This window comes from Salvia splendens, chromosome 22, assembly GCF_004379255.2.
Source record: "Salvia splendens isolate huo1 chromosome 22, SspV2, whole genome shotgun sequence".
Taxonomy (NCBI): domain Eukaryota; kingdom Viridiplantae; phylum Streptophyta; class Magnoliopsida; order Lamiales; family Lamiaceae; genus Salvia; species Salvia splendens.
The window spans coordinates 25148508-25615879 of record NC_056053.1 but is presented as its reverse complement, the minus strand read 5'-3'; the positions used below and the strand labels follow the sequence as shown (position 1 = coordinate 25615879).

General features: G+C 40.0%; 56 protein-coding genes, 4 long non-coding RNA genes, 1 other non-coding gene and 10 pseudogenes across 91 annotated transcripts in view; 31 read left to right on the top strand and 40 right to left on the bottom strand.

Moving 5' to 3' along the window:
- Positions 1–18651: 18651 nt before the first annotated feature.
- On the top strand, positions 18652–21013 carry LOC121787353 (root phototropism protein 2-like). Its single transcript, XM_042186063.1, has 5 exons — positions 18652–18810; positions 18889–18958; positions 19053–19430; positions 19520–20245; positions 20410–21013. The coding sequence occupies exons 1-5, from the start codon at positions 18767–18769 to the stop codon at positions 20881–20883; spliced, it is 1692 nt and encodes a 563-aa protein (XP_042041997.1). The 5' UTR covers positions 18652–18766; the 3' UTR covers positions 20884–21013.
- Positions 21014–34482: 13469 nt separating this feature from the next.
- On the bottom strand, positions 34483–38151 carry LOC121785991 (mediator of RNA polymerase II transcription subunit 19a-like). Of its 4 annotated transcripts, none has more exons than XR_006047093.1 (7): positions 37896–38151; positions 37333–37421; positions 36099–36388; positions 35752–35979; positions 35389–35448; positions 35114–35247; positions 34483–34653 (listed from the first exon to the last, which is right to left on the bottom strand). XR_006047093.1 is itself a non-coding variant. In XM_042184494.1 (6 exons), the coding sequence occupies exons 2-6, from the start codon at positions 37361–37363 to the stop codon at positions 35197–35199; spliced, it is 660 nt and encodes a 219-aa protein (XP_042040428.1). In that variant the 5' UTR covers positions 37364–37421; positions 37896–38151; the 3' UTR covers positions 34718–35196. The 4 variants fall into 4 exon arrangements, 1 of the variants encoding a protein (XP_042040428.1); XR_006047094.1 differs by having other exon boundaries at positions 37333–37415; XR_006047095.1 differs by lacking the exon at positions 34483–34653 and adding an exon at positions 34718–35028.
- Positions 38152–66826: 28675 nt separating this feature from the next.
- LOC121785717 (protein ASPARTIC PROTEASE IN GUARD CELL 2-like) lies at positions 66827–68496 on the top strand. The gene has a single exon (XM_042184131.1). The coding sequence runs from the start codon at positions 66887–66889 to the stop codon at positions 68303–68305; it is 1419 nt and encodes a 472-aa protein (XP_042040065.1). The 5' UTR covers positions 66827–66886; the 3' UTR covers positions 68306–68496.
- A 1149-nt stretch (positions 68497–69645) lies between these two features.
- Positions 69646–72129, bottom strand: LOC121787953 (60S ribosomal protein L5-like). Its single transcript, XM_042186795.1, has 9 exons — positions 72036–72129; positions 71463–71532; positions 71297–71388; positions 71020–71146; positions 70862–70941; positions 70549–70665; positions 70320–70454; positions 70069–70238; positions 69646–69988 (listed from the first exon to the last, which is right to left on the bottom strand). Exons 1-9 carry the CDS (start codon positions 72036–72038, stop codon positions 69868–69870), a joined length of 915 nt encoding a protein of 304 aa, XP_042042729.1. The 5' UTR covers positions 72039–72129; the 3' UTR covers positions 69646–69867.
- Positions 72130–75401: 3272 nt separating this feature from the next.
- Positions 75402–78428, bottom strand: LOC121787935 (cytochrome b561 and DOMON domain-containing protein At3g07570-like). Its single transcript, XM_042186779.1, has 4 exons — positions 78104–78428; positions 77513–77921; positions 76270–76556; positions 75402–75850 (listed from the first exon to the last, which is right to left on the bottom strand). Exons 1-4 carry the CDS (start codon positions 78281–78283, stop codon positions 75620–75622), a joined length of 1107 nt encoding a protein of 368 aa, XP_042042713.1. The 5' UTR covers positions 78284–78428; the 3' UTR covers positions 75402–75619.
- A 1203-nt stretch (positions 78429–79631) lies between these two features.
- LOC121786986 lies at positions 79632–82079 on the bottom strand (annotated as a pseudogene).
- Positions 82080–82213: 134 nt separating this feature from the next.
- On the top strand, positions 82214–84885 carry LOC121786985 (annotated as a pseudogene).
- Positions 84886–85073: 188 nt separating this feature from the next.
- LOC121787899 (protein CURVATURE THYLAKOID 1A, chloroplastic-like) lies at positions 85074–87193 on the bottom strand. Its single transcript, XM_042186745.1, has 5 exons — positions 86917–87193; positions 86211–86305; positions 85970–86077; positions 85793–85864; positions 85074–85391 (listed from the first exon to the last, which is right to left on the bottom strand). The coding sequence occupies exons 1-5, from the start codon at positions 87053–87055 to the stop codon at positions 85326–85328; spliced, it is 480 nt and encodes a 159-aa protein (XP_042042679.1). The 5' UTR covers positions 87056–87193; the 3' UTR covers positions 85074–85325.
- Positions 87194–94796: 7603 nt separating this feature from the next.
- On the top strand, positions 94797–97726 carry LOC121787239 (FRIGIDA-like protein 3). Its single transcript, XM_042185921.1, has 4 exons — positions 94797–95013; positions 95588–96635; positions 96868–97046; positions 97168–97726. The coding sequence occupies exons 2-4, from the start codon at positions 95600–95602 to the stop codon at positions 97582–97584; spliced, it is 1632 nt and encodes a 543-aa protein (XP_042041855.1). The 5' UTR covers positions 94797–95013; positions 95588–95599; the 3' UTR covers positions 97585–97726.
- A 704-nt stretch (positions 97727–98430) lies between these two features.
- LOC121787241 (photosystem I reaction center subunit XI, chloroplastic-like) lies at positions 98431–99466 on the top strand. Its single transcript, XM_042185923.1, has 2 exons — positions 98431–98624; positions 98882–99466. The coding sequence occupies exons 1-2, from the start codon at positions 98469–98471 to the stop codon at positions 99371–99373; spliced, it is 648 nt and encodes a 215-aa protein (XP_042041857.1). The 5' UTR covers positions 98431–98468; the 3' UTR covers positions 99374–99466.
- Positions 99467–106582: 7116 nt separating this feature from the next.
- Positions 106583–109560, top strand: LOC121787237 (FRIGIDA-like protein 3). The gene is made up of 4 exons (XM_042185920.1): positions 106583–106781; positions 107353–108400; positions 108633–108811; positions 108933–109560. Exons 2-4 carry the CDS (start codon positions 107365–107367, stop codon positions 109347–109349), a joined length of 1632 nt encoding a protein of 543 aa, XP_042041854.1. The 5' UTR covers positions 106583–106781; positions 107353–107364; the 3' UTR covers positions 109350–109560.
- Positions 109561–109841: 281 nt separating this feature from the next.
- Positions 109842–110904, top strand: LOC121787240 (photosystem I reaction center subunit XI, chloroplastic-like). Its single transcript, XM_042185922.1, has 2 exons — positions 109842–110091; positions 110320–110904. Exons 1-2 carry the CDS (start codon positions 109936–109938, stop codon positions 110809–110811), a joined length of 648 nt encoding a protein of 215 aa, XP_042041856.1. The 5' UTR covers positions 109842–109935; the 3' UTR covers positions 110812–110904.
- An 11750-nt stretch (positions 110905–122654) lies between these two features.
- Positions 122655–126690, top strand: LOC121786984 (annotated as a pseudogene).
- A 5480-nt stretch (positions 126691–132170) lies between these two features.
- Positions 132171–134594, bottom strand: LOC121786004 (uncharacterized protein At5g48480-like). Of its 2 annotated transcripts, none has more exons than XM_042184507.1 (3): positions 134313–134594; positions 133959–134242; positions 132171–132355 (listed from the first exon to the last, which is right to left on the bottom strand). In XM_042184507.1, the coding sequence occupies exons 1-3, from the start codon at positions 134367–134369 to the stop codon at positions 132241–132243; spliced, it is 456 nt and encodes a 151-aa protein (XP_042040441.1). In that variant the 5' UTR covers positions 134370–134594; the 3' UTR covers positions 132171–132240. The 2 variants fall into 2 exon arrangements, with proteins under 2 accessions (XP_042040441.1, XP_042040440.1); XM_042184506.1 differs by lacking the exon at positions 132171–132355 and adding an exon at positions 133188–133516 and having other exon boundaries at positions 134313–134527.
- Positions 134595–135395: 801 nt separating this feature from the next.
- LOC121787500 (probable sodium/metabolite cotransporter BASS3, chloroplastic) lies at positions 135396–138384 on the bottom strand. The gene is made up of 5 exons (XM_042186236.1): positions 137849–138384; positions 137231–137326; positions 136833–137139; positions 136496–136743; positions 135396–135863 (listed from the first exon to the last, which is right to left on the bottom strand). Exons 1-5 carry the CDS (start codon positions 138220–138222, stop codon positions 135626–135628), a joined length of 1263 nt encoding a protein of 420 aa, XP_042042170.1. The 5' UTR covers positions 138223–138384; the 3' UTR covers positions 135396–135625.
- Positions 138385–142787: 4403 nt separating this feature from the next.
- Positions 142788–144022, top strand: LOC121786983 (annotated as a pseudogene).
- A 6893-nt stretch (positions 144023–150915) lies between these two features.
- LOC121785928 (dicamba O-demethylase, ferredoxin component-like) lies at positions 150916–151659 on the top strand. Its single transcript, XM_042184412.1, has one exon. It carries the CDS (start codon positions 150976–150978, stop codon positions 151471–151473), a length of 498 nt encoding a protein of 165 aa, XP_042040346.1. The 5' UTR covers positions 150916–150975; the 3' UTR covers positions 151474–151659.
- Positions 151660–155039: 3380 nt separating this feature from the next.
- LOC121787521 (protein ACTIVITY OF BC1 COMPLEX KINASE 3, chloroplastic-like) lies at positions 155040–158998 on the top strand. Its single transcript, XM_042186271.1, has 6 exons — positions 155040–155811; positions 156167–156502; positions 156932–157487; positions 157660–157846; positions 157936–158305; positions 158636–158998. The coding sequence occupies exons 1-6, from the start codon at positions 155317–155319 to the stop codon at positions 158762–158764; spliced, it is 2073 nt and encodes a 690-aa protein (XP_042042205.1). The 5' UTR covers positions 155040–155316; the 3' UTR covers positions 158765–158998.
- Positions 158999–159114: 116 nt separating this feature from the next.
- Positions 159115–161001, bottom strand: LOC121787522 (L-ascorbate oxidase homolog). The gene has a single exon (XM_042186272.1). It carries the CDS (start codon positions 160916–160918, stop codon positions 159245–159247), a length of 1674 nt encoding a protein of 557 aa, XP_042042206.1. The 5' UTR covers positions 160919–161001; the 3' UTR covers positions 159115–159244.
- Positions 161002–161469: 468 nt separating this feature from the next.
- LOC121786430 (L-ascorbate oxidase homolog) lies at positions 161470–163553 on the top strand. Its single transcript, XM_042185067.1, has one exon. The coding sequence runs from the start codon at positions 161525–161527 to the stop codon at positions 163184–163186; it is 1662 nt and encodes a 553-aa protein (XP_042041001.1). The 5' UTR covers positions 161470–161524; the 3' UTR covers positions 163187–163553.
- Positions 163554–167125: 3572 nt separating this feature from the next.
- LOC121785676 (nuclear pore complex protein NUP214-like) lies at positions 167126–176745 on the top strand. Of its 2 annotated transcripts, none has more exons than XM_042184079.1 (18): positions 167126–167471; positions 167540–167748; positions 167947–168115; positions 168468–168614; positions 169375–169499; positions 169590–169702; positions 170225–170361; positions 170639–170801; positions 170907–171447; positions 171541–172305; positions 172574–172726; positions 173138–173195; positions 173355–173488; positions 173608–173732; positions 173816–174161; positions 174364–174556; positions 174648–176309; positions 176484–176745. In XM_042184079.1, the coding sequence occupies exons 1-18, from the start codon at positions 167243–167245 to the stop codon at positions 176624–176626; spliced, it is 5412 nt and encodes a 1803-aa protein (XP_042040013.1). In that variant the 5' UTR covers positions 167126–167242; the 3' UTR covers positions 176627–176745. The 2 variants fall into 2 exon arrangements, with proteins under 2 accessions (XP_042040013.1, XP_042040012.1); XM_042184078.1 differs by having other exon boundaries at positions 170907–172305; positions 174648–176138; positions 176178–176309.
- Positions 176746–178091: 1346 nt separating this feature from the next.
- LOC121785677 (RGS1-HXK1-interacting protein 1-like) lies at positions 178092–180621 on the bottom strand. Its single transcript, XM_042184081.1, has 8 exons — positions 180406–180621; positions 180267–180333; positions 180089–180166; positions 179418–179470; positions 179125–179261; positions 178976–179040; positions 178462–178520; positions 178092–178366 (listed from the first exon to the last, which is right to left on the bottom strand). The coding sequence occupies exons 1-8, from the start codon at positions 180577–180579 to the stop codon at positions 178277–178279; spliced, it is 723 nt and encodes a 240-aa protein (XP_042040015.1). The 5' UTR covers positions 180580–180621; the 3' UTR covers positions 178092–178276.
- An 11827-nt stretch (positions 180622–192448) lies between these two features.
- Positions 192449–194844, top strand: LOC121785690 (probable serine/threonine-protein kinase PBL16). Its single transcript, XM_042184093.1, has 6 exons — positions 192449–192916; positions 193251–193552; positions 193625–193760; positions 193863–193999; positions 194072–194195; positions 194269–194844. Exons 1-6 carry the CDS (start codon positions 192859–192861, stop codon positions 194637–194639), a joined length of 1128 nt encoding a protein of 375 aa, XP_042040027.1. The 5' UTR covers positions 192449–192858; the 3' UTR covers positions 194640–194844.
- A 239-nt stretch (positions 194845–195083) lies between these two features.
- On the top strand, positions 195084–198992 carry LOC121788044 (ruBisCO large subunit-binding protein subunit beta, chloroplastic). Its single transcript, XM_042186897.1, has 14 exons — positions 195084–195233; positions 195761–196008; positions 196093–196218; positions 196345–196482; positions 196562–196657; positions 196768–197010; positions 197095–197329; positions 197447–197616; positions 197696–197773; positions 197856–197927; positions 198001–198105; positions 198235–198327; positions 198412–198504; positions 198661–198992. The coding sequence occupies exons 2-14, from the start codon at positions 195772–195774 to the stop codon at positions 198796–198798; spliced, it is 1824 nt and encodes a 607-aa protein (XP_042042831.1). The 5' UTR covers positions 195084–195233; positions 195761–195771; the 3' UTR covers positions 198799–198992.
- Positions 198993–199302: 310 nt separating this feature from the next.
- On the top strand, positions 199303–201191 carry LOC121786245 (protein MET1, chloroplastic-like). Of its 2 annotated transcripts, none has more exons than XM_042184839.1 (7): positions 199303–199874; positions 199927–200051; positions 200131–200225; positions 200305–200381; positions 200452–200572; positions 200671–200730; positions 200809–201191. In XM_042184839.1, the coding sequence occupies exons 1-7, from the start codon at positions 199507–199509 to the stop codon at positions 200947–200949; spliced, it is 987 nt and encodes a 328-aa protein (XP_042040773.1). In that variant the 5' UTR covers positions 199303–199506; the 3' UTR covers positions 200950–201191. The 2 variants fall into 2 exon arrangements, with proteins under 2 accessions (XP_042040773.1, XP_042040774.1); XM_042184840.1 differs by having other exon boundaries at positions 199319–199874; positions 199945–200051.
- Positions 200807–201645, bottom strand: LOC121786246. Its single transcript, XR_006047130.1, has 2 exons — positions 201305–201645; positions 200807–200925 (listed from the first exon to the last, which is right to left on the bottom strand). It is a non-coding gene; the product is annotated as an uncharacterized LOC121786246 (long non-coding RNA).
- A 10193-nt stretch (positions 201646–211838) lies between these two features.
- On the bottom strand, positions 211839–212978 carry LOC121786391. Its single transcript, XR_006047149.1, has 3 exons — positions 212779–212978; positions 212531–212620; positions 211839–212451 (listed from the first exon to the last, which is right to left on the bottom strand). It is a non-coding gene; the product is annotated as an uncharacterized LOC121786391 (long non-coding RNA).
- Positions 212979–215622: 2644 nt separating this feature from the next.
- LOC121788209 lies at positions 215623–215713 on the bottom strand (annotated as a pseudogene).
- A 15-nt stretch (positions 215714–215728) lies between these two features.
- On the bottom strand, positions 215729–215779 carry LOC121788117 (annotated as a pseudogene).
- A 2546-nt stretch (positions 215780–218325) lies between these two features.
- LOC121785776 lies at positions 218326–221237 on the top strand. 2 transcript variants are annotated; one of them, XM_042184208.1, is made up of 7 exons: positions 218326–218762; positions 219136–219222; positions 219299–219556; positions 219671–219835; positions 219920–219973; positions 220057–220203; positions 220398–220615. In XM_042184208.1, the coding sequence occupies exons 1-7, from the start codon at positions 218601–218603 to the stop codon at positions 220497–220499; spliced, it is 975 nt and encodes a 324-aa protein (XP_042040142.1). In that variant the 5' UTR covers positions 218326–218600; the 3' UTR covers positions 220500–220615. The 2 variants fall into 2 exon arrangements, with proteins under 2 accessions (XP_042040142.1, XP_042040141.1); XM_042184207.1 differs by lacking the exon at positions 220398–220615 and adding an exon at positions 220672–221237 and having other exon boundaries at positions 218330–218762.
- A 1338-nt stretch (positions 221238–222575) lies between these two features.
- LOC121786982 lies at positions 222576–226161 on the bottom strand. Its single transcript, XM_042185571.1, has 6 exons — positions 226043–226161; positions 224083–224277; positions 223784–223999; positions 223329–223582; positions 223195–223244; positions 222576–223111 (listed from the first exon to the last, which is right to left on the bottom strand). The coding sequence occupies exons 1-5, from the start codon at positions 226159–226161 to the stop codon at positions 223213–223215; spliced, it is 816 nt and encodes a 271-aa protein (XP_042041505.1). The 3' UTR covers positions 222576–223111; positions 223195–223212.
- A 1049-nt stretch (positions 226162–227210) lies between these two features.
- Positions 227211–228805, bottom strand: LOC121786002 (NHP2-like protein 1). The gene is made up of 5 exons (XM_042184505.1): positions 228678–228805; positions 228435–228555; positions 228225–228328; positions 227571–227702; positions 227211–227474 (listed from the first exon to the last, which is right to left on the bottom strand). The coding sequence occupies exons 1-5, from the start codon at positions 228678–228680 to the stop codon at positions 227448–227450; spliced, it is 387 nt and encodes a 128-aa protein (XP_042040439.1). The 5' UTR covers positions 228681–228805; the 3' UTR covers positions 227211–227447.
- A 587-nt stretch (positions 228806–229392) lies between these two features.
- Positions 229393–232061, bottom strand: LOC121787749 (5'-adenylylsulfate reductase-like 5). The gene is made up of 4 exons (XM_042186588.1): positions 231752–232061; positions 230698–230879; positions 230218–230342; positions 229393–230105 (listed from the first exon to the last, which is right to left on the bottom strand). The coding sequence occupies exons 1-4, from the start codon at positions 231941–231943 to the stop codon at positions 229675–229677; spliced, it is 930 nt and encodes a 309-aa protein (XP_042042522.1). The 5' UTR covers positions 231944–232061; the 3' UTR covers positions 229393–229674.
- An 870-nt stretch (positions 232062–232931) lies between these two features.
- LOC121787645 (mitochondrial dicarboxylate/tricarboxylate transporter DTC-like) lies at positions 232932–236175 on the bottom strand. Of its 2 annotated transcripts, XM_042186447.1 has the most exons (7): positions 235960–236081; positions 235565–235643; positions 235153–235236; positions 234329–234390; positions 233751–234112; positions 233456–233670; positions 232932–233183 (listed from the first exon to the last, which is right to left on the bottom strand). In XM_042186447.1, exons 3-7 carry the CDS (start codon positions 235186–235188, stop codon positions 233127–233129), a joined length of 732 nt encoding a protein of 243 aa, XP_042042381.1. In that variant the 5' UTR covers positions 235189–235236; positions 235565–235643; positions 235960–236081; the 3' UTR covers positions 232932–233126. The 2 variants fall into 2 exon arrangements, with proteins under 2 accessions (XP_042042381.1, XP_042042380.1); XM_042186446.1 differs by lacking the exon at positions 235565–235643 and having other exon boundaries at positions 235960–236175.
- Positions 236176–238648: 2473 nt separating this feature from the next.
- Positions 238649–241587, bottom strand: LOC121787925. 3 transcript variants are annotated; one of them, XM_042186768.1, is made up of 7 exons: positions 241285–241587; positions 240449–240560; positions 240192–240297; positions 239687–239869; positions 239178–239603; positions 239021–239089; positions 238649–238939 (listed from the first exon to the last, which is right to left on the bottom strand). In XM_042186768.1, the coding sequence occupies exons 2-7, from the start codon at positions 240494–240496 to the stop codon at positions 238875–238877; spliced, it is 897 nt and encodes a 298-aa protein (XP_042042702.1). In that variant the 5' UTR covers positions 240497–240560; positions 241285–241587; the 3' UTR covers positions 238649–238874. The 3 variants fall into 3 exon arrangements, with proteins under 3 accessions (XP_042042702.1, XP_042042701.1, XP_042042704.1); XM_042186767.1 differs by having other exon boundaries at positions 240449–240574; positions 241285–241586; XM_042186770.1 differs by lacking the exon at positions 241285–241587 and having other exon boundaries at positions 240381–241274.
- A 512-nt stretch (positions 241588–242099) lies between these two features.
- LOC121786981 (ethylene-responsive transcription factor ERN1-like) lies at positions 242100–242729 on the bottom strand. Its single transcript, XM_042185570.1, has one exon. It carries the CDS (start codon positions 242727–242729, stop codon positions 242100–242102), a length of 630 nt encoding a protein of 209 aa, XP_042041504.1.
- A 340-nt stretch (positions 242730–243069) lies between these two features.
- Positions 243070–250233, bottom strand: LOC121787165 (importin-5-like). The gene is made up of 19 exons (XM_042185821.1): positions 248818–250233; positions 247923–248231; positions 247753–247818; positions 247501–247665; positions 247234–247308; positions 246987–247141; positions 246587–246722; positions 246433–246502; positions 246222–246349; positions 246075–246131; positions 245174–245359; positions 244993–245085; positions 244727–244812; positions 244583–244649; positions 244427–244493; positions 244206–244342; positions 243930–244021; positions 243786–243852; positions 243070–243715 (listed from the first exon to the last, which is right to left on the bottom strand). Exons 1-19 carry the CDS (start codon positions 250045–250047, stop codon positions 243551–243553), a joined length of 3351 nt encoding a protein of 1116 aa, XP_042041755.1. The 5' UTR covers positions 250048–250233; the 3' UTR covers positions 243070–243550.
- Positions 250234–250939: 706 nt separating this feature from the next.
- On the bottom strand, positions 250940–252951 carry LOC121785833. The gene has a single exon (XM_042184290.1). It carries the CDS (start codon positions 252777–252779, stop codon positions 251112–251114), a length of 1668 nt encoding a protein of 555 aa, XP_042040224.1. The 5' UTR covers positions 252780–252951; the 3' UTR covers positions 250940–251111.
- Positions 252952–260991: 8040 nt separating this feature from the next.
- Positions 260992–275455, bottom strand: LOC121786980 (annotated as a pseudogene).
- Positions 275456–276517: 1062 nt separating this feature from the next.
- LOC121786489 (IQ domain-containing protein IQM2-like) lies at positions 276518–279554 on the bottom strand. 2 transcript variants are annotated; one of them, XM_042185131.1, is made up of 8 exons: positions 279452–279554; positions 278459–279007; positions 278310–278375; positions 278132–278220; positions 277968–278058; positions 277644–277883; positions 277456–277557; positions 276518–277353 (listed from the first exon to the last, which is right to left on the bottom strand). In XM_042185131.1, exons 2-8 carry the CDS (start codon positions 278963–278965, stop codon positions 276799–276801), a joined length of 1650 nt encoding a protein of 549 aa, XP_042041065.1. In that variant the 5' UTR covers positions 278966–279007; positions 279452–279554; the 3' UTR covers positions 276518–276798. The 2 variants fall into 2 exon arrangements, with proteins under 2 accessions (XP_042041065.1, XP_042041064.1); XM_042185130.1 differs by having other exon boundaries at positions 276518–277557.
- Positions 279555–284308: 4754 nt separating this feature from the next.
- LOC121786239 (vesicle transport protein GOT1-like) lies at positions 284309–287066 on the top strand. Of its 5 annotated transcripts, XM_042184835.1 has the most exons (8): positions 284313–284406; positions 284499–284514; positions 284699–284800; positions 285109–285200; positions 285293–285373; positions 285476–285573; positions 285677–285758; positions 286575–287066. In XM_042184835.1, exons 3-8 carry the CDS (start codon positions 284770–284772, stop codon positions 286611–286613), a joined length of 423 nt encoding a protein of 140 aa, XP_042040769.1. In that variant the 5' UTR covers positions 284313–284406; positions 284499–284514; positions 284699–284769; the 3' UTR covers positions 286614–287066. The 5 variants fall into 5 exon arrangements, with proteins under 5 accessions (XP_042040767.1, XP_042040769.1, XP_042040766.1 ...); XM_042184833.1 differs by lacking the exon at positions 284499–284514 and having other exon boundaries at positions 284309–284406; positions 284664–284800; XM_042184832.1 differs by lacking the exon at positions 284499–284514.
- Positions 287067–287401: 335 nt separating this feature from the next.
- On the bottom strand, positions 287402–288555 carry LOC121786480. The gene is made up of 2 exons (XR_006047200.1): positions 287979–288555; positions 287402–287846 (listed from the first exon to the last, which is right to left on the bottom strand). It is a non-coding gene; the product is annotated as an uncharacterized LOC121786480 (long non-coding RNA).
- Positions 288556–291494: 2939 nt separating this feature from the next.
- LOC121786979 (early nodulin-75-like) lies at positions 291495–292388 on the top strand. The gene has a single exon (XM_042185569.1). It carries the CDS (start codon positions 291495–291497, stop codon positions 292386–292388), a length of 894 nt encoding a protein of 297 aa, XP_042041503.1.
- Positions 292389–294454: 2066 nt separating this feature from the next.
- Positions 294455–296983, bottom strand: LOC121786163 (annotated as a pseudogene).
- A 742-nt stretch (positions 296984–297725) lies between these two features.
- On the top strand, positions 297726–302053 carry LOC121787414 (DEAD-box ATP-dependent RNA helicase 37-like). Its single transcript, XM_042186125.1, has 8 exons — positions 297726–297901; positions 298459–299317; positions 299393–299476; positions 299564–299806; positions 300019–300186; positions 300624–300737; positions 301052–301573; positions 301656–302053. The coding sequence occupies exons 2-7, from the start codon at positions 298553–298555 to the stop codon at positions 301547–301549; spliced, it is 1872 nt and encodes a 623-aa protein (XP_042042059.1). The 5' UTR covers positions 297726–297901; positions 298459–298552; the 3' UTR covers positions 301550–301573; positions 301656–302053.
- A 239-nt stretch (positions 302054–302292) lies between these two features.
- On the bottom strand, positions 302293–303558 carry LOC121786001 (non-specific lipid transfer protein GPI-anchored 6-like). Its single transcript, XM_042184504.1, has 3 exons — positions 303171–303558; positions 302785–302877; positions 302293–302613 (listed from the first exon to the last, which is right to left on the bottom strand). The coding sequence occupies exons 1-3, from the start codon at positions 303532–303534 to the stop codon at positions 302486–302488; spliced, it is 585 nt and encodes a 194-aa protein (XP_042040438.1). The 5' UTR covers positions 303535–303558; the 3' UTR covers positions 302293–302485.
- A 3480-nt stretch (positions 303559–307038) lies between these two features.
- Positions 307039–310163, bottom strand: LOC121785955 (annotated as a pseudogene).
- A 2971-nt stretch (positions 310164–313134) lies between these two features.
- On the top strand, positions 313135–316583 carry LOC121787677 (BTB/POZ domain-containing protein At5g48800). 2 transcript variants are annotated; one of them, XM_042186483.1, is made up of 5 exons: positions 313135–313533; positions 314198–314264; positions 314591–315613; positions 315687–315763; positions 315855–316048. In XM_042186483.1, the coding sequence occupies exons 1-5, from the start codon at positions 313469–313471 to the stop codon at positions 315901–315903; spliced, it is 1281 nt and encodes a 426-aa protein (XP_042042417.1). In that variant the 5' UTR covers positions 313135–313468; the 3' UTR covers positions 315904–316048. The 2 variants fall into 2 exon arrangements, with proteins under 2 accessions (XP_042042417.1, XP_042042416.1); XM_042186482.1 differs by having other exon boundaries at positions 313141–313533; positions 314591–315763; positions 315855–316583.
- Positions 316584–317749: 1166 nt separating this feature from the next.
- LOC121787939 (cytochrome b5-like) lies at positions 317750–319531 on the bottom strand. The gene is made up of 3 exons (XM_042186783.1): positions 319238–319531; positions 318308–318374; positions 317750–318225 (listed from the first exon to the last, which is right to left on the bottom strand). The coding sequence occupies exons 1-3, from the start codon at positions 319313–319315 to the stop codon at positions 317966–317968; spliced, it is 405 nt and encodes a 134-aa protein (XP_042042717.1). The 5' UTR covers positions 319316–319531; the 3' UTR covers positions 317750–317965.
- A 17931-nt stretch (positions 319532–337462) lies between these two features.
- On the top strand, positions 337463–343039 carry LOC121786317 (phosphatidylinositol/phosphatidylcholine transfer protein SFH9-like). Of its 4 annotated transcripts, XM_042184932.1 has the most exons (16): positions 337464–337871; positions 338198–338244; positions 338523–338799; positions 339053–339152; positions 339736–340002; positions 340093–340170; positions 340257–340358; positions 340448–340497; positions 340575–340674; positions 340795–340854; positions 341044–341124; positions 341524–341587; positions 341986–342380; positions 342470–342544; positions 342645–342773; positions 342870–343039. In XM_042184932.1, the coding sequence occupies exons 2-15, from the start codon at positions 338238–338240 to the stop codon at positions 342696–342698; spliced, it is 1710 nt and encodes a 569-aa protein (XP_042040866.1). In that variant the 5' UTR covers positions 337464–337871; positions 338198–338237; the 3' UTR covers positions 342699–342773; positions 342870–343039. The 4 variants fall into 4 exon arrangements, with proteins under 4 accessions (XP_042040862.1, XP_042040864.1, XP_042040866.1 ...); XM_042184928.1 differs by having other exon boundaries at positions 337463–337871; positions 342470–342773; XM_042184930.1 differs by having other exon boundaries at positions 337463–337885; positions 342470–342773.
- Positions 343040–344132: 1093 nt separating this feature from the next.
- Positions 344133–356848, bottom strand: LOC121786157 (chromatin modification-related protein EAF1 B-like). 3 transcript variants are annotated; one of them, XM_042184711.1, is made up of 23 exons: positions 356564–356848; positions 355175–355389; positions 355019–355073; positions 354839–354939; positions 353298–354747; positions 353070–353189; positions 352756–352911; positions 351906–352094; positions 351716–351796; positions 351111–351171; positions 350501–351024; positions 350359–350412; positions 349843–349903; positions 349557–349747; positions 349413–349466; positions 349105–349185; positions 348860–348997; positions 348657–348773; positions 348124–348227; positions 347756–347959; positions 347345–347678; positions 344928–346477; positions 344133–344621 (listed from the first exon to the last, which is right to left on the bottom strand). In XM_042184711.1, the coding sequence occupies exons 2-22, from the start codon at positions 355315–355317 to the stop codon at positions 345005–345007; spliced, it is 5691 nt and encodes a 1896-aa protein (XP_042040645.1). In that variant the 5' UTR covers positions 355318–355389; positions 356564–356848; the 3' UTR covers positions 344133–344621; positions 344928–345004. The 3 variants fall into 3 exon arrangements, with proteins under 3 accessions (XP_042040645.1, XP_042040644.1, XP_042040646.1); XM_042184710.1 differs by having other exon boundaries at positions 355175–355376; XM_042184712.1 differs by having other exon boundaries at positions 348124–348215; positions 355175–355376.
- A 794-nt stretch (positions 356849–357642) lies between these two features.
- LOC121786978 (E3 ubiquitin-protein ligase COP1-like) lies at positions 357643–358380 on the top strand. The gene has a single exon (XM_042185567.1). It carries the CDS (start codon positions 357643–357645, stop codon positions 358378–358380), a length of 738 nt encoding a protein of 245 aa, XP_042041501.1.
- Positions 358381–364755: 6375 nt separating this feature from the next.
- LOC121786101 (chloroplast envelope quinone oxidoreductase homolog) lies at positions 364756–367281 on the top strand. 2 transcript variants are annotated; one of them, XM_042184635.1, is made up of 4 exons: positions 364756–364999; positions 365411–365552; positions 366179–366246; positions 366334–367281. In XM_042184635.1, exons 1-4 carry the CDS (start codon positions 364934–364936, stop codon positions 367114–367116), a joined length of 1059 nt encoding a protein of 352 aa, XP_042040569.1. In that variant the 5' UTR covers positions 364756–364933; the 3' UTR covers positions 367117–367281. The 2 variants fall into 2 exon arrangements, with proteins under 2 accessions (XP_042040569.1, XP_042040570.1); XM_042184636.1 differs by having other exon boundaries at positions 364759–364999; positions 366179–366270; positions 366424–367281.
- A 10791-nt stretch (positions 367282–378072) lies between these two features.
- LOC121786977 (nuclear transport factor 2-like) lies at positions 378073–379539 on the bottom strand. Its single transcript, XM_042185566.1, has 4 exons — positions 379401–379539; positions 379124–379198; positions 378420–379020; positions 378073–378338 (listed from the first exon to the last, which is right to left on the bottom strand). Exons 3-4 carry the CDS (start codon positions 378739–378741, stop codon positions 378073–378075), a joined length of 588 nt encoding a protein of 195 aa, XP_042041500.1. The 5' UTR covers positions 378742–379020; positions 379124–379198; positions 379401–379539.
- Positions 379540–381026: 1487 nt separating this feature from the next.
- On the bottom strand, positions 381027–383446 carry LOC121787979 (galacturonosyltransferase 8-like). The gene is made up of 3 exons (XM_042186835.1): positions 383206–383446; positions 381624–382877; positions 381027–381528 (listed from the first exon to the last, which is right to left on the bottom strand). Exons 1-3 carry the CDS (start codon positions 383386–383388, stop codon positions 381253–381255), a joined length of 1713 nt encoding a protein of 570 aa, XP_042042769.1. The 5' UTR covers positions 383389–383446; the 3' UTR covers positions 381027–381252.
- A 1538-nt stretch (positions 383447–384984) lies between these two features.
- On the top strand, positions 384985–386831 carry LOC121785798. Its single transcript, XM_042184240.1, has 4 exons — positions 384985–385247; positions 385341–385454; positions 386252–386356; positions 386461–386831. Exons 1-4 carry the CDS (start codon positions 385121–385123, stop codon positions 386697–386699), a joined length of 585 nt encoding a protein of 194 aa, XP_042040174.1. The 5' UTR covers positions 384985–385120; the 3' UTR covers positions 386700–386831.
- On the bottom strand, positions 386802–388845 carry LOC121785797 (FHA domain-containing protein FHA2-like). The gene is made up of 3 exons (XM_042184239.1): positions 388096–388845; positions 387645–387802; positions 386802–387214 (listed from the first exon to the last, which is right to left on the bottom strand). Exons 1-3 carry the CDS (start codon positions 388733–388735, stop codon positions 387005–387007), a joined length of 1008 nt encoding a protein of 335 aa, XP_042040173.1. The 5' UTR covers positions 388736–388845; the 3' UTR covers positions 386802–387004.
- A 4574-nt stretch (positions 388846–393419) lies between these two features.
- LOC121785890 (GPI transamidase component PIG-S-like) lies at positions 393420–397928 on the top strand. The gene is made up of 13 exons (XM_042184357.1): positions 393420–393695; positions 393786–394482; positions 394750–394834; positions 394999–395088; positions 395535–395608; positions 395904–395988; positions 396081–396170; positions 396412–396542; positions 396827–396908; positions 396986–397033; positions 397109–397181; positions 397261–397364; positions 397531–397928. The coding sequence occupies exons 1-13, from the start codon at positions 393527–393529 to the stop codon at positions 397639–397641; spliced, it is 1839 nt and encodes a 612-aa protein (XP_042040291.1). The 5' UTR covers positions 393420–393526; the 3' UTR covers positions 397642–397928.
- A 652-nt stretch (positions 397929–398580) lies between these two features.
- Positions 398581–405542, bottom strand: LOC121785891 (E3 ubiquitin-protein ligase CHIP-like). 6 transcript variants are annotated; one of them, XR_006047082.1, is made up of 10 exons: positions 405361–405542; positions 405221–405288; positions 405046–405109; positions 403897–403968; positions 403542–403675; positions 403286–403424; positions 403105–403215; positions 402857–403006; positions 399632–399706; positions 398581–399525 (listed from the first exon to the last, which is right to left on the bottom strand). XR_006047082.1 is itself a non-coding variant. In XM_042184359.1 (9 exons), the coding sequence occupies exons 1-8, from the start codon at positions 405463–405465 to the stop codon at positions 402881–402883; spliced, it is 819 nt and encodes a 272-aa protein (XP_042040293.1). In that variant the 5' UTR covers positions 405466–405542; the 3' UTR covers positions 398581–399525; positions 402857–402880. The 6 variants fall into 6 exon arrangements, 5 of the variants coding, with proteins under 5 accessions (XP_042040293.1, XP_042040295.1, XP_042040296.1 ...); XM_042184359.1 differs by lacking the exon at positions 399632–399706; XM_042184361.1 differs by lacking the exons at positions 398581–399525; positions 399632–399706 and adding an exon at positions 400685–402089.
- LOC121786976 (MYB-like transcription factor EOBI) lies at positions 398969–399508 on the bottom strand. Its single transcript, XM_042185565.1, has one exon. It carries the CDS (start codon positions 399506–399508, stop codon positions 398969–398971), a length of 540 nt encoding a protein of 179 aa, XP_042041499.1.
- A 1049-nt stretch (positions 405543–406591) lies between the features above and the next one.
- LOC121786024 (60S ribosomal protein L32-1-like) lies at positions 406592–408145 on the bottom strand. Its single transcript, XM_042184533.1, has 4 exons — positions 408008–408145; positions 407482–407576; positions 406982–407163; positions 406592–406868 (listed from the first exon to the last, which is right to left on the bottom strand). Exons 2-4 carry the CDS (start codon positions 407569–407571, stop codon positions 406739–406741), a joined length of 402 nt encoding a protein of 133 aa, XP_042040467.1. The 5' UTR covers positions 407572–407576; positions 408008–408145; the 3' UTR covers positions 406592–406738.
- Positions 408146–410775: 2630 nt separating this feature from the next.
- On the top strand, positions 410776–411696 carry LOC121786023 (auxin-induced in root cultures protein 12-like). Its single transcript, XM_042184532.1, has one exon. The coding sequence runs from the start codon at positions 410838–410840 to the stop codon at positions 411567–411569; it is 732 nt and encodes a 243-aa protein (XP_042040466.1). The 5' UTR covers positions 410776–410837; the 3' UTR covers positions 411570–411696.
- Positions 411697–412754: 1058 nt separating this feature from the next.
- On the bottom strand, positions 412755–414966 carry LOC121786022 (annotated as a pseudogene).
- Positions 414967–417961: 2995 nt separating this feature from the next.
- LOC121788106 (4-hydroxy-tetrahydrodipicolinate synthase, chloroplastic-like) lies at positions 417962–420326 on the top strand. Its single transcript, XM_042186981.1, has 3 exons — positions 417962–418287; positions 419021–419105; positions 419214–420326. Exons 1-3 carry the CDS (start codon positions 418242–418244, stop codon positions 420139–420141), a joined length of 1059 nt encoding a protein of 352 aa, XP_042042915.1. The 5' UTR covers positions 417962–418241; the 3' UTR covers positions 420142–420326.
- A 1084-nt stretch (positions 420327–421410) lies between these two features.
- On the top strand, positions 421411–423690 carry LOC121788015 (ubiquitin-conjugating enzyme E2-17 kDa). The gene is made up of 5 exons (XM_042186867.1): positions 421411–421527; positions 421697–421803; positions 422417–422544; positions 422896–423000; positions 423359–423690. The coding sequence occupies exons 2-5, from the start codon at positions 421734–421736 to the stop codon at positions 423500–423502; spliced, it is 447 nt and encodes a 148-aa protein (XP_042042801.1). The 5' UTR covers positions 421411–421527; positions 421697–421733; the 3' UTR covers positions 423503–423690.
- Positions 423691–427848: 4158 nt separating this feature from the next.
- Positions 427849–431995, top strand: LOC121787627 (protein NETWORKED 4A-like). Of its 4 annotated transcripts, none has more exons than XM_042186417.1 (4): positions 427849–428015; positions 429472–429540; positions 429782–429890; positions 429986–431995. In XM_042186417.1, the coding sequence occupies exons 2-4, from the start codon at positions 429526–429528 to the stop codon at positions 431722–431724; spliced, it is 1863 nt and encodes a 620-aa protein (XP_042042351.1). In that variant the 5' UTR covers positions 427849–428015; positions 429472–429525; the 3' UTR covers positions 431725–431995. The 4 variants fall into 4 exon arrangements, with proteins under 4 accessions (XP_042042351.1, XP_042042348.1, XP_042042350.1 ...); XM_042186414.1 differs by having other exon boundaries at positions 427849–428081; XM_042186416.1 differs by lacking the exon at positions 427849–428015 and adding an exon at positions 428098–428268.
- A 181-nt stretch (positions 431996–432176) lies between these two features.
- Positions 432177–435948, bottom strand: LOC121785735 (nucleolar complex protein 2 homolog). The gene is made up of 10 exons (XM_042184153.1): positions 435830–435948; positions 435580–435680; positions 435379–435450; positions 434352–435293; positions 433946–434275; positions 433662–433868; positions 433361–433447; positions 433032–433126; positions 432826–432945; positions 432177–432758 (listed from the first exon to the last, which is right to left on the bottom strand). The coding sequence occupies exons 1-10, from the start codon at positions 435846–435848 to the stop codon at positions 432485–432487; spliced, it is 2247 nt and encodes a 748-aa protein (XP_042040087.1). The 5' UTR covers positions 435849–435948; the 3' UTR covers positions 432177–432484.
- A 5640-nt stretch (positions 435949–441588) lies between these two features.
- Positions 441589–444050, top strand: LOC121787542 (trans-cinnamate 4-monooxygenase). Its single transcript, XM_042186309.1, has 3 exons — positions 441589–442437; positions 442692–442822; positions 443310–444050. Exons 1-3 carry the CDS (start codon positions 441653–441655, stop codon positions 443906–443908), a joined length of 1515 nt encoding a protein of 504 aa, XP_042042243.1. The 5' UTR covers positions 441589–441652; the 3' UTR covers positions 443909–444050.
- Positions 444051–461639: 17589 nt separating this feature from the next.
- LOC121788148 lies at positions 461640–461749 on the bottom strand. Its single transcript, XR_006047600.1, has one exon. It is a non-coding gene; the product is annotated as a small nucleolar RNA snoR100 (small nucleolar RNA).
- Positions 461750–465321: 3572 nt separating this feature from the next.
- Positions 465322–467372, bottom strand: part of LOC121786974 — a 20577-nt gene continuing 18526 nt past the window's right edge. The window contains exon 6 of the mRNA XM_042185564.1: positions 465322–465535. Coding sequence (XP_042041498.1) covers positions 465322–465535 — 214 coding nt within the window. The remainder of the gene's footprint in view (positions 465536–467372) is intronic.
- LOC121787169 lies at positions 466466–467192 on the bottom strand. Its single transcript, XR_006047288.1, has 3 exons — positions 467164–467192; positions 466997–467074; positions 466466–466706 (listed from the first exon to the last, which is right to left on the bottom strand). It is a non-coding gene; the product is annotated as an uncharacterized LOC121787169 (long non-coding RNA).

Below are 467372 nucleotides of genomic sequence, written 5' to 3'. Positions count from 1 at the left end.
AACCCTAAACCCTAAACCCTAAACCCTAAACCCTAAACCCTAAACCCTAAACCCTAACCCTAAACCCTAAACCCTAAACCCTAAACCCTAAACCCTAAACCCTAAACCCTAAACCCTAACCCTAAACCCTAAACCCTAAACCCTAAACCCTAAACCCTAAACCCTGAACCCTAAACCCTAAACCCTAAACCCTACCCTAAACCCTAAACCCTAAACCCTAAACCCTAAACCCTAACCCTAAACCCTAAACCCTAAACCCTAAACCCTGAACCCTAAACCCTAAACCCTGAACCCTAAACCCTAAACCCTGAACCCTGAACCCTAAACCCTGAAACCCTGAACCCTAAACCCTGAACCCTGAACCCTAAACCCTGAACCCTGAACCCTAAACCCTAAACCCTGAACCCTAAACCCTAAACCCTAAACCCTAAACCCTAAACCCTAAACCCTGAACCCTGAACCCTAAACCCTGAACCCCTGAACCCTAAACCCTAAACCCTGAACCCTAACCTAAAACCCTAAACCCTGAACCCTAAACCCTAAACCCTAAACCCTAAACCCTAAACCTAACCATAAAACATAAAAAATAAAAAACCCCTAAACCCTAAACCCTAAACCCTAAACCCTAAACCCTAAACCCTAAACCCCGAAACCTAAAACCCTAAACCCTAAACCCTAAACCCTAAACCCTAAACCCTAAACCCTGAACCCTAAACCCTGAACCCTAAACCCTAAACCCTAAACCCTAACCCCTAACCCTGAAACCCTGAACCCTAAACCCTAAACCCTAAACCCTAAACCCTAAACCCTGAACCCTGAACCCCTAAACCCTGAACCCTAAACCCTAAACCCTAAACCCTAAACCCTAAACCTAAACCCTAACCCTACCCTAAACCCTAAACCCTGAACCCTAAACCCTAAACCCTAAACCCTAAACCAAACCCTAAACCCTAAACGCTACCCTGAAACCCTACATCACCTAAAACCCCTAAACCAAACCCTAAACCCCCCTAAACCCTAAACCCTGAACCCTAAACCCTAAACCCTAAACCCTAAACCCTAAACCCTAAACCCTAAACCCTAAACCCTAACCCTAAACCCTAAACCCTAAACCCTAAACCCTAACCTAAACCCTAAACCTGACCCCAACCCTAAACCTAAACCCTAAACCCTAAACCCTAACCCTAAACCCTAACCCCTAACCCTGAACCCCTAAACCCTGAACCCTGAACCCTAAACCCTAAACCCTAAACCCTAAACCCTAAACCCTAAAACCCTGAACCCTAAACCCTAAACCCTAAACCCTAAACCCTAAACCCTAAACCCTAAACCCTAAACCCTAAACCCTAACTGAACCCTAAACCCTAAACCCTAAACCCTAAACCCTAAACCCTAAACCCTAAACCCCTGAACCCTAAACCCTAAACCCTAAACCCTAAACCCTAAACCCTAAACCCTAAACCCTAAACCCTAACCCTAAACCCTGAACCCTAAACCCTAACCCTAAACCCTAAACCCCGAAACCCTAAACCCTAAACCCTAAACCCTAAACCCTAAACCCTAAACAAAAATGGGGAGCAACATCCCACGACAAGAAACTTTTTCTATAAGGCCAAATGGTCGGCCGAGGTCGATTCAGTGCTATTGTCTGTCATTGTTTGGGCAAAGAACATGGGCCGATGGAGCGGCAGCGTCATCCCCATCGCCATTCTCCAGGAGGTCATCGAGTCCATTCAATCTGAAACCGGTGTGTCGTTCTCATGGCTCGAGTTGTACGAGCGGTACCAATTTCTTGAGCAGTGCTTCCATGCGTTCAAGCTTGTTTGGCAAACCCGCGGCGTCTATTGGAATATGCAATCAAACATGGTTATTTCTCCCAATAGCGCATGGTAAGAACTGATACAGAAAAATCAGTTGACCACCGTCTACTACTATGCGGGTGACATTGAGTATCCCAGGCTAGCAATGCTATTTGGTATGGAAGATGTGAAGAAGGAGGAGAATACCAAAGTGGTTGTCATTTATGATACCACAGTCCTCATATATAGGCCACGACCTCGACGTGGAATTGGTCCGTCCTCGCCTTGCGGTGAGGCTAGCGACTCGGTCTCCTCACTTTTAGCTGAAAATTTCGCGACCACTTGAAGAAAGTTGTTCTCCGATGCTTATGAACGATTGGATAATGAGGAGGGTTACGTCGGATGCGAAGCTAGATACGTCGTCTCGAATTAAGTCGCGCCCACTTCCTTTCAACCCCGCAGCTTCGCCGCACGGGAGCTCTTGCGGCTCCACAAGCCCTAGCAATTGGTGAAGGAACAATATGAAGTAGAAGACTATGTTTCGTTGCTTGGCCTAGGATTATCTATTTGAATATGTTCGTATATACGTGACTTTCTGTTTAGGGCGTTCTGAGTAGTCTCGTTTAATCATTTCGTTTATTTAGGTTAACATTTATTCAAGTAGTTGCATGGCCTACTAAATGTTTTAAATCGTGTTGTAATATGGTGGAAAATTGAGCTGAGCTTAATATAAAAAAAAAAAAAAAAAAAAAAAACCCTAAACCCTAAACCCTGAACCCTAAACCCTAAACCCTAAACCCTAAACCCTGAACCTGAACCCTAAACCCTAAACCCTAAACCCTAAACCCTAAACCCTAAACCCTAAACCCTAAACCCTGAACCCTAAACCCTAAACCCTAAACCCTAAACCCTAAACCCTGAACCCTAAACCCTAAACCCTAAACTGAACCCTAAACCCTAAACCCTAAACCCTGAACCCTGAACCCTAAACCCTAAACCCTAAACCCTAAACCCTAAACCCTAGTCCCCCTTCATTGGCGTGGTTGCACCCCGGCTGCCGATTTCATGCCCATGGCTCCTCCTCGCCGGCGAGTTCTGAGGTCCTTGAGTGTTCTTTGGCATCCACCTGATGCTACTTGGGTAAAGCTGAACACAGACGGGGCCTTTTCTACCTCGACTGGACAGGCTGGTGGTGGGGGAGTGGTTCGTGGTTCAGACGGTTCTCTCCTGAGGGCCTTTTGCACGCCCCTTGTAGCCGCGTCGGGCTTTGAGGCGGAGCTTCTTGCTCTTCTTCATGGTCTGAGGATGGCTTTGGAGTTCTCATCACAGGTCTGGGTCGAGTTGGATGCAGCAGCAGTGGTCGCGGTGTTCACTTCAGACCGTAGGGGAGCAGCGGACGTGCGACACCACATGGTTAGCATTCCTCTTTTGCTCTCACAGTTGCAAACGCGCTTCTCTCACATCCATCGGGAGGGCAATCGAGCAGCGGATTTTTTAGCAGGTAGGGGGGTCCAGACCCCTGCCCTCACATTCTTCGATGCGGATACATCACCTCGGTACTTGAAGGCACTTGTGAGGATGGACCAGTTGGGCTATCCGAACTTCAGATTCAGATACCGAGATAGATGATCGACAAGGTTTTTAGTTTTTTTTATTTGTATAACTATTTTCTTCCTTATGGGTTGGTCACTTTTGGGCCAGCCATGGGTACGTAGGTTTTGGTTCCTTGTTACATAGCTTTTTTGCTTGATTGATTGATAGATAGCGCCCGACTTGTGGGGCTGTCTTAGCTTGATTTTCTAGTTCAAGTCACTTTCGGGCTTGGTCTATGTATGTTTATGACTTTTACCATTTTGGATGATATGGACAGGTTGGGGGTCTGCCTAACCCCCCACCGCAAAGGTGTTTGAGGAAAAAAAAAAACCATCCAAGCCCCTTGGCCTAGCGGTAAAGGGTGCTGGATACCGCGTCCATCCTGGAGGTCTCGAGTTCGAACCCTGGGTGGCGTAATTTGTCTTTCCTCCTTGTTATAGGAGTTGATTTGTAATTTCCTCCTTCATATATATGATATAAATATATGAAGTTAATTTTTTTTTTTTTTTTTAAAAAACCCTAAACCCTGAACCTATCCAAGCCCCGTGGCCTAGCGGTAAAGGGTGCTGGATACCGCGTCCATCCTGGAGGTCTCGAGTTCGAACCCTGGGTGGCGTAATTTGTCTTTCCTCCTTGTTATAGGAGTTGATTTGTAATTTCCTCCTTCATATATATGATATAAATATATGAAGTTATTTTTTTTTTTTTTTTTAAAAAAAACCCTAAACCCTGAACCCTGAACCACCTTGAACCATTCATCCAAGCCTCCTAGCTCAACTGGTTGGGAAGGGAGGCAAGGATATGGCGCCATCCAGGAGGTCCTGAGTTCGAATCCTGGATGGCGCAACTTGGGATTAATTTCCCTGTGGGCCCAAGGCTTGTTGCCTTGGGACTTTGCAAGCATACGGGCCTGGACCAGCCTGAGGGTGGTCTACTTTCAGGCCTGGACCCGCCTGAGGGTGGTCCGCTTACTCTCACGAGACCCGTCTGAGGGTGGTGCAGCAGCTAGTTCGTGGGACCAGGAGGGAAAGGGAGAGGCGGGTGCTTGGCCTGGACCCGTCTGAGGGTGGTGCAGCAGCTAGTTCGTGGGACCACGAGGGACAGGACGAGGCTAGTTCGAGGGACCACGAGGGGAAGGGAGAGGCTAGTTCGTGGGACCACGAGGGGCTGGAAAAGGCTGGTTCGCTTGCCAATGTATCTCGAACTCCAATGTGTGTGTGTAAAAAAAAAACCACCCTGAACCATTCGTCACTTTGCACGCAAATCACACACACTAAAAACACACAATGCTCTCTAGCTTTTCGAAGTTCCCAAGTCAGATTTCGCCAATTTTTGTGTTTTTCGTTTAGTTCTTTTCCGTCAATCTTGTTCGTCTTAGTCGTTTACCCAATCTGTCCGATTGGTTTTTGTTTTCGGCGTGGTTTTGGTCGGTTTTTTGGTCGTTTTCTTTTTTTTCCGTCGAGTCACCATTTTTTCCGTCATCTTCCTTTCCTTTTTCCGTCGGATTTTGCCGCCTTTCCGTCGTGTTTAGTTTAGTTTCTGTGTCTGTCAAGGTTGACAGTCAGTTTTACCGTTTCTGTTTGAAGTTTGGAAGTGGTCGGAAACCTTGAGGTTTTCCGGCAATGGCAGAAAACCCGCTGCGGAGGTTGCCGGCTTCCCCTCAGCGGAAACGCACGGATAAAGAAGAAACTGATCCAGTTTGGTGTGATGCGAGACAATCAGATTTACAATCGGAGTCGGAGGCCGTATCGGAGGCGGAGTCGGGGGGTTCTGAATATTCGCCGTCGGAGGAGGAGGAATCTTCAAACGATTCGGACTTTGATGATGATGATTTGCTTAATTCGGAGGAGGAATTTCAGAGAGAAATGGAAGAGCAGCGCATAGCTGATGAGAAAAATGGTCATTTTCAGGAGATCCGACAGCCGGCGGTAAACCGACCGGAGTCAGCGTCGGAGGCGGCGGCGCCAGTTGCTGACCTTACTGCTAGGGTTTCGGATGTCTCCCCAATGAATCTGGACGAGAAGGGTGGCGATGGGAGGCGTCAGCAGATTGGTGAGAGTTCCTCCCGTAATAGCCGCGATAATCGCGGAAACCCAACCCTGCCTAACGTTCAAATTTCTTATGAAGATACGGGTGATAACTTAGGAAGATTGCATTCAACAGCTGTTAGGAGTGGAGTAACAGCAAATCGTGGAGGAGGGAATTTGAATTCAAATTTGGGAGAGGTGCATGCGTTTGAAAATTCGATTTTCTCCGAAAATAATTTGTCATCTTCTGCGTTGAGTGAGGGGAAGAATCAGCAGATTTCGTGTGATTCGCTTATGGAAGGGGAGATACGGTTAATCTCGGAAGGAATGTTTGACCCACATCAACTGGAATTGGCCGAGAATCTCGCGGCTATTAGGGAGGCAGATCGTATGCTGTATGGAGATGAAAATGCAACGCTTGATCTCATGGAGGCTCGATCCCTGGTGGAGGCTCATACTGGAGTCGGGCCACTCAGCGGGCCTAAGGAATTGGGCCCGAATTTTTCCGCCATGGACAACGACCATTCAAATCAGGGCCTGGTAAGTGGCTTTTTAAAATCCTCCCTCTCCAAATCTGCTATCCCCAGCCTAACTCCCTCTGCCAATGATTCCCAGCCCAAATCTACTGCCCAAATGCCTACACCCCACTCAAAGCCCAATTTACCAAAACAAAATAATAAACCACCTTTGCCCAACAAAACGACCCACCAAAACAAGACCCAAATTTCCCACAGCCCAAATAAAAATCGCCCATCACCTAAACCCAACTCAGCAGCCCAAATCAAAAAAAATAAGAACAGCCTTCCTCCGCCAAACTCTGTTACCGGAAAGGAGCTTGCTGCGTATCTGTTTACCGGACGGCACCATTCCAGGCAGCCTCCTGTCCCACCAGTTGTTATACCCCTCAACTCCAACGAGTTTGAAGCTTCAAATATGATGGAATTCCCTCCGATTCCAGGCATGAAGGCGACCCCAGAGGCTGCTGCAGCCGCTGTTCCCAGCAACACAGCCACGGGTCACAGCCTTTCTATGCACCAGAAACAGTCGGCGTTGTCTTCCGGCGACCCGGGCATGGTCCCCTCATCCTCTTGAGCGGATAGGATGGAAGAAGATACAATTTTGGAGGAGGAAACGACTATGGAAAATTCTGAACCCCCACATGAAGCAGCGGCTGTTCCGCCTGAAAGCAATCCAAATATTTTCTTTGGTCGATCAATGGCTGATGTTCTCAAGTCGGGGCAGCCGGCAGAAGGTCCAATTCTCCTAGACCGTCAACGAGCTGACAAGAGAGGCGAGGTCCGGATTGTTGAAGGTAAACCTTGCTTATATTTTTCGGCTAATGAAACTTCCATTCTTGCAGACCGTATAGGACCTGCCATCGTCGGAAAATTTTCTCACTCCATAACCCCTGCCCACCAAATTCAAAAAGCCTTAGGTAATCTTAAATTGGTTGGTGCCATGTCGTGGAATTTTCTGAATGTAAAACATATTTTCATCCAATTGTCTGATATGCGTGACTATGTGAAATTGTTAAATGGTCCTAACAACTCTCATGTGTGGTATATTGAACATCATCCCATGCGTGTTTTTAAATGGACACCTGATTTTGATCCGTTTTTTTGAGATCCCTATTGTGGCTATTTGGTGTAACATTCTTGCTTTACCTGTGCATTTATTTGAGGAGTCCTCTTTGATTGCAATTGGTGAGATGCTAGGTAAGCCCGTTCAAGTGGATCGTGCCACTATTTCTAGATCGCGCGTTTCCTTTGCACGTATTTGTGTTGAGGTGGATCTGTCGAGGCCTATTGCAGAGGAGATAGATGTTAACATTGCAGGGAAACATGTGACTTTGAAGGTGAAATGGGATAAGATCCCTTTATATTGTTCCGAGTGCAAGCACGTAGGCCACTCAGCGATGACTTGCTATGCTTCTGGGAAGCGCCCCATGCCTCCCAAGAGGGATTACACTCAAGGGCCGCCCTCCCAGAACAGACCGACTCCCAACAAAGAGGGTGAGTCGCGTCGTGCAGAGCAGCCCCTCGCCGCGAGCTCTGCGGGTGGTAAACAGCCACAGGTCCAGCGGCAGCAGTCTAGCACGGGAAAGGCTACAGAGAGGCCTCCCCCAGAGGTTAGCCAGCCTCCGCGTCAAGTGAGACGTAGGCAGGAGTTGGCGGTCAGAGAGATGGCCCCCACCTCTGTCTCACACCCTGGGTCTTCTTCCGCAGTCGCAGAGGGTGCACAGGTTGCTGAGGACGACGGTTTCGTCGCTCCTAAGAAGAAGATGAACGCGAAGAAAGTTGCTAGTCGACAGAGGTGGCGAGAGAAGCGCCGGGCAGAGAGACGGGCAACCTCTATCGCAGAAAGGACAGTGTCAGACGGCGAGGGAGAGCATGGCATTGAGGCGGATGAGTCCTCGTCAGAGAGTGAGCGGGGTTCTAGATCGCTCTCTCCTACACTTCGACTTGGGCTCGGGTTCGGCCCCCTAGCGATGGTGTTGCATGACAACAACATGTTCGGAGCCTTGGAGGATTTTCCCTCGGATGATGCTGAGGTTGAGGTAGACAGCGATGACCACCAGGATCATATGATTTGTGAGGTACCGAAGACGAGGCTTGAACCCTTAGATCCGGTGATTCAGTACATAGGACCTCCTTCCCCTCCAGCAGAGGGTACACCGAAGAGGGCGAGGCTATCGGCCTCGGGAGCTCGCTGAGTTTCCAATGTCTAGCCATTTCATGATCTGGAATGCCCAGGGGATAGCGAACGCTACTACCCAAGGCAGTCTCAAGAATATGATCGATATGTATAGTGTGTTGTTTGCCGCAGTGCTTGAGCCTCAGACAGAACCCCAGCCTTCTTTCTTTAGTAGGCGCTTTGGGTTGCAATTTAGGTGCTCGAACACAAACGGCAAGATTTGGATCTTCTCTCACAGGGATTGGCAGGTCGATGTGATCGACGACTCCGAGCAGGTTCTTCATGTCCGAGTTACTGCTGCTATATTCCCTACTCCAATCTTTCTCTCCGTAGTGTACGCTAAGTCTTCGAGGGAGGGGAGATACGATTTGTGGAATAAGCTCAGGAACATCTCCTTAGCGACTGACGGGGCACCCTGGCTTGTTGGAGGCGACTTCAACATCTTCTTGTTGGAGGAAGAGAGACGGGCCAGTACGACAGATAGGCACGGAGAGATGATGGACTTTGCTGACGCCGTTGCAGACTGCCAGCTCCTGGACCCAGGCTTTGATGGCCCACCTTTCACTTGGACAAGGAGTGGGCTCTGGGAGAGGTTGGACAGAGTCCTTCTAGGGGAGCATTGGACGACAGTCTTTGCAGCTACTAGGGTGACTCACTTGCCTAGGATCTCTTCAGATCATGCCCCTTTGCTCGTGCGATGCCAGCTCACTACCCAGATTCCGAGGCCATCCTTTAGGTTTCAGAACATGTGGGTACGGCATCATACTTTCAGGGATGAGATCACCAGAGTGTGGGCGGCGGAGACGGGCTTCTTCGGCATGCTCAATCTTCAGTTCAAACTCAGCAGAGTGAAGAATTTTCTCAAAGGATGGAACAGAGAGGTCTTTGGGAACATCTTCGAGAGGCTGAGGGAGGCAGAGGAGGCAGTTACCGTTGCGCAGGCGGCTTACGACGGGGATCCCACGGGAGCCCATAGGAGTGAGCTCAGCCGATGCACCGCTCTCTATGTACTCTGCACTAGGATGGAGGAGGATTTCTGGAAGCAGAAGGCTGCCATTCGGTGGGCGGCAGAAGGCGAAAGGAATTCCAAATTCTTCCATGGGTGGGTGCGACAGAAGCAGGTGAAGTCACGGATTCACGCCATTCAGGCAGGAGGACAGACTCTCACGTCAGAGGACGATATCAGACAGTCGGCGGTAGGTTTCTTTCAGCAGCTGCTCACGACAGACGTTGAGCAGTTGGAGCAGCCGGACCTTGATCTCTTGAGCAGCCTTCCAGACTCAGTGGACCGCGAGGGCCTCTGTACAGTCCCGGACTCAGATGAGGTGAGAGCGGCGGTCTTTGGCATCAGTGGAGACAGCACCTCTGGACCGGATGGTTTCTCGTCCCTGTTCTTCCAGCATTGTTGGGACATCGTTGGAGCAGAGGTGGTGGCAGCAGTGGAGGACTTCTTCTTGGGGGCCCCTATGCCCCGCAGCTTCACAACCACGACCATCATACTCTTGCCGAAGAAGGCAAGCCCGGCGACCTGGGCGGAGTACAGGCCGATTAGCCTTTGCAATGTGACCAACAAGATCATCACCAAGATCTTGACATCGCGTTTGGCGCCACTGCTTCCTCTAGTATTGGCGCCGAACCAGAGCGGTTTTGTCAAGGGTCGCTTGCTTAGTGATAATGTGCTCCTGGCTCAGGAATTGATTCATGATATCAGCAGGTCGCTCATTCAGAAGGCTAACTCCCCTAATCTGGCCCTCAAGCTAGATATGGCGAAGGCCTATGATCGAGTGCAGTGGCATTTCCTCCTCATGGTGCTTGAGATGATGGGATTCCCGCCGGGGTGGGTGAGTATGGTCAGGAGATGTATCTCTTCGTGCTGGTTCTCTGTGCTTGTGAACGGGGCTTCGGCAGGTTTATTCCACTCTACGAGGGGACTTCGCCAGGGAGATCCGTTATCGCCGTCTTTGTTCGTGCTTGCTGCAGATTATCTGTCGAGGAGCTTGGACAGGCTTGTGGCCACACATCCTGATATGGAGTATAGATGTGCTCGACGCGCGCCGGCCATATCCCATCTGTCTTATGCCGACGACATTGTCATTTTTGTCAGGGCGCACAGACAGTCCGTGGAGAGGCTGGTACATTGTCTTGACCACTATTCTGCCGTGTCGGGCCAGATGGTGAACAAGGGAAAGAGTCACTTCTATCTCTTTCAGAAGTTCGACTCTTGGGCGGCCGAGGTGGCAAAGGTGAGTGGATTCCAGCAGGGATTCCTCCCTTTCACTTACCTGGGAGTGCCTATCTATAAGGGGGGGCTGAAGGCCGACTACCTTTTAGATATCCGACAGAAGATGGTGGACCGGATTCACAGTTGGTCCCATAGACCTCTCTCTCTTGGAGGTCGCCTTGCTCTGATCAAGAGCACCCTTGTCACTATCCCTCTTCACATCTTCCAGGTTCTGAAGCCGTTTGAGTACTGGATGAGGGACTTGGAGCAGATCTTGGCCAGGTTCTTTTGGGGCACGGTTGGGGAGCAGAGGAAGATTCACTGGGTTAGCTGGAAGAAGAAGATTTGCTTGCCGTTGGATGAGGGAGGCCTTGGCATCCGTCGTTTTCGTGAGCTCGTCAAAGCTTTCAGCATCAAGCTCTGGTGGAGATTTCTCGCGCAGGATTCACTATGGGCGCAGTTCACCATGCGCAAGTATTGTTTCCATGCTGGTCGTGCCTTCATTTCTCCTTACTCTGTGCATGATAGTCCTATATGGCATCGTCTCACGGACATTAGGGGTCAGGTTCATGGTCTCATTAGGTGGTCCCTCGGCGAATGGAGGATTAGTTTCTGGGATGACGTGTGGGTCGGGGATCTCCCCCTTAGGACCTATTGTCTGCCTGGGACTGATCTTCCTGCCGCTGAGGTCTCTAGGTTTTGGCGTGATCATACTTGGCATGTTGATAAACTGCATGATTATTTGGCTTTGTATGGTGTGCCTTTGCATGTGTTGGATCTTATCAGGGCTGTTTCGATTGAGGTGGGCAGGCAGGATGTGATGCGATGGAGCCTTACTGGCGATGGCGAGTTCTCGACGGCCTCAGCTTGGGAGCTCATCCGGACACGGTCCCCTAGACATTTCGGACTTCGCATGGTTTGGAATGCTGCCTGACCCCGACCATTTCTATCTTCATCTGGCGCCTCCTCCTCCGGAGGGTCCCTGTTGAGTGCTATGTTCAGACCCGCGGTATCTCTCTCGCATCCAAGTGTCTGTGTTGTGTCTCTTCTTTTTCAGTCGAGTCTTTTCAGCATTTATTTGTGTCGAGTCCGTTGGCGAGATCTGTTTGGGACTACTTCGATGGCTGGTTCCCTTATATTAGCACACACATTCACACGTGCACTGATATTGCACTTAGATTAGGTTTTTGGAGGAGGTCCTCTCACAGGGCTCTCACCTTGCACATCAGTTTTATCATTCCTTCCTTGGTATATTGGTTCATTTGGACGGAGAGGAATAGCTGCAAGCACCGCGGCGTTTCTTTTCGTTCTACCCATGTTATTTGGCAGGTGATTTGGCATTTGCGGATTCTTGTGGCGGCGGGTGTGCTAGTCCCCCTTCATTGGCGCGGTTGCACCCCGACTGTCGACTTCATGCCTTCAGTTCCTCCTCGCCGGCGAGTTCTGAGGTCCTAGAGTGTGCTTTGGCATCCACCCGACGATCCTTGGGTGAAGCTGAACACAGATGGGGCCTTCTCTACCTCGACGGGACAGGCTGGTGGTGGGGGAGTGGTTCGTGGCTCAGACGGTTCTCTTTTGAGGGCCTTTTGCACGCCCCTTGTAGCTGCGTCGGCCTTCGAGGCGGAGCTTCTAGCTCTTCTTCATGGGTTGACGATGGCTATGGAGTTCTCATCACAGGTTTGGGTCGAGATGGACGCAGCAGCAGTGGTCGCAGTGTTCACTTCAGGACGCATGGGAGCGGCGGACGTGGGACATCACATGGCTCGCATTCGCATTTTGCTCTCACAGATACAGGTTCGGTTCTCTTACATCCACCGAGAGGGTAACCGGGCAGCAGATTTTCTTGCAGGTAGGGGGTCCAGACCCCTGCCATCACTTACTATGATTCAGATACAGCGCCTCGGTACTTGAAGTCGCTTGTGAGGATAGACCAGCTGGGCTATCCGAACTTCAGATTCAGATATCGAGATGGATGAGTTCTTATTTTTGTTATGGATTTTGATATGTATTTCTTGTATTTCCTTTGGGCTTGACCACTCCTTGGTCATCGCCCAAGTTATTATGTGCTTTATTAGTTCGTTTGCTAGATGGATAATACCCGGCTTGTGGGGATATCCTAGTAGCTTAGATAAGTTTTTTGATATGTATCTATTTTTGTGGACCAAGTCACTTTTGGGCTTGGTCAATGTACGACACTCTATCGTTTGATTTGATATGGACAGGTTGGGGGTCCGCCTAACCCCCCGCCGTAATGGTGTTTGAGGAAAAAAAAAACCCTAAACCCTAAACCCTGAACCCGCCTCCTGGCTCCTACCCGACCTGAATACCAAAGCGGAGGACGAATCCGGGTCGCCCGAGTACATGTCCGCCGAGTACCTCTTCACCGATATCGATCCCTATCCCTATCATATTTGATGGGCAACAGTAGGGTATGGTCAATATATTATTATCTCTTTGTCGAATTGGCACGAAAACGCCCTAGGCAGCCCCCTCTACCGTATATTTTAAAATCTTCAGAGGCCCATAACTTGTTCGTTACTCGTCCTTGTTGACTACTTGAAGTAGCGTTAGAAATCATATTTGATGGGCAACAGTAGGGTATGGTCATGATCTGATTATCTCTTCGTCGAATTTGCACGAAAACGCCCTAGGCAAACCCTTTCGTATATTTTGAAATCTTCAGAGGCTCATAACTTCTTCGTTACTCGTCCTTATTGACTACTTGAAGTAGCGTTAGAAAACATATTTGATGGGCAACCGTAGGGTATGGTCATTATCTGATTATCTCTTCGTCGAGTTTGCACGAAAATGCCCTAGGCAGCCCCCACTACCGTATATTTAGAAATCTTCAGAGGCCCATAACTTGTTTGTTACTCGTCCTTGTTGACTACTTAAAGTAGCGTTAGAAATCATATTTGATGGGCAACAGTAGGGTATGATCATTATCTGATTATCTCTTCGTCGAATTTACACGAAAATGCCCTAAGCAGCCCCTTCCGTATATTTTGAAATCTTCAAAGGCCCATAACTTCTTCGTTACTCGTCCTTGTTGACTACTTAAAGTAGCGATAGAAATCATATTTGATGGGAAACAGTAGGGTATGGTCATTATCTGATTATCTCTTCGTCGAGTTTGCACGAAAACGCCCTAGGCAGCCCCCCCTCTACCGTATATTTTAAAATATTCAGATGCTCATAACTTCTTAGTTACTCGTCCTTGTTGACAACATGAATACAATTGATATATAAAGGGCTTAGGGCTGGTTAGCTTGTCGAATGTATCACGAACTCTCCGATGTATGTGTGTGAAGGAAAAAAAAAAACCTAACCCCTAAACCCTAAACCCTGAACCCTGAACCCTAAACCCTGAACCATCCAAGCCCCTTAATCCAAGCCCCTTGGCCTAGCGGTAAAGGGTGCTGGATACCGCGTCCATCCTGGAACTCTCGAGTTCGAACCCTGGGTGGCGTAATTTGTCTTTCCTCCTTGTTATAGGAGTTGATTTGTAATTTCCTCCTTCATATATATGATATAAATATATGAAGTTAATTTAAAAAAAAACCCCTAAACCCTGAACCCGATCAATTCACTTCTAATTATGTGCAACTACTCCGCGTGATGAGATAGTGTTACGGACTCAATTCCCACATCGGTTGTAAGAACAACTGATGTGGGGTATATAGACTAAATGAGCTCTCTCCTAACAGGCTAGTCTTTTGGGATGAGTTCTCATGTTTGGTCGCTATCAGATAGCTTTTGGGCAGGGCATTTAAGAGAGGTTGAATAAAATGAGGAAGCGGAGATGGGTATTTGCTTTCCTTGTTTGGTTTTTCACTTTTTTGGAGGATTGAAGCTTTCAAGTTTCACAGAGCCCAGAAAACTGAGAGAATCTCCGGTAATAATCTACCTGCAAAATTTTAGTTATAGATTGCTTCATCTTATTTGCAATTTTATGATGCTGCGTTAATTCTGGATTTGGATTTGGATTTGAAATGCAAGGTTTGTTTCTGTTTTGAAAAAAAAAAAAAAACCCTGAACCCGCCTCCTGGCTCCTACCCGACCCGAATACCAAAGCGGAGGACGAATCCGGGTAGCCCGAGTACATGTCCGCTGAGTACCTCTTCACCGATATCGATCCATATCCCTATCATATTTGACGGGAAACAGTAGGGTATGGTCAATATATTATTATCTCTTTGTCGAATTTGCACGAAAACGCCCTAGGCAGCCCCCCCCCTCTACCGTATATTTTAAAATCTTCAGAGGCCCATAACTTGTTCGTTACTCGTCCTTGTTGACTACTTGAAGTAGCGTTAGAAATCATATTTGATGGGCAACAGTAGGGTATGGTTATGATCTGATTATCTCTTCGTCGAATTTGCACGAAAACGCCCTAGGCAAACCCTTTCGTATATTTTGAAATCTTCAGAGGCTCATAACTTCTTCGTTACTCGTCCTTATTGACTACTTAAAGTAGCGTTAGAAAACATATTTGATGGGCAACCGTAGGGTATGGTCATTATCTGATTATCTCTTCGTCGAGTTTGCACGAAAATGCCCTAGGCAGCCCCCACTATCGTATATTTAGAAATCTTCAGAGGCCCATAACTTGTTCGTTACTCGTCCTTGTTGACTACTTAAAGTAGCGTTAGAAATCATATTTGATGGGCAACAGTAGGGTATGGTCATTATCTGATTATCTCTTCGTCGAATTTACACGAAAACGCCCTAAGCAGCCCCTTCCGTATATTTTGAAATCTTCAAAGGCCCATAACTTCTTCGTTACTCGTCCTTGTTGACTACTTAAAGTAGCGATAGAAATCATCTTTGATGGGAAACAGTAGTGTATGGTCATTATCTGATTATCTCTTCGTCGAGTTTGCAGAAAACGCCCTAGGCAGCCCCCCCCTCTACCGTATATTTTAAAATATTCAGATGCCCATAACTTCTTAGTTACTCGTCCTTGTTGACAACATGAATACAATTGATATATAAATACAGTTAATTACATAATCGCATTAAACAATCAATTCATGCATTAACACGTAAAGCATATCGTAAGAATTCAGGAACTGAATTCAATCACCACTTTACTTCAATAGCTGAGTTTGATCTCGACCACATATCTTCTAATTTGTTCCCTCTAACTCATAATTGACTTTTATGTGGGCAAAGCTCGTCAATACCTCAGGAACTGAACAAGAATCGAAGACAGAAGAATATCAAAGGAAGAAAACCCCAATTTTCATAAATCTCAAGATTAGAGAGAGATAGATTTCGAAATTCACAGCTCTAAAATAGGCGTGAAGAGTGGTGCCATAAGGTATGATTTTTATATACTACTATACTATTCAAATATGTACTTATATTTATTCGATTAGAAGAATGTAGGTTCAACTTAGGGCATCAGCAGTGGGGCGCCCTAAGGCGCGCCCTATGGCGCGCCACGTCATCAGTTTTATCCTCCTTCCCCCCACCTGCAGTGGGGCGCCCTAAGGCGCGCCACATCATCATTTTATTGTTTTGTTTAATTAATTTAAATGTTTTTAAATAACAAGTAACGAGTAAATAAAAAACGTCTAAATAAAAATGGTGACGCATTAATAAAAAAAGTTACACCATTCAACTTACAAAAAAAACAACTAAGTCGGTGCAATTCCCAACTTCCGACGCAGCTCATCGATTAACGCCAGGAGATATTCGGCTTCGTCGGGGTCGGTACACTTCTTGAGGGCCTTGTGCGTCTGCAATAACGTCCTCGCCATCGATGTTGTTGCCAACGACTCAAACGCGGTGGCCGTCTGAGTCGGGAGCGTTTCCGGGAATAGAGATGGGTTTGCAGCGGTCGAGGATGAGGTCGCGGCCGCCTTCCCCTTGGCCTTCGCAGTCTTGACGCCGGGAGGACACCGGTGTGCCGGAACTCCCTTCATCCACGTACGTCCGGTTGAGGTCAACCGGGTGATTGCCGCTGCCGCTGCTCGTGTAATCACCAGCTTCGGTGGTCTTCGTCCTCTTCGGCGCACCAGTGTGCAGAATTCCACCTTGGAACTTCTGCTTGTCCCTCAAGAGCGCCCAGATGGCCTCGTGCTTGAAGTCGTCGTACATCGACCGGTACGACAACAGCGCTTTAGCGCGCACGTCGCTCAAGCTCTCACCACTCCCCTGTGCCCGCGTGGACTTCTCGAACTCCGCCGCGTACAAGTTCGCTTGCTTCTTCACTTGATCCCAGTGCTTGCGGAGTTGCTCACGTTTGCGCTTGTACGCGGTCGACGGCTTGGCCACATTGTAGAGGCCGGCGATGCGCTCCCAGTACGCGCCCTGCCTCTGGTTGTTCGCGAAAATCGGGTCTTCCGATATATCTACCCAACACCGGGCCAAAATGAGGGTTTCGTCGTCGGTGTAGTTCGTACGGCCGGGGGCGTACTCATCGCAATTTCCGGGAGGCGGCAACTTCTGCGCCTGCTGCCGGTTCCGCTTCTTTTTGGCTGGGGCGGAAGCGGTCGCGGCGGGTTCGGGATCGGGATCGGAAGACGGCTCTATGTCAGACAACCCGTACGATTCCGTACTGAAATCGGGATCGTACTGGGTGTCGGCGTCGAACGAACGATATTCACCGGGTTCTGTACCCGGCCAACGCGCCTCTCCGCTAAACATAGGACTATTGGGACTTGAATCCATTTCGTAGTAATTATGTAAATGTAATAATAAGTTTCGAAAGTGAAATCGTGAAATGAAATTACAAATGAACTCTATTTATAAAAAAACGAAACTGCGTGCCATCGTCCGCGTCGATCGTCCGCGTAGCCCACAGCGGGCCGGATGATGGCGCGGACGATGGCCTATCGTCTGCGGCCATCGTCCGCGTAGGCCGCAATGGGGCGGACAATGGGCATCGTCCGCCCTATATTCCGCCCCCTTAGTATAGGGCGCGACGATCGTCCGCGGCCTATGTCACGCACCCGCAATGGGGCGGACAATGGCGGGCGCGGACGATGCGCACCATCGGGCGTGCCATCGTCCGCCCCATTGCGGATGGCCTTAGCCACTGTCAATATTTCTTTTTACATCCACCCATCGATGGCAGTATGGGTGACAATGATATGTCGATATTAGAAAGGAGAGAGTGGCCATGGCTGCATTGGTCTGTTATGTGTGTAAAAGGAGAAAATTAGAAAATGAGGATTATAGTTGATACTAAAAGTGATGAATTACACTAGAAGATTTTCTTTTAGAGAAATTTAAAGTGAATAAGCTGACCATATGATATCCATATTAATATAAACAGGGCAATTGGATGACCTATATCGGGCTATATGGATTGAACATGAGTAAGCATCCTATCCTATGTGTCCGCTCCGGATTAGTGAAATCCAGATACGGTGGTGGCCCATAACGTGACTCAATTATGCTGTCCGAACTATGTAAAGAAGAAAGTTGGCCAGAGAGACAAGTAGGGCTGGCAATTTTTGACACGACACGAACCGGCATGAAATTAATGGGTTTGTGTCAGAGCTTATTGTGTTCGTGTCGGGTTCGTGTTATCCGTTAACAATACGTGTCCGTGTCGTGTTCGTGTCGGATTCGTGTTATCCGTTAACAAATAATATTTTAATATTATTAATTCTTATTATTTTCATTTTTCAATATTTATTAAATTGACTTTCATAGTCTCATAGTCATATCTCATTTAAATCATTTAAATATTTAATCACTTTTCAATACGTGTTGTTATCGTGTCGTGTTGACCCGAAGTGGTTCGTGTCATTAATGGGTTCGTGTCGTGTTCGTGTCTGAGGGTAGCGGGTCGTGTTCGTGTTCGTGTTTAGGGTTTTCTTAACAGGTCGTGTTCGTGTTTGTTGTTATCGTGTTCGTGTCGACACGATAACGACCGGACACGCACGATTTGACACCCTAGAGACAAGCAGAGAGTGACGTGGCACTAAGACAACCAAGTTCAAGTGTGGGAAGCGTGGCCACTTGATTGAGTGGTTAGAAATCACCAAGGCAATAGTATACAGCACACATGATTTGACCAGATTTGTGTTTTTCTGTCCAGCGGCAAACACGCCATTAACATTTGTTGAATTTAATCATAATCTACATTCAAAATTTTAGACACTGTCATAATATATGCAAATACGTAGCGGTAAACACAGATGACATTTTGATTAAATAATTAAACAAAATTCTTTATTTCCTTTATTTGAATATAACAGATTTGTAATCAAATTAAATACATCCCACAAAAAAATGAAAATATACTAATGAAAAGAGATAGTAGTATATAAAGGCAGAATAGACTACATTAAAAAGTTGAGACAAGTAGTATAAAGTTTAATTTATTAGTAGTACATGATGAATTATTTAAGCTCTTTATATACAGCACATTATAATTTATATTAAGCTCTCCTACACATCTGAAACTCTCCCAGATGGCTAACAGATTCTCTCTTGCTATGGAAAGAACAGGCCAATGGTAAATAGTGGTAATCCATAATTTTGGAAATATAGGTAGGAGTATGTAGTGATTTAATGGTGGTTTTGATTTGGTCAGGGTTTTCTCCCAAGAAATCTCAACTGACATCATCGTGGAAGTTGGAGAAGCCAACTTCTGCCTTCACAAGGTAATTAAATTAAGGTTTTGTTTTTTGTCAAGGATTTCATATAGTTAGTAGTATTTATTTTTATGGTGGTATGGTGCGGTGTACCTGTACGCAGTTCATGCTAGTGGCGAAGAGCAACCACATACGGAAGGTAATTCTGGATTCGAAAGAAACGGATTTGACGAGAATAAATCTGTCTGACATTCCCGGCGGGCCGGAGATGTTTGAAAAGGCGGCCAAGTTCTGCTACGGAGTCAACTTCGAGATCACGGTGCACAACGTTGCCGCCCTCCGTTGCGCCGCTGAGTATCTGCAGATGACCGACAAGTACTGCGACGGGAATCTCGCCGGAAGGACCGAGGATTTTATGTCCCAAGTGGCGCTAACCACCCTCTCCGGCGCTCTCGTCGTCCTCAAGTCATGCGAGGATCTCCTCCCCATGGCCTACGATCTCGGCATCGTACAACGCTGCGTCGAGATTGCCACCGCCAAGGTCACTCACAATTACTACAATTACCTACTACTACTACTACTACTCTAATTGAGTTATTTATATAAGTAGTACTTACTTACTCCGTATAGGCTTGTGTGGAGGCGAATTTCCCAAGCCGTTCTCCACCGAATTGGTGGACGGAGGAGCTGACAATCTTGGACATAACCTTCTTCGAAGGGATCATCGCATCAATGAAAGCAAGAGGTGCAAAGGGACTAACTCTAGCTAGCGCCATCATAACCTACACCGAGAGATCCCTTCGCGATCTCGTGCGCGATCACTCCGGCAACGGTGTCCGCTCGATAGACTCTGCCGAATCCGACCTCCGCCTCCGCCAGCGTGACATCCTAGAGACAATCGTGGCCCTCCTGCCGCCGGAGAAATCGGCTTTTCCGATTAACTTCTTGTGCTGTCTGCTTCGGACAGCAATTTTCTTGAGGGCAGACGGCCGGTGCAAGAGCGAGCTGGAAAAGAGGGTTTCTCTCATCTTGGAGCATGTCACGGTTGATGATTTGTTGGTTTTGTCTTTCACCTATGACGGTGAGAGGCTGTTTGATCTTGAGAGTGTCAGGAAGATCATATCTGGATTCGTTGAGAGGGAGAAGAGCGTAGCGGTTTTCAATGCTGGGGATTTTAAAGAGCTTTGTTCCACCGCGATGCTCAGAGTTGGGAAGACCATCGATGCTTATCTTGGGGAGATAGCCACTTATGCTGATTTGAGCATCTCCAAGTTCAATGGGATTGCCAATTTGGTTCCCAAGCCTGCCAGGAAGGTCGACGACGATCTTTATCGCGCCATTGATATTTATCTCAAGGTATAACTATAACATTTTTTATTGAATTACTCGATCGGTCTATGCTTTTGTTCATGTTGCTAGCTTGTGTTAATCATGCTTCATGTTATGCATTTTTTGTTCATGTTGCTAGCTTGTGTTAATCAAGAATCAAGATTCATGACTTGTATTGATGGTACGTACAGGCGCATCCGAATCTTGATGAGATTGAGCGAGAGAAGGTCTGCAGTGTGATGGACCCGCTCAAGCTATCGTACGAGGCTAGGGTTCACTCCTCTCAGAACAAGCGCCTCCCCGTGCAAATAGTCCTCCACGCGCTCTACTACGATCAGCTCAAGCTCAGAAGTGGAGAGGATGATCACAATACTGTAGACGCCATTACGACAAGGAACCAAGTGCAAGCCGACACCTCCCTCGTTAAGGAGAACGAAGAGCTGAGGACAGAGTTGTTGAAGATGAAGATGTACATTCAGGATATCAAAAAAGGCGAACCCACATCATCAAAATCTAGTGCTAAGAAGACTACATTCTTCTCTTCCATGTCCAAGACTTTAGGGAAATTGAATCCCTTCAAGCATGGATCCAAAGATACTTTGAATATTGAAGATGGAATGCCTGATTTGACTAAACCTAGAAGAAGACGATTCTCCATTTCCTAAGTTTTGGATTTTCATAATTTTTTTTGTTGTTATATTGGTGTGTTAATATATATATATATAGATGATTAATCTTGTAAAGAGTTTTATGTTTATGTTTGCTCTAGTTATATGAGAAGATATTGTTTGACTATCTTCATGTTTTTTTTATGCAAAATCGATAATTTATGTGCATAGATCATAGTGTAGTTGTATTTTGATCTATTGTTTAATTATATGTCTACGGAATGGAATGAACCATAAGTTACGTGTTTGTGCCTTGAAAATTAGTTGAGGCTCTTTATTTCGTTCCTCGATATTTTATACTATCAGTTATAGTACTTCTGTAAAACTTAACTTATTCAATCGTAATCGACGACAAACAAGTGGGCTTTGCCGCATTCAATTATTCATTCTTACCAATCAGTCGATATGGTCCCAACCTCCAGAATTCCCACTTGCTATGGGATACGAAATTGATGTTGAGATTTAACCACAACCTTATAAAAGAATTCAATGTGGGCCATTTTAGTAAAGTAATACTCTCTCCCTTTATCCCACTATAGACATTTTTTTTGGCACTTAATATAAATAAAAATGGATAAAGAATAAATTAATGGAATTGAGAGAGAAGTATGATGAAAAGATCAAAGTAGGAGAAAGTAATTACTCATATTATATTTTGCTAATAAGTGAAATAATTCACTTTAGATGGAACGTTCTAAATAGGAATACTAGTAGCTTATTTTGATAGGACTGAAGAAGTAGTAGTATTTATTATCTCGATTTTATTTCGTAGTACTTTGCGTATGGAATTATATAATTAATATATACAGTAATCAATTACTAATAAAGATGTAGCCATGATAGACAACTGCTTGATGTGATGCACAATTTTTCTCCCTGGCCAATGACCCGACCTCTAGTAAGAAGAAGCCAGATTGTTGTTGGAATTTAACAAAAATCACGAAGACATGGAGTATTAGGCCATCCACAACGCTGTTCCCCCACCGTTCCTAAACCGTTCCTTAAACTACTATTTGCCGGCCCCACTGTACCTTTTTACTTCATTCCTTAACTAAGGAACGAAACCTGCAACCCTCCGTTTCTTATCTGTTCCTTAACCGTTCCTTAAATTACTATTCATTCAATTTCATAGAGACAACCAAGAATGAGTTTGTCCCACATCGAAAGTGGAACATAAAACATTCAAGGATGTCTCTATAAAATAGAGATAACCAAGAATGAGTTTGTCCCACATCGAAAGTGGAACATAAAACATTCAAGGATGTCTCAATAAAATAGAGATAACCAAGAATGAGTTTGTCCCACATCGAAAGTGGAATATAAAACATTCAAGGAAGTCTCTATAAAATAGAGATAACCAAGAATGAGTTTGTCCCACATCGAAAGTGGAACATAAAACATTCAAGGATGTCTCTATAAAATAGAGTTAACCAAGAATGAGTTTGTCCCACATCGAAAGTGGAACATAAAACATTCAAGGATGTCTCTATAAAATAGAGACAACTAAGAATGAGTTTGTCCCACATCGAAAGTGGAACATAAAACATTCAAGGATGTCTCTATAAAATAGAGACAACCAAGAATGAGTTTGTCCCACATCGAAAGTGGAACATGAAACATTCAAGGATGTCTCTATAAAAGAGAGACAACCAAGAATGAGTTTCATAAATTCGCAAGCCCATCAAATATATATGGACTAATACGAATTTCTAGTATTCATTTATTTGTAAAAATTGTTTTTAAATATAAAAAACAATTTTTATAAATAAAAAATATTTTTTTAAAAATTCATTTTTTTTAAAAAAAATTGAATTTATTGCGTCAGCGTGACGACGCCCACTCGCGGGCCGGCGAGTGGGCGTCACGCACGACGCAGGGCGAGCCACGTCGCCGAAGCGCGTGGCGGCACGGACCGTGCCGCGTCTCGTGCCGACGGCACCCGGGACGGCATGGGAACGGAACCGCGACGAAACGCAGTGCCGCAACGCGTTCCGCTACGGTTTCGTTCCGAAGGAACGAAACGCGGAATGCCCGCGGCCCGCGTTGCGGGTGCTCTTAGATTAGTTGAATTGACCGTAATAATTTTATTCAATAAATACGAGATTGCAGTTATCTTATCCTATACGATTAGGTGTAATGAATACAGCCACATGATTGCAAATCCTTATTTTATGGTTTTATTCGGACTACATGATAAACATATTGTCAAATTATTTTTGGGATAAATGATTAGCACATAGGTACTCCTATTCAGTGGCTTTCATGACATGAGGCATATAGGCCCAGTATTTAAGGCCCAAATTAACCATATGTGCGCATTTCGGAAGCTACTACAAATATTAAAGAATTAGAAAGCCGTAATGTTTTGAAAACTTAATTTAAGTGGCCGTAATGTTTTGAAAATTTAATTTAAGTAGATGTAAAATTTGAACTTACGAGTTGGAATGAAATTGCAAAAAAAAATGCAATCTTGTAGAAAAAGGAAACGAGAAAATATGTTGTATAATTGAAATATGATGCATGTAATCAACATAAGAGAAACAGAGGACGACAAAGACGCGAGGGGCATAAAGATGAGCTGGAAAGTAGTTAGTTGGCTCAACCGTTTTTCAAGTTAGTTACTTGAGCTAGCTGCTATATAAAGATGTAATTCCTTCAATTGTATTCTCATTCGGAATATTAATGCAAATTTCTAGTTTTTCTTCATTCTCTACTCCTCTTCGTGGTTCCATCCAAATAGGTGCAATTCCGGTTGTTGTTTCGCCTATCAACGACCCCGATTCCGCACCAAGTGGTATCAGCCTCAACGATCCTGCCTCCGTCATGGTGGACACCCGCTCCGGTGAGATGCGACGCCTAGAGGAATCAGTCAAGGCTACTATGGCTGAATTCTCTGCTAAGCTTTCTGAATCTGAGGACGCACGCGACATTACTATGAAGGAGTTCCGTGAGGAGCTTCTAGCTCTTCAATTGCAACAAAACGAACTGATTTCTCGTTTTGTTCCACCGGCGACTGGTGCTGGTGCTGCGAACGTTCAATTCAATGGTGCTGGTGCTGCGAACGTTCAAATTAATGGTGCTGGTGCTGGAGCTCAGCCGCGCCAACAATATTTTGCTACTCGTCAATCAAAGGTTGGTTTTCCTATTTTCAACGGAGAGGATTTAACTGGTTGGATTCTTCGTTGCGAACACTTCTTTGCGGTGGATCTGACACCGGAAGAGTCGAAAGTACGTCTGGCTGTGATCAATTTTGAGGGCCGTGCACTTCAATGGTTCCAAAATTGGGCTAAGTATCAAGATCGAGCTATGATTACTCCATGGCCGATGTTTCTGAGAGCGTTGGAAGGCAGATTTGGTGATCAATTGCTTGGAGATCCAATGACTGAGCTTCTAACACTCAAACAAACAGGTTCGTTTGCTGATTATCATGATCGATTCGAACTATTGCTTGGTCGTGTGTCCCTATCTGAAGCTTATGCTATCAGTCACTTTATTAATGGTTTGAAACCACATGTTCAAAAGGCAGTAAGAATGTTCATGCCGCAAACCTTAATACACGCATATGCCTTAGCCAGATTACAGGATCTATCTACTAATGCTAGAGATGTCTATCCTCCAAACTCTAAGCGTTTTAGTAACAATGACTTTAGATCTACTTCCAACTCCACACCATTACTACCTACTCCTACTATGCCTACTGTTAAAACTAAACGGCTATTAACTGAGGAGGAAATGGCAGAAAAGAGAGCTAAAGGACTCTGTTATGGCTGTGATGAAAAATTCGAGAGAGGACATAGATGTGCTAGGAAGCAACTATACCTACTGGAAATAGATGATGGAGTGAGGGAATTATCTGTTGATGATGAAATTCTGGATGAGGAAGTGAATGATGAAGAGAATCCTCTTATTTCAATTCATGCTATTAATGGTTCTCCATCTAGAGGCTTTCGAACAATGAGAGTTAATGGTCGTATTGGAAAAAGGGCTGTCCATATATTGATTGACTCGGGCAGTACTCACAATTTCTTGGATATTCAGTTGGCTAAAAAGATAGGACTCCACCTTACGCCTGTGAATCCAGTGATGGTTGATGTGGCTGATGGAAACCGTTTGGAATGTAAATCTATGTGTAAAAACATGCGTTGGTTGCTGAGGGGGACTCCATTTGTAACTGATGTCCTTCTACTTCCATTGGGAAGTTGTGATATGGTATTGGGAATTCAATGGTTAGAGACCTTGGGTGTTATTCAGTGGGATTTCAAGAACTTGACTATGGACTTCACCTTAAATGGTAGAAGACACCTGGTGAGAGGAGGCAACACTGAGTTACAAGTTCACACAATTTCAGAGAAAGAGATGAATAAAATCCTCACTCACTCTGAGGGTATTCAATTGTGCTGTATACAAGTCACCAATGAAGGTAATCCCACACTATTTTCTGGAGAAATCACTGATGCTTCTGAGGCTCCCATTCCTGTTAATATTCAATCATTTCTGGAGGAGCAGAAGGCTATTTTTGCTGAACCCACCTCATTACCTCCACTGAGATCTCATAACCACAAAGTTACATTAGCACCTGGCTCTTCTCCTGTAACTTCCAGACCTTACAGACACTCTGCTATACAAAAGACTATCATTGAGAAGCAGGTGGCTGATCTGCTTAAACAAGGTTTTATCCAACCTAGTTCCAGCCCATTTTCTTCTCCAGTGGTATTAGTAAAGAAGAAAGATGGCACATGGAGGATGTGTGTGGATTATAGACAGTTGAACAAGATTACCATCAAGGATAAATATCCTATTCCCCTCATAGATGAACTTCTTGATGAGTTGAAGGGAGCTACTATTTTCTCCAAGATAGATTTGAGAGCCGGGTACCACCAAATCAGAATGGAGAAGGAGGACATTCCTAAAACTGCTTTTAGAACGCATGATGGACATTATGAATTTGCGGTGATGCCTTTTGGTCTCACCAATGCACCAGCCACATTTCAAAGTTTGATGAATGATGTGTTTAGACCATTTCTGAGGAAGTTTGTGCTAGTATTCTTTGATGACATATTGATATATAGTCCTGATGTGGAAACTCACCTGATTCATTTGAGGTTGGTATTTCAGAAGCTCCATGACTATACCCTCTTTGCTAAAGAGAGCAAATGTGAGTTTGCTAAAGAGAAGGTTGAATATCTGGGACATATTATATCTGCTGCTGGAGTATCTACTGATCCAAAAAAATTGCAAGCAATGAAGAACTGGCCTACACCAACTGATGTATCCAAACTCAGAGGGTTTCTTGGACTCACAGGTTATTACAGGAAGTTTATAAAAAGCTATGGTATAATCTGTAGACCCTTAACTGATCTATTGAAAAAAGATGCTTTCTGCTGGAATGATGAAGCTGAAGCAGCTTTTGTTGCTTTGAAAAAGGCTATGTTATCTCCACCGGTTCTAGCACTCCCTGATTTTTCCTTACCTTTTGTGGTGGAGACTGATGCATCTAGTTATGGGATAGGAGCTGTCTTAATGCAGAATAACCATCCTATTGCTTTTATCAGCAAAACACTTTCTGCCAGAAACAGAGCTTTATCAGTATATGACAAGGAGTTATTAGCTATTGTGTTTGCAGTGACACATTGGAGTCATTATTTGAGTGCTCAGCCATTTGTAGTCAGGACTGATCATAAAACCTTGAGCCATCTTCTTAAACAGAAACTCTCCACACCTGCTCAACTCAGCTGGTTATCAAAGCTAATGGCATTCGATTTTGAAATTACATACAAGAAAGGTGCTGAGAATGTGGCTGCTGATGCACTCTCAAGAGTCCATTCCTCTGAAATCTTCTGTATGGCTATCACCACCATATCTACAGATGTGTATCCCCAGATTCAAGCAACATGGGACTCAGATCCACAACTAAAGAAACTGATTGCAGATTTGCAACAACAACCTGATGCTCAATCTAAATACTCATGGATTGGAAACCAACTCAGAAGGAAAGGCAGATTGGTGGTGGGTAATGATGTGGATTTAAGGCTCAAGATAATCCAATTATTCCATAACACTTGTACTGGAGGTCATTCGGGAATATTGGCTACTTACAAGAGGCTTTCTTCATTGTTTTACTGGGTGAACATGGAGAAGCAAATAAGGAACTACATCCGAGAATGTGACATTTGTCAACGCTATAAATATGATAATAGCGCATCCCCTGGTCTTCTTCAGCCACTACCTATACCTGAAGAAGCTTGGTCTCAGGTAAGCTTAGATTTTATTGAAGGATTGCCACTCTCTCAGGGGAAATCTACTATTTTGGTGGTGGTGGATCGTCTCACCAAATATGCGCATTTTATGTCTCTCTCGCACCCATATTCAGCTCTCACGGTGGCTCAAGCTTTCCTAGATCACGTTTTTAAACTCCATGGCTTGCCTAGTATTCTGATCAGTGACCGAGACAAGGTCTTTATGAGTAACTTTTGGTCTGATTTTTTCAAGTTACAAGGGGTCGAACTACATATGTCGACAGCTTACCATCCTCAATCAGACGGACAAACTGAGGTCGTGAATAGATGTTTGGAAACCTATTTACGCTGTATGTGCGGGGATCAACCATCTGATTGGAGCAAGTGGCTCAGCTTAGCCGAGTTCTGGTATAATACTTCATTCCATTCGGCCATTGAAACTACTCCTTTTGAGGCTTTATATGGGTATCCTCCGCCCATTCATATTCCTTATTTTAGAGGTGATTCGAGTGTACATGATGTGAATGAAAGCTTGCTTGCTCGAGAGGCAATGCTGGAAGTTCTTAAACATCATCTCAGCCGTGCTCAGAAACGTATGAAGCAGCAACATGATAGGCATCGTTCTGATCGCTCATTTGCGTTGGGGGATTGGGTTTATCTGAAACTTCAACCATATCGCCAAAATACCCTCCGTGATCGTCAATTTCATAAGCTAAGCCCACGATATTTTGGTCCTTTCAAGATTATCGACAAATATGGTGCAGTGGCGTACAAACTAGCATTACCGACTGACTCGAAGATCCACCCGGTTTTCCATGTGTCCCAATTGAAGAAAAAAATGGGACCTCTTGATCAGTTACACGGAACACTTCCAGAAGTGGGTAATTCCACCTTTCTCGAGCCAGTGCAAATTTTGGACCGACGATTGGTTAAACGAGGCAACAATCCAGCAACACAGGTCTTAATACATTGGGCAAATTCTTTTCCCGAAGATGCTACATGGGAATTTCTTCACGATATTCAAGAACGTTTCCCTCTTTTTAAACCTTGAGGACAAGGTTATTGGAAGGGGGGAGGTTTGATGCATGTAATCAACATAAGAGAAACAGAGGACGACAAAGACGCGAGGGGCATAAAGATGAGCTGGAAAGTAGTTAGTTGGCTCAACCGTTTTTCAAGTTAGTTACTTGAGCTAGCTGCTATATAAAGATGTAATTCCTTCAATTGTATTCTCATTCGGAATATTAATGCAAATTTCTAGTTTTTCTTCATTCTCTACTCCTCTTCGTGGTTCCATCCAAATAGGTGCAATTCCGGTTGTTGTTTCGCCTATCAACGACCCCGATTCCGCACCAAAATACTATGAAATACTTCCTCCGTTTCCCAACATATGTCTCACTTTGACTCAACATGAATTTTAAGAAATATACTCCGTTATAGAAAGTGAAAAATTAGTGCAATGTGAATCTTAAGTCCAATATAAAAAATAAAAAGTAAAGCAAAGTAATTATGAAGACGACGTACGAAACCCTAAAAATTCAAAGGAATATAACTATGGCGTCTTTTTTATTAGATGCCGACTTCCGCTACTCGGAAAGCCCTCCTCTTCAAGGGCGGACCTATGTAGAAGTAGGGTGGGGCTAAAGCCCTCAATAAAAATATTTTTTAAACATTTTATTTTTATAAATTTTTGAAATTTATCTAAGTTTAATGTAAATTATTGTATAAAAGCTCTTACAAATAATTTAAAACACCCAAAAGTATAACTTTGGAACAAAATTTAGAAATTACTGCCCCTATAGATAATTTTTTCTGTGTCCCTGCTTCTCTCTCTCTAACCAACAGGCACGCATCGTCACAAACTTGTTCCACCTTGATTCTGCCACCAACGGCTACCGGTATGATTCTCGACGTGAAGCCCTCACAATCCTATTGCCAACAATTCCTCCAAGCTCTACACCCGCCTAAAATCGGCAACTCGAGGTGTTGCGGGCGCAGGAGGAGGTGAAGATGGAGATGATCTATCTGAACAACAGCATCCTTGGCTCGAAGTACTACTTACGGATCCTCAGCACCATCAACCGCTAGCTCGGCATCCCCCCTGTTGGCAGCTCGACAGCCGGCCTCGTCTTCTTGGCGTGTCAACAAGCGAGGGCTCAGATGATCAAGGTTATATATCAATGGAAGAATGCAACTGACCCCGAGGAGAAGAGTTTTTTTCACGCCGTGCTCGTGAGTATGCGACAGGATTTGAATCCCGGCGCGGCACAGGTCGGGGGCTCTGACGCGAGCTCAGATGCCGCAGATTTGGGGGTCCCGGATAGTGGCGACGACGGCGAGGAGTGAGGCGGCGGCGGAGGGGTGGGCCCGTGCGTGGATTAGGATTTTTTTTAAGTAATGTAATTTTTTTTTTACTTTTTTTTAATTAATGTTTTTTTTAAAATTTAATATTATTAGAGAATTTTCCCGTATATGTGTTGTAAATTTAATTCCGTATTTTGTATGATTGTTTAATTATTTGTTTTTGGTGCTGATGATGTGGCAAGGCTATGCTTGTCCAGTTGCTTATCCTGCTGATGTGGCAGGAGGAATTTAGTGCTGCTGATGTGGCATGGCTGGGCTATTGCTTGTCCGCTAACCACTGGAGATGCTCTTACTTTACTCTCTCTTACTTTATTATATTTCCTCTATTTTATTTTACTTTATTTAACTCACTAAACACAACTTTCTTAATCTCGTGCCAAAAAGAAACGCATCCAGTAACATGAGACATATGAAGTACTCCCTCCATTTTTTAAAAATAGAAACATTTGAAACGGCATGGGTTTTAATGCACAATTTGGTAAAGTAAGAGATGGAGAGAAAAATTGGTAAAGTAAGAGAGAGTGAGAGAAAAAAGTGGTAAATTAAGAGAGAGGGAGAGAAAAATTAATGTTAGTGGATTATGGGGTCCACTTTATTAATGGTATAAGTGGTAAATAAATTGATGTATAAGGGTGTAAAGATTTATTAAACTATAAAGTTTAAAAGTTGTTATTTTTAAAGAATGGACTAAAATGGAAGTCTGTCTCTTTGTGTTTAATTTATGTTTCATTTAACAACTCATTGAGATTTGTCTGTCTCTTTGTTCAACCCTTCAACTTCAACAGGAAAACTACATTACAAATTAATTACAAATTATATCAACTCCCATTTTGTATTAGATTGTTACGCATGATTTTTTATGGGATATTGACACCTAATATCATGAAACTTTTAAAAAGTTAGATTTTTTCCACGAACTTTGAAATTGACAAATAATATCACTAACTTTACCATGAGTTTGTTATTTTCCACCAATGAAAAAATTATGGTTATATTAATAGATTGAAGAATAAATTTGGAGCGTGTACTTCAAAAAAAACTATTCTCAAATATTGAAAAATTTAAAACTCTCGAAATTGTTGTCGAGAAATTACGAAAAAAAAATTGTTTCATGATATTATTTTTTGGGATTTTTTCATTAGTGGGAAATAACTCGGGGTCAAGTTCATGATATTATTTGTCAATTTCAAAATTCGTGGGAAAAATCCAACTTTTTTAAAGTTCCATGATATTAGGTGTCAATATCTCTTTTCTTATTGTCACAAGTGGTGAGATTTTCCATGGTACACCTTATGAAATAGAATATCCATGGTACACCTTAGGAGATTTTCCATTACTCTTATATGCAATTGATTCGTAAATCATGGATTGAATGTCTTAATCTATTTCGTTTTCCTACTTATAGCTCTATCTATGGTTTTAAATTCTGAATGGGCTTCATAGTTGCATTTATGTGAGTTCATAATTTTTGAATTTGAATATCTCTTAACTTGAGAGTTTATCTTGTTCAGAGAGAGAGTCTCCAGTAGACATTAAGAGCTGATTCGAAGGAATTTAATGAATGTTTTCTGTGTTTCCATAGGAAAATAATCTAAATTCATTCATCTTTGAATTATGTGTTTAGCTACTTCAAAGATGATAATTCTTTTGAGTGTAAAAGAAACCTAGTCTCATAATGTAGTAGTAAGAATGAATAGAATAGGAAATTTGTTTTATCTTGATTCAAGAACCTCACTTTGTTAGAAGCAATATTTGAGTTATTGGAACTACCTACATTAGGGTTTAGGTCCGCAATGATGCGGCCGCACAATAGCGGACATCCCCAAAAAACACCTCTTGTCATGTCATAAGGACATCCTACTGCACAATGGCGGACATCCACAATAATAAAAATTCACAAATTCACCAAATTAAACAATTTACAGAATTAAAATTTCGACACGAATACAGAGAAAATACAACCACTTTATTTAAAACAAAAAACATACATAATTATTAAAAAAATATACATAGCTAAAAAAGAAACAACCTCAAGCTTCAACAAATGCGGCCCCCGTCTCACTCATCGCCGTCCCCGCCGCCAGTCCCGTCGTCACTCACGTGCAAGGGTGGCATCCCCAATCGCGCCGCAAACTATCGATGACATCCTTCAGCATCAACTTGTATAAGGGGTCAGTCGCGGCATGCCACTTGTCCATGTTGTCTATCAGGCTCTGATGCTGTTGCATGCGGGCGAGTGAGGGGAGCTCGGGATCGATATGGAAAGGAGCTAACGATTGGACCTCGGGGGACCCTGGCGCTTCCCCTAGCCATCCGCATCGCGGTCTTTTGCCCAACCGGGCGACGGCGAAGGGAAGACGATTGAGGGGTCGGGAACTCTGCCTCGGCGTCAGGGAGTTCATGGGAACCGGCACTGCTGCTGTACTCCCCGAAGGCGTTGATCTTCGTCCGCTTCGGCCAGCCAGCTTCAACATCCGCACTAAACTTGTCGAAAGTCTGCACCACAAGATAGACCTCCCAATATTTGAATTCCCTGAAACCCAATAAACTGTCGGGTACTGCTTGAGAGACAGAAGCTTCACATCATCGGCGGACATGCCGCTGGTTGCCATGCGGAGGTTGTTTTGGTAGATGCCGGCAAATCGGCTGAGCTGCCTCCTCAGCCGCTCCCACTGTTTTCGGCATTGCTCTCCATCGTGAGGCTTCCCACCTGGCGGTTTGAATTGGAGGTAGCTTTGGCTAATGCGCCACCACATTCTGTTGATCTGCTAGTTAGCCCCGATGTAGGGATCCTCGACTACACCGACCCAGGCATTCGCCAGTGCGACGCACTCCCCTATGCTCCAGACGGTCCTCTTTCTCCTGTCGGCTTCCTCCCCTACTCCATCGGCCCCCGCCCCACCCTCGTTCCCCGCACGTGAGGACGAGGTAGTGCCCTTGCCCTTGTCCCTGCCATTCCCTCTCCTCTGCTTCCGCGTCCTCCCTACCGTTGGTTGTATTTCAGTGGGAGACTCCCTGACCGGAGATAGTCTCAACTCCTCCAAAGAGAAAGTCTCGTTGTCGGTGAACTGAGTCTCCAGATGAGCACTCTGGGGGTAATTACTCGACAATAAATCCATGTAGGGGCGATAGACATTGTCCCTAGGTGATTGGGGGACCCCCTGCCTGCTCCCCCGACAGCGGAAGGCATGCCCTGCATCATCCCGGGCATTTGGGGCATCATCATCCCACCCATCCCGGGCATTTGGGGCAACACTTCCGTTATCGCGACACTCACCCTGGGCATTTGGGGCATCATCCCACTCATCCCTGCACACCAAGGGGGTACATATTGTAGTACCCCTGCATCATCCCCGCCATTTAGGGTTCATCCCGGACATCAGTGCACTTCCGTCGGTGTTTCCCCCACCTCTAATGGGAAACGTTGGCGTTTGTGACTCCCTCGTGGCGGGGGAATCACTATCGTGGTGTTCCATCTATCTTAAAAAGAAATGAAAGTATAGAGAGAGAAACTCGTTCAAATACGTGGTGCGAATGAAATGAAGTTTAACGAGCCGTATTTATAGAGTTTTTTAAAAAAAATCGGGACGTCCGCACTGGACGTCCATCGTGGCACCGCAATGGCGGACGTCCCGCGCGAACGTCGCCGGAAGGTCGCGGATATGCGGTGTCCGCAGTGGACCTCCGCATCCGCGTCTCTCATGTTTAATTGCAGACGTCCGGCGCGGACACCAGACACCCCGATCGGACGTCCGCGCGGAAAATCCGCCAGATGCTCTTAGCTTTTAGTTTAGTTTTGGTAGGCTGTTTCAAAAGCTCCTTCAAAACCTTCACTATTTTTTTCGAGTAAAATGAAAATTTACCTCCCTATAGAGTATAGACCAACACTCCTGCGAAGAAAAATGTAATCATACGGTAAAGTTAGTACTTCTTGGTCTTCCATTAACCATCTCATTTAGTCATTTTCATTTGTCCGTATATAAATATCTCTTTTATTTTTTTCCAATTTATAGAAATATAAATTCTACTAAATGATATGAACTTTGAATTCAGCGCAGATTTTAATGCATTATTGATAAAGTAAGAGTGAGATATAGAAAGTTTTTTAAGTATTGTTAGTGGAGAATGGATCTCACCTCATTAGAAAAAATTTCCAAAATTAGAAAGTTCATACTCTTTAAGGACAAATAAAAAATGAAATAGCGTATACTCATCAAGGACGAAAGTAGTATATAACTAATAGTATTACATAAAAGTATGACCAACTTTCCACTAACTATTTCCACCAACTTTCCATTAGAATTGTTAAAACTCAAACCGAGTAAATTAATAGTGGACGGAGGAAAGCTATTTTATTACTCCCCCGTCCCAGTTTAAGAGTCCTATTTTACAATTTCAGTTCGTCCAAATATAAGAGTCTTATTTAAAATTTTCGTCCAAATATAAGAGTCTTATTTAAAATTTACCATATTTGGATGTAAATTGCAACCTCATTATTGATAAAATTTACACTCAAATGTCATTACTTTCATAAAAATAAAACAAAACAAAATCCTAAACATACAAAAAGTAAAAAGAGTCTCACTTTCCACTACTTCAATTCAATTATTAAACACTCCAATAACCACTACTTCACTTCAAGTATTACACACTCCAACAATTTCTTAAAACTCGTGCTCTAACTATATTGCACTCCAAAACTGATACGAGGGAGTATTTTTTTAAAACTAAGCGTCATTTATTCATTGATTTAAACTTCTGAATTACACATCAAAAAGCTTGCATTTCTAATCTATCTTTAACTCATTGAATGATACACATCGCCACATCCTTACAAATAAGTTACCGCAGTTAGGATTAAAATACACTAAATCCTATCTCCACCTATTCTTATTATTATGTACTACCAAATCTGCAAGCTGATTAGACTACTTAAAAACCTTTTTCCGAGATTTCTAAAAGAAGGAAAATGGAGAAAAATAATAAGCCATATAGCTATTGAATAATTTCAAACCCAAGAAAAGATAAAACGAAAAAAATTAAATCCTTTTGAATATTGTTACAGAGATATAAGAGCCTTGTTATGGCACAGATGAATTCCATTTTCACCATTTTTTTTTACCTTGGATTCACTCCTTGGCAATCTTTAATAAGTCCAAATAAAGCTCTGCACGGAAAAGAGAAATTCAAATATATGTAAACGAAGCAGTGCACACCTTATAGGAGTAAAGTAACAATAAGTGCATACTGCATCTAACACTATCTTCAGTTTCAGAATGTTATATGTAAATCTCCATATAATGGTACTAATGCGTGAAGCATCCAATACAAGATGATCTAAAATCATTCTATGGCTTTCAGCATTCTCATTATCATTGTGGACAGTGTTATGACAGCTGATATATAGTATGTTATTTCTTCTAAAATGGTTGCTTTAATCTCTCCATTTGCACATTAGACGCTTCTAACTTCTAAGTTTGGTGATTTGGTTTGTATTGGACTATTGAGACCCCTCACCCCTATTCAGTTATACAAGATAGGCCTGTATAGTTTAAAAGATACTATGAAAACATAAGGTATAACAAGGCAAAGACATAAGCTGCCTCTAATAAGTGAGTAATATGTACCTTAGATAACTTGAAATAACTAAGAATTCCTCTATTATCAACTCCAACATCTGATGAGAAATTTAAAGATCAACAACCATTTTTCACCCTGCAACCTTTATTGCTCCCATATCATCTATCTTTGAGCTCTTGTGCTGCATAATTACAAATGGGTGATGTATGGTTTTGAAAGATGTTTAAGGAAAATGAATGGAAGGTACGTAAAGATGAAAATCAAAATCACATGCAAAAAGAGTCGATTTAAAATTGAGGATTAATTGTTGTCTTTTTTATACCTTACTTTTCTTGTGTTTATGAATATCACCGCCATCCTCATCTCCATCATGCTTCCTTTTCTGAAAGTAATTGGTGTGATGGTTAAGAGCATCATAAGTTAATAGCCACCAGAAAAGCAGAAACCAAATAGAACTCAATGCATAAACTGTAAAATTTCTAATAAATACACTCAACAATATTTACATGTCTTGCCACCAGAAAATAACATTCAGTGAAAAAAAAAGACATGATAACGAAATTTTCAATAAAGGTAACCAATTATAGATGACAAGATATATTTATTCAAAGAAACAGGATACGATACATGCAATAAACGAAAAGGCTAGTTAAAGATTCAAGCAAGTAGGACATATAATGCAAACCTTCTCATGATATCGTTTTGAGTGGTCATTTCCAGAATCATGATGACCACTTTTATCTTTTTTCTTCTCCTTGTCCTTGTCTTTGCTTCGATCTTTATGCCGATGTTTGTGCTTTTTGTGCTCTCTGTCCTTGTCCTTATCTCTGTCCTTATGCTTCTTATGTTTCTTCTCTTTATCTTTAGACTCGTTCTTTGATTTCCCAGCAATGGTGGGAGTGCCCTTCTCAGACTACAAATATAACAAGACTAACTCAAAAATTCCAAAAAATAACATTAATCGTTTGAAAGATGATATAAGTGCTATCCTAGATTGACAGTAGGTTGCAATATCAATAAACAGAAACTCACAGAAGGAAGATCAACTAGAGCCGTTTCCCTTAGCTGAAAGGCTTCCCTAAGAATATCTAGGTCAAAAGGTTGTATACGTGTATTAGTTTCTCTAGATAAAGAAGAATTCTGAATGAGCTGACCCAATTGCATCCCCTCCCCCTTTCTGATTTCTGTATCTCCAGCAACATTGTGAAGATAATGGGTGTCTGCTATTGGCACAGGAAGTGACCTCTTGCAGAAGAAATCATAATGAGGTAACAACTTGTAGTGACTTATAAGATCCACAGCACCTGTAAGTTCTCTCGGCCCTGAATTGAAAGATAGGCATGAAAAAAATAGTTGATGAGGTTAGAATCAAGCGGGATGAAAAGAACAACTAAAAAGTTGGCAGGCCTTTTTAAAATAACAAAGTAAAATTTCGGTACCAGGACCCATGAAAGGAATTTGATTTAAGTGAATGCATTCTGCTAAAAGAATTTAGCCACATTTCATGAAATAGATATTACCAAGTCATTTCTATGGAAATAATATTAGCCAAGTTTTTCTCTCTTCTATTATTCCTTTTCATATCATCATTAAACCGTCAGCCCTTCTTGGTACGATGGAATCGACTGTGATTCCTACTTCCATTCCATCGTACCAAGAAGAGTCTCACTAGATAAAGAAAAAACAGTACCCAATTTTATATAATGAACCACCAATGTCATGATATGTCAAGTCTGCAAAGCCAAAACCAGCTCAATAATCCCCTTTTTCTACCTCCCAAATTTTATTTCCATCTTCAGAATAAAAAGATTCCAACAAACAAAAGGTTTAACGGATAAGCTTTTAAGCCAGTATGGGAGAATGTGCTTCTTGCTCTAGTTTTTCTGACACACCCACTTATAATATTAAATCTGCTTTGCTAACCACATAACCCCTGATGACTGGCCCAAAGATTATAAGGAAAAAACAGATTTAGTTATCTGTAAGGGTGATGATTGAATCTCTTTGTTGAATCAACTATTCTAGTTGCCATCCAGAATCCAGAATTAGTATCTGGCATCTTATGAGGGACCATTGAGTCTAAGCTACTCAGTAACTGTAACAGCCAATCAGGGGCCAGGGCTCATAATTCTTAAAACCAGCATGATTCCATGCTAAAACTAAAAGTCGCTGCAACTCAGCTACAAACATTATTGTTATTTAAATATATTATGGATGTATTTGGTTTGAATTTTCAAATACAGCACCATAGAGATAACATACTTACCTCTTCCAAACTTCTGGTAATCTGAATCCATGAATCAGCAGCTGACATGGAGATAGCTCATTACTTTCCAGGGACTATTTTTACTGTAACTAATGGGTAGAATAATTAAGCATGTTGCTACGCTCACTTGCTATCAGCAACAAAACAATCATAAATACCAACAAGCAGCACAGCAGTCGTAAATAATTCAACAGCAGGAAAGTTGATATGACATTTGGAGAGTTCATAAGCTTATTTGAGCTGGTAAATAAATGAAACATCGAATATGAACAAATATAACTAAAAGAACGAAATATCATTATTCAATTAAATAACAGTCGCTGTTTAAAAGCTAACGGATATCGAGATACATAAGAAACCGAAACCATGAATATTTCACGAGTCGACAGCTTAATGAATAAAACAACTGTTGGACTGAATTCCCAGAACTCTAAAACCGAAACCCTAGTTCCCAAATCCCAAAAACAAAACAACAACAGCGACAATTAACCAAATCCACGCCCAATCATACGGAGAAATCAATCACAATTCTACACAAATGAAGCGCAAATCAAGTGCCGTACCTTGGCAAATTCGTGGGTTTTTTCACCGAGTTTGAGCGATCGCCAGCAAACAATTCGAGCTGCTTAAAACTAAAATACTGATTCCGGCTTAAATTAGGCTCCGCTTCGGCTTAGCGGTGCGGGAAGGGGGAAGAGGTTGAATAGTGGAATAATTTGAGCTGCTTAAAAAGCTCGTTAATGGAGGGAAATTTGGGGATGGAATGGTGTGTTGGCGAATCGGGAATCTGGAGTGTGCGAGAACACTTGCGAGAGGGTATGCAATTGGCTTCCTCTGTCTTAAGCAACACGTGGCGCTATTTTAGTGGATGTGTATATTTTTATTTTTAGTAGATGGTTGTGATCGCTAACTAAATTCAGAGTAATAACTACTGGTCAATTTTAGTCTTAAATACATGTCTAATGAATTTAGTTTCAAAATATTTACTTTTTGAAAAATAAGTAAATAAAATTATTGACGAAGTAGTCTTTTTTTCTACGGTTTCGTTAAAAAAACGGGTATAGTACCATTTTGGTCCTAAACATATGACCGATTTACGATTTTGGTCCAAAATATTCACTTTTTGAAAATCGAATCCAAAACATACGAAAATGCTATCGCATATGTCCTTTTTTACGGTTTTCGTCATTTTTTTACCGTCAACCGTCAATTAGCCCAATTTTGACCCGATTAGTTGATTTTAATTACGGTAGCTAATTTATTTTTATTTTTTTTTCAGATTTTACATTTTAAATGTTAAATGAAATTCTGAAAATGGATAATATTAATCGCTCTTTCTCCAACACTTCATTTCATTCAAATTTCTTCCCCTCTTTCTTCCCCCTAAGAACCCTAATTTTTTTTCTCCATCTGTGCAACAATCGAACACCTTCGAACATAGGGCGTTCGACGTGCAGCCGGGACACCGTCGACAGCGACAGCGTTCGTGACTTCGGAGACCTCCGATTTAGCTACGCTTTCTGCTATTGTAAGAAGACGGCGGCGCTTCGTATTGTCACCGGCCAAGGCAAACCGTCGAGGGGGAAGCTTTACTTTGTACTATGTGAGAGGAAGGAATGTAGTTTCTTCAAGTGGCGTGAGCCAAATCATGAAGTTGAAGCACGTGGCTGTTCTTCGTCAACCTCCTTCGATAGTGCCGATTTTGAAGATTTGGCATTGAATTTAACCGAAATTAAGGATAAAATTCAGAAATTAGTGAATGTTTTGAGCTTTGGTGTTTGTTTTGTTGTTGTTGCAACACTTTTTTGTATGTTCAAGTAATTTGATGGAGTGTTTGAAAACTCTAATTTTGTTTGTTCCTATTTGAATTTTGAAGTGAATCCTTCTTAGTCTTCTTAGAAAAAATTGGCAGAAATCAAATTTTGATTCAATAATTGGACAACCCTAAAATACAAGACAATAGTCCTTCATATGAATTATTTACTTCCATTTGGTCCTGAATATTTAACCACACCCATTGCAAATTTACAAGTAAAAAAATTTGTAAATGATGTTGGTTTCATATATTATGTGATTGTTTCTTCGTCGACGATGAGGCAATGATCTATGTAAATAAACTGACATCAAATTGAACCAATAAATGGACAACAAAATACAATACAAAGTGGTCCTTCATATTCACTAGTATTAACACCCGTGCTATTCACGGGGCATTAGAGTTCAAATAATGAATAGAACAAAATATAATAAATATATAGAATATAACAATCCAAAGCAATGTGAAGATTTAAAAAAATAAAAATGTATTTATCTTGTCTCACTCTAAATGAAGAATTTACTACTCCCTAATGAACAGAACATTTCAAATTCAGGAAAAAAAATATAAAAGTGTCAGTAACATGTGACGAAAGGAGTACAATTTTAATTTATGATTTAAGTGGAGTAAAAACAACAAAATTAATGACAAAGAGAAGATTTGTGAGTAACGATCAACGAGTATGAGTTAATTAGAATAAGTATGTGTGAATAAAGATCAAATAGTACAAACAGATAATTCAAATAATAAATGTACAATAACAGTGTACTCCTATATAAATAAAAACTATTTTAATTAATTAAATATAATTTTTTTAAAAAAATATATTAATTGGAACATTATAAAATATCTAATACTCTATCCGTCCCACAATAATTGTCACTCTTTTCCATTTCGGTCTGTCCCACAATAATTGTCACACTTCATTTTTACCATAAATGGTAAGTAGGTCTCACATTCCACTAACTCACTTCACTCACATTTTATTATAAAACCAATATAAAAAAGTGGGTCTCACATTCCACTAACTATTCCAACCAACTTTTCTTTACATTTCTTAAAACTCGTGCCCACAATAAGAGTGACAATTATTGTGGGACGAAGGGAGTACAAAATAGCTATCACACTTCAATGACATACTACAACACTATCAATACTAATTGATAAAAATAAGAAACATTATCATTACAAAGACTTTTAAGAAATTGAATTAAATGAATTAAATAAAAATAAAATAGTTATGATAGATGAATAAAATAGGAGAGATAAAAAGAGTGAAGTAAGTGATAGAATAAAGGAAGTATTTTGTCCAATTGTTTTTTTCTTCAAAAATTAATTCTGTAAATATTTTTAAAAATTCAAAATAAAGTAAAGAAATAAAAGATACTACATCTTTCCATTTTCCCTTCAAAAAGGACATCAAGGTCTTTTCACAACTGACCATTTTTATGAAGTAGTATAAACTAGGAGTGATAAAACTTAGCATGGATGTAATAATAGAGTTTTAATTTAAGTGTTGTACTATGTTATTACATATATGCTAAGTTTAATTTGAAATTTTAATAAAGTAAGTGTCAGTTGGCTAAATTATGGAGTAAGTATTAGATTAGGAGTGATTAGGAGTGATAGAATAAAGTAACTATTTTGTCCAATTGTTTTCACAACTGGCCATTCATAATGTATAATACATTAGTTTAATTAATTAACATTTTCCCAATCTTTCATCAATAATGATAATATTTTTATGCATCTTATTTTTTTGAATAATATTACAATATACGCTACTCTTTGTATTATAAGAAGCTATACAAATTTTATGAGTTTAGATTTAATTAATTGAATACTAACAAAAATATATTAAATACTTTAATTAAGTAAATATAGGATAAAAATTGAAAAAGATTACATATTCGTGTTATACTTTTAACTTGTCAATTAATTTAGAGAACGAAGCATTGCAACAATAAATAAAATTTCAATTTTGATCGAAATAGAAGCCACCATCTCATTAAATAGCAAAATTCCAATTTTGATTGAAGTAGAAGACAAAATAATACTCCAACACAAATAAAGCCCAAATACTAATATTCTCCATAAATTAAAATTCCCAAGAAACCCTAGATGAAAAAGCGGCGCCTCCTCCCCTCTTCCAATCTCTCGCCATCTCCCTCTTTCTCTCTCAACCGGCGGAACTTGCCTTGCATCAGCCTTCCTCACCCACGCCCACCGCCCTGCCTCGCATTCATCTCCTACCGCGTCGTCGTTGCCGCTTCCTCCTCATCCCCGGCATCTCTCTCGCTGCCTCACCGACTCACCCGCCACTTGTGGTGTGCTCGGCAGTTTATTATCAGGTATGACTCAACTTTCTCTCGTCGCCTCACCCGCCAGCTGTTGCCGGAGCCGTCGCCGGCTTCCAAGTAGAACCACACCTGCTATACTGCAATCACAAAATCAGTTCATAATATACAAATTCTAGTGCATCTATTTAAAAGTGTTATAAATCTTCTTCAAGAAGTTTGCATTTGATAGATCCATTTTTATTTGATATGGCTCACAGTCGGATACCACTCACTTGTAAAAGAAATAAAATAAAAATTGCACAATCAACTCACTTTTCCCTCCAAAAATGGTACAATAGTCATTTCATCAAACTGTCACTTTTTATTAGTATAGATTTTCTACTTCGAATTGGTCCTGAATATTTACACTATCAAAAAGACATTGTCATAAGGCATTGCATCAACCTTAACACCAATAAAACCCAAAGACAACAGCAGTTAGTGTCGAATTAAATTAACAAAAAAATATTGTCATAAGGCACTGCATCAACCTTAACACCATCAACACCCAAAAAACATAAAACCCCAAAAATCAGTGAGACCAAGTATTCATTGTATTTGTTACACAACATGACACACGATTTTTTCTCAAAATCAGGACTTCTTCCTCCTCTCAAAATCGAGGTCGCTTTCTGGGGAAGCTCGATGGTCACCGTCTGAAGACCTAGGGTTCATTGTCCGTCGTGCTTCCTCTTCGTCGTGACGGAGTTCATCGTCATCTTCAACTTCTGGAATCGAAGAAGAATGGACTTCTGCGTGAGAACTAGGGTTAGAACCCATAAATCCCGACACCGCCGACGGCCCTTGTTCGTTGCCTTGTACGTTTTGCTTCTAGGAATCAGCCGACGGACCATCTTCAGTGTCAGGCGGATGTCCATGTGTGGACTTCCTCTTCCTCGCATATGTTTTTTTCACGTCCATGGGACCTTCGCTGGAACGGTCGTTTGGGTACGGAGACTTCCAACTCATGGCAACCAACAATAATCGGTCGGAATCGGGTTGTTCTTAGTCGGAATCTGAACTAGGGTTCTTCTTCTTAAGAGAGTGACGGGAGAGAAGATAGAAAAGAGAGAGAGTGACAGTTCATTTGGAAACTTAGTGATATTTTAGGTGAGTTTTGGAAGATTGACTTTTCAAATTTAAAATATTAAAAATTAAATTATTTAGCAAAATAATTAACATAATACTAATCAACTAATAATCTCAAATTAAGTCTAATCGGGTCAAAATTGGCCTAATTGACCGTTGACCATAAAAAATGACGGAAACCGTCAAAAAAGGACCTATTCGATAGCATTTTCGTATGTTTTGGATTTAATTTTCAAAAAGTAAATGTTTTGGACCAAAATCGTAAATCGGTCATATGTTTAGGACCAAAATAGTACTATACTAAAAACAAGTAAAGGACAACGCTAATTGCACAGTACCATGACTATTAGTTTTTTGACGAAACAGTAAAATAAGGACCACTTCTACAAGAATTTCATTTGTTTTGGACCAAATTCGCAATTTGGTCATATTTTTAAGACCAAAAATTGACATTTACTCAATAGTAATTCCAAATTAAGATCAATTCTTAACCCATTAGGTTAGAAGATCTAGTGGTTGAAATAGTATCAAGTGGATCATATTTTAAATTTAAATAATTAATAAAGTATAGTACTATTTTGGTCAAAAACATATGGCCGATTTATGATTTTGGTCCAAAACATTCACTTTTTGAAAATCGAATCCAAAACATACGAAAATGCTATCGAATAGGTACTTTTTTTACGGTTTCCGTCATTTTTTACGGTCAGCCGTCAATTAGCCCAATTTTGACTCAAAAAGTGAATGTTTGGGATTCGATTTTTAAAAAGTGAATGTTTTGGACCAAAGTCATAAATCGACCATATGTTTAGGACCAAAACAGTACTATACCCATTAATAAATAAATTAAAGGGTATTAATGTTAATTTTTGTGTATGGTACTTAAAACTAACTACAATCTCTTTTCAAAATTATTCCAAAACCTTAAATTTACGCAACTCTCTTGATTTAAATTATTTTTTCGAAAAATATGTATCAAATTAAGTTTAATTTTATAAGGGTTCTAACGAAATCTCAATTGCATATGTTCCGGCGACATTCGGATAATGAAATTTGATAATTTTTATTTCAGTTTTCGTATATCAACAAATGCATCAAAAAATTTCAATATAATACATGAAAAATATCAATAAAACTGTGTTGATATTTTAGTGTACTTGTGTAGTAATACTCATGTTATTTTGTTGATATAATACACTGTATTGATATAAAAATCATGAAAAAATATCATATGATTCAGAATAACTTTACTTAAATGTGTTTAAAAAATGTCAAGATTTTAAATTTTATACTCCCTTCGTATTTAAAAAATATAAACTTTTGAAACGACACTGGTTTTAATGCACAATTGGTAAAGTAAATCTGAAAAATTGGTAAAGTAAGAGAGAAGAAGAAAAAATAAGTAAAGTAAGAGAGAGGAAGAGAAAAAATAGTGAAAGTAGAGTTAGTGCATTGTGGGATCCATGTCCTAAAATCAAAAGATTCTAAAGTTTCTATTTTTAAGGAATGACTCAAAATGGAAATAGTTGCTATTTAAAAAAACGGAGGTTGTATTTAATTTAAACATTAGATTTAAAAATAAAATAATTAATTTATTATAAATATGTGCTAAAAATATATATTATCGGTATTATTGTCATCATCATGAATACTTCAATATATTTGATTAATAAAAAATTTTAATTTCTATTAACAATAATCTCATAAATTAAGAAAGTATATAAAATACAACATCAAAAATTATTAAAAAAATCTTCTGATTTGTTTTATTTAAAATACATATAAAAATAAACATTAAATAATTACTAGAATAAAATATTTTTTAAAACTATTTCAACACTAAGAGGTCCGGCTCTGGGCTGTAGGTGTTGGAGGTGGGGGAGGAGCGGCCTGGACCGCGCTTGAGGACGCTGGAGAGGCTTGGGGCTGCGCCCAGCTGCTGCATGTTCCGGCATTGCTGGCGCACGGGCCGGACCCAACTCCATTTTCTTAAAATTGATTTTTTTTTTGCCTATTTAAACTCCACAACATTTTCATTCCTTTTACATAATTTTTATTATAGAAAAAGTAATTTTTTTTCTTTAATTTTTTATGAATTGTAATTTTTGAATTTTTAGGACTTGTAATTTTTAATTTTCAGAGTTTAAAGTGTTGAATAGTGCAATTTAATGTAGTTTGAAGTTGTGAATGGTGTAATTGAATGTTTGTAGCCTGAATCGGGCCTGGCACCTACTGCCGCAAAACTAGTAAATGTTGTGCTCAAAATGGCTGCTTCGAAGGGTAATTCAGTTGATTGTTATGTTTCTCCAAAGTTTGCGTGTTTCAGGTGTTTGCGTGTTATGTTTCATATGTAAGTGGCTTCTTATGTTGATAATCGAGACGTTTATTCGGAATTGTTTAGATTCTTTCATATGTAGGTGTTTGCGCGTTATGTTTCAGGTGTTTATCGGAGCTGTTATACGGTTACGTTAGTAATTGCTTTTTTGCTAAGTGCTATGAACCTCAATTCGTTTTGTTTCTTTGTGCTGGTCAAATGGACAGATAGGGTTTACAACTTGTAAGTGATCTGGTTCACATTGAAACTTAGACTATGCATATATTTGTTTTTCAACTAGAGTACTGCGTGTGTAATCAAATATACACACAATTTTATACAGAAAGAAAAGTTGGGATACAAATACTGTTGAATGAATTTGTTAATTGTTATTCACCTTAGTCATGTAGTTAAGATGGCCACATGTTGATTTTTTCTTTGCAAATCCTTCATGTTGCTCGGGTGAAAAGTTTGATGTTAAATAGGTACAGGTTTTGTTTATTTGAAGACATTGTATGATTTTTTATGTGCTCTTTGATTGGACCAACGAAAGAGAAGTGGGGTTTGAATACTTGTGCACTTAGTAGTTTCTCACCATTTGATAATTTCTTGTAAAGAAAAGAAGTTATAATGGTTGCTGCCAGGGATAACCTCGTGCCTTTGAACAGGTGACGTAGTGGTCAATGTCCGGACATGATCAATGTTTTCTAGTAATAACCAAGATATTAATTCCTTATATGGACTCCCCGGATGTATCTTTGTTTAATATCCAGAGCAAGAAAATTTCCAAGAAGCTTCACATAAATCAAATTGTGTTACTCTGAACTCCAAACCTTTTGTTTGGCTACATATATCATGAAGCAGGATGTTTAGCTTAGGGAGAGGCGAGAGTGAGTGTCTTTGTTCCAACTTAATTGTTCCCTACCATATTTCAGGCCTTTTTGCTTTCACATAATCATGTTATCTCACACTCCTTATTTCTGGAATTTGGGTTGACTCAATTTTCCTAGTAAAAAAATATTAGGCCACCTGGATGAGTTTACTTGTCCTCGAAAATTACCACCGCCCTTCTTAGTATTACTACTTGATACCTCATCTTCACTATCTTATTGATGTACTGAATAAGGACTGGCCAACTTTAAGCTGCAGCAAATCAAAGAACTGCCATGGTGGAAAAGGATTATTTTGGGAACATGAGCTTTGTTAATTATCTTTGTTGTAATTATGATTTTGGGATAGTATTAAATATAATTAACAAGTTTTTTTTCTGTCCTTTTTGCAATGCAACAGTGGGGTCTCTTTGAATTACAGATTCTGATTTTGATATATCACCGTTTTTTTTTTAATTTGAGAATGCTTATTACACACTCACCGACTTGCGACTTGACATAGAGTTGATGGATAAGCTTAACAATGGCAATTGCTCAATCCTTGCTATGGTACAACTTATCATCTCTTTGTTCTATTTCTCAGCAACCTGGCCTTATAATTCAAGAAACTGAGATAGACTAAATTATGACATAAATGATGAAGATGCTTGAAAATTGTTTGCAACTTTTTGCATGCTTTCACCCTTCTAGTAAGAAGGTGTGGTTATGTCTGTCTACTAGGTATAACCAGAGCAATGCAATAATGTATAATGAGCCCAGGGTGCTTTTTGGTTACCTGAGCTTAATGCTTGTCATAATACTTTGGAATTTCCTGAAAGGAGCTTCATATGTCAACTAACTTAAGGAATGTACACCTAGAACATGGAAATTTGGTATTTGAAGCTAATTAAGTGCTTGTGCTGCACAAATGAGATGCACTTCAGTTACCAGGATTGCTCCACCTCCTAGCCATGTGTGTCATTTTCAGTCTGCATCACTAGGGTACACAATCTGAAAAACTAGTACCAACTTCTTTTCTTAATTATATTCATGATTCAAAAAAATATGGCTGCTTCAGTCACGCTATTCCTATTTGACATTGCCCCTTGAAAATTCTGTATGTTTTCATTCAACCTTTTTATGTATGATCTTGGATATCTAGTCACTCGTATTATTAGCTATGTTTACCTGTTAATGAATAGTGATCACCTGTTCAACTTCACGAAATGCAACTGTTGGGAGCTCCAGTTTCATTTGATCAAATGGGTTTTATTAAAGATATGGTCTATGTGGGTCCAGCTGGTTCTGGTCCATGTTGTTTCCTAATAGAGATCCACATGGACGGCAGGCTAGTTAAAATGTGAAAGTGTAGCATGTGCCAGTTCGCTTTCTTTTTTCTTGCTTTCCAATCTTTAAACAAAATTCTGAAAGAAGATCCATCCTCTCTATCTTTTAGGAACTCCAACAAACCCAAAACTATGTTTCCAACAACAGAGTTCATATGTATGCTATATAGGTATACCATGAAGATAAGGGGTACTTGGTTGGTTAATAAAATTAAGGAATGGATATACATGACATGAAGGATCCCGATTGAAGGATTTATCAAAGGGTCCCTCTCTATCATTTTCTTTGCCTTTAATATGGGCCGGTTTCTCTAAGGGACTAAAAATGAGATTCGACTGTAACTTTGTAAGAATTATTTTGGTCGGATCACTATAGCTATGACCCGACTGGTTTGTGATGATCAGTATCAGTATGTATTGGAGAAGTGCAGTCAAAATAGTGCATCCGTATGGAATAGTGCCTAACTACTTGGAGAATAACATTTCAATCGCAGCTAACTTTTATTTTCTTATATGTAATTTTCCATCTATAAGTCACACTCTCACCCGCCTTTATTAATACTCCACAATTCTGGCAGAAGAAGGATATGTACTTAGCATCTAATTTTGAAAATTCCCCATTGGAGGGAATCTACTTATGCTTCGATAAGACTTTTAAGAACAGACCCTCTATCTATATCCCTATATTCATATGGATTAGTTGCTGAATACTCCATTATTTATTTTTCTCATCCTTCTCTTACTTCCTATATCCCTTTTAATATGATTGGCCAGCTGCTGACTACAATCACCAGTCTGAGAGCACCCGCAACGCAGGCTGCCCGCGTTCCGCGTTTCGTGCCGGCGGAACGGAACCGGCACGCGACGCGTTGCGGAGGTGCGTTCCGTCTCCGTGTCGTGCCCATGCCGTCGCGGGTGCCGTCGCCGCGAGACGCGGCACGGCTTGTGTCGCCACGCGCTTCGGCGACGTGGCTCGCCCTGCGTCGTGCGTGACGCCCACTCGCCGGCCCGCGAGTGGGCGTCGTCACGCTGACGCATAAATTCATATATTTTAAAAAATGAATTTTTAAAAAAATATTTTTTATTTATAAAAATTGTTTTTTATATTTAAAAACAATTTTTACAAATAAATGAATACTAGAAATTCGTATTAGCCCATATATATTTGATGGGCTTGCGAATTTATGAAACTCATTCTTGGTTGTCTCTCTTTTATAGAGACATCCTTGAATGTTTTATGTTCCACTTTCGATGTGGGATAAACTCATTCTTGGTTGTCTCTCTTTTATAGAGACATCCTTGAATGTTTTATGTTCCACTTTCGATGTGGGACAAACTCATTCTTGGTTGTCTCTCTTTTATAGAGACATCCTTGAATGTTTCATGTTCCACTTTCGATGTGGGACAAACTCATTCTTGATTATCTCTATTTTATAGAGACATCCTTGAATGTTTTATGTTCCACTTTCGATGTGGGACAAACTCATTCTTGGTTATCTCTATTTTATAGATCCTCTTTGAATGTTTTATGTTCCACTTTTGATGTGGGACAAACTTATTTTTGGTTGTCTCTATAAAATTGTATTTTAAATTATGTCATTTTTTATTTTTTTAGGATTTTAATTATGTCTTTTTCTATTTTTTTGAATTTTAAGTTGAAATGTTATTTTAATTTTAATTAAGTGTGTTTGTTTTAATTGAATTGGGTTGGAAATAAAAATAAAAAATGAAATTGAATGAATAGTAATTTAAGGAACGGATAAGAGACGGAGGGTTGCAGGTTTCGTTCCTTAGTTAAGGAATAAAGTAAAAAAGTACAGTGGGGCCCGCAAATAGTAGTTTAAGGAACGGTTTAGGAACGGTGGGGGAACAGCGTTGTGGATGGCCTGAAATTGTTATAACTTGCTTCACTTCTTAGAGAATCCACAACCGTGCTCTTGCCAGCGGCACGGTTGTGGGCCCCGGCCGGTACTATTCATGCCTGCTCTCTGGCAAGAGCACAACACCTACAATTGTGCTCTTCCGCAAGGACGAGCACAATTAATTTAATATTCAATTAAAAAATCACAATAAATATTACAAAATACAAATAAAATAAAAAAGACATAATTAAAATCCTAAAAATTAAAAATTACATAATTAAAATACTAAAAATTAAAAATTACATAATTATTGGCTAATATTACCCGAGGAAGACTACTCATCCGGCGGCAACAACCCCAATTGTTTTTGGAGACCCACTATCATGCCCTCGTGCGTTTGAAGATGTGTGGGGGTCATAGTTGACCTATCGGCCATATTAAGTTGGGCCAAAATGGCCCACAACGAGTTGTTCGGGGGTGGAGGTGGAACATAGGGTGCGGGTTCAGGGGCAGGGGCCGATGGAGTCGCGAAGCGCCGGCGCTCGGCCGCCGCCTTCTTCCTTAATTGCGGTCGGGGTTGGAAACCGCTTGGTCCGGCGTCGGGGCTACCCAAGTTAGCTCCGGCGAGTTGGCTAGCCACTTCTTCGGAGCCGGAGTCGGATAGGGATACCGACCTTGACCGTTTGGAGGAGCCGCTAGAGGAGGATGTTACGCCTCCCAGATATCTCGGGTGGAACCGCGTTTCCTGCCAAACGTTGAGGTACTTGAACGACTTTTCGTTCATGGATTGGTATGTGCTCAGCGCCGCAGTGATGATGTCGACCTCGCTCCGGCCGCTCCCGGCATTCCGCGACTCCTGGAGGAAATAGCCATTGAACTTGCCAATTTCGTCGTTGGCTCGGCCGATGCAGTTGCGCACCATACTCTCGTTGCGCTCGATCGTTCCCGGCGGCCGGTTTGCATTGTACCGGCGAGATACGCGCCACCAAAAGTGATCGTCCGATTGGTTCGTGCCAACCGCCGCATCTTCGGAGATTTCGAAGTACGCCTTGAACAATTTATCCATCTCCGCCGGCGTGTACGGTGTGCGGACACCGCTGCCGCGAGTAGGAGCTTGCGGAGGTTGGGAGGGGGCGGTCGGCCTAGGCTCCGGTGTCCACCCGTATCGTCCTTCGGAGGCACCTTGGTCGTCGATTGGGTATGGACGGTAGCCACCCGGAACGGCCGAATCTTGGGTTTGAGGAGGGGCCGAATATTCCGTTTCCGGACTAGGAAACGGTTGTGAACCGAACCATTCGGGGTTCCAACCGTTGGAGCCCGTAGGGTTATCGCCTTGGCCGGACATAGTGATGTTGTAGGGTATGAGAGAATGAAGATGAAAATGGATATGAGAGATTGAAGATGAGAATGGAGATGAGAGAATGATGATGAGAATTGTGTAGTTTGATGTGAATTTTTGGGAGTGAAATTGGGGATATTTATAGATGAAAGTGTGTATTTTTGGGGTAAAAAAAATTAAAAAGTGTGAAAAAACGGTTATAAACGGATATAATTTTTTTGGGAAGTGAATTTTTTTTTATTTTTTATCGGTTTTTTTAATTAAAAACCTATTTTTTTTAAAAAAAAATTATTTAAACCCAACGGCTATGCCGTTGACGAATGAGGGCGGGCCACGTCAACTGCTCGCAGGCACGGCGCTGCTCGATGCATCGAGCAGCGGCGGCGGGTGGCGTCAGTGCCAGCGGCGCGGACGGCGGTGGCGAGCAGCGCCACCGCTGCGGATGCTCTTAGAGTGAGAGTGATGTATGCCTGGTTTGACGAAATATACTGTATTTTTTAATTGATAGACGCACAGTTAAATTTGTCGAAATGCCCCACCTATGTCTACTTAATTGCCAGATCTTGCCTCATCCAGCTAGTGAGTTCAATTTCTCGCTCATAATTATATACATAACTTCCCTCTCACTTAAGAAATCAGCAGCATTTCCTACAACAAGTTTTGATGATGAAAACTAACATTTCACTTGTGCAGCCAGATTCTTAATTAGCTTCAAACACCACACAATTTGATGAACTAAGACCATCCACAACGGGACTCGCCGGCGTCTCGCGTCTCGTCTCAGCGAGACGAGACCCCGGCGAGACGCGTTGCAGCCTCCATCTCGTCCCGTCTCGTCGCGCGTCTCGTCGCGCGACTCGACTCGCCGAGCCAGGAGACGAGCTGGCTCGCCACGCGCCTCGGCGACGTGGCGCAGCCCGGCGTCGTGCGTGACGCCCACTCGCCGGCCCGCGAGTGGGCGTCGTCACGTGCTGACGCAATAAATATTTTTTTTAAAAAAAAATTCGAATTTAAATAAAAAAAAATTTTTGTAACGGTATTATTACCGTTTTTTTGTTTTTTTTTTATATTTTTTTTGTTTTTTATTAAATTTTTTACTCTATAAATACTCCTAAACCCATCCTCATTTACACACAACTACACATCTATTCTTCATATCATCTAAATTTTCTCTCAAATTTTGGCTGAAATTTTCATAACCCAACTCAAGATGTCCGGCGACGGCGAGGGCAACTATGGCGGCTCCGGCTCCGGCGGGTGGGATCTCAACTCATTCGGCGATTGGGAGAACATGATCAACACATTGGGCGGTGGAGGTTCGTCAACGCCGGGGACCCAGGGTTCGGCGACGCCGGGGGGGTACCAACCACCCAATTTTGACCTTGATGCATATGTTCGTCCCAACGTCCCGCGGTTTTCGCAGGGATTATCCCAGATCCGGGAGGATTTTCCAGTTGATCCCACGCCGGGAGTAGGCCAAGGCGGTGGAGGTGGGCGAGGCGGTGGAGGTGGCCGAGGCAGTGTACAACCCCAGACGGGCGAGGACGAGGAGGAAGAAGAGGAAGAGGAAGAGGATCTTGGCCGACATCCGTACAACAACCTCGAAACGATGGCGGTGTACAACGCCTGGATCACGGTCTCGTACGATCCCATCGTCGGGAATCAACAAACCCGGAAGTGTTTCTGAGAAAAGGTTGTCGAGGTCTACCACCAAATAAAGCCGAACCGCTCCCGCAAGCGCACAGTTAACATGATCCGCTGTCACTTTGACCGAGTCGACCGACAGGTCAAAAAATTCTGCGGCATCTACTCGGCGGAAGAGGCGCGCTACCAAAGCGGCGCCACGGCCACCGACATTTTGACGTCCGCTTTGCGCGCCTACTACCAGGACGAGGGACATCAATTCAGATTTGTTGATGTTTGGCGCGCCGTCAAGGACGAGGAACGATGGGCCGGCGGTTTCCGCTCCAGCTCGGGCTCAAACTCGAAGCGCACGAAGCATACGGCGAGTGGCCAATACTCGTCTAGTGCTGGTGCGTCTGGTGGTGACACTGCTGAAGGCATCAGCCAACATGATGCTGAATCCCAGGAGTTTGCGGGTACGGTCGGCGATGCAGGAGGATCCGCGAGTAGGCGCCGTCGGCCGCAAGGGACGAAGGCGGCGAAAGCGGCTAGAGCAAGGAAGGGCCGAGGCGAATCAAGCCAGCCGGCCTCAGGATCGGGCTCGCGAGGAGGCTCGGACACACTTATGGTGGCGTACATGACCGCCACAATGGCGGACACTTCCCGCTTCTCGCACTCCCAATACGCGGCCTGGTGGAACGGAATTGTGCATATGGCAGCACAACTTGGCCTTCCGACTCCCCCTCAACCTCGACCGCCTCCGGAGGATGATTAGCCCTTCCGATTAATTTTTTTTTATTTTGTGTGTTTTTTTATTTTGTGTGTTTTTTAATTTTGTTTTAATTTTAATAAAGTGTGTTTGTTTAAATTGAATTGGGTTTTAAAAAAAATTATAAATTAAATTGAATGAATAGTAATTAAGAGACGGTATAGAGACGGTTAAGAGACGGAGCGTTGCAGCCTCCGTCTCTTAGTTAAGAGATGGAGGAAAAAAGGACAGTGGGGCCCTCAAATAGTGCTCAAATAGTAGTTAAGAGACGGTTTAAGAGACGGTATAGAGACAGCGTTGTGGATGGCCTAAACAATTTTGAGCTTCTTTAGTCTTCTTGTCTGATCCTTAAAATACTCAATCATGTATTGCACCAAGTATAATTTGGATTACCTTGTTCGATTTCTTCCTCGTCTCACAAAATCGATCATCCTGCATTTTACGCATCATTTTTTAACTCTAGAACTCATTTTCTGGATGTAGAACTTGAACACGGCCGTGCACATTCCACTCTACAATCATCCATCTGACCGAGTCGAAGATGGGGAGACACGAGTCAACTTGCTATGTATTACGATTTAAATTCAGATGTTTTTATTTTCATGGTTAAGGATTGATTTGAGATATTAACTTGCTCTAGTATAGCTATCAAACACCCCCCTTACTATACACGATTAGTGATTCTAACTACTCCTTAATTCCAGATCCTACTTTAAACTTATAATGATCTACATCATGTTAAGAACCCAAATAAAATATACTACCAAATACTAGAGTATTTGATTTGACTAAACTAATATTAGTAGTAAATAATTTGTTGGACCACAATTCATCAAACTACTATTTCTTATCCTATATACTAGTATTAAATTTGATATTACTCTATCCTGTCTGCCAATTGTGTTTACTGTTTACTGTCCATTACGAACTTCGTTTTCAAATCTTCCATTAATCCTTGTGATAGCAATGGTATTTGAAGCTGACTCATTAATCCTCTTAATTATATTCAATTTAAGTAATTTATCCATCAATTAACGAACAACTATTGCACGTCTGAACTATTAATATTATTCAAATTAATTAATTAATTACTGTCACTCCGTTTAGTCATTACAAATTTAAAATCATAGAACTATCACGGAAGCTGTGAAACAAACATTGGTAAGAAATAAAAAACCTAGAAAGTCTGGTTGAAACTAAATATATTCACTAAAATATTTTTCATTATTAATGATCACCATTTTTCACTGAAATATTTCACTATTGATCAACATTTATCTAATCTTATCAGTATATTCGACACCATCGCAATAGTTTTACAATAACCTAAAAACTAACCTAAAATAAAACATTTTCCCAAAATCATCTATCTCAGCATTCAAAATCAGATGTATAATTGTATAAAAAACAACGAAACTCAGAGATTGAAAATCAAAATATGCTATTTGCAATCCCTCCATGAAATAACAATCAATCAATTAATTAATTAATTAATTGTAACCACAATGACAAAGGAAACTTGGGCATGCAGTCTTCAACGATGACTCTTTGGTTAAGAGAAGAAGCATTAATTAATTTATTATATTAATCATGTAATTATTTTAAAGGAAAGCAACTTTTAGGTGTAATAATGGCTCAATTATTGGGAAATGGTGCAACTCTTTTTGATCAAGGTGACATTCCCACTTTCAATTTTTTTTATTATTTTCTTAAGTCCTAACCCAATCCAATTTGGTTAATCTTGTCCTATATGCCTACACTCACATATATTCGTGAATATTCTCATAACTTTTTGTTAGTTAATCTTTTGTTATAGAATTGTTTATTTTGAATGCATATTATATTCCACCAATATACTATTGGAATATATAAGATATATGTTCGAGGAGTAATTTAGTTTGGATGAAGTATTTGAGAGGAAAATGAGTGGAATATATGGGAAATGATTTTGGAGTGGTGATGTGGAGAATGATTTTGGAGTGGTGATGTGGGGAAAGTAAGACACACTTTATATTTCTCAAACTTCTCAAGTTCTCATCTTGTACAAAATGTTACAACTCTCTCCTATTTATAGGCATTCACTTCATATTCTAGAATTCTCTACTAGATTCTTTAATATTTTATATCTAGATTTTTTCTCCATAAAAATCTAGATAGTTTCCTAACATTCTAGGAATATCTAAATATTTTAGGCCATGTTTGGTTGACGGGAAAGTAAAGTTGGCAGGGAAAATGATTCCTGGGACAATGAATCCCGGGAATTTGATTCCTAATAACTTTACTTTCTCGTGTTGGAAAATATCAAGATTTTAAAGTTTATATTTGATTTAAACACTAAACTAAAAATATAATTATCGTTTTTTATTTATAAAAAATAATAATACATATTATTTAATAAATTATTAATTACAAATGATAATAATTATATTATTTTATTTATTATTACAATGGATAGCTTAAATATGGATTATACATCATAATATATAATAATATAATAATAAATAAGATTATTATTATTATTATATTTACTAATTTTTTTATTGACTAAATTTTATAATTTAAAATTTTACTACAATTTTATTGTTAATTACTAATTTATAAAGTAATAATTATTATATAATTATATAATTATAATTATAATTATATTTAATTATTTAATAAATTATTATTATTATGATAATAAAAATTAAATATAAATATTAATAATATAGTTATAATTATGATAATTTGAATTATAGTTATATATTATCATGAAATTAAGTATGGTTTGTACTTTTAAATTATTTTTAAAACATTGTAATAAATAATAATAATAAGGATAATAATAATAATAATAATAATAAAAAAAAAAAAAAAAAACTATACTATATTGCATTAAATAAGTAAGAATCCTAAAACTGGGAAAAAGAACAACTAAGAAAAGTTAGGATTCAGAATCCTGGAAAGTTGTACTAACTTTCTTTGTTTTAGGATTTTGATTACTTTCTCAGTTTGATTAAAAACGGAAACAAACACAGAAATTTAAAATTTAAGGAATCAGATTACTTTCCCAGACAGAATCCTGACAACCAAACATGGCCTTAATACCTTCTAATTTTAGAGAATTCTACATGATATCTATAATCTAGAGAATTCTCCTAAAATACCTAGATATTTATCATATCTAGATAATTCTACTAAAAATCAAGTTTAATTTTATTCCAACACCCCCCTCCAAACTTGATTTGTCATTCCGAGCAACGTCCTGATCTTGATAAAGTCATCGTACTTGAGGGGCTTTGTGAAAATATCGGCAACTTGATCCTGCGATTTCACATACTCGACTTGAATCTCCTGATTTGCAGCGCATTCTCTGATGTAGTGGTAGCGGGTGTCGATGTGTTTGCTTCGGTTGTGGAACACTGGATTTTTGGATAGCGCAATGGCCGACTTGTTGTCCACACAAATAGTTGTTGGCTCCTTTTATGGCCACCCGAGCTCCGATAATAAACTCCTGAGCCAAATTGCATGACAAACACTGAAGGTAGCAGCCACATATTGGCTTCGAAGGTTGATAATGTGACAATTAGCTGTCTTTTAGACATCCAAGTGAATGCAGTGTCACCCATATAGAACACATATCCACTTGTATTCTTTCGGTCATCAGTGTCACCAGCCCAGTCACTATCACTGTAGCCAACAAGCATGTAATTGTTAGTAGCTGAATATAATAGGCCATAGTCAATCGTACCTTTGAGATATCAGAGTATTCTCTTAGCTGCCTTGAAGTGAGTAGTGGTTGGATTCTCCATGTAGCGACTTACGAGCCCTGTAGCGTACAATATATTCGGCCTTGGGCAAGTTAAGTACCGTAGGCTTCCAACCAAGCTCTTGTATAGTGTCGGATCCACCTTTTCCTCTTTATCGTTCTTTGATAGCTTGACCCCGCATTCCACCGGTGTATTGATTGGTTTGCAATCCTTCATTTTGAACTTCTTCAGGATCTCCTTTGCATCGTGTTCTTGTGTGATGAATATTCCATCTTCTCGTTGATTTACCTCCACTCCGAGGTAGTATGCCATCAGCCCGATGTCTGTCATCTCGAATTCTTCAGTCATTGCCTTCTTGAATTCCTTGAACATGCTTGTATTATTTCCTGTGAAAATGAGATCATCCACATACAAGCACACTATTAAGATATCATCTCCTTTACTTTTCAAATAGAGCGCATGCTCGTGTGGGCATTTGGTGAAGCTGTTATCTTCAAGATATTTGTCGATCCTGGTATTCCACGCTCTCGGTGCTTGCTTTAGCCCGTATAGGGCTTTCTTCAACCTCAAAAATTTGTCTTCTTGGCCATTCACCACGTAGCCATCAGGCTGTTTGATGTACACTTCTTTATCAAGAAATCTATTCAAGAAAGCCTACTTCACATCCATTTGATATATCTTCCATCTATTTTGGGATGCAAGAGAGACTATTAGTCTAATAGTTTCTAACCGAGCGACAGGAGCAAATACCTCGTCATAGTCGATTCCAGCTGTTTGGCAATATCCTTTGGCGACGAGTCTAGCTTTATATATTTCAACTTCACCGTTGGAATTCTTCTTGATTTTAAACACCCACTTGACTCCAATGGCCTTGTGTCCTTTTGTTAGTGTCATTATTCTCGATGGCTTTGATCTCTGCATCCATCGCGACTCGCCAATTTTCACTTGTCGTAGCTTCTTTAAAGCTAACTGGTTCACAATCAGCAAATAAGTAAAATAAGGTGAGATCTTCTAACCTTTCAGTGTCGTCATACACTTCATCCAAGCTTCGCGTGCGTTGTGTGGCTTTTTCATTCAAGAAAGATGGTGGCGAGCCTCTAACTGATGTAGGAGATGTAGGTGGAGTTGTTTGTTCTTGTTGCACCTCTGTCACCTGCTCGATTGTTCCTTGATCTCCAAATAGAGGTATGAAGGTGGAGTCATTGTCCGTGCCGAAATCCCATGTTCCTTCTTCATCGAACTTTACGTCTCGGCTAATCATGGTTTTCTGCCAAGTTGGATCATATAACTTATAGCCTTTAGTGTTAGAGTCATACCCGATGAAGATGAATGGCTTGCTTTTGTCGTCGAGTTTACTCCTCGTCTGATCTGGTACATGTGCATAGGCTTTGCTCCCGAATACTCTCAAGTGGGCGATTCCTGGTTTTCTCCCGCTCCAGGCTTCTTGAGGCGTCATTCCCCAGACACTTTTTGTTGGAGACCTATTAGACAAGTGCACGGCGCACGCCACTGCTTCTGCCCAAAGCTCTTTAGGTAAATTCTTCGTCTTCAACATGCTTCGAGTCATCTCAACGATGGCCATGTTCTTGCGTTCAGCCACTTCATTCTGCTGGGGGGATCTCGGGACTGTTAGTAGCCGCCGAATTCTGCTTTCTTTGCAAAATTCTAGAAACTCCCTTGATGTGAATTCTCCACCTCGGTTGGTCCTCATTGCTTTGATTTCTAGACCACTTTATTTCTCGATGGCAGCCTTGAACTTCTTGAAGCGTCAAATGCTTCTGATTTATGCTTCAAGAAGTATACCCACGTTTTTCTTGAAAAATCATCAATGAAAAGTAGGAAATAATTATTTTTACTGAGGGAGCTTGGCTTGATTGGTCTACACACGTCTGCATGGATTAACTCCAATGGCTTCTGAGCTCTCGAACTCGACTCCTTTGGGAACGGCTTTCTGAAGTGCTTCCCAACTAAGCATCCTTCACAGAGTTGATCGGGGTGCTCGATGGGCGGTAATCCTCGTACTATTTCTTTATTTGATAGCAATTTTAAGCTACCAAAATTCAAGTGCCCAAATCGAAGATGCCATAGCCAAGGCTTATCTTTATAACATGCTTGAAGACACTTCACCACATCATTTTGAACATTTAATAAGAACATTCTATTCTTGGACATTGACACCTTGGCCATTAAATCATTTTTGTCATCTCTTATTGAAAGGCTATAATCTTTCATATGAATGTTGTAACCTTTTTCTAAGAGTTGTCCAAGACTCAGTATATTATTTCTCATATTGGGCATGTAATATACGTTAGAAATGAAATCTTGAGCTCCATTCTTTAGCGAATTATGATCTTGCCTTTTCCTTTAACTAAAATTTTAGATTCATTACCAAAGGAGACATTGCCACTTACTGATTCATCAAGCTCCACAAACATGCTCTTGTTCCCGCACATATGGTTGCTCGCTCCTGTGTCGAGGTACCACATATCATCTTTTCTTCCAGCTTCTCCTTTATAAGCTAGAAGAACACATTCATTTTCTTCATTCGTATTCTCCACGTAATTGGCTTCTCTTCAACTTTTGATTTTGTGTCTCTGCACTCGGAAGCATAGTGCCCATATCTATGACAATTATAACACTTTATTGAAGATTTATCGTACCTCGACTGTGGGTTGCTCCTTCCTCGTCCTATACTTGGAGACTCATTTCTTTCTTCATTGTTTGCAAAATATCCCCGACCACGTCCACGAGCATATCCTCGACCACGACCACGATCTTGTCTTTGTCCGCGACCTCTTCCTTGTCGACCACCACCATTACCCTAACTTTCTTCTTTCTCCTTTAGGCTTACTTGCAACTTTAAAAGTTGCTCCACAATTTCTTGTTTCTTCTTTTGTTTCTCCTCATATGCTTGTAGTGAACACAATAAATGATCGATAGTCATTTCCTCCAAATCTTTTGTTTCTTCTATTGTAACTACTATGTGCTCAAAATTAGGGGTTAGAGAGCGCAATATTTTCTCCATGATTCTATCATCCTCCAATTTTCACCATTTCTTTTCATTTGATTTGATACTGCCAAGACTCTTGAAAAATAATCCGAAATCGATTCGGACTCTTTCATATGTAAAGACTCAAATTCTCCTCTTAAAGGTTGGAGACATACCTTCTTTACTCGCTCCACACCAACACACGAGATTTGGAGCTTCTTCCACGCTTCTTTGGCCGTGCTTACACTTGATATCTTCTCGAAATCGTCGTCCCCTAGATCTTGGTAGATGAGATAGAGAGCTTTCTTGTCTCTCTCTCTCACATCTCACAATCTATCCCTTTGTTGTTGGGATAGATCGGTCTCGTCTTGCGGCTCCTCGTAGCCACTCTCCACGATCTCCCAAACGTCGTGGGCTCCCAATAACGCTTTCATCTTGATACTCCAATTATCGAAACTGCTCTTATTGAGCATGGGGACTTGGAACGACGGCAAGTTAGCCATACTATAGGTAGGAACTTATGGCTTTGGTACCACTTTGTTGGAATATATAAGATATATGTTGGATGAGTAATTTAGTTTGGAGGAAGTATTTGAGAGGAGAATGAGTGGAATATATGGGAAATGATTTTGGAGTGGTGATGTGGGGAAAGTAAGACACACTCTTTATTTCTCAAACTTCTCAAGTTCTCAACTTGTACAAAATGTTACAACTTTATCCTATTTATAGGCATTCACTTCATATTCTAGAATTCTCTACTAGATTCTTTAATATTTTATATCTAGAATTTTTCTCCATAAAAATCTAGATATTTTCCTAACATTCTAAAAATATCTAAATATTTTAATACCTACTAATTCTAAAGAATTCTACGTAATATCTATAATCTAGAGAATTCTACTAAAATATCTAGATATTTATCATATTTAGATAATTCTACTAAAAATCAAAGTTTAATTTTATTCAAACATATACATCACCGTATATATGTTGTGTCAGCAGATAACATAGTAATGGAAACATGTTGGGGTGATTATAGTAAATAATTCCATATATTAATGCAATCTTTGAAAAATTTATATAGAATCAAATAACTTGATTTCATCTTTAGTACCTTTTTGAAAAACTCTTTCCCACTCCATACCATACGCGACACCTGCGCTTATAATATTAATATTTACTTTCAAAAGTTCTAAATATATAAATTTAAGTTCCCCCAGCACAAAATATGGTTTCATATATTTTAATCGCATAATTAACTTAAAAGTAAATGAGCAAGCTGCCATTCATTATGTGAAAAAGGAGATTTTGTGCGATCTTTTACGTCTACAATGAACCTTCCACAATTACTAGGAGATCAATATGAAATTGAAAGCGGCAGATCAACTAGCTTAGTGAGACCAACTTCAATTGATGTAGCATCTCGAACTCGAAGTAAATGTTAGTACATGAAAACTGTATATGCATACGCATCATATATATATAGGGTGCATTATAATGATAACCCCAATTTCCGTAATAACCCTATAACTAAATCTGGACCACACATTTTTAAAATCACGTGGTCTAGATTCAAACTTAGATTTACTTCATAAAAAAAAGCGCGGGGGTAAATATGTCATTTCGCTCATGATAAAATTTACGTATCCAAATTTCGCTCATTTAATTTCTGAATTTCGCTCATTTGATCATTTTATCAGTCAGTCAAAAGTATCATTTTATCAACTCAGAGTATCATTCTATCCGGCAAAACTATCATTCTATGCAATAAACCTAACATATATCATTTTATCATTTTATCAGTCAGTCAAAAGTATCATTTTATCAACTCAGAGTATCATTCTATCCGGCAAAACTATCATTCTATGCAATAAACCTATCATTTTATCATTTTATCAGTCAGTCAAAAGTATCATTTTATCAACTCAGAGTATCATTCTATCCGACAAAACTATCATTCTATGCAATAAACCTAACATATATCATTTTATCAGTCAGTCAAAAGTATCATTTTATCAACTCAGAGTATCATTCTATCCGGCAAAACTATCATTCTATGCAATAAACCTAATATAATCGGCACAATACATAATATACAAACCTACAAAGCAGTAAACGTATCATTTTATCAACTCAGAGTATCATTTTTATAAGGTTACTGTCATTTTATCCGCTTAGATTATCATTTTATCAGGTAAAAGTATCATTTTATTAAACAAAAATGTCATTTTATACACCAAAAATACCTATCATTCTATCGGCTTAAAGTATCATTCTACCCGGCAAAACTATCATTCTATCGGCTGAAAGTATCATTCTATCCGGAAAAACTATCATTTTATGCAGTAAACCTAACATTTATAAGTTAAAAGTATCATTTTATCAACTCAGAGTATCATTCTATCCGGAAAAACTATCATTCTATGCAATAAACCTAACATATATCATTTTATCAGTCAGTCAAAAGTATCATTTTATCAACTCAGAGTATCATTCTATCCGGCAAAACTATCATTCTATGCAATAAACCTATCATTTTATCGGTCAGTCAAAAGTATCATTTTATCAACTCAGAGTATCATTCTATCCGGCAAAACTATCATTCTATGCAATAAACCTATCATTTTATCAGTCAGTCAAAAGTATCATTTTATCAACTCAGAGTATAATTCTATCCGGCAAAACTATCATTCTATGCAATAAACCTATCATTTTATCATTTTATTATTTTACGTGATATTTGGCGAAATTTAGAAATTAAATGAGGGAAATGACAGTTTTACTCCCGCGCTTTTTTTTTATGAAGTAAATCTAAGTTTGAATCTCAAAACTATCATTCTATGTAATAAACCTATCATTTTATCATTTTACGTGATATTTGGCGAAATTCAGAAATTAAATGAGGGAAATGACAGTTTTACCCCCGCGCTTTTTTTATGAAGTAAATCTAAGTTTGAATCTCAACCGCATGATTAGAAAATATGTGTGGTCCAGATTTGGTTATAGGGTTATTACGATATTTAGGGGTTATCATATGATCACGATACTTTCAAGCTAAGATAAGAAAACATAATGAAAACATATAAAATCAAGCTAATATTTTCTCCACTTCCAACACAGAAGAGGAAGAAATATAAAACTGCAACAGAAAGCAATATTGGTTGACTCCGTCCCTCTTCAGTAGAGGCGTTTTTATTTTCATCACTCATTTTGGGAAAATAATACTAATAAATAGTTAAAGTATAGAGAAAGTAAAATAACAGAGAAAATAATATAGAGAATGATTTTATCTATATTATTTTCTCTCTTACTTTACTATCTCTTCACTTTAACTATTTATTATCATTTTTTTCAAAACGAATGCTCAAAATGAAACACTTATACTACAGAGGGACGGAGGGAGTACTAGTATAACGAAAATTCTCCACTCAATATTTATTTTCGTGTCTTGTTGTGTTTTAACTAACAATGCTTTATTATTAAACGAAAAAGTGAATGCCCCCTTTTCTTATAGCACTACACAACTTTAAGGAGAATAAAGTGTACTTATGTACACCTCAAATGAAATTTTATTAATAAATAAATAATAACTTCTTTATAAATTGAGTATTTTTTTTTCGTCTATAGGAGTACCTCATAATATATAGTACTACTCCTACTTGCTACATGTATTTGGAGTTTCTGCGACATAAGTTAGGTGAAACATAAATATCCTCATAATAACAACAAACTATGTAGTATGAATTTTGTAGTAGGTATTTCTAATAATAATAATAACAATAATGCGGTAAAAGATTGAAAATAAAAGGAGCCAATTGAAAGGGTAGATGGAAAGCTTGTCTCTTCTTCCCTAGTTTTGCATTTTTTTCACCGCACTATCTCTACTCTCTCTCACATACAGACTTGCATGTGTGTGTATATATATTAGCGTTAATTTACACCCTTTAATTATTCATAAGTTGTGATTACAAATCTAGGGTTACCAAATTTATAAACTATATAAATATCAAATTAAGTCTAATTACAAATTAGAAATTACATATAACTCTCTATGATAGCATATTACATAAGGATTTGGGCCTCTTCCATCTTGCTCATTTTTTTCTACATGGAGTCCTTGATTTGTTAATATTTTGTTAAAAACGAGTACTCTTTATTTTCTAATGTTGGTGTGCCTCCCACGAGGTTCTCACTAGAAGTTTTAACGACTCGACTATTGATCTGTGACTTATGCTTATTGAGTTTCTTATAGTAATAAGAAAACATTTAAGTACTAGTACATTATAAAGGAAAGTGGTAAAGTGGTAGAAACTATTGTGGAAAAGGGAAAATAAGATAGCGTCAAACCATGCATGCGCTTTTCTCTGGCATAATTGCACGATTTTGAGTGACCACGCTTTTCCCACAATTTCATCATTTACCAACCGCCCTTAATTAAACACAATCTCTCTCTCTCTCTCTCTTAATTATTAATTTCCAAATTTGTGATATATATAGATATCATAACTATAGTATTATTATAATTAAATATTCGTAAAATTTTAACTAACAAAACAACGTCGCGTTACGGATGCATATTGAATAAATTTTGATGGAAATAATTGGAATCGTAATAAAAGGTGGTGTAGTGAATTGATATTGAACTGCTACAAAATATTGTCGTGGTAATTTTTTTTGCTGAATTATTTCCCTATATTAGACTAGAACACACACAACTAACTTTATGATATAAAATGTAGGAAAACAAAAATATAAATTTTGTATGCATATGTATAATAATTATACACGCGTTATCTGATTATATACATCATTATATTAATTTAATCATCTATAATTAATTGCAGCAGTGATGAATTTAAACGCTTAATTCGTGATTGAACTAGAGTTTAAACTTGCCTCCTTTTTTTAATTTATATATAGTTCCTTATACTTAGATGTTCATCCATGAAAAAAACAATAATTATGAACATATATAAGTATAAAATTGTATGACAACTTTAATTACCATGCATATATAAGCAATAAAGCAATGGAAATTGCTAAAATTCAGGTATTATGCACTCAACAACTATGATAATTTATGTCGTGTGAAATATGTGTGACCACTGTCTCTGAATTATGCCTTTTCAATCAATATATTTCATGCTTGCCTGCAGGTGGTCTATGTGGGCACCAAAAATGGTGCTCTGTGTGTGTGGTAAGTATATAGTAGTCCCTCCGTCCTAATTAACTTGAGTTACAATTTTTGGGCATGGAGATTAAGAAATTGTATTAAAAAGTAGATGAGAAAAATTAAGTAGGAAAGATAAAGAGAGAGTAAAGTAGGTGATGGAATAAAGTAAGAGTGATGGGATGTTTTATTTTTTGTCAAAAAATGAAATGACTCAACTTAGTCAGCCCAAAAAAGAATACGACTCAACTTAGTTGGGACGGAGGGAGTACTATATAATATGGTATTAATATATAAAAACGCATCAACATAAATTATGTAATATATAAAGGAATTAACACAAAAGAAACATTAATGTATACATAAAAACAGGCAAACAGTTTATATTTTTAATCACTGGAAAAAAAGTTATAGGAGTATTAATAGCATCCCAAATTTTGATACTATTATTTTAAATAAATATGTGAACGTATAGATCAAGCTATTTTATACAAATAATATACTACTTATGTGTAATTTAAAAAGAAGGGAGTAATTATTTGTTATAATGATGAAATAAAGGGTTAATAGAAAAGAAGGCAGTTTGAAAGGATGCATGTTTGCCAACAGCTTGCGACAAACACTCGTTTTGTATGCAAACTAGAAATCATATGTTTCAATAGTTGGATTGCTTTGACCATACTTTTATAAACAATTCATGCTTTCACATGTGCATTTTCATATAGTAATTTTTTTTCATTATTCCTTTAAAGAAGCAATGGCAATTTTATTAAATTATTCGTTTTATATAGGAAATAAAAGATCACAAATTCACAACAATGTGCCCGCAGTAATGTTGGAATCCATTATTCTTCACTCACAAATGGGGTACTTCTCATATCTCGTTGAACTCTAGAAATTTTAATGATTTATTGAACTTCATTTCAAAAAAAGACATTTTTACATTTTTTTTTATCATTTTTAAGTGGAGGATTTGAATTTTTAAATCTGTGACTAATTTATTGAAAAATAGAAGCAACAAGACAAACGAAAATAAGAAGTGAGGGCTCTAATCAGCCCACAGACAGCTAGAAAGATAGTACTACTACAATTCTCTATCTAGTGACAGATCAATTCACTGTTAATTTAAAAGTTACGACCAATTTGATTATGCTTGTAGATTTGTATTAATCAAACGTATACTGTTTCATATATATTTATTGGAAGGGGATCTTTCAGCCGATCGATCTAATTTATACTACTCCTAGTAGTATGATATATTGAGCGTGACATATTCATACTAGAGTAGAAATGAAAATCAGACAAGAAAATCAAAAGGTTAGTGTACGCATGTAAGACAGAGATTATTAATTTACCTCAGTTCTACGGCCATAAAATCACATAATTATATTGCAAATTATGATACACTTAGGTGGCGTTCGGTTGTCATAACTAATATCATGAGACTATCCATCTAGGATTAAGATGTGAGATTATTTTAGTTGGAGGGGGGCTATGACTAATTATCATGAGACTATTCATCTAGAATTAAGTTAAAGGGTTCAATCTTATGAACCAAACATGATACATATTTAATCACGAGATTTAATCTTGTTAATTGAACACCTCCTTAATATATATTTATATTACAAGTGAAACAGTACTGCATAAAAAGGTCAGGACCAATTGAGTCGCCCTATGTGAAAGTCATCATCATAAAGTATCATCATCATCACAAACTTTTTTTAGACAGCAAATTATTATCGAGTTTAATAACTAAATATTGCATATTTGATCCTCCCGATGCTTAATACATTCAAAGTTATAAAAGTAATTGCATATTGTAAGAATTCATTATTTAATACTCATACTTTTTGTGTAGTCAACCATAAATATTTAGAGGACGTATGCTTTAATTGATAAAACACAAAATTATTGCAAATGATCTCAAAATTAATCGAGGCATAAAAATAAAAAGTAGCTTTCATTAGTGAATTAAGCATCTCACTCAAAGTAAATAGTCTGGATCTTTAATTATAAGCAGAGAAGAGAAAAAATCATTGTGCAGCAGAAAAATCAAATATTGGTGAACACTGAACATGGATATATAGATGATGAAAAGGAAATTTATTTAAATTTGGATTACTAACTGCTCAACTAAAAGTCCACAGATAAAAAATAAAGGGGTCAGAAAACCCCATCACTCAATTATTTATTTTCTTCTTCTTATTCACTTTCCCTCTCTTCATAAATCTCACCTCCAAACACTCCATCTCCATTCTCTCTCCACTCACCTCAACAATGCTCATTCTCCATCTCATAACCTTCCTCCTCCTCTCCCCGCCTCTACCCGCCCTTTCCGCCACCATCACCACCACTTCCTCCGGCCATGCAATCCCCTTTCCCCACTACGAACACCTCAACATCAAACAATCAATCGCCTCCACCACCCTCCGCCCCCTTTCCTCCGACTCCGACTCCAAAACCAACAATAATACCGCCGTCAAACTCCAGCTCCTCCACCGCGACAAGCTCCCCTTCCACCGCCACAAGGACCACCGCCGGCGCTTCCTCTCCCGCATGCAACGAGACTCCCTCCGCGTGGCCGCCGTCCTCCGGCGCACCGCCGGCGCCGCTTATGAGGCCGCCGACTTCGGCGCGGAGGTGGTGTCCGGCATGGAGCAGGGCAGCGGCGAGTACTTCGTGAGAATCGGCGTGGGAAGCCCGGCCCGGAGTCAGTACATGGTGATCGACTCCGGTAGCGACATCGTGTGGGTCCAATGCCAGCCATGCAGCCAATGCTACCACCAATCCGACCCGGTATTCGACCCGGCCGAGTCCGCCTCCTTTTCGGGCGTCTCATGCAGCTCCACCGTCTGCGACCGGGTCGAGAATTCGGGTTGCCACGCCGGCCGCTGCAAATACGAGGTCTCCTACGGAGACGGCTCCTACACCAAGGGCACTTTAGCCTTAGAGACTCTCACCGTCGGACACACCACCGTCCAAAACGTCGCAATCGGCTGCGGCCACATGAATCGGGGCATGTTTGTCGGGGCGGCCGGGTTACTGGGCTTGGGCGGGGGATCCATGTCTCTCGTGGGCCAGCTCGGCAGCCAGACGGGTCAAGCCTTTAGCTACTGCCTAGTAAGCCGGGGTACGGCCTCCTACGGCTCGCTTGAGTTCGGCCGCTCCGTGCTCCCTGTGGGGGCCGCCTGGGTTCCGCTTCTGCAGAACCTGCGGGCCCCCAGTTTTTACTACATTGGCCTCTCCGGCCTTGGGGTCGGCGGCACCCGGGTCCCCGTCTCCGAGGATGCCTTCAAGCTCTCCGAGTCCGGCGACGGCGGGGTCGTCATGGACACCGGCACTGCTGTCACGCGCCTGCCCGCTGCCGCCTACGCCGCTTTCCGGGACGCATTCTTAGCGGAGACCGCAAACCTACCCCGGGTCGGCGGGGTGTCCATATTCGACACGTGCTATGACCTAAACGGCTTTGTCACGGTTCGGGTCCCCACTGTTTCCTTCTTCTTGTCGGGCGGCCCGATCCTCACTTTGCCCGCCCGAAACTTTCTAATTCCGGTGGATGAACGGGGCACCTTCTGTTTCGCTTTCGCCCCGTCGCCGTCGGATCTTTCCATAATAGGAAATATTCAGCAAGAAGGCATCCAAATCTCTTTTAATGGGGCAAATGGATATGTCGGCTTCGGCCCGAACGTTTGCTGAGGAATTTTGGATGTTTAAAGTGTAAAATACTAGCAGTTTATTGTTTCTTTCTTTGAAATTTCTTGTTTAGCTACTATAGAGTGTGATTAATTATATGTAGTTCCTTAACTTTCATAAGATTGGGGAAAGGCTTCATTTCCTGCTCGTGGAGGAGTGAGATATGTTAAAAAAACATTATGTTTGGTGATCAACTTTCTTTAATCACTTTTTGCTGCTGTTATAAATTACTAATTGAACTAGGTTGAGATGGTGTGAAAAGAGGGACTAGTTACCGCTAATGAGAGTCAAAAACCAAAACACACTTTGTGATTTATAGCTAAATTGTAGTCAAAAAGTTGATGGACAGAAAAGGCATTTACTTGGGAATAAGAGCACCTTTTTACACCTAAAGAGGGTCCAATAGGTCCCAAACCATCTCTCAAATATACTACTACTACCATTCATACTTCAAATTCCTTTCTCATCCTCTATTTTAATGAAATAGGATGATACTAGTATGAGATAACATTTGTTGTATGAATTGTAATTGATACTTTATTTTGTTATTATCTAGACTGTAAGAAGAGTAAGGCTGCGGCTCAAATATGAAAAATAAAGAGTCTTGTGTTAGATTATCTCATCGTGAAAAAAAGTCAAGATTTGAATATTAACTCCACATTTTAGTGGAATATTTGTAGCTCTCTCTTTATGTATTCATTCCATGAGCTATAGTGAGATCTATGTATATACTCCTTTCGTGCTAGGTTAATAGAGTCATTTTTCTATGTATTCACTCTCTTTTACTTTATTCTCTCTTATCTCTCTTACTTTATTATCTCTTACTTTTTTTACCATTCATTTAACACAAAATTCTTAAATTCCGTGCCAAAAAGAAATGACTCTTTTAATAAGGAACGGAGGGAGTGAATTTCATTATACATGATGGTTGTTTAGGTTTTTCTTATACTCCATGAATTAAGGAAGCCTCCAAAAATGGGTAAAAAAGAAATTCAACCACAGTGCATTTCTACCAGTGAGTGAACATGATTTGATGACCCTAACCTGGATAGTCACTTTTTGGCCTACAATTTGTCACCTGGCAAGATTCTCTTCTCTCTCAAAAAGAGCAGCATTCAAATCATGAAAGGAGGGAGCCACCATCTTTGGTGGACATGTTCAGCAATCACAACGAGTTATTGTATGCCTTTTAACCTAGCTTTACATCTTCAAAATTGGGTTGATTTAATTTAATTCTTACAATCAGTTATTGTATTCATTTTCTTAAAATTAGGCCGAAATTATGATTTATTTTAGATACACGACCAAAACGGAAAATAAACCAAGCAAAACACTTAAAGATATTGACATTGCAAAAGTATACATTATAAAAATACTAGTAATAAGTTTTAAACAATTCAAGACTTATCACCTCAATGCTAGTTTCATTACCACAGACGACCATCATTTCCAAAAAAGTTAATATTGTAAATAGATTATGCCGACAACCTAAAAAGTCAACAAGTCCATTAAAACCAAAAAAACAACCAAAATTGACAAAAAGGAGGTGCTTCAGTTTAAGTTCTTCACTCGTCATCCTCTTCGTCTTCATCATCGTCATCATTTCCAGAAGCAGCATTCAGAGCATTCAACCTCTCAATCAACTTGGCCTTCCTCTCCTCATAAGTTAGCTTCTTAAGATTGTATCTGAAAAGGTAAATTTAAACATTATTAGATATCTAAAATCTCCAGGCATAATTTATAAAGATTAAATAATTATGACTTACCGCTTGTGCTCTTTAGGAGCAGGCTTCTCAGTCTTAGTTGGAATAGGATTGGCTCGAATGGCTGCATGGACCTTCTTGTACATATCCTCGATGTTATCAGCCTCAATCCCCCTCTTGATGTATTCACTAAAGTGAGTCTGATACTTCTCAGGCTCATCTTCCATCAAAGTCTGCAAAATTAAGTTTGCATTGTTGTGGGTCAACACAGAAGCACATAAACAATGAAAGGGTGGCAAATCAAGACTTATTACATTCATGTATGCAGCAACATGGCCACCATAGACGTACTTCCGATGCACCTCTGCGTCAAGCTGTTTGTTGTCCTTGCTGAATCCAGCAAACCTCTTCTCACTGTGGGGAATATCAACACCAGCATCAAGAGCACCCTGTATCGTAAGTGGGGTTAGTTGATCATACCAACATATAATGCACCCTAGCAATGTTCTAGGCAAACAAATCATAATTAAAACCAGAAACTACCTTGAGTGCACCAAAAACACGGTTGCCAGTTGTGGTCTTCAACAGACCAACATCAAGGAGAGCACGGAATGGCCTCCTGCTGTCAGCTGGTTCGACAGAGTAATCCTCTCCAGTTGCCTACAAAAATTTCTAATCAGTCGCACTAGGACCCCACAGCATCTAATAACCAGTGTATAAAAACAACTACATTGCATACTAGTGATCAAAAGCAGTGTTATCAACAATATATACACATTACACAAGTGGGCTTAGTGAAAGGATGCAGACAAACAAATTATATCAGGAAATATACGAAGCTTAAATGATAAATTACCTCAACATTTCCTTCATACTCCTCGTCCAATTCAAGCTTCTTCAGAACACGGCGGCCCAATAGAAGACCAGTGCAGTAAGCTAGATAACAACAACCAGTAGGTAGATAGTATCATTGGTACAGACAAAATACAAAAGCATATCAGTTAGAAGTAGTACCAGCAGCATAATTGGTTAGGCCAACTTCCAGTCCATAACGAGGCAGCTCATGCGCATAAGCGGAAGCAAGAACATGATCACCAGCAATGCTTGCAGAACAGATTTGGGCAATAATATCTTTGTTGGTCTAAAATACAGGTTAAGGTAAGAGCATACTGGATCTAAATTAGTCAATTAGCCCACAATGGTAACTAACAATCAGCACAAGATAAATGTGGTAAATTCAAAAATATCATTAAAATCAAATTCAAAAACACAGATGCGTACTGAAGGATACAAATCGCACAACAAACCGGAACTTGGGAGTATTGTACTTGTTTTTGTCCTGATTTATCATGCGAATCCTTGCACGATAGTCAGTTTTCCCCTCTGCATTAAAAATTAAACCAAATCATAAAATGTTACAACTAAAACATCAACAAAAACAATCTTCAACAACTCACGTCTTCTTCTCTTGAATTTAACCTGAAACCGCTTGAAATAAGCCTTAGACTTTTGGGCCTTGACAAACACCTGTACATAGAACCAATTTGCATAAGCTAATAGACCGGAAATTAACCATAACTACCTATTCCACAACCCAATCATTACCAAAATGTAATGTTACAATAAATAAATGCAAAAACAATTCAAGTATATAAACATCACTGTCATTACCAAAATGTAATGTTACAATAAATAAATGCAAAAACAATTCAAGTATATAAACATCACTGCAATTAGCGATTTCAGGCATCATTACAGTAATACACTGATGTTACAGCATCTCAAGTCAGCAGACATAGATATAAAATTTGAAATATATAAGAAAGAACGATATCAGGCATAATCAGTACTTCATTACACCAAAACTACAGCCGCTTAAATCACCAGAGCACACTATTTTCAAAACAATATCGAAATATGAGAAGAAAAAAAAAGGAAACAAATGATCGAAACACGGTGGTTCAAGATGGTTTACGTGTACAAAAATCAGCAGAAACGAAAGACACGAGAGACAAGATATGAAATCTCACCATTTTGGCACTTGAGAGAGAGAGAGAAACGAGAGACGAAGAAATGCTGCGAGTGGCACTCAAATAAGCTTAAACCCTAGCTCGGTAGAGGGGGCTATATCTGACGGCTATGATTGATTGCTTTAATGGGCTTGGCTTTATTTCTTGGTCAAAATAATGGGCTTATAAATTGGGCCTTCACTAATATATTAGAGTGTCCACAATGGGGGAGCCGCGGCCAGCGGCTCGGTGCGCGGCTCCCCATTGCAGAGGCCGAGAGCCGGGGCCCTAGGGCGAGAGACCTGGCTGAGCCGCGGCCGCGGCCCTCCATTGCATCGAGCCGCGTTTCGCGGCTGGGCCGCGGATTATAAATTTTTTTTTTTAATTTCGAAATTTTTTTATAAATATACACTCTCATTTCCATTTTTTCACTTCATTCTACACTTCCAATCCTTTCAGTTTACACTCTCAAACACTACAAAAAATGCAAGGTGGAGATGGTAATTCCCCGGGGTATGGAGACTCGGGATACGGCAACTTCCCCAATCAGACGTGGAGTCCGCACTCGCCCCAATTACGGGTCCAGCCATCCCAGCAGAGGAACTTGGTTCGCCAACCATCGGGGTTCGGGGACTACCGACCGAATATGGACGCGATCAACAACCCGTCCCAGCAATTCCAATCCTCCCAATTCCAATACTCCCCGTCTCCTCTGTCTGAATCTGATAGATACACATGGGAACAGTTGATGGGTACACCGGAGACCCCGACATCCGGTAGTGTGGAGATGGAGGCCCCCACCGGGGGTCGCCGAACCGGCGGTGGTGGGGGGCGAGGCGGCGGAGGTGGGAGTGGGAGGCGAGGCGGCGGCGGTGGGAGGCGAGGCCGCGGCGGCGGTGGAAGGCGAGGCGGTGGCGGTGGGGGGCGAGGCGGCAGAGAGCATGGGCCCACCGGCGGCGGGCAAGGAGGAGACAGAGAGCCGGCCACCGGCGGTGGCCGAGGCGGTGATGATCGGCGGGGCGAGAAGTACAACGACGACGAATCCCTCGCTGTTGCGCGGGCTTGGGAGGCGATCACGACGAATCCGGTCATCGGCACGGATCAGACCGACATTTGCTTCTGGATGCGCGTCCTGACGGTGTACAACAGCTTCAAACCAGAAGGCAGTGCCGGACGTGATGAAGGCCAGATCCGGAAGAAGTTCGGCCGGATCAGTAGAGCTGTGAAGAAGTTCAGGAACATTTACGAGAGACAGCTCCAGAATGCCGAAAGCGGCCGCAACGAAGCCGACGTACGGGCGTTATCGTATCAGTTGTTTAATACTGAAAGCTGGCCCAAGTTCACCTACTGGAATGAATACATGCTTCTCCGAGACTCCCCTCAATTCAAAGCGATCTGCGACAATGAGACAGGTCCTACTGGGAAGCGGACAAAAATCGGGGCCGACGGCACCTACAACAGTGGTACCGACTCACGTGCATTCGACCTGAATGACGATGTGAGGGATGAGCCCCCCTCGACAATGTCGAGGCGCCAGCACCCGCAAGGCCAACAATCCGCCATCCGGGAAGCTAGATCCGCTTCCCAAGTCTCTCGGGCGAGCGCGGCGACACCGCACCCTTCACTACCGACCGCGGCGTTGACTCAAACACTGGAGGTGCAGATGATGAAGCAACTCCAGGATAACTTGTCCTTGTACGAGAAGTCGACGGACCCTATCACCAAGATGATGTACTACGACCTCATTCTTAGGTTGAGGTCGAAGTTGGGCTTCTCCGATAAGTCGGCGACGGGCGAAGCAAGCGGCAGTGGGGCCGGTGTCGGCGGCGGTGGAGGAGGTGAAGAAGATGTGCCGGATTCCGATGACGCCACCGAGTAGTTAGCGGTGGCGTTTTTTTTATCTTTTTATGTTGTGTTTTTTAAAAAATTTCGTTGTGGAATTTTCCCCTATAAAAAATACGACGAAAATTTATCTATAATTCGTAACTTTATTAAATTATGTTAGATCCCAAATTATTAGTCTACAAAAATTTAATATAGTTAAATTAAAAAATAACATTAAAAAAGAAAATAAATTAAATTTTTTTTTAAATGGCCACATTTGGTGGCCCTTGTTATTTTTGTTATAATTTTGACTTTTACCATTGTGAAGGCCACAAGAGAGCCACGAATGGTGGCCGGGCCACATTTGGTAGCCTTTGAAGGCCACCATTATAGACACTCTTAAAGGACGTTGTGTTTTATTTATCACAAGCAATGGATCTACATTTAATTGGATACATTCCAACGCTTACATATAACCTCGTGTAAGAATAAGATCAAACACTGCATCGATCAAATAAAACTTAATTGTAAAATCCACAAAATAAATTCTCCGTATATCTGCCATTTATAATCTCATTTTAACTTAACAAAGCTATTAATTTATTTCGTCATTGTATTGACATATCCATGACTATTTCTAATTTTATTAAATAATAACCCATTTATTTCCTAAAAATATAAACACTTTCCTTTTTGATCTGTTTCCTAAAAATAGAAATTTTCCATTTTAGGAAACCCATTATCTCTGTGAACTGAGACTCGTTTTCCGCTAATACACTTTTTCTTTCTATCTCTCTCTTATTTTACCAATTTTGTACTCCCTCCGTCCCATAGAAATAGGTCATTTAGGATAGGCACGAGTTTAATGTGTAATTGGTAGAGTAAGGAAGAAGGAGAAAAGGTAGTTGAAAAAAGAAAAGGAGAGAAATGTTATCATAGGTAGATATGGACTATTTCCATGAGACGGACGAAAAAAGAAATATAACATATTTCTAGGAGAAGGAGGGAGTATTAAAATCCGTGTCGTTTAAACTTTCTATTTTTAGGAAACGAATTTAATTTGCAAAATTATATCTCATGATTAAATAGGTATTGTGTTTGTTTCATGACATTGAATCTCATGACGTAATCTTAAATGGATAATCATTAGATATTAGTCATAGCTACCCCATCCAATTAAAATAATTTCATAACTTAATCCTAAACTACTTCTCATGATTATTTTGTCTAATAAATGGAATAGCCACATAGCATATCGTATAATATTTGAATATTTTGTCATTTTTCCTCACATAATTCAGACCTTTTTATTGAATGCACTACAAGTATTTATCGTTTATGTAGTGTATATAGTGTTGTGTTATATGCAAAATTAGTTTTAATGCAGAACGCGTAGCAATAACATGGAGATCGTTGTTAAGTAACACAAAGTTCATTATTAGTTTGTAGTTCATTAACATTTTCAATATATGTTATTATCAAACTTAATCATCGTGAAAATTTGTTTTTTATGTACAGTAATTAGTTATAACTCACAAAGCTATAAATTGCTAGGAGGTAATATAAACCATCGGATTAAACATTTCTCAGAGTCCTATTTTATTCCATCCTTTCTGTCATGGAGTACAAATTTATCACAAGCAGCTTAAAAGAGAAGGTTTTCTAAGTAGCAAATATGTGAAACACATGCCTCGATCCATCAATCAAAGTAACTAAGAAAAAAATGCAATCATAAACTAATAACTTACTAGTGGTAATACATTTATAAAAGGAACATAGTATCATTCTCTACACCATATTCTAATCTCCATAATCAGAGTTATGACGAATAAAACGACGAGAAACGCTGCAAACCCGACATTCCATGACGAACCGGCCTTCCCCAAGTGGACTCCGTAAAACACATTTATCACAGCCAAAAACACCAAAGCCCTTCCCACCCCAAAATGATACCAATTCCAATATTTTCGAACTTTTGAGGTCTTGTCCGGTCGGATTAGGAGAGCCAGAACCTGCAAACATAACTTTCGTAGTAAGATAAAGATCTAAAATATAGAATGGATACTATATTTAGACCTTGTGGACCAAAACTACTTTTACTACTCCCTTCGTTTCATCATAGTTGAGGCATTTGTTTAGTCACAGAAATTTTAAAAAAATGATTATTGTTTTAAGTGGAGAAATAATAAAGTAAGAGAAAGAATAAAGTATAAGAGAAATAAAATAGGAAAGAAAAATTGTGTTAATTATTACTACTACTACCATATATGTAAATGATTGAACTATGTTGAAACATCCCAAAATGGAAGTATGGAACAATGACTTAGTACGGTGGAATGGAGAGAGTATATAGCATTGGCATATAAACGGGCTCAAACTAATAATAATAATAATAATAAATATGAGTATTAATAAGAAAAAGGAAGGTAACCTGAAGGCAGCCAAAAGTGATAATAACAATTCCAAGAGCTTTGTGTATGGGAACGTTGGCGCTGAGACGACCATCCAAAACAAAGCCACATATTACACCAATTAGACCCAATATAAAGCCTATTGATTGAGTAACGGAATGCATATAGAACCAAAGTGGGTCCCACTTCCTCATGTACCGAGCTACCATCACTCCAATCGGCATCAAGATGGCCCAACCTAGCATGTTCAAGAGCCCATGGATCCTCCGGAGATTCGACTCTGGCCGTTTCTCAGTTTGAAATTGACCTGTCATTCAGAAATGTGCATGTAAGAATTACAATCGGGCTTGTTTACTTTGCTAGTTATTCCAAGAAAAGAAGTTTTAGATAAATTTTAAGTGTGTTTAATTTGCAAGTTAATTAATGGGCTTTCAAAATAATTTCAGGCTTGAAAATTTGTCACCAAAAAGATAAGTTAATATACTCCAAGCATAGTCATAAAAGATATCCATATATATCTACTCATTTAAAGTAAACAGACCCTAAGATATACGTAATCTGGTTGAGCGGTTAGAACACTTACATCATGTACGAATAATAATATATTGTTATCCACATAAAGACATTCTTTTCTGCAAACGTGAAGGGCCATCTCCCAACTTGCAGTCCAATAATAATTTGAGAGTGCCAATTAAAATTGTACTACTACTATACTATATTAACGAAAATAAAAACGTTAGGTTCATATAATTAGTATATTTAACTATACAGTATTAGGAACATGCAGATCGGTCAAATTATGTAAAGCATAATTACGACGCTATAAAAAAATTAAAATTAATTAACTTAATAATAATACTACTAAAACTAGAAGGTTATGTTAGTTGGTCAATTCTTGTGTCACTTTATACTCTTGGTGGGTGGGTTAGCCGACGACAATATATACTAACTTAACCCACCAAATACTTTTGACTTAAGCTATTGTAGGCCCTACGTTTGAACCATTCTACTTTATTTTATGTAATTAAACGCGTAACTTCAAATATACTAGTAGTACTATGATTCATACAATGTGACCATCTGTTTTTTTAATGTTATTGTCCGAACAACGTCATACGCTTGATTCTTCTTTAATTTATTCAATATAATATCAAACCATTCTTTATTTTTTTTTATTAATTGTGAGTGAGGAATTCATTTTTTGGATTCAAAATTTCAACAATCCATTCACCTTTTTTCGCTAGAATGTTGTTTTTAACTGACCTGAAGCGTAATTCAAGGAGGTGGCGATTTTATCTTGATGTTCAGTCAATCGGAAATCGGGTGCCTGGGGTAGGCGCCCAACCGGCCCCACCGCGTAGATGAGGTGCAAGCCAGGCTGGGCGGTGAGGAGCTGGAAGGCGATGTAGATTCGGTCTGACTGAACAAGCATGGTGGAGACGTTGCCAAATGGCAACCCTTGACTGGGTGACTGAATCAACGTAACGAGGCTAGGTTGTTGGCCACCCAAGAAGTATTGCTTCATGTTAGAAGTGCCGCCAGATTCCACCCAACCAACCACGGCAGTTGAGCCTACCATGTTACCATTGGGTGAGAAGCCTATGGCAACATATGCTTTCGTGCTTGGTGCTGAGAGCACGAAATTCCATACATTTGGTGCAGCCTGCACAAACTGCACCCCAACAAAGAATCATGTTTCACCCAAGGGGGATGTCGTATATACATGATGAAATATATTAGGTTTGTTGTCTAGGTTCGCAAACATGTTATGGCAGACAGACATATAAGTACATAAGATTGGGTGCACCACTTTTGTGTGTGTGTGTGTGTGTTTTGAGAGAGAGAGAGACTTACTCTGAGGATGAAGCCTTGAGAGCTCCAGACTGTGACACATTGCATAGAAGTTGTGTCAAACGAGAGTGGGTTTTGCAAAGTGAGAGGAGAATTGCAAGAATCTTGTGATTGTGAACAAACGTATGAAAATAAGTAGCTAAGAATGAAGAGTTGAGTGTAGTTTGGAGGTGCCTTCTTCATCTCTATCTCTCTCCACGCTCTTTACTTCTCTCTCTGTAACTTTCTCTAGCTATATTGTGTGTGTGAGAGAGAGTGTATATTTATGTATATTAGGGGTAAATTGCAAACTGGACAAAAAATGATAGCATTTTGAACGAAAGTTGTTGACTAAGCTCCTCTTTGGTTTTGCTTTATGTTAATTGAAGGTGGGAATAAAGAATTGACAACTTCAACTGAAACATAATTACTTTCGACTACCGATATCATCTTTGATAAATAATTCTTCTTAGTTGACATGGCAAAGTTCAGAGAAACGATCATCACAGCAAAAAACTTTATTTTCACAATTTAATGCTATAATTCGTTAAAATACAGCAAAATAAAAACATAATAACTACCACTAGAACTGAAAACTATGAGGGGACCCCCTAGGTGTATCAAATTATTAAAGAAACGTGTTCTCTTAGTGTTAATCAACTATATAATGATGACAAGATGAGATGTAAAATAAGACATGGCACCAACTATCCTCAAGAGGCAACATGGAGCAAGGGTTAGCAAGTCAAAAACAAGAAAGCCCAGTTAAAGAAAAGCAAAACAGACTGGAACTCAATTTTCATAAGTTTGGTTAAATTTTAACCAACCCGAATAAATGAAGCCATTTCAACCGAAATGTGTTCCGTTCGATTTTTTGGAATTTTTCTGAGCCCGAACAGACTCCACAAGTTGATCCAATCAGGATCAGCCACCACTACCACCAACTAGATAGAAAGCAACAAATAGCTGAACACCATGTTAAGACTTTCTGATAATAATGATAAACAGTTAAAGAAGGAAAGCAACTAATAGCTGAAGACCTTGTTGAGACTAACTGCTGATAATGATAAATAGCTAAAGAAAGAAAGCGCAACTGATAGTTGAAGACCATGTTAAGACTATCTGCTAATACAGTTAAAGAAAGCACTAACACTTGACATCAGACGATACTTACTCCCTTACCATGATCTCCCACAGCATAGCTACAATTGAGACAGTCCCTCGGTAGTGGTTTTCAAGAGGATCAGGATTTTATCTGCACCCTCCTCATCGGACAGAAGTGTAACCTGACAGCTCGATTCAAGGCAAAATCCACTTAACAACAGGTTGTGCAGAAGTCAGAGGACAAAATTTACAACATTATAAACAAGATATGCTAGCAGCCTACTACAAGTATTGTTTGCAGTCCAAAAGGTCTGATAGGCACATTCACCATCTATGTCACAGCAATACTTCATTTCCCAAATCAAAATCTTATCAGATATAAGTTTTTTTGCCTTTGCTATCTGTAACCTCATAATTTTCCTATAGGCTCTATGAATTCTTTTAAGTGTTTAAACAGCAATGTTACAGTTAATTTACAGACAAAACGGTGCCAAATAAAACTAGCTGGCTGGTGGAGTTAAGTTTTGGCTGTTAATATTAGAGTAGACACCATTACTTGCAGAAGATCTATCATTGTTCACCCTTTTATAGAATAGGACATAAGCTGCAGCTGACTTCACGTCTTCTTCATTGATAGGCGATATGTGGCTGTCATCGAAGTTGTACCACCTGTTTTCGTCCAGAAGCTGCAAAACGAAATGAGTGCAACTTAGAAAAGTTACCACCTTGTGGATTCAATTAGATCTTACATCATAATCAAATCATGATTTTGAGCTTTCATGGGAATATGATTGAAGGCATCAATTAAGCAATCAGTGAAGCATCGAAAATACGAAAATGACATGTGAGAGTATAAAGGACAGGGCAAACCTTAATGTGCGCTGTGTAATGTCCACTACCCATGCCGCCATAATGATTTGTCAGGGCATAGAGTTCATATATCTGACGCCGTGTGTTGTTCTTGTTCGCAACATAATTTGTCAAATCGAAGTCATGAATGGGAAAATTTACAAATGTGTCAAGCTTGTGCTTCATCGACCTACTGTAGGAAATCTTTTCAAGTGAATAACAAGAACTTCTGGAAGCCTCCAAAGGTCCAGTTTCTTGCTTGTCTGGCGCCTCTCCTTGCACTGAGGACAGTACCTTCATCAGGCATGCATAACCATGTTAGATACAATACAACCAGAATACTATTCTCACAAACATATTAAAGACTTTAGTCTCATGAGTATATAAAATATTCATAGTTAGTGGTGGTACAAAGCAACAGATACGAGGAAAAAAGCTCACCACATGTCCTCAGGTACCAAAGGCTCCTCGCGTAGAAAAGCTTCCAAGCAAGTGTACAATGAGAGAGGTTCATAACGAGCTTTCTTGCTAACATGCACATGCTTACAAACTTCTGGAAGATTTTCTATGTGTTTGGTATCGTAGCTTGCCAGAAGCTTCTGAGACCAGTCAACAAATACAAGAATTGACATGGAGGATAATGATAATTTGACCACCTTATCATCACCAACAGTGAAGTCGATGCAAGTATTATTTTCGTCAACCAGCTGCAGTGGAAGCTTCTCTGACAGCATTGGTTTAGAACTTCCACCATCTCCTTTTGTTGGATCGGCTATACTAGAATCTGTATGGGATTCATTTGAAGCCACACCTGAAGCATTGCTCGGGGTCATAGCACCTGAACCTTTTGTTCTTAACATCGGTGAGAGCATAGTATGAACTATCTGTTGTATGTCACTTCTAGTTATAGTATCATCACAGGATATTGGTGAAACAAGAGGAGTTCCATAAGGTTTCCACCCAACAGGGCTCTGGGCATTTCCTGTACCCCTGTCAGCAAGAACAAAGACAAGGAAGGGCAGGGTATTAATCAAAAGAAATAGCAAATACAGAAGGCTACATTACATTGAATAATAAGAAATAGTTATTGAACAAAATAATTTAATAAAGGAAACATATCTATCCTAATTCTTAGTATGTTAATTAAGCGTACATACTGTTCTTCCCGCCGGTGTATCAGTTGTAGGAACTTTGTTTTCTTCAAAACTTTTGGAATCTTGTAAGCGGTAAGGTGGTCATCTTCTTTTATGGTAGATAATAATATCATCGGATTTTCCAAGAATCGGTAAATCAAGTGGCCTCTTATCTGTGACAGCAAATAAATACATCAGTTACCAATACATGTACATACATTCTGTGATGCCACCATGTAGTTTACTTTACCAACCTCTGCAAGCAGAAGTTTCTCATTAAATTGCAAAGAACAAGCATTACTGAGTGCTTGGATCAAATCTCTGCAACGCCCGTGCTAATTTATGTACGATTTGTCACCCCTATAATTTATGTACTACCACTAGATGTTGTTATTTAGTGCTAAATCTTTATACAAAAACGAGCATTGTTAAGATTTGATTATTTTCCTATGCATGGAATCCTCGTATTAGTACATTTTTATTATAATGTCATTTTGTGAAAAAAATAGGACGAAATCACAAGGAATTAACAAAATACTACGTGCAGTATAATTTATCTCTGCAGCTAATCTATAGAAATACTCTGACTATTTAAGAGCAGACAGAGGCGGCGGTTAATTTACTTATGATCTGATTTTTAGGGGATTAATTGAATTTATTTGCTATGGGCTATTAATTTTTTTAATGTTGAATTCGAGAACTAATAATAGACCCTATAAAATTAATATATAAAACTGTATTTTTTGTTATTTTTTTAAAATCTACGTAAAATTCAAATCGAGTTAATTAATGATGGAGCAAGTATAAAATATTCGGAAGTGGTAAGACTACTCCCTATTCAGTCCAAAATAATAATTGGGCTGAGGCGGCCCTTTAACGAAGACCGATTGGGGTCCGCCCACCTTTTTCTCCATTTTCGATGAAATTTCTTCGCTTTGCCAAAAAAAACATTTCTGATAAACAGTGAACTCTGTTTTATTTTGGCCGATCAATTTATCATCTCTTTATTCTTCTCTCTCTACTCTAGGTTTGAAGACTCTTCCCGTCAATGGAAAACAACGGCCAAGCAGCTGGTATGTAAGAGGAATTCCACTAAATCCGACTCTCCATAGCTACACTCTCGTTGAATTTTCTGTATTTCTAGGTGTAGTTGGTTATTTCATTCATTTTTTGTTGGTACTATTTACAATTAATTTGAATGACCAAAGATCATTAATCCGTTGAATTTGCTGCGTCTTATTAATAGTTCATATCCCGTATAGTTGATTGTGCTGCTGGCTGGAAACTTTCAATTAGTAGCTCGATCGCACACAGGCAAAACAAATTCCTTATGTTTATAGATTCAATTGGTGTAGGGCTTTTGTTGTATATTCATTCATCTCAATCCTCGAAGCCGTGATTTTTCTCAGTATACAATAATTTAGGGAATTCTGCCAATATGTTTAAAGTCAAGACTAAATTCTGTCATAGATAATCTGTGTGTAACGTGGCTAAATCCTGGTGCAGCTAGCGGTCCTCCTCCAAAACCATGGGAAAAGCAGGATCTTCTTCTGGTCCTGCACCGTTTAGGCCACCCTCTGCTGGAAATACGAGCGAAGTCGTAGAAGCTTCTGGGACAGCTCAACCTGGTGAAGTTGTTTCGACTACCAATATAAATGTTATAAGAAATACAGTTAATTCAGTTGGCCAGCCTGTCCCTTCCAGGGACAGCAACAGACGTACGGGAGCACTTATGGAGGTACTGATGGATTCTTCTTTTTAAACGAGCAGAAAAATGGCTATAGTGGGGTGTGTACATGCCTGCCCCTTTTTGAGTGCTATCCAAATGAAACTCCGGTCTATGTATCAAGATCATTTTCAGAACCTATAGTATTTGGCACATTAACATAGTCACATTGATAAAAAGGAAAAGCTGCCCATATAAAATATGGACGCTTGACTTCCATGAAGGATAGGCACTTTTATGTGGAAAAGCTACACATTAACTGGAGAAGGTATCTAATGTGGATGCACATGTAAACTAGACTTCCATGAAATATGGGAGCTGAAATGCAACATATGTTTCTTTATCATAAATATGTTTCTGTATTAATTTATGGTGTAATATACTATGTTTCTGTTTGATTACGTTACTATGCGATAACATTTGTTTTTTTTCTTATTCAGGTTATGGTACGGGTGTAAACTATAACTCTGGATATGGAGGTGGGATGTACGGTTCTTCGTATGGGGGACTTGGAGGGGGTGTGGGTGTTGGTGGTGGGATGTATGGTAATAGCATGTATAGAGGTGGTCACAGTGGACTTTATGGGGGTGGTAGCATGTATGGAGGAGGAATGTATGGTGGCGGTTTGGGGGGTGGTTTGGGAGGTCCTATGGGGGGCTATGGAATGGGCATGGGGGGGGGGGGGGGGGCTTAGGGTGAACAGGATCCAAACAATCCGTATGGACCACCTTCTCAACTACCAGGCTTCTGGATTTCGCTAATGCGGGTGGTGAGCTAAAAGCATCCTTTTCCTTCTTTCTTATCTTGTTTAGTTCAAAAGGGATTGTCATCATATCATAGTTGTCTTGAACTGGTTCTTAAAAATCTAATGATAATTAATGAATTAGTGTGAATTTATTTTATGTTGTGATTTGCAGTCGTGTCAAAAGAACCCCACCCCTAACCACATTCCGAAAATTTATAGAACTCATCAAGACATTCTATTAGTAGCATGAAAATTATCACATTATTGAACATTCCTTTTTTATGTACATCAACCTCTGAGCTAAGCCAAACAACAATTCCAGTGATTTATAGCTGTTCACTTAATCTAGCTTACGAAAACATTGAAATTTTGATTTTATTCTAGCAACTTTTACACTCATTTCTCACTAGCACCCTATTTGAACCTTTATGCTTAATTTGTTTGACAATGGCAGATGTCAGGAGTAGTTAATTTCTTTGGGAGGGTGGCAATCTTGATCGACCAGAATACTCAGGCTTTCCATATGTTCATGTCCGCCCTTCTTCGGGTATCTGCCTCCAGCCTACCACCCATGTCCATTTCAGTGTCAAAACTTGAGACAGAAAATTTGAATTAGAAAGAAATATTATTATTTTGAGCTCAAAATGTGTTCCCATGCATGAAATCCTCAATGGTTCTGCACTTCTGCAGCTCTTTGATAGGTCCGGAATGCTATATGGAGAGCTAGCAAGGTTTGCTCTTAGAATGTTAGGAGTCCGAACAAAACCCAAAAGAGCTCATCCACCAGGCGCTGAAGGTCTACATCGAGGGTTTGCTCTTAGAATGTTAGGAGTCCGAACAAAACCCAAAAGAGCCAGGAAACCAGAACTACATCGAGGGCCCCAAGGCTGCTCCAAGCGGTGGTTGGGATAGCGTGTGGGGTGATGATAGGTAATGCATCAATACATAAATGAGATTTTTGGTTCTAAATCTGCACCGAAGATGCAATGCGTAAGAAAGAGGATGCTGTTTCCTCGGAAAAATACCGGTTCTCAGCAGAATTACAATCCCCTTGTGATAGCTCCTCCTATCCTTTTTTCATAATCTGGCTCCACAGTTGTAAAACATTAAAAAAGCAAATACTGTTGTGTTTGAATTATGCTAGCATATAGTTGAATGTGTTATTGCACTTGTAAAAGTCGAAAATTTTGTTGTGACTATTGACCTTCAATGGGCTATTTTATGGAATTTGATGTAGTTTTTGAGATAAGTTCTTTCATGTTAAATGTCTTGAGAACAATAGCTTTTAGGTCTCTCTGAAAAAAGGCCATTTCATCTTATCATCTCAGGTTTAAAAGTATTCTCTTTAATTCAAAGATTCATTTCACAGTGTTAGTGAAGCAATCATTTTTCTTTCTGTTGATGGCTCATAAATATCATTAGCTATAACAATGTGAATAAACAAAATGCAGTGATTTCAACATTAACTGAATCTTTGTTGGGAATGGAATCAACAAGCAAAGCTGTTTAATAACTTAATGCGAAGTGCACTGCTGAAACATTATTTGCAAGTGCAATCAAACTATGAAAGAGGCAAAATACGCAAGGGTCTATTCTACATTACACACGACATATGCCCCTTCTGCAGAATACACAAAAGCAGCCTATCCGAGGTTGAAACAAGCAGATGACACCTTGCACAATGTGTTCTTACTCTGTTCCGGTGATCTTCTTCTTTACTTCTTCGATGTCTTCCACCAGCTCCTTTCTGCTTGACTGCGAAACACAATAAGCTTTCTCAAAAATCACAGACTTTGCGAAGAAAAGATTTTTGCTCCACATGGTGTTTCATTTATCATCTAACTGTTTAATATATACTCGTACAATTCTAGTTTCTATTTCAAGTTAGGAATGCTCGAATTAGGAAGGAAATTGCAGGATAAATGAGTCATTTATGTGAACCGAGGCATTATAATTGTTGAGAAGTAATTTGGAAATAGGTTAGTTGCTCAAAAATTTAAAAACCTTTACACCAAATTGCAAATTCAACACAACTTTTAAACTACACAAATATACAAATTTGATTAGCTTATAGGTTGTTTCAGATTTGCAATTTGGTGTGTAGGTCGTGACGTGACTTGTGATTTCTGGTGCAATCGATCCTTTTGAAATTGTACCTTGAAAAGAAGGTAGCGGTACACAAACCATCCGGTGTATCCAAGTCCAACAAGCTCCAAGATCTTTGGAAGCTGCAACAATTGATGAGAGAAACAGTCAGAAAAAAAATAATAGAGTAGCTTGCTATATATAAAGATAAGCAGACACACAGATTTAAGATTTCAAAAAGAACCTACTAAAGGGACTGAGTTGACAGCACCAACGACGACCGAAGCCAACCAAATGGCCACTATTGCGCCACCGCCATAGGTGAGTACAGTGGACTTGTTTTCAATGGCGTCCCACTGCAGTACGAGAGAAAGGGTATGTTAAGCAGTCAAGCAAGAAAGGAACTCCAGGCGAGTAGGCAATTGCAATCAAGAGGCGAAGTATTACAAATGCTAGAAGCTTGATCCACTAATTTGGGAGTAATATTACCTTTTCCTTTAGATCAGCAAACAGCTCATTAGAGTCGAGCGACGACTCGTCTGATGAAGAAGCCTTGACCAGGACACCCGGATACCTCGTGGTCCCTGTTTGTATGCAAAAACCAATCATGTAACGCAGAATATCAAGATCCATCGAGCTCAAAGTTTAATCGGGAAACTTCACCTAGTTAACTAACACAAACAAAATCGCGAGCACGAGTTTACTTGTAAGACTAAAAGCAAACAATATCTCCACCAGTCATCATACACTGCAATCGACGACTTACACAAGAAGTCTCCTAACGGCAAGGATCAAGTCCTTTAAAGCACATGAATGAATGAATGCATACACTAGTAATCATGAGTTTAAGAGTTCAAAAACTAGAACTGAAGCAAAAACAACATATCAAGGTCTAGAATTCAAGAATCCAAGTTTTCTTCATTTCCTCTCTCTCTCAACATATATCTATTTCATTAAAAACTAACAATGTAACTCCAACCCCAATATCCAAAATGACAAGTCAACTGAAGTACAACAAAACCGCAACTATTGCCCCCAAACTCACCATGTAACTCTCTCTCTCCAAACTTCATAACAAACTACTAACATCCAACTCGAACCCCAAAATCCAATTTGAAGTGTCAATTGATCAAGGGTCTATCTGAATATCTCTAAACATCATACACACAAGCATACTCAAAAGTAATAAGGGTACCTTTGAGCTGTCTGAGCTGAGGGGAGTAAAGAGATTGGCGGTTGGGCAAGGGGGAGAGGACCGCGCCGAGTTTGGAGACGGGTAGGCGGTGGATGAAGACGACGGCGGCCGCCGTAGAAGTGGATGCTGCCGCTGCCATTCCTTGGCCGAGAAGCCTTTAATTCAGCAAAAATTCAATTAATGGGTTGTGGAGTTAAAGCAATTTCTCGTTCTATCTCTTCGGATTGAGGAAAATTTCGGATTTTTGTTGCGAAATTTGGGACCGAATTGTTATGCTATCCACAATATCTCAGGTCAATGCTCCGATTATTTGAGCTGCTGACACGTGGAGGACTGCATCTTTTTTATTGGTCGATTCCCTATCTTGAAAATCTATTTTATTTTTTGTTTTGGGTTTCAAATCCTTGAACTGCACAAACAAATTATTTTATGTGTATAATCTCGTGCTTTTTTTTTCTTTCTCAATACTAAAAATGTGACATTTCAAGTTGGAAAAATAATATAAACACGTAAAAAATGTGAAATAGAAAACAATATTCGATGTTAAATATAGAAAAAAGTGTAAATATCTATACTGTGGAAAGAGTAAATATATAATGTTGATTTTTCACTATAAAATTTTTAAATGTTACTAATTCGTACATTTATAAATATAGCTCATTAATAAAATCTATGTTAATGGATCTAAACAATAACGTTACATAAATATATTGGCCCAAGTTTCTAAATGGGCCTAGGATTATGAAGAACTCGCAGTTATAGGTTGAATTGGCCCGGTTCAATGAAATTTTACATGCACTACTTTTTATTTCGGAAGTCCAATTAGTTATTGCATCCTTTCATTTATAAAAAAAGAAGTAAACAAATTGACTTCTTAAACCTAGCTAAATAGATAGTATTAATAATTTAAATTTCAGATTATATATTGATCGATGACATATTTCAAGCTCGATGACATATTTCAAGCCTAAGATATAAATCAATCTGTCCTACTACTACATCTATACATATATGAAGGGGGAGTTTTGCCATTATTTACAAAACTGCCATTTTAATTTAAAAAATAAAAATTTAATAGAATTAGTTTTTGTTAATAAATTTGTCCATCTTCATTGGCCAGTTTCAGAAAATTATCATAATCTTAATTAAGCTAACGTTGCATTATTTAAAAGGTCAATTTAATCAATCAACATTATTTGAAAGGTCTAAACAATTACTACTATTGATTTAAGTTTTAATACTGGACATACTAAAAGTCAGTGTGGGAAGAATACCAAAAGATATAAAGATCTTCTATAAATTCCAATGTAATTGTGAGAATTACCACATTCAGCAGGCCGAGAAGATCAACACATACACCAAGTTTTGTTTATTTGAGTGCTACAAAAGCAGTGTGAAGGAAGCATAGATGAAGGAGGAAGAGAGAAAAGCGGGGAGAATGTAGGGGCGCTGGTTTCTTATTATTCTAACCCTAGAGATTGTATTTATATCATTAGGTTGTTGATTGTTGGAGGAGAAATGAACAAATAAGATTCTTGGAGCTTAAATATTTTTGTTTTCAAGTCCAACATCATAATGAGTTTTATCTTGTACTATAGATGACAAAAAATTGTGTTGATGATAGTTTTTTTGTATTATGTATTTTAGGTACAAAATTGTAGGAGTATATTATTGATGGATTAGTGATTAACTTAAAAGTAAAGACATATTTAGTTATCGATTAATTACAAGCAAAATAATATATTTTTGATGTGTTTACAATTTGTTTTAGGTATCCAAAATGTTTTAATTAATATTCATGAGTTTATTTAATAAGTGATTTTTTTTCTGTGCATAATTATTTTTGATGTCGTATGGAGTACTACATTTTGGAATAAATACAATGTGTCATGTATAGCATTGTTTTTATTTTATTTAATTAATTTATAATTTTAATTATTGGTTTGAAAATATTTTAGTCCGTTCATAGCACGGGAGTGTATAAAAAATAAAATATTAACTGATAATTATATCTATATCTATAACTTCAATAGTGTAGTGTATAATTGTAAATTACACGACAAGTGGCTTCTGAAAAATTCGTTACCGGCTAAATGGTATTAAGTTACCAAGGAAAGTCAATTACTTATTATTGTATTTCATTCCACCTTTGTATATTTATGGAAATACCATTTTAGTTGAAAATTAATACGATTAAAGATAAAATGGCTGATTAAACATATGATTAAATGTAAAACGTGTGATTAGGAGAATTCTAATAGTAACTAATAACGTATTTCTTTAATAAATGGAAGACAATGATCGTGGAATTAAATTTAATTCAATAAAACCTAATAACATGAGTAGTGGTTGAACTTCTACATACATTTGGTTCAGATTCAAAAAAATTCATCGAGAAAATTTCTATGCCATTTTATTACTATAATAAATTAAATTGGAATCACTAAGAGTCAATAGAAAAGAATATAAAAGGAATTAGAATGCCAAAAGCTACTAAATTTTCTATAAATACCAGTTCTGTTAATTAAAATTTTAATGACCGTGGTGGAAAAAAAGTGTCGTGTTGCTGCCTCAGACGTGCTATCGTCGTCATGAACTGAAGGTTTCGCAGAGACGGTCTAGCAAATGCATATTTCAATATGCATAATAATATTTTTTTTGTTTTTATGATAATTAGGCCAAGCGGAAGTGAGAAAGTTTATGAAAATTAATACTAATACATATCTCCATATAATTGAGATGAAGGTAACGGTTTAGATCTAGGGTTCAATGTTTAGCGTTTAGGGTTTATGATTAATGGTTTAGTGTTCAAGTGTATCAAGCCATTCTAATTGATCTCAAATCTAGAAGCTAATAGGGTTCAGGGTTTAGTATTTATGGTTTAGAGTTCAAAGTTTAGTGTTTATGGTTTAGGATTCAAATGTGTCGATCGAGCCACTCTTATTGATCCAACACTCTCTTTTTATATATGTATAGATTTGCACAAAATTTTAAAAAAAAAACAGAATTAGGTCATGTTTTTTTAATTAAAATTGCACTTTCTTGATATGAGCATATAATCAGATTTATAGCCAAGATTCAGGTAAAAAAAATCTACTATCAGTGAGGATTATCAAGTAGGCCGACCCAATGTAATATATCAAATACAGATCTAAAACCCCCAAAATAGAATAAGTGATCAACAAAGTAAAATTGAAATGGGACGGGGGGAGAATTTTATTGATATTTGTTCATTTGTTGGTCATGATGAGTATATTTTAAAGTTAAGGGTTTAGGATTTAGGTTTCAAGGTTTGGGTTTTTAGTATATAGGGTCACTATATTGCAATGAAATGAAGCTCGATTAGGAAGTGTCTCACCAGTGCAATCTTAAATTATTGCAACGTAAACTTGCTCCTGCAGTTATAACTCAACGATTAATTCATATTTTCACAGAATTAAAAAGTGATTTAACTTTAAGTCTGATATTGAAATGTCAAGACAGTTTATTAAAACGTCAACACAAATATGTGTTGAAATTTTAATGTGATCGTATTGACATTTTAAAGAAAAGTTAGTATTTAAACGCACTCTTGTGGCCATGTGGGGTTAATGTGATTGAAAAAGTATAATCCAAAGTAAGAGAACGTCGAATATTCTTTTGTTTATTATTTCACAAATTTTATTTCGCATAATGAAATAAATATGAAGAAATTAAAATGACCCGTGCATCGCACGGGCGTGATACATTATTCTAAAAGGTTGGTTTAAATAAAAAGAAATATTTGGTAATTAACAATTTAAAATACAAAAATGAAAATGGGAGATGGGAAATTGGTAAGAGCATCTCTAGTGGTCGGCGGACAAGCAATAGCCCAGCCATGCCACATCAGCAGCACTAAATTCCTCCTGCCACATCAGCTGGACTAGCAACTGGACAAGCAATAGCTCAGCCATAGCCTTGCCACATCATCAGCACTAAAAACAAATTATTAAACAATCATACAAAATACAGAATTAAATTTACGACACATATACGGGAAAATTCTCTAATAATATTAAAATTTTAAAAATACATTAATTAAAAAAGTAAAAAAAAGTTACATTACTTAAAAAAAATCCTAATCCACGCACGGTCCCGCCCCTTCCGGCGCCGCCCCACTCCTCGCCGTCGTCGCCGCTATCCGGGACCCCCAAATCTGCGGCATCTGAGCCCGCGTCAGAGCCCCCCACCTGTGCCGCGCCGGGATTCAAATCCTGTCGCATAGTCACGAGCACGACATGAAAAAAATCTTCTCCTCGGGGTCAGTTGCATTCTTCCATTGATCTATGACCTTGATCATCTGAGCCCGCGCTTGTTGACGCGCCAAGAAGACGAGGTCGGCTGTCGAGCTGCCAACAGGGGGGATGCCGACTGGACCTCCTGGGACCTCTGGCGAGGGCATTGCGCCCGTCTTTGAACAACCGAACGAGTGCGACGAGTAAACGAGGGAGGGGACGGGGTCTCCTGAGCATTTTCGGGGAGGTCGTGGGAACCGCCGCTGCTACCTCCGGCGTAATCACCTGAATAGTTCAGGCGCTGCTTCTTCGGCCAGCCCGCGTCGACACTTGCCCGAAACTTCTCGGAGTCCATTAGCACCTCGTAGCAGTTCCAGTAGGTGAAGTCTTTGTAAAGCCCGGGCAGGGGGAACTCGTTCTACGCCAGCCTCCTACAGTCGTCGTCAGTTTGGCCGCTGGACTTCATTCGGAGGGCGTTGGTGTACAAGCCCGAAAATCGGGACACCCCAGACCGGATTCGGTCCCACCCCTTCCGGCACTCCTCCCCGCTGTGTGGCCTCCCCTCTAGGCAAAATGCCTTGTAGGTTGCTGCTATTTTAGCCCACAAGTTAACGATCCTCTGATTGTTCGAGGCGAGAGGGTCATCGCAAACACTCACCCACGCCTTGGACAGCGCGACGTTCTCCGCGTCTGTCCACTTTCTCCGTACCTCCGTCTGCGACGACTCACCGACCACCTTCTTTCCCTTCTTCTTCTTGGGCACGCCCCGACCCCGCTCCACGGGACTGTCCGGTGCCCCGAGATCTATACCCAACTCCTCTAAGGAGAAGGACTCAATCCCCTGGAATTGCGTATCCGCTGGGGTCGATGTGTGCGAAACAGCAGTACCAAAATCAAAGCTGAGGCGATAGACGTCAGAGCCCCCCGGCGTCCCCTGCCCCCACGGTGTACCCTGCGTCCCTTGCATCCCCGCCATCCCCTGCGTCCCATGCATCCCCGGGTACCCCGACGTCCTCTGCATCCCGGGTGCCCACCCCGGCATCATCGGCAACCCGTGATGCATCCCCGGTCCCCCCTGACCCCCCGGCATCCCCTGCCATCCCGGCATACCACCACCAGATGCCATCCCAGACATCATCTGCTGCCAAGGGTACATGTTGTTGTAGTACCCAGGCATCTGATTCCATCCACCTCCCACGGGGACCGTGTGAGTTTGAGACCCGCTCGACCCTAAAGTTGGCTCGTTGTTGAGATCCATTTCGCGTTGTTGATCTTGTACGGAAATTAAGATAGAAAGAGTACTCGTTAAAACAAGTGGTGCGAATGAAAATGTCGTGCAAATCGCGTATATATAGTGTTTCGAAAAAAGAAAAAATTGGCTCGCCGGTTCCTCGCCGATCGGGAGGCTGCAATAGCGGCGAGCGCCCAGGAATCGGCGTGCCCTTGCCGAAAACTCAGCGAGCCGCTCGCTAGCCGACCACTGAAGCGCCAAAAATCGGCGAGCCACTGGCGCTCGCTGAACGGCTCGCCGAACTATTGCAGCCGGCGAGCGCCAAATCGGCGAGAATTTCGGCGAGAGAACGCCGATTCCCTGGCGCTCGCCGATTCTCTCGCCGCTATTGCAGCCTCCCGATCGGTGAGGAACTGGCGCCCCAAATTTTTTAATTTTTTTTAATTTTTGAAACACTATATATACGCGATTTGCGCGACATTTTCATTCGCACCACTTGTTTTAACGAGTACTCTCTCTATCTTAATTTCTGTACAAGATCAACAACGTGAAATGGATCTCAACAACGAGCCAAATTCAGGGTCGAGCGGGTCGCAAACTCCCATGGTCCCCGTGGGAGGTGGATGGAATCAAATGCCCGGGTACTACAACAACATGTACCCTTGGCAGCAGATGATGCCCGGGATGGCATCTGGTGGTGGTATGCCAGGATGGCAGGGGGCGCCGGGGGGTCAGGGGGGACCGGGGATGCATCCCGGGATGACGATGATGCCGGGGGGTCAGGGGGGACCGGGGATGCATCCCGGGATGACGATGATGCCCGGGGGTCAGGGGGACCGGGGATGCATCCCGGGATGCCGATGATGTCGGGGTGGGCACCCGGGATGCAGGCGACGCCGGGGTACCCGGCGATGGCGGGGATGGCGGGGATGCAGGGGACGCAGGGTACACTGTGGGGGCAGGGGACGCCGGGGGGCTCTGACGTCTATCGCCCCAGCTTTGATTTTGGTACTGCTGCTTCGCACACATCGACCCCAGCGGAGACGCAGTTCGAGGGGATTGATACCTTCTCCTTAGATGAGTTGGGTATATATCTCAGGGCACCGGACACTCCCGTGGGGCGGGGTCGGGGCGCGCCCAAGAATAAGAAGGGGAAGAAGGTGGTCGGCGAGTCGTCGCAGTCGGAGGTACGGAGGAAGTGGACAGACGCGGAGAACGTCGCGCTGTCCAAGGCATGGGTGAGTGTTTGCGATGACCCCCTCGCCTCGAACAATCAAAGGATCGTTAACTTGTGGGCTAAAATAGCAGCAGCCTACCAGGCATTTTGCCCAAAGGGGAGGCCACGCAGCGGGGAGGAGTGCCGGAAGGGGTTGGACATAATCCGGTCTGGGGTCTCCCGATTTTCGGGCTTGTACACCAACGCCCTCCGAATGAAGTCCAGCGGTCAAACTGACGACGACTGCAGGAGGCTGGCGGAGAAAGAGTTCCCCCAGCCCGGGCTTTACAAGGACTTCAACTACTGGAACTGCTACGAGGTGCTAATGGACACCGAGAAGTTTCGGGCAGGTGTCGATGCGGGCTGGTCGAAGAAGCAGCGTCTGAACTATTCAGGTGATTATGCCAGAGGTAGCAGCGGCGGTTCCCACGACCTCCCCGAAGATGCTAAGGAGACCCCGTCCCCTCCCTCATTTACTCGCCGCACTCGCCTGGTTGGTCAAAGACGGGCGCAACCCCCTCGCCAGAGGTCCCAGGAGGTCCATTCGGCATCCCCCTGTTGGCAGCTTGACAGCCGACCTCGTCTTCTTGGCGCGTCAACAAGCACGGACTCAGATGATCAAGGTCATAGATCAATGGAAGAATGCAACTGACCCCGAGGAGAAGAGTTTTTTTCACGCCGTGCTCGTGAGTATGCGACAGGATTTGAATCCCGGCGCGGCACAGGTCGGGGGCTCTGACGCGGGCTCAGATGCCGCAGATTTGGGGGTCCCGGATAGCGGCGACGACGGCGAGGAGTGAGGCGGCGGCGGAGGGGTGGACCCGTGCGTGGATTAGGATTTTTTTTAAGTAATGTAATCTTTTTTAAGTTTTTTTAATTAAGGTTTTTTTTTAAAATTTAATATTATTAGAGAATTTTTCCGTATATGTGTCGTAAATTTAATTCTGTATTTTGTATGATTGTTTAATTATTTGTTTTTAGTGCTGATGATGTGGCAAGACTATGGCTGTGCTATTGCTTGTCCAGTTGCTTGTGCTGCTGATGTAACAAGAGTAATTTAGTGTTGCTGATGTGACATGACTGAGCTGATGTGACAAGAGGAATTTAGTGCTGCTGATGTGACAAGAGGAATTTAGTACTGAGCTATTGATTGTCCGCTAACCGCTACAGATGCTCTTACGAGAGTGGCGGAAGCAAAAAGCAGCGACAAGGGGAGTGCATGTGGTGTCGGCGTGGAGCTGTCGGAATCTTAAATACAACCTCTCTTCCCCACACATATCCTTTCTCCTTTCCCAAACATTCTCTCTCTCTCTAGGGATTCGCCTTCACCTCGCTCGCTACCAATGGTCTGAGCTTCCGCTCAATAATCTGCCGGCGCCGCAATTTGTGATCAGGTGAGCTTAGTTCTTCATTTCTACCCGTTTTGGTCCACTGATTCGGCCTATGCTTGCAGATCAAGCACAGTTTGTTTAGCATCTAAGTCGATTTTCGATTTTAGTGATGAATGCTCTGCGATTTCGATAGTTTTTAGTTATTGAGCTGCTGCATTCGTCGGTTTGACTTGATTCTGGTGAATTATTGTTTTGCGCTCTGATTTTGTTCAATTGCTTTGCTTTGATCTGAGTTTTCAGTTTAATTGCTTTGATCATAGTTTTCAAATCAATTCCTTTTTCTCGCTCCTATTGTTTTAGGGTTCTTTCATCGTTAAATCTTGTTGGTGGCGTAAGATTTTTTCTTCTATTTTGACAATAGATTATTTGTTTGATTGATCTAATCAATCTTGAATTACGTCAACATTCACGCCTCTCTCTCTGTTGTTCATTTCTACGAATCTTTATTCTGTTTAAACTCTCAAGTCAACTCATGTCATCTACTAGACTACTACTAAAGAAGAATATTTTGCCACCATTTTGTTTCTTAAACGAGCAAACAACCATGGTTTGTTTATTTATGAGCTGTAATTTGCAGTGTTTCTATGTCATGGAAGACAGCATAACAACTTCTACTCCAATGGACACGACAGCCTCAAAGATACAGCAGCTTCAGAAAGCATTTGCAGAGCTTGAAAGCCATCGGGCCGTTACTCTCAACTTGAAATGGAAACAGCTCGAGGAGCATTTTCACGGGCTTCAGAAATCATTGAAAAGACGCTTCACTGAGCTGGAAGAACAGGAAAAGGAATTCGATACCAAGATAGTTGAATCTAAAGAGATGTTGGAGAAGCGTAAAGCAGCTGTTGTGGCCAAAGAGCAAACATCCCTTGAGAAGCTTCAAGAGAAGAGAGATGCCGCACTTTCTGCAATTGTCACTGCTTTGGGGAAGCATGACAACCCACTCTCTTCGGGTCCAGGAGTCTTAACTAGGGAAAACAAAGTTGAAGCACCATGTCTGGAGGATAAAGCTACCAATGTGTTAGTTTCTATGGGACGCATTAATAATACTGTTCATAACATGAGTGCATTGGTTAAGTCTTACCCCGGGCTTGTGAAATTGTGCCAAGACATGAATTCGGAAGGACTCCTTAAGTTTATATCTGACAACCGGAAGGATCTTGTTACTTTGAAAGAGGAAATCCCCTTTGCTCTGCGCGCTGCACATGACCCAGCCTCTCTAGTTCTGGATTCACTTAAAGGGTTCTATGGTGCAGATATGGTGAATTCGGATGCTAAAAAGGATTCAAACCTCATTGGCCTTCGCCGTACCTGTATCATGCTAATGGAGTGCCTCAGCAGTTTAATCTTAGGTCTGGACTCGGTTTCTGGCATTATCTCTGAAAGTGCTAAGGAACGAGCAAAAGCTATTGCTGAAAGATGGAAACCAAAGTTAGATTACCTTGATATTGATGCCAGCAATGGCAATTCATTGGAGGCTCATGCCTTTCTACAGCTGTTGGCTACATTTGGCATTAATTCTGATTTTGATCAGGCTTGCTTGTCAAAACTAATACCCATGGTTTCGCGCCGTCGCCAAACAGCTGAATTATGCCGCTATCTTGGCTTGTCAGACAAAATGCCAGGTTGGTTACTCTAACCAGGCAGATTTAGGTTGTTGTTATAATTAGGCTCTTGATCTTCTTTCCTATGTTTATCTCCACAAAGTTAACGTGTTTTGGTACACACGTATACAAGCATATGCGTATTTATGTCATCAAATTTACTGTATGCGGGCATGCCCATCTTCTTGTTGCTACCTAAGACACCCATTCTTGTGAATATCTGCAATTCACGACCATTTTACTGTCTGATCAGGTGTGATCGATGTGTTAGTGAAGAATGGAAGACAGATTGATGCTGTCAATCTAGCTTTTGCATTCGAGCTCACTGATCAGTTTTCACCTAGTTCATTGTTGAAATTATACTTGTCCGAGGCCAAGAAAATGCCGTCGCCTGCTAAACCTGGAAATACATCACCCGGTGTGTCTGCACAGGTATGATTATGATTTGGGGTAGTTTCTGGTAGCTCTAAAATCAAACTACAGAGTTTTACATGATCTAAATTTGTAGTTTTTGAGGCTGATTCATGATTCCCTTTTGACTCCTCACTTCCAGAATGATGTGAATGAGAAGGAGCTGACTGCACTTAAAGCAGTAATCAAGTGCATCGAAGATCATAAGCTCGAGCAGCAATTCCCAGTGGAACCGCTCCAGAAACAGATGATTGAAATAGAGAAAGCAAAGGCAGACAAGAAACGGGCTACAGAAGTTGCGAAACCACAGTCCAAAAGACCCCGCGCCAACGGCGCTAGTCACGTGCCTCGAGCTGCAAATGCTGCGAGCGACAAGAATTTCTACGGCGGGATGACTGAGAGGTACCCGCAGTACGTCTACGACACACCAGCGTATGCCTATGCTGCGCCGAACAACCACCATGTTCCATCTTATGGCACACCGGCTTATAGTTTCTCCCCCAGCAATGGCAACTTCTTCGGGAAGGCCTATCAGTATCACACAGCCTACTTGCACTAATCCGTAGAGATGCTGAGACTCATAAACATTTATATTAACTATTAGAGTTGACCCCCCTCAGTTTGTGCAATGCTCAACTTATCAGCATTAGTTAATATATTAAGAAATTGAAAAAAAGAAGAAAAAGATTTAGCCTTGTTAATTTCTAGCCTGTTGTTGTAAAAGCTAATATTAGAGCATCCGTAATGGCGTCTGTCCCGGCGGATATCTGACCGGCGTGTCGGACGTCCGCCTTTGTGCAAAGGTGACGCGGATACGGACGTCCGCTGCGGACACCGGAGTTACGCGGCGTTCTCGGGACGTCCATCATTGCGTTGACCCGAGGACGTCTCGATTATTTTATTATTTTTTATTATTGTGGGATGTCCGCCACTGTGCAGTGAGATGTCTTTGTGACGTGACAGTGCAGTGGAAAGTTCTTATGACGTGGCAGGAGGTGTTTTTGGGAAGTCTGCGGGAATGTTTGCCGGCTCATCTGCACCCACTGCGGATTCCCTTAGTGTCTTCTAATAGATGCACTGTTTCTTCTTCTTCTTTATTGTAGTGTGTTCAAAGTTAAAACTTCGAACTGATGCATCTCTTTTGGTTTTTGACAATTCCTTTTTTTTTGGTGGTTTATTACCGATTTGTATCTTGATATTTTTTTTTGTAGATGTATGCTTTTCTCTGACTTTCCCATCAAATGAATATACTACATAAAGATTCAAGAAATGCCACTTAAGCCCACATCCCAAATCCTGGCCCCAATATGGATAAGTGATAAGATTTGTTTGAACATAATCAACTCTCAGCCACCAGCAAAAGATGCTGCAATTTGTACATTATATATTTTTATGTTCTGAGTTATTATAAGCTTCCAATCAAGAGAGAGATCTAAGTGAGAAATGGCAGCTGCTGCTTCAACCATGGCCAGCCAACTCCAAAGCAATTTTGCGTATTCACTAACAAGAAAACTTTCCACTCCAAAGGTCATCTCTGGTGCTCCCTTTAGAGTGAGGAGAGCCAGTTCCTTCACAGTCAAGGCCATCCAGTCTGAAAAGGTCCTTCTCCATTCTCTATTTCATACTATTACTAGTAGTATCATGTTTCTTTAATGTCCATATAATATAATACTACTCCATAATATAATTCACTTTTTTTTTTTAATTTTAGAAATACGAGACATCTAAGTCATTACAAGTAAAGAGAGATAACAACACGTGAATGAGAGTAATAAAATAGAATCATGGGTCACAAACAGTTGATGATGAAGAAAGAGAATTGTTGATTGAGTTTTAGTTTAACCCTTTTATTGCAGCCCACATACCAAGTGATTCAACCAATTAACGGCGACCCATTCATCGGAAGTCTGGAGACACCTGTGACATCAAGCCCATTGGTGGCGTGGTACTTGTCCAACCTCCCCGCCTACCGGACAGCTGTGAACCCGCTGCTCCGTGGGGTGGAGGTTGGGCTGGCCCATGGGTTCCTCCTAGTGGGGCCTTTCGTGAAGGCGGGCCCGCTTAGGAACACCCCCTATGCGGGTGGGGCTGGCTCGTTGGCGGCAGCTGGACTAGTAGTGATCCTCAGCATCTGCCTCACCATTTATGGGATTGCGTCCTTCAAGGAGGGTGAGCCCTCAACGGCCCCCTCGCTGACCCTCACGGGACGGAAGAAGTCGCCCGATCAGCTGCAGACAGCTGACGGGTGGGCAAAGTTCACCGGTGGATTCTTCTTCGGTGGGATCTCCGGTGTCACTTGGGCTTACTTTTTGCTCTATGTTCTTGACCTTCCTTACTATGTTAAGTAACTTGGGAATGAATCAATGCATGTGTTGTTTTTTATGGGAATCAAGTTGTATATTTGATTATGACTCCGATGGATGTTTTATGATGCTTTCTTAGTTGTGTTGTGATTTGCTGATTTAGCTGCTAAAATGAATCCAATCCAATTGACCATAACTGTTGTTTTAATTGAAGACCAAATTGACAACTTTTTTTTTAAAGTCCAAACATATGCGCATCAGATTATTCAAATCTCCAACCCACTAAGACCATCCACAACGCGTCTCGCGCCGGGCTAGCGTCTCGTCTCGGAGAGACGAGACCCCCGCGAGACGCATTGCAGCGCCCATCTCGTCTCTATCTCGCGCCCGTCTCGTCGCGTAGCTCGTCTCGGCGAGACACGAGACGAGATGGCTCGTCACACGCCAGGGACACGTGGCACGTCCCCATGCGTGCATGACGCCCACTCGCTGGCCAGCGAGTGGGCGTCGTCACTGATGACGCAATAATTCGTTTTTTTTTTTTAAATCGAATTTTAATTAAATTTTTTTTTTCAAACGGTAATATTACCGTTAAATTTTTATTTTCATTTTTTAAAATTTTTAATTTTTTTTACTCTATAAATAATTCTATTTCATACTCATTTCAAACACAAACACACATCTATTCCTCTCAAATCCTCTCTATCACTCCAATTTCCATCTTCAATCAACTCAAACAAATGGATCATTTTGAGCAAATGCGTCAATTAATGGAACAATCACTCGAAGAAGATCGACGACGAGAGGCGGAGGAAGCCGCACCACCCCCACGACGCTCCCGGAAGTACATCAATCGGAACCGGGAGGAAGCCGCAGCACGGTTAGTACGCGACTACTTCTGCGATAACCCGATTTGGGGAGATACCTATTTCCGTCGCCGTTTCCGCATGCGGAAACCGCTATTTCTCCACATAGCGAATACTTTGGCGGCCAGGGAGGAGTTCTTCCGAGAAGGGTTCGACGCGGTCGGTCGTCCCAGCCACACGACGCTGCAGAAATGTACTGCAGCCATCCGGCAGCTTGCGACTGGACAAACGACCGACATATTCGACGAATACCTGCACATCGGAGACAGCACTGGGCGCTTGTGCTTGCTCAACTTCTGCAGAGGCGTCCGGGCAGCCTTCAGTGACGAATTTCTCCGGAGGCCAACCACGGAGGATTGTCAGTTCCTCCTCAACCTGCACGAACAAGTGCACGGATTCCCCGGGATGCTTGGCAGTGTCGATTGCATGCACTGGCAATGGAAGAATTGCCCGGTGGCTTGGAGGGGTTCCTACACGAGCGGCCACAAAGGCACCCACCCAACCGTTGTACTCGAGGCCGTTGCCGACTACAGACTTTGGATCTGGCACGCGTACTTCGGGGTCCCTGGCTCGAACAACGACGTAAACGTGCTCCAACAGTCCGACCTCTTTACCGAAGTTTTGGATGGTAAAGCGCCGGCCATCAACTTCGTCGCCAACAACCGGCGGTATAAAATGGGGTACTATCTCGCCGACGGCATCTACCCGAAGTGGCCGACCTTCATGAAGACGTGCGGCAGGCCAGCGAACCCAAAGCAGGCTCTTTTTACGCAGAAGCAGGAGGCTGCGCGCAAGGATGTGGGGAGGGCGTTCGGGGTTCTCCAAGCGCGCTTCAACATCATCAAAGCCCCGGCTCGTTCGTGGTTCATGGAGAGCATGGTCGACATCATGTATACGTGCATAATCTTGCACAACATGATTGTCCGAGACGAAGGACCCGATGCCGGAAATTGGTTCGACCCCGAATCCCCCGGAAGCTCAACCCCAAGTAGTCCGCCGCGAAGTGGAGCGCATCCATCTATACAAGAACGGTTGGCTATTCGGGCAAGGACACGCGACTCTAGCGCCCACACCCAACTCCAAGAGGATCTAATTGAGCACATTTGGGAAAATTTTGGCGTAGAAGATTAAATTATGTCATTTTTATTTTTTTAGAATTTTAATTATGTCTTCGTTTTTTTAATGTTAAGTTGTAATGTTGTTTTAATTTTAATAAAGTGTGTTTGTTTAAATTGAATTGGGTTTTAAAAAAAATTTATAAATTAAATTGAATGAATAGTAATTAAGAGACGGTATAGAGACGGTTAAGAGACGGAGCGTTGCAGGTTCCATCTCTTAGTTAAGAGATGGAGGAAAAAAGGACAGTGGAGCCCTCAAATAGTGCTCAAATAGTAGTTAAGAGACGGTTTAAGAGACGGTATAGAGACAGCGTTGTGGATGACCTAACTACACCAAAAATCGAGTTACAAACTGAGTTGTGTCTCGTCATCAAAGCTAGCAACGAAAGTTTGGGGCAATCATACTCAAACATGAAACATTAATTGTAAATTTAGCATAAAAGTTTTATATATTTTATATTAAAATATACCCACAATATCTTACAAATTAAAATACCAAGATATTAGTATTTTTTTTAGAGAATGTTGTGTTTAATAGTTTAAATAAAAAGATAAAAGTAATATATAAAAAGTATTATATAAAATAGGAAAATAAGAGACTTAATAAAGTGAAATAGTTTAAATATTTTATTTTATTTTATCATAAAAGACTTAATAAAGCAAAATAGATTAAATATTTTTGTCTTTTATTGTGTAAGTAATAGTAGTATGTGCCCACCAAAATGAAATACTACTACGAATCAATTGGTGTACGGCATGTAGGGATGTCAATCGGGCTGGCCCACCGGGTTTCGGGCCAACCCTACTCGGGTTGCGGGTCAATCGGGTGTGGGCTAATCGGGTTGGGATTTTTTCGGATTATAAAAGTTCAACCCTAACCCTAAACGCTCGGGTTTCGGGCTGGCCCATCGGGTTAATCGGGTCGCTACCGATAAAATTAACATGCGATTAATCCAATAAATAATGACGAAAATTAGTTATATTTATAAAATATAAATATTTAGTTATGATAAATTTGAGATTTATACTTAAACTCAAACACAAACATGATCAAATACTAATATTTGAGATTTGTGTAAAATAAAACATAAATTTAAATATTTTAAAGCATGTTTTAAAACATGTTTATAAATTTAAATATTTATTAATGAATTTGAAGTTTCTAATTTATTTATTTATTATTATATTAATAAAAATTTAATATATAATTTATATGTTTAATATAAAATTGAATGTTATTTTTTTAGTTACCTATATTATAAAAATAATCAATGAAATTGTCCAATTCGGAGTCAAACAAATAGAACAATAGAAATTTTATCAGGTTTTCGGGCCAGCCCATCGGGTTTTCGGGCCTGACCCTAACGGGTTGCGGGTTAATCGGGTGCGGGCTAATCGGGTTGTAATTTTATCGGGCTAGAAATTTTCAACCCTAACCCTATAAATTTGGCGGGTTATTCGGGTCAGCCCACGGGTTGCGGGCTGCATTGACATCCCTAACGGCATGTGAAATACTTACTTTATAGACCGAACTACATCAAATATCCCTAACGTTTCCGAAAGTTTCATTGCAGGCCCTTAACAAAAAAAATATCTCCACATAATCCCTTTCAGGGAGTCTATCACCAATGGGTTCGTTAGGCCACCCGCAACGCGTTACGCGGGTGGCTCGAAGCCCGTTCCTCCGTGACGAGACGCGCGCGGGATGCGTTGCGTCCCCAGCCCGCCGAGACACCCGTCTCTCCGAGACCGCCCGCGAGACGTCTCGCCACGCGCGCGCAATGTGGCGCGCTCCGGCGCCATGCGTGACGCCCACTCGCCGCCCCGCGAGTGGGTTTCGTCACGCTGACGCAATAAATCATTTTTTTAAAAAAATTAGAATTTAATAAAAAAATTTAGAAAAACGGTAATATTACCGTTTTTCGACCGTTTTCCTTTTTTATTTTTTATTTTTTTACTCTATAAATACTCATATTTCATCCTCATTTCACACACAAACACACATATATTCTTCTCAAATCATCTCTCTTTCAACTCCAATTTTCATCTCAAATCAACTCTTTTATTCTTCCCCCAAAGTTAATCGATCTAATTGATCCATTTGAGCAAATGCGTCGAATAATGGAAGAATCACTTGAAGAAGATCGACGCCGGGAGGCAGAGGAAGCCGCGCCGCCCCAAAGACGCTCCCGGACTTACATCCATCGTAACCGGGAGGAAGTCGCCGCAAGGTTAGTCCGCGACTACTTCTGCGATAACCCGGTTTGGGAAGATACCTACTTCCGTCGACGTTTCCGCATGCGGAAACCGCTATTTCTCCACATCTCAAATACATTGGCAGCCCGGGAAGAGTTATTCCAAGAAAGGTTCGACGCCGTCTGCCGTCCCAGCCACACGACGCTGCGGAAATGTACTGCAGCAATCCGTCAACTTGCGACTGGACAAACGGCGGATGTGTTCGACGAATACCTCCACATTGGAGAAAGCACTGGGAAATTGTGCTTGATCCAATTCTGCAAAGGCGTCCGAGCAGCTTTCACCGACGAATTTCTCCGGAGGCCAAGCACGACAGATTGTCAGTTTCTGCTCCACCTTCACGAAGAAGTGCACGGATTCCCCGGGATGCTTGGCAGCGTCGATTGCATGCACTGAGAATGGAAGAATTGCCCTGTGGCGTGGAGGGGGTCGTACACTAGCGGCCACAAAGGCACCCACCCCACCGTTATACTCGAGGCCGTTGCCGACTACCGGCTATGGATCTGGCATGCGTACTTCGGGGTCCCCGGATCGAACAACGACATAAACGTGCTCCACCAATCCAACCTATTCGCCGAAGTTTTAGATGGTAAAGCGCCGACCATCAACTTCATCGCTAACAACCGGCGGTATAAAATGAGGTACTATCTTGTCGACAACATCTACCCGAAGTGGCCAACCTTCGTGAAGACGTGCAACAGGCATGTGAACGCAAAGCAGACTCTTTTTGCGCAGAAGCAGGAGGCTGCTCGCAAGGATGTGGAGAGGGCGTTCGGGGTTCTCCAAGCGCGCTTCAACATAATCAAAGCCCCGGCTCGTACGTGGTTCATGGAGAGTATGATCGACATCATGTATACGTGCATAATCTTGCACAACATGATTGTCCAAGACGAAGGACCTGAGGCGGGAAATTGGTTCGACCCTAAAGCCCCCGGAAGCTCTACCGCAAGTAGTCCGCCTCGTAGTGGAGTGCATCCGTTTATACAAGAACGGTTGTCTATTCGGGCAAGGACACGTGACTCTACCGCCCACGCCCAACTCCAAGATGATCTAATGGAGCACATTTGAGCAAAATTTGGCGGAGGAAATTATTAAATTATGTATTTTTAATTTTTTAGGATTTTACGAATTTTATGTTGTAATTTTATTTTATTTAATGAAGTGTGTTTTTATTAATTGAATTTATTGGAAATAAAAATAAAAAATGAAATTGAATGAATAGTAATTTAAGAGACGGTTAAGAGACGGATAAGAGATGGAGGGTTGCAGGTTCTGTCCTTTAGTTAAGAGATGAAGTAAAAAAGTACAGTGAGACCCATGAATAGTAATTTAAAAGACGGTTAATGGACGGATAAGAGACAGCGTTGCAGATGACCTTAGTACCTCAGCTTCATCTCTCGCCAAATTCAAACTTCCCCAATTCTATTTCAGTTCGTCGCAAGAGAACTCGATTTCCCTCCTACAAGTATGCTATCAAGGTCAATCATTTTGTTGCTTCGGCTTTGGTCACTATGTATTCGAGGTGTGGGAGCATCGAGGAGGCGGAGAGAGTGTTTGAGGAAGCGAAAGAGAAAGATGTAAGTCCTAACAAGTTACAATTCCATGATCGGAATAGGTTTCATCACTTCGAAAACGGGAGGTGTTCTTGTGGAGATTTTTGGTAGAGGAAGGTTGATTCTTGAAGTTGTGGATTTGTATTACAGCTTTGGTTGAATACCAATCTCTATCTCTCCTTCCACTTTATTAATATTATTGGTTATTGATGATTTCTTCTGTCTTTTCAATAATTGCACTTTCACATGCTATTTTTCTGCAACAATGTGATTAAGTGGCAAGATAAAGCAAAGCCCATATGATATAGTCTTACATTTCGTGCTCTTTTATCTAAGCTATGCTTTCATCTTTCCTACAACAAACTAGGTTAACATAAACACAAATATAGACAAAGGAATTATAGTAGTATTTTTCATAGTAGTATTTTTTAGCATGAAAAATACTACTGTATTAGAAAAATAGAAGCACCTATAACTCTATAAGATAGCTATAAATTAATAAGCTCAGTCCTCCCAAAAATTCATCCCGTCAAATCTCGTGCTTTTTTTCTTTCTCAATACTAAAATGGGACATATAGTTTTTAAATTTCAAATTGGAAAAGTAATACTCCATAAACACGTAAAAAACGTGAAATAAGTAGAAAACAATATGGAAAGAGTAAATATAATGTTGATTTCACTATAAAATTTTTAAATGTTACTAATTCGTACATTTATAAATATAGCTCATGAATAAAATCTATGTTAATGGATCTAAACAATAACGTTACATAAATATATTGGCCCATGTTTCATAATGGGCCTACGATTATGAAGGACTCGTAGCTCTTGATTGAATTGGCCCGGCTCAATAAAATTTTACATACACTACTTTTTACTACTTTTGTCCAACAAAAATAGGAACATTTTTCATTTTAAATGTCTCATAAAAATATTTCTGTCTATTTATCAGTAATTTTTTCCTCTTCAATAAGGCGGACTTCATTCTCCACTATTAATACTAAAATTATCTTTTCTTTTTATTTCTTTTTTACTTATCAATTATGTATTAATTCTCAGATCGTCTTAAATGTCCATCTTAAATGTCCATATCTTTATGGGACGAGTAGAGTATTTCTGAATTCCCATTAACTATTGCACCTTTCATTTATAATTTAATACTCCCTCCGTCCCGGATTACTCGCACATTTCCTTTTCGGCACGGAGATTAAGGAATGAGTGTATAGCAAAGTCAACAATTGCGGCTGTAGGTGATAATTTTTACTAAAAATGGAAAGAGTGCAAATAACTTGGGACGCTCCGAAAGGAAATAAGTGCAAGTAGTTCGGGACGGAGTGAGTATATTCTATTAGGAGAGGTTGGTTGAAAACTTGAAATAAGGATATATATTTGATAATTAAGAATTTAAAATAGAAAATGAAAATGGGAGATGGGAAATTGGTAATTAGGAGAGTGACGGAAGCAAAAAGCAGCGATAGGGGGAGTGCATGTGGTGTCGGCATGGAGCTGTCGGAATCATAAATACAACCTCTCTTCCCCACACATTTCCTTTCTCCTTTCCCTAACATTCTCTCTCTCTAGGGATTCACCTTCACCTCGCTCGCTACCAATGGTCTGAGCTTCCGCTCAATACTCTGCCGGCGCCGCAATTTGTGATCAGGTGAGCTTAGTTCTTCGTTTCTACCCGTTTTGGTCCACTGATTCGGCCCATGCTTGCAGATCAAGCACTGTTTGTTTAGCATCTAGGTCGATTTTCGATTTTAGTGATGAATGCTCTGCGATTTCGATAGTTTTTAGTTATTGAGCTGCTGCATTCGTCGGTTTGACTTGATTCTGGTGAATTATTGTTTTGCGCTCTGATTTTGTTCAATTGCTTTGCTTTGCTTTGATCTGAGTTTTCAGTTTAATTGCTTTGATCAGAGTTTTCAAATCAATTCCTTTTTCTCGCTCCTATTGTTTTAGGGTTCTTTCATCGTTAAATCTTGTTGGTGGCGTAAGATTTTTTCTTCTATTTTGACAATAGATTATTTGTTTGATTGATCTAATCAATCTTGAATTACGTCAACATTCACGCCTCTCTCTCTGTTGTTCATTTCTACGAATCTTTATTCTGTTTAAACTCTCAAGTCAACTCATGTCATCTACTACTAAAGAAGAATATTTTGCCACCATTTTGTTTCTTAAACGAGCAAACAACCATGGTTTGTTTATTTATGAGCTGTAATTTGCAGTGTTTCTATGTCATGGAAGACAGCATAACAACTTCTACTCCAATGGACACGACAGCCTCAAAGATACAGCAGCTTCAGAAAGCATTTGCAGAGCTTGAAAGCTATCGGGCCGTTACTCTCAACTTGAAATGGAAACAGCTCGAGGAGCATTTTCACGGGCTTCAGAAATCATTGAAAAGACGCTTCACTGAGCTGGAAGAACAGGAAAAGGAATTCGATACCAAGATAGTTGAATCTAAAGAGATGTTGGAGAAGCGTAAAGCAGCTGTTGTGGCCAAAGAGCAAACATCCCTTGAGAAGCTTCAAGAGAAGAGAGATGCCGCACTTTCTGCAATTGTCACTGCTTTGGGGAAGCATGACAACCCACTCTCTTCGGGTCCAGGAGTCTTAACTAGGGAAAACAAAGTTGAAGCACCATGTCTGGAGGATAAAGCTACCAATGTGTTAGTTTCTATGGGACGCATTAATAATACTGTTCATAACATGAGTGCATTGGTTAAGTCTTACCCCGGGCTTGTGAAATTGTGCCAAGACATGAATTCGGAAGGACTCCTTAAGTTTATATCTGACAACCGGAAGGATCTTGTTACTTTGAAAGAGGAAATCCCCTTTGCTCTGCGCGCTGCACATGACCCAGCCTCTCTAGTTCTGGATTCACTTAAAGGGTTCTATGGTGCAGATATGGTGAATTCGGATGCTAAAAAGGATTCAAACCTCATTGGCCTTCGCCGTACCTGTATCATGCTAATGGAGTGCCTCAGCAGTTTAATCTTAGGTCTGGACTCGGTTTCTGGCATTATCTCTGAAAGTGCTAAGGAACGAGCAAAAGCTATTGCTGAAAGATGGAAACCAAAGTTAGATTACCTTGATATTGATGCCAGCAATGGCAATTCATTGGAGGCTCATGCCTTTCTACAGCTGTTGGCTACATTTGGCATTAATTCTTATTTTGATCAGGCTTGCTTGTCAAAACTAATACCCATGGTGTCGCGCCGTCGCCAAACAGCTGAATTATGCCGCTATCTTGGCTTGTCAGACAAAATGCCAGGTTGGTTACTCTAACCAGGCAGATTTAGGTTGTTGTTATAATTAGGCTCTTGATCTTCTTTCCTATGTTTATCTCCACAAAGTTAACGTGTTTTGGTACACACGTATACAAGCATATGCGTATTTATGTCATCAAATTTACTGTATGCACGCAAGCCCATCTTCTTATTGCTACCTAAGACACCCATTCTTGTGAATATCTGCAATTCACGACCATTTTACTGTCTGATCAGGTGTGATCGATGTGTTGGTGAAGAACGGAAGACAGATTGATGCTGTCAATCTAGCTTTTGCATTCGAGCTCACTGATCAGTTTTCACCTAGTTCATTGTTGAAATTATACTTGTCCGAGGCCAAGAAAATGCCGTCGCCTGCTAAACCTGGAAATACATCACCCGGTGTGTCTGCACAGGTATGATTATGACTTGGGGTAGTTTCTGGTAGCTCTAAAATCAAACTACAGAGTTTTACATGATCTAAATTTGTAGTTTTTGAGGCTGATTCATGATTCCCTTTTGACTCCTCACTTCCAGAATGATGTGAATGAGAAGGAGCTGACTGCACTTAAAGCAGTAATCAAGTGCATCGAAGATCATAAGCTCGAGCAGCAATTCCCAGTGGAACCGCTCCAGAAACAGATGATTGAAATAGAGAAAGCAAAGGCAGACAAGAAACGGGCTACAGAAGTTGCGAAACCACAGTCCAAAAGACCCCGCGCCAACGGCGCTAGTCACGTGCCTCGAGCTGCAAATGCTGCGAGCGACAAGAATTTCTACGGCGGGATGACTGAGAGGTACCTGCAGTACGTCTACGACAGACCAGCGTATGCCTATGCTGCGCCGAACAACCACCATGTTCCATCTTACGGCACACCGGCTTATAGTTTCTCCCCCAGCCATGGCAACTTCTTCGGGAATGCCTATCAGTATCACACAGCCTACTTGCACTAATCCGTAGAGATGCTGAGACTCATAAACATTTATATTAACTATTAGAGTTGACCCCCCTCAGTTTGTGCAATGCTCAACTTATCAGCATTAGTTAATATATTAAGAAATTGAAAAAAAGAAGAAAAAGATTTAGCCTTGTTAATTTCTAGCCTGTTGTTGTAAAAGCTAATATTACTGTCTTCTAATAGGTGCACTGTTTCCCATTTCTTTATTGTATTGTGTTCATAGTTTAAACTTTTGGTTTTTGACAATTCCTTAATTTTTTTGGTTCTATTTTTGTGGTTTATTATCGATTTATATCTTGATATTTTTGTATAAATGTATGTTTTTCTCTCACTTTTCCATCAAATGAAAAAATAATATATTTTCAAGAAATGCCACATAAGCCCACATCCCAAATCCCTGGGCCCCAATATGGATAAGTGATAAGATATCAAACTCAATCCCACCCAATCAAAATCATTTCTTTGAACATAAACAACTCACAGCCACCAGCAAAAGATACTGCAATTCTTCATTACATATTTGTATATTTTCAGTTAATATAAGCTTTCAATTCCTATCAGGAGAGAGATTTGAGTCAGAAATGGCAGCTGCTGCTTCAACCATGGCCAGCCAACTCCAAAGCAATTTTGCCTCTTCACTGACAAGAAGGCTTTCCACTCCAAAAGGCATCTCTGGTGCTCCCTTTAGAGTGAGAAGAACCACTTCCTTCACAGTCAAGGCCATCCAGTCTGAAAAGGTCCATTCTCCATTCTCTAATTCATAGTACTATCAAGTTTCTTTAATGTGCATATAATATAATACTACTCCATAATTCACTTTCTTTAGAATTGCGAGACATCTAAGTCATACTACAAGTAATAAAATGTAAATGGTAGTTGGATTGATGATAAAATAGAATCAGTGAGTATTGATGATGAAGAAAGAGAATTGTTGATTGAGTTTTAGTTTAACCCTTTTATTGCAGCCCACATACCAAGTGATTCAACCAATTAACGGCGACCCATTCATCGGAAGTCTGGAGACACCTGTGACATCAAGCCCATTGGTGGCATGGTACTTGTCCAACCTCCCCGCCTACCGGACAGCTGTGAACCCGCTGCTCCGTGGGGTGGAGGTTGGGCTGGCCCATGGGTTCCTCCTAGTGGGGCCTTTCGTGAAGGCGGGCCCGCTTAGGAACACCCCCTATGCGGGTGGGGCTGGCTCGTTGGCGGCAGCTGGACTAGTAGTGATCCTCAGCATCTGCCTCACCATTTATGGGATTGCGTCCTTCAAGGAGGGTGAGCCCTCAACGGCCCCCTCGCTGACCCTCACGGGACGGAAGAAGTCGCCCGATCAGCTGCAGACAGCCGACGGGTGGGCAAAGTTCACCGGTGGATTCTTCTTCGGTGGGATCTCCGGTGTCACTTGGGCTTACTTTTTGCTCTATGTTCTTGACCTTCCTTACTATGTTAAGTAACTTGGGAATGAATCAATGCATGTGTTGTTTTTTATGGGAATCAAGTTGTATATTTGATTATGACTCCGATGGATGTTTTATGATGCTTTCTTAGTTGTGTGTTGTGATTTGCTGATTTAGCTGCTAAAATGAATCCAATCCAACTAAATATGATTCTTGTTTTAATTGTCGACAATGTAAAACAGCTTTTATACAAATCTCATCGTCAAAGCTGGCAAGGAAAGTTTGGGACAATCATACTCAAACATAAAACATTAGATCTAAATTTAACATAAAAGTTTTTTTTTAATATATTTTATATTAAAACACCCACAGTATAATGCCATCTACATCCATGTCTCAATGTCGTTTCTTAACCGTCCCATCCCTTAATTATTCATGGGCCACACTGTAATTTTTACCACATCTCTTAACTAAGAGAGAACACCTACATCCCTTCATCTCTTAACCATCTCATCCCTTAACTATTCATTCAATTTTATTTTTTATTTTTATTTCCAACAAATTTAATTAATAAAAACACACTTCATTAAATAAAAGAAAATTACAATTTAAAATCCTAAAAACATAAAAAAACATATAATTAAAATCTAAAAAATAAATAAAAAGACATAATTTAAAATACTAGAAATTAAAAATTGCACACTTAAATTTTAAAAACTACTCCGCCGGCGAATCATCCCCCGAAGTCGGTAGCGGTGCACCTAAGCTATATGGAAGCGGAATACCAAATTGACTTGCCAGATACTCATGCCGGCGTGATTGGCTCGAAAGGCGTTATGCGGGAAGTGTCAGTCATCATGGCGGTGAAGTACATGGACATTAGGGTGGACGGCGGCCCTTGGGAGCCCGCCTGGCTTGATTCGCCTCGGCCTCGGCCCGTCCCCCTCCCCCTCCCTCTAGCCGCCTTCGCCGCCTTGTTCCCTTGTGGCCGACGTCGTGTACCGGAGGAGCCCTCTGCATCGGATGTCGGGACCTCAACCTCTTGTGAGGCGTTGCCTTCCCCGCCCTCACTAGATGAGTATTGGCCACCCGCCGTATGCTTTGTGCGTTTCAAGCTCGAGCCCGTGTTGGAATCGACACCGCCAGCCCACCTATCAAGATGTTTGACCGCCTCCCAAACATCGGGAAATTTGAAATCTTTGCCAGTGTCGGATTTGAAGACTCGCAAAGCCGCTCTCAGAATGTCGGATCCACTGGCTCCGCTTTGGTATTGCTCTGCTTCCCTCTTGTAGATCCCACAAAATATTTTGACATCTCTGTCTGCTAGCTCAAAATGAGCGCGAAGCATCTTCAGGTTGCGGCTGAAGGCCCCGTCGTTTTTTTAGCGTTGTATATGTTGGTGACCTTATCCCAAAAACACTTGCAGGTTTGTTGATTCTCGAGGATGGGTTCGTTCGACGTGCTAATCCAAGCGTCGAACAGAGCCACGTCTCCGCTTGTGTGTATGGATGACGGCCGCCGTCCTCACAGTTCTCCACCACCTCTGTAGTGTGTTCCTCCTGAACATCCTCTCTAATTTGAGATAATCCCTGCGTTTGCATGTTTCTCGGAACAGGGGGACGATAGTATGCATCAACTGGAAAAGATGGTATTTGGTACGCCGGCGTCGACGAGCTTTGGGTGCCCGACAACGAACCGGAAGCACCCAAAACATTGTACATGCCCCTCCAGTCGACAAACGCGCTCAAGTTGTAGCCGCCGCCTTCGCCGCCGGAGTTTCCTTCACCAGACATTTTTGCAGAAATTAGAGAGGAAAGATAGATGATATAGTGTTTGTGAGAGTGTAGTGTTTGTGTGTGGAAAAAATGGTGGGGGAATTGTGTGTGTAGTGTTATTTATAGATGAATGTGGGAAAAAAAATAAATAAAACGGTGAGAAACTGCTGCTTGCCACGGGGCCGACGCGCGTGGCGAGACAGCCCGCCAACCGCCCCCCGGGCTACGAGACGCGATGGAGCCCGCCAACCGCCCCCCCAGCTACGAGACCGAGCCCGCATCGAGACACCGATGTCGATGCTCTAATGTACACAACAAATTTACAAAGTAGATGAGTAGATGACCATACAAAGTATAATGCCAAGATATTTTTTTTGAGTATATTTGTTTAATGATTTAAATAAAAAGAGAATAATATATAAAAAGTAGTATTAGTATAAAATAGAAAGAAAAAAAAGTAAGATAAAGAGATTTAATAAAGTAAAATAGTTTAAATATTTTATTTTTATGAAGACTTAATAAAGCAAAATAGATTAAATATTTTATTTTATCGAAAATGACTTAAGTGAATGTGCGGGTGCCAGCCAAAATGAAATACTACTTCGAATCAAGTGGTGTAGGATATGTAAAATACTTACTTTATATAATACGAGTGTATTTTTTATTACTAGTGTATAGTAATAGCAAAATATAAAACCTACACAAATTCCACCTGAAATTCGATAACCAATGAGTTCGTTATTACCTAAAAACAAAAAAAAAACAAATATATATATATATATATATATATATATCATTTCCTTTTTCCATATTTCCTTCTATTTCCATCTTGATCTCAGCCGTTTATTTCCTCCATCCTATGGCCGATAATATTGAATTTAATCAGTACATTTTATTCAATTAAAATTCGAGGAAGGTCATAATAGGGAAACACTAATTTGTTGGTTATGGAAATTTCCTTGATTTCCTCCCTTGAAGATCTTGCGGTTTTTGTGTTATTCTCACGCGTTCCAGACGCATTTTCTCCGTAAACTATCTCCGCAATTTTCGTTTTAGTATTTCACACGATGAAATTCTCGCCTCTCGGTTGCCGGATCCTCGATATTACAATCGTTTATCGCCGGCGTTGTACCAATCGTTTTTCTCTCACTAATGGAAGAAGGTAATGCAATCGTTTTTTCTCCGTATGCGTGTATTTGTTTATGTATCGGAGGTCTCTATACCAATTCAGATCAGTCCTTGTATTTGCTACTTATTGAGCACGTATTTCGTGTATTGTGATATCATGTTAAAACATGATGTCCAGTTTTGATTTGTTGTCGTTTAGGGTTCATGTTATGGTCTAGGGTCTAACAATTCTGGGAGCTAGTGGTGTAGTTTAAGGTGAGAGACAAAACCACTCTGAAGGCCCGAGATTATGTATCATTCTTTTAAGGTTTAGATAACGGCATGGCTAGTGTAGTAGTTTAAATCGATACAAACAATGCACCAAATGAGAATGGATAATGAATTTTATTGACTATATAATGCGTAATATGTGGACTGCAATGTATAGGATAGAGTAAATAATGAGGGAACGCAATTATGAATCATTCCTTCGGGGTTTAGCTCTCGGTGTGGCTAGGGTAGTAGTTTAAAACGATACAAATAATGCACCAAGTGATGATGGATGATGAATTGTATTGAGTATATAATGAATAATACGTGATCGGCAATGTATATGATGGAGGAAACAATGCCTACCCGCGAGTATGAATCATACCTTATTGGCGTTAACCAGATACATATAATGCACCAAATGATAATGCATAATGGATTCTATTGTTTATATAATGCATAATACGTGATCTGCAATGTATAGGTTGGAGGACTTAATGAATGACCGCGAGTATGCCTCATTCCTTTAGCGCATTAGCCGGATTGTAGTGGCCAATCGACGATGAGTAATTATGAACGAGTTTGTGGAGATCGTCAATCGCGTTGGAGTTTAATGCGTTGGAGTTTTTTTAAAACAGATATACATAATCTACATATTGTATAGTATAATGCGTAGTTTAGTTTCTGTAATGCATTATATGTGATATGTAACGAACATTTATCTTGACCCGTTTAATTTAACTTATGTCGTGTTTCGATGTTTGACGCACGTTTCTTGTTTTCCCTAAGGGTTTAACAAGCTTAGGGGCTAGCGTGTGGTATGTTCTAAGTCTAAATAACGTTGTCCAAATACACGAGCTGCAGTAATTCATCTGGGGTTGCACATTCATAGCGAGTAGGTTTTTTTTACTGATTTACATAATGTACATATTATATAGTATAATGCGCAGTTTAATTTCTGTAATGCAGTATTTGTGATATGTAATGAACATTTATCCTGACCCGTTTAATTTAAGTTGTGTTGTGTTTCGATGTTTGGTTCGCGTTTCTTGTTTTCCCTAAGGGTTTAACAAGCCTAGGGGCTAGGGTGTAGTATGTTCTAAGTCTAACAAACGTTATCCAAATACACGAGTTGCGGTAATTCGTCTGGGGTTGCACATGCATAGCGCGTAGGCATTTTTTAAAACAGATATACATAATGTACATATTGTGTAGTATAATGCGTAGTTTAGTTTCTGTAATGCATTATTTGTGATGTGTAATGAACATTTATCATGCCCCGTTTAATTTAAGTTGTGTCGTGTTTCGATGTTTGGCGCACGTTTCTTGTTTTCCCAAAGGGTTTAACAAGCCTAGAGGCTAGGGTGTAGTATGTTCTAAGTCTAAATAAAGTTGTCCAATACACGAGCTGCAGTAATTCATCTGGGGTTGTACATTCATAGCGCGTAGTTTTTTTTTTCTTATTTACATAATGTACATATTATATAGTATAATGCGCAGTTTAGTTTCTGTAATGCATTATTTGTGATATGTAATGAACATTTATCCTGACCCATTTAATTTAAGTTGTGCCGTGTTTCGCTGTTTGGTTCACGTTTCTTGTTTTCCCTAAGGGTTTAACAAGCCTAGGGGCTAGGGTGTAGTATGTTCTAAGTCTAACAAACGTTGTCCAAATACACGAGCTGCAGTAATTCGTCTGGGGGCTAGGCAACCATTCTTTGTCCCATGTACAACAGCAACCACGTGATGCATAAAACAGGATAAATAATGCATTTAAATAGCCAAATAATGTACAGAATCACTTAAGTAATGAACATACAAATATTGCATTCACTCTTAGACTCATGCACAACAGCAGTCTAATGATGCATAAAACATGATAAATAATTCATAGAAATAGCTAAATAATGTACAAATATTGCATTCACTCCTAGACTCATTTACAAGTTCCGTGACGGCTTCCTTCTGCCGTGGAGTTAAACTCTTTATACAATTCAGAAACTCTGTAGGGGTTCGTCGACAATACAGATGGTCGACGTTCCTACCACTTGGTTTCCTATCCTCCGTCTCTTCCGGAGCTGTACTAGTCCCGTTCTCTGATAATCGCTCCCGCAATTTCTGGGGAATTCCTATTGGCAGTATATCATCTACCGCCTCGTCGATGTCCAATCTTAGCTGCTTTGATGATGTACAACATACAAAATAATAACATACAATTAGTTAACATAATGTACATACTGAATAAAATAATGTGGACAGTTATACTGCTTTCACTTATATACCCTTGTACAGAAGCATCAAAATAATGCCTAAAAACAGATACATAATGCATTTTTTTTAAAAATAAAAAAACGCCCTTTGTGGGAGGGAGATTTAGGCAGACCTCCAACCCGTAAATAATATCAAAATAAAATGTTCTACCAACATGATCTTAGCCCAAAAGTGACTAGGATCTAAACAAGAACATGAAGAAGCCAAATAGAGGTCCCACAGGTCGAGATCCTTCATACTATCAAGTGGAAAAGAACTGACAATATATATACGAGGGAGAAACGAAAAATTATCAAAACCAGCCACCAAAGAAGCTGGATCAACCCACATCTCTACGTCGGAAACAGAAGTTAGGATATCCCAGTTGGTCCATCCTAACCAGCGCCTTTAGATACCGAGGCGCAGAGATTGAATCATAGTAAGTAAGGGCAGGAGTCTGAACCCCCTACCTGCAAGAAAATCAGCAGCTCGGTTCCCTTCTCTGTAGATGTGTGAGAACCGAACATGCCGCTGAGAAGTCATACTCCTGATCAAAGCCATGTGATGTCTGAACTCCGCAGCGACAAGCTGTCCAGATGACAACAAGGTAACCAGAGCCGCTGAGTCAAGCTCAATCTAGATGTGTGTCGAAAGCTCCATAGTCATCTCAAACCCCCGAATCAGAGCCAACAGCTCCGCCTCAAAGCTCGATGATGCGGCTATCGGAGCACAGAAGGCACGCAGAAGTCCTCCATCAGAGCCTCGAACCAATCCTCCCCCCGCCTCCATTGTCGATGTAGAGAAGGCACAGTCAATGTTTAGCTTCACCCAAGGGGCATCAGGGGGATGCCATAGGACCATGAGTGACCGCAGAACACGCTGTCTGGGGGAGGAAGGCATGAAATCAACCGACGGCGAACATCCCCTCCAGTGGATTGGGGTGATCTTGCCGGCCAAGACAAGCACGTGCAGGTGGTGAGTGACCTGCCAAATAACATGAGAGTGACGAAAAGGACGACCACCATGCTTGCAGCCGTTCCTCTCCGTCCAAAGAAACCAAACAATCAAACATGGTACAAGAAAACTAATATGTAAGGCGGGAGCCCTCTGGAAAGAGGACCTCCGCCAGTGACCTAGTCTAAGTGCAATATCAGTGCTCGTGTGAATCGGTGTGTGCGAGGAAGGAAACCAGGCATCGAAATATTCCCATGCAGAAAAAGCCGACTGACTCAAGAAAAAGACATGACTAAGAGACTCGATTGAAGGAGACCGACAACACTGACATCTAGGCGCTAACTCAATCCCCCTCCTCTGCAACTTCTCATCAACCGGCAACCTACCAAATAACAACCTCCAAATGAACACCGAGATGGTAGGGGTCAACCCTTGGTTCTAGATAAGCCCGAAAATCTCCCTCTTCGGTAATCTAGTCTGGATGCTTTCCCAGGCTGAGGTCACATAGAACTCGCCATGGCTAGTCAGACTCCACCGCCTCACATCCTTCCCCCCAACTCGATCGGCGTGGCTCTGATCTGGTCTATCACATCTGGAGGTACGCCAAACCTGAAAGATAAACTATGCAGCATATCCTCACCTCCAAGCAGAGGGTTCATGACCTGTAAGATGTGAAGCAGGATGGCGGAGAGGGTGCTCTTAATCAAAGCAAGCCGACCTCCAAAAGCAAGGTGTCGATGGGACCAACTGTGGATTCTATCCATGAGCTTCTGCCTGAGGGGCAAAACATGATCTGTCTTCCTTGCTCCTCTGAAGATCGGAACCCCAAGGTATGTGAAAGGTATCACCCCTCTCTGAAAGCCTCCAACTTCCTCAACAATTCTAGCAAACTCCATGTGCTCAGTCGCCAAAAAGAAATGTGTCTTCCCATTATTCACCTTCTGCCCAGACACAGCAATGTAGTGATCCAGGCATCCAACTAACCTTTCCACTGCCTCTCTATGTGCCCTCGAGAATATGATTACATCATCCGTGTAGGAGAGATGAGTGATAATGGGGGCCTTTTTCCGGCATCTGTATAGCATCTCTTTATCCCCCTTGATCAGCCTATCCAGACATCTTGAAAGGTAATCAGCCGCTAACATAAAGAGGGAGGGTGATAAGGGATCCCCTTGTCTTAGCCCCCTTAAGGACTGAAAGAAACCCGCCGGACCCCCATTCACCAGGATCGAGAACCAGCATGAAGAGATGCATCTACTAATCATACTCACCCAGGCTGTTGAGAATCCCATCGTTTCTAAGACCTTGAGCAAAAACGGCCACTGGACTCTATCATGCGCCTTTGCCATATCCAGCTTGAGTGCCAGATCGGGCGATCTCCCTCTACTCGAAAGCTCCTTCCCCAGGTCATGTATCAACTCTTAGGCCAGAAGAGCATTGTCACTAAGCAGGCGGCCCTTGATGAACCCACTCTGATTCGGTGCAATGGCAAGGGGAAGTAAAGGTGCCAGTATCGAAGCAATGATCTTTGTGATGATCTTGTTCGTAACATTGCAGAGGCTGATCGGTCTATAATCCCCCCACGTGACCGGGTTAGGCTTCTTCGGAATGAGGACGATCATGGTTGCCATGAAGCTTCGGGGCATAAACGCCCCACTGAAGAAGTCTGCCACCGCTGCAATCACATCCCTCCCCACAGTGTCCCAGCAGTGCTGAAAAAACAACGAAGTGAACCCGTTCGGCCCGGACACACTATCCCCACTGATCCCAAAAACTGCATCCCTAACCTTCTTCTCTTGCGGAGGTGAACACAGGACCTCCTGGTCAACTGAATCTGGAAGTGTATGGATGAGAGATAAGTCAGGCTCTGCAAGGTCCCCAACGTCCGATGTCAGAAGCTGCTGAAAGAAGGCTGCCGCTGACTCCCTGATCTCTGTCTCCTCTGTCAGTGTCTGCCCCCCAAACTCGACCGTGTGTATCCTCGACTTAACTCTCTTCTGTCTGACCCAACCATGAAAGAATTTGGAGTTCCTTTCTCCATCAGCAGCCTATCTAATCGCCGCCTTTTGCCTCCAAAATTCTTCCTCCATCTTCGCTGTGATGATGAGCTCTGCAGACACTCAACTGAATTCAGCTCTATGTACTGGTGTCGGGTCACTGTCATATAAAATCTGTGCCTCAAGCACTGCCTGCTCTGCATCCTTTAGGTTCTGGATGATGTCGCCAAACACTTCTCTGTTCCAAACCTTTAGGAGCTTCTTGGTCCTGATGAGCTTGAGCTGGAGGTTCATCATGCCATTATAACCTATCTATGCCTCCTAGACTCTGGCAATCTCGCCCCTAAAAGTCTCATGTCTCACCCACATATTCTAAAATCTGAACGCCAGTCTTGTGGTCTGGACAGAGAATTGACATCGCACCAAAAGTGGCGCATGATCAGAGCTAAATCTCGGCAAGTGTGTCAATCTCATCGTAGCAAACACCGATGTCCAATGCTCTCCAATCAAGATGCGGTCCAACCTCTCCCAAAGCCCCCCTGTGCCACGTGAAGATCGGTCCATCGAAACCTGGGTAGCATCAGCAAAATCCATCATGTCTCTGTGCCTGTCCGTGTCACTCCCCTGTCTCTCTTCATTGGTCAGGAACATGTTGAAATCTCCTCCCACAAGCCACGGCCTCCCATCCATAGCCAGCGAGATGTCTCCCAACTTCTCCCAAAGTGCATGTCTCGTCTCTCTCGTGTGTCGCCCATATACTATGGTGATGTAGATCGGGAAATGGAAGACTGCTGCAGAGATCTTAACGTGTAAGGCTGGTCTCGAATCATCAACCACTTCCATTGTCCAATCCTCATGGGCAAGAATCCAAATATGACCACTTTCATTGGATCCCGCAAATCGAAGGCCCTGAAAGTTCCTCCCTAAAGCTGGTGGTGTCCTCTGTGGTTCAATCACTGCCGCAAACAAAATCTTGAGTTCTCGAATCAGATATCTCAGATGTCTCTTAGTGCGGGCATTCGCCACACCCTGAGCGTTCCACACTAGGAACTGGCTCGTCATGGGGAACAAATCAGTTTTTGAGCGAGGTAAAACCCTCGCTTTCTTCATCGCTGCTTCAATCACAGGTCGGCGATCCCCATCACTAGCGATCCCCATCGGTGAGCTCTCATTTCTAGCAGCCCCAATCCGTAATCCTTTTGCCCTTCTAGCCTCGTGAATAATCTGAGCATCTGCAGTCCCGTCATGCAGAACCAAGGCCATGGACGCCTCTATCTCAAGCTCCTCATCCTCCAAAATATCAAACCTGTTACTATGGACCCCTAGTCCCATTAGATTCTCACTACCCGGCAAACGACTCCCTCTAAAGGTGGGTGAGAGTGATCTCGGTCTGTTCTGCAATTCCCCATCGTCGTTCATCTCAAACTCCGAGCCCTCGATATCTGACATGGCTCGACCCTCAACCTTCTCTAACCGCCTCAGCCTTCTTTTCTCTCTATATCTGGCTCTGCTTTTCGGACTTCTCTTCTTCCTCTGTTTCTTGCCCTATCCGAAAGGTTGTTGGACAATCGTGCTCGAGTTCGGGACAAAAGGAGGCTCTCGAGTCTGAAGACTGCTACTATGGTTGTCGTTTCGGTTCGCCACCACTCTGTATTCATACCTGGCTGCCTGACCTCCCTTATTCTGTCCCTGCGCCGCTGAATCCCTCATAACATTGCCATTCTTACCTATACGGTTCCAGCCTGATCCTGCCTCTGTCTGCACGACTGGTTGTTTTCCCTAGTTTTGTCCCCCTTGTTCTCCTCTCCTCTCATTCTGATACTGTTGTGCCAGTCTGGAGAAGTCTTTCTTGGGTGGGGCCGGATTCTTTCCAAAACCGTAGCAATGATCCTCTAAATGCCCCACATGCTTGCAGGCTGAACAGTAGTGTGGGATCTTATCCCACCTCACCTGCAATGTCACATCATTTCCCCCAAGTCTGAGTAGGTATTTTTCTGGCACAGGCTTGGAGATATCTATTTCAATGCAAATGCCTGCATATGACAGTCGTGCACGTGTGATAGTGTTATGATCAATAAACCAAGTATTATTGTTACTAGCTCCACATAAAATTTTCACATAATCATCAATCTCAGATAGGGTGATGAGGATATGCTTTGCATTAATAAAATTCTAATTTAGCGTACCTTTCAGTTTGACGTTTGAGAGGGCCTTGCGAATCAAGTGGGGGGTTGGGATGAAGTGTGAGAACTTTCCAATCAAGGCGAGTCCCATACGATCTGCAAGGTCATTATTATCAATATCAGGTAAATGCAGACAAGGAATATCGTCTTCCTGGGATGTCGTGCCCCTCTACTTCACTTTATTGGGATCCGAAATGTATGGTACATTCGATGGCTTTGGCTGCCCATCCTTAAGTATGTCCGCCATGGTCTTATTTGTCTTCACCCAAGGGTTTATCTTATCTTTCCCTGATCCCTGTACGGTACGGGAAGAGCCTTCTTGGCTAGGTTCCTGTATGATGGAGCGATCCATCATCGCCATCCATTCCGGGGAGGGTGTGGGAAGGGTGTCTTTCTGGTTGGGTGTTCGGTTATGAGGGGGGTTTAAGAGTGCGGGTACTTTTGGATGGTCGAGAGGAGCGGAAGGAACTAGGCTTGGTCGTGAGTTCTTTTGTAGGTAACGATTTGGAAGAGGGTAATAAAAGCTTAGCAGTATTGGGTTTGAGTATGTGTTTCAGGGGTTTGAGTGAAGCTTGGCTGGAAAGCTGATTAATATTTAGGCCTTCTTGGGTATGGATTTTACGAAAATCGCGTACCTTAAGTTTTGAGGCCGGCCTGGGTATGAGTGCGTGTTTAGCCCTTAGAATGGATGCTATGATTAGCTCAATCTTCTCCCACGTGCCCAAATGCCTGTCAGTTGTAACTAGTCCCACCACAGTAGATATGGTACGGTTGATCTCAATTTGGCTCGCAATCTGTCCCTCTTGTATTTGTAGCACACGTGACTCTTCCAAGTCATAAGACACGTGTGTTTCATGATCAAGATTATGTGTGGCCAACTTCGCGTTTCCGGCGATGTCCAAATCATACGGAGTAATACATGGATCCACCACAACGTCGTCTCCATCCTCCCCCCATATCTCCATTGGCCCATCCTTTGGGTCATCGGTCAAGTTCGCCGACGATAAGACCTCAAAACCACGGGCATCCGCCCCTCCCACGTTGCAGGAGACGCCAGCCACGACGGCATCGGCATCTCCACAATTCAGCACAAGAATTCTATCTTTCTTCTCCGGCAATCCCCCGCCTCATTCATCTCCACCAACTGGAGGACCCGCCATGGCGGAACCCTAGTTTCTTAGGGCTGACCGCTGGAACCCCTATCTGCCAACACATCAACGCCCCCAAAGTCCGACCAACTCCGAACCAGAACCACCACAAAGGTTCAACCCCGACACTAGGACTCCGAGCACTGGTCGGACAAACCAGTGCTGGCGACTGGCTGACTGAAAAAAATGCAAAACCAAAAAAAGAAAAAAACCCTAATGAGCGTCGCCGCCTTTAACTACCACCACAGGCGCCCTCCGGCCAGGAGCCACCCACCACCCAACCCAGCAAGGCCTCGCCTACACAACCACGGCGTCCCCTCACCGGAAGAAGAACGTCAGGTAGCCCGAACAATGCACGACGTGGTGACTACACCAGAAGCAAAAACACGATGAAAGAATGAGAAAAAACAGGCAAAACAAAAATAAAAAATGGTAGACACGAAGAACTCGACACGAGGAATCTAACGCAACAAACGGGAATGAATTCCGACGGGTAGAACTCAAGGAATCGGCCATTTTTGCATAATAGAAATCAAAAATCCTAGAGAGAGAAAAATCTTTTTCTGTGTCCCATGATTATTCAAACTTTAATCATAATGCATTTTAATAATCAAATAATGTTCAGAAAAAATCAGAAAATGCACCATGAATATTGCAATCACCCATTGTCCCATGTCCAACAGCAGTCACATAAAGCATAAACCATGATAAATAATGCACTAAAATAACTACATAATGTATAGATCCGTTCAAGTAATGAACATACAAATATTCCATTCACTCTTTGACCCATGTACAACAGCAGTCACATGATGCATAAATCAGGATAAATAATGCATTCAAATAGTCAAATAATGTACAGAATCACTCAAATAATGAACATATAAATATTGCGTTCACTCTTAGACTCATGTACAACAGCAGTCAAATGATGCATAAAACAGGATAAATAATGCATAGAAATAGCTACATAATGAACAGATTCGATCAAGTAATGAACATACAAATATTGCATTCACTATTTGACCCATGTACAACACAAGTCACATAATGCATCAAACAAGGGGAAAATGTTAAATCCACATTGCAACATGGAATAGAATAACAATGCATAATATCAACATGTGATGGTTGGGATTTGAAAGGACGGCCTCTTTTCGTCATTCCGTATCTGCAAGACAACCCAAAAATCGAAAACCGATTAGCTTATCGACCAAAATCAGTACATTTTCATCAACCAAAACGACCAAAAAAAACAGGTTTACCTCAAAAATCAACTGCAAAAGTCAATAATGTATAGATTCGAAAATAAAATGCACAGAAACGCATGATTTACAGGAACATCGACGACATTAGTAAGATTTCAACCACAATATTCGCACAGAAAACCAAATATACTCTAAAATCAACTAAATACTTCATTAATGTAAAAAACCCTAAATCAAACGCCAAAAAATTCAACTTTTTATAAACATCCACCAAATTTCATGAGCATTATTTCAAATAAACACTAAAAAATGTGAATCGTCTACTATATCGCCTCCTAGAAGTCGACAATCGGCGAATAGAAGTATTTATAACTAAAAATCCGGACTTTAGAGGCACACCGTTTTGGTTAAGAGCAACCGAATCGACGACCGACGGCGCGCACGAACTTAGAACACAACTTTATGAGTCTGTATCAGCGATTGATTGAGCTTTTCATGGTGAGAATCGATGGTGAAGGTGGTTTCTCTCGGTGTTGAGGGGCGGCTAGGGTTTCAAGGGTTTTGAATTAGGGGAGAAAGGTTTGATCGTGGGTTGATGGGATGGAGTGAGTAGATGGAAGGTCTCCCGCTTAATTATTGGAACATCCATTTTGAAACGCGTTCCAAACATTATTGGATTACTATTGTACCCTCATAATAGGACCAATAATGTAACACGAGATTAATTACCCAATTTTGATCTTTACCGTCCATTTCTCTAATCTAATAGCTGATATTAAGAAGGAAATAGACACTAAGGGGGCAATAGGAGAATAATGTTCTCCTATATATATATATATATATATGGTTGCGTTAGTGTTCTAACTAATTTACAGTAATAACTAATAACTTTCAATTCTGTGTATTAAAATTATCAACACATAGACATAATTATATCAATACAACATGTAAATTTAAATATCAATACAAAGACATAATTTATTAACAGCAGAAATATTGATAAATTTATGACTTTTGTTGATATTTTTAACCTAATAAATTGATATTTAGTTATTATTTATTGCTGTAAAAAGTTAGTATGTACATCTATATATATAAAAAAAGAGTTCGTTATTACCTCAGCTTCATCTCCCGCCAAATTCAAACTTACCCTATTCCAACCGCAAAAAATCGATTTCCCTTGTACAAAATTGCAGAAATCTCGATCAAATAGCTGCAATCCACACAAACATTATAAAGAATGGCCAAGAGCAAGACCATTTCGTCGTGTTCGAGCTTCTCCGTGCTTGTTCCAGATTCGACGCCATTGATTACGCAATGGAGGTTTTCCGTCGAACAAGGCAGCCAAATGTCTACGTTTACACTGCCATAATTGATGCTCTCGTCGCATGTGGGTCTTCCTACCACGCAATAAGCTCGTATGTCCACATGATTGAGAATTCCGTATGTCCAGACAATTTTGTCGTTAATTCTGTGCTGAAGGCTTGTGCTCTAGAACTCGATTTACGGGTGGGTAAGCAGATACTGCCATGGTTTAAAACTCGGACTGTGCTCCAATCGTCCCGTTAAACTGAAGCTGATGGAGTTATATGGAAAATGCGCAGAATTTGATGATATGCAGAAGGTGTTCGATGAAATGCCTCAAAGAGATATTGTTGCTACGACCGTTATGATTTCGTCTTACTCCGAACATGGATTGGTTGATAGGGCACTTGCTGTTTTCGATTTGCCGAAGGTCCGGGATACAGTTTGCTGGACAGCAATGATTGATGGACTTGTAAGAAACGGCGAAATGAGCAAGTCGTTGGAGTGTTTTAGGCAGATGCAGAGGGAAGGCGTTAGAGCTAATGAAGTCACAGCTGTTTGCATGCTATCCGCTTGTGCATATTTGGGAGCATTGGAGCTCGGAAAATGGGTTCATTCATACATTGAAAAGTATGCTATCAAGGTCAATCATTTTGTTGCTTCGGCTTTGGTCACTATGTATTTGAGGTGTGGGAGCATCAGGGAGGCGGAGAGAGCGTTTGAGGAAGCGAAAAAGAAAGATGTGAGCACTTAGAATTCCATGATTTCCGGCTTAGCGTTGAATGGGAAAACCCATGGAAGCAGTTGCATTGTTTGGAAGAATGGTGAACCAAGGAATTAGGCCAACAAGCATTAGTTTTGTTGGTGTGCTTAATGCTTGCAGTCATGGTGGTTTCGTGGATCTTGGGTTCAACATCTTCAGAAGCATGCGAAATGACTACGGATTTGAGCCAAGAGTCGAGCAGTATGGATGCATAGTTGACCTATTAGCCGGGCAGGAAAAGTGCACGAGGCTTATGGGTTCATTCAAGAAATGGGATGTGCACCGGATAGTATAATGTTGGGGTCGCTCTTGAGTGCGTGCAAAGCTCATAAGGCATTTGAGTTGGGGGGAAAGGTCGCAAAAGCTCTTCTAGAGCAAAGATCTTGTGACCCTGGGACATACATTCTCGTCTCTAACTTTTACTCGTCTGGGCTCTGCTGGTTTGTGCAGAGTTGAAGAAGAAGGGCGTTGAGAAGGAGCAGGGCAGCAGCTCCATTGCAGTGGATGGCGAGATCCACGAGTTCCTCCTAGGCGACATAACTCATCCGCGAAAGGAAGAGATTTATGCAAAACTAAAAGAGATTGATGAGAAAGTGCGCGGAGAGGGCTATGACCCGCAAGTGGAAGATGTGTTGCAAGACGTGGGAGATCGAGAGAAGGAACATGCTTTGGCCATACATAGCGAGAGGCTTGCTATATGCTACGGGCTTATATCGACTGAAGAGGGCCGCAGTTTGAGAGTGGTGAAGAATTCGAGAGTTTGCGATGATCAAGCTCGTCTCAAAGGTGAGTGGCCGGAAGATTGTGATGAGGGATCGGAATAGGTTTCATCACTTCGAAAACGGGAGGTGTTCTTGTGGAGGGTTTTGGTAGAGGAAGGTTGATTCGTAACCTCGTAAATGCAATCTTGAAGTTGTGGATTTGTGTTAGAGCTTTGGTTGAATATAGTGACCTTAGTTAGATGTGTGCCGTAACCAGCCCGGGCCCGGTTCATCATCTCTATCTATCCTTCCACTTTAGTAATATTACTGATTATTGATGATTTCTTATGTCTTTTCAACGTGCCATTTTGTCTGCAATAATAATGTGATTAAATTAGTCTTACATTTCATGCTCTTTTTATCTCAGCCTCTGCATTAATCTTTCCTACAACAAACTAGGATAACATAAACAAAAATATAGAAAAAGGATTCACAGTAGTAAATTTTGAGCATCAAGAATATTAGAAAACTCTATAAGATATATGAATGCTCCTATGCATACTTGAACATAACAAATTGTACGTTTATATTAGTGAATTTAATATATTCATACTAAAACCCCACAAACTTGATTATCATAGTATTAAGAAATCACAGACATAATTTTTGTATGAGAAGCCCATATCACGTAATTGTTACACTTTGGCCTTTGAGGATTGAAAACATGTTTTTCCATTTACTTTTTTCTTGACATAATATTTTCATTACCTCGAGTGTTAATAAAAATACACATTAATTATTTATATGATCACCATAATGACCTTAATGATTACCACCCTGCACTATTAGAGCATCCACAACCGTGCTCTTGCCAGCGGCACGGTTGTGGGCCCGGACGGTACTATTCATGCCTGCTCCCTGGCAAGAGCACAACACCCACAACTGTGCTCTTCCGCAAGGACGAGCACAATTAATTTAATATTCAATTAAACATAAACATTTCCATAATACTAAAATTCATTAAAAAATCACAATAAATATTACAAAATACAAATAAAATAAAAAGACATAATTAAAATCCTAAAAATTAAAAATTACATAATTAAAATACTAAAAATTAAAAATTACATTATTATTGGCTAATATTACCCGAGGAAGACTACTCATCCGGCGGCAACAACCCCAATTGTTTTTGGAGACCCACTATCATGCCCTCGTGCGTTTGAAGTTGCGTGGGGGTCATAGTTGACCTATCGGCCATATTGAGTTGGGCCAAAAGGGCCCACAACGAGTTGTTCGGGGGTGGAGGTGGAACATAGGGTATGGGTTCGGGGGCGGGGGCCGATGGAGTCGCGGAGCGCCGGCGCTCGGCCGCCGCCTTCTTCCTTCCTTGCGGTCGGCATTGGGAACCGCTTGGTCCGGCGTCGGGGCTACCCAAGTTAGCTCCGGCGAGTTGGCTAGCCACTTCTTCGGAGCCGGAGTCGGATAGGGATACCGACCTTGACCGTTTGGAGGAGCCGCTAGAGGAGGATGTTACGCCTCCCAGATACCTCGGGTGGAACCGCGTTTCCTGCCAAACGTTGAGGTACTTGAACGACTTACCGTTCATGGATTGGTATGTGCTCAGCGCCGCAGTGATGATGTCGACCTCGCTCCGGCCGCTCCCGGCATTCCGCGACTCCTAGAGGAAATAGCCATTGAACTTGCCAATTTCGTCGTTGGCTCGGCCGATGCAGTTGCGCACCATACTCTCGTTGCGCTCGATCGTTCCCGGCGGCCGGTTTGCATTGTACCGACGAGATACGCGCCACCAAAAGTGATCGCCCGATTGGTTCGTGCCAACCGCCGCATCTTCGGAGATTTCGAAGTACGCCTTGAACAATTTATCCATCTCCGCCGGCGTGTACGGTGTGCGGACACCGCTGCCGCGAGTAGGAGCTTGCGGAGGTTGGGAGGGGGCGGTCGGCCTAGGCTCCGGTGTCCACCCGTATCGTCCTTCGGAGGCACCTTGGTCGTCGATTGGGTATGGACGGTAGCCACCCGGAACGGCCGAATCTTGGGTTTGAGGAGGGGCCGAATATTCCGTTTCCGGACTAGGAAACGGTTGTGAACCGAACCATTCGGGGTTCCAACCGTGGGAGCCCGTAGGGTTATCGCCTTGGCCGGACATAGTGATGTTGTAGGGTATGAGAGAATGAAGATGAAAATGGATATGAGAGATTGAAGATGAGAATGGAGATGAGAGAATGATGATGAGAATTGTGTAGTTTGATGTGATTTTTGGGAGAAATTGAGGGTATTTATAGATGAAAGTGTGTATTTTTGGGGTAAAAAAATTAAAAATAAATAAAAAAGTGGGGAAAACGGTTATAAACGGATATAATTTTTTTGGGAAGTGAAATTTTTTTTTTTATTTTTTATCGGTTTTTTAATTAAAAACCAATTTTTTTTAAAAAAAATTATTTAAACTCAACGGCTATGTCGTTGACGAATGAGGGCGCGCCACGTCAGCTGCTCGCTGGCACGGCGTTGCTCGATGCATCGAGCAGCGCCGTGCCAGCGGCGGCGGGTGGCGTCCGTGCCAGCGGCGCGGACGGCGGTGGCGAGCAGCGCCACCGTTGCGGATGCTCTTATTATTATCATCGTGAATATATATTGACATGTTGTGATACCCAAAAACACTAAAATACCATCAAATTAGAGAAATACATGAGTAAATATATAATTTCGATATAATAAAATACATTGCTACCAAATAAAAATATAATAATGTACAAGAGATAACTTAATAAAAATTTAAACTCAAACCACCCTATATATAAAGTAGTAAAACCAGAAATCATGCTAAAGAAAGCAAAAAACACTTGAGCAACCGCACCATGCTAGGGAGAGGCTTTACCACCACCGCACCACCCGGAAGTTAGGTGGTACGGCTAGAGAACAGGCGGAGAGGGGTCCTCCTCGTCCTCGGCGGCGTCTGGCCGGTGGTGCAATGGGCGGTGATTGCGCGACCCTTCGGCTTGTTGGAGAAATTGGTGGCAGAGATGGCGGTGAATGGACTGTGTAGAATTTCAATCAACGATCATTGATCAGACGATTGGGTGAGGATATAATTCGGACTTGATTAGAATTATATCCACATCTTTTATTTTTAATTCTTAGCAATTTATATGGAGTATATATTTTGTGAAATTTACAAGAAAGTTTTATTTATCGATATAAGTGATGATTATGTAACTGTAACTTTGCATTTGGTTATTTGTTTGGTCGTAATAGCACATGGTAACCAACATGTATATATGAGTTAAATCTTCGAATGTAACCAATTAAATGTACTAGTTTAATTGATTGCCAGTAATGCTCTTTATTCTATCTCTAATGTATTGATAATCAATGTAGGTACTAGTCTAGAGATGTAATCTGGGATCGTTATTGCTGTGTAGGATAGATGGATACAAGATAAAAGAATTATATAGACTCAACAATAGCATGATAGCACAACTTCTTATCGGTAGTGGACTCATAAACCTAACTAAAACTCTTCATTTTAGCTATGGATAAGAGTTTAACCTAAAAATAATATTAATCAAATTGATTAAACACAGTTCCAAGATTCCCAAAGCGTGGAGGAACATTAAAAAAATTATTCAATAAGTATCGTGATTATTGCACTACTTTATTTATTTTCACAATTATTATTTCGTTTTTGTTAAATAAAAAAAATTAAACATAGTACTAAAAAATTTAAATATTAAGAATTAGTAGTAGGTTATTTTCACGTGTCATAATATTATTAACCTATAATTGCAATTTTTAAGATTGAACTAAAAAAAATTACGAGCCCCAAAACACTCAGACCATCCACAACGCGTCTCGCGCCGGGCTCGCGTCTCGTCTCGGAGAGACGAGACCCCCGCGAGACGCATTGCAGCGCCCATCTCGTCTCCAGCTCGCGACCGTCTCGTCGCGTAGCTCGTCTCGGAGAGACACGAGACGAGCTGTCTCGCCACACGCCAGGGACACGTGCCACGTCCCCATGCGTGCGTGACGCCCACTCGCTGGCCCGCGAGTGGGCGTCGTCACTGATGACGTAATAATTCATTTTTTAAAAAAAAATTGATTTTTAATAAAAAAAAAAAAAAAATTCAAACGGTAATATTACCGTTAAATATTTATTTTCATTTTTTAAATTTTTAATTTTTTTACTCTATAAATAATTCTATTCCATACTCATTTCAAACACAAACACACATCTATTCCTCTCAAATCCTCTCTATCACTCCAATTTCCATCTTCAATCAACTCAAACAAATGGATCCTTTTGAGCAAATGCGCCAATTAATGGAACAATCACTCGAAGAAGATCGGAACCGGGAGGAAGCCGCCGCAAGGTTAGTACGCGACTACTTCTGCGATAACCCGATTTGGGGAGATACCTATTTCCGTCGCCGTTTCCGCATGCGGAAACCGCTATTTCTCCACATAGCGAATACTTTGGCGGCCAGGGAGGAGTTCTTCCGAGAAGGGTTCGACGCGGTCGGTCGTCCCAGCCACACGACGCTGCAGAAATGTACTGCAGCCATCCGGCAGCTTGCGACTGGACAAACGGCCGACATATTCGACGAATACCTGCACATCGGAGACAGCACTGGGCGCTTGTGCTTGCTCAACTTCTGCAGAGGCGTCCGGGCAGCCTTCAGTGACGAATTTCTCCGGAGGCCAACCACGGAGGATTGTCAGTTCCTCCTCAACCTGCACGAACAAGTGCACGGATTCCCCGGGATGCTTGGCAGTGTCGATTGCATGCACTGGCAATGGAAGAATTGCCCGGTGGCTTGGAGGGGTTCCTACACGAGCGGCCACAAAGGCACCCACCCAACCGTTGTACTCGAGGCCGTTGCCGACTACCGACTTTGGATCTGGCACGCGTACTTCGGGGTCCCTGGCTCGAACAACGACGTAAACGTGCTCCAACAGTCCGACCTCTTTACCGAAGTTTTGGATGGTAAAGCGCCGGCCATCAACTTCGTCGCCAACAACCGGCGGTATAAAATGGGGTACTATCTCGCCGACGGCATCTACCCGAAGTGGCCGACCTTCGTGAAGACGTGCGGCAGGCCAGCGAACCCAAAGCAGGCTCTTTTTGCGCATAAGCAGGAGGCTGCGCGCAAGGATGTGGAGAGGGCGTTCGGGGTTCTCCAAGCGCGCTTCAACATCATCAAAGCCCCGGCTCGTTCGTGGTTCATGGAGAGCATGGTCGACATCATGTATACGTGCATAATCTTGCACAACATGATTGTCCGAGACGAAGGACCCGATGCCGAAAATTGGTTCGACCCCGAATCCCCCGGAAGCTCAACCGCAAGTAGTCCGCCGCGAAGTGGAGCGCATCCATCTATACAAGAACGGTTGGCTATTCTGGCAAGGACACGCGACTCTAGCGCTCACACCCAACTCCAAGAGGATCTAATTGAGCACATTTGGGAAAACTTTGGCGGAGAAGATTAAATTATGTCATTTTTATTTTTTTAAAATTTTAATTATGTCTTCGTTTTTTTTAATGTTAAGTTGTAATATTGTTTTAATTTTAATAAAGTGTGTTTGTTTAAATTGAATTGGGTTTTAAAAAAAATTATAAATTAAATTGAATGAATAGTAATTAAGAGACGGTATAGAGACGGTTAAGAGACGGAGCGTTGCAGGTTCCGTCTCTTAGTTAAGAGATGGAGGAAAAAAGGACAGTGGGGCCCTCAAATAGTGCTCAAATAGTAGTTAAGAGACGGTTTAAGAGACGGTATAGAGACAGCGTTGTGGATGGCCTTAAGTCACAAGATATCCACACGCACCACAAACCGCAAATTAAGAAGAGCCACCCAAATGGGGCCCGCAGATCCTTCCCCAACATCCCCATCTCCGTGTCCTTCACTTGGTAGACCATACCTACACGCCACATTTCAATAATGTAGAAATACTATAATTAGTGAAGAGAATAGAGAGAGTAAACCAAAATGACAAAATCCATAACACCCAAAGCATGTGCCCTGGGACACGTATTATAAGCTTTACATTTTTCTATTCATTACTTTTCCAAATTGAAAAAAAAAATTATTTATAAAAATTGTTTTTATATTTAAAAACAATTTTTACAAATAAATAAATACAAGAAATTCGTAATAGCCCACATATATTTGATGGGCTTGCGAATTTATGAAACTCATTCTTGGTTGCTTCTCTTTTATATAGACAACTTTGAATGTTTTATGTTTCACTTTCGATATGAGACAAAGTCATTCTTGGTTGATTCTCTTTTATAGAGACAACATTGAATGTTTTATGTTTCACTTTCGATGTAGGATAAAATCATTCTTGATTGTTCTTCTTTTATAGAAACATCTATGAATGTTTTATGTTTCACTTTCGATGTGGGACAAAATTATTCTTGATTGTTTCTCTTTTATAGACATCCAAGAATGATTTTGTCCCACATCAAAAGTGAAACATAAAACATTCAAAGATGTCCATATAAAATTGTATTTTAAATTATGTCATTTTTATTTTTTTAAGATTTTAATTATGTTTTTTTTTATTTTAAGTTGTATTTTTATTTTATGTTATAATGTTATTTTAATTTTAATAAAGTGTGTTTGTTTTAATTGAATTGGGTTGGGAAAAAATAAAAAATTAAATTGAATGAATAGTAATTTAAGAGACGGAATAAGGGACGGTTAAGGGACGGAGCGTTGCAGATTCCGTCCCTTAGTTAAGGGATGGAGGAATAAAGTATAATGGACCCTCAAATAGTAGTTTAAGGGACGGTGGGAGGACAGCGCGGATGCTCTTAGAGAGCGGTCCAACGGGCTTAGATGGAAGGGACGGCTCAGATCAGAACGCGTGGACGGCACCTAAGCAGCCACGCCGCCGCACTTCTTAGCAGGAGAGCAGATTAGCCAAACGTTGCCGTATGGATCCTTCACCTTGCCCGCGCCTTCACCTTCCGCCACTTCTTCGTCGGAAACAGCGCCGGCGACCACCGCCTTCGCGATGGCTGCTTCCACTGCTTCGGTCTCCAGGCAGAAAACGCCGCTCACAGCAGATTTCACGCTGCCGAAATTTAAATCATCTTCAGCTTAGTTGTTTTATCATATACTCCTAGTTTTTTATACGTATTTGTTCGTAAATCAAATCAGGATAGCTATAATAAAGGCTAAATAAAAATGAAAAATATGCAAAATTATCAAATAAATTTGTGAATCCGGTCAAAAGGCAGATAATATGAGACAGATAAAAAGTAAGCACGTAGGAGTATAAAACAAATAAGTAAGAAAATAGCTAGCAAATACTAGTATTCCAGTATCAGCAACTAGAAAACACAAACGGACAGAAAGCGAGAAATCACGAAAATTGATCACATAATCAACGAGTAAAGGGAGAAAACGAAGAGCGCAACAGAGTAACATTCATCACACCAACAGATCTACGCAAAAACAGCAGGAAACACGGCCATAAAACTGTAAACAAATTATCAAAACGATAAAATACGCACGGAGAGTCGTCGGAGAGGCCAGAAACAACGAAAATGGAGGATCCAATCTTCAGCTCAGCAGAGCGAATGAGAGGCAGCTCCTGCTCCGCCTTCCTCTTCGGATCATTCACTCGGCTCACCTCCTCAGCTCCAAACGCCGCCTTGTAGAACTGCACGGCTTCGTTCGCCTTCGGAGCCTCCACCACCAGCCACGATTTCACCGCCGTGAACACCGCCGGAGAAGACCCGTTCTCAGCTCCGGAAATTGCATGTGCCTCCTGCGCCATTCTGAAAGTTTTTAAACCCTAAGAGAGAGAAAATGTGAGTGTGGAGGGAGAATGTAGAGGGAGAAAGAGAGTCAGAAAATGAACGTACTGAAAATGGATAAGCGATTTTTAAGAAGAACAAATGTGTGGGGTAAAAAGGGATCATTACGGTATTAAATGGAGTAATTTTATAGTATTTCAGAATTGGCCCCCGAATTGTTTTTATTTGCAAAATTACCCACTATAATTCCCCTTGTTTTTTGTCTTTTTCACGAGCGTGCCACTGCTTTAGCTAATTTTACATTATCTGGTATTCCCTCCGTTTCAACATAGTTGAGACGAAACTTTTCGGCACAGAGTTTAAGAAAGAGATGTTGAGTACGTTGAATAAATAGATAAAATAAGTAAGAGAGAGAAAAAATGTGGAGAGAATAAAGTAGAAAGTGAATAAAGTAGAGAGAAAAAAGTAAGAGAAAGTGAAGTAAGAAAGAGAAAATAATTACTATATATGGAAATGACTCAACTATGAAGAAACTTTCCGAAATGAAAAAATGACTCAATTATGAAGAAATGGAGGGAGTATTTATTTTTTTGTATATTTTTATTTTAGAGAATGAAGTTTCTATTTTTCGACGGCACTCTTTATCTGTAGTGACAGTATAATTTTGATGGTTTTTTAGAGATTTAGAAATAAAAAAGGACTAAATTTTGTAATAAACAAATATTACAAACTGAATTATTTTTATTGGATGAAAAGAGTACGAAATGAAATGAAGAATATTCCGTGGCCGTAGCCCTTAATTAAATATAGTACAGAAGAGTATTTTTTTTGTTTACAGCGGAAGTGAATTTGAATTGTTGTATGAAGCCCAATAACACAAAATGAAATAACTCACAAAAATATATACAAATGAGGTTTTATTTATATTTGTAGAGTTAGAGTACTTAATGTAGATTCTTTTTTGCTTCACTCATGACTATTTTTGATATATTTCCATTGGTTTTTCAAATCTCATTGTCTACTAGTCAATTTCGTTGCCTAAATCGAACAAAGATCACTTTAAATTTGTGGTTTTAGCTTTTTGTATAAATCTTTCTTTCTATGTATGCACAAAAAATCGATCACTTGATGATTTTTCATATCCTCGCGACGATCATGTAACCCTACCATGCCCAAAACACATGGCATCACTTGAGAAAGTGGAAAGTTATACTCCATCAATTTCTATATAAAATTAGATCACTATAATCTATACATAAAGAATATCAAGTGCAGAAAAAAAGCAAGAAAAAAAACAAACCAAAACCTCTATTTAAATTAACTATACCTTCTGCAGCTATACTTGTTACCCCATAGTTGAACTATACTATCCCTGTGGCGTGGCGACCTGGGACTACGCAAAATTAAAACGAGCAGTTACCTCAGGCACTGGCGGGCGAACCAGTCCGTGGGACTAGGCACGTCAGTAAGTCTCTGATTCTGTACCCGTTACCCCAGAAAGAGGCGAGGCAGAGGCCCATGATGGCCATGGCAACAACAGAGCAAGCTGGGGGCACGGCTTGGGTGCTTCCGAGAAACTGAGTTGCAAGAAGGCCCGCTAGGGTTGAGCTCTGCATTCCTGTGCACAGTGATATTGTTCTGCAAACTTCTTCTTCTAACCTGATGAGGAACAATTTATGGAGTATATCAGCATCGAGCAAATATGACCGTTGCAGAGCTCGAAATCAAAATTTGGTGTTGAAGCATATAGATGATTATGTGCTACTCTTCTACATTTAGTCCTAGTGGTAAGCGAGTAGATCAATGTCGAGCATATGCACATTGCAGAGTTCGAAATCAAGATTTGGAGTAGAGTGTGATATAGTTTACACGCTACTCTTTCCACTTCACTTATTCCTAGTGCTAAGCTATACACTGAATTCTATCCAAGAAATGCCAGAATTTTGTTGAACATCTCTGCTTCAAAGACTTATTCGAGTTTTTTTTTTTTTTTTTTGCTGTGTAGGGTGAATTTTGTGAAAAAAGGATTGGTTTTTTGTGTGATATGAAGTTGGTGGAATCTAAACGAGCTGAAAGAGGAGAAGATAGTGCTGGATATTGTGGCGGTGTAGTCTAGCACAATGAGCTAAATCTTGATCTCAAAGCGCGAGGAAACAAAGAACAGCTAAAGAGGTTAGAACATTTTTTCCCAAATTTAGCATATATCTGATCAAAATCTAAATTATAGTGTCCCATCAGCCTCGTGTCATGTAAAGACATTGCAATATAGGTAAGTTTTCCGAGTTACTTGCCTGAGAGGTTGAATCTTGGCGGCCCAATATCCCAAGGTAAACGCAACTGCATGAAACGCCAGCACTGGACCAATCAATCTCAGCCCCTCAGCCGAAAGGATTTGGCTCCTATTTATGGCAAGAGGACTTCCAATGCACAATGAAGTGCAGACCATCGCGACAAATGGCATCACGGGTTGCAGAACGGATACAACGGGTTTGGCATAAGTGTTCAGCGCCAAGCCAAGAGCGATAGGAGCAAGAACCACCTGAAAGAAAAGGACAAAAAAATCAACTCAAGACAAAATTACAGTTTGGTAATCAAAATCACCGGCCAACCGTTCTAATTGCTTAGCACCTGCAAAATCGACTTTGACATTGCCACAGCGTCGACTGGGACAACAGAGCCAATAAGAAGGCCAGTTAAAAGAGGAGTAACGAGAACAGAGGCAATGGTCGAGGAGCTGGTCAAGAGGATGCTCAAGGCCACATCTCCCTTGCTCAAGAAGCTGGCGTAGCTAGACAGCTGTGCCCCTGCAACACAAGCCATCAAAACGAAACCAGCATAGAACATCGGGGACATCCCAAAGGCACGTGCAATGAACACACCAAGGGCGGGCTTCAAAACATATTGAGCTATAAATCCAACGGATAATGGTAAAGGTCTGCACACAAGACAAACACATGGAGTAGGTGTTTTCACATGCTAGTTTAATCCAAATGCAACCAAATTTGAGAAGGTGTAGTAAATTAAACCTCTTGAAAGCTAGGGTAAAATCATCAATGGAAAGTTGAATCCCAATAGACAACATGATTCCTCCGAGTGCAGGAGCGTACAGTTTTCGCGACACCCTGCACGTTCCTCTATCGTTTACAAGAAAACAGACAGATATACACAACTTTAAGAAAGCATTAAATTTATGTAATGTTCAATAACAAGAATCCCCACAAACAAGAAATAGGTTGGAGCTGAAACAGTTCACAGCGTATGAATTGAAGCTGTGTGATATACAAATATGTGTGATATAACAAGAACCCTACCAAACAAAAATAACTGTAAACTAATCGATAGAATCACTGTCAGTGTAGTCGTGAACTGGCATAAAGGAAACTTGTCAGTAAAATAAAGAATTACACTCAATCTAAGATATTTTAACTGATTTAACTATCAACGATGAACAACAATAACCAAAAAATAAAAGTTCTTCATGCTTCAAAACCGAAGACCAATCATTAATTAATATAACGAAATTAACTAAAAAGTTCGAACTGAGCCCAGAAAACTCCGGCTGAGCAAATTCACAAACACATGATCAACAACATTCAACACTATCCTAACAAAATTAAATCCCTAAAAAAATAAAAGATCCTCACCAAGTGAACGTCCATGGCTTCCAAAGGGCGGAGACGGCGGTGAGAGCCACGACGACCGGAAGCAGCGCCGACAAAGCCTGAGAGCCATCGGATTGATCCTCCGCCGTAATCGTGTTCTCGGCGCCGAATGAAAGCAGCGTGAAATTTCCCTCACGTTTGTGCAGCCCAACCCTCCCTATGAAGGGAGACAAAGTAGAGCAACCGACGGCGATCAAAGAGCCCCGTTTAACATCTCGGTAGTTTCGCGAAATCGCGTTTGGAATCGGAGAAAAGGAATTGGCTTTTACGAGAATTGAGCACTTGGAGGCGGAAATATGGCGGAGAAGCAGAGTTTTGGGGGCGGTTTGAAGCGAGAGGCTTGGAATTTGTGACATTGCTTGGCTCGCCGGAGATAACTTGGCGTTTTCCGGCGAGTTTTGGACGGCGGAGGAGGAGGTGATAAGGTGATAAAATAAAGTGTATTCGAAAATAATAATAACATAAACAATAAATTTAGTCACGTTTTGCTGTCTCGTTTTAGTTAGGAAGTTGATTGGTTGTAGTCTCAAAATACTAGATATAAATTCTGAATTTATAGGAGCACCAATTATAATCCATAGTAGTTGATTTATTGCTCAATTCTCGAAACTTCTTTAGTGTAAATACCAGTAGTAGTAATATATTTATGTTTTCATATTACTACATGTTTTGCTTCAATATTGTATCTTGTTATACAATAATTTTAAAAACTAATAGAACTAGGATTTAATTTAGTAGTTTTAATAATTTATTGGTTCAAATATCTTAGGTTGATACGTATTAACCTTGGGCCATGCATATCAATACATAACTTTTGTGTTGGTAGTATTAATTAAGTTGAGAAAGAAAAGATTAAATTTCATGATTAAATATGTATCATATTTGATTCATAAAATTGAACCCCACAACTTAATCATAGATGGATAGTTTTATAATAATTAGTCATAGTTTTCCCCTCCAACTAAAATAATCCCATAATTTAATCCTAGATGAATAGTCTCATGATATTAGTTATGTTAACCGAACACCACCTATATGAAATAGCTAGAGGTACATAATTTTATTTATCTATCATTAAATTGTTCACACTAACAAAATATAATAAAAATAGTAGTAGTATTAATTTTTCTCCTCTGTCCATAATAAAGGATCGAGTATTTTCAACGGAATATGTCATAAAAATGAGGAAAATATCTAAATCATAATATAAACGCTAACTAATGCGTATGGTTGTTTTATAAAGCATTGATATGTTGCGGGGTTATTTTCATATTTTGTTATTATTAAAGCTAGACAGAAACACATCTCTTTCATGCGGCACAAACTTGAAAACTAGACAACCACACGATTAATTATCGAAGGGAAAAAAATAGAAATAAATACTACTGCGTGTCAATTTTCTAAAATTAAAACGTATTCTATCCAAACAGTGACAAAAGTGAAGACTCAAATTTGAAGGCATTGAGAATAATCATAAATTAGGACATTAAAACAATGAAATTGTGAATAGATTCGAATTAAATTGTAGTAATTGTTATTTGATTTTTAAAATACTAGCTCGTAGCTTATACAGATATTCTATTCTATTGTGTTTTCATCTTGATAAATGAAATAATATGAAAAAGGGTTGGCCATATATATATTAACAAAAATGAATCAAATTTACATATTAAAGAAATTTATAAATTTCATGAATAATCGCAGCTGAATTTGTTATACTCTTTACCCATTAAACTTGAAGGATATAAAAAACAAAACGGTGGTTTTTATATAATCTCAAAAACAATTTATTAGGAATGAAAATAATAATAGAATAGAATACAATATAAAACAAAAAAAAAACATAACAAGCTATGTATGGTCCTGAAAAATATGAAAGCTAGGTTTGTGATAAAAGACATGGTCAAAAGCCAAAGCTGTTTAGCAAAGACATCTCGAAAAAGTCCACAAGATAATTGATTCCCTATGCTGATCAATGCTGATCGTGATTGAGCTGAATGTACATCATTGCATTCGCAGCATTCTTAGACATCATTTATTCAATCACATCCTCTAACCAGCAACACTTGGAAGCAAACTATATATCTTAACATCTTCAAATCAAATGCAAACTATATAGGAGTATGTTTCATGGAATGGAGCTAATTATATTAATTAAATGTACCAATTTCACTTTCCCTCCAAAAGATTCTACTATGTTCTCACCATCTTGGAAACATCACTACTCCCAACTGCAGTTTTGTGTGAAAACCGTCACTCCATAACTCCAACCCATAACTTCTTCATGAAGAAAAAACTGCATCATTTGGCTGTATTAAAAAAAAAAAGAGTTTGTAAGAATCAGCAGACTCCACAACATTCAATACTTCAAAATCAACAAGGCAAAAGGGCCCCTTTTTCATTCATTATTTTCCAGACAAGTACTGTACTACATAAATGCACAACAACAAAAAGAAAGGAAATGAACATAACAATCTCCTAAGTAAGGCAAGAATCAAGATCAGTCACCTGAATCCCTAACCACGAGCCACTCACCTGCAAGGCAACAACTTCTCTCAACTCTCTGTACATCTGTGAACATAGGAATTCGACATGATTGAGCTAAATGTACATCATTGTGCAAGATCTACCATGTCATCCTAGCAGCATTCCAGTACTTGCAGCTTCCCAAATAATTCCATCATAGCATAGGAGTATCTTAACTAATAAAACAGAACATACACAAAGGATATATAACTTGTTCAAATCAAATCCAAACTGGAGTATAAAAGAAATACTATAACTACAAAACCATCCTAAACTGCCCAAGAACTATTCAGAAAGCAAAAAAGATCCCATTTTTTCCACATAAATATGAGATGGCTGGTTTAAATATCAGGCCGGGTGGTGGAGCTTGAAATCGGGCTTGTTTCGAAACAGGAGGCTTTGGACCGGGTTGGAATATTAATTCAACGACATGGTTGACTTTTGCACAAATCAATTTTGATTTCCCCAAATATTCCAACTTCACTTACATGTCCCATTTCAATTATCAAAACTGTAACTACCAACATTACACTAAAATCTCTTTTTGGAATGGTTTAAAATTTATGTTTGCTAAATAAATAAAACCCTTTTAGTAATGGAAGACATTTTAGTAAACTAAATATTCTCATTTTGACAAATACACTATAAACTAGAAGGATCACCTCAAACGTTATATAAGTATTACGGAGTACTTTCTAATAGACCATAAAAAAGTTAAAAAATGAATCTCACTTTATGGAAACAAAATTTATTTCCAATATAACTTCTTAATTTCATGCACTTACAAAGCTTTTGGTTTCACTAATTCTCAACATATTGTAATCACTAATCTTCTTTCTTTCCAAAAGTTATCTCCTCGTAATTTGTTTTGCTTCTATATGACATTTAAAAGTTAGTAGTATAATACTCTATCCGTTCCATAGTAGTGAAGTCATTTTACCATTGTGATACGTTCAATAGTAGTGGAGTCCTTTTTAGTAAAAGTCAAACAAATTTATTCTCATCTACTTTACTCTCTCTTACTTTATTCTCTCTTCATCTCTCTACCTTTTTCATTTCTCACTTTATTCTTCCTTTAGTTAACTCACTTAACACAATTTTTCTTAATTTTTGTACTGAAAAGAAATGTCTCCACTACTATGAAACGGATGGAGTATTTTATATGTATTGTACGTGAAAAACATCACAAACACCCCTTTTTTGTTGCAGTAGTGTTAAAAAAGAAGTTAATAGTAGTACTACTTTATTTAATGATTTCATTCACCAAAATGCCTAAGGGTTACTACTTGAGGCATTAAAAAACCCAAACAAAAAAAAGTAAAAGAAAAATAAGAGTGCAAAGAAATGCCTTCATTGTAACTTCCCACTTTTTAACCACTTTTGATCCACAAACACTTTACTTGTAAGCCAAAAAACTAGCTTTGATTATATAAATTCAGGAGAGATAATCATTTTGATTCAAATTGCATTGAGCTGCAATCCAGATTTATCTGCGTCTGATGGCAGTTTTGTTGCAAAGCTCCTTGGATTCAATGGCAGTTTCCCTTCCAAACACTATTCTGGTTTTTTTTTCTTTTTTTGTTCTAGACCACAAATAACATTCCTCGAGTGTACTGGACTTTTTTTTCCGGCTTTGGGGAAACGCATGACGGAGATGCGTTTTACATGAAGACGCATGACGCTCATGCGTCTTTTAATTTTTCAAATTTTTTTGAACGACACATGACACACATGCGTCTCTCTTAAAAACATAAAGTGTCTCTGTAGTTCAGTGGTAAGAATTCTGTGTTGTGGCCGTTTAGTCCTTGCACACAAATGCACGATATCATTCAAGCATGAAACATGAAAGTCGAAGCTTTTAATTATTAGCTTCGATATTTGTTAAGGATATCGATCTTCAACGTTGAAGTTCCCCACACAATCAAGAAACGGTTGCCGTCGTCGTCGAGCGCCCAACGTAGCGATTACTCCGGCGAAGGGCGGCTGAGCGCGAGATCAGTCTCGTTAGGTTTCTTGTTTGCTAAGCAATTGAGCCGGCGAAGGGCGGCGGCTTGATTCGGTGTCTTGGCCTCAACGTTCTCGTCGTCGCTGCTACGCTTTGTTTCTTCTGCCCGCGCGAGGGTGTCTCCGGTGCAGCCTCGCGATCCACTTCCTCGGAGGCGTCCTTCTCGCTGTCGTGAGGGATACTCGTATCAATATTCTCTGTTAGGAAGCTGGAAAGATCAATCGACAGATTCACAAAAAATGTACAGGAAAATTCAGCTTCTTGAAACCATCTCATTGTTAATCAAATGTTCTCAACTAGGAGATATGAAAATTGATGTTTTGGTGTATTTCATTTAGGGGAAACACAGAACCAATACCTGCATTGCTCGGGAAAGCTTGCTCCTTTTTTATGTCGTTCCAAGCTATCAGCGATCTAAATATATACGACATACTTGAGTCGTGCTATCATGCCCCGACAAGTTTCATTCAGCTCAAGAACACGAATGTGCCCCTAAGCTTCAGGAGATTAGGAGAGACAGAAAGGTCTCTACTCGTTAGAAAAAAGGATTTTTGGGCGTGCATGGCCTTATTGAGCTCCAGTTAGAGACGGACATGTCCCTACATGGCCCCAACTTCTAAATGGTGAAAATGTCCCTTGTACGGTAAGATTTAAACAACAATTTGCCCCAAAGAATTTCTTGACAACTTTGATTTTCTTCGTCAATGTGTAGGATGAGGAGGTTACGGACGTATGGTTGAACAACGAAGCAGTTAGGAAGGCGCTTCATGCTGACAGCATAAGGTTTACATTTTTTCGTTGAGTTGGTACGTAACAAACTAAAGATCATGCCGGCTCCACCAGGCAGACCTAGCCGGAAGGTGGGATCTTTGCACGGACCGGATTGTATTTAGCCATGATGCTGGGAGCATGATCAAGTATCACCAGAACCTCACGTCACGCGGTTATCGTGCCCTCATATAAACGTTGCCTTATGTTTAGCTCTGAGGTGTTTTTCGAGGCTATACATGATCGTTTTGCTTGGTTGCAGTGGAGATCATGATATGTGTGTCCCGTTTACCGGAACTGAAGCTTGGACAAGATGGATCAGATACAAGACTATTGGTGAGTGTATGTGAAAGGCCAAGCTAGTGGGTATGTTCATGCTAACTTTGTTAAGGAGTTTTATCGATTTTATTGTATTTCATGGTGGTTCGATCTGACATTGAACGACGTGTCCTGAAAATCTGTAAGATGGTACCCATATTTGGATCCAAGATGGTATATTTATTATCTAATGATGTTTCGTTGTGCTTGAATTCGGATATGGGCACCCATAAACTGACAATTTTACACAAGACTCTCTCTTCCTTCCTTCTGAATGTGACTTGTGTTTTTTCGTTTGGTGAATACGTAGGTTCACTCAGGGCTATGACTACAATCTCAATTTCCTCACCATAAAGGTATGCAAACACATGATATTAGTTGATTGAGTACATATTGTTATCTTCATCTTTCCCCAATGGATCGACTATACTGACCCTCGGATCTCGACTGCACAGGGGGCCGGGCACACTGTGCCGGAATACAAGCCACTCGAGTCGTTGGAGTTCTATTCACGCTTCCTAGCTGGCACAAATATATGAAAATCAATGTTGCCCTGACGTCTTCGTATGAGACAAAGATACTAGTACTACTATATTAGTTAACCTATTTATATTCTACTCTCAAAATGTTAGTTCTCCATCTACTCAAAATAAGATGAATTTGTTATATAGTGTAGATTGCGTGACTTCGAATTTATAATAAATAAATGTTAGGTCTCCAACTCCATCTAATGAATTTGTTATATAGTGTAGATTGTGTGAAGGCTTACACATTATGATCTGTACACAATACTTTTTCTCTACTAACATTATTTTCACTCCTTTTTCTATCTTTGTCTCTTTCTTTACTAATTATGCATTAAAACACGTATCGTTTCAAAACTTGTTATTTTTATGTGATAGAAGGAAGTATCAATTATAAATTCAACCCCATTCACGAATTACTAATTTCATCACACTCTATACAAATTAATTCTTACATGATATACCAGTATCTAGTAAGAGTTTGATTATATCAAAGTAAGAAAGAAGTTGCTATCTTAAATAGAATCTCAAGTCAAGCAAAACTACAAAAGATATCCTTTCGCACAAGTTTCTTGACCTTATGAAAAAGAACACTATCTTTATCTTCTACTTGCAAAGATTCAATCAGCAACAAAAGAGTGGTGTTGCTAAGTGTGAATCCCCTTGAATCCATCTCTTCTAACACCATAATTATATCAAACATCTTGTTCCACTTGAGAAGACCTTGCACAAAAACATTATATGTCACAACATTAGGCAAAGAATCGTTGCTTACCATTTGCACCATCAAATCCTTGGCCTCGGCAATGTGCTCTTGTTTACAATGAGAATATTATAAGTTATAACATCAGGCTGCAAGCCTTTGGATGGTAGCTCAACGAACACATTTTTTGCTTGTGAAGCTTTATCTGTAATGCTATCAGATACGCGACTCAATCTTGTTATCACAACGAGATCGATTCCGGAACGAGAAGAACGAATACTTGATATGAAAATGAATAAGCAAGAAACAATTCTTGGAGAGTCAATGGAAATCTTGTGTTTTATTTGTGTGGAAGATTACAAACTCATGGATGAAAAATTCTCTATCTTTTTTTCACAGCTCGGCTCTATTTAACTAACACTTATCTAACAACTAGTTCAAACCTAACGGCTTTCATTTAAAGCTAACTAACTAGTCGCATCCGACGACGTGCATCAGTTAATAACAACTGTCAACTCCGAACTCGTTTAAGTTCGGCCAACACCGAACACGTTTAAGTTCGGCCAACACCGAACACCAACACCGAGCACTGAGCACCGAGCTCAACACCGAACATTGAGCTCGGTTAATCCCTGAGCACGACTACAAACTCGACCAGTCACCGAGCATGATTGCAGTTCGTCAGATCACCGAACAGCATATCGGTCCCTAATCGCCGAACAGCATATCGGTCCCTAATCGCCGAACAGTATATTGGTAACCGAACTGAACTGATTGTGCAGTTTTGCCCCAATCCTCATAACAAATCTCCACCTTGGGACATAACTGGACAATCCATAGATTTCATCCATCTTCCACAATCACTTCAGCTGAATCAGATTCACCAAATCCATGCAATACTTCAACTTAAGTCCGGGCAACACCTTTGTTAGCATATCAGCTGCATTGTGCTCAGTAGCTACCTTTTCAATCTTCACTGAGCCCATTTCAACTTCATCCCTCACAAAATGAAGCTTAACATCCACATGCTTGCTCCTCTCATGGAATGTCTGATGTTTTGACAAACATATGGCACTATTTGAATCACATAATACAGTCACAGCTCCTTGATCAACTCCAAAATCCGAGCAGATTCCTTTCAGCCACATGCTCTCCTTTACGGCCTCAGCCATGGAAATATATTCTGCCTCAGTTGTTGAGAGTGCCACCACAGATTGCAAACTCGACTTCCAACTTACAGCAGCTCCATACATGCAGAAAACATAGCCGGATTGGGACTTCCTTGTGTCAATGTTAGTAGCAAAATCAGAATCACAATATCCCAATAGAGGCTGTGCATCAAAATTCTTACTTCCATCAAACAGTATGCCATAATCCTGAGTACCATTCAGATACCTTAGTATCCATTTTAAAGCATGCCAATGCTCCATACCTGGATCTGCCATGTATCTGCTCACAACACTTATGGCTTGGCTGATGTCTGGCCTTGTACACACCATGGTGTACATGATGCTTCCCACTATGTTTGCATATGGGATTTTATCCATCTCTCTTCTCTGACTATCATCTTTAGGGCACTGATTTACACTGAGCTTAAACTGCTGGCTCAGGGGCACACTCACTGGTTTGCTTTTATCCATCTGAAATTTCTTGATCACATTCCTGATGTAATCTTTCTGAGTTAGCCATATCCTTTTCTTGTCTCTATCCCTTATGATCTCCATTCCAAGGATCTTCTTTGCATCTCCAAGATCCTTCATATCAAATTCAGATTTCAGATCACCTTTCACTAACTCCACCTCTTCCTTATGCTCTGCAGAGATCAGCATATCATCTACATACAATAGTAGATATGCCACAGCAACTCCACCTCTTCTCTTGATGAAGACACAATGATCATACAAAGACTTCTCAAAACCGATCTTATGCATGAACTCATTGAACCTGAGATACCACTGTCTTGAACTTTGTTTTAGACCATACAAGCTTCTTTTCAGCAAACACACCTTTCCTTCATTTCCTGGTTGGACAAAACCAGGAGGCTGCTCCATGTAAATTTTCTCTTCGAGCTCTCCATGAAGAAAGGCTGTTTTGACATCGAGTTGCTGCAATTCCCAATTTCTCTGAGCAACAATGGCAAGTAGAATCCTGATGGAGCTATGCTTTACCACAGGGGAGAATATTTCATTATAATCTACTCCCTCCTTTTGTGTAAAGCCTTTGGCCACCAACCTGGCTTTAAATCTGATTTGATTGTTGTTGAAGGCCTCAATTTTCTTCTTAAAAATCCATTTACAACCAACTGTTTTCTGATCAGTTGGCCTCAACACCAAAATCCATGTGTGATTTTTGTACAAGCTATCAATCTCCTCCTGCATGGCTAATAGCCACTGATCCTTCTCCGGACTCCTTATTGCTTCCTTGTAATTTGAAGGCTCATGATAGTCCATCTCCTCAGCTATGGCCAGTGCATAGTGCATCATATCAAAATCCTGAAATCTGGAAGGGAGCTTGATCCTTCTTCTGGTTCTGTCTCTTGCAACCAGTCTCTGTGGAGTCTTGATGTTACTTTCATGTTCAGAGGATCCACCAACACTGGTTTCTTGTGAATTTCTCACAGTATCTGGTGGACTTCTTACAGCATCAGATGAGGATTCCCTCTGACCCTCCACCTCAAACTCAACAGTCTGAACTTTCTTCATGAAGAAAGGCATTTCAGATTCCCTGAAAATAACATCCCTACTGATGACAACCTTCTTATTCCCTTCCTCACAGCACCATAATCTGTAACCTTTAACTCCAACCTGATAGCCTATCATCACACATCTGAGAGCCCTTGGTTCCAGCTTTCCTTGTTTGATGTGAGCATATGCTCTACACCCAAATGGTCTTAATTTTGAATAGTCTCCATAAGATCCATACCATCTACTATCCGGAGTCTGATTTTCAATGGCAGCAGAGGGGCATTTGTTGATTAAAACAACAGCTGTGGAGGCTGCTTCTGCCCAAAATGGTTTTGACATTCCAGATGCTATCAACATGCATCTTACCCTTTCAAGAATGGTTCTATTTATTCTCTCGGCGACCCCATTTTGTTGTGGGTTGTGAGGCACCGTTCTATGCCTTTTAATTCCTTTTCTCTTGCAAAACTCATCAAACTCATGGGACAAAAATTCCAGCCCATTGTCAGTTCTTAGGCATCTCAAAGGCTTCCCCTTTTCTAGCTCAACTGCAGTACACCACTCCTGAAATTTCTTGAAGGTCTCTGACTTTTCTTTCATGATCATTATCCAAACCTTTCTTGAAAAATCATCAACAAATGATAAGAAATACCTGCCTCCTCCAATGCTATTTACTGGTGCAGGGCCCCATATGTCACTGTGAACATATTGGAGAGGTTGTGTTGAGTTATGTTTGCCCACTCCATATGGCAGCTTCTTGTTTTTGCCAAGAATGCATTCTTCACACGATCCAATGGCTCTTTGTATCTCTGAATCAGCCATCTGAATAATGCCTTGCTTTACCAGCTGCATCAGCCCAGTGTCCCCCACATGGCCCAGCCTAGCATGCCAATTGATGGTCTTTTGTGTGTTGTTAGCTGTTCCAGCAACTGCCTCAGCTTTCAGATAATAGAGCACATTGTTTCTGACAGCCTTCATGATCATTTGGCCATCCTTTTTGACAAGCATCTCTCCACCAAAGAGAGTCAATTCGTAGCCATTCTTCTCAAGAAGACCCAAGGATATAAGATTCATTTTAATGGATGGGATGTATCTCACATCAGTGAGAGTTCTGAAAATTCCATTGTCCATCCTCAAACATATGCTCCCAACACCCCTTACATCACACACATGGTCATCTCCCAGCAACACCGAGCCTTCAGATTCCTTTAAATCTTGGAACCAGTCGAGATTGGAGGACATATGGAAACTGCAGCCTGAGTCCATGATCCATAGCCTTGATAATGGGCTATCCTCCACCACATTGAGAGCTCTTGCCTCTTCAATTTCCTCAGTGATAGCTGCTGTACCATCTCCTTTGTGATTTTCAGATTGCTTTTTCTTCCAAGCAAAACAATTTTGCTTGATGTGTCCTGGTTTCTTACACCAGAAGCAGCTTCTAGATTCCTTTTGATCTCCTTCCTTAGATGATCTTGGCTTCCACTTGTCAGATGGGGGTTTCTTGAATTTGAATTGTTTCTTTGAAGTTGCCTTCACATTGAGGCTTTCAGCAGCTTGATCGATTGGCTTGCTGACACATTTCTGCATTGCCTTCAGCTTTAATGCAGAAAATACCTCCTCCAAAGTCACTTTCGAATCCCTTCCAAGAAGTATTGAGTCTTTGAATTGCTCAAAACTCTGAGGCAGAGCATTCAATAACATCAAAGCTTTATCCTCATCTTTCATGGGATCATCCACACCCTCAAGATCATCTATATACTTTCGAAAATCTTCCAGCTGATCCGCCAGATTCTTGGAGTCAGAAAATCTAAAGTTGAACAATCTTTGCTTGAGATGCAACCTATTGGAGATTGACTTCTCCATATATATTTTCTCCAATTTCTCCCACACTCCCGCGGCATCATCCTCTTTCTGAACCTCCCTCAAGACTCTATCGCTGAGGCACAAGACAATCGAGCTATACGCCTTGTATTCCAGTTCTTGACATTTCGCCGCATCCATCCCTTGAATCTCTTTCTTGTCCGTCTTGGATTTCACATAATCCCAGACGCCTTGCTGCATCAGAACAGCTCTCATCTTCAATCTCCACAGGCCGAAATCATTTTCGCCGGTGAATTTCTCAACGTCGAACTTTGCGGTAGACATTGTTGAATTCGTCGTCCTTCTTCGATTCCCACAGACGGCGCCAATTTGTAATGCTATCAGATACGCGACTCAATCTTGTTATCACAACGAGATCGATTCCGGAACGAGAAGAACGAATACTTGATATGAAAATGAATAAGCAAGAAACAATTCTTGGAGAGTCAATGGAAATCTTGTGTTTTATTTGTGTGGAAGATTACAAACTCATGGATGAAAAATTCTCTATCTTTTTTTCACAGCTCGGCTCTATTTAACTAACACTTATCTAACAACTAGTTCAAACCTAACGGCTTTCATTTAAAGCTAACTAACTAGTCGCATCCGACGACGTGCATCAGTTAATAACAACTGTCAACTCCGAACTCGTTTAAGTTCGGCCAACACCGAACACGTTTAAGTTCGGCCAACACCGAACACCAACACCGAGCACTGAGCACCGAGCTCAACACCGAACATTGAGCTCGGTTAATCCCTGAGCACGACTACAAACTCGACCAGTCACCGAGCATGATTGCAGTTCGTCAGATCACCGAACAGCATATCGGTCCCTAATCGCCGAACAGCATATCGGTCCCTAATCGCCGAACAGTATATTGGTAACCGAACTGAACTGATTGTGCAGTTTTGCCCCAATCCTCATAACATTATCATCATCGCTGCACAATCCCTCAATGAGGATGTAATTATATGACACTATGTCGGGAATTATGCATTTTTCATCCATGATATGCAACATGGAAAACGCTTCAGCAATACTATGAGCTCGACACAGACCATCCAACAAGATATTGCAAGTCTTTATATTAGGAACCACTTGCAAAGCTTCCATTTCTTTGAACAACAGCTTCATATTTGCCTTCACAAAATATGGTTTTGAGCATTATGTTAGGAAACAATTGTGTTCTAATCCATTGGCAGGAATCATGGCAAATACACGCGAAACTTCATTTTGCAATATGTATTCATCAAGCTATGGTAGGTCATAACATTAGGCTTGATTCCAGATTTCAATGACAATTCCAAAATGTTTTTAGCTTTATCCATGTCTCCTAGCATACATTATCCATTGTATGAGACAGTGTCGGGTTGAACATCCGTTTTTGTCATACCAGATCTGATAGATAATGTGGAGAAGCGTTGGAAAAAGTGGAGAATTTAGATTTAGAATTCGGCAAAATTCTACCAAGAAATATAGCAGTGTAGCTCGAAATCATCTTGAGATAATTTTCAAAAGTCTCTCTTGTCTTAGCTCAATTTTGGATTTGGGTTTTCATTTTTATGTTAAATTAAAATACATACAGTATTTAAATTTGGCGGACAAAGATAAAAACCGGGCCGGCCCAAGCGTCTATATTGAAAGCCCAAGATGAAAATATCAGTGTACTGTAATTCACAAATTTCCCCCAATTTCTCCGCTCCAAACCCTCTTTAGCTCAACAATGGCGATCTCCACTCTCCAGAAACTCGCCTCCCAAATTTCCAAATCACCCTCTCTCTCCCTCTCCTCCCGCGCCGTAATTGCGCGCACCTCCGCCACCGCCGCCGCGCGCACCACCTCCGCGAAAGTATCCGATCGTATCATCAATCTCAGCGCCATCGACCCCGACGGCAACAAGCAAGACGTGATTGGGCTCACCGGCCAGACTCTGCTCAAGGCACTGGCCAACAAGGGGTTAATCGATCCCGCGTCGCACCGTCTGGAGGAGATCGACGCCTGCTCCGCCGAGTGCGAGGTGCACATCGCGCAGGAGTGGCTCGACAAGCTGCCGCCGCAGTCCGACGATGAGCAGTACGTGTTGAGGAAATACTCGAATCGCAATTCGAGGAATCGCGTTGTGAACAAGCACGCGAGGCTTGGATGCCAGGTGGTTTTGACTCCGGAATTGCAGGGTATGGTGGTCGCCGTCCCTGAGGCGAAGCCCTGGGACACTCCGTAAGGTTTTCAGCTCGCTGCTGAGGCCGGATGTAAGGTGTTTCTTCTGTATTTCAAATAATTTCCATGAATTAAATGGATATTTGATCGGATCAATTGAGGACAATGTTGTGTTGAAGTATGTTTCAGGTTTTGGATTTTTCATACCTTCATTATCATTTGCAGTGAATATTTCGATTTGAGCTGAGCATTTATGTTTCACAGTTGCTCTTATGTCTTAGTTGTTGTTTGATATCATCATTTTCATGTTTTTGCATAGTGTTTTAAGGCCATAAGCTAGAGTGTATAAATTGAAATTTGTTGTTCTGGATGAAATCTAAAAATGTCTCTAGCTAGTGTGTCATGCAATCAACTGTCAAGAATAGCAGAGTATCGAGATTTTGGTAATACATCGGCTATATTAGGAACTAGTTGATTTTGATGAAATCCAGAACTCGTTCGATTAGAGCTGTTATGCAATATGCAATCAAATATTAAGATCAGTCCCGTTTTTGGACACAGTTGAGTATCTAAATGTTTGTAAGACGTCGGCTATTTTAGGAACTAGTTGATTTTGATGAAATCCAAAACTTGGTTCCAGTTAGAGTTGTTATATGTAGTACTCCATTAAGAGTAGTTGTATGCTTTTATATCAGGATGCATGAGAATCTGTAAAGATTATGGTATTATATCTGCCAAGTATTGCTTTTTTCAGCTGAACATAGGACGATGCTTGTCATATCATATAATGCCATCTATTGATTTTAATGTTCTTAAAATGGAATGGGACAACTGGAACTCGTTCTACAGATGATCTTTTGGATATGCATTGGTGTAGTGAGTTGCAGTTTGTCATTTTGTTTGCTTCTCCCGATTCCAAAACTTAGCAGGCTTTGGAAACAGCTCAGGAGTAGCTTTTTTCTGTTAATTGTCAAAATGACCTATGATTTGTTTGAAGATCATTAGTTCACTCACTGCTTCTAAGAAAAATTGAGAGTACATTTGTTCATACTGAAATGATTTCAACTAAATTATAAGGTTATTTCACTGGAGTTGTAAAAGAATGCAGGTAGTCTCATCTAAGTTTCTTGCTCATTCATTCACAATCCATCTATTTTATTTTGAAACAGATTTTGATGACTTGATATAAAATTCTAGAAGATGGGTAAATGAAGCTTGAAATTCAAAAACTCTCCTGCTGAAACGTTTAGTCCTTTTTAACTGCCAAAAAAAATATTATTTGTGTCAAGTTCTTGTGTTGATCATTAAAGATTTACTCGACATTAGCACCAACAATCTCATTTGTATTAAGTTGTTATCGTGTTGACACAATAACAGCAAACACCAAATGTGATTTGAATTTTGTTTGATTTACTTGAGCATCGATGACAGCACTATAAACATAAAGATCGGTTTGCAGCTTTTCCTATAGACCGAGTAATTGAAGCACCTCAAGCGTATTGTTCAGATTTGCGTAATCCATTAATCAAAGCATGATACACGCATACATTGGCCTTGTGGGGGCTCGGCCGACAACTTCCACAACAGTTTTGTTGCCTCTTGGATATTCCCAACCAACATCAGCCCTTTTATGAGACTGGTGAAGGTTACAACCTCAAGATCATACCCAAGCTTGACAAATCTAAATATGAAAAACAATTAAGATTTAAAAAATCCATTTTTTGATTCAATAAATAGAGAGAAGGAAATTGTAATATTGTTATTGAATTGTAGTAACAACAAATACATTAACAGGAGTATGTTGGTTGGACTAGTTTATGGGCTGTTGGAAATTTTAATAGTTGTAGAAGGAAACATATTCTCCTCTTACTGCGTAAATAATGTTGTACATAAATACTAAAAAGGCTGAAAATAGATGTTTGGCCGAAACCAAATTTGATTAGGTAAGAATCCATATCTTACTAGGATCTAATATGGTAACTTGACTACTACGCTATACGATAAATCATTCTCACAGCCATCTCTCTCATTAAATTCCTTCACAAAAACCATGGTGGATTTGTGACCATCGATCGTCGGTTATGTGAAATCTTCAACTACAAATCCACGTCAGCTCAACAAGAAACCAAGCGACACGCCGTTCATGATTGGCCCGACAACTGTTGCCCTGCTGCGGACAGAGAGGTGTGCGCCGTGTGCATGGAGGGAATACTGGACGGTCGGAGTTCTTCGCTGCCAGCATCGTTTTCACAGCGGCTGCATCGGAGAATGGCTGCTGCGGAAGAATGCTTGCCCTCTTTGCAGGGCCATCGTTCTTGACAAATTAAACACAGAGCATCAATCCCTACACAATCGCCTCATGTTTTAAAAAATCACGATAAAAATAAAACATAATCAAATTCGTCGGCCGTCCCATATTTGACTATAATCATCTAATTTCAGCGTCATGAAGAAAAGATGGTGACAAAAACAAAAACACGAGACACCATTATCAACAAAAACATAACACCTATTATCTCCTTGGTCCATCTCAAGATTCACTAAACAGACTCACCACATTCAATCCCCATCTCATGTTTCACTAAACTGATACAAAATGCAACATCAATCCCGACCCATCCGCTCATATTTCAACAAAAATAAAACACGGGAGTGGGACACACAGCATTATCAATTAAGATGCGAAACATAACACCAATCCCCTTTGTCATCAATCCGCCTAATCAACAAAAATGGCTTAAAGCTTTCAAATGAAAAAACATAACACCAACCTCCTTACAAAATGAAATACAAGACGCAACATCAACATTGAAGTTATGAGTGAAAACTTACAAAAATGACAATATAAAACATAGTAGCACCAACCAATCCACTTGCTCCATCAACATCAATTGGCACATTTCGCCAAGATATGACATGATCAGTGCAGGAAAGCATAGACGGCGGTAGAGATGTAAACCAGAAGAGCACAAGTGACTAAAACAATCAACGCCGATTTGCTCCCACACGAAACCATCCCCAGCCTCATCTGAATCACATTCACCATCAGAAACAAGTAATTTCTTTAGGTTTTCAAAATACCATTTATTAAAAATATACAATTCGAATACAAAATAACTAAATTTTACAAACTAGTATATTTTATAAATGAATAAGTATATGCATACAGAGGCATTGCAATACTTTTAAGTTTAAGATAAATATGGTAAAAATTACTATGGTTTTATAAATATAATTAAAAATTGTATGTTATGAAAATATCATTGATAGAATCACTATTGGGTTGGGTGTATTAATGTTGCATCAAGTAATAACGTAAAGTCCTAAAAACTTTCTTTTGTCTAGTGTTTAACGATAATATTCCCATCTAACTATAAAACAGTTTCAATTTTGAGTTAAGATCGTCATAAATTTTCAAACGAGAGTAGTTGAACAAAATTCAAGGGCGGTTTTGTTTGCATAAATAATTGGGATATTTTTATATATATCTCTTTCATTTTTGTTATCTTTTCATTTTATCTTTTTTTTATATATATATTTTAAATTTGTATGAAATGATTTATAGCGGCGTGGGGTGAATGGAAACAATTTTTATTACTCCATCTCAATGATAGAACAATATCAAATACTTATACTCCGTATATAATTTCCATTTCCGTCCATATCCTGCTCAAATCTCAATCGCCCGCAATCCAGAAGCAAGAAATGCATCGGACAAGACAAATTCTACGCGATTAGAGGCTAGTTTTAATTCCATGGCGGGACCCATTAGAATAGATATGCAATGTGAAGTTGGGTTGTTGATGCGAACACGTCACACCCACAAGACAATCAGATTTCATGCTTGTTTGTTTATTTAGTAGTACTACTCCTTATTTTGGAGCAAATCGATCAGAGTCCAAATCCGATGAGTACCGCCGCAATCTCTGTCGTGGATCCGGCCAGTTGGGGCCAGAGGACAGGCCGACGACGTCCGCCGCGAGCGGCTCTGGTGGAGGCGGCTAAGCCCCGATCACTAAGAGGCGGCAGTGAAGAGGAGGTAAGATTGAGAGACTCTTTCAGAGACCGAGCCGATGATATGCAAGCCGAGGCGGCGGCAATGGCTCGAGCCGCGGATGCTTCTGTCTACAGCGCGGAGCTTCTGTCCACCACATACGGCTCCCGCCCAATCAAGGTGGCTCAGAGGGCTTTGGAGATATTTGCAGGGCTGGGCTCCTTCGCCTTTAGTTTGTGGCTGGACCAGCTCCAGGGCCGCCTCGATCAGAACCAGAGGCGCCGAGCCGCCAATCTCAGGAATACTTTCACTCGATTGGGCCCCACTTTTGTCAAAATCGGACAAGGTCTATCCACCCGCCCGGATTTGTGCCCACCCCTTTACATTGAGGAGCTTTCTCAGCTGCAGGTACACACCATTTCTGTTTCTTCTTTCTTTCACTTTTCCCTTTTCTTCTACTCCGTTCAAGGTTTTATGTTGGTGCACAAAGTTTTAAATTTGTACTAGTATTCCGTGTCTAGACGTAGTCGACTCTTTACCTACATGATGCACAAAACAGTTTTGTACCAAGATGGAACAATGATGTGATGATCTTTTACTTGAACAAATATGTACCCAAGTAGGCGGCGAATGGAACCTTTGTATCATTTATGCAAATTTCAATCTTTTTGTATCAACATGAAACAATGAGGAAGCATTTGGTATGAATAGTGTAATTACCCTGTTGTTTTCCAGTTTCAACTTTGTTATTTTGTTGGTGAAGGATGCTTTGCCAACATTTCCGGATGAACAAGCTTTTTCGTGCATTGAGAGAGAGTTGGGAGGTTCGCTTGATTCGGTTTACTCATCAATCTCTGCATCTCCGATTGCTGCTGCTAGTTTGGGCCAGGTTTACAAGGCCCGGTTGAACTACTCGGGCCAGGTTGTTGCTGTCAAGGTGCAAAGACCTGGCATTGAAGAGGCTATTGGCCTTGACTTTTACCTGATCAGAGGCGTTGGTTTCCTCATAAACAAGTATGTGGACATTGTTACAAGTGATGTTGTTGCTCTCGTTGATGAATTTGCTCGAAGAGTTTATCAGGAGCTGAATTATGTACAGGTTAGTAGTTCTAGATGATGTTTTTTCGTGCACATAGGTTTGTTGTTTTTGTATAAAATGCAATGTTGAACCCCAACTGTTCTAGCGTTTTAACGAAAATGCTGGATGTTGTATGAACATTTCACTGTGGTGTAATGTAAATATTCGATTTTGTCTCACTGTTCTAGGGTTTTAACAAAAATGTGTTATTCTAATTGCTAAGAAAGGTAGTAACTTAGTTTCAATTTTATGTTAGGGATCTCCACATTAAAGATTTCCGAACGAACTTATCTAGAGTACTTCAACATCTTCTACAATTTAGGGGCAGTTTTGTATGGAAAATTTTTGTTGGGGCATATTTAACCAAAAATTGAGACTCTGAGTACTTTTTTGCTATTATCCGACATGTTTAGATTGTATCAAGTATAACCCTGTCATGTTTTTCTGCAGGAGGGGCAAAACGCTAGGAGATTTAAAAAGCTCTATGCGGACAAAACAGATGTCCTTGTTCCAGATATTTTCTGGGACTACACAAGTGGAAAGGTGCTGACTATGGAGTGGGTTGAAGGAGTGAAACTAAATGAGCAAGAAGCCATCGAGAGACAAGGGCTCAAAGTTTTGGATCTAGTGAACACTGGCATACAGTGCAGTCTTAGGCAGCTGCTTGAGTACGGCTACTTTCATGCAGATCCCCATCCGGGGAATCTCTTAGCAACGCCTGACGGAAAGCTTGCTTTTCTTGACTTTGGAATGATGAGTGAGACTCCTGAGCAAGCTAGATCTGCCATAATTGGTCATGTCGTTCACATGGTCAATCGAGACTATGAAGCCATGGCTCGTGATTACTATGCTCTGGACTTTTTGTCTCCGGATGTAGATGTTACTCCTATTGTGCCAGCTTTGAGGAACTTCTTTGATGATGCGCTCAATTCAACTGTGAGCGAGCTTAACTTTAAAACGATTGTGGATGGCTTGGGCGCTGTTCTCTACCAATTCCCATTTAACGGTGACTACTTATTTCCTTGACGTCATTCATGCCAAATTTATCTCATAATTCTGACAGATTGTTGTCTCTGGAGAAACAAACTTGTCTTTGTGTCCTGTGTCTTCAGATAAGTTTTCATAGGTTATGATTTCTTTGGCGTTGGGTCCAACAGTTTTTTCTTTTTTTTTTACAGTGCCTGCATATTATGCTTTGATTTTAAGGTCTCTCACTGTTCTAGAAGGCTTAGCTCTGTACGCTGACCCTAATTTTAAGGTGCTCGCTGCGTCGTATCCATATTTTGCGAAAAGGCTTCTTACCGATCCCAATCCATATCTCAGAGATGCTCTTATTGAACTGCTTTTCAAGGATGGGAGATTCAGGCATGTAGTTTCCTAATTACTAAATCATCTTGTTTTCTTTGCACTCGCATTTTGTTCATTTAGAAGCTTGGGTAAATTGTTTGCCACAGGTGGAACAGACTTGAAAACTTGCTTGAACAGGGAAGAAAAGACAGAGATTTCAATGCCAAAGATGCTTTACAACCTGTTCTTAAATTACTACTGGGGCCGGATGGTGAAGTACTTCGGGTTTTAGTAATTAAAGAAGCAATCCAAGTAACTGAAGCCATTGTTGTGGGCTCAGCGATTGAATCATACAAATTAGTCCCTGATGTGATAAGGACTCTTGTTTTTAATATCAATGGAGCTACTAGTCCCTTTGTAATGAACAGTGCTGAACAGGAAAGTATAATGGAGCTTAGGGCTCAAGTATTCAGAATATGGGAACTCTTACGATCGTCAGATAACTTCGATCCGACTATTTTCCAGCCTATACTACAGGTAAGGATCTTGTAGATCTATTTGTGTTATCTATGCTGAGTTCAGAAGGTTTTCTCGTAGAAGATGGTTAAATTTATACTACTACTTTAGAAACTCTAATTTATGAGGACCAGTAATCTCCAAAAAATAGGGAGCTCCGTCTGTCATTTATTGTTAAATGTTATTTATGACCAAATGAAGTTGTAACATAATGATTTGGTATATCACGATTCATTTATGTGGTGTTCACGAGTTGCATTTCTCTTGCTGGGGAATAACAATAAATATAAGGGTCTTCTGTTACTTAAAGAAATTGCTGGAATTTACAAAAGCTAAAACTTGTATATGCAGGTACTGCAAGAACCGGAAGCAAGGCAACTTGGCGGACGTGTGGCTGGTGGAATCACTCAACGTTTGGCTGCTCGCTTACTGCAGCAAGTTCTCCGGGATCCACCGGCCGCCACTTCTCCAACATTGTAACTGTTCTTGTCATCTGTTGTCATAATAAAAGTGATTCTTAATCTTATACCAAGATCGGTCTGAATATAAATTTAATCTTTAGCTTGTATATCATTCTTCTTTTGTAAACCTGAAGTGATGATATGATTCCTTGCCTATCAGTATGTAAATTTTGGGGCTCAATAGGTATATCTTGTATATCTCTGTACCATGTAGTAATATATAATGGCAAAAATCGTGAAATGATTATACTTAGCATTCTTCCCATATTTCAATTCATTGACAGAACTGCTCATTTTATGATATTTATATGTTTGTTTATGCATGCATATGTTCTCTTATTGTACTATGTTGATTAATATATGTGAAAGTAAGAATAAGATATGTGATTTATATAGGTTAAATGTGTGTATTCATTTTGAGAATGGAAAGGGATACACATATATGTATATGCACATTTAGTTAGACTAGCTAGCATCTTCTTCTTTTTCTTCTTCTTCTTTAAGTGTACAGGGCAAGCCTGGGCAGATCCTTGACAACACCGCAGAGTTCCTGTCCGACAGGGAGGTTGTATTCATCCCTCAACGAGAATTCTGGCGAAACGACGCTAAAGTAGAACTGCTGTCCCAAATATGCCCTCTCCCTCATTTCAGACCTCAGGTTCCACATGCCAGCATTGTCAAGAGTGGTCATGACTACAGCCCATGAGTTGGGGTACACTTGGACGGTATGCCTGCTCACTGCATCCAACAGATTGTAGTTCTTCCTCTTCTCGGGGGTCCACGTACCGGGCTCAATGGCAACCGCGAAGAACGAGTATCCATCCAAGTGCCATGTCTGGACAGTCTTCTCCTTGTTCTCGAAGATGATCTCCACGAAGTTCCTGAAGGTCGCGTTCTTCACACTGGGTGCCACCACAACTTTGTGATCCCCTTGTTCTGCCTCGTCCTTCACGAGATCGTATTTGAAAACCTGGTCCGCCTTCCCGAAGTACTCTGCCAGTTTGAGTGGGGTTTCGCCATCCACGTGCGAGATGCTGTTGACAGCGAACCGAAGCTTTCCATCCACAACTTGGCGGGAGTTGGAGAGCTTGATAGTGCGGGTGATGTTGATCTGCCCGTAGTGGTAGGATCCCTGGGGGTTGGGGCGGGCGGCGCTGGCGGTCAGGTTCCACCTGAAGGAGCGGAACTGGTTCATGGACCATGCAATGCCGCCAGAGTTCTCAGGAGGGGGTGGTGGAAGTTCAGGGGAGGCTGGCCCGTTGCCATTGGTGTAGCGGATGGTGGCCACGGATGTGAGGACTTGCTTGGAGAAGCGGCTGGAAGCAACAAAGTAGTAGTCCTTGGGGGTTTGATTGGAGGTGACCAAGACGGACATGCATTGGCCGACGTGGATATCCATCGAGTCGTACACATTTTGAACCGTATGTGATCCCTCCATCTCCACTAGTTTCATCGTGTGGCCCTGGATACGGAAGTTGACAGTCAGCCTCATCCCGACGTTGCACACCCTCAACCTGTAAGTCTTTCCGGCCTCCACGGTGAGAAGTGGCTCAACAGCAGCATCTCCGACTTTAGCGGACTTCCCGTTGATCTGAATGCCATTGGGTTTGCCAATGGATCGTCCGGAGTCAAGAATTCGCTTGATTATCTTGTGACCCTTGTTGTACCAATCCCCGAGGAGGATAGAATGCTCCTCTGCCGGGTTATCGAAGGGTACCGGGATGAGTTCGCGGCTATGGACCTTGATCATGCCCATGCCCCCCGAGGCACGGTGAAGGGCGGTGGTAGGGAAGTAAATGTAGCTACCTATCTGGTCCTTGACTTGGAATTGGTAGGTGTAGTTCCGGCCTGGGAGGATCGGGCACATGGTGCCCGGAGTTCCATCTTGCCACGAGTTCTTCCTCTGTTGGATGCCGGCCCAGGTGAAGAGGAGAGGCTCATCAATCTCGTTGAAGACGTTGACAACAATGTTGTTGTTGGAGGTGCAATTGATCTCCGGGCCAGGGAACTGGCCGTTGACGAGGATGCCTTGCTGAGGGACGCCCAACGGGGAGATGGTACCATAGGTGACGTGCCACTCGAAGAATAGATATGGATCGCCGGCGTTGGCAGCTGCCAATAGGCATAGAAGAGGCAGAGTCACAAGGGATGGGTGTGTCCTAATGGAGCCCATTTTTTTTAGAAGAAGGAAAAAGAAGAAGGCTTGCTAGTGCCTTCTTCAAAGAGAAGAATGGTGTTGTTTGAATGAAAGTGAGATTGAATTTATAGAGAGGTTTGTTATCAAAATGAAGGGTGTCTCTTCAAATCTCCTCCTTTTACGCTCTTCTCTCTCTTTTTGGTCTTTCAATTTTATTATGCTTTTCTAGCCTAATCAAAGTTTAAGTTTGTAATTATAATTTCACCAATTATTACTGGATTCTATTTACTTAAAAACTCTTAAGGATTAATGATAAGTTTAAGAAAAGCATTATCCCAAAAAAAGAGTGATTATAGATAGAGAGTCCAATGATTAATTGTCCAAAGTAAAAGAACGGACGAGAGCTGAAGGAGGAGGATTTGGAAGGATGATATATTTTGGCAAACTAACCATCCAAAATTTTGACTTGCTTCTACAAAACCCACTCATTCAACTCATTTGAGAAGTAAATATATATATATGTATATATATAGTCAAAATAAAATAAACATACTACTTGCCAGAAGAAAACATTATCACAACTTTCTTCTTGGCATCAAAAAAATTTCAAAAATTAAAACACAAAAAAAAAAAAAACTCAGCATGGGCTCATGTAGTAGACTCATCTTTGCAGCATTTAGCCTATGTCTAGCGGTGATAGCCACGGCGGAGGACCCGTACCTCTTCTTCGAATGGAACGTTACCTACGGCCCAATCTCGCCTCTGGGCACCGAACAACAAGGCATTTTGATCAATGGCGAATTTCCGGGCCCCGAGATCAACTGCACCTCCAACAACAACATCGTGGTCAACGTCTTCAACAACCTCGACGAGCCTTTCCTCTTGACTTGGGCCGGTATTCAACACCGCAAGAACTCGTGGCAGGATGGCACTCCGGGCACCATGTGCCCGATACCCTCCGGGCAGAACTACACCTACAAGTTCCAAGCCAAGGACCAGATCGGCACCTACATTTACTTCCCCACCACTTCCCTCCAGCGTGCGTCGGGTGGCATGGGCATGCTTAAGGTCCATAGCCGCGAGCTCATCCCGGTCCCATTTGATAAACCGACAGCGGAAGTGGCTGTTCTCCTCGGCGACTGGTACAACAAGGAGCACAAGACCCTTCAGCGTATTCTTGACTCGGGGCGTTCCATTGGCAAACCCGATGGCATTCAGATCAACGGGATGTCAGGTAGAGTGGGAGATCCCGGGGAGCCGCTGATCAACATGGTGCCGGACAAGACGTATCGACTGAGAGTGTGCAATGTTGGGATGAGATTGTCCGTCAACTTCAGATTCCAAGGGCACACCATGAAACTGGTGGAGATGGAGGGATCTCACACCGTTCAGAACACGTACGAATCGATGGATATCCACGTCGGCCAATGCATGTCCGTCTTGGTAACTGCCAACCAAGCCCCCAAGGACTACTACTTTGTTGCATCCAGCCGCTTCTCCAAGCACACCCTCACCTCTGTGGCCGCAGTCCGCTACTCCACTGGAAATGGCTTTGCCTCGCCGGACCTCCCGCCTCCCCCGCCAGAGAACAACGCCGCCGTTCCCTGGTCCATCAGCCAGTTCCGTTCCTTCAAGTGGAACCTCACGGCCAGCGCTGCCCGCCCCAACCCACAAGGCTCGTACCACTACGGCAAGATCAACATCACCCGCACCATTAGGTTGGCTAACTCCCGCCACGTGGTGGACAGGAAGCTCCGGTACGCCATCAACGGGGTCTCCCACGTAGATCCAGAAACTCCGCTGAAGCTGGCCGAGTACTACGGGATGGCGGACAGGGTGTTCAAATACGACCTGGTGAAGGACGAGCCGCCGAAAGATGCCAATGTGGTTGTCGCCCCAAGCGTCAAGAACGGGACCTTCAGGAACTTTGTGGAGATCATATTCGAGAACGAGGAGAATAGCGTTCAGACATGGCACTTGGACGGATACTCGTTCTTCGCGGTGGGCATCGAGCAGGGGAAGTGGAGCCCCGAAAAGAGGAGCAACTACAATCTGGAAGATGCGGTGAGCAGGCACACGGTGCAGGTGTACCCCAACTCGTGGGCGGCGGTGATGCTCACGCTCGACAACGCCGGAATGTGGAACCTCAGATCGGATATGAGGGAGAGGGCGTACCTCGGCCAGCAGCTCTACTTTAGCATCGTCTCACCGGAGCACTCATTGAGGGATGAATACAATCTCCCGCCCACTCAGGTACTCTGCGGCATTGTCATGGGTAAGCCCAACCTTGCTCTCTACACTTGACCAATGCTGCTCATCATCACTTGTGATTTCCAATTTCTTTTTTTCTTTATATTTAAACTGTTGAAATATAAAAATAAAATGTAATTAGTTAGTTTAGCATTTTATTAGGCTTTTTATTAGTTAGTTTCAGCCTATATATAAGGCTTTTTAGTGTAAAGTGTAGTTAACTTTTTCAAAATGTAGTCCATTAATAAAAAACTCTCATTTTCTCTCCTTTCCATCTGTCGACGGTTTCCATCTTCATTTTGCCTTCATTTCTTTCATTCTCCTTCAATGGAGATTTATCAATTTCATTCTCCATTTTTCACATGGTATCAGAGCACAAATCCGCTGCGCGCCTCTGATTACCTCTATCTCTTCCATTTTTTTGAATCTCCACTTCGTTTTCCTTGGAGTTAAGGTTTTTTTTAGTTTTTCTATATTCTGAAAATGTAGAATCCAACAACGATCAAGCGCGAACTTTATACGCGAGTTGCGATGACGAATTTTGTGTACTGATCTAAGCATCGTCCGCCCTCGCCACCACCGATGCTTCGCCGGTGTGTTTCTCTCGGAGTAATCCGTTACTATTATATCAACTCCGAGGCCTCCATTTACTCCTCGTTGTTTCAGAATTACACAATCCGCAAGTCTATGGAGATTTCGCACAGCCGATGTACTCCATATCGGTGATTTCTATATCCTCTGATCTCAATTGATTTTTTTTAATTCCGATTGTTCATGTTTGGTGTTGTATGTTGAAGTATGGAGTTGTATGCTCCGATTTTCTCTACCATTTGTTTATTGGATTTGTATGATCCAAGTTTGTATCTCTCCGATTGTATTCGGTTGAGTGTTTTCGTTTTGAGAATATGTTTTCTCAAATTTGTTGTTGAATCTGAATATGTTTTCAGATTTGTCTCTAGTTTTCCGATTGTATGTTGGATGTTTGTTTTGTTGTTCACCGATTGTTCGGTTGGATTTGTATGTTGGATTGTTCGGTTCGGTTCGTGGATGTTTGGGTGAGGAGGAAAGGATATTTGGTGTTGGTGTGTGTGTTGTTGAATTGGAGATCCTTGTGGAGTGGATTTGGTGGATGAATAGTGATGCTTTATTCACAAATATGATTGGTAAGTTCAACGGGAGGTGTTGAGTTCGACCCCTATCAAGGCCAAAATTTTAGAATATAATTTTGAAAAGCATTTGAACCGGTTTCCGGTTCCCGGCCTGCCGGTTTCGGCGGTTCATGGCGGTTGAACATGTCACTGGTTTTATAGTGCTAACCGGACCGGATCACCTACCGGTTCGCGGTTGAACCGGCCGGTCCGGTCCGGTTTTTAAAACATTGGTTAGTGGACTATTGATTCAACTTATATATATTAGTTTTATAATAAAATGTGAATAAATAAGTTGATGGAATGTGGAGCGTATCTACTATTTATATTAAAGTGAAATGTGATTCTTATTGTGGGACGGGCGAAATGACAAAATGTAAATCTTATTATGGGACGGTGATTCAAAACACATGCCGAAAGCCAGTCATTCACTTAAGCCGGGGCGGGAGAGTGTATAATTTAGAGTAAAGGTCCTTTTTGGTCCTAAACATATGACGATATTTTGATTTTGGTCCAAAATATTATTTTTTGAATTATTCGGTCCTTCACATTTGAAATCGGATCACATTTAATCGAAATGGACGGAATTGTTAAAATTTAACGGTCAATGATTTTTAATTCAATTTTGACCGGATTAAGAGTTAATAATTATAGTATGTTTTATTAATGTCTAATGTCTAATTAACCCAAAACTAAAAAATTTAAAATATAAAATTATTTAACAAAAATCAAAACATAAATTGGGTCGGAGAAGTTGTTCTCCACTTGATTGAGCCGCACCAGCGAGGTGAGGGAGAAGAGGGTTTGGGGAAGCTCGCCGGTGAAGAAATTGTGCTGCAAGTAGAGATTGCGGAGGGAGGTGAAGAGGTCGGGCGAGAGGGAGCCGGAGAGGGCGTTGTAGCGGAGGCTGAGAGTCTGCAGATTGGTCATGTTGGAGAAGGATTTGGGGGGGAGCTCGCCGGAGAGGACCATTCCGGGGAAGTGGAGCTCGACGACGGAGGAGCTGTTGGGGGAGCAGTTGACGCTGGGCCAGGCGCATGGGGTGGGGCTAGAGAGGTTCCACAGGAGGACGCGGCCGCCCACGGCGGCGCGGAGGGCGAGGATGGCGACGCGGTCGGAGGCGATGTCCGGCGCGGCGGAGGGGAAGAGGAGCACCACGGCCAGGATGACGTGGCAGATGCTCATTGGGTGATTCATACCGGACGAATTTTTATAACTCTAAATCCTGTCAAAATCGAATTAAAAATCGTTGACCGTTAAATTTTAACAGTTCCGTCCATTTCGGACTAAATGTGATCCGATTTCAAATGTGAGGGACCGAATAATTCAAAAGATAATGTTTTGAACCAGAATAAAAAAGGTCATATATTTAGGACTAAAAATGGCATTTACTCAATAATTTATGAGTTGATACAAGTGCTGTATACAATAATAATAAGTTGCAAGTATTTCATATTACTAGTATTTTTTTTTCATAAAATAGTAGCACTCTTATAGTCTTAGGAGTCGTTTGGTTGTACTGATAGGCCTTGATAGGGCCGCCTATCGGAGGTATATCAGGTGTTTGGTTGCCATGATACTACTATCTCTAAGCCCGAAAATTTACTAAAAGCCCGCCTTGGACCGATGGACTATCCATAAATGTGTGAATACACTATACCACCCAAAAGCAGTGATAGTGTACTGTTCCTCTATGATAGTCAATATTGCCCTCTCTCTCCCACTTTTACTCTCTCTCTCCTGCAACTCTTCTCTCACCCCCAATTTTACTCACTTTTCTTTATCTTCAAAGCTCATTCTATTGAATGATTTTGGTGGTGTTTTTATTGTATTTTTGGAGTTGGGCTTCTCAGAGCTTGCAATTGAGATCGCCGTCAAGAAGTACGTTCGAAGGCTTAACGTCGGCGTGGACGATGTGAGGGGCGCAGGTATCGTGGAGGTGGGCGATGGCGGAGGCGAGCTGGAACGCGACGGCGGAGTGGCGGAATTGATCTTCCGCGTAGCCGAGGAGCTTCACGATGTTTGGGTGGCGGATGTGGAGCAGGATTTGGAGCTTCATCAATGGAGTTGTTGTTATAAAGGGAGATGCAGGGACTTAAATTGACTAGTTCACTTCATATTCCTCTTATTTTTAATTTTTTTTCATGGGAGTCCATAGTATAGTATACATTTTCCCTTTAATTTCAATTTTAATTTTTATATGTTTTAGTTGATTTTTTTACTATTAATCATTATGCAACTAATTAGAGGCATATAATTATTTTTAGAATTTTATTATCATTTTTAATAATTAAAAACTCGTAACTATTAGAGTTGATAAATTCAAAAGTCAGAATGTTATTTCTTCAAAATCAATCTTTTTTTCAAATTTTCAATGGAAAATTTAAGTTGTTCATCTTTTCTTTGGACATTTTAATTATGATTTGTATTAACCTCGCATTGTGTCTGGTACTTACAATATTGATTATCGTTAATAATTTTGTTGATACAATGATCATTAACACCCATTTACTTAACTTAATCATAAAATAGACACATTTACATACAAATATATTTAGTAACAAGCACATTTCTGTCATTTTACATCTTATCTATAAAACATTATCTTGTCAATCAAACAACATCATAAAAATATTATCAGACACTATCTCATTTTCGGCCCGAAAATGCTATCTTAAGATAACTATCTTGCTATTTTCTATCATGGCAATCAAACGAGTCCTTATTGATAAGCGTGAAAGAAAGACAGCAAAAAAACAGAAAATAAAAAGATCGAAATACTAAAATCCTTTCTAATGTAAATAAAATTTAAACAATAAAAAAGGAAGTGAAATAAATCAGCGCTGCTGTGTTTTATACTTTTACGGCCAATACCTTCCCCGAATCCCGCCCATTCCCATTTCTCATTTCCCACCGGCGCCGGTGCTCACTCTCTCTCTCTCTCTCTCTCTCTCTCTCTTCAATGCCCGCTGATATGGGCGGCGGCGGCGCTGTCGTCGAATTGGATGAAGAAATCGACGGAGAAGAAATCGGCTCCAGAAATTTCCGCTTCTCCAGAATCGGAGGATCTGTCCCTATTCTCCAGTCCAGCGGCGCAAACTCCCAATTCGACCCCCAATCCCTTCCCTCCCAGCCTTTGGCCGTCTCTGAACTGTTCGGCCTCCTCTTTCTAGCGCATCCACACGGCCAGGGTAATTTTCATCTCTTTCTTTCAAAAATTAAATCGATTCTTCTTTCTAAGTATTGTTTTGGGGTTTAGGGTTTTATGTTGCTTGGACCAAGGAAGTGATGGCTTCAGCTGAGGCCATCAATGACCAAAAGGAAGCTCCATCACTGCAGGAGTTGAGCCTCGTGCATGTTGCAATTGGAAATGTTTCGATACTGGCCCTAGCAGCTGATGATTCTTTGCTTGCTGCTGCTGTTTCTAGCCACCTCCATTTCTTTGCTATTAGTGCATTGCTTCACAAGGTATTTCTGCTATTTCTGTATAGCTGAAATTTGAGCTTGGTTTAAGAAATGTCATATATTGTTCAGTGTCCAACTGCAGTTTTGTTCTCTTTGTCTCTTGGTCAATTAACTATGTACTTTCATATAGTAGTATTGTTCAGTGTCCAACTGCAGTTTGTTTATGAATTTTGAGATGCTTATTATATGGTCTTTGAACAGGAGCAAATGCCCTCATATTCAGTCTCACTTGATGATTCCATTTGCATCAAGGATTTACGTTGGGCTACAAAAGATGCAAAAGCTTATGTTGTTCTTTCGGCCAGTGGAAAACTGTACCATGGATCCGGTCAAGGTCCCCCTACTTGTTTGATGGAAGGTGTTGATTCTGGTATGTCTCAACCCTTGCTGTATCCCATGTTTTCTTAATTAGTATTAACAGCAAATCCTCCAAAACATCTCATCATTGTCTGACTTCACTGATAGAATACCATTCACATAATTGTTTTCTTCCATGTGTCTTGGAAGTATTATTTTAGGTTCGCAACATTTATTTAAACAATGCTAAAGTCTACCTGGAAAATGGTTTTCAATTTCTTGATGTAACCATTTTCCTTCCGATGCTGCCATGTACTACTTGCCATCTCATCTTCTTTACATAACTCTGTGAGCTCCTTGCATAAAATTGGGTAAAAATTTATCCTCGTATAAATTTATGTCTCATATATATTTTTTCTATATAGTTGACTGGAGTACCGGAGGCAATCATATTGCTGTGGCACTAAACAATGTTGTCAGCATTTTATCGTCTCGCTTTAAGGAAAAAGTAAGATTCTTGCTATCGTTCCAGTCGGTCATTGGTGATGCTGATGTTAGCCAGGCTATTAGAGGTACTGCCCTCTCTCTCTATATATATATACACACATGTATGTGTGTGTATAAAATGTTTTTATGCATTTATTGACCTTCCTTCTGCCTATAGTATCCTTCTCTGATTCTTGGGTAGATTAGATTCCATTTGCACTATGTTCATAGATATTATTTAATCTATTTTCACTGCATGCTGCATATAGTTATTCTTAGTGCATTCAAGCCTCAAGTTAATTCTCAGCACTTTGACCATTACTATGCCTCTAAGCTAATCCCTTATGCATGCAATTGATCTAGTTGGACCATTTGTTTTGTCCACTAAAATGCCATAGAATTGGAGTTGAATGTCAAATGCCGCTATTAACCACTTCCATTAGGTTTTTTAAATGCGGAGCCTCTTGCTCTAAAAGGAAGAACTGGAGGAATTTTCTCTTAGAATGTAACTGGGTAATAGTTATGGATGTGCAGTATCGAGTTCTGATACAACATGATTGATATGAATTATGAATAGATCTTGAATATTACGAGTCAAAAGCTAAAAAGTTGGTGAGATAGAAGAAATTTAGTTAACTGATAGTATGCATGCTTGCCCTTTTTCCGTTGTACAAGGAATTAGTTTCATATGTAACTATGTAAGCAATAAATTGTAGGTCTCTAGTTGTCTCCCTCGTAAACCATAAGTAGCAAAGTCCTTCAAAGAATTTGGTTATAATTGATTATGTCTCTCCTTATTTAATAACTTGCCACCATTAATCTATCATTACTGTCAATCTTGTGTAGTGGATTCCATCCGATGGATCCGTCCAGATAGTATAGCTGTTGGATGTTTCCAATTAAATGACGACGGTGAGAAGGAGAATTACATAGTCCAAGTAATCACCAGCCGGGGCAGAAGACTTACTGATGTAGGTTTTTAAGTATCAAGTTTTCATTTGCTTTAGATCTCATATATTACTTTTATCCGGATTAAATATTTCTTTTGTTATTGCTTTCAGGCATCTCTGAAGCCAATCATTTTGTCATTTAATAATATCTTCATCGATTTCTGTTCTGATGCTGTGCCCAATCCAATTGGACCACATCTATTTCTCAGTTACCTTAAACTTCAGTAAGTCTAGTTTATTACCAATGGTGTTTACCATTTTATGTTCTCTCATAACTTCTTTTTCTTCTTTAGTCTGTGGCTTCTGTCTAGTACTTCACTCCGACAAACATTTGTAGCTGTATTTTCCATGAAAGTCTCTAATTTGTTTTCATTATGCTATATTGGTTGTGCTTTTTTTTTCTGCTGTGAGATTTGTTGTCTTGAGTATGAGAAAAACCGGGGCTGTTTGCTGGCTGAAAACATTTTGGAGGAAAAGCTTTGATGGTATATTTTGGAATTTATGCTAACTAAAGAATGCATGTTGGGAAAAATGGATGTGTTTGGTTATCTTATGCCACAAAAGAAATTTGCAAGGAGAAAAAAAATACATAATGCCTATGTTTTTAACTGTAGTTATTGTAACATAATCAAGTGTTTGACTTAATAATGCTAGTTATTGTATGGTGATCCAAAATGCTGTTTAAAATCTTGTACTTTGCAACTATTGGTTTAACTAACTATAGTTGTGGTTCTTACTGGTTGCAGTGGGCTGGCGTTTGTTGCTAATAGAAACATGTCCCAAAAAGTTGTGTTGTTCTGTTGGCCAGAGGATAATGGGAAAAATGAAGCTGCCACGGTTGAGATTCTTGATGATGCTTGGAATCTTTATATCGATTCTCAAGGTGCCCATGATTATTTGACTAGACGCCACTGCAATTTTTATGATATTATATTACTATCTTATGCTGCGCATAAGTGAGGGGTGGGGAAGCAGGGTTCATGAGCATGTGTGCCAAACCATTTAGAATAATAAAGCAATTTAAAGCTGCAAACTACTGTTTCTGCTCCTTTGTTGAGTAGATTTCAAAACCTCTATTCTACCAATTAGATATATCTTATGTCCAATCAGCATGCTTGGGGATAGCACTATATTCTGATGTTACTCCTGTTTGATCTCAGCTGATGGTGAAGAAAATGTGATCCTTGGACTCTCTCTTGACAAGGCTTCCCAGAACGAGAATCTCAGTTTCACTTTGGGGGATGTGGAAAGAGAAGTCTCACCCTGTTGCTTGATTATATGCATAACAATTGATGGGAAGATCTCAGTTTTTCATTTTGTTAGGTAATTATACCATGTTTTATGTTTGCTTTCTTATAGGATTAATCTGATAGTTTTTCTGGGCTGCATTCTATAGAAGCTACGTGTCAATAATTTTCCCCACTACAGTGCTGTAGATGCTCTATCGTCAACTGGAGGATGTGCATCCAGTGAGGAAGATGATGCTTCTCAGGAATCAGTTAAGCATAAGCTGCCCCTGGTTTCTTCTGCAGATGGTGAGGAAAGTAGAGAGATAACGTCTTCAACTTTCCAATCTCATGAACTCAGTGGAACCGAAGTTAAAAAGAGTATTGCGGCAAATAGTTTATCCCCTTCTACTGAGTTAGACATCAGAACACAAGAACAAAGAACTGTAGAAAATGTGGGATCCCAGACACTGAAAGTTGATGACCCGAAGAAAGTTCTCCCTGTAGCGCTAAATGAACATAGTGATACTGAGCATCAGTCAACATCAGAAGTTGTACCAAACAAAGGTTTCTTCTCAGGAAACATAGTGAATGATGTTTCAAGCCAATCAGCAAGCAACTATACATCATTTGGATCTAATGTGGAGCCATTACATAAATTACAGCCATCAACCGCTACTCCAAGCACATGGCAATTACCAGGATCAAATGCAAATGTTGATGCTTCTGAAATTCCTGATAAGGTTGATAATTCAGATAAAAGCACATTACAATCTGCCAAAAATTCGACAGACTTGAAAGAAAAATCTTCTGTGACTTTTACTTCGTTTGGACAGGCATTATTGAGTGCACAGGGGACTAGAAACATACTGCCAGCGTATCCTAGTTCACAATTGTCAACAGGGAGTCTTTTTCCTTCAGGGAAAGGGTTCCAGTCTGAATACAAAAAGGAAGCGAGTGCACCTGTGTCTTCACCATTGCTGATGCCAAGTGGTTTTGGTTCAGGAAATGCATTTCAGTCTGAACCCAAGAAGGAACTGAATGCAACTCTATCTCAGTCATTGCAATCGCAGAGTAGTTTTGCTTCAGGAAAAGTGATCCAGCCTGAATCCAAGGAGCCTACTTCACCTTCATCTTTACCTTTGCTAATGCAGGGTAGTTTTGCTTCAGGCAAAGTGTTTCAGTCTGAACCCAACAAGGAACTGACTGCAACTCTGTCTCCATCGTTGCTATCACAGACTAGTTTTGCTTCAGGAAAAATGGTCGCATCTGAATCCAAGGAGCCTACTGCACCTTCATCTACACCATTGCTGATGCAGAGTAGTTTTGCTTCAGGAAAAGTGATTCAGTCTGAACCGAACAAGGAACTTAATGCAACTCTATCTCCATCATTGCTATCACAGAGTAGTTTTGGTTCAGGAAAAGTGGTTCCATCTGAATCCAAGGAACCTACTGCACCTCCATCTCCATCATTGCCGATGCAAAGTAGTTTTTCTTCAGGAAGAATATTGCAGTCTGAATCCAAGAAACAACCGAATGCATCACCATCTCCAACGTCAGCGTCACGCTTTGTACAGAATGCATCTAAACATTTTGGAAACGTATGATGCTATACTCGTTAGACTAACATAACAAATTTCTTTGTTATATGCATATGTTTTCTTTAGTTGTCCATTTCTGGTACCATATGGCTTAACCCATGTGCTATTGTCTTATTATGTCTAGTCAGTGTTGTGACTGTTGTCAAATGTCTTGTCTATATTAAAATACTTCTAAAAATTTCTTAATTTTATGAACCTTGCGATTCATTGTATTGTCTGCAATTGGTAGGCTTTTCTGATCTACCTTTTCATGTTACTGTATCTTCAGGTTGAAGAAATGGCTAAAAAACTTGATAATCTGCTTGAAGGCATTGAAGGAAAGGGTGGCTTCAAGGATGCATCCATAAATTCTCAAGCAAAATACGTTACAGAACTGGAGGAAGGAATATGGGCTCTTTCCGATAAATGCAGAATGTGGAGGGTTTGTTCTCCTTTTCTGACTCTTTCCTGTAGTAAAATATGTATTGCTTGTGATGATATGTCTTCTTGCTCCTCTACGCGGCCTCACTGCTGCTAACAATTTGATATATGTAACCCTTCTGCTACTGTTTGACTTTTCAAAGTGTACATATACTTGAATGATTTCTTCAAGCCAGAGACTACCTTTTTCATTTCAAGATAGCTGCACGATTCTGTCCTTATTCGAGGATTCTGTCTTTCTGTGTTTTTTGAGCAATATATATTTAGTGGTGATATTTTTATTTTGATTCAAAGGAAGCTGCCTTACAGCCTTGTAACTCTCTAAAGATCAGCTTAAAATTGTTTAATTTCTAGTATGCTTGACTCTTTCATAATTTTACTGATATTTTTCTCTCTCCTGGCTATTATGCAGGGGTTATTGAATGAGAAACTTGGGGAAACTCAAATTTTGCTTGAGAAGACAGTAGAAGGTTTGATCCTACTTAGTTTGATCAAGTTTGTAAAGCAAAGTTAATGTTGTATATTTTGTTTGTAAAATAAAGAGTGGTTCTGAGGCTTACAATCAAGTCTGTCTCCTGTTACAATCCAGCCTACCAGCTTCTAAGTTAATAGGCTCACTGCTATTTCAGTGTTGGCAAGGAAATTATACATGGAAGGGTTGTTCAAACAAACAACTGATAGAAAATATTGGGAATTTTGGAATCGCAAAAAATTGAGTTCTGAGCTGGAACTGAAGCAGAGACGTATATCAGAACTGAACCAGGTACGTTATGGTCGATCGTGCGATCTCTTCAGATTAGTCATCAATTTTCTATATCCCACTTGCATTAGTTTTGATAATTCTATCCCACTCAGACTAGTTCTCTTCTTTCCTCAAACCAGGAGTTAACCAATAAGTTGATTGAATTAGAGAGACATTTCAACTCTCTTGAGTTTAATAAGTTTCGTGAAAATGAAGGAACCCAAAGGGATCTGAGAGCTTTGCAGAATAGGCAAGGGCGTTCAAGGTATTGCAGACTGACGTCGTTTATATAAGTGTACACGTATTTTGCGTCTACACAACATTGAAACAAAAGTGTCTCTCTTGCAGGCAAATTCAATCGTTGCACAGTGTACACAATACAATAACTGCACAACTATCTGCTGCTGAGTATCTCTCTGGGTGTCTCTCAAAACAAATGGCATCTTTGTGTATTGAATCTTCTGGAAAACATGATGTCAAAAAGCAGCTTTTTGAATTCATTGGCCTCACATATGTTGGTGATAGTGAAAGATCCCCAGCTAGGAATAGGACACCCACTGTTCCTGCCAACAGAGAATTATCTATTGCTTCATGCTCTATTGATGCGAAAGAACAGTCTAAAAGGAACCAATCTGTCTATCCTAAGGGCAGTGAACCACAAACTGCGAGGAGGCACCGTGGCTCTCTTGATCGTGTAATATTTCTTGCTAATTACTATCCCGGTGTGCCATTTTCACTTTACTTTTAAAATGTCTATTATTTGCTCAAATATTGGTTACTACGCACTGTGGCTATTTGTTTAGAAGTCTATATTAATTTTGTTTTGTCTTCTCACTTTGGGAATGTTATTATTTGATAACTAATTCATGTTGCATTTCTTTTACAACTAAATGCAGAGCTGGGTGAGTTTTGACCCTCCAAAGTCAACAGTAAAGAGGGTGCTAAAAGAAGATTATGAGAAGGGGAGTCCGAATCGGCCAATGCTAAACATAAATAAACAATATCTCAGTCCTCAGAAGAAATATGAGGTTTCTCATTCAGAACTTTCAAATACCTCTGGAGCTTTTCCAAAGCATCACAAAAGCAAAGGTATGATGAAGGTTTAACTGAAATATATTATTAGGTCTGTTGGTTTGGATAAAAGTAAACTCATAAATCACTCTATTTCAAAAACTTGCAGACTTTGCAAGTTCACCAGAACAGTTCACTGGCAGACCATCATCTTTGCTCCGTGCGACACCTGGATTTCAAGAACGAATTCAAGGATCATCAACCAAGGATCCTTCTGCATGGCTACCCCCATCCATTTCAGAGACAAGGATGAGTCAGAACGGTGAACTGGGTGCTTTTGGAGTAGAAGGTGACAAAACAAGGAGTAGCCCGCCTTATACTGGGACAAAATTCTCTTTTGTTACAAGCCAGTCTAAATTTCCCCAGCAGCCTGCCACAAGCTTCCGGCCGTTAACATCAATGCCTGAGCAGTCTCTGGTTTCACCCTTTGGCTCGACTGGGAATATAGATCACTTAAAGGAAACAACCAAGCATCAGAAGAACACTAATCTGGTGTCTGAGACATCAGATACTAAATTTCCAGCAACTTTCTCTTCTGCTTTTAGCTCTGCCCCTAATCAACCAGAGAAGAATTTGTTCAGTAAAAGTTCTGAAAGGCCAAGTAGTCCTAATGATGGTCCGTCAGCTTCTAGCCCACTGCAAACGGTTTTGGATCCATCATCACCTTTGAGTAACAGTTATCCAGCGCCCTTGTCCGTGGCAAAACCAAGTTCTTCAACATTATTTCGTGCAACTCTTTTCCGTTCTGAAGCCAAGGAGGATGTGTCACAGCGGCAGACATATGTTTCTTCAGCAGTAACTTTTCCGTCTACAGTACCTTCCTTGATTGACGGGAGCGGTTCTGCATCTGTATCATCTTCAAACATTTTCAAATCTGAACCATCTTTGCCAATGTTTGGATCAAAGATTGAGGTACAGACTAAGGTTAATACTATTCCATCAAATACTGAAACTGGTGCTACGCCACAGGCTTCAACTGTTTTACTGAGCAATTCCAAGTCTGGGAGTCAAAATGATATGGGTGGCAAATCAGATAATTCTTTTGCTACATCAGCTATCAAGGCGGAAGTTCCTTCCGCAACTCTAGCTGTTTCAGCAGTTGCACAATCAAGCGTAGGGATTAATGGAAGCATGCAAAGTGATATTTCAAATTTTTCTCATGAGGAAGAAATGGAGGAAGAGGCTCCTGAGACGGATCAGACAACTAATATCACATTTGCAAACCTTGGTGGGTTTGGCATTGGGGCAACTCAAAACTCAACCACTCCAAAAGCAAATCCATTCGGTGTAACGGCCATTAACACGGGTTCAGCTCCTGCTACCTCCCCATTTTCGATGACTCCTGCACCCAGTGGCGAGCTGTTTCGCCCTGCGTCTTTCAGCTTCCAACCAGCACAAACTCTGCAGCCAACAACTGTTAACTTCTCTGGAGGATTTGGTTCTGGAGTTTCTGGTCAAGGTTCACCTGCAGCTGGATTCGGGCAACTTGCAAATGTAGGAGCTGGCCAACAAGGTCTAGGCTCAGTACTTGGCTCGTTTGGACAGTCTAGGCAGCTTGGGACTGGGCTACCTGGAAGCAATGCTGGTGGTGCTTTTGGGGGTGGATTTGCAGCTGCTGCTTCAGGTGGTGGTTTTGGAGGTGGATTTGCAGCTGCTGCTTCAGGGGGTGGATTTGGAAGTCTGGCAACAGGTGGTGGTGGAGGTTTTGCTGCCGCAGCCACAGGTGGAGGATTCGCTGCTGCAGCCACTGGTGCTGGAGGATTTGCTGCGGGTAAATGCTATGTAGTTCAAACTTTTGTTATTGTTTTGCTATATTTAATGCTGTTTATAAAAAAAATGATGCTTTCTCCGAGGGAGTTATTATTAGAATAGGTTGCTATATTTATTTCAGAATATTCAGTGAATAGGCATGGTTATAACTGATTGTGTTGTTCAAAACGTAAAGGTGGCGGATTTGGAGCTTTCAGCAATCAGGCTGGTAGTGGTGGCTTAGGAGGCGGCAGATCGGGTAGTGGTAGCTTTGGCAGCAGCGGTTCGGGAACTACGGGAAGACCTCCCTCGGAACTTTTCACACAGATGAGGAAATAGTTTGTAACAGTAAATGTGGGGAGAATGATGTAACAACTCTCACTAAGAAAGAAGTTAAGCAAATTATCCCAAAACAGTTAGTGCCAAATGCAATCTAAGCGAAATATCTCGTCATGAAACAGAGTCTCAAAATCTCCATCATCTTGAAATTGACAAGGTGGAATTACTTTTCTACACAGGAACTCCTAATTCAGAAATCTTTTTATCAATTGCTGATCTCTGTTGCCGCAGATGTGATGCCATAGAATTCGTGACACAATACACGAACATATACAATTCTTCATTCCTCAACAAGACAATTGGTTTATTAATAACTTGTTTGAATTTCATGAACTTACGTCTGCCCGTAGCTTCAAAGCCTCCCTTCTGGGTATTTCTCGCAACAGCTCCATCAAATCTGAGCAGTAAATATAGGACAACAAAGAAATCGAAAAAGATGAGCATATGTAAAATGATTTACTATAAACTAAATAGAGAGATGTGATCAAACAAGGTTAAACAAGCAAGACATTTGTCTTACTTTGATCATAATCCTAACCGTTGGGAAATTCGGGTGTGTCCCAACTTCCGGAGGGCAACACCCTCGTCAACGATGCACCGGACTTCAACTTTCTGCACTCAGGCAGAGACGGAGAAATTGTTCGAGGCCTATGTTGTGGTGTTGGAAGATCTGGTCATCGGCACTAATCAAAATGGGGAGAAGTTTTGGGAGTGCATCGTCAACATCTACAAGGCTAAAGCGGCCGACTAGAACTATAGAGCACAACGAAGTGTGTTGCGCAATTTTTTTGTTGTAGAATTACATAGTCCAAGTAATCACAAGCCGGGGCAGAAGACTTACTGATTTAGGTTTATAATTATCAAGTTTTTTGCTTTAGAGTTTAGATCTCATATATTTCTTTTATCCGGATTAAATATTTCTTTTGTTATTGCTTTCAGGCATCTCTGAACCCAATCATTTTGTCATTTAATAATATCTTCATCGATTTCTGTTCTGATGCTGCACCCAATCCAATTGGACCACATCTATTTCTCAGTTATCTAAACCTTCTAAGTCCAGTTTATTACCATTTTATGTTTTCTCATAACTTCTTTGTCTTCTTTAATCTGTGTAATAACGTAACTCTTATCTGTTTCTAAAGTTGTTCAATCAAGCCAAGGGATTAATGGAAGCATGCAAAGTGCTATTTCAAATTTTTCCCATGAGGAAGAAACGGAGGAAGAGGCTCCCGAGACGGATCAGGTAACTAATAGCACATTTGCAAACCTTGGTGGTGGATTTGGATCTTTCAGCAATCAGGCTGGTAGTGGTGGCTTTGGCAGCTGAGGTTCGGGAACGGGAAGACCTCCCTCAGAACTTTTCACAAAGATGAGGAAATAGTTTGCATCAGTAAATGTGAGAGAATGATGTAAGCTCTTAAATCATCCATTCCAGGCATACTAATTGATATACTCATCAATGAGGTTTCCTGTAGAAATAGTGTTCTTCTTATTAGGACAACCCCCGATACAGAAAGAAAGAGTTACACAAATCATCCCAAAACAGTTATTTCCAAATGCAATCTAAAGGAAATATCTCATCATGAAACAGAGTCACAAAATCTCCATCATTTTGAAATTGACAAGGTGGACTTGGCACTCAATGCTGTTCTACACAGGAACTCCTAATTCAGAAATCTTTACTATCCTCTTATCAATTCCTGATCTTTGCTGCCGCAGATGTGATGCCATTGAAGCAACCTGGTTCAGACACAATACACCAACACATAAATACGAATGTTCATTCCTCAACAAGACAATTGTATTAATAACTTGTTAGGATTTCATGAACTTACATCTGCCCGTAGCTTCAAAGCCTCCCTTCCAGGTGTTTCTCGCAACAGGTCCATCAAATCTGAGCAGTAAAATATAGGACAACACAGAAATCGAAAAAGATGAGCATTCAAGGTCCATGTAAAATGATTTATAAATTAAATAGAGAGAAGTGATCAAACAAGTTTAAACTAGCAAAAGATTGGTTGTACTTTGATCACAATCCAATTTATGGGGATAAGTGGATTTGCTCAACTCAAACTTATAGATTTCAAGGATGCTCTTCTCGAGTTTCATCAATCTAGTGATACTCCAGGTCTATCAATCATCACCTTTGTTTTATTACTGTTTTTGTATCAGTCTCAAGTTCTATCCACCACAGTTTTGAAATGTATCACACTAAACAAATATGAAATTTAATGATGAGAAAGGAAAGTCGGCTCTTATTCTCCTCGATTTCCAGGCAGGCATACTATAGAGAGAATTATAGTGGGATTATGAAAAGCATTGAGAGCCAATAAGAAGAATAGGTTTTACCCGCAGCTTCGGTTTCTGCCTTATAAACTGATCTAGCAATTCGTTGAATCTGAATTCCAGCATCCCTACATATCAATTTGAACATCAGGCGGGCAGGATGAGACAAGTTCATTCGTGTATGCATAAAATCGTTCTAGTTAATGTACTACTTGAGATCAGAAAGGCCACGTTTCATGTCTCTTTCAGCAAGGACAGAGCGCTCAAGCAGCTTTTGACTCTCCTTCTTCATCAAGTCAACAGATAGACTCAACTCTTTCACATTATTTTCAGCTCTAACAAATTGTGCCTGCATACAATCACATCACAAGGTGTGTTCAGCTCACTTCCCAAGGTGCTGAAACATAAATGTTTTGCGCATGCAATCAGACCAAAGTCAAGGGTGTAATATCAGTTCCATTTTATCTGCATTCATATGATCAAAATAATTGAGATATTGGTGCACCTCCTCACTCTGAAGTCGACCCAGCGTTTTACGAATCAAAATTCTTCTAGGTCCTGCAGACCACAAGCAAAAAAATATCAGTTTTGAATAGAGAATCAATGTTAATCAACCAAGAGAAATATCCAGAGAAGATAGCAAGGCAGCATTTCTTCTTAAAAAATTTACCAACTGGAAAGGAAAACCTAAGCCATAACCGAACATTTTGCAACTGATTAGATGTGGCTTAGTCATGCACGAAACCCATCACCTCCCATCATACATCCAACATTCCCTTCCTCTCATCTTTTTTAGTCCATGGGCAAGTGAGATTATGATATCTTTTCCAACAGTGTAACAACTTAAAATGGTGTAATAATATGTGAGTTCTTTTGGACAATTTCAAAAATTAGAAAAAAGAAAATCAACTTGAACAAGCTAACAGCCAGAATAACTGGGTAAAAAGGCTCACAGCAGACGAATCCAGTATACATGACTACGTGAAAGGATTTAAAGCACATCTGTATCATGAGCCTATGGCATGAACACTAAGGATCATGTTTTCATGCTACTTTTCCCAGAAAGTATAAACATTGTGATAAAACTAATCGATCTGTTAAAGAGTACATTAATTGTGAAGAATAATTGATAAAATGTAATGCAGATTGTGACAATAGTGGAATAACAATGTGAACCTCGCATAAGGAGAAGGCAAGAAGTAACAGCAACACCAGCGGTGAGTGCAGGATGTTCTCTTAAACTCACTAAGTCATCTGTTGGATAAAATGTAGGAAAAGGGATAGTCAATTAACACGACAAACAATATTCCTCAGATCGTATCAGAATTAACAAATGAATTTCTAGGTATGAAACCTTTAACTTTGGTGAAGAAAGCTTCCTCGTAATATCGATACCGAGTTCCGATTTGAGGAACGAATTCCTGCAAAACGCATATCGGTCATTTGGTTGCAGAGAGAGAGGAGGAGGAGGAAGAGGATCCGTTGTTGGTTACCTGAAAAGAGCGGAGATGAGTGGAGGAGGATTGCTGGAGAGAGCGGGCGGAGCTAATGGCGGAGTCGGCTGACTCCTGGACGGTGCGAGGGAGGTCTTCCGATATGTAAGTCAGCCAATCCTGCTGATGCTCCGTCGGCGGTGGCGGTGGCGGTGGCGCATCTTCCTCTCCCATCTTCCGAATTCCTCACACTATGATTCGATATTTTTATGTGAAAATCAGGTTTCTAGGCGAGTTTGCCTTTAAAATAACGAAAATGTACCAATTTTGTTATCTATTCCATATATGAGAAAAACGCCAATGAAACTGGCGTGTCTATAAGTAAAAACGCCAATGGTGCCGGCGTGTCTATACGTAAAGACGCTAACACAATTGGCGTTTTACTTATAGACACGCCAGTTTCATTGGCGTTTTTCACATATATGGAATAGATAACAAAATGAGTACATTTACGTTATTTTAAACGTAAAGTACCCTATAACCGCGTTTTTCCCTATTTTTCTTCTCCTGCCTAATTAATCTAATGTGGATTTAGAAGATAGTATATAGTTTTAAAAATAAATAATGAATATTTAAATTTAGATCTATATTTTGAATAATTAACATAATGAATTAAGTTTGATCTTGATGAGGGACGATGATCCTATCCGGTGGAGTACAACCACACTTGCAGAGCCCCTTCGTGCTGGAGCGCAAACTCCTCTATCGACTACTCATCGGAAGCCCTTACACAGAACCGGAACCAGACCCCTGAATATCAGACTGTGCCTGGCCACCAATCAAAAGAGTCAGTCAGTTTTGATCTCTGGAACCACCACAGACAGTATCGCCATCCCTGGTCTGTACTTTGCCACCAGCTTCGCAGGCCGAGTTGGCTGCTCGAACAGCACAGGATGGGGTTTTTTCTATTTTTGTACTAGAATAGAGTTAGCATTCCTCGTTTGTTCTGGACTTTTTATTTGTTCCGGGTTTGGGAGAGACGCATGAGCCTCATGCGTCTCCTTTTAATGAGACGCATGACGATTATGCGTCTTTCATAGAGACGCATGAGGGTCATGCGTCTCTCTTTTTTTTCGTTTTTTTTTTAACGACGCATGAGGGTCATGCGTCTTAGGGAGAGACGCATCTCCCTCATGCGTCTTAGCCCATATATATTTCGTCTTAGCCCATATATATTTAATGGGCTTTCGAATTTATGAAACCATTCTTGGTTGTTTCTCTTTTATAGAAACATCCTTGAATGTTTGATGTTTCACTTTCGATGTGGGACAAAATCATTCTTGGTTGTCTATCTTTTATAGAGACATCCTTGAATGTTTATGTTCCACTTTCGATGTGGGACAAAATAATTCTTGGTTGTCTCTCTTTTGCATTATTTTGTCCCACATCGAAAGTGGAACATAAACATTCAAGGATGTCTCTATAAAAGATAGACAACCAAGAATGATTTTGTCCCACATCGAAAGTGAAACATCAAACATTCAAGGATGTTTCTATAAAAGAGAAACAACCAAGAATGGTTTCATAAATTCGAAAGCCCATTAAATATATATGGGCTAAGACGAAATATATATGGGCTAAGACGCATGAGGGAGATGCGTCTCTCCCTAAGACGCATGACCCTCATGCGTCGTTAAAAAAAAAACGAAAAAAAAGAGAGACGCATGACCCTCATGCGTCTCTATGAAAGACGCATAATCGTCATGCGTCTCATTAAAAGGAGACGCATGAGGCTCATGCGTCTCTCCCAAACCCGGAACAAAAAAAAAGTCTAGAACAAACGAGGAATGCTAACTCTATTTTAGTACAAAAATAGAAAAACCCCGCACAGGATGCAAGGCTCTCCAAGGGACTCATGGGCATTTGTCATAATCCGTTTAAATGCATCGATTTTGCTTTCTGCCTTTATGCACATCTTGGCCATGGTGCGGACTGCCAGCTCTGGGTAAGCTCCTGCTGTTGTTTCGCCACTGAGCATGACGCAGCAGTCTGTTCCGTCTACAACGGCATTGGCGACGTCTGCTCGGTTGGCCTTGGAGACTTGATCATGGACTCAACATCTGCGTTGTGTTGGAATTATGGTGAAGTGTTGTTGAACGAATTGAATCGATGATCAAGGAATGAATTCGAAGAAAAGAAATCTTTATTGCTTGAGAGAGAATTGCTGAGAAAGCTTACAAAACTGAATGAAGAATATGAGCTAACAAACTAACTAACAAAGCCTTTTAAATCTAACGGCTAGTTAGATCAACGGTTAATGAGCAAATCCGACGGCTCCTGAAGCTCAAGCTCAAGTAAGCTCGATCTCTTCATTCTTCGATCCAATTCCAATTCATGGCTGCAGTGCTTGAGTTATCATACTCACAAATCTCCACCTTGATTACTCAAGCTACTATCACTTCATTTTACACAAATTCACAAGCTGCATACACAACTCAAGCTTGTTTCTAGGCAAAGGCTTCGTTAGCATGTCAGCTGGATTCTCGGCCGTGTCTACCTTGAATATTTTCACTTCACCCTCTTCTATCTTTTCACGAATGAAGTGTAGGCGTACGTCAATATGCTTACTTCTCTCATGGTACACTTGATGCTTGGCTAAGCATAAAGCACTGTTATTATCACATCCAATGGCCACCACATCTTGATTTATGCCGAAATCTTGCAAGATAAACTTGAGCCAGAAACTCTCCTTCACGGCTGCTGTAAGGGCCATGAACTTTGCCTCAGTAGTGGACAAAGCAACGACTGCTTGAAGGCTGTTTTTCCAACTAATGGCAGATCCATAAAGTGTGAATATGTAGCCTGATTGTGATCTTCTTGTGTCAATACTCCCTGCAAAATCAGAATCTGACCACCCCATCAAGGCTTCACCTTCAAACTCCCTTGCTTCATCAAACAAGATTCCAACATTTGTGGCTCCTTTCAAATACTTCATAAGCCACTTTAAGGCTGACCAGTGATCCTTACCATGATTGGACATGAACCTACTGGTTGTTGACACAGCTTGAGCTATGTCCGGCCTTGTGCTAATCATAGCATACATAGTGCTACCAATCATACTCGCATAGGGAATTTTTTGCATCTCATTTATATCTGCCTCACTCTTTGGTCTCTGATCCACTGAGAGTCTATAATGTTGTCCCTTAGGTACTGCAACTTCTTTCACATTATTCAGATTGAACTTCTTCAGCATTCTGGAAATATAATCAGACTTAGATAGCCATATTTTCTTCCCCTTTTTATCCCTGATTATTGTCATCCCCAGAATCCTCTTTGCTTGCCCCAAATCTTTCATTTCAAACAATACTCTCAGATCATCTTTCACTTTCTGGATTTCTTGCTTGCAAGCTCCAGCCAAGAGCATATCATCCACATACAATAATAAGTATGCCACATCAGCTCCATCCTCATGCTTAATGTAAACACATTCATCATATTTTGAGCTCACAAAACCAGTACTTATCATGTGTTCATCAAATTTTCTATGCCATTGTCTGCTAGCTTGCTTCAATCCATATATGTTCTTCTTTAGCAAACAGACTTTGCCTTTGTCTTCTGGTCTAACAAAGCCCTCAGGCTGTGCCATATATATTGTTTCCTTGAGATCACCATGCAAGAATGTTGTCTTGACATCAAGCTGATCAAGTTCCCAGTCTCTTCTTGCAACAATAACCAGTAGCAGTCTGATGGATGTATGTTTCACCACAGGGCTAAAGACTTCATCAAAATCCACTCCTCGCTCCTGTGTGAAATCCCTTGCTACCAATCTTGCCTTAAATCTCACTTCATCCTCCTCGGCAGCCTCAATTTTCTTCTTAAACACCCATTTGCAACTGACAACTCTTCTTCCATCAGGCTTATCCACGAGGATCCAAGTCCCATTCTTCAATAAGGATTTTATCTCCTCAATCATAGCCTGCATCCATTTCTCCCACTCTTTACTATGCGTAGCTTCATGGTATGATCAAGGTTCTGAGTACTCCACCTCCTCAGCCACAATCAAAGCATAAAAGAGAAACTCAGCATCTGAGGACTTAGTTGGCAGTTTGATGGCTCTTTTTGATCTGTCCTTAGCAAGTTTCCAATTTCTTAGACTACCTGATTCAGGCTCCTGAGGACTGTGTTCATCTGTTGGTGGGCTGACTTTCAGGCTCCACCTCAATTGCAGCAGTGGACTTATTCTCACTAGAATAAACTGTTCTTCTTCTGAAAGGCAGCTCATTTTCCCAGAAAATCACATCTCTACTGATGATTATTCTAGCATTCCCAGGCTCTATACACCAGAGCCTATAACCTTTGACCCCTGGCTGATACCAAAGCATGATACATTTCAATGCCCAAGGCTCAAGCTTCCCTTGCTTCACATGAGCAAAGGCTTTATAGCCAAAAGTTCTCAACCCAGAATATCCACCATAACTCCCATACCACTTAAAATCTGGGGTATCACCATCAATCCTAGATGAGGGACACTTATTAATCAGATTTACAGCAGTAGAAGCTGCCTCAGCCCAAAACTTCTTTTCCAATCCTGCAGCAAGTAACATACATCTCACCCTCTCCAATATTGTTCTATTTGCACTCTCTGCCACCATAGCACACCATTCACTAAACTTCTTGAAGGCCTCTGACTTTTCCTTTAATATATATAGCCATATCTTTCTAGAATAGTCATCAATTATGCTCATATAATATCTACCTCCTCCAATAGATTTCTCTTGGGCAGGCCCCCACAAATCACTGTGTGCATAGTCTAAAAGATTTGAGGAAGTGTGATTACCTTTTGGATAAGGCAATTTCTTGGCCTTGCCCAGTATGCACTCCTCACAAGGAGTTGCTTCCTCATCATCATTGCAATCTAAGACTCCTTTTCTGATCAGCTCTTTCACACTGCCAGCTGATGGATGGCCAAGCCTGTTGTGCCATTGACTCAATGTGTTGGATGTAACATTGTATGTTTCTGCACCTCCTCTGCTGCAGATTATTGCAGTCAAGTAGTATAGGCTCCCTCTCCTTTCAGGTCTCATGAGCACCTTTCCAGCCTTGCATACTTCCATCTTTCCATCCATATAGGCAAAAGAGCACCCTCTTTCTTTTCAAGAAACCAAGTGATATCAAGTTGCGCTTCACATCTGGAATGTACCTCACTCCATTCAACACTATCATCACTCCCTTATCACTCCTCAGTTTAACCGAGCCTATGCCTTTTATAGAGCATACCTGGTTATTTCCAAGAATGACAGAACCAGTTGCTTCTCTAATATCTTCAAACCAGTCAAGATTTGGGCACATATGAAAGCTACAGCCTGAGTCCATGATCCAAGACCCAGTGACTTCATTATGTATCACATTCAGAACTTCATGGACTTCATCATCTTCCACAGCCTCAGCTGAATTAACAACCCTCCATTCATTCTCTTGCTTTCTCTTCCAAGCGAGACAATCCTTCTTCAAATGGCCAGGTTTCTTGCACCAATGACATGAGCGAGTCTCCTTTTGGCCTGAGGATCCACCTTTGAAGGACTCTTGAGGTTTCTTGAACATCTTTTTCCCTTTGAACTTCTTGATGTTGAGGCTTTGTGCATTCTGATCAGTGGACTTTGATTCACCTTTTTGGAGTTCATTCGCTCTCAATGCAGTCTGAACTTCCAAGAGAGTGATGGTCCTATCGCGACCATACAAGAATGCATCACGAAATTGATCAAAAGAGTGTGGCAGAGCATTCAGCAGTAGGATAGCCTTGTCTTCATCGCCTATTGAAACATCAATGTTTTCAAGGTCATCCACTACCTTGTTGAAGTCTTCAAGTTGCTCCAAGATCCCCTTTCCTTCCAAGAACTTGTAAGAGTATAAACGATGCTTCATAAACAGCCTGTTTGCAAGAGACTTCGTTAGGTAAAGGTCCTCCAGTTTTGTTAAGATGCTCGCTGCGGTCTTTTCTTTTGCAACTTCGTGAAGCACCTTATCACCAAGGCTCAACACGATCGCGCTATGTGCCTTTGCTTCAATCTCAACCCTTTTAGCGACCGCCTTCTCATCCACGTCCGCTTTCCCTTTCTCTCCCTCTTCTTCAACCGATAAAGCCGATGCCAAGCCTTGTTGAATTAACATCGCTCGCATCTTCATCCTCCATAGAGCAAAATCATTTTTGCCTGTAAATTTCTCCGCCTCAAATCTAGAGGCCATCGTCTTTGTGAATTCGCTTCCAACCGTAAGATCAATCGCAGTTTCAAGCAACGCCCAATCTTCCCACAGACGGCGCCAATTTGTTGGAATTATGGTGAAGTGTTGTTGAGCGAATTGAATCGCTGATCAAGGAATAAATTAGAAGAAAAGAAATCTTTATTGCTTGAGAGAGAATTGCTGAGAAAGCTTACAAAACTGAATGAAGAATATGAGCTAACAAACTAACTAACAAAGCCTTTTAAATCTAACGGCTAGTTAGATCAACGGTCAAGATTATTTCCTAAAACTAATGAGCAAATCCGACGGCTCCTGAAGCTCAAGCTCAAGTAAGCTCGATCTCTTCATTCTTCGATCCAATTCCAATACCAATTCCAATTCATGGCTGCAGTGCTTGAGTTATCATACTCACGTTGCAGTGACGACCGGCTAAGAATATCTTCTCAATTGGGATCTCCATTCCAAGATCACCACGAGCAACCATGAATGCATCTGAGTTGCCTAGAATTTCATCAAAATTCGCCCCTTCTTGATTTTCAACCTAATAGTATTTCAGGATACATTCTTGAATGGTAATTCATTTACTCCCATAAACAAAACATAAAGACAGTGGTAGTTGTTGCTTCCACAAGTAAACAAGTTCCATTCTTAAAAACCAGAAAGACAAAAAAAAAACACGCTAATTCCCATAAACAATAAATTCATCACATGATAATAATTTTGGTGAAGAAAACTAGAAATCATATTCTCCACCAGCAATACTATACAATCACATTTTCTACTTCACCAATTCTATGTTAAAATGGAAAAATATAAATACTGATTGTGGACCGATGACATAATTTTATTTCAATTTGTCTCTCATTACATAATTTTACTAACTTATTTTAATTATATTTTATTATAAAAAAAACGACAATGTCAAAATGGGAAGAAAATTGCATATTAAATAGGTGGTCACTTGCACAAGAGGCAAGGCTGATTGTTAGAAAGAGGAATATGGAATTAAATTTTGAAACCCATAAAAATGATGCAAATGCCCCCTTTTTTTGTTTTCTATTCCACAGAATTCATGGTTGAAGAAAGTGGAAACAACATCGGCAAAACCATTTGCATGCATTCCACAGAATTCATGGTTGAAGAAATGTGTGTGACAGACATATAAAGGTGGAGTAGTAATAAACAAAACATGTATTGGTCAAACTAAGGTCGAATAGGTATGTGTGTAAGATGTTAGACAGACAAGAATGTCACTTTTGCATGTGACATGGAGTCTTGTCTGAATAGTAGGTACTACAAGTATAATAAGATAAATAACTGTGTCTTCTTATTCAATAAGTTTGAATGGTCACCAAGTTTAGATCCATGATTTTCTTCTTCCACATAATCCTTATGCCCAAAACCACTGACGGATGTGTTTCTATTTGCTAAATATATTCATCCATTATTACAATTAAGTGTTAACCAACTCTTACTAGGAAAGGATGGTATTGGAAGGGATAGGATAGGATACTCAATAAATAATGGAATACCTCACAGAGTGTTATAGTACTACTACATTATCCACAGGCCAACAGGGGAAACTCAAATTAGTAAACCAAAATGAGTAAAACCTGATCCAAAGGCCCAACATTATCATGGATATCAATCATTATGTGTAGCTTGGGCTTCATTTATTTCTGAAGCCTTTCTTGCTCCTCGCGATATCTTGAGGGGAGGCATGGTCACACGGTACGTTATTTCCTGTTTAAAAGGCGAAAACAGCAACACCTTGGGCCAAACCACTACCTCGACGCCATGAGCCCCACGTTTTTCACCTGACTCAGGTGGGACAGGTAGTTTATGTTCCAATTGGGCATATGACCATGGCTTGTAGTTGATCCCATGAAATTAACGTAGGTGGATCCAAAGCCTTGAGAGGATCAATGTCAACAGGTGCACTAATGTCTGGGTATATTAACATCAAAAATTAACTACTGTAGTGTATACTAACAATTAGGGATGAGATGAAGTAGCGCTTAGCACCTTGACAAAATCGGGCTTCACCGCGACCACCTTTCTAAAGCCGTTTCACTCCGCCGGATGTGCAGCTTGGTACCACTTCACATTATATATAACAAACTCATCACTTTATTTAATTTCAATACTACTTACTAATTTTGTGCCCTGAATTTTAAGTCAATACGCACAACGGGGAGTATATTATATTATAGTAGTATATGCTTAGAGCAGCAAGAGGCCCAGTTATTGGCTGCACAAAGATGAGTGCCGTTGCATTTATTTGAGTTGCTGCCTACTCCACCTTCACGCTCAACGTCTCCGAGAAGCAAATGAGTATCAAACCCGACGCCCCTGCCCGTCAGGTTCCGATTATCCATATCACATTAATCCTGCATGAACAATTTGTTTATCCATCTCTTATTCATATCATACGTAAAACTTTCATGTTAAATATTTTCATATGTAGTACTATGATGGCCCACGGAAACACATTATCCACCGTGGATAAATGATGACACCGCATGGAACGAGCCCTATCGAGGCGGATATGACGTCCACCCCGTCGCGCACGGCCTCGTCGAACGCAGCCAGCACATCCGCCTCCGCGCAAGCCCCCTAAGCTCCAGCGCCACCCGCCTTCCCTCGAGCCGAGGATCATGTCGCGGCCGGATATGTATTCGCTTTTGTCCATCTTGCCGTAGGATCTCTCGAACCCGGATTTGCTCCAATCAGTTCCCGGTTGCACTGCTTCTTCGGCTCCACCTCGCTGGCACGCGCCTTTCCACCTCTTCGTGGAAGCTTGGCGACTCCGGCCACATCCCTATATATATGAATAATACCCAATCATTGCAACATTACATTTAATTTTATTTTAAGACTCGCCTCATAAACCTTAATCGATGCATTTCAAATCTATTTTCAATTCTATTTTTATGCATGTGAAAATAGTAGGGATTCCTATCTATATTAATAACGTTGCAAATCATATAACAATGTGATTTTTCATTAATCATGAATATACTAATGGTTCGATTGTATTGTTGCATGAATTTAATTTTTTATCACATCATGACACGATAGCCATACATATTCGAAGATTAATAAATCAACCATAACTAGTAAAATAAGAATTATATTAAATATTAATGATAACGACCCTATCATGTCACACAAACTATCGAAATTATCGTGTTCTCGACAGAGTAATTAAGGACTCAAACACGGCAAAGCTCGATACTAACTCATTAATTTAGTGCAGTGTCCAAAACTTCCTACTAACTAATATTTGATCATATCATGCATAATACTTTTAAGGAAAAGCAAGAGTGTTTATGATCACCTGAGTCAAAGACACCAACAATGACATCCTCTCCATGGCTAAGCTGCAATGGAGTTCCTCCACTGTAGTCAAGGGTAAGTCCCATGAAATCCCAGCTTCTTGTGGTGCTCAGCTTCATCATTCTACTCTTAAAAACGGATATCACGCCTCTCGAATCTGCAACACCATGCTGAAAATAAAACCACAGATCTAGCTAGGCACAATGCAAGATTCTAGTGGAGATTGTTTACTCTATTCAAGATGGCTGCTTGGCTTGCATTGAGTGTTGCAGCAAATCCAGACAAGGAAGCTTGTAGCTGTACACCATTGCCTCTTTTGCTTCCTCCTTGCTATAAAACCAAAAAAGTTTGAAATCAAACATGTTAAGTTAATCCCTACATAAAAATGATGATCTGTTTTTCTATGGACAGAGACCTATGGAACACGCTGGCAAGGTGGCGGACATGATGCTCGTATGTAACGATAGGATCGGTATGGTGGGCGTGCTCTAAGTAGACAATGTAAACCTGCTTAAGGCAAAAAACACGCGTAAAATGAGAGTGGCGATTAGTTGAAGTGAAACCAACAGAGTTGTACAAATGGAAGTTACATGAGAAGAAGATGTTGAATGAATGAAATAAAGTGAGTGTTAGAAAGAGGCTCCAAAAACACTGAAAACCAGTAGCCATTGCCTCAGTTTGACAAGAAAAACACTGGACCTTTGCTGTATATATATAGGGAGCCAAAGGAAGACATGGAGCGTGAAGTCGAAGGAAACTGTATTATATATGCATTTTCTCATTTTAGGTGTACGTATGTATACTAGCAACACCAAAGTTGAGTTCATGTGACCTTCACATTTACTATTTTCAACAATTATCAGTTATTGAATCCAAATTATATGAAAATAAGTATTGTTTAGTCAAACTGATATAGGCTTAGGCAATAATCCCACAGGTGAAAGCATGCAATGCAAAGACATCATCACCCTAGCTATATAGTAACATCAGAAAGCAGCCCTAATCAACATTACATTTGGAGGGATTTCTGAGATTTTGAATGAACAACTTTATTAGCGGATCAAATATTTTAATGGTTAAAAAATGATAAAAAAAAAAGACAATAGACTGCACTCATGAGGATTCTGCCTGAATAAATACATCTATCAAGTAGAATATCATGAGTGTTCATAAGGTCTCAAGCATTTTGTATGATCCACACGACAGCTCAGTTTTGATCCCTCATGAGATTCCAACAGGAGATGACAAATTGCAAGAATCTTATGCACCATTGATCTTCTAATTCTGGTCTACTGCTGTAAATCATTGCCTAATTAGCTACATCTTTCCCAACAAAAGATGTGTGAATCAAGCGCATATAGTTGCAAGATTATGATGTTCTTTTACGCTACGCTAATCTTCACCTTCCAAGATGCAAAATTCACATTAGTGAGGTTGCAAGTAAGCATTGAGAACCTGCTTTCTGAGGTGCCTACCCTCATAGCTCTCAATAGTATATGATTGAGCTTAATTGACACATCATTATTTAAGGAAATGTAAATGAGATTATTCATAAATCAGTCTGAAATCTCAAGGTTTCCAAAATAGACAGATTGTTTCCTTACAACCAGGAAACCGGGATAACTGTGATCCCCCGTTCCTCTGCTGAGCTTCCCAAATATGACCAATCTGAGGAAAGAGGGGAGGACTTGTTTTCAGTTGATCTACAACACTTGTTCATGACATAGAAAAAACAGCAAACAATCTCCTGCAGTTCACACTGATAAAAGTACTTCTTTGTTATAAATTTCCATGTGACTGAGCTCAGCTTCCGCTTCCACTTCCACTAAACATCCAAATTTGCAGCCATCTTTTTTGGGATTAGTCAATGGATCAGATCATATACAACCATACAGCCTACATCCACTTCATCAAGATTCAAGAGGCATTTATTATATTTGTTGACATTTTTCCCAACCTAGAACGCGCCGACAGTTAAAACACGCTTTCTATTCTTGGAAGGTTTCTTTGCTGTGAAGTTTTTGGCCCTTTTGTTACATATCCAATATGAGAATTTTCACAGTTCAGTTGCAACTATTAATTTCCAAGATTAATTAGAGTTAAACACATTCTTGAATCTTGATTGAGCAAAAGTTGTATCTTTAATTAGTTACCATTCTTAACCAATGATTTTAACACTACATACTGTCAGTTACCTATATAAACTAAAATGAAGCAGGATTTTGTAAACATTTCTTCAATCATACATATATGCAAGATTCTCAACAAATTTTAAAATTTTAAAATTTTAAAAGTAGTAGTACTATTTTTTTTATCATCTCCTTATCTCTGAAAGTTTGTTTCATGTTGAATGTGACATTGATATCTTGAACCTAAAGTCATCCCCACTACCATACAAAATCTTTCTAAAATAAGTAGGTAAGGTGGCTACATAAGGCAACTAACAGTAAGGGACAACACACAAATAGACAATAAATTAGCATCTTCAAAAATCATTTATCAAATAAGTATTGGAAAAGTTGTTGGAGGAGGGAGGGAGTCTGGATAGAGAATAGTATAATTACAGATACATGAAAATGGAATGGAAGATGTCATGCGCATACTAAAGAATAGAGAGAAAAGAGAGGAGTGAGAGAGAGAGAGAGAGATAAGGAAAGGAATGGTGGGAATTAAATTGTAAAAAACGCACTAACTTGCTACTGATCAATAACTCTTGAAAAAAAAGTGCAACAATAAGGAATCATCATTGCCATTTGCCATCAACTATCACCACTCTTATAACTCTTTTCATACCATCCCTCTTCTTTTTCCTTCCCTTTTGCAGCTTCTACCGTTTTCTTGAAAAAAATTAATCTTTCTTTTTATAGGTGGCTCTCTGATCAGATTTTGAAAAGTGGGATTTTGTTTTTTTGATTTTTTTGTGGGTTTGATCTAATGGGGAACTGTTGGAGTGGGTGGAAAATTTACAGGGTCTCTTCCAACTCAAAATCTGGTGAGTTTTCCTATTTTCTCTGTTTTCTTAGATAAAAATGTATTCTTGATTGCTTTCCAGCCATATTTTGATATTCAGAAGGTGATGCTGATATTAATATAACTTAATGAACATTCAAATAATTATTCTGTCTGAGATCATATTATGCAGAAAGATTCTAAAGTTATGTATCTTGTTCTTGATTCCTTTTTAGGTGGTGGTTGATATAATAGTGAAAAATAGAAGAATTATTTTGTCCTAGTAGTACTATATATCAGTTGAACTGGAAATTATCAAGAAAGCATAGTTATAACCAAGAAAAAAACATGTAACAATTGAAGTGTTGCACTGGCAGAATCCCCAGATCAAGGCCCCTCAGAAAAGGTAAGAAAGGATGAGAGAAAACTACCATCAAATCCAGAAGAAGTAGAAGATCTACGCCGTTGCACTTCATCGAAGCCACTGACCGTGTTCACGTTCAACGAGCTCAAGAGCATCACTTCGAATTTCAGACAAGATTACATGTTGGGAGGGGGAGGATTTGGGAGTGTGTACAAAGGCTACATTTCTGAAGACATACAAGGCCTTCAACCAATCACAGTTGCTGTCAAGGTTCATGATGGAGACAATAGTTCTCAAGGTCATAGGGAATGGCTGGTAAATTATTCATAATCTTGATGAACTCATTTTGCTCGATAAGTTAGTTCTGATTAGCTGGTGTGTGCTTAGGCTGAGGTGATCTTCTTGGGGCAGCTCTCTCATCCAAATCTTGTCAAGTTGATTGGCTATTGCTGTGAGAACGAACACCGGGTTCTGATATACGAGTACATGCCTCGTGGCAGTGTTGAAAACCTTCTCTTTTCGAGTAAACTCCACATCCATCTTCTTGATTTGGATGATTTCATATTCTTGATGCAAAAACACACATTGTAGTATTGCTTTGACACCAATGATAATGTTGTTGTAGGAGTTCTGCTGCCTCTGTCTTGGTCTACTAGAATGAAGATAGCTTTTGGTGCAGCAAAGGGGCTGGCATTTCTGCACGAAGCAGAGAAGCCGGTCATCTACCGCGATTTCAAGACTTCCAACATCTTGTTGGACGAGGTCAGTTTGCTCTAAATCTGTGTTGATCATAGCCATATAATGACACAATCAAGAAATCCAACTTATTCACAGGAATACAGCGCGAAGCTCTCTGATTTCGGCCTTGCCAAAGACGGGCCAGAGGGAGACAAGACTCACGTCTCCACGCGCATAATGGGAACCTATGGATACGCTGCACCCGAGTACATAATGACAGGTAGCCATGTCATAACCACTTCCAACACACACACAGAATGATGCCTGAGTTTCGTGACTCTTTTGTGCATTAGGCCACCTGACTCCCAGGAGCGACGTGTACAGCTTTGGGGTGGTGCTGCTTGAGCTTGTGACGGGGAGGAAGTCTCTGGACCGGTCAAGGCCAGCACGGGAGCAGAATCTCACGGAATGGGCTGCCCCGTTGCTCAAGGAGAAGAAGAAGGTGCTCGACATCGTGGATGGGAGGCTAGGAGGAGACTATCCGGTAAAGGGTGTGCAGAAAGCAGCCATGCTAGCCTACCACTGCCTTAACCGCAACCCAAAGGCACGGCCGCTCATGCGAGACATCGTGGACTCGTTGGAGCCTCTGCAGATTGAGGCCAATGCTGCAGCTCACAACCTCTCTTTCACTATATATACTAGTCCTAACTCAAATGCGGCCTAGTCAAAAACCAAAACAGAACACTTTAATTCTTCTCCTTTTTGTTCATGCTTGTTAGTATACTAGTTTGTAGAAAATCAAGAGTTTCATACATACAGATTGATAAATCTTCTTCCTTTTTGGTTGTTGTCATATGAGTTTCTGCTTTTTTTTTCCATTATAGATTGTACAGTTACAATGTTTGAATATCATTGTATTTTTTCAACTATTTTGCAAATTAAAAAGGAAGCAAAACTAAAACGTTGGAAAATTGGAAAATCAATGTAATAAATGGGTTTTGATAACTTTTATAATAGAGTAACAATTTCATGAATCAAATTATAATTTAATAAATAATTGCAAGTTGGCGTTTCCTACGTAATTATAATAGTAATATAAACTTTTTTATGTCAACTGCAAAGATTACAGTTTTTGCTGAAAGCATGGATATGTTCTAGATTGTTCCTCCACAATCCAACGGTTGATATTAAGGTGGAAACTTCATCCACCCCTTGATTTCCACACACTCACCACTCTAACCAAAAAACCTAATCAGATAAACCCTCTTCTTCTCATCCGCTGCCATTTCAACCTCGCTTCCAACAACTTCAATTTTCAGTGAGCCGCTTCTCTCTATCTCTCTTCATTTTCGTTTTTCTGGTTAATTTCATTTCTATGTCTAATTGTGGTCTTGCTATGTTTATGTTTTTTTGTTGCTGTTGTATTGCGCCTCTCCTTGTTGATTTTGACCTCGACACCTATCAGTTATTGCATAGATTTCCAGCCCCGATGATATAGTTTCGAATTCCGTAGCTCGGTCTTTTGATTAAAGATGCATTTTTTGTGAAACCCAGAATTTCATGGATGAGTGTTTCAAAGGTTTTTTTTGTGGGTCTTTTGATTAACGATAAAACCCATAAGTTATTGGATGAGCGTCTTTTAAAGGTTTTTTTTCGTTGTTATTGTGGTTGCATTTAATTCTTGAATTTAAAGAAAACTGGAAATCACATTATAGTTTAGCTGTTTGTTACTGAAACTTGTAAGCTATATGATATAGGATTTGAGCTCTCCTAGGATTTGTAAAAATTTGTTAGACTATGTGATGCTCCAATATACTGATTTTCAACTCTTTGTTGCTGATATAGGTGAGAAGTAAATGACGTCGACTTTCGCTGGCCTGTCCTCAGTTGGTTCATTGGCTGCCCCTGGCAGGGTGCTTGATGATAAAATTACCATCTCATCTAGCAGGTTGTCGTCTCTTGCTTCCATCTCTGCTAGTTCGCTTGGGAGGAGAAAGAATGTGGTCCTCCGCAAAACTCGGCCTTCTCAAATAACAGCTGCTGCTAAGGACTTGTACTTCAACAAGGATGGTTCAGCCATCAAGAGGCTTCAGGTGCCTATTTGGAACCTTTGATTTATGCTAATAAGTTTATTATCTCCTAGTGTGATTACTGAAGGTTGATTTGATTGGTTTTAGGTCGGTGTTAACAAACTTGCAGACCTAGTTGGTGTCACCCTTGGACCCAAGGGCAGGAATGTTGTTCTTGAAAGCAAGTATGGTGCCCCAAAAATTGTCAATGATGGAGTTACAGTGGCTCGAGAGGTATACCAATCAGTCAACATCTTGATATGTTTATAGTTTCGTGCTTTATTGAGTAATCAGTGTTTGTGTAGCTGCATTCGCTGATAAATTGTACTTTATCTGCAACTTTGTTTGATTACAATATAGGTTGAGTTGGAAGATCCAGTTGAGAACATAGGAGCTAAATTGGTAAGACAAGCAGCTGCCAAGACAAACGACCTGGCTGGGGATGGGACGACAACCTCTGTTGTTCTTGCACAAGGGCTTATTGCTGAAGGTGTTAAGGTATGTCGGCCCTTTATGATGCTGGAGATGATTTCATGCATGAAAGTGTTAAAATTATTTGGATTCATCTTGTTTTCAGGTAGTTGCAGCTGGAGCAAACCCTGTCCTAATCACTAGAGGAATCGAAAAGACTACCAAGGCATTGGTTGCTGAACTAAAAGCGATCTCAAAAGAGGTAACCTTTTCAATCTAGGTGTTTAACTATTCACATGTTCATGAACTTTCTGTAATGTATAGGTTGATTGTTAGGCGATCTTGAGGTGGAATAATGTGTGAAATTTTCAGGTTGAAGATAGTGAATTAGCAGATGTTGCTGCTGTAAGTGCTGGAAACAACTATGAAGTGGGGAATATGATTGCTGAGGCTTTGAGCAAAGTTGGCAGGAAAGGTGTGGTCACTCTTGAAGAGGGGCGGAGTGCAGAAAACAGCCTTTATGTTGTTGAAGGAATGCAGTTCGACCGAGGCTACATCTCTCCCTACTTTGTAACCGACAGTGAAAAAATGTCTGTTGAGTATGACAACTGCAAGGTAACTGTTTGTTTTTCCATTTTACATAATGTTCAATACAGGTAAAGGATTTTGTTCTTACTAACACATGTATTGCTTCTGCAGTTGTTGCTTGTTGACAAGAAAATAATGAATGCAAGAGATCTCATCAGTGTCTTGGAAGATGCCATTAGAGGTAGTTATCCTGTGTTGATAATTGCGGAAGATATCGAGCAAGAAGCTCTAGGAACTCTTGTTGTGAACAAGCTGAGGGGGGCACTCAAAGTTGCCGCTCTTAAAGCTCCTGGATTTGGAGAAAGAAAAAGTCAGTATCTTGATGACATTGCTACTTTGACCGGAGGTAAAAAAAATTAGTTAGCTTCCTTTGCTGATATTCTTGAAATGAGCTGCTTTGCACGACTTTCTCATTTGACCTCACGTATATCTGTTACTAAGAGGAATTTACTTCAATATACAGGAACTGTGATCCGGGAGGAAGTTGGTCTAACCTTAGACAAGGCCGACAAAGAAGTTTTGGGACATGCTGCCAAGGTGGTGTTGACGAAGGATTCAACTACAATAGTTGGGGATGGTAGTACTCAGGACGCTGTAAACAAGCGTGTCTCTCAAATTAAAAACCTCATTGAGGTGTGTAACCTTCTCCTCATTTTTGCATCACCATATCCGGATTTGTGAATTTTCTGAATGATGCATTACTTATGAACAGGCGGCCGATCAAGACTACGAAAAGGAAAAGCTAAATGAAAGAATTGCAAAGCTATCAGGAGGGGTTGCCGTGATTCAGGTAATTCATATTCAGTTTCTTATCCAGTTTCTTTTCCTAGTGTATATTAGTTTCTAAATCATAACATCTCTTCTATCCGAAGGTCGGAGCTCAAACTGAAACTGAACTGAAAGAGAAGAAGCTCAGAGTGGAAGATGCTCTCAACGCCACTAAGGTCAGCTACAATTTCTAGATATCTAAATGGTCGTAATCCGAAGAGGTTTTAACGAAATTATTACCTGCTGCAGGCTGCTGTCGAGGAAGGAATTGTCGTTGGAGGCGGATGCACGCTGTTGAGGCTTGCATCCAAAGTCGATGCCATTAAGGAAACTCTTGAAAATGACGAGGAGAAGGTACAGACTTACCTAAGATCTATCCTCAGTATTGAACTCAGAGCCATTCCTCGAAATTCTGATGCTTGAGAGTGTCTATTGTTTCAAATTTGAAATCTGATATCTAACCAACGGGTTATCCAATTGCAGGTTGGAGCAGACATTGTCAAAAGAGCTTTGAGCTATCCATTGAAATTGATAGCCAAGAACGCCGGTGTTAATGGAAGCGTTGTTAGTGAAAAGGTGTGTGGGTAATTGCCATTTACATTAACTTAATTTTGAAAAGAAACCATCCCTCGAAAATCAAGTGTGTATATATTTGTCTAGGTGTTGTCAAGTGAGAACCCTAAATATGGATACAATGCTGCAACTGGACAGTACGAAGATCTCATGGCTGCTGGAATTATTGACCCAACCAAGGTAGGTGTTTCGCCTGCATACCATGTGCTCTCGTTGTGGGATAGTGGATAAGGTTTCGTCTTGCTGTAGGAGTGCTGTCATCTGACTAAGTTAACCATTCTTTTCATCAAGAGTAGTCTTTTCTCTAATTTCTGGTTGGCTTTTTTCCGAGGCCAGGTGGTGAGGTGTTGCCTAGAGCATGCGTCTTCAGTGGCGAAGACGTTCTTGATGTCGGACTGTGTGGTGGTGGAGATCAAGGAGCCGGAGCCAGTCCCTGCAGGAAACCCGATGGACAACTCAGGGTATGGTTACTAAGCGAATCGTTGAGTCGAAGCTCCGGTGTGGTGGCGGATGAGATTTTAGTATGTGGAGTTTTGCAGAATTTTAGTGAAGCCATTTATATAGGAGTGATGAGACTATTTTTTTTCCACCATGTTTGGGGTGGATACGGCGTGGAATGTAACGATACCTAATAATTCAATGTTTCAATAATTTTATGTCCTTGTTAATTTGTGGTCAATGTTGAATAATTATTGATCATTCATCATAATTAGCTACAAGTTAATTGAGACTTTGGGCATAATAATTTGAATATGGAATTTAATGAGTTTAGTTTAACGAATAGATAGTACTAGTTGAATGAAATTAAGGAGTGAAAGATTAAAATTTTATTTTTGTTAAAAGAAGATTTTGAAATGTGAATCATTTAACTTGAGGGAAAGATTCTATACTAATTAAACGAATATTTGTTGGATAGTTGCATATAAATAGAAAGAAAAAGGTATGGAAAATCCACAAGATGCCACGTGGCTCCACAGAAGATAACTGAAATCAACAGATTTCTACAACCACTAGTCTGTTTTCTTCCTCCTCCCCTCTCTCTGCAAAATCTCTCTTTCAAAAATCACAAACACACGCAGAGAGCTGAAAGTCTGTTTTCTTCCTCCTCCCCTCTCTGCAAAATCTCTCTCTTTCAAAAATCACAAACACACGCAGAGAGCTGAATTGAGTAGCTCCGCGTCCATGGCGTCAAGCAGCTACACTTCTTTGTGTTCTTCTTCCCCATCTCTCCCCACCAGACTCTCGCCATCCCCAAAACAAAGCGCCACATCTCTGAAGCTCAATCACACCAAAACCGCCTCATTTCTCATCGCATCACCCAATTCCGATTCGCTAACCCTAAAACCATTCATCAGAGCATCCAATACCGACTCCGAGACTTCCAACGAAGAGGATCAGTACGAGGAGTATGAGGTGGAGGTGGTGCAGCCCTACGGCCTTAAATTCGCCAAGGGCAGAGACGGAGGTACCTACATCGACGTCATTGCACCCGGTGGATCCGCCGACAAGTCCGGAAAGTTCACCGTCGGCGATCGAGTTCTCGCCACCAGGTATTTTGCTTTGAAAAATTCATGCTTATTGATGAAATTGAAAGGAAAAAAGTACTACTCCATATTGCAGTGCGGTTTTTGGGGAGGAAATATGGCCCGCTGCTGAATATGGAAGAACAATGTACACTATCAGGCAAAGAATAGGTCCACTGCTTATGAAAATGCAGAAGAGATATGGTGAGATGAGATATGTGAAATTGGGGTTAAATCAGAAATGCAGTTTTTGTCACAGTAAAAAATCATAAATTATTTTCAGGAAAGACGGATTACACAGGTGAGCTGACAGAAAAGGAAATTCTGAGATTTGAGAGGAATTCTGGTGTTGTAAGCAGCCGAGTTAGGGAAATACAAGTGAGTAGGATTCATTATCCCATTTCTTTCCCGACATTCTTCATTGTGTTGTACTAATGTGCAACTTCTATGGGTGCAGATGCAAAACTACTTGAGAAAGAAAGAGCAGAAGGAGCGGCGAGAGAGAGAGCTACGCGAAGGACTCAAGCTTTACAAGTTAGGAACTTCAATCAGTTCATCTTCTCTGATTAATAACTACTCATGTTTTTCCTGTCCAAAACTGCAGGAGCAGAAAGTATGAAGAGGCTTTGGAGAAGTTTGAGTCCGTATTAGGGTCAAAACCCGAACCATATGAGGCTTCAGTAGCAAGCTACAACGTTGCTTGCTGCTATGCAAAGCTTGATCAGGTAGTGATGAATCTATGGTGTCTTCTTGTTGTATTATGCTTCCTTTTCCAGTCAACTCTAGATTGTATTCAACTCGAGTATGTGAATTCTTGTTGCAGATACAAGCTGGACTATCTGCTCTTAAGGATGCCTTGGACGCAGGATTTGAAGATTTTAAGGTTGATGTGTTGTCAGAATATAACATCCCACCATTATATCAATTTCAATCCTTTTCTGACTATGACAACTTCTAACAGAGAATTCGGGCAGATCCTGACCTTGAGAACGTCAGGAAAGCAGAGGAATTCGATCCTCTTCTGAAGAAATATGATGATTCTTTCATCAACGAGAATGCCATCAACGCCATCAAATCTCTGTTCGGATTCAACAAGAAATGACAGAGATTGTTAGGGAATGCGGCTAAAACCAGCAGACTTTCGTTGGATGCTATGTATAGGACTAGCTCAGTCGAGAGATTCATCAACGTTTTTTCATATATTTTACAGTTGTCTGTTTCTCTGAAGGTATAAGTCTATTTTACCCAGAGTTTATAATGATGCAAATTTCATACAAGCATTGAAACTGAATGTAACAATGATCAAATTGTTTGAGTTTGAATGGTTTCATCTTTGTAAAAGAATTGATGATGGGTGCTTACTTACAATGATGCAAATTGCATACAAGCATCAAACTAATAAAATTGGTCGAGTTTGAATCTTTGTTACAAAGGATTGATGATGGATGATTACTTACACGGTGTTCAGAGCAGGAAGGTAGAATTCTTGGTTGGATTTGAAGCAGAGATTAGCAGACGACTGAGGTTAAAATGTAGCCAAAAAAGCAGATTGAATGATCTCCTGGATCACCTCTGCTTCTGAACCACCCTCTAAGCAAGCAGTCTCATAGAATGGCACAGAGACAACGGCTGCTTTCTTCTTCATTATCAGTATCTCCAGAGTCACTGAGAAGAGAAGGTTGAAATCAAGAAGCAAATTGAAAATAACACATCATATAGTGACTTATAATTTTCCCAGAATGTGTGTGTAACAATTGAATCATCAAACACAAAATTGAAAACTTGATACAGAGCAATTAAAATGAGAACCACCTTGATTCAAATTCCCTGATCTCAGCAAGTTCCTTTCCCAACTGGTCCATCCACTGCACTTTTTTCTTCCTAATCTCCCTGGTGGAGCCGGGGCGAGGTACGGAGCTTTTCGTCACAGTGTCATCTCCATCAGCACGTTCTTCTTCTTTGACACCCTCATCCGATGGCTTAGCATTAACAATGTGTGGAGTGCTTTCCAGCTTCAACGCCTTCGAAGTGTAAAGATGAGCACCTGAAGGCTTGCAGAAGCCCTTCTTGCAGAACAAGAAAACGGTTTCCTTCATCTCATCTTGCTTCTTTCATCTACTAATGCAAAAACACACACTCAAATGCAGCAGCAAACACTTAACAGAAAATCAAACAGATGCATGAATTATGATTCATGTGACAATTCCAAAGAGAAGAAAAGGGAAGACTGAAGAGGAATGGAATGCTTATTAGGCAGCTATGAAAGAGATAATACACCAATATGTAATGTAAGACACTCCATTACTGTTACATGCTGTTTTTTTCAAAATCCAAAATTTAGTAGAAGCATATCCTTACCAACCATCACATGACATTCTTTTTCCACAAAAAAAGCATCTGATCATCTCAAATCAATGAGTTTTCTCCTGCAACTTAAGTTCCTTATTTTCACTCCTTTTGTTAGCTCCGCAAGAGCTCAACTAAGTTTTGGATTTGAAAAGTTGGCCTTAAAATAAGCTCTACCAACTTTAGTTTTCTTAATATTAAACATATGTATGGTATCTATTCTATTTTATAAAGAGATGATGTTTCATGCTGTTTGTCCAACTATTTGTTCAATCAGTTATAAATAAACAAAAAGGTTTGTCCTTTTGTCACTCAACCAAAGCCAATATATGCTTTTGGAGAGAACCAGAAACCCTTTTTCTTCCTCCTTAATGATTAGGAATCAAATGCTTCTAATTTGCCTCAAATTTGTGCTTAATCTGTTACTCACCAAACCAAGCTAGTCCCTTTTTTCCTTTCATATCAGATGTAAAAATCTTCTTTTTCCTTTATGAAAAGTGAATTTTTTTTTACTGTCCCACACTGTTTCCTCCCTAGAGAGAGAGAGTGAGAAGCAATGAACACTAGCATGGATCTAGGCAATCATGCCTTACGTGGGAACCTTTTCTTTTTCTTGTGAGTAAAGTAGACTAATTTTGTTGTTGTGAATATTGTGAAGGTTGGATATGATTTCAAGAATTGCAGTTTTGGTGAAATGATGAGGCATGAGGAAATGGAGCAAGTGGTGGGGATGAGAAGCATGAAATGTGGTTGAGAGAGAGCCACTTGATTGTTGAAGCTAATTTAACATGAATTAAAATGAAAAAAAAAATGATTTAATTTTGGAAGGGGGCAAGGCAAGGATCCTTTCTCCATGTGCCCCTCTGTCTTTCCGTAGGGCTACAACATTCATAACACTTTGATAAACTTGAAATTACCCCTTATATCATTTTGTATATTCAAACATTTATACTATTCCTCTGTCCATTATTAAAAGTCATATTTTATCATTTTTGTTCATCCTTCATTAAGAGTTTTATTTCACATTTACTATAAATGATAACTAGGCCCTACATTTCTCCAATTTATTTCACTCCCATAATAAATATATATACTTCATCCATCCCTAAAATTTATGAATTATTTCTTTATCAGTTTGTCCCTGAAAGGTATGATATACCTTGGCATTTGCCCCTCCTCAAAAAATATATATCAATATTCAAGTATCGTCTATTGACTGTGACATTAATTTTTACAAGTATTCATATCTTAAAAATATTTTGAAATTCTTTAATTATAAAAAGTTGAAGGAGGAACTTTTCTTGCATGTCACAAAATTAAGTGATAATATTGAAGGTCAAATTATATTTAGAAAATTCGTCAAAAATATATAGTAAAGATATTTATAAAAAAAATATGAGTATGTGATAAGTTAATTAAAAATATGTGCCCTTCAGGGTATTGAGGGTATTTTCGTCAATAAAAGCTTGGAAATAGTAAAAAAGTACTTCGAATGATATTAACTCATAGTTGACGGACCTCAAATGATATTTTCAAAGTTCACGGACCTAGAATGATACTTTTACAAAGTTCGTGGACTAAAAAATATGTTCCCTCTATAAAAAACCTACGAATAGATCTTCGTGCCGAAACTCTCAAGTCTAATCGCATAATCACACTGATTGTTTGACTTATAAATTCTCTTTCGAAGAGGCTTGCAGTGAGGATGCCAATTTCAAAAGATAAGCAAGCTATTGGTCATCCGCCCCTCAAAATTTCGACGAGGACATATAAAGTCTTCTTTCGAAGAGGCTTGCATTGACATCAATTCTATGTCCGAGGATGCCAATTTAGAGAGGTTAGTTCTACCTCTCGAAATTAGCATCCTCGCACATAGAATTGATGTCACTGCAAATGACCAATATCTTTGCCCATTGCTCCCAATTTTTCCGATGCAGTTGCGGATCCATGAAAGGCGGCGGGTTTAGCCTCCAAAGGGTTAGGGTTTCTAGTTTCCTTCTAGTATTTCCGTATCACCCAGATGATAGATTCACCCAATATACAACTCAGCGTTCACTTTTAAAAATGTTACCCTTACTACTACTAATTTTAATTAATTTACCGAATTAATCTAAAATAAAGCTTATAGATTTCAATGCCAAAATTTTGACAAAGCAATAATCTTAATGACAAAAAACTTATCAGAGGGGAAACTCGCTTACACTATTTTGAGAAAGAGTAATAAAAAGATGATTTAGCCAGCAAGAGTAGTGTAATTGTTGTTAATTGACTAAGGATATTTAATCCTTATTTCACTAATTAATCCCTATTTTATTTTATTTTTAATAAATAGAAAAATAATTAATGTGAATGAAACGATGTCGTACAAACTGGGCCAATATTGAGCCCCCTTATATTAGGCTCTTGGGCTTTGATATTCCGTATGGTTGGTCATCCAAATGAGTTTATTTAAGTGTTTATTTTTCAATGTTTACAAGTGTTCAATGACTTATAATTAAATTTTTGAGATTAAATTAAATCGAAACTAATTTTGTCGCGTGAGGAAAGTCAAGACTCATAAGTTTAGGCTAATTATATTTGATATTATTCTAGAATAAAATATTGAACTTTATCTATTCATTTAAATAATATTCATAAGACTCAATCTTATTAAGTCCATCAAACTCGACACCCCTCAACTTAATTTAATATCTAATCCAACTATTGTAGTATAACAAAACCAAGGCCGAGGAGCAAGAATAAAGCAGCACAAAAAGACCTTCGTCGGGTACAATATCTTAGTCAGTAATTCAATATATGTTGATACCAGGCATTCCCATCTCGTATCTCCATCACGGTAAGCATCTTCTTCGCGTACTCTTAGGGATCGTCCATCCTCTAATCCCCTCAAAATTGTGTAGTATTTCTCCCGTCGAGATAGGACATTCGGGGCATCATCCTTTAATCCAAGTGCCAAGGAGCAAAAACAACCTTTTTTCTCGAGTTTCCAATTGGGGTTGAAGCCTAGGATAGCAATCTTGTGTTCCAATGTCCCACACTGACCGCGATAAGACATAGAACATTGAGCACATCTTCTTATCAAATCTTTTAAAAGGAGCACCAAGCCAGGAGAGAAGACAGAAGACACATTAACAGTTGGTTGGGGATGCAAACTGATAAGTTCCACCAATGACAACATGCTACTAGAAAATTTGCAACAAAAGAAGAAATGTTCAATAGACACTGACTCTTTTCTAGATAACACGCACGGGTCATCAGCGATACCGACCATTCCAAATTTGAACAACCTCTCTTTGGTGTACGTCTCCCTTGATATTTTTAAATATATTAATTATAAAATTTAAAATTATAAATTTAATTATCAAAATAATTTGTAACATGAAGTAGTCAGATACTTCTTCTATTCTTTTCCCTGGCGCAGCTGGGCCATCTCTCGAGCACAGGTTTAGGTTCGGCCTAATTTTGATTGTGATTTGATTCATTTTTTAATATTCAAATTAAAAATTTTAATTAGTCCTAAATTTTTAATTTTTAAATAATCCAAATTTATTAATTTTTAATATTAAAAAATAATTGAATAACAATCAAAATTAAATTTAGCTACAAGCAATTTCAAAATTATATTATGATTTCAAAATTATATTTATTTTAATTTTTTACTTTTTAAAAGTTTTAGAGAAAGAAAGAAAATGAGGATCTGACGTAAAGTGATTGAAAAAATGAAATGAAAAATATCATTTCAGGTACTCAAACTATAAGAAAATGTTATATCCAATACTCAACATAAATAGATAAAGTTATCATATCCAGTACCTAAATATGAAAGTCCAAAAATATTCTACATGTCTTGGGAGCATTTTTTATGCATATTTGTGATAAATAGTAAAAAAGAAAAAAAAATACCACAGATATGATTACACCTTAATTTAGAGACTAGTCATGATATTTTTAAAGTTCAGGTTCTATTTGCGTGCCAAACGCCTTATAGAAACAATTTGCGTTTTCAATCTAAATTAATAAATTAGAATGGTTCAAATTGCAGTCAAAATAAGAATTAAAGTATTTAAAATGCAAAGTATAGTCCAACGCATACTTTTTAACAATATAATAGTAAAGAAAATTGTGTATTAGGAGGTTCGAATTTTTGTGGTTACATGCATCTTCTTCTTTAAATACCAATATTCATTAGTAATAATTATAATAATGAATGAGCAAGTAAACCGGAAGTTAAGAAACAATGCAGTGGAATTGTTGGCGAGTAATGTTTGGAGGCCCCATTATTAATTCAATAATTGTCCAATGATTGGCCATTTCATTTTCATTTTCCAAAGTCGAAACAAACAAGTCATAAACAATGATCTTCATCAACACACAACAAATCAAACCTGAATAATCTAGACACATGTAGAGAGAGATGCCGTTCAACATCGTGTTGTTAATTTCAACGGCGAAGAGATCGGCGGAGGTGTGGCAGCAGGTGGCGTGTTTGCCGGAGCGGATTAGCAGCGATGAGATGGTCGATTTGGTGGTGTGTTTCCCTCTTCAGCAGGTCGGGCGCTTGGCTCTCTACGTCTGGACTTACCTCTGCGTCTCTCCCTACCCCCACCGCCACCACTACGAGGCTTCCTACACCAGCGATGATGATTCCGATTACGCTGACGGCGGCGGACCCTCAACAACCAAAACACTGACGGTTACAACTCTTCTTCCAATTCTGATTAGAGTTAGACTATACTAGATTAGACAGCTTGTAAATTGCTTGTGTTTTCCCCTTTTTTACTCCCCCTTCTGTTTTTGGGAAGAAGACTGACTGTATCATGAATCTAACTAGTGAACTCAAAAACTAATAGTCCAGATTTAGAGTCGATTTTTGAAGCTTTCAGCTGATTATTTTGTGAGTAAATTTCATGAAATCAATATTTTATTGTATTGAGACATAAATCAATGCCGACATTCAAAGTCACTCATTGTTTAGCATTGCCTTTCATCTGTTCGACGAAAGGATGCTCCTGTAAATGATTACACCTTGAATACTGCAATCAGAAAAGGATGTGATAAATTTGTGTAATGTTGGGCGTGCATCCATGGAATTAGAAGACAATGAGAAAAATTTTCAAGTTGCAAACAAGGGCAGACAGAGGAGGCTAAGCATTTGTTCACAAGAATAGAATCCAGAGATGAATGAATTCAAGGGGATTCACACACCTGGCTGTTTTGATGATGTAGTGCTCTTGTAAAGAGTAGACATGTTTGGTTTCAGGAAATTGATTTTTGATTTGAGGAATTCAAGATGAGAGTTTATGTGTTGATAGATCAATTAATTATGTCATGCTCTTGCTATCTGGTATGGTATAGTCTCTCTCTCTCTCTTCGCCTCTCTTGTTTGGTCGTTCCATCCTTGTAATGACAGGTTCGTGCAGGCTTAACATGAGCGGATGGGCTAATATGGCTGCAGCAGGCCAGGTACATGTGTGTTTATTTTGATTTCCCAAACTTTCCAGCCATGTATTTCTTGAACCACACATGCTAAGGCAGCAAACAAACTTCCACTTTATTATATAATCTGTTAATTCTACTAAATAATATAGAGCCAGCCACCATCATTGATTGGAAACAATTTGGAAAAGTGGTTAAATTTTAATGATTTGATTCGCTTGCATTTTCAAAACAAAAAAGGCCGCAATCATGGAGAAAAGTGGTATGAAATTTGATACTAATATTTATAATATTCTTTTCTTTTTTGCATGGCATCAATCGTGGAGAAGAAAATCACGGAGAATATAAATAAAAAGTGGAACCTAACTTTCCAATTTTCACTAAAATATACAGTCTTTGTTATCATTGCTCATTATATTCTTCATTCTAAATAAACACAAAGTAATTAATAGCTTGAGAGTATGAATTATTACTATATCTATATGGATAAATAAAGGATTATCATTGAATAACCCGCAGTTGCACTGCACAGTTGCTATCACAAAATATGCTGTGATTTTGATTGTTACATAATTTTTGTGTATCACGTTCCTGCAATCTGTCAATTTGTAATAAAGTGAACTATTATTCGAAAGATACAAAAATTGGGACCAATTAAAAAAATGGACCAAATATAATCAAGTGCCTACTGTGACTCGTTATTTTTTATATAAAAATAAAATTAATAAAACGATAATAGTCAATGTCGATATTGTGTGCTTAAAAATCCAAACATCTCATTAATTGCGTTCGAAAATCCAACATTTCTATCAGTATTGGAGATTTAGAATATCGAAGTTTTGAAGTATCCCTATTTATATTTATAATTATTATTAAATCACGATTTAGAGTGAAACATGAAACAAGAAAGATGGGAGTTTTCAAGAATTGTGATTTGTCTGTATCAGATACTAGGATTAGGAATCCAATAAACTTGTATTTTGATTATTTTAAGAAAGCCATGCAGAATATTTTATTGGAATTATTTTGCAAATTATACAAACAAAATTATGAGTATGTGATAAATTCTAGGCAAAATGTCTTGATACTTCCCTGACATCGCATCTCTACTGAACTAAAAGAACTTAGATTATAGTGAAATTTTATTGATTTTTTATTAAGTATAAGACGATAACAATAGAATAATATGGAGTAATCCTATTTTTTCATTTCAAAGTACGACTACATACTACTAAAAGAAATTTCTATGACCATAAAATGTGTAACAAATAGTATAAATAAATTAAATACTAGCAATAATAACAAGAGTGAACTACGCCAAAAGTCCCTAACGTTTCCAGAAGTTGCGTTGCAGGCCCCTAACAAAAAAAATATCGTCAGACAACCCTAACCATAAACGTAATCACATATCGTGTTTTTCGTGACCATATTGCCCTTTAGCCCTAAAAGGGCATTTCGGCCAGTTCCGTGAATTATCTGACATTGGCCCTGCCCTGCATGCTGTCGCGGTTACTGTGCATGATGTCATTGATGGGTTGATTGACCGGCGATTAGACCTAGTGAGCAGCCATTACGTATTCGGTGAGTTAAAAATTTGGGGACTCGGCGGGTTTTTGAAACATTTTCAAATAATTCACAATTTCACACCCCTCTCAGTAACCTCCTATCGCCATTGACGGTTCTTGCATGAATGGCGCCAAAACGTAAGCGGGTTGGGTCCTCTGGTGCCTCCTGATCTGGATTTTTTATATCCCGAAGAAGAATACAGTAAGTTACGATTGAAAATTGCAATTTACAAGTTCACTGAGAGATGGTCTCAATTTGTGATAAATGCACTAGTTGATAGTCTCCATTTGTGATTTAGGGCTCTGAAATTTGTACATTTTGGTAATTTAGATCCATGGCTTGGTTCGATTTTATTCAATTTCTCAGGTTGTCAGAAGTTAGGTTATTTAATTTTTGTCTTATTTTGAATAATCGCAATAGGGGACGCGCCCGGGAAGTTTTCCGTTGCTTTCCATCATGGTGGGTCGTTCTTCGAAACCAAAGAAGAGAATAAGTATGTTGGGGGTTACCTGACTTTCTTCGATGACTGCGACGTTAACCACTTCGAGCTGATAGACTTGTCTAGTATGTTACGTAAGCTGAGGTACGACAGGAAGACAATATGCGAGTTTTACTACTGTCATCCTAAGTATAGTCTTGGATGTGATGGCAAAGTAATAGGAGGCCCGCTGATGCCCATTGTTGAGGATGCACAACTAATTGAATTCCTCAAGGTTGCTGCTACTAGCACAAAACTAGTTCACATATACGTGATGGAGATTACCCGGGCGGCCGCTATACTAAAAAATATGAAAGATGAAGCGCAAGAGGTTCTCAAATTCTGGCCGGCCAAATCCGCAGGAATGATTATTGAAGAGATTGAAGAACCTCAACCCACTGTCCCAAAGCGTCCACCGAGAAGGAAGAGAATGCAGGAGCATGTGGTGGTGCAAAAGAAGCAGCCTTTGATGATTGGGTGGTATGACAAAGATGTAGAGTTTGAGGAATTTCTTGTAAAAAGTTTAGAAACTGACCGTGCTAAGAGAAAACGGGAGGACGAGGTAGCACGTCAAAATTTGGAGAAAGCCTTTGAAGAGGTATCATCAGAGGCTGTGGAAAAAGTATCAGATGCTATACCAACATCGGCTGAGGTGGAAGTTATGCCACAAGTTGAATCAGTCCCAAAAATTGTTGAAGCTATACCACAAGTCGAAGTTATGCCACAAGTTGAATCAGTCCCAGAAGTTGTTGAAGCTATACCACAAGCAATACCAGATGTTGTTGAAGCAGTGGCAGATGTCGAAGTCGGAGGAGAAGACTTCCATGCACACGTGCATGAGGTAATTGGTTGTGATTTCCAATAAATAAGTGCGACATATTACCCACGTTTGTGAGTTGTGATTTACATGCATGATTTAGTACCCCATTTGTGATTTAGTTCTGTTTTGTTTGTGTTCGAGGGTGTTTACTTTTGTTAGTGGACGGCCAAAGAAATTGAGGCGTGAAGAGCCCCGGGTGCGTCATCATGCGGATGGTTCTGAGTCACTACGACGCACCTTTGTACTCAGATGTCGTCGGTGCGGACAAGATGGGCTTAACAGGAGGACATGCACCAATGATCCCCATGTAGATGCGCGAACCGAAGTTGGCCAGAGTTCACAGCCCGCTGAGCCCAGTCAGCTTAGTGAGCCACCCACGACGGATGGCGGTGTCAGGGCTGAGTCGTCTACCATGTCTCAAAATCCAGAGGTAGTATCCGGTATCAATTTTTGACTTGTCTTTCCCCACCCTTGGTCTGTATTTTAATGGTTTGTTTGTTACAGACCAATCTGCCTCGTCGGGGACGACCTCGCACACGTCGGTCTACATGGCCAAACGAAGAGGTAGTTGGTGGTGTAAAATTTTCACTTTTCATTTCATAACCAATGGTACTCAATTGACCGGTTTCTTGTTTGTTGTAGACCAATCCCACTAGTACAAAGACTAGCACACATCGCACTAGGGCTCAGCCGCAACGTTGTGGCCGTCGCGGGGATCAGGATTGAATAATCGTGGGGATCAAGATTGAGAACCTGAAAACTCTGAAAATTGTGTTGGTTTCTTGTTAGTGCTAATGTATGCAGTTTACGGCCTTTTGACAAACAGTATTCCTCTTGACAAACATTATGCTTAATGGGATGCCTCTTGTATGTATTCGTGGTTAACTGTATTTGACTATGGTATTTTGTACTACACTTTTGTGTAGCCGTTATAGGAGAAGTCCCTTCTTGTGCCTTGATAACTACCTATACATATGTTATTAATGAGAACTGTATGTTTTAACTTTGTACATAGGATGTTATTTCACGAAACGTTGTGTACATCCGGTGTTATTCAACATAACATTTTGTACACATGGTGGTATTTCACCAAAACATGGGTACTTCGGGTGTTATTCAACAAAACGTTTTGTACGCATGGTGGTATTTCACCAAAACATGGTAACTTCTGGTGTTATTCAACAAAACGTTTATGTAATACTTCAATCCAATGATGTACAATCGTGTACACTTCAGAGGTATGTTAAGCTTCAGTCGTGTACACTAGTTAAAGTGTCTCTTGTTAAGAACAGTGAAACTTAAAGACGTTTAGTACTTAAGCTCCTGTTATGGATTGGAGAAGAGAAGAAAAATGTTAACATTACATTAGGAAAACAATTACAACACACAACAACAATATTACAATCTTCATTTTTCGAGACATTTTGGTGGTTTTGACAACTTCTACATTAAGACGTACACACTCCTCACTCTTCCTGCTCAGCTTTAACTTCAGCTCTTCACATTCGTCACTTTTTTTCCGCAATTTATCTTCAAGAACACACACCTCAGTATTCTTGCATCGGAGTTGTTCTTCAAACTTGTCTCGTTCCAGTTTGATCCTTTGAAAGTAAGTGTCTTGGCTTGACGATAGACCCGCATCAAACCAACGAAAGAATCTGCAATCATCTTCCTTCCATATTGAACAACGATAATAACGTCGCCCAAGATTAGCTGTCGTCCTAGATATCACGAGCTCAGTCTCAAGATCATGCTTACAGTACACAATCCGTGGACGAGGCCAATCCCAGTTGAAACTTGAGCCTAAAGATTGAGAACTAGAGGACGACATTGTAACAAGGACTTGAATTGAAAAGTAAAATCAAGAAAGTTTTCACACCTTATACGCTATTATTAGTCGGACCCTCCCCAAGAATTGGAATGACATAGCCCAAAAATTGGAACGACACCCATAAACCCTACACCCAACACAACAAAAATCAACCGCAGGAACTCACAACAAGCCTCATTCAGTTATCCGGTAACAGTGGAAATTACCTAAATTGTGATGTGAAACTCAGCGATACGGATGAAAAACCCTAAATTGAACACAACCAAAATCAGCCTCGGGACCTCACAAACAACATCCTACATGTTACCGGTCACAGTGGAAGAAATTACCTAAATTGCAATGTGAAACTCGGCTATTGGGAACAAAACACAATAAATTATACAAAACCAAAGTCATCCGTGGGAACTCACAAAAAAACATCCCACATTTTACTGGTCACAGACGAAGAACTTACCTAAATGCCGGTGTCAAACAGCGAAATCGACGAATTAACCCTCAATAGCGAGTGCAGGAATGAGTGCAGGGAATGACTGCAGGAATGAAGATGGGAATTCAAAATGGGAGAATTTGTGCCTTACAATTTGTATATATCGTCGGGAAATTGTAGTGAGAGAATGGAAATGAGTTATGGAATGTGCGAGTACAGAGAGCAGGTCTTTGCAACGCCAGAGTAGGTCTGCAGTGGATGTCCCCACGTTAAAGCTAAGTTTACTAAAATGCCCCTGAAGGGATTTGGGCATTTTGGTCCGAAAAATGACTACAAATACACGATATGTGATTACGTTTAAGGTTAGGGTTGTCTGGCGATTTTTTTTGTTAGGGGCTTGCAACGCAACTTCTGAAAACGTTAGGGACTTTTGGCGTAGTTCACTCTAATAACAAAATTGAATTAGATTTGGCATAGGTCCATAGGATTCTGATTGAACAGTGTGGTAGGGTCCAGTGAGTACAGTACGGGCTCACGGGTGGGAGGGCTAGGCCCAAAAGCTGACGTCGAGCTCGGTTTTACCTCTTTTTCAAACTCTCAATTATGCCAAAATTAATTAATAGTATTGTCCCAAAAATATCATAGTGTAATTTTTAGTAATTGAATATACAATAATTCACATATTCCTTATTATATCAAATTTATAGCAAATCTAGACTAGCTACGTGTGACAAGGGAACTGTCCAAGTTCCGAATTAATTTTCCATAGTAATTTAATCATAATATATATATATATATATATATATATATATATATATATATATATATATATATATATATATATATATATATATATATATAGGGTTGTGATCAATGTCGAACTAATTTTAAAGACCGAACTAGAGACCAAATCTGGGCCATTAGATCTAGTTTTTTTGATGAGATGTGATGTTGTGTAAATTTTTCGGTCTTCATTACAAGCCCATTTTACTTCATTGTATAGATTTATTACTTCATTCCGTACGTAATACCTTGAAACTACAACATGTTTTTACTTTCTTCCAGTAGGTTTTGAAATGATTCAACATATGTTTCATTTGAATTCATTGACCTGAGTTTTTACTTTATTTACATTAAAAAATGCAATTTATTCAAGTGCGTTTATTACTTCATTCAGAAACGTTATTACTTCATTGGATAAAGTTTTTACTTTATTCCAGTAGGACTTCACATACTTCATTCCAATAATTTATTGCATCATTCCATGTGTTTATTACATCATATCAGCGTTGTGCCGGTGGTGATAGATATTGTAGAGAGAAAGAACGGCACGCGACGGTGAAACCGCATTTACGTACTGGAATGAAGTAATAATCCTACTGGAATGAAGTAAAAACCTACTGGAATGAAGTAAAAACCTACTGGAACGAATTTAAATCTTTGTAACATGTTTGTATGACTTATTTACCTTCGGATGAATTAAAATAGGCTCGTGATGAAGGTGAAAATAAATTATAAATTTGTGCCTTTCATCCATAAAAAACTAGATAAAAAAACCCTAATTTGGTATGGTTCGGTGGTTCGGTCTTTAAGAGTGGATTTGTGAATAATGGGACTATATATATATATATATATATATATATAGGGGAGCGTTATTCTCCTATTCATCCCTTAGATCATTTATTCTTCTTAATATGAGCTGTTAGATCGCATTCATCAACGGTCCAGATGATATGCATTATTACACTATAATGTTGCATTATTAGTCGGTGTGCATTATTCAACTGAAAATCTGCATTATTACACTATAATGGTGCATTATTAGTCGGTGTGCATTATTCAACGGAAAATCTGTATTATTAAATGACACGTGGCACCAATCTAACCGTCGGATGACAAAATCGTGGGGCTGAGATCAAGAAGGAAAAAGGAGGAAATATAGGAAAAGGAAATGAATACATCCCTATATATATATATATATATATGGATATATATATACAGGGAAGCGTTATTCCCCTATTCATCCATTAGATCCTTTATTCTTCTTAATATGGGCCGTTAGATCTCATTCATCAACGGTCCAGATGATCTGCATTATTACACTATAATGGTGCATTATTAGTCGGTGTGCATTATTCAATTGAAAATCTGCATTATTACACTATAATGGTGCATTATTAGTCGGTGTGCATTATTCAACTGAAAATCTGCATTATTAAATGACACGTGGCATCAATCTAACCGTCGGATGACAAAATCGTGGGACTGAGATTAAAAAGAACAAAAGATACAAAAAGGAAATGAATACATCCTCTATATATATATATATATATATATATATATATATATATATATATATATTTGGAAAATGTAGCTGTGACCAAATATTAGGGTTAGTGTTGACCCTTGTCTCTCGGCTTTCCAGCACTAAATTTACTCTACTTAAAATTAACAAATAAAATAGGTATCACAGTAAAAGATCTATTTTTTGTTTTACTCCATCCGTATTCAAAAAATATAAATATTTGAAACGACACGAGTTTTAATGCATAATTGATAGAGTAAGTGAGAAAATTTGGTTAAGTAAGAGAGATGAAAATAAAAATGAGTAAATTAAGAGAGAGGAAGAGAAAAAATAGTGAAAGTAGAGTTAGTGGATTGTGAGGTCCATATCCTAAAATAGAAAGATTCTAAAGTTTCTATTTTTAAGGAACGGTCCAAATGAAAATAGTTGCTATTTTTAAAAAACGGAGTATTAGAGACATTTCTTTTCGGCACGGAGTTTAAGAAAAAAGTGTGTAGTGTACTCCTATTAAATAGAAAATAATCAAATAAGAGAGTGAAAAATAGAGAGAAGAAAGTATGAGAGAGAAAAGTAAGTGAGGTGCGTGTCATCCTTGCGCAGGGGCCATGCTAATCTTCTCTGTATCGTTCCAATTTTATCGGATGTCCCCGAGGGGACGGTCTATGTTGCTGGGCTAATCTTCTCTGTATCGTTCCAATTTTATCGGATGTCCCCCGAGGGGACAGAAAAGTAAGTGAGGTGAAATGTGTTACTTTTACTAAAATAAAAAGGGAAATGACTTCGCTATTACGGAACGTACCAAAATGACAAAATACATCTACTACTATAGAATGAATGGAGTAAAATAAATATAAATATTAAAGTATTGTTTATTTATGTATTCGGTCCCAGGCGTTACGTCAATTTATTTTGTATGAAAGTCAGGAACAAAAAGGTTGGTATTTTTTGTAAATACATTTATTTTATATACAGAAAATATTGTCATGAACTTATAAAAATATGAAATAGAACCCACGTGTTGTGTATACGAACAAGTGAATAAGAACATATCACGTGAATATGAAATACACTGATGAGGAATTGTATTATTGATGTGTCAAAATCACAATACTGTTGAATGTGAATTAAATATAAAAAATAATTATATTTTACTACAGTTATATTCATATGGAGTAGTATTAATTATTGACTACGATAAGTAAGTCAAAATTAATTTCTTGAACCTTGTATTTAATCATTGCCCTAAGGTTAAGTTAACTCTGTAATTCATTTATTAATTTTAAGGAACCAATATATATTAATAGAATCATAACCTACTTCATGTTACTCATTATTTATCTTCCAAGCAAAGGCCAACAACCTAGTTTGATCTTATCTCTCTTTAAATGAAAATTAAATGAAAATGAGAATGGTAATGTTTATATCTTTATACAATAAAATCAAAATTGGGCAACAAATATTAAAGAAAATTTTCATTAAAGGCAACAAATCAATGAAAAAGATATCATGAGGATACTAATACAATAATACAATGAATTCTTTATTTATATTAGAAGTATATCAGTATAGCATACATGTACTATTATTGACCAATATTTTAATCATTTTTATAATCACTTTTTTTTCAAAATCTAATCAATAAACTCCACACAACTATATTTGCAGTTCAGTTAATTTGCTTTAACTACGCATCAGTTAAATCTGCTAAATTATTAAATTATACTTTGAATTTCTGCATGTGAAAAAATGGGTGTAAGCCGATGGGCTATCGTCTAGTATCGAGAAGATGGCATCGGTAGACCCGGACTTACGCCGTTGCAGAAGTGCACGGTTGCGTTCTGACAGTTGGCCTACGGCACCACAGCGAACATGTTCGACGAGTACCTTCATGTTGGGGAAACAACTGGCCGCGAGTGCCTGAAGAATTTTTTAGGGGAGTTGTGGAGGCTTATAGCAACACCTATTTGCGAAAGCCGAGTGCTGAGGATTGCCAGACCCTGATGAAGATGCACGAGACGGCGCACGGCTTTGTTGGAATGCTAGGGAGCATCGATTGTATGCACTGGGAGTGGAAGAATTGTCCGACGGCGTGGAGAGGCCAATTTACCAGTGGATACAAGGGCAACCACCTGACGATGATCCTCGAAGCCGTCGTTGACCATCGGCTCTGGATCTGGCATGCTTACTTCGGTGTAGCGGGGTCGAACAACGACATCAACATCCTCAACTCATCCAACCTCTTCACCAAGCAATGCAATGGCAACGGCCTGGCCATCGACTTCACTGCCAACGGACGCCAATATCATATGAGGTACTACTTGGCCGATGGCATATACCCGAGGTGGCCTATTTTTTTGAAGACGATAAGCTGCCCAATGGATGAGAAGAGAGTTTTATTCGCGCAAAAGCAGGAGGCTGCCCGGAAGGATGTGGAGCGGGCATTTGGTGTGCTCCAAGCGCGGTGGGCAATAGTGAAGGGTCCGACGCGGTTCTAGTACAAGGACGTCATCGCCGATGTCATGTATGCGTGCATCATCTTGCATAACATGATAGTCGAACACGAAGGTGGAAGAGTCACCGATTGGGGCGATGATGAAGGTGGATCTAGCTCCAGCACGGCTGCCCCACCCCACGTTCGAGGATTACCGATGGGCTTCAATGATGTTCTATCTAGACAGGTCTCAATGAGCAACCAACAAGACCATGTTCAGCTCATGAACGACATGATTGAAGAAGTTTGAGACCATAACCGCCGTTGAAAATTTGTACTCCCTCCGTCCCGGACTACTCGCACATTTCTTTTTCGGCACGGAGATTAAGGAATGAGTGTATAGCAAAGTCAACAATTGCGGCTGTAGGTGATAATTTTTACTAAAAATGGAAAGAATGCAAATAACTTGGGACGCCCAGAAAGGAAATAAGTGCAAGTAGTCAGGGACGGAGGGAGTAGTTTTTTTTCGTAGTGTAGTGTTTGAATTTTAATGAAATGAACTTTTTTTTCCAATTTTTATAGTTTTTAAATATTTAAATAAATAAAATGCTTAGGGCAGACCATAGGGTGGCTTATAGTGCATCCTACTGCAGGTGAAGGGTAGAAGGATGAAACGCTGATGTGGCGGAGCATAGGGCGTCGCGCCCCATCGTGGATGCCCTAAGGAGCAGTATTTCAAATTCAAGGGGCAAAAATTGAAATTCACATGATAAAAGGCCAAAAATTAATCCCAAAAAAAGGCTTACAAAAATCTCGAATAAAAACACAGACATCTCTGCAGTTGAATTGGATTTTTCGAAGAACTCCATTGAAGAGGAGAGAGAGAACATAAATTGAGAGAGAGTGGGGTGGAGAAGGGGAGAAGAGGAAGAGTTGCTCTCAGCAGAGAAAGCTGAGGGCGAAAGGGGTGCGTAGGATAAGCAGAAGCTACATTTCTCCACTTTCTTTCCTTTTTCTGTGATGGAGGGCCGGTGACATCGAATCTTTGGCTGACCCTTGCGAAAAGATTGAGTCTTTTTGAGGTATTCCATCTGGGTTTTGTTGATAGCTGAGATGGATTATAGGAATGGGCATCGGAGAATGGCGTTGTTCTTGGTGTGCTTAGCTGTCCTGATCTCGCTATCTTGCGCCACGAGGCCTTCTATCTCGAGGCAGAAGCTTCAGGTTGACAAGCATTTGAAAAGGCTGAATAAATCTCCCATTAAGACCATTGAGGTAACTGTGAATTCTAGGAGTTATTTTTTTTAGACTTTATTTTACTTTCATCTTTTTTTTGCTGGCAGAAAATGGAACTCCAGTTTTTATCTTCTTAATGAGTTTTACAGTAGTATTCCATCTTTATACATTTTCAGAATGATAATTTTTGTTTTCCATCTCCAATTCATCACCAGTTGATAAATGAGTTTATGCCATTAATGAGTTTATGTCGTTGAATCTTTTCTGTTATCTCCTCTCTCTCTCTCTCTCTCTCACACACACACACACACTCTCAGGCTATTTTAGCTCAATAGGAGTATTTCTTTTTGTAATACTCGATATTCTATTATTGTGTTGATTGCCATTTGCTGAAGATATTGTGATTGAACAGAGCCCAGATGGTGATATCATTGACTGTGTGCCCATCTCTCAACAGCCAGCATTTGATCATCCCTTTCTCAAAGACCACAAAATTCAGGTTCTGTTGCAAAATACTACTCCATATTCTTGGTAGTACTATAACAGTGTACATGATTCTTTGTTTTTTCTTTCAGACAAGGCCTAGTTACCATCCAGAAGGGCTCTTTGATGACAACAAGGTGTCCAAAGGTCCTAAACAGAGGAGCAATCTTATGACTCAGCTGTTTCATATGAATGGCAAATGCTCCGAGGGCTCAATCCCTATTAGAAGAACAAAGAAAGAGGATGTGTTGAGGGCAAGCTCTGTTAAGAGATATGGAAAGAAAAAGCACAGAAGCATTCCCAAGCCGAGGTCTGCTGATCCTGACCTCATCAACCAAAGTGGTCATCAGGTAGCTTTGAAGAACTTATAAAGCTTCAATCTTGATAACTTGTGTGTTGCATTTTAATGGGCTGGTTCTCGTTTTGGAGAGTAATCCACTGTGTTGTGTAAATTTTGTGACCAGCACGCGATAGCGTATGTTGAAGGAGACAAGTATTACGGTGCAAAGGCAACGATCAATGTGTGGGAGCCTAAGATTCAGCAACCTAATGAGTTCAGCTTGTCTCAGATTTGGGTGTTGGGAGGTTCTTTTGGTGAAGATCTCAACAGCATTGAAGCTGGTTGGCAGGTTCGAAAAAACTTGCAAGAATCACATAGAATCATAACATGTTAGTACATGGTGGTGTTAACCGATTTCACGTTGGTGTTTCAGGTCAGCCCCGATCTCTACGGTGACAACAACACGAGGCTTTTCACTTACTGGACAGTAAGCTCGCACATTTCTCTCTGTATAATATCAAGAATGATTATAGCACAATTGTTATGTAAAGCTTGAGTTTTTAAATGCAGAGCGACGCGTATCAAGCAACGGGCTGCTACAACCTTCTCTGCTCAGGCTTCATTCAAGTCAACAGCGAGGTAGCAATGGGGGCCAGCATCTCTCCAGTTTCAGCATTCAGGAATTCACAGTATGATATTAGCATTCTTGTTTGGAAGGTAGAATCCAAATTCACTCCATAGTTTAATCACAATTATCACACTTTTTTTATAAACACCCACTTTTTGAAAAAGCATGATCACTAAAAGATGCTTAGAATCTGGCAAGTATCATTAAACTCGATTTACTAAGCTTCATTATGCAAAGATTATTGCAATGATGCTTGATGTTCTTGATTTCTACGATGTTCTAGGATCCGAAAGAGGGACATTGGTCTTGTTTGGAAGGCAGAATTCAAATTCACTCCAATACTGCTGCCTTTGCTTATTATGTGATGCCCACTGACATAATTTAATCATAATTTTCTCTCTTCTATAAAGTTGTGACCTTTGTATTTTATAATAACACCTACTTTATGAAAAAGCATGAGCACTAAAAGATGCTTAGAATCTTGCAAGTTTCTTTAATCTAGATTTACCAAGTTGCATTCTTGCAATGAGGCTTGATGTTCTTGATTTCTACTACAGGATCCGAAAGAGGGACACTGGTGGATGCAGTTTGGGAATGACTACGTGCTAGGATACTGGCCGTCCTTCTTGTTCTCGTACCTAGCAGACAGTGCTTCCATGATCGAGTGGGGCGGGGAGGTGGTGAACTCTGAGCCAGACGGGCAGCACACTGCGACCCAAATGGGCAGCGGGCGCTTCCCAGAAGAAGGGTTCGGCAAAGCAAGCTACTTCAGGAACATACATGTTGTGGACAGCACCAACAACCTTAAATCCCCCAAAGAACTAGGCACCTTCACTGAGCAATCCAACTGCTATGATGTTCAGACAGGCAACAATGAGGATTGGGGCCATTACTTCTACTATGGAGGCCCAGGCAGGAACCCCAACTGCCCTTGAACAAATTTGACTGAGAATCAGTCACAATCTGTATAATCAAAATCTATGTAACAACTTATTTTTCTAGTTTTCTTAGGTTTGCTCAGTAAATGTAACCTATGTAGCAGGGAATTTTTGACTCTTTTTCCTTTTCATGAAAATGTTGTCCATTAATCAGTTGAATGGAGCTTTCTTTCTTGACATGAAAACAACATTTCTTGGGAAACCATTAATCAATGACAAATTCCCATGTGAAGTGAAGAGAGGGAAAAGCAGTCCTTTTCTTACCAAACATGTCACACATTTAACTTGAGAAGGTGTGATGGGATTCTTTATAGGCCATACTTGTACTATTATATTGCCTTGTTTTCACTTTTTTTGTATTTTGGGTTGGACATGTCACATCGGGACTTAATGTTGGTGGGGTCTCAAATTTTTGAATTTATCAAATTTTTGCAGAACCCACTATGAATTTGATAATTTTAAAAAAGGGCATTTAAGGTAGTGTGGATGAGATATCCATCCATGTGAGGGATTTGATAAGAAAAAATGTACACTACTTTTGTGAGTTTTGGATTCTTGGTGCATTGTCTTTCTGTAAAGTAAAGAGTGCACTACTCTTTCTAAGCTTTGATAGTTTTCACTTAACATAAGTTTTTGTATATTGTCCTTGGCTTAGGTCATGAGAGTGGGTGTGTAGCACTTTTCTTTTTTAATTTTAGTGGTGAAGGATGAATCTTATATATGTATTTGAGCAAAGATGACATTTTATCATTGAATGTGTATTCTTGTGAAAAGGCACCTTTTACAATCATATGTTTGTTGGTAATATCATTTGGTTTAAATAAAGAAATATACTCTATATCTCTCTCAGTCAAGAGATAGTCAGTCTACCAACTAACCATTAAACTCACCTTCCCTCTTATGCATTATATGTCTATATCAACAAAGCCTCAACTTTATCGAAACTCTTATATTTTTCCTCTGTGTGTAATATTATTGAACATGTTATTTTTTTCAGAGATTGAGAAATGCGAGTAGAGACATTTATGTTACATTGTTTAGTTGAGAAGTACTATGTAAGTTACATTTTTGGAAAGGACTTGGGACTATATCATATAGTTTCCTTATATATGGATATTTCTTTTTTTAGTTATGTTTCCCTTCAAATTTTAATTAAATGGTAGGTTACAAAGTTACAAAATCACATCAAATAAATCATAATAAGTGAGCCTAGCCCAATATGAGAAATGAGGCTGCTATGAATACTTAGAAGAATCCAGAAGCTAACATGTTTATATACCAAAATACTAGAAGTACTTTATTAGTAGTACTAGTATTATTTACACTGAAATTGTGCCTAATCTAAACTCAATAACAATCTACTCCTATATGGGAAGAAAATTTTAGGAGTAAATTTATTAAAGTTCACCAAAATATATCTTTGTATAAACAATGATAATTTATATTAAAAAAATATTAAACTAGTTGATAGAATAAGGATCCCATAAGTTAAATCATTTCATCTTCTTCAGTCGACGAACTAGTTGATAGCATAACGATCTCATAACTAAAAAGATAGACTTTACATTAGGTGCAGAGAATAAATCTCACAACAATGCTAATTGCTCAGCTTCAATATTAGTATTCATCAAATCTTCCCCACATTCCAACCCCTTTTTTTATTTATCATGTGTTAGAAAATCAATGAGATCAGCACTTCACCAACATGCCACAAATACGATTAATGAGCAAGAAAGCGTAAAATTTATACCAAAAATAAGGCGTCGTCTGTCTTGCTGGTGTGAGCAGTACAAGTAGAGATGCAATCGCCACAACAAAGCGTGTAGGCGTTACACAAAATGTGGTGAAGCCTTCTTCTTCTTCTTCTTCTTCTTCTTCTTCTTCTTCTTCTTCTTCTTCTTCTTCTTCTTCTTCTTCTTCTTCTTCTTCTTCTTCTTCTTCTTCTTCTTCCCTACCAAAACCTTACATTCATCTATATCATGTGGGTTTTAATCAAAAAATTAAACCAAAAATCAGAATCACTCTCCACAGTTCCCATAGCTTTCAAAGCTCTTGGTTTCTGCAATAAATCAAATCCCAATTCATCATGGATATGGAGTAGTTTAAAAAATGAGTTAGAAAATCAAGAACGCATACAAATACCTTCTCTTCACTCTCACTTCATACCTCTCCTAAGCTCCCAGGCTCACCAACTATACAAGAAAAGCAATGGGAGGATGTTATAATTTGAAGAAACGGGACAATCAAAGATGGAAGGAAGTAAGAAAATGACTGACTAAAATGGTTTGGATCAACTTGGGGCCTTTGAGGCGGTTTGCAACCCTTCATTGCCATAAAATCTTTACTGGACAGGGCAATCAGCAGCTTTGGCCAAACGACTTTCCTGTTGTCCTCCCTTGGATCCATGAACAATGCCTTGGTAGCATCATCAAATCCACCAGACCCCCTCGTTGTGTAGTACCTGTCTTCCTTCTCAGGCGAAAGGGATTTTCGGGTCTCATTTGCTATAGATCGACTTACACCTAAGTCCCTTTAAACAGATATACCAAGTATGATTCACAAAACTATGTACAAAAGAAAAGGCTACATACTTGTTATTTCAACTAGACCATAAGCAATTCTACTCTAACCAACACTTGATACCTTAAGATTCAAGAACTACAGCCACAGCCCAAATCCATAAATTCATTTTGCTCCAATACAATTACTCTATCAAAGATTGAATTTTTACCTGGTTGAACGATGTGGGGATGGAACTGGTCCATCTTTACTGCAATTATTATCCCCAACAACTCTAGAAGTGATTTTCTTCTTCACCACAGCGCCGCCGCCCCCGTCTGATTTTCCGCTCAAAGGCGACTCCTTCACACTTTCACACACCTCATCCTCTTCTCTTCCTCTTCCCCCACTGCAGCTTATCCATATCCATATCCAAATGCTGCAAAATCTGGGGAAAAACAAAAGGTTGAATTAAGATCTTGAAGAAATGCACATAATCAAACAAAATGTCGCTGCAAAAGTCAAACCCACCTCAAGATCTGCCGCCACCTGTTCAAAAGTAGCAAATTTTCCCCAAATCTAACAATGATACAATCACCAAAATCCCATTCCCATGCAGGGAAATATAGTGCAATATATCTGTTTAAGCGCCCCAACCTCAAACATACATATGCAAAGATGCAAATCAAGTCCACTGTATAGATTTGATTATGGTGTAGTTTTAATCTTTTGGAAATTATTTAAATAAGTGAAATTTTATTTTAAATATTTGGCTATAATAGATTTTTTTGGTATGAAACACAAGTATTACGGTATGTCATACCTTATTTTGGTATATCGTACTCGATATGCCATACCTTATTTCGGTAAAATGTAAAAGTACGGTATACCGCAATACCTTATGGTGTACCGCATAGACGGTATGACAACGGTATCGAAAATAATCATACCGAATTTTGTGGTATACCGCAATGAGGTATACCGAAAAATTCGATAAGGTATATGTATGATATTTTCTCATACCGCAATTTGCGGTACGGTTTGCGGTATGACATTTTGAGTGCAGTATACCGTACCGTGCCACCCCTAGCAGCACTCCAACAATTGAATTACAGAAGAAATAAAGAAAAACGAAAATTATACCTAGCTACAGTTAATTTTGAGTATCATGACTATATGTTTATTTTAAAAGATTAATTTGTAGATTACTAGTTTTTATATTTTTAATTAGTGGGGATTTTGTTGCAAGACAAAAAAAAATGTGTGGGTTTTGCAATTTACATTTTCGGTATTAAATGAGCTTTCCCTCCAAATCTGCCACGTCACCTTAAGCAGATATGGTCACGTGACACTCACGCGTTTCTGTGTTGGATTCTAAACAAAGGCCCATATTAGTTGGGCCTGAATAAATAAACTCGTGTAAAGTAATACGTTGAATCGATATTTGTAACTTTGAATATAAGAAAAAAGAGATTTCAAAAGTATCAGGAGTAGTAATTAATACTCCCTCCCTCCCAACAAAAATGATCTCTTTCTTGACCAGCACGAGATTTTATGCAGATTTTTGTATATATTAAATAGATAGAATAAAATAGGGATAAAAGTGTTTCAATTTCTAGTAACGAGTTATCATAGTTGGAACAAATAAAAAAAAGTGTATCATGTGGTAGAAATGATAAATAGGTTGATAAATTGAGGAAAACTAATTTTTGTAAACATATCGAAATGATAAATAAATTACTGTATTTTAAGCGATGAAAGAAGTAAGTGAAAATGAATGTTACAGACATCATACTAAAAAGGAAAAACGTTTTTAAAAAAAATAAATTAATCAATGTGGGTTCAAACAGAAGATGACAATTAAAGCAGCGGCATTATAGTGCACAAGCAAAAGCATGTAGTCTAATAGTACTTGTTTATTTGTTTAATAATAGTGAATTTAAATTAGTCATAAATGCAAAATAGAAAAGAACAAAAACAATGGTATAACGCCAGCTTTAAGTTTAGTGTTTTTTAGCTTTAATAAGTGGAAACAGCTGTTAGTATCTTCCATTTTTGGCCTAATTATATTCATCAATTGGAATATTAATATTTTGTTTAAAAAATACTAGCATTTTGTCTCTATTCATTATTATAAATATAAACACACAAATAAAGACATATTGGAACGTTATTGCTAAAGATCTGTATATTCTTCTGTCAAATGTCTTAAAAGACTAACTAATAAAGCTATAAGTGAGGAAATATTATTATTTGTTACAATGCCACATATAGTATTATTTATTCTAAAAAATAAATTTATGATGTGAATGAACATAGCTGGCCATTTTATGAGCTGTATATAAACCCCCACAATTAGCTTCATCCCAACACCAATCTCCTCCTCACAACACACAAACACATATATACCTTTGTGTGTGTGCATTTTTATATATCACATATTTCTAAATACATTCAAATGGAGGCCATGAAAATGACGGTTGTTGCATACATGTTCGTTGTGTTGGTGGCGCTCTCCGCCGTCAACGGCGCCTCCGCGGCTGAAGCTCCAGCTCCGGCACCCACCTCGGCCGCCCCAGTCGCTGCCATCCCAGCTTGCTTGGCATCCATCGTGGCTATGGCTTTTGCTCTTCTCTTCTAATAATCGCTTGATTAATTCTTTAAATAATTTTATACTCCATTATTTTCATGCTATATCTTATTTTCATTGTATTGATGTGGGATTTTGTTTAGCATTTAATTCTAATATATTACTCCATTTGTTGAATAATGATGGAAGTATTAATCTTTGAATCTTGACACTGTCAACATTTGGCTTTTGGCTGGCTCCCTACTAATATAAGTACTACTACAATATTCTTCCTTCATTAAGATTTTTTTTAGCGTAAAAAGCAATATAAATTTCCATTATTATATAAAAAAATTACATATGAATTAACTTATAGTAAAAAATTGGTTGGTGTCTCGGTGAGCTTCCAAGCCCGGGTGAGTGTGTGTGTGGGTGGGTGGGTAAGAGAGAAAGGTAAATTATGAGGTAATAACACCACTTTAATCGTTTTCTAAGTTACAATATTTTCACCATGCATTTATTTACAATATTGGTCTATTTACTATCAAATTAAACAAACAAGTTGCATTATGAACAATATTGGTCTGTTTACGATCAATTAAATCAATCGAAAAACACACATGGACGAGACTTTGAGACATCAAAAAACCACTCATTATTTTAATTTTATTTCAATAAATATGTTATCTACAAAAAGTGCAACATAAATGTGGTGCCATCTTTTAAAAGTTATGTCATAAACTAAAAAAGAAACAGAAGTGACAATTTACACAATTAACACTATAATAACGACTCAATGGTTGGATGTGAAGTGATAAAAAAAGAGATTTATTTAGTGGGCAGCTTTTCTGGATTAATAAATATCAACTAAATTTAGTGATATAAATAAAACCATGTTCCAACCCAAATGACAGCCCACCTGCAATTATCTAGCATGATCTTTTAATTTCCCCAAAGCTCACTGATTATGACACAAGGTAACAAACAACAACATAATCTAATCATATCTTATTCCAACCACCACATGTCCCATAAAACAACTGGTTTTGTGTTCCAGATTTCAATTATGAAAAGGAGATAGAGAAAGAGATATGGAATCCACAAGGCAAAAATTTCACTCAGTATCAAAAGGCAATCCTCATAACAAGTAAACCAAAAAAAAGCTCTGATCAGTCTCATGTGCCAACAGTACACAACTAAGTATAAATATGGTTACAGACAGTTCCAAGACATACGCAAAACGACAGTGAGACGATCCCGAACTCACTCAGTCAAAGCCACAGAGTTGCTCCAGAGGCCCATCATGCTGGAAAAAGGCTTTACACAATCAGATCAGGAGCTTCTCGATGGCATCCTGTGTCACAAACAAATCATACATGAATTAATATCTTGTCAAATAACTACAAATTTCAGAGTCTTGGCTGTTCATATAAAAGTATTCACAAATCACCTTCAGTTGCTGGATTTGAGATTTCAACTGACTTCCCTCATTGCTTGTCACAGAACAGGCAATCACTGGTCTGGTGACTCCACATGCCCGACCAAGAGCTTGCTTGGATGGAACAAACACATACGGCACATTCTGCAACCATATAGTGCATATCAGTGTGTTTAGTCATTTGCCAGAAACTACTATGATCAACTACATCAAGAAAGTGCACTCGAAACCATATCAGTTATACAATATCCTTTTAACACAATATCGTCATTAGCAACTATACAGCTAGCGTATTGCTAAATAAACACAACCTCAGACGCATTACATTTGTGTGTTAGGCACATAATTTAAACTGGAGAAACATTTCCAAATTATTTTGAATCTGTGATTGTGGGGTACTTCTTCATACATAGTTCAACATTCGAGCAAACAAATATCCTACTATATTCAGATGACTATAACCAGCAAGCCAAAATAATGCTACAAAAGAATAAATCAACCAATAAGTCCAAGTGTGAAGATGAGAATAATCTAACAAACAAGAAAATCAAAATTAATCGTTATAACTACACATTTATCAAAGGCTCAGCACTTCAGCAAACTCAATGCATCTCTCCACAGAATAATGGAACAATTACATTTTACTAAGCCAACACAACTAAATACCTTATCTTCGGCGAGAAGTGGAAGATGAAGAAGAATCTCAAGGGGCTCGGTATCAGCAGCCATCACAACAAACTCAGAAATACCTCTGTTCAGAGTCTTTGTTGCTGCAAATCAATCAATCACCACATTTCCAAAACAACTCAGCATTCAGGCAACACCAAATCCCCAAAAAACTAACAAAAAAAACAAAAAACGTATAAACCACCCTACCTTCGTTAGCACCCTTTTTGAGCTGCTTGTAATTTGCAGCTTGCTGAACCAAATCGAGAATTGTCATGGAGAGCTGGCTATCCGCCAACGGGTATGCTTTCGGATTCACAGCTTCAGCAGTCTACACAGAAACAAACACACCGAGTTGAGCAACCATAATTCGAATAAAAAAATCCAGCTAAAATAACCGACTGATAAAACTCTAAATTGAGAAGCCGAAAACAAAGTATGAATGAATTATACCATGATGATGGTGGATAGCTCTCAAACGGCACCGATTGGGAGCGAAAAGGATTCAACAGAAAAGATTTATAGTAGGATTTTGAGAGTGCGCTGATTTGAATTAGGGTTTAGGGCAAGGGTATAAGAAGATCATATAATGGAAATGGGCCTCGGCCCGAAAACAAACATGTTTATATACATGTATAAAGCCCATATTTGTTCGACTTCTTAAATTTATTTTACTTTGCTCCTATATTAATTCGATTCATAACTTTGTTTAAGGGATCAATAATGGTTACTTCTATCCTTGTAATCGTGTCCATTAGAAGAGGAGAAACATTCATGGTAATTCTAATCCAATGGCAGATTCAGATTATATACGAGATCGACCTCCTCATAGCCATGATGATCGAACAACAGTGACAGATTCAGGTGGGTAAGAGGTTGACTGACCCCACCCGACTCAAAAAACCTCCGTTACTAGTTTATTGAGAAATGATTAGCATTTATTATATGGTCAACATATTCTCTCTTACAAATTTTATGGTTATTTTAAATATATAGATTTAATTTGATTTGATTTTCTATACATGGGCATGGAAGTAATGATAAAAAAATATTCACCATGTCCAAAGTTCTTGGCTTCGATTATGCATTTCACTCATTTTGCTTATATAGTAACTACTGCACAACAGGCTCATATATTTGGTTGGTTGAGAGAGAGAGAGAGATCATCTTTCTCAAATAACTACATGATGATATACAATGGAGGAATATATTTTTGCAAAATTTACATGATACAAAAGGGTAGATAGCCACTACATATATTAAACATAAACAAAAAAGGGCAAAAAAGAAGAAAAAAGGAAGGAAAGAAAGGAGGAGACAAACAAACAAGCTCTGGAAGTTTTCTTTTCTTTTTCCCTTCATGTTTTGGGGGGTTAGGGGGTGACTGCTGATTATCACTTACTTCTTGCAGCCGGATACAACACAAGCAGTCTGAGTTGATTGAGCTCGCCTAGTTCTCGAAGTCTCTCGACGTTAATACTCTCGATGAAGAAGATGTCTCACCCAAGGATACAGACGCGAGGGATGACGCCCACACCCGAGCATTTCTTGCCCTTTCATGGAAGTTCCTGGTTTTACAAATCTTCAGCTTGCTCAAAATTCTCCTCACATCAATAAGTTGGAGAGCATGACTGAGAAGCTGCCTCGACTCCCCCAAAATCCCCAGATTCAGATGAGGAATGCAGGCAACCCATAGTGCTGATAGATCGGACACGATTTCTGGAAAGAAATACAGAAATGCTCTCGAGAGAACAAATACTAGGGAAAGTACAAGGTAAGGTTCGCTCAACAAGGTTCCTTTCAGAGATGCTCCATCCCAAACCTGAAAGGCTTCCTCATGGCGATGCATTTCTTCAGCTATATCTACTACTTGATCTAGCCCTGAAATAAATAAAAATATTCAAGAAACTGAAAAAGAATGTGGATCCCACTGAGAGTACTATCACAAAAATCTGAATACATACAAGAGATGATGATTTTGGATATGCAATACCTGTGGTTATTTTGTAGAAACTCATGAGTGACTGGAGATCTTTGCTACCATGATGCCTAATCCATGTTGTCTGATTCACTATCAGCAGTGATGGCACACTATGAATGCCATATCTAGAGAAAACACTGCACACGAATATAGGTTAGATATTGATGAAAGCTGACATTTGATTAAAGAATAGAGGTTATAAACCTCCCAGTGGCCAGAGGTGTCGACAAGATTGTCTATGTTCATTAAAACTGTCAACAATGCATACCACAAGTCCACAAGACAACAATAGCTTAATTATGTCTAATGTCATTGGTCCCTATATTATCTTAGAGAAGAACACTCAATAGAAGTACTCTCAACCCCGAGATGTAGTTGGATGGTGCGAGTGCCAAGCGTTGATTTATAAGAATTAAGAAACCCGTTAGTTAGGGTTCCAGTGGACGAAATGTACATGAAATGAACATAGATTAGATCAATAGAAATACCCACCTAGGCATGGCCGAAGATTGTTCGATCATCACATGTTTGATCTGAGGATACATGGAACTGAGTATAGAAAACCTAGGCTTGAAGATGCTTGAGAAAGGACACCAGGGGGCATAAAACAAAACGGCCATATAGTCATTCTTCCTAATGGAGGCGATAGCTTTATCAAGTGCTTCTCCATTCACCTTCACAAATATGTGGTTATCAATTAATGATGAATAAAATAAACCAACATAATCTTCTAGAAGTTGGCACATGAAAAGGAATAGAAATGGAAAAGTTTACTTGAAGCACTTCGTACATTGCTACTCACACACATATCAATCCAAATATGTCACTCAATATCACTGAAATTAACATACTTTTGAATCAACATGCAATATACAATTATACATACACTAAGCGGAACACACAATCTTAGAGGATATGTGTTTTAGGTTTCTTAGATCGTTCTATTTGTGATGTCCAGGTGGCAGCTTGAGAACCTGGACCAAGTGATCTATGCAACAGTTGATCGAATGATAGGCGAATTAATAAGCCATTTAAGCTTCAAACACAATCCATAGTTTCCTTTTATCACGCTGTATCCTAGAATGTCAGATACAATAACAGGATATTGAACAAACACCAATAGTCCAACACATATTACCAATATGTTCCCTTGATATATAGTTGATTTAGTACAAATCGTCCAATCAAAGCTAAGAGAATTCCACTTATCATCTACAAGGAGATGCATAATTAGCAATTCAGGAAACCATGCTCTATAATCACACCTAAAAGTAAAGTTTTGTGACAGCAGGTAGAGAAATCAGAGCACCAAAAAGGTCCTCAAACAAACACCCAAATTCCACAACAAACATGAACCCTAATTGTAAGGTAATCAAATGATAATCAGCAAGCTCAATAACTATCCATGAACATCAACCAATTACAGAAAACTCCGAATCTTTCTAAGCTCAATTTCACCAAATACTACAATAAAACGAAATCAAATATCCAATATCTAAGCATACAACACAAAATCATTCAATCAATCAATCAACCAAAAAAATACCTGAATCGGTGAAGAAGTGAAAGGGTCGGTAAAAGGGCACTGAGAATTGAGATCGTGAAGAAATGGTTTGGAATCCAGCTGACAAATAGACGAGGAGGAAGAATCCAAACGCAACGAGGTTGCTGATTCCGTCATCACACACACCATCAACATTAATACGCATTTTCCCATCGAAATATCCATGGACGACATCAACAAGTTCCCCCGAATTCCCCCAAAATAAGAGATGGAAAAAAAGAAAAAGAAAAAGAAAACCTTAGAAATTAAGCTGGAAATGATGAGCCCCAAAATCCAAGGATTGACCAATCTCTCTTCTCTTATTCCTCCTTTTTTATAAAGTTAATTTTTTTCCTAGTTTATCGATTAATTTCATTTATGTTGTTGTGATTAATTAATAATTCATGATATATTTTACTATAATTTCAGAGGATTGGAAAATAGAGGCATCAAAACACGTACAGTCGGAATAAAATTCGACTTGAGGTTGATCCAAGCTATGTTTTTTTAGAGATCTTATCTCGCTTGACTTAGACATCGGTTGAACATTAGTTTAAAATCTACTAATAAATTTTGATTAATTGGATTGTTGGATGCAAATATTTTTATGGTGAAGTGATTGAATGTGAAAAATAAGATATCCTCTAAAATTTTACGTAACAAGTTACTAAAATGAGTAAAATTTAGAGGCAAAGCCTATCTTCAATTTAACGGTGTCAGTCACATTGTAGTTTTTGTAAGAAATAAATCATGATTAGTGTATGTAATTATTTTTTTAGCGTAACTTCAATTATATTTTTATATTAAATTTTCCTCTGATAACATAAGACTTGCAACATAAAGTCAATTACTGAATTATTAACACATGCAATCACTTTTTGTCTCATAACAATTGAACATAATATATGAAGTAGCGGTCGATAAATGACATACAACATACACAATCAAAATTTGATGGTTTTACATGATCTGGTGACTAAGATTAAAAAAATATCGGCAACCAATTACAGAGTGACAATCTCATGACCGAATAATCCAAATAAACTGTGTATCATCAACCATGAGCAGAGAGCAGGGAAGAAGTAAATGAAGATCTCATAATTTTATTCAGTCGAGTCGAACGATGAAGAAATTGATATGGAAATGATGATGGTAAATAGTTGAAGACAGAGTTGGTAGTATATAAATCAAAAGCATTTCTGCAGGTGAGAATATATTATTGATTATTTAGTGAATAAAAGCCTCCCAAAAATCCAAATGTAAAATTCCCAGCAGCTGCAATCCATATCCTAGGTCAGTACAAAATTGTGATTTGTCTAAAAAATAATAGCATTCCAAAATGGCCAAACATTATTCTCAATTGCATTCATTGCTTGAGTTACAGCCCAGCCTTCTTCTCGATTTTCTGGATTTGGTTCAAGAATATCCAAGTCATCTGCACCATCATAAACCAAAGTTACAACACAACAACTTGTAACACTCCTACACATAAAACGTTCTTCCATTACAGTTTATGTCTACTTGTGTTGTGTATATAATTCCATACTTTTGACTGCTTGCTTTGTTACGTTCACCTTTTTCATAATACTCAATTATACATTAGTAAAAAATTTATAATTATACCAGAACGTGACATCACTTATTCGTTATTTTGATAATCGAACTAATGATATGAGAGAGAGAGAGAGAGAGAGATTGAGATTATACCATGACATGAGGAGCAATCCTGACACAATATACTGGAAATCCAGTGTAAAATTTGAAGGGTCCGCCTGCCTTCAAGGTCTTCATGGCACAATCGAGAGCGCCCGTGTAAGGATACTTCCCTAGAGCATCGGGCTGCATTTTCTGAATTTGGGTTTTGACATAGTCAAAGGGCAAACTGCAGGCTGCAGCGAAGAAACCTGATACAGAACTAGCCCCTGAAAAAGATCATGGAAAAGCTTCAGATTCGGGAGCCAAGGGAAAAACAAGGTATATCTGCAAAAAAAGAGTATCCTACCAACAACTGTTGCAGCTTCGCCAAGACCAAGATTGTCCTTGCAGAACTCCACACTTTGATCATACGAAGCAAGCATACCCATGTTGAGTGCCATAGCCCTCACCACGGTTGGACCGGCACCTTTCCACAGTGCTAGCACTCCTTCATCGGCAACAATACGGTAAAGGGCGTGGAATGCGTTAGTGTAATTCCTTCGTTGCACGACAGGTAGTGTTGCGTCAGCTTGCATACGAATGAGAGCCAAATCAGCAGGGCTGCCAAAACATGCTCCAATTGCTCCTGCGGTCAGTCCACATAGAGCCTTCTGGTAAAGGGGTAACGGCTTCCCATCATTAGCCTCTATTGCTTTGTTTGTCAAAATCCTATGATGAGAAATACAAGTTCCAGGAGTAAGCAAATGCTACTGTGCAGTTATAGGTAAAGGGGCATCGGGTATTGTAAAAACTACTAGTTCATTTGATGAAAAGGCAACCGTATAAAAGGAACGTAAGTACATACAAGATGAGCAAGAGCCAATAGTTTCCTAATCAACATGGTAATGATTCCATTGATCAACAAGATCGAAAGCAATTACTCACCTAAACGACCCAAGACGAGCAGTTGTGTATGTTGCTTGTCTAAGAAGCCCAGCCGACAAACCCTGCAGAAACAAATAAAATTAACTAAAGAAGTCCAGTAGCAAACCAAATAAGTCCGATGACAGCTAAATTTTCGTGCAACAGAAGTGCATTCTATCTTAAATCGATAACCATTGTGGCCAATACAGATGTACTTTTAACGCTGCAGTATTTTGACATAACTGCTGGTATTAAGAAAATCAGAATTTAAAGGAGAAGGGCTTAAAAATATCAGGGATCAAAGCAGAGGTGGTGATGGCACCAAAATCAACGAGCCATAGTACTCAGGCCATACTGATCTGTGGAGTAATAATGTCCCAAACATTCTCCAACATCATTTGGAGACTTATTGCTTATGAAAATCATTCAACCACCACTTATAAACAAATCTAAAATCAAAAGACGCCCATACTTGGAAAGTGCAAAGGACAGTTTCAAACAATTCCATGGCTTGATCAGAAGCAGTAGCAGTATAATGCAAAATAAATTATTCCAATGAGTAGAGATAAGACAGGCAATGGCAGAAAAGTTTCTTTTACAATTTACTATATACCAAATCAACCAAGGCCAATTGTTAAGCACAATCATGAGCAGTATAATGCGAGAAAAATGATTCAATGAGTGAAGATAAGACAGGCAATGGCACTAATTTTTTTAACAGTTCTCGACTTCTTTCACAAATCCACCAAATGCCAAATGTTTAGCATAATCCCATATGCCCAAAACCACCTTCGGATTACAAAGAACATGAAAAAGATATATATACAAGCTCCATACAAACAAACCTTGTAAAAGGCACCGATACCGTCGTTTTTAAGCATGTTTCGGGTCACCTCACCAGCTGATCCCTGGCCTAGCTGTATTCTCACCTGAAAAATGAAGAGCACAACCTCACAAAATCAAGATCAACATTCAATACCCTTCAGCTGATACAAAACACAAATTAAGGCACCCAACACCATCCCAAAGCAGTGATTTCCAGATTCTCACAAACACAAATTGATCATTAGATCTGACAAAGCAAATCAAGAATTGACCTTCCAACCATATCCCACTTGCTCATAACCAAAAAGTGAAAAACAACACATTCTCTAACCCCATAAACATCAAGAGGTTTATAACCAATGATAGCAGCAAAAAGAAAGATCCACAAAGACACCAATCCATAACAAGATTAAAAAAGTAAAGCCATCATACCTAATAAGTTTATCCTTGAGCTGATACAAAACACAAGTTAGGGCATTCAATGTCATCCCAAATCAGCGATTCCCATATCCTCAAAAACATAGATTGATCATTAGATCTAACACAAAAAATCAACACACTCTGTAAACCCATACCCCCATGAACAACAAGAGATCTATAACCCATGGCAGCGGCAAAAGAGATAGATCACCAATCCTTAACAAGATTTAATTTTTAGATTAAAAAAAAGAAACCCATAAGATCTATCACTATCACCATCCCCAAAACCAAACACTCATCTTTGAACAATACAGGAGATCCCATAAAAGCAAACAATATCTTTTAGCTAAGAGCTGCGATTTACTAGATAGAGTAAGTATGTAAGTGTCAAACAGAAAATTGGATACCTTGATCATATCGATAGGCTGAATAACGCAGGTAGCGAGCATTCCAGATGCACCGCCATTAACAAAGGGCTTCACCGTAGGCCAAACCCCAGCTGACTTGGGCTTCTCGACGGCCATTTTTCTTTCTCTCTCAACCAAAAAAGAAGATGACTATAGAGAGGAAGAGCACAAGTGAGGTGAACAATACGAGACGACGGCTTCTGGTGTGAAGTGAAAAAGAGTATGCAAAGGGTTTTTAGAGCATCTGTAGCGGCGGGCCTCCCGGCGGACGTCGGATCGGCGTGCCGGACGTCCTTCATTAGGCGTAAACCCGGCGGACGCGAACGTCGCTTGCGGATACCGGAGTTCCGCGTCTTTCCGACGAGGTCTGCCATTGCTGTGCCACGACGGACATCCTGGTTTTTAATTTTGTTTTTTTTTTAAATAAAGTGGTTGCATTTTCTCCGTATTTGTGTCGAAATTTTAATTTCGTAAATTGTTTAATTTTGTGAATTTGTGAATTTTTATTATTGCGGATGTCCGTCGAGATGTCCTTGGGGATATCTGTCATTGTGCAGTGGGATGTCCTTATGACGTGACAGGAGGTGTTTTTGGGAAGTCCGTCGGGACATCCGTCCTACCGTGGATGCTCGCTCTTATGCTTCCATTCCCATCAATATTCTCAATATAATTCAATCTAGTAGGAGTAATATTTTATTTGTATTTTTTAATTAATTAGTAAAATAGAAATCAATAAAAATATTATACTTATTTTAGATACTATGATAAAAATAGAAATAGAAATCAATAGAAAACTATAGTAGTAATGGTTTGTTGGCCAAAATTGTTTGGAAGGAAAACAAATATCGGAATTCATCAAACTCAACAACATAAAATTAGGCCATATTATTATGGATGAATTCTTTGATTGAAGCATTTACTAAATGAATACTAGTATTACTCACAACAAAGAGAGAGTGAAAATGAAGTGGAATGTAATGAAATTGGGTAGAATCAATCTGAATGAATTCTTCATTCCATTCCTCTCACTCATTTTGGGTATATAATCTGAGCCACCAAATGAGATACTTTTCAGCTCATCCCAGATTCGATTTGGGATGTTTGCGTGAGGCCGATGATGCCGTCACACTGTTTCGGGAGATGATGAGCATTCGGCCGGGCCTTTCTGTCGTTGATTTCACCAAATTGTCGAGTGTTGTGGTCAAGATGAAACAATACCACGTTGCCCTCCACCTGTTCAACGAAATGCTCAGAGAGACGTTCCTCTTAATCACTACACCTTGAATATTGCCATCCATTGCTATTGCCGTCTCTTCTGAAAAGGCCAGATTTTGGATTTCCAGTTCTAGCCAGTTTTTTCAAGCGCGGGCACGAGCCTGATGTCGTAACATTTAACCCTCTCATCGGAAAGATTCCGGAGGCAGCAAAATTGTTGTGAAAGTCAGTCGGCTGATAAACGCTATGTTTATATTTACATTTAGAGTAAATTACCGAACATATACCCATTTTATCATTTTGGTCATAAACTTTATCTTTTGAATTTTTTACCATGGACATTTCAAATCGAATCACAATTGGCCATCCGTTAACAATTCCGTTAATATTTAACAGTCAATGATTGTAATCACAATTTTAACCAACTTAAACAATTTTTAATTATTTAATCATCAAAATTATTTTTTTAAACCAAATCATAAATTATTTATTCCAATTAGTTTTTTTTTATCGCATTGCACACAATCACATTCTCATCAAATCGGTTACTCCGTATGTAATGAATCACTCTCTCACCCTCTCCGATCGCGCCAAGCTGCGCGCAAGCAGCCAGCGCGCCGAGAACAGTGACCTCATTCGGCATCATGCTCGATTCCGTCATTTCACCAAACAGCTTCAGCCCCTCATACGGCTGATTCCCCTGCGATAAACCAGAGATCAAAGCGTTCCAGCACGCGATATCTCTTTTCGACATTTTATCAAACACCTTCCGCGCACCGTCCAAATCCCCACATTTCGCGTAGGCGTCGAGCAGCGTCGTCTGGAGGAGAACATCAGCGTCGAATCCGGATTTCACCACGCGGCGACGTTGATGGGGTGTGTGGCCGCGGATGAGGCACTCCAATTGCTGAGTGTGTAGGAAAAACGCGATGTTTATATTTACAATAATGTTATTGATAGGTGGAAAGGTCGACGATGCTCTCCTCCAACAAACTATTCTCCACTTTGGGGGATATAATGTTGTGACGTATAATAGGAAGGGTTATGCAATCATGGTAGACTTTCTAAAGGTGATGTTGGCTAATAAGCTCCAGCGGAAGGATGGAAGAAGCAGAGCATATTTGGGGCGATTATGAAACAAATACATATCCAATCACTACTCTGATTGGTGCCCTATGCTATGCAAACAAGGGCAGAGCGATTTGATGATGCAAATCCTAAGCTGCCTGATTCTGTGACGTATAACGTTTTTGTACAAGGTAGGTCTTCTCAAGTCGAAAGAGATGGAAGATGCAGGGTTTCCGATGTTGGAAGAGATTGATTCAAACTCCACTTTTTCAATCTTGATTGAACCTACCTCTTCAAGGGGAAGAAGGTAGGAGGATTAGTCTTCTTTTTCAGAGGCTCAACAAAGGACCTCTTTTCTTGATAATACGAGTAGTATTTGTTAATATGTCTGTATTGACTGCAAAAATGGAAAACAAAACATTTATACAAATGCAATGTACACAAACAAACAATGCCCTATTTATACAAGTCACTAACTCTTACTCCCGAATTAAAGTAGTTGTGTTGAGATGATTCATTTTGTTCCTATCAATCCAAACTACACCACCAGACAGCACAAACTATCTACTTGGCAGCGATACCATACCATACCATACGGAATTGAGGCAAATAATTACACTTGGAACATCGAGTCAATCGCCACCAAACCACTGAAATCTCATGCTTTTCGATCCAGGTTCCAGATTCCCGACTTCCCCTGGAGAAAGAGAGTAGACCAGTACGTAAGTATATTAGTCATGAAACGGTGCACACCTCTAGAGTTCAGTCATGCACGCACCGTGAGGATGCACAAAGTCGTTAGTGTCGGTCGGTAGGAAGGGAGGCCCACAGTAACTCTCCAGTAAATCTGTACACATGATTCGATTATATCTCAGTAAGTCAAGATTTTGATGTTTTTATTTGTGTGTGTGTGTGGACACAAGGAGAAATCAGACCAGAACTGGTGGTGAAATCAGCTTCCAGCTCAGGGAAACTATGCGCGAAAAATCCAAAGGCGGAAGTGTCTCCTTCCATGAGAGTGTCGTTGAGATGCTGTGCGTTAGAATCTACGCTACTGAAAGATGACACGGGCGCATCACCAATCAGAGGGCGTGGATCCAGATAATTGCTAGGTGGACTAAAAGCGAAAGGCGAGCTACCAGCATAACCGGCTTCTGTCTTCACACTTTTCCCGTTTATCATCTGAGACAGCTCTGAGTTCTGAGAAAGGAGCAGGTTCGGAGAAACGTCGATCTTTCTAGTATGAACAGGCCCGTTGATAGCTGGTTGGATTGCTGATCCACAATTGTTGGACGTATTCGCCTGCTGCGTATTCTCTGTTTTCACGGGTTGGACATTTTGGGTATTCGAGATATGCTGTGCTGCAGGATAGAAATATTGGATATAAGAGAAAAACGAAAGCAAAAGTGGTTGAACGAACCCCATGAAATATCATCCGTCTTACTAGGTGAGACGTGTGATCCGTTAGATGGAAGGTAAGGAGTGATTCGGTTTAAAGGGGCTCTACGCATCAGATCCGCCTGTTCGGAAAGCAGACGGTTGAATTCCAATATTTGTTCCTTCACCAACAACTTGAGATAATAAGCCTTGAAAAATTCTTGATTTTTATCTTCAAGCCTCTCCCAAACTGGAAACAAGCAGCAAGCAGGATTAACTGGATGGACATTCGAGCACAGTGATGCCGATACAAAATATAAGTTTTTCGAGCCCCATCAAGTCACTACTGCAACAAGTAGGGATAACAACACGCGAACTAATATAGTAAGTAGTATTTTTTAAGAAATACACTAATTGATGCATCTTTCCAATACGAGATCACTATTGTTGATCGTTCCACAATCATCTCCCAGCAATTTATTCGTGGAGTTCGGAGAATTATAAAATACACGGCTAGGTGCTAAAGATTGTCCAGTAATAATCAAAGACAAGACAGAACCAGATAATCATACCTAATTCAGTCACACAAGGCTCGATGTTGCTCTGAACAACGAGAGCATTAACGACCTCTATCTTATTCATGTAATGCTGAAGACACTGTTCAATACGATTTTGTACCTGAGACGAGAAACATACTACAATCCATCAGACGAATCCAGAGGCTCATTGACATCAAAGCTGAACTGAATAACACAACTTACATTATTTCTTTCTATCTCATCAAATACGCAAACCAACCGTTCAAACTAATTCAATTCCAAAAGCTCACCAGTTGTATATCTTGAGACAACAGTTTTCTGCCCTCCCCACCATTCATTTCTCTGAATAGTGACCTCGGATGCAATCAGAGTACGAGTAAAAAGATAATCTTTCCGCAACACCTACACTCCTGAATCTTAAGGCATCGGAAGAAGCACAGAGAAACAGAAACAGCTAGAAGTCATGAAACTCGAACACAGCAGTTTTAAGCATCAGAAAAGGCAGAATACCAATAATGAATAAGAATATAATGCTTCTATCAAAATTTGCCATTTTTTCTTATCATTGAATTATTGAACCACAAAAGAAGAACGAAAAGGGAAACCTTGAACATTCCTACTACTATTCTAGGTTCAGAAAATAATATAAATTGACAAAAATATCTCTTTATTCTGCACTCTACTTCTCCTTTTTCTATTCTATTTATGGTGTGTCAGTTTCACAATTTGACCAGAAACAATACAAAGTTGGAAGCAACTTAAAATATAACAAAATCCCACAATCCCAATCCATACAAGACTTGATTTTTCTACGTTTCAATAATTTTTACAGAAAAGGTTCATGGCTTGAGAATCAACAGCATCATTTAACCAAAGAAACAAATACTAGAAGCTAACACAAAGAAAACAGCTAATCTGATGATGATTCATAGAGAATATGTTATACAAATGGAAACAAAACACAAACAAACCCTATTTAATGCTAGCAGCATACCAGACAACAATCAAGCACAGATTTCCAGTAAAAAAAAAAGAAGCAAAATTGAGCAAAATCATGGCAATAAATGAACTGGGCTGCATCTTTTCTTCACTTTCTGAAATTAATTAAGCAATGAATTGATTATACCTTTAGTTAATGAAGGGCGGTGAGCAGAAAAGGGAAAAAGGAAAGCAAATAAGAGTAAAAATACAATCTTTTTTTTTGTAGGAATGAATTGAATAATTTGTGCAGAAACAGGGAGAAATGAGAGGTGAAGAAGTTGTTTGAGGTTAGTAGATTGTATTAAGAGAATTTGATTCAAATGTTTGGTCTTTTTATTGTAGAAAGGGCAAGCTATGGAAATGACGTGGCTACACCCATTACATGTTCTTCTTTCTGCTTTTCTCAAGTGTAATTCCACTCTCTCTCACTCTCTCCATTTTTCATTCTCTCTCACAACTTTTCCTACTATATAGGAGATGAATGACATTTGATGGATTAATGTGAAATCTTGTGTTTTTAAGTAGTGTTATGTTTTTTGTTTTTTATTTTCAAAATAAGTGAATTCGGGTCAATCTATCATTGCTAGCACGCATTGAATATTGAAACAATGAAAAAATCTTACAGAAAACTCAATGCCTACAAAAAGGTTAAAAGAAGGAGATACTGTCCTACATTTGTCACCTTGTTTCTCTTTTTAGTTGTGTTTCCTACTCCACATGAATAGTCCATTATAGTCATGAACAGTAAATACAAAATAAATAACTTCAAGAAGAAGGATGTGTGTTTCTTTTGCTTACCAATCTTGTTTTGTTATTAACATAACCCATGTAAGAATGGCTATCTTTGTGCTTATCAAGAAAAAGGCCAAAGTAATAAGTTCTTGCAAGTACATAAAATTGGCCTTCCGAGAAGGAACTACAAACTATTGATCTAAAAGGAATTCTTGAAAGATTTAATCTTTAACAGAATATTTGGCATAGACTAGGAACATCCCAGGAAGGATCATTGCACTCATTCATCAGTTCGAAATCCGAAAACTGTCCCTCATTCTCTCCCTTTTGGAAATAGAAACCTTCTTGTTGATGATGCTCCATCACATATGCAGAAGCTTGATCCAAGTAGCTGCAACGAGGCGCTTCATTTCCTCCCACGAAGCAGCTCGGACGTGGCTTGTTAGCATCCTCGCAGTACGCTGGATTCAAGACACTAATGTTGTCGTCACTACGAGTAGGAATTGTACTACTAGTTTGGGAAATACTAGAAGAAACGGTGTGGGTTTTTTGATTGTTGGTTAGGCCTTTCTTCTGGTTGAAAAGGTTTCTTATTTTCAAAGAGAGCGCGGGGTTGCAGGGAATGCTGTTGAAGAAGTTGGTCCTCGCATTTGAGCCGCGAAGGAGGCAGGCCGCCTCATCATAGGCTCGAGCGGCCTCTTCAGCCGTGTCAAATGTCCCCAACCACATCCTGATCTTTTGACTTGTGTTCTTGATCTCTGCGACCCATTTGCCCGAGGGCCTCTGTCTCACGCCCACGAACTTGCTTCTGGTGGAGTGACGACCTCGTGACTTGGAGGGTCCATGGTTGTTGTCCATGTCTTAGGATTGTTGAGGAGAAAGAAAAGTATGTTGGTCTTATACAAGGTGTTAGGATTGTCCTATTTAGTTGTCTTGTGTTGTTGGTTGCCTGATTTTTCAATGCAAATGCTGTCATTAGTCCTAAGCATGACAGACTTTATCTTGTAATGAATGTTGATGGAAAATGATATGAGATTTGATAAGATTAAGGATTATGAGTGAATGAAGGTACAAATTTAGTTGTACTATTAGAATTTGGATATTATGAACAAAAGTCAATTGTACCATCGTGTTGAACAGATTACAAAAGTGGGAGGACTTGTACAAATAGTTTGACAGATCAAATCCACTGGACATATACCACAATCGAAATAAAAAAACTATATAAATCACAAACAAAATTACAAAAAATAGCAATAAAGCAAATGGCCATGTATAACCAAATAACAATGCAAATAGCCATGTATAACCAAATCCTTGTATGACTTTAAAAACAACATGATGAGACCAAAACTGCGACAGATTTTGCCTCTCCGACAAAACCCCGACTGCACAATCGAACCAAACAAAACCACAACGGACCTCTTTGGTCGGAGGACCTCCATCATCCCCAACCAACCTCATTTTTTTCCTTTCACGATAGACAACTGCTTTTTACACATTATACAAGATAGTCTACATTTTGCTAGCAAAACGCATCCAAGCTCAGCCAAACCATCAAACAGGTTGGTGCACAAACCATTTGCAGATGAATGCTGCGGCATCTCTCATCTGAAAGAATCGAGGAACAATATACGAATGAGATAAATACGAATGCTGCCCTTTCTCAGCCATGACCACTATGATGGCAGAATAGATTGCAGTGCAAGCTGTTGCTGAGGCTGTAAGGACGACCATGTTGAGGCAAGGGTCGATGGAGGCAGTGTATGCTGTAGTTGTCTCAACAAATTAATCATTCGATTAGCTGTTTGCTCTGTCGCGAGATCTTTGCCTGCACAGATAACCTGCAATTGAAAGAATGTCTCAGTACTGAATAAAGCAAAGTGGTAAAGATTTAGAATGTACAAAACTAACCACAGCAAATACAGAAACAATTTTAGGAAGATACTGGTTGTTGGGACCCAAAACTTCCGCATCAGATCTGTCACAAGATTGTCTAATGTATAAATAAAAGAAAAAAGAAAAAGAAGTTGGGGTAGAATAATGTAAGCTGCTCACCTTTCGACCATTGAACAAAGCTGGTCGTGAACAACTTTTGCTTCGATAAGATCATTTTTAATTGGCAAGCAATTCAGCCAGGCAGGAATTACCTGTAATACAACCAACCATTAGAAGTGGGGCCTTAATCAAATATCAAATATCCTGAAAACACTACACATAGCAGAACCAACTGAGCACTTCATAGTCAAGATAGGATCTCTATATCTAATCTTTATAATGTTTACAGAAGATACATTTTAATTTATGAAACAAAATAACCAACTGAGCAAATACCTGAGCTGAATCAATGCTGTCACGATGGAATTGGCATATCTTTCCCAGAGCCGAGACAGCATTATCATATGCCATCACATTTTCCGGCTGTGAAGCATTGGGATGCCGAATAACAACATTTAGCCTTGAAAGAGCCTCTGGACAAAGTAATAGCCAAATTCAGCATAATATGTCAAGAAGAATATGTGTATTCTACAAGCACGTGCACAAGTACATCTTACCTCCGACAAGAGGTTTGAACACAGAACCACCAAACTCGGCACACACACCAAGCCCATATACAGCAGCCTGAGAACAACAGTGAGGCAACTCAGAGATGTACACGTTACATAATTAACATTGCGTGATAAATTTGACTATTTAAGATGTAAGCAAACCTGGCGAACATCTGCATTTTCATCATTACAGGCTTCTAACAGGAAAGGAAGATATGTATCATAATACCTGATCCAAATAAAAAGAAATACATAAGAAACTACACAACTTCAACCAAACCCAAAATCTATGGCATCTGTACATACTTGAGAGCTGCTTCACGGCACTGTTCAGCCACATCATCAAATATGCAAATTGCAATTCTTCTCTCTTCAGCTGTCTTATCCTTACCCTGCCATGAAAGGGGGCAAGGCAGACTTAGACAAAAAAGGAACACACACAAAATATATGGAGATGAACTTCTAGTACTGTTAAAATTATCTTCCACAATTCCTTAAGATCCTTTCAACAAGAGTAAGCCATATACATAGAAAAGGAGGTCATGGCGACACATGTAAAAAATGGGACGTACCCACATCGGCATCAAATATGAGGACAATTCTTCGAAGAAAGGCAAGAAGGGGGCCTTAAATGTTTTAATCAAGGTTCCCAGAATTTCCCCGACCTGAAGCACCAAGCAAAAAAATATAAACGTTCAAATATGAGTATTAACAACTAGGGAAGAGCTAAGAGGAGAGCAGAAAATGACTAACTTGGTCAAACACTTCTTCTTCTTGCTCGTTTTCCTCTTTTAGCAATTCTCCTTCCTCAGCATCAAAATCTTCAGCCTTGGCTCTCTCCGACCTCTCTCTTTTTCTACTTGAGCTAGCTGTAAGCACCTGTTTTATCTCTTCAACGATGCTTCTAACCTGACCCTCGTCTAAAAGCAGTCCAGCAACCTGAGAGGAGGAGACATAGTAAAATCTCAAATGGTTGTGTAGAACAATAAAATACATTTGCTGGTTGTATACTAGATAAGTAAATGAAATTTCAGTGATGAGTAAAACAATTGAAATAGCCATTCAAGCGTGAAGCTTATATCAAATGAAATCGATACGGTAAGATAAATCAGCTACTGTGGATAACAAGTGAACAGGTTTCCAAATATCTCGTCTAAATCAGAGCCCCAAACTGCAGTGAGGCTTCTCGCTATGTGTGCCAAAGCAGAAAATCTAGCAGCCAATTTAAACATGACATGAAAATGCTCAAGTGGAAAATATACTGCTACAGCTGATGAAAGATATGCGCATTAAAGTAATTAAACAGAAGGAAAAGATACTAACTACTCTCTGGCAACTAATCACTTTGAGGAGTTCAGACCTCAGCCCAAAGAAAAAAACCAGAAGTTCACAGCATAGACAGAAACCCACTGAAGATGTAAAACCTAGATACAATAAACTTGCACACTCTCAGTCTCCTTTGTAATTGTGAAACAAACATAGAAGATGGATTATTTTTTTGTCATGCAGCTATATTAGAGCTTTTAGCAAGTATAAAAGAATAAGGGACAGAAACAGTTCAATGTCAAATATGAGCCAACTAGTTATGTTGGCCCAATAATTATTTATGTTCCAGCAATTTCAACAGTATATTTAATTGGTTATAAGTACCCACCTGGACACATTCATTCAGTGCGTCCAGCATATTTGCACATATCTCTGTGTCAGGTTCCTGCATGATACAGAATAGCTTATGTAACATCACATATATCAAGCATTATAACCAAAATTAGTTTCTTCATACAAGGAGGCAAGTAAGCACCTTATGTAGAGCTTCTACTAAGGCAGGAATAATGTAGTCAGATAACTGCTTAACATATTGCTCATTACGGCCCTGAGCGATACCCTTCTCCACAGCCAATTTTGCAGATCGTAATAACTCCGGCATTGCTAGAAATGAATATCAAACATTCTTGAACATGCAGGGCATTTGTATACAGCAAGAATCACAAAATTAAGCAAGCCTATATTACCTGAAACAGCAGCTTTCCTGACTTCTTCATGAAAATAAAATTTCAAAAGAGGAACCAAAATTGGCGCAACCTAAACCATATATGATGGAGTGTGACACTCTGAAACAATTCCAATTATCATATACAAAGTCAAATACAATGTACATTCACCAACCTGATCAATCCATGGGTAGAAACCTTCCTTTAACTCATCAGCGTAGCAACACAACATATTACAAGCAGTGGCCTTCTCTTCGAGGACACTTGTTTTAATTCCTATTCTTTTGTCACCGAGGGTGATGGTCTCCATGCTGGAATATAGAAAAAGGGTTGATTAAGTAATTGGAGCTAAGCCAGGACAAATCCATGCAGGGTGAGTTTAGAATGTTAACTCATTAGATAGAGTAATAGCAAGAAACGGGACATAATACGATCAAATACATCAAAGTGGTTGGATAGGGTGTTCACCTATACACTTAAGTGTCACTAAACATCCATATCAGTACAAATTTAAAGGACAAAAAAAAAGAAAGAATGGCTGATGCAGAAACAAGGAATGTATCAATGAAGGAAACCTTTCATCATCAGATTCATCAATTTCATTGTCGGAATCAGCAGATGTGATGGTCACATCAGGCTTTAGCTGGGCAGATTGAAGCAAAGGAGGCATGACTACGCTCATGTAAGGTAAGAAATCCTGTCCCAAGCACTTGCAAAGTCTGGCCCATGCCTACAGCAGAAAAGAAGGTAATAGGTACAGCAAATATAAAGAAGCATACAAAAACATTCAAGCTCATCCGTCTTCAGGGGAACGTGGCATACTTGTAACATGTAACTAGTAGTGGGATCATCTGTCTCCAATTGTGAGCCTTGCAATGACATAAGCACATCCATTACCTTGAAATAGAGAACAGAGGGTTATGATATGAAAGTGGCAAGTGAGTTTACAAGTCATTATAGAGCTGCAGGAAGTATATGACATGACAAATTACATAGATTATAGAGTTCATACGAATTAGGAAGAAAGAACAGAAGTAAAGCACCACCCAAAAAATTAAAAATGCCAGAACTATGTCACTGGTTCTTCACCTGCTTAGCATCCCCCTTGAATATGTCCTTTCCAACAGCCATCCCAACCAAGCTGATGCACTCCATTGCTTTGGCACGAAGCATGCGGTTAGACTTGTCTGTTGCATTGACCAATATAGTTTTCAGGTAAGGCATAACTGCTTCATAGTATTTCTTGAAAAGTTCCTGCCAGAACATCAAGTGATTAAGCATTCAAGTAGAGCAACCATGAACCATTATTAACTTACTGAAATCAATACAAGACTACCATACCTGTGATGAATCAGCAACTGAAGCCAATGCAGTTAAGGCACCCTCCTGCACCATTTGTTTGGAATTCTGCAATTTATAGAACATAACTGGTTTAGATTATCACATATGCACTTGGACAGCCAAAAATTTATGTAATTTGTTTAGCATAGTTTGCCCTCAGCTATTTGCACCTGTAGCAACACAAGAAGCTTGTGCACTATCCCATCCAAGTAAGGTGTCAAAATTTCTGGAGTGCAGTTTTCACTGAAGTTAAGAACAGCTGAGGCTGCATGTGCCTGTACTCGGGGACTTTGGATATCGTCCATAGATGCAGCTAATGCTGGCAACACTCGTTGATGGTACTGAACTTGCAAGTCTGGACCCAAATCAGTTGACAACTGGCCAATTGCATTTATGGCGGCCCATCTCACACGAGGATGGGGATGTTGGAAAGAATTCAGGACCATGTTCACCACTTGCTCAAGATTCTTAATCATTACCTATAGAAATAGATAACAATCGGAAATCGGTCAGTCAAAGAAGTTACAAAACTAGGCCAACAAAATTACAGCCCTAGTCAAGCCAGTAATTAACATATACAGCAAACATTTTTCCAAATTGTACCAATTAAAATATGTTAATTGACATAAAAAAAAGCAAAGATGAGCAACTATCACCATGCACCATCAATGAACAAGACAGTCAACCAGATAAGTCCCACTAAAAATGCAAAAACTAAAATATGAGCATGCATTGCTTTCCTGCCATAATCTGTGATGGAAGCATAAAAATACCCTAAACTGCTATAAGTCAAATACTACATTAGTTATAGCACCCAATACATGTTTGAGCATAACAGTCAATAGCCAAAGACCGAACAACCCAGGTTGCAGAGTACACTTAAATGGTTCAAAAGCAAGAAAAAGGCAACTCTTCGAGCAAACAAGAATTACTACCTACACTCCAAGTCCTAAGTCCTAAGTCCTAAGTGAAAAGTGTTGCAAGGATATGAACATAAGACAGACATCAGCTAGTTTGAGTGACACAAAAGTGCCCACATATACGAAATGTTCACCATATTTATACCTTGGAACAACCCTCAGCAATCTGTGCAAGGGCAATGAGGGCAGCATGATGCTTTTGCCAGTCGGGAGCAGATAGATAAGCTGGCAACTGCTCAGACGCCACAGGAACAATAGTGTTCCCACCAAGTGAGATTGCCAGCCTATCCAAACACTCCTGCCCAACGCTGTAATTACTCGTCTCGCCTGCGTCCTCATCCTTAGTCTCTGCACTGTGCCACGCCGGATCATCCTCCACATCCGTAAGCATCTTCATCAAGATAGAAAACGTCCTGCTAATGAATTGGGGCATCTTCCGCATCATCCCAGGCGCTCTCTCCCGTGCTTCGGCAAGCGTAATCACAAACTCAATAGCCAAATGCCGCGTCCCTTCCTCCAAGCTCTCCGCCTCTGCTATCTGCAGCATCGACCCAACCACATCGACAATCTGCCTGCGCAGGAACCGTGGCTCCGTTCCAGCCAATTCTATCAGCAGCTCCAAAGCCTCCTGCGCGGTGGCTTCCTGCCCCGAGTTCAGAGCTTCAGTCAACGTCCTCATCATCGCAGGAAGCAAATCTTGGAACCTATCCCGATCATTTGAGCTCGATAAGCACTGGATAAAATTAATAACCGCGCTCAAAGCAGCAATCTTCACATCCGGATTGGGGGAACTATTCAGCACATTCAAAAACACCGTGTGTAAATCAGTGATATACGGAATCAGCGTTTCCCCGATAAATTGAGCCAATTGAGAGAACATCAGGAACGCGGATTCCTGCAATTTGGGCGACGTAGCAGTCACACATTGGAACATGAATGGCAGAATCTCCGGCCACTGATTGTCGGGGATAAGCGATGAAGCGAGCTCGGAAATGGTGTCACACAGCTTCTTAATGATCGATTTCGAGTCCTCGTTCTGGATAGCGGAAAGGAGGATGTTCTTCACGGTGGAGCGAGTCGACTCGGTGAGGTGCGGCCAGATGAATGATTCATCCCGAGTCAACTGCTTCCGGAGGAGGATTGCCGCCATGGCCCGCGACTCGAGGTGGACGGAGGACGAGAGCAGGTGAGCGAGCTTCAGCGCGAGCGAGTTAGGATCGTTCTGCTTCAGCAAATTGAAGATCGACTCAGCTTGCGACCGCTGCTCGTTGGCCGACGACATCAAATGCGATATTAGGGTTTCGAACGGCGCCGGGTCCGGCCCCAGAACCGCCATCAGCTGCGCCTGCTGGAGCTGAGTCGCCTCCGCATCCATCGCGTCTATTCAGCAATTAGGGTTTGCTTTCGCTCTTACAATTCCCTCGCGATATCTCCCTCGCAAAGATGGCGCTTTGCTATGTCGACAAGATAACCTCTGTCTCTCTCTCTCTCTCTCTAGAGCTTCACTCTCTCTCTCTCTCTCTCTCTCTCTCTCTCACACACACACACACACAGAGACCACGCACTGGAGGTGAATCTATAAATCTATCTGTATATATATCTACACAGACGGAACGAGGGAGGGAATGTACAGCTACGTGAAGCGCGGAGTACAAGTTTCCGAAGCGGAGTAAACTGGAGGGAAAATAAAGCGGTGTGATAATGATAATGGTGGGGTTAATTAAGACTGAGTGGGCTTTGAATTATTATTTGCTGTTAATTAGGTGGAATCCAAATAAATAATAATAGTACTAATAAGAAAAATATTGTTTTGTTTCTATTTTGATTATTGAATGGGGAATAATTGCTTTTCATTTTTCTATTTTGGATCATTTTTATGCTATTTGATATTGATTATTGAATGTGGGATATGATTATAAAGATGGTTTGAGAATAAAAATAATGGAAGTTGTGCATAATTTAGTCATTACTTAATATTGCAATAATTGCGATTTATACTTTTTGCCCAAGACACTTGCCCACATTTGTCCTTTCATATATGATTTATGTTATGTTAATGAAATTTTTTTATTAAAGGTTAAAATTATTTCAAAATACGACAAAGTGAAATGGGCTTATATTGTATATTTGTTCTTGGCCCAATTGGGTCGGGACTGGTTTGAGCACTTAATCACATATAGTTGCGATCACATACAGATTAATCGTGCTAGTTCTAATTGCGATCAAGCATAAATCAAAACCCAAAAGATATTGATGAGATCCGAATATATGCAAATGTTCCATTCAACAATCAACAATGTCATCTATAAATTCAACATAATATTACAATAAAAAATCAATCACAATTGACAAGAATTGTACTAGTACTATAAAACTAAGATGCAATAAAACAAGCGAAGAAAAAGAGACACAAACGAATAGTTGTATTACTACTACTACTTAGCATGTATTGATCCCATCCTTGCAATCCTTAGTCAAGTCATAAAAGGTCTCCACCTTCTTCTTGGCTCTATACAGCACCTCAGTGTCCACCTCCACTCTCATATACCCGTCGAACTCAACGGGACGCCCCCCGTTCAGCTGACTCGTCTCGTTCCACCACTCGCTCGTGTTCCCCCACAGGTACCTGTAGTCATCCAGCAAGTGCACCTTGTAGTGCGACCTCAGCTTGTCGAAGTAGTTGTAGAACCCCTCGTTCGTCGCAACGTACAAGTTCCTCCACGGCGCCACCTCCCCTTGCAGCTTCGCCACTATGCCCTCGGGCAACGTGTCCGCGTCCAAATGAGGCCACAGCTTCTTGTCCTTCGCCTTCTGGCCCCGAACAACGTGCACAGCATCGTAATCCCAGTCCATGCTCCCACTGATCGCTGAGACGATGTTCATCAGCCGCTTCGATTTCCACAGCGCCTGCCACGGCCTGTTGATGTACTTCCCGGCCTCACCCTCACACACGCGATACCAGTAGTTGCCCTTCTCCTCCGGACCACCAGCAAACTCTCGCCAGATAATCGAGCTTTTATCCTTACTCAGCTCCATCGGTGTCACCTTATAGCTCTCAACCTTCCTAACCGGGACATTCGCCTTATGTCCCTTTTCCCATCTCCTCCAATCCCTACGAAACTCGCGCTCCTCCACAATGGAAGACGACTCTTTCAAATGCTCAAAGTCGAAGTAGAACCTAAAATCCTTCCCTTCCTCGTCCCTGCCACTCCTCGTGTAAGTAGACGCCAAGCATATGCTCAAATCCATCACCAACGTCCGGTTCAAGAACTGCGCTTCGCCTAGTGCACATAGAAAGCTCCAAAGATACTGATTCATCCCCTTGCAGTGATCTCCTCCCCTCGAGTAATACAAGTACTTCCCTCCCCTAAAAGCAGAATCCGACCCCAATGTCGCGATCGTGTCATTGATCTCATCATCCCTAACGGTCGGAGGAGCACCCCTCGCCCTCTGACCACTCCTCGTGACATTCCCCCTACTCCTAAAACGACGAGCATTGACTCCAGAGTGCCACCGCCCGGCCCTCACCACCTTAACACTACAATCATCCTTAAAACCAATCCTATACCTACGAAAATCCCTATACCGCCTCCAAGACTTCTCCTTCCGGTTCCTAAACCTCCACGACACATCACACTCATCCGGCCTAGTTCCATTCACCGGGGCTTGGTACTCCAAGAACACAATCCCCTTGAAAGTCCTCAAGTTAAACCTCTGGATCGCGATCAAGACCCTCGGGTCCGAGCAATTCACAACAGACGAATCAACATCCTCACACCCGGGCTTCAGAGTCACGTTCTTCCCGAGTGCCTCCTCGGATTTCTCAATGGTGGACTCGGTTATAGACCCCACAGGGCTCGCCGCGGGTGCATAGGCGACGTCCTCACCGGTCCTGAGGACCGATGAATCGGTATGAAAGGTGGCGTTTTCGACGTCGGTGAAGACCTTAGTGAGAGCCCTAGATGACTCCCAAGGGTCAGGGGGTTGGTATGCGATAGCAATCACACTGAAAATCAAGACTGAGAACACAAACACTGAGAAACACACATTGCTTATCAGCTTTATCGCGTTCTGCCCAATGGGATCTGTTTGATTCACTTCTTTCATCTAATAATCTAAGCAAGGCAACAAATCCCCAAAATCCACTCAAATACAGACTAAACAAATATATATAAGAATCTAAAGCCGAAAAATGGGATCTTGAGCCTTTACTAGAAGCATAAAGTGAAACTACCACAAACAAGAAAAAGCTCGGATCTTGAACTCAAACGAAATTGCAGATGGAGGAGTGATTACTGATGGAGTACGTACTAAACAAGCCCAACAGCAGTAAAGCCCAAGAAAGAGTATCAGTTCGGCATGACTAAAGAGTATCAGTCCGGCATGACTGAAGAGTTCAGTTCGGCACAACCAAAGAGTTCGGCCCCAGCCTACAGCTCGGTAAAAGCCAACCAATCAAACTCTGCTCTCAGGTCGGCATCAAGCTCTACTCTCAGATCGGCAAAAGCTGCTCGGCAATAATTCAGCAGTTCGGTCTCAGTATTTGACCGAACTAGGAGATAGTGGACTCATGCAGGATTTCCACCTCCACTACACCCACGATCTATTTAGTGGTGTCAAGCAGTCATTAACTCATGCAGGATAGTGGACCCATGCAAGATCGCCACGATCTCCACGACATCCACTACCTAGTAAATAGCTGCATGCCACGATCTTGGTCCTTTGTATAAATAGAACCTAGATCTGATAGATAGGGTTACATTCTCTCGATCTCTAGAGATAAAATACAAAATAGCAAGTCTGTATTGTAAGCTGTAGAAAACAGATCAAGCAATACAACTCTGCCCTCTTTTCTTCCCGTGGACGTAGATTTACCTCAGTAAATCGAACCACGTAAATTCATTGTGTCGTGATCTGCCATTTTCCTGCATTCATCACTATCAAAAATTCGCCGATTCATCACTGGCGCCGTCTGTGGGAAACAGAGAACCAAATTTGTGATAAAACGAATTTTTGACCCTTTTTCTACCCCAAAAAAAAAATGCATACCAGATCACATAACACCCATAATACCGTTCGTGATAACCGTGAGGAAGCTAGTCCAGCTCGCAGGTCTGAAAAACGGCCTCGGGAGACATCTACCTCCGGTTCTCACGAAGAAGGAACAAGCCACTCCAGGAGTCATCGCACCGAGTCTTCCCAGCAGCCCGATTTAAATGAAGCTGTCAAGCTGTTCTTGGCCGAGAAGCAGGAGGAGTTCTTAACCTTCCTGCAGAAGAGCCAACAGCCGGAGAAGACGACGGCGGATTCTCCCTCCTCATCCAGACATGAAAGTCACTACCGCCGTAGTGACGTGTCTTCCAGGAGAAAGAATCCTCAACCCCGACATGTTCCTGTTCCTCCTCGGTACCGGAACCACAGGAGAACTCCATCTCCTCCGTACCGAAGAGATGTCGGGCTCGCCATGTACGGAGCATTAAAGACTCCGTTCTCGGACGATATCACCCGAACTCCTTTGCCGCGGAACTACCGAACTCCGTCGATAACCTATGACGGACTCGTGGATCCTCATGATTTCTTGGGACGCTATCAATATAACATGGCGAACCAGGGTCTCAACGAGGTCCATATGTGCAAGCTGTTCCCCGAGCTGCTCATCGGGAACGCCAGAAGGTGGTTCGACAGCCTTCCTCAAGGCAGCATTAGATCCTACCGAGATCTAATGGATGCTTTCCACAGGAGGTTCTTTCAGAAAGCGGAAGCCCGAATTACTTCGGCTCAGCTGCTTTCCATTCGTCAAGGTCGCGACGAAAAAATCAGCGACTTTATGACAAGATTCCACAAGGAATGCCTGCAAGTAGACGATCTCAACGATCTGCTTGTCATCTCGGCATTCCAAAATGGAATCCTGCCCGGAGCTCTCTACAGGAAGCTCGTTGAGTGCGGTCCGCAGACAGCTCAGGAAATGTGGGACATTGTGGACCAGTACTCCCGGGCCGATGAGGCAGACCGTCGCAAACGGTCGTTAGACAGCTCATCGTCCCGAGGAGACAGAAGGAAGCCCGATCATAGCGATCAGGGGCATCCTCGCCGGACTCCATTTGAAAGAATTCAAAGGGCTCCGGTGCAAGACAGATTGGGACCCCGTCTCAATCCCGAGAAGCCGCCCGCTCAGTTCGTACCGCTGAACAAGTCAAGAGCGGAAATTTTCGAACTACATTCCGATATGTTCGAAAGACCAAAGCGGATGACGAAATCAGCCGCGCGGCGACCTCAGGATCAATATTGCTCCTTCCATCAAACCCACGGTCACGATACCGAGGAGTGCCGAAATTTGGCTGCAGGTATTGATGTTCTTGTGAAAACAGGAACGTTAAAAAAATACCAAAGCAAGCAGCCGAAAAAGAACAAAAGGCAGAGAGGTGCGAACTGCAATCCTCAGGATCCGAAAAGGCATGAGGATCCCGAAGACGACGACGAGCCGCAATATGATGGAGTAATCCTGACTATTGATGCTCTCCCTGCCGGGAAGACTAAGTCGTCCCTAAAAGCAGAACGCAGAGGTTCCAATCAAGAGGAGCCAACACATAAAAGGCTGAAGAAAGACGAAGTGATTACATTTTCAGATGCCGATCCCGTCCCAGCCATCTCTCCTCACCAAGACGCTATTGTCATTCAAGCCGGAGTGGCAAACAAACTGATCCACAGAGTATTTGTGGATACAGGAGCGTCAGTCAGCATTCTTTTTAAAGAATGTTTCGATAAAATGGATGTGGATCCAGCTCGGCTCAGTCCGGCTCCACTTCCTCTGAAAAGTTTCGCCCAGGAGGACACCCGCCCTGAAGGTATTATCAGCCTTCCAATCACGGTGGGAAAAGCGCCTACCAGCTCCAATACGATGATCGAGTTCTTTGTGGTGAAAGCTCGGTCCCCGTACAACATCATCCTGGGGAGAGACTGGCTCAACACAGTTCGGGCCGTTTGCTCTACTTATCACCTCACCATCAAGATCCCCACTAAAGGTGGGATAGCGGTCATCCGAGGTGATCAAAAGAGAGCAAAAGAATGTCTGCAGATTGCGCTTAAAAGTGCCGAGCAATCAGTTCGGCACCATCAAGCATAGCAATCACAGCAACCGGAGTCAAAGGCAAGCGAGATGACCGAAGTCACTTCAGAGCCGAACTCAATGACCGTTCAGTTATACGAAGATGATCCATCCAGAACGGTCAAGATCGGCTTCGCAGGAACGCCTCTACTCCGGGAAAAGACCATTCAGCTCCTCAAGGAGTACAAAGATGTCTTTGCATGGTCTCCGTTGGACATGACCGGAGTGCCCCCCGAGGTAATCACTCATCGGTTAAATATTGATCCTTCAATCCGGCCAGTAAAACAGAAGCAAAGACTCTTTGCGGCAGAAAGAAGCCAAGTCATCCATGACGAAGTCCGCCAATTACTAAAAGCGGATGTACTATTCGAGGTGAAATATCCTTCCTGGGTGGCCAATCCTGTGATGATCAAGAAAAAAGAAGGAGGATGGCGGATGTGCATAGATTTTACCGATCTAAACAAGCACTGTCCTAAAGATTGCTATCCCCTTCCGAATATAGATAAAAAAGTAGAAGCTTTGATCGGCTTCGAAATTTTCTGTTTTCTTGATTTATACAAAGGATATCACCAAGTGTTGATGGATGAGAGTGACGCTCCGAAAACAGCTTTCATTACCGATTTCGGCATTTTCGCTTATAAAAAGATGCCATTCGGTTTAAAGAATGCCGGAGCCACTTATCAAAGGATGGTAGACAAGCTTTTTCGGCACCTGATTGGAAAGGAGGTCGAAGTGTATGTTGACGATATAGTCGTCAAAAGCAAAAGCACTTCGGAGTACGAGCACAACCTCAAGTCCACTCTCAACGTGCTCAAGAAAGCCAACCTCAAACTTAATCCCCAAAAGTGTACCTTTTTGGTAGATTCGGGAAAGTTTCTGGGTTGTTGGGTTTCAAAGGACGGACTCAAGGCAAACCCCTCAAAAGTTCAAGTCGTTCAGAACATGGCAATGCCGAAGTCCATACATGACGTGCAAAGGCTAACCGGATGTCTAGCCGCACTGAATCGATTCCTTTCCCAAGCAGCCGAAAAGCAACTGCCGTTCTTCAAGGTGTTGAAAAAGGCACCAAAGTTCGAGTGGGGAGCCGAGCAGAAAAAGGCCTTTGACGAGCTCAAAAGTTATCTAGCCGAGCTTCCTATTCTCTCTGCTCCAACCGAAGCCGAAGTAATATTCTTATACTTAGCGGCATCAGATCAAACCATCAGCGCGGTGCTTGTACGAGAAGAAGGCCTAAAGCAGTTTCCCATCTACTTTACAAGCCGAGCATTAAGAGGTCCAGAAACAAGGTATCAACCTCTGGAAAAAATTGCTCTGGCGTTAGTAAATGCAGCAAGGAGACTGCGGCCATACTTCTATGCTCACAAGGTATGCGTCTTAACCGATCTGCCTCTTCGGCAAGTTTTGACCAAGCCAGAAGCATCAGGCAGAATCGCCAAATGGGCCATAGAGCTGGGAGAACACTCAATCGAGTACCTACCTCGGAAAGCCATCAAGGGACAAGCCTTGGCAGATTTTCTTACAGAGGCCAAGTTCGATCAAGCAATCCCTGTCATTGCCGAACAGAAAAATTCTGCCAATGCCGAACTAGCACAGCCCTTGGAATCCGAAGTAGAGCCGCCAGACTGCTGGAGCGGATTCGTAGATGGAGCTTCAAACAAGATGGGAAGTGGAGCTGGTATTTTACTCGTCGCTCCCGACGGACACGAGGTAACCTACTCACTTCGGTTCCTATTCCCCACTACTAATAATGAAGCCGAGTACGAAGCCCTCCTTGCCGGACTCCAGTTAGCGCAAAGTCTGCTCGTCAAATCTCTCAAAGTCCATTGTGATTCACAAGTCATAGTAAATCACATGTTGGGTACAAGTGAAGCTCGTGACGACAGAATGAAGAAGTATTTGGACAAAGCGCAAAGCATCAGCCGAAGTTTCTCCTATTTTCGGATAATCCGCGTTCCCAGAGCGGAAAATAGCCGAGCAGATACCTTAAGTAAGTTGGCCTCAGATCCGAGCTCAAAGGCGGAAGAATTAATGCATCGAAGCATTGATGAAGCCGAGGTACATTCAGTATCCAGCTCGCCGAACTGGATGACGCCGATCTTGCAGTATCTGGATCAAGGACAATTGCCCGAGGATAAGAGAGAAGCTCGGAAGATCACGTGCCGAGCACTTCGGTACGAACTTCATGAAGGAGTCCTCTTTAGAAAGTCTTACCTCCAGCCGTTATTGCGGTGCGTAGGACCAGAAGAGACGGACTACATCCTCAGAGAAGTTCATGAAGGATCGTGCGGTAGCCACATCGGAGCCAGAGCTTTAGCTAAAAAAGTTCTGAGATGGGGATATTATTGGCCAACCTTGGTACAAGAAGCAGTGCAGCTCGTCAAGACATGCCCGAAGTGCCAAATCCATGCAAATATCCCAAGGATGCCGCAGACCGATCTATCCACTATGCAAAGCCCTTGGCCTTTTATGCAATGGGGCATAGACATAGTGGGACCACTTCCTCAAGCTCCTCGGCAAATGAAATTCCTAATCGTTGCCGTGGACTACTTTACGAAGTGGGTGGAAGCTGAACCATTAGCTACGATAACGAGCTCAAAGACATTGGACTTCGTCTGGAAGAACATAGTGTGCCGATTTGGCATCCCCCACATCCTCATCTCGGATAACGGGACTCAGTTCACCGACAAGACGTTCAAGAATTGGTGCCAAGAGCTGAATATTCAACAGCGGTTCACTTCGGTCTCTCATCCACAAGCAAACGGACAAACGGAGGTAACAAATCGTATCCTGGTGAAAGGGTTAAAAGCTCGGTTAGAACAAGCCAAAGGACAATGGGTAGAAAATCTCCCTCAAGTCCTATGGTCCTACCGAACTACACCCACAACCTCCAACGGTGAAACCCCGTACAGTCTGGTGTACGGCACTGAAGCCGTAATTCCGGTGGAGATCGGCGTACCCAGTCCCCGAACTCTAAATTTCTCAGCAGAAATGAATGACGACGGACTGAGAGCCGAGCTAGATCTTGCCGAAGAAAGAAGAGAATTGGCATGCATAAAAGCAGCCAAGTACAAGGAGCAAGTAGCCCGGTATTACAACCAAAGGGTGAAGAAGCTGCAATTTCAAGTGGGAGATCTCGTTTTGAGAAACAACGAAGTAAGCCGAGCAGAAAAGCTGGGCAAGCTCGAACCCACATGGGAAGGTCCGTATCGGGTGTCAGAAGTCCTCGGCAAAGGGTCTTACAAATTGGCTCACATGTCAGGAGAACAGGTACCCCGAACATGGCACATTTCCAACCTCAAAAAGTTCCATTTGTAAGAGACAGTCCGGTCAGTCAGTCTTGAGTCCTGTTCGGTCAATGTGCTTTATTTGGTTTGCTTGGTCTTTATTTGTCTCTGTGCGTTTTGTCTATGTGTTTTGTCTGTCTCTGTGCGTGTCGTCTCTTACAAATGTTACTGAGGTATCTTGTTCTTCGAAGGCTGATCCCCTTCTTAGAACATATACAAGCCAACGATTGTGAGTCAAAGCTTCTACAGAAGATACAAGACCACAATTCAGCTTAAACAAGCAGTTCGTCTGAAACGAGCTGCAATAAGCCAACGATTGTGAAGTCCAAGCTTCTAAAGAGGATACAAGACCACAATTCAGCTTAAGAATCAAGCACTTCGTCTGAAACGAACTGCAACAAAAGTCCGGTTCTCGCGATAAAACTTGCCTGAATTAGGACAAGGGAAAGTCCGATCCACGCGATAAAACTCGCCGAATTAGGACAAGGGAAAGTCCGATCCCCAAATTAGGACAACGGAAAGTCCGATCCGAGCGATAAAACTCGCCAAATTAGGACACAAGCTTAGTCCGGTCAAAGATGTTTATTTCATCAGACCAAAGACGTATCCGGTCAAAGATGTTTATTTCATCAGACCAAAGACGTATCCGGTCAAAGATGTTTATTTCATCAGACCAAAGACGAGTCCGGTCAAAGATGTTTATTTCATCAGACCAAAGACGAGTCCGGTCAAAGAAGAGTTCACTTCATAAGACCGAGGACAAACATCAACTTACCCCGTACCTTTATTCAGAATGCCGAACTAATTCACTTCGCTTTCCGGGGGGGGTAGTGATGGAGTACGTACTAAACAAGCCCAACAGCAGTAAAGCCCAAGAAAGAGTATCAGTTCGGCATGACTAAAGAGTATCAGTCCGGCATGACTGAAGAGTTCAGTTCGGCACAACCAAAGAGTTCGGCCCCAGCCTACAGCTCGGTAAAAGCCAACCAATCAAACTCTGCTCTCAGGTCGGCATCAAGCTCTACTCTCAGATCGGCAAAAGCTGCTCGGCAATAATTCAGCAGTTCGGTCTCAGTATTTGACCGAACTAGGAGATAGTGGACTCATGCAGGATTTCCACCTCCACTACACCCACGATCTATTTAGTGGTGTCAAGCAGTCATTAACTCATGCAGGATAGTGGACCCATGCAAGATCGCCACGATCTCCACGACATCCACTACCTAGTAAATAGCTGCATGCCACGATCTTGGTCCTTTGTATAAATAGAACCTAGATCTGATAGATAGGGTTACATTCTCTCGATCTCTAGAGATAAAATACAAAATAGCAAGTCTGTATTGTAAGCTGTAGAAAACAGATCAAGCAATACAACTCTGCCCTCTTTTCTTCCCGTGGACGTAGATTTACCTCAGTAAATCGAACCACGTAAATTCATTGTGTCGTGATCTGCCATTTTCCTGCATTCATCACTATCAAAAATTCGCCGATTCATCAATTACCAATTATATGAGAAGGACCCTCGATTTCTATGAACAGAAATGGAAGCAAGATTGGATCTGGAGGTGTGAATTTGGAGAAAACAAATAGCCCTTCACTGCTAACTCAAGTTTTTAGTTTTACTAGTGAGTGTTTGTCTTAAACTTGAAGAAACAGCAAAATTAGTGACGAGGTGAGATTTGTGGGACCCAGCTGATGTCCAGTCATCGTCATCACCATAATAGTGTCGGCTGTGTTTTGTTTGGGCCGGGCATACATGTGCTACTCTTTTTTTGGCCCATATCTTATACGTATAGTAGTTTTAATTTTAATGGATTTTGCAATCAAACTAATGCCATTTTATCAAATTGCTTATGATTTACTAGTTAGCTATATTGAATTTCAAGGGAATCTGACAAAAATTAACGGGGTTGAGTTGGTCCATGTAGCATCAAGTCAAGTTGTGTGTCTGTTTGTCATATGCTTCTTCATCAACAAATGTAGACAATGCAAGTATAATTGATGAAAAGTAAAGAATAATAGTTAATTTTGTTTGTACCTTAACTTTGTCAAGATCCACATGATTCTCACCCTTGAGAAACAACACGAAACCTTGAAAATGCTGGGCTGTAGGGCGGTAATGCCCACTTTGAGGCCACACCGCCTGTTCAAACACCAAAAATAATCAATCTGCAACGTGTTTCTTCACTTTAACTATTTATTACTCCTCGTATACCTTTAAGATGCCTTTATGAGCTACGATCCTTCCATCCACGAAGCTAGAATGCTGCAACGATCCTTTGATTTTTTTCGATACGTACAAGGTTTTGCACGGGCTCAGGACAAAGATCCACTGGCAGCCAGCCGCCTATGGTGTCCAGAACCAGAAGCTCCCCCCTGTTTTCTTGTACAAGAGCTTCCCATCCTCCACTGCAACTTGGTAAGCCTCCTTCTCCCTCTACACACAAACTAATTTTTAACAACAAAAATTAATACTACATTGATCAAGTTATGTATGTTGAACAATTACAAGCGTAGAACGAGGGCACTTGTCCGTAAGATTAACTTCCTTCCCCTCTCCTATATCCAGCCTGCACCCATTTCGTTACGATATTTATTTATTTATACGAAAAAGGTCATCAAAAGATAATACTCCATATTACCAGTAGAAGAAGGGCTGTTTGCTTTGAGAATCAAGCCATTTCATGTGATATATATATATATATATACTTAGATTGGGTCCATAACGGTGGTGTCGTGGATCAATCTACCAAAAAAAAAGATCTAAATCAGTATCTTCTCCGATCCATGTACATTAGGAACGAACATACTCACAACTTCGAGCCAGTAATGGTCCGCTAGCAGCACTGCTTTGCTGTTCTGTGATAAGCCTTTTCCAACCTCATGAAACAGACACACAAAATCATTTTTGTGTGTGTGTCAAAAACAGCAACCAAAATCTACCGTGGCTGGTCATCACCTTCAGCCTCAATCAATCTCATGCTTTCAGATTTCTTGTAACTCTCTAGTATATATATACTCCTATCCTATGTGATGGATCCGCGAATTTCTGATGTTAGTAATTGCTGGTAGAGAATGAAAACTACGACACAAAGAATTTACGTGGTTCGATTTACTGAAGTAAATCTACGTCCACGGGAAGAAGGGAGGGCAAGATTGTATTGCTTGATCTGTTTTCTACAGCTTACAAATACAAACTTGCTATTTGCTATTTTATCTCTAGAGAGCTTAACCTTCTTCTATCTGATCTAAGTTCTATTTATATCTTGAACTAAGATCGTGGCTTGCATCACCACCCTAAGTCGTGGATGTCGTGTAGGTCATGGCCTAAGATCGTGGATGTAGCGTAGGTCATGGCCTACGATCGTGGCCTGAGTTGACACCACGTGGTAGTGGGTGTGTTGGACATCCTGTATGGGTCCACTAACTCCTTGTTCGGTCGAATACTGAGACCGAACTGCTTTGGTTGCCGATCTGAGAGTAGAGCTTGATGCCGACCTGAGAGCAGAGCTTGATAGGATGGCTTTTACCGAGCTGTAGGCTGAGGCCGAACTCTTTGGTAATGCCGAACTCATACTCCTGCTTTGGTTGCCGATCTGAGAGTAGAGCTTGATGCCGACCTGAGAGCAGAGCTTGATAGGTTGGCTTTTACCGAGCTGTAGGCTGAGGCCGAACTCTTTGGTAATGCCGAACTCATACTCTTCCTTGGGCTTTGGGCTGATGGGCCGTCATTGCTGTTGGGCTTGTTTAGTACGCACCCCATCACTACCCCCCCCGAAAAGCGAAGTGAATCACTTCGGCGAAGCGAGTCACTTCGGCATTCTGGAAAAGGGTACGGGGGAGGCTGAAGTCAGGGGACGTGCCCTGCGCGTGACTGCATTAAATGCGGCATTAAATGCGACAGTAAAATCCGGCCGTCGAATCCTGAAAAGGTGGAATATGAAACGGTGCGATGATTTGAAATCTTTTCCAAATCTGATAAATACCGCCTTTCTTCATCATTTGAACACCTTTGCTATTGGCTTCTTCTGCACTCTCTATCTTTTGCGTGAAAAATTTCCTTCCGCTTTCAAAAATTTCCTCAGGATTTCTTCAAACTTTCAAAGAGTAAGAACCATGTCTGCTTCTTCTTCGTCTGAGTCTGGTAGCGGTAGAAAAGGGGGTAAGGGGTCTTCTAGCCGGAAAGAATCCGGGGAGAAGACCGTAGAGTATTTTCACAGTATCTTGAGTAAGGATACTGTGATATCCCTTTACGAAAAATAGTCTTTTCCTGGGGGGAAGGCGGTGGTTCCCGACGATGATCATAGGGCTAACGACCCGCCGGAGGGTTATGCCACCGTTTACGAAGCCTGCTTAGAATGCGGGCTTCGTTTCCCTCTTCCCCCACCTTTTGTAGAGCTTCTTGATTTTTTTCAACTCCCTTTAGGTCAGGTGACTCCGAATTCTTGGAGGCACTTGTCGGCTTTTGCTGCCGAACTCCGTAGGTTAGATAAGGATCTGTCTCTGCGGGCAATCCTTAATTTTTTCCAATTTAAAAGGAAGGGATCTTGGTTTTACTTGATCCCCTTACAGCCTTTTAGGGCATTCTGCAAAACCAAGTGGCCGAAATGGCAAAACCGCTTCTTTTTTTATAATAGGACAGCGGCTCCGGGCTTCCCCTGGAGAGGGCCGAAGTCCGTGATTCCTCATCCTCGGTTAGAACCATTGGCCGAGCTCGATGGCGAGCTCAACAAGATTCCCATAGTTAGGAAACAATACACGGAGTCTGAGCTCGTCAAGGGCGACGTCGTGTTCGACATCTCGTCTTCGGACGAAGAGGCCGAGGGTGAGGATTTCTCTTTACCTTTATGTTCTACTGCTTTAACGAAGAAAACTAACCTTGCTTTCTTGCTTTTTGGCAGTGTACATGCTGAACAAGGCTACCCGAAAATCTTCGGAGTCCAAGGAGCCGGAGAGGCCGAAAACCACCAGCTCGGCGTCTGATGCCGAGAGGACTCCGAAAAGGCAAAAAACCTCTTCAGATCCGAAGAAGCCGGAGTCAACTTCGTCAAAGGGGAGGGGGAAGGCCCAGAAGCCCCCGAGAGCGCCAGAGAAAGACGTGGTCTTGGCGCCTCCTTCGGAACATATCTGTGAGCCGTTTTTATGGCCCACGGACTTCGCCGAGGTGAATTCTCTTCTTGATTTTCTGGCCTTGCTTTTTTCCTGTATTTTTTGTGGTCCCTTTGTTGACTTTTTTCTTTATTCATTTTCAGAGGAACGATATGCTCTCCAAGCTCGTCGCCGTCGAACTCTCCAAAGCGTCCAATGACTATGCTGAGATGCAGAGGAAGTTGGCGGCTGCTTGTCATCGGGCCGAACAGGCTGAGGCTAACTTTGAGAAGGCCAGAGCTGCTAGGATTTCGGCCCAGGATGAAGCTCAGTTTGCCAAAAACCAGCTCGTCATCCAGCGGGAGCAGACGAAACGGAGGGATGCTGCTGCCGTGGTTGCCCAAGGGGAGGCTCTCCGTGTTTACACGGAGAAACTCTTTTGAGCAGCCAGTTCTCGGCCTTTGTCGGTAGTCTGGTAAGGCTAATTGCCGATAAGGGCGAGCAGGGGGCCGATGTCGTGCTGCCTTTGTACAGCCGAGAGATAGCGGCTCGGCTTCAGAATCTGCCGCTCCTTGAGGAGCTCGCTTCATCTTCGGTCCTGCTTTCTGCAGACCAAGTCCGGAGTTGTCGAGCTGATCGGGACGAGAACCTGGAGGCTATCTTTGCCTCCGTGGGACCCGTTTCACCCGCTTCGACTTACAACGGAGAGGGTGAGGCCGAGCCGCTGGAGCGGGAGGCCGAAGTCGATCAGGCCGGGCATCCGGAGAAGGAAGCCGATCAGGAGGCGGAGGCGAGGCCGGCAGGAGGCGAGGCTGAGGCTGAGGTAGCCCAGGAGAAAGAAGCTGTACCAGACCGAGGAGCCGGAGACGAAGCTGGCGGAGTATGATTTCGTCTCCCTTCTCTTAGTCTAGTTTCTTCCTTGTAAAATGGCCTTGAAGCCCTAGTGTAAAAAATTTTCCTTGTGAATGAAAAATTCTCTACACTTGTCTTCGTATAGCTTTTCGTACTTGCCTTTATTCCTGTTGTATTTTACTATCTGCTCGGTACAGCTGCCGAACTAATATAGCTGCTTTGTACCCAAGGAGATGGAGATACTTCACTGGAAACGGCTGTACTCTTCGGCTTTGGACGAAGCTGAGAGAAGAGCTATAGCCGATCAGACGAAGAATGACGAGCTTCTGGCTCGTTTAGTGAAGCTGGAGGCCGATATCAAGGACTTAGAGTCCGATAAGAAAGATCTGGAGGCCGAGCTGAATACGGCCATTGCTGAGAGGACTGCGTATGAGGATTACATCCGTGTGCGCGGGGGAATGACCATATCAGATGTTCAGAGTCGAGTTGACGAACTGTGGGAGGAATATCATGTACTCCGTATGAACAATGTGCTGGAGAGCCCGGCTTGCCAACAAGTTGTGACATCACTGCGGCGTTGGGCTTCTCGGTACAACATTGTTCTTTCTCGGCGCCCCTCCATAGAAAGATTCCTTCGGCATATCGCGCCAACAGATGCTCGCACTCCAGATCAAACCTCTGGTTCCCTTGTTCAAAATCCTACTCCCAGCCAACAACGAACTCCGGAACAGCCGGAAACGTCAAGACGAGAACGGGCTCAGGAGCAACCGGAATCGTCAAGACAGGGACGGACTGAAATTCGCCGAGGAGTTGTGACTATGAGCGAGCAAGATCAGCAGATGCTTATTGCAGAGACTCTTCATCGCCGAGGTGTTAGGACTTCTCGGGCTCGGGGAAGAGGCGTTGGGTCGAGGATAGCATCTCGTCGACCTGCTTATTCTTCATCTGCTCGGAACAACCGAACTCGGCTTCCAGAGGATTTTGCAGATAGGTGGCTTAACTTCAGCAACCCTGGACAGTAGAATAGTCCTTTGTAATAGCGTAACGCCATTTTGTAGGGTAGCTAAGTTGTATGCCGAACAAGATTTGAAAAATGAAATTTTGTTTTCGCTTCTAACACTGTATTTACAGCTTAGCGAAAAAATTTCATCGTACTCGTCCTCGGTCTTATGAAGTAAACTTCTTTGACCGGACTTGGGCCTTGGTCTTATGAAGTAAACTTCTTTGACCGGACTTGGTCCTTGGTCTGATGAAATAAACATCTTTGACCGGACTCGTCTTTGGTCTGATGAAATAAACATCTTTGACCGGACTCGTCTTTGGTCTGATGAAATAAACATCTTTGACCGGACTCGTCTTTGGTCTGATGAAATAAACATCTTTGACCGGACTCGTCTTTGATCTGATGAAATAAACATCTTTGACCGGACTCGTCTTTGGTCTGATGAAATAAACATCTTTGACCGGACTTGGTTTGTGTTCTAATTTGGCGATTTTTGTCGCCGGGATCGAACTTTCCCTTGTCCTAATTCGGCGAGTTTTATCGCGTGGATCGGACTTTCCCTGTTAACCGAAGTGGTCTTATGCAGTAAACCTCTTTGACTAGACATGGTCGTCCCCGGTCTTATGAGGTAAACTTCTTTGACCGAACTTGGTCGTCCTAATTCGGCGAGGTTTATCGCGTGGATCGGACTTTCCCTTATTGCAGTTCGTTTCAGACGAAGTGCTTGTTAAGCTGAATCGCGGTCTTGTATCCTCCTTGGAAGCTTGGACTCACAATCGTTGGCTTATTGCAGTTCGTTTCAGACGGACTGCTTGTTAAGCTGAATTGTGGTCCTATATCCTCCGTAGAAGCTTGGACTCACAATAGTCTTTAATAATCGATCTAAAAAGGAGATCAGTCTTTAAAGAACGATATACCTTGGTACCATTTGTAAGAGACGACAAGCACATAGAGACAAAACACATAGAGAAAAAATGAAAAGGACGAAGGAAAAAAACTTTAAACCCTTTTTTTTTTTTTAAAAACGACAAGTAAAAGGTACAAGTAAAAAATAAACAAATAAAAACACATACCCCTATGACCGAACTAGACACGAGACGGACTGACCGGACTTTTGTCTCTTACAAGTGGAACTTCTTGAGGTTGGAGACGTGCCATGTTCGGGGTACTTGTTCTCCTGACATGTGAGTCAATTTATAAGACCCTTTGCCGAGGACTTCTGACACCCGATATGGACCCTCCCATGTGGGTTCGAGTTTGCCCAGCTTTTCTGCTCGGCTTACTTCGTTGTTTCTCAAGACGAGATCTCCCACTTGAAATTGAAGCTTTTTCACCCTTTGGTTATAATACCGGGTTACTTGCTCCTTGTACTTGGCTGCTTTTATGCACGCCAATTCTCTTCTTTCTTCGGCGAGATCTAGTTCTGCTCTCAGTCCGTCGTCATTCATTTCTGAGGAGAAATTTAGAGTTCGGGGACTGGGTACGCCGATCTCCACCGGAATTACGGCTTCAGTGCCGTACACCAGACTATACGGAGTTTCACCGTTGGAGGTTTTGGGTGTAGTTCGGTAGGACCATAGGACTTGAGGGAGATTTTCTACCCATTGTCCTTTGGCTTGTTCTAACCGAGCTTTTAACCCTTTCACCAGAATCCGGTTCGTTACTTCCGTTTGTCCGTTTGCTTGGGGATGGGAGACCGAAGTGAACCGCTGTTGAATGTTCAGCTCTTGGCACCAATTCTTGAACGTCTTGTCGGTGAACTGAGTCCCATTATCCGAGATGAGGATGTGGGGTATGCCAAATCGGCACACTATGTTCTTCCAGACGAAGTCCAATGCCTTTGAGCTCGTTATCGTAGCTAATGGTTCAGCCTCCACCCACTTCGTGAAGTAGTCCACGGCAACGATAAGGAATTTCATTTGCCGAGGAGCTTGAGGAAGTGGTCCCACTATGTCTATGCCCCATTGCATGAAAGGCCAAGGGCTTTGCATAGTGTATAGATCGGTCTGCGGCATCCTTGGGACATTTGCATGAATTTGGCACTTCGTACACTTCTTGACGAGCTGAACTGCCTCTTGTACCATGGTTGGCCAATAATATCCCCATCTCAGAACTTTTTTAGCTAAAGCTCTGGCTCCGATGTGGCTACCGCACGATCCTTCATGAACTTCTCTGAGGATGTAGTCCGTCTCTTCTGGTCCTACGCACCGCAATAACGGCTGGAGGTAAGACTTTCTAAAGAGGACTCCTTCATGAAGTTCGTACCGAAGAGCTCGGCACGTGATCTTCCGAGCTTCTCTCTTATCCTCGGGCAATTGTCCTTGATCCAGATACTGCAAGATCGGCGTCATCCAGTTCGGCGAGCTGGATACTGAATGTACCTCGGCTTCATCAATGCTTCGATGCATTAATTCTTCCGCCTTTGAGCTCGGATCTGAGGCCAACTTACTTAAGGCATCTGCTCGGCTATTTTCCGCTCTGGGAATGCGGATTATCCGAAAATAGGAGAAACTTCGGCTGATGCTTTGCGCTTTGTCCAAATACTTCTTCATTCTCTCGTCACGAGCTTCACTTGTACCCAACACGTGATTTACTATGACTTGTGAATCACAATGGACTTTGAGAGATTTGACGAGCAGACTTTGCGCTAACTGGAGTCCGGCCAGGAGGGCTTCGTACTCGGCTTCATTATTAGTAGTGGGGAATAGGAAACGAAGTGAGTAGGTTACCTCGTGTCCGTCGGGAGCGACAAGTAAAATACCAGCTCCACTTCCCATCTTGTTTGAAGCTCCATCTACGAATCCGCTCCAGCAGTCCGGCGGCTCTACTTCGGATTCCAAGGGCTGTGCTAGTTCGGCATTGGCAGAATTCTTCTGTTCGGCAATAATAGGAATTGCTTGATCGAACTTCGCTTCTGCAAGAAAATCTGCCAAGGCTTGTCCCTTGATGGCTTTCCGAGGTAGATATTCAATTGTGTGCTCTCCCAACTCTATAGCCCACTTGGCGATTCTGCCTGATGCTTCTGGTTTGGTCAACACTTGCCGAAGTGGCAGATCAGTTAAGACGCATACCTTGTGAGCATAGAAGTATGGCCGCAGTCTCCTTGCTGCATTTACTAATGCCAGAGCAATCTTTTCCAGTGGTTGATACCTGGTTTCTGGACCTCTTAATGCTCGGCTTGTAAAGTAGATGGGAAGCTGCTTTAGGCCTTCTTCTCGAACAAGTACCGCGCTGATGGTTTGATCCGATGCCGCTAAGTATAAGAATATTACTTCGGCTTCGGTTGGAGCAGAGAGAATAGGAAGCTCGGCTAGATAACTTTTGAGCTCGTCAAAGGCCTTTTTCTGCTCGGCTCCCCACTCGAACTTTGGTGCCTTTTTCAACACCTTGAAGAACGGCAGTTGCTTTTCGGCTGCTTGGGAAAGGAATCGACTCAGTGCGGCTAGACATCCGGTTAGCCTTTGCACGTCATGTATGGACTTCGGCATTGCCATGTTCTGAACGACTTGAACTTTTGAGGGGTTTGCCTTGAGTCCGTCTTTTGAAACCCAACAACCCAGAAACTTTCCCGAATCTACCAAAAAGGTACACTTTTGGGGATTAAGTTTGAGGTTGGCTTTCTTGAGCACGTTGAGAGTGGACTTGAGGTTGTGCTCGTACTCCGAGGTGCTTTTGCTCTTGACGACTATATCGTCAACATACACTTCGACCTCCTTTCCAATCAGGTGCCGAAAAAGCTTGTCTACCATCCTTTGATAAGTGGCTCCGGCATTCTTTAAACCGAATGGCATCTTTTTATAAGCGAAAATGCCGAAATCAGTAATGAAGGCCGTTTTTGAAGCGTCAATCTCATCCATTAAAACCTGATGGTATCCTTTGTATAGATCAAGAAAACAAAAAATTTCAAAGCCTATCAGAGCTTCTACTTTTTTATCTATGTTCGGAAGGGGATAGCAATCTTTGGGACAGTGCTTATTTAGATCGGTGAAATCTATGCACATCCGCCATCCTCCTTCCTTTTTCTTGATCATGACAGGATTGGCCACCCACGAAGGATACTTCACTTCGAATAACACATCCGCCTTCAATAATTGACGGACTTCGTCATGGATGACTTGACTTCGTTCTGCCGCAAAGAGTCTTTGCTTCTGTTTTATCGGCCGGACCGAAGGATCAATATTTAAACGATGAGTGATTACCTCGGGGGGCACTCCGGTCATGTCCAACGGAGACCATGCAAAGACGTCTTTGTACTCCTTGAGGAGCTGGATGGTTTTTTCCCGAAGTAGAGGCGTTCCCGCGAAGCCGATCTTAACCGTTCTGGATGGATCGTCTTCGTACAGCTGAACTGTCATCGAATTCGGCTCCGGTATGACTTCGGTCATTGCCTCTGACTCCGGCTGCTGTGATTGCTATGCTTGGTGGTGCCGATCTGACTGCTCGGCACTTCTAAGCGCAATTTGCAGACATTCCTTTGCTCTCTTTTGGTCACCTCGGATGACCGCTATCCCTCCTTTAGTAGGGATCTTGATGGTGAGGTGATAAGTGGAGCAAATGGCCCGAACTGTGTTGAGCCAGTCTCTTCCCAGGATGACGTTGTACGGGGACCGAGCTTTCACCACGAAAAACTCAATCATCGTACTGGAGCTAGTAGGCGCTTTCCCCACCGTGATCGGAAGGCTGATAATACCTTCAGGGCGGGTGTCCTCCTGGGCGAAGCTCTTCAGGGGAAGCGGAGCCGGGCTGAGCCGAGCTGGGTCCACTTCTAGTTTGTCGAAGCACTCTTTAAAAAGAATGCTGACTGACGCTCCTGTATCCACAAACACCCTGTGGATCAGTTTGTTTGCCACTCCGGCTTGGATGACAATGGCGTCTTGGTGAGGAGAGATGGCCGGGACGGGATCAGCATCCGAGAACGTAATCACTTCGTCCTGCTTCAGCCTTTTATGCGTTGGCTCTTCTCGATTGGAGCCTCTGCGCTCTGACTTCAGGGACGACTTGGTCTTCCCGGCAGGGAGAGCGTCAATAGTCAGGATTACTCCATCATATTGCGGCTCGTCATCGTCTTCGGGATCCGGCTGCCTTTTCGGATCCTGAGGAGCGCAGTTCGCACCTCTCTGCTTCTTATTCTTCTTTGACTGCTTGCTTTGGTATTTTTTCAATGTCCCTGCCCTCACAAGAACATCGATACCTGCAGCCAAGTTTCTGCACTCCTCGGTATCGTGACCGTGGTCTTGATGGTAGGAGCAGTAGTTATCCTGGGGTCGGCGCGCGGCAGATTTCGTCATCCGCTTTGGCTTTTCGAACAGGTCAGAGTGTAGCTCGAAAATTTCCGCTCTCGGCTTGTTCAGCGGTACGAACTGAGCGGGCGGCTTCTCGGGATTGAGACGGGGTCCCAATCTGTCTTGCACCGGAGTCCTTTGAATCCTTTCAAAAGGAGTTCGGCGAGGATGTCCCTGATCGCCAAAAGGAGTTCGGCGAGGATGTCCCTGATCGCTATGATCGGGCTTCCTCCTGTCTCCTCGGGACGATGAGCTGTCTAACGACCGTTTGCGACGGTCTGCCTCATCGGCCCGGGAGTACTGGTCCGCAATGTCCCACATTTCCTGAGCTGTCTGCGGACCGCACTCAACGAGCTTCCTGTAGAGAGCTCCGGGCAGGATTCCATTTTGGAATGCCGAGATGACAAGCAGATCGTTGAGATCGTCTACTTGCAGGCATTCCTTGTGGAATCTTGTCATAAAGTCGCTGATTTTTTCGTCGCGACCTTGACGAATGGAAAGCAGCTGAGCCGAAGTGATTCGGGCTTCCGCTTTCTGAAAGAACCTCCTGTGGAAGGCATCCATTAGATCTCGGTAAGATCTGATGCTGCCCTGGGGGAGGCTATCGAACCACCTTCTCGCGTTCCCGATGAGCAGCTCGGGAAACAGCTTGCACATGTGGACCTCGTTGAGACCCTGGTTCGCCATGTTATACTGATAGCGCCCCAAGAAATCGTGAGGGTCCACGAGCCCGTCGTAAGTCATCGACGGAGTTCGGTAGTTCTGTGGTAGGGGAGTTCGGGTGATGTCGTCCGAGAACGGAGTCTTCAGTGCTCCGTACACGGCGAATCCGATATCTCGTCGGTATGGAGGAGATTGAGTTCTCCTGTGATTCCGGTACCGAGGAAGAGCAGGAATATGTCGGGGTTGAGGATTCTTCTTCCTGGAAGACACGGCACTACTGCGGTAGTGACTTTCATGTCTGGATGAGGAAGGAGAATCCTCCGCTTTCGTCTTCGGCTCTTGGCTCTTTTGCAGGAAGGCTAAGAACTCATCCTGCTTCTCAGCCAAGAACAGCTTGACAGCCTCATTCAAATCAGGCTGCTGGGAAGACTCAGTGGGACGATTTTTGGAGCGGCCTGTTCCTTCGCCATGAGAACTGGTGGTGGATTTATCCCTAGGCTGTTTTCCAGACCTATGGGATGGATTGGCTTCCTCCTGGTTCTCACGGGCAGGAATACGGGTACTCTGCGATCTGGTATGCATTTTTTGGGTGGAAAAAAAATGGATCAAAAATTCGCTTTATCACAAATTTTGTTCTCTGCTTCCCACAGACGGCGCCAGTGATGGATCCGCGAATTTCTGATGTTAGTAATTGCTGGTAGAGAATGAAAACTACGACACAAAGAATTTACGTGGTTCGATTTACTGAAGTAAATCTACGTCCACGGGAAGAAGGGAGGGCAAGATTGTATTGCTTGATCTGTTTTCTACAGCTTACAAATACAAACTTGCTATTTGCTATTTTATCTCTAGAGAGCTTAACCTTCTTCTATCTGATCTAAGTTCTATTTATATCTTGAACTAAGATCGTGGCTTGCATCACCACCCTAAGTCGTGGATGTCGTGTAGGTCATGGCCTAAGATCGTGGATGTAGCGTAGGTCATGGCCTACGATCGTGGCCTGAGTTGACACCACGTGGTAATGGGTGTGTTGGACATCCTGTATGGGTCCACTAACTCCTTGTTCGGTCGAATACTGAGACCGAACTGCTTTGGTTGCCGATCTGAGAGTAGAGCTTGATGCCGACCTGAGAGCAGAGCTTGATAGGTTGGCTTTTACCGAGCTGTAGGCTGAGGCCGAACTCTTTGGTAATGCCGAACTCATACTCTTCCTTGGGCTTTGGGCTGATGGGCCGTCATTGCTGTTGGGCTTGTTTAGTACGCACCCCATCACTATGGATGGATTGATTCAAATTAATTCTCCAAATCAACAAACAAACTAAGTGGAAATTCAACATAAACATCCAACTTTTGACTGGTTGAACAAGGATGCTCAAAAACCATATCAACATTCACCACTTCATAGTTATAACATCGATCTATCATAGCAACAATTTTTTTCCATTTTTTCATAAGCAGGTCTCACGTTCTACTAAATCATTACAATATGTAATATCTTTGATTTTCTTGGTTCATTACAATAACTAGTTGAGTTGCTCCATATAATTAAGAAAGTTCTACGGTGCAAAACCAAGATTTACACAAAATGGTACTCTCCTCCATAATCAATTTAAATATCTAAACACCAATTCAACTCATTGATTCAGCTGACCTAACTGTGAATGCAACAACCAATTTACAAAATATATACATGTTGAAGAAAACGAGCAGTTTTTAGTTTGTAAGAATCTAAAGAAAATCAAATCAAATCAAATCAAATCAAATGTTTATACCTGAATCAAGTTCTTAAAATATAAATAAAAAAACACCAATTCTACGAAGTGCATATATATGGGAAGTAGAGCTGTACGGCCGCAAAACGGATCCCGAACTGGAGACGAAATGTTTGTAAACCAACCAATTAACAAGAACAACAAATGATTCTTCATAAAAGAATGAAAGAATAGAAGAGGCTTCAATATACTATATTCACGTCAATGTTTAACCTTACTCTATATACTCAGTATCTGTCATGTGGAGACTGAGATTACTACGTTCGACATTAATGTGTACGTTCTCTCTAGCTTTAACTCAAGTTGTCTCCGTTTCTCATATGCTTCTCGACTGAATCTTTGTCCTCATCATCAACAGATTCCAACTGTAAACAATGCAATTAACACTATATAGTATATATTGAGCTCAATTTAAACTGATGAAGAATAAGACTGGTTGGTTGTTTCTACCTCAACTTTTTCAAGATCCACATTGCCATCCTTGAGAAACAATACAAATCTTCAAAATGCTGGGCTGTAGGCCTGTAGTGCCCGCTGTGAGGCCAGACCGCCTGTTGAAATCCGTAAACAAGGCATTGTTCAATAATCAATGTGCCAATTCCAGCTAGCCCACTGCGGATACGATTATTATGAAGATATACACGCCTTTATCAGCTACGATCCTCCCAGCTGCCAGCGTGCTGAAACGAGCCTTTGTCCTTTTTCGAGACGTATAACGTCCTGGACGTGCTAAGGACAAAGATCCACTTGCAGCCGTCTATGTCTGTGGTGTTGAGAAGCTCCCTGTTTTCTTGTACAAGAGCTTCCCATCCTCCACTGCAACTTCATAAGCCTCCCTCTCCCTCTACAAACAACAAATCACTAGTCAATATGCACTCCTTTTTTAATACTAGTACTAACATTTATGTTAAATAACTCACTGGTCCAAGGTACTTGATGCACTGCTGTTGAAGCTTAGAACGAGGGCACTTCTCCGTAAGATTAACTTCCTTCCCCTCTCCTATATCCAGCCTGCACCCATTTCAAAAAAGGTCATCAAAGGAGTATTTCACATTCTAGCTTGAGACGCTATTAATGAATTACCAGTAGAAGAAGGGCTCTTTGCTTTCCAAATTCAGCCATTCCATGTAATAGAAATGCAGATTGTGTCCATAACGGTGTCGTGGATCAATCTAGCAAACAAATTGAGAAAATTAAAATCAGTATCTTCTCCTCATACCAAACCATGCTCACAAGCATACTCACAGCTTCGAGCCAGTGCTGCAAGGCGAGTATCCGAGCATTGTTGTTCTGTGATAAGCCTTTTCCAACCTGAAAGGCTGCAACACGCAACTTTTTTGGGTCAAAAACAGAGAAGCAACCAAAATGATGCATTGCCAGCAACCAAAATGAATCTACCTTGGCAGCCCTTGTTCTTGCTCTTGACCAACGAGAGATTGATGTCTCGTGCTTCTCAATGTCGAAGAACGAAATGGAGCTCCTATTGAGCTCTACAAAATCCAACAAATTCCACCACCTCTGCTCAATCAGAACAGCACAATCAGCTAGCATTCTCCTGGTCTGGAAGCTCTTGTAGACGTTCTGCAACTTTATAGCAGCCGATTCTTGGTCATCAATCAATCTCATGGTTTGAGTTTTCTTGGCTCTAAACCTCAGATATCCGAGCTTCCCCTTGAAAGCTCCAAAGATCGAACCGGTCTTATCACTCGCTAGTATGGCAGGATTTAAAACCATTGATTCAAACTAATTCTCCATATCAACCAAGAAACTAAGTGGACATGAGCAACATGCCCCCATCCAAATTTTGAATGGTTGAACAAGAATGCTCAAAACCATACCAACATTCATCACTTCACAGTTATAACATCAAACCACAAAAACAGAATCATCAACAATATACTCTCTCCATCCACGATTTAAAGACTCGTTTTGTCATTATAGGATGTCCACAGTTTAAAGACATGGACTTACGTTCCACTAATTATTTTGTCAAATTGTTTTTACAAAGTTAAACAACTTCTTAAAATTCGTGGACGAAGGGAGTAATGTCTTCAATTTTCTTGGTTATGGTTGATGAAAATCACACACACAATCTTTTCATTTCAATAACTACTTCAGTTGATTCAGCTGCATATACAAAACAAAGATTCGCACAAAATGGTAGTCCACCATAATCAATATCTAAACACCCACAGAATCATATCAACCAAACAAATTCCAAAACTAAACACCAGTTCAACTCATTGATTCAGCTGAAGTAACTGTAAATGCAAAGAAGAGAACATATACGTTCAAGAAAACGAATAATGGAGAAGCTGAAATTACAAGGAAAGAAGAAAAAAAGGTAAATCTTTATACCTGAATCAGTGCCAAACAGAAAGTTCTTGAATTATAAATAAAAAAACACCAGTAATATGAACTGCATGTGTGTGTATACTGTATATATATATGGAAGCAGAGCTGTACGGCCATACGGGTGGGATGGAGGAACGTGTAGCATAGACATAAAGAATTTCATTTACCATTACTACCATAAGATTTTACTCTGTATTATTATTTCTTCAAAAAACTACTTTCTTAATTTGGTATAGATGTTTGTAATCTGTTCAACTTTATATGATTATTGCATGGATTATATAAAATTGATATAAAGTATTCTCTCAATCCATCAAATAAAATATTTTGTCTGAATCTTGATTCCAACTTTTGACAGCTATCAGCCAAGTCATATACATTCAAACGCGCCATCAACCATTAACAAGAACAACAAAAGAAAAAGGGATAAAAAAATGTAAATTTTTCATACTGAATTTCAAGGGAATTGTGATTTATACGAAACCCCGCAAAATTTTACAGTGTCCACCCCATTTTTTGGGATGGAAAGAACAAAAAATATGTTACTGTTTGTAACATTGTAAATGAACAACTGAATAATATACCTTAGTAGTAGAATCATAAAAGAATGAAAGAATTGAACCTGTTTCACTAGTTGCTAAAAAATACTTGTGCCTTTATAGGATAGAACTGCATCCAATGCTGCAGCTGCTCACGCGAGAAAGGTTGCTCCCGGATGGCGTTCATGCGCGAGAAGGGAAGTCGATTCTCAGGCGGCGTTTGCTTCGTGGAGATAGATTTACTTGCTCCAACGCGTGAGTCTGGAGCCCCGGTGGATAGTCTCTCAAGCAGCCAATCCGAGGTCCAGCTCCCGTGCTCCACTTGCAAGACAGTTGCTTCCCCAATTGGTAGGACATTGTTCCCTTGTGTGAGTTGATTCGTTGGAGTATGGATTCCTCCATGATTGTCTCCTCTTTCGTGTCTTCTTCTTTTTCCTCGGAGATGTTGATCTGTTCCACGCCGTTGCCTGATTTTGGAGCAAGAGGCTCCTCTGCTAGGATAAAGCTTCTGGTTGGGGATGAAGCTGTTTTCACTTCAATGTTTAGCCTTTCTAATAAGAAATCTCTACTCGGTATCTGGAGAGTGAGGTTACTATGTAGCTCGGACGAGTTAACATTGTATTTGACAATGTGTTCTTTCATCTCCAGCTGCTCTCTTTCAGTCAAGTCGTCTCCGGAGGAGATGTTTCTCATGTGCTTCCCAACTGAATCTTTATCCTCGTCATCAACAGAATCGAACTGTAAACAATGCAGAGAAAAACTATTGAGCACAAAACTTCTTAAATCACATAAATAATCTTCAAATTGATAGAAGAATAAGGCAGGTTGTTTTGGTTCTACATCAACTTTGTCAAGATCCACATTGTTATCCTTGAGAAATGATACGAAATCTTGAAAATTCTCGGCTGTAGGCCGGTAATGCCCACTGTGAGGCCAGACCGCCTGTTGAAATCCAAAAATGGAAGTGTTCAATAATCAATGTGAAAGAAATAAGCAATTCTAGCAGATTGAGGATTATGAAGATATACCTTTAAGACGCCTTTTTCAGCTACGATCCTCCCAGCAGCCAGCGTGGCTCCTCCGGCCAAGAAGCTAGAGTGCTGAAACGAGCCTTTCTTTTTTTGCGAGACGTATAAGGTCCTGGACGTGCTAAGGACAAATATCCACTTGCAACCCTTTGGTTCGTCTATGGTGTCAAGAAGCTTCCCTGTTTTCTTGTACAAGAGCTTCCCGTCTTCCACTGCAACTTCGTAAGCCTCTCTCTCCCTCTACCAACAGCAAATGACTAGTCAACACGCAATCCTCTATGAACTCTTTAATAAAAATCGAGCTTCAAGTTATGTTAAACTCACCGGTCCAAGGTACTTGATGCACTGGTGTTGAAGCTTAGAACGAGGGCACTTCTCCGTGAGGTTAACTTCCTTCCCCTCTCCTATATCCAGCCTGCACGGTTGCAGCCATTTCGTTAGCTTCATCAGGATACGAAAAAAGGTCATCAAACATTTAAGATTATTACCAGTAGAAGAAGGGCTCTTTGCTTTGAGAATCCAGCCAATTCAAGTAATAAAAATGTAGATTGTGTCCATAACGGTGTCGTGGATCAATCTAGAAAGCAGAAAAATCGAAATAAGCATCTTCTCCTCATTGCTACTGCATACCGAACCATAGTAATTACAACGAACAAGCATACTCACAGCTTCGAGCCAGTGCTGCAACGCGAGTTTCTGAGCTTTGCTATTCTGTGACAAGCCTTTTCCAACCTGAAACCAACAAGGAGAAACACATTTTTTAGGTGAAAAACAGATTCACAGAGAACCAAGTGATGGTAGCAATCAAAATCTACCTTGGCAGCCCTTGTTCTTGCTCTCGACCAACGAGAGATTGCTGTCTCGTGCTTCTCAATGTCGAAGAACGAAATGGAGCTCCTCTTGAGCTCTGCAAAATCCAACACCTTCCACCAGCTCTGCTCAATTAGAACAGCACAATCAGCAAGCTTTCGCCTTGTCCGGAAGCTCTTGTAGACCTTCTGCAACTTTATAGCAGCCTCGTGTTTGGGGCTGCTCGGATCCAGGATCGGTGAATGTGGCTGTGGCATGGTGTTCCCCGATCTAGACAATAAGGCAACCGATTCTTGATCATCGACTTGAGCCTCAATGAATCTCATGGTTTGAGTTTTCTTGGCTCGAAACCTGAGAGATCCTTCTCTCAAGAGCTTCCCATTGAAGCTCGAAGATCGAACCGGTGTGTTCCTCTCATCACTCTCTAATTTGGAAGAATTCTTAAGCACTGATTCAAATCCATTCTCCAAATCAAAGAAGAAACTAAGTGGACATGAACAAGATGCCCCCATACAATTTTGGGTGATGGATTGAAGAAGAATGCTCTTTGTGACCTGTTGATGAACAATTATTTCAGAAAAAAATACCATTTCTTGATTTCAAAATCAAAACAAAATCATAAAAGCACAAAAACAGAATTGTGAATAACACACACAACCAACAATCCCTTCATTTCAATAACTAGTTGAGTTGGTGAATATAAGAAAATCATATGGTGCAAATTTGCATATACCACAATACAATATCTTATACTACTATCTAAACACCCACAAAATCACACACAACATTTAACTACACACACACGCACAAAATTTGAATTGAAAGAGATGTATCCAACCACGACAATCAAGTGACAGGTGATTAACACAAAGCCCATTTGCAGAAGTGAGAGAGACAAAATCCAAAATTAAACAACAATTCAACTCATTGATTCAGCTTACGTAACTGTAAATGCAAGAACAGAATTACAAAGAAGAAAAAAGGTGAAATCTTTATACCTGAATCAATGCCAAACGGAAAGTTCTTGAAATATGAATGAAAAACAGGTAAGAGGTCTCTAATTCAGCTGGGTTTTTTTTATACTCCTACTGTATCTGATTTGTTATAGGCTAGATGTAGCTGTGATCTTCGTGTGTGTGTTTATATATAGACGAAGCAGAGCTGTACGAGGGTGGGGGTGGGGTAGGGAGGAGGAGCACGTGGCATAGACATTGAAAAACTTAATTTCATTTTTTATCATATTTTGTTTTTTCAAGATTTTATTATTAATATCAAATGTAAATGTAATAAGGTATAGTATTTTTTTATGCTATTTATAATTTATTTCTATTTTGACATAGTCGTTGTATTTTTTCCAATGATTCAATATTCATGTGTTATACCAACAAACAATTTGTGGCTCTGATAATTACTCCACTTGATTTGAGTTATTGAGTACATACTACATAAACTCATTCATGGTCATTTTAAGTATATTTAGGGAGTATATTTCTACCATTATCACATGATTTTCATTTATAAATTCTATGAAAAATGGAAATCAGAGTTTTCTTCTTGCTCGAGGTTGAGTCAACTCCTATTAAAAGTCAGTATAGACTGTAGAATATTCTTCATTTTCCCCTAGTCTTTGAAAAAAATACAATATTGTAGCTTAACTTGCAAGAATATCTCAAACAAATATAATTAATATTTTTCAGTGAATTTTGGGCACCAATATCATTGACTTGGTCTAATAGTGATTAGTGTCATATTAGTATGGAGTATTAAATTTGGCGTGGATGTTCTTCATAAGTTGCTCAACAGTTATATACCATTGCTTGTAATTTAAACAAAATACTCTCATCACGATAAATAATTAGAATATTGTGAGTGGAACAGTAGTCACAGCTAACTAGGAGTACTATTCATTAAAAAATATAATTAATATAAATGAGGAAATTGGCGAGTGATGTGAATAAATTGCCATGTTAAATGTAATTTTGTTATAGCGTGAGAATAAATTCATTTTTGGGACATATCAAAATAATAAAAATAAACAGTTTTATTGTGAACGACGAGAATGTGCGATTTATGTTCATTTTCTTCGAAACCAAATGAGTGAATATAAGAGTAAATTGATAATAGTATTTGATTTTTTACTTCATAGATCAATAACGAATGTTAGTACTAAATTGAAGGTAATTTGAATCAAACTAAATATAGTAGAGAAACAAATAATGGTAACATGTAGTATTAGTATATCAAAAAATAGCATGCTCAAGTAATGCATGTAATATAGTAATTCAATATGTGCAGATTACATATATATGAGTATGACTATGGAGTACAAATTTATTTATATATATTCGATTCAATATACTTAAGTATGAATATAAAAATTAATGTATATATTCTCGGAGACCAGGTGAAACTTCCATGCATTTGTCAAGGTGAATAAAGTGGATCGCTGAGGTAATAAAAACAAAACACTCGATATTTATATACAAGTTCAAGGTGTCGGTTAATACTTTTTAATCGAATTAAGTGTCGCATATTTTCGTATTTTAAAATTACCCACAATTTAATGCAAAACACAGAGACATCATAAAGATATTGTCTCTCTTATACATTTATCAATTAATTTAAAAGGTTTTATGCGGTGGCACTAATTATATACACATATATATATCACCTACATAAAATTAAAAAGCAAACTCGGGCATTAAAATATGAGATAACAACCTTTTTGTGGCTGCCAGCTTTATAAAACCCTAAACTAGTACCAGGAGTATATTAGTATTGAGTATTACCTTTCATCCACAGAATATAAACTAATTTTACTAAGAATTATGTTCATTTTTATAAAAAAAAGAAAAATAACCTCACTGTTATAAAATATACTACCAAAATGATAAAATAACTTCATTACTATATAAGAAGGAAGTATTTTGAAATGTCCATCAAAATTAGATCAATCCTAACAAGAAAAGTTTTAAAAAAATATTAAACCTACGCATCTTTCTAAATATTAAACACACAATCACTAACACTACTTTCACTTTTTCCCTCACTTTCTCTTACTTTATCAATTGCGAATTAAATCCGTGTTATTTATAAGTTTGTCTATTTTTTATGGACAGATGTATTAATACTTTTTTCAAATTATATTTTATTTTGCTAAACTGTGGATGACACTCTAACAGATAGTAAGAATATATACAATTAATTTATTTATTCTATAAGATATACCCTTGTTTAATTTATAAGTTTAAGCTGAGATTGCGTTGATCAGTTTATCATCACGAGGTAGAGTAAAAAGGATGGAATAAGGAACTGCCCATAGTTTTTTTCCTATATGAATAATATTTTCCTACTTTATAATTATATGTAAAAATAGCTGGAAAAAATGTAAAAATACTATACTATACATTATCATAAAAACTAACGCTCGCTAGAGTGATACTCCATATAATCTAAAACCAATCATAATTCCAATAGTATTCCAAAAATCAAGAATCCAAATTCCAAAAGCAATCACATCACTGCATGGTACATCCAAAACTATCATTGAAACCCACAAATGACATGTAATAAATTGAAATCCACAACAATCACATGTAGCTTGAATCCTTGGTTTCATTACTAGCATGCCCATAATAATATCCCTAAATTATTACTTACGATGTATAAATTTTATTAATGCAGATATGTATAGATTTGTTTGAACACACTGTCACGCACAACTCTCCAAATCGTACGACGAGCCGTACAGATCAATCCGGCCAGTAATTATTACCCACGTGTCATCCCGCTTTAGAAAACGCAAACGCGCTTTCTATTTTCCACTTCTGCCGCATTAAAGCACCGACGGACTGTACTCTGAGGTACAGCCGCCCATTCCTTTGACCATTGGATATTCCTGTCTCAGTTTTAGTCATCATATAATTCAACCTATTAGAGCAACTTTCCAAGATATTAGAACAACTTTCATTTTTGGAATATCCCAACATATTAGACTCATTTATTTTTTTTTTACAAAAAAATCATCTATCTTACTTTATTTTCAACTTACTTTTTTCTCTCTTCTCTCATTTACTTTTTCCCTCTCTCATGCTTTACTCTCTCCACTTTAACTATTTAAATATCAATTCCTTAAATCTCATGCCCAAAAAAAGTTGCTCTAAGGTCATCCACAACGCTGTCACTTAAACCGTCCCTTAAATTACTATTCATGGGCCCACTGTACCCTTTTACTCCATCTCTTAACTAAGGGACGGAATCTGCAATCCTCTGTCCTTTAAATTACTATTCATTCATTTTTATTTTTTACTTTTATTTCCAACAAATTCAATTAATAAAAACAACATTTCATTAAATAAAATAATATTACAACATAAAATTATTGAAAAATAAAAAAAAAACATAATTAAAAATCCTAAAAAAATGAAAATTACATAATTTAATTTCTTCCGCTTACTATCTCTAAATTCAAACTCTCAAAGCTCAAAGAAGCAGAAGAAAGAGTTGTCTAACAACGATCATGTGCGTATACAGGGTTCGGAGGCAGCGCCCCCGAGTAGCGGGGTCCAAGGGGCAGAGCCCCTGGCCGGGGTCGAGTTGGGGCCGTTTTTAAATTTTTTATTTTTTATTTTTTATATTAAATTTGATTTTTTTAAAAAAAATGATTTATTGCGTCAGCGTGACGAAGCCCACTCGCGGGCCGGTGAGTGGACGTCACGCATGGCGCCGGAGCTCGCCACGTCGCCTAGGCGCGTGGCGAGACGTCTCGCAAACGGTCACGGATGGACGACACGCGGGACGAGCTGGGGACGGGCGTGGGACGAGACGGGGCGCTGCAACGTGTCATGTCGCCGTCCCGTCCCGGCGTGACGGAACACGGGCCACCCGCGTGACGCGTTGCGGGTGGCCTAATAACTTGGGACGGAGGGAGTAATATTTTTTTTAAATGGTTTCATCAATCTTGACTCACATCATTCCCAATTTTTAATTGTGAGATTTTTTAGACATTATAATAAAATATTACTAATTCACGACATTAAAAGATGATACTAGATAACACTCTAGTCACACCATAACCATTAACAACCCTCATTCCACAGGGCAAAAAAACAAGCTCCCATAAATATTTTCCAGCTAGAAATGTGTTTACTTGTGCTTCTTCGGACATGCTTTTGACTTTTTACAGAACACTTGCTTAGATATTGTTTAATTTATAAAAAATGAATAACTAATAGTTTCATTTAGAGGTTGGTGAGTTTTCCCTAGACCGACAGTGATAAAAAGTCAATAACACGTCAGAAAAGTTAATTAAGTGTGGGATTTAACAATAATGTTGTCACAAGTTAGATATAGACATATAGTAGTAGAATTTTCACAACATTGGTTGAATGTTTTTGTTAGAAAAAATGTCACAAAACCCCAACCTTATGAGTAGTGTTAGTATTATAATTCATAAATGTAGTGTAATGAAAAAGCTAAATAATTTTATACTCCATATTAAACGTAAGATGTTATGAATAGTAGTATATACAAATAAACAGAAGCTAATTATTGTGACAATAAAATTGAAATCACTCCTACTTAGAGATAGGGGAGTAATGTTTAACTAAAAATTTGAAATCTCACAACTACTATAAGTTTTTGGGCAGTTCAATAATCCTCTATTTAGTGAATAAAAAATACTAAACTATTTCTCAGCTATATAATAAGTATACTACTCCCTATAGCCCAAAAGGTGAAAATCAATGAAAAGGCCAGCAAGGAAAAGACCAAAGAAAACCCAAATAAAGCTGGGCCAAAGCCCAATCAATCGATAAATATCATGCACTGAGTCAACCCGCCGAGTTCATAGTAGTTTCATTTCATTCCAATTCCAATTCCAATTCCATTTTCGTCATCGCGCGAATCACATTTGTTTGCTTCTCTTCGAAGTCGCACACTTAGCTCCTTACAGGTTAATTTTATCCACATTTTGCTACTACGCATGTATATATATAACTATGTACTATGATTCTATTGCGTGTGTTAATATTAATATTTTATCAGGAGGATCGGAATCGAGGTGGTAAGTGGATCTATGGCGGTTACTGATTTTTTGTTTTTATTTATTTTTGAATTGGGTTGTTTGAAGAATATATCTCAAATTTCAGCACAAGTTCTCGGACATGTGATTTATTTATATTTTATAATGTGTTTTGGTGTGATTATTAGGTCGTAGTAAATTTTTGATTTCCCCCAACTCGCAGCGGTGTAGGGTTTCGGTTGAGATTTTGTTGACGAATCCAGCATAATTTTGATTGAATCTGAATCGGCGAAGATGATGTCCTTCGAGATGAACGATCGTAAAAGTAAGTTTAATACACGTTGGCCGCTCGTCTTCTTTCCTGTTAAATTTACACTGTTTTGGTTCTGATTGTGGAGTGGGTGGAATCAAATTGGCATGGGTATGTGTTTATAAATTCGGCTGAATATATGAATATGTGATCCTCCTCATTTTTTAATTATCTCGTGACAAATTATCAGCTTGAATGATTCTCTGGTGTTCCTCATTACTCACCTGCTATAGGAATTGATGTTTGGCTTTTAGAGCATCATTTGTTAAAGAAATTTCTAACTGGTTGAGCATGTCTGATCTTATTTTGGTCCAATCAAACAGAAATTGGACTCGGTTTGACGGGTTTTGGAGTGTTCTTTTCATTTCTTGGGATCATTTTCTTCTTTGATAAGGGTCTGATTGCAATGGGAAATGTAAGTATGATCTATTGGCAGGTTGTCATCCGGCTTATAATTCTGTATTTTAACCCATAATCTTCCTAATGTTATTTTTTCTTCTGAAACAGATCCTTTTCTTCGCAGGCGTGGTATTAACCATTGGGCTCAAGTCTTCAGCCCAATTCTTTATGAAACGTTCTAATTTCAAGGTATATTTTCTTGTTATGATCCCCGCCAGGGTGGGGCCACGGTGAAGGCTCGAGCAGTCCCCTTGCTGTATCTTCATTTTAACTTTCACATGTTGATTGCAGGGAACAATTTCTTTTGGTGTTGGCTTCTTCTTGGTTATAATTGGATGGCCTATCATAGGCATGATAGTCGAGGCTTATGGATTTGTTGTGCTCTTCAGGTATAATGCTGTTTATACTTTATGAATCTTTTACTTATTAACTAGGAGTATTGTTTATTTTCTACCCTAGTGCTATTGGTTTATTAAGTTTTATTTGCTGCAGTGGCTTCTGGCCGACTCTAGCTGTATTTCTGCAGAAGATGCCTATTATTGGATGGCTATTCCAACAACCTTTTGTGAGATCGGTAATGTTGTTTTTGGCATCTTTGCTTACGTATGAGTTAGTGTGCTATATTTTGTTGAGTTTTTGATCCTTCCATAATGATTTATAGCATGAAGTCAAGGTTCATGATGTCCAGGTTTAATTTATGGAGTTAATTCTGTTTTAATTGCAAATATATTCTTAGATTTTTGGAGGCCTTTACAGATACCTGTCTGTATTTTGCTTTAGTGCCAATATTCCAGCGGTTCTAATAGTTAAGTTAGTTTGTAAGATAAGTGGAGTACATTTCATGATCTGTTTAAATATACATAGTACTTAAGGCTGTTTTTAGATCATATTGCACATATCCCTTCTTTTTAGAGTGGCAGTCATTGTACCACTGCTGCTACTGTGCTTCTATTACTTCATATCCTGTTATAGACGTTACTCTGTTTATAAGGCTAAACCTAACTTGCAATTATCATCATTTACTGACCTAACAATCAGATCACAATTTTCATGTTTCACAATTAGTTGCATTCAGTAATTGGTGTCAAAAGGAGACGGGTCTTGCATGAACGATTTATTTTGTCATCTGAGCTTGACTTCAATGGAAATTCATACTCTTGAAAAGATCATATTAATGGCTTTCGATAAGTTTTTTCCATACTAAACATAAAATAAGGTAGTTGTGCTTGTGGATGAAATATTAACCTCTTCTTTTCGTTGGCATCTCATGATAACAACCATTTTTAGCAACATACTCTGCACTCTGCTCTCTTGGTGTGGAATGATTATTTTGGTACGCATCCTGTTCACAGCATATAACGTCTCACGAGCCAACTCTTTCCCAATGCAGTTTTTTGACCGTTACCGTGGAAAGAGAGTACCCGTCTGAATCATTTTCGCAAGAAAGGTCACTACTTACCTATGGGCTGCCTTGTGAGTTTTGTAAATTTGTGACAAGCATGTCCGGATAAAACCAATAGAGTGTGGTATACAGTAGATGATATGGGCTTGATTGATGCATGCTTCTCTTTACCTCACCGGGAAATGGAAGCTTCAATCATTTGGTGTACCAATTTCGTTGATTCTTTTCTTCTAGTCCTCTTCCCGAATCTGAGACATGGTTATAAGAAAGTAAAACAGTTTCCACACACAACTGTATTTCCATTGATTGACTGAGTTGGTATTTTGTTTGCAATATTACACTATTGTTGCTAAAAATATGGTATGTATTGGTTAGTCATGAGACTGTAAATCACTAGATAATCTATACCACATTAGATTATTTGTATCATTGTATCGGCTGTTGAAGGGTATTTAATTTTACAGCTAATGCTTAATTTTATTAGAGATTTCATTATTATCTTGTACACGTATACTTGTAGGATGCCTAGACTTTGCCAACTAGTCACGAGGGAAAATGATCCCTTACTATTTAACTTTGGCTTATATAATCACGATAATTAATGTGCAATTTTTTGCAGAATTATCGATCAAATTCGCAGTATACGTATTAATTTTCTTTTTTTATTTTCATCCTTTCATGTCCACTTCCGATCATGATTATTATTAGTATTAAATTCAGTCCAATATTCCTCTGCCCAAATAAAGATAAAATTATCTAAAGAATCTCAACCAACAAGAAAAAGAGTGAATTGAAGTAAAACTAAAAGCAAAATATACAAAAATTGCAACAAGGTTTTCATAATCTGAAATTCATTGAGTTCAACAAAGCTAATACTACTATATACTAGTACTACAAACCAACTTAAATGTTAAATTAGATTAAAGTGATTTTACCAGGGTCCAGAGAGAACGGAAACACGATCTCCTTGTTGGAATCGAAAGCACAAGGGACACCAAGATGCTTCATCTCTTCGGTGGCGCGATCAAACACCACCAGCTGATCATTCACACTAGCAAAGTACAACAGCCTATCGTCATCTGAAACCTCAGCGGCCTCCCAACACCATACGTTTTGAAAACAAACTCTTTTGTCCACTTTCCATCTCTCCAAACCCAAAACTTAAGCGCATCCAAATCCTCGCGATCATCCTCATCTTCTTCATCGGTCACGAAATCATAGTCGTGATTGAAGTAGTCAGTAGCACTCAGATCATAATACCTGCGATTCAGAATGGTATACCGAAGTTTGGTACAAAGAGAAAGTAATCCATAGACTAAACAACATCCTTTCTTGTTAGCAAAACATAGACTAAAAGGGAGTCTACTAATCCATCTAACATAGCATACTAACCACCATCCTTCTTGACCTTATCCATTTCAGTCAAAAGCAGTTCAATCGTCTTATAGATGTTGAACGCATTAAATGGTTCCCAAACAATTTCACCATCTGCCCTTCTGAAGGATGGAGAATTACTCGCGCCACAACCAATGCAGTTCCTTTTTCAACAAGTTTGGAGATACATTTGTATGCAAATGCAAACTTATGATTTGCAAATTGAGATTTAAGGAGAGCAAACTGACGAGCTTCAGGGGGTTTAAGAAATCGGACAATGGAGAAATTAAGGATTTATTGGGCATTACAGAAACGTTTATAGATACAGCCACACACATCAAAGGAATCAGTAATGTACTCGAATAAGACATGAGATTACCTAAGTTGTTTATCAATTTGCACCGCATCTTGTCAAGTTTTCTCCTATCATTGACTGAAGAGGTATAAGAAAAGACAAAGGCGACATGGGCAGATTGGGTTTGACATGATGGGATGACATTTAATAAAATAATGATTTAACAGTTTCTAACCTATTAGAAACGAGGAAACCCTCTATAAGGGTAGAGTAGGCTGAAACATCGGGAGACAGGCCATTTTCAACCAACGAATTGAATAAGGCAAATGCCTTATCCAATTCATTGTTGGAGATAAATCCACTCATTAGACCTACATACGTGGTTGTGTTGGGTGCAATAGAATAAGAACCTAACTCTATCCTATCCACAATCTGACACGTATCAAACAAGTTACCGGCATTAACTAAGCTATACACCATTGTGTTATAGAACAATTGACTTATGAAATAATGTAATGGCCTCGCCTACGGTACTGTCAGAAATGACACTATCGAGGAGACAAGAATAAAAGACATGATCAACTATATAACCATACTTGATAGTTGTACCTAAATAGGCAAAAGCAAGTCGATTATCCTCCCTAATTCATAGGGACTAATAACAAAAAATCGATATCTAGGCAGCGAATCCAGACCTATCTCGTTACAAATATGTTTCTCGAGATTAAGACAATGGCGGTAGAACCAGGAACAGAAAAGGAAGCCATGTTGGTATGAGATTAAGACACAAATTAAGAATATCCTTGGCCTTACGAAAACTCATACAACCAAGCATACACAATTTGGTGGAAATTGAAATGTATTCAAATAGGACATGCGAAGGACCTAAGTTTTTTTTATCAATGTACAAAGCACCTTGTCAAGTTTTCTTTTATCCTTGCCTTTGATTGAAAAAGTAAAAGTAAGGATGAAAGCATTGAACATGGTTAGACTGTGTTTAATACGATATAATGATATTTGATTAAACAACATTTTGACTGTGTCTAACCTATCAAAACGAAGTAGACCCTCTATCAACGGGGTGTAGGGTGACACATCCGGTGAAAGTTCATTTACACCAAACAAATTGAATAAACCAAGTGTTTTATCCAATTAATTTTTGTAATTAGTCCCTATGATATTAGGGACAATAGTGGACTACCTTTTGCCTATTTAGGTACAACTATCAAGTATGATTATTTAGTTGATCATGTCGATTACTCTTGTCTTCTTGATAGTGTTATATCTAACCGTACCGAAGGCGAGGCCACTACATTGTTTCACAAGTTGCTTTTTGAAAAACCGTGTAGGATTGACATAGCTTTCTACAACACAATGGTTTGCAGCTTAGTTAAAGCTGGTTATTTGTCTAATGCGTGCCAAATTGTGCATATGATGGAGTTGGGTGCTTATTCTATTGCGAACTACATATGTAGGTTTAATGAGAGGACTTATCGGCAACAATGAATTGGATAAGGCACTTGTTTTATTCAATTTATTGGGTGCAAAACTATTGTGATAGAGGGTTTCCTTGGTTATGATAGTTTTTTTTAAAAACGAATTATCCAATTGAATAAATTGGAGTCTCTTCTTATTTATATTTCATAATTAAGGGTACAATAGTCCAAACAAAATTGATACTTTTCAGACGAACTGATTTCAATGAAATGACATTAAATACACTAATGGGGCTGCTTTTCAAGCCCGCTATGATTCCCACACCATGATATTAAAAAAGAAAGATTTTGATTTCAAGCCCACTATGATTCCCACACCAGATACTAAAACCCTACAATTTGGGATCGCTCCCCCCACTCTCTGAATCTGCAATTTGGGATCGCTCTCTCCACTCTCTGAATCTGCAATTTGGAATCTACTCCCTTACGCTCTAATCCAAGGGAGTAAAATGCTCCATCTCTCTAATGAACGAGGATTAATGACCTTTATGATGAATAAAACATGTGTAATTTATTATTGAGGATGAGATTAGGGTTTAGCAAGAATTTTATTTGGAGGATGAGATTAGTGTTTTCAATTTCACTGCAAACATTTATATGCTAACTTTTCATATGCGTATGTTTTTTTAGAATTGTATGTAGCTCTTTTTTCCTTTTATTTTACCAAAATCCACTATTTTAATCTCTCCTATTTGTTACAAAACGCATTAATTGACTTGAAACTAAGGGAGTAATTATGACTTGTTGAAAATAGTCTCATACTCTTATTACTATAATCCAATCCCAATATTGTGATATTATAAAACAGGTTGAAAATAGTCTTATTAGTGTTTTCATTTTCACTGCAAACATTTATGACTTGTTGAAAATAGTCTTATACTCTTTTTATCCTTGGTTATGATAGGTTGATTCCTTTCAGATTGTTGTTTTATCAAATGTTAAACCCAATCTGGGCATGTTGAATGTCTTTGTCCTTGCTTCTACCTTTCCAATCAATGATAGGAGAAAACTTTGACAAGATGAAGTGCAAATTGATAAAAAGCTTAGGTCTTTCTCATGTCGCAGTCAAATACATTTCTGTTTCCATTGATGTGTGTCAGCTTGGCTATATGAGTGATACGAGCCTCCTTTCTATCATTATTAATTAGTTTAGATATATTAGGGATTTGCATATCTTTTCTTATATTTGTTTCTTGTTCCATAAGCTAGTATTCTAGTATTATAAATAGGGATAGGTTGTTATCATTTTATTCAGTCAATCAATGAAATACAATATTATTTGAGCCCTAAAAAGTCTCACGGTTCTTTCGCTTCTGACGCTATTGCCCGACGGGAAGCCCCGCGCACAGCCACCCAGATTTATCTGAACTTGATCTTGAGCTGCCCGACGGAAAGGTTTCCGCTCACAGCCAAGTCTTGCCTCCGCCGATCCTACGATTGGATGCCGGAGAGGTTATCGATCGCCGAGTATCCTCGTCGATCATAGTTAAGGAATTGAGTCCTTAACAACTGGTGCTTTCATCGTGATCTCACCCTCCCACCATCTCGAACCGAAGCTACACCGCTGCCTGACGGAAAACATTCCGAGCACAGCAACTGCTTTGGTTGTCGAGTTCCGCCTGTCCGCCGAGCTCTAGCCGCCGGACAACTCTACTTCTGCAACGCCCGACAGGAAGGATTCCTGCGTGCCGCGTCGAAGTCAGACAATCATCATCCACCACAACCACGCCTCAGTCCGTCAACATGTCATACGACTATCACCGTCGTCAATACGACCCTCCTCAGGCCGCGCAGCAGTTACATCCTTACCAGCCGGTTCGACCACGATGTGCAACCTGCTGGGACCCTCCGGGCAGCTGCGATTCACCGGGTATTCCCCCCTATGATCAGCCGCCACCCAGGTACAGACGTGAACCATACGGTCCGCCGCAACCTCACCGAATGGGGTCTGTCCAGACGCGCCGCCCCACTTGTTGGGATCCACCCCGACAACGAACCGATAACTGTTATCCACCACCGTATCGTGATCCAGATATGGTCCCGGATTCATACGTCGAGCCGCGAAACTCCTACACCCGAAATCGCCTGTGGCAGCCTCAATATCAACCTCGTCCAGCCACCAAAGCGGAGGACCCGATTAACGCAAAGTTAGACCGCTTATTGGAAGCAGGTGGCAAGATAGAAACTTGGTTCGATGCCACAAATCGTCGGTTTAGCAAATTCCGAACGTTACCGCAGCCCGAGCCCGATCTTGATCAGCCCAATGTTTCTGGACCAATCCGAAAGATAGCATATCCTCCATCAAGAAATAATGAGGCTTCTTTTGGGCCTTCGTGTTTAGTCCCCAATGAATCAACGGCTCCACCATGCCACCGCACCAAATCCGATCAAACCCCAGCTCGTCAGCCTTCGTGTTGGGAACCCCCTCTAATGGCCACCCCTGCTGTAGACCAGATCCACCAACCCTACCAGCCGCCACTGCCGCTGCCGCGATCAAATCACCCGCCGCAGCCGAGTCCAGCACAGCCCTTGGAGCTGCCGCCCTACTCCACTCCAGGTCCTTTCCAGCCCTTGCAACCGCTACCGGAGACAGCTTCTATGATGCCAAGGTTATCGATCGCCGAGTATCCTCGTTGATCATAGTTAAGGAATTGAGTCCTTAACAATGAGCTTCTATGATGCCAAGGAAATCCTTAATATCTCCATTGCCTGATTTCTTAAACCCCTTAATGCTCATCGGTTCGCTCTCCTTAAATCTCGATATGCAAATTATAAGTTGGCATACAAATCTATCTCCAAAATTGTTGAAAAATGAGCTGTATTGGCAGTGGCACGAGTGGTGTTCAAGCCCGTCAGAGGGATAGGTGGTGAAGTTGCTTGGGCACGATTCAATCCGTTCCACCTCTATATGACGACTGAAATGTACGAGGACAAGAAGGATGGTGTTTAGTCTTCTATGTTAGATTGATGATTTGTATATTCTTATTTAGTCTTATTCTATGTTTTGCTATGGAGATTGATGATTTGTATATTCTTATTTAGTCTTGTTCTATGTTTTGCTATGGAGATTGATGATTTGTATATTCTTATTTAATCTTATTCTATGTTTTGCTATGGAGACTGATTTCTTTCTTGTTCAGTGCACCGTTTATCATGGAGATTGATTACTCTATGTTAGTCTATGTTTTGTTATTAATTACTTTCTGTTTGTATTTTCTTTTTTAGTCTTATGATTTGCTTTGGAGACTGATTTATCTCTTTTTCTATGTTAAGGATGGAGATTGATTACAACTTGATTAGAGCCGAGATAGTGATGATTTTGGTTTTAAATTTTTCTGTGCAACTTCACTTTTTTCATTTCATTATTCATAAATTTATTTACTTGTACGAATAACACAAATATGCTTCCTAAATTTATTAAAAGCATACATAAGGACTAATGTGCATCAAACAAATTTATTATTGTATAGTAAAGAAAATTAGATGTATTGATTATATTTGATGGTTTTCCTTTTAGCTTTGATCGATGTTAAATGCTCTCTTCATACTAGAAAACATGTCACATTTTCCATTTTTTATTTATCTTGAAAAATATGCCATTAATTTTTAAAAACTAAATCCGTTAATACAACCAATTATATATTCATACAAACACTAAGAAATAAATTATTTATAATAAAACAGAAGAAAAATATAACTTCAAATGGTTGATTTGCAGGTTGTTTACTAGATAAGTAAATGTAATTTGAGAGCATGAGCAAAACAATTGGCATAGCCATTTAAGCCTGAAGCTTATATCAAATGGAACCAATAAGGTAAGATGAAAAAAAGCAATTAGCTACTGTGGATAACGAGTTAATGAGGGAACATGTTTCCAAATATCTCATCTAAATCAAAGCCCCAAACTGAAGTGAAGCTTCTCCCAATTTAAACATGACATGATGATGCTTAAGTGGAAAATCTTCTCCTACAGCTGATGAAAGATATACATATCGCAGTAAATAAACAGAAGGAAAAAGATACTAACTACTCTCTGCCAACTAATCACTTTGAGGAGCTCACGACACAACCCAAAGAAAATACCTTCACACAAGATGTACAATAAAACCCTACTCATCTCTCTTTTATAATTAATATTTCAGTACAATTTATATTAACTGCTTTGTTCCTTATAATCTGCTTTAGGAAGACAACTGTATTATTCATGCTAATTTGCCAACATATAAACAATATATTAAATACTAGTTCATACTATCCTATATTCATTTAAGATTATTGTTTCCGGTATTTCAGTATTGAATAAACATACCACATTTAATGGAATTCATTATAATACGGTTAAAAACATTTAAGGAATTATGAAAATGAATTACAGATAAGATGCATTGGAAATAGAATTACTGCGTTGCAGGTTTTTTTGGATGTAAAAGCAGATTTTATTTTTGTAAATCAATTTAAATAAGCCGTTTTTATAGCTGTAAAATATAGAGACATAGTGGAGAAAGTAATTATGTACATCACCGATGTGGGACATAATATATATAGGAGGTGTTCAGTTTGCAATATTGTAACCTGGATTAAATGTGTAGCGTGGTTCATAAGATTCAAAAGCACAACCCAATCCATATTTTCGTGTATTTTATAACAGTTCCCGCCAAAACAGCCCTCAATGGCAATCATGTTATTTTTAAGAGAACTCTCACTTTATATAATGATGATGATAGATTGGCATGCACATAGAAATTAAATTCAAAACCAAATAACCGACTGGTTACAACCAGTCAGTTATTTTGATAACCGACGTGGAAATCAGTTCGGTTTCGGTTTCATAAATGGACTGAAATTTTTGTCGATTAACCGATAGTTTGGTTAGGTAAACCGACCGAATAACCAGCTTATTAATTCGTTGCTCCATCTTCGTCTCTGTGTAGCTGCCTCTCCTACTCTGGAACAGAAGTTAAAAGACATTCACAAGAAGAATATTCTAAGCACTAATGCTTTATCCAATAATTACCACAAATATAGAGAGACCATCAATTAAACATGCTGCACAAACTAATCTTTCCAACAACTTGGCTCCTTTTTTACTTCACAGAGAGCAACTGCTCCATTAGATTCATTTCTCTCGAGTTACAACGCGTTATCTTGCAAAACGCAGAGTCCTCTCTGCAGCCACTTCGTCATGCTTCACCCTATCAGCTAAGTATAGCCGTGCGACACCCGGAACAAGTGGTTTATCTGCAACAACATAGCATAGCAGCAATAAGATCATCGAGTCATGTATAATTTGCAGCTGGATGACCACTCACTACCGTTTTTGCTTATGAAGATTCATACGGCTACATGACATATCTACGAACTATACATAATCGCGGGCGTAGTTGCCCCAGTGAGAAACCACTAAGTTCCAACAGAGAAGAGAAATGCAGAAAGCTAACGCACATGGATCGGGGTTTGTGAATATTGATCTGAGCGCAACCAGCACTTTTGAGATCGTTAGAGCAGGGCTCCACCCGTCTTTCAAGATGTCCAAACTAACATCCCCAGTAGAACCGACATTGCAGTGGTAGATTCTGGTTTTGAAAACAACCTGCAGGCCTGAAGTCAGAAGTCAGGAATACAACAACTCGAAAAGAATCACTGCAGCAAGACCCAAGCTTCTAGTGTAGAAGCATTTAGATGATATTCATTTGCATCATATAATCCAGTGTCAACAACCTAAAGGCTTATAATACAAGCTTATCCACCATATAGTTGGACTATGCCAATCTTTGTGAGAATCCAACAGAAACTAGTTAATAACACAAAACATGGGATAATTAGTAGAGGAAGAGACTTCGAGCTATATGGCATTTGAACATAAGAAGAGATCGTGATAACAAAACAACCAACTGCAGCATGGTCGACTTTCAAGACAACTACTAACTCCTCTCAGTCCGCTATATATCATAGGTCTGCTCAAGACAAGAATCACAGTAAAAAAACTCAAGATATGTACACGAGATTCTCAAGTTCAACTACGCCAGCGAGGGATGACTTAGAGTTCGACAATGCAGAAACTAGTTAATACTGCAAAACATGTTACAAGCCTAAATCCACATATAATCAACAGATGAAGAGACTTCCAGATATATGGAATTTAAAGATAAGAAGAGGTCGTGATAACAAAAGAACCGATTGCAGCATGTTCAACTTTAAAGACAAGCTACTACTCTCCTCAGTCTGCTCTATATTATAGGTCCTCTCACAAAAAGCATCACCAATAAAAAAAAACTCAAGAAATGTCCTTCTTAAGATCCTCAAGTTTGACTACGCAACGGGAGTTCGACAATGCAGAAACTAGTTTATACTGCAAAACATGTTACAAGCCCAAATCCACATGTAATTAACAAATGCAGAGACTTGGAGCTATATGGCATTCAACTATAAGAAAAGATCATGATGGTGAAACAAGCAAAGGCAGCATGTTCAACTTTCAAGACAAACTACTACTCTCCTCAGTCTCTCTACATCAACATAGGTCCATTCACCACAAGCATCACAGTTAAATAAAAACTCAAGACATCTCTCCTTCTTAAGATCCTCGAATTCGATTATGCAGGAAAGGAGTACTTAGAATTCAACCATTAGTCTTATTACTAGTAAAACAGCGAGCATAATGGAGTTTCATCGATCGAAGACTGGAGAAGCATTGCTTGACAATATTACCTTGGGAGGCTTAAATGGATAATCACTAGGGAAAGTTATATCAAGGAAATATATTCCCCCTTCGTAAGGTGTCCCTGCAAAATAAAAATAGTCAAATCCTCCCAAACATGGAGATGAAGCTCCTTGATCATGTTAGGATCAAATCAATTTCACTACTAAACAGATTCAAACTTGAACTGAAACACATAATGAATGATTGCCCTATGCTAATAAAATAACTCCATAATCAACAAAATCAGAATCTGAAGTGCGCCAAACAGAAACATAATTACCAAAAAGAAGTGCATTCGTAAAGGTACAATTATGAATACCGGGAGGACCAAAGAGAGTGGCGACCCAATGGTAGAGATTGTCTCCCTTGGGGCCGTCGGAGCAGTCAGGCGGAGGATCGGAGCTTAATTCCGACATCTCCTTCTGAATTCTCTTACCAGAAGACGACACCGACGTCGTCGACGGCCACGACCGGCCTCCGCCTCCTCTACCGCCGCCCCCGCCGGCATCATCATCATGCCGCTGTTGTTCATATCCCCAAATTAGGATGTCAGCTCAGCTAGCTGAAATCAGTTCAGTGGCAGCCATTTTATTCGACTTTCTTAATTTTACTATTTTATCCTTAATTATGGCTACTATTTTTATTTCTAACTGAATTGTTAATAATCATTTTGTTAATTGTTATTCAAATTTGTCCACTATAGTCATTTAATTTGGCACCACATGATATAAATGAAATTTATAATTTCATATTTACTTGAAAATGCATTAACTTTATTCAATATATCTAAGAAGAATCTTTTTCTTTTTATATTATTAGATTTATAATAATTGAGAGTATAATGTATTAGTAGAATATGAGTGTGTAAAATGGGTCATGTAGTAATATTGAATATTACTATAAAATAACAAAACAAGAAAGTAAAATGGGTCATGTAGTAATATTGAATATTACTATAAAATAACAAAATAAGATATTTAAGTACTTGTTAATACTATTTATTTTATTTTACACTTTTATTTTAAGTATGATATTTGCAAGATAAATACTCCATACTCCATATAGTAGCAAATATATATTTTATTTTTCTGTAGTTTGTAAAATATAATTTCAACAATAGGAGTAGTAGTAAGATGTTACTAGAGTATTTTTGATGAAAAAAGAAAAAAGAAAAAAGAAAAAAGAAAAAAAAATGAAATGAAAGTGAAGGGAAATCGTATAGAGCCCCTAAAAATAATGGTGGTATCGCGTATTCAGCAGCAACGCAAACTTCGAAGACTATAAATACGTTTGCAGAAATTTAGAGAGAATATCTATAGACCTTTTTTAGAGAGAAAAAGCGGAAATTCAACAAGCATCGCACAAGATATTTTACGCACCAGCAGCGCCTCCGATCGCACATCCTCTGCCCCAAATTAGGGTTTCTTTATCATCTACCTTTAATTATATCGTATGTCACCCAGCTCTACGTTTATCTAATCTCCGTGTGCACCATAACCGCGTTGCTGTTGAAGTAATTATGTTAAAATTTTAGGAAATAATGCTGTTTTGGAATTATGTATACGCGTAGCTGTTTCTGCATTTCTGCTGATATTTTTGCTCGATTTCATCGGTGTTTGTGGATTTTGGTCTATGCGTGTGCTCAAGGATGAAGTTTGCTTGAGAATTGGGGAAGTTTGCTTGTGACTTTTTTAGAAATAATGTTGTTTTGGAACTATGTTCATGTGTAGCTGTTTCTGCATTTCTGCTTATATTTTTGCTTGCTTTCGTTGTTTTTGTGGATTTTGGTCCATGCTTGTGCTTACGGATGAATTTTGATTCAGAATTGGGGCTGTTTGCTTATTTTATTGTATCTTCATGAGATTGATAATGGATCTGGTGTACTTTTAGCCGGGGGAAGGATTTTGTTTTGAAGTTGTGATAGATATTTTTGTTGCTAGGGGTATAATATCAGGGTTTGATGATGATGATTTTCCTTTTTTGGAATTTGTTTTGTTGCATGTGCAGCGTTGAAAAATATCTCTGCCTGGAAAACTGTTGTGGCGTTGGAGGTATTTTTTGACAGGGGAGAGGAATTGTGTGATTTTGCGTGCTTTTGAGTATGCCTGCTACATGGTCTGAATCTGTTGAGAAGGCTCCCACCGGTGGTGGTGTAGGGGTTACTTCTCATGCTTCTAGAAGTACTTATGTTCCTCCGCATCTTAGAAATAGGCCTCCTTCAGCCTCAACAGATCCTGCTCCCTCAGCTGCAGTTTCCTATGCTGGGACTTTGGCGGGAAATGAATCCCAGGGACAAGGTGGTGCAGCTGTAGGTGGATTTCAGTCGTATGGCCCTAGAAATGATAGAGGTGGAGGTTGTGGTCTCAGTCGCGGTGGTGGGGGTGGAGGTGGAGGTGGTAGTGCTTGGAACAATAGAAATGGTGGTTGGGATCGTGGGAGGGAAAGAGAGGCTAATCCTTTTCAAGATGATGGAGTTCCAGAACCAGATTTTGCAGTACAGGAAAATTCAGGGATCAATTTTGATGCTTATGAAGATATTCCGGTGGAGACTAGTGGGAAAGATGTCCCACCTCCTGTGAATACATTTGCCGAGATTGATTTGGGCGATGCTTTAAATATGAATATCAAGAGGTGCAAGTATGTGAAACCTACACCTGTGCAGCGGCACGCCATACCAATATCACTCACTGGACGGGATTTGATGGCTTGCGCTCAAACTGGTTCAGGAAAGACTGCAGCATTCTGTTTCCCAATAATTAGTGGAATCATGAAAAGTGGCCATTCTGCTCAAAGACAGCCACGTATGCCGCGTATGGCATTTCCGCTTGCTCTCATTCTTTCTCCAACAAGGGAGCTTTCCATGCAGGTTTTTTTTAATAGAATTTGGATATTCTTTGTTTCTTGCGTTGAAACAGATCTGATAGTGGATTTTCCTGTGCAGATTCATGAAGAAGCTAAGAAATTTTCATATCAAACTGGCGTCAAGGCTGTTGTTGCTTATGGTGGTGCACCTATCAATCAACAGGTACCTTATTTTTTTTCCATGTCCTTGTCATTGGTTGCATCGCCGCTTCTATAGATTAGTCTGATCATGAAGCCTTGTTGATGACAGCTTCGAGAACTTGAAAGAGGTGTGGACATACTTGTTGCAACACCTGGACGTTTAGTTGATTTGTTGGAAAGGGCTAGAGTCTCGTTACAAAACATTAGGTACTTAGCCCTTGACGAAGCAGATAGAATGTTGGACATGGGCTTCGAACCTCAAATAAGGAGAATTGTGCAACAAATGGACATGCCTCCACCTGGTGTAAGACAGACATTGCTATTTAGCGCCACATTTCCTAAGGAGATCCAGGTCTGTTTTCTTTACCCATGGCACTGTGTCACCATACTCCAAAAGGTGGACTTTAGTTAATTTTTTTTGGCCCTCAAAGGTTGAAGTATTGAAGATATCTTTTCTAACAATTGACATGGACATAATATATTTTTTGACTTTGTTGAAGTTACAAGCTGTCACCTATTATTAGATTTATATGCGATATAATGGAAATATCTCTTAACACGCAGAGACTAGCTGCAGATTTTCTTTCAAATTACATATTTCTGGCTGTTGGAAGAGTTGGTTCTAGCACTGAATTGATCCTCCAAAGAATTGAATATGTGCTTGAGACTGACAAAAGAAGTCACCTGATGGACCTTCTCCATGCACAAAGAGCAAATGGCGTTCAGGCCAAGGTAATAATTTTTACCTGTGTTGTGCTGTAATTCACTTCCCCCTCCCCACACTCTTACCAAGCTCCCACACTTGGTTATAATTCACTTGTGCATTGTACCTTTTTTTGGGGTGGAGGGTGGTGATGCATAAATAGTGCTGGTGAATTTAGCAGTAAAAGAGGACGAATATGAAAAACTCTTTGTGTTGAAGATCTCTGAGTTTTTGGCATGGTTCCACATTGTGTGAAGCATCATTAAATAATAAATACTCCTATATATTTATATTTTAAAAGCCAAAAATGTGGCTGTTTTTGTATCAGAACAAGAGATATTCTTTTAGTGCCGTCTGCAAATTTTTGTATTGTCCATATTTCCTCGCATGGACCAACTTCCATGCTATTTGCCTATTTGTATTCCTTATAGTTTGCTAATCCAGATATTTGCTTTGTGGTGTGTAGCAAGCACTGACATTGGTTTTTGTTGAGACAAAGAAGGGAGCTGATTCGCTTGAACACTGGCTTTGCATTAATGGCTTTCCTGCCACTTCCATTCATGGTGACCGAACACAACAGGTCTTATAATTTGTCTATTTTTTTCTAGGGCTCGATCTTATCTGTCATCTTATGACAAAATCGGAAACAGCACGCCTCTATTAAAAGTTTGATTTCTGCCCGTTTTCCAACACTGGCTTGTATTTCTGTTTCACTTGGGTTTAATATTTCAACTTATTTATCTGTTCTTCATTTTTCTTCCAATTTTAACGTGTTCCATGTGCCAATGAATATGCCTATTTGAGTTTGTACATAATATCCTTAAAAATGGAGATTATGTGCTCTCTGATGCTAGTTTTATGATATTAATGCAAGCATTTTGTCTCTGGCCACAGGAGCGAGAATATGCTTTAAGATCATTCAAAAGTGGCAAAACTCCAATTCTGGTTGCAACTGATGTGGCAGCACGTGGCCTTGACATCCCTCATGTTGCACATGTCGTCAACTTCGATCTTCCTAATGACATTGACGACTATGTCCACCGTATTGGACGCACCGGGCGTGCTGGTAAAACAGGACTGGCCACTGCTTTTTTCAACGATGGCAATACCTCATTGGCGAAACCATTGGCTGATTTGATGCAAGAAGCAAATCAAGAGGTTCCTGCTTGGCTGGCACGCTTTGCTGCTCGGTCTAGCTTTGGAGGTGGTAGGAACCGCCGAGGGCAAGGTGGCGGAGGAAGATTTGGCGGGCGTGATTTCCGCAAAGATTCCTCCTACAATAGAGGTGGGATGGACATGTATGGTGGCGGAAGCAACATGAACAATGGTTACAACCATTCTGGCGGATATGGTGGAGGCTTTGGCTCTGCTGTGACTAGCGCCTGGGACTAAACAACATTTGACACTCTCAACCTGGTAATTCTAACAAACACACTCGTGACTATACCTGCGAATCATCTCATGTTACTCATATGCTGAAACTTGTTGTTTTCTACAGGAACCCTTCCGCTCCATCATCGGCTGTGAAGGGTAGCTGTGGTGTGGCCATATACAATCTGGGATTATTCTCATACTGCTGGTACTTTCGCTTACCCTTCTAATACTCGTACCAACGGATCGTACAGTAGCTAGACAGGGTATTTTGAAGTCGTGTTGGTGGTTTCCGGCATTCTTTTTCAGCTTTTAGGTTGTATATACATTTCTGCAGTTACCTTTCAATCTTAAGACCTTTGATGCTGCTGTATTATTCTAGGATTAGTATCTAGGTTTCTTGAGCAACCTACCAACTCATCTTTATTTACTGTATCATTTCGTTGACTTGGCTTATTGTAAATATGCCTTCGACTGTGTTTCACCTTGTTTTCTTCTATCTTTTCATGGTGTTTTGACACTTAATCATGTGTGTTATGTGTGAGAGAGAGAAGGATTTGTCCAGTTTTCACCTTGCTTTCTTCTTTCTTGTCATGGAGTTTTGATACTGATACAATTTATGTGTCAGAGAGAGAGAGAGAGAGAGAATCATCACTATATTTTATGCTATAATGGAGTTTTCACCTATTTCTCTTCTTGTCATGGAGTTTTGATACTGATTCATGTGTGCGTTGGGTGAGCGATTAACAGAGGCACAGTATGAATGATAATTTGAAAATTATGGCTTCCATTATTAAATCTTAAATAGGAAAATGATATTACAAAGGCATTCTCTAATGTAAATACAACATTAAAAACAACCTAGATCATCTCTCTACACTAACCTCAACCCTTGAGTCACATTATTATTATTATTCTCAAACTAAATAAATAGAAAATTAGAATACAATTTCAACATTAGTGATTCATGAAAATATGAACTGTAGCCATAGCCATGAGTAGTCCAGCAAACCATATCTTCTTCTCTCCTCTATTGCTATTAGGACCAGCGGTTGCCGACGCAGACGACCCACCCGACGAGCTCGCTATAATATCTCAAAAATAATGAAATAAATTAAAACATTTAAGAAAAATAAAACTTAAATAGTTAGTTGATAGCGTTTGAGACAATAATAAATGCGACGTGCGTGAGCTGTTACATATGTATTGATTTAGTTTTAAAGATTAATTAATGATCTATGGCAAGAACTTCATACCAGGAGTAGTGGTGGTGTTGCTCTTGCCGGCACTCTTTGCAAAATCATCAAACACCTTAGCATCCGGTGAGTTTGGTGGTAGATGAAGAATAGCTGCACTCAATCGAACTATGTGTTAGTTAACGATGTCCCACTTGTTGCACGTTGTGAAGCACTGTGAGTCTCGTTTAGCCATTTCGATACGTCCATAGAATTCAACCACTTTGTGTATATATATATGCTACACTACTATACTAGTGCAAAACTCACCTCTAGTGCCCACACAATATAGGAGTACTACCTTTTTAAGAATGCTTATATTTATGAAGTAATTAGTAGTACTATTTACACTTCATTAAACTATTTTGTACACATGATTGTATTTCTAGAAAAGGGGGGTAACTTACTTGGGCAGTCCGTGATGGACTCGTTGATAGGGGTCTTGCATTTGTCGGGAAGGGAGAGGGCACGAGTGGCATTGATCTTGAGCCCAAGACTCGGATCGTCCCGATCCTTGATCAACAAGCAGATGCACTCGCGACTATCTCTCAAGACTTGCTTGAAACCGGTGCAACAATCGCTGGCGGGGGCTTTGGCCTCCCCGCCCACGTAGGGCAGGCATGTTGCTAGCCCTATTAGTTGGTTTTCACATTTTTGTCTATCGCTTGCTACGTCACACACTGCAAAATTGAATAGAATTATGAAAATAGAGAGATATCCAAAAAACAAATCTTTGGAATCCATTTTGCTACGGTTTTGAGAGAGATACATAGGTTTGTTTATATAGGATTTTTCTACTTTCCTGTTGCAGCTTCTAAAGGGAATGAAAGGGTGGGTTGGGGGAGGTTGGGGAATTTAATTTTCTTGGTTTAGAGTTATGTAGGGTCTTCTTTTATTCAATTCGATTTTTTTTAATTAAAAAATGTATCTTATCAAAACACATATGTGAACAAGAACAATAATGAAAAACCTATGGTATATTTAGTAGTAGTATTATTTACAAAAATATTGAGATTGTAAAAAATATGGGGAGTTCGTTTTGTATGATAATGTAACTATGCATCATCATTAAGTTATAAATGATATACAGCCAATTATTGGAAAGCAAACTATCAATAATTGTGAAATTCATTTATGTGTCACATGTGGCGACTTAGACCAAGAATCACGAGATGGTTCTCCCTAAAAAGACGATGAAAAGGGAGTTTTAAATGAAAGGTTGCAAAAGTAGTTGCTAAGCACAATTTAATTAATAATTTTATTCTGCTATATATTTAATTAACAGATTGAGAATTTGAGTAATTACTTAGCTAAACTTGTTATGAATCAAATGATTAACGTCACAACCAAAACCTCTAATGCAAAAACAAATTATATTGTGATTCGTAAATTAATGAGATTTTAATATTTATTCTCATAATTCGGAATTATATTATCTAAAGAAACAATACTCTCATGAGACAATTTTTAATATATGTGTAGTAAAGGATATTTGTTCAATTTTGGTAATATTTAGAAAAACGTAGTGGAGTTACTGGAGTAACAAATGCTAGTAATAGATAAACATATGTAGTGTGAATAGGACATTAACTATATTCACCTAGAAATAAATTCATCAAAATTGAAAATGAATGGACCAAACGTAACCTGTTGTGACCTATCACCTATCATCATAAATATTCCACACCCCAAAATGTAATATGAAATGGGGAGATAATGCTTAATTAAACACAAATTTATCTAAAACCATGTAGTAAAGATTATCCTTATGGAGAGACAAGTATACTGCAAATCTAAAGATAAATGTGTCTAATTCAAAGTAATTAGGAACTTATTCAAAGATTATGTCTTCAAATTATATTAGTAAGTACTATTACATTTTACACTGATGGGATCGTGACGCTACTATCTTTCACATGTTCAAATAAGCCTACTATAAAATACTCAAACTAACACATCTTCTAAATGTATCGATATTCTCATCATAATGAATTGTTATACTATTATTTTAATTGTGCTAAATTCATTATCTTATAATCAAGACATGTTATAATGTTAACCACTCAAACACTATAATCTAATATATTTAACCACTTATCTACAACACATCAATTCGACCTAAAAGTTGGACATAAACAATCATATGATAATACATGTTATAACATTAACCAATCATATAGTAGTATGGCCTAACTCCCAACTACACATAATGCATTAAAGATTAATCGCCATCACATTCTTTAATGCTTATGCAGTTCAAATTAAATCTTTTTAACGTCATTTATGTGTTTAACAATAATTTTAAAGCGACCTAAGCTAGCAAATTTAGGTCAATAGTTCATTTCGAATCATCAAACGTTTTGTGTGTATAGGATATTTCAGCTATCACGTCAATATCAATGTCACAAAATTAGAACTCATAGGTTAACTACAAAAAAAAGGAAACATCATGATTTTACATTCAAATTTGAAACCTTGTGGGACTAATCCGAAATTAATACATTTTCATACTTTAAATAATACTACTACTTATTACTAAATTAAAATAGATAATCATGCTTTCAAGCCTTTTGCACGTTAGGTTTTTATGATGACATTGTAACATTATCTCAATAAATTTGGAAAATCATGTTGAGAATTTCTAAATTAGTTAGAAAAATGGTATTGCCTTCGTTCCAAAGTAGTTGATGCATTTCTTTTGCCACGAGATTTAATAAATTGATGTGGTGAAGATTAAAGTGAAGAGAGTAAAACAAGAGAGATGGAGAGAGAGTAAAGTATGTGATAAAATAGACCTTTTGCTAAAAAGAAAATGACCAATTATTTTAGAACAAATCTAAAAAAGATTACGATTCAACTACCTTGGAATAGAGGGAGTACATTATGTGTGCTCGAATGTGATGTAAGGATGAGCTAACTGATAATTAAATTATATTCCTTATACTCACTCCGTCCACAAAAAATAGAGCACAATTACCATTTTTGGCCATCCACAAAAAATAGAGCACAATTATTTATGGAAAGTTTTCAACAAAACAATAACTCTACACATCATTTTATTTACCACTTGTGCCATTAGAATTAAAGCTTCTCTCTTACACTAACACTACTTTTCTCATACCTTTTCTCTCTCTCTCTCTTACATTTTTCTCTTCTATATTACTTTACCAATTATACATTAAAACCCGTGTCATATACAAATTGCTCTATTTTTTGTGGACGAAGAGAGTATTACATTATATGCTTCTAGTATGTTATTGTTACACCTCAACCCCCTAAAAGACCAACCTTTCTGTTCTATCCAATATTCAGGCCCAATAATTTATTTTATCTTAGATATTGGCCACGAGTCCATAAATTTTAGTTCTATATCAACATTACATTGCAAAGCCCATAATAGCTTCTGAGTATATCAGCATTATTCCTACTATTATTAAGTAATCCTATAGTTTTGAACAAATATTTGTAACAAGTCCATAATAACGTTTAAATAACAGAAATATCACTATAAATTGCATCCACATTCATAATACTACGTTTTAAATTTTTTCTATAATTTTTGTTATATACATGTAACCTATCCTAGCCGGTGAATTTTGATAAAATAAAATTTCATTTACATTCAAGTTATTCTAGTAAAATGGGCCCCACATATCATCAAATTATGTATCTCCAAATGCATTGGCATATTCCATAAGTCGTGTTAAAAGAGAAAAATAGATTTAAAAATACATTTAAGTGGGAATAAAGGTTAGGCAAAGGTGAAAATAACATAAATTCTGTAATATTCTCTTCTTTTTTCTGGATAATATTCCACACTGCCTTTAGCATATTCAAAAGAGCCTTTATGCAATAATATTGTTCTCAATTCCCACTATGGCATAGTATTTATTTTAATTTCGGTATTTCCCTCTTAAGCCTATATTTTCTTTGTAATTTTATAAATATAGAAAATTGAGGAAGTTTTGCCGACAAAAAATCCCAAAAGAGAACTTAGTACATAATAGCTGTTGATACATTAAGTGAAACATATGTTATTGTGAAATGTAATCATATTTTGAATAAGTATTGTATTTCAATAATTTCCACAAGAAAATGAAACCAAACGTCCCTTTTACCCATGTCTTCAACACAAACTCTTTTGTATAAGAACGATACATATTTTAATATATAAAATTAGGTAAAGTAAATTAGTTAAAGCGATCCAATGGTAGTTTGAAGTGGAAGGCCCTATAAATAGCACAAGAAAGTTGCAAAAGTGTGTGGCATCCTAAGTTCAACATGGCTAGATACTATAGCTCACCCTTCCAAGAATACATCCAACAATTCACATTGCCTCTCCACTTTGTATTCTTCCTAACCGTCATCCTTTTTTTCATGATCTTCAATTGGTACATAAACTATGAGTACATCTTCCTAGACTTGATGGACCAAATCAAGATAAGTTTCATGGTCTTCCCCGTCCTCCTCCTCCTCCTCGTCCACTGGCTAGGCGAGGATCGCGACCATTTCCCCTTCTCCATTGACTTGCCCGAGCGGGACTCCCTCCACCGTGTCGGGGGTTCTCCCCTCGGAGTCTCCCTTGTGCTAGTGTTGCTTATGATCATGATCTATCACCACTCTTCCTTGCAACAAAAATGGTTTCCTTTGTTTGCTAGACGTTGATTTAATGATCCATGTGATGGACTTATGTATTTTTCCTGATTGTTTATTGTTTTGTACTCCCTAATTATTTTGATTGTTACAAGTGATTTTTTTTTTTGGTCTTGTAAGTTTGACACCATTTATGGTTCTTGAGATTGTTTTTCCATTTTTGGTCTTGTAAGTTTAAAGTACTCGAAACTTTAAATTATAATAGAAAAATCTCCAAATTCGAGACATCAATTATTTAAAATACTTCAAACTTCAAATATAGGCCGTTTATTGTTCTCTAGAATTAATCTATTTGCAAGCACAGAGTGTATACAATATGATATTTTATTGTATTACTTAAATGATAAACAAATTCACAAAACCAGCTCTTTCAAAGCTAGAAACCACAAACACCCTGCAAATTTTTTCACAACAATGAATGATGTGTGTGCCCCTTTTTTTTCTCTAAGAGAGAAGCAATGTGCAATAGCGTGCAAGCCACAAAGACGAGGCGAAACCTCAAGGATCGCTGTTGGGCAGCCGGCTGAGAACAGAGTGCTCTGGCTTGTGCTCACATTCATAATCAAGATGAACAAACGCCCTTTCGACTTCAATAAGTTTCTCGAGCTTCATCTGCAGAGTTTCTCCGATGGCGTGAGCTTCTTTGAGGGGCAGATCTCCAGGGAGCTCGATATCGACCTAACAGTAACACCCCAAACATAAGCTTTCACTATTTCAAAAATGGCAAAACCATCAAATATCTATTACTATTAGTCAGTACTAACCTCAACAAAATACAGAACTCCAAAAGTGTAAGCACGGACCATGTCAACACGCTTAACCTGAGGGTGCCTTATCACAAGATAAGTCAGCTTCTGCAGAACATCGGGTGGCGCTGATTGGCCTACCAGTGACACTGAATCAGAAGATGAGTCAGCTTAGGTTCGAGCTAACACTTCGAAAAATCTGCGAGGATTCATACCTGCATTCTCAAGTACAGTTCCAGACCAGTTAGTGATTGTGTAGATTGCAAGTGCGAGTGCACCGGCTGGATCAATCCACCAAACGAACATATCACCGAGGACAGCTGATACCAATCCTACTACGTTTGTTACCACGTCGAAATAATGGTCCTGTCAAGATAAAGAATGCCAAACACTAAGTACTGTAGAAAGATGTTTTATGATGAATGTAGAGTAATGTACCTCTGCATAAGCGCGCACAATTTTGTTCCCCGAGCTTTTGCAGTAAAACCAGAGAGCAAGTTTTACTGCAGTAGCAGATAGCATAATTGAGTACAGCCAGACCAACTGATCTGTGGGAGTACAACCAGACCAACTGATCTGTGGTCATTTTCTCAGAAGGATTTGCTTCGACAAGTTGTTCTACAGCCTGAACAAAAACCTGAAAGCCTAAACGAAAAAGTGTGATTTTCGAAGAAGCCAAGACCTTGAACCAAGTAGGATCATATTAAAAACAACTTATTTCTACACAAAGTCAAGGTAAAGCCGTTGTGACACGATGGCAATTCCTAGCTATATCATAAATGAGTTTAAAATCTAGCGCATACCAAGTGTAGCCATCACAGCAGCGAAGATGATAATCCCGACCGGTTGGACCCTCAGCTTTCCAATAGGGTACTTGTAAATGTTGACATTTTTCATTGCAAGGTGGGAAAACCAAAGTATGCCCCCAGCCATGAGATCTAGTAAGGAATCCAAGGTCGAAGCAGCAATGGCTAGCGATCCACTCTTTATAGTGGCAAAGATCTGATACAAGCATGATGAATGAAATGAGACAGCTTTTACAACAATGGTGATCATTTTCAGACCAGAAACCAACAATCACTTATATCAAGTCTTCTCAAAGTGATTAGTTACAATAATATCTTCTCAAATGGAAAAAAAAGTCGGATCAAGGCAACATTCAAAATGCCTTTTCTCACCTTGAAAGCCAGCAGCAAAATATTAGCATCATTGGAGATCATCATAGCTCTCTCATGCTGTGCTTGTTCTTGTAGATCTTCTTCATCTATTTCTTCTGATAACACCACAGAATCGACATCCTCGAATGATTTCAATGTATCAAACTGTCTTTCATAGTAATCCTTTGTCCTATATTTTGTATGAATTTTTGTCGTAAGCTCGAACGAGGAGCAAAATTTGTATTCAAATTGCACTTTAATCTATTTTCAGCAAACCTTTTTAACATTCATATCACAAATATGTATATTCAGCAAAACATGAGCTAAAAGCCTAAAACCTTCTTCACATGAGGAGTACTAACATTCAGAATGATCGAATCAATTTACAAACAAATAAAACCTCCTAATCATGGATTGATCACCAGATTGCAGGTATTTAAGCTACGGGGCAGTAAAACACCAATTTTCAATTGAATTCCCAGCCCGAAAATAAAATTCCAAAATCAAACCAAAATTGCATAAGAAACAAAAAATTGAAGGTAAAGATAAGGAGATAACAAACACATGCACATTCAACATTCGCGCACACACAAACACACACTAGAATGGAAGATGTACCTTGGCTCAAACCCTGAGCTCGGGAGAGATCAAAATAAGAGGATGGAGACTCAGGGTCAACTGCTGATTGGACATTATCGGGTAATCTGGAAATGAAATCGTTGCGGAGCGAGTTCACAGAGTTCCGGCGACTTAGGCGGCCGCGCCGCCCGCTGCCGCCGTGCCTACACGCTTCCAGAAGCGGCGATTTGGCGTCGCTAACGCCTGTATTGGTTTCTGGCTCCATTTGCAGTTGGAATCTGTTACCAGATTTTTGTTGTGAAAATACTTATATTCAAAAGTCTAACGTTATAAAATTATTCATCTTATTTAATAAAATAATTGTGTTAAAATATATCCAGTTGCAAATTTTAAAATATAAACAAATGTTTGGGGGATATTTATACATAACTATAAACTAAATTGTAACTAAAGACCCTTAATAAATTTCCAATGATATGAAAAAGACAAGAAACTTTCACATACTATAAGTTACTACTAGTATAAGTTTTAGATTTTGAATTTTATGTACAAAGCTCACAAGATATAATTCAAAAATGAGAAATTTGATATCATATTTTTAAATACAATAATAATTCAAATTGAAGGATGCATTTTCTTTAATATAGTACTCCTTATTTTCCTTTTACATATAGCAATTCTTTAAATTCAAGATTGTCTCACATTCGTTGCATAGTAGTACTAATACAATTTCATAGTAGTACTAATACAATAGCAAAATCTCTTTACTCCATCTAGATAATTTCATATTTTTTACAACAATATTTGAATTCATGATAAATACTAGTACTAATACAATTTCATAGTAGTTATTGAAGAATTCAATAGTGAGACATAAGGTTAATAATAAATGAGGTGCATTGGTAGACCAGCACCACCTAGTTATTATCCAATATAAACTAGTCAACTATAAATTTAATTATATCAATTGTGCCTATTCCATACCTTAATAAATAAATTAATTAAACAAATAAACCCATTATTCCAAAGTCAAACTACCTAATCTTTAAAAAAATAATTCAAAAACAGCCAAAAAAGCACCAATTAATACGCAAAAAATTGCAGCCAAGAAACATGCCGCCAACTCTTACATAGTTACATTTGTTCTTTATAATTAGCTATGGATGTTTAATTAGGCCTCATGTTGCTGTATTATTTATTATATTTTTTAACCTGTTTAATTATTATAAAAATTAAGTGTTTTTTTTCAATATTTTTTGTATATTTTCCAATAAATTTCATTTCTTCAAGGCTAATTGTGTTCAAATTCAGTTATTTCCATGTTTCTTAGCTCAAATACTAAGTTTGGTGAAATCTTTTATGAGTAACACTATAATGCAGTATGGGCCGTAGTGTGTCGGCCCAGTCCAGATCAACCATGGACTGGGCTTTGGATGCCTGGGCAATGAATATAAATATTTTCAATGATATTTTGGGTTGATACAAAACATAATAACAAAATTTAGCAATTATTAATAATTGTGATCGAATACACCCTCAAAAAAATGAAGTTCAATATATGAATTATACTTAATAGTTTGAAAGAATTTATAACTTGAATAAGGAGATTGGAAAATACTTATACTTACTTCATTCTATTGATGTATATAAAAAAATGACATCACATGAAAATCTTCCCATTAAAAAACGTCAAAATGTTAACTTGAGCCTACATTAATACGATAATATTAACAAGAAAAAATACAGTATAATGTATCCGTGATAAAAATATGAAATTCTAAGACCAATATTTTTTTAAAGAAACTTATATTTTTGGTAAGTGTATATTTAAAAAGGATAAGCACATATTTTCAAATGCCCACATTGCCTTTGGATGCCATGTCCATTCACCTAGCTTTTTGTTAGTATTTTTTTATCTTTTCTAATGAGAATGCTATGCCCTAGCTTATTCTATAGCCATCATGGTTGAGTAGCATATTACTATTTTTTCTCCTTCTAGCTCATCAACATATTACTCTAAATTATAACTAATCATACTATCCATCTTCATATATCTAACTATACAAAATATCACGTAATCAATTTTTTATAAAAAGATCGTAATTCGATAAACAATCGATATTGAAATCTTAAATAGAGTTGACTAGTTTTTTGAAGCTTTTGTACTCAAAATTATAATAGGCCTAGAATTTGTTAGAGTAGCTCGATGAGAAACTTGACCGGCTCTTCGGGCCGAACGGGCCAGGCCTATTTTGCCACCTCTAGACTTGAAGTTGTTGTCTCATGTATGTCTACAACAATGTACTATTTCTACCAATTAATTGACCTAAAACGACAATTTGTTTTATAATTTGATTGAAAAGAGGTGCAAGTGGAAGTGGAGGTGGTGGTGGTGGGAAAGAAAATCATTGTATCATGTCAAATGTTATCATTATTTACTTTGGTAATAATTGGATGTTGCCACATTTCAATCTTGCTTTTCTGAAAACGTGACTTTGCTATATAAAAAGTAGATGTTGGCTTAATTAGTTATGATTTTATACTATTCCTAAATTCAAACTTCCACGCTTGTCGACTTGAGCTTGCTCCTTCTTTTTTATTTTTTTATTACAAATTCCTTTGAAAATGTATTAGTATGATTCGATATTTGAGATTTTTAATTGTCATTTAACTTTTTAGTATTTCAGTCTAACGTTGAATATAATATATTTAGATCTAAAAATTTGAAAACGATAATTATTTGGAAAAAAGTATAGCAATATAGTCTTATCTCCTGTGCATATTAATATCGAACTGAACTAACACTAAATTATACTCCTTGTAGTTGTTTGTTATGGATAATAATGTTAAAATTCATAAATTTAGTCAAGCCTAATTGACCAGATATGTTCTCGCACAAAACTCAAAAGTTAGGGTCACGATTGAGAATTTATAACTCGAAAAAATTGTAACACGAATGACTCATTACCAAGCAGTCCAACAATACAATAAAAATAGCTCGAATTTAAGTATATTGACCCATTTAACATTCCTACCAAAGTGGCCGAAATATTTCTATCAATTTCCAAGATTTGCTTGTGTTACTAATAGTTATAATAAATAGTAGTAGGAGTAGTATTTTGTAGGAAACTTAGTCTATATGTTACAAATGCAATTATCAGTATAAAATACAAAGGGAACAAAAGGTAAGAAAGTATCAACAGAAACAACGACCTTTTTTCCCGCTTTTTCTTTTTTGTCTCTATTTTCCCATTGCATTTTCCTTGATTTTCAAGAGAAAAAAAATCACAGTACTCACTGTGGCATTTCCTTTATTTAGGCAACACTCTTTGTAAATCATGTTTTCTGGGATTAAGAAAATGTTTGGCGTGATAAAGCTGTCTTTTTCACGGACATGCCCCACCACCTCAGGCCCAATGGTGTGGACAGCTTATGATTTGAAGACAAAATGTTTGATGAAATTCCTCAACCAACTCTTTCAGCTGGAACGCCTCTCACTCTTGCTCTGTCTCTCTCCTCAGCTCGTTTCATTCACCCCACATTCCTCTCAAGCTTCCACTTCCTCTGTCCATGGCCAAGCATCACCACCAGCAGCTGCCTATGTCGAAGAGCGCCAGTCAGCGTTGTAATGAATGGTTGCTTCTTCATTCTATGTGTGTGTGCTTATGCTGTAATTGAAATTCGATTTCTTGTTCATGTGGAGGTGCTTGATATTATACACTTTGTTTTTGGATACTATTCTTTTTCTTGCTATAAAAGAGACTGAAAAGTGTGTTCTCCGATATAAATGAAGAAACCTGGTTTAGTTACAATGTGAAAAAAACCATACTTGGAGAATTGGTTTTGTTACAATGTGAAGAATTTTGTTTTGAGCTTATTTTACTAAATTTTTTTATGCTGTAAATGATTTGGTTTCTGTGGAAATTACTCGACATTATATGTTTTTTTTGAATGATTGTGTTTTTCAGCTTTGTTTGGTACTCTTTTTCTTGCTGCAATTCGTGTTGAGAAGAGGGATTGAAAAGTGTGTTATTTGACTAATAAGAAGAAATCCTGGTTTTGTTACAATGTTTAAAAACTAGGCTTGGAGAATTGGTTTTAGTACAGTGTGAAGAATTGTGTCTTGAGCTTGTTTTACTAATTTTGTTATGCTGTAAATGGTTTGATACTTTGTTTTCTTGTTTCTGTGTTAGCTGTCGACATTCTACAGTATGGGTTTGGAGAATTTGTGTTTTGAGCTTGTTTTACTACTCTTTTTTTTTAACAATTCTATAATTGCTATTCTTACATGTTTTGTAGGGTATTTCGTGATGTTCCAAGTGACATAATCATTGAAGTAGATGGGGGTGCATTTTCATTGCATAAGGTCAGACTCTTCCTATAAACCTTCTGCAGTTGTGGGGGTAATATGGTTTTTCTATATATCTGTATCTCGATTTGAAAGTCTTCATTGCCTAGGCGATTTCAAGAATTACTTAATGCTTCTTAATATACTACTATGACATATCTAGCTAGAGACCTTCGTGTTTGTTTATGGCGTGTTAACGACTTTATTAAGTCCAAATGTATGAAGAAGTATTATGCTTCTGCTATCTGTTCTAGCATATCTATAGAGAAACTAACCTTGTTTTTACCAAATTGCCGCATAAAACAACAGTCTATTCAGCATAACGAGAGTTCATACTTTTGCAGTTCCCTCTCGTTTCACGAAGTGGGCGAATGCGGAAGTTGGTTGCAGAGCACCGCGAAGCAGATGTCTCCAAAATCGAGCTTCATGGACTACCAGGAGGTGCCGAGTCATTTGAGTTGGCAGCCAAATTTTGCTATGGTATCAACTTTGAGATCACAGCTGCAAATGTTGCTCAGCTGTGCTGCGTTTCTGATTACCTAGAAATGACCGAAGAGTACTCGAAGAACAACCTTGGTTCGAGAGCTGCAGAATATCTTGATAGTGTTGTGTGCAAAAACCTCGAAATGTGTGTTGTAGTCCTTCAGCAGTGTGAAAACTTGCTTCCACTGGCGGACGAGCTACAAATTGTCGTCCGATGCATTGATGCAATAGCTTCCAAAGCTTGTGTCGAGCAGATTGCTTCGAGTTTCTCACGATTGGAGTACAGCAGCTCAGGGAGGCTTCACATGAGCAAGCAGCCTAAATGTGAAGGAAATTGGTGGATTGAAGATATTTCAGTGCTTCGTGTCGACTTGTATCAAAGAGTCATAACCGCCATAAAATGCCGTGGGGTGAGGCCAGAAAGCATTGGGGCCTCACTCGTAAACTATGCAGAGAAAGAGTTAATCAAGAAGTCCAGCTTATGGAATCAGCCCAACCAGGCTGCAGTTGATCCGGTGTCAGGTGCAAGCAGCCACGAAAGACTTGTTGTGGAGACGATAGTTAGCCTCCTCCCAGTCGAGAAATTTTCTGTTCCTATCACTTTTCTGTTTGGTATGCTGCGGAGCGCTGTGATGCTTGATTGCTCGGTTTCTTGTAGGCTTGATCTCGAGAGGAGGATAGGATCCCAGCTGGACATAGCAACTTTAGACGATCTCTTGATCCCTTCTTTCCGACATGCTGGTGATACGCTGTTTGATGTCGAAACTGTTCACAGAATACTGGTTAACTTTTCTCAGATGGAAGATAGCGATGAAGATATGGATGAGGAATCCGTCTTTGAATCAGATAGTCCATCTTCGCCTTCTCAGACCGCGCTGTTTAAGGTCTCTAAACTAGTCGATAATTATCTGGCTGAGATAGCACCTGATGCAAATCTCAAGCTCAATGTGTTTGTAGCTATCGCAGAAACTTTGCCAGCACACGCACGAACTGTCCACGATGGGTTATACCGAGCTATTGATATTTACCTCAAAGTAAGTAACACAGTGAACTTCAGCTTTTAGTAGGAAAGAAGAGTGTATACAGAGAGAGAGGTTTAACTAACTTTGGAGTTCATGTTTGCAGGCTCATCAAGCTTTATCCGAACCTGATAAGAGAAAGCTGTGCAAACTGATAGATTTTCAGAAACTGTCACAGGAAGCTGGAGTGCACGCTGCACAAAACGAACGCCTTCCAGTCCAATCAATAGTCCAAGTGCTTTACTACGAGCAGTTAAGACTTCGGAACTCCTTGTTCTGTTCCTATCCGGATGAGGATCCGAAGCCTATCCACCAGTCGTGGCGGATCAACAGTGGAGCGCGAAGTGCTGCAATGTCTCCCCGGGACAACTATGCCTCTTTGAGACGAGAGAACAGGGACTTGAAGCTTGAGCTGGCAAGGATGCGGATGAGGTTAAACGATTTGGAGAAAGATCACGTATATATGAAGAGGAATCTCGACAGGTCCAGTTCAAGAAAACTCATGAGTTCCTTTTCAAAGAAGATCTTTAAACTGAATATCTTTGCTCGTACCCCTTCACGGGGACCGAGCTCCCCATCGAAGCACTCTCAAATATCTGAGTCTAAGTTTACAGAGAGAACATAGCCAGTATTTTCTGAATCCTTTACTGCTGCTGATGAGGAACTATGGATACATAATCTATAATCTTCTCGTTTTTGTAACATTTCGTCTCCTCTTTATCGCGTTCTTGGTCACTGTGTAAATAGCCTGTTGGGATTTGCTTAACCAACAGAAAGATTTGATTGCAGTAGGAAAAAAGGTTGAAATAGAGTATGAATAGAGTCACTTTGTGAATGGCCTTGATATGCTCTCATTTCTAGCACACCATGCTTAGCTTCAACATAAACATGCCTTTTGATGTGGATTTCTGTCAATATATGTTTTTTTTTCTTATTTTCTTTTGTCATTGTTGATTAAAAGTTTCTTGTTATTGTGTTTATTTGTTGATTTTCCAATGCTCAGTGTTTGATTTCATCTTATCCTTCAAAATACATGGCTACAGAGTTGAAGGGGAATACTGCCCCCGTCTCTCAGTCTCTCTCTCTCTCTCTCTCACACACACTCACACACACACACACAAACACACATCAAGATTCTCCCTGGCATGTATCTTCTTTTCTCAATGATGAATCCCTACAATTTGCTAGTTGTTGAAACAAAACATAGATTCATACAGAAATGCTGCTATACAATGCTCAAATATTCTCTATCATGAACTGGAGTTCCTCTCTGGCTAACAGGGATGATAACCGGAGACGAGAAACTCACCTTCAAGTCGAGCTTTCTCCGGCCACTCCCTGCCTTTCTCAGGCTAGGCAAGGCTCTCCTCACCACCACCAGTTCGTGGATTGGCCTCTGGATCTCCAGTGGCGAACCCTCTCTCTCATACTCTAGCCGTCTCCTCATCTCTTCCCATGACTCGTAGAACATCTCCTTGTATGAGCTTCCCTCGTCACAAGTAATGTTATTGTTGATGCGATTGTGATCATAAGCTGTCGGTTTCCTACTGTATATTTCTTCGTGTTGGTTACTTCGATGATTATGATGATCATGACGGTACGTGGTAGATCTCTCATGATCATTGCGTGGAGATGGCTCTGCACGAGGGTGGAGTGGGCAATCTAGTGATTGTTGAAACCGGTGCATATTGTCCTTCATGACTTTGTCAAACGTGTGGTGAAGCATGAGGAAGAAATCGGGCTGGGGCAATGCAGTGCCTTCTCATGATCTCCCTGGCCACGATCAGGTCCCAGAATAGCTCGACCAGGTCATCCGGCCACACGATCTTCAGAAGACACTCTTAGTTTGAGAATCTTGTTATTCTTGCTTTTTGAGTGTTTAAGCCCCCTTAGTACTCTTCTTATAGAGAAAACTTGATCAAATTGTGACAAACTATGGCGTGGTATCTTAGGGTTCTCTTCTTGGATAATTCAATTTCACAAAATGAAGACAAAGGGCAATAGGGAATAAATGATAATTCATGAATAACTAATAATGTAAATTGTACTAATAGAAAGATTCGCAAGAAAGAGAAGAACAATGCGAAGTTCTTTAGCTTAGAACAAGAAAATGAAACACAAAACAAGTCCTCAAACGCCACAAAAGTTGAAAAGCAAGTCCTCATAACTATAGAATAAACTTGAGAATCAATCACTAGGTTTCCAAAAACCCTAAATTTAGGTCGACGATTTGGTATAGAAACGAACACCGACAGCCACGCCCAATATAAGGAGAGGAACCAAGATCTGGAGGAGCTTGATGAGAAAACCTGACGATTTGTCCTGATTCAACTGTGCCTGTTTGGGAGGCGCGTATGTGGTAGAGGCCTTGCTGGGAATGGTCGATGAATCAATGTCGCCCACATAGTACTCGTCCAACATGGCCCTTGCAGTCGAGCTGTGCCCAACATCCTCAAAATCATCAGTTGCATCCTTCCCTGCAAGGGACGGACTGTTTTACAACAAGTAGTCGAGCCAACAACGTTATATTGGCAGGATATTGTTGGAAGATTGTGTTACCTGTCGACTGCAACAAAACTTCATCACCTCCTGGATGATCATCCAAGAATTTCGTCACATCATAAACCTGTTCAAGAACATGCTTTAATTTTACAACATATATCCATAGTCGAAGTTCGATTGACAGATTTTTTAAGTTAAAAATACGCAAACGCATAGCTTAAAAATGTTACCTCACATAACAAGTCTAAAGAATATGATAAACCGCATTCTTAGTATGCAACTATGAGGAATTAATACTAACTTATTTAAATCTTAGGTCAAAGATTGAAACTTTTCTTTTGATTTTTATATTTGATTGGTGTAAAACATATAACTAACTTAGGCTCCTTATGCCTATATGGCTATATTATTAGTAATAACCACTTGGTTTTTTGGCATGTAGAAGAGCATAAAAAAGAAAAGGTACATTAGCCTATAGCTACACTTGACTTAAAAAGCAAAGAATTAGTCTACGGTTATACATAGACAATAGGGACAAACATAAATTCTGATAAATTTGAGATCAAATTAACTAAGAAAAGAGTACAAATGCATCTCTACTTCTGTGAGAAAACTACATATCCATCAAGATGATATACTTAGCTTCTTTAATCACAATTATTCAAACACTTGAACAATTTGACATCACACCACTAAAGATCAGCATTTCTAAGGCAATAATCAGCATGAAACAGAAAGAGAGGCAATCAAACCAATGAATCAAATCAAACTCTATGAAATAATACTAATACTAATATTAAACCAAGATGTAAACAAACATTAACAAATCCTTGGATTCTTTTTCTTCAACAATCATACACCTTAAATTAAATCAACAAATCCAATGGAAAAACAAAATCCAAAATCCAATCGAGCACAAATGAAATCAAGATCCAGAACACAAAAAAAAATCAAACTTTTCGATGCAAAACATAATGCATCAATTACCTTTCCCCCAATCAGGAGCCAGCAGTCCTTGTTGGTGGTGTGCTCAGAAAGCTCAGCTAAAGTGAAAACCTTAGACATCGGAATTAATCAGAAAAAATGGAATCGAAACGGCTCGGGACCGAGAATTCTTGTAATATAGATCGAAGAGGATTTAGAGAGGGAACGCAGCTGTAGATTCAGCGGTGGAGTTGGTGAGATTGGGGTTTTTCTGCTTGTGAAAATCAGCCTCCCAACAACCAAGTCGGAGATTTAATGATTCATTGCAATTGCCAATTTTTTTGTTAATATAGTACTTGGACGTCAATATTAAATTACTGCTTAATACTTTTATATTGTTGAAAATTGATTTTTTTTTAAAAATTGGGTATTCCAAATATATGGGCAAATCAATTTTGTCGCCTCATGGTAGTGGACAAAAAGGTATAATTAAAAATGTGACTTTATTATTGCAATTGAAACTTGAAGTGATACTACAATTTATGTGGTTTACAAAACATTGATATAAGATAGGCGAACATAAATTTAGTGTAACTGGTTGACAAATTCATGTGAGCTAGAGATTGATAATTTTGATGATTCGGGATCGATTATGTCGATTAACCAATTAAAAAATCACCTAAAATTCAAAATCATAATCCAATATGCAAATCGGTTAATATATGACAATGCTATGCAAATTTCTAAACTCATGCATAGCAATTTTGAAAAAAAATGTATATAAAAATTTGATATGAAGTTTCAACTCTTTGAATTTAATGAATAGTCAATGTTGGTGTCCAAAATGCTATTTTTAATAGGAAAAAGTAGAAAAAAATTAGTAAAGTGGAGATGTGGAAAGGGACTTTGAGGGTTCAAAGCTTTAACTTTGACCTTTATGCTTTAAAACTCCCTTAGATACTATTTGTATTGAATTATTATTATTATTATTATTATTATTATTATTATTAATATATAATTAGTTGAAACCATGTTAGAAATATGTTATTTTATTAGTAAAATATACACTAGTCTTGCTTTGTATGTATGGTGAGTGAGAAACATTTTCAGAAGCAAAGTTTATTGTACGGTCAAATAAAATTTGGGTTTGTGTGAGATATCAGTAATAAGTCAAATTTATCAACATTAGTATAATACTGCTAGACATTAATTGAAGAGGCTGATTCTTTCCATATTGTTGTGAATTGTAATTCTCTTAGCCCATATATGTTTGTAATAATGGAGTGCTCATTTCAGTTGGAAGAAGCTCGGCTAGAAAGGAGTTCGGTAAGCTCGGCTTACCGAGCTGGAACTAGCCTGGAACTAGCCGAGAAGAAGAAGGCAGAAGTCGGTAAGCTCAGCGGTAAGGAAGCTCGGTAAGGAAGCTCGGCGTTGAGCTGGAATGAGCCGAGAAGGAAGAGTTCGGTTGTGAGCCGAGAAGGAGTTCGGTTGTAAGCCGAGAAGGAGTTCGGTTGTAAGCCGAGAAGGAGTTCGGTCTTGAACCGAGGAAGGAGTTCGGTCTTGAACCGAGAAGGAAGAAGCAACCTAGCCGAACTAGCCGTTGGAGCAGCAGTTAGTTAGCTGAGATGTAGCGGTTATTCTTCTTGCTTTCTTGATTCTTCTTGTAGTTAGTTAGTAGCAGTTGCTACTTGATTATAGAGCTTTAAATAGCTCACCATGTATGTAGTTTAGAGTAGAGTTTAATCAATAAAGAGTTTTCCAGTTTCTCTCCAAGATTATCATCTTCAATACTCAAAGTGTGAGTGTGTGTGTTTCTGCATTGTGTGATCTCATACAACACTGAGTGTGTGTGTGTGATCTTCTTGAGTGTGTGAAAGCCTTGTGTGCGTAAATCCCAACAAGTGGCGCCGTCTGTGGGAAGGGATATTGAAGCTGATTTGCAGAGGATCAAACGGTTTCAGAGATGGCAGCAAGGCTTGATGCAGAAAAGTTCACAGGCAAGAATGATTATGGCCTGTGGAAGATGAAGATGAAGGCGGTTTTAATTCAACAAGGCTTGGCGGCAGTTCTTGCAAAACCAGAGGAGAAAGGAAAGGCTCCAGTGCTTGATGAAAAAGCTCAGGCAAAGATGGAGGAGATGCAGCTCAAGGCACATTCTGCAGTGATTCTGTGCCTTGGAGATAAGGTCTTGAGGGAAGTTCAAGAAGCCAAGACTGCGGTGGAGATCTTGGACAAGTTAGATGAAGTTTACTTGGCCAAATCCTTGGCTAACCGGCTGTATCTCAAGAAGAGGCTGTATGCCTATAGTTTTTCTGGAGATAGGTCCATCATTGAGCAGCTAGAGGAGTTCAACAAGATCATTGATGACCTGGGATCTGTTGATGTCAAGATTTCAGATGAGGATAAGGCCATTCTCACATTGAATGCCTTGCCTAGCTCGTATGACCAGCTAAGTGATGCAATTATCTATGGAAGAGATAAACCTATCACCTATGCAGAAGTCTATTCAGCCTTGATGGCCAAAGAACTCCAGAAGACAGCCAACAGAGGCTCTGCAAGCTCCAATGTTCAAGCTGCAGAGGCCTTGAATGTGAAGAAGTTCAAGAAGCAGAACTTCAAGAAGAAGTTTGAGGGCTCTAAACCCTCAAGTTCTGATGCTCAGAAGGAAACCAGAGCTTGCTATTGGTGCAAGAAACCTGGACATTTGAAGAAAGATTGTCATGCATGGAAGAGAAAGATAGCCTCTGAGGGACACAACCAATCTGATTGTGTGGAGAGTGCTGATCCCCCGGCTCAACTCATGAATATTAGTGACAGTGGGGTCAGTCATAGGTGGATTATGGACTCAGGGTGCAGCTTCCATATGTGCCCAAATAGGAGCTGGTTTCATGACCTTCAAGAAGCAGCCGACACTGTGGTGCTGGGTAATAATCACATTTGTCAGATCAGAGGAATAGGGAAGGTAAAGCTAAGCCTACAAGATGGCTCTATAAAGTTCCTAACTGGGGTGAGGTATATTCCAGAAGTGAAGAGGAATCTCATCTCATTGGGAATGCTGGAGCAGAAAGGGTTCACCATATTGATGAGTCAAGGAAAATTGTTTGTTAAATCTGGAGATGCAGTGATGATGGAGGCTGACAGAGAGCATATTCTCTATTATCTGAAGGCTAAGGCTGTTGATGGAGAAAGCAATGCAGTGTCAGATGATTCCATAATGCTATGGCACAAGAGATTGGGCCACCCAGCTGAAGGAAGCTTGAAAGAACTCATCAAGAAGGGTCTGATCTCGGAAGATTTCAACAAGATGAACCCCTGTGAGCAATGTATACTTGGAAAAGCTAAAAAGGCACCCTATCCTACAGGTATTCACTCTTCTACAGCCCCTTTAGACTACATACATAGTGATCTTTGGGGGCCTTCACCGGTGTGTTCAATTGGTGGAGGAAAGTATTATCTAGCTATCATTGATGACTATACAAGGAAGTTGTGGGTATATATTCTTAAAGAAAAATCTGAAACACTCACAAAGTTCAAGATATGGTGTAAGGAGGTTGAGCTAGAGAAGGGTAGAAGTGTTAAATGCTTAAGAACAGACAATGGCCTAGAGTTCTTGTCTGCGGAGTTTGATCTGTTTTGTAAAGAGAAGGGTATGAAGAGGCACCGGACTGTTCCTGGTAATCCTCAGCAAAATGGTGTTGTGGAAAGGATGAATAGGACAATCCTAGAGAGGGTGAGGTGCCTACTTCTTGGTTCTGGTTTGAGCAGCAGATTCTGGGGTGAGGCTGTGTATACAGCAGCCTATCTCATCAATAAATGCCCATCTACTGCCCTGAAATCTGAAACTCCTGATTACATGTGGAATGGAGCTCATAGTGACTACTCAAAGTACAAGGTGTTTGGGTGTGTGGCCTATGCTCATGCTAGGCAAAGCAAGCTTGAAGCTAGGGCTCTGAAATGTATTATGTTGGGGTATCAGAGGGGTGTTAAGGGGTATAGGCTCTGGTGTATTGAGCCCGGTAAGCAGAAGGTCTTGGTGAGTAGGGATGTGGTGTTCTTGGAGGATCAGATGCCATACCTGAAAGATAAGCTGGACTCCAGTGAAGATGAGGGTGATTTCTTCAAGGTGGAGCCTGTGGGGGTTGGCCTAGGAGCAGGTGGAGTTATTGACTCAGGGAGTGAGTCTGATTCAGATAAAGAAGAGGCTCCAACTCAGGGCAACCAGGCTGGTGAGTCTATATCAGACTCTATCAGAGACTATCAGCTTGCAAGGGACAGAGTTAGAAGAGAAACAAGGCCACCAACAAAGTTCTCTGATGTTGTGTATTATGCTCTGTGTGCAGCTGAAGGTATTGATGGTGCAGATCCACTCACATATAAAGAAGCTATGCAGAGTAAAGATAGAGAAAGATGGATTGAAGCCATGAATGAGGAAATAGAGTCTTTACTCAAGAACAAAACATGGATTTTGGTGGACAAATCCAAGCTGAATACAGATGGAAAGGAGGGGAAGCTGATCAGTTGCAAGTGGTTGTTTAAAAAGAAGATTGAGACCACTGATAAGGATAGAGTCAGGTTCAAGGCAAGGCTGGTGGCTAGAGGCTTTACACAGCAGGAGGGAATCGATTTCAATGAAGTGTTTGCACCTGTTGTGAAGCACACTTCGATTAGGATTCTATTGGCTGTGGTGAATCAGCTTGACTGGGAGCTGCAACAGCTTGATGTGAAGACAGCCTTCCTCAATGGAGATCTAGAGGAAACTATCTTCATGGAACAGCCAGAGGGCTATGTGAAGATTGGAGAAGAAGGCAAGGTGTGCCTGTTACAGAAAAGTCTTTATGGACTTAAGCAAAGTCCTAGACAGTGGAATAAGAAGTTTGATGCACAGATGAAGAAGATTGGCTTCTCCAAGTCAGAATATGATGATTGCATTTACATCAAGAAGGCAGGCAAGACTCCCATTGCCTACCTATTACTCTATGTGGATGATATGCTACTTGCAGGGCCTTCTATGACAGAAATTCAGAAAGTTAAACAAGATCTGAAGTCAAGCTTTGAAATGAAGGATCTAGGAGAGTCAAGGAAGATCCTAGGCATACATATTCAGAGAGATAGAGGCTGCAAGAAGCTGTGGATGCTGCAAACTGACTATATTGAGAAAGTTTTGCAGAGATTCAAAATGGAAAATGCAAAAGCTGCATCAACTCCTCTGTCCCAGAGTTTTAAGCTTTCAAAGGAGCAGGCCCCTAAAACTAAGCAAGAGGCTGATGAGATGAAGGCTATCCCTTATGCTAGTGTTGTTGGGAGTATCATGTACACTATGATTTGTACAAGACCAGATCTTGCTCATGCTATCTCAGTGACTAGCAGATACATGGCAGACCCGGGGAAGGAGCATTGGAATGCTCTTAAGTGGATATTGAGGTACATGAAGTCAACTAAGGACTGGGGGATTGTGTTCAATGGCTGGGAAGGTGAATCTGAGGAGGTTGTGCAGGGCTATTGTGATGCAGACTATGCTGCAAACCTGGACAACAGAAAGTCCCAAACAGGTTATCTTTTCACCATGTTTGGAACTGTAATCAGCTGGAAGTCAGGGTTGCAAAGTGTTGTTGCTCTCTCAACAACAGAATCAGAGTATATAGCTCTCACTGCAGCTGTACAGGAGAGCTTTTGGATTCAGGGAGTGATTTCTGACTTTGGTTTTGATCAAAAGACAATGGTGATTCATTGTGACAGCAGCTCAGCTATGTGCTTAGCTAAACATCCGGGTTTTCATGAAAGGAGCAAGCACATAGACATAAAGTTGCATTTTATTCGAGATGAGATTGAAAAGGGGAGAGTGAAGGTGATTAAGATTAACACCTTGCACAATCCGGCTGACATGCTAACAAAGTCTCTAGGTAGAGACAAGTTTGATCATTGCAAGAAATTGATCAATGTTTGTGCAAGAACTGAGATGAGCCCTCAGGTGGAGAATTGTAATAATGGAGTGCTCATTTCAGTTGGAAGAAGCTCGGCTAGAAAGGAGTTCGGTAAGCTCGGCTTACCGAGCTGGAACTAGCCTGGAACTAGCCGAGAAGAAGAAGGCAGAAGTCGGTAAGCTCAGCGGTAAGGAAGCTCGGTAAGGAAGCTCGGCGTTGAGCTGGAATGAGCCGAGAAGGAAGAGTTCGGTTGTGAGCCGAGAAGGAAGAGTTCGGTTGTAAGCCGAGAAGGAGTTCGGTCTTGAACCGAGGAAGGAGTTCGGTCTTGAACCGAGAAGGAAGAAGCAACCTAGCCGAACTAGCCGTTGGAACAGCAGTTAGTTAGCTGAGATGTAGCGGTTATTCTTCTTGCTTTCTTGATTCTTCTTGTAGTTAGTTAGTAGCAGTTGCTACTTGATTATAGAGCTTTAAATAGCTCACCATGTATGTAGTTTAGAGTAGAGTTTAATCAATAAAGAGTTTTCCAGTTTCTCTCCAAGATTATCATCTTCAATACTCAAAGTGTGAGTGTGTGTGTTTCTGCATTGTGTGATCTCATACAACACTGAGTGTGTGTGTGTGATCTTCTTGAGTGTGTGAAAGCCTTGTGTGCGTAAATCCCAACAATGTTGATTGGTAAATGGATACTTTTGTAGAAGCCCAAAATATTAAAAAAATGGCTCAATATGAAGAGATACCTAAGAAGAAGCCCAAAACTTTATAAAAATTGAAATAATTTATTAATGATTATAATTAATAAATTAGAATAAAATACTTTATGTTGTAAATATAACAGTACTATTTACTTTATGTAAATACTATTTTGTTGAAATGAACAAAATTCGAATTTTGAAAATAAGAATTTCGATGACATTTATCTTTTCTCTTTATTCTATTACTTGGAGTGAGATAATTTCTGTAATACCCGAAAATTTGTGGAATTTTATTCTTTTAATTAAGGATGAAATTTTCTTTATGTTTTTGTGTTTATTTGATTGTTGTGGATGTGGTATTTTCTACCTAGGCAAATTAAAATGTAATTAAATAATTAATTAAGCCATGTTTTTAAAAATCCTAATTAAAATAAAATCTCTCTCTCTCTCTCTCTCTCGGTTTCTCTCCCCCTCCCCACTACTTTCTCAACCTCCCCACTCCCTCTTAACCGATACATCATCCCCTTTCCAATCTCTCCCCACATCGGTTTTTCTCTTTTCTCTCTTGCAATTGCTCTCAACACCGGTAAGCTCCCTCTCTCCTTCTCCCTCTCGGTTCTCATCTTTTTCATTCACTCCCTCTCATCATCGTCTTGGATTCCTCAAGGTGATACCCCCTTCGTCGTGAATCGGAGTCGTAAGAGGAAGTAAAGCTTTTTCACTACGTTGAACTATCCGGGAAAGGTAACACAAGGCCTCAACTCTCGTTTAATTCGAAAAACATGCATGTAGGACGTTTTTGGATGGGTTAGATGTTGAATAGGATTTGTGGCTATGTGCTTGTGTTGAACATGTTTTCGGTGATAACTGACAGTGGGTTCCGACCCCTTTTTGACTGAGCAAACGATCTCCTTTTGGTACGAATTTTTTAGTTGTATAAACTTTGGTGTGTCTTCTGTGTGGTGTGTAAATTTCAGCTTCTTTGGAGGTCGTATGATTTTATTATGATTTCTGCAAGTAAACTGCGCAGTTCTGCGTGTTGTGTGTTTTTGGGAGATGTTTTCATGTGCAATGGTTGGGTTTCTGAGTGTTGTGCTTTTGTGATGTATGTGGGTGTGTTTGGCCAAGAGATGGCTCGGAAAATCAGTGTTTGGTTCGAGGGTTTCATGTGTGTTGGCCGAGAGTTGTAGGGTTCAGCCTAGGGCAGATTTGTGGAGAGTCTGGAAGGGATGATCCCAGGTGTCTGGGTGTGTTTTGGGACCGAGAATGTGTGGTGTGAATGTTGTATAGGGTTTGAGAATCGGAAGTGGGAGGAAAGTGAGTGTGCACGGAACGAGCCAGGCGGCCGAGGTGCCGAGCCAGCGGCCGAGGTGCCGAGCAGGCGGCCGAGGTGCCGAGCAGGCGGCCGAGATGCCGAGCCAGCGGCCGAGGTGCCGAGCCAGCGGCCAAGGTGCCGAGCAGGCGGCCGAGATGCCGAGCCAGCGGCCGAGGTGCCGAGCAGGCGGCTGAGGTGCCGAGCCAGCGGCCGAGCAGGCGGCCGAGATGCCGAGCCAGCGGCCGAGGTGCCGAGCAGGCGGCCGAGGTGCCGAGCCAGCGGCCGAGGTGCCGAACAGGTGGCCGAGGTGCCGAGCCACCGGCCGAGACACCGAGCCATGTCGAGACGCCGATCCTTTTTCCGAGTTTTTCCGAACCTTTTCCGAGCCAAGTGAGCCGTTTGCACAGTAAGGGTATGCCAGGACTTGGAGTGCTGTGTTCGTGTGTCGTGTGCGCGTTTTGGGTACGTCGTTTGCATGCGGGGTGTGTTTCGAACGTGTGACTTTGTGTGTTTGTTTTGTAACATGTTGTTAAGTGTATGTACGTGTAACGTGCTAGATTTTGAAGTCGTCCACGTAGGAATCATGCATTGTCGTTTAAAGTCTCGTCTCTTCTGACTCTAATCATGATACAATTTATCTTTCAAAAGGGTGATCTTTTACGAGGAAAGTGTGGTTGAAGGGAACCTTTTTAAAAGCTAAGCAATCGAGGTGGGCTTTTCTACCCTACTTTTACGTGGGTTGTTTTTAATACGGACTCTGTTCCGGAATTGTTTATGGAGGTGAACTGTTTGTCTTGCCAAATGTTTTGATTTGAAACCTATCTGAAGTGGTTTACCACATATGTTTAATCGAATTCGGGTCTGTTGGGCTGCGAACCCTCAGGCTAGTGTACACGAGACTGGGTGCCATCTGAGAGCAAGTTGGCCGGTCTAGTGACCTGGGGTGTGGCCACGCCCCTTGTCACCGTTGGGATCAGATAGTGTATGATTGAGGGAATAAGGGTGGCAATATCGGAAAATGACTGCGCAGTCGAATTTATGAAAATATATATTTGTGTACTTGGGTTATTTTCTTACACTTAAAACCCCAAGGTTACACTGTTATGGCATGACAAACTATGATTTTGGCGTGTGTCCACTGAGTGCAATAAGTACTCAGCCCTGCATGTTGTTTTCTTAATGTGCAAGTTGAGCGGCGATGGGGATGACGGATGTTGAGCAGTGAAAGCCAAATGAGTGTTTTACTTGGTCTTTTGGATGGTGTCGTGTCGTCATACCCGGCATCATCTGTCTTTGGGTCATTTCCGCTGCTTTGTAATCCGATACAATGTTTTATTTAACTCTGTTTACATTAACTCTAGAAATGTCGCTACAGTACCTGGTTTTAAAATGAATTTCCTTTTATCAAATGTCTTTGGGTCAAATATTCCTGTTTTTCCCCTTTCTTCCCCGCCTCTTTATTCCTCCCCTAGTCGCGGTCCACCGTACTTCCTATCCTTAGGAAATGCGGGCGTGACAGAGTGGTATCAGAGCCTAGGTTTTTTCTTTCTGCTCTGGACCTAAGAGTCTCTTCTGTCTTGATTTAGTTTGTATCCCTGTGTCAAAATAAATAATTGACTAAGTTTTCAAAAGTGTCATTGGCTCAACATCCGACTCATCGCACTCAACCTGAAATGAGGTAATGAAAATTTCGAAATTTTGGAAAGTATATGGAAGTGGAGGAAATTGTGATTTTGGTGTTGAAAATGATTTTTATGTAAAGTTTAAGTAAATGTTGAGACATGTGGAAGGGTACAACGTGATGTGGAAAAGTTGGAAATTATTTGAGTTATGAACTGTTATGGTGTTATGAACTGTTGATGTATGATGAACTTATATGAAAGCATGTGGCTGATGTGTGATGATATGATGACGTGAATGTTGATGTGAGCCTTTATGTGAGTATGTGTTGGCCTTTTGAATGTTTGAACTTAGACGTGATAGAATTTCACTAGTGCTTCTTGGACCTATGATAGATAAGAGCTTTTGGCCTTTGAACACCAGCGGGTTTGGGTTAGAACAGCGATACGTGCACACACACTCTCTCTCTCTCTTCTTCGGTTATGTACTCTGTTTTTTATACGCGAGGCGGTTGTTTCTGTTTTTCTATAGATGGCGCGTATGTTCCGAACCCCGCGACGGAGTGATCGCGATAGACTTAGGGCACAGAGGGTGCTCAGGGATTATAGAGTGTACCGGAAGAAGGATCACGTACCGTTGATCGAGTTCGTGGCACACTTCGACACCCTCTGGAGGGCAGCTCAGGAGTTCGGAGTGACAGAGCATGACGGCATTGAGAAGCTAATAGATTTGCTTCCCGATAGCTGGAAGGAGTGGGCCGAAAGAACGGCGAGGAGGTACACGTGGCATGAGCCCGCTACCGACGACATGGTGGGTGACATGGCTGGCTTTCGGAAAGCCGTGTATTGTGCACTGGTGGACTCTCGAGAGGAGCAGCCCCCACAGGAGGTGGAAGAGAGGGTCGTGTATCAGGACAAGTATGTGAGCATGTACGAGGGTGAACAAGGGTATGAAGATGTTTATGAGGAGGCTCTGCCAGGGAACTCCGAGGAGGACGACGACGAAGACCCGGAGGAAGGGCCTATGGATGAGGATGATAGAGTCGTAGTCTAGAATTAGAATAGTTCGTTGTCTTTTCAGTTTTTGCTTTCAGTACGATCTACTCTTGGGAACAATGTTGGCCTTCTTTCTTTTAATGAGAATTTGGATTTTGATATATATATCCTATGTGTTGCATCTTATACTACATGAAGATTTTATAAGAAAATTTTGAGAAAGTGGTAATTTTGGATGAGAATTGTAGTAACACTTTTTGGATATTGAATCAGAATGCCGCCAAGACGTGCACGCCAACCACGACAAGGACCCAACGTGGAGGCACCACCTCCACCACCACCGCCACCACCACCTCCACCCCCGCCTCAACAAGAAAGATTCATAGTTACGTTCTCAAGGCAGAATCCCCCAAAATTTGACGGACAAGGAGACCCATCCAAAGCGGAAGAGTGGATACGCGGCCTCGAGCGTATCTTCAGGGTCATGGAGTGCACAGATAGGGAGCGCATTGCTGGTGCTACCTTTCAACTGTCAGGTGCTGCCGATTACTGGTGGGAGACTCGACAAAGAACTATGAATCCTGCCCGCCTGGAGGCGCTAACATGGGAGGAGTTTAAAGTAGAGATCGATAACAAGTATGTTCCAAAGACGTACAGACGGGCCAAGGTGGTAGAGTTCCACACACTAAGCCAAGGCCGAATGACTGTAACCGAGTATGACCGAGCCCTCGCGCAGATGGCACGATATGCGCCCGAGTTGATGGACACCGATGAGAAATGGGCGGTGAAGTTCCGGGCCGGGCTCAGAGATGAGATAAAGGCCGCATTGGCCTGTCGAGGAGAACTCTCCTACTCGGAGATCTTGACTTGTGCACTGGACGTGGAAGATGCACTCCCTAAGCCAAGAGTTGTGGCAACAACAAACGCGACACCTCTACAAGCTCAGCCGGGCCACCAAGAGAAGAGGAGGTGGGATGGTGACCAGGCTCAGTATGGTGGTAAGAGGCCACAACACATGAGGAACCCACCCTACAATGGCGGGAGACAGAATACTTTCCAACCGAGGGCAAACTTTCCGCCGAGGAACCCTCAATGTGGAAGGTGCTTCAAGTACCACGCCGGGGAGTGTCGAGACCCTAGGTGCTTCAACTGTGGTGGGAGTGGCCACTACATCCGAAATTGCCCAAACAAGCACATGGGAACGGGAACGAGACAGAACCAGCTAGGTTTCCGTCCACCATCCCAGGCACTACCTGCACCTCCACCGCAACAACGCCGCCAAGGATTACCATCGCAAGCAAGGGCCTACGCCTTGAAGGGGAAACAGCCGGCAAACGAGAAAGAAACCTTTGAGCAAGGAAACTTGGCAGGTATGGGCACACTTCTCAATATGCCTATAGTTGTCTTGTTTGATACGGGTGCGTCGCATTCCTTTATATCAACGTCTTGTGTGGATACTTTGGAATTACCTACTGTTAAGACCGAACCCACTATGAGTGTGACCTCACCGGTAGGCGGGGCTATAGATATATCCCGATCTTGTGCATGTGTGAACTTTGGAATAGGTGAACTCAGTTTAGTGGCTTATAATTTGCAAGTAATGACGATGGGTAGCGTAGACATAATCTTGGGTATGGATTGGTTAGCGGAGAACCACGTTACCCTTCATTGTAGAGAAAGGGAAATTTCGTTTGAAACCCCCGGAAAAGAGCCGATGAAGTTTCACGGAGTCCCAATGAGCCGACGCAAGTCCATTATCTCTGCGCTGCAAGCCACTACAATGATGAGGAAGGGATGTCCAGCGTACCTTGTTTATTTGAATGGGGAGGAGAAGAAAGACAGGAAGATAGAAGATGTGGCGATAGTGAGTGAATATCCCGATGTCTTCCCCGATGCATTGCCGGGACCCCCACCCGACAGGCAAGTAGAATTCACGATCGATCTGGAGCCCGGATCGGCACCAATATCCAAAGCACCTTATAGAATGGCGCCAAAAGAGTTGGAGGAGCTTAAGGTGCAACTGCAAGAGCTACTGGAATTGGGATTCATTAGACCTAGCGTGTCACCATGGGGAGCACCAGTGTTGTTTGTAAAGAAGAAGGATGGAACGATGAGGATGTGCATCGACTATCGGGAGCTAAACAAACTAACGCTAAAGAACAAGTATCCACTACCAAGGATAGACGACTTGTTTGACCAACTTCGAGGGGCAGGAGTCTTCTCTAAGATGGATTTGAGGTCTGGGTACCATCAGTTGAGGGTTCGGCGAGAAGATGTACCCAAGACGGCGTTCCGAACAAGATATGGTCATTATGAGTTCGTTGTAATGCCTTTTGGACTGACGAACGCCCCGGCAGTGTTCATGGACCTTATGAACCGCGTGTTCCATCCATTTCTGGATCGGTTTGTCCTGGTTTTCATCGATGACGTGCTTGTTTACTCAAAGAACGAGGAGGAGCACAAAGAGCACTTGAGAACCGTCCTAGCAACTCTAAGGGACGAGAAACTATATGCCAAGTTCAGTAAATGCGAGTTTTGGCTCAAGGAAGTAAATTTTCTTGGACATGTAGTAACTTCAGATGGAATTCGTGTAGATCCGGCCAAGGTAGAAGCGGTGCAGGAGTGGAAGTCACCTTCTACACAAAACGAAATCCGAAGCTTTTTAGGACTGGCGGGCTATTATCGAAGATTCATCGAGGGATTCTCGAAGATAGCAAGGCCAATGACGCAACAACTGAAAAAGGGAGTCAAGATGATTTGGACGCCAGAATGTGAGGCGAGCTTTCAGTTGTTGAAGGAGAAATTGACCACCGCACCAATCCTAGCTGTGCCGGAGCCAGAGACTGACTATGCGGTATATACGGATGCGTCGAAGGTGGGACTGGGATGTGTGCTTATGCAGAAGGGGAAAGTGATTGCATATGCATCGAGACAATTGAAGCCCCATGAACTGAATTATCCGACGCATGACTTGGAACTGGCAGCTGTGGTACATGCTTTGAAGATCTGGAGACATCATCTTTATGGAGTCCGTTGTGAGATATACACGGACCATAAGAGTCTAAAGTACTTCTTTGAGCAAAAGGAGTTGAACATGCGCCAACGTAGGTGGCTCGAGTTGGTAAAGGACTACGATTGTGGTATAAATTACCATCCGGGAAAAGCAAACGTAGTGGCCGATGCTCTTAGTAGGAAGTCTCAATCTCAGCTGGCCACCTTTCTTACTATCGAGGAGAGTATAATCCAAGAGTTCAGTAAGATGCGCTTGGAAGTGGTGAGAATGCCCGAGACTGTGGAAGGGATAGTAGCCACGTTGGTGATGGAACCCGACTTAAGAGCCAGAATTGTAGAAGCTCAACGGCGAGATACGTTACTAGAAAAGATTCGCTCAGAAGTGAGGACGGGTGAACTCGGAAATTTTCGTGAGGCAGCGGATAATGGTCTCACATACAAGGGAAGGTTGTGTGTGCCTAAGGATGAAGGCCTGAGGATGGAAATCATGAGAGAAGCACATGAAACCCCATACGCTGCTCATCCAGGGAGCACCAAAATGTATCAAGACTTGAAAAGACAGTTTTGGTGGAACGGTATGAAAAAGCATGTTGCGGCATTTGTGGAGAGATGCCTAGCATGTCAACAAGTAAAGGCGCTACACCAACGGCCCTATGGGAAATTGCAACCCCTCGAGATTCCGGAATGGAAGTGGGAACATATTGCAATGGACTTTGTGGTAGGACTGCCAAAGTCCCAGCGAGGGAACACGGTGATTTGGGTGATTATAGATCGCCTCACCAAATCTGCCCATTTTGTGCCGGTTCGTGCCACTTATGGATCCGATCAGTTGGCTAAGGTATATGTACGGGAAATTATACGCTTGCATGGAGTTCCAGCGACAATCACATCTGATCGTGGTGCTAAATTCACTTCTAGATTTTGGACAAGCCTGCAGAGCGAGTTGGGGACTAAGTTGAATTTCAGTACAGCGTTCCACCCGCAAACCGACGGGCAGTCGGAGAGAACGATACAAGCATTGGAGGACATGCTACGAGTCGTGGTGCTAGATCGAGGCGTAGGTTGGGAAGAAGTGTTGCCCTTGGTAGAGTTCGCTTACAATAATAGTTACCAGGCGACTATCAAGATGGCCCCATATGAGGCCTTGTATGGAAAGAAGTGTAGATCGCCACTTTATTGGGATGAAGTGGGTGAGAGAAGAATTCTCGGACCAGACTCTGTAGAAGAGATGATAGAGATTGTCCAACAAATCCGTGGGAGGATCAAGGAGGCACAAGATCGACAGAAATCTTATGCGGATGTTCGAAGGACCGAGTTACAGTTCGAGGTCGGGGAAAAGGTCTTTCTGAAAGTTTCCCCTTCTAAGGGAATAACTCGTTTTGGAGTGAAGGGAAAGCTGAGACCCCGATTTATTGGTCCATACGAGATTTTGGATAGAGTCGGCGTGGTAGCATACAGGTTGGCTCTACCACCAAGCTTTGGAAATGTGCACAACGTCTTCCATGTGTCACAATTGAGGAAGTACGTGTTTGACCCCACACACATCGTTCACCAAGAAGAGATGATGGTCCTAAATCCCGATCTAAGCTATGAGGAGAAGCCCGAGGCCATTTTGGACCGAAGAGTGCAAGAATTGAGGAATAAGTCAATTGCTTCGGTGAAAGTACGGTGGAGGAATCATGGAGTCGAAGAAGCAACATGGGAGTTAGAAGATAAGATGAGAGAGAAGTTTCCGGAGCTGTTTGAGTAATCTAGGGAAATTTCGGGACGAAATTTTTGTTAAGGTGGGAGGAATGTAATACCCGAAAATTTGTGGAATTTTATTCTTTTAATTAAGGATGAAATTTTCTTTATGTTTTTGTGTTTATTTGATTGTTGTGGATGTGGTATTTTCTACCTAGGCAAATTAAAATGTAATTAAATAATTAATTAAGCCATGTTTTTAAAAATCCTAATTAAAATAAAATCTCTCTCTCTCTCTCTCTCTCGGTTTCTCTCCCCCTCCCCACTACTTTCTCAACCTCCCCACTCCCTCTTAACCGATACATCATCCCCTTTCCAATCTCTCCCCACATCGGTTTTTCTCTTTTCTCTCTTGCAATTGCTCTCAACACCGGTAAGCTCCCTCTCTCCTTCTCCCTCTCGGTTCTCATCTTTTTCATTCACTCCCTCTCATCATCGTCTTGGATTCCTCAAGGTGATACCCCCCTTCGTCGTGAATCGGAGTCGTAAGAGGAAGTAAAGCTTTTTCACTACGTTGAACTATCCGGGAAAGGTAACACAAGGCCTCAACTCTCGTTTAATTCGAAAAACATGCATGTAGGACGTTTTTGGATGGGTTAGATGTTGAATAGGATTTGTGGCTATGTGCTTGTGTTGAACATGTTTTCGGTGATAACTGACAGTGGGTTCCGACCCCTTTTTGACTGAGCAAACGATCTCCTTTTGGTACGAATTTTTTAGCTGTATAAACTTTGGTGTGTCTTCTGTGTGGTGTGTAAATTTCAGCTTCTTTGGAGGTCGTATGATTTTATTATGAGGTGCCGAGGTGCCGAGCAGGCGGCCGAGGTGCCGAGCAGGCGGCCGAGGTGCCGAGCAGGCGGCCGAGGTGCCGAGCCAGCGGCCGAGGTGCCGAGCCAGCGGCCGAGGTGCCGAGCAGGCGGCCGAGATGCCGAGCCAGCGGCCGAGGTGCCGAGCCAGCGGCCGAGCAGGCGGCCGAGATGCCGAGCCAGCGGCCGAGGTGCCGAGCAGGCGGCCGAGGTGCCGAGCCAGCTGCCGAGGTGCCGAACAGGTGGCCGAGGTGCCGAGCCACCGGCCGAGACACCGAGCCATGTCGAGACGCCGATCCTTTTTCCGAGTTTTTCCGAACCTTTTCCGAGCCAAGTGAGCCGTTTGCACAGTAAGGGTATGCCAGGACTTGGAGTGCTGTGTTCGTGTGTCGTGTGCGCGTTTTGGGTACGTCGTTTGCATGCGGGGTGTGTTTCGAACGTGTGACTTTGTGTGTTTGTTTTGTAACATGTTGTTAAGTGTATGTACGTGTAACGTGCTAGATTTTGAAGTCGTCCACGTAGGAATCATGCATTGTCGTTTAAAGTCTCGTCTCTTCTGACTCTAATCATGATACAATTTATCTTTCAAAAGGGTGATCTTTTACGAGGAAAGTGTGGTTGAAGGGAACCTTTTTAAAAGCTAAGCAATCGAGGTGGGCTTTTCTACCCTACTTTTACGTGGGTTGTTTTTAATACGGACTCTGTTCCGGAATTGTTTATGGAGGTGAACTGTTTGTCTTGCCAAATGTTTTGATTTGAAACCTATCTGAAGTGGTTTACCACATATGTTTAATCGAATTCGGGTCTGTTGGGCTGCGAACCCTCAGGCTAGTGTACACGAGACTGGGTGCCATCTGAGAGCAAGTTGGCCGGTCTAGTGACCTGGGGTGTGGCCACGCCCCTTGTCACCGTTGGGATCAGATAGTGTATGATTGAGGGAATAAGGGTGGCAATATCGGAAAATGACTGCGCAGTCGAATTTATGAAAATATATATTTGTGTACTTGGGTTATTTTCTTACACTTAAAACCCCAAGGTTACACTGTTATGGCATGACAAACTATGATTTTGGCGTGTGTCCACTGAGTGCAATAAGTACTCAGCCCTGCATGTTGTTTTCTTAATGTGCAGGTTGAGCGGCGATGGGGATGACGGATGTTGAGCAGTGAAAGCCAAATGAGTGTTTTACTTGGTCTTTTGGATGGTGTCGTGTCGTCATACCCGGCATCATCTGTCTTTGGGTCATTTCCGCTGCTTTGTAATCCGATACAATGTTTTATTTAACTCTGTTTACATTAACTCTAGAAATGTCGCTACAGTACCTGGTTTTAAAATGAATTTCCTTTTATCAAATGTCTTTGGGTCAAATATTCCTGTTTTTCCCCTTTCTTCCCCGCCTCTTTATTCCTCCCCTAGTCGCGGTCCACCGTACTTCCTATCCTTAGGAAATGCGGGCGTGACAATTTCTCGCCCTAAATCGAAATTAAAATTTGTAATGTTATGTAGTACTCCCTTTCGTCCATTAAATTTCGTCACATTTTTTTATTTTCATTATCCTATAAAATTTGTCACATTTCACTTTTTACTAGTATTTTTTATAATAGATCATATACTTCATTAATTCATTCCAACTCACATTTATAAAACTAATACTTCATTTGTCCATGAAAATTTGTCACGTTCTATTTTTTGCACCCGTTTTGAAAAAAAATCTTAATAAATAGTTAAAATGAAGATAAAGTGGAGAGAAGATAAAGTAAGAGAGAATAATGTTATTTTCTGTCTTAGTTTACCACCCGTTTTGAAAAAAAATCTTAATAAATAGTTAAAATGAAGATAAAGTGGAGAGAAGATAAAGTAAGAGAGAATAATGTTATTTTCTGTCTTAGTTTACCATCGTTCACTTTAGCTATTTATTATTAATTTTTTAAAACGAAATGCAGAAAATGAAATATGCAAATATTCAGGGACGGATGGAGTATATAAAAGTATTACACACTTTTCACAGACTTTTTCAACTCACTTTCCGTTACATTTTATAAAATTAGCATCCGATGAAAGTGTTAGAAAATTTAAGGGATGGAATTAGTACTATATTCCATGGATTGTAACTTAACGTACGAAGTAGCATCAGCTGTTGACGGCGACGTTAATTTTATATTCTCCGTCTTGTCGTTTTACTCTTCGCATCGTTCGTAAACGCAAACGAATAAGCGCCGGCGTCTAAGACGCGCCGTGACGGAGCTTTCCCCTACCCGCCTATGTTCCTTAAACTATAACTACTTATTGATAGCGACTCTCTCCCTTCTCTCTCTCTCTCTCTCTCACACACACACACACAGAATCCAGAATCTTTACATGTACTTGGACACTGTAAATATATATGTATGTATACACACAAAATACTGATTTCGAGGCTTTCACGGGTATCGCATTTTCTAGAGTGAGAGGGAGATTGATCTGAAAGCAACCTTAACTGATTCCCCGCTCTCTACGTGAGCTGCTTGTGCGTCTATTTAAGTCGGCGTGGCGGAGAGGAGGCTTCCTCGATTGCCGATCATCATCACGATTTGAATGCTGCTGGATTTGGAAGGTAATTGATGCAATGTACGTATTTCAAAATGTGATTTGCTTGTTTTCTACTAGACTACGATTTTTCCCCTTTTTAACTACCCCTAATTTAAGGACTGCGAAATTGTTGTGATTTACTAGTTGAGATTTTTATTAGAATCTTCTACTGCTTTTTTTTATCCCCTACATTTTGAATCTCAATTGCGAGGATTTCACATGCGGAAGAATCGAATACGTGCTTCGGAATTTATTAAGCACGTGGATTAATGAGATCTGCTTTGGAATCATAATTGCCTTTTTCACCTGTTATTACTGCAATCGACTTAATAAAGCTGACGATTGATGCAGAGTATTTGAGGATTGAAATCCTGAAATACTAGGAGAAGAAATGCCAGGTAAATTCGAGTTTCTTTTTTGCAAGTTTAAATATGATTGTGTTAAGGAACAATGGTGGTTTATTATACATTTGATTTCATAGATTTCATGTCAAAATATTAATCCTTTAATATTTAGAAATGGTTTTGGTTCGTTGAAGGTTTTTTTTTTTGGGGGGGGGAGGGCTGAGATCATACCTTAGGATGAGATACATTGATTCGTTTATTACGTTTAATTAATATGAATTGCTGTCGGTTATTGATCTTCTGATCATTAGAAATAATTTTGGTTCATGAAGATGGAAGGGGAGATAGATTTGGTCACGAGATCATGTCTGAGGATGAGAGAAGGAGGCGGCGGATGAGATCTTTGAGGAAAAAGGCAATGAACCCTGCAACAAGGACTACGCGGGAGTTGAAGAAACATGAACAGAGGAAGGTGCATTGCCTGTTTGCCGCAGTCTGTAACGAAGAGTTTCTGGAGGAGGAAGAGATAGTGGTTAATGAATTTCGTCAAGCTTTGGTTGAAAGGGGCATGCTTCTGGCTCGTTATGATGATTACCATACTATGTTGAGGTGGTTATCTGACATATTATTCTTCCTCTGGCATTTGTTAAATTGATTTAACTCTGTTCTCCATCATTATAAGAGTTTGGTCTGCGACTGTTGATATATGTCTTGTACCGCCTTTTTTCTTTCAGTATTTTGCACTCCAAACATTATACTTTACGAAAGGAGTATATGCTAACTTCATGAAGAATTTATTTTGTTTTAATGAACCTCTTTGAATAACTTTTTGCAATCAATAACGAAATTCATAGTATTGCAGATTCTTAAAAGCAAGAAAGTTTGACCTTGATAAAACAGTACAGATGTGGGAAGAAATGTTGAATTGGAGAAAAGAAAATGCTGTAGACACTATAATTCAGGTAGATTTTCCATCATGTGGTGGAACTGTTTTGATTCCTCCTTTTATTTCCTGGTTTTGATAAAACTAGCATAATTTTCTAAGATGATAACTGAGACTAGATTGACAGATAATAGTGACTTGACTAGTCACCATCTTGAAGATCATCACTTCAATAGGAAAAACTTTATTTGTTTTATTGAGGATACCTCAGTTATAGTTTTGCTTAAGTTAAAACTTATTTCAATAGGCAAAACTTATTTGCATTATATGTTCTGTGTGACTTAGCTTCACTTCCTATAACAACTTCAATGTTATCGGCCACATATCTTTGTTCTTCTTTAATCTCCTCAAAACCACCAAATCTGGCATGTTATGTCTAGATAACTCTTTGAAATTATTCTGATATGCCATGTTTTAGCACAATCTTCATAAGTACAGATATTCTGTAGATTTCTGTATCTGTTAGAGAGACTCTGGTATGTGTTTCAAAAACAGCTACCTATTCTCTTCCATTGACAACTTCGTGGTATTTTCCTTTCAGCATGTTACTGATTTTAAGTCTTAACATCTGTGTTGCTTTTATGATTATGTTCTATATTCAGGATTTCATATATGAGGAGTTTGACGAAGTTAAGCTATATTATCCTCATGGTTACCATGGTGTTGATAAAGGAGGCCGACCTGTGTACATTGAAAGACTTGGGAAGGTTGAACCTAGTAAACTAATGAACATCACCACTGTCGATAGGTTCTTAAAATATCACGTCCAAGGTTTTGAGAAAGCTTTTGCGCAAAAGTTTGCAGCATGTTCTATTGCTGCCAAGCGACATATTGATTCAACAACTACTATTCTGGATGTACATGGGCTGGTAATTAATTTATGCTGTTGCATTATACTCCACAGATTGATTTCTCTTATCAACATAGAAGTATTTTTCCTGTTTCCTTTACATATACAGAATTGGATGAGTTTTGGAAAGATTGCGCGTGATCTAGTAATGCGCATGCAGAGAATTGATAGCAGCAATTATCCTGAGGTGCCTTGGACTCTTTTCTCATAGAAAATTTTTCATAATTTTTTTTCTTGTTCATGTTAGTGATAGATTATTCTCACCTTATGCAGACGTTACATCAAATGTTCATAGTTAATGCGGGTGGTGGATTTAAGTGTGTATGGAATTCGGCAAAATGCTTCATTGATCAAAGAACTATCGCAAAAATACATGTAAAGGATTTACATCTTTTTTCAAAATGATTATTATTTTTGTTTGGAAAGAATGAAATGTTTATTTAACTAAGGTTACCGATATACAGGTGTTGGGTACCAAATTCCAGGACAGGCTATTGGAAGTCATCGATGCTAGGTAGGCTACCGGTATACAGGTATTTTTTCTAAATAAAAAACACTCTCTTCTTTAAACATTGAACCTTTGCGTTTCAGTCAATTGCCAGATTTTCTGGGTGGATCCTGCTCATGTCCAAATGAAGGTGGATGCCTTGGATCCAACAAGGGACCTTGGAATGATACACAACTGATGAAGGTGCAGATATTGTCATTGCTTGTTGATTCTTGTGATATGAAAGAATAAAGAACTTTCCATTTGTGCCCCTCCAGTTTTCCACTCTTTTGTATTGAACCTGTTTCACCCCTTTCCTTGCAGCTAGTTCACGCTTTGCATGAAGGTGAATGCAATTTAGGAATAAAACTGCTTGATTATCAGGTAAAATTTTGTGACAATAGATGCCAAGTTTTGTTAGAATACTAGGTATATCTGTCATTATAAGACATGGACAGGACCTTAGTAAATGTTAGCTTCTCTGGTAGGGAAAATTCCAAAATCAAGCCAATTGATATGGAGGTAGGATGCAGATATTATGTAATATTCTTCACCTTCAAGTTACTTTGACAGGAATCAAGGAATGAAATTTCTTCATCTTCTATTTCAAGAAAATCTTCATACAGGGAACCAACACCTTCCCTTAGTAATAATGTAAGTGTTTCATTGTTTGCTTAATGTTGATACTATCTTAATTTGCTTGATTTTGGTACATTCTGCTGAACTAATATTGATACTATCCATTGCTTGCTTAATTTTGATTCATTCTGTTTTCTTGATGTATTTTTTTGTTTCTTTGTCCCTCTTGAACCATCGTATGTGTTGGTATACTATAATACTTATGGGTAAATAAAGGAGTCCAGCTTAGGTTCAATATTCCTGTGTTTTTAATGGAATGATTATATGTTTGAATGCTGACTTAATGCATGTAACATGTGTCCCTATCCATGCTGACCTTGGGTTTCTTGAGCTGATCATCCTTAGGAGTTGCATGCATATTAAATTATGTACACTGTATGTATCACCGTCTTATCTCAGAGCTTGCTGATCCAGGAAATATCACAGAGACCAGAAATGGATATATCCGGTGATAGATATGAAGATAGACATCCATCAAGTAGGTAGCTATTATGATACTCTTTATGTATTTTAGAGTTTGTTCAGTTATCTTCTCTGGCATATAGATGTGTATATATCCAATCAATATTTGCAAATCTGAATATGAGTAGGGTGTTGTGAGCTCTCGAATATTTTGTTAGTCATTGCTGATAAACTCATCTTGGTCAATACCAAAACTAGTGTATAAATCTTCCTTCAGTTCAGGGAGATTTATCATAACTCAAAATAGCTCAAGCGGTTGTTCGCATGTTCTGCAGTTTGTTGAAATTATAAAAACGCATCAATAGCTAGAGCCTAGACGGATAACACATAGTTTCATATTTCATCAGTGTATGATGATCTTGCTATCATGAGCCTGTTTTTCTCTTAGTATCAGTAATTGATTCTCTAACATAGTTGAACCTGCAGATTTAGCTGGTCCTATTGCAGAACAAAGGTTGCCAAAGGGATCACTCTCCGCCATAGTGATGGACGTTGTGCTTAGATTACTCACATTCTTATGCATACTTGGTAGTTTGTTCAGACGCTTCTTTAAGATGGACGAAAACATGGAATCGGTATTAGAAAACCAAACAACACAAGTTGGAAACTCAAACTCTCAAGAACAAGATGCGCAACTAAAGAATGAGGAGCTTCTCCACCCCTGTTACCAGAAGTTACAGCATTTAGAGAATATGGTGAATGAACTTTCGAAGAAACCTGCAAGAATTCCATCTGAGAAAGAGGACATGATACATGAATCTCTCAGTCGCATAAAATCCATTGAGTTTGACTTACAGAAGACGAGGAAAGTAAGATATGTGACCCACCTTATTTTCTGGTCTGTGTTACCTGGTCTAGAAAGAGGTGGCTAAACGAGCTATACGTTGTTTCTGTACAGGCATTGATTGCGACAACATCAAAGCAAATGGAGTTATCTGAGTCAATAGAGACAATAAAGGAGAATAATTTAAATGTAAGTTGTTGTTTGCTTATGAAGCAAATGCAATGCATTTTAAAAAAAATATGGCTGTCGTCATTGACATCCGTGCTTTATCTGCTCGACTCAACGACAGGGGAGTCAAAGTTGCTGGCTACGAAGTAGCAGGTCTGTACCCCGTGGAACCTGATTTACTTCCCAAGCATCCGTATGTGTCCCCTTTATGCTCACCGAACTTATTCTTTCAGCTGATCACATTCTTCAGGTAATCTCTCTCTCTGAGACACGCGCGCACACACACACACAACTTTACCAGTTATCCTGAACTGTTCAAGTTCTAATACTTTCTTCATATCCACAGATGTTATTTGGATGAGTTCATACAATCTGCAACATCCCATTATCGGCTGTACAAAGAATACACACACACACACAGAGGATATTGAAAAACAGTTTTTTCATAAGTTTCTTTGCTTAGTTATTGTAAAAAAGTTTTCACTATAAATTTGAAGCCTTGCAGCTTTGGCTACATTTCATACTGTTGGTATCTCTTTACAAGTTGCGTGTTTTTTTTATTTCATTTTGCATTTGGGGATTGGATAAGCATTTCGAATCACTTTTTTTAAAATGAACGATTATGGTTCCCCAATATACTCGTGGTCATGTGATTTGAACCCCAGACTAATTGTATGGAAGTGAAATCGTCTTACTAAGGCCATCCACAATAGGAATAGCCCAGCAATAGCCCAGCCATAGCCTAGCCACTGCCACATCATCAGCACTAAAAATCCTCCTGCCACATCATCAAAACAAGCAAATAGCCCAGCAATAGCCCAGCCATAGCCTAGCCACATAATATCCACATCACCATTAACAAATATATACAAAATGAAATAATTAACAATCACACAATATACGAAATTTAATTTACGAGACATATACTGGAAACATTAATAATACTATTAAAATTTTAAAAAGTACAATAATTTTTAAAAAGTACAATAATTAAAAAAAAATTACAATAATTTTTTAAAAAATACAATAATTCACTCCTAGTTTGAGATCCGCTACTCCCTGAAGTAGGCTCGTTGTTGAGATCCATTTACCGTTGTTGATCTTGTACAGAAATTTAGATAGAGAGGGTACTCGTTAATACAAGTGGTGCGAATGAAAATGACAGGCAAGTCGCGTATATATAGTGTTTCAGAAACAAAAAAAAAATTAAAAATTCGCGCTAGGCGGTGCGCTAGGCGATCCGGACGCTGCAATAGCGCCTAGCGGATCGCCTAGCGCCGCGGAACCGCCGAGCGCTAGGCGGTTTTTTTTCGCGAAATCTGCTAGGCGGCTGCAATAGATCGCCTAGCATCGGCGCTCGGCTAGGCGGTGCGCTAGGCGCTATTGTGGATGCTCTAATTAAATTATGTTTCATTCGGAAGCACTTGTGTGTCTCCATCCCAATTGCGTTTCATTGGGATTATTATTTTTAACATTTTATTTCAGTTTCCAGTCAATAATTGAGTGTTGCGTTTAACTATTCATAAGAATTTTATTAAAAAGAAAATTTAATAATGGGACTATATGGATTGAGAGAGAGAGAGGCAATGTGCAAATTGCAATCAACAAATGAGTAAGAAAATAGCATGGGCACATCTTTTGATTACCTCATTGTTCAAATCTTGAACAAAATACAACAATATACAACGGATGCATGGAACCACTATTTCAAGGAATGTTGCCTACACTGTAGTGTGTTTTATGCACGACAACACTAATTCATATTCACAAAAATACTCCCATAGCCTTCCTTCGGCCATAATAACGATAACGGCCCTACAGGCAACAATGCATCACTGATCTATGCAGCTTAAAACAAACGCCCCCCTACCCGACATCACCACAATAACATAAAGGGGCATAAGAAAAAAGGTAACGAAACAAGAGACAAGACTCTCTACACCTACCTCTACTATCTGTCTCTATCTTCCCGAAGCCCTAGGGGCACTTCTAATATACATGTTGCCAAAAATTTGAGCAGCCCGGGGTCTCTCTGTTTGTAGAGCTCTTAGATTTCATTAACGTGTCAGATTTTCTTCGTGCCACAAGGCGAGCTTCACTGAAGAAATTGGAGGCCCGAATTAGCATAAGTATAAATGTGCCAACTAAAGATAAAGTAATTCAGAATAATACAACAACGAAGAGGAAGTGAGTAGAATAGAGATGAGTCCCCAACCAAGTAACATTTAATAAAAAAATTCCCACTTTTATAGGCCAGGAAAGACATGGGAGATCTCATATTTAGTAGGCAATTCTCAGATTATGGATTATTAAAGCATTGAAAATAACCTACTTAACAAGTAACTTGTAATCCACTAATATCTGTAAATTGGTAAATTCCTAAACATAATAAGCTATGACTGACCTGTACAATGGTGTGTAAGAGCGTGCTGACCAGACATGAGTAGCAGTATCATCACTACACAATCTGTTGGCTTGTCTTCATTCCACACTATGGTCACTGGGCCGACCATATAAATTGCCTTTGCTTGCTTGAAGCAGCTGCCCCTGCTGAGAATATAGAGGCTGCTGGGACGCTGGTGAATGAGGATGTGGAAGTTGTGACGACTGCTGATGCTGCTGGAAGTGTGCACTAACATCATGTTTACTAGAAGGCAAGCTGGCCAACGGCCTCTGGCCAAGCTCTTGTCCCACCTGCGTAGCAGACTCACCAGCAGTAGCTGGCATTGACACTGTGCGACTTATATTGGTTGTATGCCCATCCAATGGTTGTTCTGAAGCATGCCATTGGTGAGTATTGGCCGAAGAGACAGCCTTTGCCGCATTAGTTGCATTACTAGCGGTCCGAGGTAATGTTGTTGTGGCAACCATCTCACCAGAGTTGCTTGTTCGGTGCTGGTCGGCGTCAGAATCTACAGCTTGTGGTTTTGCTAGATCAGACTCTATCTGGCGATTTGGCTGCAGTCTTTGAAGAGCCAATTTGTTTTGATTCACTAACTTCTGGTGGGATAATGTCTGTTGGTGGTTTGAATTAGACATGGCCGATGGATGATTCTTTTGGTGAGTAACGGACTGGTTAGGTGGCCGTGGGGACCCATATTGCCCTGTTGGCTGCACAGTATTTGGCGGAGAATTGGAAAATGGGCCCTGACTTGACATTAAATGAGTGGATGTATCTCCTTGATCGGAACTTTGATTCCTGGGACTTGTTGAAACCCCATTTCCTAACAAAGGATCAACTGGAAGGGTCTGATGCATCGTCAGGCCACCTCTCCCCACTCCTTTTACATCCTTAGCAGGCTGTTGAGCTTGTGAATGCTGCCGCTGCTGAGGATGTTGCCTTCTAGATTGTGAAAGCTGCTGTTGCTGTTTTTGTCTATGCTTGCCAGTCTGATTAGCAAGCCCACTCCTACCAGCTTGTGCATTCCGTGTACCTCCTTGACCTGGTAATTGATGCTTCTGCTGATGCTGGGGAATTGAAGAAACTGATGTCAACGGAGAAAGTGATACCGGCGGTGTAGCTGATTGGAATTGAACTTGTGAACTATTTTGTACTGTAGGTGATATTGGGAGTTGAGACTGTGACTGAACATGTGGCATCAAAGAACTAGATGCAGCAAACTGTGGCTGTACTGGGTGCTGCTGCTGTTGCAGAAGACGATGTTTTCTCTCTTTGGCCAAGTGAATAGCATAGGCTTGCTGTTGGGGATTTGGGGTATGATTAGTCGGTCCTTGGAAATGTGGGTGACGAGGACTAAGGACTTGAGGCTGAGGTGATACTGGATGGGACGGCTGATGATGGAGCGGGTACGAGGATACTGGTGGAGACACGGTCTGATTAGGTAAGGCCGAACTCAATCCACCAAAGTGAGGCACTTGGCTGTTTCCTGGTGAGGCCTGCATATGAAGCTCAGGCGCCGTCATTTGCCTCTGCGAATCCCGACTCAGGCCAGGCTACAAAAGCACATAATTATCTGTTACTGGAAGTACAGACATATGCAACTATGAAATATAGGAATCACAAAGAAGTAGAGCTCCACTCACAAGGGGAAAAAAGTGATTCAAAATCAGACATGACACCATGGAAATTCAATTTTAATTTGGAGTGTGCAATTGTGAATCGAGATTCAAGAAGATACTTTACTCGCACAAAATTCGCTTATTAAAACCCAAAAAAGGAAAATATTATTTCCTAATAACGGGCCAAGAAGCAAATAGCTAGCTGAAATGAATATCGGCATCATGAACCTCTAGCCAGCATTTAAGCTTCATAACCATCATCAAAATTTGACGTACTTTGATGAAACTGACTCATTCACTGTTAGTAAAACTTAGTTAGAAAATTTATAAAGCTTAAACACAGCCATCCATGTCTTATTCTCTGGACGACCACAGGAAAATCGTTAATTTGTTAACACCCATCCCCATCAGCAACCCTGCCTATGAGTCACAATACAAACTAACCCCTCTAGGTTACTGAATCCCCAAAATAAGTGCCTTACCTACTAAAGTTGTCTCAGTTCCTCATATTTCAAATGCAGAATAGTTTACCGTACTCTACCAACGTGGAAAAAAGGATCCTAATTCCTAAGTGCCTCCCCTAACCTGGCAATATATATATATATTTCCATCTGTAGGCAAGCAGCACGAGAAACTCATGCAGCAAGAGAATGCCCGTTTATAAGTGGGCATGTGCAGAGAAAAGCTAGAATGAGATAGGAGTCTGCTTGCTTGACTAGGTTCATCAATGATGGTATTTTATTCGCAAAATAACTGTAGAAATATGTTCCCAGAAGATTAGAAAGGAATATAACTGCATACCCGCATCGTGTGCAGAGGTTCACGAGGTCTCAACATGGAACTTCCTTGACCAGAACCTACTCCAGAGTGCATACTCCCAGAGTTAACCATAGATGATGAAGCAATGCCTTGGAACCCAGGCCTTGTCATTGGCATGCTTCTAGTAACACCGCTGCCTATACCCATGCCACTAACACCAGGAAGTAAACGGGAACCACGATCAGCTGCTGGAAGAGCTCCAGAAGGAGTGAGATTAGGCTGTGCCACATTCCTATTAGTCATCATATGGTTATACTGCTGCACTCTATGCTGTTCGTCGGGTGATGCAGGTCTAGGAACAACATATCTACCATCCCTACATGACAGAATAACGGATTACACAATCAGAATTAACAGCAAAAACCAAAAAATTTAAGCCCCTCAACACATTACCTCATAGAGCCTGGTGAGGATGAAAAGTTGTTGCCAGGCATCATATTTGGCGATCCTTGCAGTGCAGAAACAGCACCAGATGCAGGATGCATCGAAGTCGCAGGACCCTGATTTGCAACGGCTAATCCACTAGGATGTGACCCTTGATAATCAATGGGAAGTATGTCCGGGCCAGAAATAGTGGCATCACATAAATCCAGAGGGCTTCAAAGGTTCAAGAGTCATTGAATTTAGAGAGAGAAAAATATATTAATTAAAACAAGAAAATGGTTCAGCAGTTTAACAGAGCAAAAAAAATGGTACAAGAATTTTAACAATAAAAAAAATACCTTCAAAGTGCACATGATCAAAACAAATAAAAAACTTACGTTAGAACGGGGCCTCCATTCAGGTTGTTCGGGAAGACTTGGGACAGTGCAAATGCATGAGATCCATGAGGTTGCTGGAGTTGTTTGGGATCCTGATTATTATTCTTAACAGAAATCAAGTAAATGAAATTAAATCACAATGATGACCAAACTTGAAGCATACAAATAAAACTTTGACGACAAAGCTTAATTCTTTAGTAAACAAAATGACAGAAATAATAGTCAGCAGTATCTTAAAATATATAAGTATGATCATATCAAGATAGCACATTAGAACAGGCATATAATAATGGAGTAATTAATAACCCAATAGGGAGCTTCAATACCAAAATCTCATACATAGTATCCAACTTCTTATTCAACAATTATCTTTTTTAGCAGTATTAACATCTTATCCAATACCAGAACCTCCACATATCTATAGTATCAATTATCAAAAGTAGCTAAAAGTCAAAACACATACAAGGAAAGATGCTGGTATGAGTCCATGTCACATGAGATGATGTTACATTCGATTCATTTGGTTAAAGTACCTGGTTTTTATGGTACTGTTGTTTCCGCCCAATAATGATGATTTTCTCAAAGTGAGATTTGAGAGTTTCTTCTTCCATTGGCCCCTGCAAACGCTGAAACAACTGCCTGGCGCTTCCCTATATAAAACAGAAAGAACATGGTATTGTAACAAACCACCAAATAGTACAAGAATACAAGGATGTAAAAAAAGAAGGAATTGTACCTTGGGAATGCCAGGCAGTGTAGAAGGATATGGTTGAGAGGACCCAGAGTCTTCAGCACTATCTGCTCCATCACCAGATGTTTTATCCATCAAAAAATTGTGGCGCTCCTTGCATTCCTTAGCTTTGCGATATATGCACTTTACATGAACATAAACATAATACTAAGTATCTTAGAAAGTAGTACAAACTTTTTATGGAAATCACAACCAACAATCACAAGATCCACCTACATTTCAAAACTTACCTTGAACTGCAGAGTACTGTTGATAGCATCGCTAACAAGCTCCCAGTTTGGGCCCAAGTCATGTGCCAGGACAACAAGTGCCTGGAAAGGACGACCATATCTTCAGTCTTAAGATAATATCTTTACAAGTACTAAAAGAACAACCATATTAAGTCTTAAAAACATGGTGAGTACTTAGCATGTACTCTTTCTTACTTTACATTCTCTCCACTTTAACTATTTTACACTCCTATCATTTTTCCAAAACTAGTGCAAAACAAAGAAGTGCCTCCTTATGGTGGGGCGGAGGGAGTACTATAAAAATCAACCTGGTCCTCGAAGAGTGTCCATGGACTTCCTGAACCCAACTGACCAGTAGGCATCTGAGAACAATGAATATGCTTAACTTTAGAGTTAATCCAACATTAACAACAGAAAACTGAAAGGAGGGGGGATCAGAATGGCAAATGTACCTTCATAATCTTTGGCTTTCTACCCCGATCCCGACCACTAAGCATTTTAACAAATTTATTTGGATTAGACATGTTACTCATTTGGGAGGCTGCTGGAGAAGGAGCAGAACCAGGAGCAATATTCTCAAAAGAGTTATCTTCTGATAAACGCATAATCTTTGGCTTCTTTATCACGGGTTGACCAAATAAACCTTTAGAGATGATCATATAATTACATAAGTGATTCAGTATACGCAAACAAAATCAATATTGAAATTGTTACTGACTTAAAGAGAACAAGTTTTACCACTGTTGCCATTAGACTCAAGTTGCTGACTTTTCTTTATGTTATTGTTATCCCTCTGAAACTGCAAAGAGAGTAGAAGCACCAACCATCAATTTGATACATTGACACAATTACAAGGAATACATGTGCCAGCATTCCCTAAACTGAAACTCCAAAATAGAATGGTTTATTTTTATTATTTGATTAAGTCAAATGGACATTTCATTTTGAGTGAACTAACAAATTAAATCACTGAAGAGTTACGAGTTAAGACTGCAATATACTAATTCCAATGTGTTTTATATGAAAGATAATCAGCAAGCATTTCAACAAAAAGAAGGCCAATGAACAAAAACTTATTCGTAAACTGAAGTTCAATAATAAAATTATAGTATAAATTTAAGCAGGGTTAAGAAGAATAAGTGAAGACCGAAAGTAGCCCTCAGAAAGCTTATATGTATCTAGAGTGCATCTCTTATCAATGTACGATATCGCGTACAATAACAAAACAAAAAGAAAAGAAGATTACAAATTCACCTGCTCTATTTGGAAGGTAGTATCAACCTGCCATCTTGGTTCATACGAAGCATGCTGCGCCATAATACCAAAGGGATATAAGACATGGGCGATTTTGAAACAATTGGTGCAAACATTTTAAAAATCATATAATAATGGTTACCAGATGCTTGGGTCTCTTCCTTTTCTTATGTTTTGTCATGATTTCTGCTGAGTAAAATGGTAATTGCTTATTGAAGTCCCTGCCTGACTCAACTTCCAAGCTATTTGGAACAAATGATCCGCCATGAAGAGTCGACTGCTCATCCTGAAATGAATTGGTATCATCACTCGAAGCATCTGTTTTATTAGGTAGCTGAAGGCATTCAGAGGTTCCTGCACTAAATGGGCTGATAAATCTCCTGGAAGCAGTCCGGACGCGTTTTGTTGGAATTGACACATTAAGACTGCCACCTGGTCGCTTCACCATTAAAGTGGTTGGTTGACTGACAATTTTGTTTTCAGCATATCGCATTGGCAATTTGTCGGAGCTTACTTCGTATGATTTCACCCCATAACCACGTATCAAGTGTTTACGCTTCTTTTGGCCAAATCTTGAGGACTTACTATTGTCAAAGGCCATTGGCATGTTATATGGGCTTATGTCCCCCTCATCCTCATCATATGCAGTATCTTGAGATTCAAAGTCTGCAGTTTAATTGAATATGCAAAACAAATAATTTAAAAATAAAAAATGGCAAAGGATAATCAAGCAATACATATATCAGATTTACCTGCAGTGGCATCATAGGCAGATGTTTCTTTCACTTCCTCTTGAGCACTATTTCCTATGTTCTGGGAAACCAAGCATATGATCAGTTTTAGAGACTAGATAATACCTAAAGATTAAGAAATAATACAAAAGAATTCACATTGTAATATTAGGAGTGCACATAAAATAAACCTGGGTTTGTCCAACGAGAGATGACTTTCATGAATTCATAGGTCAGTATGGGCATCTTATTATGAATAATTATGTATTATGGACCACAACCAAACCCTTTAATCCAGGAAAAAGTTCCACTGTGCTTAAACAGATATTCAGTAGATACTAATCCTGAGGAAAAACATTCTTGTAGGGAATAGGGGCTGGATACATCTTTCATTATGCCAATATTTTTGGCATTCCAAAGCCAAAGCATGCGTTCTCGAAAGCCAGCATGTCAGTAGCATTGGCTCATCTAAAACCACCCATTATCATCAGCTTTACTTCTTACATACATATGTTAAATTAGTCATTTATAATTATGCTTTTCTTAAGAAAAAGAAATTGCAAAGCATGACGCAGTGAACCATAGTTGATTCTCACTGCAAAAGCTGAGTCAGAGAAAGCATTTACCTCACACCGTGCAACCTGTGATACTATTGAGTGCTTATAGGCTTCCATGGCCCCAGCGGGGACTGCATAGAAGAGATTTTCCTGAAAGTCAGAATAAATATATAAGTCAACTTAAAATGAGGGGTTGAGAAAAGCAGTAGGGAAAGATATGAGAAAGAGTGCATCAAGATAATCTGTTACGATTCCATACTTCTGTTAATTTATCGTCCCATGAGAGGTCAAGGATCTCCATGTCAGATACTCTATCTGGAGTCACCGACACCTCAGCTTGGTTATTAATAACATTGAAATTGTGATGTTTCAAAAATCTAACTGCATAAGCCTTAACGGGAAGAGTGTCATCTCTTTTTCTTTCCTGCTCAAGTAATGAGGTCTTTGCCTATCAAACCAAAAACAATCATAATCAAAAACATAGTTTTCTATCCACCAAATATTAACTATCATTAACTTTAACAACCTTTTCAAAATCACCCCAGCCTAGCAGATAAAAAAGATTGCTTGCAATTAATAGCAAGTCAACGAAAACATGTTAGTTCACCTGAACAAAGAGCTGAGCTGGAAATCATACATTATTGTTACCATATAGAACTATGGTTTTAAAAAAGGCATCCCTAGAAAGTCCTTTTACACATCAATTGACCAACTACGGAGCAAAGACATACATAACATGACAAATTATATACATTCCTTGGAATTTTAGCAAGAACAAAAACCTTCTATCAACAAAATTAAATAAAAATTATGGCACCTTACTGGGTATAGCTCATAGCTTAAAATTACACCTTACTCTAAACTTCCAGTGGATGAATTAGAACTCAGGCACATATTAGATTTGCTGATTCATACATTTCAATCAGATGATTCGGATTATATCATTTGGGAGCTCTTTGCATGTGCCTACCAACTATAGTAGTTACAGGTTATCAGCTTGAGATTTCATAAATAAAAGAAAAGAAAAAGGTTTAACCAACAAACAAACAAACACCTCTTAATGGAATCAAACAGTTGTCATCACATCAACTTAAAGAATTTATACATACCTCAACAGAATGCCAGAACTCCATGATATGTTTTGACAAGGTATGAGCTACTTTTTTTGCCTCCATACCAGAATTGCTCTCGTGTTTTCTCAACCTAGAAGCAAAAGCAGCTCGAGAACTTATTTGAGCCGCAGCAGCTATTTTCCAAGTACGCTCCTAACAACCAGGAAACACTCTATTGGTGACATATATTATCTCCAGCAAAGAAAATCATTAAAGCTTATTCCCAATAAATTTTATATAAAAATACTATAGACAGCTAGTGAAGATCTGAAGAGAAAACAATGGGGTGGGAAGAACTTTTAAGATCAGACCTGAGTAAAATCATTTGCCAACCATGTCATCTCTTCGAGCACATAATCCCAATGAGATTTTGGATGCATTTTTCTCACAGATGTCAAAGCAGATAATTGTGCAATCCTCTTTCGTTTTGCCTATTCATTTCATTGTATCAGATATTTGGTACATAAAGTTATAAAAACATGCTGAAGCACAACTCAAATAGACAAATGAAATGTAATGTGTAAACACAACAATCTAACCTCGATAATTTGTGCTTCTTTCAAGACTGAATCTTCATCAATTTCTAGCTGTAGTTTTGAGTTTGAAGAGGAAGAAGTTTGAGCCTCAAGGGAAATAGTAGAATTCTTAGTCAATGATCCATCATTAGGGAAATCAGAAGTTGAAGTATAAAAAGAATGCTGATTTATAACAGCACATGAAATTTCGTCACGTAATCCAAGATTTCCATCCAAAAGAGGATCAGTTTTTATTCCTGATTCTGACCCCCTTGGTTCAGAAGAAGGCTCCATTGCTTCATTAACAATTTGATTTTTCATCTCATTCTTCATAGCAGATCCATTGTCATTCAATTCTTCATGTTTCCGCTTGAAGCCACTCTCTTGCTGCATCAGACATGCTGAGGAGTTTTTTGGGTTGTCAAGAGCACAACCACCAACCACCCCCGCCTGTCTCTTTTCAATTACAAGCTCATCACTTTCTACCAATGCCGTTCCCTCTGAGGGTATAGTCTGATCTTTGATAGGCACATTTGAATCGCCATTTGTAACTTTTTTACACATACCACCAACATTGTTTCCATCAATACTTTTGTTGGTTTGTGCACAAGATAATGAAGAATCCAAAACCTTCATGCCACACAAGTCAGTCATGTTATGAGCATCAAATTTTGTCCCATCCTTTTCACTGCTGCTACCATTTATTTGACAGTAACTAGATTCCTTCTCAGTTTTATTGGCAGGCTCAATTTTCTGGCACTCATTAACTGCAGAAGTCATCTCTTCAATTGTCTGTATGGCCTCAGATCCATCAAAAGTCATTTGAGTGGGAGTCTCTAAAGCATCACATTGTGATTGTTGATTACATTGATCATCCAGAGTACAGGCAATAGCATCTGATGCAGCCTCCACAAGTACAGGTTCGAGCAGGTTTTTAGATGACTCTACAGCCTTTCCATCACCTAACTTTATATCCTGTTGTGTCTCCACCATTCCATCCTTCACACCATCTTTAGCACACATAGGCTTTGAATCACAATTTATAGATATAAACGGATTTTCGGCATCAGATATTTGTCCTTTAAGCTCCTTGTCGTGGTGAGGCGGTAGAGAAGAGCCATCACTGCCATGAGTTGTATTTACATCAACTGAACTCAATCTAATCCCATCACGATTTGGACGGGACCTATTCCTTCTCTTATACGCTTTTTTAGGCACGCTAAAAGCAACTGATTCACCATGTTCCCGAGTCCTATGACTCCCATCCATCTGAGATAACTTTTCTGGTAGCACAGTTTTATTCCTTCTAGGATGTAATGAAATCTTATCACCCTCAGAACAGTCATGTTCACCATCAAATAGCATAAGATTATCAGCACTATTGGGTTCACAAAGATCCACCCCAAGTCTACCACTACTCTCCACAGAGTCTCCATGGGGTGACGCAGTGAATGCAAAACTGCCTTTTGCTTCACTGTAGCTCCAAACAAACAAATAAGCATATATTACTCACAAAAGCTGCATAATAGAGGTACAATTAAGTCATATATGGTTATCTTACATACCCGGTAACAAAGTGATCCTGATGTTGATTGGTCAACGAAGTTGACTGAACACTAATTGAAGCAGCATCTCCAGGCTTAAGTAAATCCAAGGGATTTCCACCCTGCCAACAAAAAGGGATCAAATACTGCAAAATGTTTTATGTGCATTGAGAAAAAGAGTTTTGAGATACAGCTCCATACTTTTTCAAGAAATTCCAATTCTCTTTTTGTCTTATCCCGAACATTATACTCTTGCCTGTGGTCACAAGAAAAATGTTCACGGCAATGAAATAGATGATGAGTCCTTGAGAGTTTTGTGCAGCATTGTGAGAAAGCGATGCATCACGGCTGTATTACCTGAGCTCTCCTTGGATCCTTTCGATAGCTGCTCGTCTGAGAGAAGTTTTGTGAGCAATACCAACTCCACCTTCGACAACTCCTCCCATAGACTCAACTTCGGCATTTACTAAGAGCACAGACGGTGAGTCGCACCCATGCATCACCCAGTTCAAAAGCTACAAATTACTGTCTCCATGAACTCGAGACCAAATGCAAACTCCTAAAGAACAAAACTGCAGCTTATTATTGATCAAAGGTTCTACATAGATGATAAAATACTAGAGTGTGTTTTTGAAATACATAGGATGTAGTCTTAGTAAAGAGAGGTTCATTTTGCTTTGTCTCGTGCATTGTGGTGGATGTGATAGTCTCCAAGTTCAATAGTTTAATGCATCAACAGGTCAGATTTAAGTTTACTAACAATGTAACGTAATATCACTTGACGCCTAAGAACCTTGGTTTTGGTAATAAAACCATTTACAAGATTACTGAATTATTTATTTAGTTCAAACTGCAAGTGTGCCATCAGTATATCACTTTTTTACCAATCATAGCATTCAAGTGTGAAACACACGCGAAATTAGATGCACTATATCTTGCTGTGATTGGCCAAGGATGAAGTGACAATAAAGATAAAGTTTGCATTCATCCAAATTCTAAATCAAGCAACCTTGTTTAACTATACCACACAGGCACGATATTCTAAAATCTTGAAAATAAGTACAAAGGTACATTCCATATTTACCGAATTTAAAATTTCATAGCCACATGCAAAAACAAATCCATACATTCTAATTCAAACGAGCTATGTTTCTCACCACCCTAAGGCTAAAAAGGCTGGTAAACAGTGACTAAAAACTATAACGTATAGCAGATATGAAATAACCAGCATAAATAGGCTGACTGAGAGCAAATGCATCTTAACTATCCCTTTGCTACTGAAGGGACGTAGTGATTCGTATTGACAAACCCGCCTATTTGATTCAGCAGATTACTTGTGTCCAAGTGCCAAACCAAATAACGATGGAAACTAAGACACCTAGAAATATGAGGAAACATGCATTTCCCTCCACTTCCTCTCAAGTTCAAACTGTCATAACTGATCAACTAAAAGTTCCAGACAAGTACCACAGACTCAACACGTCGAACTCAGCTCATTCATTATGCAAAACCATGTAAAACTCATCCAATCATGCGCCCATCATCGCATCCTCACAATGCAGCAAATTCGAAGAAATGCACGACAAGAATGTCAAGATGCACGTAGAAATCAACTCCGTTTCAATTCCCCCCAATTTCAAACCCCTAATTCAGCTATGAGCTTGCAGGAAAATCCCAATGTCATGACAAACTCTGCCAGAGCTCTAAATTCTAGGGTTTCCGGAGCTAGGAACGCGAGGATAATACCTGAATTGCGATTGACCACGAAGGAATTGCAGCTCGTGACTTGGAAAATCCCCCCTCAGCTCCTCTAGGGTTTTGCCTCTGATTGCACAAGGTACCTCAACTCAAAGCAATGATTGCATATTCACCTGACTCTATAGAGGCATTTCCGGTACAGCATGGCAATGAAGAGGATCGTATGCATACAGAATACGTGTATGTATAGGTCAGTGCGTGTAACTGCGTGAGATTTTGATCTAGGAATGAAGCTGCAGGCTCGTCCCCCTTCGTGCTCGTTGGTTCCCCGCAACTTTCTCTCTCTAAAAATGTCTATTGGTTTTCTCTCTCTAAAATATTGTAAAAACTATTTTGGGCGCGAGAATTCGGGCCCATCATGCCGACAAATTTTTCAGATTGGGCCTCGTTTGATTTGGGCTTGAATTGATATAAAAATAATAAGGTTATCTAAAAAATTTGATTTAATATAAATAAATTATACTAGTAGATATTTTCAAAAAAATAAAACTCACATGCACGCTCTTCAAAACAATTTTTTTGTGGACATGAGATAAAAGTAATTTATAGAAAATCAACAGAACAAGACTTGAAATTATAATAAAACATAATAGTAGATCGCATGCATGAAAGAGATAACTGAAAATATTTAGCATTTTCATTAATTAATACTTCATCCGTCCCATAATAAGAGTTACAATTTTATCAATTTGGTCCGGTCCATAATAAGAATCATATTTTATTTTTACCATAAATAGTAAGTAGATTTAACACTCCATTACTCATTTAACTCACATTCTATTATAAAATCAATATAAAAAGTACAATAAATATATTCTATTAACTTTTTAAATCAATTATTCTTTATATTTCTTAGAACTTGTGTCTACGGGAGCAGAGAGAGTAGTAATTAGTAAAACAAAAAACAAATCCCTCTAGACTCGTTCAATCTTTCCTCAAATACCATCTATTACACTATTTTTCCTCCTTTATTTCAAAAAGTAAATCATGAAATTTCTACATTTCAGTTTACATACAAAAAAAAAAGCATCAAAATTATCATTGTAAGTCAGATTTAACGGCGGCGGATGGAAACCGACGGCGACGGCGGCAGCAGCAGCGGCGCAGGAAAATTCACCCGCGCCGTATCCACCCGCACCCTAACGGACGTCATCCACGACGACCCCGACGATGGCGACTCGAAAGAGGAGCTCCGCGGCTGGAGGCACTTCAAGGAAAAGATCCGCAGCCAAGGCCGCCGCGCCGGCAGCGGCTCCGCGTGGACGTCGAGCGTGTCCGTCCCGGCCTCGGACGTGCCGGTCCAGAATCGCGTCATGTTCCGGCACCCCTCGGGCCGGGTGAGCGCGGCCCCGGAGTCCGACCCGGGCATGCTGCAGGGCGCGGAGATCGGGGCCGTGCCGCAGCAGGACTTCCTCTCCTCCAGCCTGAGGCGCAACTCCAGCGGCCGCAACGAGAGGAGCGGGAGGTTCGACAGCGACCCCTCGCCCCTGCGGCGGCTGCAGGAGGAGGAGGCGGCGGAGGAGGAGGGGGGCGGGGAGGCGGAGGGGCAGGTGAAGATGTCGCTGATGTCGCTGCTGGCGGAGAACGATGACGAGTACGGGATGGAGGAGGAGGAGGAGGAGGAGGAGCAGGACGGGGGAGAGGCGAATATTAACTGTAGTATTTGTATGGTGAGGCATAAGGGGGCGGCGTTTGATCCGTGCGGGCATTCGTTTTGCCGGCTGTGTTCGAGGGAGATGTGGGTTCAAGGGGGCAATTGCCCTCTCTGTAATAATTATGTTTTGGAAATTCTTGATGTTTTCTAACCTTTTTTTGTTTTTAGGTTTATACTTTTTAATAATTGGATTTAATTATTACTCCTTTGTTTCCGAGGTATTTTTTGCTTGATTAATGGTTAAATTTCAAGTGTGGTTTCTCATGATATTGAAAAAGCAAACCAAACTTTGTTAATATACATTCATGATCTCTATATTATAGTACTCCCTCCTCCGTCCCACTTTAGTACCCCTATTGACTTTTCTGCCCTCGTTTTATAAAAATGATAATAAACAGATAAAATGGATAAATAGTAAAGCAAGGGAGAGAATAATGGTAAAGTGAGAGTAAATAAACGATGTGGTACTAGTACTAGTACCACATCACCCCAAATATTTCCACTACAATATTTCTCAAACAAATTTCCACTACAATTTGATAATTTAATCCTAGATTCCAGCCCTGAAGTGTTTAAGTCGCTTGATGCAAAAAAATATTTTCCAAGTGTTTCAGTATTCCAGAACTTGCCTGTGCTGCTGAATCCCCATTTTTCACCTTGGTAGAAGTTTTCAGAATTGCTATCTGCTTGGTAGGAATATCCAAAACAAATAAGAATATTCCTCAATAATTTACACATTTAGAGTTGTTTTACACGAACTACCTTAACGGCTTGATCCTCTCATCACCCCCATATAAAAACACAAAAATGACTCTTTTTTTTTTTCTTAAATAAGCAAAATCTTGAACTTTTACGTTTGCAATCCATTCTTAACCTAAGCATGAACTAACAAGGAGGTGTATTTAGTTTCCAAGGATGACTAGTTGAATAAACATCGTCCATTATATTATATACAAGTGAGTTGTCACGATAGGGAGCCAAAAGAAGGTGATATTGATGTTGAATTGAAAATGCATGAAAGAGAAATGTGTAAGTGTTTCCATTTCAGTTGGGAAACAAGTTTCTGAAAAGGAGTGGCGATATGTAAGTGAGTAATGAAAATGTGAACACAGCCAGCATACACATAGGGATGAACAATAAACAACTTGGTACTGGATTTAGAGATGTGAAGTTGTTGTAGGATAGATCGCTGCAGTCAAATTGTAAGTTTTCAATCAACTACATTGCTATCTATATGAATTTTGTTATCATTCCACTTCTATGATAAGTGGGAAATAGGAGTACGTATTAAATATTAAGTTCTGGATGGAAAGGGAACCGTCTTCCATCAATTGTGGCACTGTCCCGTTAAGGAAGTTCCCACTCAGGTAGCTGGAAAACAAATAAGTATATCAGAGTTAGCAATTCAACCAAATTTGACTTCACAACCCCCAACACTCAATGAATCATCATGTGAGGAGAGTTGAGCCATATAATTACCAACTACGGACAGCTGTATAATACGAAATATCATCACCGCACTCATCTTCGATTCAGTCAACTCAAAGAAATGCTGAAACTTGTCTTACTCACATGTCTCCTTCTTGACCACCAAGTTCTTGAGGAATCGGTCCTGTTAATTTGTTGAAACTCAGATCTCTGCACAAGATATGATGGTATTTATCGAAAACTACGACAACAGGGCATGGTAAGGAATTATGTTGTTATAGTATTTTACTTTACATTAAAAGGAGGCCATGTTTGGTTGGCAGGTGATGCACTATTTATTAGCACTAAAAATACTTGCAAGCATACATGGTAGATCTAGTATAGCTAAAGGTCAGTATCGAGATATCGAACACATGGAATAAGATTGCAACTGACTACTATATACTAAGCTTCATATGGAGTACTATTTAAAGACACAAATGTTTTTTGGTTTGATTTTATTAAACTAGACTGAAAAATAAATAAACAAATAAAAAGAAAGCATATAAACAATGATACAAAGCAGGCATAGGAATGTAGAATATTAGGATCCAAAACACAATTGACTTTCTTGAATTACGGTCTCTAGAGTTATTAAGTCGATCACTTAACTTGATTAAACCCTCTCATGAGTTGAGAAATCCGTAGATTAGGTGTTGAAATCAAAGTCCCCTTTAAATCTCTAACATCTAACTCCTAAAAGATCGTTAAGACCAATGACCTCACGTGAAACCTCAACTCTCCCGAGTTCTATTGAATTAAAGTGTGAATTATCCATTTTCCAAGTCAACTATTTCATCTCCCGAGTACTCTAATCAACTCTAACATGTATTCAAGAGGTAGCTAATCAATTGAATATAGAAAGCGCAAGGATAAATCAAATAACTACGAGAGCTAACAAGGAAAATCAATCGAATATCTTCACCAAAAATTCCACAATTGATGTTTAACTCATAGACAAGTAAAAACTACAAATAAAGTACTAGACATGAAAGAAATTGATAAAAACCAAGGTTGAATCTTCAATCTTCTCTTGCATGGATCTGCAGAACTCCGCTCCAATGGAAGATGAATGAATTTAAGGGTGGAATATGGTATGAAAGAAGTGTAAAGAGGGAGAAGGATTGGAGGCTCTGAGATTAAGATTATGAATTAGGTTTGGATATTTCTAGGGTGGAACAAGGTTTATTTTTAATATTTTCGTGCCCTACAAGAAATGAAGAGATTTGGACAACAATTTATTTTATTCCTTGAATTTCCGCCAAATATTGATTGCCCAACAGGACACTTGTCAACTGCCCTAACCTTCGTCATCACTATAGTGGGATCAAATAAAATCACCATTAATAGAAAACCCTTTCAAATGTATTCAATTTTAGTATAGTACTTCCTCCGTCCCCAAATTTTGTCATAGTTTTATTGGGTACGAATTTTAAGAAATATAATGGAAAGTGAGTTGTAGGTCCTACGTTTAAAGTATTAGTTTTATAATAAAATGTGAGTTAGAATTAGTTAGTAGAATGTGAGGTCCATTACCAAAAATGACAAAAACTGAAATATGACAAATTTTGTGGGAACGGACGAAAGTGAAATGTGACAAATTTTCAGGGACGGAGGGAGTATTAAAGATAACATATAAAAAACTCTAACTAAGCAAATATATTTTGTACTTGTATTTTAGTATTTACTAAAATAAAAAAGTGCTAAAAGTATGGGAAAATAAAAGAAAATGTATAAGTTAGATTGAATTGTTGCGTTCAACGAATAAAAGCTTGAGTTTTAAACACAGCACGGTATGTTGATGTTGTGGAGAAAAAATCGGCCATTCATATATGTAGATGATTATATGAAGGATTCTGTTTCAATTAGGGGTGAGCAAAAAAAACCGAAAACCGAATATCCGAACCGAACCAAACCGAAATTTTGAAATTCGATTCGGTTATTTCGGTTTTTCGGTTTTAAAAATACAAAAATTTCGGTTTTTCGGTTCGGTTCGGGCGAAGAAAAAAACCGAACAGCCGAATAACCGAATTTATTTAATTATTTATTTTATTATATATATGTTACTATTATTTAATTATAACTAAAAGTAAAAGCCCTAATTGGAAACTCACGTTTCTGAATTCTGAATCAGATCCGCCGCTCTCGGCTCTCCTCTCCCTCTAACCCTAAATCCCTCCACCAACTCCATCGTCCTCCGTCGCCGGTCGCCCCTCCAGAAAGATAGAAGAAGGTAGTTTTATACATTTAAGTTTTTTGTATTGATTATTTCATTTATAGTACTTATATAACTCTTTTTTGTGTAGGTATTGCATTGATGTCTACTCAAGATTCAACAAATTAATCAATCTCCATTATTTGTTGAAACTTTCTTGCACTTGGACAATATTGAAGACTTGCCATGGAACTTCATTTTGGATTTATTTTGATGTAATGTGTTGAAACTATTGAAGACATTTTGGTTGATGTTTTTTATTGTGGAATGTTGATTACATATTTGTATTTGTTGGTTGATGCCTTTGATGGTTTAGGGATATTATCATTTTTATCATGTTATGTTTTTGTAGGTTGAAAATTTCTAAGTTTCTGTACTTTTTTCTTTCTCTCCAGATTTTCGGTTTTTTAATTCGGTTTTCGGTTTAAAGTTTTTTGCTTTTTTGGTTTTTTATATAATTTTGGTTTTTCGGTTTAGTTCGGGTTTTTAAGTTCGGTTTTTGGTTTTTTCGGTTTTCGGTTTTAGTTTTAGGCGAAATTCGGTTTTTCGGGTTCGGTTCGGTTAGGGCGAAAAACTGAACCGAAACCCGAATGCACACCCCTAGTTTCAATCCAAATCTAAACAAATCAAATCATTACTTAAAACAAATTCGAATATTAATTCTAAACAAATAAAATCCTAACTTACTTTAATAAGATAACAAAATTAAAATAAGTAATGGAATCACATTAATCTTTTCCATATCTTCCCACCCATATAAGTGGATCCACGTGGAGAAGGATTTGATCATAGATCCATTTGAATTAATATTAATATTAATATTAATGGGGAGGCAAGATTTCTTCACAAATCTACCATCTGAAATCAGCGCCATCATCCTCTCAACTCAAGGCTCCCCCCCTTCCGAAGCATTTTAATCAGCAAATGCGTCTGCAAAGCATGGCTCGATCGATCTCGTAGAGTCGGACGTCAAATCCAAAATCAAAACCCCATTCACCATAGTCCGAACGGAGCCGGAGTGGGAGCTGAAGGACTCAATTCGGTGCATGCTCTTCATTTCCATACCCTTACAGATATTCGATTCCCTCTCCCAGTATGGACATCAGATTGGGTTCGCCAAACTAATGCTTTGCTTCTTCTATCCTCAGAAATAGAGTCTCCTAATTACATATGCAATCCTCTAATATATCCATCTCTGAGCTATCCCAAATGGGTCGTTGGTTGCATTTTCGATTCGGTGTGACCAAAATTGGGCAATATAAAGTCGTCTGTGTCAATTCGGGTGCTCAGTATCATCATGTATACACCCTCGGGACAGCAACTTGGAGGCTGGCCCGACTTCTGGTTGTCGATTCGATGACCTATTTTATTACTACCCTATGTAATGGAAACCGACCAAGCCCCATTGACCTTGACCTTTACCTTTTTATGTTTTTTACCATTTTGTATTATAATGAACGCCCAGGTAATATAAAATATTTGTATTTTGTGATATTTTGCCACTTTTATAGAATAAGATTTGCTACTCCCACCAATCCACCATAAAAAGTTATCAACTTTTTTATTTTTGGTTGTCGAATAATTTTCTTTTTTAGCTATAAGTAATAATTTGTAACTTTTGTTCATGACAACTTCATTCATAAAAGATGATTCTCATATTTGATAAAAGCCTATGCTATAATTTATATAAATATTGTTATTTTCAGATCGTTATGATATTTACTTCCTATAAACAAACTAAACACGTGGTGTTTTTTAATTCCACTACTTGTTCAGAATCAATTTCCGATCACAGAAAGAAGATACTGATGTTTACATTTATGCCTTTTCTGTATGTCTCATTCACGAATATAAACTTTAATATAATGGTTACTTTTTTAGAGAAATCAGGAACCAATTTAGGTATATTTATTACTGGCAATTATTAGTATATATATGAACGCGAACCTATCTACTACACCGAATTGTAACCCAAAGTGTAATGAACTGAAATTAAAATTTATTTCCACCAAATAAATCGTTAAAACTACTAAATCAATAATCACAACAGCAAAACAGAAGGTCGCCAGAATTTCAGAATTCACAATCTCATACACAAAATGACCTAAATTTGATGAAAAAATTGGCACCTTGCACTTCGTCGCCATTGTCGGGAGTGTCCCAATCCTCGCCTTCCTTGACGAGCTTCTTCTTCAGACCTTGTGATCCGATCTCCTTCTCCTCTCCGACCTTCATGTAGCTGTCCTCCGGCAGATCCAACTCCGCCTCAGCCGCCGGAATATCGAAATCGTCTGTCATTTCCATCTTCAGTGACAGCTGAAAGCAACGAGCCGACGAGACAGTGATGAGTATTCGTCAATGAAAACGACTGATGATGTTTTGATGATAGAGAGAAGCTGAGCTTATAACAGCACAAGTTCTAGAAACTTCCATGCATTGTACGGAAATAAACCATTGATTTCAGCAAATCTAACTGAATGTCAACTCATTTTTAGCTAAAAAAACAATAACTAAATACGGAGTACTAAATTATTCATAATATTAAAAAATGTTATCAAATGTTCTTTTACTTTTATAACTAAACAAATTTTTAAATTTGAATTACATATTGATTGCACCGATTCGAACCGAAATAAATTGATACATTCCTATACAATTTGTTCTTTAGCAATTTTGTTTCTCAATAGTAGAAATCCAAAATGAAAGAATACAATCTGAGTTAGACTAAATTTGGTACTTAGTATTATATCTGTTCATCGTTTTCTCCGTCGTCACCAACAATAATTCCAAATAATTGAATCTTAGTATAAAATTCCAAATACAAGAACGATATAAAAATTTCGTCGGATAGCTACAAATCGTGCTTGATCAATTCATTATCCACGTCATCAGCGATCGAGGGATATATAGATAGATAGATATCTATATTTATACATACACACATACTAAAGGTGAAGGGTGCAGAGGAAAACCAAAATTTGGGAAAAAAGTGCTTCACAAATTCCGATCAAATTATCTCGGTATGGCGGAGAAGCTCATGTGCGCGGTTCAGTACGACAGTTATGGCGGCGGAGCTGCTGGGTTAAAGGTCAATTCCAATACTTGTTTATCCCGACTCTCTCTCATTTTATTATTTTTGGATCAATTTTGTTTGTTAATATTGTTATTAAAATTAATTTTGATCGCTTTTGCCAGTGTTATTTTCCTTGATTTTGCGGTGTTCAGAATCATCTTCTGAGCTAGTTGTTTGGATGAAATCTAAGAAAATGATGATAAAATAAATTAATGAATGAATAAACATACCAATTTTGACGTGTTGGATGTAGGATTTAGAAATGGAGGAGTGAAGCATGTTTTGTTTCTGCATTTATGGATAAAAAATCGAGAAAAATACAGAATGCAACCTAAATATAATAGTTTATGAAAAGAATGCCCGGGCGACTTGGTAGTACTACTTTGTTTGCTGCATTACTTAATTGTAATGGATACCTTATTGCAGCAAGTTGAAGTTCCAGTTCCTACTCCGAGTAAGGGTGAGGTGCTGCTGAAGCTGGAAGCCACAACCTTGAATCCTATTGATTGGAAAATTCAGAAAGGCTTATTTCGCCCTTTGATGCCCAAGAGATTTCCTTATATTCCTGGTAACCTTACTTACTTGTACTACTACATGTTCTACTTCATCTCTGCGGAATTGAGTGCTGAATTCTGCAATTTCGGATATCAGTATTTGGTGTGTCAGTAAGAGATTGTAATAAGTTGGTTAGGTCTCAATTGTTCTTATCAAATTTCAGCTTGTTACTTGAACAACTACTGCTAGATGAGCAACTGCACTTGTAAAGCTCTCTAAAATGAATAACTCGGAGACCAAAAAATTAATGACCTCATGGTATTCTTACAATTTTTGTGCTCTATATTGGCGTTCTCCAAACTCTATGGTGCAAATAATTGGCCATATGTGCAACTGCGGTTTTGACAGAGCTAGTTAGCCTAATAATCATCCCAAATTCAGCGTGTAATAATGCTATTCTTATATTCGGCCAAGGTTAACGAAGAGCCTGGAGACTGGAGAGTATTAGTTAACCCTGGTTAAGGAGATGCAAGCCCATGTACACTTATTTGTTAAATGTTAATCCAGTCTATTGGTTAGTTGTAGCTTGTTATAATTGCTCTTATTTGAGGGGACATGATTGTGGAAAATCTATTAGACTGCAGTGTGTGATCTTATCTGATTTATAATACTCCTGTGTCTCCATTATTCTCAAAACAGCTACCGATGTGGCTGGAGAAGTTGTGGAGGTTGGCCCCGGAGTAGAAAACTTCAAACCTGGTGATAAAGTGATTGCTTCCTTGAATGTTGGTGTAAGTGCTTTATAAGTTGTTTCCGTTACATTTGATCTTCAAACTTCATTTACATATTTGCAGATTGATGGAGGTGGTTCTTGCTCTATCTTGCATCTTTTCTATGGATTTTCTTTGATTGTGGTCATGAATATTCTTGATAAAAAAAAACAGACAGGAGGTGGTTTAGCTGAATATGCAGTGGCTAAGATAGATATGACAGTTCATAGGCCTGCTGAAATATCAGCTGCCGAGGGAGCAAGCTTCCCTATCGCCGGCCTCACCGCTCACGGGGCCCTCACCTTGGCCGGGCTCAAGTTCGACGGCCCCGACCCCGGCCCCCAGAAGAACATCCTCGTCACCGCGGCCTCCGGCGGCGTCGGCCACTTCGCCGTCCAGTTGGCCAAGCTGGGGAACGCGCACGTCACGGCCACGTGCGGGGTCCGCAACATCGACCTCGTGCGGAGCCTGGGGGCGGACGAGGTGCTCGACTACAAGACCCCGGCGGGCGCGGTCCTCAAGAGCCCCTCGGGCAAGAAGTACGACGCGGTGATCCAGTGCGCGTCGGCCATCCCGTGGTCGGTGTTCGAGCCGAACCTGAACTCGACGGGGAAGGTGATCGACCTCACGCCCGGGACGAGCGCCATGTGGACTTACGCGGTGAAGAAGCTGACGCTGTCGAAGAAGCAGCTCGTGCCGTTCATGAACTCCGTCAAGGCGGAGAACCTGGTGTACCTGGCTGAGCTGGTGAAGCAGGGGAACCTGAAGGTGGTCATCGACTGCAAGCACGCGCTCAACGACGCCGAAGCTGCCTGGGCGAAGAGCATCGACGGCCACGCCACCGGAAAGATCGTTGTTGAGCCGTAGACGGAGGGAGGTGCATCCACTAATAAGAAAACCATCTCTTGCTTCAACAACTCTTACTATAGTTCGAATACATAAGTAAACAATTGTACTACTACTATTTTCAACATTTTACTTTGGGTGTTTAGTATAGTTGATTTATAATAATACCTACAAATTTTATTTTAATTATAATATCTAACTCATTTTCCTTTTATCTCTTGTAGTAATAGTTATTCTTGTCTCTTATTAATTTCTGATCAATTCTATAATCTCGTTTCCTTAAAACATTATCGTCTAGATAAACTAGAAATGAGTCAATGACATTCTTTACCTCATTTATATCAATTTTATCGTTTATTTCTTAATTTGTGGATGTCTGATTATTTTACAACTTTATAGCTACAGTTGACAATTTGGAAAATTGAGAAAATTGTAATATAATTATGGTTTATCTGCATAATTCTTCTTGAAAAATTTGAGAATGGTAATAAAATTATGGTTTAATTTTTATAATCTTGAAGTACTAATAATTTTCAGCATCTAAACAAATAAAATGGAACGAATTTATAAAAGATAAATGATTTATAGACATAATGTCTAAGCCATAATGGGGATAAAATAGTCATTTTAAATTGTTTTATGTTTTATTTAAATATATGTTTTGTACATGTACCATACTACCCTTATGCATATAAAAATATTTATTTATATTTAAGAATTTACTTCCTTAGGAAAGTTGAGTGCATTTATATGGAGGGCTTGATTTAAGAATACAATCTAACTTCAATCACGTTTTTTTTCATTCGAACTTAAAGCACACGATCTACCCTTGTATATGGATGCTAAATTTTTTATTTTTTCATTCTAGCAATCACGATTTTTTTAAAGAATTTAATCTAATGTACTGAATTTAAACTTTATTTAAATAATACATTATACAATTAATTTTTTAAAATTCTAAACTTATAGGTACTTAATAGATTTAATACTCAATCTTAATTTTATTAATACAAAACATTATTGAATCTATAATTTATATTTATAAAATTAATAAATCAATTTAATTGCTTGAGTTCTTAGAGCATCAGAATGAAGATTTGAAATTTATTTATTTTATTAATGGACAATATGTTAGGAACAACAATTTAAATTTGTATATGAAAGAACGGGTTTTGGGCAGGTGTCGCGTCAAGCGAAGGATGTATCATACTGATCAGGATAGAAATCCCAGTTAAGCTTGAATCTGGTATCAATAATTCCCCAACCCCATTCTACTGGTGAATAGTGGAGGCAAGGGTCGAATCCCACAGAGATGATGCGTTTTGGTATTGTGGTGATATTCTGGAAAGGTTGGTTAGCTACCACGCTTTGGTTGAGTTTCTACCTAGGCAAGAATTAAAGGTGGTACTCTACTGACTAAGAGGGGTGAAAGATGATTGACATGTAGCTGTGTACGTGTGAGTGGGGAACATGGGTTTCCAAAACATGTGGAAGGTACTGGGTTACTATAAATAGCTAAACGGAATATCAGAGAAAAGGTGGTGGTTGGGTGGCTACTCTGTCAGATCTGTAGGGTATCAGCTGAAAAGTAAATGACAAAAGTGAAAAGTAACTAAAAAGCAAAAGTGGTCCCAAACTTGGATGAAGATGTTATCTTATTCAACATGGATTAATCAGATCAACAAACCTAGATTTATGAACAAGAACTGCAGATTAACAACTTCATAAACACAGATCTACGATTAAAACTCCCAATCAAAGGATTAACTATCAAAACTGCAACTAAGCTTACTGGGTGACATGCAAGGTGGCAGAAATCACGTAAACTAGGCTTTCACACTTTACCATTTCAGATCTGCAATCTAAAAGCTATCTAAACTCCTGAACTCAGATCTATCAATTTGGAAATAAAAACCTGATCGCAACAATTAGAAATTACCGTAACAGCTAGATCTAAGCTATCTAGGCAGAGAGAAGCAAAATCAGACAAGAGCCGATGCAGAAAAATAACTTCATATCATAAAACCATTTGGATCACAATAAAGACTTCAAAGTACGCAACTATTGAAATTGCAAACAATCCAACCTAAAAAAACAAAGTGCGATTAACTAAGAAATCAAATAAAGATTGTTTTGCCACTCCGGGCGATGAAACTGTTAACACTACGATCACGTTGACTGGAACGAGAGGATGTGGAACTCCGACGAACTGATGAGCTTCAGGTGACCATGGTTGTGGCGAGGAATGAGAATATGAAAGATAATGCTGAAGGACTGATCTACCGAAGAGAGATTTCTAACTAAGCGTAGAAGTGATGAACTAATTGATGATGATTTTCTCTCCAAGTGGTTTCCTTTTATAGGGAGGCCTCCCTTGATTTTTAGGATAGACTCTCTTCATGAAATGACTCTTTTGCCCCTTGCGGCTGATTTTCCCAACTATTCTTCTTCTCCATCTCGAGCCTTTTTGGCATGCATCCTGGTCAGTATTGCACCCTTCTGACGCCTTTTTCACCTGAATTATCCGAACATTCCCATACTGACTAGAACATTTTCCCTGCAAACTTTAGCAACTGTTTTGCAGATATATTCCAATTATGCACATTATACTGACCAGTAACCAAGACCTAGAATACGACTTATCAAACTGCTCACACTTACCACATGCTTGTCCTCAAGCGTGAAGAACAAACAAAAAGAAGTAAGTCGAATTCTAGCCTGGTTACTCCCCTGACCGACTCTATCCTAACCTAGACTCTAAACTATGACGCAAAGAAAAACACATAAATAAAGACAAACACACATAAACAGAATTAAAACACTTAAACACGTCAATCGGGCTATATTTTCAATCATCCCTCCCCTTGGGATCAGGTGCGATCCGGCCTTAAACAGCCTTGAACTTCCGCCGCCCCCTTTTCCTTCCCAGTCAGTATATCCGCTCGTCAAGATCACCCAAACTCTAGGCCAAACACCAGATTCACTCAGTCACTCATTCCTCACCAGGGATGTTAGGACTGTATTCTCTCATAATGCTGAATCACAGATGCTTTGGACTTAGATCTTACGTGCGGCTACCGAAGGTCTTTAAGGTTTGTAACAGGGCTATTGGCTTATAGTGTTTGGGTGGTTGTTCCTAAGGCTCTAAGGTTCAAAATTTTCTTTCTTATTTCGATGTGGGGAGACTGTGTGCACTTGGGGCTTTTGGCTATTGCTTCTTTTTGGCTGGACGTTTCTTGATATTGGACTCTAACTGGTCAGTAGCGTCTTGTGGCTTCGCCACCCTTATTCCTTCTCAATTTCATTTTTGTGGTCAAGTGTTTTCGACCATTTTCTCCAATATTTTTTATATGTGGCTTCGTCACCCTTATTCCTTCTTATTTTTTTGGACCTGGAATGACTTCCTGGTCGATTTTCTCCTTGTCTCTTGATCTCTTCCTCCAGTTGGTTTCTTTCTTGTATGTCCTTCTGGCCAGTTGCATCATTGCCTTATGCCTTGCGCACACACAGTCCCAGTGGTTGATGGGTTATATCTGGGATATATGGCTAGAAAGTGGGGTTCTAAGGGTGAGTTTTTTTTTCGGGGGGGGGGGGGGGGTTCCTACTGCCTTCAGTGTTTGCTACACGCGGTCACTTTACCCTAGGCATCTTGTGACAGCCACTCTTTTCTTTTTTGGATTAGTGGAAAGTGGTTCCACTCTAGCCTTTTACTCACATTTTAATAGGGCTTTTGTGTTTGGCTCTAAGGATGGGCTTTTCTCTCATACTCGCATCATCTATACTGACTAGGAGATACTAAGGGGGGTGGTTTCCATTTTCCAGCATGTCTTATCTCCTTCAATTCCCTTCACCGTCAGCTCGAGACAGTTGAGTTTTAAGCCCAATCAACACGCATAAGAAAAAAAAACTAGACCTAGAGAGACACTACACAAACACTAAACACAGATAACACGTATGTACACATGTCATACTGGCCATTGCACTCCCCCCTCCCACTTCACAAGTGTCTGCCCTCAGATAAGACTGTGAAGTGAAAAAAGGTAATGGCCAGTATGGCTGACACACAGACATACCAAACAAGCTAAACACATGCTTTTACTAAAAACTTCTCACGCTTAGACTATATAATAGGCTAAGTGGGAGAGTTTAAAACCTAAACAGAACCCAACAATCACAAACACATATATACAAAAACTCCTCACACTTAGACTACGCAGTAGGCTAAGTGTGAGCTAACATGCATACGTAATGACAAATAAACATAAAACAAGCGCCAAATCAGTAAACCCTTTGTTCTCACACTTAGACTATTGACTAGGCTAAGTGTGAGTTAACATGCATACGTAATGACAAATAAACATAAAACAAGCGCCAAATCAGTAAACCCTTTGTTCTCACACTTAGACTATTGACTAGGCTAAGTGTTAGAATGGTTTTGCACACATAAACCACACAAATTATACTACCTAAAAAACACACATAAAATATGAAAAACTAAAAACTGAAAATAAAAAGAAAACTAACTGGTCAGTGGGGATGGTCATACGTTCCTCCTGCTCCTTCACGGGGCAGGCTTTGGTGCAGGTGGTTCTGCCGGTTGTTCCTCCTCGGTTTCGGACTGGAAGAGTAGTACTTTCTGCCCAACATGGAGATCCTTGGTCCTCAGATTCCTGTCATGCCACAATTTGGTTCGCTCTTTGTACCATATGGCTGAGTCAAACGACTCCAATCTAAGTTCCTCTAACTCCTGTAGCTGCAGCTTCCTTTCCTCCTCACAGGCTTTAGCATCCATATTCACTTGTTGTACTACCCAGTATGCTCGATGTTCGATTCCCACTGGTAAGTGGCACATATTCCCAAAAACGATTCGGTACGGGGACATGCCTATTGGAGTTTTGTAGGCTGTCCGATACGCCCACAGAGCATCCTCTAACCTCACACTCCAGTCCTTCCTAGAAGGGTTAACGGTTTTCACCAGAATCTTCTTTATCTCTCGGTTAGAGATCTCTGCTTGCCCGTTCGCTTGCGGGTGGTAGGGGCTAGATAGTCTGTGATACACCGTACCTTTTCATCAAGGCTTCAATCGTGCGGTTGCAGAAATGGGTTCCCTGGTCGGATATGATGGCCCTTGGCACTTCGAATCGACTTAAAATATTACTCTTGAGGAACTTGGCAACCTCCCTTGCTTCACACGTGCTCGTGGCCTTGGCTTCTACCCATTTGGAGACGTAGTCAATTGCGACTAAGATATACAATTTCTCATACGACGAGGGAAAAGGCCCCATGAAGTCCATCCCCCATATGTCGAATAACTCACAAACAATGATCGGGACTTGTGGCATTTCATCTCGTGCTGATATTCCACCGGTCAGTTGACAACGCTCGCAACTTCTACAAAACTCGTAGGCATCTTTGTTGAGGGTTGGCCAATAAAATCCGCTATCCAGAATCTTTCTCGCCGACTTTTTGGGACCGAAATGTCCTCCACATGCCAAAGAGTGGCAATGCGTCAATACATCCCTCTGCTCCCAGTCAGGAACGCACCTTCTTATCACTTGATCCGCTCCTACTTTCCAAAGATATGGGTCGTCCCAAAAGTAGTATTTCGCTTCACTCTTGATCTTCATTCTTTGAGCCTTGGTGATGCTCGGTACTTCTGGAAGCTCCCCTGAAACTAAGTAGTTGGCTAGGTCCGCATACCATGGCTCCTGCCCTACCTTTTCCTTTCCTTTCCCTCTACTATCCTGACCAGTAAGCTTCATCACTTCTTCCCAATCTATCTTTCTAACGGCAAAAATTACCTCACACAAGTGTTCCTCTGGAAATCGGTCGTGTATCTCTTCGATGCTCTCACCTTGCACTATCCTACTCAAATGATCCACGACTTTATTCTCGACCTGTTTTTTATCTTCTACCTCCCAATCAAATTCCTGTAACAGGAGTACCCATCGGATCAAGCGCGGTTTGGATTCCTTCTTAGCAATCAGGTATTTAATGGCTGCATGGTCAGTATATGCAATGACCTTGGATCCCAACAAGTACTATCAAAACTTCTCGAATGAATACACCACGGCTAGCATCTCCTTCTCCGTGGTGTCATAATTCCTTTGAGCTTGATTCAATGTCTTAGATGCATAAAAGACCACATACCTTTTTCCCTCGATCTTCTGACCCAGCACCGCTCCCACTGCATAGTCGCTGGCATCACACATGACTTCGAAAGGATGCTCCCAGTCAGGAGCTTGGATAATGGGTGCAGATATCAGCTTCTCCTTGAGCAAGTTGAAAGCAGTCTTGCACTGTTCATCAAAAACAAACTCCACTTCGTTTTGAAGGAGTTTAGTAAGGGGTTGGGCAATTCTGGAGAAGTCTTTAATAAATCGGCGATAAAACCCCGCATGCCCCAGAAAACCCCTTATTTCCTTCTGGTCAGTAGGGAACGACAGTTTGGAAATGACGTCCACCTTGGCTTGATCCACCTGGATACCTCTCTCTGACACCACGTGCCCTAGGACGATACCTTTTGTGACCATGAAATGACACTTCTCAAAATTCAAGACTAGGCTCTTCGCTTGACACCTTTCCAAAACTATATCCAAATGATGAAGGCATGAGTCGAAATGTGAAGTCATCCATGAATATCTCTATGCACTCCTCAATTAGATCAGAGAATATGCTCATCATGCATCGCTGAAATGTTCCCGGAGCGTTGCAAAGACCGAACGGCATACGTCTGTACGCATAGGTTCCAAATGGACAGGTGAAGGTAGTTTTATCCTGGTGTTCAGGGTCCACGTAAATTTGAAAATACTCGATGTACCCATCCAAAAAACAAAAGTACTTCTTCCCAGCCAGTCGCTCCAACATCTAATCGATGAACGGTAGGGGGAAGTGGTCTTTTCTGGTCGCAGAGTTCAGCTTGCGGTAGTCGATGCACAACCGCCAACCAGTGACTAGCCTTGTCGGTATCAGCTCATTCCTCTCATTTTGAACCACCTGAATCCCGGACTTCTTGGGAACCATGTGTACAGGGCTGACCCACTCGCTATCGGGCACCGAATAGATAATCCCTAAGGACAACAACTTTAAGATTTCCTTCAATATTTCCTCCCGCATGTTGGGATTCACCTTCCTCTGCGAGTCACGATGTGCTTTCGCCCCCTCTTCTAGCCTGATATGATGCATGCAGACGTCTGGGCTTATTCCCACCAAATCTGTAAGGCTCCATCCAATTGCTTTTTTGTTCCAGCCTAGAACGGTCAGTAGCCTTGCTTTTTGTTCCTTCGTCAGGCTGCTGCTGATAATCATTGGGTATGAGTTTTTCTTCCCTAAGAACGCATACTTCAGTGTCGCTGGTAGCTTCTTCAATTCAACTTGTGGGGGGAGTGTGTCTGCTGGTAGAGGGTTCCTTGTAGTATCCCCTTCCTTTTCTAACTCTCCATCTGAAGATTCATCTGTACTGACTGGTAGCTTAGCCTCTGCGGCTCCAATAAATTCTGATTTCTGGCATAAGTCCTTAATTGCTCCTTCTATCTCTTCGTCAGTTAACCCCTGGCTACTGATCAGATCACACCAAGCAGCTGCCTCTACATCAGCCTGCCCATATACATCTAAAGCTTGGAGTTTCTCCTACAATAATTCAGTCTCAAGAAAATCTTGGACTAAGGGGTCAATTACATCAACATAGCATAAATTTCAGAATCGATAGGCTTTTTCATGGCCTCATTGATATCAAAGGTAAATCTCTCTCCATGAAAATCAATGCAAATTGTTCCCTCAGCCATATCTACAATCGTCTTGGCTTTCCTAAGAAATGGCCTTCCTAACAATATACCGCTAGACTCCCTAACTTCAGACTCACCCATCTTGATCACGTAAAAGTCAGCAGGATAAGTAAAATCAGGTACTCTCACCAACACATTTTCTAATACACCCTCAGGACTTATGCATGATCTATCAGCCAGTTGGATTAATACCCTAGTGCTTGATAACGTTACTCCCTTCAGCCGGTTATAGATTGACAAATGCATAACATTTATAGAAGCTCCCAGGTCATACATTGCATGTTCGACTTTTACATCTCCTATAGTTATATGCAAAGTGAACATACCTAGATCGGCTCTCTTGGGTGGTAGCTTTTCCTGCACAATTGCTGACGCTATCCCTTCCACCATGATCTTTCCATCCTCCTGGGCTTTCCCGGCTATGAACTCTTTGATTAATTTCCCAAATGGGGGTAACTTCAAGGCCTGGAGGAATGGTATGGTAACATCCAGCTTCCCAAAGATTGACAAGTAATCCACTGGGTTTTCCTTCTTCCTTTTAGTTACGAAACGGTAAGGGAATGGTTTCTTTCCTTTCACCTCGTCCATCGGTACTTCAACAGCCTTCCCGGAGTTTTCCTTGGGTACATTCTGGGCTGGGGTCTCCTTCGTGGGTTCTGCTTCCTTAGGAGAGTCTACTTTGGACTGCCTACCCTCGGTTTCACCTTTTTCCAATGGTTCCTCATCCAAGAAAAATGGATCCTGCATTTGAGGTAGAGGTCTGCGTAGCTCCTCTTCCGAGACAACGTCTCTCAGCACCTTCGTCCCACTAGGTTCTCCACTGGGCTTCTTCGGTTGGGGTCCTTCATAGGTTGTACCGGACCGTAATGTGACCTTGCTCACGTTTGCCTTTTCAGGTACATGTACTGTAGACGGAAGTTTCCCGGAATTCCCTTTCATCTCACCCATCGAACTGGCCAGCTGGGCCAACTGCCTATTCATCATATCAATGTTCGCCTTATGCTCCTTCTGGGCATTCTGCATCCCCTGCACTACTTCATTGTTGGATTGCAACTCACCCTTGATACTCTGCTGTGAAGCGAGCAGTTCCCCCATCATATCCTCCATCGATCACCTCGACCTACTAGGGTATTGGGATTGACTTGGCCCTTGGTGCTAGTTATACTGGGGGTTTTGGTTGGGTTGGAATTTTGGAAGTTTTGCAGGTTCTGGTTAGAAGGGTATTGGTTATACTGGGCAGGAGGGTTGTACTGGTCTTGGTGATATTGATTCTGGTTTTGGTTTTGGTGCTGGTTCTGGTTCTGCTGATGTGGTAGACCTTGGTTGGGTTGATTCTGATAATTTTGGAAGTTTCTCTGATGGGGTGGTACATAAACAGGGTTCGGGTTCTGGTTTTGTGGGTGTTGGTTTTGTTGCTGGTTGTGTGGTTGTTGGTTCCTTCCTGACCAGTTGAACTGGTGGTTGGGAATTTCTGGGCCACGGTTGAAGTTTTTGTTCTGTTGTGGATGATAATGACTCTGGCCTTGACCTTGGTTTTGATTTTGGTTTTGGCTTCCATCTCCCCATCGAAAATTCGGATGGTCCCTCAATGGCGCGTCCCGCTGTCTCCCCTGAATCCAATTCCCACTAGCATTATAATACCCGGCAGCATTGACTTGCTCCATATTCACGAAGTCATTAGGCTGATCATAGCTCGGTCCTTGATTTCCCTGCTCTGCACCCTTGTAGTTGGTGGTGCGTTTTTCTCGATCGCGCTCAGGAGTGTCTTTTTTAGCTCGTCCATTTTCAAATCCATCTTCTGCTCTATCTTCTGCTCCTAGTCAGTAGACAAGGCACTCGCAATCCTCTCTCTGCTGTAGCCATCCCTCGAATTGTCGTACTCCTTCTTTGCGCTCAAAAGTTTCCCTAGGACCCTTTTCGCCTCACTGACCCTTAACTGCGTGAAACTTCCTCCTGATGAGGAGTTTGCCAGATCCTTTGTCGCCTTGTTCATCCCCTCATAAAAGGTGTGATGTATTTTACATCCGCCATACGATGGTTCGGACATGCATCCAAAAGACTCATATATTTTGCCCAATAATCACTCAAGGGTTCATCATACCCTTGCTTCACACTTGTTATCTCTCTCTTCAACGAACTCGTCTTCGATGACGGGAAGAATTCGCCTAAGAAAGCTGACTTGAAATCAGCCCAACTCTCAATGGAATTGGGGGGCAGTCGCATGAACCAGGTGTTGGCCTCTCATTTTAGAACGAACGGCAAAGCCTTCAATCTGTAGTCATCCTCAGTCGCCCCTGTTGGCCTTCTCTGTGCCCTACAAATCTTACAGAACTCATGAAGGAACTCGTATGGGCCTTCATAGCTTTTCCCACAGTACGTGGGCAGAATTGCAATAACATGGGGCTTCACATCACAAGCTGTCTGCCCCGAGGTGGCTACTATAGCTTGCGTTGGTTCTCCGTCGGTATGCGCGTTCAGCGTCCCGATCTCTAGATCATCATCTCCTTGGGCAGCCAGTCTCCTTGGGTTACCTTCCAACCGTAGTATCTCTTCCGGTATTGGTCCTTCTATGGTGTCTTGCTCTTCGTCACTACTCGTGTCTAAGTCAAACAGAGCTGTTGGCAGGCCAGATCGAGTGGTCACTAGTATAGCTCCTCGCTGGAGTATTTTCGGTCTCCACTGGTCAGGAGCCGAACTGCTTCTCATAAATTGAAATAAAAAGAAAGAGAAAAATTATCACAATATATACGCCAAAGTATCACACACAATAACAGTAAATAACGCCATTCATCCCCGGCAACGGCGCCATTTGAAAGAGCAGGTTTTGGGCAGGTGTCGCTTCAAGCGAAGTATGTATCCTACTGATCAGGATAGAAATCACAGCTAAGCCTGAACCTGGTATCAATAATTCCTCAACCCCATTCTACTGGCGAGTATAGTGGAGGCAAGGGTCGAATCCCATAGAGATGATGCGTTTGGTATTGTGGTGATATTCTGGAAAGGTTGGTTAGCTACCACGCTTTGGTTGAGTTTCTACCTAGGCAAAAATTAAAGGTGGTACTCTACTGACTAAGAGGGGTGAAAGATGATTGACTAAGAGAGGCTGGTACATTGTCTTGACCACTATTGTGATGATATTCTGGAAAGATGATTGACATGTAGCAACTAGAAAGGAAGGAAAACATCAGCTGATTTATTTCTTGGAACAGCTAATAGTCACACTTACAATAGAAGCATAAGACTTCTTTGGTGCTTCGTCAATTTTGGCAGGGGCCTCAACCACCGTCTGTGCATTACCCCATGCCTCATCAACCACCTCTGGCACAGGAACTTCCTCTTTTTCTTCTCCAGTAACTGGCACATCCCCATTCTCCGGTGGGTACACTTCTCCAGAAACAGCTTCTTCTACAGATAGTGTGCTCTGCTCAGAAACATGATTCTCCTGAACTGGGATGGGAACTAATGACACAAAACAGGAAATATATAATCACAAACTTGTTTAAAAAACAAGCCAAAAAAAAAGCTGAACAAGTAAATCACCTGGCTCTTCAGGAACAGGCACCACAACACCAGGGACCAATACTGGAGTAACAGCGACGTTATTCACATATCTGAACATGTCGTTCAAAACAAAGTAGCCCTTGTCTTGTGGGGCAAGGAAGAAAGATTGTGCGAAGTCGCTGACTTTGTTGTCTTTTCCTCTTACATAGCCAGTCACGAGAACGTGAACTCCACCACGAAACGATTCTTGTGAATCTACCGACTTAATCTCATACATGAATTCCCCATAGTTGAGCGAAATGATTTTTTTGCTGATGTTCTGAATGGTCAAATTAGCTAAAAACACTTCGAAAACCAACATTTTACAATCTCAACAAGACTTCATTAGTACAGGGGCACTAGAAATAGATATGTTTCTCATTCAGAATAGTTTATACACCCAACCCAACCCAACCAGTTGCTACCATCAATTCACAAAGAGAGAGATAGAGATATATATTACTTCCATGGTGGTGGTGATGCTCATGGAGCCATCCTCCTCAGGGCGACCAACAACACTGATATCCTGATAAAACTTGTGAACAAACTCTGGTGACTGATGCAGTATGTGATAATACTGCTTCACGAATGCATTCCCGATCTATCGTGCCAACAAAATCAGTCAAACCTCCAATTATACGAATGAAAAAAAAATATAATTTAATCCCTAACACTGAACGGAAGAAAGTAAGAAGCGAACTCACAACTTCAGCGCTAACTAATTCCAAAGTCTCCGCAGCTGGTGCTGCCATCACTGATCGACAATCCAAAAAAACTGCCTGCAAAATTCGCAAACCGCATGAAAAAAAAAATCAGCTAAATATCGGTTCCGCGCCAGTGAATAATACTCCACTGATACACGATAAACACTAGAGTCTAGAGTTTACGTCAGGAATCGTCAGTGGCAATTAATTGGCGCTAATAATGGAACAGCGGGATACAAATGATTGCAGCATTAATGATCTAGCGATCGGATCGTACCTGGATGCGAAACGGATCAGAATAAAAGAGCGCGGAGAGAGAAACCGGACGTCGGTTGTTTCTCCGTCTACTTCTGAAAGGTCCGGCGAGTTATTACAGCAGCTTCGGCGGTGGATTCTAGGGTTTAAGAGAGGCGAATGCGGTGGAGGAATGGTGGTCTTCTTTTAAGATTTCATTTCATGAATCTGTATACAATTCGAGAGATTTTCGTGGGATATGTTATTTAGAAGCCTAAAGTCTCAAAATGATCCTTAACATATTGCGTATTTTTTATTTTGGTAAAAAACATTATCTTTTGAATCAAATTTTTGACGGTTTAAATTACCGGGTCACATATCCGTCACTAATTAGCCGTCACAAAATCCATCACTAATCCATCACTAATCCGTCACAAATCTGTCACTAATTCTTTTAAATTGTTTTATCTCCTTATGAAATATTGTCTTTTGACAATATTCAAAAAAATATTATTTCATCAAAATAACACATTTACTTTAGTGAAATCATATAAGTTAAAACGTAAAAGACGATATTTTAAATAAACAATTGGAATGGCTAATTAAGACGAATATAGTATGACACTATGATGAGAATTACATATGAAATGTTGTCAAAAGACAATATTTTATCATGAGATAAAACAATTTAAAAGAATTAGTGACGGTTTGTGATGGATTTTGTGACGGATCAGTTTCTCCTAATTAGTGACGGATTAGTGATGGATTTGTGACCCGGTAATTAAAACCGTCAAATATTTGACGGAACCGTCCAAAATGGACCAAATGTGATCCGATTTCAAATGTGAGGGACCGAATAATTTAGAAATTAATGTTTTGGACCAAAATCAAAAAAATGTAATATGTTAAGGACTATTTTGGAACTTTAGTCTATTTAGAATAAATACGTATATTAGCATTTCTCTATTTGGAAATAACTTCCAATAGTCAATCTCACTTAATTTATGTTGGATTTCGTATGGAGTAATATCTTAATACTATTAAAATTGGGATCGAAATTTCCAAATTATTTATATAATACTATTAATCTCATGTGATTAGTAGTGTATTAAATTAAATGACCACAACATATAGGCTTGATACTATCTTTTCAATAGTGTTGCAATTCTAAAACGTGGCACGCTGGAATTTGGGTTCACATTTAAAACAATATACTCCTTATTTTATACTTGAGTATTGTTCAATAACGTTAAAAGGAAAGAAAATAAAGTAGTCCAGTTAAAAGAGAATGAAATAGAATAATCCATTTTCAAAATGTATTAGTTTGAACAAGACAAAAAAAAATTGTGACTTCGAGTGAGACAACTCCATATTTTGATCGATTTTGAATCCATCCATACCTAGGAAAGAGGTACAACTCAAAGTAGGTCGACTGAATGGCATAGCTCGGCACAAAATCAAAGTTACTGATATCTAACATGAGATCGTCACTTATCACAAGATCGCATGATCTTCCATCACTAGATCAAAGTTAATAGTAGTATCTAGCACATCAATAACTCATTATCTTTCAGTTGTGAGATTGTCACTACTGCCACAACATCGATTACATTAACATAGATACCAAACAAATCATCACATCAATCATAGGTGGATGAAAGACAATGCATAATAAAAGAAACATATTCATGATTGATATATAATCAGCTTTCAACCACTGCACTTTAACACTGAACAAATATGAACGAACACAAACAGATGATATCTATACTAATTTTGAGACCAATAGATGCTTAAAATTTAAACACAACCAAGGTTTGTAGGTTAAATACGACGCCCCATAATCTAGCTTAATATTGAACTAGCTTAGCTGGTCTTTAAGCATATAGGTTCATTCATAGACCAAAATTGCAGGCTTGGACGTACTCATTTTCATAGTCAACGTACTTGGTCCAGAGAGGCCGGAACTGGGTGATGGCTATGTCGAGCCATGGCTTCATATTTCCATTGAAGTGTATGACTGCAGCATTGTTGATCTCATCCACACTTATGCTGGGATTGTATCCCAGCCCCAAAACATGCCAAGATTTGTCAAGTGGCTTTGTGGTTGAGTAGTAAGTGATGAGACCTGGAGGCAACGTGCCTAGCTTCCACAATGTTCGATTTTCATTCTGGAAGAGATAACACAGGTATAAGTGTGAGCAAATAACTAATTTGCACGAATAACAAACGACGTGACATGGTGTCTCTGAATTTGTATTCTCACCAGATTCTGCCAGTAATGGTATTCCTCAGTGCACTTCTCCCTCCTCCAAGCATCCAAGTCAAAGAAGTTCATACCATAAGCCCACGCACATGCCTTGGGACTAAACTTGGCTTTAATCAGAGGGTGGGAGAAGTTCATATATTGGGCATAGCGATGGAAAGATCCAAAACACGTCTCCACAGCACCATTCACCTTTCCGTCCATATCAATCTTCCAGAGCCCGGTTAGGTCTCTTTGAACGACTATGTCATCGTCCAAGAACAAAATTTTGTGTAGCTTCGGGTACATTTCAGGCAAATAGAACCTGAGATGGTTCAGTATGGATAGATACTTCGGATTCCTGAACTTCATATTGGTTGTATCCTTTGTCGCATTCTCAAGCTTATTCTCAAAGTAGAACTGCTGTAATTTAGCGGACTCGAGCTGTTTTAGCACTGGCACATAAGAAGAGTTGAGAAATTTATAATCCTCCACAGCCTTCACCTCAATATGGGCACCGCTATAGTCCTTAATCTTAAACATCACCTGCATAGCCCCGAGATTCATTTTGTCCGTCACTACATGGAACACATGCTTCCATGGCTCCTTCGTGTTTTTCACAGCCGAGTTTACCACAACAGAAGCAGCAATCACGTTGTCGGAGAAAATAGCGTAATGATAAAGCTTTGGGTCTTCAAACTCCGGCTTAGGGGGGTTAGCCTCATCTGTATACTTCTCATGATGAGCGATTCTCTCTTCCATCAATCTCAAAGCCAAGCAATGCAAGCTCTTGGGAATCGACTTGGCAGCAATCAAGCTTGAAAAAGCACCTTGCTTCTTAGCTTTTGTCAACTGTTCATTCAAAGCAAAGATGGTATCTTTCAACTTGTGAATCTTCAACTGATTATCAAATGATTCTTTTGCCTCCGCAATCACTTGCCTCGTCAGCTTGATCCGTTCCTTCACCTCCTTTTCAAATCTTCTCAACACCAATTCATCAATGGAATTTGCATCCGAACTAAACAAGGCTCGGTACACAGGTTTTGAGATCAGATCAGTATAATTCCGAGATAGATCAGCAAAAATCCTAACCACCTTCGAGTTTTCAAGCTTCAGCTTCCGTGCATAAGAGGCATAGGCTAATGCTAAAGATCTGTGGTCATCTGCTTGTTTACGGATCTGATCCAACCTCGGCTTCAATGGATCCGATTTTAATGCCAAAATTGATCTCCGAAGAGATTCCGATTTGGATCCAAATGAACTAAAAGAAGAGCCCTGGTAAAATGCACAGACTTAAAATTCAGTACATTCCAAACTAAAGCAACATCGAGCTGAATTACTTCATAAATCGAAGTCAAGCACTCGAATTTGAATTTAAACTTGAACAATCATATCATAAGCTTGAAAGCTCAACAACAAAGGCAGCATTAATTGAAACAAAAATAACGAAAACAAGCAATTCAGCACAATCACAACAACTATAAATGCATCCAGTCATACAGAAATGGAACCTATAAAACCCTACAAATCAAAATATAATTAAAAAATCAAAATTAAAGGAGAAAAATAACAAACAGTAAAAATCAACAACACAAAAACTCACGAATCCGAGATCGGGGGGCGACGAGGAGGTAGTGAGCATAAACGACGCCGTAAGGAGAAGCGAAACAACGACGGTCACGAAACCAGCGAAGTATTTGAGTCGGAGCATTGAGCTTCGGAATGTGCGCCCGGAAGCCCGATCCGAAGTCGCATTCCGGTGGATCAGGCCCGAATTGGAGGCCATTGATTCTCTGCAACTCCGCGCGTGTGTGTGTTAGTGACAGTGAGTCGATGAGCTTTTTCAGATTTGGAGGAAAAATAGTTGAGTGGTTATTATATGGTGCGGCGGGGTTGATTGGAAGATCTGGAACTGCACGCTTTGGGAGTGTTGTACAGCGTGTAGGGTGTCAAATTTTTGTCCTTAATGTACAAGTTTTAATGCAGAGCAGGTGGACCCCGGTGGGGGAGGTGTGGAAAGAGAAAAGGCCGGCGATTTGCTGTCGGTGATAATCAAGTGGTTTAGATTTAGATTAATCGTAGCGCAAATAGTGGAAAAACCTGATTTTGATTTACTTAATTACTAGTAGTAGATTTTAAATTATATTAAGATCTACTTATGAAATATGAATGATATGCATTTAAATTAACAGATATCGAATTTAAAATCTGAACATAAATTGTTAAATTATTGATTTATTCAAATTTTGTAGTAAGTTAAAATTTCAGTATATTTATGTGACTCTATAGGACATAAACTAATGTAACGTTATTTTAGTTGACGCCCGATATTAACTCTCAATTAATTTATCAAGCCATATTAGTCGAAATGCGGTAGATTAGTTGCAAAATCAAAATAAATTGTAATTGTGTAATTCACAGATCAATAAAAGTGATATGTATAACTTGAAATCGACTAAAATTTAGTACTTACGTACAGTATTCCATCTGTTCCTCCATAGTTGAATCTTTTTTTCATTTTATGAAATTCCATCATAGTTGAGTCATTTCCCTATATAGTAACTTTCTTCTATTTATTTTATCTTACTCTATTCACTTTCTACTTTTGTCTCTCTTTTACTTTTTTTATATTTATTTAACACACTCAACATTCCTTTCTTAAACCCCGTGCTAATTTTTTTTGCCTCAATTATAAAGAAACGGAGGGAGTACTTCTTAAATTAGGGGTGGCAAATCGTGCGTGTCGGGTCGTTATCGTGTCGACACGATAACGACACGACACGATAACAACAAACACGAACACGACCCGTTAAGAAAACACCAAACACGAACACGAACACGAACACGAACACGAACACGAACACGACCCGCTACCCTCAGACACGAACACGACACGAACCACTTCGGGTTAACACGACACGATAACAACACGTATATGAGATGACAAGATAACGACTCGATAACAACACGACCTGATAATGGTTAAACCTATTAAAAACATCCAATTGCTAATTACAAAATCTGATCTAAACATAAAAACATCAATAATTTCTTAGTAACAAAATCCAACAAAATTCAACAAAAATGAAAATAATAAGAATTAATAATATTATAATATTATTTCTTAATGGATAACACGAACCCGATACGAACACGACACGAAATTTTCGTGTCCTTAACGGGTCGACTCGATAAGGACACAAACCCAATAAGCTCTGACCCAAACCCATTAATTTCGTGTCAGTTCGTGTCATGTCAAAAATTGTCAGTCATATCTTAAATTATTATAAACCATTAAAATTAAGTTACACGACACAAAATTTAAATTATCATATAAATACAAGGCCCACATTGGGTCAACAATGGCTTTGCCAAAATAATCACCCCAATGGGCCGAAATATTAAAACGATTTCGGCCCGTATAAGATATCTTCAGCCTCTTCGTTACCTTCGGTAGCTCATGAGCTGATTATCGCCGCCGTCAGCCACCGACGACAACCGCCTCCCCCTCAGCTCAAATGGCTTCGCACGAAAAAAGCGCAGATCAAATCACACCAAATTCTCTATTATCTTCTTTGTCAAATTTGTCTTCATCGAATCCGGACCACTGGAAGCAGCGCATTCTAATCCCCACTGTGCTCGCAGGTTTTTCTTTTTTTCCTCTCTCTCTCTTGCTTTCTGAATCATTTTTTTGATGATCGTCGTCTGATTTCGTGAATTTTTATGTGCAAAAACTAGGGATTGCTGGCGGATCTGTAGGATTGCTGTCAAAACACAGAAATAATCCTGGCCTTCCAGCGATTTCAGCTATATATGCTTCGAACTTCGCTATCGTCACAGGCTGTTACTGCGGTAATCAAAGTTGCTCTTTGAAATTGATAGCTTTTAATGATGGAATTTGATATTCATAGTTTCATCGTAGTACATTTGATTATGTTGATTTTAGATGGATCGTATAGCTTTTCCATTTCCAGTTATGCTATTGTACATTGTATTTTATAATCACATATTTCTGATCAAATCGTTATTGATTTGAGGAAGTAAACTGATCATTATTATGTTGAAGAAAAAATCAATCTTTATTTGACTGTATATAGGTAAAGATTAATCGGGTAACACTTATGTTTGGAATTTGGATCATAACATCACTATGTCTATATTGTGATAATCATATATTCAGTTGATATCCATGGAGCTCTCTTTTTCTATAGATTGACATGCATGTCTAGTTGGCAGAAAAGATTGATGTTTTCTCCGGTAGGTTACAAATGAAACGGCCAACGCAAGTACTCTTCATGTAGTTGTTCTTTTTCTTTGCTTTTTTGCTCTTATGCACATTGTGTTGTTACTAGTTACTAGTTCTTGTATGTTGGACTAAATCTTTCATATCTCTCGTGGATTGGGTAATGAAATGGCTGGTAAACAGCTGGACGATAGAGTGGTATCGGAATATTGCATTCTGCTACATTTTGTTTGTATTGATGCACAGATAGACTTCTCTACACTTGGTTTCTATTCAGTCAGAAACCTCATTACCATTTTGAAATAGTAGTATATCAAAGAGAATGTTAGTAATTGCAATACATATATATACCTTACGGGTGTGGGGTGTGAACTGCAAGATATATATTGACCTCCCGGAGTTACAGGTGCGCGAGAATTTGTAAGGGCGAGTAGAGAAGGTAAACCAGACGACTTGCTAAATTCAGCTATTGGAGGGTTTGGTAGCGGAGCTATTCTTGGTCGTCTTCAAGGTCAGGATTTCGAGCCATTTCTAACTGCATAAGCAAATGTGTTGATGTTTCTTGCATTCTGATTCGGGTTTTGTTTCATTTCTCGTCTTACAATGGTTTCTCAGCTGGCCCAGTTGGCGCTGTTCGTTACTCTGTGATGTTTGCTGTTATTGGGACAGCAGTTGATTATGCTACTTCTAAGATTATGCCTGTCATTAACGAGCTCAAAGAGAAGGACGACTGGCTTGTACTGCCCGAGTGGTCACCAATCAAGATACTAGACGAAGAGGCTCTTGCTGCAAAACGTGCTCGGGAAGAAAAAATATACAGAATTGTCCATAATCTGAAAAAAGAAGAATCTTGATACATCTGTGTTGTAACTCTGTGTGGCATGTACTAAATATTTGCTTTTGCTGGATGAATACTTTTCATTTAGGTTTGAGTAAAAGTGTATGAAATAATAAAATGAGTCAGAAGTGGTGATTTTATTTGACAATCGAAACTCTTCAGATTCAATCTTCAAATATCCACATCATACATAACATATTTGCTGCTCAAACAAATTTACACAATCAGATGTTCGCAACTAACTAGGAAAAAAATAATTCATAAAAGTAAAGTAATCATCCTTGTTAACATGTTCCATTGCCCATGATGCTTAGAGCCCTCTCAGGAGAGCAATGACACGAGCGAGACAAACTCCTGGGCGACGCGCCCCTTTGATCTAGTGTTGATCACGAAGTGCTCGGGATACTTCCTCAACAACATGAGCATTCCATGCCACGGTTTTCCATTGGCTTCTGGGGTCAAAACATCCTCGGATGTCAGGTACTTCCTTACGCGGCTGTGATGCCAGATATTGCCGAATTGCTCCACCAACTGTGTGAACAAAATTATTTTCAGACCAAGATGGCGCATGATTCTAGACATTCTTAATAGAAAAACAATGTAAAATACAAGTTTTGGATCTTGAGAAATGAAATGAATTGATCATCTTTACTACTAAAAAAGTTCACTAAAATGATTATATTAGAACTCAACAACTTAGATGAGTGGAAATGGTAAGCTTACTACAAATGCCCATTTACTATAAGGGGGGAGAACGTATAGAAGTCAATCCCAAAACGAAAGTAACACGAGTATCACATATCGAAATCTTAGCCAAAAATATCACATAGAAACATGATTATTGATATTGTCAATGGGAAACAAGAAAATATGAAGGTTTGCATAATGAAAATTAAATTGGTCATCGTTACAAGTACTAACAAAGTTGGAAGGCACAAGAGTTATTCGAAGTTTCTTTTACCTCTGTGTGAAGTTTCTCCATCGGCATCCAATCCCCAGGACCACATAGATCAGACAGAACCGTTGCGACTGATGACACGACATCCTTCTCCTCCAGCTGAAGGAGCTGCTGGTTGTCTGATTCCCTGTCGATTCGTGGTCTTCCACCACCCTTTTTATCTGAAAGAAAATGTGAATGCTCTTAGATAGTAAAGAGACATTGCATCTCTGCCTCAGTAGATAGATAGACCATATCAATTCAATAAGTTAACGTTTATTACAAGAACACGAATTTATCAGTGTAAACTTCCCTAACTTAGACATTTAAACCGATGCTAAACTACAATAGGTGATAATTTGAAGACTAATCGTATTTAATTATCATAAACAAAATCTATCAACTGTTTCAGCAAATTCCAGTACTAAATGAACTTCATATATTGAATGAATTTCACTAAGCAAAATGATTTTACCTAATTGCTCTGACCCACCGGCTTTCCCACCGGAGCCGTAACTGTAACCGCCGCCACCGGAGCCATCAATGCCGGCGTCGATCCGCCTCATCCGTTTACCACCAGACGAGCCCTCCTCCCCTCCAGCTCCGCCATCCTCCTCATTATACTCGTCCTCATAATACTCCCCTCTTCCTCTCCCCTTCTTCCCAAGCCCTACCCCGGGCGGCGGCATCCCCAAATTATGCTGCGCCGCCGGCGGGGCCCCAATCGGAAAATTAGCCGTGTGGTGGCGGGGGCCGATGGGGCCGCCGAGAATGCTCCTGACGGGAAGCAGGAAGTAGAACTCTTTATCGCCGATTTGCAGAAGATCTTGGGAATCGAGCTTCACCGGCGGGTTGCCGGGGAGGTGGAGGACGCCTTCGACGAAGCAGCCGTTTTTGCCGAGCACTTCGAGGGCGAAGCGGCGGCGGTGGAAGTCGTAGAAGATGCGGGCGTGGTGGCGGCTGATGTTCATCCCGCCGCCGAGGGAGGAGAGGTCGACGTCCACAGACGATTTCTTGGAATTGCGGCCGAGAATAATCGAGTAGGTCTGCATGTAGTACTCAAAATCCTCGCCTTGCAGCTTGGCGAAGCCGGCCTCCACGTCGCTGCTGCTCATCGCTGCGGAATTAGGGCTCCGATCGTTGGAATTGGGGGAATTTGAATGGAGGCAGCTTCTGTGTTTTTCCTTTTTCTTATTGCAAATATTGAGTGTTTTTGTTTTTGTAAAATATTTAGTAGTTTTTTCGTTTGGTAGATTTTTAAAATTGGATTTTTGCATATTGTAAAAATGTAGATAGCTTGTTGCAACTGTCTAATATTTTCCGGCATATTCAGCTGTAATGACGTATTACACGATCTTTAGAGCATGCGCAGCGGTGGCGTCCGTCGCCACCGCCGTCCGCACCGCTGGCACGGACGCTATCTGCCGCCGCTGCGCTCGCGTCGCTGGCACGACACTACACGATGTATCGAGCACGTCCATGCCAGCGGACGCACACGTGGCGCGCTCCCATTCGTCAACGGCATAGCCGTCGTGTTTAAACATTTTTTTTATTTTTTTTAAAATCGGTATTTAATTATAAATAATGCTAAAAAATAAAAAAAAAAAATATTTTCCAAATCCCAAAAATATGGCCGTTTTTTCCCGTTTTTCTGAATTTTTTTGATTTTTTTTTATTTTTTTTTCCCAAAATCATCTATAAATACACACATTCATCACTCATTTATCACATCAATTCATCTCTCATTCATCTCCCATTCATAATTCTTATACAAACTATCAACACATTCAACCTTCACTCAAAACATCAAATGGATTTCACTCATCTCATGGCGGAAGCGGAGCGCGAAGAACAAGAATACTACGAACAACATCGTGCCGCTTACGAAGCATATGTCGCGGCGAATACCCCCCGCTCATCCTCCTCAACGCACTAGATCAAATCGCCGCTACATCCATCGTGACCGGGAGGGAGCCCACGAAAGGCTCGTTGCCGACTACTTTGCCGACCATCCGCGGTTTCCGGCAGATTACTTCAGGCGCCGTTTTCGCATGTCAAAGCGCTTGTTCATGCGAATTGTGCGAATTGTCAACACATTGTCCGTACGTGTTGAATACTTTCAAACAGGTGTAGATGCAGCCGGCAGGCAAGGTATCACGGCGTTGCAGAAGTGTACGTGTGTCATCCGACAACTCGCTACTGGGCAAACTGCCGACATCTTCGACGAGTATTTGCATATCGGTGAGTCCACTGGAATCCTTTGTTTAAAGAATTTTTGCGAGGGCGTTCGTTCTGCTTTTGGGGATGAATTCCTTCGGGCACCCACCACCGATGATTGCCAACGGTTGCTTCGTCTTCACGAATCAGTCCATGGCTTTCCTGGAATGCTTGGCAGCATTGGAGGTGGAAGAATTGTCCGACTGCTTGGAGGGGGCAACACTTAAGCGGTCACAAAGGCGGCGGCCCAACACTTATCCTTGAGGCGGTCGCCGACTATCGCCTATGGATTTGGCATGCATATTTCGGCGTTGCCGGATCCAACAACGACTTGAACGTGCTCTATTCTTCACCACTCTTCAATGATGTGATGAATGGTGTAGCACCGGCGATCGACTTCACCATCAACGGAAATACATACCGCATGGGTTACTATCTCGCCGATGGTATCTACCCACGGTGGTCGACGTTCGTGAAGACGCTACACAACCCGAGACGGGTTCTTTTTGCGCAGCGTCAAGAGTCAGCGCGGAAGGACGTCGAAAGAGCCTTCGGGGTCCTTCAAGCTCGATTCAACATTGTGAAGGCCCCGGCTCGGCTGTGGTACGTGAATAATATCACCGACATCATATTCACGTGTATTATATTACACAACATGATTATAGCAGACGAAGGGCCGAGGGCGGCTAGCTTCTACGACGAGGACGAAGCCGGAAGCTCAACAGCGAGGTCTCCCCCACGCCGAGGCGAGCATACGACGGTTGGCCAGAGGATCAAGACAAGACACACAATGCGCGATACTCGAATCCACAATCAACTACAAGAAGACCTAATCAACCACATGTGGGCGAAATTCGGCAACGAGTAGTGGTTTTTTTAATTTTTAGGATTTAATTATGTAATTTTTAATTTTTAGGATTTTAATTATGTAATTTTTCATTTTTAGGATTTTAATTATGTAATGTTTAATTTTATTTGTCATTTGTAATATTTATTGTGGTTTTTAAATGAATTTTAATATTATGGAAATGTTATTGTTTAATTGAATTTTAAATTAATTGTGCTCGTCCTTGCGGAAGAGCACAGTTGTGGGTGTTGTGCTCTTGCCAGAGAGCAGGCATGAATAGTACCGCCCTGGCCCATAACCGTGCCGCTGGCAAGAGCACGGTTGTGGATGCTCTTATCACCTTACGTTGTTTCAATCCTCAACGACCCGATCTTGATCAATTTAGCATCTCCAATGGCGGCGTCAGCGTAGGCACGCCGATTTTTCGCAGACGCCGGTGCTGACGCCGAACCATTGCAGCCGGCGTCAGCGAAACCGGCGCGCCTACGCCGATTCTTGGACTGACGCCGATTCTGACGCTGACTCTCACGGCGCCATTGTATGCCCCGAATCGGTGTCAGAATTTTATTTTATGTTTTTTTTATTTTTCGAAACACTATATATACGCGCTTTGGACGTCAATTTCATTCGCACCACTTGTATTAACGAGTGGAGGAGTGCCGGAAATGCTGGGACCGAATCAGGTCTGCCGTCTCTCGATTTTCGGGTTTGTACGCCAACGCCCTCCGCATGCGGACCAGTGGCCAAACAGAGGAGGATTGCGGAGAGAGCCTACCCGGATCCCGGGAAGTACTACGACTTCACCTACTGGACCTCCTACCTTGTGCTCCACGAGTCGGAGAAATTCCGGGCAGGTGTCGAGGCTGGCTGGCCGAAGAAGCAGAAACTGAACTATACCGGTGAGTATAGCGGCAGCAGTGGTGCCCACGACCTCCCTGAGACGGCCCAGGAGCTCCCGACCCCTCATTCGTTCGGTCGCCGACCTCGCCCGGTTGGCCAAAGGCGGGCGCAACGAGAAGCGAGGGGGGCACCCCGAGTTCCCAGGAGGTGCAGTCGGCATCCCCCCTCGGCAGGTCCATCGATGAGCTCAAATTCTTCGCGCGTCAACAAACGCGCGCTCAAATGGTGAAGACCTTAGCAGACTTCCGGACGGCGGTGGACCCCGAGGAGAAGACTTATCTTCGCGTATTGCTCCGGAGCATGCGTGAAGAATTTGAGGGGTTTCAGAGCGATACCGGCGGGAGTAGCGGCGGCGTTGGGGGCGACGGAGGCGGCGGCGGCGAGGACGGCGGCGAGGAGTGATTTTTTATGTATTTTTTTGTACTTTTTAATTTTTGTATTTTTTTTAAATTAATGTACCTTTTTATAAATTATTGTACTTTTTTATAAATTTTAATATTATTATTCAATTTTCTTGTATTTGTCTCGTAAATTAAATTCTGTATGTTGCTACGATTGTAAATTAAATTATATAATTATTATTAGTGATGTGGATAGGCTATGAGAGGGCTATGAGAGGGCTATTGCATGTCCAGTTGCATGTCAGATGACATGGCAGGAGGATTTTAGTGCAGATGATATGGTAGTAAGAAGACTATGAGAGGGCTATTGCATGCCCAGAACCATTGGAGATGCTCAGCCTTCATTTGCATCTCAACCTCGGATGATCTCTCTCTCCAACTCTATCCCTCTTTTCTGCTTTTCCTTTTCCTTGCATTTATTGTCCAAGAATCAAGTCAGAGTTTCACCATTTAGTAAGAGAAAAATCACCAAAGTAACCAGAAACAACAATCGGGATTTGATTAATTGTAGTGATTTAGTTTGTCTCAGCATTTATTTCCAAAGATAATCTTGGCTCAAAGGCGTAGTAGGTCATTTACACAAGCTAGAGAACAAAAGATAAATTCAAGATTCCTCCTTCTAGTGAAAAGATTTGATTTTTTATTTTATTTAAGTTAAAGGCATGCACAGAAATGAATAATTGATTGCATTTCTCCATATCAGCTCGTTTCTTGAATATGCTTCAATTTGTTAGTGATTGCAGAAAGGGAGTAGTGTAATTGTGTGTGTATTCTTCCTCTGGTCTTTGTAGTTGTGTGTGGGGTGAGGGTTTAGTGGCATTCCTTTTAATGGTGAAGATGGAATGGCCGTGATGAAGTGAAAATGGAGGAACTATTTTTGTGATCTTGTTTAGCGTTGTCACCTATGGATCAGGTGATTTGGAGGACTAGATTTGGCCATGGCTTCCTTTTCTCGATTCTTGAGTCTCGAATGCTGATGAGTTTTTGCTTTTGCTTATCATAATGACTAGAAGATTGTGATTCTTGTAGTATCTTGATTGATTGATTAGGTGATTCTTGAATCTCGAGTGCTACTGACTTTTTGTGTTTGCTTCTTGAATGAGTACAAGTTTCTTAAGGTGGTGCTTGGTTTGCTTATGAATGAATGTTATGTTTACTTTCTCCGAATGACTAAAATGTGTTTATGGTTGTGTTCACTGATTCTCGAATCTTACTTTCTCAGAGTTTACAAGCGGAAATACAAAAGATTATTACAATACAATAGGAAGTACAATCTAACTATCTAAGTACAAGTTACAAACGGAACCCTAGCTAGCCAGGTCCTATACCCTCTTCATTTTTACAAAATTAAAAATTAAAATTACTTTCTTCATTTAAAAATTTAAGAAATAAGAGGAGTTAATTGTAGTCTATCATTAAGTAAATCTTTTTCTAATTCTATATGAACATTAATACCCTCTCGGATTCAAAAATATTACTACTACTTCAAACTTAATAACAAAAGAAAATGATCAGCTGCGAAGAGCTCGAATACACCGAAAATGGCCGCCGCCAGCGCTCCAACTCCGTCGTCGACGGCTGAAATTGCCGAAGCTCCTGAACCTCTGCCCTCGAAGCTCGATAATTCTGAACCGGATTGCCCACGCAAAACCAGACCAGGACTGAAACGCCTCGCTCTCACCTTCACTGTTCTCTTTTCTTTTCTGTTAGGTACAAATCATCGCAAATTATTTCAATCACACTGTTTCATCTTTTTTGTTGTAGTTGTTTATAGGTTACTGCCATATTTTGCAACCGCAGGTCTTCCATTTTTGTTAAAATCGGTAGAAATCTACAGATCGCCGCTGCCGTTCCGAGAAATCGATGATTTGTCCGCCGCAGTTGAGTCGATTCCTTTGCAATTTCCTTGCAAATTCCGAGCGGTATTTGTTGGTATAGGAGGATCTTCATTTGATGCTAATGAATTATCGGTTAAGATTGAACATCAAATGCGGGAAATCGCTGCCAAGGATTCAACATCCTGTGGTGCTTGTACCTATAATTCATCTGTTTGTGTAGTCGTAGAAAATGGCGCTGATTGTTTTCGTAGTGACAATGATTTCAACTGGAAGTGTGGAGCGTTGAGTGAGCTGAACAAGTATGAGGATTCAGGGGAATATAATGATGAGTTGTTCGATGAGTATTTGCATTCGTTGGTGGACGAAAGTGATAGTCGTGGCAATGGAAATAATGTTTATACGATGATAGTGGTGAGGAGGGAAGGACAGAAGGATGTGAGTGCAGTTGTTGGGAAATATAGGCATGGGTGGATTGTGGGTAGAGTTTCAGAGGAGGAGGCGGTGAAGAAGGTGGCCTCTGTTTTCGTGAAAGTGTTTGTGAATGGTGGAAAAGAGGAAGGGTCGATTAGTGGGGAGTTTATGCCTGTGGGAGCAGATGGGAAGATAGTGCTTTCATTTAATTTGCTGAATGCTGATCCTCATGATTGGACTTATGACTGGTATATAGCTTATTTGATGTGATTTTGTTAGGAAAGTTGCTTATGATGCAGTTATTGTAATTTTTTTGCAATATCTTGTTCTTACAACAACACTGTTTATATTACATGGTTTTTTGTAATCTTGTTTGTTATTTACAGTGTCTGGTTATGCTGCTAGTTTTGTTGATTCTTCATTGAATGCCGTGATAGAGTGTCAGCTAGTAGCTTATGTTTAAATCTACTTCACTACTGTAACTGAAAAATATTTTCAATTACTTATTTCTGCAGGGAATTCCAAGAGATAGATGATAATCTCTTGGCTCCAATTCTCGAGTATTTGAAGCCTCTAGCAGATATAAGCGTGGAGAGTCAGGTCATGCTCAAGCTTTGTTTCGTGTCTATTAGTGTTTAAGAGAATATGTGTGGTAAACTATATAGCTTGGAATTATATTTGTGAACTCCTTGTTAGATTTTGTATCTAATGAATTTATCACTCCAGGTTGATTAACTATTGTACCATCTTTGATGAAAGAACAGGTCTTGTACCACACTCCAAAGTCTTCGTTTTCTTACTGGGATGAAACGCTGGGGAGCTATATTTTCACTACAAAAGATCTTCCTTTCTTTGTATGTTCTCTCAACACTTCCTCTATGGGTATCCTGATCTAAGGAAAAAACAAATATTGTGCAGTTTGTATGTCGGGTTGCATACCATATTTCCTCCTATCCGCAAGGACCGCAATTAAGAAAAATGAGCTGATGTATGCTTGCAGCATCAGTTCTCTGTTTGGAACTTATTAACTTTCTTAATTTCTTGCAATTGATGCATGCTTAAGGTTGAGGGAAGAGCCATATTGCAGTATAACATCTGCATTTATTTTTGTATTTTGCTGAAGATTATATCTTGTAGTACAATTTCATTTTCTAGTAAGCCTGCTGCCTGCAAATCATGGTAGCATGACTTACTCTCTGTGTTACCAAATTTTCATGTTTGCTTATTCTGCCATAAAATGAACAGTAACTATTTATTTTAAAACTTGTCATCAAAACGCTTATATGTCCAGATATTGTAGGTAAACTCAAATGAGTGGCATTTGGATACATCAGTAGCAGCAGGAGGACGTTCGAAGATCCTCCATCTTGTGGTGTATAATCTTTAACTCATTATTGCTTTTCATTGTTACTAGTATATGTAAAATTATGTAATATTACTGCTGTCAATTTGTGTTTAGTTTATAATCTTGAAGTACTTTGGTCAACGTAATGATATCATACACTCCTGTGAGATAGTAACTTAAGGGAAAACCTTGAAATCAGACAATTATTTGCATCTACCAACAGCTAATCTGATTGATATTCAATATCCTGATTGAGTCTGTGATTCGTTATTAGAAACTATTGAATGTAGTTTCCTTTCCTTTTGGTTCTATTTGCTCTCCCAGGTATGTCCCATCTTCAACAGAGTGTCCACTTCAATTGCAGCTCCCTAATGGGAAAATTTCTAAATCAAATGGCTTTATATCCCCGGTGAGTTAAGTTTGCTTTAAAATTTAAATCATTGTTTCTTTACTGTGTTTTACCCTTCAAACTCAGTTTTTCTGTATGTGCCAAATTTTCAGATGTGGGGCAGTGTTGTTGTTTGGAACCATGCAGCTTGTTTGAATGGTTCAAAAATGGAGACTCGTGTCAGGCATATGATTTCTTCTGAGGTCAGTTGCAATTGTTAAGTGATCTTGTTCTGAATTCTCATGTAATCGTGTTTATGTTTTAAAAATTGTGTTATTTTTCTTTTTCCATTTTTTGTTCATATATTTCCCATAGAAAAGTTATGTAAGCTGACTAGTTTGCAAATGTTACTGCACTAATTTTTCTAGCTAAGCTACTCAAAAGATATAAGGTTTAAGTAGAAAAACTTTACCATGAGTATATTATCCTCAATTGTGACAACAGGACATGAGGAAAATCTTTGAAGTCTTCATAGGACAGCTACGACAACTCTTTGGTCTGAAGTCCAAAGGCATCTTTCGTGATGCATCAGGCACAATGCGACTTTTGACCAGTGAAAGTGGCTTCACAGAATGGTAAGCAAGTCTATTAGCTGGTTCAGCGTAATATGGCAAAAATGACAAAAAGCTTGTAATTAGATGTGGTTTCTTTAGTTCTAGTCGTAACATGCTAATATTTAAAAGATTAGTGACAGTATTATATGCCGCTAAGAATGAAAATATTTTTTTCATTATGCTTTTCCTAAAACATGTTGGAAGTGTTTGGAATTCAGCCACACATTCCCCGTTTAGTTAATGCCTTTTTTGTAAAGAGTAATTGTCTAGGGAAATTGATAGCATGTGTACTTTCTGATTATAAGGGAATTGGATGTATTATCACGGCAGCACACATGTTTTAATCTTCTTCAGTGCACCACCACTCTTGGATCTCTTTCTCGACTGGTAAGCCATACTTTCTTTATTGGCTTATAGTTTCAGCGTATGTCCTTGTCTTTACTACAAGCAAGATATTTATGCAGGTCCAGTCACTTCCAAGAATGATTATTAAGGAGGAAATAGGAGAACAGGTGAATATTCCATGTAATATATTGGTTTTAGTTTAGTGGAACATTATATGATACCCAATTCCATTAATTGAGCAGGTGAGGTACTCTCTTGAGGCTGCAAAATTGGCTTTGAGCAACGTGTCTGCTGGAATTTACGACGCTTCTGCCGGTATGATGGAAGCAATATTTTCTGCCATTGAAATGCAGACATGTTCTAACCCATAGCTCATACATTGTTTTTGTGTCAGTATCCTCAAGACGAGCTAGATCCTTCGCGGAGGATGCTTTCTACCATCCATCCATGATGTCCGTGAGCTATTACTCATTTGAGCACTGCTTTGCTGTCTACTCGGTTCGTTCTCATTTTACTTAAACTCACTCCATTCTTCCTCTACAGCCAGCAAAATAGAATTAAGTATGTTGCTTGCTTCATTTGTTTAGAGGCAATTGTAAATAATACACTGTTGATGTTGAACCTAGCCACGATTAGGCAATCTAACTCTATCTGCTGTCGACAGCCCTTCTTCCTGCCGGTTGCGCTGCACGTGCTTCTGGCAGCCCTTAGAGAATGGAAAAGGTACAAGCAAGAAAGCAGAAAGTTTAAAGCATGGAAATCTAAGAAAGATTAGAGTTCCCTCGCCACAATGAGATCATATACAAGGGAATGTTTTTAGTTGATTCTGAAGCTGACAGTAGCAGCACATCGACAAAGCAAATACCGGGGTCGTCGCGTTGGCCACGCTTGGTTCAGTGCAGTTATTTTATACGTTCAGTACCTCGTAAATTAAAATAGACAGTCATTTGTGTATGCTTAGGGTGTGATTCCTGTATGGACAATATATTTTCATATTTTGCACAACTTAACATGTTGATTTTCTGATTCGCATTGCATTCATGAATTTCTAAACTTCGAATATACTGCTGTAAATTAAAACACCACCTTTAACAAGTTTTAATGAATTTAGTAGGAGTTTGTAACTATTTATAAATGTTTGCATAAATGTGAGTAATACCTAGTTTCTACGTAAGTGATTAGTGAAAATAGAATATTACTTTCCAAGGGTCTCACATGTTGGATATTTTAGTGTCATTGGATTAACTTGATTGATCAATATGATCATAATTAGACATTAAATAAGTTGGAAGTGCGGAGTGTACACTTATTTGAATTCGTTATGATTAGAAGGGGGTTCGGCCCCGAGTAGCGGGGTCCAAGGGGTAGAGCCCCTGGCTGGGGTCGAGCTCTCCAGCAGAACAAGGACAACTTATTTGTGATTTGTGCCTTTTTCGGGCACGTTCGATCATCGTAAAGTTTATATAACAGTATGATCATTGCATAACTTATAGTAGATCTTATTTAATTACCAGTAGTTAGAAATCTCACATAGGTCTCCATAACTCGAAATTGCAGAGTGTTTTTTTGTTGCAGACAAAATGTTTGGAGGAAAAATTCTTGTGGCTAAAGTTTGAATGTCAAATTTGAACCAAGTATTCTAAATTCTTGATTGGGCTTTTGGCCCAAATTTAGTAAGCCCTTCATATCTAGCCCAATCACAATACATGAATTGGACCAACTCTTCAGTCTAGTAATCTTCCATAGGTGAAATAATTATAGAGTAATCCACAATATTAGTGTAATTTTAAAATTTACTATGCTTAACATTACTCATGTAAGCAATGAGAAAATATATATATATATATATAAGAGAGGCGATATTTTATTTAATTTGTGAGATTATCAAAGTAATGATCTCTTACTATTTAAATTTTCTAATTGCATCAACAAGAATTAAGGAAAATTTAAAAAGAATAACAAGCCACGTAATTAGAATTAAAAGAAAGAATTATGGAAAATTTAAAAAGAATAACAAGCCACGTAATTAGAATTAAAAGAAAGCTAAAGTTGTCTCAGAAAAATATAGTTGCAAATATAAGTGAGTTGGAATGATAATCGAATCAGAAACCACGTCTTCTCCGTGCCGATCGAAGGCCGGTAGGAGGCGGGTTGCCAATGAAAAACTGAAGTAGATCCGCAGGTTTCTCTACATCCGCGGGTTTCTCTACCTCCGCGGGTCCCAGCACTGCATCTGGTAACTCAGTTGTAACCACGGGTCCCTCCTTAACGAGAACTATATCCTGGGCTCCGCGCATTGTATCGAATACCTCATCTGTGTCCAGTTCAGCTACTACATTCCTTAGGTGGTTTTTGAACCGATTTTCAATGTCTTGACTCGATCGGATGATGAGGAGCTTTTCCATTTTCTTCCAGCTATTTTCCTCCTTCTGAAACTCGCGGAGGATAATGTTATTTTCTTCTTCTATAAACGGGTAGTCCTCCGGCGACCGTATACCCTTAGCAATGCGACCCCATCGGTGACTGCACGCGCTAGTAGTTCTCTCAGGTAGTGCGTTGCGTAACAGCTCCCAATCATTTCTACCGTGGTTTAGCACATGTGTGTGTAGAATAATGTCTTCCGCACGTGTCCAGCTCGCCATACCCTTTCCCTTACACTCTATACATATTACATAAACAAATAATAATCAAAACGAAAATTGATAAATAATATCATACATATTTCTTAAACTAGCAGTACATATTACATCAATTTCCAAGCTGACCTGGCAGCTCGACCCCAGCCAGGGGTTCTGCCCCTTGGACCCCGCTACTCAGGGGCGCTGCTCCCGAACCCCCATCTAATCATAACGAATTCAAATAAGTGTACACTCCGCACTTCCAACTTAGTTGATGTCTCATTATAATCAATCAAGTTAATCCAATTACACTTAAATATCCAACACCACATTTATAACTAATTTCAAATTTGGCGCATTCACCCAAAAAAGGACCAAACTTAAAATTTTCAACTAATAAGGAGTATATAAAGAGAAGGAATAGTCGTTATCTCAGTAATCCCCCAAACTTAAATGTCGTTAATCCCCCTCCCATTGCGAAGGAAGCTTGTCGACGATTCCACACCACCACCACCCTCTTTACGCTTTCTCCCATCGTCTCTGTCAGGCCCTACATTATTCAACACTTTCGGTCTGTCTCCCATCTCGGCCGCACATTTCCCACCCTTAATATCAGCTTCTTTTCTTTCGTTAAATTTAAGTTTTTAATCTCTAACATTTAGACCAACACTCCATTATGTATGTTCATTAGGGTTCCATCCGTATCCAAGAATTTATAGGGGATCAAAGCGATTGGTAGATTCTATACACTTCTTGAACACAAATATGCCGCCACATACTTATTTGGTTTTGTATGATCAAGAACTTGACTAATTGAAGCATTATACGCATACAAAAATTTATATTTAGGAATTGCCTGTTAAGGAATTGAAATAGGGTAGACATTCAATAAATTGATTTGATTTGATTTGATTTTAACTGTACGTAAAATTTGTATTAGGAATTGCCTATTAAGGAATTGAAATATGGCATTCACTGAATTTATTTGTTTTAATTGTATGTATGATGTTGGGCTTTTTGGGACTATACCATATTTACTAATTGCACATTGTCTATGCCGATCAATTTACATGTTATTTTTTCTTGGGCTATATTTGGTTTCTTTTGGAGTACCTACTACTTCTAAAGATATCTTCGGTGGTTTTTTTTTAACTACCATTGCACCTTAAATCTCTGTCTAGGAAAGAGTATTAGTTGCTGTTTATGAAATTAAATATTCTGCTGTCAAGAAAGAGAAAATTTGTGGACAATGTTTGAGGTATAGATTATGAATCACCAATTGTAGGAGAATTTTAAGTATTTTTGCTATGATAAAATTTTCACTAGAGTTTGGTTATAAAATTTTCATTCTCTCTAAAAAAAAAAGGAAGTAATAATTGTTATAAGGAGACTTTCTTGTAACTTCTATTGGCAAAATTTGGCTATTACTGTTTCTATGCATCATATAAATAACCTGTATGGAAAACATAAAAATTTGTGATGGCTACATTTGTTATGTTCACACTTTAACTCCTAGTTCCTTATGCAGATTGTTGCATGGTTGGCGCTTGATTCCCCTCGAGATAAGGAGCAGTAAGTTTGGTTATACTTGGAGCTCTTTTCGGGTTTAAATTGTGGACAGAAAGTTTCATGGAAATTAATGGAAAGGGTCTAGCAATTACTTGCCAATGTAGGGAAGGCTAGATCTTTGTTTTGTTGGAGTTCGTCATTTGTTGATGGAGTGTTGCTATTTTGAACGAAATTGGGCTGAATTAGGAAGTTTTGGCGTGTTGTGGTTGGATTGGAGATGTTTTGAAGATGATATTATCTTGCGGCATATAAGTTAGGAATTTGAGAAGTTCACAATTTTGCCCATTTGAATAGTTGCAGGGCTGTACTGAGCCAATATGATTGATGGCCTTTACTTTTTTTGTGACTGGGAATTTGTTTGGGAAGAGGAAGAAGCCAAGAAGGGATAGATAATGGGTGTGTAGAATATTATTGTGAAGATTGTTACTTTATTCTTTCTGGGCTTTTATTGTATATCTCTTCTTGCCTGCATAACTTGGATTTTGTTTGATATTAGGAGAATTTCTTTTTTGTGTAAATTGATGTAATATGTACTGTTAGTTTAAGAAATATGTATGATATTATTTATCAATTTTCGTTTGGATTATTATTTGTTTATGTAATATGTATAGAGTGTAAGGGAAAAGGTATGGCGAGTTGGACACGTGCGGAAGACATTATTCTACACACACATGTGCTAAACCACGGTACAAAGAATTGGGAGCTGTTACTCAACGCACTACCTGAGAGAACTACCAGCGCGTGCAGTCACCGATGGGTTCGCATTGCTAAGAGTAAACACTCACCGGAGGACTACCCGTTTATAGAAGAAGAAGAAGAAGAAGATAACATTATCCTCCGCGAGTTTCAGGAGGAGGAAAATAGCTGGAAGAAAATGGAAAAGCTCCTCATCATCCGAACGAGTGAAGACATTGAAAATCGGTTCAAAAACCACCTGAGGAACTGGACACAGCTGAGGTATTGGATACAATGCGCGGAGCCCAGGATGCAGTGCTGGGACCCGCGGAGGTAGAGAAACCCGCGGATGTAGAGAAACCTGCGGATCTACTTCAGTTTTTCATTGCCAACCCGCCTCCTACCGGCCCTCGATCGGCACGGAGAAGACGTGGTTTCTGATTCGATTTATCATTCCAACTTACTGATATTTGCAACTATCTTTTTCTGAGACAACTTTAGCTTTCTTTTAATTCTAATTACGTGGCTTGTTATTCTTTTTAAATTTTCCATAATTTTTGTTGATGCAATTAGAAAATTTAATTAGTAAGAGTTATCATTACTTTGATAATCTCACAAATTAAATAAAATATCGCCGCTGCTTATATTTTTTTTATTTTTTTCTCATTGCTTACATGAGTAATGTTAAGCATAATAAATTTTAAAATTACACTAATATTGTGGATTACTCTAATTATTTCACCTATGGAAGATTACTAGACTGAAGAGTTGGTCCAATGCTTTGCCAATTTATGTATTGTGATTGGGCTAGATATGAAGGGCTTACTAAATTTGGGCCAAAAGCCCAATCAAGAAATTAGAATACTTGGTTCAAATTTGACATTCAAACTTTATCCACAAGAATTTTTCCTCCAAACATTTTGTCTGCAACAAAAAAACACTCTGCAATTTCGGTTTATGGAGACCTATGTGAGATTTCTAACTACTGGTCATTAAATCAGATCTACTATAAGTTATGCAATGATCATACTGTTATATAAACTTTACTATGATCGAACGTGCCCGAAAAAGGCACAAATCATAAATAAGTTGTCCTTGTTCTGCTGGAGAGACGCAGCGAATACTTACATGGACATATCGAAGATCCCAGATTCAATCCATCCGGTAGGCCCAGCCGTGCGCCTCCAGATATGCTCTCACGGCTTCTTTTATGGCCAAATTCGGTACCAACTGAGACGGATGCAGCGTTTCACGGGTAATGGGGTCAAATTTACCCACCTAACAAATGGAAAATTCAGAAGTCACACTCATATACACACGCTGATGAGTTATGATGGAAATTACGATCATGTGAGTTCAGAGACGCGATTACTCACCTTCTGGAGGTGATCGAGGATCACTCCTCTTTCGTATGTCACCCCACTCGGAGTGATCACAGGATCACGCAAAATATCCAGAGTGATTTTACAACAGAGGTAGTCTGGCACCTGAAAATCAATATATAGAAATTTAAGAAGACGGGTAATCATATGAACATACAAAGACACCGATGCTCACCTCCGTGGGGGTATCATCCTCTGTAGCTTTCTCAAATACTAGGTTCAAGGCTTTGATTTGATCTTCAGCGCAGATGTGAGTTTCATCGACGAAACCTTGTTTCCTAGAAGCATCGCTTAGGGCTTCTTCACAAGCTTCTCTGTTATGCACAGTAAGCAATGCAAGGGTAAAAAACAGACATCACGCCATACCATAAAAGCACACGCAGAGAAATTTTAAGAACGGCAAAGAAGAGAGACCATAAGATGGAAATTACTTTAAGTTTCGAAGCTCCCAAGATCGCTTGGTGGACTCTTGTTCCCATAAAAAGTATTTTGCCTTCGCGAGCTCTTGCCATATTTCCTCTACCATGTATCCTTGGGGGTTTGCACCCCTGCCAAGATCCAGCGCCTAACATCATGCGTCACGAACAACCAAACATCATTTTCAATAAAGGCTCAATGATCCAAATAAAAGAACCATAATGATGTATACCAGTCACCCCAATTCATCTTGATCTAAACATTTACGCAGCCAAAATAGTGAACACGAATCACATGCAAGCATACGAACACAGATCTTGGGCCTCGAGGAAACGAGAGCTCTCACTTATTTATGTAAACCCATCATACCTTCTCCAACTCGATCACTCCTTTCGCATATTCTTTCTTTTGCAGCAGAGCAAGACCGAGCATATAGTGTGCCTGAAAGGAAAAGGCATCAACAATTAGTTGTAATTACAGTTCGAAAGTTTTTAGATCGGTAAATATAGAAGTATAGCCACAAGAAGTCAAGAATATCTCAATGTTTCATATCTAATATTTCAACAGAGTTGTTCCTGAACGCAACAAATATTTTCAAAGGAAGCACCTGCAAGCTAGTTAAAAGTTCAGTTATTCAAAATTCATGAAGGCAAACAAGTTCCATAATAGTTTAGCTTTCCGTAACTTCCAAAGAGAGCTAAGAGAAAATATGTTTGTTGTATGTTGGATGTTAACAAAATAAGAAAGGACCATACATACATACATAGTTACGGGTATACATTTTACCATCCAAAACTTATCAGTCGGAAAATATGTTGAACTATAGTCTAAGAAAACTAAAAGACAACAGAATCCATCAGTGGTTTCACCAACTTCTGCGCCCCCATGCAGAACAAGTCTATAAAATTGAACACCGATGTCCCCTTTTCCTACCAGAAAATATCAACATTTTCCTCACTCTGCCTTAAGGAAACGAAAAATGATTAGGTTCCAGCAGCATCTTATCAGGAACTAACAACAAAAATCACTGCACACATGAATTCAAGGCTACTTTGCCAACAATGTCCAATCATATCGTGTCTAAGACTAGGAAGAGTAAACAAATAATGAATCCTAGAACTTTTTTCCTTCCCAATGCTTTTGGTTCATTCGATTACCCACTTATTTATACTACTAAGGAGAGGTGAAAATAACATGTATAGCTTTGGAATGGAGATTCTTTTAACTGAATGGCGACAGCAACAGATGTCGTATTCCTTCATAATGCAATCAACAATTTGCTTCATTTTCAATTAGCCCTTGCCCTAGCTTCTTTAGGGGTTACAACCTCGAATCCATCGAGGATGATGCCTAATCATTTGTTTCTCAATTCACACACTCTCCATCTTCACAAGTACTAATTTAATTTTGATGATTCACATAAACCTCAGCAGAAATAGCAAAATCACAGATAATATGATGGTCACAAATGAACAAAGAAGACCTATAAGATTGTGGCAGAGTGTTTACACTCCATACCTTTACAGAATAGTGATCGAGCTGAATCGCTCTCCTGCAATCCTCCTCCACACGCGCCCAGTCACTGCAGATAACGAGAGTGAGAAAACGAATGAAAACAATAGCTCTCAAACAAAGATACGCAATGAAATATTCTCAAATTGAAACCGGAAACGAGTTCAGTGACCGTACATACTTCCGCTTGCGATGACAGAGAGCGCGATTGGTCCAATACACCGCCACATCGGGGCAGAGCGCAATCGCCTAAGGAGAACCGAGCTTCTTCAGCAACACGAACGCGAGAGAGAAAAAAGGTAATCAGTTTGAAATAACTACCTCGGTATAAGCATCAATGGCGGCGCCTAACCGATCCTTCTTGAAGTACGTGTTGCCGTCTTGCCTCAGCTGCTCGGCTTGTTTCGCCGCCATTGTTGGCGACATGAACGAGTGAATAGGAGAGGGAAAATACGCGGATTCAGAGATTTGCTGATTTTGCTACAGATTATGAATGCGTTTGGTTATAGTAATATTAATATACTCGTCCCCCAAATTGGAATTAGATTTGAGTTAGTATTACAAATAAATTAGTTCTAGAATGTTCTATTCTAGTTAAATTTGTTTGTTTATCAGTTTGGTCAATATTTATCTTCATATTTATATGGTTCATTAAATATACTATTAATCTGACATGTGACCCATCTCAAATCTGATTGGATGATGAAAAATTTATAAGAAACTTGGTTTGGTCTATATAATAAAAATTATAAGAGGACTTTTATACTACATTTACTCCAGAAGTTTCTAGATTAAAAAATTTATATGTTGAACAAAAGTTTAATTTTGTCGAAAGAGGAAACGTGGAGTATCATTTATGTTTAAAAAATACTCCACAATACTAAATACTAGTATTAATAGTACAAAATGTAGACTACATCACAAAAATTTTCTTTTTTATGTATGCAGAGTGTTTTCTGATTCGCTTCACAAGCTGTGTCAAAAATAACGAAGCACATACTATACACAGAGAAGTAGACTAATTATGTTTATTAAAAACTCATAATAATAATAATAATAATAATAATAATATATTTTTTAAAGTACTTGACTACAAGCACATCTTAATTGGGCCGACCCAACCCCCATTAAGAACTGACTTAGATCCAGACCGGCTGAGAGTAAATGTTTGGAGTATAAATGTATAATATACGTCGTGCTCAGAATAATTTAATTTGGAGTCCGAGTTAGCATGTATTAATTATTTTACAAATTACTAGATTTGATTAGAAAAATACAGTGAACAGTTTAAGACTGATAAATTGAATATCGAGATCATACACTTGTAGATACAAATATAGATGTCGAAAAAATAGGTTTAGAATTTGAGCCTTGAAGGTCGCTCTAACGAATTCAGAAGACTAAAAATTCAAATCAATTCATAACAATAGAACTGATAATATTCTTTATAACAAACATTATTTAGACCATAATTCTCCGAGAACTTAAGTATCTCAATTCACACTTTTCAAACAAACTGCATTTGAAAATAACAAAAAGATGGAACTGCAAGTTTAAATGAAGTTCAAAATGTCTTGATTGCATATCACATAATTCCAAACCAAGTCGAATAATTCAACTCTCCAGTCAATAACCTGGATACTAGTAAGTAAAAACATTGACAAAAAAAATAGTAAGCAGCAGTGCTGTGCAACACAGCTTACTCGTCTTCCTGGCTGCGGAGCCTAGCCAGTTTGTTGGTAACCACAACGTCTAGCTGAGCCGCCCGCTCAACGATCTCCTTTCTCTTCCTGGTCGAGACATTGTGTGCAATCTCAGCACAGTACTTCCTGGCAACGAATGAACAACATAGCAGTGTTATAACCCACAGTTGCTCTGGAAATCAATCTAACAGTAAATGTAAAGCAGTAAAACATTAGAGATAACACACAAACAAATGTACCTGTTGTGCATCATAAGGAGTTCAAGCTCCTTAACGTTGTGGACCAGGAATTTTTTAAACCCATTTGGCAAATAGTGACGGGTTTTCTTGTCGCTACCATAGCCGATATTGGGCATCAACGTGACACCCTTGAATTTTCGCCTAACGCGGGAATCAATACCCTTGGGCCTGCGCCAGTTTGTCTATCACATGAAAAAACAAAGTGAATTAACACGACAATTTGACAATAGACCATCTTCATACAAATAATAGAAACTGAAATTAATCCTAGCAGAATTTTAGCAAATTCTACTATGGACTAAGCTAAATTGCTAATGTCAAGGAACATGCTCATAAAAAATTGTAGAGGCCATCTGTGTAGATATTACTCACTCCCACTTAACACAATCACCAACAATAATTATCAAAATGAGTCCTAAAACAAAAGCAATATCATCATTCTACTATAAATTTAAGCTAAAAGCAAAATCTAAAAATAGAATCAAAGAACAGAAGTATACCGCTAGGCACGCATATCTGTCGCTGTGGTGCCTCTTAAACTTGGTGACACGCTTCTTCACAACCTTTTTGTTCAACAAAGGAACAGCCATGGCTTCTGCAAACACAATAAATAAATTCAGAATCATGAATATTAATACAAATACTGCACATTCCCATAATTTCCAGATTCGCAAAGAAACGTTCAACTAACGACACCTATTAAATGAATAAGTCATTTTCTAGTATTAATCAAGCTGTAATGCTTCTGTTATGCATATATAAATCAACAACTGAACAAAAATAGAGACTATCTAGCTACAGAGATACTTCTCTAAAATGAACGGCGAGGAATCAAATTGAGACTACTGCAGAAGATAATTCATCGATACATTTATCAAAACAGCTCTATTAGCAATCGAGAAGATTAAATCTTCGTAAATTTCGGATTGAGTTAAAAAATAGATATCGATTGAGCTAACAAACAACAATGAACATGACCGAAATTGTATCTATGCAATCGGAAATGAAGAAACAACGGCGGCAGACCTGGGGATGCGGCGGCGCTGGATCTCCTCCTTTAGTGTCTCGACGCTATGCGAGAAAACTATGAGGTATTGGTCTAGGGTTTTGAGCAATTTATACTGTGAATAAAGCTGAGTTTTGAATTGGGCCGAAATGAAATTAGGCCTTATCGTCACTGGGTTGAATTTTATTTTTATATTTATAAGGAAATTATATTCTTGGTCTTCTTCTTTTAATAATAATCTTTGTATCTTATAAAATAAATATTGCTCTATATTCTTAGCCTTCTTTTTAAAAGAGTTTGTTAGTACTACTATTTAGGGCTGCATTTGGTAGACTATCCATGTTATGGCTACCTAGGATAATGGCCATGATATGCATCATGGTTTGTGCTATTTATATTTTTAATTAGTGTGTTTGGTGCAAAATAAGTGTATATAGAATAGGTATCATGCTAAAAGTTATGTATACTAAAATAACCTCAATAATACTATATATGTACAAGTAGAGAATTGGAAAGATGGATAAATCAGTATTTTTGTTCCAGTATTTTGCTCCAACTCATAAAACTATTAGTTAACATATAAAATTGTGTGTTAATAAAATCAAGGTGAACTGGTGAAGCATAAACTTCAAATCGGACTTCCTCGGATCATAAAAATAACACGAGTTGTTTATTAAGATTAATTAAGTACCTAACACACAATTAAAACTAGAAAAAAGGCTTATAAATTGTTGCAAGATAGCTACCAAACACCCCTTAAATTATAAAAATTACTCTACGTCACCTTTACTCTTTGTTAAACAGTGTCATTTAATACTTTTTAATACACTTATATTTAAATAATATGTATTCATCACATTATTTACCATTTTTCTAAATGCACGTGACTAAAATAAATGTGTCGAATGTTAGGAAACTAAAGCACAAGTAATCACTACTCTATAAGCAAATGATAGTAATAAAATGCTAACTTTAAATATGATCTATATCATTAGAAAATGTCAACAGATGATAAAATAATAGCAACATAAAATGTCAGCACAATAACAATACAGCATCAACTGTTGACGTGTTGATATTTTTTATTGTTGTTACTTTGTCATCTATTGACAATTTCAACATACCCAGATCATAATTTTGAGTTTATAAAATGTTTAGAGCTTGCATTTAATCATGTTCATATAAATAAATATATGAATTATATACTAATTTGATACTCCATCATATGTAACAAATAAATCTGATTATTATTTGGGTGATATTTATGAATCATTACTGGTGTGATTATGAATTGACCCAATATATATAGTCCAAAATATTGCAATCCATATTAATTGATGGTCGTTCTCGTTCCCCCAACGGTTATAGTAGTACATCTTAAATTAAATCTACGCCACTCTCTGACAATCATGGGCCACTATAATTAGGGGTGAGAATAAAAACCGGAAACCGAATATCCGAACCGAACCAAATCGAAATTTTGAAATTCGGTTCGGTTTTTTCGGTTTTTCGGTTCGGTTCGGTTCGGTTTTAAAAATAAAAAAAAATCGGTTTTTCGGTTCGGTTCGGTTCGGGCGAAGAAAAAAACCGAAAAATCGGAAAACCGAATTATATATATATTCTATTAATTTAATATATTATATTATACTATATAATATATATATATATATTCTTTTAATATATTATACTATATAATATATATTATATAGTAATATTAGTTTTATATTATATATAAATATTCTATTAGTATATATAAAATAAAATAAAATACACATATATAAATATATATTTATATTATATTTATTTTTTCAGGTTTTTCGGTTTTGTTCGGGTTTTTGATTTTTTAAGTTCGGTTTTCGGTTTTTTGGTTTCGGTTTTTCGGGTTCGGTTCGGTTTGGATTTTGAACTAAATTCGGTTTATCGGTTTTGGTTCGGTTTTGGCAAAAAACCGAACCGAAACCCGAATGCACACCCCTAACTATAATGAATTAAAGTCCATATTGAATTATGGATTGTCACTATAATTAATAAACATATACACCAAGTTAATATCTAGCTACTTAAATCAACAGAAACAAATATCTAAGTAAATTATGACTACGAGTTAATAAATCTACTTTTCTTTAACATTTTTCAACTCAAATTTAGAGTTATAGTATTAAAAAGTACAGTACTACATTTTGTGTTTTACATCACATAATATAGTGTATTTACGTTAGATGTATGTGAAATAAATTGCCAAGATATATTCCTCCGGTGTAGTTGATTGATAATTTAAACGACGAGAGTGGATAGGACCGGGATGCATGAAGTCACGTGAGGGTGGAGACTTCTAATCATTTATTGTTCATCTTATTGTTTCAAGTACGATTTACATATTTTCTAGCTACATATTTTCTAGCTAGAGGTGTCGTTTCTTGCTAAGATTGGGGTTTTGATTATTGTTATGATTTTACTGACTTAATTTGTCTTCTTGTTTCTAGCTTTCCCACAATGCATTATTTGTTTGCTTTTGCAACTGTTAGTCTCGTGTGAAAAATTGTCGCTCAAAGTTATTGTATTTTTGTTTTGCTTTCCTTTTAATTATTCAATGATCTTGCTTTGCTAGTGTTTAACTTGATCATAATTCTTCTAGATTATTTAGAATAAATCGGCGAAAAATTTGTAGATCATTTAATCAACTAATGGTAAAAAAAAATTGTTAAAAAAATGAGCAACATGCATATAAACGCATTAAAGGTTGTGGGGTATAAAGTAAGTAGAATTTTCCCAATTGAACATTAAACTCTCATAACTCTACATAAACTCCTCAAACCCCACCAATATCCTCCTCTTCTTCCTCGACCAATCATGGCGCTCACCTCCGCCTCCCTCCTCCTCCTCGCCGCCGCCGCCCTCCTCTTCCCTCTGGTGATGCCACAATCATGCAAATCCCAAACATTCTCCGACGCCAACACCAAATTCGCCAACTGCGCCGACCTCCCCACCCTCAACGCCGCCCTCCACTGGACCTACGACGACTCCGCGAGGCCCGGCCCGAAGCTGAGCGTCGCGTTCGTCGCCCCTCCGGCCCGGCCGGACGGCTGGGTCGCGTGGGCACTCAACCCCACGGGCTCCGGCATGGTCGGAGCCCAGGTGCTCGCCGCCTTCTCCGGCGCCGTGAAGACGTACAACATCTCCTCTTACGGCCCGATCGCCGAGTCGGAGATCGCGTACCCCGTCACGGGGAGGCGGGCGGAGCACTCCGGCGGTGTGATCAGGCTGTTCGCCACGCTGCAGCTGCCGGCGGGGAGCGGCGGAAGGGCGATCAATCAGGTGTGGCAGGTCGGCGCGGTGGTGAAGGGCGGCGTTCCGGTGAAGCATGAGTTCTTGCCGGAGAATCTGAATTCGATGGGGTCTTTGCTGTTGACGGGGGCGGAGGGTGGTGGATCGATGCCGGCTCCAGCTCCTGCGCCGGAGAGTGGCGGTGGTGGGCCAACTCCCAGCATTCCGAGAGGGAATAACTTGGGCGGCGGTCGGAGGAATCACGGCGGCGGCGGCTTTTTTGGGATGGTGCTTCTAGGGGTATTTTTGGTATTTTGAAAATTAAGTATTTAATTCAAATTCACTAGTATTTTTGTTGTTGTTACCACTGCCTTTATTTTGATTATTGTTAAACCGAATTTTGCTGTTGAGATGTCTTAAACACTAATCAATCTTCTTAATTTAACTTTTTTTTTAACACAAACCTTTTGGGAACAATAGAAATCATACCTGATGGATCCGCGAATTTCTGATGTTAATAAATGCTGGTAGAGAATGAAAATTACGACACAAAGAATTTACGTGGTTCGATTTACTGAGGTAAATCTACGTCCACGGGAAGAAGGGAGGGCAAGATTGTATTGCTTGATCTGGGATTACAGCTTACAACACAGACTTGCTATATGGTATTTTATCTCTAGAGAGCTTAACCCCTTTCTATCTGATCTAAGTTCTATTTATACATTGAACTAAGGTCGTGGTTTGCAGCCCCACTAACAAGATCGTGGGTGAGCAATAACTGCTCAATAACTGCTTCGTACCACTAAATAGATCGTGGGTATAGCGGAGGTCGTGGAGGCCTTTCATGAGTCCACTAACTCCTAGTTCGGTCGAAAGCTGAGACCGAACTGCTGGACTTTACCGATCAGCTCTTGCCGATCTGAGAGGAGAGCTTGACTGGTCGGCTTTTACCGAGCTGTAGGCTGAGTCCGAACTCTTTGGTCGTGCCGAACTCTTTGGTGCCGAACAGATACTCTTTCTTGGGCTCTGGGCTGATGGGCCGTCACTATTATTGGGCTTGCCATTAGGGTTTAGTTCGTACCCCATCAATACCCCTTGGTGTTACTTTTCTATCAAAAGTAGGCTGAAACTCAAATATTTTTTATTTAAAGAAGGAAGAGTGAAAGAAAAAAGACAAAAAAGTATGTTAAACAAACTAAAACCATATATATGCACATTGATTGCTAACAACATTTCCATACAAAATTATGCTTGAGGATTGGTGAGTTGCATCATGGAATCATACCTATTCCTAATTTCTACCTAACTAATTCCTATATATATAGTAGTACTATAATTTAATTAAGGTATGGTTGTACAATCCATCTTAGCTATGTTTAGTAGCTTAAAAGAATGTTTGTCGTTACAAAGTATCCAATCAACAATGCTACGTGACACCAGCCAATTATAGAGAAGTGAGGAAAACAAGAAAAATGTAATTTTAAAGTTTATAAAAGAGGGTACAATGTATGAATCCATGCGAAATTACATAGTGTATGAATATATATAAAATTAAGGTAGCTACAACTAGAACTGCAATTAATATTAACTGTGGAATTTCACCAAAATGAATAAACGAAGAAACTTTTTTCTTTTTTTATTATTTTTCTAGTTTAATTGCATTCTCCTACGTGGAACGATAATCCAAGTGATTGCTTCCAATAATATAGCAATTCCTCCTAAAACGGCAATCACCACAATGTATCATGTAGTTCTCCACATTTCTTGAGGCTTCAATATGTCAAAGCCTTTGAACACATTGGTGATGCCGAGCGCGTATCCGATTACGTGGTGATATATGTTCCAATATGGCCTATACTTGTGGCCTTTTTTGGGTCTCAAAACTAATGCAAACATCTGCAAAACGAGCACGATTAGAGTCCGTTTTCTAATCAAAACCAACATTAACATTGTTATAAACTTAGTCGATCGAGCTTGCTATGCTCGAGGAATGATCACCTGTAGAGTAGCTAGGGCAAATAGGGTAATGCCAATATTGCGATGGAAATCATGTGTGATGCCCTTCGACTCACCACCGAGCTTCAGGCCCGTGCCCCAACGGCATAGGCCGAAACTTGGCCAGAAACATGGAGGTAGAACCACGCCGGATTGGCTGACGGAAATACCTAGCTATCACGATACCCGCCGGAAACATAAAGCCCCAGCTAATAACATTTAGTAGCCCATGGATCTGAAACCAACATTCATAATGTCATATGTAACTCAATTTTTTTCAAATTAAATAAACACATGACAATACTGTATTGCTCTAGAAAAATCCCTCTATTCTGGAGTACTTGCTTGTTTCATTTTAAAACATACTACCTCCATCCCACATTAAGTGTCCATATTTGACTCCGCACGAATTTTTAGAAATGTAAAAGAAAATGGATTGAAAAAGTTAGTGGAGTAAATGGTCTCACTTTATATATTACTTTTATAATAAAATGTGTGTGGAATAAGTTAGTAGAATGTGTGGTCTACTTACCATTTATAGTAAAAGTGAAGTGGACTCTTATTGTTAGGGGCGGACGTAGAAAAAAATATCAATAGGGGCTGAAATTTATAAATTTTGTTTTAAAGTATATTTTTAGGTGTTTTAAATCATTTGTAAGGGCTTTTACATAATAATGTACACTAAATTTAGATATATTTCAAAATTTTATAAAAGAAAATAGTGTTAATTTTTTTTATTGAGGGTTTAAGCCAATCCCTCTCTATCACATGGGTCCGCCTGCTTATTATGGGATGGACTAAAATGGTAAATATGGACACTTAATGTGGGACGAAGGTAGTTATAGGAGTTGATTTGTAATTTCCTCCTTCATATATATGATATAAATATATGAAGTAAATTTAAAAAAAAAAAAACAAAAAAAAAAAAAAATGTGGGACGAAGGTAGTTCGTATGAATATGTATAAGAGAAAATTAATTGAGTCTATGATAGTAAAAACTCACATTTCTCTTTCTACTCTTCCCATTGGCACCGGCGGCTCCGGCGGAAGCCGCGGTCCCCCTCACCAAATCAAGTCTCCCTTTGGCCATCAAATTATCCGGGTCGGAGCTGTGCTCGAGCGGCGTCTCCCCCTCGACCTCGCTCCCCACCTGCCACGCGTGGTTCACCACCGTGATCCCCGTCTCCGGCAGCAGCAGCCTCGCAAACAGCGTCATCACCCCTCCACCGAACTCCGCCGCCCTCTCATTCACCGCAAACCACAGATCGTCGGTCGGCGCCGCCAGCGCGTAGTCGGAGACGTTGAACGCCTTGACTGTCATCCCGCCCCCGGCGCCTGCGAAAGCGGCCATGGCCTGCGAGCCCCTCATGCCGGAGCCCGAGGGGTTGATGGCCCACAAGATCCACCCATTGGGCCAGGCCGGAGGGGCGACGGAGGCCAGGGAGAGGGCGGCCCGGGCCGGGTCGTAGGCCCAGTGGAGGGATGCGCCGAGGGCGGGGAGGTCCGCGCAGAAGGGGTAGGTTTTGTTGCTGGAGAATTGGTGGGAAGAGCACGGCGGCGCGGGCTGGGAGGGTGGGAGGAGGGAGAGGAGGAGGAGAGCGGGGGGGAAGCCATTGGTGGGCGGAGGAAGGCATGGTGGCGGAGTTATGTATGTACTTATATGTATAGAGAGAGAGCGGCGGAGATGGCGATGGAGTCTGCAGGATGATCCAAAGCTTCGTCGAGGGGCGGCTATGGTGGTGGGATATTTGTGGATGTTGGATTTTGTGTGTGTGGAGCCGAATATTTAAATGCATTGAGATACTAGTAGTAGCATATTTCAACTAATGAAAAAATGGACTTGATTTTAATTAAAATTACCAAGTTTGGTCAGATTACCCTCTATACACGGTCACGATTTTTCAGTATTCGTCATTGTATGAGGATGATGTTTTCTCGAGCAAATGCGAGCACATGCAAAAAATGCATATAAAATGGCGCAAATATAGGGGTGGCAAATCGAGCGGATTTGGTCATTATCGGGTCAACCTGATAACGATTCAACTCAATAAGGCCTAATCCAAATCCGATCTGTTAAGGAAACTGTCAATCAACATGAATTCGACTTGCTACCTTCAAACCCGAACACAATCCAAACCCGACACGAACCCGATAGCGACACGATATAATATGGGTTGACACGACCCGAACCCGATATTACACGAATTAAACTTGATATTACACGATTTAATCTAGTTTTAAACTTGATTTATATGAAAAAAAACCACTTTCCACGATTTAATTTTGATTTACAAGAAATTAGTAAAATATTATTTTTAAATAAATAATAAAAATAATAATATTATTTATTAATTGGTTATACGTATCCAACCTGAACCCAACCCGAATTTTTCGGGTTCTTAACGGGTCAATCCAATAAGGACACACCCAATAAAACTTGATCCAAACCACATTATTTTCGTGTCGAATTAACGTGTCGGGTTAAAAATTGTCAGTCCTACGCAAATGTTTACCAACGTTACTAAGTTGTCGACAATTATGTTAGCAGGGTCATGTTTGATATCCATAATAAAACCATTATAAGATCAATACTTCGAACTGAATAGTCAAACTTGGTCTTTTTTGTGCGAGTAGATTAATTATCGTTTTTAACTAATTTTTTTCTTCGAAATATTTGTGCAAATCTAGACGTACACTAGTTAAATGCATCTTGTGCGAACGATTAATTATCACGGCGGTTGTGACAGCCCATAAGCTTGCTCTTAATTCAGTGTAAAATAATACCATATGCATAGCAACTTCCTTCTTCATAGATTTTGATTTGTAAGAGATGTCGTTGAACATGTATATCATATAGTACTAGTATATAAATAGGGGGAGCGTTATTCTCCTTTTCACATCTTAGATCCTTTTTCCTTTTTAATATTACGCGTTAGATCTAAGGCATCAACGGATCAGATTGATTCTATAAAACTGGTTCCGTGTTGCATTATAGAAGGTGGTTGTATGCATTACAGGGTTATTATTGACATTTGACGGAAAAGTAACTGCCACATTTTGGTATCTGCGAATAATGCACCACATGGTCACGAGTAATGCATATAATTGACTATATAATGCACAATATGTGAACTGCAATGCATACGAATAAGATGTACCATGTTATGATGTTTGGACACACGTTTCTTGTTTCCCCTAAGGGTTTAATAAGCTTAGGAGCTAGGGTATAGTACGTAGACACGTATGTAATCTTCACATGGTAACGAGTAATGGATATAATTGACTATATAATGCACAATTTGTGAACTGCAATGCATACGAACAAGATGTGCTGTGTTATGATGTTTGACACACGTTTCTTGTTTCCCCTAAGGGTTTAATAAGCTTAGGGGCTAGGGTATAGTACGTACGCATTAATAACAAATTATAAAACGATACGAATAATTCACCAAATTGTCACGAGTAATGGATGTTATTAACTATATAATGCACAATATGTGAACTGCAATGCATACGAATAAGATGTACCATGTTATGATGTTTGACACACGTTTCTTGTTTCCCCTAAGGGTTTAATAAGCTTAGGGGCTAGGGTATAGTACGTAGACATTACTAACAAATTGTTGTTATTGGAATATACGTATGTGCATTATTTGGTTTAGGTAGTGCATTATGTAGCTGTTAATTGTCATTATCTCAGTATATTATGCATTATTAGAGGTATTGTGTATATGGGTTAATCAACGGATTGAAGATTACATACGTGCATTTAGTAATGTCTACGTACTATACCCTAGCCCCTAAGCTTATTAAACCCTTAGGGGAAACAAGAAACGTGTGTCAAACATCATAACATGGTACATCTTATTCGTATGCATTGCAGTTCACATATTGTGCATTATATAGTTAATAACATCCATTACTCGTGACAATTTGGTGAATTATTCGTATCGTTTTATAATTTGTTATTAATGCGTACGTACTATACCCTAGCCCCTAAGCTTATTAAACCCTTAGGGGAAACAAGAAACGTGTGTCAAACATCATAACACAGCACATCTTGTTCGTATGCATTGCAGTTCACAAATTGTGCATTATATAGTCAAATATATCCATTACTCGTTACCATGTGAAGATTACATACATGTCTACGTACTATACCCTAGCCCCTAAGCTTATTAAACCCTTAGGGGAAACAAGAAACGTGTGTCAAACATCATAACACAGCACATCTTGTTCGTATGCATGGTAGTTCACATATTGTGCATTATATAGACAATTATATGCATTACTCGTGACCATGTGGTGCATTATTCGTAGCGGTTTCCAGCCTAGATTAGATTACTATTGTACCCTCATAATGCACAAAATAGGACAAATAATGCAACACGGGATTAATTACCCAATGTTGATCTTGACCGTCCATTTCTCTAATTTAATGGCTGATATTAAGAAGGAAAAAGGAGGAAATATAGGAAAAGGAAATGAATACATCCCTATAAATAGGATAATATTAAAATTATATTTTGACATTCTCTTCTTCCGTTGAACAATCTTTTATAGCCAAATTTCTTTATTCTTTAATTTTTTTATACTCATGATACGTGGCTTCCCTCGATCAAATCTTTTATAGCCAAATTTAGTACATACGTATATTTATCCGCTTTAACATTGAATAGTAGTAGTAGTAAGTATTTATTTAAAACAATTAAACGTTTAAAACCCTACCATTCTCCGCCTACCAATCAAAATCTTGCCGCCTCTACGCTCCTCCGCCGCCGCTCTCTCGCAAGTTAACCACCAGAGTGGAACGACTGCTTCAGCTGATTTCAAATAATCTGCAATGCAGCTGCGCTGCTCCTCTCAAAGTGCAAATTATCCCGTCGGATTCGGAGCTACAGTCACCGCAGTGAAATCGCGTCCTATTCCTCATATCAATCGCCTTTAGCTATCAATTCAATTTCTTTATATCAACCGCCAATTATTCCTCACAAAATGGCGTCGGCTATCGGATGCTATTCCCTCAATGCTAACCATCGAGGTACGGCATTTTACTGATAGTACTATTCTAATATGGATTTTTCACTATGCAAAGTCACTAACCTGCTGAATAATGTTGCGATCTGTATTCTGTAATTTCGGCGTTGAAATCGGAAGCAAATTTTAGTGTGAAACTGTAGCTTGGAAGAGTTTTTTAGATTCAAACTCCATTTTTTTGGTGTTGAATTTACTGAATCTAATATTGTCAGTTGTTGGTATTTTAGTATTTAATTCGTATTTTTGTCAACAAGTAACATTGTTTATCTTGTTTTTCTATCCTGTTTCTTTTGGCTTGTATGTATTTGATCTTTTTGTGTTAAATACACAAAAATTGATGTTTGAACTGGAAACATGATGTTTCCTTGCATAATACAATGAATTAATTGAAGGAAATGAAATTATGTAGGGAAAGTAATGTTAAAAGCTCAAATCTTATTGATAATGTGGCTTTCTAAGGGTGGTATTCATCGATTAGATTAGTTTTTTTTCGCGACTTCTTACTTTCGAAGAGATATGTTATTGCTTGTTAGGAATGCAGCTTGTGATATGGCTCCTTCTGTGACAAAAAACACAAATATACTTACAATCTCCCAGATGTTGATGCTTTTAAATGTATCTGTGTTTTATGACTTTTATCCAGATTGATAATGTGATTTTATTGTAGCTCTGCTTGATTTCTCTGAGGAGGAATGCTGTCGTGTGGTATTGATGCCAGTGTTACTACTATGATGCAGGAAGGATCACAAAATGGAGCTCACCTAGAGCAGGAGTAATCCCCAATTTTCATCTTCCAATGCGTAGCTATGAAGTTAAAAACAGGTTTCTCTCTTTAAATAAATTTTTCATCACAGTTATTGAACTTTTTTCGGTATAAAGATTACATACTGATGTCAATGCTAAAGCAAGATGTAAACTTTCCATTTGCAGGACTAATGTTGATGACATTAAGTCGCTTAGGTTGATCACTGCCATCAAAACACCTTATTTGCCGGACGGTAGATTTGACCTTGAGGCCTATGATGCCTTGATGAACGAGCAGATCAACGATGGCGTAGAGGGTGTGATCGTTGGAGGCACAACTGGAGAAGGCCAACTGATGAGCTGGGATGAGCACATCATGCTCATCGGCCACACTGTGAACTGTTATGGTGGATCCATCAAAGTTATCGGCAACACAGGAAGCAACTCGACGCGGGAAGCAATCCACGCTACTGAACAGGGCTTTGCCGTTGGAATGCATGCCGCCCTTCACATCAATCCCTACTATGGTAAGACCTCCTTGGATGGTTTGATCTCTCACTTCAGTAACGTGCTTCCCATGGGCCCCACGATTGTGTACAACGTGCCATCTAGGACGGGCCAAGACATTCCCCCTCACGTAATCAAGGAGATAGCAAAGAGCCCCAACTTGGCTGGTGTCAAGGAATGTGTTGGACATGACAGAGTGGAGCATTACACGAGCAGTGGGGTGGTTGTGTGGAGTGGGAACGACGATGAATGCCATGACTCGAGATGGGATCATGGGGCTACTGGAGTAATCTCAGTTGTGAGCAACTTGGTTCCCGGTCTGATGAGGGATCTGATGTTTGGCGGAAAGAACTCATCACTGAATGCAAAACTCATGCCTCTGATTGAGTGGCTTTTTGTGGAACCGAACCCAATCGGGCTAAACACAGCCCTATCTCAGCTCGGGGTGGTGAGGCCGGTTTTCCGGTTGCCGTATGTGCCCCTTCCTTTAGCAAAGAGGGTGGAGTTTGTGAACATAGTCAATGAGATTGGAAGGGAGAATTTTGTTGGGAAGAAAGATGTCAAGGTGCTTGATGATGATGACTTCGTTCTGATCGATCGTTATTAGAGCTTTCGAGTCTTTGTGGGCCCGGCCCGGATGCATTGTGTCTACCGAGGAAGTCGGGCCAAGTTAGTATTGATTTTTAAACCATGTTTTGTGTTTTGTATGGTTTGTTGAGATTCAGTCTTGTGCCTGGATTTCCATTTGATGAAGTGACACGCTATAGGAAGTAAAGGACTTCTTATTTGTCATTTATCTTTGATAAGTTTATCATACAAACAATACATCATACCAAGAATAGGATGGATTTGGTGAATAAAGATTTGCTTAAACAAATGAAAGAAGAAAATGAAAAGAAAAGAAAAGCAAAAAACATAGTGTTTATTGTGTATAGATGAGCTTTCTTATAGCAAACGTGATCACTTTGTCCATAACTTCCGTTACATACCCTCTCACCATTCTATACGCCAACTACTAAACTTGATATAAGGTGAAAGTCCGTATAACTCACGTCAATCAAAATGTTATTTACTGATTTAATCCCGAAAATATTGGTGATGTATAGTAGTATAAATTACCACTCACTATATAGTACTCCCTCTGTCCCATTAGAAATGAAACGTTTTCCTTTTTGGTCTGTCTCATTAAAAATGAAACATTTCTAAAAATGGAAACAATATTCTCTCTACTTTTTCTTCTCTCTTACTTTACTCTCTCTTCATTAACTCACAAAACAACACTACATAAAATATCGTGCCGAAAAGCAAATATTGCATATTTAATGGGACGGAGGGAGTATAAACTTTACTTTCAATACCATAAATAATCAACATGTTTTTAATATGACTAGAAGAATCTATGTCCATTTTATTATCAAGTAACAAATAAATCCTTATATCTATCCCGAGTTTTCAATTTGCTAATATGATTTGACCCTAATATCCCAATACGATTTGAGTCAGGGTTGATTAGAGAGAGCTAGAGACAAGTTGCTTAGGTAGGAGACGAAGTCATGATATTTGAGGCTGAAGTTGGAGGAAATGGATTGGACGATGTCGGGTAGGTGAAGAGGGGACTTGGCGAAAGGTGTTAGTGTCGATTAGAAAGACAGTGATATCAAAAGAAAATAGTAACGTAGGAGTGGTATGGAATAAAAAAATAATGATGCATGTGAAAAAAAGTTGATTACATAAAATTAAGCGGCATGTTTATACCTTATTAAAATCAACGCATGTAAAAAGCATAACAAATTAGTATCATGACACAATTAATATAGTAGTACTAAAAAAATTACTACTACTCTATTTTTCTTAATTTTAAATATTCTATAATATTGCCACCATAGTAATCAAAGCCATCTACTATAAATACCCACTTTTTCTACTGCCATCACCCTTCGCCATTCTAGCTCCCGAACTGTTCTTCTGCTTAATCGCATATTTTCTGGACCAGGTATTGCTCACCGTGTTATCACCCCAATCAGCTCGCGTTTTATGATTTTTTGCGTTTCTCTGTTTCAATTGATCTGATTGTGGCCATGGGTTTTGGATCTCTCCGATTTCAGTGTTAGGGTTTTGGTTTTCCCTTTTTTTAAAAAAAATTGGCGCTTCTGATTTGTTAGGCTAGGCGCTTTGCTGTGAAAGCGAGAAGGATCTCTAATGGCGTCAAAGAGGATACTTAAGGAGCTCAAGGATCTGCAGAAGGACCCTCCGACGTCTTGCAGCGCCGGTATCTTCGCCCTTTTCCCTCAATTAGTTTTAAAAACAGTCAGCTGGATTATGTTTTCGAAATTATTTGCTCGTTTTTGCGTTTTAGTTCTGAAATTGAGTGTCGATTAATGATTTCTGGAGATGTATGGTAGAAATTAGGTTACAATCTCGGTTGTGGATGACCAAATGATGATGGGGGTTTGATGAACTGAGCTAGGGGTGTATATTATAATGAGTCGGCAGCAATAAGTTGGTTCAGACTCGATCGAAATTTTTTGCTTTAGTGCTTATAATGAGCTGCCGACATTAGTTAGTCCTGACTTGATTGAATTTGCTGCTAGGATGCTTGTAGGCTGTGGATATTTTGTTGTTTGATTTTAAAAGATTTGATTGATGTAGATGTTTCTTCAATAATTTTCGAAGGAGATCGTGTTAGCTAGCTAAGCAGTAGATTTCACTACAATCTGTTCACGTGCAGTTGTGGTAGGATCAGTACGTGTTACTACTATATTTGATCCATAGTTGTTACTTTTGCTGCGAGCCTTGTTCATACTTTTCCATGCTGAGTGATATATGGTCATGATCCGTTATGTTCGAGATCTATATCTGATCCTCATTTTATTTAAACGTAGGTCCTGTAGCGGAAGATATGTTCCATTGGCAGGCGACGATAATGGGGCCTACTGATAGCCCTTATGCTGGAGGTGTATTTTTGGTCTCGATCCATTTCCCTCCTGATTATCCTTTTAAGCCACCAAAGGTATGCTACGAACTTACCATGCCATAAGAGCAAACTTCAATTCTGTTGGTCCCCAACTCTATTGTTAAGTATTTAGTTGCAAAAGCCAGGTATAATAAACACGAAATGGTTTTCCTCTGTAATATGTACCTGTCATGCTGTAATACTGTTAACTGTAGTGTATAGTAAATGAAAACTTTGGGAAAGTAGAGCAATTGCCAGTTTATATTCATAATATATGACATGTTACTGATTCTGTGTTTGTTGTACAATGGAGTTTCCCGGTATGTATTGATAAGTTTAATTAATGTTTGCTTGTTTTCTGCTCTAGTCAAGAGACCTCTGAAAATGATTATCTCTCTGTAAATACAGGTTGCTTTTAGGACGAAGGTATTTCACCCTAATATCAACAGCAATGGTAGCATTTGCCTTGATATTCTGAAAGAACAGTGGAGTCCAGCCTTGACTGTTTCTAAGGTATTAAGCACTTGTATTTCTCTCTCACTGGATCTTTTTCGAAGGCTTTTATGATATATAAAACTGTGATTTGATGTTTATTATTCACTAAAATAAGCTATCTGTGGTTTTCTACTTTTGTTGAATTCTTGAATACTGGGACATTTGTCTCTCTAGCTTTGTCAGTGATGGCCTTACTTTCTGAAAACCGGAAAGGAAAAGATCCATCTGTTTATCGGTGCCATTCTATCCATAAGATCTATTCCTATGATATTACTTTCTTGATTCTGTTATGTTGGGTGTGTACTGTGTACATTTCCATTACTCGAGCTATCATGTCGTTATCATCATTCTTATTTGTGTCCGTGTTTTTTGTTAGGTCCTGCTGTCAATCTGCTCTCTGTTGACTGACCCAAACCCTGACGACCCACTGGTTCCTGAAATCGCTCATATGTACAAGACAGACAGGAGCAAATACGAGACTACTGCTCGCAGCTGGACCCAGAAGTATGCCATGGGGTAAACTGGACAATCAACCGGATTAGGCATATCTTCGTCTATGGTTAATCCAGAAAATAAAGCAGTGTTTGGTATGGTATTTTGTCCTTAACTGGTTTACTCTTGATGGTTGTTTGTGTATGCAATACTCCATTTCCGAATTTGTGAATACAAGTATTCGACATCTGATCAAAAATGCTTTTTTGGTCTCAATCTAATAGCAAGAAATAGCTATATGGAGTATATTATTAGTGATCTTCGTATTCGTATTTGAAATCTGAATACAGGAAACACATTCCCATGTTCTCTTATTACACATATCGACTATTCAATCTATGTTGAAAAGGGCAATAAACAGCCGACACAACTGTTTTAACAAAAGATGGGGTTATGGTTTAGGATTTAACCTTCCAATGAGAACCATACTTGCTGATTCCAGTAAAACCTATAGGCAAGAAAATGAGTAAGGTTAAAAATTAGATACTCGAAATTTCTGTCTCAGTCATTTTGAAACGGTCAGTCGTGTCGTACCTGTGCCACCATTCTTGCAGCCATCATCTATGGTATCGTAGAGGTCTTTGACGGTTGCAGCATTGGCAAACCAGTAGTCTCTCTTGACGTGTTTGAGGCAGAGGAGCACTGACCTTGTGTGGTCAGCGCAGCCGCCTGCCTCACAGAATCTGGGACCTTCCTCTGCGGTGACGTTCAGCCACCCCTTGTAGGTCAGGCTGTAGTTCTTCGTGCCAAAACCCGTTTTGCACGTAGTCGAGACCTGGATAGCCCACGAATAAATTATACTACTTGTGATTCTCGTAATTGTCAAATTTAGCAAAGACAAACTTACATTGTGGAGGCAATATTCGGAACTCCTCCATGCCTGGGTAGGATTTAGATTCTGATTACCAGCTGGGTACAATTTGTCTGTCACGAGATCAAATTTAATTACACATAAATTATAAATATTTTTGTCAAAAATTGGTCATAACTGTTCGATTTGGATGTGTAATTTTGGTTAGGATCAGTTTGTTCGAGAAATTTCCTCCTCTGGGATGTTTGGAGTTTTCATGCAAAAGAGAGATGATATTTCCAGTCATTGAGTTTTTATTGAATTAAGAGAGAGAAGCATTTTTAGAATGATGTCCAACTATTTAACTGAAAATCAAAATTCGAAATACTCTCTCTTTGTTTCCCGAATTTCATTTCTAATATGTAAGCTACACTGAAATCAAAAGTCGAATTGAGAGTGAAAAAACACATTCCTTTTCAAGAAGTATTGAGAGAGAGAGATGATTTACTCTCTATAGCTGAGGCATGTGTAAGGAAAATTGCAATGAAAAGAAGAGCGCCGCCGAGAAACTGCCGTTGCCGATCACTTGCCATTTTCATGGTGGTAGTAATAACGCTTTAAGGGGTTGTACCATGTGCTCATGCATGTATACATATATAGGAATAGGAGTGAGAAAACAACGAGATTGCAACTAAAATATGGGATATGCTTAGAATACATAGAAATTTGGGACACAAACAATACCTATTGTCATTGCTAGATATGTGCAAGGATAGAAAGAGTTGATGAAACCGATGGGAGACTTCGTCATCTTATATTCTTAGCTAGAGTTGTGAGTAATTATTTTCAAGAGAGATGCAACCTTACCTTGGGTATGTTACATATATAAGTGGTATAATAAGACAAGTCAAACGAATAAGATAAAGAAAAATAATTAAAGTTAGTAAAAAGGTGCATTATAAATATTGTCCTACACTCTTTTGATAAAGAGATTCATTCATCGTAGATCTTCATGTTAGAATGACTGAAAATAATTATACGTTTTTAATGTAATTTTTTTCCGTCAAGTAATTATGCATCTTTGATTCAAAATCAAGACCACGATAGTGCAATTACTTTATACATCAAGTATAATCTATTTGCGTCGGGCTTTGGGCCTAATGGGCCCTATCTAAATCCGACTAAAGTAATAAACTAAGCTGGCCCAATAAATTGTACTATAAAATAGAATAAAGAACTTGAACTATTCAAAATTTCTACAAGTCTGAGCTATTTAAATTCCTATAATTCTAACTATTAAAAAACTATACAATTAAAAACTAGACTATTTTTTCAAGGCATGCAAAATGACTAGGCTATATTCCACTATGATATAAAAAAAATATGAAAAATCTAAGGTGTGGGTTTCGAATTTCAGATATCTATGGTCATGGATGCCCCCAAATATGAAATGTTACTCTAGAAATATTAAAATATAGGAGTATTTGACTATATTAAAAACAACCTGGCTGTCATCAGATAATGAGAATGATAACATTTATTATTTCCCAGGTGCAGTAACTCTTAATCTATCTTGAAAATGATATAATATTTTCTCATCGTCTATTTTACTAAACCTTCTTTAAATAATAACATTATTTCACCACCTTACGCTAATTATATTTGAATGAAACTTAGGTGGCATTACTAATTTCTAGATTGTGAGGTACTAATTCGAATCACACCTAAATTAATATATATATATTTTCTATTTTACTCTTGAAAATATTACTTTAATTTCTCTTTACTACAGTAACGTTTTTAATTTAAAAGAACTTCCCGTATGGTGGAACTTTTAAATGAATATTGGCATTTTACGAATTTGTGAAATTTGATTTTACAATCAAGCAATGGTTGTCAATTTGTCATTGATGATTTTTTATTAAAATTGAAAATCAAAATCTTGCATTAAAACGCATGACGTTATACTATAATCAGTTGAAATTTAATTAAATAAATGAAATAAAGTCAATGATCGTTGAATGAGCAACCAATATAGGTCGGTTTTGGATACATATCAATTCGTTGAAGCATTTTTAAAAAATATTATGATTGATATAAAAAAATCACCCTGGAATTTATCATTTACTCTTCAGTCTTCACCGAATATGCACAAATCACAATTGGTAGATTAAATTAATATACGAAAAAAATTTATATTGTACTTCGAATAAATAATTAATGTTTAAGAAGTATATATATATGAAGACATTAATTCAAAGTTGAAATCATGTCTACAACTAAAATACCTTTTTTTAAAATCACTTAGTCAATACTATTTTCTTTTCTTAATTACTTGTTGAAACAATAGTACTCCATTATTTAGATTATAATCACAAGATATATACATACGAAAATTCAAATTCTCTACTACAATATGAAGACATGCATTTTGTTAAACAATTTAAAATATATTGGCAACAAAAAGAGAAAGTAAAAGTCGACATAGGGAATAAATTGTTTAGTACTAAAAAAAATTCCTTTAAGGATATAAAAATTGAGATGCAATTACTTGCGTTTGAAAGCTTTAAAAAGTACTAATAATTTAGAATGCAAAAAAAGCATCATCAAATTAAGGACAAAATAACTTAATCTTTTATTTTTTGGGGATACTTCCATTTGCATCCTTTAATTTTAGTTGAGACAATAAAAATAAAGACGTTTTTTGAACAATTGTTGGTATATTTAGAAACACAATTAACGTTCTTAATTGCATTATAAAATGTATTTAATAGTCTTTTTTTAGTGTAAGTTCGTGGTTATTAAGAAAACAAAGAACACAAAAAGAATGTTTGCCCATCTATAGATCATTAAACATTTAACTTTGAATAAAGTATAAACAAAATTACAAAAATGCAATTCTAAGTTCAAAATGGACAAACAAGAAAAGGCCAAATTAGAAGTATTCAAATCATGAAATAATGATATATTGATATAAAACTAATACTGCAAGAACTAAGCAATTGGAACCCACTACATGGTATGAATCCTTCTTTTCCCTTTTCAAAATTATAGGTAGTATATTATTTTAATAAATTTCCCAATGACTTATTCCATTTCACATATAGTATTTACATTTTAAAAAGTGAAATCAAATTCGGACGGTTCACAATTTATTTACTTATTACATATAACAGAATAAAAGTAAATAAATTCGAACACATTTTTTACAAACGTTCTTTCCTCTAATCCTCGTGTAAGCTACACTTTTTTTTCAAACTAATAAATTATAGTAGTAGTCACAATAACAAAAAAAAAACTCTAATCTTGCAAGACCAAGTCAAATTTAAAGAATAGAGTAGTGCTTTTTTAGATAATCCAAATTACTAAAAATATTCAAAAGTGTTTGGACGCTCCTCAAATCATGCCAAATGCTTCTTTTTTGCCAATCCCAACTCTCTAATAATAAATAAATTTCTTTACAAACAATTTACAATCTAACATCAAATTTATGATTCAATTTTGTCTCAAAATAGTTGAATTGAAATGAATAAATATGATGTTAAAACGCTTTGACTTACTACCAGTCTACATGTGATGAAAACTTCTTACACGTCTCCCTCTCTCTCTAGATAGAAAGATAGATAGATATAAACACACACTGCACAACCACACCTACAGCTAAAGGCTAAAAAACAAGGAATCTCCACATTTTTCATACACAACATCTGTCTCTCTTGCTGGAGCTTCACAATTTTGTTCTCTTTCATAGGTTTTGCCGCCTTCTCTCTCTCTAAAATTTTCCAATTTTTATACTTCTTCAAGAAACAGTGAAAAGGTGAGACATTTTGTTATGCTTTCCCTTCTTTTCCCACTATCTCAAATCTTGTTTTTTTGGGCATTTGTGGTTTGAATTAAAGATGGCGTCCTCCTCATAAAAATCCTTTCTTTGCTTTTCCATACCCTTAAAAGTTCTTTTCTACTTCTCCTTTGTCTTCTTCCTCTCCATCTTCCCCTGATCTGAGGTATATATGTGTGTGTGAAAATCTTGAATTATATTTCTTGGTCGGTGTGAACACGTCTTGATTTGATTTTCCATGTTTAGAAGTGAGATTGTTTCTTGATTTGATTGAATTTGGCCCAATTTTGTGATTCTACATTTGGGAGCTGAATTTTCTTTTATCTCACTCTATCTCCATTAAATTCTCCCACATGTAAACTGCGGCATTGTCTACTGATTTTCGTGTTGTTGGGCCACACCTCTCTCTAAATTTAAAACAAATGGATAAAAATGGTATCTTTATTCAATAATTAATTGCAAAGGGGGGGCAAAGGCCCTTCCATTTCTGCCCCCCTATGAAAGATCGTGGCTTGTCATGTTAAATCTCTTATTTAATTGATGAAATAATAAAAAATGGTAATCATGTTTTAATAAAGGAGTTAGTCAAGGCTATGGTATGAAGATTGTGTGGATGTATAGCTGTTTTCTGGGAGATTACAGTTGTGCTAATGTTCAAAGCTCCTATTTGGCTTAGTCTTCGTCTTCGCCCTCGCCCTTGTTTTTAGGCTCACTAGTTGCTGCATTGTAGATTCAAGATTTGCTGCGATGGCTCTGATTCCTCTTGCAGTGTTGTTTAGGTGGTTGCGTCGTTTTTTGCTGGGAAATCGGTGTTTGTGATGATATCTTTGTTGTGAATTCAAGAAATGTATGGTGTTATGAGATGAGTGGAGTCTGCTGTGTTGTAAACTCTTCCATTCATTGTTAATGTGTGTGTTCATGTTGATGCTTTAGACATTCGAGATCCATTTCGTGTGGTTTTGGGGGATGGTAGACTGTTGACCAAGATTTGGTGCGATGGCTGTGATTGCTCTTGCAGCGTTGTTTAGGTGATCGTGTCGTTTTTGCTGAGAAATCGGTGTTTCTGATGATATCTTTGTTGTTGATAGATTCAATAAATGTATGGTGTTATGAGATGAATGAAGCTTGTATGTACCATTCTGATTCCATATTTTGTCGTAGAATATGTGTGTTTGTGTTTATGCTTTGGTGATCCATTTTGTGTTGTTTTTTGCTGAGAAATCTGTGTTTGTGATAATTGATATCTTTGTTGTGGATTCAAGAAATGTATGGTGTAATGAGATGAATGCAGCTTGTGTATACCGTTTTGATTCCATGTTTTGTCGTAGAATACGTGTGCTGATTTTGTCATCCATTTTTGTATGTGCAGCTGATTGGGTTTGTGTGCTGCCCTGGTGTTTGGATTGGATATTAAGCTCGGATCATGGCTTCATCACTCGTAAGAAAACGGGCTCAATGCATTTTATGTTCGAGAATTTAAGTCGAGTAGGCTAGTTTTGGGAAAGTTTGTCTTTGTTAGTTAGTCTCATGTGGGGCTAGTTTTTGTTCGTGAATTCCATGAGAGGGGTTTGAAACGAAGCACGAATTGGTGAAGAAAATTGGAGTATAGTTTGGTAGTATTGTTTGCTTTTACATGTTTGTGTCTTGCCTAAGGTGGTCTCCGTTGCCCTTTTTTATAGGTGAAGTTAAACAAAATGAAGAGGTTGGAGTCGAAGAAGTCTCACTCGTGGTGGTGGGATAGCCACGTCAGTCCTAGGAACTCGAAGTGGCTTCAAGAAAATCTCGAAGGTAAGTTGCTTGCTCGAGGATTCGTGTCGTTGCAAACCTCTATTATTGACTATATTGATCGAATGAAAAGATGAGAATGATTTTGTTGGTTTCAGAGATGGATGTAAATGTGAAGCGGATGTTGAAACTGATAGAAGAGGATGCCGATTCCTTTGCGAAGAAGGCTGAATTGTATTTCAAGAAGCGGCCTGAGCTGGTCAGTCTCGTTGAGGAGTTTTATCGAATGTACCGTGCGTTGGCTGAGCGGTATGATCATGTGACGGGCGAGCTCAAGAAGAACATTCCCTCTGATCTTCGTTCTCAGGGCTCCGGGGTCTCTGATGTCGGTTCTGAGCCACCTTCCACCGGGCCCTCACCTGACACAAAGCCCGCTCGCACCAAATCCGGACCTCGTGCTGCTGGATTCGAGTTTTTTCTCGGGAGCAACGGAAGTGGCTCGGACTTGAATAGCAAGGAAGGTGACGAGTCTTCGACGCTGGATTCTGAATCGGAGTCGGATGATTCCTCCGTTAATAACTACTCCAGCACGCAGAGCAACAGCGAGGAGGTGGGGTCGCGGAGGAGGGTTGTCGAGCTTGAAGCTGAGCTTCACGAGGTGAGAGAGAAGCTTCGTGTGCAGACGGAAGAGATCTCCAATGGTAAGCAATGCAGCCATGAGTGTTCCGAGATCAATCTAGCGAAATTATCAGCGTACGAAGATGAGTTGAGAATTGCAAAAGAGAATATGGAAGCGTCGAAAGAAGAAATAACGCGCCTCAAGATCGAGCTTCAAAAGTACGAATCTCTTGGAGATTTGAACGACGTCCTTTCTAGTGGAGTCTTGGTACGGAGAGAGACGGAAACGCTAGAATCGAGCATAGTGTTGGAGCAAGGTCAGGAGACTGAGCTTCAAGAAAACAACATTGGCTCGGAAGGCGAAGTTGGGCTGGAGCATAAAATTCGGAGACTCGAGCAGGAGCTTAGAAGTGCGGAGAAGAAGCTCCGTGAGTCGGAAGAAGAAGTAGCGAGCCTAAGGCGGGAGCTCACGAGCAAGGGCTCGTCCGTGCAGAATCTCCAGGATCAGCTGAAATCGGCACAGAAGGAGGTTGCAGTCTGGAAAAACAAAGTCGAGCGAGAGAAACGCGACGCTGCAAGGCTACAGGACCGCATAGTGAGGTACAAGACGAATCTCTCGGAACGCGATCAGGAAATCCGGGGGCTGAAGGAGTCGATAGGGAACGCGAACAAGGCCCTAGCCGAAGAAAACGAGCTCCTTCAAGCGGAGATGACGAGGATGACGAAAGAACGGGCATATTTGGAGGATAGCCTCAAGGAAATCGATCTACGATGCCAATCATTGGAAGATGACGTGAGGCGATTGAAGTCCGCCAAAGACGAGGCAGAGGCCGTGCTCGGAGCTCAGATCGAGCTGCTGAAGGCCGACATTGCCGAGAGAGACAACTGCGTCGAAGAGCTCAATGGAAACCTCGACGTGTGGAAGGTGAAGCACGACATGCTGGCGGCGGCCAGGGACGAGCTGAACGCCAAGGTCGCCGCGCTCGGTGCAGAGATCAGCTCGAGAGACGAGCATCTGCACGAGCTGCATCTGCAGCACGTCAAGCTCATTGTTAGCGTGGAGGAGGCCCGTAAGTCCGCGGAGGATCTGCGCTCGAGAGTCGTGGAGCTCGAGATGGACGTGGAGAGGAAGCAAGAGGCGATTCTCGAAGGAGCGGAGGAGAAACGGGAGGCGATAAGGCAACTCTGCTTCTCGATCGAGCACTATCGCAGCGGATATCACCAGCTGCTCCGAGAGGCTGTCACTGGACAACACCGGTTGGCCGTGACAGCGCGATGAGGCGTACGTCGTTCTTGCTATGATGTTTGAGAGTTTTGCTGCTTTTCGATCAGACGATTTCCACACCTCTTTGTAATGTTATTGATATTTTTTTTTTTGGTTTTTGAGAGAATAAACGATTTGTTTTAGATTCAAGAAAGTTCAAATCTAAAATCATCCCTGCATTGTATAGCTTCTTTTTCGCTTTTGGTTCGCAGGGTTTTTTTTTTATTTGGATCATTTAAACATGATGTGACAGCATTTGGAATGAATAATAGATATATTTAGAATTTTTATAATAGTTGCATCAGTAATAATTTTTTGGGGGGTTACTTTTTCTCTCCTTTTTTATGGTAATAAACGAAGGGTAACACTTGAAATAAACAATGATGAATAAAAGAAATACATAATCTATCATGATTTGTGTTTTTATTGGATTATTGAAAATCTTTGGAAGGAATCAGAAACACATCTAAAACTCAAAACAGATTTTCTATAAATGTATCAATTTTTTGATACAGTTAAATCATATAGAATTGGACACAGCTGTATTCATCCAATCCTATTTACAAAATCTCCTAAAATCCCAAAATCCATAATCAAAGTTCATACTATTACACAACTAGCTCTGTTTGATCACATTTCAAGAAACATTTGCCTGCCAACTCCCTCCAAAACACAAACCACATTCATAATCGAATGCATTTTCGATATTAGTTTAATTCAGATTTCTTCTTCTCCAAAAATATCCAAATTGCATCTGCAACGATGTATGTTTTACCTACCGTGTCTTCCTCTTCTTCTTCGACTTTCTATTTCCACCGTCGTTTTGCTTTCCTTTGTGCATATCCACACCATGTTTCCGTTTCTTGCTGCTGCTCCGTTCCTGCTGGTCATATTCCGGCTCATCATCGTCGTCATCTTCATCGGGATTGTCACTCAACTGAGCATCTTCATCAGAGCTGAGAACCAAGTCCTCAACGATATCTTCATCCAAAGCCATATCTTCTGTGTGCTTAGTAGTACTACTCTTCTTGTTGACACTTTTCTGTTGCCTAATACACCAAACAAATATATTATATGTCCTTTTCCTTCATTTGAGAGAGAGAGAGAGAGATGTACTTGGAATAGTGATCAGAGAGCATAGCACTGGCATTTTCTTCCACGTCAGAATCATCTTGCTCATCATCGTCACTTGATATCTTGCTCCCGAACTTGGTTGAGTTATCTCCAATGAGCACACTGGCCAAAAATTGCATCTCTCATCATAGATACAAAAACCTCGAGATTCAGTAGAATAACACGAACAAAAGGTATATGTGATTAACCTGGATTCAGTCAAAGCGCCGCTCCTTTCCTGGGCTCTCTGGCGTAGTGCGGCAGCATACTGGGACAGGGGGCTAGTGTCTGAGTTTTTCAGGTCCTGGTAAAATTGGTGGAAAACAAGAAAACAGATAAACGAGATGAACATAGACTGATAGCCTATACAAAATGTTTCAGTTAATTAAATTATATATCAGCAAAACATAAATTAACAGGCTAAGCAACAATTTGCAGCCGAGGCTTAGCATGTGGGCAACAAATAGAGGATGCAACCGAGATCGAACAGGAAAATCTTTTGTAAGGGAAGGAAATGGGAGACCACATAAGTTCAAACCTCAAGGAAAGATTCTGCTGCAGTGTCATTTGGCAAGAGTGTGACTGCCGTTCGCTTCTTATTCACAAAATCGGAATTCGCATCAATCTGTGTCAGATGGCAGCACAGAGATTAGTCCAACCAGAACATTTAGCTTTTACAGCAAGAATAAATTTCTTTCTGCGTAATTTCTAGAACTATTCGTGTAGCCAAAGGAAAGACGACTGTTTATGTTTTATAGGAGAGATCATAAAGTTCAAAAATTATTTGATATTTGAAAATGCAAAATGGAAGAAGTGGTCTCAAGGGACGTATGGCAAACCTGGCGAGTGAGGCGCCTAATTTCTTTACGAAACCTATCAACCTTCGTGGACTTAGTGAAGTTTCGCAACCGGACACCAGGAATGAAAGACAATTCCAAGAACGCAATAGAGTAACTCCACTGAGCAAGATGCTCGGTGAGTTCCTCAACCACAGAGAAAACACAGGCCTCCTGAAATGCCCGGGTCTTCAAGGTGGATTTGCTAACCTGTTGCAGACAAATCCAGATTTCTCATTGAAGGCTGTATCACATCATGAAATATGGATGATAACCATTTTTATTACCTTTAGGATCGAGTTAAAATCAACAGCTTTGCCTACTCCCCCTGTAGGAGGTTTACGCAATTCTTTAAACTCTAGCGAGTCCAGCAGAAGTAGAGATACAGGAATAAATGAACCCGTTGATGCACTGATCCGGTTGAGCATTCTTACACAACGCAATCTAAGTGGGAAATAACAAGCTGAGGGTACTAAACGAGCTACCCCAGTTATGATCTGTGTCAAGGGATATGCAAGTGGTTTCAAATCAGCTTCGTTGCTATATGCACAAACAACTCCAGTCCATAGCTCCAGGCAATTTATAAACTTCCACTGATAAACCTTTCGAAAAATTTCCTGCAAGAGTGAACGATAGTTTCTGTGATCCGTGACAGGATGAAGAAAAATATAATTCATGTTCCCAATACCATACCTTATTTGAAGAACTGGAACGTGCTTCTTTCCCCTTCTCTTTCTTGGAAGGCTCATCCTTCCCTTTACTGTTATTTTTCTTTTTCGTTGGAGAAAAGAGTGCTTCCTTTAGTATCATTACTAACTGCCTAATGTAAACAAAAGCATGCTGATACGCAGCTGGAATGTCCACCCGAAGAAGTTCAGCAAAGCAATTACCAAGAAATTGGATATGCTGCAATTTTGTCGAATTAACAAAGTGGCAATTTAAGACATAGGCTTTATACATCCCTTTGATGCAATCTTCCAGACAGTCAGAGCCGAGGCGTATGCAACAGTCTCTCAGAAACAAAAAGGAGACAACCGGCAGTGCACCACTCCCGGTACCCCAGAAATGAAGCGCAACCTTAATGTACTTCCTCAAAAGAGCAGGAAAAGCAGCCAAAAATACAGACGAGTATCTCAGGCGCCTTAACATGAACGCAATCATTTCATTATCGGTCATTTGGTTCAACGTATGTAGAGCATTTCCAAGATATGACTTCACCAAGAGATTGTATTTCTTCCATCGCTTTGTAGCCATAAGTTCCTTAACCATCTCATCCTTTCCCCCAGAGGATGGGAATTTCAAGATACCTCGAAGAATGCCATCCATTTCATTCAAGACAAACAGCATTATCTTATTGAAAACACTGCTCGACATGGTGCTAAACTTTGCTGCAGGGTCGTCACCACTATCATCGCCATAATGGCAAGCACTCCGGAAAGCTTTCAGAATTGAGCGAACAGCAGCTAATTTTGACTTGGAACGGATTGCTTCGATCCAAGAATCAACCATTGCACCAGTTATCACATTTGTCGAAGGCTCTTCCTCCGTTGCAGATTCAGGATCACTATACTCCGCAACATCGTCATCAACTTCCTCTTCATCATCTTCATCTTCTGCATCAGTTCGAATATTATCCTAAAACAATCAAAACACAATCGTTCCAATTAGCAATTTCATCAAATAATCACATATCAGAAAGGAGCAGAATTTCCTCACTCACATCCAAATCCTCTTCATCGAAATCCAAAAGCTCCTTGTCATGTTCTTTCAAAAATTCATAGAATTCAGGATCCTGCATACAATAAACCATCACAAATTAAACCCTAGCACATCATATAACTAAGATATGCAACGAATTTCAAAACATTCAACAAATTAACCAAATTTTAATCAAAACATAAAAGAGGGGAAATGAGTGTACCTTCTCTTGAAGTTTTTTCAAGGTTCCAATGTGCTCTTTAGCTTCTTCCTTCTCCATTTTCACGCCGTTTTTCACCTCACTTTTCACTGTCAGCTTCTTAGCTGCAAAATACAAAATTCAACTCTTTCTGAGCAAAGGTAAAACTTCCACATTTTTAGGAAATAATGAAGCTTTAGCTTTGCTAATTCGGGTTAATGTATACAACAATTAAATCAAGGGAAAATGAGGAAATCAAACAAAATTACTGTACCTTTGTTTTTGGATCCCATTGCAGAGAAGAAGCAGGTGGGAAACGAAGCTATACAAAACCCTAGTTGTGATTTCAAACTTCAGAGGGTTTATCACTGTGATAACTGGGTCGGGTCGGGTTGGATTTCCGGATTGCGGGTTTCGTTTTGGATCTTATAGTTGGGCTTTACAATTTGGGTCTTTTAGTTTTTGAGCTAAAATTTTACTGCAGGAAATTTATGAGACACCTATTTTTTCTTTTTCCAATATTATAAGTTTACAAGCTTCTTAGGAATTTATGACAAGTTGTCGAAAAACTCATCAAGTTTTGGTCAATTTATGATCGATAAACCAACTTTCAAAAATAGTTAATTACATTTTCCACAATTGTCGAATGTTAAAAAATTTCAGCATCTTGCATATTTTAATTTATTATCATAGCACATACATGGTTAAAAAGTTAAATTAAAGTTGTGATTGACGAGCGTATTAAACAATGTCATTTTCCGACAGCCACATCGAACATAATTTTTCCTATCACCTACTCCACAAATGGTGCACAGTTCCTACTCCATACTCACATCAAAATAAAAAAATATTATAAATATGAGCACTTTTAATAAGTGATGGTGGGTCCATTTTATTTTGGTGGGGGTGTGGAGTAGGAATGATGGAGTAGGGGAATTTTTCCAAAATCTGACTAATGTGATAATTAAGAAAAAGATAGTATTATATGAATAGTTATATTTTTAAGTTGCATAATTAACCCGAATTCGACCAAAATATTTTCTTAATTTGTCGGATAATACGTAATATTCAATCTCGTATGCCAGTCTTGTTATTTAAGGAATAGTTGGGTTCTTTTCATATTTTCTTCTATTTTGGAAAGTTCTTATTGTTAAGAACAAAATAAACATAATTTTCATACTTAATATTTAAGACAACTATATATACGTGATATATTTCTAATTAAGTGAATATTATCCAGTTTGCGTCAATCGTCATACCCAAATTCATTTATTACGCAATAAATGCAAAAATATTAATGTGATTGTGTCATTGTCCATTGTGTGGGTAAACATCATTGTTTATCATTATATATCCAAACATCAAATTTGAATTTGGTGACTAATTACTTAGCTAATAGCTAATAATATCGATGCCAATTGAAATTTGTCGGCTAATCCAAAGATTGGTAACCATCACTTTTAACAAATCTTAATTATTTTTGTTTTATCAATTGTATATTTGTTTCTAATATTTTTTTCAATTATAGACTATACTTTGTACAAAGACATGTCGACTTTTCCACGTAAGTTTATTAAACAAGGGATTGCTCAATTTAGTCTCTAGTTATTTTAGGTCAATTCATTTTTTGATGATATAAAACCAATTTAATAGTATTAAGTGATATAACACCATGCATAGTAGAGGAGTAGTATTATATATTGTGAAACTACTCACAACCACCCCACTAAGTAACTTTTGGTTTATGTTCCTCCACGTTGAAATTAATACTAATAAAATCAATTTTATGACGTATTCATGCGTCATCTCATTTACTATTAATTAATCTATTAAATTGATAGTTAGCATTTACTAATCTATAAAAAAGTAAAAATTACCCTGGATGATTGCTTATCCAAGTAACGGATGTTTCGTAACACAATTAGATTTGTATATAAAAAATAATATATTAAAATACCCCATCCAAAATAAAACACATTTTAAATAGAGTGATGCTAAATGGCCATAATGTGGCCGGCCATAAAGAGTTAATTTAGTCCATTTACATGTATAAAAAAATTAGAATTACCGATATAAACTTATATGTGTGTGAATGGACTTGTGAGTTGATACTTATCTTTGAATTCCATTACGTAAAACACATTAATATCACGAATTACTGTATACGTTGAGCAACAATCAAGAAATGACAATAGTAATAAGTTGAGCAAAAACTACGAAAGAGCAACACTAACATGTTGAGCAATATATAATGAAGATGATATAAAAGTAAAATCAAGTAGTATTAAACCAAAAATTTGAAAAAAAATCAATTTTTTTTGTTATTTAATTAATTTATGGTTGGCCATAATGTGGCCGCATAGCATTATTCTTAAATATTCCCTCCATTCCATAGTAATTGAGGCGTTTTTTTCGGCACGGAGATTAAGAAAAATTGTGTTAGATTAGTTAAGTAAAGGGAGAATAAAGTGGAAAATGAAAAAAATAGAGAGATGAAGAGAGAAAAAAATTAGAGATAGTAAAGTAGGTTTGGAAAAATGTATTGACTTTTACTAAGAAGGGATATGACTCTATTACTATGGAACGTACCACAATGGCAAAATGACTATATTACTACGGAACGGAGGGAGTAATAAATATTATTTATTTTATTTTATTTACTTATCAAACAAAATAAAATTATCTTAAACCTTATTTGCCCACAATCATACCAATTCAAATAGTTTTCGAACATAAAACCGTGGGTTTGACTTTAATATTGCGGCGCAAATGTCGGTTTTAAAAAAACAATCATGTGAGAATATAGATAAATAAATAAATGTAGTATTTTCCTAGAGTAGTGGTGTTAGGTGCAATGAAAATTTGGCCACACGCACAACACCTAATTCTTTTTTACTAGCTGTATTTTCTAATTTAACAATAAATAGTTTGAATGCTTATAGAAAAATTCAAAGTTTAAAACCCAGTAAATAAACAACCTTATAATGTTGTGTGTCTTGTAATTGATTACTTTTAGTACTTCACTTTAATTTAATTCATATTCTAAGCCACCAATGATTAAATTGTACACTGATGTCATTTATGAAATGGAAAAATGCTACTCTTTCTAATGAATAATCCTTCATGGATTAAATATGTTTTGAAAATTCACAATTTTCTTCTTCAAATTTTTCCTCCCATTTGACTCTCTATATTGGCAATATAGTCTAAGAGAAACGTGGACTGTTAGATAGAAAGCATTTTTAGCATTAAAATAAATACAACGTAGAGGAAATGTCAGAGGAATTTTATTTATCAAATAAAATTAATAATAATATTTTTTTCATCAGGAAAAGTCTATTAGTTGCAATTTCAATATGTGCTTTGCATGGATTAAAATTTTACCAATATGTTATGTTGCATTGAATTCTTTAAAATAAAGTTTGTTAGCAAACCGGACAAGCTATACTTAGGTTACATTCGAATTTTAGTTATAATGTTTCAAAATAATGTTGGTGATTATAGTTCATGATTGATTCATAACACCAAACATAATTAAAAATATGCATTTAATTTGAATATGATTTGAGATCCGAATTTCAACCTATTTCATTGTGTGCATACAACATGGAGTAGTAAATATAACAATAGTTCATAATAAATCGCAATGAATTTTTTAAAAGTTAGCATATCAACAAAGGCAAACATTCTATCCAAAACTATCACTATCTAAAATAAAAAAAATTAAAACAAATGAACAACGATAATATATTCATTATCCTATCCCCCAACGTAATTTATTAATAAAATATATTTAGGCCATCTACATCCGTGTCTCAATACCGTCTCTTAACCGTTTCATCCCTTCACTATTCATGGGCTCACTGCACTTTTTACCCCATCTCTTAACTAAGAGACAACACCTACATTTATCATCTCTTAACCATCTCATCCATTAACTATTCATTCAATTTCATTTTTTATTTTTATTTCCAACAAATTCAATTAATAAAAACACACTCCATTAAATAAAAGAAAATTACAATTTAAAATCCCATAAAAAACATATAATTAAAATCCTTAGAAAATTAAAAAAACACATAATTAAAATCATAAGAAAATTAAAAAAACACATAATTTAAAATACTAGACATTAAAAATTGCACCATTAAATTATAAAAACTACTCCGCCGGAGAATCATCCCCCGAAGGCAGTGGCGGTGCCCTCAAGCTAGGTGGAGGCGGAATACCAAGTTGATTTGTCAGATACTCAATGCCGGCAAGATGGGCTTGATATTGGGGAGGCGTCATGCGGGAAGTGTCAGCCATCGTGGCGGTGAAGTACATGGACACCAGGGAGGACGGCGGCCCTTGGGAGCCCGTCTGGCTTGATTCGCCTCGGCCCATCCCTCTCCCTCTAGCCACCTTTGCCGCCTTGTTCCCTTGCGGCCGACGTCGTGTACTGGAGGAGCCCCCTGCATCGGATGTCGGAAACTCAACCTCTTGTGAGGCGTTGGCTTCCCCACCCTCACTAGACGAGTATTGGTCACTAGTTGTATGCTTCGTGCGTTGCGAGCTCGATCCCGTGGAGGAATCGACACCGCCAGTCCACCTATTAAGATGTTTGACCGCCTCCCAAACATCGGGAAATTTGAAATCTTTGCAAGTGTCGGATTTGAAGATTCGCAAAGCCGCTCTCAAAATGTCGGGTCCACTGGTTCCGCTTTGGTATTGCTCCTCTTCCCTCTTGTAGATCCCACAAAATCTTTTGACATCTATGTCGGCTCGCTCAAAATGAGAGTGAAGCATCTTCAGGTTGCGGCAGAAAGCCCCCCTCGGCTTATTTGTGTTGTATACGACGGTGACCTTATCCCAAAAAATATTGCGGTTTTGTTGATTCCCGAGGATGGGATCGTTTGACGTACTGATCCAAGCGTCGAACTGAGCCATCGTCTCCGCTTCTGTGTATGGATGACGGCCGCCGTCGTCTCCGTCCGGAGTGGGTTCCTTCGGAATATCCTCCCTAATTTTGGATAATCCCTGCGTTTGTGAGCTCCTCAGACCCAAGGGAGGGGGAGGACGATAGTATGCATCAACTAGAAAAGATGGTGTTTGGTATGCCAGCGTCGCCGAGCCTTGGGTGCTCGGCCACGAACCGAAAGCACCCAAAACATTGTGTTTGCCCCCCAAATCGGCAAACGCGTTCAAGTCATAGCCACTGCCCTCGTCGCCGGAGTTTCAGGCACCGAACATTTTTGCAGAAATTGGAGAGGAAAGAGAGATGGTGTTTGTGAGAGTGTAGTGTTTGTGCGTGGAAAAAATGGTGGGGGAATTGTGTGTGTAGTGTTATTTATAGATGAATGTGGGGAAAAAAATTAAAAAAGGGTTAAAAAAACAGGCAGAAAAAACGGTAATTTTTTATTTTTTTATTTTTAATTCAGAATTTAAAAAATTTAAAAATATCAAAAAATCGACGCCCACTCGTGCGTGGCGTCACGCCGCTCGCTAGAGCTCGCCATGTGGCGCTGGGGCGTGGCGGGCTGTCTCGCCATCCCTCCCCCCCACGAGCTAAGTGACGAGACGGAGCATCTGCAGCGGCGTCTCGCTACGGGCTCGTCTCGACGGGACGAGATCGAGCCCGCAGCGAGACGCCGCTGCGGATGCTCTTAGTGATGCACAAATTAAACTAAAAAAAAAAAAAAGAATTTCCAACTTTTGTTGATCTTAACATTGTAAGACATACCATACCTTTCTTGCAAATCTAATTTCAACCACAAGATTTATTTAAATGTATTGCGCTTACAAAATTTATGCAAGTGATGAGAATTATGCTGGATTTTATGATCTAAATGAGTGCTGCATAAAATGAGGGGTAAAAGCAAAAAAATAGAGGCCGTTGACGTGTGGCTCACCAAACACCCCACCTACCCCCGGCGGCTTAACTCCTTTCACTTACCACACCCTCCCGCCGTTAACTCTTGACGCCGTCAGCAACACCCGCACCCCCACCTAAAACCTCCCCACACACTATAAATCCCCTCGCCTCCTCCTTCAAAGCTCTTCAATTAACCACCATCTCCCGCCATCTCCACCGCCGCAGAAAATCCCCAAATTAAAAATGGATCTCCTCCTCCTGGAGAAGGCCCTGATCGGCCTCTTCTCCGCCATCGTCGTCGCCGCCGTGGTCTCCAAGCTGCGGGGGAAGAAGTTCAAGCTCCCACCGGGGCCGATGCCGGTCCCAATCTTCGGCAACTGGCTCCAGGTCGGCGACGACCTCAACCACCGCAACCTCACCGACTACGCGAAGCGCTTCGGCGACATCTTCCTCCTCCGCATGGGGCAGCGCAACCTCGCCGTCGTCTCGTCGCCGGATCTGGCGAAGGAGGTGCTCCACACGCAGGGGGTCGAGTTCGGGTCCCGCACGCGCAACGTCGTGTTCGACATCTTCACCGGTAAAGGACAGGACATGGTGTTCACCGTCTACGGCGAGCACTGGCGGAAGATGCGGCGGATCATGACGGTGCCGTTCTTCACCAACAAGGTGGTGCAGCAGTACCGCCAGGGGTGGGAGGCGGAGGCCGCGGCTGTCGTGGACGATGTGAAGAAGATGCCGGAGTCGGCAACGACGGGGATCGTGCTGAGGAGGCGGCTGCAGCTCATGATGTACAACAACATGTACCGGATCATGTTCGATCGGAGGTTCGAGAGCGAGGAGGATCCTCTGTTTGTCAAATTAAAGGCATTGAATGGGGAGAGGAGCCGATTGGCGCAGAGCTTCGAGTACAACTATGGCGATTTCATCCCGATTTTGAGGCCGTTCCTCAGAGGCTACCTCAAGCTGTGCCAGCAGGTCAAGGAGAGGAGGCTGCAGTTGTTCAAGGATTACTTCGTTGATGAGAGGAAGTAAGTTAATTTAATTGAACACACGATTCGTCCTTCTAAATTTCAATTATCTGAATTCATTGTGTTTTAATTGAACTGGATTAACTTTAAGCTGATTTATGTGACTCTGCCTCTTTTCATGGATTTGGAATAGAATGTGACTTGGGGCCGAGTTATATATGCAAATATCAAGAAAATCCTTTCTTTTCTTTTCCTTTTTTTTCACTTGCTGGAAATAGAGGATACAAATCAGTGTTTTTTTTTTGTGTACACAGGAAACTCGTGAGCACGAAGCCAGGCGACAATGGCCTAAAATGCGCGATCGATCACATGCTTGAAGCCCAGCAGAAGGGAGAGATCAACGAGGACAATGTCCTTTACATTGTTGAGAATATTAATGTTGCTGGTATGTTTCCCTCGTTATAAGTTTATGTCAGTTGATGCTTTTCGATCTATAATAATGTCTATTAATCTCATTTCTTGAATGATCAAATTTAGGCCTACGTTTGTGGAATGCTAATACTCATAGCATAGCAAGATTTAGCTTATAAGTCTATTATTGATCCACTTTTCAAGCAATGAAGTGAGAGAAAGTCCAAATTTTATTCCTGGGAGAGTTCTATCAAATTAGATATATTGTTTTAAATTGTGACATTATTGTGGTAGGTGTGACAGTTTTTCACACAGTTCCTAACTCCCAAAGTTTGGTTTAGTTAATGGTAGTTCACAGTCCACGCCACATATCCTAACCTCCTTACCTAACTCCTCTAAGTTAGGTTTTATTTTACCCACCAACCACCAGACTATAACATAAAAAGTGTTTTGAATTTAGTTGTGAAATGTCACATTGTAGATTAATGCTAAGTTAATAACAATACTTGCATTCATTGCAGCAATTGAGACAACTCTATGGTCGATTGAGTGGGGCATTGCTGAGCTAGTGAACCACCCTGAGATCCAGAGAAAACTCCGTCATGAGCTCGACACGGTGCTTGGCCCAGGAGTCCAAATCACAGAGCCCGACACCACCAAGCTCCCGTACCTCCAGGCCGTGATCAAGGAAACCCTCCGTCTCCGGATGGCCATCCCGCTCCTCGTGCCCCACATGAACCTCCACGACGCGAAGCTCGGCGGCTTCGACATCCCGGCCGAGAGCAAGATCCTGGTCAACGCGTGGTGGCTCGCCAACAACCCCGACCACTGGAAAAACCCGGAAGAGTTCAGGCCCGAGAGGTTCTTGGAGGAGGAGGCGAAGGTCGAGGCCAACGGCAACGACTTCAGGTACCTCCCGTTCGGGGTCGGGCGGAGGAGCTGCCCCGGGATCATCCTCGCGCTGCCTATCCTCGGCATCACGATAGGCCGCCTTGTGCAGAACTTCGAGTTGCTGCCTCCCCCGGGGCAGTCGAAGATCGACACGTCGGAGAAGGGCGGGCAGTTCAGCCTCCACATTTTGAAGCACTCCACCATTGTCATGAAGCCGAGATCGTTTTGAATAAACTTTTAAAAAAAAAGGCTTTCTTTCAACATATCTTGATTGGTGTAACAAAGTATATTCACGTGATGTTGTAATATTAATGTTCGTAGTGTTACTAAAACTTTTGATTTGTCAACAAAAAAATGCAATGTTCTTTAAATCGTAGATACTATAAAACAAGATAAGATTAACAATATAATGATAGATACCACAAAATTATAGTATTAATTCAGAAATAATGAAGGAATCAAAGTCTAATAAACCTTGGACTTGTTACTCTAGAAATCAACCCATGAAGTTCGGACCTGGCCCATTTTGATGTTTTTCAATCTATCGGCTGTCTTTCTTTATATATAGACGACATTGTTTAATGATATTCACATAGTATGATTTTGTGGTTGTCATATCATATACTCTAGTTTTAATTTTGTTATGGGGATGATTATAAACAAATCCACGCTTCATGAAATTTGATCTGATTTTAAAATTACGTAACATATCAAAATTTGATTAAATTAAATGATTTTTCGAATAATTTTCCAAAGATATATAATGTGGCATTTAATTTTGTCTGGCTCAAGTCTAGGCCGATGATATTGATGAGTTTAGGCTTGGCCCAGTTAATCCGTTTGTTATAGGTCATTAGCCCATAATGAGAAGCTGTATTGAATATGTAATGGCATAATTCTGGTATTTCTGGATATTGGAGAGCCCACCTATATTATTTAATTTTCATATAAGTTTCATTAAATACAATGTCACAGATTTTCCGTAAGTTTTTATTTTCTGCTTTTCAATGTTATTATAAGTTATTGGATGTATGCGAAATAATATTAACTTTTATGATCAACTTTCTCATGATGTGCTACTTATATAATACTAATAAAAAGAATAACTGTCTCTAGCTAAATTCATTTTGACTGTACGCCTTTATATTCACAGTTCATATAATTAATTTTTTCTGTAATAATGTAACACAATATCAAGATATTTTAAATAATTTAAACTAAAAATTCAATTAACATTTTTAATTTTAAATTTACAATTTTTAGTTTTTTACAATGAAAAATAACCGTATCCATTGACGAATCCAAAAATTAAAACAAGTCGGTTCTAATTTTTTTTTCAAAAAATTAACTTGTAAAATATTCTAATTTACATATAAAATCTTTACAAAATTGAAAAAAAACTAGTACTGTATATAATTTTTTCTCATGTGACACCATATCCCAAAACTTTAAGATACTTTTTATTAATCAACAAAAATTTTAATTTTACCATTCTAAAAGTACAAAATTTATAATTTATTTTATTATTTATATTAATGAAAATTTTACCTTCAACGATCCTAATTAACATAATATAATACTATGTATATACCAGCACTCACAAGCAATTAAATAACAAATAGAAAAACAAAGAATATGCAACCTAATACTCCCCCATTTTACATTATGATAGTCATTTCATTTTCTAAATTCATTTTAAAAAATAATTATAAATAGTTAGAGACTTAGAGTGAAAAAGAATAAAGTAAGAGAGAGAATACTGTAGGAAAGAGTTTTATCTATAATATTTTATCATTTATTTACTGTTTATCCACTTTAACTATCTATATATTTTTCCAAAATAAGTACAAGAAATGAATGACAAGACTATTATGGAATGGAGGAAGTATAATATGCTTAATAAATACAGTTGAATGTTATGATAAAATAGAAAAGTAATGGCTACTGTGAATAAAAGTCGATTCAAAGAGTACTAATTAGATAAAGCCAAAAACCTAAACAGTTCATATATCTTCTTCATTTAGTTATGGTGGCGTCCCTATAAGGCTGTAATCTCCAATGGTTTTAAGGCCACCCGCAACGCGTCACACGGGTGGCTCGTATCCCGTCACGCCGGTGATGGTTTTAAGGCCACCCGCAACGTGTCACGAGGGTGGATCGTATCCCGTCACGCCGGGACGAGACGGGGCGAGACGCGTTGCAGCGTCCCGTCTCGTCCCCAACCCGCCGAGACACCCGTCCCACCGAGACGGATGGCGAGCCGTCTCGACACGCGCCCGCGCGACGTGGCGCGCTCCGGCGCCATGCGTGACGCCCACTCGCCGGCCCGCGAGTGAGCTTCGTCACGCTGACGCAATAAATCATTTTTTTAAAAATTCAAATTTAATAAAAAAATCAAAACGGTAATATTATCGTTTTCGACAGTTTTTTATTTTATTTTTTTTACTCTATAAATACTCATATTTCATCCTCATTTCACACACAAATACACATCTATTCTTCCCTAATCATCTTCATTTCCTCTCCAATTTTCATCTAACCTCTTATCACAAAATGTCCGGCGAAGGAAACTCTGGCGGTGGCGGGTTTGACATCAACGCGTTCGGCGACTGGGGGGCATGTACAACGTCTTGGGTGGTGGTTCCGGTTCGTCGACGCAGGGCACCCAGGGTCGTCGACGCCGGCGGGGTACCAACCACCTCATTTTGATGTGGATGCATACGCCCGTCCCTCCGCCCCGAGGTATTCGCAGGGATTATCCCAAATTAATGAGGATTATCCGAATGTACCCACTCCGGAAGGAGGCCGAGGCGGTGGAAGCTCTAGGGCATTCGACGCCGTGGAGGAAGAGGCGGAGGCGGCCAAGGAGGAGGAGGATCTAGGCCGACATCCGTACAGCCTCAAGGACACGATGGATGTGTACAACGCCTGGATAAGCGTCTCGTACGATCCCATCGTCGGGAACTAACAATCCCGAAAGTGTTTCTGGGAAAAGGTCACCGATGCCTACCACGAGATTAAGCCGAAGGGGTCCCGCCGCCGCATATTTAAGATGCTTCAGGCTCACTTTGACCGAGTCGACAGAGAGGTCAAAAAATTCTGCGCCATCTACAAGAATGAAGCGGCTCATTACCAAAGCGGAGCCACAGGAGCCGACATTCTGAGGTCGGCTTTGCGAGTCTACTTCGAGGACACCGACAAATAATTCAACATGTCGATGTTTGGGAGGTCGTCAAAGACGAGGAAAGGTGGGTCGGCGGTGTCCGGTCCAGCTAGGTTTAGACCTCGAAGTGGACGAAGCACACGGCGGGTGGCCAATACTTATCTAGTGGGGGCGGTTCGAGCAGCACCGCACAACAGGCTGCCTCGCAAGAGGTTGAGGGCACGACAGACGATGCCGGGGGGTCCTCCCTGAGCGTCGTCGGCCGCAAGGGACCAAGGCGGCTAGAGGGAGGAGGGGCCGAGGCGAATCAAGCCAGGCAGGCTCGGGCTCAGGCTCAGGCTCGGGGGCACCCTCGAACTCCCTATGTCCATGTACATGACCGTCATAATGGCGGACACTTCCCGCATGACGCATCCCCAATACCAAGCCTATCTTGCCGGAATTGAGTATATGGCAAGACAACTTGGTATTCCGCATTCAGGTAGTGCACTGCCACCGCCTTCGGGGGATGATTCGCCGGCGGAGTAGTTTTTATAATTTCAATAAAATTGTATTTTAAATTATGTATTTTTAATTTTTTTAGGATTTTAATTATGTATTTTTTTTTTATGTTTTTGAATTTTATGTTGTAATTTTATTTTATTTAATAAAGTGTGTTTTTATTAATTGAATTTCTTGGAAATAAAAATAAAAAATGAAATTGAATTAATAGTAATTTAAGAGATGGTTAAGAGACGGATAAGAGATGGAGGGTTGCAGGTTCTGTCCCTTAGTTAAGAGATGGAGTGAAAAGTACAGTGGGGCCCATGAATAGTTAAGGGATGAGAAGGTTAAGGGACAGCGTTGCAGATGGCCTAATAGTTCGGCACCGACCAAGCCCTCGCTGGATTCGTCAATGACAGTATATTTCTCATAAATAGGTGAAAACAAATTAATTAAGAGAATATGACATGATTTCATTTCGCTGATTTTAAGTTTTGTTAGTAGGTCAACTATTATATGGCATGCTCTTTAATACTTCCTCCTCCATAGTACTAATTTTTCCATAGTACTAATTTTTCCATTTTAAACATTTCATAATAGTGGAGTCATTTCTCTTTTTAGTAAAACTTAACATATTTTCTCACTCTTACTTTTTCCTATTTCTTACTTTATTATATTACATAATTTAATGCATTACACACATTTTTCTTCTAGAAAATATATTTCTACTACTATGTGCTTCTTGTCTACTTTTCATGCTTTATGACATTATTATGAGAATCTAACTTACAAATTCAATTTTGGGTATTGATAGACCTCAAAAAAAATCTTTCATTTAAAATTTAGGACACAAAGAAACTCTTCGCTCGTGTCAAACAACTGAGTAGCAAATATGACAAGTGAAGAACGTTCATTTCTAATTTAGAACACAACAAAGAAGATCACCTCTCGTGTCAAAAGGCTGATAGTAAAATAGGACATCGAAGGACGTTCATTTTTAATTCAGGATACGGTAAAATTTTTAATTTAGGACAGTATAAAAAGTTGTTTCTCATGTCATAAGAATAAGACCGAGTAGTAAAACATATTAATCAAAGAATGTTCGTTTTTAATTTAGGATATATCAAAAAGATCATTTTCTCATGTCAAAAACTGTGTAGCAAAATATAGTTAGCGAATAATATTGATGCTTTAAAATCTTAGTAAAATATGGCAAGCAAAGAACGCACGCGAACCTAAACTCCAAAGGATTGGAGCCTCCACACAACATATTTAACAGAATTTTTAGATCCTTATGAACCTTACAGAAGAACCGATCGACCTCCGACCGCACCTGGACCATGGACCATCGTGCAAGAAAAAAGATACAAGATGCCATCTCAACTAATAAAACTAAAACAAAAAATTAAAATAAGACAACATAAACCAACGGATTATAGCGCAGTTGGTAGCACCGAGATATGGTGACCTTAAGGTTATAAGTTCAAACTCACTATGCTGCCACCCATATCTATATATAAACACACTTTCACAACATGACCATCAAACATCACCACCACCAGTACCTCCCAAAAAAAATGTATCTCATCCTCCTCTCTGCCGCCGCGGCAGTCCTTCTCCTCGCCTTCCCCCGGCCCCTTTTCCCTCCCCATCTTCGGTAGCTGGGTCCAGCATCTCCCGGCGACCTCTTCCTCGTCCGCATGGGCAGCCTCCCCATCTCCGTCGTCTCCCTCGGCGGAGGCTGGAGCTCATGGTGTACAACAATGTGTATAAGATGATGTTTGATGAGAGGTATGTGAGTGTGAATGCGGATAGGAGTAGCCGTTGGGGCAGAGTTTAGAGTATAATTTTGGGGATTTTATACCCCTATATATGTTGAGGTGGGTATTTGAAGGAGGTGACAAGGATACTTTTCTTCAAGTTTCTTATCTTGTTTTCATTTTTACGACTTGTGATGAGTTGGTCTACATCGATTGATATTAAGTAAATCTGGTTGTTTGACCTGACCAACTGGGGAGGGTGGTGTGTGTTTTGTCTTCTAATCTTCATGTTTGTTCATATGAGGTTAGTGTTTTATTCTCTAATTTGATATGTACAATACAATTTGTGTTGTTTGTTGTGAATCTCAATCTAGATCTCCATTAATAGTTGAACTATATCACAATATAGCAAGTAAATCTGGTCGTCTGATTTAGACTAGAATTCATGTATTTGTTGGGGTGAATGAATGCAAGCAACTATTTGGTCTAGAATGATGAATACATAAACTGATGGTTTGGCGAATTTTTGATGGTGATGAATGCAGGAAAATGCAGATCACGACACAGAGATTTACGTGGTTCGATTTACTGAGGTAAATCTACGTCCACGGGAAGAAAAGAGGGCAGAGTTGTATTGCTTGATCTGTTTTCTACAGCTTACAATACAGACTTGCTATATGATCTTTTATGTCTAGAGAGCTTAACCTTTCTTTATCTGATCTGAGTTCTATTTATACATTGAACTAAGATCGTGGCTTGCATCACCACTAATGATGGTTGTGAATGTCGTGGAGGTCATGGAGATCCTGCATGGGTCCACTATCCTGCATGAGATCCTGCATGAGTCCACTATCTCTGTGCTTGATCCACTATCCTGCATGTGATCCTGCATGAGTTGACTATCTTCCAGTTCGGTCGAATACTGAGACCGAACTTCTGAACTATTGCCGAGCAGCTTTTGCCGATCTGAGAGTAGAGCTTGATTGGTCGGCTTTTACCGAGCTGTAGGCTGGGGCCGAACTCTTTGGTAATGCCGAACTGATACTCTTCCTTGGGCTTTGGGTGATGGGCCGTCACTGCTATTGGGCTTGTTTAGTACGTACTCCATCACTACCCCCCCCGAAAAGCGAAGTGAATCACTTCGGCGAGGCGAGTCACTTCGGCATTTTGGATAATGGTACGGGGGAGGCTGACGTCAGGGGACGTGCCTTGCGCGTGCCTGCATTAAATGCGACAGTAAAATCCGGCCGTTGAATCCTAAAAAGGTGGGATTCGAAACGGTGCGATGATTTTGAAATCTTCTCCGAATCTGATAAATACGCCCTTTCTTCATCCTTTGAATACTTTTGCTATTGCTTCTTCTGCACTCTGTCTCTTTTGCGTAAAAATTTCCTTCCGTTTTCAAGAATTTCTTCAGAATTTCTTCAGATTTTGCAAAGAGTAAGAACCATGTCTTCTTCTTCTTCTTCTGAGTTAGGTAGCGGTAGGAAAGGGGGCAAGGGGTCTTCTAGCCGGAAAGAGTCCGGGGAGAAGACTGTAGAATACTTTCACAGCGTCTTGAGTAAGGACACCGTGATATCTCTACACGAAAAATATCTTCTTCCCGGGGGGAAGGCGGTGGTTCCCGACAATGATCATAGGGCTAGCGACCCGCCGGAGGGTTATGCCACCGTTTACGAAGCCTGCTTAGAATGCGGGCTTCGTTTCCCTCTTCCCCCACCTTTTGTAGAGCTTCTTGATTTTTTTCAACTCCCTTTAGGTCAGGTGACTCCGAATTCTTGGAGGCACTTGTCGGCTTTTGCCGCCGAACTCCGTAGGCTAGATAAGGATCTGTCTCTGCGGGCAATCCTTAATTTTTTCCAGTTTAAAAGGAAGGGATCTTGGTTTTACTTGATCCCCTTACAGCCTTTTAGGGCCTTCTGCAAAACCAAGTGGCCGAAATGGCAAAACCGTTTCTTTTTTTATAATAGGACTTCGGCTCCGGGCTTTCCTTGGAGAGGGCCGAAGTCCGTGATCCCCCATCCTCGGTTAGAACCGTTGGCCGAGCTCGAGGGCGAGCTCAATAAGATTCCTATGATTAGGAAACAATACTCGGAAACTGAGCTCGTCAAGGGCGACCTCGTGTTCAATATCTCGTCTTCGGACGAAGAAACTGAGGGTGAGGATTTCTTTTTTATGCCTTACTGCTTTAGCGGCGAAAACTAACCTTGTTTCCTTGTTTTTCGGTAGTGAACATATTGAATAAGCTGAGCCGCAAATCTTCGGAGTCCAAGGAGCCGGAGAGGCCGAAAACCACCAGCTCGGCGTCTGATGCCGAGAGGACTCCGAAGAGGCAAAAAACCTCTTCGGATCCGAAGAAGCCGGAGTCGACTTCGGCAAAGGGGAAGGGGAAGGCCCAGAAGCCCCCAAGAGCGTCGGAGAGAGACATCGTCATGGGGCCCCCTTCGGAAAATGTCTGTGAGCCTTTTGCATGGCCCACGGACTTCGCCGAGGTGAATTGTCTTCTTGATTCTTTGGCTTTGCTTCTTTCCTGTATTTTTGGTGCCCTCTGTTGACTTTTTTCTTTATCCATTTTCAGAGGAACGATATGCTCTCCAAGCTCGTCGCCGTTGAACTCTCCAAAGCGTCCAACGACTATGCTGAGATGCAGAGGAAGTTGGCGGCTGCTTGTCACCGGGCCGAGCAGGCTGAGGCAAACTTTGAGAAAGCCAGAGCTGCTAGGATTTCGGCCCAGGATGAAGCTCAGTTTGCCAAAAACCAGCTCGTCATCCAGCGAGAGCAGACGAAACGGAGGGATGCTGCCGCCGTGGTTGCCCAAGGGGAGGTTCTCCGTGCTTTCGCGGAGAAACTCTTTCTGAGCAACCAATTTTCAGCCTTTGTCGGTGATCTGCTGAAACTGATGACCGATAAAGCCGAGCAGGGTCCCGAAGTCATCCTGCCGCTGTACGGCCGAGAGATAGCAGCTCGGCTTCAGAGTCTGCCGGTGCTTGAGGAGCTCGCTTCGTCCTCGGTCCTGCTTTCTGCGGACCGAGTCCGGAGTTGCCGAGCTGACCGGGACGAGAACCTGGAGGCTATCTTTGCCTCCATAGGGTCAGTTTCACCCGCTCCAATTTTCCATGGAGAGGGTGAGACCGAGCAGCATGAGCGGCAGACCGGCGATGAGCAGGCCGAGCAGGAGGCGCAGCAGATCGGCTACGGTGGCGCTGAGCAGGCTGGGGAGAGCAGGGAGGCCGAGGCTGGAGCTGAAGCAGACAAGGAGAAGGAAGTTGAACCTCACCGAGAAGGCGGAGACGAAGCTGGCGGAGTATGATTTCGTCTCCCTTCTCTTAGTTTAGTTTCTTCCTTCTTGTAAAACGGCCTTGAAGCCCTTGTGTAGAAAAATTTTTTTCTTATGAATGAAAAAATTCTTCTTTCTACTCTTGTGTCTTCGTATAACCTTTCGTACTCTCTTTTACTCCTGTTGTGGTTTACTACCTGCTCAGTAATCTGAAATGCCGAACTGACATAGCTGCTTTATATTCTGAACTCTTAAGGAGCTGGAGGTACTTCACTGGAAGCGGCTGTACTCTTCGGCTTTAGACGAAGCTGAGAAAAGAGCCATAGCTGACCAGGTGAAGAATGACGAACTCTTGGCTCGTTCAGTGAAGCTGGAGGCCGACAATAAGGACTTAGAGTCCGAAAAGAAAGATCTGGAGGCCGAGCTGAATACCGCCGTCGCTGAGAGGACTGCGTATGAGGATTTCATCTGCAGGCGCGGGGGAATGACCATCTCTGAAGTTCAGGAACGAGTTGACGAACTGTGGGAGGAATATCATGTACTCCGGAGGAACAATGCGCTGGAGAGCTCGGCTTGCCAACAAGTCGTGAAATCATTGCGGCGCTGGGCTTCTCGGTACGACATCATTCTTTCCCGGCGTCCCTCAATCGAGAGATTCCTTAGGCATTTCCCGTCAACAGATGGTCACACTCCAGCTCAAACCCCTGATTCACTTGCTCAAAACCTTACTCCAAGTCAGCAACGAACTCAGGAACAGCCGGAAACGTCAAGACGAGAACTGACTCAGGAGCAACCGGAAACGTCAAGACAAGGACGGACTGAAGTTCGTAGAGGAGCTGTGATTATGAGTGAGCAAGATCAACAAATGCTTCGTGAAGAGACTCTTCGCCGCCGAGGTGCTAGAGCTTCTCGGGCTCAGGGAAGAGGCGGTAGGTCGATTAGAGCATCTCGTCGACCTGCTTATTCTTCAGCTGCCGAGAACGCCCGAACTCGGCTTCACGAGGATTTTGTGAATAGATGGCTCAACTTTAGCAACCAGGGACAGTAGAATAGTCCTTTGTAATAGCGTAACGCCTTCTCGTAGGGCAGCGGAGTTGTATGCCGAACAAGTTTTAATAAATGAAATCTTCATTTCGCTTCTATCACTGCGTATTTACAGCTCAGCGAAAAAATTTCATCGTGCTCGTCCTCGGTCTTATGAAGTAAACTTCTTTGACCGGACTCGTCCTCGGTCTTATGAAGTAAGCTTCTTTGACCGGACTCGTCTTTGGTCTTATGAAGTAAACTTCTTTGACCGGACTTAGTCCTCGGTCTTATGAAATAAACTTTTTTGACCGGACTCGTCTTTGGTCTTATGAAGTAAACTTCTTTGACCGGACTCGTCTTTGGTCTTATGAAGTAAATTTCTTTGACCGGACTAAGCTTGTGTCCTAATTTGGCGAGTTTTATCACTCGGATCGGACTTTCCCTTGTCCTAATTTGGCGAGTTTTATCGCGTGGATCGGACTTTACCTTGTCCTAATTCGGCGAGTTTTATCGCGTGGATCGGACTTTCCCTTGTCCTAATTCGGCGAGTTTTATCGCGTGGATCGGACTTTCCCTTTGTTGCAGTTCGTTTCAGACGAACTGCTTGTTTCTTAAGCCGAATTGTGGTCTTGTATCCTCTTTAGAAGCTTGGACTCACAATCGTTGGCTTATTGTTGCAGTTCGTTTCAGACGAACTGCTTGTTTTTTAAGCTGAATTGTGGTCTTGTATCCTCCTTAGAAGCTTGGACTCACAATCGTTGGCTTATATATGTTCTAAAAAGGGGATCAGCCTTTGAAGAACAAGATACCTCAGTAACATTTGTAAGAGACGACACGCACATAGACAGACAAAACACACCTAGACAAACAAGACGCACATAAACGAACGAGACGCACATAGACAAACAAAAAGCACATAGACAAAGTAAAAAAACAAAGAAAACATATACCTCTAGGACCGAACTAGACACAAGACGGACTGACCGGACTGTCTCTTACAAATGGAACTTCTTGAGGTTGGAAATGTGCCATGTTCGGGGTACTTGTTCTCCTGACATGTGAGTCAATTTGTAAGACCCTTTGCCGAGGACTTCTGACACCCGATATGGACCTTCCCATGTGGGTTCGAGCTTGCCCAGCTTTTCTGCTCGGCTTACTTCGTTGTTTCTCAAGACAAGATCTCCCACTTGAAATTGCAGCTTTTTCACCCTTTGGTTATAATACCGGGCTACTTGCTCCTTGTACTTGGCTGCTTTTATGCAGGCCAATTCTCTTCTTTCTTCGGCCAGATCTAGTTCGGCTCTCAGTCCGTCATCATTCATTTCTGAGGAGAAATTTAGAGTTCGGGGACTGGGTACGCCGATCTCAACCGGAATCACGGCTTCAGCGCCGTATACCAGACTGTACGGAGTTTCACCGTTGGAAGCTTTGGGTGTAGTTCGGTAGGACCATAGGACTTGAGGGAGATTTTCTACCCATTGTCCTTTGGCTTGTTCTAACCGAGCTTTCAACCCTTTCACCAAGATACGGTTTGTTACCTCCGTTTGTCCGTTTGCTTGTGGGTGGGAGACCGAAGTGAACCGCTGTTGAATATTCAGCTCTTGGCACCAATTCTTGAATGTCTTGTCGGTGAACTGAGTCCCGTTATCCGAAATGAGGATGTGGGGTAAGCCAAATCGGCACACTATGTTCTTCCAGACGAAATCCAGTGCCTTCGAGCTCGTTATCGTAGCTAATGGTTCAGCTTCTACCCACTTTGTAAAGTAATCCACGGCAACGATAAGGAATTTCATTTGCCGAGGAGCTTGTGGTAGTGGTCCCACTATGTCTATGCCCCATTGCATAAAAGGCCAAGGGCTTTGCATAGCATATAGATCGGTCTGCGGCATCTTTGGGATATTTGCATGGATTTGGCACTTCGTGCATGTCTTGACGAGCTGTACTGCGTCTTGTACCAAAGTTGGCCAATAATACCCCCATCTCAGAACTTTTTTAGCTAAAGCTCTAGCTCCGATGTGGCTACCGCAAGATCCTTCATGAACTTCTCTAAGGATGTAGTCCGTCTCTTCTGGCCCTACACATCGCAATAACGGTTGAAGGTAGGACTTTCTGTATAGGACTCCTCCATGAAGTTCGTACCGAAGGGCTCGGCATGTGATTTTCCGAGCTTCTCTCTTATCCTCGGGCAGTTGTCCTTGATCTAGATACTGTAAGATCGGCGTCATCCAGTTCGGCGAGCTGGCTACTGAAAGTACCTCAGCTTCATCAATGCTTCTGTGCATCAATTCCTCCACCTTTGAACTTGGATATGAGGCTAACTTACTTAAAATATCTGCTCGGTTGTTTTCCGCTCTGGGAATGCGGATTATCCGAAAATAAGAGAAACTTCGGCTAATGCTTTGCGCTTTGTCCCAATATTTCCTCATCCTCTCATCACGGGCTTCACTTCTACCCAACATGTGATTCACTACGACTTGTGAATCACAATGGATTTTGAGAGACTTGATAAATAGACTTTGCGCTAGCTTGAGTCCGGCAAGGAGAGCTTCGTATTCGGCTTCATTATTAGTAGTTGGGAATAAGAACCGAAGTGAGTAAGTTACCTCGTGTCCGTCGGGAGCGATAAGTAAAATACCAGCTCCACTTCCCGTTTTATTCGAAGCTCCATCTACGAATCCGCTCCAGCAGTCCGGTGGCTCTACTTCGGATTCCAGGGGCTGTGCTAGTTCGGCATTGGTAGAATTTTTCTGTTCGGCAATGACAGGGGTTGCTTGATCGAACTTTGCTTCTGCAAGAAAATCTGCCAAGGCTTGTCCCTTGATGGCTTTCCGAGGTAGGTATTCGATTGAGTGTTCTCCCAACTCTATGGCCCATTTGGCGATTCTGCCTGATGCTTCTGGCTTGGTCAAAACTTGCCGAAGTGGAAGATCGGTTAAGACGCATACCTTGTGAGCATAGAAATATGGCCGCAGTCTCCTTGCTGCATTTACTAATGCCAGAGCAATTTTTTCCAGAGGTTGATACCTTGTTTCTGGACCTCTTAATGCTCGGCTTGTAAAGTAGATGGGAAGCTGCTTTAGGCCTTCTTCTCGTACAAGCACCGCGCTAATGGTCTGATCCGATGCCGCTAAGTATAAGAATATCACTTCAGCATCTGTTGGAGCAGAGAGAATAGGAAGCTCGGCTAAATAACTTTTGAGCTCGTCAAAAGCCTTTTTCTGCTCGACTCCCCACTCAAACTTTGGTGCCTTCTTTAACACTTTGAAGAATGGCATTTGCTTTTCGGCTGCTTGGGAAAGGAATCTATTCAGTGCGGCTAGACATCCAGTTAGCCTTTGCACATCATGTATGGACTTCGGCATTGCCATGTTCTGAACAACTTGAACTTTTAGCGGATTTGCCTTGAGTCCTTCCTTTGAAACCCAACAACCTAGAAACTTTCCCGAATCTACCAAAAAGGTACATTTTTGGGGATTGAGTTTGAGGTTGGCTTTTCGGAGCACGTCGAGGGTGGACTTGAGATTGTCTTCGTACTCCGAAGTGCTTCTGCTTTTAACGACTATGTCGTCAACATACACTTCAACCTCCTTTCCGATCAAATGCCGAAAAAGCTTATCTACCATCCTTTGATATGTGGCTCCGGCATTCTTTAAACCGAACGACATCTTTTTATAAGCAAAGATGCCGAAGTCAGTAATGAAAGCCGTTTTTGGAGCATCATTCTCATCCATTAAGACTTGGTGGTAGCCTTTGTACAAATCAAGAAAACAGAAAATTTCGAAGCCGATCAAAGCTTCTACTTTTTTGTCTATGTTCGGAAGGGGATAGCAATCTTTAGGACAGTGCTTGTTTAGATCGGTAAAATCTATGCACATCCGCCATCCTCCTTCTTTTTTCTTGATCATCACAGGATTGGCCACCCAAGAGGGATATTTCACCTCGAATAATACATCCGCTTTCAGTAATTGGCGGACTTCGTCATGGATGACTTGATTTCTTTCTGCCGCAAAGAGTCTTTGCTTCTGTTTTATAGGCCGGACTGATGGATCAATATTTAACCGATGAGTGATTACCTCAGAGGGCACTCCGGTCATGTCCAACGGAGACCATGCAAAGACATCTTTGTACTCCTTGAGGAGCTGGATGGTCTTTTCTCGGAGTAGAGGCGTTCCCGCGAAACCGATCTTGACCGTTCTGGATGGATCATCTTCGTATAACTGAATGGTCATTGAGTTCGGCTCTGGTGTGACTTCGGTCATTTCGCTTGCCTCTGACTCCGGCTGCTGTGATTGCTATGCTTGATGATGCCGATCTGATTGCTCGGCACTTTTAAGCGCAATCTGCAGACACTCTTTTGCTCTCTTTTGATCACCTCGGATGACCGCTATCCCCCCTTTAGTGGGGAGCTTGATGGTGAGATGATAAGTAGAGCAAACGGCCCGAACTGCGTTGAGCCAGTCTCTTCCCAGGATGATATTGTACGGAGACCGAGCTTTTACCACAAAGAACTCGATCATCGTACTGGAGCTTGTAGGCGCTTTTCCCACCGTGATCGGAAGGCTGATAATACCCTCAGGGCGGGTGTCCTCCTGGGCGAAACTTTTCAGAGGAAGTGGTGCCGGACTAAGCCGAGCTGGATCCACTTCTAGTTTATCGAAACATTCTTTAAAAAGAATGCTGACTGACGCTCCTGTATCCACAAACACTCTGTGGATCAGTTTGTTTGCCACTCCGGCTTGGATGACAATAGCGTCTTGATGAGGAGAGATGGCCGGGACGGGATCTGCATCTGAAAATGTAATCACTTCGTCCTGCTTCAGCCTTTTATGCGTTGGCTCCTCTCGATTGGAGCCTCTGCGCTCTGACTTCAGGGACGATTTAGTCTTCCCGGCAGGGAGAGCATCAATAGTCAGGATTACTCCATCATATTGCTGCTCGTCATCGTCTTCGGGATCCTGTTGCCTTTTCGGATCCTGAGGAGCGCAGTTCGCACCTCTCTGCTTTTTGTTCTTTTTCGGCTGCTTGCTTTGGTATTTTTTTAATGTCCCTGCTTTCACAAGAGCATCAATACCTGCAGCCAAATGTCGGCACTCCTCGGTATCGTGACCGTGGTCTTGATGGAAGGAGCAATATTGATCCTGAGGTCGACGCGCGGCCGATTTCGTCATCCGCCTTGGCTTTTCGAACATATCGGAATGCAGTTCGAAAATTTCCGCTCTTGACTTGTTCAATGGTACGAACTGAGCGGGCGGCTTCTCAGGATTGAGACGTGGCCCCAATCGGTCTTGCACCGGAGTCCTTTGAATCCTTTCAAAAGGAGTTCGGCGAGGATGTCCCTGATCGCCAAAAGGAGTTCGGCGAGTTTGTCCCTGATCGCTGTGATCGGGCTTCCTCCTGTCTCCTCGGGATGAGCTGTCTAAAGACCGTTTGCGACGGTCTGCCTCATCGGCACGGGAGAACTGGTCCGCAATGTCCCACATCTGTTGAGCTGTTTGCGGACTGCATTCCACGAGCTTTCTGTAGAGAGCTCCGGGCAGGATTCCATTTTGGAATGCCGAAATGACAAGTAGATCATTGAGATCTACTTGTAGGCATTCCTTGTGGAATCTTGTCATAAAGTCGCTGATCTTTTCGTCGCGACCTTGACGTATAGAAAGCAGCTGAGCCGAAGTGATTCGGGCTTCCGCTTTCTGAAAGAACCTCCTGTGGAAAGCATCCATTAGATCTCGGTAAGATCTAATGCTGCCTTGGGGGAGGCTATCGAACCACCTTCTCGCGTTCCCGATAAGCAGCTCGGGGAACAGCTTGCACATATGGACCTCATTGAGACCCTGGTTCGCCATATTATACTGATAGCGTCCCAGGAAGTCATGAGGATCCACCAACCCGTCATAAGTCATCGACGGAGTTCGGTAGTTCTGTGGCAAGGGAGTTCGGGTGATATCGTCCGAGAACGGAGTCTTCAATGCTCCGTACATGGCGAACCCGATATCTCTTCGGTATGGAGGAGATGGAGTTCTCCTGTGATTCCGGTACCGAGGAGGAACAGGAACATGTCGGGGTTGAGGATTCTTCTTCCTGGAAGACACGGCACTACTGCGGTAGTGACTTTCATGTCTGGATGAGGAAGGAGAATCCACCGTTTTCGTCTTCGGCTCTTGGCTCTTTTGCAGGAAGGCTAAGAACTCATCCTGCTTCTCAGCCAAGAACAGCTTGACAGCCTCATTCAAATCAGGCTGCTGGGAAGACTCGGTGTGTGGACCTTTTGAGCGGCTTGTTCCTTCATCGTGAAAACTGGAAGTAGATGTCTCCCGAGGCTGTTTTCCGGACCTGCGGGCTGGACTAGCTTCCTCATGGTTTTCACGAACGGTATTACGGGTAGTATGTGATCTGGTATGCATTTTTTTGGGGTGAAAAAAGGGTCAAAAATTCGCTTTATCACAAATTTGGTTCTCTGTTTCCCACAGACGGCGCCAGTGATGGTTTGGCGAATTTTTGATGGTGATGAATGCAGGAAAATGCAGATCACGACACAGAGATTTACGTGGTTCGATTTACTGAGGTAAATCTACGTCCACGGGAAGAAAAGAGGGCAGAGTTGTATTGCTTGATCTGTTTTCTACAGCTTACAATACAGACTTGCTATATGATCTTTTATGTCTAGAGAGCTTAACCTTTCTTTATCTGATCTGAGTTCTATTTATACATTGAACTAAGATCGTGGCTTGCATCACCACTAATGATGGTTGTGAATGTCGTGGAGGTCATGGAGATCCTGCATGGGTCCACTATCCTGCATGAGATCCTGCATGAGTCCACTATCTCTGTGCTTGATCCACTATCCTGCATGTGATCCTGCATGAGTTGACTATCTTCCAGTTCGGTCGAATACTGAGACCGAACTTCTGAACTATTGCCGAGCAGCTTTTGCCGATCTGAGAGTAGAGCTTGATTGGTCGGCTTTTACCGAGCTGTAGGCTGGGGCCGAACTCTTTGGTAATGCCGAACTGATACTCTTCCTTGGGCTTTGGGTGATGGGCCGTCACTGCTATTGGGCTTGTTTAGTACGTACTCCATCATAAACGATCTGAGGTTAATTTCACATAGAATAAAATAATATTTATGCTCGACTTTCTAAGTATCAAATACGTTTGTCTGATTTTCTCATACTAGTTTTGAATATTAATTGGGTCCAATTAAGTCATATTTTTCCGAATGTAGGAATATTGCATCCACAACACAATGGGTTGAAATGTGGTGTTGATGACATTCTTAAAGCTCAACGTAATGGAAAGATCAATGAAGACAATGTTCTTTACATTGTTGAGAACATGAATGTTGCAGGTACGTAAACAATAAATAAAATTTAATCTTTTACTAGTAATCATGATATTAAAAGTAAAATGTAAATAAAATTTAATCTTTTACTTGCGATGCTCGTTTTGAAGCCGATAAACTAATGCTTGAGGCATTATTTATCTAAATAAGGTTACAACCACATGAATAATACTCCTTGGTGATCTTTCACTATACTATTTCTACATTACTATGCAAGTGTCTACAAAATTTGATCACCTAAGTTCAAATTTCCTTTTTGCCATAAATTACATGAGGTCGTTATTTAGCAATTTGGAAATTGATGTACTATTAATATAACTTATGTATCAAAATTTACTACTCTATGTACTAGCACAATACATGTCCCTCGTAAACATATGTTTTTTTAAGTGTGATCAACTAATTTAGACTTCCTTTTATGTCAAGATTAGGATTTGAATAAATTCTACTCAAATATAGCTGTGTATAATACAGCACGTAATTTAATATTGAAGCCAATAAATAATTTGTTGTAACAATCAAAAAGATGATATTGTGATTTACGTGATGGTCGTCATATGCCACAAATTTAATTTAATAAGGTAATCTTTTTATGCTGAAGAAAAAAAGTGTCTTTTATATTTGTTTGTTATAATTGTGACTTTGTGAGTCCGTTGGTTCAGTAATGCTTCTATACTAGAAAAATGAATGTTTCCAAAATAATTATTCCAATTAAGGGCTTATAATTAATTAATTTGATAATCCGATCAAAGTTCAGCTAAGAATGGAATTTGGATATAACCGAGGATCAGCGAAATAAAATAATTTTTAAAAAAATCAAGCTTATGCAAAATCAATTTAAAATTAAATGTAAAAAATAGACTTTTTTTTGCAAATTCAAAACCTAGAATTGAAAACAAAAGCTGATCCAACAAAATGTAGGTCTAAAACCAGGCCCCCAAGTCATGAGGAGAAATCGGAGGGGGCAGACATGTAGACCTTGCAACATCGCTCTCTGTGCACATTACCATGCTTCCTTCATTATTTTTCATATCCAGAGCATCGGCTTATTGTACACAGATCCAATCCACAAATTCATATCACAAACAAAACAGAATAAAAAAAATCAGAAAAAGGGATGAAGAATTTGTTCCTAAATCAAAATAATCGATTGAATCTGAAAACCTAACAATTTAGTCGGATCTTCAATTAGAACAAGTAAATCGGCTTTGAAGCTGAATCGAAAATCGATGGAGATAATAATGCGTAAATCAAATAGTGAAGGGAAAGATCTAGATCGGAATTGGAGAACTGATTTGTTTGGATTGAAAATTGTGTATTTGCGACTGGTATTTATAGGCGAGTTGATTAGCTAGGGCTTCACGGATTGATTGGTGGATCACCGGAAATGCTGTTTGTTGGGCCTGGATTGGGGTATGTATAACAAAATTAACTATGATTTTCAGCTGATTTATGACAGGGATAATACTATTATTTTAAGTATCAAAATATTAATTTTAGATAAATTAAATAATTCTAAATGTGGAGAATTTGTTTTGTAGAGAAAAATAATTTAAGTTTTGGTTTTATATAACTTTTATAAAATTAATGTCGTTGACTATTAATTTTTGAGATATTATAATTAAAGTTAAAATGTTAAACAAAACAAATAGCGTTAAATGTAAACTAAACGAGAGTTTCTCATGAATACTGCATATAATATTTATCATTTATGTTATCTTTAAAAACTATTTGTAGTTTTATAATTAATTATTAAAAAATATACTACTAGTATTTAAAACAATGATGAACACTTATTTCTTATTTGCCTCGTAGCAGTAGAGGATATTCTTGAATGATGAATCTTTGGTTACAAGCTATCTTGAGATTTTGATTGTTATTTATCATTTTAATACTAACATCATTCTATAATAATCCATAAGTCTTGGTTTTAAGAAATTATTGATTAAATTCGAATTAACAATGTATTCGTCACGATGAATTTCTATGTTTGATTAATTTTCCAATGGAGCTTTCAAAACATTGAAATATTTGTATTGTTATTATAACACTTGACTAACGTTAAATCAAAAGAACATTTTACATTGATTTGATACACATCTTGTGTAGTATACTATCAATTATTGTATAGTGTACGAGTTTTTGAGACATACGGTACGTACCTATAGAAAGTTATGCGTTATACATGGTAAATTGTTCACTCTAACCTAATTCTTTATAACCTTTTCGAATTGTAACGTTTTTGAAGAAAAACAAAAATCAATACCTATTTTTATTTGGTTTGGAATACGTAGTAGACGTACATGAGTTTTTACAGTAAAAAGATAAGTACTAACTAAAATACTGAAATAATATGAACGTATATGTTTCATGATGCATGCATTGTGGTGTTTAGTTTGGTGAATTTGATATGGTTTATTTTTATGATATGTTATTTGGTTGGTTTGAAGAATATTTAGTTTGGGAATAATAATGCTACGCTACGTATGTATAATAAATCTTGTCTTTTGATTTGATCAAATTAATCTCAATTAATTAAAACAACATGATACATTAAAAGTCATAAACTTTCACCAAATTCCGGTTTTTCCAACGAACTATAAAATTGGCGTATAATGTCACGAACTTTACGATCGATTGTCGTTTTCCCATGGCGGGTTTTTCCGACTATGAATCCAGCTGATGTGTCTTTTTAAGCTGACATGGCTGTTAGGTGTGTGTTGTGTGGATGGCGTGGATGCCAAATTTTAAGATGATGTGTCTTATCATCCTCCATCACTCCTCATCCCTACGTGTACTCTCTTCCTCCTCTTCCTTACCGCCGCCGGCAAACCCCGGGACTCAGATCCCGGCACCGACTCCACCATCACCGGAATCAGTTGACCTACTCTCTCTCTCTCTCTACAAACTCAAATCCCCCAAATCTCCCACCGCCACCGTAAGCAATAGGGAAAGACGGAGATGGTGGGAGGATCTCTCCACTTTGACAGTTATGGTTCTTTTTATTATGGGCTTATTGGATAAAAACAGTGTGGAAGACGACAGTTGCTGAAGCGAGGGAGCTGGTGGAGGAGGCGGCAACCAGTGGCGAAGCCACGTTGGGGCCGGGGGCTGGTCCCCCCATCAATTTGTCGATTGCCTATATACTCCCTCCGTCCAGAACTACTCGCACATTTCCTTTTCGGCACGGAGATTAAGGAATGAGTGTATAGCAAAGTCAACAATTGCGGCTGTAGGTGATAATTTTTACTAAAAATGGAAAGAGTGCAAATAACTTGGGACGCCCAGAAAGGAAATAAGTGCAAGTAGTCGGAGTATAATATATGCAAACCACACTGCTACTGTAGTATCTCTGGTGCAGTTGGTATGACACGCAGTCTTGCAATGCAGATGGTGCAAGTTCGATTCTCGCGGCAACATTTTCTCTTCTGTTTTTATGCTAGTCTTTTTTTCTTTTTTCTGATGCATATTTCTCTTTTTCTATATGCTCTAGTTTTTTTCTCTTTTCTTTATTCTAATGCAATATAATACTACTACTATGTATATTCCAATTCTCTCTAATGAAAATATTAAATATTAATTATTTTGAGCTTCCAACATCACCGACATCGAATAAATCCTATACTTATTAACAGTGACTTGGCCCCCGTCTTGAAATCCTAGCTTCACCATTGACGGCGACAGCGGTGAAATTCGAAAACTCAGCGGCGGAGGAGGAGCTTCGTGGAGGAGAGAATCCATATTCTCTATGCTTCTTCTTCTTCTTGCTTTCATGCTTGTAGTGAGAATTTAAGAAGAATTTGTTGAATACGTCGCTGCGTCTTCTCTCACTCATACTTCATTTCTGTGCCGACAGCAGAGGTGGTGATGGAGGCGGTGGCGGTGGCATTGTCGTCGCAATGAGATTCCGTGTTTCACACGTTTATAAATCCGTCTTCTACTCGTCTTTCTTTTTCCACGCTCTTTCCCGGCTTCGTTTCTCACTTTCTTCGAAATTGAACTTCGGTTCATATCATTAGTTTTCCTGAGAGTACTACTTTAGCTTCAGCTTGTGATATATTCAGACAATTTGGTACTGTAAAAGAAATTGAACTTCAACTTAGAATCTACAAGGTTAGGTTCTAAATATTATTTAATTGATTGATGGTTTAACAGATTTTGCTATATTAGTCACTTCATTTACACTCGTGGTCTCAATTGGTTGCTTGCAGCGAAAATCGCTTTGGTTTAGCTTTTGTGAAATTTGGGGATGCACCGGCCATGAAAAAGGCCATTGAGGCTTCTCCGATAACAATTGGTGGGGTGCGAAACTATAGTCGAGATAAAAGGTCCAGAAGTTTATTAGGTAATTCCCAAACTCCAAGAAAAGACTCTGTCTTTCTTTCTTTTATCAGATGTCTATTTTGTCTTTGTTTCATTTCTTCTGTCTTGGTTGCTGTTGATTTATAAATGCACAAGGGGAAATTCAAGCTTAAAAATAAGCTTGTTGGCATTAGACGTGTGAGATCTACAACGGGAATTCGAGAGGTGCAAAAATTGTTGCCGCCTGGGTTCAGCATTACTGTTTTCAGCCACATCTTGACGTTTATCCTGCCTCAGACCGTTGTGGATTGCATCAGGAAGGGGATCCTTACAGATGCTCGGAGCTCCTTCGAACTCTTTTTAAGGGCTTCCCAAGCTTCATTTGTTTCTGCACTGCGTGGCAAGATGAGTGTTAAGAAAGGGCTGGAACAAGTAATGGAGGACCCAAAATACCCGTTATGGATGGTGATAGAGTTGTTTTCAGCCACTTCTTGACGCTTATCCTGCCTCAGACCGTTGTGGATTGCATCAGGAAGGGGATCCTTAACAGATGCTCGGAGCTCCTTCGAACTCTTTTTAAGGGTTTCCCAAGCTTCATTTGTTTCTGCACTGCGTGGTGATCTTCTATGTATCTTACCCGAGGGCTCTGCCTCATCAGCTTCGTCACAGTCAACAATTTTTGCACCTCTCGAATTCCCAGTTGTAGATCTCACATGTCTAACGCCAACAAGCTTATCTTTAAGCTTGAATTTCCCCTTGTGCATTTCTAAATCAACAGCAACCAAGACAGAAGAAATGAAACAAAGACAAATAGACATCTGATAAAAGAAAGAAAGACATAGAGTCTTTTCTTGGAGTTTGAGAATTACCATAATAACTTCTGGACCTTTTTATCTCGACTATAGTTTCGCTCCACCAATAGTTATCGGAGAAGCCTCAATGGCCTTTTTCATGGCCGGTGCATCCCCAAATTTCACAAAGCCAAACCAAAGCAATTTTCGTTGCAGCAACCAATTGAGCCCAAGAGTGTAAATGAAGTGACTAATATAGCAAAATATGTTAAACCATCAATCAATTAAATAATATTTAGAACCTAACCTTGTAGATTCTAAGTTGAAGTTCAATTTCTTTTCCAGTACCAAATTGTCCGAATATATCACAAGCTGAAACTAAAGTAGTACTCTCAGGAAAACCAATGATATGAACTGAAAAGCCATCTACTCCACGAAGTGGCAAGAAGGTTGCAGCGGGTGCTTCATCAATAGGCCTTGGCAGAGGAACTACTGGCATTATCAATGCAAAAAAGCAAATATTAATGAAACAAATATAGAACAAAATGTTTTCAAAGGTTTTTAGGACACACACCGGACTTATTCATCAGGGGGTGTTCTGCCTCTGAAGCTGACCCAACTTTATGAACTGCTTTGTTTACGATCATAAGAATAATACGATGGTTCAAAGCCCCTCTTGTAAAAGTTACCGACCAGTCCAAGGGCATGTTTTGGCTGATCAATTCTGCAGAAACTGCTTGCTCCAGTTTCTAAAATTTGTGACTTAGTGCAGTCTTGGACTTAATCATCTGTCTGACCATTTGAATAACTTCGTTTGGATCTTTCACTAGGCGTAGGCATTTTTCAAATTTACTTACATCACAGCACGGATGCTTAGCCAACAATTTCTGAAACTTAGAGTTGGGTGATCAGTTTGATCGAACCAATTCAACAATAACCAAGACAGATAAAGTGAAACAAACATTATAAGCCATATATTCAAAACAATCAAAACTTGAGACGGAACGCGAAATAAAACATTCAAATATCACACAGCATCGAACCAATTCAGCATTAAACACCCAAAACAGATGAAATGAAACAAAGATCATTATAACCACACATATTCAAAGCTATCAGAACTTGAGATGGAATTCAAGAACAAAAATCAAAACTCTCATTTTCACATAGAACTCACCCTTGCTGCAATTGCTTCCATTCGCGGCCCGATCAACACGAGGAGATAGCGTTTCTTCTTCATCTACTGGCTTAATCACTTAAAATAGAATCCAAGAACACAAAACAAAACTCTCAATATCCACATAGCATCGAACAAATTAACAATAAAACAGCCAACAAACTCACCTACGCTGCCATTGCTTCCATTCGCGGCCAACAACACTAAGAGACAAAGCGCCACTCGCTTAATCACTTCAATTCGCCTAAATTTGAACAAACCCTCCCCACTCTTCAGTCCAGCAGCCACTGATTCGAGAATGACGGCCCCCATTTTATCTTTTCTCCTCATTCATATCAAACTAACCCCTTCTCCGCCGATCCTCTTCAACTTGTTT

Excerpts from the sequence above, each read along its gene's own strand:
- LOC121787353 (XM_042186063.1), top strand. The coding sequence starts at position 18,767 with ATGGCTAACAGATTCTCTCTTGCTATGGAAAGAACAGGCCAATG. Across the intron at positions 19,431-19,519 it reads TCGAGATTGCCACCGCCAAG|GCTTGTGTGGAGGCGAATTT; the intron begins GTCACTCACAAT and ends TACTCCGTATAG. Across the intron at positions 20,246-20,409 it reads CCATTGATATTTATCTCAAG|GCGCATCCGAATCTTGATGA; the intron begins GTATAACTATAA and ends TGGTACGTACAG.
- LOC121785991 (XM_042184494.1), bottom strand. The coding sequence starts at position 37,363 with ATGGATTCAGATTACCAGAAGTTTGGAAGAG. Across the intron at positions 36,389-37,332 it reads TTACCAGAAGTTTGGAAGAG|GGCCGAGAGAACTTACAGGT; the intron begins GTAAGTATGTTA and ends CTTTCAATTCAG. Across the intron at positions 35,980-36,098 it reads CTCTAGTTGATCTTCCTTCT|TCTGAGAAGGGCACTCCCAC; the intron begins GTGAGTTTCTGT and ends TTATATTTGTAG.
- LOC121785717 (XM_042184131.1), top strand. The coding sequence starts at position 66,887 with ATGCTCATTCTCCATCTCATAACCTTCCTCCTCCTCTCCCCGCCTCTA.
- LOC121787953 (XM_042186795.1), bottom strand. Across the intron at positions 71,147-71,296 it reads TCCGGTTTGTTGTGCGATTT|ACCAACAAAGATATTATTGC; the intron begins GTATCCTTCAGT and ends CCTGTATTTTAG. Across the intron at positions 70,455-70,548 it reads GTGTTTTTGGTGCACTCAAG|GGTGCTCTTGATGCTGGTGT; the intron begins GTAGTTTCTGGT and ends CTTACGATACAG.
- LOC121787935 (XM_042186779.1), bottom strand. The coding sequence starts at position 78,283 with ATGAAGAAGGCACCTCCAAACTACACTCAACTCTTCATTCTTAGCTAC. Across the intron at positions 77,922-78,103 it reads CTCAAGGCTTCATCCTCAGA|TTTGTGCAGGCTGCACCAAA; the intron begins GTAAGTCTCTCT and ends GTTGGGGTGCAG. Across the intron at positions 75,851-76,269 it reads TCACTTTTGGCTGCCTTCAG|GTTCTGGCTCTCCTAATCCG; the intron begins GTTACCTTCCTT and ends TTATGTTTGCAG.
- LOC121787899 (XM_042186745.1), bottom strand. The coding sequence starts at position 87,055 with ATGGCAGCGGCAGCATCCACTTCTACGGCGGCCGCCGTCGTCTTCATC. Across the intron at positions 86,078-86,210 it reads TTGCTGATCTAAAGGAAAAG|TGGGACGCCATTGAAAACAA; the intron begins GTAATATTACTC and ends CTCGTACTGCAG. Across the intron at positions 85,865-85,969 it reads CTGTCAACTCAGTCCCTTTA|CTTCCAAAGATCTTGGAGCT; the intron begins GTAGGTTCTTTT and ends CAATTGTTGCAG.
- LOC121787239 (XM_042185921.1), top strand. The coding sequence starts at position 95,600 with ATGGAAGACAGCATAACAACTTCTACTCCAATGGACACGACAGCCTCA. Across the intron at positions 96,636-96,867 it reads CTTGTCAGACAAAATGCCAG|GTGTGATCGATGTGTTAGTG; the intron begins GTTGGTTACTCT and ends CTGTCTGATCAG. Across the intron at positions 97,047-97,167 it reads CACCCGGTGTGTCTGCACAG|AATGATGTGAATGAGAAGGA; the intron begins GTATGATTATGA and ends CCTCACTTCCAG.
- LOC121787241 (XM_042185923.1), top strand. The coding sequence starts at position 98,469 with ATGGCAGCTGCTGCTTCAACCATGGCCAGCCAACTCCAAAGCAATTTT. Across the intron at positions 98,625-98,881 it reads AGGCCATCCAGTCTGAAAAG|CCCACATACCAAGTGATTCA; the intron begins GTCCTTCTCCAT and ends CTTTTATTGCAG.
- LOC121787237 (XM_042185920.1), top strand. The coding sequence starts at position 107,365 with ATGGAAGACAGCATAACAACTTCTACTCCAATGGACACGACAGCCTCA. Across the intron at positions 108,401-108,632 it reads CTTGTCAGACAAAATGCCAG|GTGTGATCGATGTGTTGGTG; the intron begins GTTGGTTACTCT and ends CTGTCTGATCAG. Across the intron at positions 108,812-108,932 it reads CACCCGGTGTGTCTGCACAG|AATGATGTGAATGAGAAGGA; the intron begins GTATGATTATGA and ends CCTCACTTCCAG.
- LOC121787240 (XM_042185922.1), top strand. The coding sequence starts at position 109,936 with ATGGCAGCTGCTGCTTCAACCATGGCCAGCCAACTCCAAAGCAATTTT. Across the intron at positions 110,092-110,319 it reads AGGCCATCCAGTCTGAAAAG|CCCACATACCAAGTGATTCA; the intron begins GTCCATTCTCCA and ends CTTTTATTGCAG.
- LOC121786004 (XM_042184506.1), bottom strand. The coding sequence starts at position 134,369 with ATGATCCCTTTTTACCCCACACATTTGTTCTTCTTAAAAATCGCTTAT. Across the intron at positions 134,243-134,312 it reads AAATCGCTTATCCATTTTCA|GGTTTAAAAACTTTCAGAAT; the intron begins GTACGTTCATTT and ends TCTCTCTCTTAG. Across the intron at positions 133,517-133,958 it reads GGCCTCTCCGACGACTCTCC|CGTGAAATCTGCTGTGAGCG; the intron begins GTGCGTATTTTA and ends AAATTTCGGCAG.
- LOC121787500 (XM_042186236.1), bottom strand. The coding sequence starts at position 138,222 with ATGTCACAAATTCCAAGCCTCTCGCTTCAAACCGCCCCCAAAACTCTG. Across the intron at positions 137,327-137,848 it reads AAGCCATGGACGTTCACTTG|GGTGTCGCGAAAACTGTACG; the intron begins GTGAGGATCTTT and ends AGGAACGTGCAG. Across the intron at positions 135,864-136,495 it reads GCCAAGATTCAACCTCTCAG|GTTAGAAGAAGAAGTTTGCA; the intron begins GCAAGTAACTCG and ends GTTCCTCATCAG.
- LOC121785928 (XM_042184412.1), top strand. The coding sequence starts at position 150,976 with ATGGCGATCTCCACTCTCCAGAAACTCGCCTCCCAAATTTCCAAATCA.
- LOC121787521 (XM_042186271.1), top strand. The coding sequence starts at position 155,317 with ATGAGTACCGCCGCAATCTCTGTCGTGGATCCGGCCAGTTGGGGCCAG. Across the intron at positions 156,503-156,931 it reads AGGAGCTGAATTATGTACAG|GAGGGGCAAAACGCTAGGAG; the intron begins GTTAGTAGTTCT and ends GTTTTTCTGCAG. Across the intron at positions 158,306-158,635 it reads TTTTCCAGCCTATACTACAG|GTACTGCAAGAACCGGAAGC; the intron begins GTAAGGATCTTG and ends TTGTATATGCAG.
- LOC121787522 (XM_042186272.1), bottom strand. The coding sequence starts at position 160,918 with ATGGGCTCCATTAGGACACACCCATCCCTTGTGACTCTGCCTCTTCTA.
- LOC121786430 (XM_042185067.1), top strand. The coding sequence starts at position 161,525 with ATGGGCTCATGTAGTAGACTCATCTTTGCAGCATTTAGCCTATGTCTA.
- LOC121785676 (XM_042184078.1), top strand. The coding sequence starts at position 167,243 with ATGCCCGCTGATATGGGCGGCGGCGGCGCTGTCGTCGAATTGGATGAA. Across the intron at positions 167,472-167,539 it reads AGCGCATCCACACGGCCAGG|GGTTTTATGTTGCTTGGACC; the intron begins GTAATTTTCATC and ends TTTGGGGTTTAG. Across the intron at positions 173,489-173,607 it reads GTATATCAGAACTGAACCAG|GAGTTAACCAATAAGTTGAT; the intron begins GTACGTTATGGT and ends TCCTCAAACCAG.
- LOC121785677 (XM_042184081.1), bottom strand. The coding sequence starts at position 180,579 with ATGGGAGAGGAAGATGCGCCACCGCCACCGCCACCGCCGACGGAGCAT. Across the intron at positions 180,167-180,266 it reads TTTCTTCACCAAAGTTAAAG|ATGACTTAGTGAGTTTAAGA; the intron begins GTTTCATACCTA and ends TTTATCCAACAG. Across the intron at positions 178,367-178,461 it reads CTTTGAAGCTACGGGCAGAT|GTTGCTTCAATGGCATCACA; the intron begins GTAAGTTCATGA and ends TGTCTGAACCAG.
- LOC121785690 (XM_042184093.1), top strand. The coding sequence starts at position 192,859 with ATGGGGAACTGTTGGAGTGGGTGGAAAATTTACAGGGTCTCTTCCAAC. Across the intron at positions 192,917-193,250 it reads CTCTTCCAACTCAAAATCTG|AATCCCCAGATCAAGGCCCC; the intron begins GTGAGTTTTCCT and ends TTGCACTGGCAG. Across the intron at positions 194,000-194,071 it reads CCAACATCTTGTTGGACGAG|GAATACAGCGCGAAGCTCTC; the intron begins GTCAGTTTGCTC and ends ACTTATTCACAG.
- LOC121788044 (XM_042186897.1), top strand. The coding sequence starts at position 195,772 with ATGACGTCGACTTTCGCTGGCCTGTCCTCAGTTGGTTCATTGGCTGCC. Across the intron at positions 196,009-196,092 it reads CAGCCATCAAGAGGCTTCAG|GTCGGTGTTAACAAACTTGC; the intron begins GTGCCTATTTGG and ends GATTGGTTTTAG. Across the intron at positions 197,011-197,094 it reads TTGAGTATGACAACTGCAAG|TTGTTGCTTGTTGACAAGAA; the intron begins GTAACTGTTTGT and ends TTGCTTCTGCAG.
- LOC121786245 (XM_042184839.1), top strand. The coding sequence starts at position 199,507 with ATGGCGTCAAGCAGCTACACTTCTTTGTGTTCTTCTTCCCCATCTCTC. Across the intron at positions 200,573-200,670 it reads GCTATGCAAAGCTTGATCAG|ATACAAGCTGGACTATCTGC; the intron begins GTAGTGATGAAT and ends TTCTTGTTGCAG. Across the intron at positions 200,731-200,808 it reads CAGGATTTGAAGATTTTAAG|AGAATTCGGGCAGATCCTGA; the intron begins GTTGATGTGTTG and ends AACTTCTAACAG.
- LOC121785776 (XM_042184207.1), top strand. The coding sequence starts at position 218,601 with ATGGATTATAGGAATGGGCATCGGAGAATGGCGTTGTTCTTGGTGTGC. Across the intron at positions 218,763-219,135 it reads CTCCCATTAAGACCATTGAG|AGCCCAGATGGTGATATCAT; the intron begins GTAACTGTGAAT and ends GTGATTGAACAG. Across the intron at positions 219,836-219,919 it reads GCATTGAAGCTGGTTGGCAG|GTCAGCCCCGATCTCTACGG; the intron begins GTTCGAAAAAAC and ends TTGGTGTTTCAG.
- LOC121786982 (XM_042185571.1), bottom strand. The coding sequence starts at position 226,161 with ATGGATGCCAAGCAAGCTGGGATGGCAGCGACTGGGGCGGCCGAGGTG. Across the intron at positions 224,278-226,042 it reads GCCACCAACACAACGAACAT|ATTAAAACTACACCATAATC; the intron begins GTATGCAACAAC and ends AATTTCCAAAAG. Across the intron at positions 223,583-223,783 it reads TCCCCACATCGTTCAACCAG|GGACTTAGGTGTAAGTCGAT; the intron begins GTAAAAATTCAA and ends ATCTGTTTAAAG.
- LOC121786002 (XM_042184505.1), bottom strand. Across the intron at positions 227,703-228,224 it reads CACTTCTCGCCGAAGATAAG|AATGTGCCGTATGTGTTTGT; the intron begins GTATTTAGTTGT and ends ATATGGTTGCAG. Across the intron at positions 227,475-227,570 it reads CTCAAATCCAGCAACTGAAG|GATGCCATCGAGAAGCTCCT; the intron begins GTGATTTGTGAA and ends TTTGTGACACAG.
- LOC121787749 (XM_042186588.1), bottom strand. The coding sequence starts at position 231,943 with ATGTCGTCCATGGATATTTCGATGGGAAAATGCGTATTAATGTTGATG. Across the intron at positions 230,880-231,751 it reads TCACTTCTTCACCGATTCAG|GTGAATGGAGAAGCACTTGA; the intron begins GTATTTTTTTGG and ends ATATTTGTGAAG. Across the intron at positions 230,343-230,697 it reads CAATCTTCGGCCATGCCTAG|TGTTTTCTCTAGATATGGCA; the intron begins GTGGGTATTTCT and ends ATTCGTGTGCAG.
- LOC121787645 (XM_042186446.1), bottom strand. The coding sequence starts at position 236,076 with ATGGCCGTCGAGAAGCCCAAGTCAGCTGGGGTTTGGCCTACGGTGAAG. Across the intron at positions 235,237-235,959 it reads AGCCTATCGATATGATCAAG|GTGAGAATACAGCTAGGCCA; the intron begins GTATCCAATTTT and ends TTCATTTTTCAG. Across the intron at positions 233,671-233,750 it reads CGAAGCTGCAACAGTTGTTG|GGGCTAGTTCTGTATCAGGT; the intron begins GTAGGATACTCT and ends GATCTTTTTCAG.
- LOC121787925 (XM_042186768.1), bottom strand. The coding sequence starts at position 240,496 with ATGAATGGTGGGGAGGGCAGAAAACTGTTGTCTCAAGATATACAACTG. Across the intron at positions 240,298-240,448 it reads TGTCTCAAGATATACAACTG|GTACAAAATCGTATTGAACA; the intron begins GTGAGCTTTTGG and ends TTCTCGTCTCAG. Across the intron at positions 238,940-239,020 it reads CGACTTTGTGCATCCTCACG|GGGAAGTCGGGAATCTGGAA; the intron begins GTGCGTGCATGA and ends CTCTTTCTCCAG.
- LOC121786981 (XM_042185570.1), bottom strand. The coding sequence starts at position 242,729 with ATGGACAACAACCATGGACCCTCCAAGTCACGAGGTCGTCACTCCACC.
- LOC121787165 (XM_042185821.1), bottom strand. The coding sequence starts at position 250,047 with ATGGATGCGGAGGCGACTCAGCTCCAGCAGGCGCAGCTGATGGCGGTT. Across the intron at positions 247,666-247,752 it reads CAGTTGCTGATTCATCACAG|GAACTTTTCAAGAAATACTA; the intron begins GTATGGTAGTCT and ends ATGTTCTGGCAG. Across the intron at positions 246,723-246,986 it reads GATGAATCTGATGATGAAAG|CATGGAGACCATCACCCTCG; the intron begins GTTTCCTTCATT and ends TCTATATTCCAG.
- LOC121785833 (XM_042184290.1), bottom strand. The coding sequence starts at position 252,779 with ATGAAAGAAGTGAATCAAACAGATCCCATTGGGCAGAACGCGATAAAG.
- LOC121786489 (XM_042185130.1), bottom strand. The coding sequence starts at position 278,965 with ATGGGGGCATCTTGTTCATGTCCACTTAGTTTCTTCTTTGATTTGGAG. Across the intron at positions 278,376-278,458 it reads CAAGAACAAGGGCTGCCAAG|GTTGGAAAAGGCTTGTCACA; the intron begins GTAGATTTTGAT and ends TGTTGGTTTCAG. Across the intron at positions 278,059-278,131 it reads AAAGAGCCCTTCTTCTACTG|GCTGGATATAGGAGAGGGGA; the intron begins GTAATAATCTTA and ends GCAACCGTGCAG.
- LOC121786239 (XM_042184833.1), top strand. The coding sequence starts at position 284,770 with ATGATGTCCTTCGAGATGAACGATCGTAAAA. Across the intron at positions 285,201-285,292 it reads GTCTGATTGCAATGGGAAAT|ATCCTTTTCTTCGCAGGCGT; the intron begins GTAAGTATGATC and ends CTTCTGAAACAG. Across the intron at positions 285,374-285,475 it reads TGAAACGTTCTAATTTCAAG|GGAACAATTTCTTTTGGTGT; the intron begins GTATATTTTCTT and ends TGTTGATTGCAG.
- LOC121786979 (XM_042185569.1), top strand. The coding sequence starts at position 291,495 with ATGTCATACGACTATCACCGTCGTCAATACGACCCTCCTCAGGCCGCG.
- LOC121787414 (XM_042186125.1), top strand. The coding sequence starts at position 298,553 with ATGCCTGCTACATGGTCTGAATCTGTTGAGAAGGCTCCCACCGGTGGT. Across the intron at positions 299,807-300,018 it reads CATTTCCTAAGGAGATCCAG|AGACTAGCTGCAGATTTTCT; the intron begins GTCTGTTTTCTT and ends CTTAACACGCAG. Across the intron at positions 300,738-301,051 it reads ATGGTGACCGAACACAACAG|GAGCGAGAATATGCTTTAAG; the intron begins GTCTTATAATTT and ends CTCTGGCCACAG.
- LOC121786001 (XM_042184504.1), bottom strand. The coding sequence starts at position 303,534 with ATGTATCTCTCTCAAAACCGTAGCAAAATGGATTCCAAAGATTTGTTT. Across the intron at positions 302,878-303,170 it reads GTCCATCACGGACTGCCCAA|CTATTCTTCATCTACCACCA; the intron begins GTAAGTTACCCC and ends GATTGAGTGCAG. Across the intron at positions 302,614-302,784 it reads CAACACCACCACTACTCCTG|CGAGCTCGTCGGGTGGGTCG; the intron begins GTATGAAGTTCT and ends GAGATATTATAG.
- LOC121787677 (XM_042186482.1), top strand. The coding sequence starts at position 313,469 with ATGGCCAAGCATCACCACCAGCAGCTGCCTATGTCGAAGAGCGCCAGT. Across the intron at positions 314,265-314,590 it reads GTGCATTTTCATTGCATAAG|TTCCCTCTCGTTTCACGAAG; the intron begins GTCAGACTCTTC and ends ATACTTTTGCAG. Across the intron at positions 315,764-315,854 it reads CTATTGATATTTACCTCAAA|GCTCATCAAGCTTTATCCGA; the intron begins GTAAGTAACACA and ends TCATGTTTGCAG.
- LOC121787939 (XM_042186783.1), bottom strand. The coding sequence starts at position 319,315 with ATGTCTAAGGTTTTCACTTTAGCTGAGCTTTCTGAGCACACCACCAAC. Across the intron at positions 318,375-319,237 it reads GGCTCCTGATTGGGGGAAAG|GTTTATGATGTGACGAAATT; the intron begins GTAATTGATGCA and ends GTTCTTGAACAG. Across the intron at positions 318,226-318,307 it reads AGTTTTGTTGCAGTCGACAG|GGAAGGATGCAACTGATGAT; the intron begins GTAACACAATCT and ends CGTCCCTTGCAG.
- LOC121786317 (XM_042184928.1), top strand. Across the intron at positions 341,588-341,985 it reads TGAAGATAGACATCCATCAA|TTGAACCTGCAGATTTAGCT; the intron begins GTAGGTAGCTAT and ends TCTCTAACATAG. Across the intron at positions 342,381-342,469 it reads ACTTACAGAAGACGAGGAAA|GCATTGATTGCGACAACATC; the intron begins GTAAGATATGTG and ends GTTTCTGTACAG.
- LOC121786157 (XM_042184711.1), bottom strand. The coding sequence starts at position 355,317 with ATGCATGGGTGCGACTCACCGTCTGTGCTCTTAGTAAATGCCGAAGTT. Across the intron at positions 354,940-355,018 it reads AATTGGAATTTCTTGAAAAA|GGTGGAAATCCCTTGGATTT; the intron begins GTATGGAGCTGT and ends TTTTGTTGGCAG. Across the intron at positions 349,186-349,412 it reads GGACACTCTTCGAGGACCAG|GCACTTGTTGTCCTGGCACA; the intron begins GTTGATTTTTAT and ends CGTCCTTTCCAG.
- LOC121786978 (XM_042185567.1), top strand. The coding sequence starts at position 357,643 with ATGGAAACCGACGGCGACGGCGGCAGCAGCAGCGGCGCAGGAAAATTC.
- LOC121786101 (XM_042184635.1), top strand. The coding sequence starts at position 364,934 with ATGGCGGAGAAGCTCATGTGCGCGGTTCAGTACGACAGTTATGGCGGC. Across the intron at positions 365,553-366,178 it reads GAGATTTCCTTATATTCCTG|CTACCGATGTGGCTGGAGAA; the intron begins GTAACCTTACTT and ends TTCTCAAAACAG. Across the intron at positions 366,247-366,333 it reads ACTTCAAACCTGGTGATAAA|ATTGATGGAGGTGGTTCTTG; the intron begins GTGATTGCTTCC and ends ACATATTTGCAG.
- LOC121786977 (XM_042185566.1), bottom strand. The coding sequence starts at position 378,741 with ATGTTGGTTTTCGAAGTGTTTTTAGCTAATTTGACCATTCAGAACATC. Across the intron at positions 378,339-378,419 it reads GCCTGTTCCTGAAGAGCCAG|TTCCCATCCCAGTTCAGGAG; the intron begins GTGATTTACTTG and ends TTGTGTCATTAG.
- LOC121787979 (XM_042186835.1), bottom strand. The coding sequence starts at position 383,388 with ATGGCCTCCAATTCGGGCCTGATCCACCGGAATGCGACTTCGGATCGG. Across the intron at positions 382,878-383,205 it reads CGCCCCCCGATCTCGGATTC|GGCTCTTCTTTTAGTTCATT; the intron begins GTGAGTTTTTGT and ends GCATTTTACCAG. Across the intron at positions 381,529-381,623 it reads ACCATTACTGGCAGAATCTG|AATGAAAATCGAACATTGTG; the intron begins GTGAGAATACAA and ends TATCTCTTCCAG.
- LOC121785798 (XM_042184240.1), top strand. The coding sequence starts at position 385,121 with ATGGCTTCGCACGAAAAAAGCGCAGATCAAATCACACCAAATTCTCTA. Across the intron at positions 385,248-385,340 it reads AATCCCCACTGTGCTCGCAG|GGATTGCTGGCGGATCTGTA; the intron begins GTTTTTCTTTTT and ends TGCAAAAACTAG. Across the intron at positions 386,357-386,460 it reads TATTCTTGGTCGTCTTCAAG|CTGGCCCAGTTGGCGCTGTT; the intron begins GTCAGGATTTCG and ends ATGGTTTCTCAG.
- LOC121785797 (XM_042184239.1), bottom strand. The coding sequence starts at position 388,735 with ATGAGCAGCAGCGACGTGGAGGCCGGCTTCGCCAAGCTGCAAGGCGAG. Across the intron at positions 387,803-388,095 it reads CGGTGGGTCAGAGCAATTAG|ATAAAAAGGGTGGTGGAAGA; the intron begins GTAAAATCATTT and ends ATTTTCTTTCAG. Across the intron at positions 387,215-387,644 it reads TGGAGAAACTTCACACAGAG|TTGGTGGAGCAATTCGGCAA; the intron begins GTAAAAGAAACT and ends TTGTTCACACAG.
- LOC121785890 (XM_042184357.1), top strand. The coding sequence starts at position 393,527 with ATGGCCGCCGCCAGCGCTCCAACTCCGTCGTCGACGGCTGAAATTGCC. Across the intron at positions 393,696-393,785 it reads TCTCTTTTCTTTTCTGTTAG|GTCTTCCATTTTTGTTAAAA; the intron begins GTACAAATCATC and ends TTGCAACCGCAG. Across the intron at positions 396,909-396,985 it reads TTGGATCTCTTTCTCGACTG|GTCCAGTCACTTCCAAGAAT; the intron begins GTAAGCCATACT and ends ATATTTATGCAG.
- LOC121786976 (XM_042185565.1), bottom strand. The coding sequence starts at position 399,508 with ATGGCGAGCTGGACACGTGCGGAAGACATTATTCTACACACACATGTG.
- LOC121785891 (XM_042184359.1), bottom strand. The coding sequence starts at position 405,465 with ATGTCGCCAACAATGGCGGCGAAACAAGCCGAGCAGCTGAGGCAAGAC. Across the intron at positions 405,110-405,220 it reads CTCTGTCATCGCAAGCGGAA|TGACTGGGCGCGTGTGGAGG; the intron begins GTATGTACGGTC and ends CGTTATCTGCAG. Across the intron at positions 403,969-405,045 it reads TCGATCACTATTCTGTAAAG|GCACACTATATGCTCGGTCT; the intron begins GTATGGAGTGTA and ends TTTTCCTTTCAG.
- LOC121786024 (XM_042184533.1), bottom strand. The coding sequence starts at position 407,571 with ATGGCTGTTCCTTTGTTGAACAAAAAGGTTGTGAAGAAGCGTGTCACC. Across the intron at positions 407,164-407,481 it reads ACAGATATGCGTGCCTAGCG|ACAAACTGGCGCAGGCCCAA; the intron begins GTATACTTCTGT and ends TTCATGTGATAG. Across the intron at positions 406,869-406,981 it reads CTCCTTATGATGCACAACAG|GAAGTACTGTGCTGAGATTG; the intron begins GTACATTTGTTT and ends ATTCGTTGCCAG.
- LOC121786023 (XM_042184532.1), top strand. The coding sequence starts at position 410,838 with ATGGCGCTCACCTCCGCCTCCCTCCTCCTCCTCGCCGCCGCCGCCCTC.
- LOC121788106 (XM_042186981.1), top strand. The coding sequence starts at position 418,242 with ATGGCGTCGGCTATCGGATGCTATTCCCTCAATGCTAACCATCGAG. Across the intron at positions 418,288-419,020 it reads CCTCAATGCTAACCATCGAG|GAAGGATCACAAAATGGAGC; the intron begins GTACGGCATTTT and ends ACTATGATGCAG. Across the intron at positions 419,106-419,213 it reads AGCTATGAAGTTAAAAACAG|GACTAATGTTGATGACATTA; the intron begins GTTTCTCTCTTT and ends TTCCATTTGCAG.
- LOC121788015 (XM_042186867.1), top strand. The coding sequence starts at position 421,734 with ATGGCGTCAAAGAGGATACTTAAGGAGCTCAAGGATCTGCAGAAGGAC. Across the intron at positions 421,804-422,416 it reads TCCGACGTCTTGCAGCGCCG|GTCCTGTAGCGGAAGATATG; the intron begins GTATCTTCGCCC and ends ATTTAAACGTAG. Across the intron at positions 423,001-423,358 it reads CAGCCTTGACTGTTTCTAAG|GTCCTGCTGTCAATCTGCTC; the intron begins GTATTAAGCACT and ends GTTTTTTGTTAG.
- LOC121787627 (XM_042186417.1), top strand. Across the intron at positions 429,891-429,985 it reads GCTTCAAGAAAATCTCGAAG|AGATGGATGTAAATGTGAAG; the intron begins GTAAGTTGCTTG and ends TGTTGGTTTCAG.
- LOC121785735 (XM_042184153.1), bottom strand. Across the intron at positions 433,869-433,945 it reads ATTTTAACTCGATCCTAAAG|GTTAGCAAATCCACCTTGAA; the intron begins GTAATAAAAATG and ends TGTCTGCAACAG. Across the intron at positions 433,448-433,661 it reads TTAGGCGCCTCACTCGCCAG|ATTGATGCGAATTCCGATTT; the intron begins GTTTGCCATACG and ends CATCTGACACAG.
- LOC121787542 (XM_042186309.1), top strand. The coding sequence starts at position 441,653 with ATGGATCTCCTCCTCCTGGAGAAGGCCCTGATCGGCCTCTTCTCCGCC. Across the intron at positions 442,438-442,691 it reads TACTTCGTTGATGAGAGGAA|GAAACTCGTGAGCACGAAGC; the intron begins GTAAGTTAATTT and ends TTGTGTACACAG. Across the intron at positions 442,823-443,309 it reads TGAGAATATTAATGTTGCTG|CAATTGAGACAACTCTATGG; the intron begins GTATGTTTCCCT and ends CATTCATTGCAG.